The 494,994-nt window shown below is 41.0% G+C and overlaps 1 protein-coding gene and 2 long non-coding RNA genes across 8 annotated transcripts; 2 read left to right on the forward strand and 1 right to left on the reverse strand.

The window, feature by feature from the left end:
- Positions 1-71,380: 71,380 nt before the first annotated feature.
- On the reverse strand, positions 71,381-143,171 carry LOC148147329 (uncharacterized). The gene is made up of 3 exons (XR_015759876.1): positions 143,046-143,171; positions 122,681-122,751; positions 71,381-72,521 (listed from the first exon to the last, which is right to left on the reverse strand). It is a non-coding gene; the product is annotated as an uncharacterized LOC148147329 (long non-coding RNA).
- A 111-nt stretch (positions 143,172-143,282) lies between these two features.
- Positions 143,283-175,513, forward strand: LOC148147330 (uncharacterized). The gene is made up of 3 exons (XR_015759949.1): positions 143,283-143,998; positions 153,239-154,485; positions 168,518-175,513. It is a non-coding gene; the product is annotated as an uncharacterized LOC148147330 (long non-coding RNA).
- A 68,228-nt stretch (positions 175,514-243,741) lies between these two features.
- Positions 243,742-486,170, forward strand: chd9 (chromodomain helicase DNA binding protein 9). 6 transcript variants are annotated; one of them, XM_043706974.2, is made up of 36 exons: positions 243,743-243,968; positions 304,015-305,731; positions 374,940-375,283; positions 383,300-383,414; positions 383,995-384,144; positions 384,909-384,977; positions 388,251-388,306; positions 391,185-391,302; positions 400,028-400,114; positions 400,670-400,807; positions 401,666-401,787; positions 402,312-402,555; positions 407,344-407,520; positions 408,784-408,927; positions 411,759-412,014; positions 416,475-416,685; positions 423,584-423,779; positions 425,681-425,848; positions 428,696-428,875; positions 432,093-432,203; positions 432,310-432,506; positions 440,478-440,677; positions 446,671-446,830; positions 447,144-447,233; positions 457,351-457,454; positions 458,374-458,503; positions 466,469-466,526; positions 466,716-466,752; positions 466,864-467,071; positions 469,541-469,749; positions 470,663-471,565; positions 475,743-475,903; positions 476,097-476,369; positions 478,512-478,928; positions 484,672-484,869; positions 485,523-486,169. In XM_043706974.2, exons 2-36 carry the CDS (start codon positions 304,175-304,177, stop codon positions 485,766-485,768), a joined length of 8,034 nt encoding a protein of 2,677 aa, XP_043562909.2. In that variant the 5' UTR covers positions 243,743-243,968; positions 304,015-304,174; the 3' UTR covers positions 485,769-486,169. The 6 variants fall into 6 exon arrangements, with proteins under 6 accessions (XP_043562911.2, XP_043562909.2, XP_043562910.2 ...); XM_043706975.2 differs by having other exon boundaries at positions 476,097-476,321; XM_043706976.2 differs by lacking the exon at positions 484,672-484,869 and having other exon boundaries at positions 243,742-243,968; positions 485,523-486,170.
- Positions 486,171-494,994: the final 8,824 nt, after the last annotated feature.

Below are 494,994 nucleotides of genomic sequence, written 5' to 3' on the forward strand. Positions count from 1 at the left end.
CAACCCATTTATATCAATTTGAAGCTTCCAACCTCAACATGACCAATACTGTATTTGTGTCGTCTGCACATTTCCCAGTTGTGTCCCTCATGTTTAAGTCTAAATCATTACCACAGAGTAGATTAGATTAGATTAGATTAGATTACTTACAGTGTGGAAACAGGCCCTTCGGCCCAACAAGTCCACACCGACCCGCCGAAGCGTAACCCACCCGTACCCCTACATTTACCCCTTTACCTAACACTACGGGCATTTTAGCATGGCCAATTCACCTGACTTGCACATCTTTGGAGTGTGGGAGGAAACCGGAGCACCCGGAGGAAACCCACGCAGACACGGGGAGAATGTGCAAACTCCACACAGTCAGTCGCCTGAGGCGGGAATTGAACCCGGGTCTCTGGCGCTGCGAGGCAGCAGTGCTAACCACTGTGCCACCGTGCCGCCCACGAGTAGAACACCATTTGAAATAGCTTTCCATTTATAAGAGCAGCCATCAACCATTACCCTTTGTTTCCTGTTCCTAAGCCAACTTTGGTTTCAATTCTGCAATTCTGGGGAATGGTCACTCAACCCAAAACATTAACTCTGATTTCTCTCCACAAATGCTGCCAGACCTGCAATTTCTGTTTTTGATTCTGATTTACAGCATCTGCAGCTCTTTTGGTTTTCGGTTAGTGTCTAACTCACTGCCACTTCTCGGCATGCACACCTTGCAGACGTTCTGTTCCTCACTCTGATAGGATTTCTGTTCCCTTCTTTTATCTTGTCCACTGACATTAATTTCACTGTCATTCCTGGTGTTTGACCAGGTATTTGGGAAAATACATTTCCACAGCCACATCACATTCCTCAGTGACTGCCTCTGGCTCAGACTCACCCCGTGTGGATTCCAACTCAAATTTCATCCTTTGAATTCACCCAGGATCATAGGTATCTCTGCGATGTTCTACATTCCCCAGACATCTTCTCTTGTCATACCCTGAGGTCCACAGTCCGTGTCATGCATTGTCATATGCACATTCGCAACCTCTCTCTCCAACAGCGTCGCATCATGCTGGCTTAGGGCTGCACCACTCCCCAGTTCCACTCCATCCTCTGGCTGATTCAAATTGTTAACAAGAAACTTTTTCCTTTCCTTTCAGGCATCAGGTTTGTCTTGGAAATTAAATCGACTCGACTCAAATGCTAGCAAGAGCAAAGAAAAAGCTTTATTGTAACCTCTGCATGGGGCCCAATACACTTGGCAAAATGTCGCATGTAAGGGGCTGAACAACTTTCACATATTCTTTTTATACTACATTTTGCTTATCCTTATCACACGCTCAAGGACAAGAACTGCGAATCCTCCTGCTGCGAGGCCTCTGATTGTTTTACCATTTGGTATCCCATTGCACTCATAAACAAATGGCATAACCAGGTACGCAAGCAGGGTCCTACACAAAGCACTATGAGTAAGACCAGCCCTACAACTAGTAGAACATATAGGATCCAATATACTCATCCTCCCCAAAAGGAGGTGAGCCAGCAGAACCAATGGGTGGCACAGTGGTTAGCACTGCTGCCTCACAGTGCTAGAGATCCAGGTTCAATTCCCCCCTCAGGCGATTGACTGTGTGGAGTTTGCACATTCTCCCTGTGTCTGCATGGTTTCCTCTGGGTGCTCCGGTTTCCTCCCACAGTCCAAAAATGTGCAGGGTAGGTGAATTGGCCGTGCTAAATTGCCCATAGTGTTAGGTGAAGGGGTAAATGTAGGGGAATGGGTTGTGCTTTGGTGGGTCAGTGTGGACTTGTTGGGCCAAAGGGTCTGTTACACTGTAGGGAATCTAATCTAAACCAGGAGTCATCTGCTGGGGGAGGCGGTCGTATTGCTGCCTTCATATGATTTATTACACAAGTGATATTTTTTGACTCATCAGGAATATTAAAACAGCATGAGGTACCTAACATCTCGCCGACGCCCCCTTTCTCGGCCATCAGTATGTCTAGTACTAATCAATTTTGTATCACTGCTTCCCTAACTGCTGTTAACTCTGTATTAATGAGTGCTCGACCTTCCTCTGTCTCATTTGCTAACAGTAGTACACTATATGAGAGGTCATTAATCTTGTTTATTGCCACCATTGTCCCTGCTCCCAAGAGAATAGACCAACCAATGTTCGCTCCTGGTGTAGTCCAGGGGTCTGCGAGTGTGTACCCATTCCAATGCCATGGGACGTCCCTTCGGGTTCACCCATTACTGGCCTTCGGGATGAACACTGTTGTGCCAGTGGACAGTATCGCAGGGTAGCAGCACCCCTTCCGTCCCAGGGGGAGCCGTGGTGCCCTTTCTCTCCACAAGCCCATATTATACCCGCCATCATGGTCTGATTATTGATAAAGGAACAAACAATGTTTATGATTGTACCATTTGTGTAGGCCGCTGAGGAAGAGTCATTGTTCAAGTACAGTATTGCAGTACACTGGGAGGTCCCCAAATTAAGTCTCCCCTGATTTGTGCAAATACACGTTTCTCCCCTGCCATCCACTATATGGAAGGCTGTGGTTGGAAGCGTGTCAGCCTTGGGACTGCAGTTAGCCTTGAGTTCAGGGGGTGGCGCGACATTTGCCCTAATTGCTCCCCCTATCAGGGTCAGGGTAGTTGCCGTCCGTGGAAGCAGACAGCTAGCATTTCTCGCCAGGCTCTCTGTAATTGCTTCAACAGTCCATCGTTGGGCCATGTGCAAACATATCCAACAAGGGTAGCCAACATCTAATCTCTGGTGTTGTATTAGGGCCAAAGCACATGCTCTGTTCACTTCATATCTAGCAATGGCCCTTCACACCTCCCAACCTATTGGCATCGCATTTACGCCATTTATCTCCTGAAAGGCCAACTCCACTATCGAGTTAGACTCGCTCTCGACCCCCGGCTGAATCCCTCTGGGTTCGGGCGTGACACTAATGCCCTCTGCCCTGCTTGGGGTTAGGTCCATAATTTGATTTGGTTGGTTGCCATGCTACTATCTTCTGGAGGACCTTTTGCACTGCATCTCGGGGTGAGAGGGGGTGACTCTACCACTATATTCACCTGCCTATAGATGTCGGAGAAGGGTCTATCTATTCCACACCACCAGACTCCCTCATCGCTCTTCTGAGTCTTGAATATTATCACCTGTGCCCTGGCACCTCCTTCCTTGATAATAGAATCCCTACTTCCCATGTCAGATGTCCCTGTAACTGTGGTGGCAACTTCTGTAGTTGCCAACACGCTGCACTGGCGCTGGCGCTGCAAGGATCCCTGCATAAATGTTTATTATACCATTTATAGCCGTCCTGGTTCCTAAACGGCGATGGGTCACATGTAAAGATCCCTCTAGCACCCTCAGTTAAGATTACCATCTGCGGCTGTATCCCAGATGCTAGTCCTACCAAGGTGCTTCCTAACAGTGTGAGCTGGGGCCGCCCCATAATCGTATGGGGCTTCGAAGCACTACTTGCACTTAATTGGTTCCAGTTTTGTCCAATGTCTCCTCAGGCCCAGCTACACGTTTGCAATGGCTGGCGTGTATCCACATAGCTCTTTCTGTGATCTTAACAGCTGTCTGTGTTGTAAGGAGCACTTGAAACCGTCGCGGCTACTTCTTCACCTTTCAGCTTTTCCTCGTGAAGTCTTTCACCACTATCCAGTCTCCAGTTTCTGGATCAATGCAGCTTCCCTTCTGCTGGTTGGGGTAGTGCTGCCTCCCCTTGATTCTGTATTTGAGATAAAAGTGCAGAGAGTTTCAGACAGTAACATCTCATCCTCATAGTGGCCTGTTACCTGTCTTACCTTAGGTCTTGGGCTAATTCCTGTATTGGGTGGCCTCAAAATCTCAAACGGGCTAAGATTAGCTCTTCCTCTCCTCCTAGATCTCATATACATCAGCACAATCAGACGTGCCTTTGTCCATGTCACCCCTAGTTCCTCACAGCATTTTGTCAATTTATTTTTTAGAGTGCATTTTCTCTTTCCACTGCCCCACTGCTCGCTGGGTGGTAGGCACAGTGTGGTCTCATGTTTATTCCCAAATAATCACTAATCTGCTGTAAGGCATTATTGACAAATGGTGTCCCATTGTCGCTACTAAACCTTTCAGGGATGCCCCATCTTGGAATTATTTCGGTTAGCAAAGCCTTGGCTACTGCACTGGCATCCTGTTTAGACGTGGGAAACGCTTCCACTCATTTGGAAAATGTATCAACTATTACCAGACAATACCTTTTCCCTTCGTTGGGTGTTGGTTCAATAAAACCCATCTGTAAATGTTCAAAGGGTCTTTGGGGTTGAGGCTATGCTGCCTGACTCATCTGTATTCGCCTCCCCACATTATTAGTGGCACAGAAACATCGTTCACAATATTTCTGGAAGTAATGAGTAAATCCCTTAGCATACCAGTGTGCTGAAATACTGTCATACATCCCCCCTTTTGACACATGGTCCTTACCGTGTGTCAGTTTGGCATAGAATGGAAATAATGATAATGGTAGACAAGGTTTACCATTGGGGCCACACCATACCCCTTCCTTCACGCTGCACCCTGCTTTTGTCCACTCACGCTTCTCCTTTGGCGTGGCCTGCGACTGTCGCTTCCATGTGTCTGCTGTTGGGGTACAAGTTTTGTCATACTCTTGTCAAACTGATCACTTGGCGGCTGCTGGGCTGCCGTCCTTGTCGCTGAGTCCGCCCTCGCATTGCTTTGAGAAATTGAATCGTTATTTTTCATGTGGGCTTCACATTTACACACAGTGATTGATTTAAGCAATAAGACCGCTTCCACAAGGTCCGAAATCAGGCCACGCTGTGTGGTGGGCTTTCCAGTGGAGGTCAAGAAGCCCCTGTGTTTCCACCGGGTTTCAAAATCATGTACAACCCTGAATGCGTATCTGCTATCGATGTAAATATTCACCGTCTTTCCCTTGGCCAACTTACAAGCCTAAATCAAGGCAATCAGCTCCGTTGCTTGCACTGACAGATGAGAATGGAGTGATCCCGCTTTGACTACCTCGTGGGTAGTCACTACAGCATACCCAACACAATTTTGTCCTGTCTGCTTGCTCCTGAATGCTGACCCATCCACAAAAACCTCCATATCCGGATTCTGAAGTGGTGAATCCTGCAAGTCTGATCTAGGGCTGCAAATTTCATTAGTTACAGCGACACAATCATGTGGGTCCCCATCTCCTTCCGTGGGGAGAAGGCTAGCAGGGTTAAGGATGTTACATCGCTTTATTGTCCGCATATCTGCATTGAACCAGATACCCACATCGTCCCTGAAGACCCAATCTTTAGTTTTTTTACCTTTAGCACCCATAGTCCTAAATTCTGCCACCTTTTGCTGGACGCCTTCACCAATGACACGTGAGGAAAAGAATCTTCCACATCAAAAAGACAGAGTCTATTTGCCGTCACAGATACTTTAGATAAGTTCACACTGACTGCACATCTGTGATCATTCCAATAAAATTCGCACAATAACAACTGATCTGGTTTAACCAATCTCCTGAACCAATCCTTTTCATATGATTCATCAGGGCCACCGTGGTGTATGTGTGCTGTGCAGAGCAGCATGTTCCCAGCAAGAAAATCGGTGTTAATAGGATTAACATGGTTACTTGCTTCCAGGGCGAGAGAATCGCTCACTGAACTTATCGCTCTCTGGCTTAATCGCCACTCATAGACATACATCAGGGGTCGTGGGTCGTATTTTACAGACTGCACTTGTAAATCTTCCTAATGAAGCACTGTACTGCTTCATTAGGTTGTTTTCCGTGCGCGTCGTCATGTGAGCTCGTGTTTGTACGCGTATTTGATCTACCTTTTACTTGAGATTGCCTTTCCCTGATATCAGCCTCAGCCTTCCACATGTTATAAGCACTCCAATTCACAGGTTCTATTTTTCCCTTCCATTTCTCCTTCTCTCGCTCCTCCAACCATGACCTCAATATTTCCACTGCCTTTTACTCAGACTTCCTCCCTCCGGAAAACCACATTCCTCAATCCACAGTTCACACTGCTTTACTGACTCTGGGCCATAATTATTCAACATGTATTTTTGGTTGGCCATTCCAAATCCTCTGTGGACCCTCTTTTTGTTTGCTCTTGCTGGAGCCCATTTTCAGCATTACTGGAAAAGTGTTCGGCTCTCACATTGGACGCGTCAACCTCAATGCCTTGGTTTTCGTAAACCAAGAAACGACGTACCCGGTACGTCTTTGGCGGGTCCAACTCAGCCAGTGGTGGTTCCAAGTCTAAAGCCACCTTTAAACTTGCTGTCTCTTAAGCACTGTAGAGACGGCAATCCCTTCCCTTGGGTTTTACTCGAATACCACGCGAGAGTTCACTGGACCCTCCTCCTGCTTTATTTATTCTCTTAGAACAAGTCTCTATGTAGGATTACTTAAGACACGACTCTTACACCGACCCTATTCGGTTCAGACCCCGGCGCTAGGGCGATCCACAGATTCCCAGTTGTCTCATGCAAAGGGGTCAATTCAGCACTCAAGATGAAGTGAAAGTCCTTCAAGGCATTGGTGCCTATGCCTCCTGGGAATCCTCAGAATCCCACCCAGTCGCAGGGTCCCGGGCGAGTCCCCAAATTTACTGCTGTGGAAATTAAATCAACACGACTCAAATGCTAGCAAGAGCAAAGTAAAAGCTTTATTGTAACCTCTGCAGGGGGCCCAATATACTTGGCAAGATGCCGCATGTAAGGGGCTGAACAATTTTCACAATCTTTTTATATTACATTTCGCTTATCCTTATCATAATCTCAAAGACAAGAACTGGGAACATTTGGCTGTTGATATGATTGCTTATGTTTTCCCTGGCTCTCGCTGAATCTGACTGTTTTGCAAGACTTGCAAGGCCAAGCTGTCTGCTTGCAGAATCCAGCAAGTTAGGCTGTCTACTTAAAATGCTAGCAAAGTGTTAGTTTTAGCAAAGTGTTAGATTTAGCAAAGTATTCTCTTTCGGATTTCACAGTAAATGTTAATTTTGTTAATTTTCCATTACAAGGGTACACAAGAAGCTCCAACTCAGAGATTCCCACAGCTCTCCAGAACCTTCTTCCCCTCTCCTTCATTTGGACTCCATCCCCTTCCCCAATTCCCAGTCCCATTGGATATTCACCATCCCTCCTAACCTTCCACTCGACGATGTTGAACATTCTGTACTCAGCAAAGCTCTCAGCTTTTGCTTACTCCTGCCCCACGGACCTCATGTCTTCCTACCTTGACTTGGTCTTTTCTACACCCCCACCTCACCCCCCCACCCTGATTCAGTCCCTGCCCACATATATCCACAATTCCTCAGTCACTTTACACAACAAAAAAGCAGTTCCGAGGAAGGGTCAATTAACCCGAAACATTAACTGATTTCTCTCCACAGATGCTGCCAGACCTGCCAAGCTTTTCCAGCAATTTCTATTTTTGTTTATGTTTTACAGCATCTGCAGTTCTTTCCATTTTTATTTGGATCCAATTCGACAATCACCCTGAATCCCATGGGCTTTTATCTTTTTTGACTAGTCTGTGATGTGGGACTTGGTCAAATGCCTTACTGAAATTTAAATACACAACATCCACTACACAGCCCTCAAATCGATCTTCCTGGTCACTTCTTCAAATACTTCTATCAAATTTGTAAGGCATGACCTTCCATTAGCAAAGCTATGCTGGCTATCCCAGACTAGTCCATACCTTTCTACATGATAGTTTATCCAATCTCTCAAGATTGATCCAAACAGTTTTCCCACCACTGGACTAAGACTAACTGGCCGATAATTGTTTGGCATTTCCTTTACACCCTTTTTAAATGGAGCCACATTTGCATCCTGCCAGTCCTCCAGTACCTCACATGTGTCTCATGCAGATTGGAAAATAATCCTCAAAGCATTTGTTATTTCCTCCTAGTCCTCCTTCAGCATCCTAGGGAACAATCCATCTGGCTCTGGTAACCTATCCACTTTCAAGCATTCCAATTCATCTAAAAACTCTTATCTAGTAATCATTACTTTATCCAATATTTTATACTGCTCATCTTGGATTGCTGTATCCACATCATCCCTTTCCTTTGTGAATATATAGACAAAAAGTTCATTTAAAATTCTTCCCATATCCTCTACATACATCTTCATACAAATTCCATTTTTAATCTCAGATTGGTCCCACTTTTTCCTTAACCATCCTTTTGCTCCTTATACTGGTAAAACATCTTAGGATTTATCTTGCTTGTTAATATTTTTTATGCATTTTCATTTCCTTATTTGTTTTTTTTTTAATTTGATTCTTGTACTTTCTATACTCCTCTCAGCTATCTGCAGTGCTGAGTTCGTTGTGACTATCCATAAGCTTTCTTTTCCTATTTAGTCTAGTCAGCCATGGTGATCTAAATTTGGTAGTACCATTATTATTTTTGGAGTGGACGTATCTGCTGTGTGCCCTAAGGATCTCATTTTTATGGCCTCCCATTGGTTTACCACTGATTCACCCTTTAGCAGTCTTGTCCAGTCCACCTCCACCAAATCCCTTCTCACTTTGTAAAGTTTGCCTTCCCCCAGTTTAAAAGTTTTACTCCTGATTTATCTCTCACCAAGCAGTGGTCACTATCCCCCATATGGTTACCCATGGTCACTTCACCCACTTGCCCATCTTCATTTTCCAAAACTGAATTCAGAATTGTGTCTCCTCTCATTTGTCTTGTCATGCAATGCTTAAAACAAAATTTCCTGAACACAAAACATGAAATGTTTCACCGTCAATGCCGCCTATATAACCCATAAAGTCTCTTTTGTCAACCATTTAGTACATCATCCATTCTCACAACTATAATTGATTCTTTCACCAGTACTGTTACCCAATCACGACATCCACCCCAACCCCAGCTTTTATTGTCACCCATTCTATCCTGCTTGAAAACTCTCTATCCAGGAATGTTGCCAATGTTGCCCCTCCTTTAACCAGATTTCCATTATAGCAAAAACATTGTGCTGTCCTGTGTCTATTTGTACCCTTAGTTCATCTGCCTTGTCTGTAATAAGGTCAGATGTCCCACGATATCAGGTTACAGGACAATGGATTTATTTGAAATCACAAGCTTTTGGAGCACTGTTCCTTTTTCAGGTGAAGCACAGATCAAATTAAGGGGCAGTGCTACAAAAGCTTATGATTTCAAATAAACCTGTTGGACTATAACCTGGTGTCATGTGACTTGTTCACTCTAGTCCAACACCAACACCTCCACATTATTGTTTGTAACACTCCTTGCATTGAAGTATAAACAGCTCAACCTCATCAATTTCTTTTGCTGGGCACATTTTAATCCTTGCCTATTTGGTCTCTCCAAGTCACTGACTATATTACTAGCTAATGTTTCCTGATCTGAACCTGACCATCTAAACCTACATACTAGTTTAAAACCTCACCAATGGAGCAACCAAAAGCCCCCATTGTCCCAGCTCTGTTCCGCGGCAACCTGTCAGGCATGTACAGGTCAGGCCTTCCCCAGAGATAGTCCCAGTGCCTCAAAAAAATCTAAACCCCACCCTGAAACCATTTCTCTAACCATGTTATCATCTAATCAACTCTCTTATTTCTGCTCTTGTTAGCATGTGACACTGGGAGCAAGACTAGATTTGAGGTCCTGCAATTTAATTTATCTCCTAACTTCCCATCTTCAGCTTTCAGGTCCTCATCCCGTTGTTTACCTAGGTTTTTTCTACCTCTGGTTGTTCACCCTCCTGGTCCAGAATGTCCTGCATCTGCTGTGTGACATCACTGACCCTGGCATGAGGGAGGCAACATACCATCCTGGATTCATGTCTGCACCCATAGAAATGCCTGTCTGTACCTATTACTATTGAATCCCCTAACACTATAGCCCTACCATTTGTTTCCTCCTATTCTATGCCACTGGGCCACCCTTGGTGCAATGAACCACTATCCCCTGAGAGGTCATTCCCCCCCCAGCAGTGTCCAAAGTGATACACCTGTTTGAGAGGACCATGATCACAGGGTCTTCTGCAATCCTTTCCTGAGCCTTTGACTTTATCTGATGGTCTCCCATTCCCTTTCTGCCCATGTAATCCTCACTTGTGGTGTAACCACCTCACTCAGCGTGCTGCCCACAACATTCTCAGTTGCAGACACTCCACAGCGAGTCCACCTACAGATCCATCTCCGAAAAATAGTGAGCAGGTAGCTGCAGCTGGACACACTTCTTGTACATGTGGTCGGCAGGTGCACGTTTTGAAGGGTGCATACACCCTTTCACTTATTTCCCACATTGCACAAGAGGTGCACAGCACAGATCTGAGATTTCCTATCATCACTCCTCTCTCGATTAAGCTAGTTAATCTCTCTAAGGGAATTTAATTAAGCTAATTATTTCAAACACTTCTATTATAGTTGAAAGTCCTTCCTTTTTATTGAAGCTAATATATTATACTTTAAAAACTCTAAGAAAATACTCTGCAGGTATCGCTTACCATTGGAACCGTGTCACTTTCTGAACTGCCCGCAAGTTCCTGAGACTGAGCATCACACTCACTCTTTCACATTCTACTCCCTATCTCACGTAACTCCCTGTTTTGCCCAACTCCAAAACACTCTCATCTAGCCAAGCAGTACTCTCAGTGCAGTATATTTTCTGAAACTGCAGCCTGAATATAAATTAACTTTATATCCTGGCACTGTTTACTATACCTAGGTCTCATGACAGCAATGCACATTTTGAAGGGAGCATACTCTCTTTCACCTCTTTCCTTTACAGCCTTATCTATTAAGCTTTATTTTAAGCTCCAACCCCTCACCCTCAGGGATCTCTAAGGTGATCCCTGGAGATCAAAGTTACTCCCACAAACCTTTCTGCTTTAAGGGCTTTGTCTCTTCCCAGTCTGGTTAGTCTTAACCTTAATCCTTCGTCTTTTTCCCAACCTGCTCTCCATCTCTTAGGAGCTCTGAGGTGAAGGCTTTTTGCTAGGGTACTGCTTTTAGCCTACTGCTGCTTATTGCTCATAAATGTTTGCTTTTCAGATATTTTGAAGCAGTAATGTTCTTCAAGTGTGTCATGATCCCAGCTGATTGCAATACTGAGCAAGTCAGACCACAGAATGAACACTGACATGATAGAACACAAGTTCAATTTTGCTGTTGGTTATGATGGTGGTTTGTCCTTGAACATATTCACACAAATTTCCAATATTCTTAAGCGAAAAGATATGAGTCGATGGCACAAAATGAAAAAAAACATAGATCTAGATGTTAGTCAATTTGAAAAGACATTAACATAAACAGTAAAAACAAGCATTCAATATTTATCCCAGTGATGTATTTTTCAGAAATTCATTCCTAGAGAAACACCACGATCTCAACCCTTCAATTTCTTACTTGACTTGCTCTTTCTAGTTTTTCTTCCTGGGCCATTGAAACAGTTTAAGATCTCTTTCCAATTCTGATGGCTTAAATGTCTTCTAATGTCTAATAGAATAAAAAAGCTTCTCATATAAACTCACAGCTTTGGGACTGCACAAACTAAACTGTCTTTCTGCTGGAGTGAAACTGTTCTCTTGAACTGAAACTGGTTTCTTGTCAAATTAATATATCAAGATACTCTGTTTATTTGGGTTTTTTTAAGTACGTCATAATTTCAACACTTCACCAATTAACACCACAGGCATCTGACTAAGCAATTCCAAGTTATGTGCTGTTCGAAATGATCTACTTAGGCAAATTTTCTCAATGATTTGCTGACCTCTTTAAAAAAAAACACAATTATCTTTGCAGAACTGAAACCCGAATACATCTGCCTTTATATTAAAAATCGAAATTCCCAAAAGATAATGATTTGTTTTATATGTTTATCACAAATGATAAAGTCACTTATATTCCAAAACATTTTCTCAAGGGTCAAGTAAATTCTCTCTGCTTTTGTTTTCTTAATGTATTTCAGCTATGGCGATTCCCATTGAGTACATATAGTGTTGGGTTCCAGGTAAAAAGCACTGGGGGCTTGTGATTGGGATAGCTTGCTACCCAAAATCTGCATTTGTATGTTTAGTTTAAGGGCCTTTGGAATTATCAGTGGGAGATAATAAATCACTAGAGAGTCTTAACAAGAGATGGCAATTGTTTCACACAACATGAGTTTCTTTCATTTTAGTAATATGTACAAATAAAGTTATCTAATTAGCTATAATTACAACTATCAGAAACTAGAGATGACATCTTTCTCATCCGGACCTCTTGTTACACTCAAAGACTGTTATAAGATTTGGTGAAGTTAATGCATCTTCAATATTAAAACATTCACAAGCATCACTTATATGACATAAAGAAGAATGAAATTCTGTGAGTGGATTGAAACATTTTGGAAGCAGGAAAGAAAGTTGTTTCCAGGACCACAATGGAACCCAGCAAACCCCTGACTCAGTGTGATCAATTCCAGCTGATATCCAATAATAGTTTCAATTATATGAGAAATGACTCATTTGTCCAAACCTATTATCAGAATACTGATTCAAAAAAGTCTATTTGTTCACAAATGTTGCTCAGTGTTCTCAGCTGCAAGCTATGATTCTACAAGTTCAGTGACTGAGGATCAATCATTGTATAAAAGCACATATAGAAAGGTCACACTCATTAGTAATACTCATTCTGGAAAACAGATGGGTATACAAGTAAAACTTAACACAAGAACGTCCATCTGTTACTCAAATTAATGACATATCTAAATAAATGACATAAAATGATTCCAGAACAAGAATTATATTGTTTATTTTTCCATTAGTGCCTCACAATGATCTCAATACAATGATGAAAAGTTAAAAGCAATAGTGTACATTATTCTACATTCCTTACAGGGAACGTGTGCTTCAGGTTCAAATCCTGAAAACACAAATATCACCATTCAAATATTACCAATGTGGGGTTCATTCTCCACAAACAAATCCATCATTTCCAAGCTGGAATACTGGTCCACAGGTTGGAACATCCAAAATACAAGGTGCCACATATGGCATCAGAAACCTTTCTGAAACTTTGTGGGAAAAAAACTCACAATATGTAGATGAGTGCTTTATACTAGCTGCTAATTTCAAACAAACCTAAGAAAACTGGCCCCTCACTGAGGCCAATAATCCTTCTTAGCTGGTCCATCTGCCTACCCAGGATACATTAGGTGCAGCTGGAATTTACTGCGCTGGCATTTGGGGATGGTCTTCTCTTTTAATTTGATAAAGACAATGACACTGCTTTGCTTTAGTATCTCCAATCCAAAAGTCTTATCAAAGGATCTTTTTTTAAAAGGGATGCAACAAATTTAAAATGGATCAAAATAAAAACAAAAGAAATATGACCAAATAATTACTAATATGTCCTCCATGTTCAATATGTCATCCAGTCTATCGAAGGCATCAAGAGTACTGAGAGACATTGTGTGCTCATTTACTTGAATTACATGTTGCATTAGGAACATTTACCATTATGAATAAAGATTTGCTGAGTGAGAAGGGCTGTGTGAAATTTGTCCTCAGCCTACCTGCATTCTGTTTATTAGTTTACTAACTGTGGTGTTTGACACTTAAGATAAGAGAAAAATAGTCATTGAAAGCAAACGTTAATAGGTTGCAATCCACATGGTAGAACTGAGTTCCATCTGCAAAAGTCAAACATTACATGGTTATTAAGGACTAAGTGAGCATACTCCCAATGAACATGCCTTGTTGTAGACGTCATTAGAGCCAGTCATCTTGCTGATGCCTGCTTCATCTTCTAACTTCAGTAACATCATCCTCTCAGAATTTATATACTCAACATCATTTCCCATCAGTCTTAATTTAGAAATTCCAGGAGCTGCAGTTATTTAGATGAAGCTAAGTATATGTCTTCTCCAGCTCTGATGTGGAGATGCCAATGTTGGACTGGGGTGAACAAAGTCAGACGGCATGACACCAGATTATGGTCCAACAGGTTTATATGAAATCACAAGCTTTCTGAGCATTGCTTCTTCGTCAGGTGAATTCACTTCACCTGATGAAGTATCAACCCTCCAAAGATTTGTGACTTCAAATAAACCCATTTGGCGGCATGGTGGCACAGTGGTTAGCACTGCTGCCTCACAGCGCCAGAGACCCGGGTTCAATTCCCGCCTCAGGCGACTGACTGTGTGGAGTTTGCACGTTCTCCCCGTGTCTGCGTGGGTTTCCTCCGGGTGCTCCGGTTTCCTTCCACAGTCCAAAGATGTGCAGGGTCAGGTGAATTGGCCATACTAAATTGCCCGTAGTGTTAGGTAAGGGGTAAATGTAAGGGTATGGGTGGGTTTCGCTTCGGCGGGGCGGTGTGGACTTGTTGGGCCGAAGGGCCTGTTTCCACACTGTAAGTAATCTAATCTAATCTAATCATTGGACTATAACCTGGTGTTGTGTAATTTCTGACTTTGCCTGCTGTAGCTATGGTAGCAAGTTAGTTTGTAAGTATACGTGAATTTGGAAGATAGAAATGAATTAACCCATGTTTTGTTTAAGCTTGACTTGTCTTGACTTCTGTCAAGGCTGCCATTGTCAGCAATGTTCCACAGACCTACAGACTTTGGCCCCAGTACAAGACAGATCCCTCATTTACTCCCAATTCCTTAACACTGACAGGTACCATTCCATTTTCAGCAGGCAACTTGTTCAATCTGGGAATGCCTTTGAAGTTTATGCACTGTTAGATTTGGAAGGAGCCACAAAGTTTCTTTGCATTGAAGGCACAAATACCTAATTTTGTCAGAAAAGACCTGTCTTCATTATCAGTGCTAAACTCAGAAGGTATTCACCAGAAAGGGTTGGCTTCTCAAGCCAGATCTCCATTCAACACACTCTAGAAGGATAGCTCTGCTGTGTGAAAATGTTCTCAATGTTCAGTCTTTTTGATTTGCTTGTCCTTCATCGCTTCCAAACATGTGATTTGCCATGTCATTCTTTCAGTCTTGGCTGCACCATTGTGCCAGAGATTTTGCTTCTCATGGGAAATACATTTTCCTTGGAAAAAAGGCACTGGTTCAAGTGGAGTAGCAGTTTTACTGCTCGACAAACTTCCCAAAAGTGCAAGGTGTCACTGTACCTTATATTTAATGCAGAGTTCTCCATACCAAACATTAGAAAGGCGGTGACCACTGATATTGTCAACCAACACACTTTTAGGAATACATAATAAGAAATCACTGCCACTTGTCCACGAGTATATTTGACAGAGAGAGAGGGAGAGAGAGAGAGAGAAAACCAAGATCAGATGAATCAGGCTGCACAGTTCTCACAATTTAGATTTGTTTTACTGAGGTAGTGACTACCTACCACCTCCAAGAATTAGACACAATGCCCCAGTTGAGGATAAAGAAGTGTTTTATACAGATTCACCCTAACTATCGCTTTTTGTACACAACATCTCAATTTTTAAAGCCCAGGGTCCCATATGCTTTTTCAGGCCTTTCTGAATCTTCTCTTCCATTATCAATTATTTGTGTGAACATACCCCACATCTTGCTTCTCCTGAAACCCCTTTAAGATTGTGCCATAATTTTACATTGCCTCTCTTCAGTCTTCCTCCCCAAATATATCACCTCATAATTCTCTGTATTAAATTTCATCAACCAAGTGCATCCCCAGCCCATTTCTCCAGTTTATCCATGTCCTTTCGAAGTCCATTGCTACCTCCAAATACTTCTAAGTTTTGTGTCAACTACAAATTTTAAAATTGTGTTGTCCACAGCCACGTCTCGATCATTCATATTATTCAAGCAGTGGTCCCAGCTGCCTGTGGAAGCTCACTTTATATCTTTCATCACTCTGATAAACCATGACTCTGTTTCCTGTCACTTTGCTAATTCTATATCTGTACTGCCACCATCCTCATTATTTCATGGGCTTCAGCACTGCGAACAGGTTTATTATGTGACATTTTGTCAAATGTCTTTTGGAAGTCCATAAGCACTAGATATCAACAACAAGCCCTGTAGCAGTATCAACCTGTTTTACCTTAAGAAAAAATACAATGAATTCCATTAAATAAGATTTGCAATTAACAAAGCTGTATTAGCTTTTCTTTATCCATCCAAACTCATCTAAGTGACAGGTAAGTTGGTTTTGGATTATGGTCTATAAAACCATCCAACAGCAGAGGTTATAGTGACTTGTTTGTGGTTGCTAGGTTTATGCTTTCAACCTCTATTGAACAAGTGTGTAACATTTGCAATGTTCTGGTGTCACAAAGCTAGTCTTTTTTCCCCTGAAAGCTGTTCCTTGGCTTAAGGATACCCTGTGCTGAAAATGTGTTGCTGGAAAAGCGCAGCAGGTCAAGCAGCATCCAAGGAGCAGAAGAATCGACGTTTCAGGCATGAGCCCTTCTTCAGGAATGAGGAAAGTGTGCCAAGCAGGCTAAGATAAAAGGTAGGGAGGAGGGACTTGGGGGAGGGGCGTTGGAAATGCGATAGGTGGAAGGAGGTTAAGGTGAGGGTGATAGGTCGGAGAGGTCAGGAAGAAGATTGCAGGTTAGGAAGGTGGTGCTGAGTTCGAGGGTTAGGACTGAGACAAGGTGCGGGGAGGGGAAATGAGGAAACTGGAGAAATCTGAGTTCATCCCTTGTGGTTGGAGGGTTCCTAGGCGGAAGATGAGGTGCTCTTCCTCCAGCCGTCGTGTTGCTATGACCTGGCGATGGAGGAGTCCAAGGACCTGCATGTCCTTGGTGGAGTGGGAAGAGGAGTTGAAGTGTTGAGCCACGGGGTGGTTGGGTTGGTTGGTCTGGGTGTCCCAGAGGTGTTCTCTGAAACGTTCTGCAAGTAGGCGGCCTGTGCCCCAATATAGAGGGGGCCACATCGGGTGCAGTGGATGCAGTAAATGATGTGTGTGGAGGTGCAGGTGAATTTGTGGTGGATATGGAAGGATCCCTCGGGGACTTGAAGGGAAGTAAGGGGGGGCGGTGTGGGCACAAATTTTGCCTTTCTTGTGGTTGCAGGGGAAGGTGTCGGGAGTGAAGGTTGGGTTGGTGGGGTGTGTGGACCTGACGAAGGAGTCACGGAGGGAGTGGTCTTTTCGGAACGCTGATAGGGGAGGGGAGGGAAATATATCCCTGGTGGTGGGGTCCGTTTGGAGGTGGCGGAAATGATGTCGAATGATACAATGTTTATGGAGGTTGGTGGGGTTGTACGTGAGGACCAGTGGGGTTTTGTCCTGGTGGCGATTGGAGGGGCGGGGCTCAAGGGCGGAGGAACGGGAAATGGAGGAGACGGTGGAGAGCATCGTCAACCACGTCTGGGAGGAAATTGCGGTCTTTACCTGAACCGTCTCAGACTCCTCCCTCCCCTTCCTCGACCTCTCCATTTCTATCTCATGCGACCGAATCAACGCGGACATTTACTATAAATCGACCGACTCCCACAGCTACCTCGACTACACCTCCTCCCATCCTGCCCCCTGTAAAAACGCCATCCCATATTCCCAATTCCTTCGTCTCCACCACATCTGCTCCCAGGAGGACCAGTCCAATACCATACAAGCCAGATGGCCTCCTTCTTCAAAGACCGCAATTTCCCCCCAGTCCTCACTTTCTCCTCAAGGATACCCAGTCCATGATTTTGTTCAGAGGGGTAATAAACCAGGCTGGGCTCCAATCAGACCGGTTTGATACAGAGGTGAAAAGGATTTTGAGAGGCTTTTTATTTACATGTAAACAGATGAGACTTCAGGCCAAAGTGATCATGTTTAGAAGTGACTCGTATAATGAAAGGGGAGTGGTCAGCTTTCTAGCTGAGCAGATTAGTTCAGTCCAGAAGTGGTTTGGAGTTCAACAGTGAGCTGCGTGGAAACTCTCTCTTCTGCCCTTCTAACTTCAACCTGTAAGCATCTGACCCTGTTTTGTACTGTGCTTTAAAGGGGGTTTGCTTATTGGGACTGTTGTGTATATTCAGAACAGCGTACTAGTTTGGATAGACTGACTTCTGTAGGGGTTCTTTATTCTATTCTGCATTTTTCATTGTGTAATTTTGTGAATAATTGCTTTGTCTGTTTTAAACCTGGTAATCAACGTTGCGAACTTAATCCAGGTAATTTTCACTGTACAATAATCGAAACATATCGCAAAGTTATGGCTTGGGCTGCCTGCTTAACAATGTTTTGAGTTGTCTGGCCTAGTTCATAACATTAGTATTCTCAAACAACCCTGCCTCAAATAAGGAATGGAAAATAATGACCAGTAGCTCAGCATCCCCATGTCCCAATTATTGACCTATCTAGAATCTTCAACTATCTCCTTCACTATGAAGCAAATTCTTCCTCTGTAAAGAAAAATGCAAAGTACTAATTTGAGATATTAATACCTACTACCTCCGTGCAAACACAAGAAGTGGACAAGTAGGTTATTTGATGCAGTCATGTCTAAATGCAGCAAGAACTGGACAGGATTCAGGCTTCGACTAACAATTGGGATATAATAATTGTTGCACACAAGTGCTAGACAATGACCATCCTCAACAAGAGAGAATCTAATCATCAATCATTAATATTCAATGGAATTCTCATCAATCAATCCTCCACTATCAACATTCTGGGGATCACATTGACAGGAACTGAATGGACCATATACTGTGGCTGCAAAAGCAGGTCAGAGACTAAGACTGCTGTGGTGAGTTACTCACCTCCTGACTTACCAAAAGCTTGTCCACCATCTACAAGGCACAAGTCAGGAGTGTGATGGATACTCCCCACTCATCTGGATGAGTGCAGCTCCAACAACACTCAAGAAGCTGGACAGCATCCCTGGCAAATAAGGCTGCTGGATTGGCACCACATCTACAAACATCCACTCTCTCCACCATCAATACTCAGTTGCAACCATCTGTACCATCTACAAGATGCAGTGCAGAAATCTTCCAAGGTTCCTTAGATATTGCCTTCCAAACCCACAACCTCCTCCATCTTGGATGACAAGGGCAGCAGATTGAGCGATTGTATCAGTTAAGATTGTATTCATTGGAGTTTAGAAGAATCACATTGGCGGGGGGGGGGGGGGGGGGGGGGTGGAATCCATTAAAAAAATGATTGTGGAGGGGTCCAGAACCAGGGGTCATTTTTTAAAGATAAGGGGTTAACCTTTGAGGACTGAGATGAGGAGACATTTCTTCCCCCAGAGACTTAGGAGCCTGTGAAATTCATTACCATAGAAAGTGATTGAGGCTAATATGTTATGTATTTTCAACAAGGAGGTAGATATAGCTTTTGTGGCTAAATGGATCAAGGGATATGGGGGGAGGATGGGTATGGGTTTTGAGCTCGAAGATCAGCCATGATCATATTGAATGGCAGAACAGGCTCCAAGGGTTGATGGCCTACTCCTTTTCCTGTATTTCTATACATGAGAACACCACCATCTGCAAGTGCCCTTCCAATCCTGTGCGATTCTGACTTGGAATCGTTTCACAGTCACCACGTCGACACTCCCTTCCTCATGGCTTTACAGATCTACCTATACAAAACGGCCAGTGGAAATTCAAGAACACAGCTCACCACCACTTTCTCAAAGGCAACCAATGCCCACATCCCATGCATGAATAAAAAAAACTGCAGTCCCTTGAGCCAGCTCCATCATTTGATAAGATTATGGCTGATCTGACTGTGGCCTCAACCTCTCTTTCCTATCTGCCTCTTGATAATCCTTGATTCCCTTATCAGTCAAAAATCCATCTAACTCAGCCCTGAATATAACTTCCATTGCCATTTGGAAAAGAGAATTCTGTAGATTAATGGTACTCTGAAAGAAAAATATTTCTTGTCACCTCAATCTTAAGATATAAATATGCAATAAAGTAACATAGGAGCTGGAACAGGCAATATAGCTGCTTGAGTCATTCAGTAATGTCATCCTTTATCCCGTTACCACCCTTCTCCCATTTGCTTGATATATTACCCAACAAAATCTATTGAACTTAATCTTGAAAATTCCAACAAGCCCAGTATCCACAGGCTACAGTTGCCTTTCTTGAGGATAGAAACATTATTGTTACATTCACCTTAACTGGCCAGTGCTATATGTTTCTTGTAGACACACTGAGATTCATGCACATTATATGATGAGGAAAATTCTTCCCTTTCTTAAGGCCCTTTTCATAACCAAATTAAGTTTTAGTATATGAATGCAAAATTTTTGGACCTTGAAATAAATACAATTCCTGTTAAAGACTGTGAAAATATGAGCCTACATTCACCAGCCATCAGTACACAATGAGTTAAAACCACTTGCATTTCAACAGGATTTATTTTAAGGCACAATACAAAGGAAAGAAATTGAAGAAAAATGTGAAGGATTTTGAATGTTTGGGAGATGTTGGTTTAGTCACTTGGTATTTAAAGTGATTGATGAGCTTTAATGAACTAGAAAACCATGACAACAGAATGATTAGCAGATGTTGACATGGGTTAAGCGCATATTAATGACTCAATGTTGATTTATTCAATGTTAGTTTGTGTGTCTTTTGATTTTTTTAATCTCGTGGTAATATCCATGAACTATAGAGATCAAAGGTAGACTTGATATGTTTTGAACACAATAGTCACCTTAGATTGTAGAGTGTGATGTACCTGACTTCATGCAATGAATTGTGAACTCAATTAAGAATTGTGCAGTTATGTGGAATGGTGAAGTTTGAAGTATGTGAGTCTACATGTTAGATTATGTAATGTGAGCTAGTTAAAAACCTCATTCAGTCGTTGTTATGACTGCACTCTGATGTTTAATGTAACAAAGTAAATTAGAACAGGAAAGTGCTCCCAATGAGTATAGCAGTTAACCAAGTTGTTGACAAACAGAATGGAATAAAAGACAGTGAAATATTGCAATACCCAGTTAGCTTACATCCTGTAATTTTTTTAAATGCAAATTCAGATCAATAACATAACAGCACGCTGACCAAGAGATATTTGATTTATATAGCACTTATGAATAAATTGAGTTTCTCTTTTCAGTAAAGACAAAAATAATTTCACCAAATGTAGTTCAGTGAGTATTGGTTAAACAATTTTGGTTGTTTAGTAAGTAAAATTTCAACATACTGTTTGTTTACATATTCCACAGTTTGTCTCCAAATGGTCAATGTTTTCCACTATTTGTATTCTTTATTAAAGGATTGCTATTATTGAGAGCCTATAGTTCTTGTCTGCATAAAAGTGTTAATATGTGACCAATGCAGAGATTTGAGAACATATATCAAGTTTATTTGTTGGAAGTAATTTTACTTATCCCATGTTGCTTAACTATTTGTTTCTAGATCATATCATTTGTGGTTTGTCCTTTGTCTAACTCATTCAACCCAATGGCTATTCCAATCCTAAAACATGGCACAAAGATATATAACGACATCAATGCTCATGAGTTTTCTTTCTAATATCTTTTTGTTATCTTCCATCTCTGAAAATTGTCCCCAATATTCTGAAAATTCTTTAAACAGGAGCTAATTACCACAACATTAATTATCTGTGATGGGAGTTTATTAACTACATCCACTAATATGTGACAAAATAATTTTTATCAGGTTCATTGGAAGCTTGGTAATTATGTAATCCTAACTGATTGAATGATCACAGTTTAATAACGAGATTCCACCATTCTGACAATTCTTAATCAACATGAGTTGTAACTTTGGAGCATTCCCAGCTTGCTACAGAGACACTCACAGAAATATTACAATTCTTTTCCCTACATTTGTATAAATTATTTTATTTTCCTTAAGAAGTTTGTAGAAGCTACTTTTGCCAATATTGCAATCTTAAAGACAGTAATACTAAAAATATTACTGCAAAATGCAAAATAATGTGAAGCACTAATGCATAGGCATTTCACAGCATGAATGCAAGAGAAAAAAATCTGGATTTACAAGGAAAATGAAGAAGCTGTGGCCATGGTGGAGATCTTTGCTAGACCTGGTTTAGCAGCAAAAAGGGTCTCAATAGGGCCAGGCTGGATGAGCCCAACAGGAAGGAGCAGCAAATGCGGGATCAGGGTGTAAGCACTCTGGAGGGAAAGGTAACCAGAGCAACAGAAGGAAGGTGGGTGCAGGGTACCTCCCGTAGACCATAGGGAGCCATAAAGAAGGTACCCACTACCTGACCGGCTGATGGACGAAAGGCAGAGAGTCAGGATAAAATAGTTTTTTTTCTGGATGGCAAGATGTAACTAGTGGAGTGCCACAGGGTTCAGTCCTTGGACTCCAACTATTCACAATCTGCATTAATGACTTGGATACAGGGATAGAAGGCTCTATAGCCAAACTTGTGCTGGATACAAAAATAGGTAGGACGCTAAATTGCAATGAGGAAATAAGAACCTTACAAATGGATATAGATAGGTTAGGAGAGTGAGCCAAAATGTAGCAGATGGAGTTTAACGTAGATTAACTGCAAGGTCATGTGTTTGGGTCGATCAATTCGGAGTGCGACCTATTATCTTAATGGGGAGAGACTGCAATACAGAGGGTTCTAGATGTACTCATTCCTGAGTCACAGAAAACTAGCATGCAGATTCACCAGATAATAAAGAAAGCGAATGGAATGTTGTCTTTTATAGCTAAAGTAATAGAATATAAAGGAAGTATTGTTGCAACTATAGAAGGTGTTAGTAAAATCACACCTGGAGTATTGTACACAGTTTTAGAACATAAAACATAGAATAATACAGCACAGAACAGGCCCTTCAGCCCTCGATGTTGCGCTGACCTGTGAAGTCATTTAAGCTCATCCCACATACTATCCCATCATCATCCGTGTGCTTTACCAAGGATTGTTTAAATGCCCCTAATGTGGCTGAGTTAACTACATTGGCAGGCAGGGCATTCCATGCTCTTTCCACTCACTGAGTAAAGAACCTGCCTCTGTCTTAAATCTATCACCCCTCAATTTGTAGTTATGGTCTCCTGGTCCCCTTATTTGAGGAAAGATGTAGTGGCATTGGAAGCAATTCAGAGGAGATTCACTAGATTGATCTCAGAAATGAAAGGTTTGTCATATGAAGAGAGATTGAACAGTTTAGGCTTTACTCTCTGGAATTTAGAAGAATGAGGGGAGATCAATTTGAGGTTTTTTAGTTGCTAAAAGATGTGGATAAAATAGATGTGCAGCAGATGCTTCCACTTGAGGGGCATTCTAAGATGAGAGGTCATAATAAGGGGTAACAAATTTAAAAAGGTGTTGAGGAGAAACTACATCTCACAAAGCGTTGTGAATTTGTGAAATTTGCTACCCCAAAGTGTCATGGCTGTTGGGACTGGAAGTAAAGTTAAGGAGGAGCTAGGTAGATTTTTAATTGGTAATGGGTTGAAGGGAAATGGGGAGAAGGCAGGAAGACGAAGATGAGGAGCATATCAGCCACGGTCGTATGGCGGAGCGCACTCAATGGCCAAATGGCATAATTCTGCTGCTTTATCTTATGAACTTTTCCACCAGTAACCAATACATTATTGAAGGTGGCAGAACCAAGTTGAGAGTATAGTTAATAGACCAAATGGCACTCACGGCTTTATTCATAGGATACAAAAGCAAGGAGATAACATAAAACTGGTTTAGAATGCTGATTCGGCATCAACTTGAATATTAAATCAGATGCTAGATGCTTGATTTTAAGAAGGATGTAAATGGCATTAAAGGGCGGCAGAAAAGATTTACAAGTGTTGAGAAACTTCAATTGCATAGATCAGTGGTTCCTAACTTTTTCAGTAGAGGCACACCTCAAATGAGAGAAACAATTCCAATTTTCAGCTGGATTGATTGCTCATAAACAGCATATTTACCTGCATGTCATACGATTACAGCCTTACTAGAGTGGTTTGCAAGTAGTCCATCAAACAAGCGTACAAGTTATCCACTTCTTGGAATCTTCTATGCATGCATGGTGCTGCCCTTTTGCGCAGACATAGTATTGGTGCTACTTCTTCACAAGAACTTTACAGCTCACTTCTCACCTTGCCATGGCACTCCAGTTGAAAACCTCAAAGATAGATATACAAGAGAAGTCATCTGTTTTCCTGAGAGAGTGGATTACTGAGGAGAGATTTGATAGAGATGTAAGGCAGAATCTTCTCAGGCTCTGCACAATATGGGCCACAGTTAGATGAACAGGAGAATTGAGCAAGATGTTCGGCGAAGCCCATCTCAACATTGAGATCATCTGGTCGCATCCTATTTGCTTTTCTCAAGCAAGTGGAGAGATTCTCACTAGGCAGTGGTGAGTTCCCAATTGACGGTCTTTATTACTTTCTAAGTAGCTTGTTAACAATTAACCAAAAGTTCCGAATGTACTAAAATCACCATACAAACAAGGCTTCAGGACAACTCAACATGAAACCCAGAGCGGGTTCTTGGTAGAGTCAACTCACCACTTGCTCCAAAGTGGCAATGGAAAGAATACACGTCAGAGTCATACAGCACAGACACAGACTCTTCGGTCGAACTCGTCCATGCCAAACAAAATCCCAAACTAAGCTAATCCCACCTGCCTGCTCCTGGCCCACAATCCTCCAAAACTTTCTTATTCATGTTGTCACCTAAGTGTCTTTGAAACATTGTAATTGTGCCCACATCCAGCACTTCCTCATGAAAATCATTCCACATGTGAACTCCATTAGCCCTCATATCTTTTTTAAATCTCCCTCCTCTCACCTTAGAAATGTACGCCGAGTTTTGAAATCTCCATCCTAGGGAAACAACACCTATTATGAATCCTATCTATTCCTCTCATGATTTTATCAACTTCCATCAGGTCACCACTCAATGTTCTATGCTTCAGTGAAAAAAGTCCTAGCCTATCGAGTCTTTCCTTATAATTCAGAGAAGGACACAATCCACCAAGACCAGCCATACACATGGACATTGGCACTCCACTTTCAGGGAGTCAAAATCCTGGCATCCTCTAATGCACTGGGACTGCTTCCTTCAAGGGCACACTGATGTAGCAGGACACACCAGCAATCAGCAGTGTATGGCCGCATTGGCTATGGATTCTCTTCAGGAAAGGAACCCATTACATGACATGGACCAAGCTGCCCCCTTACTCTCTCAGTGGACATTCACCTGTTGCCTACTGGCATGCCCTCAGCTTTGCCCTGCTATGCCCTGCATTGGCAATTGGTACAGTCAGGCAATCAGGTGGATGGTGATTGTGTGCAGCATCTCTCAGTAACCAGGTCATGCCCCTTGGCATATGTCAGTGTGCCATGTCACTCTCACACCTGCACCATGTGACCTCATTCTTTATGCCTAACAGATGGCATCTGCAGCAAACAGAGCAACATGTCTAAAGTCTTAGGGGAAATCCTTCAGTCAGGAGTGCCCAATATGGGCAATCTCCCATACCAGTCCCAGGCTTCAACCATGGTCTTATGTCCAATTGGAGTGGAGCTCCACAGGGAAATCATGCTTCCATACTCCAGAGTAAGTCATGGTCAGTTCTTTGTCTCCGTAGGGGCCAGTCTTTTGGGGATGGGGCTGGGAGTGGCGGGGGTGGGGGGGGGGAGGGGGGGGAGTGGATGGGCAGGGGGGCGTGAAGGACCACTAGAGGCAGGTATATGTGTGTCCACCAGCTAGGGATGTAGGCAGGTTAAGTTTGGCACTGTTAGTTCAGGTTGCTTGAAGAGATGGTCATCTGGAATGGAGTGGGGAGGGATGCTGGAGAAGTTGGACTATGGATAGGAAAGGGACAAAGGTAGGCAGTTGCATTCATATATATACAGATTGGATGATAATAGAGACAATTGTTAGGTCTGTGAGGTGGCTGGAATAGGCACCTAGAGAAGAAACAGTGGAGTTGGGGGCATCAAAGGTGTATTATTGCTGTAGCTGAAAGCCACTGGCAGAGGACCATTGACTTTCAATGTAATTGTGAATCACACGGATGGAATGCAATATGGAGAATAGCTTCAAAATGTATTCCTAATGGATTGTAATTGGCAGGGTAAATTTGGGGATTTGTGAGGGAGAGGTTTCCACCTGCAAATTGGTCACTGACCATTCACTTGGGAACAAAATCATCGTGAAGTGCATGTTAATGGGCCACATGGGGATGCAGAGTCCCTACCCTGTCACCAGCTATCCTGCCATATTGACTGTCTCAGTTCTACCTCCCTGTCACCATCCCTGCTAGGCAACTTCCTGGTGACTTTGAGAGATTATTTTGACCTGTTTTTTTTTAAGCGGTTTTAAGGCTGAGGTAATGTCCAGTCTACCAGAGTTTCTAGAGTAAGCAGCTTTGAGGCCTTATTTTTTAAAAGTTAGAACAATAAAAGCAGCCTGCATGGGTGTGGTCAAACTCCCACAGAACCAGGATCTTTAGTTTAGCTTTTAGCAGTTGCTGTTAGGGTTTTGAAGAAGTGGAAGCTATTTGTTCCCTCTCTCAATTGTAGTCAAAAGCTGCAGATTTTCTTCCTGCTATGCGAGTTGCATGTGAGACAATTTCGTTTCTGAATTTGCTTTTTGCCAAGAGGTATGGTTGTGGGATATTATTATATTGGAACAGTTAATTAGTAATAGTTACTGTATCTATTATTCTGTTAAGTTTTCCTATAGAATTGTTATTCCAATTCCTTCTTTCTTTTGTTGTATTTTAACTATAATGGATTAATAAAATGTGTTTTGCTTTAAATCCAGTGGTTTGAATTGTGTCTGGAATTCCACATATCACACTTACCTTTAAAATAAGAAAAAGTTAAGGTTTGGACCATCCTCTGATATTTTGAGGGGTTTAGTCCAGTCCACAACACCTGAGATATACGCACAGAGCTATCCGAACAGTAGGCAATGTTAAGAGGGAAGGGAACCTATGGCATCATAGAATCATAGAAGCCCTATACTGTGGAAAGAGGTAATTTGGTTCATCGAATCCATACTGGCTCTCCAAAGAGCATCCCACCCAGACCTAGCTCCTAACCTCACATTTATAATGGCTAATCCATCTATCCTGCTTATCCATGAACACTATGGGGCCAATCCAACTAACTAATCTTTGGACTATGGGAGGAAACCAGAGCACCAGGAGGAAACCCACACAGACACAAAGAGAACATGCAAACTCTGTACAGATAGTCACCCACGGCTGGAACCAAACCTGGGTCCCTGGTGCTTTTAGGCAGCAGTGCTAACCACGAAACCACCATACCTCCCAGTGCTAATGCCATGCACACACATTGCTATCCCTGCTGCCATACAATGTGCTTGGCACAATTTTGGCGGGAAACGAGAAACATCTTCTAAAAGAGAAGGAGTCATTCCTCCATGCCCTATGCAGGATCTTCAGGCAAAACAAGTAGAGACAACCACACAAATAGTGGAACACAATGGTTTACAAAATGTAATAACTGTCAATCTAACAGTTTTTGAAAAATCAAACTTTCAACGTGATGGTGTTTGCAAAAATGTGATGTGCATCACATTTAATGCTTATGTTGATAACATTTTGACAATTCCACATTAAACTGTAATATTTTATGCAAAAATAAAAATCCTCCACTGTCTCCAGTTTTGAGGAAACTCCGTAACAAAAGCGCACATTGAGCTGTTTTGACATGTGTGGATTCTTAGAATCAAAGATATTGTTGGCACTGAATTGTAACTGCTCACTTTCATTATAGAAAGTCTGAGGCTAGAGAAAGGTTAATTTGAATGTGATCTTCATAATTATGTGATGCAAAATACCTGGCAAATACTGTCTCACTTCTGTTAATGATCATATTGTAAGTATATTTGATCCATATTTTAGTTTGTTTGAATGAAGATTAGCATTTGGTTTTCACAAGTTGAAATTCTACAAATTCACCTTCAATAGGGCCACTGCTCAATTTGCTAAATCCTTTCTTGGTTAAATATTTCCAGAAACCTTTAATTTCAGAATAGACTTGATGGTCCGAATGACCAACTTCTATTCCTATGTGTTGCAACTGTATATAATTTTATATTTCTGGTAGCTTGCTCACATACTTGCTCTCAAAAAAGAGATAAATAAATAAAAATAAATGGAGCGGCATGGTGACTCAGTGGTTAGCACTGCTGCCTCACAGCGCTAGGCTCCCACGTTTGATTCCTGCCTTGGGTGACTGTCTGTGTGGAGTTTGCACATTCTCCCTGTGTCTGCGTGGGTTTGCTTTGGTTTCCTCCCACAGCCCAAAGATGTGCAGGTCAGGTGAATTGGCCATGCTAAATTATCCAAAGTGTTAGGTGCATTAGTCAGGGATAATATATAGAACAGGGAAATGGGTCTGGGTGGGTTACTCTCTGAAGGCTCAGTGTGGACTTGTTGGGCTAAAGGGCTTGTTTCCATTCTGTTGGGAATCTAAACTAATCAAAATCATACTCTAATTTTTCCCCACCCTTAATTTTTTTTCATCATTCTTTTCCTTTTTTATATTTCATTCAATCTTCTGACCTGACACGTGTCGTAGCACAATTATACATTTTTTAATTCTGATACTATCTTTAACTCTGATAAAGAGTCATCTAAACTCAAGACATTAGCTCACTCTCTCTCCATGGAGGCTGCCTGACCCATTGTGATTTACAGCATTTTTTTTGTTTTCAGTACAGATTCCAGCATCTGCAGTAATTTGCTCCTCCAGCTTTAACATTTCCAGTGGACCTATGGATGGTGGATCCATTCAAGTAGGATTTTTTCTTACTCTTTGGAATATGTATTCTGAAATATCCCCTGAAAATGTCTGCTGCTGTATCTCTATTGGCCTCTGCTTTGACCTAATTTGCTAATTCATTTTAGCCAGCTTTGCTTTGTTGCCCTTATAACTGCCTTATTACAATTTTTAAAAAATAGTCTCGGGCCCAATCCTCTGTCTCAAACTGAATGTAACATTCAAACATATTATGGTCATTGCGAGCTAAGTGTCTCTTCATTGTGAGATCATTCGTTAATGGTACCTCATTGCACAATACTAGGTCTAATGCAGCCTGCTGTGTGGCCAGCTTCAGAACATGTTGTTCTCAGAAACTATCCTGAGAGCATTCTATGAACTCCTCATCCGGTCTACCTTACCATCTGCCACTTCCAGTCTATATGTAGATGAAAATGTCATGATTTTTGCTTTACTTTTCTGACAAGCCCTTTCAGGGATCATTACTATTTTATCATTTCTTTTAAATGATAGAAATGTTCTTCTCGTTTTTAGCATTGTGAAGTACGTGTTGAGATTGTACAGAAAATAATAGTCTGCAATGAAGCAGATGCTAAGAATATTAAGTGCATAGAGTTATTTGAAATACAGAGCCAAATAAGGTATCTGTAACAAAGGAAAGAGATGTGAGGGGAGAAGCAGTGAGTGCTGATGTGGAAAGATGAATAATCAGAAAAAATTTCAGTCTAGAAGTAAACACCACAATAAATCTGTCGGCTCAGCATCTGTTACAGGAAAACAAAATTAGAATATGAGGATTTGAAAACACCTAACAATAGGTAAGAAGGATGGGTCACTGTTTATTAAAGGTAAGTCACTCCAGGAGTAATGTGAATACTGGAATTGCTTCAATATTTGCAAGGAAATGAAGGACCTGTACCTGTTTGTTATCCAGCAGTCTCTCCTGACAAGATGGATATTTGGAAGACTGAGTCCAACAGAATCCCAAACACAGACTATTAGATACATAGAATAGTCACACATGCAAAGTAAGGAGGGCATCAAGTCGTGGTCATCAGAAGAGATGAGGAGAAAAGAAAAAGTGTTGCATTCAGTGGAGCATTTGCTATAGCAGGAATTGGCTGGTGTCAGTCTTAGAGCTGAAGGCATCAAAAGGTATGGGGAGAAAGCTGGAACAAGGTCCTGAGTTGGAGGGATATACTGAATGGCGGAACAGGTTTGAAAGGTTGAAAAACTTACTCCTGCTCCAATTTGCTATGCTTCTATGTTTACCTCTGTTGCACAACACAATTCTTTTTTTCAAATTATATTTACTCAAGCTCCATTCTGGGATTTGAACACAAATCCCATTCTGACTCTCCATTGCAGTATTGAGGGGTGATATGTTATCAGAGATATGGATGAGACATGCACCTGAGGCTCCATATACTCTCTCCAGAAGATACAAAAAACCCGATGGTTCTATTTGAACAGAAATCAGTGGAATTCTCCTTTGTTTCCTAGCCAACATTTTATTTCCATCACTTATCACTGCAACTGTTCAAGACCATAAGACTATAAGACATAGGAACAGAAATTAGACCATTCAGCTCTCTGAGTCACTCTGCCATTCAATCATGGTCGATAGGTTTCTCAGTCCCCTTTACTCCCAACTTCTCCCTAAGCAATCAAGAACCTATCTATCCGTATCTTTAATATACTCAAAGACCTGGTCTCCACAGCCTTCTGTGGTAATTAATTCCATAGATTCACCACTCTCTGGTTGACTAAGTTTCTCCTCATCTCCTAAAGGGTCTTCCCTTTATTCTAAGGCTATGTCCTTGAATCCTAGTCTCACCAGCTAATGGAAACATCTTCCCAATGTCCATTCCATCCAGGCCTTTCAGTATTCTGTAAGTTTCAAATAGATACCCCATCATCCTTCTAAACTCCATCAAGTATAGTCCCAGAGTCCTCAAACATTTGTCGTATGTTAAGCCTTTTATTCCTGGAAACATTCTCATGAACTTCCTCCAGACCTGCTCCAGGACCAATACATCCTTCCTGAAATACAGGGCCCAAAATTGCTCACAATATTTTAAATGTGGTCTGACTAGAGCCTGATAAAGCCGCAGAAGTACATCCCTGCTTTTATATTCTGGTCCTCTCAAAATAAATGCCAACAGTGCATTTGCTTTCCTAATTACCAACTCAACCTGCAAGTTAACCCTAAGAGAATCCCGGACTAGGGCTCCCAAGTGTCTTTGCACTTCAGATTTCTGAATTTTCTGGTCAGTTAGAAAATAGTCTATGCTTCTATTCTTCCTACTGAAGTGCATGACCTGACACTTTCCCATGTTGTGTTTCATCTGCCATTTCTGAGCCCACTCTCCTAATCTGTCCAAATCCTTCTGCAGCATTTCCCTCCTCCTCAGTACTACCTATCCCTCCACATATCTTTATACCATCTGCAAATGTAGCCAGAGTTGCCTCAGTTCCTTCATCTAGATAGTTCATGTATAATATATCACTGCATAAAGTGATATATCTCCTCAAACACCATAATGACTGAACTTTAAAAACACTCCCTTAACAGAATTTTCTTGAGGTATTTTTAAATTATGAAAAGGCAATCTAAATTCTAGGGAGGCAATGGCCTAGTAGAATTATTGCTAGACTGGTCTAGCCTACATGGGAATCCAAGCCCACAGCAAAATGGTTAATTCTTAACTACCATGGTGATCAAAAAAATGCACATTCTTCTCACAAGAAACATTTGCTGAACATTTAGAAAGCATTAGTTAGGACTGGGCAGACGTCTTGCACCTAATTTTGCTGTTGCACTTTAGTAAGAGTTGAATGTTTGTTTAGCCCAGCTAGGAGAAATTGCAGAGTTTTGCTCTCCTGATGTGGTTGGTGATATTAAGGCTTTGAAAGGAGGTAGATGTGGATCATGAGACTATTTTCCAGCATAATGGAGAAGGATCCTTAACGAGCCATTATTTTCTGCACCATGAAGAAGTTATGAAATTATTGATCTAACATTGATTTTCTCTCTCTCCACATGTATTAATGGCCCCTGGAAGTTTCTGGGCCTCTGCTAAGTTGATATAATCTATTTAAGCATTTGGAAATGCTCCTGACAAAATTTATACAGGCCTTGAGCTGGGAGATGGGCAAAGAGGGAAGCACCAGTCATGCATACATTGATTGAAAGGGTCCAAAAAGGTGTGATTGATATAGTGTAAACCATTACCTCCTAAAAATGAAATAATTAACATGTGTTCGAAGACAGGAAACAGACTTCATGAGATGGCTGTGCTCACCAGTTGCCTTCCTCAGATGGAAAATTAAGATGATAAGATAGGAGACCCATTGGAGAGACTCCTATCACTCCAGCTGGAGAACAGGATGCTCTCCTTACAAGGTAGTGGGATCAAAAGATCCTGTGCCAAACCTTTGTTCATCTCTAGTATCTACAAACCACCCTCAAATGTCATGGTTTGAGCCTTCCCTGTTAATTTCATGAATAGTCTCTACCTCAAACTGCAGTTTATTAAAAACCATCTTAAAATTACTTAAGTAACCTTTCTTCAAAAATAAACTTACTGTGAACCCCAAAACTTACACTTACATATTTGCAAAAAGAAGATGAATGGAAGATCAGATTGAGTTTTATAAAATTCAAAATGGATTAAATGATGTTCAGATTGACCATTTATTCCAATTTACAGATGAGGGTGAGGCAGAACTGATATTTTAAGTTCTACAATGTCAGCTCTAGGTTATGATTTGGAGGTGCTGGTGTTGGACTGGGGAGGACAAAGTTAAAAAATCACACAATACCAGTTTATAGTCCAAAAGGATTATTTGGAAGCACTAGCATTTGAGGTGCTGCTCTTTCATCAGGTGGTTGTGGAATATCTAGTTTAGACATTTTACTGGAGCGATTTTACTGGAGACCTCCAAATAGGCCTTACAAGAACTAGATTGGTTAGGACAGGCATCACCTCTTACTGGAGGGCGAGCCTACAAGAAATTCAAGGCTAGAGGGATTGCTGGACTAGCTTTGCTCGACCAGATGAGATAGAGAAGATTTTCCAGACACTTCCCCATATTAGCCCTGGCTTTAAACCTGGTTTTTCACTGTTCCCATAAGTTTACGTTGTTTTTGGTAGGACATGGTGAATACACATTGTAGCAAACAAGTATGATAGTTGCATGGAGCTGGTTGGCTGAACAAAATGGTCTCTCAGTTATATGCTTTTGTTCATTTTTTAAAAGTAGTTTTTGAAGACATTTACATGAGTGAAATTCACCTCAAACAGCAGCATAAATATGCAATGGTGAATTGTCGTGAGCAAGAGACTCCTCGTCAATTTTACATCATCAACAGTTGCTGGATGATTTGCACTTTGCCTCGTTCAGCCTCACAGAAGTTTGGTGCATATCTCTGCATCAGTTTCAAGATTTGTTGATTCTAAACATTTATAGCAGCAGGGAAATGGGGTTAAGAAACTTATTAGCCTGATTGAATGGCGGAGCAGACTCAATGGGCTGAATGGCCTAATTTCTGCTCCTATGTCTCATGGTTTTATAACTGACTACCTATGCTACCTTGATATTTAATGATGTAAGGACCCTTTTAAATGCAAAGTTTATATTTTTGGTATGTCACTGAACATCACTGGTGCAGAAAGAGAACAACTGAAGCGGCAAACTCTCATTGTTCAGTTGGGAAATGAGTATTAGAAAATGTTTACATTTTAAGTTTTTAATTTTTTCTTATTTTTCTGTTAGCTTAACCTGTCTCTATCCTATCTTTCTGTAGGCGCCTTGTGTCACCCTCACTACTTGCCTTTCCATTTTTGTTTGTCATCTGGCATCTTGTTCACAGTACATTAACTTTCCTCAGCCAAGTCATTAATATTTTTTGTAAATAACTATGGCCCCAGCACTGATCCATGTGGCACGCCATTAGTTACATATTGCTAACCTGAAAATGTTCCCCTCATCCCAACACTGTTTTCAATTAGATATCCAATCCTCTATCCATGTTAACATACTGTACTATCCACAACACCATCTCATTAAGCAGCCGAATGTGTGATACTTTACAAATGCTCTCTGAAAATACAAAATGTATTACATCCACTGCTTCTCCTTTCTTTATCTGGCATGTTACCTCCCCAAAGAATTCTAATAAATTAAATCATCTCTATGATGTTATCTCAATGGTCACTATCCAGGCTTCAGTTCACCTTACAGTGTTATAGATCTTTCAACTGTACCTTTCTTAGTAGTCTTAGCTATTGGATTACCTTTATATTTTACAGTCTACATTTTGGCTGAACAGTTTAGCTTTCTTAAAACTTCCAAAATGCCACTCAAACACTCTCAGCTTTAAAAACCCATTTCAAAGTCGGTTCAGAATTTCCTTGAAACTCAATGTAAGCATAAACTTTCAGCTTTAAATGCATGGTCAAAGTAAAATCTTAAAAACCACACTTAATGAATGTTACAATTAGTCAGCAAGCATGATGATCAACTCAGTCATGATTATTTTTTATTGTATGATTCAACTCAACAAGCACCAGTCATAAACCAATTTTAAAACACGTGATTAGTTTGACATAATCCAGAATCCAGGTTACATGTTTCACTCATTTCACTGTGCTGATGCTCAAATCATGAGGCCCTTATTTCCAATATCAAGTTCAATTTCAATATTCTTCCTATGTTGTCCTTATCTATCCAAGAAATGTTGCACATTAATCAGTCTGTTGGCCTCCACTTTTGTATAAGGGCTCTCAAGTTGCATTGCAATTATGAACATCTGTCATTTTCAACTGTGTAAATCAATTGTGCTGAAAGAATATCCCAGAATGGAAAGAACATTCCTTTTTAATCAGAGTTTTAATCAGAGTATGTTTGTAGAGTGTCTAAAATTTCTGTATTATTGCTACAATATCTTCAATATTCCCACAAATGGAGAATAAATTGCATGCACAGTCAACATAGTTTACTTCATATTTGGAAGTTAACCTTGTGACCCAACTTTACTACGTACTCTTCATTCACTCTATCATGTAATAAGATCACTTAACTACAACAAATCTGTATTTTGTAAGATCAGTCAATGATATCATTAGTGGAAAATCTGAACTTTATGAATGTCTTGTTTGCACATTCCATTAATGCACAGTTAGAAAAAGTTAAGCATACCATGGCACATTGAAATATAGAGTAATTTAAAAAGACAGACAGAATGCAAAACTAACTCAGTTTTGTAGAACTCAAGGGCAATTTTATATATAAATGTGCATTAATTTTAAATCTTGGAATCTATTCACAGAGTAAAAATTATGTCTGTTGAGATAAATATTGTAATTATTAAAGAAGACCCTGGAGAATATGATTTAAAAAGACCAATTATTCATTGTGATAATTAAAGTAAATTATTTTAAATTAGAAAGAAGTTTTATTTTCCTTATTCCCTCTTAACAGTAGTGTTCTGTGATAACTATCAGAAGGCACAATTCAACATACCAAAAACTATCTGAATCCATGAGTAATTATAGATGGCATCCCAGCTATGGGCAAAATCCATCCCAACAGAAGCTTTAAACATATTCAATAGACTATGTGAAAGCTGCTTATGCAATGTACATAATTCTTGTATTTAAAGAGCATCTTATCATATTGAAATGCCTGAATGAATTATTTTTGAAGTGGGGAAATATATAATTCCAATGATTTATATATGTCACAGAGTTTAAGTTAGGCAAACTACTTTTAGCTTCCTTTGTTCTTGATTTACATAAGAACCAAGTTGTTAGGTTCAAAAACATTTTTTTTACTTCAACGCACTATGTCCATGTTTCTTGCTCATTAAATGGTGTCCATTTGAAAACTAAATACATTTTCTGCTGTAGATATCCATCTGGTAGAAAATTTAAAGGTACCATGTTTTGCATTTCATAAAATTCATTGTATGAAAAAGGAACACAAGCTTTATTTGGCAAAACCCAGTGTTGAACATTTTCAGTATTTGATTCGTGTACAGATAGTACAGGTAGTAAGTGTTTCTACACATTTTTAAAAAGGAGCACAGTAATTAAAATGAGTGTTGGCTTCTTAGAAGATAAAACTAAGGAACTTATAACAATAAACAGGAAAGTGGCGGAAGCATTTAAAGTGTATTTTTTGTCTGCCATCACTGTAATGATGGCAAAATAAATCCCACAAAGACTTGAAATGTGAAGATGAAAGAGAGAGAATAACTTATGACAATCTAAATCACTGCGGCAAGTGTAACAGGAAAGGTAATACAGCCAACATCTGACAGGTGTCCTGGATCTGATGGCTTACATTCTAGAGAATCTTAAAAGAAGTGACTATGCAGATAGTAGATGCCTTGATTGTGATCTTTCAAACTTGCCTAAATTCAAGCATGGTGTGTATGCTTTGGAAATTTGCTAATATAACACCTCTGTTGAAGAAAGAAGGGAATCAGAAAGAGTAATCCTATCGGTCAGTTAGCCTAATTTCTGTCATAGAGTAAATGTTAGCATGCTGGAAAGGACATTTAGAAATCATACTAAAGCAAAGCAGAGTTAACATGGTTTTATGAAAGTGAATTCATACTTGAGTAATTTATTAGAGTTCTTGGTGATGTAAAAAGGGAAATGGATGAAGGGGAACCATTAGAAGTGATGCAGTTGGATTTCCAAAAGTTACTACACAAAATGGTATGGAGGGCAACATATTATTATGAACAGAAAACCAGTCAACAAGAGATCAAGGTTAATTTTCAGATTGGCAGACTGATAGTAATGAAGCACCACTGGAGTCAATACTGGGGTCTCAATTCCTGACAACCCATATCAATAACTTGAAAGAAGGGACCAAAAGTACAGTGGCAAAATTTGCTGATGACAAAAAGATAGGTAGGAAAATAAATTATCAAGAGAATACAAAAGGATTTTCATATGTTAAATGAGTGGGTAAATCTGAACTTGTCCCACTTTGGCAGGAAAAATAGAAACAAATTGAAAAGCAGTATATTGTTAGAATAGAGAGAGAAACTGCACAACTCAGTAGCTTTGAAGGATCTGGATGACCTGGTACATGATTCACAAAACTTTATTTTGCAACTACAACAAATGATCAGAAAGGCAAATGGAATGTTGGTATTTATTGTCAGGGGAATTGAATATAAAAGTATAAAAATGTTACTAAATCTGTACATGACCTTAGTTAGACTGTACTTGGGCTTCTGTGTACAGTCTTGGGCTTGCTTGGGAAAGCACATATTGCATTAAAACAATTCAGAGAAATGATGACTCAATGGATTCCTGGAATGAAGGGGTTATCTCATGAGGAAAGCTTCAGTCAATTGGGCCTATACCCATTATAGTTTCAAGAGCAAGATGCTCACTTCTTGAAACACAAAATCCTGAGGGGGCATGTCAGGGTGAATGCTGAATGAATATATCCACTTATGGGGGACTCTGAAACTAGGGGGGTACAGCTTACAAATTAGAGGTGTCCCATTCAAATGCTGATGAGAAGAATTTTATCTCTCAAAGGGTCATTTTCTTTCTGAGGTATTGTCTTCCCCCTGAGAGCAATGGAGGCAAAATCATTTAAAACATCAATTAGTTGGAGTTTTGAATGGCAAAAGAGTTCAGGGTTATGGAGGAGTCAGTCAAGAAAGTGGAATTGAGGCCACAATCATTTCAGTCATGTATCAAATGGAAGAAGCCAAATGGGCTACCTTTGCTCCAGATTCTTGTGACCTTTTGATTCCAAGCTCTAGTAATAATCCCCTCATTATAACAGAACAGTTATCACTCTTCTGCCACTGCAGCTCAAGCAGTGAATGAATTCACCTCAATGATGACAACACTTACGTTTATAATGTCCTTAATGTAGTAAAAATGTTCCAAAGTATTTCACAGGATCATTATAAAAATGTGACACCGAGCCATGCAAGGACATATTAGGATGGGTAGCCAAAAGCTTGGTCAGAGATGCAAGATGTGACTTAAAGGACAAGAGAAAGATATAAAGGGAAAGAAACGTTTACAGAGGGGATTCCAAACTTTACTGTCTTGGCAGCTGAAGGAGCTCTCACAGATGGTACCAGTCATGGGTGTGATGGAATCCAGTTGTCTGGATTAATGCAACTCCAACAACACTGAAGTAGCCCACTTGGTTGTGACTATGTTGACACACAATCACTCCCTCCAACACTGAGCAGTAGCAGCAATGTGAATCATCTACAAGATGCACTGCAGAAATTTACCAAGGTTCCTTGAAAAACACCTTCCAAACCCATGATCACTTCCAACCAGAAGGACAATGGCTGCAGATGTATGGGTACACCACACCTGCAAGTTCCCCACCAAGCTGCTCAGGACTTGGAAATGTATCACTGCTCCTTCAGTGTTGCTGGTCTGGAGCCCTGGAACTCTCTCCCACCATTACAAATAGACAGCAGTGATTCAAGCTGGAAGCTCAAGAGCATCTTCTTCTCAAGAGCAACTAGGGAATGCCAATAAATGTGGGGGCCTGGCCAGTCATGCCCACATCCCATGAATGAAGACAAAAACAAATTAAAATCAGGGATGTTTAAGACACTAGAATTAGAAGAGCACAGAGATCCGAGGTAGGTCTTGGGTATTTTATAGACATAGGGAGGAATGACGCAATAGACGAATTTAGAAACAAGGATAGGATTTTTAAACTTGATGCATTATCCAGTGTCAATATCAGTGAATATAGTGACGATGCTGCAAGTTAAGATACAGACTGCAGATTTTTGGATGAGCTCAAGTTTACGCAACTGGGAAGGTGATAGGTCAACTAGCATTAGTTAATGCAGAAACAAGGACAAAGATGATGAATTTAGCAGCAGTTGAAATGGGTTGAAGCAATTGGGAATAGGTGATGCTGACAGTCTTGATAATGGAGCAGTATGGGGTCTGAAGCTCAGCTGTAGGTCAGATAAAACTTCCAAATGATCTGGTTCTGCCTCAAATCATTGTCAGGATCAGTCAATAGCTCATGAGCCGTGTTTGTGGTGGGACAAAAAAATAACAATTTTAATTCCTCCATTGTTAGCTGAAAGTTATTTTTGCTCACTGAATACAGAATGCCAGATAGTGGTAAATGATCAGCGCAGTGAAGCCATCAGCATGCATTTGGAAAAGTACTCTCAAAAGTAGTTTGGTGGCCAAAGTGAAACCTTGGGGCACACCACAGATAACAGAGCAGGAGTGAGAATAGGAACCATTGTAGGTGATATTGTGGCTACAACTGGAACTTAGGGAGGGCACTTATAGAATCATAGAATCGCTACAATGTCTGCCATTTGAGTCTGCACCTATCCAGACTGATGCCCGAGAGATGTTGGAGCAGAAGGTTTAGCTGGCCATGTCAAAATGTTTGGATCATTTGTGAAATAATAAGGACGTAGCATAGACACTAGCTCTATGGCCTTCACCTCAAAGGGATAAAAGTCTATGGGTGAGACTGCCCCTCCTTTGGTGGCCTTTCCTGGTCAGTTTTTCTGAGTAGAGTAAATAAGGAGAAAGACAGCAGTTACGAAGATGGCTTACAAGTCCTGGAGAAGTTAAAAGCCACCATCTTCTCTCTGCTACCCCATTCTATCACATCTACTGCATCCATCATCCACTAAGGCTCATGCTCTCCCACTCTCATTCCTGCATGTAGCATCCTGCCCACTCGCTCTCACCCACCTAGTCCTCCCAGACTGCTGAACCCTGCACACCTATGACATCTCTTCAACTCAGGAAACCATACCATGCTTCATTGCACCCTCCCCCCACCTCATACCACAGGTAACAGCTGGGCAACCACTTGCACCTCACTCAATCCCTCTTGTTTTCGATTCAGGGCAAATGTGACTTCTTGTTACTGACAGAGGCAGGACTCACTGGCCATTTTATGAGATTTTTCAGATTTCTCACCATTGTCCTGTCATTCAGGGCCTTAGAAGATTCCATCCCATGTATGTGTTAGAGAGCTGGATGAGCAGCAAGCTGTGTCTGGGAGCAGTACAGTCCTCTGAGGAAGTAGTGTGTAACTTTGAGCAAACTGTATGTGATGGATTAAAAGGAACAAGGAATTATATTTTAAGCAAAGAGTTTTATATCTAGTATGTTGCACCTTTCTGAGCAACTCATGGGGGCCTCTTCAATCTTTTGGATGTTCACTGTTCCTTGGAAGCTCACTCATCCAAATCTTAACTACACTAACACCTCCAGCCACTTCCGCAACCTTTGACCCCACCTCACCCAAAGTGCCCCTTATTATCACAAGCCACCCACCCTCCAAAGAGTTGGTCATGCTATTCTGTCAAGCTAACTCATTCCTTTTACTCCCACCAGCTGCCAGACAGAAACTGCATCTGTTTACATGCAGGAAATCTCCATGTATAGAAACCTGCATTCAGCCACTGGCAACTTGCTGTTGCCTGGCTACTAGTGAATGCTCACCAGCAGCCCTGAAGAGACTTCCCATCTGATTGCCTGCCTACACCAAAACATCACAACTCCGCTTGACATCTTGAAGACCCACAGCTAAATTCGGAAAATTATACTTCAGTGGGCGGCACAGTGATTAGCACTGATGCCTCACAGCACCAGAGACCCGGGTTCAATTCCCGCCTCAGGCGACTGACTGTGTGGAATTTGCACCTTCTCCCCCGTGCTCCGGTTTCCTCCCACAGTCCAAAAATGTGCAGGTTAGGTGAATTGGCCATGCTAAAAAATTGCCCATAGTGTTAGGTGAAGGGGTAAATGTAGGGGAATGGGTCTGGCTAGGTTGCACTTCGGAGGTTCAGTGTGGACTTGTTGGGCCGAAGGGTCTGTTTCCACACTATAAGTAATCTAATCTAATAGTTTACCACACTGCAGTTTGCCAAACTATAGCTCCAATATGATGTTAACCAGCAAACAATTTCACTGTCATTTGTGGCCACTATCACCACAGAGTTAAGTTAATTATGCGTTATGATCAAAACATCAAAATTCTACTGTGACCATCTTGGCACTGTATTTGGCTCATGCCTATCCAACGCCAGAAATTAAACTTTGGCAATACAACACAACTACAGAAAAACACAGCAACTAAAAGCCCGCCACAAAGAAAAAAGTTAAAATTTACAAGCTGATCAAAACAAGGTTAATTCTATTTGAAGATTAAGGCAGTAATTTGGACTATCTTTGCAAACTATTGACAATCTTGATGACACAATATCAAAGGCCTTTGAATCTCTTACTGTCATTTAATATCACCAACCATTGCTTGCTAAACCTGAAGAATAATTATTTCAGTTATTCTATTTGTTTAAATTTCCATTACATGACTTAGATTCCTACAGAAACAAATGAGATACAGCAATCTGACATTTTCTGTATTTCATTTACGTCATCTACAATGTCGCACAAAATAAAATCCTATCAACTATAATATCTTCTGGCACCTCCTGCCTCCAGTTACCAATAATAAATTTGTTCTGACAAAGGATGTCATTGTCATGAAGAACAGAATTCTGTCAGTGAAAAATGAAAATTTATTTTCTTGATTTTCTTGTGAATAAATGTTAAAAATTCACTTTGAGTAATCAATAGGACTCTGCAACTTTATTCAAGCACTGTCTGGTTCCTTAACAGTAACTATATAAATGAACTGAAGTTTCTCAGATTAAACATTGTAATTGCCAAAACATACTGTAGTACACAAAACATAGAAGACAGAGGCCAGAATTTTACCACAGCTCCACAGGTTTGGGATCTGGAAGATGAATTAAGGTCCTAATATGCCAGTGTTCCTGTCCCTCACTGTAAGTTTACTCATTGCAGTGGAGACATCATGTGACGGTTTACTTGGGTTTATTGAGCTCCTTAATTAATCAGTTAGTGGTCACTTAAATGCCTTCTCTGACAACAAGAATTGTATTCCCAACAGTGCAGGCCCACTAGGTAAAACCTGGTAATTCTTGAGGAAGGCTACCTCCTTGATGCTCATTGGATATCCAGCTCAAGGCTGGTCCTCAAATAGTGCCAATGGATCTTTTAAATCCACTAGAGAGGACAAATGAAGCTTCAGCTGAATGGCTCATCTGAAAGACAGCAGCTCTGAAGCATCCTCACTGAAGAGTCAGCCTATGTTGATGTGCACAAATCTTGGATTGGGACTTAAATTTGCATCTTCTGACTTAAAGAGCAAAACAAATTTCTCACTTCTCCAGATGTCCACCTTCTATTGACAAGGTGAACCTCTCCAACAACTCAGTCCTATCACAAAATGGCATTTTCCAAATGCGAACTGTGCAAACCCATAAAACACAGAGCAGTCTAATTTTTCTCCAAAACAGAAAGGCAGGCTGAGAAACAAATAACCAGAAGAAAGAATTAAAAGTAAAAATTTGTTGCAAAAAGTGTTGGGACGAAGGCAGAAGGGAAAAGGGTGGGTAAACATGGTGTCAACAAAAGGAGAATGAAACAGGAAACTTGAAACGGTAAGTGCAAAAAGAGCAAGGTAGGGTAAAAGAAAATGAAACTGAGGCTACAAGTTTCTGATTTGTAGCTTAGCTGTGGGAACAGATGTGTTTAGTGGTGACTGTTTTCCCACCCCACCACTGAGAAAGCTCACTGCATCAAGCTTCATTTGGCTTAAGAGCTCAATGGCAAGCTTCCCAACCAATCACAGGTTTCGACAGTAGACTCTCAGCTCACCAGAATCTGGGCCCTAAAGACCGGTCAGTCAAGGTCTAGTCTTCAGGGATTTCCAAGGCCAAAACATAGAATCTTTAGATTCTCATTTAAAAAAGGAGTGGAGGCAGGGGTTTGGAAACTAGGAGAAGGATTGGCTTTCAGCAGTTACCCATTTGACCCTCATCCCTGCCCCCATTTGGCCGTAGATTGAGGTAAGTGAAGGCCGCTGCCCAACACGGCAGACTGATTAGATTAGATTACATTAGATTAGATTACATTACAATGTGGAAACAGGCCCTTCGGCCCAACAAGTCCACACCGACTAGCCGAAGCGCAACGCAACCCATACCCCTACACTTACCCCATACCTAACACTATGGGCAATTTAGCATGGCCAATTCACCTGACCTGCACATCTTTGGACTGTGGGAGGAAACCGGAGCACCCGGAGGAAACCCACGCAGACATGGGAGAACGTGCAAACTCCACACAGTCAGTCGCTTGAGGCTGGAAATGAACCCGGGTCTCCGGCACTGTGAGGCAGCAGTGCTAACCACTGTGCCGCCGTGCTGTCCACTGGATATCTGGTTTCCCAGTTGACCATTAACTAGCTGGAATTCCTTCCCCAATGGCATTGTGGGTCAACCCACAACAGGTGATCTGCAGCGGTTCAGGAAGGCAGCTCATCACCACTTTCTCAAAGGGCAACTAGGGATGGGCAACAAATGCTGGCTAGCCAGTGACACCCACATCCCAGAAATTAATTTTTTAAAAACTATTTAAGGATATTAATTGCTGGTGAGTCTAGAAAGTCCCCAGTGAATGTTGTTGCCTAGAACTTAACAGGTGAGGATGTAGTGGAGGAGATAGGCATCTCTTCAGGGCCAATTTGCCTTATTATTTACCCTTCTTGCCACCTCCAGAGAGGCAGAATTTGTGCCCTAAGGGTGAGATGAACAAACTGACACATGTAAATGGAGAAGAAAACTCAAAAACAAATGGGGCATCATAAGATGCCAAGGTAGAAATGAGAGGTGGAATTTTCAAAATCAACAACAAACCTGAGAGACAAAATGATGAATAAATGGGCCAGAGGCAGTAAGTACCCACTGTTACTTATTGACAAAACAAAGGCAGCTTTAACCAATGTTCTCTCTGAGCTATACACGTACGGAGCTGTGCCATGGTTCCACACATACTAATGGATGTCAGGATGCCAATTGTACCTTTGATTTTCAGTTCAGGATGTTATTGTTAGCCCATGGGTCTCAGGAACCCACATAGCCAGAAACAAATTTATTGGGAACGCTCGCCTTAACCTAGTTTCACAACACTGCTGTACCTCACAGAGCTCATTGAGAGAAGAAACAAGAGCATTTGCACCCAGTCACTAGTTCTTTGTTAAATTTAATCACACTGTGGAAAAAATATTATTACACTAAGGGTTCTTGTGGCAGTGGTAAGATCCCTACCTCTGAGTCAGGTGAACCCAGGTTCATGCCCCATCTGTTCCAGAGTTGTGCAATAACATGTCTGAGCAGGTTAATTAGAAAATATCTAAACTCATTACACTGAGAGTTCTTGTGGTATAATGGTAGGGACCCTACTTCTGTATCAAGAGGCTCAAGTTCAAGTCCCACTAGTCCAGAGGTGTGTGATAGCAACTCTGAATAGGTTGCTTAGAAAATAGTTACATTTATTACATTGAGTAAGAGATATCAATACCGTTTACAACTGGTCACACTAAAGAAAATGTTAAATGTTATAGCTGAACAAAAGATTAACAAGCTGGTGGTATTGTATCCTGTAGAATTTAGCAATCATCTGATTTGAAATTTAATAACTTGTAAATGTCAGTCTGCACTCTGAGGAATGAGTACAACCAAGCAAGCAAGTTATTCATTTTACACTCTAATATTTACTTACATTTTGAGAAATTAAGCACATTTAGAGCTGGAATTCCTATTTAATGTTCAAAAAACACACTGGTTTTTGTAATATTGTAATTTTACATTAAAGTGCTTATCAAAACTTCATCTACTTCATTAGATTTTAATACATCTGGAATGATGCATTTAAACAGCACAGATGTCCTTTCTGCTACCATGGTGTCTCAATGGTTAGCACTGCTGCCTTACATCACCAGGGACCTGGGTTCAATCCCTGCCTTGGGCAACCGTCTTTGTGGAGTTTGCATGTTCTCTGCTTGGGTTTCCTCTGGGTGCTCCAGTTTCCTCCCATGATCCAAATATGTGCAGGTCAAGTGAATTAGCCATGCTAAATTATCCATAGTGTTAAGTGGCTTAGTCGGGGTAAATATAGGGTAGGGGGTCTGGATGATTACTCTTCAGATGGTCAGTGTGGACTTGTTGAGCTGAAGGGCCTGTTTCCATACTGTAGGGGACTTAATCTACTACCTGGATGGGTTCTCAGTGCATCTGTCAAGAATGATAACCAATAGTTAAGGTTAGCTAGGGAAGTGTATTATAAAAATGAAACTTACAGCTGGTAGGTCTTGCAACACAAATGTACATCTTTAGCTTCCTAAAGGAGAATGCAATGTACTACGTATGCCAGAACTACAGAGAGGACTGGAAACATCACATATGTGGCAACACTGACATTAACTTGCATTTAAAAAAACCTTGAACATTGTAAAATATCCCAAGGATATTTCATAGGAGTGTTAGCAGACAAAACTTGTCAGCAAGCCAAATATCAGGATATGAGGACACATAATCAAAAGCTTTCCCATAGAGCACTGCATAGCTGTAAAGATCTTTTTGTTTTGTAGTTTTTATTGTGCACTGAAAAGGTAAAATGATATTTTAAAATCTAAGCATTGCGGAAATGACTGCACTTTTCAAAATCAAATTACCTAACAGTCATTGTAAGTTATGTTTATACTACTATTTGGTCGAGCAATAGTGGGGTTCCTCCAGATGAGCTGAAGCTTGGGGACTGTAAGAAGGGAAATTCAGCAGGAAACAAGTAGCTAATTGGTCTACAGAGTGGTGACCACCAGTTTTCCAGCTATTTTGCATGCTCCAAATTTTCATACACAGGAATTAGCGTATCATTGCCAATCATAGCATTGATCTCTGGTTCTGGAAGTCGCTGCCGGACAGAGAAGGGAATCCACACAGTGGTTTAAAAAAAAGGGAGCTGCCCTTTAAACTGCAGTACGTGAAACCTCAAACCTGAAAAAAGCCTGTATACTTTCCCTCATCAGTTGCTGTAAGCTGTGACTTATAACATCTCTGACTTATTGATTGTAAGTGTGAACCAGTCATTTTGCATCTACACGAAGCATGTGAAAAGATCTGGAGAAGGAAGATTGAGGAGCAACAAGTATTATTCCAGCAAACCACATGGATAGTGATCCTTGAACTGCCTTTCTAGTCTCTCCTCTGGACACCTGTTTTGTGTCCCTCTATCTTTGTGTTTAGGAGGAGTTTTCAAAGTGGCTTAGAGTTTTAACTAGCAGGGTTATATGTCAATGGTCCATAATTGTTTACTTGTAGCTAAAATCTATTTCAACGTAATGAATAGTAAGACGTCTTAAGCACAGAAACCTGGTCCATTCTTTCTGTCAACCCTACATCTGAGAAGATGGGTAAATTCGAGAATTTTGCGTACTTTGATAAATATTTAACTTTTGTGATGACTCCTGAGACAGCTGGGCTGGATTTCCAGTGTACTACTCAGTGACATGTGACATAGTGTTAATACAACAATTAAACAGAGGAATTGAAGAAGTTCGGATGCAATTTCTCAAGTCGGAGTGACATTTTGTTGATTGCATTATAAAACAGCCTGAAAGCACAATCATTTTGTGCATCTGTAATGCAATTTTATATTGATTTTCTACAATGCTATTGCATAACAAGGGAACAAATGAATTATCTACAAATATCAGAAAAGCCATCCGTTTGGTACTGTTAAGATTTGATTTGTGAACACATTACAAGAAAATAGACCTATATCACAAATAATATTCAATATACCATTGTCAACCATTAACAGAAAATTCTATTTCCCAGCTTGACCTCCAGAGTAGTTTTTGTTAAATCTGCACTATCATAAATTACCACCATAAATTCGATGAAGTTAAAATCCAGTAGATGAAACCACCAGCCGCTTGGCAGATAATCAGAAGACAGTTGGTACCAGCAAAAGGACAGAGTATAAATCTCAGAGAACATTCACTCATTTATTTCTGACACATAACTGCACCATCTGATGTGGAACAAATCCACGTGTTTACAAAGGTCTGTTGCTGCATAGAATTGTTTGCTGATCTCAGCCAAAGTAACGTTTGAAAAATACAAGTTACCTGGGGTGGGTTGTGTTACCAAGAATTACTGTGAGCACTGGAGAGAAAGAACAGAGGTGAGCCAATGTTTGGCTCCAGCTACAATATGACAACCTCCCCAGATAATCAAACAGCCTGGTGATGTTCACCATGCAGGGTCAGACATGAAGAACAATGACTTGGTGGCATATGAAAGGTATGTCAGCTCTTGCAGAACTGATCTTCAACATCAGTCATTAGCTGGACTGCAAATGAAAGTGAAGGAAAAGAAAGAAAACAATGGTTGTAATAAATACCTGGGAGACAAATACATTTTCTAGAGCTGAAAATGTGTTGCTGGAAAAGCGAAGCAGGTCAGGCAGAATCCAAGGAGCAGGAGAATCGACGTTTCGGGCATGAGCCCTTCTTCAGGAATCATGCCCGAAATGTCGATTCTCCTGCTCCTTGGATGCTGCCTGACCTGCTGCGCTTTTCCAGCAACACATTTTCAGCTCTGATCTCCAGCATCTGCAGTCCTCACTTTCTCCTCAAATACATTTTCTAGCCTACTCTTACACGAAGAGCTGAATGGAGATTTAAAAATCATAGCACACTACAGAAATGTAAAGACTGGTACATATTTCATACAATTCTGTCCGGCCTGATGGATTTACAACATTTGTGATTCTATTGCTGTGTCTGTTTACTGACAGCGACTGAAAGAAACTTCACAAATTCAAAAGTAACTAGAAATAATTTACTTTTGTATTTTCAATGAGGGTTTTTTTATGTAAGAAAGTGGAATGGAATTGATATTTCAAATTAAGTCTATCAAAAAGCGTCAGGCACCACCTGAAGTTGTTGTCAGCCAGCAGGGCATCTCAGAGGCAATACTAATCTGATAAGGTTGCAACTAGTTTCTAAGGTTTCAGAAACAATTTAAGAAAAAAAACGATTTCCCACAATGAAGACTGTCACAATAAATATTACTTCTGTTAATGTGAAAGCAGAATTCAGCCCTTCCATTCCAAGAAAAAGATTTTAAGCAGATTGTGACAGAGCTGAAATATCAATTGAAAAAATTGATCACACAAAAGCAATATTTATATCTAGATACAAAAAAAAATAAATTTTGTTAAGCAGTTAAGGTAATTGTAAGCCTCTCTCTCTCCTCTCATTTCTCTCCCAATCCAGTTATAAATGCACTTTAAAAATCCCAATTATCTAACCATTGGGGTTTCATTTATCAAAACATATCTACATTTCCAATTCAGTTACTTTCCTATCTCTGCCTTTAATGTTCTCATCCCCATTAAAATGATTCCTCTCTCCGACTCTAATTGCACATTTTCATCTCCACTCCCTTAAATCCAAGGAAGGGCACGTGGCCTTGTCAGTCATTACTAGATCCAGCTAGATCACAAAGCAAAATCGGATCCTGCTGTCTTCATCCACACCTGCGTTTTGATCTAAGATCATCTGGGACTATAAAACTAACCCTTGGCTTCATTTACCCACAACAAACCATCTTCTTCAAACCCTCTCCCTTCCTCCTCTTTTGAATGTGGGTCAGAAAGCATTCACACTCCGTGTTATAAGCACCACTCATTGTGATGGTATAAGGACTTGTGGGAAAAAGGCTTAGGATTGTAAAAGGAGTGAAACCCAATATCTGATTCTCCTCAAAATCTCAGTAGCAACATCTATCAGTATATTGATTTTAATCAACATATCCAAAAATACCTCTGGAGCAAGACTTGAACCCACAAGAGCTCAATCATAACTGTGTAACCTTACACAATTGCAGTCAATTAGATCTTGTTGACTACAAAAAACTCTTTCAGTTGGACCAGAAAATGTTTTTCTTTGTTTCACACTGGACCACAGTGGCGACATGTGCCCTAGCAGTTTCCTACATTGAAGAGAATGGTAGCAGCAACCTTCATCATGAGCAGCAGCTCACACAATAGAGTGCTGGCATGCCCATATCACACATTCTGCATTTACTTCCAACTGCAGCGCAAGGTATTTCTGGACTATCTGACATTAATGCAATCCATTTGCTGTAGGTACGTGCACACTGCTAGTGGAGAGGGAGTTCTAAGAGGGTTTAGAAGGTGCTGTCTAAGGAGCCTTGGTGAATTTCTGTGGTATATCTTGTAGATGATACACCTTACAGCTACTGAGTGCCAGTGGTAGAGGGAGTGAATGTTTGTGGGAGTGGTACCAAATAAACAGCCTACTTTGTCCTGGATGGTATCAAGCTTCTTGGGGAGTATTCCATCATGCTCCTGACTTGTGCCTTGTCGACTTTCTTGAGCCTGCTCTGACTAAACCACTTACAACACAATTGCACTTCCTGGCTTCCATTTTACCTGGAATTATGAATGGTTCTCTCTCTATTGTCCTTCAAAATGTACTATCATCACTCCTCCCCTCACAAGTTCAACCTTTGGCCCCAATCCAATTTTCTTTTCCTCTACAAGATCCTTAAAACTGCTGTCATCTTCAAATTCATGGCTATTTTCCCAGAACTTCCTGTCTGAATTCCTCTAATCAGGATTCCATCCTTTCCATAATATAATCACAGTTACATATTTTGTCCTACGTGATTGTCTGAAAACTTAAATATCTCTCTTCACCTTTATCAACTCGTCAACACAGTTGATTGCAGTATCTTCCTTCAATACCGTTCCTCTATTGTCCAGCTGGGTAGAATTGCATTTGCTTTGTTTCATTCTTATCTAACCAATCAAAACCTGCAAACTTCCCGCAATCATTCTCTTTTCTCTGTTACATCTGTTATATGCTAAGAATCTATCCTTGGACCCATGCTATATCTCATCCCTATGCTGTCCCACAGCAACATCATTCAAAATTACAATACCCAGTGTTGAATGGATCCTAACTAGATGCTGAATAAAACAGAGTTGTTTTCCCTGGATAGTAAGTTCATTCACAAGATGCAGTGTTACAAATCACAAATTTCTAACTACGACCTCCCAGCATGCTAGTAATCCCTTTATGATTAATTATCCTTGTCCATATATCATCAAGAACCATCACTATTTATCCTTAACATTAACCGTGATTGGCATGACATTAACATTAGGTTCCATACATAGATGATGACACTAAGCTGTATATCAACATCAAATCTTAACCATTAAATCATTAAATTGTTACGTTGCTTGTTCAGTGTCCAATATTAGATAAACTGAAACTTCCTCCAGTCAAGTATTGGGAAGGCCAATACCACTGTCGTTGGTCCTCACCACAAACTACATTTCCTAATCATCCCTTCCATCTCATATCTTGGCAACTTGGTTTTGTATTGGTCCCCCAGATGAGATACTCACAATATTATGAAGACACCTGTTTCTACCTCGATAATGTAACTCAACACTGTCCAAGTCTTATTTTATTTGCTGCTAAAACCCTTACCCGTACATCTCTTACCTCTATAATTTATTTGTACCATTACATTCCTACCCAGCCTTTCAACTTTTCACATCCCAAGAACTTAAACTCATCCAAATCTGTGCTGCCCATATCTTAACATACAGCAACACACATTCACCCATTACCCCTCTGGTTTCTGATTTAAATTGTTTCTGATTAAGCAAAATTTTCATCCTTCTTTTCAAAGTCATCTACTACTTTAGTTTTTTATTACCACAACCATCCAAGATACTTGTATTCCTCCAATTCTGGACTTCCTTCAGGGAAATTATTGGAGAAGATTCTTAGGAGTAGGATTTACTCAGTTGGAAAAATATAGATTTATTCGCAATAAATAGCATGGCTTTGTGGGGGGGGGGGGGAGGGGCGATCATGTCTCACAAAATTGACTGAATTTTTTGAGAAAGTGACAAAGATGTTTGATGAGGGCAGAACGGTAGACATTGTCTACATGGATTTTAGCAAGACCTTTGACAAGGCCCTTCATGGCAGGCTGATACAAAAGTTGAATTCACATGGGATCCGGGGTGAGTTGGTAAAATGGATACAGATCTGGCTCAGTCATAGAAGACAGAGTAGCAATGGAAGGGGTTGGGGAACTGCGGATAATGAGGAGTATTGTCAGTGGAAACAGCAGGATATAGGTAGGCTGGACACTTGGACAGAAAAATGAAAGTTTAATACAGACAAATGTGAGTTGATGTATTTTGGAAAGTGTAATGCAGGAAGGAAGTAAACAACAAATGGCTGAACCCTTAAAGCATTAACATGCAGAAGAATCTAAGTGTACAGAATCACAGCTCCCTGAAAGCAGCAATATGAGTGGATAAGGTGGTCAAGAAGACATATAGCATACTTGTCTTCATCGGTCAGACCATGGTGTATAAAAATTGACAAGTCATGTTACAGCAGTATAGAACTTTATTTAAGCCATATTTGGAATATTGTATATGGTTCTGGTCACCGTGCTACCAGAAGATATGTGGAGGCTTTGGAGAGAGTTCAGAAACAGTTTACCAGAATGTTACCTGGTTTGGAAGGTATTAGGTGTGAGGAAAGATTGGACAAACTTAGTTTGTTTTCGGTTGAACACTGAAGGATGAGGGGCATCCTGATAGAAGTTTAGAAAATTATAAGAGAATGGATAGTCAGAGTCTTGACCCCAGGGTCAATTACTGGGAGACATAGGTTTAGAGTAAAAGGGGGGGAAGTTTAAAGGAGATCTGAAAATCAGGATATTGTTTTTTATACAGAGTTTAATAAGTGCCTGGACTCACTGCCAGACGTGGTAGAGGCAGATACAATAGCAATGTTCAAGAGGCATCTTAATGGATATATGAATGGGCAGGGAATAGAGGGATACAGACCACATATAGACAAGAGGTTTTTAGTTGAGAAAGATATCATGAGTTGGCATAGGCTTGGTGGGTTGAAGGGCCTGGTCCTGTGCTGTACTATTCTTTTTTCTTTGTTGAATAACAATAATGAGCATCAATTGGGAACTCACTAATACCTAATGGAAATATCACCATGCCATTTGGGGAAGGCATATAAGCTGTGAGGAAGGGCTCTTATCACACAGTGGTAGTGTCCCTATCTCTGAGCCAGGAAGTCTCAGTTCTAGTTTCGATTATCTTTAACATTGAGATAGGACTCACTGGCATCTTGTCTGATTCTATCACTCATGAACATTTTTACAAATGAAATATATGACACACCTCACAGATATCCGTCAGTTGCATTCATGTATTCATAAAAAACACAGTATGCAAAAGAAATATCTGCTAATCAAAATTCGCAACTCCATAAGAAAGCACATTATAGAAAGCATGGGCTAGATTAGATTCCCTACAGTGTGGAAAGAGGCCATTTGGCCGAACAAGTCCACACCAACCCTCCGAGGAGTAACCCACCAAGACCCTTTCCCAACATTTACTCCTGATTAATGCACCTAACACTATGAGCAATTTAGCACAGCCAATTCACCTGACCTACACATCTTTGGACTGTGGGAGGAAACCCACATAGACACACAGAGAATGTGCAAACTCCACACAGACAGTTGCCTGAGCAGGAATCAAATCCAGGTCCCTGGTGCTGTGAGACAGCAGTGCTAACCACTGAGCCATCATGCCACTCTTGGCATTTATGTTTTACATTGAAAACCTACTGGCTGCCATTGTAGCTAACCTATCCAAAAATCCTCATTCAACACTATATCCTCTATACTTTCTACTTAACTATCTTGATGCTTCCCTCTCCCAACCCCCTTCTTTGCTCCCACCCACTACTTCCCTTTCTTACTCCCACCTGCCTATTGCTTCACCTTCCAGAGACCCTCACCCCCTCCAGCCACTAGTCATTTCACCACACCAACAAACCCACTCTTATGCAGCTATTCTCAAAGTCTTGCCTACTCCCTCAGCTCATTCCATTCAGCTCATTGCTCCACACTCACTTTCTCTCTTTCAGCCTCGTTAATAGAAGAAAGGGGTCAGGAAGCAGTGAGCAAAGCAGTAATGTGTTTAAAAAGCCAGTCTGAGAAGATACAGTTGCAACATGGTTCTTAGCACTTGCACAGCTTGACGGGTACACGCTAAAACCAAAATGGAAGCAGCATTATTTATGTAACATTCCCCCTACTTACAAATGGTGAAAAAACAAAGCTGTGCTTTTGGAATGCGCTTTCAATGAGTTCTGCCTGTACTTGATAAATTGGATATGTTAAAAAAAATACAGTTCAAATATAGTTACAATGTTACTAAAACATGTTTGAAAAATTCAGTACAAGACCCTTTCGGCTATGGTTTTGTGAATGTATTAAAATTTGGGCCTAGTGGGTGTAATTTTAAACAACAGTGAGAGTGGATAATGTGCAGTATTAGATCAGATGCTTATTACATAACAGCCATGACTGTAGCCAACATTTGAAATTTTAGTCCTGTCAAAAATACAGGGGGGTAGTGAAAAATGAATAACTTTACTAATACTTGTCAAAGTACATTTTCATCATACTTGGTTTAAATTGATTCAAAAAAAGAAATAGATTTAACTTGCTGCCCAACAGTGAATAAAAATGAGTTTTTGATAGTTTCTATACTTGGGGTAAACAGTTTAATCCCAGGAAGCAAATTCAAAATATACCCTAGGGTGTGACTATAATTCAACTTAGTTCATTATGCCATTACATTATCACTGAATGCAATTACTCACCTTCATCAAGTCCAATAACTATCATTTTGAAAATAATCTTGAATGAAAAGGAAATACTGGATACCCAATGAGAGTGCATTTACCAATTACTGACCTCAGAGGCTGAGTAAATTTTTCAAAACAATTTCTTTTAAGAAAGTCTACTGCTTTTTTCATTGCTTACCCTTGCTTAATATTTCACAAATAACTTGTCACACCAACATTTGGTGTACAGATCCAGACAAACTCCTGACTTTCATAAGTTGCCTCGCATTCTTCATAAAAAGTCATCTTATACTTTTTACTTAAGATTAGGTTCTATCATTACTGGAGATGATTACCCTGGCATTTATATGGTGGCCCAGTGGTTAGCACTGCTGCCTCACACCACCAAGCCCCAGGTTCAATTTCCACCTTGGGGAGTTGTCTGTGTGGAGTTTGTACATTTTCCCTGTGTCTGTATGTCGTTTGTACATTCTCCCTGTGTCTGTGTGGGTTTCCTCCCACAATCTAACGATGTGCAGGTCAGGTGAATTGGCCATGCTAAAGTGTCTATTGTGTTAGGTGCATTAGTTGAGCGTAAATATAGAGTAGGGGAATGGGTCTGGTGTGGACTTGTTGGGCTGAAAGGTCTGTGTGTCCATACTGTAGGGAATCTAACCTAATAAATTATATTTAACATTACCCCAAAACTAGTAATTCTTTTCACTAAAGCCATAAGATCATAAGAAATAGCAAGAGGCCCCTTGAGCCTGCTCTGCCATTCAATAGGATCATGGTTGATCCAAATGGCATTCCTCTTATCCATTTTCGTACCTTTTCTCCCATGACCCCTGATTCTCCTAGTAATCAAGAATCTACATATCTCAGCTTTAAATATACGCAAGGATTTTGCCCCCACAGCTCTCTAGGGCAAGGAGTTCCAAAGACTCACAACCCTCAGAAGAAATTCCTCCTTATCATCTCAGTCTCTTTATTCCATGACTATGCCCTCTCATACTAGAAGCTCCCTTGAGGAAAAACATCATCTCAGCATTTAACCTGTCAAGCCCTTAAAGAATCCTGTGTGTTTCAATGAGATCATCTATTATTTGTCTAAACTCCAAGAGTAGAGTCCCAAACTGTTTAGCCTTTGTTCATCAGACAATCCCTCCATAAAGGAACAACATTCGAGTGAACCTTCTCTGAACTGCCTCCAATGAAATAATACCTTTCCTGAAAAATGGGGTTCAAATGTTGTCTCACCAGCACCTTGTACAGTTACAGTAAGACTTCCCTATTCATATACTTCAACTCCCTTGAAATAAGAGCCAATATTCCATGAGCTTTTCCAATTACTTGCTGCCCCTGTGAGCTAGCTTTCTCTGTTTCATGCACGGGTACCCCCAAGTCCTTTGTGTTGCAGCTTTCTGCAGTTTTTCTCCATTTAAAAAATATTCTATTCTTTTGTTCTCTCTTCCAAAGTTAACAACTTCACATTTTCCCACATTATACTTCATTTCATAATTCTTTGATATGTTTTGCGTCCACTGCTGTTTGTTATTTTTTAAACAACCTGGATGAGGGCATAGAAGGATGGGTTAGTAAATATTCAGATGACACTAAAGTCGGTAGAGTTGTGGATAGTGCCGAAGAATGTTGTAGGTTATAGAGGGACATAGATAAGCTGCAGAGTTGGGCTGAGAGGTGGCAAATGGAGTTGTGTGTGGAAAAGTGTGAAGTGATTCACTTTGCAAGGAGCAACAGGAATAGAGTACTGGGCTAATGGTAAGATTCTTGGTAGTGTAGATGAGCAGAGAGATTTAAATGTCCATATACATAGATCCCTGAAAGTTGCCACCCAGGTTGATAGGGTTGTTGAGAAGGCATAGAGTGTGATAGCTTTTATACGTAGATGGATTGAGTTTCATAGCTATGAGGTCATGCTGCAGCTGTACAAAACTCCATTGCGACCGCACTTGGAGTATTTCATACAGTTCCGACCACCGCATTATAGGAAGGATGTAGAAGCTTTGGAAAATGTTCAGAGGAGATTTACTTGGATATTGCCTGGTATGGAGGGAAGGTCTTATGAAGAAAGACTGAGGGACTTGAGGCTGTTTTCGTTAGAGAGAAGGAGGTTGAGATTTGACCTAATTGAGACATATAAGATAATCAGAGGGTTGGATAGGGTGGACAGTGAGAGCCATTTTCTTCAGATGCTGATGGCTAGCAGGGGACATAGCTTTAAATTGAGGGACAGATGTCAAAGGTAGTTTCTTTACTCAGAGAAAGTAGTGGCATGGAACGGACTTCCTGCAACAGTAGTAGACACATCAACTTTAATGGCATTTAAATAGTCATTGGATAGACATATGGATGAAAATGGAATAGTGTAGGTTACATGGGTTTCAGATTGGTTTCATGGGTCAGCATGACATCGAGGGCCGAAGGGCCTGTACTGTGCCATAATATTCTATATTCTATGTTCTATGTTTGCTTACTTACTTAACCTATCGCTATCTCTCTGTAAACTGTTTGTATTCCTTGTGCAACGTCCCTTGTCAAGTATTTTTGTGTTGTGCGTTGGGGGGTTGCTCAGACTAAAACATGTTTAGGTAATCTCCACTCCCATCGCTCAGAGGAGTTAAATAAGCAAAGCCTAACTTCATATGAAGAACGAGTGCAAGCTCACTAAAGCTTGAAATTTCCCCTGGATATATACACCAGATTTTGCTGTAATTATGTTTTGTTTGTATTTATTTAATAATTAACTTGTGAAATATCAGATAAGGGAGGTCCTAATTGCACTCTATTTCAATGTATCTGTTTTACATCTGTATCGGATTCCAATTTGCATCTACATTCTCTTGAGGCATTTCAATACTGGAAAACACAAAAAAATTATTATTTCAAAACAGATGCAGCTTCAATTAGTCTAGATGGAAATTTTATACAAGTATTTGTGAACAGCCTTATCAAGTGGGACTTGGTTTATTAATCACAGAGTTCAGATATGAGGTAAATATTTCCAGGGATTTTCAATGTACCTTCACTGACAAGATGTCCAATACAAGAGCATTCAACCTCCAGTTCTAAGGTCACATCCAGCCAGGTCTTGAATCCAACATAACTTAAACTCATTGCCACTTCAATGTTTTATTTGTTGATTTGTATGCTTTAGGATTTGAAGACTCGCAAAGGGTTTTTAAAGCCTTTTTGCTTTGTTATCAGTAGTGCGATCAGTAGATTTTAGAGTTTTGAAAATACCTCTTTCCCTATTCTCACCACATTAGTCCGTACAAAGATTGAGATTTCCTTTGCCCCTTTTAAACACTGGTGGTGTATTTGACATTCCTCCTGTTGATGGACTCTGACTTTAAGGACAGCAACAATTGCAATTAAATCAAAAATCGGATATGTTTCACACACTCCTGGATGCAAGGTGGAATATTTTATTACACATGCACGCTCACAAACACACAAAGACAGATTGAATCTAAAAGGACAAAGAGATTCAATTAGCAAGAAAGTGCGTGTTTAAGCCACTTGTTCGACCTCAGTTGGAGGATTGTGTACAGTTCTGAGTACCACATTATTTGGAAGAATGTGAACATACTAGGGATTGCAGAAGCAGTTTACAAGAATGTTTCCAGTGATGGGAAATGTCAAAGATGGATTGAAGATTGTTTTGAAGACTGGGACTGTTTTCCTTGGAAAGGGAAAGGATAAGAGGCAACTTAACTGAGGTTTTCAAAATCCTGAGCAGATAGAGCAGATAGAGAGAAACTGTTCTGGCTCATAAAAAGAACAAGATAGTGTTGATATAAATGTGATTTATAAAAGAAACAAGCATGAAGGAAGAAAAAACTTTTTCAGTGAGTAATTAGGATGTGGAATGCAGTAGAACAGATTCAGTAGAGGCATTCCCAAAAGCATTGGAAAACAATAATGTGCAATGTTATGGGGAAAATATAGGACAGTGGCAAAAGTTAGTGATGGCTAGTTCATATGCCAGTACAGGTTTTATAGATCCAATTGGTCTGTATTGACACTTCTTCTGTATTGCAACACTTCGGTCATTAAGTATAAAATAACTGAAGGCTACCAATTTATCAAAGTTCTGGTTTTTATGATGGAGCCCAAAAGTCCAAAACTGGAGTTAGCTATCTGGAAATCCTTTGTGGATGGTTGACTAGATTCAATTCCCTACAGTGTGGAAACAGGCCTTTCAGACAACAAGTCCACACTGACCCTCTGAAGAGTAAACCACTCAGATGCATTTCCCTCTGACTAATGCACCTAAGACGATGGATAATTTAGCATGGCCAATTCACCTCACCTGCACATCCTTGGAGTGTGGGGGGCAGCCTAAGCACCCAGAGGAAACCCACGCAGACACAGGGAGAATGTGCATACTCCACACAGACAGTCACCCAAGGTGGGAATCGAACCCAGGTCCCTGGCACTGTGAGGTAGCAGTGCTAACCACTGAGCCAATTACTATCTAGGAATTCAGGATTTATAAACAGTCTCTCTCTTTAACATTTATCTGATGTTCTTCTGAGGAATATTGCTGAAATGTAACATCTGGTTCACTGTTTTGATGAAAGAATGTTTTTCTTGCAAAAAGCACAACTACAGGTTTTTAACCAACCAAAATCTTTGCCTTTGTGGCCTAGAGTTAGAGGTTTTAATATCATCAGTAGATATTGATGTATTGTCCCCTTAATTGCCTACTAGTTAAAAAGTATATGATTGAAAAGCTGTTGGATTCAACACAGTGGGCATCAAGTGACCAAGGCTTCCTTCTGGAAAGTGTGCAAACAGTTACTATCTTAGACAAAGGTACGCATTTCAGATAGACAGTTGACTACAGCCTTTCCCAGTGTTTAGTCATTCGCACATCCTTTTTCTGCATGGGTGCAACTTGCAATTCTATTGTGTTGGGATCTTTCTTTGGGATATTCCATCCTATGGTGGTTTATAACACAACAGTTAACATTCCAACCCTATTAGAAGATAAACGAGGCATTGATCATCTGGTAGACTTCATTTTCTGTGAAACTTCTGAAAGATTACAGTTGAATTCAGTCACATGATCATAGCAGCAATTTTTCTTGAAATATTTTGATGTGTTTCAAAAATATATAGCTGTTATGTATAAATATGTATCAAAATTGTTTCTTAACCTGATCACGACACCTTTTAACATTTGAGGGAAACCAAATTTATTAAATGCGTTCTGCTAAAAGAATGGAAGCAATAAAGCGGTTTTGGGTCAGATTTTCTGAGGAGTGACAATCTCGCACAGATTGTCAATCAGCCCTTCTTTGTTATGAAAGATGGGAGCTCCACCTTTCTGGGAGGTGATTCCGATCAGATCTCCCTCAGAAATATATAGCACTACTTCCATTCTGACAGTCCTTTTGTAGTGCAGAACTGTTAGAGGAGGGAAACTATGCCATCTTTCACAGCAGTTAGCTGCTGTAATCCGAAATATGAAGGTTCATACAGCCACTTTGCCAGCTGCTGTCAAACTGCAAGCATGTGAGACACACGTGAAGTTAGGGTGCTGAGATAGTAGGCTGCCAGATGGGTTCAGGGAACAGGGGTCAGATAGGCAAGTCAGGTGTGATCTGGCGAGTGGGTTGGAGTATCAGGTAGAATGCCAGGTTAGGAGGATGACAACTAGGTAGGGGGTACAGCATAATATGAAGGATATGACAAATGAGTAGGATGCCAGCGTGCAAGTGGTGCAGTGCTTAGGATGGGTCACGGGTGGGTGAGAGATATCAACTCGAGAAGGGGACAAGAAGGGAAGTGTGTATCAGGTTCGGGGTCTTGGGTCTGACAGCAGGGTGAGAGGCTGGGTTTGGTTGGATTCGGCATCAGTTGTACTGGAAGGGTCTGGGACTGGAGGGGAGGGATATTGGGGTGTCAGATCTAGACCCGGAGGTGGGGTTGGGGATGTCAGGTCCACACCATTGGGAGAGCGGGGTAGGGCAGTGTCGTGAAGAACATATTCAGGTCTCCCCTAGAGAGGGGACAGGATCTAGGGGCTGAGAAAGATTCTGGGAAATGTAGTTGGCTGTGTGCAAGATCAGAGCTGAAAATATGTTGCTGGAAAAGCGCAGCAGGTCAGGCGGCATCCAAGGAGCAGGAGACGTTTCGGGCATGAGCCCTTCTTCAGGAATTCCTGAAGAAAGGCTCATGCCCGAAACGTCGATTCTCCTGCTCCTTGGATGCTGCCTGACCTTCTGCGCTTTTCCAGCAACACATTTTCAGCTCTGGTCTCCAGCATCTGCAGTCCTCACTTTCTCCTCTGTGCAAGATCAGTATGGGATCTGTTTAATAGTTTCTCAGGAGTTAGGTATTCATTTACAGTCTAACTTATCCAGAGTAACAACTTTGCTTTATTCAATCAGATCAGTCTGAAGTCGCTAAAGAGGAGTTTCCCAGGTATTTTCTCTGGATTGTGTTATGATGGGGACTCCACAGGATGCCCAAGCACAATCCTATCCACACTGAAACAAAGATTGTCTGGCCAGTGGAAAATAAGGGCCATTAATTCAATCCTAGTCAGGAGGTCACACACATTCACGTGTGTGACTGGATTTCAGCTCCCAGTTATATCCCTTCACTTAATGTCCCCAAATTGACATAAGTAAAATGTACACAAAATTCCAAATGTGGATATTAAGCACTAAGACTTCAATCCAGTTTAAGTTTAGAAACGATCTCAGATTCCTGACATCTGGAAAAACATCAATTGTTAATACGGGGTGCTTTGAGGGATTGTTGTTAAGGCGCAAAAGTTTGGGACTGATTATAGAGGGAAGGTGTAAAGCATGTTTGCCTTCATTGCTCAGTCCTTTGAGTATTGGAGTTGGGACATTGTGTTGAGATTGTTGTTGAGGCCTCTTCTGGCGTACAGTGTTCAGTTCTGGTCACCCTGGTACAGGAAGGATATTATTCAGCTGGAGTGGGTTCAGAAGAGATTTACCAGGGTGCTGTCCGGTATGGCAGGTTTGAGCTATAGAGATAGGCTGGGACTCTTTTCACTGGTGCGTCAGAGTTTGAGGGGTGACCTTATAGAGGTTTAAAAAATCATGAGGGGCATGGATAGGAAAAGATGGGGGTTTCAGACTCAGGGGCACATTTTTAAGATGAGAGGAGAAAGATTTTAAAAAAGGACATGAAGGGTAAATGTTTTATACACAGAGGGTGGGTGGCATGTGGAATGAATTTACCGAGGAAGTGGTGGATGTGGGTACAGTTACAACATTTAACAGACATTTGAATAAGTACATGAATAAGAAATGTTTGCAGGGATATGGGCCAACTGCAGGCAGGTGGGACTAGTTTAGTTTGGGATTATGTTCAGCACGGACTGGTTGGACCAAACGTTCGATTCCGTGCTGTATGATTCTATTTTACAGTTTTCCTCCATAAACAATCACAAAGTTTTACACATTAAAAACAATCCCTCATCACACCCCTTATTAAGGGCCTACTTTCTCAAACCCGGTGTCTCACAACCAAATATGGGAATACCTGATCTGTTTTATTTCTGGGGTGACATTGGGTGGAATAGGGTCTATATTGGTTTCAGGATTCTGCAGAGATCTGTGGGTTCCTGCTGACCTTTGGCAAACTGAGCTGCAGGACTCAGGCTGTCATCAGTTATAGGTCATAGCCTCAGAGGGTTCTAGGTTTCATTCAGAGATAGTTACACATAAGCTGTCCTGGTGGCAGTTGCCATTGTGGCCAAACACCAGGGAAGGTTTTGTTTTTGTTCCCTGCAGGAAGATGGAAATAGTGAGAAGGAAGGTAAACCTTCCTTGCCCTGGGTAAGAGTCTGTCCGTATCTGCCCCTATATTGGAATGCTTTTGCCCTCAGGGACAGTCCAGTCTCTGCTGTTCTGCACTGTGGCTTTTCAAAAGGGTGAGGCATCTCTGTCATGATCAATTTGTCTACATGGGAGAAAGTTCTGGGGAGCCTGACTTTCTGCTCATACATTGAGCAAATGGGCTTCTTCTCATTTACATGGAGCTGCCTGGTTTCAGATAATTTCTGTGTCCATTGTTAAATTTGGAGAGAAAGACTATGCTAGTCATCTTTGGACTGCATCTCCCTCAACCTCTGTTACTTCTACTCCAATACCCTGACTGCATTTTCATTGATTGATTGGTTGAGGCACACTGAGTATCATCTGCCGATCGCTATGGCAACACATCAGGAACCAATTTAACAAAACAGTATGTCTTCTCATTTCTCAAGGGTTTAAACAATGACTGGACCTTATCCAGATTTCTGTACCAATGTGGTGAAGTGGTTCTTTTTGAGGTGTCCCCTTCCTTTCCTTGGTATCGAGACAGAGCCCATTTTGTTCACTGGGTCCCTTTTCATCCCATTTATTTTCTTTGGATCCTCCCTTGACCCTATTTACTGTGGCCTGACCTCCTTCAGCACCTGTGTCTGCTCAGTATCCCAGTGATGTCTGACTGGTTTGGACTTTTGTCCTTACTGTTCCTTGATTGCCAGTGAGGTCATTCCCAAGTAGAAAATCTGTTTCTAGGATCTCTAGAATGATGCCCAAAGTTACAGGACCCCAGATCGAACCCATCTTAATGGAATCCATCTTCGTTAGTGGAAGGGCACAAACATGTACTCCCCTGATCTGTGCCTTGGCTTGCAGAATAGACCAGGGTGGTGGGGGAGGGTGGTGTCCAGGATGAGGTTTAAAACCCTCTCTGACATTCAAGACTGGGTAGTCCTGGTGTCTCTGAATAAAGCAAAAGACTCATTGTTTTCAGGAAAGGGTTCAAGAACACTTCTTGCAGTTTTCAGAGTATTTACCTGAAAGGGTCACATCTGGGGAAAACTCTCCCAAATGGCTATCCTCCCACAGCGAGGGTCCCTGTTGATTTTGCTGTACCCCCTGCCAGGGTTCTCGCAGGTCTGATCTGGCAGACTGTCAGCATTCTAACCAGTTTCTTTTTGAACGTCCCTCATTCGGACCAATAATACGCTGTCTTATTGCAATGTAAACAGCTCCTGGTGGATTTTTCACACCCTCATTTGGTCTCCCCTTCCTGGGTGTGGCTTCTTTTTTTATTCCACCTCACTCCTCTCATCACCTCATTGAGTTTGGAGATTGCTCTGGATGGATGGGTCCAAGCTTTGAAACTTATGGGGCAAGTATTAATGGCCAGTGGTGACTGTAGCTCCTCTAGTTGTGGAAACTCTCAGTCCTCATAGTGTATTCTGAAGTTAGGGGCATAGGCAAATTTTAAAATTCTTCCAACAGCATTTGCCCACTTAATTCATTATAGGTGTGTGATATTTTTAAAGAGGGAACCCATATGGGAAGTTCATTTGCTTTCGTCTTCCAACCTTCACCTAGCTCTGCCTGGGTTTCTATCAAGCACTCCAGGCTTGCTGAGAATGTTCTTCTTGGACTGAAATATATGAACCAGGGACGGAAGTTCTCTTCTTAGAATTAGCAGGAACTTTGGAATCAGCAGTAAATAAATCTCTTGAGCTTTCCTGGTTAATTCACCTGATTCACGAGGATCCAGATTTCTTGATGTCATTGTATCTGTTCCAATGCACTAGAATGACACATCATCCTCTTCAGGTTTTAAGTCCATTAAACTGACTGGATGGAGAAAGGTACAATTTAGGTGAAAATGAGGCATGTAGATGCTGGAGATCAGAGTCGAGAGTGTGGTGCTGGAAAAGCACAGCAGGTCAGACAGCTTCCGAGGAGCCGGAGAATTGACGTTTCAGGCAAAAGCCCTTCAATGGAGACCGCTGTTATCAAGATGGATTTGAGATAGGAGATTTACATTCCATCCTGTCATTTTAATTCTTGCCTTCCCAGCCTGGGCATCATCATGAAACAAAGTATCATACAAAAAGACGCAACAACAATATCATAAAAATTCACGATTGTATACGAGATTATTTCAGTTTTACAGTTGAATTTATTTTGTAAAGCAGTGGGGCTTTGGAAAGGATAGATGTTGAGGGAACAAAACATTGATCCAAGCCAAAGTATCAGCCATACTAATGGAGAAACAAATATTCTGGAATGTCTTATGAAATTTAGCAATCTGACCTGAAATGGCTTTTCTAAACCATCATTTGATATTATCAGTAATGCCATTAAACATGCCAGTTTTGTAATAAAGCACGGACCCAAAATATACTGACAGCACATTTAATTTTCTCATTTGAAGTGAATAACATCAGAACTATTTTGCCAAGACACACATTTGGATTTTAAACTTAAATTTACACTGGCTTTAACCAAACTATTTTTGCTGTCAAATATTAAACGGGACAATATGTCTACAAAACACATGGCTTCAAGGTGCTATCTCTTTAGCTTAATAGCCTAAACTGAACGTAAGGCAAAAACTGATCTTGTGTTAAAAATATGATGGGAATGTTTGTTTGAAAATAGAAATTTGCAAGCGAACATCTGTTCAAATTCACATTTGAATGTTTCAGATCTGCTTTACAAGAATAAAGTCCTATAGGCATTTGCTTTTCTGTTCTTTCAAACATTACCTAGTTAGATTGCAGTTGGAAAGGTGACATTTGCAATGGCAGCTTGGCGCCAGCAACAAATGGTTGACATTTGCAATACATATCCAATTCCATCATTTTTAATAGTGTATTGCAAGGACCAGGATGATTAACTGAGCCCAGGAAACTAGTCACAACACAGGTTTTTTGAACTGATAATCTCAATGCAATTTTCAAACATTGCAGCCAAAATGACACCATAATAATAGCTATGGTTTTGTTTAATTGCAAAACATACTATGAAATCTACATATTTTTATGACCTGTCATCCTGTTGTGATCCTCATAGAGACTGATAACTTCAAAAAAAAGTTTAAACTTCCAGTTAAGTAACTGACAATAATTGAAAGAATCATTTAAAAAAAATCAAGCTTGAAGATGTTTACTTAAACAAAATATCTGAAATCAAAATTGAGAAAACACCATTTCAGTGAGCAGTTTTTACTCCAAGCTACAGAAAAGACGTCATATGTAATATTTTAAATGACCAATAACGCAAAGTAGCCGAGCAGAGGTTGATAGCCAAGTTCGGTACCCATGGGGATGGCCTCAACTGGGACCTTGGGTTCATGTCACTGTACAGTTGATTCCATTACACTACACACACACACATACACACACTTACATACTCACACATTGACGCAGATCATCTTTTATACACACGCTGTCTCATACACATGCACGTACACCATGCATATTCACACCCATGCACACACCCTTTCACAGGCTTATACTCCATCACACCCACACAAACACTTTACCAAGCTTTTACACATGAAACACACACTCTCTCATGTGCACTCACACTCATAGGCACACACTCACACTCTCTCTCTCATGCATGCGCACACACATATAAGTCTATGTGGTGAATATGTATTTGCAGAATTATATTTGCAGAGACATTCTATTTTGCTCAAAAATGCACAATCTGCAGGCAATCAATGCAGGCAATCAATCCAAGTAATATTTTGTAAATTCCACTTTGGTAATTGATTCAGTCTGACTCAAGATTGGGATACAGACAGACTCTAATATCACACCTTTAATGCATTGTCTGAGCTGAGATGTCACTTTTTTTTTATAAAACCTCAAGTTATCTCGAGAAAGTGGCTTAAAAGAAGTTCTGCGATTTGCATATTAATGAACTGAAACCTGCAACCCATTCTAAACATTGAAAGACTCAATAGCAATCTAGGTTTGCTCAACATATCATCTTTATTGCATGTCACCATAATCATTTGCTATAAATTCTGTGTCTTACAATCTTATTCTGGGTGGCACAGTGGCACATGGGTAGCACAGTGGTTAGCACTGCAGCCTCACAGCGCCAGAGACCCGGGTTCAATTCCCACTTCAGGCGACTCTCTGTGTGGAGTTTGCACATTCTCCCCGTGTCTGCGTGGGTTTCCTCTGTGTGCTCCGGTTTCCTCCCACAATCCAAAAATGTGCAGGTTAGGTGAATTGGCCAGGCTAAATTGCCTGTAGAGTTAGGGGCAGGGGTAAATGTAGGGGAATGGGTCTGGGTGGGTAGCGCTTTGGCAGGTCGGTGTGGACTTGTTGGGCCAAATACATGAAAGGGCCTGTTTCCACACTGTAAGTAGGTAATCTAGATAATTCTCCACAACCGCTTGATGAAGGAGCACATTCCAAAAGCTAGTACTTCCAAATAAACCTGTTGGACTATAACCTGGTGTGGTGTGAATTTTAACTTGGTCCACACCAGTGCAACACCGGCTCCCTCACATTACAGTTTTGAGCTGTACAAACTGTTTTCAATTTTTTGACATGGTGTCAAGATCATACAACACAGTGGCAGGTGACCTCAGTATGAAGAAAGGACTTTGCCTCCACTAGGCTTTAGGGGTCCACGCTCCAGGAAAGATTCATCTGTGATGAGTAGATCGGTGATGAGGAAGTGTTTCCCTCATGTTCATTTACTTTGTCACCTGCCACACTGTTCAGCTTGCTCTGACAGCCAAGAACTTGGAGACACAGTCAGGAGTATAGTGCAAGGTTCTCCCCTAGTCGTCCAGCAATCAGAAGTGTAACATGAGTTTGCTCCAAATGTCTTGGTGGGCTCCAAAGATCTCCTCATACTCCCAGCATCAGATGGTGGAAGGGAGGCGTGAGCTCTGTGTACTAGGGATAGATTGTCCATGAGCAGCCCAACTTAGGTTCTTTATCTAGACTCAAAACCAGATTAACTCAGGAACTGCAGTCACTGCCAGGGTAATGTACATTCACAGATATACTTGGGCGGGCCATTTCTTCATCATCTTTATTTATGATTTCAACATTAATTTAACCAACTATAAATGGGTGTAGAAATAAATGGGTGGGTGTAGAAATAAATATAGGCAGATTTACAGGAGACAATGTGGTCATTTAATTTCTTCAATGATGCTTTATTTGGTTTTTGCATAACCCAATACAATATAGTGTGTTAGCTGTCAATCTGTCAGTCTCTGTCTCGCTTTTCCCAGGAATTGTGTTATGACCAGACTGTGGTTGAGATCTAAAAAGGTAAAAACAATGACTGCAGATGCTGGAAACCAGATTCTGGATCAGTGGTGTTGGAAGAGCACAGCAATTCAGGCAGCATCCGAGGAGCAGCAAAATCAATGTTACAGGCAAAAGCCCTTCATCAGGAATAAAGGCAGAGAGCCTGAAGAGTGGAGAGATAAGCTAGAGGAGGGTGGGGGTGGGGAGAAAGTTTCGTAGAGTACAATAGGTGAGTGGGGGAGGAGATGAAGGTGATAGGTCAGGGAGGAGAGGGTGGAGTGGATAGGTGGAAAAGGAGCTAGGCAGGTCGGACAAGTCCGGACAAATCAAGGGGACAGTGCGGGCTGGAAGTTTGAAACTAGGATGAGGTGGGGGAAGGAGAAATGAGGAAGCTGTTGAAGTCCACATTGATGCCCTGGGGTTGAAGTGTTCCGAGGCGGAAGATGAGGCATTCTTCCTCCAGGCATCTGGTGGTGAGGGAGCGGCGGTGAAGGAGGCCCAGGACCTCCATGTCCTCAGCAGAGTGGGAGGGGGAGTTGAAATGTTGGGCCTCGGGGCGGTTTGGTTGATTGGTGCGGGTGTCTCGGAGATGTTCCCTAAAGCGCTCTGCTAGGAGGCGCCCAGTCTCCCCAATGTAGAGGAGACTGCATCGGGAGCAACGGATACAATAAATGATATTAGTGGATGTGCAGGTAAAACTTTGATGGATGTGGAAGGCTCCTTTAGGGCCTTGGATAGAGGTGAGGGAGGAGGTGTGGGCACAGGTTTTACAGTTCCTGCGGTGGCAGGGGAAAGTGCCAGGATGGGAGGGTGGGTCGTAGGGGAGCGTGGACCTGACCAGGTAGTCACAGAGGGAACGGTCTTTGCGGAAGGCGGAAAGGGGTGGGGAGGGAAATATATCCCTGGTGGTGGGGTCTTTTTGGAGGTGGCGGAAATATCGATTTCCCAATTCATGACGGCTCCCATGTTAGAAGGGATGAACGGACTCCTTTCTTTGTTCATCCACCCTCTCAGTTGGTTGCAAGATTAATTTAAGAAAGGATTCCTTCCCTTGCGGACACTTTTGTCCCAGATCAAAAATATGTGCGCTTTAAAAAGAAGCCAAGCTTTCTTGAATTAACAAAAGGAGTGAATTTATTAATGAATACATGAAAGGAAAAATGCTAACGCACTCACATATACAAAGAACAGGTGAGCCAGGAAAAATAAAAATAAATAAAAATATATGGATCTGTCTCTGAACTGTTCACAAACAGCTGAGAGTTGAACATTGTAGCCATCACTGTGCTAGTTATCAGTAGCATTGACATTGGTATTTGAACAGATTCTAGATTATAGTGGCGCTGCAAAAGCACAGCAGGTCAGGCAGCATCCGAGGAGCAGGAAAATCGACATTTCAGGCAAAAGCCCTTCATCAGGAACAGAGGCAGGGTGCCTGCAGAGTGGAGAGATAAATGAGAGGGGAGTTGGGGTGGGGAGAAAGTAGCATAGCGTACAATGGGTGAATGGGGGTGGGAATGGAGGTGATAGGTCAGAGAGGAGGGTGGGGGAAGGTAGCAAAGAGTACAATGAACATAGAACAGTACAGCACAGAACAGGCTCTTCAGCCCACGATGTTGTGCCGACCATTTATCCTCATATATGCACCCTCAAATTTCTGTGACCATATGCATGTCCAGGAGTCTCTTAAATGTCCCCAATGACCCTGCCTCCACAACTGCTGCTGGCAATGCATTCCATGCTCTCACAACTCTCTGTGTAAAGAACCCGCCTCTGACATCCCCTCTATACTTTCCTCCAACCAGCTTAAAACTATGCCCCCTCGTGTTAGTCATTTCTGCCCTGGGAAATAGTCTCTGGCTTTCGACTCTATCAATGCCTCTCACTATCTTGTATACCTCAATTAGGTCCCCTCTTCTCCTCCTTTTCTCCAATGAAAAAGTCCGAGCTCAGTCAACCTCTCCTCATAAGATAAGCCCTCCAGTCCAGGCAGCATCCTAGTAAACCTCCTCTGAACCCTCTCCAAAGCATCCACATCTTTCTTATAATAGGGCGACGAGAACTGGACGCAGTATTCCAAGTGTCGTCTAACCAAAGTTTTATAGAGCTGCAACAAGATCTCACAACTCTTAAACTCAATCCCCCTGTTAATGAAAGCCAAAACACCATGTGCTTTCTTAACAACCCTGTCCACTTGGGTGGCTATTTTAAGAGATCTATGTACCTGCACCCCAAGATCCCTCTGTTCCTCCACACTGCCAAGAATCCTATCCTTAATCCTGTACTCAGCTTTCAAATTCAACCTTCCAAAATGCATCACCTCGCATTTATCCAGGTTGAACTCCATCTGCCACCTCTCAGCCCATCTCTGCATCCTGTCAATGTCCCGCTGCAGCCTACAATAGCCCTCTATACTGTCAATGACACCTCTAACCTTTGTGTCACCTGCAAACTTGCTGACCCATCCTTCAATCCCCTCATCCAAGTCATTAATAAAAATTACAAACAATAGAGGCCCAAGGACAGAGCCCTGTGGAACACCACTCACCACAGACTTCCAGGCAGAATATTTTCCTTCTACTACCACTCGCTGTTTTCTGTTGGCCAGCCAATTCTGTATCCAGACAGCTAAGTTCCCCTGAATCCCATTCCTCCTGACCTTCTGAATGAGCCTACCATGGGGAACCTTATCAAATGCCTTGCTGAAGTCCATATACACCACATCCACAGCTCGACCCTCATCAACCTTTCTAGTCACATCCTCAAAGAATTCTATAAGGTTTGTGAGGCATGACCTGCCCCTCACAAAGCCGTGTTGACTGCATTTAATCAAGCCATGCTCTTCCAGATGGTCATAAATTCTATCCCTCAGAATCCTTTCTAACACCTTGCAGACGACAGACGTGAGACTGACTGGTCTGTAATTGCCGGGGATTTCCCTATTTCCTTTCTTGAAGAGAGGAATTACATTTGCCTCTCTCCAGTCCTCAGGTACGACTCCAGTGGAGAGCGAGGATGAAAAGATCTTCGCAAGTGGCGAAGCAATTGCATTTCTCATTTCCCAAAGCAGCCGAGGACAAATCTGGTCCGGGCCTGAGTGAATGGGGGTGGGGATGAAGGTGATAGGGTGGAGTGGATAGGTGGAAAGGAAGAAAGGCAGGTAGGACAGGTCATGAGAGCGGTGCTGAGCTGGAAGGGTAGAGCTGGGGTGAGTTGGGGAAAGGGCAAATGAGGAAACTGGTAAAATCCACATTGATGCCCTGGGGTTGAAGTGTTCCGAGGTGGAAGATGAGGTGTTCTTCCTCCAGGTGTCAAGTGGTGAGGGAGCGATCGTGGAGGAGCTGAAAATGTGTTGCTGGAAAAGCATAGCAGGTCAGGCAGCATCCAAGGAGCAAGAGAATCAACATTTTGGGCATGAGCCCTTCTTCAGGAATCCTTCTTCATGATCGTGGAGGAGGCCCAGGACCTGCATGTCCTCAGCAGAGTGGGAGGGGGAGTTGAAATATTGGGCCATAGGGCGGTGAGGTTGATTGGTGCAGGTGTCCCGGAGATGTTCCCTAAAGCATTCTGCTAGGAGGCGTCCAGTCTCCCCAATGTAGAGGAGACCGCATCGGGAGCAACGGATACAATAAATGATATTGGTGGATGTGCAGGTGAAACTTTGATGGATGTGGAAGGCTCCTTTGGGGCCTTGAGTGGAGGTGAGGGAGGAGGTGTGGACGCAGGTTTTGCAATTTCTGCGGTGGCAGGGGAAGGTGCCAGGATGGGAGGGTGGGTTGTTGGTGGGGGCGTGGACCTGACCAGGTAGTCACAGAGGGAACGGTCTTTGTGGAAGGCGGAAATAGGTGGGTAGAGAAATATATCCCTGGTGGTGGGGTCCGTCTGGAGGTGGCGGAAATGTCGTTGGATGATATGGTTTATATGAAGGTTGGTAGGGTGGAAGGTGAGCACCAGGGGGGGTTCTGTCCTCATTACGGTTGGAGGGGTGGGGTTTGAGGGTGGAGGGGCGGGCTGTGGAGATGTGTTGGAGGGCATCTTTAACCACGCTGGAAGGGAAATTGTGGTCTCTAAAGAAGGAGGCCATCTGGTGTGTTCTGTGGTGGAACTGGTCCTCCTGGGAGCAGATACGGCGGAGGCAGAGGAATTGGGAATACGGGATGGCACTTTTGCAGGAGGTATGGTGGGAAGAGGTGTAATCCAGGTAGCTGTGGGAGTCGGTGGGTTTGTAGAAAATGTCAGTGTCAAGTCGGTCATCATTAATGTAGATGGAGAGGTCTAGGAAGGGGAGGGAGGTGATAGAGATGGTCCAGGTGAATTTAAGGTCAGGGTGGAATGTGTTGGTGAAGTTGATGAATTGCTCAACCTCCTCGCAGGAGCACGAGGTGGCACCGATGCAGTTATCAATGTAGCGGAGGAAGTGTTGGGGAGTGGTACCGGTATAGAATGCTGATGCAGCATAGATTGCAGTTTCCAATTCCGGTTTGATGTTGTGAGTATTTCTGAAAAAAGAGGCAGGTTGTTGAAGCTTTAGATCTTGCACTCATCAGGACAAATGCAAGGAAACGAGCTGATTGGTTCACAGAGGACTCTGATTGGTAAAAATGTTGCCATGGCAAATGCACCAGTGAAGTGATCACAAATCTTTTGTTTAAATTCAAGAAAAGGCAAGTCAAATCTGATTGGTAAAGCTGTGCATCAGAGAATGCACAAAGGAACAGTATCCCCTAAATTTTTCTTTAATTGTAAAGGTGTAATGTCTAGACAAAGCAACTATTACTGTTCCACAAGAATTAATGCTGGAATTCAAATATTTTATATCTTTATTAATGACTTGTGGCATGATGAGAAACAATGGTGAATAAGGTTGACATCATGATTTGGAGATGCCGGTGTTGGACTGGGGTGTACAAAGTTAAAAATCACACAACACCAGGTTATAGTCCAACAGGTTTAATTGGAAGTACACTAGCTCTCGGAGCGCCGCTCCTTCATCAGGTGATAGTGGAGGGCTTAATCCTAACAGAGAGAATTTATAGCAAAAGTTTACAGTGTGATGTAACTGAAATTATACATTGAAAAATACCTTGATTATTTGTTGAGTCTTTCATCTGTTCGAATACCATGATACCACACTTCTTTCATGTGTAAATCACAAAACCTTTTTTTTTAAAGTTACATTCTCAGGTTAGCTGTAACAATGGGTGTTAGCTCGACAATATGTTGGAGGTGTTGGCCCCCTGTGTTCTCTGACTATGCCATGATGTTGAGATTGATTCTAATCTAAAAAGTGAGATAACAGAGTTTTACATGAATTCATGCAGTTTTTGAGCTCAGAGTTTTACATGAATTCATGCAGTTTTTGAGCAAAATACAATGTAACTCTGCAAGTACAAATTCACCCCACAAAATATATGTGTGCATATATGTGGGTCTTTGTCTGTCTGTGTATGTGTGTCTGTCTGGGGTGGGGGTTGTGAGTGTGAGAGAGAGTGTATATATGTGTGTAGAGTGTCTTAAGTCTGTGAGAGGGTGCATGTGGGAGTGTGTGTGTGTGTGTCCAGGGTGGGGGTTTGTGAGTGTCTGTGAGAGAGAGTGTATATGTGTGTGCATGAATGTAGAGTGGTCTAAGTCTCTGAGAGGATGCCTGTGTGAGTGTGGGAGTGTGTGTGTCTGCAAGGGTGTGTGTGAGTGTCTGTGTGCGTGTCTGTGTGCATGTCTGTGTATATGTGTGTCCGTGTGTATGTGTGTGTATAGAAGTGTGTGTGTTTGTGTGTGTGTGTGGAGGAGTGTCTGTGTGTGTGTATAGTGCAATGGTGGTCACCTGTAATGTGACATGAACCCAAGGTCCCGGTTGAGGCCCTCTCTGTGGGTACCGAACTTAGCTATCAGCCGCTGCTCGGCCACTTTTCGATGCTGCCTCTCCCGAAGTCCGCCTTGGAGGATGGTCACTGAAGGTCCGAGGTCGAATGTCCTGCACCACTGAAGTGTTCCTCAACTGGGAGGGAACACTTCTGTCTGTTGATTATTGTGCGGTGCCCATTCATCTGTTGTCGTAGCCTTTGCTCGGTTTCCCCAATGTACCATGCCTCCGGGCATCCTTGCCTGCAACATATAAGATAAACAACGTTGGCTAGTCACATGAGTACCTGCCATGTACAAGGTGGGAGATGTCCCCACGTGTAATGGTGGTATCTACGTCCACACTCTGACTCGTCTTGCAGCACCTACCGTGACAGGGTTGGATGGAGTTGTCCTGAGAGCCGGGCAGCTTGCCACAAACAATGATTTGTTTGAGGTTTGGCGGTTGTTTAAAGGCAAGTAGTGGAAGTGTGAGGAAGATCTTGGTGAGGTTCTGACCCTCATTGATAATGTGTTGCAGGTCACAAAGAACATGGCGTAGTTTTTCAGCTCCTGGGAAGTACTGAACAATGAAGGGTACCCTGTCAGTTACAGATGCACTCACACAAGCACCCCCTCACAGACTTAAGACACTCTACCCTCGCTACACACACATATACACTCTCTCTCGCACTCACAACCCCCAACCCAGACAGACACACAAAGACCCACATGCACACATATATTTTGTGGGGTGAATTTGTACTTGCAGAGTTACATTGTACTTTGCTCAAAAACTGCATGAATTCATGTAAAACTCTGTTATCTCACTTTTTAGATTAGAATCAATCTCAACATCATGGCATAAACAGAGAACACAGGGGGCGAACATCTCCAACATATTGTCTAGCTAACACCCATTGTTACAGCTAACCTGAGAATGCAACTTTTTAATATAAAAGATTTTGTGATTTACACATGAAAGAAGTGAAACTATCATGGTATTTGAACAGATGAAAGACTCAACAGACAATCAAGGTATTTTTCAATGTATAATTTCAGTTACATCACACTGTAAATTTTTGCTATAAATTCTGTGCCTTACAATTGTGTCGTCTACTATCACCTGATGAAGGAGCGGTGCTCCGAAAGCTAGTGTGCTTCCAATTAAACCTGTTGGAGTATAACCTGGTGTTGTGTGATTTTTAAGGTTGATATCAGTGAGGTCATGGTAATGTGAGAATAAGATGGAATAAGGACCAATGTGTGTAGAATCGCAAATACACCTTCTCCTACCTTTCCTAATGAATGGTGGTATGTTTAATAATGTCTAGCGATGATCACTTATCTGAGTCCAAACTTGATCCAAAATTAAGTATAATGATGAGCACAATAACTTAGAAAGAATATATTGGCCATGAAAGTCATGTAGTGCTAGAACATTCACTACAATATGGTTAGAAATATAAAACAAGGCTTGCTTTCCCTAGAATATAGAATTTTTAAGTTTTGAAAGCAATTGACTGGGTGCATCAAGATTTCTCTTTAATAATTATTCATGGAATGTAGATGTCACTGGCTGGTCTAGTCCTTACTGCCCATTCTTAATTGCCCTTGAGAAGGTGCTAGTGAGCTGTGCAACACTCTGAAAGCTTGTACTTCCAAATAAATCGGTTGGACTATAACCTGGTGTTATGTAGAATCGATAATACACCCTTTCCTCCCCTTCCTAATTTGTTTTAATATTGCCCACCCCAGTCCAACACCGCTATTTCCACATCATTCTTAAACTGCTGCAGCCTATTTGTTGTAAGTAGACGCACAATGCTATTAAGGAAGGAGTTCCTGGATTTTGTAGCCAATGACACTGAAGAAATGGTGATACAGTTCCAAGTCAGGATGGCAAATGGATTGGTGGAAAATTTACAAATGATGGTGCTCCCATGTATCTGCTATCCTTGTCATTCTACATCGTTGTGGTCATGGGTTTGGAAAGTGCTGCCCAAGGAGCCTTGGTGAATCTTGTAGGTGGTACACGCTGCTGCGACTGGATGTTGGTGAGGGAGGAAGTGGATGATTGTGGATATGATATCAATCAAAAGAGGTGCTTTGTCCTGAATGGTGTCAAGTTCTTGAATGTTGTTGGAGACACACTCATCCAGGTAAGTGGGATTTTTCCATTGAAGTCCTAAATTGTGACTTGTAGATACTGGACAGGAGGGTGGGGATTAGGAGGTGAGTTACTCTCTGCAGGCTCCCTAGTTTCTGACCTCATCTTATAGCCACTGTATTTATATGGTTATTCTGGTACAGTGTCTTCTCAATGAAAACCCCAGAAGGCTGTCTGTTTCGATGTGGTGAACATTAACCTGGAAACAGTAACAATAAGGAAAAAATAGCATTTCTATGAAACTTCTGGGAAAACCATTTTTTTATCAAATAGGAAAGAATATTAAGAATTTGCATCACCTGTAAAGGGATCAGTTTTAATTTTTTGGACAGTATGAAATTCTGACCCATGTGACTTGGAAGTATTGCCAATAGGAAACAAACAAAGAAATGGAACACATGACCAGTGGCAAAAGGGAGTCTTCAAGGCACAAGAACTAGAGGAAGAAGAAAGAGAAAGATGACAAACCGGAAAAAAAGCAACATAGAATGAAGAAGAGGAGGATAAATCAACGGACTCTCCATGACAGGGTGAGTTTTCTGTTTGGCAGTAAGAAGAAAAATATTTTCCAGGAGCTCTTGGGGAAATGATATAAAGATGAGTTAAATGGGATTTAATCCTAAAAACAATGTAAAATAGTATCGGGGGACCAGATCGTGAACCTATTATTGCTGTTTCATCGATTTGAAATGAACTTCAGCAGCGTGTGCTATTCGGAGCAATGTGACCTAAGAGAGAGAGATTCACTTCGTCAGTAGTAACAATATTTAGGGACCGGAACACTGCTGCCAGTGAATATGACTCCAGAGCTGAAACGATTGAGACCCTATATGCTGGAAACTATGTTTGAAAATCTTGGGACAGGTGCAGTGAAAGGATTGTTCATGGTTGTGTGAGATGCATATTTGCTGAATGAATAACTTAACTAAAAGTGAAATTTTCCTCCAGTTGAAATATCATTTGCTTATTCATTTATGTTTAGTCCACATTTCCTTCGATACAAATCAGAGGCAAAGTTATAAAGAAGTGAAACATTGTTAGTAATTTCTTCATTTTGGGGTCATTCAGTTAATTTGTTTATCTTAGTTTATAGCCTCCTCACAGGAATTGTAACATTCCACCAATGAGGAAGTTGAACAGGGGAACAAGCTTTCAAATTAGATATCTACTCAGGAGGAACATTAGGAAATGTTTCATTCTGCAAAGGATGGTAGAAAGGAAAACTCTGTCCCACAGAGCAGAAAATATTAGCTTATTTATTATTAAATCTGAGATTCAATAGATGATTTTCTGACCAAGAGCTTTAAATAAGATATATGAAGCCAAAGAGTATGCATGCCAAGATCTCACTGAATGGCAGGACAGAATTAAGGGCTGAATGATGTGTTTCTGCTCCTGTGCTTCTCTGATTAAATTATATACAATATACAACACAGAAACATACCACCTGGCCAATTTGTCCACATCAATGTTTATACTGTACACACATTACTCCAATTACCTCAATATTGCCTGCACTGTGACCATCTATTCATTACAAACAGAGAAGAAAAATGGTGTATGTTCTTTTATTAAGTCTTTCTTGTCTTAATCACATTAAAACATTTAGTTTTTTTTTTCTTGCACCAAACACAACTCTTGCAATGTCTCTGAAATGAAACGGGCAAATTAAAGTACAGCACTTTTTTTCAACCTTCATTTAATTTACTTCTGTCCCACTTGCCAACTATAAGTTGCTATGCCAAAGATAAGAGGTGAGCTGCCAACATTAACACTCCTATGGTCACTATAGATCTGCAGCACACTTCAAATTAAGCACTTTATAGCTTCTGTTGACAATAACTGGGGTTGTAAATTGTACCAAGTGTAGCATCAATGTTGGAAAGTGTCAATTTCTGTAATAGCAATTAGAATGTCAACCTTTAAAGAAGCTGAGTCAATGGTCTATCAAAAGAAATGACTTTTACAGTCAAGCAGCATTATGAATGGTCAATGGTTTCTGTTTGAAAGGAAGTTGTGGATTCCAAAAGGATACTGAATATAGATTCTGGAGTTTGGTGACTTCATTCAGCAGTCAATTCAAACCCTTCATCAAAATGAACTATTAATTGCCATTTATTAAAAAGGTAAGAATGCTCATTTTACCATACCTTATTCAATTGCTCTCTAAAGTTCAAGAGTGAGCATCCTCAATGTCCCTCTCTCATTTCCTTAACTCTTCATGCACGGATAGCATCTTGGGCTTAGTGCACTCATGGGTTTGGAATTTTCACTGTGCAATGCACATGTGCTCATCCTATACCAGAGGTACAACATTGGATCAATTGTTGGTGTCTAGTGCATATCTGAAGGGTCTATTGCAATATGTAAATATCAGAGCCTAAATTTGTCAAAAGCTTCTTTTGTGAAAGGCTTTCCCAGCCTCCATGTGATAACTACACTCAAAAATTATGGTACTAACAAACAAGATGGATCTTTCAGCATCCCTATTCAAACTTTTATATGCTGGTTAGTTGCTGATTTGCCGTTTATGCTGCTCATTAACTTTACAACAATTTCTGCTCTATTTCCCCTGTTCTTTAGCTTAATTCTACCTTCAGCTAGCACATTGTTTTAATGCTAAATTGTTTCTATCTATTTTTAGGACAGTTTTAAGAAAGACATGGTGGTTTGGTAAGTTTGCAGACATACCTTCTTGAAGGGTGAAGTGGTGCAATGAGGGCAAGGGAGTGAGAGAGGAAGGTTGATTTAGCAGTGTCATATTCAAAATGTGTTTTCTGGGAGCACTTCGCCAACTTCAACTTTTCATGAAGCAAGGTCCCAGCTGCTTATTCTTCACCAGTGACACTGGCATGGAGTTACGTCATCTGGAGCAGCTGCATCATAAGTCAAGTCATAGAAAATGTTGTACTATGGCACAGATTCCAAATTTGGCGATAGTGTATTCACTTCCTTCCTCCAAGTCATTAATATATATCGTAAACAGTTGTGGGCCCAGCACTGATCCCGCTGGAATTCAATTCATCATGGGTCGCCTACCTGAACAAGAACCCTTTATCCCCACTTGCTGTTGCCTGCCCATTAGCCAATTCCCCATCCATGTCAATATACTAGCTCAAACACTGTGAGCTCTTATCTTATGACTTAACCTTTTGTGATGTACTTTGTCAAGTGCCTTCTGGAAGTCCAAATATAACACATCTATTGGTTCCCTTCTATTCACTCTGGTTGAGACTTCTACGGCAAACTCTAATAAACTAGTCAGATGTGATTTCCCTTTCATGAACCCATGCTCTGCTTGATTAGGTTATTAGGTTCTAAATGTTCCATTATTACTTCCTTAGTAATTGATTACAGTACTTTTCCAACAATAGACATTAGGCTAATCAGTCCATAGTTATCCACTTCTTGTCTCCTCTTTTTGAACAGGGGTGTCTCATTGGCAGTTTTCCAATCCTCTGAAATTTCTCCAGAAACCATGAATTTTTTGAAAATTGCAAACAATGCATCCACAATCTGTGCAGTTATTTCTTTTCGAATCCTTGGATGTAAGCCATCAGGGCCAAGGGACTCATCATCCTTTAGCCCTATTAGTTTGCTTAAAACTACTTTAGTGATGATGATAGTTCTTAATTCTTCCCCCTTATTCCTTAGAATCAATGGAATGTTCAAAGTATCTTCCACTATAAAGACTGTTGCACAATATCTGTTTAACTCCTCTGCCATTTCCTTGTTTCACAATACTATGTCCCAGAACAATTTTCTAAGTGATCTATATTCACTGTCTTCTCTTTTATATATTTGACGAAGCTCTTTTTGTCAGATTTTATATTCCTCACTAGTTTGCCCTTGTGGTTTATTTTCTCTGTCTTTATTACCATTTGTCATCTTTTGCTGGATTCTGAATTTATCCCGGTCAGAAAATCATACAGCATGGAAACAGACCTTTCAATCCAACTCGTCCATGCAACCAGGCATCCCAGTCTGACCTAGTCCCATTTGCCAGCATTTGGTCCATATCCCTCTAAACTCTTCCTATTCATGTACCCATCCAGGTTCCTTTTAAATATAGCCGTCTTCACTACTTCCTCTGGCAGCTCATTCCATCCACGCACCACCCTCTAAGTGAAAAAGTTATCCTTCATGTGTTTTTCTAAATCTTGCCCATTTCACCTTAAACTTATCGCCTCTAGTTTTGAACTCCCCCACCCTAGGAAAAAAAAACCTTGGCAATCCGCCCTGTCCATGCCCCTTATGATTTTACAGTCAACTCTCAGCCTCTGACACTCCAGGGAAAAACTTCCCAGCTTATACAGCGGCTGTCTATAGCTCAAACCTTCCAGTCCCAGCAACATCCTGTAAATCTTTTCTGCATCATCCTCAAGTGTAATGACATCCTTCCTATAGAAGGCCCATCAGAACTGTATGCAGTATTCCAAAAGTGGCCTCACCAATGTGCTATGCAGCTGCAACATGGCATCCCAATTTCTTTACTCAGTGTTCTGACCAATGAAGACAAGTGTGCCAAATGCCTTTTTCATCACACTGTCTATCTGTGACACTACTTTCAAGGAACTAAGCACTTGCACCCCCAGGTCACTCTGTTCAGCATTGCTTCCCAGAGCCCGATCAGTAACTGTGTAAATCCTCCCTGATTTTACTTATCAAAATGTAACCATCACATTCACAAAATTAAACTCCATCTGCCACTCCTTGGCCCTCTGGCCCATCTAATCAAGGTGCCGTTGTCCTGTAAGATAATCTTCACTGTCCACTACTCAACCTGCTTTGGTGTCATAGGCAAACTTACTGACCGTACCTCTTATATTTTTCTAAATGACAAAAAGCTGTGGACCCAGCACTGATCTATCTAACACACCACTGGTCACAGGCCTCCAGTCCAAAAAACAACCCATCACCACTCCATGTCTTTTACCTTACAGCCAACTTTATATCTAATTGGCTAGCTTCCCTGGACCCTATATGATCTTGCCTTACTAACCAGTCTACCATGGCTGCTCCCAGTCTGTCTAATAATGATTCATTGTTATTTCCTTAAAGTAAGAGTAAATCTTCAGTCTCAGTTCAGCTGAGGGATCTGCTTCAGTCAATGTTATGTGATTCTGCAAATTTCTCTCTAAACTGCTGTCTGTTTTCTTAAAAGGAAGATAAATTGCATCAGGAACCATTATCTTTCTATTCCTGTAACAGTCCAAAACAGACAGTCCAGTTGCACAGTCATTCAGTCCCATACACTGTCGCAGTTTCATCTAATCCATAGAGGAAAAAAAACTTTTGTTTCAGTTGTTTCTTCCAATTGCCAGATGCTCAGTGAAAGTGTTGATTTGTTAGACAGTGAACAGATCACGAATCTCATTGGTGCCACTTCACTCACCACAGGAAATCACATCAGTGGAAATCAAAGAAGAAAATGAAAATCTTTATCAATGAGTATTAAAATACAGAGGGACTTACTTTATAGACAGAACACTGAGTGGCGCAATTGAACAATTCTGACAGAAAAGCTCTATAACTCATTGTTAGATAAAAATAACATCACTTAGGGATTTTCAGAAGACCTTAACTGAAGACAAGTTAAGAGGGTTCATGATGTTTGACATTTACATTCTTTAAACTATTATTACCAGCGCCAATATCAATATCCACAAACAATAGCAGCTCCAAATACTTGTAGCAATCGAAATAAAATCAATGTTAAATATTATCTAATCAAAATTGCTTTATTTAGATGCCATACAGCTATGAAGAGAGGTTGGGTAGGTCAGGTTTATTTTCATTAGAAAAAAGGAGATAGAGGGGGGACCTTATTGAGGCTTATAAAATCATGAAGGTTTAGACAGGGTGGATAGAGACAAGCTTTTTCCCAGGGTGAAGGATTCAATAATGAGAAGTCACGCTTTCAAGGTGAGAAGTGAGAAGTTTAAGGGGGATACACGCGGCAAGTACTTCACACAGAGGGTGGTGGGCGTTTGGAACGCATTGCCAGCAGAGGTGGTAGAGGCAGGCACAGTACATTCATTTAAGATGCGTCTGGACAGATGCATGAGTAGGTGGGGAGTAGAGGGATACAGATGCTTAGGAATTGACCGACAGGTTTAGACAGTACATTTAGATCGGCTCAGTCTTGGTGAGCTGAAGGGCCTGTTCCTGGGCTGTAAATTTTCTTTGTACGCTGTGGAAACAGGCCCTTCAGCCCAACAAGTCCACACCAACCCTCCAGAGAGTAACCCTTCCAGACCCATTCCCCCATGTTTACCCCTGACTAATGTACTCACCATTATGGACAATTTAGCATGGCCAGTTCACCTGACCTACACATCTTTAGATTGTGGGAGGAAACTGGAACACAGACACAGGGAGAATGTACAAACTCCACACAGACAGTTGCCCAAGTTGGGAATTGAACCCAGGTCACTAGCACTGTGAGGTAGCAGTGCTAACCACTGAGCCTTGTTTAAGATATTAAAAAGATAGCACAAAGTAATTAGTAACATTGTACAGACATGATCGTTTTGGTGATGTTTATGAGAGAAACAGGGCTGGATCTTTTACTTGGCATCCAGAAACAGCTGTCAAACTTCTCATTGGCTTATGTCAAAACAAGTTTCAGCTTCTGAGAATGTCTTGATAAATTTCAACTATAAGATGTGAGACTCACTTTTGCCTTAGCCAAAATATAGAACCAAAAACAATTAAGATGAAGTATGACGGAATTATGTATACAAATAATGGCTTTTAACATGAAGGCAGGTGTAATGAAGGAATATCCTACGTTCACAGTTCTTCAAGCCTGAAACAGAAGACACAAAATTAAAGCCTCAAGGCAACCATCATTATTATTCTGCTGTCATTTGTATTACTGATTTGTGACTATTACAGCATCGATGAATTGGAACTTTTGAAATTAATATATCGTATTGGTCTGTTATTAAGTATCATGCTAACTGCAAATGCCAGTGATGTCTTGCACTTTTAGGAACATAGTCATCTAGCAGAAATGCTTAAATGTTATGTGACATAACTGATGGCAATTAAGAATCAATTGGATTTGTTGTGGATCTCGAGTCACATATAGGCCAGACTAGGCAGTTTTCTTCCCTAAATTGCACTGAAAATCCAGATGGGTTTTGGGTTATGGTCATCATTAGACTTTTCATTCTGAATTTTTATTGAATTCAAATTCCAACTGGATCCCTGGAACCTTACCTCGGACTCTGGATTAAAAGTCCAGTGACAATAGGCCATTGCCTCCCCCAATCTCACATGATTTCACCTGCAAATGGTATATCTCACATGATTTCACCTGCAAATTTGTAGCAAATGATTGCCACAAACAATCTCTCTCAATTCAACCTTTTATTTCACCTTCACAGACATAAAACTCCTGCAAAATTTGCACTCATCATTTAATCATGACACCATCCAAGACTTTTTCAGGACACTTACCAACTTACCAACACAATTCCTTCGTTCTTGCAGGAAACATTGACATACAAGAGTTGGGAACATGAACAAACTGGAGGCAAATGTGCACACTTGTATGTTTTAATCCTAATGGAGGAGACAATGCTGACCATCATGGGAAAAGGTCATTACCAAGGCATCCCCAAAATAATCAATGATGAGTTGATCTGTTTACCCAACCATACTGCTTTAATCCCACTTCTCTCCCATCTGTCAGTTACTTCTGACTGAGACGCTGTAGTTGGTGTTCATGTTGTCTCATTATCAAACTAAATCCTGGATGAGCCCTTGTTTTGTGGGCGGCACGGTGACACAGTGGTTAGCACTGCTGCCTCACAGCGTCAGAGACCTGTGTTCAATTCCCACCTCAGGCGACTGACTATGTGGAGTGTGCACATTCTCCCCATGTCTGTGTGGGTTTCCTCCCACAGTCCAAAAATGTGCAGGTTAGGTGAATTGGCCATGCTAAATTGCCCATAATGTTAGGTGAAGGGGTAAATGTAGGGGAATGGGTCTGGGTGGGTTGCGCTTCGGCGGGTTGGTGTGGACTTGTTGGGCCGAAGGGTGTGTTTTCACACTGTAAGTAATATTGTTTATGTTTCAATCTTACAACAGACCAATACTTTTTACTTTTACAATGGACAAAGTGTGACATCTAGGGAACCTATTTAAGAAAATATAGTCCTAAGACTCTACTCTTTTGAATAAACAACAGTAAATTTAACTGGACAATGATAGAACAGTAATATAATCTACAAAACAAGCACAATTTGTTTCTAACACCCAAAATTAACCTGTTGTAAGTACGGGTAACAGACTGATCAAGCACCTCTCGGTGCACATCAAATAATACACATGATCAAAACAGATCCCCCAGATTAAATCGGCAATGCCCCAGACATTAATGAATAGTGGGTCATCAAATCTCACTAAATTTCACAAGAGATTACAATTCTTCACTTTTACCTATCTGGCCATGACCCTCACATTCATGGACTGCCTTAATGACTGCTCTCATTCTGGTCAATGGTATTTCTTTCCTGGATCAAAACTCAGGACTCTGAAATTGTACACTAGTATTCATTCACAAGAACAACTCCAGCTCTTCACTGATATCTAGCCTTACCATGCCAGTCCTGCTGTTGAGGTTTCACCTGAGCTTCCATCTTGTTCAACTGCATCAAGCAACTGCAAACATTGTATGTGAGCTTTTCAAACTCCACTCTCTCAGCTGCATTTAAGTGTGAATGTTCATGGGCAGCTTCAAAGCTGCCCTTATGCCTCCTTTATACAGACAGCCAATCTTCTCACTCCGTCAGTTCCACAGGATTTCAACTGAGTTCTGACTCAAACACATAACTACCAAATAATTCCTTGAACTGAGATCATTCTAACAGCACAGAGCCATCCAACTGCTCTTGATAGATCACTGAGTTCTCTGCACAGAATCAATGTAATTCAGCCTTCCCATCAGCACCGCTAACTCCAAACAGTCCTAACAATGCTCTGAGTTAGATAGCATTTCCAAGGGAATTGGGAGAGGTAAAAACTTTGAGGCAGGCAGTCAGCATCACTGAGAGGAATGGGCAAGGTGACAACCCCAAGACAGACAGTCAGTATCAGGAAGAGGAGCTAACTTCACCAGGATGTGCAGATGAGGTGCGGATCCTGGGACAGGCAGTTCAACACCTCTGCCTCCACTACTTTCTGAGACAGGGACCTAAAGGGCAACTTTTGCACGCAGAGGGTGTTGCCTGTATGGAATGAGCTGCCAGAAGAAGCAGTGGAGGCTGAAACAATTACAACATTTAAAAGGCATCTGGACAGGCATATGAATGGGAAGGGTTTACAGTGATATGACCACGTGCTGGCAAATGAGAGCTACATTAGGTTAGGAGAGCTGATTCAGCACAAACAAGTTGAATTGAAGGGTCTGTTTCCGTGCTGTACATCTCTGACTATGACTCTATGACTAAGACTTCCAAAGTTGCACCACCCACTGAGAGAAAATATTCTCCTCATCTTGATCCTGAAAGAGTATTCCCTAATTTTAAAATACAGCCCCTTAGTTCTGGACTGACCAATAAAAGAAAATATGTTTTCCACATGGACCTTCACAAGACCTCTCCAAAGGTCAAACTTCAAGCAAGTCACCATTCACTCTCCTCAACTCCAGTGGAAACAAGCCAAGCCGTCCGACCTAATTTTATGAGGCAGCCACCTCATTCTGGGCATCAATCCCATAAGTCTCCTCTAACCAATATATTCACATCCTTCCTCAAATAAGGAGCCCAAAACTGCACATTATAATCAAGAATTATACATCAATGCCATGTATAAATTATGCATACCATCCTTACTCTTATGTTCAATTCCTCTCATAATAAAGCAAAGTATCCTTTTCACCTTAATTTTGTACAATATTAACATACGATCATTTTGTGATTAGTACACCAAAACACCTAAATCCCTCGACACTTTGGAATTCTGTACTTGTTTGAGTAATGCTCTGTTTTTTAAATCTTGCTGCCAGAATGAACAATTTTCCCACATATACACCATTTTCCTGATTTTTACTGACACACTTAATCTTTTGATATCCGTCGGCGACATCCTTTTGTCTTCTTCACAACATACTTGCCTGCACATGTTGATCTTCTGTGAATTTGGCCACCATGCCTTCACTCTCCTTACCTAAAATATTGGTGTAAATTGAAGCCTTATATAGACCTCTGCAGGACAGCATAGCAATAATTTTACAAATGTTAAATGGTATTTATTTACCATTGGATGTCCTCCTCATGTTAAACATTCAGGTTGAATTTTTTAAGGCTATAACTGACTTTGGCTCCCTTACATGCTTTGTGATTTAGATTACTTACAGTGTGAAAACAGGCCCTTTGGCCCAGCAAGTCCACACTGACCCTCCAAAGAGCAACCCACCCATACCCATACATCTAACACTACGGGAAATTTAGCATGGCCAATTCACCTCACCTGCACAATTTTGGACTGTGGGTGGCAACCCAGGCAGACACAGGAAGAATGTGCAAACTCCACACAGTTGCCTGAGGCAGGAATTGAACCGGGTCTGTGGCGCTATGAGGCAGCAGTGCTAACCATTGTCCCACCATGCAACCCTATCCTTCAACTTAGTACCCTCCTACATTTCCTTGGTTAGCCATGCTTGTTTATGCTTCTCTTAGAATTTTTCTTCCTTACTGAGATGTATTTTTCCTGAGAGTGATGTACCATCTCCTTCAATGTCAGTCACTGCTTGTTTGCTGTCATTTTTGCTAATATATCCACCCAATTCCCTTTAGCTAATTTCATCCTCATTTCCTCCTAATCCCCTCTTTTTGCATTAAACATGGCTGTTTCTGATCCAAGCTTCTCATTCTCAAACTGAATATTAAATTCTATTATGTTATGATCATGACTTTCTAGAGGATACTTTGTTCAGAGGTCATTTGATTATGAAATAGTTCAATGCGTGGATGCGGTTTCCCTGTTAAATGTTCGAAGAAAATATTGTACGCAGACGTGAGTAGATTTCTCTTTTAAAAATTTCAAAATTTCAATATTTCAAATTTCATTCAAAAATACGGAAGCTTAAACACTCATTACCGACAGACTCAAGAACAGCTTCATCCCCGTTTTTGAAATGGACCTTGCAAATTTTAAATTTAATGTTGCCCTCACTCTTTCTGCACTTTGTCTGCAGCCGTAATATTGTATTCCTCTATTTATTCTATTTCCCTTATGTACTTTGTATGGTATGATCTGCCTGTATTGCACACAAAACAAAACTTTTCACTGTACTTAGGTACATATGACAATAATAAATTAAATCAAATATTTAGAGCTGGAAAGGGAAATACCCTCTTTTCTAAATTGATATTAAATATCTGAAATAAGAGTCAAGTGAATTAAACAAATTTTCTGAGACAGTGGAAGCAAGATTTAATAGCACATTGGATTTATATCCTGAAATGGTGTCAGGTGTCATCACTGCCTCATTCAGCTTTGTGCTAGAGTGATGTGAGGCCTAGACTGCAGAGTAATACTGCAAGGAGAGCATCAGTATAAGACAAATTTGAAATATGCCAATGCAGGGCCTTACATAATTCATCATGTCAATCATGCCTTTGTGAGCCACACACTTGCTGATAAGTCAGCAGGTTAACTGGTCACGTTTACCTTTCCAGAGACCTGAGCACATATACCTGGGCTGACATTCCAGGGCTCTACTCAGGGAGTACTGCACTGTCAGAGGGGCTGTCTTTTGCAAGAAACATTAACACCAGAATCTGTCTGCTCTTTCAGGTGGACTAAAAGATGCCGTGTTATTATGTAAGAACTGGGACCTTTTTAATAATGATACATTTAGATCTGTAGACGTACATATTTACAACAGAGTCTTTAAGCCCATTGTGGTGGTACTAGTCAACAAAGGAGTGATTACGCTAAACCCATTTTACAACTCCTGGCCCACTGCCCTGGAGGTTATATCAACAAAGTGAATATCTAAATATTAAGTGTTTCTGAATTGACCACCTTTTCAGGCAATGAATTCCAGACTCCCACCACCCTCTGAGTGAGAAAGGTTCTCCTCATCTCTCCACTTAGCTTTTACCTCTTACCTTAAGTCTATGTCCCCGGTTATTGATTACTCTACGAACAGAAAAAGTGCCTTCCTATTCAGAGTATCTGAATAGGTGAATCTTATATACCTCTATCAGGTCTCCTCTCAATCTTTGCAGCTCCAAGGCAAATAACCTCAGCCTGTCCAATCTTTCAAAATAGCTGAGGCAGCACCATGGTAAATTTCTTCTGCACCCTCTCTAGTACAATCACATCCTCCCTTGAATCAGAGCTAGACAATACAGAACAGATCCTTGGGCCCAACAAGTCTGTGTCGCTGCATAATATGGTGATTCAAACAGCATGCAGTACTCCAGCTGTGGACTAAACCATGTTTTGTATAGTTCCAGCATAACTTCCCTGCTCTTGTATTCTATGTCTCAGCTAATAAACACAAGTATCTCATATGCCTTCTTCACCAATTTATCTACCTGCTTACTACCTTCATGGATCTGCAGAAAAGCAGTTGCTCTGACCTTCAGTACTTTCCATGAACATTCATTGAGTAATCCTTTGCCTTGTTAGATCTCCCAAGTATATTGCCTCACACCATTCCAGGTTGAATTCCATTTGCCACTCGTCTGCTCACCTAAGCAACCCATTGATATCATGCTGCAGTTTATGGCTATTTTCCTCACTATTTAACGCCCCAACCATTTCAGTGTTTTCCGCAGACATCTTGACCATCTCCTCTTTTCCCACACCCCACCTTGCAGTGAAGTCCAAATCATTAATGTACACAACAGACAACAACAGCCTGTGCACTTGAATAAGTTTTGATATCATTATACTGTAGTTACTGATTGATTGTTTCAGAAACTTCGTGTTTTAGTTTCTCCAATTGGTTAGCTTAAAAAAAACTGGTTGAGTGCTATTTCCCAGTCCCAGATAAAACTCTACATGCAGAAGGTATAAATTTTGCCCTACATTAAAGGCTTTCTTTCCATAAAACATTTAGCTGCAATAAAGTTTTACGATCTACAATCTTGTTCTCTTGAAAGAGATCAGTCAGTATTGGAGTGAGTTCATCAGTTGCTACTTTAACATTCAGAGAGGGATTTCCTCTGGATCTGGAGATTTATTTCTTGCAATCATTTCAAAACACCCTTTTTTAATTAGAATGAGGTTCAAGATGTTTGGTTAAAGGGTGCTGTCATTTTCTTTTCTTGTGCTGGGTATGTGTGTTAAATCTTCTCTAGTAAATACAGTGGAAAATTGATCATGTAATCTCATGTTAACAGCACAGAAGGGAACCCATTTAGCTAATCATGTCATGCAATACCTCTCTAAGACAGCAATTCACTTAGTGCCATTTCCCTGCCTTCTCCCTGTAACATTTCACTGTTTTTTTGAGAGAACTGTCTAATTCCCTTTTTAATTGCTTCAATTGAACCTACCTCCACCATACTGTACGGCAGGGCATTTCAGACCTGAACAATTTGCTAAGTGAAGAAGTTTTTCTCATATTTTGTTTTTACTTAGTTTATCCATCATTTTAAATCTGTGCCCTCTTGTTCTAAATCCTTTCATGTGTGAGGTCACTTTCTTCCTACCTGCTCTGTCCTTACTCTTTTATGATTTTGAATGCTTCGATCAAATCTCCTGTCACCAGATCTGGATACAATAATCCAGCTGAGACTGAATTAATGACTTATACAACTCAACACAATTTCCTTCCTCTCTTGGTTTATGCACCTTTTGATAAAGCACACAGTGTTCTATGTTTCATTAGTTACATTGTCCACGTTTCAGAGAACACCTCTGGGACACCCGCACCAACCAACCCAATCGCCCCGTGGCTGAACACTTTAACTCCCCCTCCCACTCTGCCAAGGACATGCAGGTCCTTGGCCTCCTCCATCGCCAGACCATGGCAACACGACGCCTGGAGGAAGAGCACCTCATCTTCTGCCTAGGAACCCTCCAACCACAAGGGATGAATGCAGATTTCTCCAGCTTTCTCATTTCCCCTCCCCCCACCTTATCTCAGTCCCAACCCTCGGACTCAGCACCGCCTTCTTGACCTGCAATCTTCTTCCCAACCTCTCCGCTCCCACCCCCTCTCCAGCCTATCACCCTCACCTTAACCTCCTTCCACCTATCGCATTTCCAACGCCCCTCCCCCAAGTCCCTCCTCCCTATCTTTTATCTAAGCCTGCTTGGCATACCCTTCTCATTCCTGAAGAAGGGCTTATGCCCGAAACATTGATTCTCCTGCTCCTTGGATGCTGCCTGACCTGCTGCGCTTTTCCAGCAACACATTTTTCAACTCCCTCCCCTTCCTAGACATCTCCATTTCTATCTCGGGCGGCCGACTCAACATGGACATTTACTATAAATCGACCGACTCCTACAGCTACCTAGATTAAACCTCCTCCCACCCTGCCCCCTATAAAAACGCCATCCCATATTCCGCTGCATCTGCTCCCAGAGGGACCAATTCCAATACCTAACAACCCAGATGGCCTCCTTCTTCAAAGACCACAATTTCCCCTCAGACGTAGTTGACGATGCTCTCCACCGCATCTCCTCCACTTCCCGCTTCTCCGCCCATGAACCCCGCCCCTCTAATCGCCACCAGGACAGAACCCCACTGGTCCTCACCTACCACCCCACCAACCTCCAGATACATCGTATCATCCTTCGTCATTTCCGCCACCTCCAAACAGACCCCACCACCAAGGAAATATTTCCCTCCCCTCCCCTATCAGCGTTCCGGAAAGACCACTCCCTCCACGATTCCCTCGTCAGGTCCACACCCCCCACCGACCCAACCTCCACTCCCGGCACCTTTCCCTGCAACCGCAAGAAATGCATAACTTGCGCCCACACCTCCCCCCTCACTTCCCTCCAAGGCCCCAAGGGATCCTCCCATACCCGTCACAAATTCACCTGCACCTCCACACACATCATTTACTGCATCCGCTGCATCCGATGTGGCCTCCTCTACATTGGGAGACAGGCCGCCTACTTGTGGAACGTTTCAGGGAACACCTCTGGGACACCCGCACCAACCAATCCAACCGCCCCGTGGCTGAACACTTTAACTCCCCCTCCCACTCCACCAAGGACATGCAGGTCCTTGGCCTCCTCCATCGCCAGACCATAGCAACACGACGCCTGGAGGAAGAGAGCCTTATCTTCCACCTAGGAACCCTACAATCACAAGGGATGAATGCAGATTTCTCCAGCTTTCTCATTTCCCCTCCCCCCACCTTATCTCAGTCCCAACCCTCGGACTCAGCACCGCCTTCTCGACCTCTCCGCTCCCACCCCCTCTCCGACCTATTACCCTCACCTTAACCTCCTTCCACCTATCGCATTCCCAATGCCCCTCCCCCAAGTCCCTCCTCCCTACCTTTTATCTTAGCCTGCTTGGCACACCCTCCTCATTCCTGAAGAAGGGCTTATGCCCGCAACGTCGATTCTCCTGCTCCTTGAATGCTGCCTGACCTGCTGCACTTTTCCAGCAACACATTTTTCAACATTGTCAACCTGTCCTACCAACCTCAATGGCTTGTGCATTTGCTCCAGCACTTCCATTAGAATTGTACCCTGCATTCCATGTTGTCTCGCCATGTTCTTCAAACCTAAATTAATCATTTTGTATCTCTCCACATTGAATTCTATTACCTTTTCACCCATTTCACAAGCTTATCTATGTCCTTTTTGAAGTTCTCCATTATTCTACTCATAGTTCACAATGCTTCCAATGTTCATATCATCTGATAACTTTGATGTTATGCTCTGTACACCAAGATCTAGTTCTTAACATATACCAGGAAAAACAAGGGTCCTAGCTCTGACTGTGCAATCTCCACTACAGACGTTTCTCCAACCCCAAAAAATATCCATTAATCATGACTTTGTTTCCCGTTGCACAGCCAATTCAGTATCCAAGTTGCTACAATCTTTTTATTCAATGAGTCATAACGTTGTTCACCAGTCTGTTGTGTGGTACTGCCAAATGCCTTTTGGAAGTCCATTTATACCATGTCCATTTCCTCATCAATTTCTTCATCAATGTTAGCGATCATTTAGCTCCAACAATTTAGTTTAAACATACCTTTTATGTAATTCTTTAATAAGCCTATACTGGCCACCTTAAATGTACTGACATTTGTCCATATGACTATTAATTTTGTCACAAATTGTTTCTAGAAGATTCCCCAAGACAAAGTTAAATTGAAGTTGCTGGGCTTATCTTTATATCTCTTTTTGAACAAGGATGTGACATTTGTAATCATCCAGTCCTCTGTGACCACATATTTTACTTAGTGCTCGACTTTATTCTTAGGATCACAAATAAATTCATTGTTTATTTCAAGATCTGAAATGTCTAATTCTTTCTTTTTGATATTTTTGACCAGAAGTTTCCTTGTTAACTGGAATCAAACATAAAGTATGTAATGCAAATGAAAATCACAGACTATCAGGGGACCAAATTTCAGAGCTCAGAATAAACTGGATAAAACTTAATTTGTGCCATGTTTCCTAGGAAATAGTAGGTATTACATTTCCTGGCTGGTGCAAATGACATTTGTTATTGCTATTGGATGCATTCCTAGATATACAAAAAGCTTAGCTGTTTTCCAATTCAATGTTATAAATATATATGTACAGTTATAAGATCATTGACTTTTATTATCAGTTCATTAAGAAATCATGATTGTATGCTGAGAAATTGCAATACAAAAGCTTACAAATATATACAATGAAGAACCTGCTACGTAATTCAAAATACAGAAACAATTCACAAGAATAAAAATGCCAGCGATTCAAAACTGCACCTTACTGGCTGAATTTAACTTTGAATTGCAAGGTATAAGTTGTAAGAACTTTGCTCAATACGCCATTTACTAATTCATAACTGTCAGTTTTTATCTTTGAAGTCCAAAAACCTAACTGAAATTGAAATAAGGAAATCTTCTCTCTTTGCCAACCCAGGATTGTCAAGTTAACTCTTCAGTGAAGGCTAAGGATTTTTGGCACTGCATCTCTGAAAACAGATTTGAACTTATTGGTGATCCTACTTATACGATCGTTCAGATTAGATTGTTTGAATATTTAGAACAATTTTCAGTTTAGTGCTGCACAGCACGTAGCTGTACCTTCATCCTTGGGTCCTATATCAAACATTCTCTCATTATCCACACATGTTGTTTTTGTGGTTTGATTTGCTTTCAATATAATAAACTGTTTTAACTTTCAAGGACATTGTATTTAACCCCTGTGCTGCTGTCATGGGGTTAAATTTGTATATTTTACTCCATTCTTCTGCTAAGGTTGAGAAGGTATTTTGCCTCACTTCTTCCACATCGGCATCCATGTGAAAATATTTTGAGCTGAGAACTGAATGATACCATAGGTTGACAATGGTCTGTAGTTCTGAGACCTGTTTGAATGCATTTTTTTTTAGATTCCCTACAGTGTGGAAACAGGCCCTTCGGCCCAACAAGTCCACACCGACCCTCCGAAGAGCAACCCACCCAGATCCATTCCCCTACATTCACCCCTGACTAATGCACCTAACACTATGGGCAATTTAGCATGGCTAATTCACCTAACCTGCACATCGTTGGACTGTGGGAGGAAACCAGAGCACCCGGAGGAAACCCACGCAGACACGAGGAGAATGTGCAAACTCCACACAGACAGTTGCCGAGGGGGGAATTGAACCCGGGTCTCTGGCACTGTGAGGCAGCAGTGCTAACCACTGAGCCCACATTTGGGGCAGGTGAAAGTCTAAGTGACAGGTTCGCTATAAATATTTGATATTAAATAAGTTTTGGGTGGAACCCGAGACATGGCACAAACTACCCCTCAGAAAGGCCTGATGGTGATTGTAGAAAATAAAAAATAACTCATTGATGCTCAAATGTTGGAAGACAGCAATGAGGGTTTATGATTTCCATATTTGTGGAAGTCCGTCTTGCTAACTGGAATTTGGAATACTGCTTGTAGAATCAAAAAACCAAAACATTGTTATTATGCAGGTGACAATTGGCCTATCCCGTCTGCACCGGGTCTCTGAGCATTTTGACTTGCCAAACGTTTTCCTAAAACTCTGCATTTTGTTTATATTTTCAAAATCAACTCATGCTCTTTGGAACACTTTAATCAAACCTAGCACAACCACACTTCCAGATCTTGCATTCCAGACTTTGACCACTCATCGCGAGAAACAATTTTAAGTAATTTAATCTAATCTAATCTAAGTAATCTAATCTAATCTAATCATCTTGTATTTGCTTCTTTTGCAACACTTTAAATCTGTCCCCTTTGGTTCTCTATCTATATACAAGCAGGAAACGTTTCTCCCTGTCTAATCTGTGCAGGGACTTGAAGATCTTCAAAACGTCTATCAGACCTCCTCAGCCTTTTCCTCTCCCAATGACCAGTCTATCCTTAATTGAAGGTCCTTATCCCTCGAACAGTTGTGCTTCATGTGGAAGATAAACATCAACCTAGACTGAATGAGCCCAATGTTTCTCTCTTGTAGTTTCTACATACACCTGTATTTCAAATGGAATATTTCATTGGAAGGTATGAAATGGGGAAGAAGATAAAAAGAAGGAAACAGCCCTGTTATAAAGTTGAAGATAGTGAGATAAATCTTGTGATTGTGTAGCTGGATGATAGTGACTCAGCAACCAATTTCCAAACTCTTATTTTCATTTTCATCAATGGGAATTTCATAGGGATTGTGGAAATTCAAATTACAGCCTTCGGATAATCCATGTCAATGAATTTAATTACCTCTTCCCAAAGTTCCAGCAGATTAATGAAGAGTGGACTATTCATGCAGCTAGTCTGAATATTACTTATTGCCCATTAGCTCTTTAGGCTAACTTTGGCATTTTATAAAATGCATTTCCCTATCATAAAATTCTTTTTAAAGTCATATAACTGCCTAAGGCATTTGTGGCACTGCTACTTTTGAACACTGGGAAGACACTGTCCTCCAAATAGTCAGGTATAATCTCTATTTATGGAGCTCAAAAACAATACTAATCGATGTCTTTGCTCAATTCGCTTTGAGTTGTAAAACAAACTTTGCAGAAATGAGCATTGAATTCACGAGAATTCATGCATTGATCAGATAGATATAGGGACAATAGCCAGCCTTTATTGTTGAATTACCACAATGCTAATTTAGCAACCTGGGTTATTTCCTCATGTCAGTTACTCATTCTTCCTCCAATGTCATTGCATTTCAGTTCACTTGCAGGACATGCATAGCATGGGTGCCATTTTGATTCCAATCAAACTTTGTTTGGTTCGGTGGGTGATTTTATAGTCAGATTCCCTTCCTGGAACTATACTAACTCTCTGCATTTATCCAGGCTTAGGTCTCGCACCAAGACATGTTACCTTGCCTGCTCCCAGTGTTAATTTAATTGGAGCAGTTGTGCTTGTTGAATAGTTAGCTGTCTGAGTGAAGGTGGACATCATTCTCCCAGTTACCATCTATTTACACATTTCTACCCAGTAAATACGCCAGGAAAGTAGTATTACAAATTGTTCATGTAACATTCAGTTTTACCAAGAGGTACAAGTGGCAAATCATAGCCTCCAAAAGATTTCATGTAGACAAGTGAAAAGACAAGTTTGAAATACTGACTGACATTTGAGCTCAATATATCTTAATTCTGGGGTTCATCTGTTCGAATCCAGAGAGTCAGTTGGTAAAGGATAGAACTGAAGCCAATCTTTGAATATTTGAGCATTTATTTACTGAAATAACTCCACAGAGGCTTGTATCCAATCACCAAGCCACCTTTTATTTCCACGTGGAAAGACTGATCCAGCTTCCTCAAAGCCAGCTCTCAGAGTGGACAAAACCTCTGGCTCCTGTCTTATCTGTCAGCCAGGGCTCCCTAATTTGTCCATATTAACAGCCCCAATCAGGGAAATTATATTCTATGAGGTCCACCCAGCTGACCTCATTATAATCACAATGTCCCTCTCCCTCTATGTACAAGGAGATAGGCTGGTTCTTTTTTTTTGTAGCTCCTCCTGGGGTGCTTTAGCACTGGTCAGGTCCCTACATCTCTGTCCCTGTTGCGAGCAGTGTGTAACACACAGTAGCTTGCCTCTTGTGCCCAGAGGGTTTCAGAATAAATTCATTTTCTTCAGGGGCAAAGGCAGAAAGGCAGTGTCGTCCGCCGTGTCCATTTTCGATTCAGCTTCAATGTCGATGGAGAATCCTGAAGAAGGGCTCTTGCCCGAAACGTCAATTCTCCTGCTCCTTGGATGCTGCCTGACCTGCTGCGCTTTTCCAGCCACACATTTTCAGCTCTGATCTCCAGCATCTGCAGTCCTCACTTTCTCCTCGTAGACCTTAAAGAATGTTCTCCATTTTACTGAAAAATTGCAAAGGCTGACAGTACCTCAAATGGAAATCGCATATATTGATACAAACCCTTATGGGTATTAATGTTTTGCATTTTTCTGAGAACTCGTAATTGCAAGCACACATGGCTCATGCCCAGCTTTGTGAAGGACAGCACCCCACCCCCCCCCCCAACAACCGCAGCTTTACATACAGATCCCTCGTACAGGGAGTAAGTGAGTATCTATCCAGCTGTGAGAAGTGGTTTGCTGTTTGTTTAAAATTCCCACAAAGGCAAACCGACCCATCAGGCTTCACAATCGTTACCACAAGTGCTGCCCGTTTCATAAACTGTATTGGCTTGATGTTTCCTTCACTTTCCAGTCTCCTGATTTCTGCCTCTACTTTAGACCATAAACACAGGCCTTGCAGAATTATTGACTAACTTTCTGATCAACATGTAAGGTGGCCTTGGCTCCTTTGGTAGTCCCTAGACATTCCTGAAAAACATCCCGGTATTTAATTAGGACCTCACTCAGGCAACCATTTTCTAATAGAAAAATGTTCAGCCTATCAAGATGAATATTTCTCAACTAATTTCACCCTATCCAGCTTGTGGTCAAGAATGTGGTGCTGGAAAAGCATAGTAGGCCATGCAGCATCCGAAGGCAAGAAAATCGACGTTTCAGGCAAAAAACCTTCATCAGGAAGGTGGAGAGATAAATGGGAGGGGGTTGGGGCTGAGGGGAAGGTAGCTGAGAGTGCTTAGTGGATGGAGGTGGGAGTAAAGGTAATAGGTTGGAGGGGAGGGTGGAGCGAATAGGTGAAAAGGAAGATGGACAGATGAGGACAGTGCTGAGCTAGAAGATTGGAACTGAGCCCCAACCAGGCACAGCAGCTGCTTCTCATAAGAGACCGGAACCGAAGTTGTACCCTTAATCTGTGAAGGTTCCCGCTACAGGTTCTCAGTCTAGCTGAGGTCTCACACAAAGCGGGTTGCAGTTAAGAGCGAACTTTGTTCAAGACTGGTTCTGCAATCACTGAAACAGCTGCCCCGGTATTGAACTCCATTAGAACTGAGACACCAATTAACCAGATGTTTATTTGGATTGGTTCTGATTTATATGTTACTCAGCAATTGAACTGTTCCAAAGCAGATATGGGTGGGGTTTCCAGGGTGTGGTCTCTCCTGGATATCAGCCAATGAGTTCTCTTAATCAATTTAGGTCTAGTGGGACTCTTTTGCTGTCCGCATACTGGCAGCAACTAAAATGGCTTCCTGGCCCAGATCCTGAAGACACTGTTAACCGTTTGTCCGAGGCTTGGCTTTGTTTTGGGGTTTTGCTGTGGGCTGGCCTAGAGACCCTCTGTTCAGGATTTATCCTGAGTGAGGCTATGCAATTGCCTTCACTCAAGTGGTGAGCTAAGCTCAGTTAGACTAGCGAGAATGTCTTCTTCCTCAGAATATCCTGCAACTCATATGCTCTATTTGCTGCATTTTCCTATGATAAAGCCTGTTGTAGTGTATGTTTGAAATCCAGCTGGGCTTCAGCTAGTAGGTGCTTTTGCATGGTTACATCATTAATCCCAAATACTAAATGGCCTCGCAGCATCTCATTAAATACTAAACGAAAGTCACGTGTCTCTGCCAGTCATTTTAACCTAGTCAAAAATCCCAGCATGGATTCCCCTGGTTGTCAACTTGCCGAGTAAAACCGATAGTGTCTCAGAATAAGAGGAGGCTTGGAATCGTAATATTCCTTCATTAAAGCCATCAGCTTTTGAAACGTTCTTGTACCTGGTGCCTCAGTAACTACAAAAGCTTTGGGCCCACAAGCCATCAGGAGAATTACTCATTGCTTTTCATCTGCCCCAACACCATTTTCCCAGTCTTTCTAAATACTGAGCCCAGTCTTTGATGACAGGATTGAACTAGTAAAGCTTCCCAAATAATGACATTATGCCGGAAATGCTTACCCCAACTCAAAGCCAACTGTTGCAAGATAATTTCTTCAGGAGCATGCTTTGCTCTCGTCACCACTGAAATTTCACAGAGGCTGGTATCCCATCACCAAGTCACTTTTTATTTACACATGGAGAGTCCTTAACACTGATCCAGCTCCCTCAGAGCCAGCTCTCCAAATGAACAGAATGTCTAACGTTCCTGATGTTTTTATCTGTAATGCTATTTTTTCCCCAGCACCCATGTTGTGTGTGTGCAGGTGTCGGATACTGTGAAGTTGTGTAAATCTGTATTGATATTCCACCACCAGGAAGAAAGGAATCACCCGAGTGGCCAATGACAAGCAGTGCCCTTCTCAAAGTTCAATGCTGCATGAACAAACAGTGAAGGGGAGGGCAGGGATTAAAACAAAATAAAGTAGGAGGGGGAAATAATATACTCCACTCCCTGCAGTGCCCACCTTTCCCTGAAAACCTCGAGGGTGTTGGTGGACACCACATGCTCCTTCCCCAGAGAGACCCGGGCTCTGACATAACCGCAGAAGAGGGGCAGGCAATCGGCCCTACCGACCCCCTCCACGGCCCGCTGCCTGGACCTGTTTATGGTCAGTTTGGCCAGGCCTAGGAGCAAACCCATGAGGAGGTCCTCAGTACCTGCTGTTCCCCCCTCTGTCCTGGGTGCCCAAAGATCAGGAGCATGGGACTGAGGTGCAATGAAAAGCAGAGAAGAAGGCTTTTGAGAAAATCAAAAAGGGAGTGCAAGTGCCCACACCCAATATACACATGGTCCACGGACTCCACAGCACCACAGAACAAAGAGTTGTGCTGGGAGTCTGTGAGCCACCTCAATCTGCGGATGCAGGGGACCGCTGCGTGCAACACCCTTCACCTCAGATCCCTGAGAGAAAGGGGGAGGACTCCTGCGTAGAGAGCCCTCCACTGGGGATCCCCACTGCCCGGTGGCAAATGGGCACACTAGGACATGTAATATTCCTGTTCTTATCTGTTAGCCAGGGCTCCCTTATTAAACCAGATTAACAGCCCCAATCAGTGAACTCCTCTTAGAATCATAAAATCTCTCCAGTGTGGAATTGGGCCATTCAGCCCATCGAGTCCACACCAACCTTCCGAAGAGCATCCGACACAGACCCTATCCCTGTCACCCTCCATTTCCCATGGATAATCTCCCCATAGTCTGCACATCCTTGGACACTGTGGGCAATTTAGCATTGTCAATTCACCTAACCTGCACATCTTTGGATTGTGGGAGGAAACCGCAGCACCCGGAGGAAACTCACGCAGACACGAGGAGAATGTGCAAACTCCACACAGACAGTCACCCGAGGCAGGAATCGAACCAAGGGTCCCTCTCGTTGTGAGGCAGCAGTGCTAACACTGAGTCACCGTGCCACGCAGAAGACCTCTTCTGAGGTCCACCTGGCCGATCTTGTTGCAATGATTAAAAAGTAAGAACATGCTCCTCCAAAACCAACAACCATTGTTTGAGTTTGTCTATTTATAGGGGCACAAAATAATCACTAGAAGATGCACACGACCTGAAATTAATATAAAGCTAATGATTTCTACATTCTAGTCAATGATCTTTCCAAAATGGGAAGAAAGTGATAGCTTGTCAATGACTGAGAGAGGCAGTAACCAAGAGTTTAATTTAGAAAAGGCCATAAGAGGAAGGAGGTGAGTCTCGGGTAGGGAACACAGCAGACTTGTCTCAGCTGCACACCTGGTTCAGCCTGTTGAGAGAACTGTGGTGGATCCCCTGTTGAGGTTTAATTTTATTTTAAAAAAGCAAAATTTATTTTTTAATAGAATAGAACCATAATTTGCATCTATCAATGAACCTTCTGCTTTCTTTGGTTTTGCAGAACCCTGCTAATATTTAGCAAGATCAGAAAAGATTTGAGTTATCATTGGCCATAGGCTTGACTGGAAAGGTTAAAGTTGATGTCTTATTGTCCTTTTTTTTCCAGCCTAGTTAGAAAATGGTCACCTCCTTTTTAATTAAGTGCAATGCATTTTGTAAAGTGGATGAACAAATTACTTTTGGTGTAATGCTTAACATAACACTATCGATTTAATTTCTACTTACAGCAGCATGCAATTATTTCTACAAGCCTCAAGTAAGCTTCAGTGCTTGTTAAAGAAAACACTCTCAAAGCATAAGTGTACATAATATTTTCTCCCAGTAACTATATGAAGTACCAGCCTACTGTAACAATCAGTTTTACTAGTCCATTAGGACAATTAAAATGATCTGTTTCAACTATATAGAAGATGATTTGCAATTAAGTACTCCTATTAATAGGATAATAGGCTGATTCAAAATTTGTTTGCAAATAAACTGATTAATAGTGTGATTTAGAGATATTAGTTTTATTACTATTTTAATTCAAGACAAATTAAGTAGTAATTTGTACTTTTCAATGGAGGGGCATTTTAAGTATGTCCCTTTAAATGTTATATTTTATGGAATTGTAAGAAAAAGAATGAACAGTATTATATGTTCAACTCATTTGCTTGAATTTTACACTTAGTGTTGAATACGTAAATACAACTGCTCCAACCTTAATGTGGCCTCTTGTCTGGTAACTACGATCATCATGAGACCATTGCCACTTGCACTCTCTAGAAGGCATCTGGGACTTGTGTGAACAGGTAAAGCAGCACCCATGATCTGGAGCTATGCTCCTCGAACAAAGTACCACTGTTCCCATCAAAGTGACAGGTAGCTGCCCCTCAGAAATATAATACTGTGAGCAATTTTCATTGTTTAAAGGGAAGACTTCCACCTCCATCTTAAGAGGAAGGGCTACCTTAGACAGCTATTGGCAAGTTATCTGCTGGGAGCATTTTAATCCCATCAGAACCAGGCAAAAGTAGTGACCATTGCTGAGACTACAGACAGTCCCTATGAAGAGGACTCTGAGTTTGAGGTAAGTGCAGAGTATTGCTGGAGCTAGGCTCTCAGGCCCCAGACAGTGGAGTACCTGCTAGGTTTGAAATGCTGGGGAAGAGAGGTTAAAGAGAGGTTGGAGAAAGTGTCTCCAATGGGAACAGCAGACCCAAAGAGGAGGTCTCCCCGCTTACTCAGCGTCTAAAGCTGTCAAGCTTCTCATTTGACTTGGGTTTCTCCCAGCCATGGGTAAAGTAGTTAGAGAGGCAGCATGAAGCCTGTAAGTTGACTACTATATTGCTTCAATAGGCTCAAGGGCCAGAGTTTTGCCCAATTCCTTGACAGCCCCTTTAAAATTTGACATAGGTCAAATTAGGTAGTGGCAAACAGATCAAGTTGTATTCAATCAACATCCCTGTCATCCACCTATTAGTAAAAGGGGAGCATAAAATTCAGCACCATCTCTCTTCAATCAATCATATTGCAACTTACAACATAATTGTTCAAACTTTATTTACCCTGAATGCATCACACCTAATATTTTTGATGTCTTAAATGGGTAGATGCTGCAATTTCATGCCCTGATGACCCTCCGAAAGGTGCTTGTTAGAGTAAAAATTTGTGCAGTAGCAAGGCACAATCTGACAACTGTTTCTATCACTGCATGTGCATGGCCATTGCAAGTTGTGGACCAACATAAAGTTAATATTTCCATAACAATCTGTGAAATTGCAAAGTTGTGCAATTGGTGTTTTCCTGCATAACTGAAAGGTCAGCTCAGACAGAACTCAGTAGAACCTGGTTCAAGCAGTCAGAGGTTTATGGAGCTGCAGCCAGAGGCCAGAAGATAGTGAAGATAATGAACAAGAAATACTTCCGTTTTTATGGCACTGAAAATTTAATCTTATTGTCATGGTTATACAGTTATTTATGGATTTATGGAAAATTATATTTACAACAAAATGGAGATTCGATACATTGCTTAAAAATAAAAGTTAATTGAAACTTTTATTTATTCATGGGATGTGGATTGTCTGGATCAGCATTTATTAGCTATTCCTTATTGCCGTTGAATTGAATAGCTAGCAGGCCATTTCTGAAGGTAATTAAGAGGCAATCACAATGCTGTGGGTCTGGAGGCACGGAGATGACATATTTCCTGCCTGAAATGGCATTAGTGAGCCAAATGGGTCGTTATTTACAACAGTCAACACATGGTCACAGTTAGACTAGCTTTATAATTCCAGATTTTTTTTTCTGAGTGCAAATTTCACCATCTGTTTTGGTTGGATTTGAAGCCACATACTCAGTTCATTAACCTGGGACTCTGGATGACTAGTCCAGAGACATTACCACTACACCCTGACTTCCTCATAAAAATATACAAGCCTCAAAGTCAGCCTGCTTGTCTGAATAGGAACACTGAAATGTAAACAAGCTTTTGGGAAATTCCATTTAGAAAATATTTTTTAAAAACATTTTTTTCCTGTGGATCACTGACTCCATGGTTCAATTAATGGCAGAAGCTCATTCCCAGTGAACATGCAGAATTCCTGATTTTGGAATGCGATTCTGCAGAATGGATATGAGAATATTGCAAGGAGATGCAAGTGGATGATACTAATGTATGTCCATGCCCAAGTTATTAGAGATGATCCGTGTGGTCAATGGGAAAACTGATACCAAGGCGTTTGATAAAGAGGCTTTAATAAGATGTCTTCAGAGTTCTGAAGAAACATCATACTGGATTCTCTCCACAAATGCTGCTAGATCTGCTGGGGCTCTCTAGCACTTCCTCTCTGTTTTTAGATCTCCATCATCCACAATATTTTTGCTTCTATTAGAAACTTCCAAGCACCACTTCTTCGATGTAGCAAAAGGAGATTACAGACCTGTAATTTTTCAAGTTTGCATCATGAAAGAGTCTCGGGACATAATGAAACTTTGGCCTCTAAGATCTAAGAGTCTTGATACCTCTTTTGCCATCTTTTTGAGAGAGTGCGGGTATGAATGTGTGTATGTCCTTGTGTGAGTGACTGTGTGTGCAAATGCTATTTCCAAATAAATGTAGGTGTTGAGCCATGAGCATTTACGCCTGTTTTCTTAAAACCAATGGGAAAACCGGTCTTTTGTCTGTTCTCAAAAGTTACGATATTCAAGTGTTAAAAAACGTTTTTCTTATTTAAACAGCTCTGTTTCAATCAGCGGAGAGGTGGAAGAAAGGGAAACCATCCCGCTATCTCTCCCTGTTGATAATGTTATCCTAGACTTGAGATCAAACAAGCAGATTGAATCTGTTGCCATGTATCAAACTCATTAACCCCATGGTTGAGGACAATTTCATAAACCAGTAACATGACAAATTTATTTCTTTAAACCAGTATAACATGTGAAATTCAAAGAAAGCCTTTAATATATTTGCCTTAAGATACTTTATAACACATTGTAGAGTTGGCTGTTATAACTATCACAGGCTCCAGCGACAGCTTAATATCATTTTTAAATATATTCAGATGGGGAGATTAGTTCAGCTGTGAAGATGACAGCCTACTGCTTTTTTGAATAAGTTATAAGGTTATTATGAGTATTGGTAGCAGGTATGGGGTTATGAAAAGGAATGAACATTCAACACTCCTCTGTGTATGAAATGGAAACACTGAGATCTTCCTGGGTGAACAGTTGAATCTCCTCTAGCTCCCACAACTCATAAGGAAGCAAGAAAGGGAGCAACTATAAATTTAAAACTTTGCTCAAGGTATAGAAAGCGTCTAAGTTTAATTTCCACAGACTGACACACATTCCTGCATATTCTTTAATCGTAAATATTCAACATCTAATCATGGCCCCTCCCAGATAAAGTGTGTGAAGTGTTCATTTTAATTGGGTACTATGACTGATTTGTCATCAGAAGTATCTGAAGGAAAGAAATCTAGAAAATTGTCTTACAGAAGTAAATATGCTAGAAGCAATTGATGGACAGCAATTGCCAGTCCTTGGGGAAATAAACCATGAAGAATGAAATCAAACGATATGTTGAAGTAAGTTGAGAGAAAGTTCCCGTGGGGCATGGAATAGGTCTGTTGCGTTGAATGATCTGTTTCTGGTCTATTAAACTTCTGTGTGATTCTGTGTAAACATGAAAAGCAAATGCGAAATCTATGTACATGTGTGAAAGGAAAAGATCCCTCTTATGAACCAAGTTTGGCTATAACCTAAAGTTAAATTGGGCCAATGTTAAGGTAATCCTTCCAAAACTATCAACATACTCATGGAAAGGTACAAATCCTTATCCAACAATTTGGTACAGGAACGAGGAATCAAGTACATCTTAATGTCCTTTTACATAAAGGATAGGCTAAGTATTCTAAGCCCAGAGCAGTGTCCAAAAATATATCTGTCAAATTCGATCACGAGGAGTGCAAGCATATTCCTCATTTGCAGCTCCGACAACACTCAAGAAGCTTGACACTATTCAGGACAAAACCTCATTTGATTGGCTCCCATCACGACTCAGTCACAGTGGTGACATGAGATGCTCTGCAACAACTTACCAAGGCTTCTTTGATAACACCGACCAAACATGTAACCTCTACAGCCTAGAAAGGCATAGGAACACCTACATATTCCTTGCTAAACTGCTCACCATTCTGACTTGGAAATGTATTGCTGTTCCTTCATTGTTACTAAGTTACAGTCCCAAAGCTCCCTCACTAACAACATTAGGGGGTCTCTCTAAACTCATAGATTGCAATGGTTCAAATAGGCAGCACACCACCATCTTCTTAAAGATAAATAGAGATGAGTAATAAATGCTAGCCGAGCCACTGCCAACACCTATAGACTTAACCTTCTCCAGCTAGTGAGAGATCAGCACATCGATCAGCACACCACAGGAACAGGTCCTTTGGCTCGCCATCTCTGTGCTGACCATGATGTCATTCTAAATTAATCTACCCCACACCCTCAACCTGCCTGCATACGGTCCGTAACCCTCTATTCCCTGCCTATTCATGTGTCTGCCTAAATGCCTCTTAAGTGTTGCTTCTACCACATTCACTGGCAGTATGTCTTTGGTTTTCCACCATGGGAAAAACACTTAGATTATCCACCCTATCCATGCCTCACATTATTTGATATGCTTCTATCAGGTCAGCCCTCAGCCTCCAACACTCCAGCAAAAACAATCAAAGTTTGCCCAATCTTTCCTTAAAGCCAATACACTTCAATCCAAGCAACATCCAGGTAAAGTACTTTTTCACCCTCTCCAAAGTCTCCACCTTCTTCCTAAGGTATGGTGACCAGAACTGCATGCAATATTTAAAATGTGACCAAACTGAAGTTTTATACAGCTGCAATGTGACTTACCAACTTTTATACTCAATGCCTCAAGCATGTTCTAACCCTTGTTTCTCACCGTATCCACTGATGTCACCACTTTCAGGGAGCTATGGATTTGCATCCTAAGATTTCTCTATATTTCAACGCTCCGAAGGGTCTGTCATTTACCGTATACTTTCCTCTTGTATTTCACTTCCCAAAATGCATCACCGCACACTTCTCTGACTTAAATTTAGTCTGTCATTTCTCCGCCCAACTGATCCTGCTGCGTCCTTTGCAACCTTCCTCATTATCCACAACTCCACCAATTTTCATGTCATCTGTAAACTTACTAACCAGGCACATTCTATTTTCATCCAAATCATTGATATGTATATTACAAACAATAGAGTTCGGAGAACTAATGTGTGCAAAACACCCCTGGTCACAGACCTCCAATCAGAAAAAACACCCCTCCACAAATACTCTCTGCGTCTTCTATGACCAAGCCAATTTTGGAGCCACCTGACCAACTCACTATCAATCCCATCTTCTGTTCAGCCTGACTTGAAGGAACTTATCACATTCTTTAGTGAAGTCCACATAGCCAACATCACTGCCCTACCCTCATCAACTATCTTTGTCACTTCCTCAAAATAACTGATCAAACCTCCTCTGCACAAAGCCATGCTGCCTAATCCTTAAGAGTCCAATCTTTTCCAAATATGAGGAACAAAATTGGTTATTCCCCAGCCTTCTGGGACTTCACCTGTGGCAAAAGAAGGTTTAAAGATATTTGTCAAGTTCCCAGCAATCTCCTCCTTCAGTATTTTGGGACCTTGGGGACTTATCTATGTTAGTTTTTTTTAAGACACCCAACACCACCACCTCCTCAATATCAACATGCCTTGGAATATCAACATACCCCTCCCTCATCTTACCATCATCTACATCCATCTCCATGGAGAATGCAAAGTACTCATTAAGCACCTCACCCACTCAGAGTCATAGACTCATGGAGATATACAGCACAGAAACAGTCTCTTCAGTCCAACTTATCCATGCTGACCAGATATCAGAACTAAATATAGTCCCATTTGCCAGCATTTGGCCCATATCCCTCCAAACCCTTCCAATTCATATGCTCATCTAGATGTCTTATAAATGTTGTAATTGCACCAGCCTCCACCACTTCCTCTGGCAGCTCATTCCACACATGCACCACCCTCTGTGTCAAAACATTGTCATATATGTCCCTTTTAAATCTTTACCCTTCCATCTCAAGCCTATGCCCTCTAGTTTTGGACTCCCCCAACCCAGGGAAAAGACCTTGTCTATTTACTCGACCCATGACCCTCATGATTTTATAAACATCTATAAAGTCACCCCTCAGCCTCCGAAACTCCAGGGAAAATAGCCCCAACATATTCAGCCTCTCCTTATACCTCAAACCCTCCAACCCTGGTAACATCCTTGTAAATCTCTTCTGAACCCTTTCAAGTTTCACAACATTTTTCCTATAGCAGGGAGACCAGGATTGCATGTGTTATTCCAATAGTAGGCTAACCAATGCCCTGTACATCTGCAAAATGACGTGACAACTCCTACACTCAGTGCACTGACCAATAACAGAAAGCATGCCAAATGCATTCTTCACTATCCTATCTACTTGTGACTTCACTTTCAAAGAACTATAAAGCTGCTCTCCAAGATCTCTTTGTTCAGCAACACTCCCCAGAACCTTACCATTGAGTGTATAAGTCCTGCCCTGATTTGCCTTTCCAAAATGCAACACCTCACATTTATCTAAACTAAACTCCATCTGCCATTCCTCGCCCATGGCCCATCTGATCCTGTTGTACTCTGAGGTAACTTTCTTCACTGTCCACTACACTTCCAATTTTGATGTCATCTGCAAACTTATGAACCATACCTTCTATATTCATATATAAATCATTTATATAAAAATGATGAAAAGCAGTGGACCCATCACAGATCCTTGTGGCCGACCGCTGGTCATGGGCCTCAAATCTGAAAAGCAACCCTCCACCACCACTCTCTGTTTTCTACCTTTATGCCAGTTCTGTACCCAAATATCTAGTTCTCCCTATATTCCATGTGATCTAACCTTGCTAACCAGTGTCCCATGAGGAACTTTATTGAATGCCTTACTCAAGTCCACATAGATTACGTCCACTATTCTTCCCTCATCAATCCTCTTTGCTAAATCTTCAAACAACACAATCAAGTTCATAAGACATGATTTCCCACACACAAGGTCATGTTAACAATCCCTAATCAGTCCTTGTCTTTCCAAATACATGAAAATCCTATCCCTCAGGATTCGCTCCAACAACGTGCCCACCACCAATGTTATGCTCACCAGTCGATAGTTACTTGACTTTTCCTTACCACCCTTCTTCAATAGTGGCACCATATTAAATAGTGGCACAACGTTAGCAAACCTCCAGTTTTCCGCCACCTCACCTGTGGCTATCCGATGATACAAATATCTCAGCAAGGGACCCAGCAATCACTTCCCTAGCTTGCCACAGAGTTCTAGGGTACACCTGATCACATCTTGGGGATTTATCCACCTTTATGCATTTTAAGGCATCCGGCACCTCTTCCTCCATTTTCTGCTATTTACTTCCCCACATTCTACATCTTCCATATCCTTCTTCACAGTAAACAATGATGCAAACTACTCAATTAGTATCTCCCCTATCTCCTGCAGTTCCAACATAGGTGGCCATGCTGATCTTTAAGGGGCCCTATTCTCTCCCGAATTACCTTTTTGTCCTTAATATATTTGTAGACTCCTTTTAGTTTCTCCTTATCCCTATTTGCCAAAGTTATCTCATATCCCCTTTTGCCTCCCTGATTTCTCTCTGCAGTATACTCCTACTGCTTGTATCATCTTCTGACAACCACCTGATGAAGGAGCAGCGCTCCAAAAGCTAGTGCTTCCAATTAAACCTGTTGGACTATAACCTGGTGCTGTGTGATTTTTAACTTTATACTCTTCTAGGCATTCTCAGGATTCTGCTACCTATACCTGAAATTTGCTTTCTTCTTATTCTTGACCCAAACCTCAAATTCTCCAGTCATCCAGCATTCCCTACACCTACCAGCCTTGCCCTTCACCCGAACAGGAACACACTGTCTCTGGACTCTCATTATCTCACTTTTGAAGGTTTCCCATTTTCCAGCCATCCCTTTATCGATAAATATCCACCCCCAATCAACTTTTGAAAGTTCTTGCCTAATACTTGGTTTTCCTCCAATTTAGAACTTTAACTTTTTGATCTGGTGTATCTTTTTCCATCATTATTTTAAAATTAATAGAATCATGGTTGCTGGTCCCAAACTGCTCCCCCACTGACACTTGCCCTGCCTTATTTTCCAAGAATAAGTTTTGCACCTTCTCTAGTGGGTACATCTACAAACTGAATCAAAACATTTTCTTGGACACACTTAACAAATTCCTTTTCATCCAAGTCCCAGTCTATGTTTGGAAAGTTAAAAACCCCTACCACAACCACCCTCCTATTCTTACATTCAACTGAGATCTACTTACAAATTTATTTCTCAATTTCTCACTAACCATTGAGCAGGGGGGTCTATAGTACAATCCCAATAAAGTGATCATCCCTTTCTTATCTCTCAGTTCCACCCAAATAACTTCCCTGGATGTATTCCCAGGTATATTCTCCCTCAGTACAGCTGTAATGCTATTCCTTATCAAAAACGCCACTCCTCCTCTCTTGCCCCCCTTTTGATCCTTCCTATAGCATTTATATCCTGGTACATTAAGCTACCAATCTTGTCCATCCCTGAGCCATGTCTCTGTAATGACTATTGTATCCCAGTTTCACGTTCCTAACCATGCCCTGAGTTCATCTGCCTTCCCTGTTAGGCCTCTTGTATTGAAATAAGTTGTTCTTGCCTGCCTATCTGTTTGACTTACTCTTTTTGCCAATGGTATCAGCCTCAGACTGATCACTTTCCTCACTATCGCCCTGGGTCCCTCCATTATAAATCCTCCTGAGCAGCTCTAAAAAATCTCCCACCAGTATATTTGCCTGCTTCCAATTCAGGTGCAATCTTCTCTCCTTATACGGGTCACTTCTACCCCAGAAGACATTCCATTGGTCCAAAAATGTGAACTACCTGTTGAACTATAACCTGATGTTGTGTGATTTTTAACTTTGTCCATCCTAGTCTAATACCAGCACCTCCACATCTTGGTGAAAGAGAGAAAACAAGATTCTTGTTTTAATTAATAAGACACTTCTACTTGAATGTTTGGTTTTAGTACAGAATGTTGGTCTGAATTTCTGGTTGCTATAATGTCATTGGTATGATGGTGCTAAAGCAGCCAGCTTAAGTTTAGCACCGAGAAACTGATTCAACGTAGGCCTGGATTTCCCAATGACCAGATAGTTGCTTCTTCAGTACAGATGGGAGTTGTACATTGGGATCCTGTGGAATCCCAAACACAACAGTCTCTGAGGGAATTGCCAGGAATGGATGATTCCTATGGGCAACTCTTGACACCTGGAACCTTAAAAAAGCATCTTTCAATCCCTTATGTAACAACTTGTATTTATCTCTAAACAGTTATTCCAAACAGAATTATTACTAATTCCTTCATACGTAACACCTCTCTTTGATTCTTTCAATGCATTAACAGTTATTAAAATTCTGCAGTTATTAAGTCAAGCACAAACTACCAAAAAGTTCTGCAGCAAACTTAATACAAACAAAGACCAACTTAAGTGATAATCTATTACCTTCTAATCCTGCTCCTCAAACAAGTTTCAAAACTTTTACTTAAGATGACCTCTTCAAAATAAACTCAGTTGAAACTGAAATTATGTTTTGGCTCTCGAGCCCAGCTTGGTCTCCTCAGAGGCTGCTCAGCTTCTGAACATGCCGTTATAACATACCCTTTGTTTAACATTAGAGTGAACAGGCAATGTCTGGAGATGAGAGTCTGAGAATATGGAAAGGACATTGAAAGAAATGATGTTAATTTTCAATTGATGGAAGTGGTGTGAATTTCTCATTGCTCTTATACTCTGTAATTTGGAGGTGATTGTGGAACAGTGGGAATGCCAAATATGGATACGATAGCTTAGCTTCTAAGGTTTTGCTTTGATGTGCAAAGATGGAGATCAAAAATTGTAGTTTAGAAACATCAGTTCCACTCTGGGTGGATGGAGTAGGGCTGTGGAAATCACAGCATCTGAGAAACCTAGCAAACTTAGACAGTGTAGACAGAGATTGCCAAATTTTATGACAAGACTTTATTGCATTGCATTTCCTTTCTTTCCCAGATGACAACCAGCCAAGAGTCTGTCAATTTTTGGATAGGAAGGCATATGGTGGAAAGCCGTAGCCATGGAGAAAGAGTCAGATGAGACTAGCGACAGGGGGTTGGAGATTGAAGAAACCACGAGTAAGGTGGAAATGACATGGAGTCTGAACAGATCATGGAAAAGGAGGGGTATCAGATTCTGGGGAGCTGGGCTATTTCATGCGAAAAGAAATAGATTTTATTCAACAAGTAAGCAGAAGAATGCATTGTCCTTAGGTGCCCACAAGCAGTGCTGGAAGGCCCCAGCTCAAATCCCCTCAGCTGTCGATTTCTACAAGAGAAGCACAGCAGGTGCTACGTCTGTTACAATTTGAGGCAAACAGCCTCAGAGGATATCCTCTCAAGGGTATGTTTAACCATTCACCTCCCAACTCACTACATTTGAAACTGAAAAGGGACCAACGTTTACAGGATTGGGCCTCCGATATTTAAAAAGTTAATGTCTCCCTGCTACTACCCTTCCGCCAACTCTTCCAGCCATCATGCATCAGAGGGAGGAACATAGGAACAGGAATATCCCATTCAACACATTGGCCTGCCCAGCTATTCATTTAGACCTTGGCTTATCTTTGGCCTCAATGTCACTTTCCTGCATGATCTCCATTTTGCTTGTCAACTCCTGTCTTGTACCTGCTCAGTCACTGAGCTTCCACAACTCCTTGGGATAGAGACCTAATGTCCAGAAACAACACATTATCCTCTGACATTGCTGCCACCTACAATCAGACCCGACTATCAGACATATATTTCCCTGCCCACCCTTATCTGCGTTCCGCAGATACCATTCCTTCTATGACTCCTTCGTTAGGTCCATGAGTCCACCAACCCACCCTTCACCTCCGGCACCTTCCCTTGCAGCCACAATAGATGTAAAGCCAGCACCCACATCTCCCCCCTCACCTTCATCCAAGGCCTCAAAGGATCATTTCACATCCGGCTGAGATTTTCCTGCGCATCCAAACACCTCATCTACTGTGTCCATTGCTTTCAATGTAGGCTCCTGGGGAGACAGGACATCAACTTGCATAACGTTTCAGGGTACATCTCCGGAACACATGCACCAAACAACCCCACCATTCTGTGGCCAATCACTTCAACAAGCCTTCCCACTCCGCAAAGGACATGCAAGCCCTGGGCCTCCTCCACTGCCAAATTCAAGCCGTCAATGACTGGAGGAAGAATGCCTTATCTTCTGTCTTCAGACCCTTCAACCACACAGCATCAACAACGACATCACTAGTTTCCAAATTTCCCCTCACCCCACGTCATCCCAGATCCAATCCTCCAACTAGACACCATCCTCTTGACCTGTCCCACCTGTCCATCTTCCTGTCAACCTTCCACTCCAACCTCCCCACCAAACTATCACAATCACTCCCCACCTGCATCTATCTATCGCCTTCCCATCTACCATCCCCCTCCCCAGCCTCACCCCCACACTCCTATTTATCTCTCAGCACACTTTCCCAGTACCTCCCAACTCCTGATGAAGGGCTTTTGCCTGAAACGTTGATTCTCCTGCTACTCGGATGCTGCCTGACCTGCTGTGCTTTTCCAGCACCACACTTTTGGATGCAAATTATTATAAAGTCTTACCACTTGTTTAATGAAGAAAATCCTCTTTGTCTCAGTCTCAAATGGCCTACCACTTATCCTGAGATAATATCACCTAATTCTGCAGTCATGAATACCTCCTGACTCATGACGGAAGTATCCTTTCTACATCCATGTTGTTATACACTGTAAGTATTTTATACGTTTCAATTAGGTCTCCTCTGATTTTTCGAAACTCTAGAAAAAACAGGGCCAGTTTCCTCTATTTCTCCTAATAAGATAAACCTTCAATCCCAAGTATTAATCTGAAGAATCTATTTAACTCCTACTTTAGTATATCCTTCCTTCAATAGGGACTCTGTACATAATACACAAGGTGCAATCTCACCCAGGATCTATACAACAGTCACACAGCATCTTTACTTCTGTACTCAAATACCCTTGGAATGATTGCCAGCATACTGTTTTGATTGTAGCTGATATTATTACTGGACAAATATAACGCCAAACTGCAATTTGACTTGATAGATCATATTTCATTTTGATTTTTATTTAACATGGTGGTCTTTTTTTGAAATACAAGCAGACACTGCTGCAGATTTGGTTTTAACAATGAAACAGAAATTTATTACACAAAAAGATAAAATGGAATATAGTAACTTATTTACAAACAATACAATTTAGAAGATTTTGAAATAATATATGGTAACATACAATCCTGCTTATTCCAATGCCATCATGTTATAGTAGTTGAGAAGAAAACATTCCTTTCTTAATCTGATCCACAGATTTGGCTTCAGTGTTTCAGTTAGTTCCTGGTCTTACGAGTGCCCTAGCCTATATCCTGATTTGTCACTGTTAGAGGTAGTTAGAATATTTAGATTAAATTGTTATTATTCTGTAGCTGTGAACAAGTTTCCAGACAAGCATTGTACCAGATGCATCTTGTGCATCTGTAAGTTCGTGTCAATTGGAATCTGTAGGCAAATCTTGTACACACTCAAAGCTAATGTTAATAAAATATTGCAGAGAGGCCTTGAAATCAGAAGGGGTTGAAAAACAGGGAGATGACAGATACTGCGAGGGAATGGGGCAAAGCCATACCAGGCCACAATAACATTAAATGATCCCAGATTGAGTAAAGTACACATTAATAACATTAACTATGATTAGAATAGATGTCTGTTTCTTCTGTTAGTATGAAGCAAGATTAGAATTTAGATAATGAAGTGGCATAAGGGGCAGCACAGTGGCTCAGTGGTTAGCACTGCCAGTCTCACAGTGCCAGAAACCTGGATTCAAGTCCAGCCTCTGTCGACTGTCTCTGTGGAGTTTGCATATTCTCTCTGTGTCTGCGAGGGTTTCCTCTGGGTGCTCTGGTTTCCTCCCACAATCCAAAGATGTACAGATTAGATAGATTGGCTGTGATAAATTGCCCATAGTATTCAGGGACCTGTAGGTTAGGGGCATTAGGGTGGGGGTATAGGTCTGGGTGGGGTTACTCTTTGAAGGGTCAGAGTGAACTTGTTGGACCAAATGATCTGTTTCCATACTGTAGGGATTCTATGAAATAAGGTACCAAAATGGTGTAAGAATACTGAATCTCTCAGTTTTACTCCAGTTAGACTGGAGTGATACTCTCCTGGTCTTTTTTGCCTGAATCAACAATCATAAGCAATCTTGCCTCTAAGTTGTGTGGGTACACACACTTGCAGCTGCTTCATGCATCTGTGCACGGCGATCAATGTGCCAACGTCATTTCCAACATTGACTTCAAGTCCCGGAAGTTGGTCCTTGGAGGTTGACACAGAGGAAGATTAATGTGATTGATGGTTGTAAGTTTGTACTCAGTCTCCTGGGCTCAATAATTAGAAGTTACCCCAACATTCACACAACTGAGTTTAGTCTTTCTCAGTATTAAACATCCCTCTCAGAACTCTAACCAGATACTTCGTCCCTTCAGAAATACTGATTAGTTAATCATTAAACGCCCTCATACGCATATAAATCCACATCAAAACCCAAACTCTAGAACAAATTATATAAAAACATATATAAATTGCACAACTTGTACCACAATACTATTTACCTTCCTCGTTGCTTATAGTACCTGCATGCTACTTGCATGCCCAGCTTCTCACTGTTTAATAAATGTTCTGCCTTTCTGATCATCCTAATATCACAAGAGCAGTGATTTTATTTACTTACTTCCTGCAATGGATCTTACCAAGAGCCTTCTGAGTATACACTGATTCTCCTTTTGTCTATACTCCAAGTAATATCCTCAAAAACCACTACAAACTTGTTCTTTCATAAATCCATATTGACTCTGCCCAACTCTGCCCGTCTTTTTCTAAAAATCCAGTTATCATGTCCTTTATGAAAAGATTTCCCGATTATTGACAACAAACAGGCAAGTCTGTAGTTTTCCACACTCTCTCTCTTCCTCCTTCCTCAAATAGCGGAGTTACATTTTAATTTGAAATCAGGAGGACCCTTTCCATAATCTACAGTAAATCAAAACACAATCATCATTGTATCCACTATTTCTGTAGCTACTTTGGCCAGACTCTGGAATGAAGACCATCTGGTCCAGAATATTTATCAGGTCTCAGTTTAGCTAATTTTTAATCTACAATCTCAATACTGATACCAATTATTTAAGTTCCTCAATTACACTTGTCTCCTTTTGGTGAACTTTCCCAATACACCATTCCACTAAGTTACGCTTCCCCTCATTTTGCTTTACATTTATGTTGGCTACGATTACTTCATTTATTATTTTCATGTTTTGACTCATCAGTTACTGAAACGTTTGAGGATTAGTTTCAAAAACTACATTTGTTGCTTGCCTTTGTACCAAGTGATAAAATTGAATGTGGCTATTTAAGGAAACAGTTCCAGATATTTTATTTGTAACTTTTTATTTATAGTTTTAAAAAATTTCCTAGAGCCAGGGTGCTGTTGCTTTAATGCAAAGTGAAGAGATTGCTGTGTAGTCCACATTTGAAAGCCTGACCTCAATTGAATGTCTGCTGACATTTCACAGCATGAAATTTGGAATTAATCTAAACATAACTTCTAGATCATCTTGAACGTTGTAATGAAAAATACTTCCATAATTACTAAGCACAAAATGCCAACGGGTAGAGAAAGAACAACGAATGGGCTTTAAATTATGAACAAGCGGAAACTAACTAGTCTTCAAAGAAGTATGATCTGACAGTATTGATCTTGTGTGTGCAGCCTGGTGCAAATTAAGGAAAGACTGGAGGAATCCATGACTTTCATGTGCAACATGCTGCAGGGTGTACTTCTAGACTTGCAGAACACTTTGGTGAATATGGCAATCTCGGAAACTTATGCAACAATAAGATATTAAGAGGGACTTCTAAGTGTAGTCATTACTTAATTGTAACTGTTTCCTTAAGATTCACTTAACAGCTCAGGGCTTTCAAAAATTTAACTGGGACTGTTTGATCTGTTGACATACAAACCATCAAACAAATAAAGAGCACATGCTCAGCACTAAGTACTGCACAGCATATTCCTGGAACTTTTTTCCTATGTTAGTAATAGTATGGGTATATTAATCCAGTCACATCACAGCCAATATAAGAAGATGATTCCAGCGTATAGATGGTGGACAGTCAATGCACAAACAGTGAGAGGTAAGCCATCTTGTAGAATCTGAGGACAAATTAGTAAAAATGGAATTCTTTAACAACTGACAGTGGATATTTTTAAGTAGGTTGTCCTTTCTCCTTTTATCTGTTCATGAAGTTATAATTCTCCTCCCTTTGCAAAAATGAGAAATGTGCAAAAGTTTTAAATCCCAATTATTTCTTTAATGGGTTCTGGAAATCGGCGCATTCTTTCTGATAGAAAAAGAGTATTTAATAAATTTCTGACAAGTGCTGTCACCACTACCAATTAGTTTTCCCTGCTATCTATCTGGTCTGGACACTTTATCAGCTGATAGGTCTCATAGAGGCAAAGGTCTTGATAATATCAGAGAGGGAAATGAGGGAAAACTGCACACTGAGCCAGGAGTATGATTTATCAATCCTTTAAGTACTTCATGATTGAATAACAGAATACATGCCATGGCACAAATTTAAAACAATTGCACTGAGTGACTTATGTATCTGATTTTACAATGTGTATCTATGTTTTATTTATACATTAAATTCTACATTAAATGATTGTTCCAATCTTTTCTGTTTTAAAATGTATTGGGTTTTTTTTTCTAGCCATTCTGTCACAGCGGACCATGCAATTTTGCTCATTATTTCTCCAGCGCAGCAGTTAACTATATTTTAATAACAGTGATGGTTTGATATGTGTTTTGAAAATATGTCAAAATTGAGCCAGTACTTCAGCTTCTTGCACATTTGCACCAAACATTAATGCAAACAGCAAAACATTTAGGAACCTTACATTATCACAGTCTAAATTACGAAACGGATCAATCCGTGATTTTGTAATATTGTGAAACATGGCAATGTCTTCTTGATCATTTCACAGTGTATTAATTGTATTTACTGTGGGGTATTGCAGCTTCACGTTTCTCAAGAAGCTGTTTATAGTCTGAACATGTTACAACAACCTGTGTCTTGTGCGTTTGGCAGGTTAATTTATATTGGTCTTGTTTTTCAAAGAAAGAAATACATTTTCCCTGTTACTTTATTGCTCTCAAGTGGTGTATTGTGCAATAGCAGCTACAAGAACATAGCATTATAAAGAACAGATGCCATGCTGAGCGGACATTTTCTACCTCCATCATCCTAAGATCACAGTGGAGCTTGAGATAAATCAACCACAAGTGCATATTTTAAACATACACCATCTTCACCTTTAATATATAAATTGCTGTCAAACATAGGAAAGATCCAGAAAGTATCTATCTTTTTATTTTACAAAAAACGAAGTCTGACTGAAATCCTATGTCTACAATGGCTGTGAAAATAAAATGATACTGAATAATATTTTCATTCATGTAAATGTTAATGTTTTTCCACTGTCCATAATGTAATTTTAGATTAATGGCCAATTGCTACAGTTTTGCTTTTAGTGAATAGAATTAATACACAGAAATGCAATAAATGAAAAGATGAGCAGATTAAAATAGGCAATATTTAGACTGAGTACATTATACATACATAAATTGTTCACAAATGCAGTTAATATCTCCTACAATAAATAGTAATGCAACTGAGATTGGACAGCATCACAACGAATTCCTGCCTGTCTTCAAGCAGAACAGCCCATATCCCAGGGAAACCATATCAGCAGTGCTCACATCATTCTCTGTCTGTGCTGATCTGCTGCCAAAGTTACAGCAAGAACTCTGCAGCAATCCCTTCGAAGGTCAATGCTCAAATCAAATCTCTGAAAGATGTCCTGAAACTTATGGAAATGCTGGGCTCTGTCAGGTTACTGGGATTGATCTCCTATGCTGTGGATTTAGTTCCACGGCTGCTTTGATGGCTAGTCTCACCGTTACAGTGTTAAAATTCTGAATATAACTCTGCTAAGTCAGTTAGATCTCCTTGGACCATTTAAATATGCAAATATTCAAATGTTAAACCAAGTGGATGATCCACATTAATTTCCTTCACATTAATAATAACAAACTGCTGTTGTAGCTATGCCATGCTTGACATTAAGGTCTATACTGATCAATGGTAAAGTTAAAGACTAGCATTGTCACATCAGTAGCAACCTGGTGACTGCAGCCTGAACTTGTATCACAGGCTATGTTTGTGAGCTTGTGTGATATTTGTAAGCGAGGTACAATTATTCATTATTTTGCATTACAAGACATCTTGCATTTGTATAGCAGCTTTAACATGGAAAAGTATTCGACTGAGTTTTGCAGAAGCAGGAGGAAAGCGCCAATAAATGATCAATAATTTATAACATTCTACATTTACAAGTAAATAATACATTAAAATTCTTCTACTATCAAGTTACGCAACAATTCCCAGTGGTAAAATAACCACAGTTGTTGTACTTAGTTGCAACCGCAGGAGGTGCAACACTTGCGCCCACACCTCCCCCCTCACTTCTCTCCAAGGCCCCAAGGGAAACTTCCATATCCGCCACAGATTCACCTGCACCTCCACCCACATCATCTACTGCATCCGCTGCAGCCGGTGTGGCCTCCTCTATATTGGGGAGACAGGCCGCCTACTTGCGGAGCGATTCAGAGAGCACCTCTGGGCCACCCGGACGAACCAACCCAACCAACCTGTGGCACAGCATTTCAACTCCCCCTCCCACTCCACCGAGGATATGCAGGTCATTGGACTCATCCACCGCCAAACCACAACAACCCGACGGTCGGAGGAGGAGCGTCTTATCTTCCGACTGGGAACCCTCCAACCGCAGGGGATGAACTTGGACTTCACCAGTTTCTTCATCCCCCCTCCCCCCACCTTGTCTCAGCCGGATCCTTCCAGCCCGGCACCGCCTTCCTGACCTGCAGTCTTCTTCTTGACCTCTCCGCCTCCATCCTACTCCGACCTATCACCCTCACCTTGACCTCTTTCCACCTATCACATTTCCAACTCCCCTCCTCCAAGTCCCTCCTCCCTACCTTTTATCTTCTCCTGCTGAACACTCTCTGCTCATTCCTGAAGAAGGGCCTGTGCCCGAAACGTCGAATCTCCTGTTCCCTGGATGCTGCCTGACCTGCTGTGCTGTTCCAGCAATAAAGTTTCAACTTTGATCTCCAGCATCTGCAGACCTCACTTTCTCCTCGTACTTAGTTTTAATGCCAGTGTGAATCACAATGCCCCCAATTTTGTAAATGTGGTAATAGCACCATTTATCAGCATTCACTGTTACCACCCTGTGAAATCAGCAGGTAGTTCTGATGGCCACAACTGCACAGTTAGTGCAGAAATTCATACATTACTGTCAGTGATTCCCTGTTCCTCTACAAGGTTTATTGTTGAAATTGAAAGTACTTGATTTTACTGAAATAACTACTTTTGCACAGTTCATTTTGCGATAAGAAAGTCTTTCACAATGCTCTGCCTTGTTAAATGACATTTAAGGATTCACAAACATATAAAACAGGACCAGAAGTAGACCATCTGTCTCCTTGAGCTTGCACAGCTCACCATTCCATAAGATCACAACTGATCTTTTTGATTTCAATTCCACGTTCCCGTCTACCCTTTTATTCTCCTGTCTAACAAGAATCTACCTACCACTGCCTTTAAAATATTTAATAATGCAGTGAGTTACAAATTTGCACAATGGTCTGAGGAGAAAAAGGACTGTTACCTCTGCCCTGAAAAGGCAACCCATTATTTGAAAATGGTGCCATGTAGTTCTGGACTGACCCACAAGGTAAAACATCCTTTCCACATCCGCTTTAGTCAAACCCATTCAAGATCTTATACACTTCAATCAAGTCTAACTCTTATAATCTTACTCTTCTAAAGTCCAGTAGAAATAAGCTAAGTCAACCACCCAGCCAATCTTTATGTCATCTGCAGACTTACTTATCTCTCCTGTAATTTCTTCTAAATCATTTATATGTATCACAAACAGTAGGAGAACTAGCACTGATCCCTAGCCATGCTACTGGATACCAGTCACCAGTCACATACACACAGCCTTCTGTCTCCTATCACTAAGCTAATTTTGGATCTAACTTACCAAGTTACCTTGGATCCTATGTGTTTTTATGTTTTTTATCGGGTTCATCTAGGACCTTGTCAAAGGCTTTACTGAAATCTATTTAATTACATTAACTGCCCTATCCTAATCTACCCACCTGATCACCTAATCAAAAAATGTCAGACCTCCACTGATAAAATCATGATGACTATCTCTGACCAAACCTTTCCAAATGGAGATTAATTCTCTCCTTCAGAACTTTCTCTATGAGTTTCCCATACAATGATGAGTCCCACTGGTCTCCCGTTCTCTGGCTTTTCTCTCCCACCCTTCTTGAAAAGTGCAACTATATTAGCTTGGGTCCGCCCCCTGTGCTTTGGGTCAGAGCCCTTGTACTATCCTCCCTCGTGTCCTACAGCAGAATGAATAGACATCATCTGGACCTAGGATTTGACCACTTTTAACATGCTAAAACTTCCAACATCTCACCATTCCCTATATCAATGTGCTCAAGAACCTCATGGTCCCTTCCTTGAATTCTGTACCTCCGTTCCCCTCCCCCAAAGTGAAGACAGATGTAAAGTACTGGTTTAACAACTTGCAACCTCCTTTTGTCCTATTCACAACAAACTTCTCTACTTGTCTTGGTATTATCTACAAATTTTCTACCTTATCTTTACTTCCCTCATCTAATTCAGTGATGTAAATGGGAAAAAGTTGATGACTAGCACAGACCCCCTTGGGACAACAGTCTCAACATCCTGCTCATCAAAGACCCTTTGATGTCAATGCTCTGTTTTCTGCCAGCTAGCCAATCTGCTGTCCATACTGTTAGCTTGCTCTGTACATCTTGAGCTTTTGTTTTCCACAATACTCTTTGATGAGCACATTACCAAATCATGTTTACAAGCTCCCCTTTCTCCAAAGTGCATGTTAGTCCTTCAAAGAATTCCACTAAATTGGTTAAACATGACATACTTTGGCAAAAGTATAATTTTGTTTTCTGGATATAAGTTTGCTCACTGAGCTGGAAGGTTCATTTTCAGACATTTCGTCACCATACTAGGTAACATCTTCAGTGAACCTCCAGATGAAGCACTGCTGATGTTATTCCCTGTGGTGATGTCATTTCCTATGGCAATGTCATTTCCTGTTTTTCTCAGGGGGTGGTAAATGGGGACCAACTCAATGTGTTTGTTGATAGTGTTCCGGTTAGAATGCCATGCTTCTAGGAATTCTTGTACGTGTCTCTGTTTGGCTTGTCCTCGGATGGATGTGCAGTCCCAGTTGAAGTGGTGTCCTTCTTTATCTGTATGTAAGAATACTAGTACATAGTATTTTGTAAATTACATTAGTTTTGCTTGTTGTCTTATGTTATTTACAAAATACCATGCAAGACTGTAACAAACACTACATTGGACAAACAGGCGGAAAACTAGCCAACAGGGTACATAAACACCAACTAGCCACAAAACGACATGACCCTCTCTCACCAGTATCCTTACATACAGATAAAGGAAGGGCACCACTTTAACTGGGACAACAAATCCATCCTAGAACAATCCAAACAGACACGCACGAGAATTCCTAGAAGCATGGCATTCCAACCGGAACTCTATCAACAAACACATTGAGTTGGACCCCATCTACCACTCCCTGAGAAAAAGAACAGGAAATAATATCACCAACCCAAAGAAACCCAAATATATAAATAGAAAGCAGGAATCATCAGCAGTGCTTCGTCTGGAGGCTCACTGAAGATGTTATGTAGTATGGTGACGAAATGTCTGAAAATGAACATTCCATCCCAGTGAGCAAACCTATATCCAGAACCTCAACCTGAGCTACAAATCTTCTCAAAACTCACTAATTTTGTTTTCTGATTACCTTGAGTTCTTCCTCAGTGTCTCTCAGTGATCTCTTTAATGATCAAATCTAGCACATTTCCTATGACAAATGTCAAGGCAATTGGCCTTGGTTTCCTGTGTTCTGCCTCCCTTTACTTGAATAGAAGGGTAATACTTGCTACTTTAAATTCTGTGGAACCTTTCCTGCATTGAGGGAATTTTAGAAATTTAACACCAATCAATCTACAAACTCATAGTCACATGTTTGAAGACCCAAGGGTGAAGTCCACCTGGACCTTGAGACCTCTCAATCTGAAGCTTCTTCAGTTTGTTTAGAACAACTCCCTGGTGACTGTATTTTCTCTCTCTCCTGTATACCCTAATTTACAGCTAACGTAGGATCTTTTTAATAGTTACCGTTATGCAACAATATTTGTTTATCTCTGTACTATTTTCTTAGCAACTGTTAACACCCCATTCTCTCTCTCTAGAAGTTTAATACTCCTTTAATTTACTATTTTCCTTTATAAAGTACCCGTAAAATACCTTGAAACGTATGTTTGTATTCTTTGCTAACTTTCTCTCGTTTCTGATTGTTTTCCTCCTGATTCATTTTCTGCCATTCTTTATATTCTGATTACTTCACTCTGTATGTAGCTTGAAGTCACCATTGATTTTTGCCATCCCGTTTTCGCAAGCACCCAAGATTTCTACTCGAATACTTTGCCCAACATTGTTGTTACTGTTACTTAGACAGTGACTTCCATATCCTACTATTTCTCATCTCTACCCAAACTGATGCTACAACCTGATCTCCCTAAACCAAAGTCATCTCTAACTAATGTTTAAATGCAATCTTTGATTAACAGTGCTACCACTCCACCTTTACCCAGCTTCCCATTCTTCTGGAAGGCACTATACCCCTCAATATTTGCAACCCAATCTTGTCACTGCAGCTATGTCTCCAGAATAGATATCTGATTGTGTTTATTTAGTTCAATGTATGCCATCAATTCATTGTTTTTGTTATGATTGCTATGCACATTCAATTACAAAGCCTTTAAATTTGTCTTTTTGTTATCTTAGTTTATTCCTCTGTTTTTTCTCTGTCCCTTTACACCCCTTCTCTGACACCAATTTCTCACACTATTTTCCTCCCTTGCCTCAATATATCACATTTTCACACATTTGATCAATTTCCCTATTATTTGATTTATTATTCTTTCTACTTCCCTAGTAACGTAGTATTCAAACTTTGCACGTCATGATTACTGCAGAAAAACTCTGGCCCAGGAAAAAAAAACTAATTATATATTTAAGGACCAGCAGGTTACTCCATTATAGTTTTAAAAAATTAAAATAAACAATTTTATTTAAAGTTTCTTTACAGTACACATTCTTCTTAATTTTGCAACTGTGTCCCAATCTTTTCACTTTCTGCTCTGCAAAAAGGATAATCGGTGCATTTTCCTTCTTGCAGCCTATGAGAATTCTTCAATGCATTTACTACCATAGCCGGCTGGATGCTATCACTGTCAGACACTGAACATCTCCATGTACTGCCACTGTAACAAAATTAATGCTCACAAACATGAAATCCACACCACCGAGACTGCTCGATTTTTGTGACCAGATTTCTTCTAGGCTAGCATCAAGTATTGTCATTTCACACTGATGGGAAAATCCAGGCCATTTAAAACAATATATTTTTAATCAACCTGCTGGGACCTATTATGATGCACTTTCAAGGCAGAGAGTACTTGAACCCAAACCCCATTGCCATTAACCAAAAATGTGGCCTGTTAAACCCTTACACACCAGAAGGTGGTGCTATTAACCATTTCCCAACTCTCAGCACAGTAAGGAACTGGTGAAGAAATTATGTACAGTATATCCCCTTCCCAGACTACTGCTCCTCTGCTGTGAATTAACTCCAGTTCTGAAATAACAGCATCATAATTAGTTTTTCTGTATTTCTGTGCTCAGGCTGGCTTTCACATCTGACAATACTGATTTCTGACTCTCAGTGGCGGGTTCCCAGGACACTGGTCCAAAAGTATAACACAAAACTGTTCCTCATTGATGGAGCTAAAGTCTTGGTCATTTCTCTATCCTAACTTCCATTAGCCATGATGGTTTATTCATTCTCTTGAGTGGATTGAAAAATAAAGTGCACCTACCAATTGTCAAATCGCTGTGCAAGCAATTTCCAGCATCTTTCCTGCTGTTTCTTAGAGCTGATGGACTTCATCTGTCAGGATAAAGTACTTAAAGTCAACATGCTGTATTCAACCATGGACAAACAATGATCAAACTGTTTTTATCCAGGATTTCGTAAAGACATTCCTAGTAAAATTCAAGAAAGTTTCAAAATATTTTCTGATTTCCCCCTTCAAAAGACAGGAAGTTTTGGGAAGCCCCTTTAGTTTAAAGTAGTGCTCAACTAATGGAAAAAGAGGTAATGTAGTTCATAGATGAGGTCAACCAGATAGGTATTGATACAACATGAACTAGGTCCAATAATAGAAAGCAGCACCTCCAAATGTTGACGTGAACTTCAGTACCATAAGATCCAGTTCGACCAACATTCTTTATCTGTCCCATTCTGATCATTGAGAAACAAGGAAAGCATTGAAGCATTGGAAATGAGCTGGAAGCCTGATTCCTATAATGGAATTCTCCAATCTCAGAGGCAACAGGTCCTGAGGTGGAAATGAAAATGGAAATGAGACAGGGTGTGGCATCTCCGAACCCCATCACCTTCCTGCCTCCACCAGAATGACATCCTGGGTGGGAAGGCCCAAGCCCCACCGCCATTGAGGCCTTTAAGTGGTCATTAAGCCCTGCTTAAGGGCTTGATCCTGTCTGGGCTGTGATTATCTCAGCTTCAGACAGAACCAAAAATAACGTGCACCTATCAAAATGGAAAACTAATGTTGCTAAGCTGTCAGTTGAATGGGGGTAATAGTTTGCAATAATCTAGATGTAGTGAATGTATATATTATCGAGGGGTGACCAATCAGATCCAGCCACCTGATTTTCTTCCAATCCCCAAGATCATCCCTCTCCTCCTATAACTCCCAACCTGAAAGATCAACGTGTTGTGTAAGAAGGTAATGGTTCTGGAAGAATTAATGTTGAAGTGCATTCACTTCACCCAATTTGATGATGTAAGACAGTCTTTGGTTAGAGAATTGGGCAGACTAACATGAGGTCCTTGCAAACTGAGAGGTGTCATCTCTGGCTTCTGATGTTGTAATTATGCCGCACCAGTTTAATGTTATTTGTTCCTGTTGCTATAGTGCAATAATCTATGCCTAATTACTTTTGACATATGTCTGTTTTGTTAAGACTCCCTCGTGGCTTAACTTCTTCCAATGAAGGTTAAATTCAGCTAACCAGCAAAACGGGAGTGCATTATTTCTTTCTCAAGTTTTATATTGTATTAAGTGCCAATATTGTAGTCCTGTAGCAGTCTTTGAGCACTTCTGGCCAATCAAAATGGTGAGCTCCACCACTATAAATTAAACAGGCCTTAGATACAGCGCAAGGAGAACAACCAGGCAGCAGCTGAGTAGGCAGTATTCAGGCTCGTTGTCTGTATTTTTCTTTTTCTTTTGCCTTCTTCCCCTTCTCTTTTTTCCCTCAAACGTAAAGAGAGCTCTTCGGCAGGAGGTGGCTTCGATGGGCTCTGGAGGCGGTGTTTTCAGAGGCAGCCTAGCTGCCCTGATGGTTGGTCGGCCTGTGAAGCCTGGAGCAGGTCTCTCACTTCCACGTGGAGTAGGCCCCTGATGGTGGTAATGGTGTGGGCCTGTGAAGCCTGGAGCAGGTCTCTCACTTCCACGTGGAGTAGGCCTCTGGTGGCGGTAATGGTGTGGGCTTGGGAAGCCCGGAGTGGGTCTCTGGTGTTGGTATGCTGTAGCAGGGAAGAAGGAAATGTTGGATTCTGTATAAGTTTTTAAAAGTTTTATTCTGTGAATGGCGCTCATATACGAACAATGGTACTTTTCACTGTATTTTACATTGAATGCATGTGACAAAAAAGGATTCTCATCAAATTGATGGCAGCAAACTTTCTCAACCATAGCCCTCAATCATTAGTATCCACAAAATCACAGAATTATTAAGATGCAGAAAGAGGCCATTTGGCTCATCATGTCTGCACTGGCTCTACTATCTAGTTCCAATGTCCTGCCTTTTCCCCAGATCACCACACACCAGTTTTATCCAAATAACCATCCAATGCACTTAATGCCACAACTGAATCCACATTTCAGGCAGTGCATTCTATACTTTACCTACTCCCCGGGTGAAAAAGTTTTTTACTCACATTACTCTTGTTTCTTTTAGACATGACTGCATATGTCCCTTTGTGTTCTTTTTCCATTTACAGCTTCTCCCTATCTACTCTATAATTATTTTGAAAACCTTTATCAAATCCCTTCTCTGCCTTTTCACCAAATAAAACAGTTCCGATTTATTCCATCTATCCTCATAACCGAAGATTCTCCTTCCTGGAACCGTACTTGTAAATCACTCTGCACTCTCTCCAATGCAGTCATATCTTCCTATGATGTGACTCCCACAACTGTTCAAAATGTTCCAGCTGAGGTCTAAAAATTGTCTTATACAGTTTCCATCTCCCTCTTTGCTCTTGTACTCTGTGCCCCTCCTAATAAAACAGAGGATGCTGTATGCTGTATTTTACCAGATTTGCTGGATTAATTGGTATTTTAGCTCTTATGCTGAGTATCAAGTCCAATTTTTACCACGCATCTTTCCCAGAACAATTCGGCACATACAGCAGATCCCAGAATTGACCAGTGTCTCTGGTGTAGTGACACGTTTAAAAAAATATTGTGCACCCAGACAAACAGTGTCAGTCCAGAGCTGTCTGCATGGTTCTTGATGTCTGCCCCAGAAATGGCAGCCAGGGGAAATCGTTGCCCTGTTTTGCAGGCATTGTCCTGGAGCTCCGACAGGAAAGTGGGGTACACAGCTGGCACGTCCTTCAATCCCTGTGACCAGCAATGGAGACCATGACACCAGAATATACCAGCCTGAGGCTGTCATCCAGTCTGAAGTAGTCCCAGACATTTGGGGCAGCACGGTGGCTCAGTGGTTAGTACGGCTCTCTCACAGCGTCAGGGACCGGGGTTCGATTCCAGCCTTGAGCGACTGTCAGTGTACATTCTCCTCGTGTCTGCATGAGCTTCCTCCGGATGCTCTGGTTTCGTCCCACATTCCAAAGATGTGCAGGTCAGGTGAATCGGCCATGCTAAATTACCCATAGTGTTCAGGGATGTGTAGGTTAGGTGCATTAGTCAGAGGTAAATGTGGAGTAATAGGAGGATGGGTCTGAGTGGGTTAGTCTTCAGAAGGTTGGTGAGGACTTGCTGGGCCGAAGGGCCTGTTTCCACACTATAGAGATTGTATGGAGGAATGGACTTCACTGTAGGAAGAGTGTAAATGTCCTTCTCCACTCCACCAGGTCACCATTTCTCTCCAATACCTCACACTCACTCTAGCTCTGCCAATATCCCCACCTCCCACCAAGTCTCATGCTCTACCACTCGCACTACAGCCTGTAACCTCTGCCCTCACTCATCCTCACCCAACTCAAACAGCAGCACCACTCACCCTGTGCGGCATCTCACTCACTGCCAAGTCATTCACTTGGGACATCTCCGCTTGCACTGCAAGTAACAGCTGTGTCACCAACTTCCAACTCGCTGAAAAACCAGTCTATTTGATGCTCGGAGGAAAAAGCTCACAATAGGGCAGGAGTTTAGACAGAGAGTCCACTACCCATTATTCAGCTGCAACCTCCTTTTGAGGAGAGAATTCTGATTGCAAGCACACTTAAGGAGATAAGCTGGAAGAGCAGAGCAAGCCAGGCAGCATCACATGGTGGAGAAGTCTGATGTTTCAGGAAAAGAGGTGGGGGTAGGGGAAGCTACAGATAGAGTCATAGAGTCACAGAGATGTACAGCATGGAAACAGACACCTTGGTCCAACACGTCCATGCTGTCCAGATATCCTAATCAAATCTAGTTCCATTTGCCAGCACTTGGCCCACTTCCCTCTAATGCCTTCCTGTTCATATACCCATCCAAATGCCTTTTAAATAATTGTACCAGCCTCCACAACTTCCTGAGGCAGCTCAATCCATACATGGACCACCCTCTGCGTGAAAACATTGCCTCCTTAGGCCTCTTTTAAATCTTTCCACGCTCACCTTAAACCAAAGAGAGGAGGGGAAGGGTTTTGGGTGGGGAAAAGGGCAGAGTGGAGAGGTGGTGATAGGTTAATACAGGTAGAAGGTTCAACCTGGTGGGTTGATAGGAGGAATGGATCCGGTTGATAGCTGGAAGGAGGGGTCAGTCAGAGGGATGGAAGGGAGGAGGCAGGGATGGAAAGGGAGGTTATTTGAAATTGGAGAACTCAATGTTGAGTCCTCCAGGCTGTAGACTGCCCAAGCAGAAGATGAGTGTTGTTCCTCCAAACTGCAATTAAATTCACTGAGGCAATGGAGGATATCAGAGAGGGAATGGGAAGGAGAATTGAAATGTGCTGTGACCAGGAGGTCAGGCTTGCCCTTATGGGCCCAACTGAGATGCCCGGCGAAACATTTCAATGAGTTTATAATTGATCTTCCTGATGTAGGGAAGACCACATCGGGAGCACCGGATCCAGTAAATTAGATTGGAGGAGAGGCAGGTGAACCTCTGTCTCACCTGGAAGGACTGTTTGGTGCCCTGGATGGAGGTGAGGGAGATGATGTGTTGGATCACACCAAACAGGGAATTGGAAATTTCCTTTGGCTTACTGTGAGAGCTATCTTACTCAACTTGGGGCCTGCTGACAACTGTGGTGAGTTTCCTGGCTTTGTGTCTATGCCAATTCACACAGCAAGACAATAATAATCTGATCTTGGTATTTCTGGGGGGACAATGAGCAAAACATCCAGTCAAAGCAAGGCAGAGAAGTAATTGTTGCCCACACTTTGGGCAGTTTGACCAGTTTCTGTGTAAACTCATTGCACTTGGATACTATACTTGTTAAACAAACAAACAAAAGGGCAGGGTTTACATACAATTCCACACGATTTTATTCACAAAATACACTAAGACCACAAAAGGGGCCATATGGCCGAATACTATCTCAACCTGCTCATTTGCGATAAAACTCCTGATTTTTACATTAATTACTCTATCAATCACAACATTAAGTCATTGTTACAATCCTTTTCAAAACTACTACTGGTTACCAGATTAAAACTGGATACTCCCTGTACAGTTAAACCTGGTCAGGCTGTGTAGTTGGCTCTGATGAGTTGGTCTCGCAGATGGTACTCCCTCTGTGTCTCTCCCTCTCTCTGTCTGTCTTTTGTCTCTGTGTCTATTTTCTCTCTTCCTGTCCGTCCTCTCTATCTATGTTTATCTTCTCTCCCTCTCCCTCCTTCTAGGTTGTACCTTCACTAAGAGAATGGCTACTTGATGTATTTTCTTCTTCCTCTCTGCTGCATCTTTCTAGAATGTTCTCAGGCCATCAGCCAATCAATCTTCCAGGTCAAGGTCATGATCTCCAATGTTAAAAATCACACAACAGGTTGTAGTCCAACAGATGTATTTGAAAGTATAAACTTTCGATGTGCTGTTCCTTTGTCAGCTAGCTACCTGATGATGGAACAGTGCTCTGAAAGCTTACACTTTCAAATAAACCTGTTGGACTATAACCTGGCGTTGAGGGATTTTTAACTTTGTACACCTTAATCCAAGACCAGGACCTGCACTTCATGATCTCCAATGGGATCCCAAATGTTATGTATGGAAAACGCTTGGACTATTTTTGGCATCCAGTCCTGGATGTGCCAAGGACTCATCCCCTCTCCAAAGATGGAGATAGTAGGAACCCAAGGCGCCAGTAAGTCAGCTCGCTGTTCTCCAATACACAAATAAGCCTTGTTTACCAGGACAAGTCCAGGCTTGTCCTCAGCTGCCTTTGTCTTGTGTGGATGCTTTGTGCTTGACTACCTCGAATGTCCCATCAGGCCTAGCTGCTCAAAGGTTGCCCAGTCCAGTCTTGGGCCTAGCCATTCTGTTTCTGGGCCATCTGTCACACTATGAGCAACCACATGGACTCAGTGAAAGTGAGTGCTGTGTCAGCCAGCGGAAAGCTCAGTCCAGGAGCTGGTTGTGTGTCCGTGAATGCACAGTATCCTTACAGCACTATGACAATGATAGATGTTGAAGTGCAGAAGCTTCCTCTAAGTGGATCAAAGATGGGCCATAAGAGTTCACAGAGACTGGCATATATCAATGCCAATGTCCAAGGATGTGCAAATGTGTGTGGCCAGTGCCTATGCAGTGTGCCCAAGATGTTGGTGCCTGGTGTCCAACATTGAGGTCCTTTGGAGACAGCAGTGAACTGAACCCACCAAAAACACATTCGGGTTTCCATATCAGGTTTTCCATGGTGGCTAGTTTGTATGGTGAGTTTGGGAAGACCCATGGTGAGTTGGGCTGTAAGCAAGGTTTCTAACAAACAACAAAGACTGTTAATTGGGAACTCTCTGCTCCCAAGTAAGAATCTCACCACATCATCTGAACAAGGTGTGGAAGTTGAAATGAAACCATGAGATAACCATTTTGCCCAAGTCTACTCCTCATTTTGCCTTAGCATAGGTCACTCAGAACCTGAAAAGATTACGCCCATTAAGAAATAGAAGGAAAAAGATTACTTGATTCAAATGAGGAAAAAAACCTCTCTTCAGTTGCTAAACAAAAACAACAGCAGTGCGGAAAACCCTCCCAGCTTCAAATTTAAAAAGATATGGAAAAAATGACAGACTTTGTTCTGGTAACTTTGCCAGTGTCAATGGTGGCCTCTAATAACAGTTGTACTCATTATTTTTGGAAGCCAAATGCCAAAAATTCCAACGTTGCATTGATGCCAAATCTGTAATGTGAAGAAAGCATGAACTTTGTTGCTGCTTCCTGCAGCCCATCTTCCAGTACACAGGCCACTGAATGTCTGCTGATGTGACACATTATTTAACTCCAATTAAAAGGCTTATTTTGTGCTTTTTGTTTGTTATGCTAAGCCCTGCCATCATATCCCCTATTGTCTCTACAGTACGGTTCAGATGTTAACACTGCCAGCAATAATCTGCTCCATTTAGTCACACTGGTCAGCCACAAACAACAATTGCCAGCTTTCAGATTGGTCTGAAACCTCAGGTTTGACAGAGAACATAAGAAGTTGTGGCAGTAATGATTCCTTGAGTCATATCCTTTCAAAGTTATCAGTTAGTCATAGAGTCAGAGACCACAGAACAGGTTCTTTTGTCCAACCAGGTGAAAGTGAAGACTGCAGATGCTGGAGATTAGAGTCAAGAGTGTGGTGCTGGAAAAACACAGCAGGTCAGGCAGCATCCGAGGAGCAGGAGAATCGACATTTCAGACCAAAAGCCCTTCATCAGGTCCAACCAGTCCATGCCGGCCATGTTCCTGAACTAAACCAGTCCCATCTGCCTGCATTTGCCACCACTCACCCCCTATCCCTCCAAATTTTTCTTAATCATGTTCTTATCGAAGTATCTTTTAAACATTGTAACTGTACCTGCCTCTACCACGCTGGCTTTTTACCCCTGCAACAACACAGCTAGATATTCTGTCAGTTGATCATAAATAACCAAAAATCTCTCACAAAAACCAAAAGAACTGTGGATGCTGGAACTCAGAAACAAAAGCAGAAATTGCTGCAAAATCTCAGCAGATCTAGCAGCATCTGTGGAGAGAAATCAGAGTCAGAGAAATTTGAGTCTGGTGATTCTTCTTCAGAACCCTTCTAAAGAAGAGTCACCTGACCCGACACATTAACTCAAAACTCTCTCATCCACTGTTGTGTTGTGTCTCACTGATGGTATGTCCATGTACCTTTAAGAGACATGCTCATCATTGTAGCCATCTCATGGAGCCTGAGGTTATAAACGTCGCAGATATCTGCTGTCCTTGGGGACTGGTGCCAACCCTTTCTAGTCCACAAAACAATGCTCAAGAAACACTTGCCTGTCTTGTCAGTTATTTTCACTTCACTTTCATTGCCAGCTCCAGAATCTTGGAAATCCCACACTGAAAACATTAATTTAAAAGTCTGTGATAGTTGATTTAAAAAAACATAACTAAAGTCTCCTAAGGATGTTAATGACTGCAATGTTACTCATAAACCTGCACTAATTAACATCCTGCCTCAGGAAAGTAGTTTATTTGCAGGCGCACAAATGCACCTCCATTAAAACACAGAAGTGGATGATATGGTGCTGGCTTCTGATCCTGATTCAAAAGAAAACATTATTTTAATGACCCACGCATGTCCACCCCATCTGCTTTTGGGGGTTAAAATTCCTCCCAATGTCATCAATCAAGGAATGAGCACTGTGAATAAAATGGGATGAACTGTCTGCAAGGTGCGATATAACTTTATTGGAGGTATCTTTGTTTCAGTTTTTTAGTGTTAACACTTGATTTCAAGCTGCTGTTTTCATAAGACTAAAGATGACACAAAAGGCAAGTCACCTATAAATTTACAGTGTTTCACAATTCACAGCGTAACACATCCACACCGGTTATTGCTAGACAATTTACACAGTAAAGATAGTCACACGTTAAACTTACTATCACTTTCCAGCTAATTCTGGCACAATGATTATCAGCTTAACTTATCCAGTTGCAATTATAGCCTAGGATTTGTGGGTTCAACCTCCATTTCAAAATTTGAACACCCCTCTGCAGTGCTGAGAGTGTGCGACATTGTTTGAAGCTGGTGCCTTTGGATATTATTGTGAGACCTTGTCTGCTTGTCCAAATAGCCAAAAAGTACATATGTCACAATTCAAAGAGAAAAGAGCTCTCTGTTGTCCTATCCAGCAGTACGCCTTCAGTTTTGAAGACGGATTACTGGACCCGAAACGTTAATTCTCCTTTCTCTCCACAGATGCTGCAAGGCCTGCTGAGTTACACCTGCAATTTCTGGTTTTGTTCCGGATTTCCAGCATCTGAAGTTCTTTGTTTTTTTTTCTTTAACCCTCAAATAATGCTATTGATTGTTCCTTATCCTGCAGAATTGCATCTTCTACCTGGTGTATATGCAGTCAGTATTCAATTCCCTTTTCTTTGGATGGAGTGTCCCTGTTTGAGTCAAATTTTCCCTTCGACACTGGGGTCACGTGTTAGTCTGGATACATGGTCAGCGAAGCCAGCCAATGGAAACATCAAGGATTAAGGAAATTGTCCTCAAACAAGGATTTGTAATCCAAAAGTTCATAAAATGAAAATGATTGAAGAATAAATAGTTCATACATGCATAATTGAGTGCAATCTCAATCATATGTAGCAAAATATGGGTACAGACACACAATCGTCCATGAAGCTACTCTCATGTTTGTTAAGCATTAAGTATTTTTGAGGAGGAGATTGAGAAACAAAAATATAAAAAGAGAAAAAAATGAAGACAGAGATATTAAAAAAAACCTTACAAATGAAAATGTTGTAAATATGCTGTGATACACTTGGCAGGGAAAAGCACAAAATTTCCCTCAACTTTATACTTCCTAATAGAGTCATAGAGTCATAGAGAAGTCCAGCATGGAAACAGACCCTTTGATCCAACTCCTTGCCAACCAGATATCCCAACCTAATCTCGTCCCATTTGCTAGCACTTCACCCATATCCCTCTAAACCCTCTCTATTCATATGCCCATCCAGATACCTGTTAAATGTTGCAATTGTACCAGCCTCCACCACTTGCTCTGGCAGTTCATACACGCATCACCTTCTGCTCCTTAGGTCTCTTTTATATCTTTCCCCTCTCACCCTAAATTTATGCCCTCTACTCAGTACTCCCCCAACCCAGGGAAAAGACTTTGTCTACTTATCTTATCCATGTCCCTCATAATTTTATAAACCTCTATAAGGTCACCCCTCAGCCCCTGACGCTCCAGGGAAAACAGCCCCAGCCTGTTCAACCTCTCCCAATAGCTCAAATCCTCCAATCCTGGCAACATCCTTGTAAATCTTTTCTGAACCCTTTCAAGTTTTACAACATCCTTCTGATAGGAAGGAGACCAGAATTGCATGCCATATTCCAAAAATGGCCTAACCAATGTCCTGTACAGCCACAACATGACCTCCCAACTCTGATACTCAATACTCTGACCAATAAAGGAAAGCCTACCAAACACCTTCTTCACTATCCTATCTAGCTGCGACACTACTTACAAGGAACTGAGAACCTGCACTCCAAGGTCTCTTAATACTTTATATTTGCATCTGTTTCCAACATTAAGAAGTATCTTGTTCTTTTTCATTCTGGTTTGTTTTTAAAGTAGCCTCTTAATTTTGTCTTAAGGGTCACAAAGTCCTACAGCACAGAAGGAGGCTATTCAACCCATCATACCTGTACCTGTCTTAAATAAGTTGATACCCAAAATCAGTCTGTTTACATTCTTTTTACTGCCTGGTTGGTGGTGGAGGAAGACATTACGTCAGCCTGTGTAAAATAGTTACTCTCTTCAGAAAAAGTGAAAATTCTGTAATAAAACTAAACAGAACCAGTTTTTTTTAAAATATCATAAAACTTGTTAAGGTTTTAACTGTCAGACAACAATACACTTCTTTCACTGTTTTAGTGGTGAGGATAGTCATGTAACATTAGTATTCTCCTTTATTTATTTCCATGATCCTGCAGCACCTTCTTTACATTCGAGCAAATGATGCAGTTTTATCCCTTTTCCACACTTTTATGTTTCACATTATTCTTGCTGCTTTAAGTGACCCTCATTGTAATAGATGAGCATAAGCTGATGTATCAATCAAAAAGCTGGCAAGTTAACAGCAACAGGATTGGTCTGTCGAGATAAATATTTACGGATGTAAGTTAGCTCGCTCAGCTGGAAGGTTTGCTTTCAGACATTTCACACCATGACTATGTAACATCCTCAGTGAGAGTCTCCGGTGAAGCACAAATGGTGTGTCTATCTCTCTGTTTATAGGTCTTGGTTTCTTAAGGTGGGTGACATCAGTTCCGGATCTTTTTTTTTCAAGGGAAGGTAGATAGGATCTAAATCAATGTGTTTATTGGTGTTCTGTTTAGAATGCCAGGCATCTAGGAATTCTTGTGCGTGTCTTTGTTTCATCTGTCTTACTATGTGTGTGTTGTCCCAGTCAAAGTGGTGGCCTGTCTGTATTTATGGAAACTCGTGACAGTGAGTCATGTCTTTTGGTGGCCAGTTGGTGCTGTCTGATGTAGTGTTTTGTTTTTATAGTTCTTGCATGGTATTTTGTAAATGAAGTTAGTTTTGATGAAAACAAACCTCCCAGTTCAACAAGCTAGCTAACATCCATATCATCAACTTGAGCGACAGATCTTCTCAAAAATCGCTAATAAATATTTACATCAGCTTGTAAGTAAAAAAAAACCACAAGGGGGTGGTTCAAGGAGCAATACCCAGTTATTCATAACATATAATGATTTGGATGTGGGGAGCAAATGAAATATTTCCAAGCTTGCAAATGACACAAAACTAGGTGTGGATGTCTGCTGTGCAGAAGCTGCAAAGTGGCTACAAGATGATTTGCTTACACTTAGTGAGTAGGAAAGAAAATGGCAGATGGAATACAATATAGAAAAATGTGAGGTTTTCCACATTGGTAGGAAGAACAAGAGTGTTCTTACTTCAACAGTAAGCAGTTGGAAAATGCAGATGTCCAAAGGGACCTGGGTGTCCTTGAAGAAGTCATTTAAGGCTAACATGCAGTTTAAGCAGCCAATTAGGAAGGATAATGTTATGTCAGACTTTATCACAAGAGGATTTTAATACAGTAGCATAGTTTTGCTTCAATTGCATAGATGTTTTGTTAAATCAGGTGTGGAATACTCTGCATAATTTTAGTCCCTTTATAATAGAAAGGGTATATTAAAGCAAGTGCCAGTTTCCAGGAGAACATCACTGTCCTCTGAAGAAACATTGGAAAACCTGGGTTTGTCTGCACTAGAGTTTCAAAGAATGAGAGGTGATCTCATTGAAACATAGCAGAGAAGTATTTAGAAATAATTAGCTCATAAGTTTATATAAATTAACAAAGTAACTAAGTAAAGATGGCTGGGCAGGTGATGTGCTGTAGCTGTATGATATGGGAGTTGGCTGATCCTACACCAAGCTGCAGTGGCCACATCTGCAGCAAGTGTTGGTTGTTGGAAAAACTCTGGCTTAAAAATGATGATCTGGGATCTGAGCTTCAAACACTGTGGCACATCCAGGAGGGGAAGAAGTACCTGGACGCTTTGTTTCAGGAGGCAGTCACTCCTAGTAGATTAGGTAGTTTGAATTCAGTTAGTGATTAGGGACTACAGTGTGTGAATAGCAATTGAGGCAGGTAGAGGGATCCTGAGCTCAGAAGTAGAGGAGCCTCAGCTCTTAACCTTGTCTAATAGGTATGAGATTCTTGCTCCCTGTGTGGATGAGCCAGCTGACCACAGTACCATGGTGCAGAAGGCTATTTAAGAGGGGAGAGCAAAAAAAACTAGTGGTAGTTATAGGGGATTCAATAGTTAGAGGAAAAGATAGTATCCTTTGTGAGCCAGATCAGGAGTCCCACATGTTGTGTTGCCTGCCTAGCGCCAGGGTGCAGGACATCTCCAACTGGCTTGAAAGGATATTGGAGCGGGAGGGGTAGGATCCAGTTGTCATGGTCCACGTTGGGACAAACAACAAAGGCAAGGCTAGGATGGGGGACCTGTTTGGGGATTATCAAGCACTAAGAATGAAATTAAGGAGCAGGTCCTCGAGGGTCATAATCTCCAGATCACTGTCCGAGCCACATGCAAATTGGTTTAGGAATAAGAAAATTAGGGAAGTAAAACGTGGATAAAGAAGAAGTGTGGGAAAGAGGGGTTCCATTTCATGGGCATTGGTGTCAGTTTTGGAACAGGAGGGATCTATATCAATGGGATGGTCTCCACCTGAACGGACCTGGAACCGGTGGTCTAGCGAAAAGGATAAATAGAATGGTCACTCAGACAGTAAACTCATGTGTCAAGGTAAGGGAAGGGGAAAACAATAGGAAGTATGGTGGGGTAAATAAAAAGGAAAGCATCTCCTTAGCACATGTTAAACAACGTGGCAGACTATGAAAGAAATATAAAGAAAGGATAACTCAGGAGATATTATTACTGGAAATGTTGAAATTCATAAAGAGGGTACAAAAACTAGCATAAGGGCACTTAACTTGAGCTTTTGTAACATTTGTAACAAGTTAGATGAGTTAACAGTACAAATTATCACAAATGAATATGACTGGGAGTTAAATATCCAGGAGTATCAGACGATCTGGAAGGACAGACAGGGAGATAAGGGAGGTGGTGTAGCTCTGATATTTAAGGACAACACCACAGCAGTATTGAGAGATTATATGTGTTCTGTGGAGAATAAGGTTGAATCCATTTGTGTGGAAATTAGAAATTCTAAGAAGAAAAAGTCACTGATAGGTATAGTCTAAAGGCCTCTAAATAATAATAATATCACTTTGGATGGGCAATAAACAAAGAAATAACTAATGCCTGTAAAAATTGCAATTATCATGGGGGATTTTAATCTACATGCTGATTGGTCAAACCAAGTCCGTCAAGGTAGCCTTGAGGAAGAATTAATTGAATGTATCCATGATAGTTTTCTTGAACAGTATATAGTGGAACCGACAAGGGAACAAGCTATCCTAGATCTGGTCCTGTGTAATGAGACAGGAATAATTAATAATGTCATAGTTAGGGATCTTCTTGGAAGGAGTGATCACAGTTTGATTGAATTTAGAAACATATGGAGACTGTAAAGATAAAATCCAATACCAGGGTCCTGTGCTTAAACAAGGCAGACTACAATAGTATGAGGGAGGAGTTGACTAAAGTAGACTGGAAGCAAAGACTTTATGGTGGGACAGTTGATGAACAGTGGAGAACTTTCAAAACAGTTTTTCAAAGTGCACAGCAAAAGTATATGCCAGTGAAAAAGAAGGACTGCAGGAAAAGGGCAAATCAGCTATGGGTGTCTAAGGAAATAAGGGAGGCAATGAAATTGAAAGAGAAGACATACAAAGTGGCCAAGATCAGCGGGAAACTAGAAGATTGAGAAAACTTTAAAGGTCAACAGAAAGCCACAAAAAGAGCTTTAAAGAAAAGTAAGAGAGATTATGAGAAAAAAACTAACTTAGAATATAAAGATAGATAGCAAACGTTTCTATAAATATATAAAATAAAAAATGTGACGAAAGTAAACATTGGTCCTTTAAAGTATGAGAATGGGGATTTAGTAATGGGATATGAGGAAATGGCTGAGGCACTGAACAGGTATTTTATATTGGTCTTCACAATGGAGGACACTAATAACATTCTAGTAATTGGTTTAGGGTGAGAGGGGAAAGATATAAAAGAGACCTACGGGGCAACTTTTTCACACAGAGAGTGGTACGTGTATGGAATGAGCTGTCAGAGGAAGTGGTGGAGGCTGGTACAACTGAAACATTTAAGAGGTATTTGGATGGGTATATGAATGGGAAGGATTTGGACGGATATGGCCCGGGTGCTGGCAGGTGGGAATAGATTGGGTTGGGATATCTGATTGGCATGGACGGGTTGGACAGAAGGGTCTGTTTCCATGCTGTACATCTCTATGACTCTATGACTCTAATTGACAAAGAGACAAAGGTACGTAAGGACCCGGAAACAATCATAATCACGAAAGAGGTAGTGTTGGACAAGCTAATGGAGCTAAGGGTGGACAAATGTCCTGATGGAATGCATTTGGTACAGAAAGGATCTGTATTGATGGGACAGTGCGAAAAGTGGGAGTAATAGCAAATGCACTTGTGGCAATTTTCCAAACTTCACTGGATTCTGGACAGTTCCAATGGATTGGAAAACAGCAAATGTGAAGCCACTGTTTAAAAAGTGAGTTGAACCAAAGATAGAGGACTATAGACAGGTTGACTTAATTTCTGTCATGGCAAAAATTCTTGAGTCTATTATCAAGGAAGAAATAGCAAGGCATCTAGATAGAAATTGTCCTGTTGGGCAGATGCAGCATGGGTTCATGAAGGGCAGGTCATGCTTCACTAATCTTTTGGAATTCTATGAAGGCATTACAAACACAGTAGATATGGTGCATCTAGATTTCCAAAAGGCATTCAGCAAGATGCTACGTAAAATGCGGCGGAATGGAATTGTGGGAGATATAGCAGTTTGGATCAGTAATTGGCTTGCTGAAAGAAGACAGAGGGTGGTGGTTGATGGGAAATGTTCATCCTGGAGTCCAGTTACCAGTGGTGTACAGCAAGGGTTGGTGTTGGGTCCACTGCTGGTCGACATTTTTATAACCGACCTGGATGAGGGTGTAGAAGGGTGGGTTAGTAAATTTGCAGACAACACTAAGGTCGGTGGAGTTCTGGATAGTGACGAAGGATGTTGTAGGTTACAGAGAGACATAGATAAGCTGCAGAGCTGGGCTGAGAGGTGGCAAATGGAGTTTAATGCGGACAAGTGTGAGGTGATTCACTTTGGTCGGAGTAACCAGAATGCAAAGTACTGGGCTAATGGTAAGATTCTTGGTAGTGTAGATGAGTAGAGAATTCTCGGTGTCCATGTACACAGATCCTTGAATGTTGCTACCCAGGTTGACACGGTTGTTAAGAAGGCATACAGTATTTCAGCTTTTATTAATAGAGGGATCAAGTTCTGGAACCAGGAGGTTATGCTGCAGCTGTACAAAGCTCTGGTACGGCCACACTTGGAGTATTGTGTACAGTTCTGGTCACCGCATTATAAGAAGGATGTGGAAGCTTTGGAAAGGGTGCAGAGGAGATTTACTAGGATGTTGCCTGGTATGGGAGGAATGTCTTACGAGGAATGGCTAAGGGCCTTGAGGCTGTTCTCATTAGAGAGAAGAAGGTTGAGAGGTGACTTAATAGAGACATACAAGACAACCAGATGTTTCCTTTCTTCCTGGTGGTGGAAATTGTGTCTCTCACTGTGTCTCACACCTGCACACACACTCAAGTTGGGTGCTGGGGAAAAAAATAAGCACTACCGCAGTTAGGCGGGAGTGTGGGGGTAAAGAAAGGGGGTAAAAAAAGGAGTGTAAAATAAGTACAAGATAACCAGAGGGTTAGATAGGGTGGACAGGGAGAGCCTTTTTCCAAATATAGGGACGGCAAACACAAGGGGGCATAGCTTTAAATTGAGGGGTGATAGATATAGGACAGATGTCAGAGGTAGTTTCTTTACTCAGAGAGTAGTAACGGTATGGAATGCTTTGCCTGCAATGGTAGTAGATTCACCAACTTTAAGTACATTTAAGTCGTCATTGGACAAGCATATGGACGTACATGGAATAGTGTAGGTTAGATGGGCTTCAGATTGGTATGACAGGGCGGTGCAACATCAAGGGCTGAAGGGCCTGTACTGCGCTGTCATGTTCTATGTTCTAAAAGGTTGCTGCAAAAGAAAAGGTGCAAGGCATAACAGGCAATGTATTAGCATGGATAGAGAATTGGTTAACCAACAGAAAGCAAAGAATGCTATTCTGATTGGCAATCAGTGACTAATGATGTGCCTTAGGGATCAGTGTTGGGACTGCAATTACTCACAATTTACATAGATGATTTGGAGTTGGAGACTATGTGTAGTTTGTCAAAGTCTGTGGATGACACTAAGAAGAGTGAGAGAGCAAAGTGTGCAGAGGACTGTGAAACTTTACAAAGTTTAAGTGAGTGGGCAAATGTCTGGCAAATGGAGTACAATGGTAATAAATGTGATGTCATCTATTTCAGTAGGAATAACAGTAAAAGGACTGTTAATTGAATAGTAAAAAGTTACAGCATGCTGCTGTGCAGAGGGAACGGGGTGTCCTTGTGCATGCATCACAGAAGGTTGGTCTGCAGATGCAACAGGAAATTAAGAAGTCAAATGGAACTTTGTCCTTCATTGTTAAAGGCATTGAGTTTAAAAGCAGGGAGGTTATGTTGCAGCTGCAGAGGGTGCTGGTGAGGCCACACCTGGAGTACTGTGTGCAGTTTTGGTCTCCTTACTTTACTCGGAGAGTAGTAAGGGTATGGAATGCTTTGCCTGCAATGGTAGTAGATTCGCCAACTTTAAGTATTGAGAAAGGATGTATTGGCACTAGATGGGGGTCCAGAGGAGGTTCACCAGGTTGATTCCGGAGTTGAGGGGTTTGGCATGTGAGGAGACACTGAATAAAGTGGGATCATATTCATTGGAATTCAGAAGAATGAGGGGGGAGTCTTATAGAAACATATAAAGTAATGAAAGGAATAGATAAGATATGAGTAGAGAGGATGTTTCCACTGGTGGGTAAAACTAGGACAAGTGGGCATAGCCTCAAAATTAGGGGGACCAGATTTAGGACTGAATTGAGAAGGAACTTCTTCACCCAGAGGGTTGTTAATCTATGGAATTCCCAGCCCAGTGAAGTGGTTGAGGCTTCCTCAGTAAAGCTAAGATAGATAATTTTTTGAACAGTAAAGGAATTAAGGGTGAAGGTGAGAGGGTGGGTAAGCAGAGCTGAGGCCATGAAAAGATCAGCCAGGATACCTGTGCCAATGATTCTGAAGGTGTTAATGTTCATTCTGTAGATGCCACACGATCTGAGTGCGGACACAGTTCCACACTAGCCTTTGTAGAAAATGAATGTATTCAGTACTGCACCAGTAATTAAACCTGAGCAGTTTGTAATTGCACTAATTTCTATCATGCAATAAACTCTTTTGTTAAGTATGAATAGTGCCTCTTCTGTAAAGATTGTACAGTGATGTATTCTTCACAACTGATCATTAGATAGACCCTAGAGACAGTACAGAGAAAGAAGGATTGGTGACAGTGAACAACTTCAAACAAACCCTTACCCATCCTCTGACAGACATAGCAATTAGGGTAATGCTAACCTCCAATATTTCATCATTTGTAGCAAAGCAACTAGCCATGAGAGCATGAAGGATAAAGGCCTATCAATGACCTCACATAACACTCATCCTGATCAATTCCCTGATCTCCAGTTCAATGAGCTGCCAAAATATTTGAATTAGGCCTGATCATGGAATGCCTCAGTTCTCCCATTGGCAGCTTTTGGCAGGTTGAGTTGAGCATCATCTGCCTGATCTAAACTGAACAGGACCCTACTCTCTCGCTTTTCACCATGTGCCTACCTTTAACAACTATCACCCACTCCTCACCGAACACCAGGATTTCACCAGGCAGCAGAGCTGCTAAAATGACAGGTGCCTGTTATCTCCATGACCTCATTGGACATACCCCACATTAAGCTGCTCTTTTAAGCCAGTGAGTACAATACAAACCAAAAAAAAAAGATTCCTGTTTTAAAAGGTAGGATCAGGTCCAATAATCTGCAGTGTGTCGGTTCCTCTCAATCCCTCTCCCAAAGTAACAGTCAGACCCCAAGCCCTATTCTTCCATTGCAGCAAAAGACTAATTTCCAGTAAACCAAAGGAGATCAGCAAAGAGAACATGTGCGTCATTGTCCCAGGAGGTAGCAACCATGGAAGGAGATTGAATCCTCCCCCTAACACTGACCACTGCTAATGGGAGTCTGCAACCTTTTATCCCTTGGGGTTAGAGATAATACAGGAGCATGGATAAAGGTTTGGCTAACTAAAATATAGAGTTTTGATATGGGGGACAATTTCAGCAATTGAAACCTGGAGTTCAACAGGGATCAGTGCAGGGGCTACAATTGTCTAGGGACTCACAGTGTAAGGGTGGCGCGGCAGCCCAGTGGTTAGCACTGCTGCCTCACAGCACCAGGGTGACTGTCTGTATGGAGTTTACACATTTTCCCTGTGTCTGTGTGTGAGTTTCCTCCCACAGTCCAAAGATGCGTAGGTTAGGTGAATTGTCTATGCTAAATTACCCACAGTGTTCAGGGCTGTGTAGCTTCGATGTATTAGTTAGGGGAATGGTCTGGGTGGGATACTCTTTGGAGGGGCAGTATGGACTTGTTGGGCTGAAGGGCCAGTTTCCACACTGTAGGAGTTCTAACTATTTCTGATATATATAAATTACTTTGATGAGGAAAGTGAATGCGCTTTAGCCAAATTTGCAGATGACACAAGAATTGATGGGAAGGCAAGTGGTGAGCATAATATACGGAATTGGCAGAGGGATACGGACAGGTTCAGTGAGTGAACAAAAACTTGGCAGATGGAGTATAAATGTGGGGAAATGTGATGTATGTATTTTTGCCAGAAAAACAGAAGGGAGCTAAATATTATTTTTAAATGAAATAAAGCTGCAGAAAGCTATAGAACAAAGAGATTTGGGAGTCCTGGTCCATTAATCACAAAAGGCTAGCATCCAGGTTCAGGGAATGTAGCTGGAATATTGGTCTTTACTTCAAAGGGGACGGAATATAAACGTAGAGAGTTTTTTCTAAAACTGTATAATGCACTAGTTCGACTACAGCTGGATTACTGTGAACAGTTTTGAGTCCCTCAACTAAGGAAAAAAATTGGAGACAGTCCAGAGAAGGTTCACTAGACTGACACCAGACGAGGAGGGATTGTCTTATGAGGACCAATTGAATAGGTTGGGCCTGTACCTGCTGGAATACAGAAGAATGAGACAAGTCCTTGCAATACTTTGCAGGGTTTGACAGGGTATATATGATGAAGTTGTTTCCTTTTGTGGGAGAGTCGAGGTTCAGAGGACATAACATCAGAATAAGGGGTCACATATCTAAGACAGTGATGAGGAGGAATTTCTTTTTAGAAAGTAGTGAATCTGTGGAATCCTTTACTGCAGAAGGCTGGTAAGGATGGGTTGTTAACTATATTCAAAGCTGAGACAGATTTTTTATTTAATCAGAAAAGAAGTCATTGGTATGGGGAACAGGCAAGAAAGTGAATTTATGGATAATTAAATCAGCCATGATCTCATTGAACTATGGAGCAGACTCAATGGGCTGAATGGCCTACTTCTGCTCCTATATCATATGGTCTAATCGAGGCCTTGCCAAATAGACTGTTCCTTCTTATACACATCTGAATGATCACAAGTGTGTAACTGTGTAGTCAATTTATTTGGCATGATATAGGGTTGACACTTCAGCTTTCTAACCATCAGCAATTCTGATTATGGTAAACCACACAGGAATTGGGTTAACCATTAATTTAGCAACCTATTTAAACTCAGCATTTTTCTGCACAAATGACTTGACTGGCCAGCCACATGCTTAACTTCCCCATTTGATTATGAGTACCTTGACAAGCTTGTGATATGACCAAATCTAGAATTAGCTGAAGCACTCATTAGCAAATTGTGGACCATTGTCTGGCACAAAAACATACATAAACTTGGAAAATGTGAAAGGGGCTGTACATTATATTTTAGCATATGAAAGATGGGAATATGTCCATTTTGCCCATTTAAAAGCTTCAAATTATGGGAAAACCTTTATTTTACCTGGAGAAAGTGGAATACCTCCATTATGAACACAAAACGATAAGACTCCCAGTAAGCAGTACAGAGTTACAGCATGATTCGGAGATGCCGGTGTTGGACTAGCGTCGCTCCAAAAGCTAGAGTGCTTCCAATTAAACCTGTTGGACTATAACCTGGTGTTGAGTTACAGCAGTGTTATTATACAATATCTAAAGTTGTAAAAGAACAAAATAAGAATCTTCCAAGCACAGATTAAAAAAGCATTGATTTATTGCAGGTATAAAAGCTTTAAAGACAAATATGCAGTAGCATTTAGATACTGCAGAACCTTTTTCAAAATTTAACATGTAAAGACTGTATTGCTTTATTTTTCTGTACTTATTGTGGACTGAAATTGGATAAAGGACTATTTTTTAAAAAACAAGGATTGTTGAAAGGTTGCTGTTACTTCTTACAAACAAGTAACTTGATGCAAGTGTTGTTTACACATCTGCTTGTTCAAGTCGTAATGAAAATGTGGTGGCAAACAAACTGGAACTAGAGGCTGTTTACTGATGGAGCTTTACCAGCAACAAGTGTCTTACACCTGTGTGAGCTAACAACAAGTTATTAATGGCAAGAGCTCCTAGCTGCCAACAACCATGTGGTTAGCTCCCAGTTTAGGGGTATGAATGTTTGAGGGAGAAGCCACAGATTTCTGCAAGGTCAACAGCTGACTCTTTATTGTAAAAACTTCCTTAAGGCTGAAGAAAGCTGCTTTATTTTTGCCTCAGTTGCTATAAGCTGTGGTTTTGATGAGTCAGCTAGAGACTATATAAGCAACCCTGCACCTTCTGCAAGCAAGTGAAAGAATATGGAGTAGGAGAAACAAGGAGCACCATGTACTAAGCAGCTAAGAGGAACATCTCAGTGAACGTTGTGAATAGGAATCATTGAAATGCCTTCCTCATGCCTCGGTCCAGCCATCTTACCAGGTATTTTATTTTCCTGTCTGTGTCATATGTGTATGCAGGAAATGTTTGTAAAGGGGCTAAAGTTTTAATGAGTAGAGTTATGTTGATGTTTATAATTATTTATTACAGAGAAATGGATTCTAACTATAGATAAACAGTCAGTCATTCTTGCTAAGTACGTGTATCTGGTCTGTGCTTTCCGTCACTCAATTTAGGTCTAAAGACAAGTAATTTGCGGAATATTGCATAGCTATTAAAATAGTTAACTTTTGGGTTGACTCCAGGAATAGGGACTTGATTTCCAGAGTATTACCCCAGTGAGGTGTAACAGAAAAAAATCACATTAATAAAATGTGACAGAAGAAACAATGCAACCGCAGTTGAAAGGAGTTAAAATATGGGGCTTTATTGAAATCATTTTGATAGCGGCAGAGGAGGAGTGAGAGGAACAGATGGTGTGAAGGCCCTTTGCAAAAGGCAAAGGGGTCACTCATTGTGATGCAGGAGAAAGAGAGGTGTAAAAGTGATGTAAATTAAAGTATGAAAAAGGAGAAGGATCCTCTCAACTGAGAGCAAAATAAATGAGGCACAAATAAGACAAGGCGTGGGTGTGGGTGTGACAGTATGATAAATGGAGGACAGATTTTATACTATCAGCCCCTGATATTGTGGAATTCAATATTGAGTCCACTGGCTGTAAAGTGCCTACATGGAAAATGAGGTGTTTCTAAAGCTTCAGTTGTGCTTCATTGGGACATCACAGCAGGCCTGGGATAAAAATGCTAGCATGAGAGTAGGGGGGGGGTTTATTGAAACAATAAACAACTGAGAGGTCAGGGTCATTCCTACAGAGTGGAGGTGTTTTAAAACACAGTCACCCAGTCTGTGCTTGGTTTTGCCAATGTAAAGGAGACTGCATCATGACCACACTTCATGCTGGTGGTGAGGAAAGGGGGCTAACTCCTTTTTAGGTACCATGGGCCAATCTGAGTCCCTCAGCTCTTTTCCTTCTTCATATCTTCCCCTTGGCCTGTCTCTCCCCTTTGCCCCCATGACTCACCCACCCACCAAACCCTCTCTTCCTCCACTCACCACATCATCCTCATCAGGAGCTGCCAGATGCCCTGGACAATGAGGTGTAGTTATCATCTCTCCTTATGGCTGGGACCAGAGGACTGTTGAAAGTGAATGCTAGAGAGTCAGATTCAAAAAGTGTGGCGCTTGAAGAGCACAACAGGTCAAGCTGCATCCAAGGAGGAGGAGAAACCTTGCTTCAGGCATTAGCCCTTCATTAGGAATGTGGAGGGGGAAGGGGCTGAGAGATAAGTAGAAGGGTGGGGGTGGGGTAGTGGGCAAGGTAGCTGGGAAGGCTATAGGTGGATGGAGGTGGAGGGTAATTGTGATGGGTCGGTGGTCAGGGTGGAGCAGATAGGTGGGAAGGAAGATGGACAGGTGGGCCAGTTCAAAAGAGTGGTGCTTCAATTTCCACCACCTAAAATCAGAACCCACTACCAAAGATATATTCCCCGCCCCACCCCGATCTGTGTTCTACAGAGACTATTGTCGCTGTTACTCCCTCAGTAGGTCCATGCCTCCCCACAAACCCACCCTCCACTCCCTGCAGCATCCCTTGCTGCCGCATGAGGTGTAAAACCTACCCCCATACCTCTCCCTCACCTCCATCCAAGGCCCCAAAGGATCATTTCAAATCCGGCAGAGATTTTCCTGCATATCCACCCACCTTATCTACTGCATCCATTACTTTCGATGTGGTCTCCTCTATAGTGGGGAGACAGGACGTCAACTCGCAGAGTATTTCAGGGAACATCTCTGGGCCACGTGCACCAAACAATCCCATTGTCCTATGGCCAACCACTTTAACTCCCCGAAGGACATGCAAGTCTTATGCCTCCTCCAGTGCCAAATCAAAGCCACTCGCCAACTGGAGGAAGAATGCCTCATCTTCTGCCTTGAGAGCCTAAGAACACATAGCATCAACACTGACTTCACCAGTTTCCAATCTGCCCTTCCCCACCTCATCCCACACCCAACCCTCCAACTCGCCTCCGCCCTTATCTTCCTTCCCACCTATCTGATCCACCCTCCCCATCGACCTATCACAATCACCCCCAACCTGCATTCACTGATCACCATCCCACCTATTTCCCTCCAACACCCTCCACCCCACGATTTATCTCTCAGCCCCCTTCCCCACCACCCACCCCACCCCCCTCCACATTCCTGATGAAGGGCGTATGCCCAAAACGTTAACTGTCCTGCTCCTCAGATGTTAGCTGACCTGCCAGGCTTTTCCAGCACCACACTTTTCGACCCAGAGGACTGTTGGACAATCAAAGCTAGCAGTTCCCAAAGGCAGGACTTAAGCCCTCGGTGGCAGTACAGCCTTCATCAAGACAATTAAAGAACCTGTTGACTGTCAAATGGCTGTGGAATAAGCCACAAAAATGGGGTGGCATTGTAATTATCTCAAGTAATGTTGAAAATTATTTTTGAAATTGCAAGAATAACTGGGTGGATAACCAAGGATTCGTTATACAGTTTCTAGACTTTATTTGCTGTACTACAGGTCAGGTAAGTATGTATTTCTTGCAACAGAGTTGATTATTGCTATTACCAGTGATGCTTGGATTCCTGATAATTCTTTTTTTCAATGTTAAAGTCTATAGTCTGATTTTCCATCCTATATTATTGGCCTGAACTTAGTGAAATTTCAGAAGATGGTTTTAACATCGCACAGCGGATTTCATGTCTGCCAGAGAGAGATGTATTTGTGTGCTTTATAGGAAAGCTGCCAAATTCTCTGTGGAGCTTCTCTGTGGAAGCTTGATTTCATACTGGGAAAGATGAGGTGCTTTCACTCATTCATACATTGCACATAGTTTGCAAATGTGGTCTTGTCGCCCTAAAGAAATACCAATCCTACAGTGTATTGTCACATTTCACATTATCAAAACTGATCCATTTATTTCCCAAAGCCCCTCCAAATCACCTTGTTCAAGAAATGCCATGTGAGCATCATTCAGGTTCCCTCAGTCATCTGCAGAAGATCCATGGAAACCATTATCTAAATGTAATGAAGTTACAGTAGATGTCCTGGATAATTCATGGAGAAATCTAACCACTTAGTGCATGCTAATTGTAAATTTTCCATATTTATTTAATGCAGTTACTAATAAAATATTATTTTAATCACTGACTTGAGTGGTCTACAATACCACATATTTGATTCAATGACCTTATGCAACTAAAGACTGTTTCTAATACTAAGCAGCACTGTTCTGATACTTGAATGCTATTTACTAGAAAACTGTAATATCACAGTTCTTGATGTAATGTTTTATTTCTATATTTTACCTGCTGGTACAGTGCAGTGAAATACATCCAGCAAAATCATGTGAATATGTATCAATGTTTTATAAAACCCCATCTTGTGCTACATATTACACTGCTGATGAACACACCAATATATTTAGTGGTAACTAAAAGTGTGGTATATGATAATAACACAACACAATTTACAATGTTCGACTACAGGGTTTACAACCTCTGCTAATGTGCAAAATGATTACTGCTAAAATAAACATCCTTGTAAAAGGATTTCAATTTCAATGCTTTAAAATAATTCAAAACATGATTCTACTGATTTAGATTTGATCAAACTGCCTGAAGTATTTTGAGGCTGATGAATCCTTTGGATCACTGCATCTGAACATCTTGACCATGAAGATAAATGACGGTTTTAATTTCCAAAAAAGGTTTAATGGTTTGAATTCCTTCGCTGCATCTTGTTCATGATGCCTGAGGATGAAGTATTTGAGTTAATTAACAACAGAAACAAAAATGCCACAGGTTATTTCTATTTGGCACTGACAAAGGCAAATAAATAAGATTAAATTACATATAGAAATAAATGAAACCTTGTGTTCTTCACCAGGGAAACAGTCTTATTTAATTCGTTACTAATTCAAGCTCATCGTTCTTCTCATTTGGTAGATTATCCTTTGTAGGATTTTCAATTTTAGAATTCTGGTCTTCTTTTTCTTTTTGGGGATGATCTTGATCTTTGTGGGATCCATCCAGCACAAGAGTGCCTTTACTGCTATGGCAGCCCATTCTGGGAATCACTTCGTGGAGACGTTTGGCTGCATTCAGTTCCACAGTTCAATTCAACTAACCCTTCAGAAGGTCTGAAAGCTCCATACTCCTTCACAGCTAAACATCACACTGTTTTGTTGTTTGTAGTGGGCAGCTAAAGTGTTTCTATGATGACCAAATAAAACTATCAATCAGGAGTTGAAGTGTAACACTTAGCAACTGAAATTAAGCAAACAGCTTTGAATGCTTTTGTCATTATGACTTCTTATAAAACCATACCTGTTGAGGTTTACTGGAGAACATGTAAAGTTGGCAGGATATTCTTCAGTTATGACCTTGCAATCTGCGTCACTGTAGTTATACATAAAATGAATTGTTTATTGGCCATCTCTAATCTCTGACCATGGCAACAATATGATTGGCGCAAATAGTACTCAGAGTTGAAAGGATGAATTTGCTGTTCTAAACTTTTACAACAATCCAGACAAAGGGAGGAGTTTTACTTGCCAATAAATGATTTGCTGACATGCAGCTTATCACACAGCAATTAAAGTGTGGAAGGTGATGAGGTGGAGTTGAATTCCTGATGCACTCAGTTTGCATACTTTAAACCCGTGCCCCCTAAAGTAAAAAATTCCTCTCCAAGGGCTTTCATTTGGTTTTAGTGACACTGATCTAATCCAAAGTCTTCAATTTTATTTTTAAAATGCAAATTCTATTTTCGGTTCTTAAAGTTTCTTAAAAGCAATCTATCCAGATCTGCATCAAGAAATTCTGTTCCTCCTCTTTCCCTTTGGTGTGAACTTCCCACAAAGTGGAATTTCAAAGCATAACCATTAACCATTTTGTTGTGGTTCTGTTCGCCAAGCTGGAAGTTTTTGTTGCAAACGTTTCGTCCCCTGGCTAGGCGACATCATCAGTGCTTGGGAGCTTCCTGCGCACTGATGCGCACTGATAAATCTGATTACATCCAAAAAGCACAACAACTACTTGCAGATACCAACACCTACCAAATAAAGGAATTTGACCCCACCCCACAGCTCACCAATAGGATAAATAACACACTAAGGAATCTACAAAAAAACGGACAGATAACCAGAGCTGACCTACAAAGAATGAAACCGGAAAGCAACAACACCCCCAGATTCTATGGATTACCTAAAGTACACAAACCAGACCTCCCACTCAGACCCATAGTATCACTACCAGGGACACCATCATACAAACGGGCCAAAGAACTACAACAGAAACTGAAACACCTGGTCAGCAGATCCAAACACTCTATACAATCAACACAGGAATTCTTGGACATCATCAGAAATATACACATAGACAAAGAAGAAACCATGATATCATTCGACGTGACGGCACTGTTCACTTCGATTGACAAAACCCTAGCCAGAGAAACAATAGCCAACCTACTGGACATACAGAACAGAAAACAGGACGCTGAACCTATCAACAAAGACGGCATACTTAAACTACTGGACTTGTGCCTCACAACACACTTCACATTCAACAACCAGATATATGAACAAATCAACGGAACACCCATGGGATCACCAATCTCGGGACTCATGGCAGAGGCAGTTATGCAAAGGCTAGAACAAACAGTCCTATCACAAATTCAACCCAAACTCTGGGTCAGATATGTCGATGACACGTTTGTAATCATTAAAAACACGGAAATAGAAAAAACACACCGGATCATCAATGCCACACTCACAGGAGTCCGATTCACGAGAGAAAAAGAAAAGGACAACCAACTCCCATTCCTAGACGTGATGGTACAGAGAACACCAAACGGAGAATTCACCACAAAAGGTATACAGGAAAGCCACACACACAGACCAAGTCCTAAACTATGAAAGTAACCACCCCAACACACACAAACGAAGCTGCATCAGGACACTATTCAAAAGGGCCACAACACACTGCAGTACACCAGAACTGCAAAAAGAAGAAGAGGAACACCTATACAAGGTATTCGCCAAAAACGGATACCCGCGCAACTTCATCAACAGATGCCTAAGAGAAAGACCACGGAACGAGGACATATCACAACCAAAAGGACTAGCCACACTACCATACATCAGGAGCATCTCGGAACTGACTGCCAGACTACTGCGACCCCTAGGACTCATAACGGCACACAAACCAACAGCCACGATCAGACAACAACTCACCAGAACGAAAGACCCGATACCCAACATGAGCAAGACGAATGTAGTGTACAAAATACCATGCAAGGACTGCACTAAACACTATATAGGACAAACAGGAAGACAGCTAACAATCCGCATACATGAACATCAACTAGCCACGAAACGACACGACCAGCTATCCTTAGTAGCCACACACGCAGACAACAAGCAACATGAATTCGACTGGGACAACACTACTATCGTAGGGCAAGCCAGACAGAGAACAGCCAGGGAATTCCTAGAGGCATGGCATTCATCCACAAACTCCATCAACAAACACATCGACCTGGACCCAATATACCAACCACTACAGCGAACAGCTGAAACTGACAACCGGAAGCGGCAGGGACAGACCACTATAAACACCGGAGGAAACATCAAAGAAGTGCTTTGCAGGAGGCTCCCAAGCACTGATGATGTCGCCTAGCCAGGGGACGAAACGTTTGCAACAAAAACTTCCAGCTCGGCGAACAGAACCACAACAACGAGCACCCGAGCTACAAATCTTCGCACAAACATTAACCATTTTATTTTCAGGTCCAGCCTTATTATAGAATGTGCAGCACCATTAAACAAGGATATAACTTGGAATAAAATTTTTATTTTGGAAGAGCTATAAAATCTCACAAAAGTGTACATTTTAATATGTCTGTAAATTTGCTCGCTGAGCTTGAAGGTTTGTTTTCAGATGTTTTGTCACCATACTCGGTAACACTATCAGTGAGAGTCCTCAGTGAAATGCTGGTGGTATGTCTTGCCTCTCTGTTTATAGATCTTGGTTTCTTAAGGTGGGTAATGTCATTTCCAGTTCTTTTTTTCAAGGGAAGGGAGATGGGATCTAAATCCATGTGTTTATTGATGGAGTTCTGGTTAGAATGGGCGGCATGGTGGCTCAGTGGTTAGTACTGCTGCCTCACAGCACCAGGGTCCCAGGTTTGATTCCAGCCTCAGGCGACTGTCTGTGTGGAGTTTGCACATTCTCCCCGTGTCTGCGTGGGTTTCTTCCCACAGTCCAAAGATGTGCAGGCCAGATGAATTAGTCATCCTAAATTGCCCATAGTGTTAGGTGCATCAGTCAGAGGAAAATGGGTCTGGATGGGTTACTCTTTGGATGGCTGGTTGGGCCAAAGGGCTGTTTCCACACTGTAGGGAATCTAATCAGTATGCCATGCCTCTAAGCATTTTCATGTGTGTCTTTGTTTCATCTGTCTGAGGATGTGTGTGTTGTCCCAGCCAAAGTGGTGTCCTTCTTTGTCTGTATGTATAGAAATTAGTGATAGTGGGTCATGTCTTTTGGTGGTCAGTTGGTGTTCATGTATCCTGGTGGCAAGTTTTTCTGCTAGTTTGTCCGATGTAGTGTTTTTTACAGTTCTTGCATGGTATCTTGTAAATGACGTTAGTTTTGCTGGTGGTATCTAATACATCCTTTAGGTTTAAGTGTGTTTGTAGGTTTGTGGGCTACCATGATACCGAGGGGTCTGAGTAGTCTGGAAGTCATTTCTAACATGTCTTTGATGTAAGGTAGTATGGCTATAGCTTTTGGTTGTGTTGTGTCTGTTTGTTTGGGGTTTGTTTCTGAGAAATTCGATGCATTGTGTTTATTGAGTACCCGTTTTTCTTGAAAACGTTGTATAGATATTTTTCTTCTGCTTCTTGTAGGTCTTGGGGTGCTGCAGTGTGATGTAGCTCATTGAAATAATGTCTTGATGCAGCTCCGTTTGTGGGTGTTGGGAGGATTGCTTCTGAACTTAAGTATTTGGTCTTTGTGTGTTGTTTTTCTGTAGATGCTAGTTTGAAGCTCTCCGTTAACTGTACGTCCAACTGTCATGTTTACGGATGGGAATCTGTTATCGTTTTCCTCATCTTTTGTGAATTTTATGCCTGTCAGGATATTGTTGATGGTGTTGAATGTTTCCTCTAATTTGTTCCGTTTTGTGATGACAAAGGTGTCATCTACATAGCAGACCCAAAGTTTGGGTTGGATAGGGGGGAGGACAGCTTGTTCAAGTCTCTGCATTACTGCTTCCCCTATCAGCCCTGATGTTGGTGATCCCATGGCTGTTCTGTTGACTTGTTTGTAGGTTTTGTTATGGAATGTGAAGTGGGTGGTGAGACATAGGTTCACTAGCTTGAGGATGTTGTCTTTGCTTGTGAAGTTGGTGCTGTCAGGTACTTGTGGTCCAGGTTTTCGCTGTAGTGACGCCAGTGTTTCTTTGGCCAGGACAATGTTAATTGATGTGATTCCTTAAAAACAACACAAACAAGCAGACACAACATAACCAAACCCTATATCCACATTACCTTGCAACAAAGACATATCAGAAATGACTTCCAGAATACTCAGACACCCTGGCATCATGGTAGCCCACAAACCTACAAACACACTTAAATAGCAGCTAATAAACCTTAAGGATCCATTAGATACTACCAGCAAAACTAACATCATTTACAAGATACCATGCAAAAACTGTAAAAAACACTACATTGGACAAACTAGCAGGAAACTTGCCACCAAAAAACATGACCTGTAGTTTCCATACGTACACACAAAGAAGGGCACCACTTTGACTCGGACAACACACACATCTTAGGACAGGCGAAACAAAAGCAGGCACAATAATTCCTAGAAGCAAGGCATTCTAACCAGAACTCCATCAATAACACATGGATTTAGATCCTATCTACCTTCCCTTGAAAAAATGAACTGGAAATGACATCACCCACCTTAAGAAACCAAGATCTATAAGTAGAGAGGTGGACATACCACCAGCACTTCACCAGAGACTCTCACTGATGATGTTACCAAGTATGGTTATGAAACATCTGAAAACAAACCTTCAAGCTCAGTGAGCAAGCTCACAGACCTACCATCCACCTGAGCAACAAATCTTCTCAAATATCGCTGTATATTTTAATATTTTACATTTTTTTGTTTTTGCAGAATTTTCTCCTGTGGACATTTTTCCTGCAAGTGGTGGAGTACAATGAAGAACGATTGCCTTCCATGATTCTTCAGCTAAGTGTTATTAAGCATAACAGTTAGTGCTTGTGGAAAGGGGGCAGTGGTTGGTTTAAAAATAAAAAGTAATCAGAAAATTAACAGATTACTTGATTTTCAGAACAAACTTGTCAATTTGTTTTGAAAAGTACCAGTGCACTATTACATACATAGTTTGTCCAGACTACCATCTTGTTTATTCCCATCAGTTAACTATGCTATCAGTCACTTTTATAAAAAATTATTATGCAGAAAACATTTTCCTCAATCACAATACTGTGTATAATTAACTGAGAATAGTCTTAAATAAATAGCACTTTTTGAAGAAGCAAAGCTCTTGTGTGTGGTTATTTTAACAATTAGGTACATGTGAGTCTTAAGCCTTTTTTTTTGAATATCAGATCTCCCCAAGATATGATATTTGCTTTGGCACACAGATGTATGTCATAGTAACGTTAATGTATTTTTGTATAGGTTTATTGGTACAATGTTGCTGTTTACATAATGTTGTGTTTGTCATCCTGATGTTGCCCTGGTGCTAAGACTTTGTCTTAGGTGATTAACATCTTTAAATACACCAGTAACATAATGTCAAAGCAAGTAGTGCTTCAGTACTGGTTACCCTTTGTTTGAAAACAAATGGCAACATTGAGCGATAAGACCTGATCTTGCTGCAATATAAATTGTTTTAAGGGGAAGAACAGTCAATAGAAAATGTAAATTACTGTACTTTAGGAAAAACAGAACAGGTTCTTAAAGTCTGAATATGACTTTTTTTTTAAATTATACATTACTAAACCTTAATAGCTATTCAGTTAAATGTCTGAAATGGAAAGTAAATTGTAAATATGACAAGATCTAAACAATTTGAAAAGTTTAAGTTTACAAACTATGCCATGAATTAAGTTGCTGTAAGAAAGGAAGGATCACTGAGAATACATTTCTAACTGTTGCTTGGAGAAGTGCAATTGTACTTAGTGTATTGTTGGCCTGCCGTGATCAAGTGACTTCTACCTCTGTTATCAGTGCAGTCAGTGGCAACCAATCCAGACCTCACTTGCAACATGCTGTCAGGAATGATACAGCCAAAAATGTGTGGCTTTTCAGAACTGTAAAGCAGCTAGCTACTGAAAGAAACAACTGAAAGAAAGAAGTAGTGAAAAAAAAACTCAGCAACATTGAATCATTAGGTAAGTCAAAACTGTTGTGCATTTTTCATTCACTGCTGCTGTGGAAATGAATGGACATGTGAGACAGAATTTGAATGCTTTTTCAATCCCAGTGGCACAACAATGATATAACTGCAGGATTAATTTATAAACCTGGGCAAGTAAAAAGAGCAACCCGGCTACTAGTGCTGGGAACACAAAGGGCTGCAAGCAGCTTTGCATCCTGGACCCCGCGAACACCAAAAGAGCGAGATTGCAAAGCTTTTGCAAATTTTGAAGACTTACTTAAAACCCAGTACTAATGTTATTTATGAATATTTATATTCAACACTACAGCATGGGTAAGAGGGAGCCTATTAATTAGTGTGTGACCACGCCTATTAGTGTGAAAGGAAAGGCTGGTAGCTGTAGGAATGCTGGATGACTAAGAAAAAGAAAGAAGCATATGTCAGGTATGAACAGAATAGATCGAGTGAATCCTTAGAAGACTGTAAAGGCCATAGGAGTGTCCTTCAGAGGGAAATCAGGAGGGAAAAAAGGGGACATGAGATAAATTTGGCAAATAGAGTAAAGGAGAATCCAAATGGGTTTTACAAATACATTAAAAACAAAAGGATAACTAGGGAGAGAATAGAGCCCCTCAAAGATCAGCAAGGCAACCTTGGTGTGGCGCAGCAGGAGATGGGAGAGATACTGAACGAGTATTTTGCATCAGTGTTTACTGTGTTTACTGTGGAAAAGGACATGGAAGATATAGAATGTAGGGAAATTGGTGGTGACATCTTGAAAAATGTCCATATTGCAGAGAAGGAAGTGCTGGATGTCTTGAAACGCATAAAGGTAGATAAATCTCCAGGACCTGATCAGGTGTACCCTAGAACTCTGTGGGAAGCTAGGGAAGTGATTGCTGGGCCCCATGCTGAGATATTTGTATCATCGATAGTCACATGTGAGGTACTGAAAGACTGGAGGTTGGCTAACATGGTGTCACTGTTTAAGAAAGATGGTAAGGAAAAGCCACTATAGACCAGTGAGCCTGACGTTGGTGGTGGGCAAGTTGTTGGAGGGAATCCTGAGGGACAGGACTTACATGTATTTGGAAAGGCAAGGACTGAGTAGGGATAGTCAGGATTGCTTTGTGCGTGGGAAATCATGTCTCACAAACTTGACTTGAGTTTTTTGAAGAAGTAACAAAGAGGATTGATGAGGGCAGAGTGGTGGATGTGATCTATATGGACTTCAGTAAGGCGTTCGACAAGGTTCCCCATGGGAAACTGGTTAGCAAGGTTAGATCTCTGGAATAAAGACTTTATCTTTCCAAATATTGACTGGGAGTACTATAGTTCAAGTACTTTTGATGGGTCAGTTTTTGTCCATTGTGTGTAGGAGGGTTCCCTGACACAGTATGTAGACAGGCTAATAAGGGACAAGGCCACAGTAAATTTGGTATTGGATAATGAACCTGGCCAGGTGTTAGATTTGTAGGTGGATGAGCACTTTGGTGATAGTGACCACAATTCGGTTATATTTACTTTAGTCATGGAAAGGGATATGTATATTCTGCAGGGCAAAATTTATAGCTGTGGGAAAGGCAATTACGATGTGATTAGGCAAGAATTAGGATGCATAGGATGGGGAAGGAAATGGCAAGGGGTGGGCACAGTTGAAATGTGGAGTTTATTCAAAGACCAGCTACTGCGGGTGCTTGATAAGTATGTACTGGTCAGGCTGGCAGGAAGTTGTCGAGCGCAGGAGTCATTGTTTACGAGGAAATTGAATCTCTCTTCAAGAGGAAGAAAAGGGCTTGCGTTAGGATGAGATGTGATGGCTCAGTTAGGGCACTTGAGAGTAGCAGGTTAGCCAGGAAAGACCGAAAGAGAGAGCTAAGAAGATCCAGAAGGGGACATGAGAAGTCGTTGGTGGATAGGATCAAGGAAATTCCTAAGGCTTTCTATCGGTATGTCAGGAATAAAAGAATGACGAGAGTAAGATTAGAGATAATCAAGGATAATAGTGGGAAGTTGTGCAAGGAGTCAGAGGAGATAGGAGAGGTGCTTAATGAATATTTTTTGTCAATATTCACACTAGAAAAAGACAATGCGGTCAAGAACAATACTAAGACACACGCTATTAGAGGTGCATAAGGAGGAGGTGTTAGCAATTCTGGAAAGTGTAAAAATAGATAAGTGTAAATGGGCTAGATGGGATTTAGGATCAGTGGTGCTGGAAGAGCACAGCAATTCAGGCAGCATCCAATGAGCAGCAAAATCGACGTTTCGGGCAAATGCCCTTCATCAGGAATAAAGGCAGAGAGCCTGAAGCGTGGAGAGATAAGCTAGAGGAGGGTGGGGGTGGGGAGAAAGTAGCATAGAGTCACGACATAGTTGAAGAGCTTCAGGGCAGAGGAAATGACCTGGGAGTTGCAGTGGGAGAGGGACTCCCTGAGATTCTTGTAGAGAGATGAGGAAAACTTCTTCAAGGCAGGCATCCTTGCAAGAGGATTCTCGACGCTTTTGCCCGAAACGTCGATTTTGCTGCTCGTTGGATGCTGCCTGAATTGCTGTGCTCTTCCAGCACTACTGATCCAGAATCTGGTTTCCAGCATCTGCAATCATTGTTTTTACCTAGATGGGATTTATCCTAGGATTCTCTGCGAAGTCAGTGAGGAGATTACCGAACTTTTGGCTTTGATCTTTGTGTCGCTATTATCTACAGCAATAATGCCAGAAGACTGGAGGATAGCAAATGTTGTTCCCTTGTTCAAAAAGAGGAGTAGAGACAACCCTGGAAATTGTAGATATGTGAGCCTAACTTCAGTTGTGGGTAAAGTGTTGGAAAGGGTTATAAGAGATAGGATTTATAATCATCTAGAAAGGAATAAGTTGATTAGGGATAGTCAACACGGTTTTGTGAAGGGTAGGTCGTGCCTCTCAAACCTTATTGCTTTCTTTGAGAAGTTGACCAAACAGGTGGATGAGGATAAAGCTGTTGATGTCGTGTATATGAATTTCAGTAAGGCATTTGATAAGGATCCTCATGGTAGGCTATAGCACAAAATACGGAGGCATGGGGATTGTGGGTGATTTAGCTGTTTGGATCAGAAATTGGTTAGCTGAAAGAAGACAGAGGATGGTGGTTGATGGGAAATATTCATCCTGGAGCTCAGTTACTAGTGGGGTACTGCAAGGATCTGTTTTGAGTTCACAGTTAGAACATAGGAAAGTATAGCACAGAACAGGCCCTTCCGCCTATGATGTTGTAAAATAAAATAATCTAACTTACGCACCCATCAATTCATTGCTTTCCATGTGCATGTCCAGCAGTCACTTAACTGTCACCAATGACGCTGCTTCCACCACCACCACTGCAACGCATTCCATGCATTCACAACTCTCTGCGTAATGAACCTACCTCTGACATCTCCGCTACATCTTCCTCCTAATATCTTAAAACTATGACTCCTCATGCCAGTCAATCTGCCCTGGGGAAAAGTCTCTGGCTATTGACTTTCATTACCTTGTTTACCTCCATCAGGTCACCTTTCTTCCTCCTTCTCTCCAGAGAGAAAAGTCTGAGCTTAGTCAACCTCTCTTCATAAGACAAGCCCTCCAATCCAGGCAGCATCCTGGTAAACATTCTTTGCACCCTCTCCAAAGCCTGTGTTTCTTTCCTTTTATAGGGCAACTAGAACTGGACACAATATTCCAAGTGTGGTCTCATCAGGATCTTGTAGATCTGCAGCAAAACCTTGCAACTCTTAAACTTGATCCCCCTGTTAATGAAAGCCAAAACACCATATGCTTTCTTAACAATCCTATCCCCTTGGGTGGCAACTTTGAGGGATCTATGTACTTGCATACCTATATTCCTCTGTTCCTCCACACTGCCAAGAATCCTGTCTTTAATCCTATATTCAGCATTCAAGTTCGACCTTCCAAAATGCATCACCTCTCATTTATCCAGGTTGAACTCCATCTGCCATTTCTCAGCCCAGCTCTGCATCCTGTCTATGTCACGCTGCAGCCTACAATAGCCCTCGATATTATCAATGGCACCTCCAACTTTTGTGTCATTGGCAAATTTACTAACCCACCCCTCAACCCCCTCATCCAAGTCATTTATAACAACTACAAAGAGCAGAGACCCAAGAACAGAGCCCTGCGGCACACCACTCACAACCGACCTCCAGACTGAATACTTTCCATCTACAACCACTCCTTGCCTTCTGTCAGCCAACCAATTCTGAATCCAGATAGCCAATTCTCCCTGTATCTCATACCTCCTGACTTTTTGAATGAGCCTACCATGGGGAACCTTATCAAATGCCTTGCTGAAGTCCATATACACCACACCCACTGCCCGACCTTCATCGACCTGTCTCGTCACCTCCCCAAAGAGCTCAATAAGATTTGTGACGCATGACCTGCTCCTCACAAAGCCATGCTGACTGCCTTTAATCACGCTATGCTTTTTCAAATAGTCATAAATCCTATCCTCCAGAATTCTTTCCAAAACCTTACTGACCACAGGCGTAAGACTGACTGGTCTGTAATTGCCAGGGATTTCCCTATTCCCCTTCTTGAAAAGAGGAACAACATTTGCCTCCCTCCAATCCTCCAGTATGACTCCCATGGAGAGTGAAGAAGCAAAAATCCTCACAAACAGCTGACCAACCTCCTTTCTCACTTCCCAGAGCAACCTCGGAGAAATCTGGTCTCGCCCTGGGGACTTACCAATCTCAATGTTTGCCAAAGTTTCCAGCACACCAACTTCATCAATCTTGATCTGCTCAAGCCTGTTTCCCAGCTCCTCAAAGATCTCATACACAGAGGATATTTGTCATTTTTATAAACAATCTGATTGAGGGCATAGAAGGATGGATTAGTTAATTTGCAGATGGTACTAAGGTCAGTAGAGTTGGGGATAATGACGAAGGATGTTGTAGATTACGGAGAGCCAAGATAAGCTGCACAGCTGAGATGGGCTAGTCTGTCACAAATCGAGTTTAATACAGAAAAGTGTGAGATGATTCACTCTGGAAGGAGTAACAGGAAAACAGAGTCCTGGGCTAATGGTAAAATTCTTGGTAGTGTAGATGAGCAGGGAGATCTCGGTGTCCAGATACATAGATCCTTGAAAGTTGCCATCCAGGTTGATAGGGTTGTTAAGAAGGCATACAGTGTGTTAGCATTTATTGGTAGAAGGATTGAGTTCGGAACCTTGAGATCATACTGCAGTTGTACAAAACTCTGGTGTGGGCACATTTAGAGTATTGTGCACAGTTATGGTCACTGCACTAAAGAAAAGATGTGGAAGCTTTGGAAGGCGTTCAGAGGAGATTTGCTAGGATGTTGCCTGGTACGGAGGAAAAGCTGACGGACTTGAGGCTGTTTCCTTTAGAGAGAAGAAGGTTGAGAGGTGAGTTAATTGAGACAAATAAGATAAACAGAGGGTTAGATAGGTTGAACAATGAGAGCCTTTTTCCTTGGATGGCGATGGCTAGCACAAGGGGACACAGCTTTAAATTGTGGGGTGATAGATATAGGACAGATGACAGAGGTATTTTCTTTACTCAGAGTAGTACGGGCATGGAATGCACTGCCTGCAACAGTAGTAGACTCACTAACTTTAAGAGCATTTAAATAGTCATTGGATTGGCATATGGACAAGAGTGGAATAGTGTAGATTAGATGGGCTTTAGATTGGTTCCACAGGTCAGTGCAACATCGAGGGCCAAAGGGCCTGGACTGCGCTGAAATGTTCTATGTTCTATGAATAAAGAGAGAACTCGCCATTTGGATACTGAACTGGCTCAAAGGTAGAAGACAGAGGGTGGTGTGGAGGGTTGCTTTTCGGACTGGAGGCCTGTGACCAGTGGTGTGCCACAAGGATTGGTGCTGGGTCCTATATTTTTTGTCATTTATATAAATGATTTGGATGTGAACACAGGAGGTATAGTTAGTAAGTTTGCAGATGGGTCAATGGGTTGAGGAGTGGCAGATGTAGTTTAATTCAGATAACAACGAGGCACTGCATTTTGAGAAAGCAAATCAGAGAAGGACTTATACACTTAATGGTAAGGTCCTTGGGAGTGTTGCTGAACTAAGAGATCTTGGAGTGCAGGTTCATAGCTCCTTGAAAGTCGAGTCGCAGGTAGATAGGATAGTGAAGAAGGCTTTTGGTATGTTTTCCTTTATTGGTCAGAGCATTGAGTATACGAGTTGGGAGGTCATGTTGTGGCTGTACAGGACATTGGTTAGGCCACTGTTGGAATATTGTGTGCAATTCTGGTCTCCTTCCTGTCGGAAGAATGTTGTGAAACTTGAAAGGGTTCAGAAAAGATTTATAAGGATGTTGCCAAGGCTGGAGGATTTGAGCTACAGGGAGAGGCTGAACAGGCTGAAGAGGCTGTTTTCCCTGAAGTGCCAGAGGCTAAGGGGTGACCTTATAGAGATTTATAAAATCATGAGCGGCATGGTTAGGACAAATAGACAAGGCTTTTTCCTTGGAGTAGGGGAGTCCAGAACTAGAGGGCATAGACTTAAGGTGAGAGGGGAAGGATATAAAAGGAACCTAAGGGGCAACTTTTTCACACAGAAGATGGTGTGTGTAAGGAATGAGCTGCCAGAGGAAGTGGTGGAGACTGGTACAATTACAGCGTTTAAAAGGCATCTGGATAGGTATATGAATAGGAAGGGTTTAGAGGGATATGGGCGATATGCTGGCAAATGGGGCTAGATTAGATTAGGATATCTGGTCAGCATGGACAAGATGCTGTACATCTCTATGACTATATGACGCTAAATGGAGTGATGAATGAATGACCTGAAAGCATCTAGAGCACACCTGTTGTTAAAAGTGAGTATTAGGCTTACAGAGTTGAAGGGAAAGCCCAAATTGACAAGGAGAATAATTGTAGCTATCCTGATGGAAATGAGTAAACAAATGTGAAACACATTCATGCACACCATTAAGGAATTGAATCTCCTGAGGAAGGCAAAAGAAACACTCTACCAGCCAAAAGTGAGCAATTAGGGCCACATCAGCCAGGCAAGGATGCCCTGAGGCATGCTACATTGGCGAGACCAAACTGAGGCAATGACAATAGATGAATGAACACTCCACAACAATCAACACACAGGAGTGTTCCCTCCCAGTCAGAGAACACTTCAGCAGTCTGGGACATTTGACCTTGGATCTTCGGGTGACTATCCTCCAAAGTGGACTTCAAGACAGGCAACAATGCAAAGTGCCTAGCAGAGGCTGATAGCCAAGTTTGGTTCCCATGGGGTTGGCCTCAACTGGAATGTTAGGCCCATGTCACACTACAAGTGACCCCACTTCACTACACACTCTCATACACTCACTCACACTCCTACAGACTCATACACTCACACAGATCCTCTCTCACACATAAGCTCTCTCTCATACACTCACACTTACACACCCTGCACACTCACACCCACACATGCACACTCTCACAGACTTATACCCCTTTACACTCACACACACTCTCACAGACACTCATGTTCCACACCCCCCCCCCCCCCCCCCCCCCCAACATATATACAGATTCTGTAAATCCCTTTTTTAGATTAGATTTAGTCTGAACATTGGGGCACAGACAGCCTCACACAGGGCACCTCACACCTTCAATGCAATATCTGGGCCAACATGGCACCAATTTTTTAAGTTCACTTGAGAATATAACTTTAAAAGAAGGGTTCTGGAATTTACATATGAAAAAACTGAAACCAATGGTCATTCTAAAAGATGAGAGACTTAACAAACAATCCAAGTCTTTTTCAATTTATAATTTCAGTTGCATCACACTGTAAACGTTTGCTATAAATTCAGTGTCTTACGATCTTCTACTCCACAACCACCTGATGAAGGAGCAGTGCTCTGAAAGCTAGTGCTTCCAAATAAATCTATTGGACTATAAACTGGTATCATGTGATTTTTAACTTTGTACACCCCAGTCCAACAACCACACCTCCAAATCATCACATTAAGCCAGTGCAGTGTTTTAAGCAAGCTAAACAACCACTCAGTATGAGGTATTCAAGGCAGTAGGTATGTAGTTTGGAATAGGTCTCTTCACTCTGTCAGAAATCAATTATATTGTCACTACTGTTCTGACAAATTAGAGGCAGACCGGTTGACATCAATGACTATCAGTGAGATCACAAAGAGTATTGCCACTTAACACCATACATTATCTCTAAACTATCCCCAGTCAAATAGAAAGACTGAGACAACAGTAAAACTGCCTGAGATTTCAAGTAAAGACAGCACATACCTGTTAAGACAATCCTTGAGTGAAGAAATACACACTAAAGACAAGGCATATAGGACACTCCAAAAACAAATATCACACATCACTCAAACTATTCTTCCAGCAATGAAAATGCGATGAAGCCAGAAATAGTAATCGGCATGAGAAACGGAATCAGGGTGAAAGCCAAATTTCCCTTTGACAAGCTGCAAAATTATTGCCAGAGCTGAGGTTTTGAGCACATCAGAGTGCAAACATTCAACAAACTCAACAGGTGTCAGCCAATGAGGCAACTGGAGACCTGCAGAGAGCAGTTGTCACCTTCATCCATAAAGCGCACATGAATAACCAGATACATCATTGTAACTATGGACATCTACATAAGGCAGCCAATTTGGAAGGTGTGATCTCCCCAGACGCAGAGAGCACAGTTAGGATGACTATCAGTCCCAGAGGTTCACTGTTTGTCAGTAATGGATTGGCAACAACACTCACAATGCCAAAAATGCTACCCAGAGAAGGAACATCACAAGGAATGATCAGATATCAAGTGAACAGCCAATGACAATATGGAGAGAGTGAGGACTGCAGATGTTAGAGATCAGAGTTGAAGATTGTGGTGCTGGAAAAGCACAGCAGGTCAGGCAGCATCCAAAGAGCAGTCAAGTCGACATTTTGGGCATAAGCTCTTCATCAGGAATCAGCCAATGACAATATGCATGCAAACCTATAAGAGATCTGCATGAATTAAACATTTACAATGCATGTACACAGACTGAGAAAAGTGGAGTTCACTAGGATTAGCAGTTTTAATGAGGAATAAAATTTTCTTTTTCCCATGTCGACACAGTAACTTGTATCAGTAAGAAGTAAAATCAAAGTAAAAGGTCCAGATCTGTGAAAAGGTGGATGTTTAAGGAAATATAATTGTTCTTAGTGTGATCTCTGCATTTGTTGGAAGTGCCTTTGTGTACAGTATTGGGCAACCATTAAACAACAACATCTGAGACAACTAGTCAGCTCCTTGCACAAAAGTCTGTTAATTAAAATCCGTTAATTATGTCTCCTCACATTAATTCCACTTAACATTAAGAGCAAAATAAATATAGTAGCATCATGATAACCGCTTTTTAGAAATTTGAGTCAATGATTCCGAGCCAAGCTAAGGTCACACACGAGAAGGCAGGAATTTATTGTCCATTGCTGGCGTACAGTGGTATTTGATGGCCTCCTCCCAAGTTTGGTTAGAAGACTCCTGATGTTATCAGTTTGCACTCCCTCTGCTGCTGTTGGTAAATCAGGAGAAATGTCTGTTTAGAGATGATCTACTTCTTGCCACATATTATTTAACTTAGATGGAGAATCATGCTGAAGAATCCACTTAAGTGTTCACTGGTCTTCTACTTGTTTCACTTGTCCCCCCATGAAAAGCTTCTGGAAGTCCACATGGAACAGCTCGCAGTCACAGCACCATGAAGTATAGAGAGTGAGTCAAGGCGAGCAATTACAAGGCAGTTACAAGGACAGAAGGTGGTGATGTCTGAAAATTCATTAACATGAAGAAAAATATCTCTCAACAGTGACAAAACAGTACAGAGAAATTATTCTCTGCTTTTATCCAGCTGCTTCTGTGTATGCTTGTAGTATTTATTTTAACTAATTCTCCCAAATCATTCTGGATCTCCTGATACTGCAGTAAGATCTCCTGACACTACAGCTACAATTCTTGCATCCACCCAGCAAATTGGCTAGGTACGTTCTGTCCAAAATATAAGATGATTCCACTACTGCCCCATCAGTCTACTCTCAATTTTCAGCAGTGATATAAAGCATGTGCACAGCTATAGCCTGCTCCCTGATGTACAGTTTGGGTGCCAGCAGAATCATTCACCTCCAGACATCATTACATATTTGCTTCAAGCACCAGGCTAAGCAGCTAAGTTCCTGAGGTGCTGTGAATGTTACTGCCTTTGACAACAAGGCAGTTAATTGAGTATTGCATTGAATTGTCTAAGTAAAATTAAAGTCAATGAGAATCAGAGGGAAATCTCTCCACTGGTTGGGTTTGTACCTCATACAAAGGATGATCATTGTGCCTGTTGAAGGTCCATCATATCATCCCCAAGTTATCAATGTACGCGTTGCTCAGGGTAGCTATTTTCTAATCAAATAGTTCAGAGATGTTACCTCTGAAGCAGGTGGGACTCTAACTCAAGCCTCCTAGCATAGGGATAGAGATACTAGCACTTCAGCACAAGATCCCTCAATCCACAGGGTAGTGATTCATTATCAATGAATATCTATACAATATAATATTAGGCGTCAGCATGTTCACTGACTGTACAATATTCAGCATCATTTTCAACTCCTCAGATACCAAAGCAATTCAAACTCCCATACAACAGATCTTGGACAACATTCAAACTCAGGCTAATAAAGGCAAGTAATATTTGCGCCTGACAACTGGCCAGACATTGACCATTCCAACAAGAGAGAATCTAACCATCATCCTTTGATATTCAATTGTATTGACATCATTGTGTTCTCTGCCATCACCATCCTGGGATTATCACTAACCAGAAACTTAACAGAGAGTGAGAACCAGAGACTTGGCGGAAACAGAGAGCGCGTAACAGATGGTGCGTAAAAGATGGTGCATAACAGAGGGTGCATAACTGACCGCCTGAAACAACCACTTAAGAACACATTATGAATTCAAGAATAGAGTTTTGTAATTCAGTGCCAAGTATTCAGACATCAAGACTCCCAATAGCATGTCCAAAGTCCAGAAGGAACAAGTCATAAAAAAAAAGTGTAATTGCCAAATTAGTGCAGCTCCATCAACATGCAAGCTGTTTAAATCACCACAGACAAATCAAGATAAGACATGGGGTGGCACAGTGATTAGCAGTGCTGCCTCACAGCACCAGGGTGGTTCAATTCCTGCCTTAGATGACTGTCTGTGTAGAGTTTGCATGCTCTCCCATATCTGAGTGGGTTTCCTCCAATAGTCCAAAATATTTGGTTCTTCAACAGAACCTTACAAATCCCCATGAGTTCTATCATCTAGAAGAATTAGAGGACCAGGGCCTGGAATACAACTCATCCAAACCCAAAGGGTGGTTATTTGTCCACTTTTTAGCCTTCCATAACCTCCAATACCCCCTCACTCCCTATTTCAATGTACTCAAGAATCTCAGTCCCTCTCTCCAAATTCTATATCTACGTACTCCTCCAAAGAGAAGACAGGCATGAAGTACTTGTTGTACTCCATCAGTTCCACACTTAGACTGTCCCTACTCTTTTCCTCATTATCTTTTTTTCCTTAATATACTTATAGAATATCTTGAGATTCTCACCAATTTTAAACACCAGTACTTTGCATGCCCCCTGTTTGCTCTTCCTTAAGTATCCTCTGTACTTTCTCTATTCCATTAGGCCTCTGTTGATCTGTTCCCTTTATACCTGCTAAAATGCTCTTTTCCTTCATATTCAGCCCAACATTCCAGGAAATCCAGGGTCTTTGAGTTTGTTGCTGCAATATTGCAAGCTAGAGGGAATACATTGGGCCTGCACTCTTCCCATTTCCTCTTTGGACACAGCGTCCCACTGTTCTATTGTAGATTTTCCCAAAAGTAGCTGTCCTCACTCTACTTTGGTCAGATATTGTCTTATTTTATTAAAATCGACCTTTCCCGATTCAAAACCATTTTTTGCAAACCACCTTTATCCTTTTCCATGACAAACCTAAATTGGATTGTGTTGTGGCTGCCATCACTGAACTGTTCCTCCACTGTGAAATCCCCGAATATATTTATCCTATTGTTATTTTTATACTCCTCAGTGAATGGTCTATATATGCACTCCTATGTTGCTCGCTGGCTGTTTGATGGCCTATAATACAGTCTTATCAATGTGACTACTTTTTGTTTACTCTTAAACTCTACCCAAAAAATCCCCATTTGAAGACCATTCAAAAATATTATTCATCCTTACTGTAGTAACTGACCCCTTAATTAATAATGTAACAGTACCCCCTCTTTTACACCATCTCTTGTAACTTCCTCTAACTTCTCCTGGATAATTGTTTTGGTAAATAGTTCACAACCCTCTGAAGTCTGAGACTTTAACTTAGACTCCTTTTTTGAGGAGTAGTTGCCAACTGGATTTCCTGCTGGGAAATTCCCGAGTGGTCAATGCCTCGAATCTTCCGAAGAGTCCCAAGTATGTCCATCAGTGTACTTTCCTGCAACAACTGTCTTGCAAATGGAAGGCCTGGACCAGTGAATTACAATGTGACAATAGGATCGAAGAATGTCATTTGGCTCAGCAGATCAGTGTCAGAATCCTTTGCCTTTTGGATGATTATAAAACAGTCTTCTGAAAGCAACAATTGAATAAGCCTGCACAGCATCTTAGGTGCTGTGCAGGCTTATTCCAGACTCTAATTGCCCAATGCATAAAAACATGTTTCCCTTATGTTGCCTTCAATTGCTTTGACAATCACCTTATATTGTTCTCCTCTGATTCACCACTCTTATCTTGGACATCAGCCCACTAACGTAACAGTGTTGACCACATCCAGAAACATGATCTCACATTTTCAATCTTCCACCATCTCTGCCACACCACCTACTCCTGCACAGTCGTGGTAAATGTCTCTCACAGTACAACCAATTCTAGCTCACTACCTCAGTCCTCTGGAGTGGCTATATCATACTTGGAGTTTGGAATGTATCGAATCACTGGAGGATTAAATGCTGGTTTGCTTGCTAGCAGTAGCGACTACTCAGTTTTAGATTAGAATAGATTAGATTCCCTCCAGTGAGGAAACAGGCCCTTCGGCCCAATAAGTCAACACCGACCCTCTGAAGAGTAACTCACCCAGACCCATTCCCCTACTCACTTCTAATGCACCTAACACTATAGGCAATTTAGCATGGCCAATTCATCTGACCTGCACACCTTTGTGACTGTGGGAGGAAACCAGAGCACCTGGAGGAAACCCACGCAGACACGGGGAGAATGTGCAAACTCCACACAAACAGTCGCTCAAGGCTGGAATCAAACCTGGATCCCTGGTGCTGCAAGGCAGCAGTACTAACCACTTAGCCACCGTGCCGCCCTCTTCTAATTGCTTTCTCTGACACACCTAGAGAAAGTGAAAAGGGAAAACTGTATACAAAGACATCTTTGTGAGTAACTTTCCCACACAGCTTTCTGTAGGAGTGCCATAGCAAAGCAAATCTGTCTGCTCTTTGTTGTCAGTAAGTGAATGAACAAGTTGAATAAGACAACAAAATGTGAGCTGACAGCAGTTACCTACTTGCAGTACCATCGATAGCCTTGCTTTACAGCACTTCTAGGAGTTAGGAAGTCAAGGAATTAAAGTTAGGAGTTTTGTCCTCAAGGATTTGAATGGTGCTTTTCATTTTCTCACAGCCATCCCAATGTACTTCACAGACAATTAAATATTTTTGCATAGTTGTAACATAAGAAATATAAGTACTCTCTCCCTGTTCTAGTCTGTCTTCTCCAGCAATTAGACTCAGGAGAACTTCCAATTTGCAAGGTGAATAGAGTGTCAGATTTCATGTTATGGTGAACTTGGTTAAACAGATACAAAATGCTCATCTACATTCAGTGAGAGGGCCCTTAGGCTGAATGCATCTATGAAAAGGACTACAGGACTTCTATTTGTACACTGCTTTATTAACTTTGTTTAAATTGTCTCTTCTTTGCCTCTTCAACAATTTTATTTTATATTTTCTGCAGCATTGAGGCTCCCACATTGGGAACATTAGGAATCTGGATGGCTGTCTTAATAGCTGGAAAGCGGGACTTCCAAACATCTGGACAGCAAGTCTCTCCCATCACCCCCAAAAAGACATAGGGAAAGCAAGACTTCAAACTGCATCATGGAAAATAGGACATTAAAAAATACATCTGGGGTTAAACAGGTTCTGAAAAAAACAGGGACAATGATTTTTTTTTTAAAAGTGAGAGTGAAAACTAAAATACTGGATGATTCCTTAAAAAGCTGAGAACCATTTTGAAAGAAAACGTTGAGATGACAAAGAGCCAGGTCCTGTGATATGTTGGACAGGCTTCTCTAAACTGAGTCAAACAGTGATTGTGACATTGGTATGCTTTCTGGAAAGTCCACATTTACTGCAGGCACTGATGGTCTATTTCTTAGCATATGTTAAAGTGCTGGATTTTCTCAGCTTGTAATCATTTTCTCCAAATCTATCCCAGTTCTTTGCAGGAAACACATCATTTATGTTCATAGATTCCTGTCATAGTTACAGAGACTTAAGCTTTCCCAGGATTGCCAATATTTTACAGCAGGACATGCCCTCAAAAGCCTTGTTCATTGTTGAATAACAAGGAATGCTTAAATACTATATAGTAATAATGCAGTGCCAGAGGTTGAGGTTGGGGTGGCGGGGGCGGAATATTGGTGGTAGGTGCTGTAGAAAATACAAAACACCAACTTTTCAATTTGCCCAATGTTGGGCTCACTGTTTGATTTCTGCCAAGATTTTTTTTTGTAAATGTGCACGAGGCCTTTGTCTGCTATGTACTTTGCAGTTCAGCAAATATACCAGCTGAGGTCAGCAAAGCCTATGCAATCAGCAAGGATAGATCTTAAACATAGGAAATAATGGGTTAAATTTTGATGCTTCTGTTTGGTATAAGGTGCTTGCACCAGCATTTATTGCCACGTTATTCTATCTATGTGTGTGTATCTTGACGCAAGGAAATTGGGGTAGAATATTTGCAAAAATCCATTCCTAGTCCGATACAATTTACTCTTCTCTTCTGTCATGTATCACCACTGAGAGGCGCTCTACTGATCTTAAGATGATGTACACACAAATGTGCACTTACTCATGTACAAAACAACAAAGGGGGTAAGAGGAGACTGTAAATATCATTAGGAGCTCAAGTTCTTTTAAAAATCAATGATATAATGGTACATCTTCAACACCTGTGTCTTAAGCTGTGTAGCATGAAAACAGGCAGAAGGGTTTACACCAGGACTGGGGACGGTGGAGAACATCAGGACTCTGGGCTATAAGGAGCTTTAGGCAAGGTTGGGTCAAGAGCAGGGCTACTGTGCTTGGTCAGGGGTCAGAACAGGGCCAGAGGTCTGTGATTTCAATCTCCACTCATGATGTATGATGTGAATACGACAGGAATCAAACCAGGATTTCACTGTTATACCAGCTCTCTTTGGTGTCCTTCAAAATAAAAGCAGGAGCACACCAAAATATTTCTTCTTAATTTATTAATCTCAAAATGATCAGGTCAGAGCAAATCAAGAGTCTGTTTTACATTTCACCTGTTTTTTATTTGATTTTATTGTCATTTTAGTTGACAGGTCTTTCTGCAATCATTTAGATGTAAAATAGCTTTTAATTATTGGTAGGAGACCACATTAAAACATTAGATCTGAGGAAGACACCCCTCACCAAATGATATTGAGAGCCAGTTTCACTTTGCAGTCAATTGCTGTTTTAAACATTTCACTGTAATAGCTTAAGGTCAGAGCTAACTTTACATACAGGTACGTGCTTTTTACTCATTCGTGGGATATGAACATCGCTGGCTGGCTGTCTTAGTTGCACTCAAGAAGGTGGTGGTGAGCAGCTTTTTTGAACCACTACATGCTGTAGGTTGACTCAAAATGCCACTAGGGAGGGAATTCCAGGATTTTGACCCAGCCACACTGAAGGAACGGTGATATATTACCAAATTAAAATGCTGAGTATCTTGGAGGGGAACTTGCATGTGACGTAGTTCCCATGTATCTACTGCCCTTGTCCTTCTAGGTGGAAGTGGTTGTGCATCTGGAAGGTGTTGTCTCAGGATTTTGGTGAACTTCTACAGTGTATCTTGTAGATTGTACACACTGCTGCTATTGAACTTCGGTGGAGGGAGAGGCCTTTGAAGGTGTCATGGCAATCAGGTGGGCTGTTTTGTCCTGGATGCTGTCAAGTTTTTTGAATGTTGTTAGAGCTGCAAGTGGGAGTATTCCATCATATTCCTCATTTGTGCCTTGTAGATGGTGGACAGGATTTTGGGGAGGGGGTGGTTTGGATTTAGTTACTGTCACAGTATTCCTAGCCTCTGACATGTTCTTGGAGCCACGGTGTTTATGTGGCAAATCCAGTTGATCTTTTGGTCAATGGTAACCCCAAAGATGTTGATAATGGTGGATTCAGTGATTGTAACACTGTCAAGAGGTGGTGGTGGTTAGATTGTCTCTTATTTGTGATGGTCCTAGCCTGGCATTTGTGTGTGTGCATGTTACCTGCTATTTGACAGCCCAAGCCTGGATGTTGTCCAGATCTTGTTGCATTTGGGCGTGGATTGTTTCACTCCCTGGAGAACCATGAATAGTGTTAAACATTGTGCAATCAGCAACATCCCCACTTTTGACTTTATGATGGAAGGAAGGTCATTGATGAGGCAGTTTGAAGATGGTTGGGCCTAGGACACTATCCTGAGGAGCTCCTGAAGAGATGTTCTGGAGCGGAGGTGACTGATCTCCAACAACTATGACCATCTTCCTATGTGCCAGGGAAGAATTCAACAAGCAGAGTTTGCCCCCAAAACCTATTGCTTCCAATTTCGCTAGGGGTCCATTATGCCACACGCAGCCCTTGATGTGAAGGGCTGTCATTTTCCCCTCACATCTGTAATTCAGCTCTTTTGTCCATATTTGAACTAAGGCTGTAGTGAACTCAGGAGCTGAGCCCAGTAGAACCAAACTGGGTATCACTGAGCAGTTTAATCGCTGAGCAGGTGTTGCTTGATAACATCTTTCATAACTTCACTTATAATTGAGAGCAGATTAATGGGGCAGTATTAGGCTGAGTAAGATTTGTCCTGTTTTTTTATGTACACACCTGAGCAACTTTCCACATTGTTGAGTAGACTCCAGTGTTTTAACTATACTGGAAGAGCTGGGCTGATGGAACAGCAGTTTCTGGAGTATAAACCTTCAGTACTATTGCCAGAATGTTGTCAGGACCCATAACCTTTGCAGTATTCAGTCCCTCCAACCATTTCTTGATATTACATGGATGAATCAAATTGGTTGAAGAGTGGTATCTGTAATGCTGGGGGTCACTGGAGGAGGCTGACATAGATCATCCACTTGGCACTTCTGGATGAAGATTGCTGAGAAAATTTCTATTGAACTGATGTGCTGAACTCTTCCATCATTAAGGATGGGGATATTGTGGAGCCTCCTCCTCTAGTAAGTTGTTTAATTGTCCACCACCCTTCACTACTGGATGTGGCAGGATTGCAGAGCTTAGATCTAATTGGTTGCTTGTGGGATTGCTTAGATTTATCTCTTTCAGAATGCTGTTTGGGATGCAAGTAGCCCTGTTTTGTAGCTTCACCAGGTTGATGCCTCATTTTTAGGTACGCCCAGTGCTGCACTCTTGCAGTCTCCATTGATCCAGGGTTGAGATCCAGGATGGTAATGGTTGAGAGTAGGGGAATATACTGGGCCATGAGGTTACAGATTGTGTGGCAGGACAGTTCTGGTGCTGTTGATAGTCCACAGTACCTTAAGGGATGCCAAGGCTTGAGTTGCCAGATATGTTCAAAATTTGTCCCATTTAGCATGGTGATAGTGCCAGAAAATGCAATGGAGGTTATTCTCAATATGAAGATGGAACTTAGGCTCCACAAGGACTGTACAGTGGTCACTCATGGACAGATGAATCTGCAGCTGGTGGATTGGTGCAGATGAACTTATTGGTTCCCTCACCATCTGCTGCAGAGACAGTCCAGCAGCTAGGCCCTTTCATAGAACATAGAACATAGAAGAATACAGCACAGTACAGGCCCTTCGGCCCTCGATATTGTGCCGATCCAAGCCCACCTAACCTACACTAGCCCACTATCCTCCATATGCTTATCCAATGCCCGCTTAAATGCCCATAATGAGGGAGAGTCCACCACTGCTACTGGCAGGGCATTCCATGAACTCACGACTCGCTGAGGAAAGAACCTACCCCTAACATCTGTCCTATACCTAACCCCCTTAATTTAAAGCTATGCCCCCTTGTAATAGCTGACTCTAGTTTGATCAGTAGTGCTACTGCTGAGCCCCTCTTCGTGGCAGCCATGGAGTAAATTCCCTGTCCTTGACACTTTCAGTGCTTCCTCCAAGTATTGTTCAGCATGAAGGAGTACTGGTTCATCAGCCAAGGGAGGACCTCACCTGCTAATCAGCAAAAAGTTTCCTTGCCCAACCTGAAACCATGAAACCTCATGGGGTCCAGAGTCAATAATGAGGAATCCCAGACTGACTCCTTCCTGACTTTGTATCACTGTACCGCTACCTCAGCTGGGTCTGTCCTGCTGGTGGGACAGGACATATCCAGGGATGGTGATGGTGGTGTCTGGGACATTGTCTGTAAGGCATGATTCTGTGAGTATGACTATGTTAAGACATCACTTGACTAGTCTGTATGACAGCTCTCCCAATTTTGGCACCAGCCTGAATATTAGAAAGGAGTGCTATGCAGGGGTGACAGGGCTATATCTGCCATTATCTTTTCCACTGCCTACGTCAATGCTAGATGATCCATTCAGTTTCATTCCTTTGTTGAGACTTCATAGTGACTGATACAACTGAGTGGCTTGCTAGGTCATGTCAGAAGGTAACTGAGAGTCAACCACATTTCAATATGCAAGCAAATGGGGGTCACTCTAACCTGATCTCACCCTATTTATGCTCTTCCCCTCTCACTTTCAAAAGACAAGAAAATAAAGTCAGGTAGTATATAAGTTGGGGACTCATTTGACTTGAATTGTGTATTGTATTTAGAAAAACATGAAGTGACATTCTTGTTATGCATTATTTCAGTATATTATTTATTGTTCAATCATTCATCTTATGTAAATTACTCCATCTGTCAATTCTAAAGCCTGATTATTCAGTTTAGTAACAAGAATATCCAATCTGCCTTTTGAAGAGGGGAGAATGTCACAGCAGCCGATAAGCAAAATTAAGGTTATGTTCAGTTTCCTCGCTCTTGCTACTATTTACCCAGATATTCAGCAGAAAAACGCTACTCATCAACAGGAGGGAACGATGCTACAGAAGTGGGTTTCAATATTAAACCAGAGAAAACATTCACTGTGCAAATCCAAAAGTGTAACAATACCAGTGAAGAGAAAAAAAGGATAAACTTGAAGGAGGAAATGTAGAACACCTATACTTTCATTCGAGGCAAGGAGAAAAGCTATTGAGCAATAACACACCATGGCATATAAATAAATAATCTTAACAGGAGTAAATATATTAATGATATGATGTAATTCTGGCATCAATTGTTGCATGATGTTGATTCTCAGAAGCCACGGATGAAGAACTGTACTCGAGAGCTGTAGTCTGCACTCTATATACTAGAATGTAAGTGATGGGTTTACAGGACATAACGAGAGTGACACAATATTTAATCTTAGATAAGACAAAGACACAGCAGATTCAGTATGAGAAAGTCGAGCTGGTTAGAGCAGCACGAAGCACACAGTACAGGCACCAATTGCTCAGATTTCATAGTAGGCAGAATCCATGGATTTCGGCTCCAGACCATAGAGACAGAGCATGGTAACAGTAATGTTCAAAAAAAATCTGGCAGCTGCGGAGTCTTTAATATTAGATTAAATTAGATTCCCTACAGTGTGGAAACAGGCCCTTCGGCCCAACAAGTCCACACTGACCCTCCGAAGAGCAACCCACCCAGACCCATTTCCTTCTGACTGATGCACTGAACACTATGGGCAATTTAGCATGGCCAGTTCACCTGATCTGCACATCTTTTTTTGAATTGTGGGAGGAAAGCAGAGCACCCAAAGGAAACTCATGTAGACATGGGGTCAATGTGCAAACTCCACACAGACAGTTATATTTATATTAGATTCCCTAGAGTGTGGAAACAGGCCCTTCGGCCCAACAAACCCACACCGACCCACCGAGACGCATTTCCCTCTGACTAAAGCACCTAACACTATGGGCAATTTAGCATGGTCAATTCACCTGGCCTGCACATCTTTGGAGTGTGGGAGGAAACTGGAGCACCTGGAGGAAATTCACGCAAACGTGGGAAGAATGTGCAAACTCCACACAGACAGTCGCCCGAGGCTAGAATCGAACCCAGGTTCCTGATGCTGTGAGGCATCAGTGCTAACCACTGAGCCAGTTGCCCGAGGCTGGAGTCGAACCTGGGTCCCTGGCGCTGTGAGGCTGCAGTGCTAGCCACTGAGCCACCCCAAATAAAGAGTTGTCGTGCATTGGCCAGGAAACAAGCCGGACTTGTGCGTGGCAGGCGAGAATTCTGCCTCTGAGCCACCAATGCAACTGTTAATCTCTCTGAATTGAAGCAACTGATCAAGGTCCATGAGGAAGTGAAGAAAGGAGGAGAAGGCAGATCAGAGGAAAACTTCAGACAACTTTGATGAACCATATTGTCTACCTATCACATTGTTAACTGCTAACCCGAGAATGCAACTTTTTAAAAAAAGGTTTTGTGATTTACACATGAAAGAAGTGCAACTATCACTGTATTCTAACAGATGAAACGCTTAACAGACAATCAATTTTTCAATGTATAATTTCAGTTACATCACACTGTAAATTTTTGCTATAAATTCGGTGTTAGGATAGAGCCCTCCACTACCACCTGATGAAGGAGCATCGCTCCGAAAGCTAGTGTGCCTCCAATTAAACCTGTTGGACTATAACCTGGTGTTGTGTGATTTTTAACTTTGTACACCCCAGTCCAACACCGGCATCTCCAAATCTTGACGAACTATAGGTGGAGAAAGAAATCATTATACCTACCCAGGTTAGTGGTATACAGGAGCCTGAAATATGGCAGCATTAGTCAACACACTGCCATTACCACCTCAGTTTGAGAATGCATTAGAGCCCTCAAAGAGATTAAAACGAATGGGAATTTCATAAGTGACAGTTCCACAATAATCGGAAATCATCAGAGTTATATGTTGAAAGAGCAGAGGTATTAAGTTAGTATATAGTTCATTTATATAGCCAGGTCCTTAGTTGATGACACCCTTGTTGAAGCAGGGTATAGAGAAAAACTGCTACTAATCTTGAATCTACTCTCATAGCATTTGATATGAGTTTCAGCCAAAGCAAAAAGGTTGAACTAAAAGGTCCCAGAAATAAGCAGAATGTCTAATCATTGCTAACTGTCTTCCACCAGTTCATGGGTGCTGTGGACATTAAAATATAAGGTCATTAGGGATTGGCTATTGCTGACATGATTCTGGGAAATTCTCAGATGTTCTGCAGTCAAAAGAGGAACCCTTGTTGAAGCAAGAAGTTCAAGCAGCATCCACAAAACCATGCTCCTCATGGCATTTAGCCAGCAGACACTCCTTCACACATACAACTCCATTCTCTCACCCTTGTCAGAGTTTAAACACCAGGCTATATAATTTTACTTGTCTGTAGCTACATCACATCAAAATGCCCTCTCTGTCACTGCTACTCTTTTCCCAAAGCTCACTGAGACCCACATTTTGTCATTATCCAGGAACATTACATAGAGGCATTGAAACCCTTGCTCTTTTTAATTTTCTCTCACTTTTGGTTGGAACAGCGAGCTGTGAATTGGCGGTGACCTTTAAACTGTGAAGAATAGCGTTTATGGTTTTTTTAAGACAAACTGGAATTTAAGCCCGGGAGTTAATTGCTGGTTGATTATTGTTCAAAGGACACTGTAGAGGTTTTGGCTCCAGAGATGCATTATGCTTAAAAGATTGGCAGGCATTTCAATGCAAAAAAAAACAGTGGTATAGTGGACAGTGAAGAATTTTATAAGACTATAACAGGACCTGGATCAACTGGGCCAGTGGGCCAAGGAGTGGCAGATAGAGTTTAATTTAGGTAAATATGAGGTGCTGCATTTGGGAAAGCAAATCAGTGTACAGTTAATAGTAAGTCCCTTGGGAGTGTTGTCAAACAGAGTAACCTAGGGGTACAGGTATATAGTTCCTTGAAAGTAGCATTACGGGTAGATAGGGTGGTGAAGAAACACTTGGCACACTTGCCTTCATTGATCAGAGCGTGAATACAGGAGTTCGAATGTCATGTTATGGCTATACAAGTCATTGGTAAGGCCATATTTGGAGTTCTGCATAGAATTCTGGTCGCCCTGCTATAAGAAGGATGTAATTAAACTGGAAAGGGTGAAACAAAGATTTACAAGGATGTTACCAAGACTGAAAGGTTTAAGTTATAAAGGAGAGGCTGGACAGGTTGGCACTTTATTCACTGGAGTATCGGAGGCTGAGGGGTGACCTTACAGATTATAAAATCATGAGGGGCATACATAAGGTGATTAGGCAAAGTCCTTTCTCTCGTGGAGGGTAGTCCAAACTAGAGGGCTCAGGTTTAAGGTGAGAGGGGCAAGATACAAAAGGGACCTAAGGGTTAACTTTTTCGCAGAAAGGGTGGTACACATAATGGAATTAGTTGCCAGAGGAAGTGGTAGATTTGATACAATTACAACATTTTGAAGACATTTGGACAGGTACATGTATAGGAAAAGCTTAAAGGGCTATGAGCCAAATGCAGGCAGATGGGACTAGTTCACTTCAGGAAACCTGGTTGGCATGGATGAGTTGGGCCAAAAAATCTGTTTCCATGCTGTATGACTCTAACTCAATCCACATGCAAAGGTGCCTGGTTTCTACCACACCAACAAGAATTGATTTCACAGTATATAAAATAAGCTACACTTTGCACATGGAAATTAAAGAGATTCACGTATAGGTGGGACCGCAATCAAATATAATACAAAGGGTTCACAAAGACATGGATTTCAATGAAGGATAGAAAGGACCAGTAAGGCAATACAACAACTCACCAAATAGTGAAGACAAGGAAGAAACGCATAAATTAGTAAAAATTGCTAAATTAACCAAGAATCAAGATGTTTTCAATAAAACTAAGGAGTGGATGAGATAAAATTTTAAAACAAGAATTTAAGTTAGTGTAGAAAATGACAAAATATGCAACGAAAATATCATAGGCTTTACGACTTCTTAATATTCTATCTTGGTGTACAAGATAAAGTATGATGCACAGCAAATGTAATTTGTATCTTCAAAGAAAATGACAACATTAGTGTAGGAAGAGGAAGCAAAAAAAGTCATAAGAGATAAAATGTAACCTAGTGAAGAATATTGAGTGGTTGAATCAGGAATGGACGTATTTCACACAAGGAGAACAAGTTGGAGCAAAACACCTGTGGATGCCAGAAGCGTGACGTTAGAGACAGCGAGAGAGCGCGACAATATGACTCTTCTTCAGAACTCAGATATACAGAACTTGAAATGTTAACTGTTTCTCTCTCCGCAGATACTGTTGGACCTGAGTTTAATCCAGCATCTTATTTTTGTCTTATGTTAGAAATGAGTGGGATATGGATGTTAAAATAGCTGGTGAGAGCGGCAAGTGGCTCATGTGGATTATCAGCACAAGCTTGGAGCAGTTGATCTTTGCTGCAGGTCCTAAATAATCCACCAGTAGATCATTCCAACAAAACAGTTTAAATGGTGCACAAACTGGGTTGTGATACAGGCAGAGACAAAGGGGTAATCATGTGTTGAGCAATTGGTGGTTATTAGGCTCAACCCCCGATGCAGTTATTTCCTGCTTAACAGCATACAACTGTATGAGTGCATCCTCTTCCCAGGATACTCATAGGAGGTTCTTCAACTAATTGGAGCATCTGAAAGAATGGAGGTCCTCCCACCAGAGGGATTCTCCCCAGTTATTGTGTACTTGCTCATTCTGCAAGGGCAGAGGAGCTGCATCACTGAGTGGCATGTTCTGTGTCTAGTTGTAAAATAGAATAAAAACAGAAATTGCTGGAGTTCTGTGCTCGCTGTTGCTGTCTTCTAAAGAAGTGTCACTGGACCCAAAATTGTAACTCAGATTTCTCTTCACAGACAATGCCAGACCTGCTAAGTTTTACCAGCAATTTCTGTTCTCGTTTCTGATTTCCAGCATCTGCAGTTCTTCTGATTTGTAAAATAGAACAGTTCCAGCATGATGAAGAAACATCACATGTGTGCAAGAGAGGATATTGTTGGTGACAGTGTGGTAATCACTGCATTTGTAAGTGACAGAAGTGTGTGGGCTACAAATAATGTCATAATACTTCGATGAAATATGGAAGTGAAGAAGGAGGAAGTCAATGTAAATGTTTACATTGATGATATTACAGTGCTGTGTTAATATTGTGAATGGGAATCTGGCCTTAGTGGTCCAACTCCAGTCATTTAAATCCTTTGTGCATTGCTTAAGATATAAACATGGGCATTGACATGAGCAAACATTTGGAAATAAATGTTTCTTTGGCTGTGTGGCAGGGCATCGTTCCCCCACATGCAAACATATGATATTCTTCCTGCATCTCATTTCCACCCTCCATTGAAGGTTCCAGGGCAGTGTCAAAGAATGTGGACATCAATTCACTGGACAGGCTTTGCTATCCAGTACACTGAAACTTCACTGGCTCAACTCTACACCGGGCACTGTGGGTTCCTTGTAAGAGGTACAGGCTCTCGGTAACCAAAAGTGAGCTGTCTAATCACCGGTGCGATTCATGCTGACAGCCCATAGACCAGATTTAAATGAGACATGGGTCTGCAAAGGAACAGGTCTTGTACTTACACTAGTTGTCAAACAGCATAATATTCCCACCAATTTGCATGCACATTGGGCACAGATTAAAAGTTCTCTTACCCCCTTCCACCCACACCATCACCATGCCTTGGACAAGTAACTATTATTCAATGTATAGTTGTGCCAAGTTATATTTGTACTTATCTATATCAAAGTACATTTTTGAAATAAGGAACTTTTACACATTGATATTACATTATTAACCTACTATGCTTCAATGTCACCATTTGGAAGTGTAGCATACTCATAACAAAGATGTTGCATCAGAGGAGAAGTGGTGATTTCTTTCAAGCCACACATACACAAAATTTTGCAACAATTGGAAATACGACAAAAAGGAAGTTGTGCTTGCAGCACGATTAAAAGACCTAAGGGACGGGAGCAGGCTGAAGATGCAAGATTTAGAATGTGATGCAGAAAAGAGCAGTGACAAACATGCACAGTCCCTATCACTGCACAAAATCAATCAGACAGGGATCAATAGCAGACCATTCACAGAATGACAGAATTGTTACAGATGGGTCATCTGGCCCATCATGTCTGAATTGTCTCAAACACTTTAACTAAGTGCCAGTCTCCTACCTTCTCCCTGGAACCCTTCATATTGTTTCTATTTAATCAATCATTAAAAAAAAAGCATGGATGTCTCTGAACCTGCTGCCACCCCACTTCCAGACAGTGCATGCCAGACCTTAACTTTTTCACACAGTGAATAGTTATTTTCCTCACCTTACAGTTGCTTAGTTTACAAAATACTTTACATCTGTGGCCCCTGGTTCTCAATCCTTTTACAAGCAAGAACAGATTCTTCCTATCTTTCCTATCTGGACTCCTGATGTTTTTAAAATCTCCTACCAGATTTCCACATAGCCTTCTCAATTTCTCCTTACAACTGAAGTTTCTCATCCCTGTAACCATTCTGGTAAACCTCTTCTGCACTCTCTTCAATGCATTCATATTTTACCAAGTGTACACGACTGGATACAATACACCAGTCTAACTCACATTCTATATAAATTTAGCATCATCATCTCTTATCTTGAACTCTATGCATCTATTAATGAAGCTTAGAATATTGTGCAAAGTTAAAAATCACACAACACCAGGTTATAGTCCAACAGGTTTAATTGGAAGCACACTAGCTTTCGGAGCAATGCTCCTTCATCAGGTGATAGTGGACGACACAATTGTAAGGCACAGAATTTATAGCAAAAGTTTTCAGTGTGATGTAACTGAAATTATACATTGAAAAATACCTTGATTGTTTGTTGAGTCTTTCCTCTGTTCAAATACTATGATAGTTTCACTTCTTTCATGTGTAAATCACAAAACCTTTTTGAAGGTGTTATCTCACTTTTTAGATTAGAATCAATCTAAACATCATGGCACAGACAGAGAACACGGGGGCTAACACCTTCAACATATTGTCTAGCTAACATCAATTGTTACAGTTAACCTGAGAATGCAACTTTTAAAAAAAGGCTTTGTGATTTACACATGAAAGAAGTGAAACTATTGTGATATTCGAACAGATGAAAGACTCAACAGACAATCAAGGTATTTTTCAATGTATAATTTCAGTTACATCACACTGAAAACTTTTTCTATAAATTCTGTACCTTACAATTGTGTCCTCCACAAACACCTGATGAAGGAGCGGCGCTCCGAAAGCTAGTGTGCTTCCAATTAAACCTGTTGGACTATAATGTGGTGTTGTGTGATTTTTAATTTTGTATACCCTAGTCCAACACCGGCATCTCTAAATCATAGAATATTGTACGCTTCATTAACTGGTCTCTTCCAGCATCTGCAGTTCTTCCAGCTTTTTAAATGGTCTCTCCACCTGTCCTGTAACCTTTAATGACTTATGCATGTATCCACTGAAGTCTTTCTGCTCCTTCTCACCAATATTCCCTCTTTTGAGGTTTTTCAGGTGTGCAGACCTCCGAGTTCCACACAACAGCGACTTCCAAAACCAGAAATTAATGCATCAATATGCACGAACATCCAAATGGCTGTACAGCCAGACAGCTTAGAGGGAGCATTGCTGCATGTCCTTTAGAATAATATCATTTATTTTGTACTGCCTCTTCATCTTCTTTACACTAAAAATGTATTAAATCACACATCTTACACTGAATTTCATCAGCCATCTATCTGACCCTTCTGCCAACTTGTCAATGTTGTTTAAAAGTCCTGCACAGTCCTCCTCAGTCTTTACAATACAATATTTTGCATTGGGCATAATCTTTGCAATTGTCCCCTGCACCCCAATAACTAGAGATCAGAAAAGGCAAAGACCTCAACTGTTATCATCTGTCATGGTCTGGAGGGATGGCTGACACCTAATGGAAGAGAACAAGTGATGAATAAATTGGGTGTGAATTGCTTGTATAAACATGGAGATTGTATTAAAAAATCATTGTTTTTTGATATCTGGTGCAGAGGGGTGCGGGCACATCAGAGACCTCCTCATCAGTCTACTCCTGGGCCTGGCCAAATAGGTCATTAATTGATCCAGCAGGCAGTGGAGGAGGTCACAGTTGCCAATTACCTGCCCTTCTTCCACAACTATGGGTATCATAGGTGAGGGAGCATGCAGTGTCCGCCAATATTCTCAATGCTTTAGAGAAATATTTTAGAGCAAAGTGGGCACTACGCAGGAGTGGTAGAGTGCCTCATTTCCCCTTCCAACTCCATTTAATTTATCCCTCTGCCTTGCTTTTAGAGTTATTTTCATTCTCTTAAATGAACTGTGTACATGAATTGGAAACATTGGTGATTTCCTAGTGGTAAATTGCTACAGGTGTTTTGGTGATGGGAAAAAAATCATTCAGTTGTGTGTGACAGCATTTCGAGATATTTATTTTACAAAGTATTCATCAGTGTGTGAGTTATATGGAGTTTGCTTAACTGAAATAAAGCTCTCTTTAAAGTGTGGACTTGGACACTGTTCAAAAACAGTTATCTTCCAATGTACAACATTTGGAGCAGATGATGGTAGAGTCAAAATGCAAAGTTTTCTGCAAGTTAACCTTATGACCAGTGAAAGGATGAAGTAACCATGTGGACTTTGGTACGCCCTCAGCAATTTCATGCCAATACAAGAGCAGAAGGAGGAGCAGGTATTTGCAGAATTAGAGACTGACAATTTGAGCACAAATGAATGTTCAGACAAACTACCAACTTTCATGGGAAAAAAAAATCAAAAAATATCATTGATTGCTTATAGGGCATAATCAAAGTTTTGCTAAAATTTAGAAAACAGTACCATGGAGAGTAGATAATGGAAGTTAGGAGGTAACTGAGTGGCTTTTGGTTAATTGATGGGATTTAAGCAAAATTGGCTAAGAATCTGTCAAATGCACTCTCTGCAGAACCCAGACAGGATGTGGTCTTGATTACGCTACAACACGATGAGTGCTAATGATGGCCTCCTAACTCAAGCAAATACAAATGAACATAAATGATAAAAATGGCATTGATAGAGACAAAGAGCACATTTGCATTTAAACGCTTTCCCTAAATTGACCAGGACCTGGAGTTAGTCATCTACGCCATGAACAGAGTGAGGAATATAAACATTGTTACCCCAGAATGGAACATCAAAACTATCTCTGATGTTTAAGAACTGTACTCAGATTGAAGGGCTTGGCACAACTTTCTGGAAATGTGCCAGAAAGATATATAGCCTGGATTTGGGCTTGTGAGAACAGTGGAAGCTGCTTTGACAGAGACACTGCATCCAAGACAGAAGGACACTCTACCTGGAGGGCTCAGCTGTGTGCAAGGCCCACTTCTGCAGAGGCAGACAGGGAGAGACAATGAACCTTGCAAGCACCTCCAACCCATCCCACATTCAAGTATATATGGACTGTGTATCTGGGGAGTTTCGGACAATACTGTAATTAATGTGTTAATAAGCTTGCTTACTTTAACTATTTGTTTAACAAGTTGTTTGATTGTTTTACCAGTTATCGGACTTGCCTGTTTTCTGGCCGCAAGACTACAAGACTCCTGGGTAAAAAATGTTTAATTGGGAGATTCAAGATGGCAGCAGTCTGTTGTGCTGGGCTCTGTGCCATACCTCAAGTAAGGTGGGCTCCTACTCCATGCGCCACTTTCAGAGCACTGCTCCTTCATCAGGTGGTTGTGGAGTAACTCCACAATCACCTGATGAAGGAGCAGTGCTCTAAAAGCTAGTGCTTCCAAATAAACCTGTTGGACTATAACCTGGAGTTGTGTGATTTTTAACTTTGTCCACCCCAGTCCAAAACCGGCATCTCCAAATCAAGACTACCATCAAAAGGAAAGACAGCAAGGGGAGTGCAGCAGGCAGGACACTCCCCTACCATGTCAGGCACACCTGCAGCTGCTGCCTCGACTGCCATGGTAGGGTGTCTTTAAGTTCAGTGGAGCAGCAGTATCTTTTCACGAAGTTTGCAAAACACCATGAAAAAAAATGGAAGGAGCACTGGAGCCGATTACTGCCTTGCTGACAAAGCATGAGCAGGACATCTAGGCTTTGGCCAAGCACGTGGAGGTGGTGGAACAGAGGACCGCGGTCTCAGAGGCCGTGACGGAGAACTCTGAGCGGCAGGTCTGAACCTTGGAAGGCCAGGTTCGGACCCTGCTGGAACAAGTAGATGACCTCGAAAACCGAGGTCGGAGAAATAAACCCTAGGTATCGTGGGAATTCTGGAGCGTGAGGAGGGCAAAATCCTTGCTGAATTTCTCAGGAGGTAGTTTCCGGAGATGCTGGGGCTGGAGATCAACTCAGTCTGCGTGAGTGTGGAACAGGCCCACTGAATCACAATGCGCAGGTTAGGGTTGGATCAGCTCCCCCACCCGGTCCTCGTGCAACTCCAGCACTATAAAGAAAAGCAATTAATATTAGAAACAGCCAGGAGGCTGGGAGGAGATCCCCAGGCTTTGGTTTTTAAAGGTTCGAGGATAATGTTTTTCTTGGGCCATAATTGAGAAAAGGAAGACCTTTGATGATGTAAAGAAAAAATTAAGAGATTTAAACTGTCAGTATTCTCTGAGGTACCCGACAGTGCTATGTTTCGATTATGGGAGAGCTGTTTACAACTTGACTCAGCGGAAAATGTAAAAGAATTTTTAAACTCGTTGAAATAATAGACTTTGACCAAGGGGGAAAGAAGAAAAGATGTGTGCTGACAATGGCATAATATATTTTGTTTTTATTTTCTCTCTCTTTGTTCCTTTCCCTTTTGTGGTCTCGGGCCTTATAGGCTTGGTATTGCGTTGGTGTAAAATCTGGTTTGTTTCATATTATATCCATTTAGTAGTTAGCCGTTATTCTAATGTTCTGTTTTGCTGGATGAGGGATGGTTACTTCATTGATGTAAAGGTGTGTGGGGTTGAGATGTGGAAGCGGAGGGGTGGGTGTCCATTGTTAACTTGTAGGAGTGTAAATAACATTTTTTTTCCATTGCTTGGGTTTGGGGAGGGGCCTTAACTGGAAGGTGTTAGGATGGTTGTAATGTTGGGAGTGAATGCCCCACATGGGCGAGAGGGAAGATCTCTGGAGATTTGTGCTTTTTGTGTTTACTTGTTCAAGTTAGGTGTAGTGGTTACTTTCTTAGTTTTAGTAGTTTTAGTGGTTGTTGTGGTTCTGTTTGCCGAGCTGGGAATTTTTGTTGCAGACGTTTCGTCCCCTGTCTAGGTGACATCCTCAGTGTTTGGGAGTCTCCTGTGAAGCGCTTCTGTGATCTTTCCTCCACCATTTATAGTGGTTTGAATCTGCCGCTTCCGGTTGTCAGTTCCAGCTGTCCGCTGCAGTGGTCGGTATATTGGGTCCAGGTCAATGTGCTTATTGATTGAATCTGTGAATGAGTGCCATTGTCTAGGAATTCCCTGGCTGTTCTCTGTTTGGCTTGTCCTATAATAGGAGTGTTGTCCCAGTCGAATTCATGTTGCTTGTCATCTGCGTGTGTGGCTACTAAGGATAGCTGGTTGTGTTGTTTCGTGGCTAGTTGGTGTTCATGGATGCGGATCGTTAGCTGTCTTCCTGTTTGTCCTATGTAGTGTTTTGTGCAGTCCTTGCATGGGATTTTGTACACTACATTGGTTTTGCTCATGCTGGGTAATGGGTCCTTAATTCTGGTGAGTTGTTTTCTGAGAGTGGCTGTTGGTTTGTGTGCTGTTATGAGTCCTAGTGGTCACAGTAGTCTGGCTGTCAGTTCGGAAATGCTCTTGATGTATGGTAGTGTGGCTAGTCCTTTGGGTTGCGGCATGTCCTCGTTCTGTTGTCTTTCCCTTAGGCATCTGTTGATGAAATTGCGCGGGCATCCGTTTTTGGCGAATACATTGTATAGGTGTTCTTCTTCCTCTTTTTGCAGTTCTGGTGTGCTGCAGTGTGTTGTGGCCCTTTTGAATAGTGTCTTGATGCAACTTCTTTTGTGTGTGTTGGGGTGGTTGCTTTCATAGTTTAGGACTTGGTCTGTGTGTGTGGCTTTCCTGTGTACCTTTGTGGTGAATTCTCCGTTAGGTGTTCTCTGTACCATCACGTCTAGGAATGGGATCTGGTTGTCCTTTTTTTCCTCTCTAGTGAATCAGATTCCTGTGAGTGTGGCGTTGATGATCCGGTGTGTGTTCTCATGCACAATCCCATGCAAGGACTGCACAAAACACTATAATAGGACAAACAGGAAGACAGCTAACGGTCCGCATCCATGAACACCAACTAGCCACAAAACAACACAACCAGCTATCCTTAGTAGCCACACACGCAGATGACAAACAACATGAATTTGACTGGGACAACACTACTATTATAGGACAAGCCAAACAGAGAACAGCCAGGGAATTCCTAGAGGCATGGCACTCATCCACAGATTCAATCAATAAGCACATCGACCTGGACCCAATATACCGACCACTGCAACGGACAGCTGGAACTGACAACCGGAAGCGGCAGATTCAAACCACTATAAATGGTGGAGGAAAGATCACAGAAGCGCTTCACAGGAGGCTCCCAAACACTGAGGATGTCACCTAGACAGGGGACAAGATGTCTGCAACACAAATTCCCAGCTCGGCGAACAGAAACACAACAACGAGCACCTGATCTACAAATCTTCTCACAGACTTTGAAGTTAAGAAGGAAAGGCTTGACATCGTTCAATTGCAAGAGACACATTTCGCTGATGGGGAACATCTGAAGTTAGAGCAGGGGGGATATGATAGGGTGTTCTTCTCCTCCTTTAACTCCAAAAGCAGAAGAGTGGCCATACTGGGACAAAGGAAGTTCCTATTTCAGGTGACAGATCAAATCAAGGATGAATATGGACGGTTTGTCATTCTCAAGGCTCAGCTACACGGAGAAGAGTATGGCATCCTGAACATTTACTGTCCCCCAGCACATCCTCTTAAATTTTTAGTTGACGCGGTCTCTAAATTAATGACTCTTAGGGTGCACCATACAATTATAGGAGGAGACTTTAATTGTCTCATGGACCCTGGGATAGACAGGATGCCAAGGGGACTGTCAGGTACACCTCTGCAGTCTGGACAGTTAGTGAACCTGTGTGAGGCGTTGGGGCTATTGGATGTGTGGAGGTGTCTCCACCCTAATTGGAAGGATTTTTCTTTTTACTCCAACCTGCAGAAGTGCCACACAAGAATTGATATGTTCTTTGTTCTGTCAGTTTGTTTGGACTTGGTGTTGGCCTGCAAGATTGGGAACATAACTATTTCGGATGATGCGACAGTGTAGTTAGATGTTAAGACCAAGGGTATTGGAATAGGCATGTGGCACTGGCACATGGATCCGTTTCTGTTGAAGGATGGCAATTTGTACAGTACATTACAAGGGTGTTCAGGGTTTTTGGGACATTAATTGCGGTACGGCCAGTAATCCATCAGTGCTCTGGGAGACCACCGAAGTGTTCTTAAGGGAACTGATTATTTCATACTCGACAACGAGAAGGAGGCAGAGAGGGGAGCAGCAGCGGATGCTTGAGGCCCGGCTGAAGGCAGCTGAGTCAGCATATTGTACCAGACCACCCGTGGTTAAATCACAGCAGGTCACGGCTCTCCGGGCTGCTCTAGACTCAGCGCTCACACAAGCGGCAAAGAGAGGGGTCTCCTTTGCAAAGCAAAGGCTGTTTGAATATGGGGATAAGCCAGGTAGATAGCTGGCTGACCTGGCTAGGAAAGTGCTCCACAGTCCATTGTGTCTATTAGGGAGAGAACTGGCAATGTCACTCATGAACTGAGAAAGATCAATGCCAGAATTCAGTATTTCTATACAGAGAAGGGCTGTGGGGATGGAGTAGCGAGAATGGAATCCTTTTTTGAAAACCTGGACCTACCAGTATAAACGCGGATCAGGCCTCCCTTTTAAATGCACCTCTGACAGTACAGGAAGTGCAAGAGGGGGTAAGGCAGCTCCAAGGTGGCAAGGCACCCGGCCCAGATGGGTTCCTGAGTGAATTTTACAAGGAGTTTATACACATATTAGCTGAACCACTTCTGCGAATGTATAGTCATTCGTATAGCCAGGACTATTAGGAAGGCTAATATCTCGCTTGTTTTAAAGAAAGGGAAAGATCCCAAGGATTGCATGTCTTATAGACCAATCTCGTTGTTGAATGTGGATTTTAAAATCTTATCAAAGGTGTTGGCTCTGAGGTTGGAGAAGGTGCTGCCCGTTATTATAAAAAAGGACGATACGGGTTTTATCAAAGGCCGCAGCTCCTCCAACAATATCAGATGGGAATATCAGCACAGAGTGATACTGGGTTTGGTGGTCTCTCTGGATGCAGAAAAGGCTTTTTATCTGGTGGAATGATTATGTTTCTTTGCTGTTCTAGATCGCTTTGGTCTGGGAGGGGCTTTTACCAGGTTGGTGGCAGTGTTATATAAAGACCCCAAGGTGGTGGTTATCATGAATGGGGTCAAATCCGGCAATTTTAGTGTGGAGGGGAGCAGCCGACAGGGATGTCCCCTGTCGCTGCTGCTGTTTACCTTGGTACTTGAACCGTTGATGGAGACCATCCGAAAGGACCCTGAAATAGTGGTGGCAAAGGTGGGAGCTGGGGAACACAATCACTCCATGCGGATGATATCCTTCTCTTTTTGGCTAACCCCAAAAAGTGCGTAACCCGGCGAATACAAAATATTAAATTACTCGGCAGCTTTTCGGGACATAGGATAAATTTTACAAAGTCGGAAGTCATGCCCGTGGGGGGATTTGTGGAAGTACCGCAGCTGGAGGACGGAATGGAGTTTCCTTTTAGATGGTCACAGAAAGGTTTTCTCGACCTGGGAATTTTTATTACCCCTATGTTCTGGCAACCGTACACAGCTAACTTTATGCAGTTGTTTGAGGAATAAAGCAGGACTTGCAGTGGTGGGAGGGGCTACCCATATCACGGTTAGGCCGTATAGCCTTGATTAAAATGAATGTTCTTCCTCGGTTGTTATAATCCATAAAGATGTTCCCATTGTTATTATCCAAACAGGTACTGAGAGGTTTGCTGGGAGGCTTGGATCATTTATTTGGTGCTGTAGGCATCCCCTAAAAATTTACCAAGCTGCAACTTATGCAGGATATGAGGGGGTGCTGGACCTGGATCTGAAGAGATACCAAATTGGCGTCCTGTTGTCAAGTGTGGACGTATGGGTGCGTAATGAGTCGAAGTTGATATGGCTTGATGTTGAGGCCTTGCAGGTGAAATGTGCTCTCATAAACTTACTGTTCATGGATAGGATGAGATCTGTAGTTGAGCACTCTTAGAGTCCGATTATAATAAATACGGTGACAGCATGGATAATAATGCGGCAGGGTGAGGGCACGTTGCTCAAGACTTCGCTCATGAGGCTCCCACCCCATTGGTAGGAGCCCCAGGATTTAGACTAGTGTCAATGGACTCTGGCTTCAGAGCATGGGAGGGTAAGGGAATCTCCTGTCTGGGAGATCTATTCGAGGAAGAGGTCTTGATGTCTTTCAGCCAATTAGGTCAGAAGTATGGAATCCCTAATAGGAACCTTTCTGATATTTCCAGGTTAGGGGTCACATACAGAAGTAGACCAAGCTCTTGGCCCAGCCGTACAAGTTGGAGAAAGAAAGAAGAGTGCTCCGATGTGGGGGCACTCTCTCAATTAGTACCATGTATCATCTGTAGAGAGAGAATGTCTTGGGGGACATGGAAAGACTCCATGAGATTTGGAATCAGGAGTTAGGGGAAGAAATCTCATCAGAAACATGGGAGGATATATGGGGGAATGTAAAGAAAATTTCAATATGCAATAAGGCACAAGCGATGCAATTGAAGATCCTCCACAGGACCCATATGGCGCCAGAGAGACTGGCAAAGTTTAAGAAAGGATCTTCTCCGAAATCTCCCAAATGTAAAATTAGCACAGGCACCCTTACACATTGCTTTTGGTCCTGCTCCACGATTCGCGCATACTGGGGTGCCATAGTGAATGAGCTGGAGATGATCCAGGGAATGGAAGTTAAGGAAGTTCTGGTATCCCTCGTTTTGGGACTAGCGAATCTGCCTTCTTTGGGTGAGCACAGGAAGAGGTTATTCAATATTCTTACACAAAGTGCAAGGATGAACATCCTAATGAATTGGATATCAGCTCTTGCAGGGTGGCGCAGACTTGTGGTGGAGCACATCCCTCAAGATTATCTGACAAGTATGGTGCACCACAGAACAGAGCAATTTTATAAGAGATGGCAGCCCTTTCTAAATTGCATAGACATGGACCTGTCAGCAGTGCTGATTAGGGCCTTTATATAACCGTGGGCGGCACGGTGCGCAGCACGGTGGCACACGTGGGTGGCACGGTGGCACAGTGGGTGGCACGGTGGCAGAGTGGTTAGCACTGCTGCCTCACAGTGCCAGAGACCCGGGTTCAATTCCCGCCTCAGGCGACTGACTGTGTGGAGTTTGCACGTTCTCCCCATGTCTGCGTGGGTTTCCTCCGGGTGCTCCGGTTTCCTCCCACAGTCCAAAGATGTGCAGGTCAGGTGAATTGGCCATGCTAAATTGCCCGTAGTGTTAGGTAAGGGGTAAATGTAGGGGTATGGGTGGGTTGAGCTTCGGCGGGTCGGTGTGGACTTGTTGGGCCGAAGGGCCTGTTTCCACACTGTAAGTAATCTAATCTAATCTAATCTAATCATAACCATAAGGGCTGCATATGGTGGTCCGGGGACCTCGGATGGGGGTGGTGGTGGGGGGGGCCTAGTAAATTCTGGTATAATAACTGTTGCTCCCGTAGACAGGAGCTTCGGTGGAGGTGCAGCAAATGGAGTAATGTAATGTAGTGCAATGTAATGTTATTTAATTTTAGTGGATTGTAATTTAATTTAATGCTATTTTATTTCATTTGAGTTTATTCTAATTTGGGTTATGTTAAGTAAATATGAGACAACTGTGTCTTGAAAAGTAGTAGGCAATTTATTGTTAACATTATTGTAATAGAAAAGTATGATATTATTTCTACTTTCCTGTACTTTCATAACTTCTTGGGTATTTTTGTGAAAGAGTGAAAAATGTTTCAATAAATATATACATAAAAAACATATTTAAGTGACATTTGGTCTGAAGTGTTCGGCTGTGTGCATTTTGATACAGATAAAAAGATAACATGCAAGACTGCAGTCATTTCATTTGTAAATTCCCCAATTTGTGCTGGGATTTAAATTCACTGAACTGTGCCAGTGTGAACAGATAATGACTTTGATCGAGTTAAACACACACTGCTTAAATGCTGGATACTGTAAAATCCTGAGAAAACTACTAATTTCCAGAATTATTCATAGTGCCTTTGGCAATATATCAGAAAATGGAGAACCCATTTTTAACCCATTGATAAGATTGCCAGTGATCTGTATCTGCATAGCAATACACAAGGAGGACTGAACCTAAGAGCTTTTCCTGCAATTAACCCCTTTACCTCAGAACATTCTGAGAACATAAGCAGTCTTAATTACCTATTTGTCATGAGGCAGCAGGTTATCTCCTACCTCCCAGGAAACAGCAGTTGTTTCAACTCCTTCCCAGGGATGGTTAATGAGCATGTTGCTTTTAATTCCTTTATAACAGTTTCTCCTTGTCCCTTTCATCTCAAGAAACAGTGATTCCAGACAGTTATTGCTGCGTCTTTCCTTGTGTTTCAGTTTATCATCATTGATTCTTTTAATCCATGAACAGCTATTGAAGTTCTGAAGTTTACAGTATCACCCTGTTTCCAGTCTATCCAGTCCAACTTTTTGTCATTCATATAAATGATTTGAATGTGAATATAGGAGATGCGATTAATTAGTTTGCAGATGACATTAAAATGAGACAGCAAAGAAGGTAACCTCAGACTATGACAGGACCTTGACCAGATGGGCCAAATTGTGGCAGAGGGAGTTTAATTTAGATAAATGACAGCTTCTGCATTTTGGTAAGGTAAACCAGGGCAGGACTTTTACACTTAATGATAAGGTCCTGAGGAGTGTTGCCAAACAGAGACCTTAGGGTGCAGGTTCTGGAGTCACAGGTAGATAGAGTAGTGAAGGCAGCGTTTGGTATGTTTGCCTTTTTTGGTCAGTGCATTGAGTATAAGGGTTAGGAGGTCATGTTGTGGCTGTACAGGACATTGGTAATGACACTTTTAGAATACTGCATGCAATTCTGGTCTCCCGCCTACAGGAAGGATGCTGTTTAACTTGAAACGGTTCAGAAAAGATTTACAAGGATATTGACAGGACTGGAGGGTTTAAACTACAGGGGGAGGCTGACCAAGCTGAGGTATTTTTCCCTGGAGTATCAGAGGATGAGGAATGTCCTTATAGAGTTTTGTAAAATCATTAGGGAAATGGATAGAGTAAATAAACAATATCTTTTCCCTGGGGTGGGGGTGTCCAAAACTAGACAGCATCAGTTTAAGTTGAGAGGGGAAATATTTTAAAAGGAACTAAGGGACAACTTTTTCCACAGAGAGGGTGGTGCATGTGTGCAATAAGCTACCAGAGGAAGTGGTGGAGATGGTGCAATTACAACACTGAAAAGACATCTAGGTGAGCATATGAATAGGAAAGGTTCAATGGATATGGGCCAAATGCTGGCAAGTGGGACTAGATAAACGTCGAATATCTGGTCAGCATGCATGAGTTGGACAGAAGATTCTGTTTCTGTGCTCTACAGCCTCTGTGACTCAATGACTCTATAACTGCTATTTCCTCACTCAAAAACAGTTCTTTGTTCGTTGATTCTTCTTCTAGGTTATTCATTGTAATTATTTGCCATTATTCTAAATCTTATGACAGAATGATCACTGTCATCTAACTGTTAGCCAAATGATGCTTTGTCCACTAGACCCACCTCAATCCCAGAAACCAGGTCTAGCAATGCTTCCTTTCACATTGGATTGGACATGTACTGTGGTAGGGAATTCTCCTGAATATGATCTAAGAGCAGTTCTCCCTTACTACTCTTTACATTACCACTATCGTAGTCTACGTTTGGATAATTACAGTTTCCCTTTGTAACTACTCTATCATCTTTGTACCTCATCAGTAGTAATTTCCTCAGATTTGTTTTCCTCCATATCCTTTTCCATTAGATGTTCTATATAGAGTATAACAAGCAAGATAATTGCACACTTTTTCTATCTTTAGCTCCAGCCAAATCAATTGTATCCTTGAACCTTCTGGGGTATCTTTGTTATACTTCAATGTGATATGATTTATTTTGAGGAGATGACTAAGTGTGTAGGTAAGGATTGTGCAGGTGATGTAATCTACATGGAACTTCAGGAAGACTTTTGACAAATTCTTGCATGTCAGGATAGATAAGCAGCTAATGGGACCCAGAGCAATTTGGCAAATTCAATCCAAAGTTGGTTTAGTAACAGGAAGCAGGGGATGACAGTTAGAGGGTTTATTTTGTGACTGGAAGCCCATATCCAGTGGCATTTTACAGGGTTTGGTGTTATTTGCTGTGAACGAAAGCCTTTGACTACAGCAAGATATCGAGGAAAGCCTTAATCTACAGGATGGTATAGACAGGCTGACCAGATGGATTGTTTGGTAGCAAATGGGATTTAATCCTGAAAAAAAAGAATGTGAGGTGAAGCAGTTGGAAGGTTTCACAGGCAAGTGTGTACATGTTGAATGGTAAGACCCTAGGAGGTAAAGTACACATCCATAAGCTTGTGAGTGGGTGTGTGGATGGATGGACAGATAGATGGAGTCAATACAGAGGGGATACTTGCCCTTATTAGTCAAGGCACTGAACACAGCTATGAAGAAAAACTCAATAGGCCAGGGTTGTTTTCCTTAAAGCAGGGAAAGCTGAGAGGTGATCTAAATAAGTTGTTCAAAGTTCTGATGGGTATAAACACAGAGGGAGAAACAGTTCCACTTAGTAAAAGGGTTCAAAAACCAGGAGGAACAGTTTGAAGTAAGGAACAGGTGGTTTAGAGGAGATGAAGAAAAAGAACACGCCCAGATCAAGAATATTTAACACAGAGCCCAACCCTCTTTTGAGTCACAATATTATAATCCCACGGCAATCTGTACCTATAACTCATCAATCTTCTTAAAAATACTCCATATATTCATGTACATGTAGCAGAATTTTGATTTAGACTTGTTCCGATAGCAGGGAGACCAGAATTGCACACAATATTCCAAAAGTGGCCTAACCAATGTCCTAGGAGCCAGCAGAGTTCGGACCCAAACAGGACAAACAGTACAGACTACAAATTAAAAAATACCAGCAACGGTTCTCCTTCAAGATCCTCCGCTCCACACTTGCAGCAATGTGCCAGCATCTAACCTCTCTACAGTCTGCCCTGCCTCAGCTGAGAGCCACACTCTCTCAGAATTGCAAAGGACCCACTCTGTACTACATCCTCAGGAGAATTCATACTCTCAACAAACAGTATTTCAACTCCACCTCAAACATCAAAAACTGTAAGTACAACAAACTTTTATCTACCCACCTCCATAACCAGCGCTCCTCAAACATTCCAGAAGATTCCCCCGGCCTCTGGAACTGCTCGGACACCATTAGCCATGTGGCTGGTGCAGCTGCCACCCCCATGCCCTGTGGCCCAACATTTCAACTCCCCCTCCCACTCTGCCGAGGACATGGAAGTCCTGGGCCTCCTTCACCGCCGCTCCCTCACCACCAGACACCTGGAGGAAGAACCCCTCATCTTCAGCCTTGGAACACTTCAACCCCAGGGCATCAATGTGGACTTCAACAATTTCCTAATTTCCCCTTCCCCCACCTCACCCTAGTTCCAAACTTCCAGCTCAGCACTGTCCCCATGACTTGTCCTTCCTGCCTATCTTCTTTTCCACCTATCAACTCCACTCTCCTCCCTGACCTATCACCTTCATCCCCTCCCCCACTCACCTATTGTACTCTATGCTACTTTCTCCCCACCCCCACCCTCCTCTAGCTTATCTCTCCACCCTTCAGGCGCTCTGCCTTTATTCTGATGAATGGCTTTTGCCCGAAACATCAATTTTACTGCTCCTCAGATGCTGCCTGAACTGCTGTGCTCTTCCAGCACCACTAATCCTGAATCTGGTTTCCAGCATCTGCAGTCATTGTTTTTACCTAACCACTGTCCTATACAGCCGCAACATGACCTCCCAACTCTTATAGTCAATGGTCTGGCCAATAAAAGGAATAATTTGGAGATGCCAGTGTTGGACTGGGGTGGACCAAGTTAAAAATCACACAGCACCAGGTTATAGTCCAACAGGTTCATTTGGAAGCAGTAGCTTTCAAGGCACTGCCTCTTATAACCATCTGATGAAGAGGCAGCACCTTGAAAGCTAGTAATTCCAAATAAACCTGTTGGACTCTAACCTGGTGTAGTGTGATTTTTAACAATAAAAGGAAAGCAAACTCAACGCCTTCTTCACTATGCCATCTAGCTCTGACTCCACTTTCAAGGAACTATGAACTTGCACTCCAACGTCTCTTTGTTCAGCAACACTCCCCAGGGACATTACCATTAAGCGTATAAGTCTTGCCCCGACATGCCTTTGCAAAATGCAGCACCTCACATTTACCTAAATTAAGCTCCATCTGCCACTCCTCAGCCCATTGGTCCATCTGATCAAGATCCTGTCGTACTCTGCGGTAACCCTTTTCCCTGTCCACTACACCTCCAATTTTAGTGTCATCTGTAAACCTGCTAACTATATCCCCGACATTCACATCCAAATTATTTCATAAATTACGAAAAGCACTGATCCTTGTGGCACACCCCTGGTCGCAGCACTCCAGTCTGAAAAGCAATCTTCCATCATCACCCTGTTTTCTACCTTCAAGCCAGTTCGGTATCCAAATGGTTAGTTCTCCCTGTATTCCATGTGACCTAACCTTGCTAACCAGTCTACCATGAGGAATTGCCACAGATAAATTGACCATCTTCAGCATGAGCCTCCTCAGGGTCAGAGGAGGGCAGGCACGGTGGAGGTAGAGAGCACAGCCACCTCTGGTGTGGAAACTAAAGGGGCCTGTGTGTGATTCCTCCTCTGGCATGGTGGATCCTGGCACTATCCAGTCTCCTTTTGAACCTGCAATGCAATCCAGGTTCTTCACCTTCTTGTTGCCATGACTTCAGTCCTGACGGCAAATGGGTGCGATGATAGAATGTAGGTGTGCGCTCCTCTTCCGCATTCCCTGAGGGTGTTGGGCCTGGCTCTCCCTGGCAGCTGCCAACCTGTCCATGGAGGCAGCCAGACAGTCACATGACTCACTGCACCGCTGCAGCTTCAGGGCAATGAGGGCTATTGCCTCCCAAATCCCTGTCTGCTGCTGCTGCTCCTGCTCCTTCCTCCCTGTGCCTCTGGGTGAAGCTCCCTTTCACTGACACCATTAGGGCCTCTCCTACCTGGGGCTGAACAGGCACCAGGTCTCTGGTGTGCTAGTAGCCTGGAATGTTTCTCCATCAGACAGCTGCTGAGCTGTCAAGGTAAGGCACTCACCAGATCATGCTCCCACGCTCTTTAAATCTAACATTCGCCTGAGGTGTCAATATCTGAGCTGGCAGAGGTTGCTGAAGGGGCCTTGCCAGTGCCTCCTGAGGGTTTAGTATTCTCATTCTCAAGGTCTAGGTGACAGCTTCTGGCAGTGTTGGCCATTTTACCATGGTGGTGGAAACACTGGCTGTAATTGCGAGACTCAAGAGAGAAGGTGGTGTCACAGCCAGTGTTTAGAAGTGGTGTACAATGAATGAGACTGACACTGGGCTTACTTTGGAGAGACGTAATGAGAAGAAGATTGACGCTTACAAATGTGAATAGATGTTTCAGCATTTCCACAGGAGCGGTCCAAACCTTCTCTTGTGAGAGCCAGAATTTTCTCCTTTTAGAGGGTGAGAAGCATAACCCTCCCTACATTTGTTTCTGAGCTGTCTTCTCCGTTTTAAGAGAAAGGAAGGGATTGACTGAAATCATACATCCATTAGCCCTGGTACAGAAGTTGAAAGGCAGTGAAGTCTCCCTGGTAGCGAGGTCTCTCTGTTAGTGAGGAGGCTATACAGAGGCCAAGTAAGAATAGTGGTGCAGGAAACAAGGAAGAGTAGGAATGGGAGGGAAGATGTTGCAGTCAATGACAATGATAGAGCATGAACCTTGGTGGGAGATGAGTGCAGCGGCAGAGAGAATGGGTGTAAAGCAGCAGAAAGAATGTAGTACTTACCGTGGCCAGTTCTTACATGACTGTTGGCCATTCCAACTAGACTGAGGCAAAGGGAAACCAAGTGGCAACCTCAGACCAGGCCACCAGGGTCTGGTGGCACAGCATCCTCTGCCAATTCTTCAAGAGGCTCCCCTCTTTTACCTGAGCCCTCAACCAGGACCTCAAGTCGCTAATAGAGATTCTCAGTGCCATTGTCCCCTTTATCGACATCTTCATAATCTGACCTTAAGTAAGCAGGGCAGCTTCAGAATGTCAATACTTATCAGGATGCGCAGTGGCCTTTTAAAAATGGTACAGTTGCAAGGAGTGTCAATCTTTTAGCATCTGGTAAGAAGCGATCATAATTGGACATAACAGATGTTATAGGGGCGGAGTAGTAGTTAATGAGACAAGTTTAATAAGATAAGGCAAGAAAACTCACCGGGTCTTGTGACAGAAAACCTTATGAATCAACGTAACTGGATCTTAGCCAAGAAAAAAATTCAGCCCATGGTTTATTTCAGACAGCAACTGAAAGATCTAAGTATTCTCCTAAATTTGACACTTTGTCTCCACATTAAATCAACACTGACAATCTATTATCATGAATGCATATCAAATATTACTTTTTAATTTAAAATTGACGAGTTCTGTATATTAATATTTTTAAAAGGCATTTATTGAACTTTAGGAAGGCTGCCAGACCATTTTGCAATTTCAAGCTTGTCAAGACTCTGGAAGGTTCCTCAGGGGATTACAGAGTGACACACCTAGATAGTCCAGGGAAGTTTCATACTTGCTAGTATCAAGCATTGCTCCAGGAATGATGAACACATTTCGAATGTCAATTCAATGCTGGCCAACTTTCAGGGCTGAACAAAACTCCACTGACACCTTCACAATAAGAGAATGTACTTTTGCCTTAAGGTAGGTTTCAACCCAGATTTTGGGCATGTTGAGAGTGTTGGGGGTGTGGGGGCAGGGAGGCCAATGGGCAGGAACAGATGAACGCTCCATCTGATGAGATTACCAGACATCTTTTTTTGGAAAACTGTGGTTTTCAGACTTTGACACCATAGGAAATAGGAAGAGGAGTCGGCCCTTTGGCTCCTTGAGCCTGTTCCACCATTTGATAGGATCAGGCTGATCCAATATTCCTCACACCCATATTCCTGCATTTTCCCCACAGCCCTCAATCCCTTTGATACTGATCAGAATCTCTCAGCCTTAAATACACACAACGATTCTGCCTCCACAGCTCTCTGCGGCAAGCAGTTCTAAATACTCACAACCCTTGCAGAGAAAAAAAATTCCTCCTTATCTCAGTCTTAAATTTGTGCCCCTTAAACCTAAAGATATTCCAACTGGTCCGACACTGTCCCATGAGGAGAAACATCCTTTTGGTATTTAACCTGACAAGCCCTTTAAGAATCCAATATGTTTCCATGAGATCACATTTCACTCTTCTAAATTCCAGAGAGTTGAATCACAACCAATTCAGCCTTTGCTCATTCGACAATTTCTCCATACAGGGGACATTCTCGTGAACCTTCCCTGAACTGTCTTCAAAGAAATTATATTTTTCCTTAAATAAAGGAGACCAAAACTGCTCATAATAGTCCAGATGTGGTTTCACCAGCACCTTGTATGGTTACAAGAAGACTTCCCTACTCTTATACTCTAACCCCTGTGGGATTGTGTTCAAATAACTGCAATCAGTGAGTGGTGAATGTAGCCTCTTTATTCAGCAAGCACAGTAGCACAAGTTCAAGGCTTATAGAATCCCGAAATACAGTTCTTAAAAGAGGCCTCTTTACACACAGTTCTTACACATATTAAAATTCCATAATTATGGTGTTACATTACTTTACCTATGGTATACAAATGTTCGAGGGGCTTCTGTCCCAGAGAGACAGGAGATTGGTTAAACATCTGCTAAATAGCTGTTACTTCTGATGAGGTTAAGAGTGCCTGTCTGGTCTGCTTACATAGTTTACAGGTGTTAGTCCTTTGTCTTTTACGCTAGTAAAAGTTAGTAAAAACATTGGGTCTATATGCTCTAAATATATTAGAAATTACACCAGTACATATTCAAACAGTAAAGGATATTAAATTGATTACTGCAGCTGGGTTTGTCAGATTTGTCTGTGAATTTCACACAAGCGCTGTTTGGACAGTTTCTTTTAAAAAGGGAAAGCAGCCCAGTTAAAAGTTACAAACTAACTGGGGAAACTGTTTGGTGTTCTGTAATCTAGTTAGGTCAGAGAGACTGTTGGTAAGGGCTGATTAATATTATAATGTTTTGGAGATTTGATAGGGATGGTATTGTTTTTGACACTGACACCTATTCAGAGATAGCTTTTGATGTAGAAATAAGCCTGATTGGAGCCAAAAAGTGCGAAGAATCAGTAATGAGTTTGGAAGTAATGCTTTAATTTTAGCCTGTCTTGCAATAGTAATATGTACAACAGAACGTGGTTTTATGAATAAGAGAAACAGTGTTATAGTAGGGAGTCATGAACAAATGAAACAGGTGTTCACTTGTGAGTGGGTTAGTAAAGAGACCTATAATACAATATCTCACACCTCCTTGAAATAAGGGCCAACATTCCCTTAGCCTCCTGGATTACCTGCAGTGCCTGTGCGCTAGCTTTGTTTTTCATGTACAATTACTCCCAAGTAATTTGTGATGCAGCTTTCTGCAATTTTTCTCCATGTTATTCTCCCTTCCAAACTGAACAGCTATATATTTTCTAACATTACACGCCATTTGTCAAACTGTACAGTTTGAAAACCAGTCAGAAAAACAGCCATCTTTACTACCAAGTATGGAAAAGGCAAGACCTTAAAGAATATGTTTGGCTTAGTTCTTTGCATGAAGCTACACATAGTTAATTACATAATGAATTGGTAAAATGTTTGTGGCCATGTAAGAATAATAACTGCTTGGATTTATAACACAATGAGTAGGTAATGGGTTAAACATTGAACTTTGACAGGGCAGAAAAAGACTGAACAATAATTTGGCTTGCATACAATCTGGGTGCTTTGAAGAAAATTGAGTAGGATTTGCAGCAACCAGATTATCTTTTGCCTATTTAGCACTTCAGATGAATTAAATTTCAATTTTTAAAATAAATTGATTTAGTCTCATTGGCTTAAGAGAAAGGCGAATACCAAACAATGTTTGGAGAAAATTGACTGATCAAGCAAATGAAAAATAATAGTCAAGCTACAATTTGCCTTTTATTTTCCATCTATAGAATAGTGTTTGGTTTGATGAGTCACCATTGATTGTACTAATCATTCTTGGGTAACTGACTCGACATCCATTTTTCATATTTGACTTTAGCGAATGTAAACGGCCTTTTTAGCAATGGGGACATCATTGACAAGATCAAGCCTGTCCAGGTCCATCATGCACAGATAGGCAGTTCACAATGCAGTTTGGCTGAGGCAATTATAAAATATCTACTACCATCCCAGCTGAAATAAGTTAATGTAGACTGGAATAAGAAGTTAGTATCTTCCTTGTTATGAGACTCATCATAACATTGGGATGTGGTTGAGATAAAACCACTTTCTTAACCCAGAACAAACTGCCATTTCCTCTCGCATTGTAGAAGGAATAATTAATTGTGTAACACAGGAATTAAGTGTAACAGCAGATAATATTTTTCATAACAAAGTGAGGAAAAATGTAGAATTTGTATTAGGAACAATGGTGAATACATCTGACGAGTACGTTACAAAGTAATTATTTTACAAGGCTACCTTACAATGCCGATTTCAGCAAGTCTGTGGGAGAAAGTAAATTATATCACAATTGCTTATTACATGAGGCAAAATGTTCACCTATATTTTCAGACACTTGTGTGTGTGCATAGTTTGGTAGTTGGTTGAAACAGCACACCTCTTCCTATAGTTACATTTTCAGCTCCAAGAGATAATGGCATTTAAATTCTTGGAGACACAATGAGTGCGACTATTAGATCTAACTCCCAGTGTATTCAACAACAATGAGATGACTGGATGAAGCCAAATAATTTCAATTTCTAGAATGTTTAACGATCTGTATTTTTCAACCTTACTTTGAATTATTGGATGGACAGACCCAGCAGAAGTGGCGACATAGTGACACATAATCAGGAAGGAGAGTGGCAGTAAGAAACTCCAATGTTGATTTTGGACTCCATGAAATGTCATTGTATCATGTCAACAATAGACAAAGTTAAAAAACACACAACGCCAGGTTATAGTCTAACAGGTTTATTTGGAAGCACTAGCTTTCGGACCACTGCTCCTTCATTAGGTAAAATGAAGGAGCAGCGCTCTGAAAGTTAGTGCTTCAAAAAAACCTGTTGGACTATAATCTGGTGTTGTGTGATTTTTAAACTTTGTACAACCCACTCCAACACCCGCACCTCAAAATCATGACAACAATAAACAAGACAGCTTCCTACTCATTACAACCCACACCCTCCAACTCCAGCAATTGAATTAGTACCATTCTACTTGGAAAGAAACATTGAGGGTAGTAGGAAATCCAAAGCCCATCACCAAGTGTGGCTCAGAAGTACCATTATTGACCCAGCTGGCCAAGTCTTCAGGACAAAGCCGCCATACTTTATTTGCAGTTGATGAGGAGAGAACAGACAAGAAGGAAAAGGATAACGGCCTCATCTTCACCAATCTTCCACAGATGCATCTGTCCATGATAGTATTGATAGAAGTGATCAACCCACAGTTCTTCTGAGGACAAATTTTTATCTTCACATGGAAGAAAACATCCACCATATTGTGTGACAATGCCACTAAGCTTAAGATGTATTCATAACAAATTTAGCAAACCAAAAATAGGTCTCCATAAATAAAGAAATTGTATTCCATCACAATCCCTATCCTCATGATTTAGCATATCCTTCCTTCTAACACCACTAGCAAAGGAATTAACATTAACTCAAATGTGTGCTAAGCGTAACAATCAGGTAAATGTAAAAGCGAGATGCTAACCTGGTGAAGCTATAAACATAGGACTACTTTTTGCTAAACTGGAAGTAGTTTAATAACACAACAAACTGCTTTGATGAAAATTGCTAACCATGTTGGGTAATTAAAAGCCACTCAGTTTGAGAGATGACGCTCCCAGGTATAAAAGAAGTAAAAGAGCCAGTTTCTAGTGGTCTGCATTGCCCTTATAGGCTTTGCATATAAATTATGCAACTTGAAAATATGGGTGACTTAGTGGTGTTTAATAAATGAATAAGATAAGTCTTGTGATTAGCTGACAGGAAAAGAAATCTAATGGAAGAAGGAACTCAACAACCTCCCTATACTCAAAAATGTTTGGAGAATTCATCCTAGCTTCCTCTGATGGCCTAAACCATTACAGAAACAGCTAAATACAGCAAGGAATGGGGGACTCAACAATATGCTAGTTATAGTTGTGAAGGTTTGTGCTTCAGAACTGGCCACTACACCAGCCAGGTTGTTCAAGCATCGCTACACTGCTGGCATACATCCTAAATGGAAAATAGCCCAGATTTGTTGTCTACAAAAAGCAAAGAAAATCCATTCAAACAATTACTGCTTCATCAATCTACTCTCGATCAATTAAGTGACTGAAATTATCAACATTATCAAGCAGAGCTTTCTCGTTAACAAGCTCATTATAGGAGATACATCACTTGTGGCATAGTGATAGTGTCCCTACTTTGGGGCTGTGGAGGCCTGGGTTTATGTTACAACTGATCCAGAGATGTGTAATATCTCTGAACAAAGTTAAAAATCACACAACACCAGGTTATAGTCCAACAGGTTTAATTGGAAGCACACTAGCTTTCGGAGCGATGCTCCTTCATCAGGTGATTGTCAATCACCTGATGAAGGAGCGTCGCTCCGAAAGCTAGTGTGCTTCCAATTAAACCTGTTGGACTATAACCTGGTGTTGTGTGATTTTTAACTTTGTACACCCCAGTCCGACACCGGCATCTCCGAATCATATCTCTGAACAGGTTGATTAGAAAATGAAAATACTCAGAATGGGTTCTGCCAAAACCATTTGGCTCCAGATCTCATGACATATTATCACATGATTCAAAGAACTAAATTTCAAGTGAAAGTTGGATGAAAGTGACAGTCCTTGACAGCATTTCAGATTCTGTATCCTAGGGGGTGTCCTGGAAATATTCAAGTGAACCTACTTTGGGGCTATGGAGGCCTGGGTTTATGTTACAACTGATCCAGAGATGTGTAATATCTCTGAACAGGTTGATTAGAAAATGGAGGGAAATTCTTTAGTGGCTGTAGTCACATCTAGCACAAATTAGGATGGCATCCACCTCTGTCCAAGAACATCACTACAAGAGTTCCTCAGGGCGGTGTTCTTGGCGCAACCACATTCAGAAGTTTTACAAGTGGTGATGTTCGCTGATGATGCATAATGCTGCATACTATTTGGAGAGTTTTCAGATATGAAGCAATCCATGTCTACCAGATAAAAACCATCATTCAGGCTTGGCTCATATGTGAAATTTGTGCCAGCCAAGTGCTAGGTAATGACCGTTCTCTCTAAGAGAGAATCTAACTGTTTTTTCTTGATATTCAATAGCATGATCATTTGCTGAATCAATGTCAACACCCAAGAAGTCACCATTGGCCAGAACTGTAACTGGAACAGCTGTATAAGTATTATGTTACAAGAGCAGCACAGAGACTGATAATTCTGCAGTGAGTAACTCACCTCCTGACATTCCAAAGCTTTTAGGCCTCTATTCCTGGTGAAGGGCTTTTGCCCGAAACGTCAATTTTCCTGTTCCTCGGATGCTGCCTGACCTGCTGTGCTTTCCCAGCACCACTTTAATATGGACTCAGGTTTCCAGCATCTGCAGTCCTTGTTTTTACCTAGTTGATTTTAAATCTACTGCGAATCCTCTTGCAAGGATGCCTGCCTTGAAGAAGTTTTCCTCCTCTCTCTACAAGAATCTCAGTGAGTCTGCAACTCCCAGGTCATCTCCTCCGGCCTCTATTCCTGATGAAAGGCTTTTACCCGAAACGTCAATTTTCCTGCTCCACGGATGCTACCTGACCTGCTGGGCCTTTCCAGCACCACTCTATTCCAAAGCTTTTCCTCAGTCACTCAGGAACAAGTGAGGAGCATGATGAAAAATTAATTGCTTGTCTACATGAGTGAAACTCTGACAGCATTAATACATTTACTAGCACTTGGAACAATTGAGCTGAATCAGCATCCTACTTATCACCTTAACCATGTCCCCAACTCCCATCCAATCACAACACAAGTGCTCCAGATGACACCATCTATAAGATGCCCTTGAGCAATTTAGAAATGATATCAAAAGACATTTTATAACAAAAAGAACAAAAAGATCTTAACTGCCTAAGTACAAGGGTAGAAAGTACACCCTAAGTTTCCCTCCAAGTCACATGACTTGTGAACTTGGAAATATATTGTTACTTCTTCATCACTGTTGGTCACAATCTTGGAATTTCCTAACCCACAGCATTATAAAACCACCTACAGAGACTGGATTGTACAGGTTCAATAAGGACGTTCACGACCAACTTCAAGGGAAATTGTATGCGTGCAATAAATGCTAACATTGTTAATGATGTCCGCAGTGCATAAGTTAATGCTGGCTTATCTTGAAACCTACACAGATAAGTAAACATGGGGAAATGGATAGTTGTGACTTGATATAATTTAGAATACAAGCCCAGATTTTTGCAGTCACATAGACTGCACATGAATTGGAGCAAGACTGTAAAATGAGATGCAACGCTGTTCTAACCAGCTCTTGTTTTCACAGGTAGTGAAAAGGGAGCAGGATGCAATTCAAATGTTCAGGTGAAACTTGAACCCAACAGGATCACTTGAACTCAGCAATGACTTCAAACAAACCCTGTTTTCACTGAAGCTAGATCCATTTTCTAGAATGCAATACTTAATAACATTTAAGAACAGACGTAAATGCCTGTAAAAGGCAGATTAAAGTCTGTGGAATGGTCAAGGTGGAAAATTATTTGAAACCTCTTTGAATCTTTGAAAACAGCCTGCTGTGTTGAAAACAAATGTTCTTTCAATTTCATTAGCTGCTTGTTGACATAAGGAAGGTTATCATTATTGCGTTATTACTGCTTGACTACTTCCATGGCCTATTATCATCATCACAGGGGAGAGGGAAGGGGCTAAAAGTTCACAGATTGATTAAAAGGTTCAAAAGTAATTAAGGTATTAAGATGAACATTCTGCAGATTCATGAGATCAGAAATAAAGCAAAGAACTGGAGAAACTAAGCAGATCTTTGGATGAAGAATAGTCACATCACACTTAAATTATTAGCTCCGCTTTTCACTCAACAGATACTGCCAGAACTGTTGAATTCAGATTTCTCCAGTTTCCTCATTTCCCCTCCCCCCACCTTGTCTCAGTCAAATCCCTCAAACTCAGCACCGCCTTCCTAACCTGCAATCTTCTTCCTGACCTCTCCGCCCCCACCCCCAACCCCACTCCGGCCTATCACCCTCACCTTGACCTCCTTCCACCTATCGCATTTCCAACGCCCCTCCCCCAAGTCCCCCCTCCCTACCTTTTATCTTAGCCTGCTGGAACACACTTTCCTCATTCCTGAAGAAGGGCTCATGCCCGAAACGTCGATTCTCCTGCTCCTTGGATGCTGCCTGACCTGCTGCGCTTTTCCAGCAACACATTTTCGGCTCTGATCTCCAGCATCTGCAGTCCTCACTTTCTCCTCGGAGATTTAAATGTATTCAAATTCCGAAATCGTTGAGAGGTCAATGAAAATAAAGCTGAATATTTGTCATTGACATTTTAATTTGTGATCATATATCAAGTCTGTAACAGATACTCAGCTTTATTTTGTTTGACCTCCTAATGGCTTCTGAATTCTGCCCAAGGTGGTTATAGTGAATTGACACATTTGGCACAAGGGGAAAGAATGGTGCATGAAGGTCATGGGTTGGATTAGGGGCTAAGAGGGGTTTCTCAATGGTTTCAAGGGTCTGTGTCCATGGCAGACCCAAACCCAGCACTTACCCATCTTCTCCTCTCCCCCACCTCCAACTCCAAAAACCCACAACAAAGACCCTGTTACTCAGGGGGATCTTATCCAAGGCAGGCACAGCACCCACCTCCAGAGCGAAAACTCAAAAAAGGTTCAGTTAAAGGGGTTCCCTTTAAAACTGAGCACTTGCAGTATTCCATATTTAATATTTTGAGTAGCATGAGATTTTATTTAGCTATGTTAAAGTAGTAACTAGCCATCTACAAAAATAAAAAAAATGTATTGGAAGTGACTCTACCCTTCATGCAATGTTTGGGAGAAGGCGATTTTGTTCTGGAAGGGATGAAATTAACTTTCCAAATGAAGGTAGATAAAGAAACAACAGCCAGCCTAGCGTCATGCGTATCTGGCTGATTAGGTTTAAACAGATGACCGACAAGATGGTCAATCCCAAAAGTAAGGCAACTCAACAGCGATAGGTGGGGAGAGAGAGAGTCATAGAGTCATAGGGATGTACAGCATGGAAACAGACCATTCGGTCCAACCTGTCCATGCCGACCAGATATCCCAACCCAATCTAGTCCCACCTGCCAGCACCCGGCCTATATCCCTCCAAACCCTTCCTGTTCATATACCCATCCAAATGCCTCTTAAATGTTGCAATTGTACCAGCCTCCACCACTTTCTCTGGCAGCTCATTCCATACACGTACCACCCTCTGTGTGAAAAAGTTGCCCCTTAGATCCCTTTTATATCATTCCCCTCTCACCCTAAACCTATGCCCTCTAGTTCTGGACACCCCGACCCCAGGGAAAAGACGTTGTCTATCTATACTATCCAAGCCCTCATAATTTTGTAAACCTCTATAAGGTCACCCCACAGCCTCCGACACTCCAGGGAAAGCAGCCCCAGCCTGTTCAGCCTCTCCCTGTAGCTCAAATCCTCCAACCCTGGCAACATCCTTGTAAATTTTTTCTGAACCCTTTCAAGTTAGACCAGAATCGCATGCAATATTCCAACAGTGGCCTAACCAATGTCCTGTACAGCCACAGGGAGAGAAATAAACAAGGAATGCAACACTTTTTGGAAGAAGATCTGGGGTTCCTCTACATCAGTCTGAGAGATAAACAAGATTGCTACCACGAAAGATTGCACCAAGTCAGGGATAAATCTCCCACCATTCCAAAATCGCTGCTGCTGCTCCTCTATTCAAAAGAATGGCTGCTGTATCACTGAAGTGATCTTACCAATAGTTGTATACTTTGTCTAATTAACCAATGTATCATATCTAAACTATGCTTCTTAAACTCAATGATGGTATTAGATAATTGCTATAAATTGGCAGCTACCTATGTTAAACAACTTATGATCCGGAGGCTCCTAAAATCAGATTATTCTGAATTTATGGAAACTGAAAAATAGAAGGCAACAACAGTAAAAGAATCAGAATGAATTTGGAAGGAGTAATCTCCGTGGGATCAACGCTCAAAGTGTCCTTAGGTCTTCAAAAACACTAGTCATTGAGTCATAGCTATATAGCATAGAAACAGACCCTTCTGTCCACATGTCCATGCCAACCAGATATTCTAAATTAATGTAATCCCATTTTTCAGCATTTGGCCCATATCTCTCTAAACCTTTCCTATTCATATACCCACCCAGAAACCTTTTAAATGTTGCAATTGTATCTGCCTCCACCATTTCCTCTGGTAGCACATTCCATATACACCCCATCCTGTACATGAAAATGTTGCCCCTCAGGTTCCTTTTAAATCTTTCCCCTCTCACCCTAAACTATGGTTTTGGACTCCTCTGCCCTGGACAAAAGACCGTGTCTATTTACCCTACCCATGCCCCTCATGATTTTATAAATCTCTATAAGGTCACACCTCAGCCTCCGACACTCCAGAGAAAATAACCCTAGCTCAAACCCTCCAGCCCTGGCAATACTCTCGTAAATCTTAGTCAATGTTTTAATTGGTAAAAGCTGCATGTCACTTTTCAGCATCTTAAATTACTTCCGCCATGGACAGGATAAATAAAATGAGGTCTGAGATCATGAGTAGCTCAGATGCTAATGAGTTAGCTTTGATCGTGTATCTTCATTTATTGCAAGGAAAAGCAACTAATCAGGTTGTTTCAATAATCATAAGACAATCATTGTATTGCAGGGTTTTGATCTACTTCTAAGCATGACTAACCAGAAAGGAAGAGGTATTAAGAGCATTCTAATCATGGAATGGATGCTGACACCTCAATGAAAGGAAATATAAATGCCAAATTTACTTTTGCACAATGTTTTCTGCAAAGTGAAATGTAGCCCGCAACCAGTGCCAAAAAATAATGTACCAGGAGGAGGAACTGCCACAGTATGAAGGAAGAAATAAACTCTGATAATACTCAAAAGGCTAGACGGTATCTGTGGAGAAGAAGAGAGCTGGCATTTGAGTTTGAAGGATCATGTTCAACCTGAAATGTTAACTCTTTCTCTCCACAGCTGCTACCTGACCCTGCAAGAATGTTCAAGTTTTTCTACTTCAGAGTTTCAGCACCTGCATTACTTTGCTTTGGACAAGGAATGCATTTTCTTAACCACCTGGGAAGATACAAATAGGAATGAGAGAGAGGTGGGTCAGCTGACAAGGATTGGTTGACAATGAGACGCAAAAACAAGTTTAATGTAGAATTTCAACATGTGCAGGTAGACCTTGGGCCAGATTTTGAGGTTGTAATTATAATGAAATTGTCACTGTTTATAGCAGCTTCTAGCATCTACACATACAGAGATCCAGAAGTTGATCTCCTGTACTGGGTACACTGTTCAATTTCTCACATACCAATTAGAAATCATTTAATTGAAGTGAATATCAACCTTTTTAAGCCTATTGGTCTGACTCGTAAAACTTTTATAAGTTAGACTTTTTGAGTGAGGTTTAAGTGGGTTTTCAATGATGTACTAGGGCATAATTATTGTTGCTGAAAATGTGTTGCTGGAACAGCGCAGCAGGTCAGGCAGCATCCAGGGAACAGGAGAATCGACGTTTCGGGCATAAGCCCTTCTTCAGGAATGAGGAAAGTTTGTCCAGCAGGCTAGGATAAAAGGTAGGGAGGAGGGACTTGTGGGAGGGGCGTTGGAAATGCGATAGGTGGAAAGAGGTCAAGGTGAGGGTGATAGGTCAGACTGGGGTGGGGGCGGAGAGGTCAGGAAGAAGATTGCAGGTTAGGAAGGCGGTGCTGAGTTCGATGGATTTGACTGAGACAAGGTGGGGGGAGGGGAAATGAGGAAACTGGTGAAATTATTGTTGAACAGTCTCACTAGCTCTACAAGTTGATCTTATATTTATATAATGTTAAACCTTTCCATGAAAATTCCACAGATTATACTGCTTTTTCAATATTATTTATGATTCTTCTGGTCCCATCTTGATTCCATCTGTATGTGCTAATCTTTATTTTATTTGGTGTACATTATAAAATGTGAATAAAAAATGCACTTGCTACTTCCTGGTTTGCTGCCTGAGTGAAGTCTTTAACATGCTTAGCTAATTGATTGATTTAATGACATTTTGTGACTGGATGCCAAAAATCCATAAAATCTGACATGACAGTGAAATCGGCCACAGAACTCCAGTCTTTTTGAGCAGCTTTCTTCAAAAAAATCAATGGAGAGAACGCTAACTTGGCTGATGGCTGCAAAATTCTGGTCTTTGAACTGAAACTTGCCAAAGTTGACACTTAACCTGTTTCTATCAAGAGTCATTAAGGTTTTCTGGAGAGCTCTCGTGAGCTTTATCACATTATTTCCCAAAACCCACTTCCTCGACTAAACATAATGCCCTATGGCACCCCACTTATCATTTTCTCCTGTTCAATATAGGTGGAAATATTGGTCACTGCCAAGATCTTTTGGAAATTCATAGGACCAGCATTATCTTTAAAACCCATCTGTGCACTTGCCATGCATGTTTCATTTTATTTGGACTAGATGTATTAGACAAAGGGTGATTGGCAAACTACTTTACCAACAGAATCCTAGAGGTCCTATTGGACATGACGTGCATTTAGTTGCTGCCCATATAGTGTGGCCAGAGATATTAAAAAGCGATGGAGGGATGGAGGAGCAAACGATGAGCTCTGACTTCCATGTTGAGAATTGTCATTATCTCGCTTCTATCTGGTGGGTGAAAGAAAGAATGGGAAGCTAAATATCAATAAGGTGAAATGCTGTAATGGGGAAGGTGTCAGTGCATTCTAATACATGCAAATAGTCCTCTTGTCACTCACTAGTGAGAATCCTTCCCCCGTTCAACACCTGGTAGGAAAATAAGGCATTTTGCTCTACATGTCAAGAAGCTCCTCTCTGCTGATCTTACATGATACTCTTAACTTTCTCATCAATGCATACAATGCTGAGTACCTAAGAAGAATTTGCTGCATGTCTCTTTGCATTTAAATTAATATTTTTGCTCACAGCAAAAGAAATGGTCTTATGGTCTTATGGTCTAAATGGGCAGAACATCAAATTACCTACCCTCATCAATTGCAAGGTCCTATTACTGACCCTTCAACAACAGGGACAGGGGATTGGTGGTGTTGTGTTAGTCATTCGGATACAGCTTAATGGGTTTCTTACAATACAGTGGAGATAAATATGGCTGAGATGCTGATTCAGTTGAAGATGTCCCAAAATACCTGTAACAGAATTCATCAAGATTCCCGTGCTACTGGAGGCTGTGGGAATAAGTTATAGAAAGATGTATGAACTGAAATACCCTGATTCATTTCTCCGTGTTTTTAACCATTTAGTTGAGAAAATCAGGTCTGGTCTCATATTGAACAGTGACATATCAGAGCTTGTACTCTGCGCCAGTGGGTTGCAAACATCAATATCTCTCATCATTATGAAAACAAGCTGTATTCCTGATGGTCCCTTCCAAATACCACCTAACAATGCCCAGTTCTGAAGTAGCATCCCTTGGCAGAGAAAGATTACCATCAGTATATCTATTATTGATATGATTAATACATCAATACGCAGGGTCCAAAGGAACTATTTTAGCTATCAATTTCAACTTCTTATGCTTGCACCATCTAATAGAAGGGCAAGATTAGGAGCTCAGGTAAGCAAGTTAGTAAGTAGGGAGATAGACAAAGTATTTAACAATTTATTTTCAGAAAATTTTTCTTACAAATAGAAGTGATGTTCTCATATAGACTTTAAAGCTAATCTTTTAGAATGATGCAGCATAATAGACTAAGTTATATTAGAATCCCTACAGTGTGGAAGCAGGATATTCAGTCCATGAAGTCCACACTGACCCTCCAAAGAGCATCGCATCCAGACCCACCACCCCCATCTTATCCCTGTAACCCTGCATTTCCCTTGGCTTATCCACCTAGCCTGCACATCCCTGGACACTATGGACAATTTAGCATGGCCAATCCACCTGTGCATCTGTGGACTGTGGCAGGAAACCAGAGCACCAAGAGGAAACTCATGCAGACATGGGGAGAACGTGCAAACTCCACACATAGACACAGTTGCCAAGGCTGCAATATAAACCGAGATTCTGATGCTGTAAAGCAGGAGTGCTAACCATTGAACCACTGCGCTATTATTGGATTGTGACAGACAGCTTTCTGTTATTTGCACTAGGGTCAGCAACCATCGAAAATAAGCGTCTTTACTGAGGGAAAGATAACTTGAGGGAAAGATTTTACTTTGCCTTTCTTGCTTTTATTGAAACAATGTGTTGTCTCTTTTCTCTGATGCAAGCAGGCACTCTCTGTTTCTGCTAGACAATTTCATGATGCAAACTGAATGAATATCATCTTCTTAATTCACTCCTGCCTCAAGAAGTTGATCCTTTCTATACAGCAAGTAACAACAATCTTAGCAGTCTGGCTGAACTCTTAAGTCTCTAACCCATTTTCTAATCACATGAAACATAACATTAATGAGACAGTTGTGTCCTAATCACAATTCTTAGTTCTTTAGGCTTCATCTCTCTGTCCTGTCTTTTCTTCACTCCATGAATAACTACACCCCATCTCCTTTCCTTTTCACTCTTTTACTCCAAATCTTTTTTCCCATCTCTCTCTTCTGCTCTCCACCCCTCCAATCTCTGTGTTTATCTTTCCTCCTACTACTTTTCTCTACTTCCTTTCTCTCCTTGTTCATCCACTCAATTTTCTAACCTCTGTGTTCTGCTTCCCACCCCCAGCTTTCCTGTTTGATTCTCTCTTTCTCCTTCCTCTCCATAGTTTTGCCTTGCCCTTTTTGTCATCATTCCCCCTCATCCTTTCCATCTTTCTCAGAACTTCATCTTCTCTATTCTAACTCTCTTCCTGTTCATTGTCTTCCTTTCTCACCATTCCTTCAGGATCCTTTCCATTCACCTGCCATTGTTCTGCTATGAGTCTGTACTCTTGCCTCGTTTGATCAAGGAAATGTCAATATTCACAGATCTCAATGTGAAAACCATGAGAAGTTGACTCTCATATTATGAAAGGTTGCATTTCAGATTGCACAACTATGTGCAAAAATATTTTTCATGCTGATCTATTATTACAACTGCAATTTTAGCTGCATTTTGATATTTGCAAAGTTCCACTGCCAATACAAATTAATAGACAGTTGGTCAAGATGTTTTAAATAGTTTGTAAAAGGAATAATTGGCCTGAAAGTGACAGGCCTATTGAAAGTACAATTGCTTCTTAAGAGAGAATAATGCATTTTTCATTATTGAGGAGCAGTTCATCCAACTTACCACGAACAATTCTGTGCCATATCATGTTTTTACTCATATTGGGAATAAAAGATTGGCTTCAATTTCTGTTTCTCACCAGGTGATTTAAATTTTTTTCTGAAAATAAACAAAAGCAAAATGTTGTGAATGCTGAAACTGAAATGAACGACAGAAAATACTCAGGTTAGAGTGCAGCTCTGAAGGCAGGTGGTGTTATGGTAATGATCTGACTATAAAACATAGAAGCAGAATTGGCCATTCAGCCCATTGAGCCTGCTCTGCTATTTGATCACAGCTGAAATGTTTCTTAACCCTGTTTTCCTGCCTTCTCCTCGTAACCTTAGATCTCCTTACTAATCAAGGACCCCAGTCTTAAATACATTCAGTGACTTGGTCTTCTGATTCTTCATGAAGGGCTCCCGCCCAAACCATTAATTTTCCTATTCCTCAGATGCCGCCTGACCTGCTGTGCATTTCCAGCAGCACTCTAATCTTGACTCTAATCTCCAGCGTCAGCAGTCCTCACTTTTGCCTCACCGACTTGGTCTTCTGCCAATCTCCTAGCCTGTCCAAATTCTTCTGCAGCCTTCCAACTTTCTCAAAACTATTTGTCGCTCCACCTATTTTTGTGTCACCTGTAAAATTCAAAAGAATACCCTCGGTTCCTTCATCCAGATCGTTAATGCAGAACGTGAATAGTTGTGGTCCCAACACTGACTCTGAACCATTAATGCTGTTTCTCACTCCACAGGTACTGCTTGACCTGCTGAGCTTTCAGACATTATTTGCTTTTATTTCTGAAAATATTTCTCTCAAAGTGTCATTTATCTTTGAAATTCTTTTGTGCCACATAATGGTGGAGATCGTGTATCTTTAAATATATTCAAGGCTGAGCTGGATAGATTTTTGATCCAAAAGGTAATTAATCGTTGTAGGAGGGTGGCCACACTTAGTCAGGAAGGAAAGGGAAGCTAAGGCTACAAATCAGATCAGTAAATGATCTGATTGAATGGTATAGTTGGCTGGAAAGACCAAATGGACTAATCCTGCCCTGTTCCTTATATTCATATAACAGCTTCAAACAGTCCAATTGCGAAGAGGCTGAGGAATCCGTATATGTGAATAAGTAAAATACCACAAACAAATGTAGGAAACAAATCACAGACAAAAGGAATGCTGACCATTGGAATAGATAATTGCAGCAGTCACTTTATAGTCAAAAACCCCATTTACAAAACCCCATTTAGACTGAGTCTGTTTGCGGGATTGCTCTGGGGAGCACACTTTTGGAAGAACACATTGACAAGCAGAATTACCACAATATTTGTACTCGAACCTTTGTGAGGGATCTTTACACAAATTTAGTTTGCATTCCCTGAAACTTAAAATTAAAGCATATATTGATTATGTTCCTATGATGCCTTGAAAACTTCAAAAGATAGATGAAGAAAAATTACTTCCATTAGTTGGAGATTCTAGGAACTCTACTTTTAAAAATAGAGCCAGACCATCCTTACGTAAAACGTCAACATGAAAAGGGTAGTAGAATTATAAATACTTTTCCACCAATAGTAATGAATGATAGACCAATTGTTGAGTTTAATTCAGAGATTAAAAGATTTCTTCACCAAAAGTATTAAAAGATATAAGGCATGGGCAGGTATATGCAATTAGGTTGCAGAACATATGGTCTCATTGAATGGTGGACTATATTTTAGGGGCTCAATAGCCTCACAGTGTTCCTATATAAACAAACAGCATAAACCAAGTGACCAACAAGATGGATTAAGCAACAGAATAGTACCATTTAAGCAATCAAAATTTACATCAATGTTTAGTGGCTTTTGGTTTCAGTTTTATGCAATATACAAAAGAAAAGCTGAATGGAGGGCAAATAAAGTATTTTGAGTCTTAAATATGAAAATATTTGGAAAAGCTTAAAAATGGCTAAATTTCTTTTATAGTTAATTCTTACATACTTTTGAGTAATTGGATGTCTCATGCATTTTACATTAATTGCGTTTAAGAAACACTTAAAAATCTGCGTGTTCATTCATTCTTTTAGCAAGGTTTGGGTTTTACATTTTTGACCTTAATGATAAACTGGTGTGCTTCTCAGTTCCATATATTTGGTTTTATGCCATTATTGCATGATGGGTTATCTATTCTGACTTCTTTGCCCTACAGGCTGTTTAATATGTAAATTGCAATAACTTGGCAACATACTTCTAAAGCAGCCAGTGCTTTATTCAGTCCATGATTTTTTTGTTCCTTTTGTTTCTATTACTAGATAGTTTTTAAAAATATAGCTAACCATTTGCAACAAGTACACAGGTCCCTTTAGGCATTTTACATCAGATGATGCCAGTTTACTCTGTCATAGCTTACTTCATTAAATCTCAGTATCTACAAAGCAAGTTTTCATGTAGCACTCTAAAGATCTTTAACAAACTGAAAAGAAGTTTAGAACATTTTTTACGACAGTCCTTTACAACACAAAGTAAGGAATTGATTCTGAGTTTGGCTTTGCAACATACTTCATGGTAAATGTGTGGTAATTTGAATCATTCTGCATTCTTTGGGCTTGCATGCATGAAGTTTAGCCAGTGGACAATCCAAACAAATTATCTTTGGGATAAATTTAGTCACCAAACCATTCAGATTCTATTGTTATTCCTTAAAACAGCATAACTTCTTTGCAGTCATTTCAAATCACACTTTTCCAAAGTATAGATCGCCAAAACAAGTTTAGAAACCACTAATTCAGTTCGCAGCCTTTTTAAAGTTGGTGACTGAAAGCATGATTTTGTTGACTATTGACATCCCATACTTTAAATTTGGTTTTGAGCTATGTTAGAATCATACCCCAGAGTCAAAGGGCAAAGATTAGTCTTAAAATTTGCATTTTTGTTTTTATTTTACAAATAAAAAAAGTCAATCCAATACATTTGAAATAAATTATGTTGGAAAAGTGATCTTCCAAAGGTGATCTGTTCTTGCTCTCTTCACTTCAAAAATTTGAACCATGGGACACTGCAGCATTTTAAAACATTTCTTTTGAAGCACAAAAAAAATTAAATGAATCCTCCTGTAATATTCCCAATGGACTGCAGCAATAAAAACTTTACATACATTATGCACATTGTGGAACACCTGTGTCCTACAGTGTAAAATCAGCAATTCTTAATAATTAATTCCCGTTAACATTGATTAAAAAGACAAAACTTGGGATGGTAGGCAAGGATGCTTCAACTACTTCTCAGTAAAACCTGCTATCCTGAATTCATCAAAGGCTGTTTGGAAATCATGGGATAAGTATTTATTGTGCTGGTAATTCCACTGCACAAAGACCTGAGATTGCAGAGCAAACATCTGTGAACTTCCAGACCAGGAGTCCTAGGTTCAGGTTTCACTTTCCCCGGCGAGGTGTAATAACATTTCTCAATAGGTTGACTAAAAATATCTTACAGAAACTTCTAGCCATGCATGCCAGTCTTCACATTCCAAGAACATACTATTAAATGATTATCACCAGTGAAAGGAGATAAAATAATAAAATTTAACATGATGATGGATCACAAAATAACAGTTATGGGTTCAAATGTACATAATCAAAAATACCAAGTTATCTACATCACACTGCTGTGAATTAAATGGAATGGTAGCATAAATGTTATTGTTATGCATAGGCATGGCAGATAGAAAACTTATGATCAAGTTTCAAAATCTGTTCATGGAACGTGGGCATCACTAGATGGCCAGCATTTAGTCACCCATCCCTCATTGCCCAGAGGACAGCTAAGAGTCAACCACATCACAATGGTTCTAAAATCAAATGTGGAGCAGACCAGACAAAAATGGCGGATTTCCTTCCTTAAAAAGGACATTAGTAAATCAGGTGGGATATTATGACAGTAGACAATAATTACAAATCCAATTATGTCATCAATCCAATTATCACTATGCCACCAACTCTCCTTAATATAAAGAAATCCGGAATGAAAAGTTTGTATCAGCAGTAGTAACCACAATTCTACAAAAGTCCATTTGGATCACCAATGTTCAAGGAGGACAATCTTGTTATGGCTCAATGACACTTCAGCCCCACAACAATATGGTAGATTCTTAACTACTTCAGGTACAGCCTGGTAAATCATTAGTTTGTATCAAACAGCTACAAAAAAACTAAACCAAACAGATCACTTGACATCAACATAGACAGCAGGCACATTAACCCCATCAATCCTGTGACATCTTCCTCACTAACACCTCATGACTTGTGACAGAAGCTAGAGTACAGATTGGTAAGGAGTGTGACATTGTAATATGCACATAAACATACCTAAATAACTGGATTGCACTACAGAGAACTGGCACAAATAAACTAAACCCGACCAAAAGCATAAATCCCAGACTTTTATAGTACCATATTGGGAATCCCTCTCCTACGAATATGATAGACTTGAAGTGATGGTATAATGGTATACAGTCGGCAGGAAATGGCCCTGGGGTTCCTCAGTATTGATTCTGGATCCATGGAGATTTGATCTCATCAGGACAAACAATAGACAGTACTGATTATTACTGACTGCCCTCAAGTAAATACAAAAAACAGTAAACATCCATAGTTGAACACCATTCACAAGCAGCACTGAAGGTAACGTAGGCACATTTTCTGGGTTGGCGATTTCAATGTCAATCAAAAAGGATCATTTGGTAGCAGAATTATGAAGAAGATTGGTCAAGTCCTGAAGGACTTAAATATTAGACAGGATTGTGCCAACTTGCAAAACGTTTCAGAGAACACCTCTGGGACACACAAACCAAACAACCCCACCATCCTGTGGCTGACCACTTCAATTCTCCATCCCATTCCACCAAGGACAGCAAGTCCTCCACCAAGCCACCCGACGCCTGGAGGAAGAATGCCTCATCTGCCATCTTGGGACACTCCAACCACACAGAACCAATTTCAATTTCACCAGTTTCCTCATCTCCATCCCCCCACCTTATCCCAGATCCAACCATCCAAAGCAGCTCAACCCTCTTGAACTGTCCTACCTGTCCATTTTCCTTGCCGCTTATCCATCCAACCCCATCACTATCTCCATCACCCCCCATCTTCATCTATCTATCGCCTTCCAAGCTATCTTCCTCCAGTCCCACCCCTTCTCATATTTATCCCTCTTCCCCTTGACCCGCACCCCTACCCCACAACATTAATGATGAAGGGCTTAAGGCTGAAACATCGACTCTCCTGCTCTCGGCTGCTGCCTGACCTGCTGTGCTTTTCCAGCACGACACAAGAAACCTTTCCCCCCCAGAGTGGGGAACTCAATTACTGGGGGTGGCGAGTTCAAAAAGTGAGAGGGGAAAATTTAAGGGAGATATGCATGGAAAGTTAGGGAGGATGGGTGCCTGGAAGGCGTTGCCAGCGGAGTTGGTAGAGGCAGGCATGATAGCATCATTTAAGATGTATCTAGACAGATACATGAATGGGCAGGGAGCAAAGGGATACAGTCTCTTAGATAATAGGCGACAGGTTTAGATAGAGGATTTGGATCAGCGCAGGCTTGGAGGGCTGAAGGGCCTGTTCCTGTGTTGTAATTTTCTTTGTTCTTTGTTCACACACTTTGACTCTAATCTCCAGCATCTGCAATCATCATCTCTATCTTGTGACAGATAATCAGAGAAAAACTACTTGCCTTCACTATCCAGATATCCAGGACTTGTATTATTGATCGGAGTAATCATGGCATGGTTCCTTCCTGAGAAAAAAAATCATTTTCACACCAAGGACACTATAGTATACCAAATTGCTCAGTGGAATAGATTCATGAGCTCGAATATGGCCATCCTTAATACTCTGTGGGCTAATAGCTGCAGGAGAAATTGCAATTTACCACAAACAAAAATGTTGCCATAGCATTTCTCTCAATTTACTGCTGCCATCAAGCCAGGGATGAAGCCTGGTTCATTAAGTAAGGCAGGTAGATTTGTTTCAGTAACACCAGGCATATGAAAATTAGGTGTCACCGTACAGAAGCTACAACAAATGACCATACGTAATAAACAGCGGAAGCTGCACACTATATTTTTAAGGTGAGAGGTGAAAGAGTTTAAGACATAAGGGGCATTTTTAAAAAAAAAAATGATTTCTGTGTGGGATGAACTTCCAGAGGAATGGTGGATGAGGATACAGTTAAAACATTTAAACAAAAAAATTAGATAATTACATGAATAAGAAATGTTTGGAGGGCTACGTGCGAAGCACCAGCCAGGTGGGACTGGTTTAGTTTGGGATTGTGGTCTGCATGGCCTGGTGGATTAAAAGGTCTGTTTCCGTGATGTATGACTCTATAACTATAGATATAGCCAAGTGATCCCATGACCATCACTTCTGCAGTCATAAATGGTAATGGACAATTAAAAACTGACAAAAGAAGGAATCTTCATTAAAATTCCCAAACTCAATTATGCTGGAGCCTGGCACCTAAATTCTAGGCTGAATTACTTGCAAGCAACTTCAGGCATAAATGCCAAGTGCTGGTACATCTCACTTCCTCGTGAGGTCTCCAGCATAACGGCCGCCAGTCTTCAGCAAATTCATATCACTCCATGTGATCTCAAGCAAAGGCTGAACATACAGAAAACAACAAAGCAGTAGGCCCTGACAAAATCCTGGCAGAAATACACTTGTGCTGCAGGAGATCCTAACAAGGTAATAGTACAGCTATAAAACTGGCATCTGCTGAAAGTGTAGCAGATTTCTTCCTAGATGTGCCTTGTCTATAAAGTAGGACAAATACAATCTGGTGATTTTCTGCCTCATCAGCCCACTCTCTGTCACCACAATCTCTTGATAGCATAGTAAACAACTCATTAACACTCAGTCTGCACTCCACCAGGGCCACATACTCCCGACACCATTACAGCTTTGTCCCAAACATGAAGAAAAGGGTCAAATTCTAAAAGGTGAGATGAGAGTGAGTCCCCTTGACATCAAGACAAGTTTTGAAAAGTGTGACATCATGGAGTCTTAATAAGATTATAATAAATGGGAATTTGGGAAATCTTTCCACTCACTAAACTTACCTTTCGTACAAATGAAGATGGTTGCGACTGTTTTATCAATGACCTCCCATTTGTCTTTAACCTGAAGTGGGGACAGTTGTTAATGATTGCACAATGTCTAGTTTCATTTAAAATTGCTAAATAATGAAGCAATTCAGTCCACATTCAGCATGACTTAGACAGTATTCAGATATTAATTGATAAGTGGCCAGTAACTTCAATACCACACAAGTGCCAGACAAGAATCAAATCCAATAATATTTAATGATTTACCTTGATGTTGTGTTCCAAGGAAGGGTCAATCCACCGAAAATGTTAACTTTGATTTCTCTCCACTGATGCTGCCAGACCTGCTGAGTTTTTCCAGCAATTTCTTTTTTAGCCCTTGATGGCATTACCATTGTTGAATCCCCAACGAGCAAAATCTTGTGGGAACACCATTGCACCAACACTAAATTAGACTAAATTCTTAAAACTCACTAAATTAGATTAGCCACAGAAATAGTGTGATAATAAAAACTGAACAGACCAGTGTATTCTACAGTGAGTGACTCATCCCCTGATTCCCCAAGGTCTTTCCACCACTTGCAAGGCACATCAGGAATATAATGGAATAAGCCTCACTTACCTGGATGGGTTCAGCTTCAACAACACTCATGCAGCTTGATGCACTCAAGACCAAGAAGAGTGATTCATTGGCACATGATCTACTATGTTAAACATGCACCAACTTCCCCACCAGCACCTCTTTGATGCAATATATACCATCTTCAAGATGTACCGTAGCAACTCACCAAGACTTCTTTGATAGCATCTTTCAAATCTATGACCCTTACTGCCAAGTCACACTGGTACCTAGAAACACCAACTGCAAATTCAAGTCATACATTATCCTGACTTGGAAATATGTTGCTATTTCTTCACCATTGCTGGGCCAAAATCCTGGAATTCCTTACGTGACAGCATTGTGGTTGTACCTACAACACACAAACTACACTGGTTCAGGAAGGCAGATCGCCACTAATTCTCACAAGCATTACAGATGGGCAACAAATGTCAGACTTGCAATAACATCCTACTAGCATGCAAAGAAATGGAATCTTAAAGGGAAATATTTCAACCAACACAAGTCATTGTCTAAATGAATTTTATTTGGACGCTACGGTCAACAATGTAAAGATGTATGAGAAAATGGCAGAATCCAAATGATGGTGCAGTAGGCCTTCTGAGCCCAAGGCTCATCCATTTTTTCATTTTTTACCTCTTATTTTTTTTTTCCTTTTCTATTTTACTTACCCCTCATTGAAGAGCTCGGTCATGGCAACAGCATCAGCGGGGTGTAGTTGGCGAGTGGGCCCAACGAAAATCTCATAGTAGCGAGAGAGGTGGGTTTGGGTTCCAGGCAGCATTCACGTCCAGCGCAGATCCATGAAGGCGGTGGCAGTGGGTTTGGGCCCCATACGAGACCCTCTGGCATTGGCAGCAGCTGCATTGGCGAGGTGGGCCCTAAACAGATGCATGCTGAAGGGGAGTCGAGTTTGGGCCTTTAAAGTATCCGGCAGCATCAGTAACATATGCTCTGGTGAGATCCAATGAGGACTCAGTGGCGAGGGTGTCAGTGGAGGCAAGATGGCACCAAAGAGCAGCAACGGAGCGGCAATGAGGTCTCCTGGCTGGCCATTAATCTATGGCTGAGCACTTAACAAGGAGGATTGTAAAGTTGAACACTTTCTTCATTCTTCTGCCTTTATGTTCTGTTTTATTTTTCTTTTCTGTGTTTAAAGATGCTGTCAAAGAGTAGCAACACTATACAATGTTTCTCACTGAATTTTGTAAAATAAACAGACAATAAATAAATCAAGGGAACAGGAGAATCGACGTTTCGGGCATTAGCCCTTCCTGAAGAAGGGCTAATGCCCGAAACGTCGATTCTCCTGTTCCCTAGATGCTGCCTGACCTGCTGCGCTTTTCCAGCAACACATTTCCATCTCTGATCTCCAACATCTGCAGACCTCACTTTCTCCTCAATAAATAAATCAATTCAATTAAGGGGAATGAACTGGTAGCATTTTACAATATTTAAGTACTTTTGAAAAGCATTATTTATTTGAAGCACTGTAAATGACTAGAGGCAGAGGGATTGTCAGTTTACAAAACATCATTTTGCAATTACTACAAAACACCGAATGCTTTGCTATGATAATAGGATTGCTTGTTTAAGAACAAATTAAAAGCAAGAGCAGTATATAATAGACGCCAAAGATTCTCATGAGATGCTATTTTCTCTTCATCAAGCCAGTTTAATTTCACACCTTTTTGTAACTAAACTGGTTTAGGAACCAAGTGATTGTATTGATTCTTTATATATAATTTTATCCTGAATTATTTTAAATTAAGTCTGATATTTTAAATCCTTGAGAAGACCCTTGACAATATGGTTGGTAGTATTCTTAAGCAAAGGTGTAACAACACTTGGTCTTGATGAATTGGAAGTTCACAACACCAAAGATGGTAAATCTGAAGGTATCAAATGGATTATGATAGAATTCCATATTTCTATAGAAATTGTAATATTACATTTTTATGGATCCTTAGTTGATCATGTTGGTATTCACATGCTTAACAAATGGACTTAACAATCAAATTTCTAAACAAAGTTGAAGAGGAAGATCACAAAAGCATAAAGATTGTGAAAGTAGCAAAGAGATGGGTACGTGCAAACAAAAGTTGTATTCTCACAAAAGACAATAGACAAGAAGCATTGAAAATGTCTAACAAATCCCTCAAAATATTATGCAATTCTGATCTCAAACATTGAGAATGTTTTATGAGTGGATATTGTTGAATAATAGAGTAGGATTGAAGAAAGGCTCAGCTGGATATATTATGAAATCAAGAGCAGACAGGAAGCTAGGAGTTCTACAGTGAGTGCCTCACCTCATAACCCTCAACAACCTGTCCACAAAAATACCGATGTGGTGAAAAAGCACCATTCTTCAGTCTGCATAAGTAAAGGCAGCAATGATTTAATTGAAATAAATGCAATGGAGAAGTTCAGTTAAGTTCTCTACAAGAGATGTATTATTTATCAGACAGAATTCCTAACTGTATGATCTGAGATATCATCAGTCTGTGCAAATAGAGACTGGCCAACAAAACCACAGTGGATGTAACAGCCACTGCCACCCTCTCTACTTCCCACCAGTTATACTGCAATTTTACTATCTTGTCTCAATTACTAGTCAAGTCCTGTCACATGCTAGCCACACCTTTAGCCAGGCTTAGCTATACCCAGACCCTTGTAATTGATTTATAGTGTTGCAGTTGCTAAGATCTTTGTCACTGCTCTCTGTGACACACTTTTTGGGATGTCAACAATTATGTAAATGGACTCTACTACCATAGACTAAATACCTAGTGGGAACCCTGCTGAGAAGATGAAAATCTTCCACAGTAGAAGGGTTAGCAATCTCGAAGCAGAAAGCATGATCCACTTTCTGCTTAGATCCACTCTAATCATCCAATCTTTCAAAAAGCACCACTGCATAAGGGAAGTTTGGACTGCCTTAATGGCCTTTTCAAGTGGACTGACCCACATCATTATTGATGAGTTTCAGGGCATTGCAGAATTAAATAATGGAACGCTCCAATTCAGCAGTAAATCACGAATTCAAAGGGAGGAACAAAAAAATGTATAATTACCAGGGAAGATGTATTGAGTAAATTGCCAGAAATGCAAGTTGACAAGTCCCATGTTGTGATGCAATTTCATTCCCAGATCTTAAAAAGCAACAACCAGTGAGACAGTTGATGCATTGATTTTGTTTTAAAAATCAAAGTGTTCAGAGATACTATTTTACACAATTGGAGCAGGACTTGAACCTGAGCCACCTAGCTCAGTGGTAGGGATACTACCACTGCACTAAGAAGAGACCTATACATTGGTTTTCATTTTGAAAACTCATTAGATTCAGGAAGGTCTTTACAGATTAGCCATTTTCTATTTTGAATCTTTCATTCAAATGAGGTAGATAGCGGGAGACTGCAGGTCAGTTAGCTTAACATCTACCATGGGAAAATGTTCAAAACTATTATTAAAGATGTCATGACTGTGCACATTAGGCAGAGTCAACATGGTAATGTCAGGGGGAATTCAAGTTTAACTATGTTGGAGTTCCTTGAAGAAGTAACTTTTGCTGTAGATAAAAAGGAATCAGAAGGTCTTGTGTACTTGGATTTTCAGAAGGCAGTTAATAAAAGGTGCCATGTCAAAATGTTATTGTTGAAAATAAAATACTGAAATTACAGTATGGGGGTAACTTAATGGCATGGATGTAAGATTGGCCAACTAACGGACAGCCGAATGTAGCAATAAATGGTATTTTTCAGTACATTATGAGTGGCACACTCTATGGTTAGTGTCAGAGGCTTAACATTTCACAATGTTTATGAATGATTTGAATGAAGGAACCAAAAATACAATAGTTACATTTACTGATGACACAAATGTAAGTGAGTTATGAAGAGGACATAAAGAACAGAGATAGATCAAGGGAGTGAGCAAGGATCTGGTAAATGGAGTGAAATGTGGGAAGTTGTGAAATTATACATTTTGCCAGAGAGAATAATAAATCATATTATTTCATGGTGAGTTCTGAGATGCAGAAAGATTTGGGTGTTCTCAGGCACAGATTACACTTTGTTAGTAAACAGGCAAGTAATCAGGGAAACTAATAAAATGTTATGTTTGATTGCAAGGGGAATTTACTGCAAGAAATGCTTTTATTGTTCAGTGTATTGAGTATAGGAGTTGGGAGGTCATGTTATCGCTGTACAGGACATTGGTTCAGCTACTTTTGGAATATTGCATTCAATTCTGGTCTCCCTGCTATAGGAAAAATGTTGTGAAACTTGAAAGGATTCAAAAAGGATTTACAAGAATGTTGCCAGGGTTGGAGGATTTGAGCTATAGGGAAAGGTTCAATAGGCTAGGGCTATTCTCCTTGGAGAGTCAGAGGCTGAGGGGTGATCTTTTAGAGGTTTATAAAGTCATGAGGGGCATAGACAGGGTGAATAGCCAAGATCTTTTCACCAGGGTGGGGAAGTCCAGAACTATAGGGCTTGTTTAGAGTGAGAGGGGAAAGATTTAAAAGGGACCCAAGAGGCAACCTTTTTACACAGAGAGTGGTGAGAATATGGAATGAGCTGCCAGGGGAAGTGGTGGAGGCTGGTACAATTATAGTATTTAAAAGGCATCTGGGTGGGTATATGAATAGGAGGCATTTAGAGGGATATGGGCCAAGTGCTAGCAAATGGGGACTAGATTAGGTTAAACATGGACGAGCAGGGTCTGTTTCCATGCTGTACAGTTCTATGACTCTAATAGGATGGCTATGCTGCAGTTATACAGGGCATTGGTGAACTGCAACTGGATTACTGGGCACAGTACTGGTTAATGTGCTTATGGAGAGATGTTAATGCATTGGAAGCAGTTCGTTGAAGATTTAATACACTAATACCTGGAGTGAGCAGATTGCCTTACGAGGCTCGACAGACCAGGGCGTATCTTCAAGTTTAGAAGAGTGATATATGAATTAACTTAACATAAGATCCTGAGGGAACTCAAATAGATACATGTTGAAAGGATGTTTCCTCTTGTGGGAAAATCCAGGATGAGTGAAGGAGTTGCCCATTTAACATAAGATTGGGGAACGTTTCTCCCTCATTCAAATTGTTGAGAGAGTCTTTAGAATTCCCTTCTTCAAAAAACAGTTGATAAAGAATCTTTAAATATCTTTCAGGTACAGGTAGATAGATTCTTGATTATCACAACGATGAAAGATTATTGTGGGTTCAGTATATATAAATTGGAGGTTAAAGTCAGGTGAACCTTGATCGTATTGAATGTCAGCACAGGCTCAAAGGACCATGTAACCCGCCCTTGTTCATATGGTATTGCTACATTTGTTAAACTAACATCTCCATATCTTACCTTGGTCAAGTAGCATATCATTCCAGGAAGAAATCAAGCACATACATAACTATCAAGATTTAAAACTACCAAATAATTTAATTTTAACCCTATTGATACGAACTCTTATCCCTCTACAGTATGAGTTGGGGATCTGATGGAACACTCTTGATTTGGCTGAATGAGTACAGCTGTAATGACATTCAAGAAGCTCAACATCATCCAGGATAAAGATGTTCACTTGATCAGCATCTCATCCATTAGTTTAAAAGTTCAGTGCTTGCAGCACCGGGACACAGTGATGCTGTGTGTCCTCACTACAAGATTCACTGCAGCAAATCACTCCATTGCTTTCAACAGCACCTTCTAAACCCATAGATTCCATCACCTGGAAGGGCAGGGACAGCAGTAACATACGAACTTGGCCACCTGCAAGTTTCCCTCCAAACTACACACTACCTTGACTTCAACACCGGGTCAAAAAACATTGGCACTCCCTAAGTGCTGTGAGTGTGCCCTAAATCCCATTGGTTGCAATAGTTCAATGTTCATCTTTACCTTCACCTTCTTGAGGATAGCTGAAAATGAGAAACAAATCACAGCACTTTCAAAAGGGAGAAGGACAGGCAAAGTCACCACATGTTCAGTGCAGGAGAGAGAAAGAGAAAGAAACCTACACTGTTAACTGGCACAGCAGTGAACCTGCGCAGTTACTGCCTTTGCTGCTTGAATTCATGCACCGCTGGACAACAGAGTGCATTCAGGAAAAGTTAAACAGTGAAATTCACAACTGATCTTGGAGGAACCTGTTTGGGAGAGATCACAGCACAGAAACAGACAAGAGGATAGTTGTCAGTATAGGCTTGCTGCAAATCTACAATAGTGAATAGTGTGTGTTCTTTATTGATTATATGTTTTATTGAGATAAGTTTCTGAAGTCGTAAGTATTAAGTTAGCCTGGAGCAGTATTTTTGTAGAGGAATAAGACAGTGGTATTTTCTGGGTCTATAGATTGCAAGAAGCAAAAATTGCCTTTGGTAGAGTAATATGCCCTTCTTGTCGGATGTGGGAGTTTAGGGAGAGTTTACGTGTGACTGAGGATTATATTTGCAACAATATAATCAGATGGAATGGACCGGTTGGAGCGACAGTTAGAGGCAATGAGGAAATTACAAGATTAAGGGGGTGTGATGCATGGCAGTTATAAGAAGGGAGAAAAACCACAGATACAGTCATATAGATGTAAGAGCAAAGGTAAGAGAAGTAGGCAGGTATGTGGGAGTTTTCTGTGGATACCAGCATTTGAAACAAGTATGCTGTTTGGAAAATGTAGGAGGTGATGGAAGATAGCGAGGAAAGAGATCAATCTGAGACTGGCAGAGTTGAGAAAAGAAACGAGTCAAGCAGACAGGGCAGGCAGGGACAAAGCAGAGGACAAAGTAGGACTGATAAATTAAACTGCATTTATTTCAATGAAAGAGGCGAAACAGGGAAGGCAGATGAACTCAGGGCATGGTTAGGATTATGGGACTGAGATATCATAGCAAGTACAGAAACATGGCTCAGGGATGGACAGGACTGGCAGCTTAATGTTCCAGGAAACAAATGCTATAGGAAGGATAGAAAGGAAGGCAAGAGAGGAGGAGGACTGGTATTTTTGATAAACGGTAGCAATACAGCTGTACTTAGGGAGGATACTCCCAGAAATACATCCAGGGAAGTTATTTGGGTAGAACTGAGAAATAAGAAAGGGATGATCACCTTATTGGAATTGTATTATAGACCCCCCATAGTCTGCGGGAAATTGAGAAACTAATTCGGAAGGAGATTTCAGTTAACTGTAAGAATAATAGGGTGGTTATTAGGGGATTTTAACTTTCCAAACATAGACTGGGACTGCCATAATGTTAAAGGTTTAGATGGAGAGGGATTTGTTAAGTGTGTACAAGAACATTTTCTGATTCAGTATGTGGATGTACCTACTAGAGAAAGTGCAAAACTTGACCTACTCTTGGGAAATAAGGCAGGGCAGGTGAGTGATGTGTCAGTGGGGGAGCACTTTGGGGCAAGAGACCATAATTCTATTAGCTTTAAAATAGTGATGGAAAAGGATAGACCAGATCTAAAAGCTGAAGTTCTAAATTGAGGAAGGCTAATTTTGATGGTATTAGGCAAGAACTTTCAAAAGCTGATTGGGGACAGATGTTCGCAGGTAAAGAGACGGCTGGAAAATGGGAAGCATTCAGAAATGAGATAACAAGAGTCCAGAGACAGTATATTCCTGTTAGGGTGAAAGGAAAGGCTGATAGGTGTAGGGAATGCTGGATAACTAAAGAAATTGAGGGTTTGGTTAAGAAAAAGAAGGAAACGTATGTCAGGTATAGACAGAAGAGATCAAGTGAATACTTAGAAGAGTATAAAGCAGTAGTATACTTAAGAGGGAAATCAGAAGGGCAAAAAGGGGACATGAAATAGCTTTGGCAAATAGGATTAAGAAGAATCCAAAGGGTTTTTATATTTACATTAAGGACAAAAGGGTAACTAGGGAGAGAATGGGGCCTCTCAAAGATCAGCAAGGTGGCCTTTGCGTGGAGCTGCAGGAGATGGGGCAGATACTAAATGAATATTTTGTATCAGTGTTTACAGTGGAAAAGGACATGGAAGATATAGAGTGTGGGAAAATAGATGGTGACATCCTGAAAAATGTCCATATTACACCGAGGAGGAAGTGCTGGATGCCTTGAAATGCATAAAGGTGGATAAATCCCCAGGACTTGATCAGGTGTAACCTAGAACTCTGTGGGAACCTAGAGAAGTGATTGCTGGGTCACTTGCTGAGATATTTGTATCATCAATAGTCACAGGTGAAGTGCCGGAAGACTGGAGGTTGGCTAACATGGTATCACTACTCAAGAAAGGTGGTAAGGACAAGCCAGGGAACTATAGACCAGTGAGCTTGACGTCGGTGGTGAGCAGGTTGTTGTAGGGAATCCTGAGGGACATGATTTACATGTATTTTGAAAGGTAAGAACTGATTAGGGATAGTCAACATGGCTTTATACGTGGAAAATCATGTCTCATGAACTTGATTGAGTTCTTTGAAGAGGTAACAAAGATGTTGATGAGGGCAGAGTGGTGGACATGATCCATATGGACTTCAGTAAGGCGTTCAACAAGGTTCCCCATGAAATACTGGTTAGCAAGGTTAGATCTCATGGAATGCAGGGAGAACTGGCCATTTGGATACAGAACTGGCTCAAAGATATAAGACAGAGGGTGGTGGTGGTGGGTTGGTTTTTCAGACTGGAGGCCTGTGACCAGTGGAGTGCCACAAGGACCAGTGCTGGGTTCACTACTTTTTGTCATTTATATAAATGATTTGGATATGAACTTAGGAGGTATAGTTAGTAAATTTGCAGATAACACCAAAATTGGAGGCATAATGGACAGTGAAGAAGGTTCCCTCAGATTATAGTGGATCTTAATCAGGTGGGCCAATGGGCTGAAGAGTGGCAGATGGAGTTTAATTTACATAAATGCGAAGTGTTGCATTTTGGAAAAACAAATCAGAGCAGTTCTTATACACTTAATGGTAAGGTTTGAAGGAGGGTTGCTGAACAAAGAGACCCTGGAGTCCATGTTCATAGCTCCTTGAAAGTGGAGTCGCAGGTAGGATAGTGAAGAAAGCATTTGGGATGCTTTCCTTTATTGGCCAGAGTATTGAGCATAGGAGTTGGGAGGTCATGTTGTGGCTGTACAGGATATTGGTTAGGCCACTTTTGGAATATTGCATGCAATTCTGGTCTCCTTCCTATCGAAAGGAATTTGTGAAACTTGAAAGGGTTCAGGAAAGATTTACAAGAATGTTGCCAGGTTTGGACGATTTGAGGTTTCAGGAGACGTTGAATAGGCTGGGACTGTTTTCGCTGGAGCATCAGAGGCTGAGGAGTATAGAGTATATACCTTATCGAGGTTTATAAATTCATGAGAGGCATGGATAGGGTAAATAGACAAGGTCTTTTCCCTTGGGTTGGGGAGTCCAGAACTAGAGGGCATAGGTTTAGATTGAGAGGAGAAAGATATAAGAGAGACCTAAGGAGCATCTTTTTTCATGCAGAAGGTGGTGTGTGTATGGAATGATCTGCCAGGGGAAGTGGTGGAGGTTGGTACAATAGTAACATTTGAAAGGCATCTGAATGGGTATATGAATAGGAAGGGTTGAGAGGGATATGGGCCAGGTGCTGGCAGGTGGGACTAGATTAGGTTGAGATATCTGGTTGACATGGATGAGTTGGACCAAAGGGTCTGTTTCCTTGCTGTACATCTCTATGACTCTAAATGCTGGCCTTTCCAGCATTATATGCGATAATTTTTTTTTAATCATGGGAACAATGAGTGTAAATCTATAACATATCTTTCAGAAGAAACAGAACAAAGAGTAGGCAGATAAATGTACACAAAGTGAAATGGGAAAGCAGAGAAAGTGTTATAATTGCATGAGAAGCAGTTTAAAAAAGGTTCACTCAACTCATTCATGGGATGAAGAGCTTACCTTATGAAAACAGGTTGAACAGGCTGGGCCTTTCCCTTTGGTGCTTAGGAAAAATGAGTGGAGATCCTATTAAATCACATAATATTGAGTGGATTTGATATGGTGAACTCAACTGCTGTTTATCCTTGTCAGAGAGACTTGAACTAAGAGACACAGTTGAAGAGGAAGAAATCTTGCTTTTTAGATGTAGCCAGGAGGTTCTTTCACCCCTCAGAAGTTCGGTGGAATTCTCTTCTCCCTAGGGGGCAGCAGAGTGGCTCAGTGGTTAGCACTGCTGCCTCACAGCACTAGTGTCTCAAGTTCAATTCCAGCCTCGGGCGACTGTGTGGAGTTTGCACATTCTCCCGTGTCTGCATGGGTTTCCTCCGGGTGCTCCAGTTTCCTCCCACAGCCCAAAGATGTGTGGGCCAGGTGAATTGGCCATGCTAAATTGCCCATAGGTTAGGTGCATTAGTCAGAGGGAAATGGGTCTGGGTAGGTTACTCTTCAGAGGGTCGGTGTGGACTGGTTGGGCCGAAGGGCCTGTTTCCACACTGTAGGGAATCTAATCTAAAAAAAACAGTGGAGCCTAGTCTTTGAAGTTACCCGAGGCTAATTTTGATTGACAAAGAAGTCAAGCAGATGGGGGAAAACAGGGAAATTGAAATCACAACCAGATTAACCATCATCTCTTTGATGGAAGAGTTGGCTCAAAGTCAGAATGGCCTAACTTGCTTCTAAATCTTCTGTTCTTTAGTGTCAAACTATTAAAGTTAACATTACAGTCAAAATGCTGAAAACTACCTAACTAAGAAAAAGAGATGCTTTGCCTTGATCTTGCACTGAAGTTACTTGCAGTTCTGTTGCATTTGATTAATGTCACCATCTTGAAGCCGAATACATTTAATTCATAAACATTAATTAAAAAGGAACTACATCCTGAAGTTCCATATTGCCAAAATTGAAGATGACTCCTGCGGTAGTATTCCCACCATCTAAACAGGGTAATTCACTAGAAATTGTAATAAAGTTGAACCTTTTCTTTGTCAAATTATGAATTTTAGTAAATAAATAGAAAAATAATAAGTAGCAGTTTTATTGTGTTTGCAGTATGTTGTTCAGATTTACATGGTATGCAGTGTGCCTGTTGGACTGTAAAGAAATTAAGTGCTTCACTGAATGGCAACATAATATATGCAAAACTTTTCTTTCAGTAAAAATTCTCATATTTGCTTATTTCTTTAGACCTGACATTTTAAGAACTTCTAATGTTGTTAAGCTAAAGCAAGTTCCTGAAACATACAATAAAATAACTTGCATTTATGGAGTGGCTTTCATGGAGAAAAGTGTACCATAGCACTACTCATGTGCAGAATCAAGAAAATAGAGACTATGGAAGTAAGCATTAGCTGTGAGTAAAGAAGTGAGTTTTAAGACACATCTTAAAAAAAGGTAGTCACCATAATCCCAAAATACCATAGTTTGGCTCTCTCATTAGAGAAGGATGACTGTTAATGAGTTTAATCTGAAGGTCACCACACCTCATGGGATAGACTGGTGGAATGATAGAGCGGCTGAGGGAATTGTAGAATATAGGGCCTTAATGGCTGAAGACATGGTGCAGATGGGGAGGAAGAGAATGGAGACACACAAGAAAGTCAGAGGAACAAATAAAATTCAGGGTATTAAGAGTTGTACTCCATTGCTGATATGAGCAGTGAAGCCACAAATGAATGATAAGTACACTGATTAGTATTTTAAATTGGAAATGTTACAAGTCCTGAAACCATTGTAACTCAACACAGACAGATATACAGGATTAACAGGACTTGGAATGATGCAGGCAATAAGCAGACATAAGCAGAAAGATGAAGATTTCATCAGAAGGTGGATTTCAGCATGCATGGAAATGTACAAAGATGGGAAGTTCTTTTTGATAGAGAGCAGATAGGATCAGAAGCTATATTCTCAATGAGCTAGATGTCAATCGAATGAAAAATTTATTTCAACATGAGTCAGTGGCCATAGTGCTGTAGTTTTTTTTTGAAAAGTGCAATGTTGTACATATTGTTCACTTGACGATACCGTACGTAATTGTACTACCAGAGGAACATTGCAATAGAAAGGGAGAATCTGAAGAATCTGTTTCAATAAACAGGCCATTTTTAATTATGACTGTCTCTGCCTGTTTCCAGACCTAAGAATGTTTCACTTATGACAAGAGAAAAAAATTGTGAAACATGATGCTCATATTAGAAAGTAAGCAAACCCTCATGACATCCAGCTATTTATTGTAACCAACACAAAAAGTATGGATTACTACTAAGCACAATTCACAAATCCTTACACAAAATGCCATTCTTCAAAGCATACCACCATCAAAATTTCATTCATAAGCACTGAATGCCATTCCAACATCTCAGATGAACAACACGTGTTAAATGAAACCACAGTTAACATTATATAATGTTATATTCATGAGAGAAAACATCACTATATTAATTCGTCTATATTGGAAATTGAACTGTTTTCTGTTGGTTACAAACTTTTCATCTCATATGGAACTAAATTAAGCAGTAAATTAATACAAAGCTAAAATATGTAATTAGTTGAATGTTCTAGTTCCACTTAAGTTCATTGTTTACATTTTGCAAACAAATAATTGAAACAGACCTCGCATTTACTAAGGAATCGGTGGCAATTGAAATATGTAATTTGTGATAGGACTGAGGACAATGGCTTTAACTTAGTAATATTTGTCTGGAAAAAATATCTGGAAGAAGGCATGGTTGTCACACAAACAGTCTGACACCACAGATGCATTGGAGGTTGAGAGAAGTTATGTACAGTTAGAATGACTGTCTTCAGAGAGCATATGGAAACTAAATCCAAAGTTACAGGTGATGTGGACAAACAGAATACCCAAATGCAAAAAGGAGGATAGGGATAGATCCTTTGTGGATTCTGGAGACAATGACTTAGGGCAAGAATAGAACAGATTGCTGGAAATGCCCAGCGATTAGTCAAATATGTTAGGTTGGATCCCAGAAGGGATAAGGTTAATCTGCTGAACAATAGAGGAAGATCTTCCAAAAGGGATGTGCACCTAAACAGATTAAAGCTTTAGAGGAAAGAAACAGCAATAATGTACTATGTCATATTCAAAGAAATCAATTATGATTTTGGCTCCAGTCATTTTGATGCTCTGGCAAAAATTCATATTGGTGCTGAAAAGGTATAACATCACATTCAATGTATTTGGATTGGAAGTTGGGATATAGGATAATAATTTGCAAGGACAATGGTTCTGTGGTTGGTTTCATGTAGTGGTGAGATGGAGATTTGACAATGGCTCCTTTGAAATACAGGGAATTGTTTCTTGAAGTAAAGGAACCATTTACAGCATGGAGTCATCAGTCACAAAGGACTATAAGTGTCTTTCTCCATTAGAGATAGAGAGAAAATTGGTTGAGTAACCCTCCACAAGCCTGGGGTAGAGCGAGAAGGCAGGATTCTATGAAATAACACAGTTGGTATGAGAGATTGAACTCTCACTGTTGCCCTTATTCTACACCACACTTTAAATCATCAACCATTCTCCAGAACCATTCATAACGTCTACCAAAATGTGGGTATTATAGATCAGATCTGTATCAAGTTAGTCGATGTGAAAACAGGGTCATGGGATCATTACAATTGGCTTCTGTGTCCATGAACTAATTAGCCAACATTCCTTTCCCTGATTGCTTTCGAGTGACCCCTGCTGGGCTTTTAGGGCTGTCAGATAAAAGCACTATCTGAATTTCTTAGTTTGCATAAATGTGATTCATACATAAATCACAACCAGAAGGCAAACATTTCCCTTGGAATTACACTCCAGTAAGGGAGTCATTCATGTAGGAGATGAAAAGAGAGAATAATTGAGAAAACAAAACATTTAATAAAAAGACAATTGTTCACTTTATTAATTTTCTTCCCAAGTAAATGTTGATGTGTTGATTTACTGTTGGTGCAAATCTTTAAAGTGTGCTTTTTATTTCAAGGGTTCCTGTTCAACAAAATACACAGATGATGAAATATGCCTGTCTTGCAGTAACTTTACACAGTTTAAGTTATTTTTGTCTTCTCATTTAAAACTTCCTTCCCCTGAAACAAAACAGGCAATTCACTTCCAGGTCTGTGAATTATATTTTGTAATTGATGATTTTGAATTTGACCATTTTCTTATTTTCTACAAGAGGGTTCTTGCCTTATCCTTAAAGTTACATTTGTTAAACATTATCCAGAGATGAACTTTGCACTACTGGCAAGAACAAGCTTTTGATTTCCTCAGTGCTCTTGGTGTCGCATCTAAATGCACTTAAGATTTGTATTTAATATAACATTGTACTAAGTATTCCTCAAATCACAGCAGTTCACTTTCACAGTAATGGTAGGCCACATGGAATTATTGAATTAGTCATTTGAGCATTGATTAAATATTTCACCTTTCAAATATCGTACAGCTATCATTCATCTAATACTCTGCTGTCAGATACATGAAGAGGTTAAATGGTTTTCAAGGGCAAATTTTCAGGCTATTGGTGAAGTTAAGTCAGCAATGGGGACTGTAATTTTGTGAAAAACAAAAAATTTGCGTCGGAGACTGTTGCACAGAATTGAGAATTTTGTTTATAAATCATTGTGGTCAATTCACATGTGGAAATGTGGTACCACTGATTACTGACTGACGGAATAAGCATTCATCCAAGTCAGGGAGCTGCTATCCTAGCTTCCCATTCAGTCTCTCCAAGCATCTTTCTTAAAAAGTGTTCAATTAAGTCTTTTTGAAAAGAAAAGATGACTAGGGATGAATTGCAGAAATATATTTTCCCAGGCTGGTTAATTAGTGAAGCCACAAATAACCAAATAAAGAAACCCATACAGCAGAAAGGCATTCCCCAAACCCTGGTAGATTAGAATGGACAAATTTATTTTTGTATTGGTTTTTGTAATTTTTTAAAACTACATATGTCAGGGTAAAAATACAGCAAGAAATTGTAATAAAATGGATGCAAAAGCAAGAGAATTTAAATTCAACATTAAACACAAAGCAACCTCAAGCTTTTGACAAACATGTAGTTTACAAGAGCATAAATTTCAGAAATGCAGAAAACAAAATACATTTATGCAATAAAATCATAACATTTGTTGTAATAAATGCTGTTATTGTGAATATGAATATGGCTGCATAGCAATCTCACCCATGATGAACTTCAGTTGGTTACGATTTATTCCTTCAAAACATGTAGGTGGCCTAGTAACTGACTACTAGAAAGCAGTAGATGAAGACCTTGGCTATTCACCTTATCCATGCCCCTCAAAATTTGCCACTCAGCCTCTGAGGTTCCGGGGGGAAAAAAGCCCCAGCGTATTCAGCCTCTCCCTTTTGTTCAAACTCTCCAGTCCCACTAACATATTTGCAAATCTTTCCTGCACCCTTTCAAGTTTAACTACTTCTTTCCTACCTCTCTACTTTTTCATGTAGAAGGTGGTATGCATATGGAACAAGCTGCCAGAGGAGGTGGTGGAGGCAGGTACAATTACAAGATTTAAAAGGCATCTGGATAGATACATGAATAGGAAGGGTCTCGAGGGATATGGATGAAATGCTGATTGGTTTAGGCTATCTGGTTGGCACAGACAAGTTGGACCAAAGGGTCTGTTTCTGTGCAGGATAACTCTGACTCTCAGTCAAACTGAACTTTATATAACTCGTATTATCTGAACATGGTTCATTGTGATTCGCGTGTTGTAATATTTAAAACTCTTTCAATTAAAGATGATTTACTGAAGCTTATTAACGTAACACATTAATCAGTTTTATTTCCCAGCCTGCTCTGTGCAACTTATTTAATCATACTAATGATTAGTTTCCTTATTGATTTAATTTAGTACTTTTTTTCTCAGTTTGTACTAACTGCTTCAAACAGGTGCACTTAGAATGTTCGAGTAACTGGCATACAAATTGACAATGTTGCGAGAAAAATTAGTGACATAGAATAATCAGATACAGTGAGGTATTTGACTTTTAATTTCATTACCAACAGCAGTGAATGTTGAGATGTCTGCCACTGTAATTCTTTTTTTAAAAAATAAACACATTTTTAAATCAATCTGTACAGCAATGTTATTACACACCTCTGGAGCAGAAGGGGCTTGAACTCAGGTCCCACTTCCACTGCACCACAAAAGGGATATGTCCACCACTATAAAGCATCAGAATCCTTTAGAAGTCCTGGCATATATATGTGCAAGGTAATTGCCTGGAAAGATTAAACCAACGTGTAGATTCAAGCCTCTGATACCGACCTCAGTGACTTGGGCCTATTATGTGATCCAGCTAGTTGTCCTTGTTATGTCCGCTGTCAGTGATTAACCCGGACAATCTGCTACCTGGCTTGACCACCCTACACCACTCCTGCTACAAGGAGTGGTTGCTTGTGGGTATGGACTTCATTATCCAAGCACTGAACACTAGAATCATCAGTGAACATCAGTACTTCTAAACTTATGATCAAGGAAATATTGTTAAAGAATCATCTGGAGCTGAAGAATCCCTGAGTCATGGCCCAGGGTTAAGATGCCTTGCTTCCAACAATCATCTCCCTTTCTGCAAGAAATGAGTGAACAGTTGTCTCCTGTTTCACATTAACTTTAATCCTATAAGAATCCTTGATCAAAGATTATTTACATATCAAGGGTAGTCATAGCATCGTGAAATGAACTGAACTGAACCACAGTGCACCGCACCGCCTCTTTTGCCCATGTTTATATCATGGCTATAGTGAAACCTTGAGGTACGTAACACTGATGGAATCAAATTAAGGATCAATGGCCAGTTTATTGACAGGTTTACTAGGGGCTTGTTAGCACCATCAACATCACTTTCCAGCACTTTGTTAATGAATAGGCTGATTGGGTGGATTGGAATTGTCTTGCTTTCTGTGAACAGGATCTAAACAGACTATTTACCACAATGTTGGGTATTGGTCAGTGATAAGGGCTCTTGCGCAGCATTGACAGTGTCCCCACCTCTGGACCAGAAGGCCTGGTTCGAGTCCCATCTGCTCTAGAGGACTGTGATAACATTTCTGACCAGGTTGATTAGAAAACACCTAGAGATCAGTGTTGTAGCAGTGGTAATTCCACTTACTTAGAGGCATAGCATGTTCAGGAGAGCAAGGTTTAAACACCATATTCAGGACACTTGGCATATCTGGTTTGCTCAGTCATGAGTTGATATCACATGGAGTAAATCAAGCAGAATGGTCTCATTTTGGTGATTTGAAAATGAACCTTCCAGCTTAGTGAGCAAACTTACATTATTTTGGTGATGTTTGGGATCTGGGATGGGCTGATGTGGGTTATCCAATTGACCTTTCTAGCTGAAGTTGTTGCTAGTGGTTCAGCCTTATCTTTAACACTTGTTAGGCTCCTTCATTATTGAGGAAGGTGATATTCATAGAGCCTCCTCTGGCTCTTAGTTGTTTAACTGTCCATTACCATACATGATTCAGTGTGGCATAGCTGCAGAATTTTGATCTGATCCATTGCTTGTGACACCACATGACTCTATAACACACTGCGTCCAATGTTTGGCATACATGTTGTCCTGTGTCATAGCTGATGATTCTCATGCCACTCTCATACATTCCTTTTGATCATGGCTTGTTAATAACAGTACAATGGAGGACATGCTGGGTTACAATGTTAGAGATTGTGGTGGAATACAATGACGCCTACATGTTTTGGATGCCTGGTTTTGAACTGCTAAATCTGTTCATTTTACATGCATTACTGCTCCACATTTGAAAGGTATCTTCGATGCAAAGGCAGGGTTATGTCTCTGTAGGGACAGTCTTGGTCACTCCTACCTATACTGTCACAGACAAATGCATCAATGAATAGGTCGGTGAGGGTCTGGTCATGTAGACATTCCTCCCTTAGCCAATTATGGTGTTGGGCATTTTAAGTGCCCCAGTCAGGGAACATATTGTGCAATCTCTACATTCAGTTCTTCTTCCAAGGGGCATTCCATGGTAGCAATTCATCAGCTATGGGAAGGTGGCAAATAATTTGTAGGAGTTTTCTTTCTCACTATTTGACCAGTTGCCATAAGATTTCAAAGGTTCCAAAGGGAATGAGCCTGTTGAAGGGCTTATGCCTGAAACATCAATCTCCTGCTCATCGGATGCTGCTTGACCAGCTGTGCTTTTTCAGTACCACATTCTTTGTCCATGGTTCCCAACCAGACTTTTGAATAACCAATCCCAGGCTCTGTGAATAATCAATTCCAGACACTGATTTGTGTTTTAAAGAAAAGACTTAGCAATTTATTAACAACACAATAACTTTAGTAGAGCAAAATTAAACAAGGTAATCTAATTGGTCTATTCTTTCAACCCAAAAACCTTTGTTTTCAATTAAAAAATATAAAAGACAGACAGACAAACAAACACAGTTAAGGGATAAATAAAGGAAAATAAAAACCAAAAGAACTGTGGTTGCTGGAAATCAGAAATTAAAACAGAAATTGCTGGAAAAGCTGAGCAGGTCTGACAGCACCTGTGATAAGAATTCGGAGTTAATGCTTTGGGTACTGTGAGGAGAAAGTGAGGACTGCAGATGCTGGAGATCAGAGCTGAAAATGTGTTGCTGGAAAAGCGCAGCAGGTCAGGCAGCATCCAGGGAACAGGAGAATCGACGTTTCGGGCACAAAACGGGCTTGTGCCCGAAACATCGATTCTCCTGTTCCCTGGATGCTGCCTGACCTGCTGCGCTTTTCCAGCAACACATTTTCAGCTTTGGGTACTGTGACCCTTCCTCAGAACTGATGGTAGCTTGAAAAATTTTATTCTTTTTATGCAGAAGTTAGGGTGGGAGCAAGGAGTAAATGATAGGCAGAGATAGAGCCTGGGTACTCCAGTTTCCACTCACAATCTAAAGATGCACAGGTTAGGTAAGTTGGCGATGCTAAATTGCCCATAGTGTTCAGGGATGTGTAGATAAGGTGCATTAGTGGGGGGTAAAAGTAGAGCAATAGGGTAGGGGAATGGGTCTGGGTGGGTTAGGCTTTGGAGGGTCAGTGTGGACTTGTTGGGCCAAAGGGCCTATTACCACACTGCAGGGAGTCTATGATTCTATGAAGGCAGTAGAGTTCCCATGTGGAAAATGAGGTGGTTGCACTGAGCTTTGCTGCAGCAAGCCTGAGACAGAGATATGGTTCAGGGAACAAGGTGTTGTGTTGAAGTGGCAGGCAACTGGAAGTTCAGGGTCTTTTTCACTGACTGAAAGTTGTTGTTCTACAAAGCAGTCACTCCATCTATGCTCCCTTTCCCCAATATAGAGGAGACCATACTGTGAGCAGCAAATGCAGTGGATGAGATTGAGTGAAGTGCAGATAAAGTACTGCTTCACCTGAAAAGTGGGTGTTTGAGCCCTTTGACACTGTACATTTGCTGTTTCCAGGCCTGGCCTTGCTAATAAACAAAAGCTTGTTTGGTCGTTTTCTTTTTAATACAAGTTGTTAGCCACAGTTCAAAAGTCATCTTTAGAGCATTAGAACTCGGCGCAGGAGTAGACCCTTAACGCCTGCTCTGCCATTCAATATGATTATGGTTGATCATTTGGTGGCCTCAGCTCCACTTACTTGCCCTCTCACATAACCCTTAATTCCTTTACTGTTCAAAAAATTATCCATCTTAATTTTAAAAACATTTACTGAGGAAGCCTCAACTACTTCACTGGGCAGGGAATTCCATAGATTCACAACCCCTTGGGTGAAGAAGTTTCTTCTCAATTTGATTTTAAATCTACTCCCCCTTATTTTGAGGCTATCCCATCTTGTCCTAGTTTCACGCACCAGTAGAAACGTCCACTCTACTTCTATCTTATCTGTTCCCTTCATAATTTTGTCTGTTTCTATCAGATTCCCCCTTCATTCTTCTAAATTCCAATGAATATAATCCCAGTCCACTCATTCTCTCCTCATAAGCCATACCTCTCAACTCAGGAATCAACCTAGTGAACCTCCTCTGTACCTTGTCTAGTTCCAGTACATCCCTTCTCAAATAAAGAGACCAAAACTGCACGCAGTACTCCAGGTGTGGCCTCACCAACACCCTATACACAGCTGAAACATAACCTCCCTGTTTTTAAAGTCAGTCAATCCCTTTAGCATTGAAGGACAATATTCCATTTGCCTTTTAAATTACCTTTTGCACCTGCAAACTTACCTTCAGAGATTCATAACAAGAACACCCAGGTCCCCCTGCACAACAACATGCTGTAATCTTTTTGCCATTCAAGTAATAGTCTTTTTTACTGTTATTAGCTCACAGTTCACAGCTCCAAACCAACATGATAGAAGAATAATGAAAAATCAGCAAGGATTCTAACAGACACATCCAAACCTCCAACTCTATACTGCCCTCTTGGCCTGTCCAACTTCCTTCCCAACTATGCACTCCACCCTCCTCACCGACCTATCACCTTCCCAGCTACCATCCCCCCAGCCACCCCCCCACCCCCTTTTTATCTCTCAGTCCCCTTTTCCCCCCATCGCCTACATATTCCTGATGACTTTCCTGCTTCTCGGATGCTGCCTGACCTGCTGTGCTTTTCCAGCGCCACACTTTTCGACTCTGACGCTCCAGCATCTGCAGTCCTCACTTTCTCGCATCCCTAAATTTAGCCTATCTTTCTAAATGATTAGTGGCTTGTACTTCAGCCTCAAAACCTCTACAATTTAAAATGTTTCTACTATTAGGAGACAATGTCCTGCCTGAAACGTCGATTCTCTTGCTAGATGCTGCTTGACCTGCTCTGCCTACCAAGTGCCATGCTTTATCAACTCTAATATTTCTATTATTAATGAAACAACAATCCTATTGATTTTTTGGTTATACCGTTGTTTATACCTGAGAATGGAGATAAAAGCAGCCAGTTTACAAAGAGAAACTTTGATAGATGGCTACTCAAATAAGGGTAATAATTTCATATAAACTATGAGAAAAGGGCCTTGTCATACCAGAGTTGAATAGAGCTCATGTTTTCTGTTCATTTTATACTAAACAATCAATATACATCTTATCCTAAAGTCACTCAGGTGACTTAGTTAGAGTCATAGAGATGTACAGCATGGAAACAGACCCTTCGATCCAACCCATTCACACCGACCAGATATCCCAACCCAATCTAGTCCCACCTGCCAGCACCTGGACCATATCCCTCCAAACCCTTCCTATTCATATACCCATCCAAATGCCTCTTAAATGTTGCAATTGTACCAGCCTCCACCACTTCCTCTAGCAGCTTATTCCATACACTTACCACCCTCTGTGTGAAAAAGTTGCCCCTGAGGTCTCTCTTATATCTTTCCCCTCTCACCCTAAACCTATGCCCTCTAGTTCTGGACTCCCCGACCCCAGGGAAAAGACTTTGCCTATTTCCCCGATCCATGCCCCTCATAATTTTGTAAATTTCTATGAGGTCCCCCCTCAGCCTCTGACGCTCCAGAAAAACAGCCCCAGCCTGTTCAGCCTCTCCCTATAGCTCAGATTCTCCAACCCTGGCAACATCCCTGTAAGTCTTTTCTGAACCTTTTCAAGCTTCACAACATCTTTCCGATAGGAAGACCAGAATTGCACGCAACTGACTGTGTGGAATTTGCACGTTCTCCCCGTGTCTGCGTGGGTTTCCTCCGGGTGCTCCGGTTTCCTCCCACAGTCCAAAGATGTGCAGGTCAGGTGAATTGGCCATGCTAAATTGTCCGTAGTGTTAGGTAAGGGGTAAATGTAGGGGTACGGGTGGGTTACGCTTCGGCGGGTCGGTGTGGACTTGTTGGGCCGAAGGGCCTGTTTCCACACTGTAAAGTAATCTAATCTAATATTCCAACAGTGGCCTAACCAATGTCCTGTACAGCTGCAACATGACCTCCCAACTCCTGTACTCAGTACTCTGACCAATAAAGGAAAGCTTTTAAATGCCTTCTTCACTCTCCTATCTACCTGCGACTCCACTTTCAAGAAGCTATGAACCTGCACTCCAAGGTGTCTTTGTTCAGCAACACTCCCTAGGACCTTACCATTAAGAAACCTAACAGTGGCACAGGTGCTGAGTGGGAATACAGAATTTCTTTCTAGTTCTTGTAGGTAGTCTATTACCGTGATTTATAATTCTACAGGTGCCAGCCTGTCCCCTGCTTTATCTTTTCAACGTCTGAACCAACTATAAGCTGCGTTCAATAGTAGTTCTAATTGAAGATATTCAGTTTTGGGCCAGGGTTATTAAAATCAAGCATGGTCTTTTTCATGACCTCTGGCCAATCTTTACCTTTACTTCTGGGTAGGGTGCATTGGAATACAGAGCAGGAAATTGACACGGGTTTGATCATTTTTCTTGGTTAGGGCATTGAATTCAACTGAAACTAATTACCCCCGTGTTACTTAGAGAGATATCACGCAGGGGAAGCGATTCATACGATAGTCTTTCTAAGCGTGATAAGAGCATTCCTGTTGCACTTTCCAACGTTGACCCCTCATCAACAGACCAACCGATGATACAAAAGCGTTGCAAAACAAAATAACTAAAGAATATCAGTGGGGCCTATGCCTAGAAGCAGCAGTTTTTTAAAAAAATCTTTATTTAAATATGTTTAATCGTGCTAGAACTTGAAAAGGCTGAACAGACAGGAAAAAACTCTTCTTTGGGGGTTGTATTTGTGGTAGTGCTCTAAATGTTCTGTTGGAATGAACTTGGTTTCCACCCCCGACTAAGTCCTCCTTATCTCTTGAAAGCTAATATTTATCCAGGCCATTTGTAAAGCATTTAGCTTTTCCTTCGGCAGCAATGAGTCTTTGCTGACCTTAGAGAGCTTGATTGACGTGGGTCGAGTTCCTGGTGCTTCGCCCCTGTCATCGCGGCGGTTGCCACTGGGGGTCGCTGTAACGGGTCCTCCACCCAACGCGACCCCGTTGGCCAATCAGCGGCTCCGTCTCACACGGCCCTGGCTCACCGCCACCACCCCACCGTTCCCTTTTAGTAAAGCCGCCGCCGATTGGCCGGGCCGTGGGACGGCCATGATCGTCTCGAGCGGTTCCGCCGGGCTTTTTCCCCCAAATCTACCCCGAATTCCCGGCACTTGAAGCAGCGGCCAGCCCCGCCGTGCCGTCCCCCCGAGGCCAACCCAACAACTTTTTCTAATAAAGCAGCCGTGTCGGCGCTGACCCCGAAAGCAGCCAGTGTCCAATCAGAAAACAAAAAAGAAATATGCAAATGAAATGTATCACGTTAGTCGGAGCGCTGAGGTCGACTCCGTACTAAAACTTCGCAAATAATCATTCTTCATAAATACTTCCTTTAGAGCCGGCCTTTTCCTCTGGTAAGTTCAGCTTGCAACAAGCCAAACAAAATAGGGAAGAAAATCCCACCTTCCCCCCTCCTTCAAAAACTGTGTATGTGGTGGGGGTGGCAAGTGGGGGGGGCGGGGGGGGTTTGTTTTTTTCTTTCTATATTTTCGACTTCCCCCACCCTCCGTCGTTTATGGCGGTGGAAGAGTGGGGGGTGGGGGGATGTCGGGCTGTGTGTAAGGGAGTACAACTGATCTCGGAGTGGGCCACTGTGTGGGAGAGGTGAAAATGGAACTTTCTAGTTGGAGCTCAAGCTGACCCGACAAGGCCTCCGTTTTGTTGCTGTTCAGTGCCTCTCTCCTCCTCCTCCTCCCCCCCCATCTGTGTCTACCCCATCCCCACCCTCCTGTCTGTCTGTGTGTGTGTCTCTCTCTCTCTCTCCCCTCCTCCCTCTCTGGCCTTCCTGCAGCACCACAGCAGCCCAATGGCGCAGCTCCCTGTGTGCGCCTTGTGTGGGTTTTTTTTTGTAACCGGAACGACGGCAGCCGCGGGCTTTCTGCCCAGACACGGGGATTCCACCCGCGCGCCGGGCCCCAGGGGCTACTGGCCCGGTCACTGTCCCTTACCCCCACCCCCACCCACCGAGCCGATGTGGTGTGGGGGAGGGGATGAGAAGGTTAAGGGGAGGAGCTAACTCGTTTTTTTTTTCGGGGTGGGGTTGGTGGTCCATCCGCGCGCGCCAGCCCCAGGGGTTTTCTGCCCAACCTTGAGAGGGGGGGGGGGGAAGGGTGGTCCGCCCGCGCGCGCAGCGGCGCGCGTGCGCTGGGTTGGAGGGGGGATTCGATCCGCGCGCCGCTGCCACATTGTGCTGGTAAAGCAGCGACGTGGAAACACGTGCGTGGCTTCAGGCTGTAATAGCAAAGCCCATGTCCGGCGGGCGGGCCAGCCACTGAGCAAAAAGGAAATCAGAAGAGCGAGGCAGATAAAAGACACTGGGAACCGCTTGTGGTCCAGCTGTTTATAGGGAAAGGATGGATGGATTGGGTGGGAAGGAAGAGGAGGATGTGCCTCCTTTGACCGGATGAGTCATTGCTCCATTGTATCGTCGCGCTCCACTGACTCACTGTCGTGTCGCGCCGCTGTTAAAGGAGGCGTCGCATGGGCAAGACGAAAATATTCCCAAGTTCTACACCAATTGGATCATTTTGTATATATCCTCAGTGGCTATGTTTGATTTAAATTCCATGAAAGGCACTCGCCTTGCCTATTATTTAAAAAAAAACACCAAGTCATCTTTGTTATATCGATTATTTAAGCATTGTTTCTGCTGAGACCAGATTTTAGTTGTGTTGGTGATAATATGTCAAACTTTGTTTCTGATTCTTAGGTGCAACTTAGGGTCCTGTGGCAATTAAACACCACGCTGTTTGGGGAGATGTCATTGTTAAAGCCCTACTTTATTTAATGATTTTTGCAATCTTGTGAATTCCCATTGTGTGGTTCATTTAATTATGATTATCAGTGTGGTACAGAGGCAAAACTCTGAGGAATGGATTAACTTTGTCAGTGACAATGAGCTACCTTTCTTAATTTCTTGTAAATAGGATTGTACCTGTTGGCTCAGCAGTTGTGTTGACTGTAGTTTTCAATCCCATTTTAGTGTATGTTTTATCAGAATGTTGAACAGTTTTGTAAGTACAAAGGAGTTCTGTACCCTGAACAGCACTTATGTTGAACCAATATTGCCAAAGCATTGTTTGATTATTAACTTATTCCTTTTGTGGGATCTTGTAATATGTTATTACAATAGTTTTTTTATTATTTTTTTCTTTTTTTTATGCACTCCACTCCCTGCGGCGCCCACCTCTCCCTCAACAACTCCAGGATGTTGGTCGACACCGCGTGCTCCTTCTCCAAGGACACCCGGGCTCTACACTGTTATTACAATAGTAACTGTGCTTCACATGAATCTCATTGGCTATGAAGTGGTTTGTGGTATCCTGAGGAAGTAAACACTTTATAACGCAATCTTTAATCGTAGGCGAAGTAAAAATTAGCTTAGGCTTTGCTGACCCTTATACTGCATAAATTGAGATTTTAAAAAACCCATAACCACCAACACCACCCCTCAGCTCCATCTTTCCTTCTCATGTAACTGCAGAAAGTGCAACACCTGCCCCTTCAACTTCTCCCTGCTCACTATCCAAGGACCTGAACAGCCTTTCAAATTGAAACATCATTTCACCTGTACCACTTCCAATCTTGTGTACTATATTTGCTGCAAACAGTTTGGCCTATTCTACATTACAGAAACCAAACAAAGATTGGGTGATTGCTTTGCAGAACACCTGTGGCCTGTGCTGTGCATAAGCAGGACATCGACATGTCCTTGGCATGCTGCAGTGTTACAGTGAAACAGTGCAAACTGGAGGAATAATATAGGCAAAAGTGAGTCGCTCTCTCACTGCACTTTACAACCTTCTGGACCTTGTATTGAGTTCAACACCTTTAATTTGTGAACTATTTCCTTTTTAGTTTATTATGTCCTCCCCTCCCCCTTCCCACTTACTGTCCTTTCAAGTCTGGCAGTTAGACTCCCATTGTTCTAGGAGAAAAGATTGCAGATGCTGGAGATCAGAGTTGAGAGTGCGATGCTGCAAAAGCACAGTAGGTCAGGCAGCATCTGAGGAGCAGGAAAATCGACGTTTTGGGCTTATCCTGATGAAGGGCTTATGCCCAAAATGTCGATTTTTTTTTTTTAAATTATTTTTTTTTCCCTGCTCCTCGGATGTTGTCTGACCTGTTGTGCTTTTCCAGCACCACACCATTGTTCTGCCATTTTCACATTCTGATCACTTAATGTAAACTCCTAATATCTTTTCTCCACCAGCACCCTATGCCCAGTAAACCTCCAAATTATAGCATAAATGCTGTCCCTCCACTCTTCACTTTAGCTGTGAAGAGTTATCTAGACTCAATGTTAGCTTGTTCTCTTTTCATGGATGCTGTCTGACCTGCTGTGATCTTGAGCATTTGTTGTTTTTTGCACTAAATAATGCTTGTTTATAATCCACTTAACCTAAAACAACAAATTTTAAAATAAGGAATGATCAGTAATATTTTTACATCTTCTTCCCATTATCTCTGATGCTCAACGTAATGTAGCATTTTGCTTCGAGTCATCTAAAATTTCACATTTCAATCCAGTATTTCCACATTTGGTAAAATGTCAGATTTCTCCTGACTGTGTTTTGTCACGTGCCTTACTCTATGTAATCTACATCTACTATAGCACATATATAATATTGAAATTCTCTGATAAATTTTGTTTTTGAGATTTTCCTGATAATATTTTTCAAGCTCCAATTTTAAAAGCAAAACCAAATAAAAGTCACTTTAAAAATGGATAGGGATCTGAACCATCCAGGTTTTCTGTTTGGCATGGAATATTTTGCAACTGTCAACATCTCATTTTTCTGCCCTCCCTCATTCAGTCGCACCCAGAGCAAAATAAAATAAAAAAAAAAGTTCACAAAATAGTCATTGATTTTTGGTGTGCCTGTTGCTACCTTTGCTAAATGGTCATGTAAAGTAACCTGACTCTGTACCAAATATGAACTTAAGATGGTTTCTACAAAAACCACTGTTACAATTTATTTTGTCCAATTTTAAAACCAATTTTGTTCCTGTTGCCAAAATATTATTTCCATATTTGAGGAGCTCTTACATTCCTGGATAGAATTAAAGAAAAAAAATTATCTCATGACCAACCTTGCTGTAACAGTTTATTTTCAACTGATTTTGAAATGGTCAGGGACTTCTAAATATTGTTTCAAATATGTTTAACACCCATGTTACCCCAGTCACCCCTTGTTCAACTTCTTTTCCCTACTACTCAAAACTAAATACTGCTCTATCTTCCTGTATACCACAAATGTTGTTAGACAACAGAGGGCTGGAAGAGCACAGCAACCAGGCAGTATCAGGAGGTGGAAAAGTCAATGTTTCGGGTATAGCCGCCTTCAGGTGGGGGTAGGAGAGCTGCAGATAAAGAGGCGGGAGGAAGGGTTATGTGTGGAGAGAGGAGTGGCATGGTGAAGTAGTGATAGGTGACTAGAGGTGGTGGGTACAACCGGGTTGGGGTTGACGAATCAATCCAGTTGGTAGCTGGAAGGAAAGGTCTGTCAGAGGAATAGAAAAGAGGAGGTGGGAAAGGGAGTTGGCGATGGGTGGGAAGGTCATTTGCAATTAGAGACCTCAATGTTGAGTCATCTGGGCTGCAGGCTGCCCAGGTGGAAGATGAAGTGTTGTTCTTCCAATTGTTCGGTGTTTTCGTACCAACTTGCAGCTGATGATGATGATGTTCATTCATCCAGTTTTTGACCTTTCTATGATCTTGGTGCTACCGTTGGTTTTTTTACAAATCACATTTTGTCGGTTTCATGAACTAAAAGGTGGCAATGTAAACTGCGCATAGTTATCCTCAATTGTGACTGGTTAACTAGGGAATGAATAAGATTTCTTGCGAAGGGGTCTATTTACTTAGTGTCTCTTGTTGCATTGTGGAGTAGAAATAATTTTGGTTTAATACAGCACTTCATGTGGTTCATCTGTTGGATTAAGTGATGGATGAGATTTTGCTTTTAGCTGAAATGAAATATCAGATTTGTTTTTTGTGTAGGCTGAAGATGATTTTGGATAATGGAAACTCGTTTAGGTTTATGTTGAATGTTTGAAAAGTGTACGTTTTTAGGCTGAGTTCTGTAGAAAACAGTGAGTGGGAAGGATTGTACAGTTACGAGATGAGATTTTTCGAGTAAAGGTGTCAATAGATTATTTAGAATAAAATGAATATTGAAACCTTTTTAATATATTTTAGTTTGCCTTTTAATACTTTTGAGACATTTAAATGATCGTTTGTGACTTGATCAATAGTTCAGATGTTATAGTGTCTACTTTGAAGTGTAGCTGTTGGGAGAAAGGCTTTGTATTAGGGTGATAGAGAATTCATTTACAGTATTAATGAATACCGGGGATATACCAGAGATGAATTTGAAATTTGGAGACCATTTGTCTGTGAGGCTATTGCATTTGTTTGTTTTTTTTCTTTCACCCCATTAAGCTTTGCTCTCATTGACCAATCGCTCCTCATCACAGATTTAACAGATAAGTTATTATACATGGCATGATCACTAATCTCAGCATTAAAGCTCAGAAGCGCATCTAATGCTACATTAGGTGCTAACTATCTATCTGCATTCAAACTGACATTTTCAAGTTAATAGTAAGTTGGGCAATTTTGTCTGTAATATCCATATACTTTCCAAAATCAGACATCTTTTTAAGTTCTCGATAGATTGAAAATTGTGTACTTGGCCACTGTGACATTTTGTGGGAAAGCAAATTATCTGATAAATAGAAAGCTTCTGCTGTATTAAAGAGCATTGTGTGAAAATGAGCTAGAATTGCCAGAAAGGTTCAATTGCACATCAGTCAGAAGTAAGATATTTACACTCGAGGGAAGAGAGAGGTCAATATATATTTTCTTTCACTGTTCCCTACCAGCTAGCTTTGTGGTAATGGAGATTGCTTTCACATAGAACATACAGTGCAGTTAAGGCCCTTTGGCCCTGTGTTGCGCCAACATGTGGAACCAATCTGAAGCCTTTCTATCCTGCACTATTTCCATTTTCATCCATATGTTTATCCAATGACCATTTAAATGCCCTTAAAGTTGGCAAGTCTATACTGTTGCTGGCAGTGCGTTCCACACCCCTACTACTCTAAGTAAAGAAACTACTTCTGATATCTGTCCTATACCTATCACCTCTCAATTTAAAGCTATGTCACTTCATGCTAGCCATCACCATCCGAGGAAAAAGGCTCTCACTGCCCACCGGATCAAATCCTCTGATTATCTTTTATGTCTCAATTAAGTCATCTCTCAACCTTCTCTCTAATGAAAACAGCCTCAAATCCTTCCGCCTTTCTTCGTAAGACCTTCCCTCTGTACCAGGCAACATCCTAGTAAATGGGTGGCACGGTGGCTCAGTGGTTAGTACTGCTGCCTCACAGCACCAGGGTCCCAGGTTTGATTCCAGCCTCGGGTGACTGTCCTTGTGGAGTTTGCACATTCTGCCAGTGTCTGCGTGGGTTTCCTCCGGGTGTTGTGTTTCCTCCCACAGGCCCAAAGATGTGCAGGTCAGGTGAATTGGCCATGCTAAATTGCCCACAGTGTTAGGTGCATTAGCCAATGGGAAATGGGACTGGGTGGGTTCCTCTTCGGAGGGTCGGTGTGGACTGGTTGGGCTGACGGGCCTGTTTCCACGCTGTAGGGAACCTAATCTAATCTAAATCTCCTCTGAACCCTTTCCAAAGCTGCCACATCCTTCCTATAATGTGGTGACCAGAACTGTGTGCAATGGAGTTTTGTACAGCTGCAGCATGACCTTCGTGGCTCTGAAACTTAATCGCTCTACCAATAAAAGCTAGCATATCATACGCCGCCTTAACGCTATCAACCTGGGTGGCAACTTTCAGGGATCTAGGTACATGGACACTGAGATCTGTCTGCTCATCTACATTGCCAAGAATCTTACTCATGATTGGGGTTGCCAGTGTTGGACTGGGGTGTACAAAGTTAAAAATCACAGAACACCAGGTTATAACCTAACAGGTTTACTTGGAAGCACTAGCTTTTGGAGCACTGTTCCTTCATCAGGTGGTTGTGGAGAATAAGATCGTAGGGCACAGAATTTATACCAATAGTTTACAGTGTGATGTACCTGAAATTATATATTGAAAAAGACCTGGATTCTTTGTTCAGCCTCTCATCTTTTAGAATGGTCATGCTATTTTCTGTTCATTGTCATGTATACCCCAGAACTTTCTTAAAGTTCACTTGAGAATGTAACTTTAACAATAGATTCTCTTGAGGATGTAACTTTCAGAAAGTTCTAGGATTTACGCATCAATGAACAGAAACCAACATGTCCATTCTAAATGATGAGAGACTTAACAAACAATCCAGGTCTTTTTCAATATATAATTTCAGGTACATCACACTGTAAACTATTTGTATAAATTCAGTGTCCTACGATCTTATATTCCACAACCACCTGATGAAGGAACAGTGCTCCAAAAGCTAGTGCTTCCAAGTAAACCTGTTGGACTATAACCTGGTGTTATGTGATTTGTAACTAAGAATCGTACCATGAACCCAGTACTCTTTATTCCTGTTACTCCTTCCAAAGTGAATCACCTCACACTTTTCCACATTAAATTCCATTTGCCACTTTTCAGCACAGCTCTGTAGCTATGTCCCTCTATAACGTGCAACATCCTTCAGCAGTATCCACAACTTCACAGACCTTAGTGTAATCCGCAAATTTACTAACCCATCCTTCTACGTCTTCATCCAGGTCATTTATAAAAATGACAAACAGCAGTGGCCCCAAAACAGATCCTTGCGGTACACCACTAATAACTAAACTCCAGGATGAACATTTCGCATCAACCATCACCCTCTGTCTTCTTTCAGTTAGCCAATGTCTGATCCAAGCAGCTAAATTGCCCTCCATCCCCTGCCTTGTATTTTGTGCAATAGCAAACCGTGGGGAACCTTATCAAACACCTTACCGAAATCCATACACAACACATTAACTGCTTTACCTTCATCCACCTGTTTGGTCATCATCTCAAAGAAAACAATAAGGTTTGTAAAGCTCGACCTACCCTTCAGAAAACCATGCTGACTATCCCTAATTAACTTATTCCTTTTCTAGATGATTACAAATCTTATCTCTTCTAACCTTTTCCAACATTTTACCCACAACCAAAGTAAGGCTCACTGGTCTGTAATTATCAGGGTTGTCTCTACTCCCCTTCTTGAATAAGGGGACAACATTTGCTATCCTCCAGTCTTCTGGCACTATTCCTGTACACAATGACGACATAAAGATCAAAGCCAAAGGCTCTGCAATCTCCTCCCTGGCTTCCCAGAGAATCCTAGGATAAATCCCATCCGGCCCAGGGACTTACCTATTTTCACACTTTCCAGAATTGCTGACCCCTCCTTGTGCACCTCAATCCTGTCTAGAAGCCTGTAACGCAGTATTCTCCTTGACAACATTGTCTTTTTTCAGTGTGAATACTACCGAAAAACATTCATTTATTGCTTCCCCTATCTCCTCGGACTGCACACACAACTTCCCACTACTATGCATGATTGGCCCTAATATTACTTTCGTCAATCTTTTATTCCTGATATACCTATGGAAAGCTTTAGGGTTTTCCTTGGTCCTACCTGCCAACAACTTCTCATGTCCCTTCCTGGCTCCTCTTAGCTCTCTCTTTGTCTTTCCTGGCTAACTTGTAAACTCTCAAGTGCCCAAACTGAGCCTTCACGTCTCATCCTAACATAAGCCTTCCTCTTCCTCTTGACAAAAGATTCAACTTCTTTAATAAACCACAGCTCCCTCACTCGACCATTTCCTCCCTGTCTGACAGGTACGTACTTATTAAGGATACACAGTAGCCGTTCCTTGAATAAGTTCCATGTTTCAATTGTGCCTATCCCCTGCAATTGCCTTTCCCCCAGAATAACTCTTGCCTTGTATTATATACCTATCCCTTTCCATTGCTAAAATAAACATACCTGAATTGTGGTTACCATCACCAAAATGCTCATCTACCTCCAAATCTAACACCTGGCCAGGTTCATTGCCCAGTACCGAATCCAATGTGGCCTTGCCCCTTGTTGGCTTGTCTATATGCTGTGTCAGGAAACCATCTTGCACGCATTGGACAAAAACTGACCCATCTAAAGTACTCAAACTATAATATTTCCAGTCAATATTTGGAAAGTTAAAGTTCCCCATAACAACTACCCTGTTACTCTCACTCCTATCTTTGCTATCCTTTCCTCTACATATCTGGAATTATTCGGGGGTCTGCAGAAAACTCCCAACAAGGGTGACCTCTCCTTTCCTGTTTCTAATCTCAGCACATACTACCTCAGTAGACAAGTCCTCAAATGTCCTTTCTGCCACCGTAATACTGTCCCTGACTAACAATGCCACACCTCCCCATCTTCTCAATTCTTACTGAAACATCTAAATCCCTGAACTGCAACAACCATTTCTGTCCCTGCTCTATGCATGTCTCTGAAATGGCCACAATATCGAAATCCCAGATACCAACCCATGCTGCAAGTTCACCCACCTTATTCCGAATGTCCTGGCATTGAAGCAGACACACTTCAAACCACTTACCTGCTTGCCGGTGAACTCCTGCAACCTTGAAACCTCATTTTTGACCTCATTATTCTAAACCTCCTGGACACTGGAATTACAGTTTAGGTCCCCATCCCCATGCTGAATTAGGTTAAACCCTCCCGAAGAGCATGAGCAAATTGCACCCCCCCCCCTCCCACACAGGATATTGGTCCCCCTCTGGTTCAGGTGTAGCCCATCCTGTTTGTAGAGGTCTCACCTGCCTCTATTATCTAGGTATTCAAAACCATCCATCCCTGTAGCCACATGTTCAACTCCTCTCTCTTCCCATTCCTTGCTTCGCTAGCACATGGCACAGGCAACAAACCAGAGATGATAACTCTTTGTTCTAGCCTGTGTGCTTCCACCTTATCTCCTTGAATTTCTGCCTTAAATCCCTATCACTTTTCCTATCTATGTCATTAGTGTCTATGTGGACCACGACTTGGGGCTGCTCTCCCTTCCCCTCAAGGATCCCAAAAACACAATCTGAGACATCACAAACCCTGGGACCTGGGAGGCAACACAACTGTGAGCCTCTCTCGTTCCCACAAAACCACCTATATGTCCCCCTAACTATGGAGTCCCCAATGACTAATGCTCTGCTCATCTCCCCCCTTCCCTTTGAACAACAGGGACAGACTCTGTGCCAGTGACCTATACCCATGGCTTACCTTGGGAAGTGGTTCCCCCAACAATATCCAAAATGGTATATTTGCTATTGAAGGGAATGGCCACACAGGTTCCCTGCACTGACTATTGGTTCCCTTTCCATTCCCTGACAGTAGCCCATCGACCTCTTTCTTGCACCTGAGGTGGTACTACCTTCCTGTAACTCCTTTCAATAACCCCCTTCCACCTCCCAAATGATCCGAAGTTCATCCAGCACCAGTTCCCTAATGCGGTTTTCAGGGAGGTGGAATTGGGTACACTTCCCGCAGATAGAGTCAGCAGGGACACGAGTGGTGACCTTACCTCCCACATTCTGCAGGAGGAACATTCAACTGCCTGAACTGCCATTCCCACTATTCTAAATTTCCAAAGAGACTAGAAAAATAAAGAATAAAAAAACTAGCTACCTTACCAATTCAGCACACAGAATCTTTATTTTAGTTAGAAGAGGAGGATGGGTGGGAGACAGTACCTAAGTAGTGTTTCGGGTAGCCCATCTGAATACAGAGGAACCTCAATTATCCGAAAATCGGATTATCCGAAGGAGATCTTGAGGTCCTGATAGAAACATTATATCAAAGGCGTGTTTCCATAAGTGATCGCGTCTTTTGTTTACAATGATTAAACAGGCACTGTCTCCAAATGACTGACTTCCCGCCCTCTCTCCCCACACTTTCCCTGGAGTTCTTTAGAGAGGTGTCCCCTAATCTCTTCTCCCCCCTCCCCCCCACCGATAATCTGACCAACATTGTTCTGTACAGGGCAAACATGGAACCCATCAGAAAAAATTGTGTGCGCGCGCACTATTTGGAGACTTACCACACAAAGGCAGCAGCAGTCTTATTGTTGGTGTCCAGTCCGGCGGCCCTGAAGAGGGGGTGGGGGCAGTGTTGGACATGTTTGGGGGACGGTGTTGGAGCCAGGGTCTCGCATGCTGTGCTGCTGCTGCTAGTCTCCTGAATGGGGAGCACACTTGAAAAACTACAAGCCCCAGAGGAAAGGCATTTAATCGATTCGCCAAATAATCAATTATCCGAACGAAATAGTGCCTGCCAATCTTGTTCGGATAACCGCGGTTCTCCTATATATTACTTCACTTACTCAGTACTAGGTCCGCTCTTTCTTAGTGTGCGCTCTGCCTATTCACACGGTAAGTTTTTAAAGCAGTGATTCAGCTTCCTGTCAGCCCTCTGGTCGATGCTCCCGCTCTTCCAGCTACTGAATCAAAAGATAATGCAATACAATCTTACGTGAATGAGGGTGAATTGGCAGTTGATGCAGTAGCGATGTTTGACAATAGAATTTGTTAAAAGTTTTATGAAGTTCACAGCAAGATTTTGTCAGAACTTTAGTATGATGCCTTGCTTTTTAACACCCAACTCAAAAGAGACTTGTTATGTATGACTTGGAATATAGCAAAACCCTTGAAGTTCATTCTGTCGCTGATAACCCCATCAGACTGGCAAGTGCTTTGGTATTATCTGGATGATGACAAGGTTTGACAGGTAGCGAGAGTACAAGTAAAAATGCTGCAGGAGTGAATAAAATAATTGATTTTGATCACTGACATATTGGTGTCAAAACTGTACAACATGCTTAAAACTAGCTGCAGCCAAAAGTGATTGTCATTCAAATTTGTCTGACTGTGGAGCAAAAGGTTGTGATGTTCATGGGATATGAGTACCACTGGCCATTTCTAATATGAGCAAATTAAAATGACCATTCATTTAAATAAGCCTAGTATCTGTTCTCCTTTTCTCTTTCCCACTGTCCTACTTTTGCCATCATGAAATGGAACAGGAAAAATTGAAATATTTGTGGAAAAACTGAGAATATGGTTCTCTTCCAAGACAGAATCAATTTTTGGGGGTTGTGTTAATTCCTAAATTCCCTAAATCAAGTGATCCTGCAAGCTTCTGCAGAATGTGACAAGTTCGTTCATTAAGGAGTTAAAGGAATTTGTTTGCCACACATTTGGCTACTTTGTTCAGAAGGCTCATTGCCCTGAGTGGAACTGACTCTGAAATGAGCATTTTCAGGGCGATTCCCTGTTTTCCCATCCTTGTCTATCCCAAGTAATGAAGTTCTTTAGAATTTAGTCCATTCATCATTTTCAAAAATTAAAAAAAATCACCTGAGTCCTTGGTTCTTACCAGTAAACAGCCTGAAATTTTGTTATTTATGATAACTGAGCTCCAACACTGCTATCATTTTGGTGTCATAGTGGTCTACAGCATAGAAAAAGACTGTTCAGTTCATTGCCTCTGCACTGATCAAAAATAACCACCTAACTCTTCTAATCCCATTTTCCAGCCCATAGACTCATGTGCCTTGGCATCACAAGTATGCATCTAAATATTTCTTCAAATGTTATCAGGGATTCTGCCTATACACTACCTATAGGCAGTGAGATTTCCTCCATGCACTGGGTGGAAAAGGTAGTCCTCACATTTACTCTAAACCTGCCCCTTATCTTCAATCAATGTTCCCGAGTCATTGATCCCTCCGAAAAGGAGAAAAGTTTCTTCCTGTCCACCTGATCTGTGCCCCTTATAGTTTTATACCTCTCAATCATGTCCTCTTTCAATCTCCTCAGTTCTGGGGAGAGCAACGTCAGTCGGTCCAATCTCTCTTTATAACTGAAACTCTTTAGCCCAGGCAACATCCTGGTAAATCTCATCTGTGCCCTCTCCAGTGCTATCAAATCCTTCCTATAGTGTGGATTCCAAACCTGTATGCAGTACTCTAGCTGTGAACTAGTCAACATTTTATACAGTTCATGCACTTAATCTTTATGGCTTGGCTAATAAAGGCAAGTATACCTTTTGCTGTCTTAACCACTTTATCCACCTGTGCTGATACGTTAATTTGCAGAACGTTTCAGAGAACATCTCTGGGATGCTCACACTAAACAACTCCACCACCCTGTGGCAGAACACTTTAACTCCCCTCCCATTCCGCCAAGGTCATGCAAGTGCTGGGTGGCCTCCACTGCCAAACTCTAGCCACCCGACGCCGGGAGGAAAAATGCTTCCTCTTCTGCCTTGGGACCCTCCAAACACACAGGATCAATGTGAATTTCACCAGTTTCCTCATTTCCCCAACCCCCACCTTATCCTAGATCCAACCTTCCAACTCGGCACCACCCTTTTGAACAGTCCTTCCTGTCCGCCGTCCTTCTCTCCTATCCGCTCCACCCTCTGACCTGTCACTTTCACCCTCGTCTTCATCTACCTATTGCATTTCCAGCTACCTCCCCTCGCACCCAGCCTCACTCCCCTCCCATGTATCTCTCAGCCCCTTTGCCCCCCCCCCCCCTCCAAATTCCTGATGAAGAGCTTATGCTCGAAACATCGACTCTCCTGCTCCTTGGATGCTGCCTGACCAGCTGTGCTTTTCCAGCAACACACATTTTGACTCTAATTTCCAGCATCTGCAGTCTTCACATCCTCCTTGAAGTACAGATCAACCATAATCTAACTGAATGACCGTGCAGCCTCAAGAAACTGAATCACCAGCCCCTATTCCTGTTGTTTGTGAAGGACACATGCAGCAATTAGTGAATTAATGCTCTGAAAAGAGTCTAAATTTTCCTTTTACTTTCAATATGGCTTGTGCAGTAGGCAAGCTGTAGAAGTATAGGTGTTTGAAACTGGTGGTATTTCACCTTTATTGTCTTGAATGTAAATTGAAATAAATATTTATTTTGTCCCAACATTCTGCACTTGTCAATGACCAGAATAAAATTTCACTTGAACTTCAAGATATTGAGAATATGTCTGGCCAAATAATGGTGACAAATCCTTACACAGGTAAAGCATTATAGGTAGAACATAGTGATTTGCCTATATGGTGCTGGGTATATGTTGTGTAATTGAATTATGTAGGCTCTAATCTTTCCATTTATTTTCTCATGAAGCACTGTTAAATGTCACTTTTCTAAGAGGTTTACAACAAATAATATGCAATAGTTTAATATTTTCCCACTTTAATTGTCATCCCTAATTCTATAAATTCCTACAGCAATTTGTAGTTATATTGAGTCTTTAGTGTAAAAACAATATAGAGAAAAGAGCATTATGAAGCAAAATCTGACACTGATCCACATAGGCCATCTGCCCTAATATTGCCTTAACGTTTGTTCGAAGAGGTAGATAGGTTTATGAAGAGGCAATGCGCTAGTGGTATTGAGACCCAAAACGCATTCTGGGGACATGAGTTTGAATCTCGCCACTGCAGATTGTAGAATTTGAATCCAATAAAGATCTGGAATTAAGAGTCTAATGATGGCCATGGATCCATTGTCAGTTGTCAGGAAAAGCCCATCTCGTTCACTAATGTCCTTTTAGGGAAGGAATCTGTAATCTGTCTGGCCTACATCTGACTCCAGATCAACAGGAATGTGACTGTTAACTGCTCACTGGGCATTTAGGGATGGGCAGTAAATGCAGGCCTAGCTGTTAAAGTACCTATTTGAGACAGCTCAGGGAATCCCTAATGGACTTGACCTGTAAGCCTCTCTTGGTTCGTCCCAGAGATCGTACTCTGTGGCAGTCTGGAATATGAAACTTACAGACAGTTTAGTTTGAATCATTACCTTTATTTACCAATAGCATCAATGTTACACTATAAAATAGATATGTACAAGCCAGGCTTGAGCTAAGGTTTTAAAACCATTAGTAGAGCTCTTAACCCTAAGAGCTCTCTCATGCTACTCCTCCTTTTGCTGCAAACAAGCTGTCTTTATATAGAAATTGGTACTGAGATTACAAAAACACCACATGTCCTTTGTCAGATAAGCAACAATAAAATGGCAAAAGATTGTAGAAGAAGAGAAATGCTCGACTAATTAAGCTACATGCAAATCAAAGTGGGAAACCCTGATCAAGCCAGGCCAAATGGCCAATTGCTTTGGCTAGATAAGCTTCCCTTTTAAGAGCACGTCATAACGAGAGACTAGTCTAAACTATGTGGAAAAGGTTATGCGCTAACCTCGCTCAGCTAACATGCTCAGTATCATTGTCCAACAAAATGGCTTTTTTTAAAAAAACCATCTTAGATTCCGAAAATGCAAATTAAATTCATAACATTCCCAGATCTCGAGCTCCAGGGAATAACACATGAACAGTCATGACAAGCAAGTGCACACTCAAATCAGACCACAAAGATTAGATTAGATTAGATACAGTGTGGAAACAGGCCCTTCGGCCCAACAAGTCTACACCGCCCCGCCGAAGCGCAACCCACCCATACCCCTACCTTTACCCCTTCCCTAACACTACAGGCAATTTAGCATGGCCAATTCACCTGGCCTGCACATCTTTGGACTGTGGGAGGAAACCGGAGCACCCGGAGGAAACCCACGCAGACACAGGGAGAATGTGCAAACTCCACACAGTCAGTGTGGAGTCATTGAACCCGGGTCTCTGGCACTGTGAGGCAGCAGTGCTAACCACTGTGCCACCGTGCCGCCCACGATGCACAAAGAGTTAACCTTTCCACCAGCTTCTGTCCTGTCTCTCCCTTTCACTCATTGTCCCTTGAACCCTTAGGTTAGTGAATGTAATTTACAAAAGAATGTTCTCTGTCTCTGTCTCTCACACATATATGAACATCTTCCATTTTTCTTACTATCTCAGTTTAAGCCTATGTGTTTTCCTAGCTTGTAAAGGTAATGAGACATTTGCATTCCAGAACTGTCAAGATTAGGGAGCTGAGCTTCATAAATTCAAATCAGCTTAGTGTGATATACATGACAATATATCAAGGTTGTTCTATTATATAATTTAATAAGCTGAGTGGAATATGCACAAATTCATTTCCTATTGAATATGAGTTTTGTTAAGAGTCTTCAATATAAACCAGAAATTCAGTTATCCTACCTTCAACTGTAAAATACATGCAGTTGCCAGCCCTCTGGGTCAAAAGGAAGTACTGCCTCCCATTCCACAAGTGAACAAATGTTATCACCTTTTTACACCGATCCATTGGCAGTAAGAACAGATGTCCTTAATTCTTCTGAACAAGATTGATATTGTGAACACCTCCATTAACTCTGGCAGCACGTTCCAGGCACTTACCACCCTCTATATTATAAAAACAAAACTTGCCTCTCACATCTCAAAGAAAATTACAGCACAGGAACAGGCCCTTTGGCCTTCCATGCCTGCGCCGATCCAGATCCTCTATCTAAACCTGCCGCCTATTTTCTAAAGATCTGCATTCCTTTGCTCCTTGCCAATTCATGTATCTGTCTAGATGCATCTTAAATGCTATTGTTCCCACCTCTACCACATCCACTGGTAACGCGTTCCAGGCCCCACCACCCTCTGCATAAAGAACTTTCCACGCATATCTCCCCTAAAGTTTTCCCGCCTCACTTTGAACTAATGACACCAAGTAATTGAGTTCTGCACTCTGGGGGGGATAAAGCTTCTTGCTATCCACCCTGTCTATACCACTTATGATTTTGTAGACCTCAATCAGGTTCCCCCCTCAACCTGTGCCTTGCTAATGAAAATAATCCTAATTTATTCAACCTCTCTAGCGCCCTCCATAACAGGTAACCATCCTAATGAACCTCCTCTGCATCCTCTCCAAAGCATCCACATCCTTTTTGGTAATGTGGCGACCATAACTTTATGCAGTATTCCAAATGTGTCCGAACCAAAGTCCTATACAACTGTAACATGACCTGCCAACTCTTGTACTCAGTACCCCGTCCAGTGAAGGAAAGCGTGCTGTATGTCTTCTGTACCACTTTACTGACCTGCATTGCCACTTTCAGGGAACAATGGACCTGAACACCCAGATCTCTTTGTATGCCAATTTTCCCCAGGACTTTTCCATTCACTGTGTAGTTCGCTCTTGAATTGGATCTTCCAAAACGCATCACCTTGCGTTTGCCTGGATTGAACTTTGTCTGCCATTTCTCTGCCCATCTCTCCAATCCGTGTATATTATGCTGTATTCCCAGACAGTCCCTTCACTATCTGCTGCTCCACCAATCTTAGTGTCATCTGCAAACTTGCTAATCAGGCAACTGATACCTTACTCCAAATCATTTTTTTATATATATATATATATATATCACAAACAACAGTGGTCCCAGCAGGGATCCCTGTGGAACACCACTGATCACAAGTCTCCACTTTTGAGAAACTCCTTTCCACTACTGCTCTGTCTCCTGTTGCCCAGCCAGTTCTCTATTCATCTAGCTAGACCCCATGTAATTTCACCTTCTCCATCAGCCTACCATGGGAACCTTATCAAATGCCTTACTAAAGTTCATGTATATGATATTTACAGCCCTCCCCCCCCCCCCCCCCCCCCCATCAATCAACTTTGTCACCTCCTCAAATAATTCGTTTAAGTTTATAAGACATGACCTTCCCTGTATAAAACCATGCTGCCCATTACTGATACGCCCATTTTCTTCCAAATGGGAGTAGATCGTATCCCTCAGTATCTTGGCTAGCAGCTTCCTCACCACTGATGTCAGACTCACCAGTCTGTAATTACCTGGAGTATTCCTGCTACCCTTCTTAAACAAGGGGACAAGGTTAGCAATTCTCCAGTCCTCCGGGACCTCACCCGTATTCAAGGATACTGCAAAGATATCTATTAAAGCCCCAGCTATTTCCTCTCTCGCTTCCTTCAGTAATCTGGGGTAGGTCCCATCTGGACCTAGAGACTTGTCTACCATAATACATTTTAGAATACCCAAAATGTCCTACTTCCATATGCCAATTTGAACTAGAGTATTCAAAGTTCTATCCTTAACCTCAACATCCATCATGTCCCTCTCCTCAGTGAATACCAATGCAACGTACTTGTTAAGAATCTCACCCATTTTCTCTGACTCCACACATTTGCTTTCCTCCTTTGTCTTTGAGTGGGCCAACCCTTTCTCCATTTACCCTCTTGCTCCTTATATATGAAAAAAAGGCTTTGGAATTTTCCTTAAGCCTGTTGCTAAAGATATCTTGTGACCACTTTTAGTCCTCTTAATTCCTAATTTCAGGTTGGTCCTATGTTCCCGATATTCTTTTAAAGCTTCGTCTGTCTTCAGTAGCCTAGATCTAACGTACTCATCCTTTTTCCTCTTAGTTAGTCTCACAATTTCACCTGTCAGCCAGGGTTCCTTAACCTTGCCATTTCAATCCCTTCTTTTCACAGGAACATATCTCTCCTGAACTGGAGAAATATCCTCCCACATCAAATGTGGATTTGCCTTCAAACAGCTGCTCCCAGTCTACGTTTCCCAGCTCCTGCCGAATTTTGGTATAGTTGGCCTTCCCCCAATTTAGCACTTTTCTTTTAGGACGACTCTCATCTTTGTCCATGAGTATTTGGAGGAAGGTACACTATTCCCAAAGTAATCCCCTACTGAAACATCAATCATCTGGCTGGGCTTATTTCCCAACACTAGGTCCAGTACGGCTTCTTCCCAAGTTGAGCTATTTACATACTGCTCTAGAAAACCCTCCTGGATGCTCCTTACAAACTCTGTTCCATCTAGACCTCTAACACTATCTCCTTTAAACTTAACGCCTTTTACCTTAACCCTACATCCGCTAGTAATTGACATTTCTACCTGGGAAAAAAGACTTTGACTCTCCATTCTATCCATAATTTTGAACTCTGATAATCTTTTAAAATATTAAAGAACGTAAGGCAATAAAGGGAGGTCAGGCTAGGCAGAAAAATAAGTTTTAGGGTAAACAGTTCTAATTCATAGAGCTCACACAGACACTAAGTAGACCAAATGATCTTGTGTGCTTCAAATTTTTGTGTATATGAATTGGATGTATATTAATTCACTTGTGTCGTATGTTAAATATGTGAATGGCACACTCTGGTATTGTTCATCACCTTTTTTTTAGTCTTTCAAGACAGATGAAGCTGAAACTTTATTTGCAGAGCTTCTGAAATTGGAAAGTTAAAACAAAGATGGTGATGTTTTCATACTAAATGGTAACCTGTTGTTTTGCATCCTTGCATAAAGATTTCTTGTAATTTACGGTTAATCTCTTATGCACCATGGGTTTTTAGAAACTTGACTGCGTAATTTTAACTATTAGCTTTTTGATGCTGTATAACCTGTGGAGAAGACCTGAATTTGACTGAGTGACAGCTGTTGCTGCACAGCTGTAACATTGTATCCTGTGTTCCATTCAGTTAATCTGATGCACTTGTATAGTATGGTCTGCCTGTAAAGCACCAGTAATGTGTACTGAGTTACAGTGAAAATAATACATCCAATCAAAGGTTCTTCTTCAATGATATGTGTCAGCAGGAGTGCAACATTTTTATCTTAGTCTTCTAAAATAATTGAACTTGTGATTCCGCTTGCAGCATAAACAAGGTGTGCGAGATGAGTTGTTCTAGAAATATGTTCCAGTGTGGATTGATCCTGCATAGCAAATACAGTATTGTGCAATAGTTTATTTTTCAGTAAGCCACAAACATGTACCTTCCAGTTAAATTTGTACCTAGGTAATATTATTTGACAATAATAGCCCAGTTGCTTGACATAAATCCTAGAATAAGACTCAAATTTGGAGACCTGAGTTTGACTTTTCATAATCCTTGGATTGACCTTGTGTAATAATACAATTTTCATTATCAAATGCATATTGAGTTTCTTTCAGATTGTATCTAAAATTCAAGCTATATCTGAAGTGAACTGTGCTAATAGATGCTGACATATCTTTTGACTTTGAGTCTAGTTGGAATAACATAGCATAGCATTCCACCTGCTAGCTCAAGTACTGGTTTATCATTATCAACTTGCTGGTCACTTTACCAAAATGAGGTAAATCTGTAAGCTTGCTGTTGGAATTATGAGAGACTGTAAATATGCATGTGGTATGCCCCTTTGAGAGGTTGCTGTCCAGCTTCTGGAATTTAGCATATGTTCTAATTTATCTTTGTGGTAGTGTCTGTGAGCAGCCACAGTATAATCGGTGCAGAGTTGTACCACAACTGTGTGACTGCTGTTCTATGCAGCACAGAAGCAACTGACAACATAAAGCATTCATGAGTTGGCTGATCTGTAAATCTCTGTGGATCTAAACATCTATTTTCATGTGTTGTTTTAAATTCTGTTACTTTCCAAAGGATTTTGGCATTGAGTTATCTCACTGAAGGACATACACTCTTGCGTAGTATCTTTTAATGCAGTAAAATGACCTCCCATTGTTTCTGGCAAGTTCTAAGAACAACATTTGTCATCAAACCATGTAAGGACATAATAGGACAAGTGACCAAAGAAGTAGATTTTAAGCTTTTTAAAGAGGACAGTGTAGCAAAGAGGATTAGGGATGGAATTCCCAAATTTGGGATTTCGGCAGATGAATGCATAGCTGTTGAAGGTGAAATGTTGAAAATTGGAGAGATGCAAGATACTAGAATTTCAAGCCAAGGTAAATGTAGGGCTGGGTAATGGTGAGGCAAGTAAACAATTTGAAATCAAGGAAGAGAACTTTAAAATTGGTACCTGGTCTAGCAATGATTAGATTAGATTAGATTAGATTACTTACAGTGTGGAAACAGGCCCTTCGGCCCAACAAGTCCACACCGACCCGCCGAAGCGTATCCCACCCATTCCCCTACATTTACCCCTTTACCTAACACTGCGGGCAATTTAGCATGGCCAATTCACCTGACCTGCACATCTTTGGACTGTGGGAGGAAACCGGAGCACCCGGAGGAAACCCACGCAGACACGGGGAGAACGTGCAAACTCCACACAGTTCAGTCGCCTGAGGCGGGAATTGAACCCGGGTCTCTGGCGCTGTGAGGCAACAGTGCTAACCACTTTGCCACCGTGCCGCCCACATGCTTCAACCTAGGACAGTGAGCATTTGGTGAACAGTAAATTAATCTTGGTATGAACTCAGAAGTGGACACCAGGGGTTTTTAAATAATCTCAAATTTGTAGCGGGAGCCTTGCCAGGAGACCGTTGGAATAATCAAACCTAGAAGTAGCCAAAGAACTGCAGATGCTGGAAATCATAAACAAAAACAAATTTCTGGAAAAACTGAGCAGGTCTGGCAGCATCTGTGGCAAGAAAGCAGTTAAAGTTTCAGATGCAGTGACCCTTCTTCACAGTGATTCCTAGAAGCAACATGGATCCATGTTTCAGCAGCAAATGAGCTGAAGAAGGAGCGGAGGCAGATGATGCCTTGTAAGTGGAAGTAGATGGCCCTGGTGATGGAGGATATAGATAAACTGCTTATCTCTGCCCAGTTATATCATATGTTTTCTACTGTACATTCTTATTGGGATTTCACTTGACCAATCATGAGGAAATGGATTTGTTTCATGTCACGCTGCTAAACTTCATGATCACACTCCTGTGATCTTAACAACAATAAAAATGAAAACGTGAGGCAAACAAGCATGCCCACTTAATTCACAGCTGGCCATTTTGAGCTTAGCCTAGGCAGGAGACTGTTCAGTTTTGTAAGTTTATTGTTTTAATGTTATATTTTACGTTCCAGTGTATTCAGTTAATAACAAACCACTTCCTCATAAGAATGCAAGCCTAACACTGACCCAACCAAAATTAAGTCACGCACCATTTAATTTCTGTTTTGCAACTTGAAAACCAGACAACAACCAATGTATTGTTTTCAGAAGCTATGCAAGTCTTGCATGTTTCCTACTTCACAGCATCAAAAGTAATAAAGAAAGCCAGTGATTTCCTGTTTTCTTTTTAGCTGAATATTTTTTGTATTTATTCTTAGGTATGGAAGTTGCTGGGATAGTAGCATTTTTATTGCCCAATCTAGTTGCCTTTGCAAAGTAATTTCTGAAGGCCAGGAAGGAATTTATTTACGTCCACCTCCCAATCTACAGATACATGCATCAGCCATTAGTCTCTAATTGACAACAGGGTGCATCTGCTTGTAGAAGGTTACTGGCAGTGAGATGATAGATACAAGAATTGGATTGCATGTGAGAGCGCCAATCAAAAAAGTCTGATTCTCCATGTGACTGACATATTTTAAACATAATATTTGCAATGTACAAATCTTGTAATCTGGTTGATTGCAGTTGACAGCAGTAATTTCTCAAATGATACTAATGATTTAAAACTCTTATCAGTGCATTCATCAGTAGGAAAGTGTCAATTGTCATTGACAGCTGTACTTTTAGCTCTTGCTCTCAAATTTCCTCCCACTATTTGTTTTCTCCCTCAAGATTAATCTTAAAACCAGAATCTGGTTGCACTCCTAACATCTGCTTTTGAGTGGCATCTGGTTTGTTTGTGAATTGCATTAAGATGTTTTTCTAGGAAATTCAAGATGGAGGATGGGAAAAAATTATGGCTGTAAGAGCTGCTCCTTTTTTGAGGTATTTTAGGTGTTGGAGGTGATTTCCTGGAATTCTAGGAGCAGCAGTTACTATTTTATATGCTGTTGTATTGTTTTGGAACTTTGGGGAAAAAAGACAAAACAAAGGCAATTTTAAAAGGAAGAAAGACAGACAAAAGGCAGCGACCACATGGTCAGTGAGAGAGAGAGAGAGAAAAAGAAACCTACGCTGCTAAGTGACACAGCAGTGAATCTGCACAGTTAATACCTTTGTTGTTCGAGTTCATGTATGTCTGGACATTGGAGTGCATCTCAGCAAAATTCACAGCTGACCTCGTAACCTTTGTGGGAGAGCTCGCAGCACAGGAACAGATAAGTGCATAGTTTTTAACATGTAACTTTGTTGTAAATCTGCAGTAGTGAGTAGAGTGGGTTCTATCTTGATTATATGTTTTATTGAAATTTGTCTCTTGATTAAATTATAAAAATATAAACAATAAGTACTAAGTTAGCCAGGAGTACTTTTTTAAAAGAGCAAAATGACAGTGCTATTTTCTGGGTGTGTAGATTGTGAAGGAGCAAAGATGGCCTTTCTGTTGGATGTGGGAGTTTAGGGAGAGTTTCCATGTTACTGGTGAATATGTCTGCTGGAAGTGTCTTTGGTTACAAATCCTATCAAATCGCATGGATTGGTTGGAGCGACACTTAGAGGTAATGACTAATTTACAAGAGCTAGGGGGTGTGATGGATGGCAGTTATCGAAAGGGAGAAAAGCTGCAGATACAATCAGATTGGTTAACTCCAGGAAAGGTAGGAGGGGGTAGCATAAGAGTCTCTTGTGGCTGTCCCCATTTCAAACAAGTATGCTGTTTTGGAAAATGTAGGGGGTGATAGACTCTTGGGAATGTAGCACGAACAGCCAAGTTTCTGGTATCGAGATTGGCTCAAATGTAATGAGGAGCATGTCGGATTCCAAGCCATCTATTGTGACAGAGGACTGTCTGGTCAGAGGCACAGACAGACATTTCGGCGGCCAGCAGGGAAAAATCAGAATAGTGTGTTGCTTCCCTGGCGCCAGGATCAAGGATATCTCCGAGAGGACGCAGAATGTTCTCAAAGGAGAGAGGGATCAGCAGGAGGTCATTGTACACATTAGAACCAACGACTCAGGCAGGGAAAAAGATGAGATTCTGAAGGGAGAATAAAGAAAGCTAAGCAGGAATTTAAAAGGGAGGTCCTCGAGGGTAGTAATATCTGCAATATTCCTGCTGTTATGAACAGGAAGAGGAGGATAGAGCAGATGAATGTGTGGCTGAGGAGTTAGTGCTGTGGAGAAGAGTTCACTGTTTTTGAATCATTGAAATCTCTTCTGTGGTAGAAGTGACCTGTACAAAAAGGATGGATTGCACCTGAATTGGAAAGGGACTAATGTAGTGGCAGGGAGATTTGCTAGAGCTGCTCAAGAGGATTTAAACTAAAAGGTTGGGGGTGGGATTGGGGGGAGAGGGGGGGAGCGGAATGGGACCCAGGGAAGTAGTGAGGAAAGAGATCAATCTGAGACTGAAACAGTTGGGAAAGGGAGAGAGTTGGGCAGGAAGAAACAAAGCTGAGAACAAGGTATGACTGATAAATTAAACTGCATTTATTTCAATGCAAGAGGCCTTACGGGGAAGGCAGATGAACTCAGGGCATGGTTAGGAACCTGAGACTGGGATATCATGGCAATTACAGAAATATGGCTCAGGGATGGACAGGACTGGCAGCTTAATGTTCCAGGAAACAAATGCTATAGGAAGGATAGAAAGGGAGGCAAGAGAGCAGGGGGAGTGGTATTTTTGAGGGATACCATTACAGCTGTACTTAGGGAGGATTTTCCTGGGAATACATCCAGGGAAGATATTTGGATGGAACTGAGAAATAAGAAAGGGATAATCATCTTATTGAATTGTATTATACACCCCCAATTGTCAGTGGGAAATTGAGAAATGAATTCGGAAGGAGATTTCAGTTTCCTGTAAGAATAATAGGGTGGATATGGTGGGAGATTTTAACTTTCCAAACATGAACTGGGACTGCCATAGTGTTAAGGGTTTAGATGGAGAGAAATTTGTTAAGTTTGTACAAGAACATTTTCTGATTCAGTATGTGGATGTACCTACTAGAGAAAGTGCAAAACTTGACTTACTCTTGGGAAATAAGGCAGGGCAGGTGACTGAGGTGTCAGTGGGCGAGCACTTTGGGGCCAGAGACCATAATTCTATTAGATTTAAAATAATGTTGGAAAAGGATAGACTAGATCTAAAAGTTGAAGTTCTAAATTGGAGAAAGGCCAATTTTGACGATATTAGGCGAGAACTCTCAAAAGCTGTTTGGGGCAGATATTCGCAGGTAAAGAGACAACTGGAAAATGGGAAGCCTCCAAAAATGAGATAACAAGAGTGCAGAGACAGTATATTCATGTTCAGGTGAAAGGAAAGGCTAATAGGTATAGGGAATGCTGGATGCCTAAAGAAATTGAGGGTTTGGTCAAGAAAAAGAAGGAAGCATATCTTGGGTATAGACAGGAGAGATGGAGTGAATCCTTAGAGTATAAAGGTAGTATACTTAAGAAGGAAATCAGGAAGGCAAATAGGATTAAGGAGAATCCAAAGGGTTTTTATGAATACATTAAGGACAACTAGGGAAAGAATAGGCCCCTCAAAGATCAGCAAGGCAGTCTACGTGTGGAGCCGCAGGAGATGGGGGAGATACTAAATTAGTATTTTGCATCAGTGTTTGCTGTGGAGAAGGACAGGCAAGATAGAAAAGGTAGGGAAATATTTGGTGACATCTTGAAAAATGCCCATGTGACAGAGGAGGTGGTGCTGGATGTCTTGAAACACATAAAAATGGATAAATCCCCAGGACCTGATCAGGTATACCATAGAACTCTGTGGGAAGCTAAGGAAGTGATTGCTGGACTCCTTGAAATATTTGTATCATTGATAGTCACAGGTGAGGTGCCAGAAGACTGGAGGTTGGCTAACATGGTGGCACTATTTAAGAAAGGTATTAAGGAAAAGCCAGGGAACTGTAGCACACTGAGCCTGAAATTAGTGGTGGGGAGATTGTTGGAGGGAGTCCTGAGGGACAGGATTGGAAAGGCAAGGACTGATTAGGGACAGTAAGCATGGCTTTGTGCGTGGGAAATCATGTCTCATGAATTTGATTGAGTTTTTTGAAGAAGTAACAAAGAGGATTGATGAGAGCAGAGTAGTGAACGTGATCTATATGGACCTCCAGAAGGCGTTCGAGTTCTTCATGGGTGACTTCTTAGCAAGGTTAGATCTCATGGAATACAAGGAGAACTAGCCATTTATACACTTAATGGTAAGGTCTTGGGGAGTTTTGCTTAACAAAGAGACCTTGGAGTGGGGGGTTCATAGTTCCTTGAAAGTAGAGTTGCAGGTAGATTGGATAGTAAAGGCAGCTTTTGGTATGCTTTCCTTTATTGGTCAGAGCACTGAGTACAGGAGTTGAGAGGTAATGTTACAGGTTATACAGGACATTAGTTAGGCCACGTTTGGAATATTGCGTGCATTATTCTGGTCTCCTTCCTGTCAGAGGATGCTGTGAAACTTAAAAGGGTTCAGAAAAGATTTACAAGGATGTTGCCAGGGTTGGAGGATTTGAGTTATAAGGAGAGGCTGGGGCTATTTTCCCTGGTGCGTTGGATGCTGAGAGATGACATTATAGAGGTTTATAAAATCATGAGGAGCATGGATAGGGTAAATAGACAAGGTATTTTCCCTTGGTTGGGGGAGTCCAGATCTAGAGGGCATAGGTTTAGGGCGAGGGAAAAGACATAAAAGTGACCTAAGGGGCAACTTTTTCTCAGAGGGTGGTATGTGTATGGAATGAGCTGCCAGAGAAAGTGGTGGAGGCTAGTACAATTACAGCATTTAAAAAGCATCTGAATGGGTATATGAATAGGAAGGATTTAGTGGGATATGGGCCAAATGCTGGCAAATGGGACTGGATTAGGTTGGGATATCTGGTTGGTATGGACAAGTTGGAACAAAGGGTCTGTTTCCATGCTGTACATCTCTATGCCTTTATGCTCTTTCAATTGAAGTTGTTATATTTGGGGCTGGCATCTTTTAGGTGAGATGCTGAACTGAAGTTCATCCATCTGAGAAAGTAAACATAAGGTTCTGAAATTCTGTGTCTAAAGATCCTGCCCCACTTGGTCCCTGATGAAGGAGCAGTGCTCCGAAAGCTTGTACTTCCAAATAATCCTATCTGATTATAACCTGGTATTGTGTGATTTTTAACTTTGTACACCCCGATCCAATACCGGAACCTCCACATTGAAGAAAAAGAAGGAATTCATCTAGTGTCTTGACCAAAATTTTACCTTACCAATGCTAGTAAAAAAGTGATTTCACAGGTTATTTTCTCTAGTTTCTGCAAGTGTGTGTACATTTTGACTGCAGCATTTAATTGTAAAAAATGTCTGCTGTTTAAATGTAATTAATTGGCTTTTGTATTTTGGAATGTGTTGTAAAGGAAATAGATAAATTCTTGAGGGTCTTGACCCTAAACACTGAAAACCTGTGAAAGCCACTTTACATTGTTGGCGATGGTGACTTGTGCCTTGCCAGTACTGGGAGGATGAAGTTTTCATGCTGTTGAATGCTGGAACATGAACATTAATTGGTTTTGCCCACACACTCTCCAACTATTTAAATGTGGGCACTTTTGTTATGGCCTTCAACGAGCAGAAACCAGTGTCATGGTGAAGTAAAAAACAGGAAAATGGAACACTGAAATTGCAGGCAATTGTTTTAACAATAATTTCTTCGTCACCAAGATTACCTCTTTTTAGGTTGTCTTTGTGTCTTGGTTGTTGATTCCCTTAATCTGTAATGGTCAGGATTTTGGTTTACCAATTGAGCTGCATTTTGCTATGATTAGCTAGCCATTAGTGCTCTACAGATGGGTATTTACCTGAGACATGAAAGTAGATGCTGTACAGATATTGATCAAAAATATTAGCTACATTAACTGTGGGAGTAAAATAATGCCCTAAAACCTGGTTGATGTGAGCGATTATGCTGCACTTCCTTTAAAATAGATTAGATTAGATTAGATTCCCTACAGTATGGAAACAGGCCATTTGGCCCAACAAGTCCATACTGACCTCCGAACAGTAACCCACTCAGACCCATTCCCCCTACCCTATATTTATGCCTGACTAATGCACCTAACACTATGGGCAACTGTGCATGACCAATTCACCTGAGCTGCACATCTTTGGATTGTGGGAGGAAACCAGATCACCTGGAGAAAACCCAAGCAGACACTGGGAGAATGTGCAAACTCCACACAGACAGTCACCGAAGGAGAGAATTGAACCTGGGTCCCTGGCGCTGTGAGGCATCACTGCTAACCACTGAGCCAACGTGCTGTCCCTTTTTAAAGAAAATAGGTTTCTTTAAAACCATCAAAATAAAATCTAACAGTGCTTTGACCATAAGCTATAATGCAGGCACTTCCTTACACAGTTTGGAAAAATGACAACCCAGTCACCCTTTTTATTCACAGATGTCTATCAATAGCAATAAACTGCAGCAGGATCAACAGAGCATTCACAGTTAGTCAACCAGCTGCTAATGTCACTCAGTAGAGGTGAAAGATAAATTGAAGCTTATTTTTCCTCTGTATCTCTCTGAAGAAATTAATAATTTCAAAGCTTCTGTTTGGAAGAACTACAGATTGACAATTTCAAGATAAAACAGACAAATAAAAACACCAAAAGAACTGCGATGCTGGAAATCGAGTGAAACAGAAATCATTGAAAAATCTCTGCAGGTCTGGCAGCATCTATGGAAAGAAAGTAGAGTTAATGTTTCAGAACCAGTGACCTGAAACGTTAACTCTGATATCTCTCCACAGATGCTGTCAGACTGCTGTGATTTTCCAGCGATTCCTGATTTTGTAAAGAAACAGACTTATGATCTGACTCAAAGCATAAGCAGAAACCCCAGAATGTTTCATAAAGATTTTTAATTATTCAGACAGTATCAACTAGTATCCTTTAATAGTAAATGAATTCCTAAATATGTGCTAAAAATACCAAGAAATTATTTGCCGGTTTTTCATAAATAGGTGATCAAGGGTTTACTGTATGTATGTTACTGATCTTACTGTTTGTAAGGATGCAGGTTAACGAGAAACCATAAACAGTGTTATAAAAGGAGGTGCTCGTTGTCAATGAGCAGTAAAGCTTGTTTTTTCTTTTATAAGATGTTTTGATTTGATTTACTATTGTGACATCTACTTAGGTACAGTGAAAAGTTTGGTTATGCATGCAGTACAGGCAGATCATACCATGCAAAGTGCATTAGAGTAATAGAACAGAGTGAAGAATGCAATGTTATGGTTGCAGAGAAATATAAAATTGTTTGTCTTGATTGCTTCTGGTAACTCCATGTGCAATAAAATGCATAGTTCCCCGACTGATATTGCACTTGCTGAAAGAGTCACTTCACCTAAACTGCAGATGTACCATGTTTTCATCAAAAGATGAAATACAGCAATGGGGAAATACTTTAAGTTGTTTGTAGGATGGGAGGGAAAAGCCAAAAAGATTAAATAAAGAAAAGTGAGAAGTACCAGCAATAGGATAGATTAGTAGAACAGTCATAACTACCTAAAAAAGAAAGTTCTGCACATACCATAAGGAAGTAAGTTCGTGAACTAGAAGCATAAATTCAATTAAAAAGCTGTTACGACCACAGTTTAAAACTTTGTTTTTGGACTGTGGGCTATAAAATGAGGAAACTCAGATACTGTTTTGAAGAGTTGTATACAATATTTTTCCATGGAACAGTGTGGGAACAAAAGCAGATGTGCTTGAATTAAGGGAAAATTGCTTGCAGCAATGCTTTGGCTCCTGATCAGGTGACCATGGTTTATGTGGAGCAATGGAACAGAGAGCCACCTAGTCTGCAAAGAGAAAATACCAAGCAATATTTCTGTCTCCCTTTCTTATGTGGAGGTTCTGGAAAGTCTCCAGTAAAAGTGTAGAGCCTTTTTGATTCACATTTTTCTCTGCAACTCCCTGCTGGAGAGAGAATAAAATGCCTTCAAAGACAGTGAAATGATGAATTCTCAACCTGTGAATGAATGGGAGCTTTGGTGTGCAAACCACCTTGTGGCAACAGCAAAGAACTAAGAAAGATCGAAAGGAAGAGAAAGAAAGGAAATCACTGTGATCCAGACTGCTGTTATCAAACTGTTTCCCTGTTTATTTTTCTTTTTTTGCTCTTAATATTTATTGTCTTTGTCCTTGAAGAAATAATAGAATCTAGAATGTAGAAATATAAGTTAGCAATTCAGATTTCCTAATTGCCCTTGGTTAAAGATAATTTGTTTACAATATTCTTAAGTACAGAAACTTGGTAAGTTTTCTTTTTGCCTGGGGATTTCGGATAGTTTGATTAAATCCTTTCACGTTTGTGATGAATTCAGGAATGGCGGGGCTTGGTTTTCCGGGAGCTGCTCAGGTGACAAAAACAAATTGCTGGGAAAGCTCAGCAGATCTGGCAACGTCTATGGAGAGAAATCCAAGCTGATTTACAGCTTTGTAACAAGGCCATTATGGAGTACTGGCTGCAAGACTGTCATGACTTGGCACTGACTACTGTGAACAAACAAGATGCAGCATTGACAGACTTATTTGGTGCTGTACAAACCAATATGGTAAAGTTCAACTTGTATATTTCAGGAGCCACAATCAGTGAATGAGAAACAGTTGTACAGTTAAAAGGCTTACACAATTGAAGAACAAGTGGAAATCTAAGGGACCTTGAGGGTGACAAAGTGAGAAACACAATTAAGCAAAGAGGTGCAAAAAGTCCCATTTAAAAGAAGAGCATGCCAAGAAATTCAAACTTATATTGGACAATGTGTCCATTAAAGACACATGCAGATGAGTATATAATGGAAAATAATGAGTGCTGGCCTGTCATTTTAATGTTGTGTCAGTAGCATTTTTGACTGACCACTTGAATAAGTATAAGCTGATTAGAGTTGGCAAGAATTTGTGCTGGATAGTGCTTAGCTAACTAATCTAGGTGAATTGCTTGGCAAGCTGTCTAACTGGGCACCTTTCTATAGTATCTGCATAGACTTGCAGAAGACATCAAGTTTTGATGCAAGTTTACTTATTTAAAAATGAAAGTGATACTGAAGATAGTCTTGTAACAAGGGTCACTTTACTGCTAGTCTGATCTCAAATTGGCAGGTTGTGACCAATATGTTCCGCAGGATTCTGTACTGAATGAAGGAATAGAACGCTCTATTTCCAAATTTACAGATAACACGAAGTTGCTTGTTGGAGCAGGAAACTCCAAAGAGAGAGAGATAAAGTAACTGTGTAAGATTTGCAGCTGGATTCGGGAATAGGAAAATGAGGTAATCTATGGTAGATCCAGACAAACAAACATTTTCTCAATTGTGATTGTTAAGGAATTATGGATAACATGGGAATTTGTGCTCAGCAGTTGGAGCAGTGAATTCACTTCAGGGCAGCACTGTTCAAGAAGCCTGTATTGGTCTTGAAAAGGGGGTGTAGCATGGGTTTACCAGATTACTACTAGGGTTAAGTTTTGAGACATGAATTATATCTATCTATAACTGCAAGATGGCAACTACAAAATGGGATCTCCATGTGTGAAAATACGAAATCAATGAGGGAATATGGGATTGCAATTAAATTAAGGCTGTTTAGATTAGGCTTTCATAATACTAAAAATAATCCAGATTACAGAGGGGGAAGTGCTGGATGTCTTGAAACGGTTAAAGGTGGATAAATCCCCAGGACCTGATCAGGTGTACCCGAGAACTCTGTGGGAAGCTAGAGAAGTGATTGCTGGGCCGCTTGCTGAGATATTTGTATCATTGATAGTCACAGGTAAGGTGCTGGAAGACTGGAGATTGACAAACATGGTGCCACTGTTTAAGAAGGACGGTAAAGACAAGCCAGGGCACTATAGACCAGTGAGCCTGAACTCAGTGGTGGGCAAGGTGTTGGAGGGAATCCTGAGGGACAGGATGTACATGTATTTGGAAAGGCAAGGACTGATTAGGGATAATCAACATGGCTTTGTGCGTGGGAAATCATGTCTCACAAACTTGATTGAGTTTTTTGAAGAAGTAACAAAGAAGATTGATGAGGGCAGAGCAGTTGATATGATCTATCTGGACTTCAGTAAGGCGTTCGACAAGGTTCCCCATGGGAAACTGATTAGCAAGGTTAGATCTCATGGAATAAGGGGAGAACTAGCCATTTGGATACAGAACTGGCTCAAAGGTAGAAGACAGGGTGGTGGTGGAGGGTTGTTTTTCAGACTGGAGGCCTGTGACCAGTGGAGTGCCACAAGGATCAGTGCTGGACCCTCTACTTTTTGTCATTTACATAAATGATTTGGATGCGAGCATAAGAGGTGCAGTTAGTAAGTTTGCAGATGACACCAAAATTGGAGGTGTAGTGGACAGCGAAGAGGGTTACCTCAGATTATAACAGGATCTGGACCAGATGGGCCAATGGGCTGAGAAGTGGCAGATGGAGTTTAATTCAGATAAATGTGAGGTGCTGCATTTTGGGAAAGCAAATCTTAGCCGGACTTATACACTTAATGGTAAGATCCCAGGGAGTGTTGCTGAACAAAGAGAGCTTGGAGTGCAGGTTCATAGCTCTTTGAAAGTAGAGTGGAAGGTAGATAGGATAGTGAAGAAGACATTTGGTATGCTTTCCTTTATCAGTCAGAGTATTGAATACAGGAGTTGGGAGGTCATGTTGCGGCTGTACAGGACATTGGTTAGTCCACTGTTGGAATATTGCGTGCAGTTCTGGTCTCCGTCCTATCGAAAAGATGTTGTGAAACTTGAAAGGGTTCAGAAAGGATTTACAAGGATGTTGCCAGGGTTGGAGGATTTGAGCTACAGGGAGAGGCTGAACAGGCTGGTGCTGTTTTCCCTGGAGTGTCGGAGGCTGAGGGGTAACCTTATAGAGGTTTACAAAATCATGAGGGGCATGTATAGGATAAATAGATAAAGTCTTTTCCCTGGGGTCGTGGAGTCCAGAACTAAAGGGCATAGGTTTAGGGTGAGAGGGGAAAGATATAAAAGAGACGTAAGGGGCAACTTTTTCACGCGGAGGGTGGTACATGTATGGAATGAGCTGCCAGAGAAAATGGTGAAGGCTGGTACAATTGCAACATTTAAGAGGCATTTGGGTGGGTATATGAATAGGAAGGATTTGGAGGGATATGGGCCGGGTGCTGGCAGGTGGGACTAAAATGGATTGGGGTATCTGGTCGGCATGGACAGATTGGACCGAAGAGTCTGTTTCCATGCTGTACATCTCTATGACTCTATAATTGTTTGGATAGCAGAACCAGTGACAAATCTGTACAGTTGTAAAAATAAGTTTACCAAAATGCAAGAGCTTTAATTTGTGACCACTCTGTGCATATATTTGCTAATGGTAAAGAGCTACCTTCTTTCTGGACATTCACTGTATTTAACTTCATGCTATCTAGAAAGTATCCTGATCTATGATTTTTTTTGGTCCAAAATGGATAACCTCATACTTACATTAAACTCCAGCTGCCATGGATTGTACATCGGAATGTTTGCTGTGTTTCTACTGTTTGTTGTTAAATGCTGTCATGTCTGCCTGGCAACCAGCGTCAAACTTGGGAACCATGAATGAAGGTAAAAGCTTAATTCTAGATTTTTTTTGACCTTCCAGTCAAAGATGCAGTGCCACAAGTAATCAGTATAAAGAGCTGTGTTCCCTGTCATATGTTTGCCACTTTGTTGCTGCTGCTGGGCTGACTCATCAAGAAAGGCCAGTCAATAGAAAATTAAACTTCCGAACGTAAGGTAGATATTGATGAGGGAAACTTGTCTGTCCATCTTAATTCACTGATGCATAATGAACAGAATTTTTTTCTTCCTCCAATCACATTCTTAACCAATCCTTTAAAGAGTTAAAGTTTTACCTCCGTTACCATTCCCACACTTGTTGAAATGTTTGTTCGTTTTGTCCTACATTGTCTTTTCATTATTATCATATCCTGGTATTTCTAGCAATGGTATTCTGGAATTGTTTTCTCTGTGCTGCTTAATATATTGTTTTTATGTCTGCAAATTTTGTCAATCACTTCCTTTCAATGCTAATGAATCTCAAGTGTTTGAGTCTTTTGATGCTTGGGATTTTCCCTTGGGCTTAAGTGTTGTTGCTTCATTCTGGCATTGACAAAGTTAAACACAATGCTCAATTCATTTAGCAGTGCAATTTTAGCATTTATTTTACATGGTGCCGTTTATTTTGGTATTGAGTCTGAAATCACTTAGGTTCTCTTCCACATCACGCCACAACTTCACCTTTCATGATAAAGTTGATACTTTTGCTTTTGTAATACTTGGCTGCATTGAACTTCTTCAAGATTTACATAGACTTTCTGCATTCAAGTGGTTAAACACCATGAATAACAGAGCTCCCTGGAAACTCCACTTAATTCTTTTCCTTTCCTGTTGTAAAGTCACTCTGTGAACTGGTTAATTTCATCCTCCCCCTCCAGCCAGCACATGCAGATTTTACTTTGAATTCTCTTTCACTTTTCAGGCTCTGAACATAATTACATATGCATTCTGGGATCAGTCCCAGAATTTTAACATGATGCATTTTGCAATTTTTGACAGTAAGGACGAAAGAAATTGGCTCCAAGCCATGAAAACATGGTCTAAAATTCCCCTGGTGGCATCATTTCTCACCTGACTGAGCAAGCATGCTCCTAGTCCAGTTGTCTGATGATTTGCTTTGTAATTGGTTGCTAGGAATACCTGCTGATACCTAGATTGAACTAGCTTGGTTTTATTTTCCTCTGTGCCTTCTTTGGGATACTAAGATTGCTCTGCATCAACAAGGTGTTCCTGTCATTTCTGCTACATTGTTTATTTTTGTATCTTTATGGCTTCTGTACTGCTCTTGGTCAATGTCTTGCTTAGCTTCTTCATCTCTCCAGTCAATCACAGCGCTGTTGAGAATGAAGTCCTATTTCCTCATATTTATGCTTGTGCTTTCATAGGCAGATCTGCAAGTAAACAGTCTAGATGGCAAAACTTCAGATATATCATTGGAGTCATAGCCTATTTCTGTGCAGCGGAGTCTATTTTGAGCATCATATCAGTGCCTATAATTTTGTTTTATTCTCAGATTCCACTTTATTGGTCACTCTTCACGTCCTTTGATCTTTTTTATGACAACCTATTCTCCAACTTCAAACAAAGAAGTTGGACACTGCTTCAACAGAGTAGAGCATTGCACATTCTAAACACAGTTTGTGCAAAGAATAAATTTTAATTATTTGCTTTTATTTCTTGAGGCATCTATAATGTTGAGGTTGGTGCAAAAATGTCTATCTGCTCAGTTTGAGTACAGTGCTTAGTGCTGCAATAAATAATACTTATTTGCAATAAATGACAGTAATTATTTGCTGCAATTAATAGTGTCAGATCTATCTGCTCAGTCAAGTGATGGAGAACCTATCTATTGTTAGAGTGCATGTAGGAAGTGTGAATCTAGAGCTAGGGATTACTATTTAAAAGAAAATAAAAATGAGTGGTTGCTGATTTAAAACAGGTAAGGAAAGTTTTTTGACGGTTGAGAGTCTTTGAAACTCTTTTCCTCAAGTCAGTGGAGGCAGAATCTTGAATATTATTAAAGCAGAGAGAGGTAGATTATTAATAAGTAAGGGAATGAAATGTTATTGGGACAGACAGGAATGTGGAGTTTAGATTACAATCAAATCCAATATGATCTTATTGAATGTCAGAGTAGGCAGAGTGGCCTACTCCTGCTCCTGACCTATATTGGAATGAATGTTCCTACGTTGCATCAAGTGCCATAGTACCTGTTGGTGGTTTGCTCTGGCTGATGCAGTGAATGAATGCGTGCAATGTTTATGAAAACTTCACAATCATTTCTGTACAATCAATACAAATGGCATAATAGGAAATGAAGTAGATTTACCAAACCGCTATGTTGTACATAATGTGAAATTCAATAATTTTAGATTGGCAATTCTGCACAAATAATTAGTATATTTATAAGGTGTGTGGAAGATAATGTATTGTGTAAATGAAGAAATGCAACATCTTTCAAGGGAAAATTAATGGAAACAATAGATGAAATGGTGCTCCTTCGATTCTGTAAAGGTAATAAATGTTTTCACTGTTTCTGGATGTTAGTACAGTGGCTGAAATTATTTACCATTTTTACTTAATCTTTGGTTTTTGCAATTCAAGTTGTGAAATATTTTCTCACAAGCTCTTGGTTTGCCTGTCTACCTGAGAAAGTTGGTTTTATTTTAGTGTTTATTTTCTGTTTGGAGCTTACTGTCATTATCTTGGAAATGTGCAGTGTTTTAAGTTCCCTCAGTACTTGTTAGCAGATCAGCCACCTGTGGATCTATGTACTCACTCGGTCAGCATCATGACCCACCTTTTTCTCCCCCCATTGTCTTGTCTCGTCTGTCTTGGTAAACATCGCACAGTCCATCCTATATGTAGGAGTGGTATCAAGTTTTTATTATCTGTGGGAAGTCCATGCCCTTCCATGGATAATGAGGACTGAGGGTATGAAAATAAAAAAAGTGGTTGAAAGGTCCCTGACACTATCTCAACCTAATTTCTTTCGCTGAATTCTAACGCTATTATCCAATTGTTCACTTTTTGAACCAAAACACGTAAAGCAATCTTAACTGCAACTCAGTTCTAAATTGTGTTTAAAACCTAGTTCACCATGATATCTGTCTCTCCTTTTTTCCCTGTCCTGTTTAAAATAAATTAAACTGCATGCAGTTTAAAAAGAAAATTCAAACAAAAATATGTTTCATAAGTATGAGAGTCTGAAGGTGGATCGGCTTTTGATCTTTAATTTCGAAATTTGGTATTTCTGGTACAGCTACTGCATTTTCTCTTCAAATTATTCTATGGCAACAAATTTGCGATTGGCACTTAAAGTAAGTTTCCCAAATGTAGAATGTGTCATAACCTGCTGTAGAAGTTATGATTGTTTGCACCGAGGAAAGAAGACTCTGGGCTTATTCAAATATTCAAAGATGATTAATTTGATCCATGCTAATATGTTGGAGATTACCACAAGCTGAAAAGAGGAATAGTGTATGTAGAGTTTAGATTTAACTGCTGATAGTTCGGAAAATGGTCCCTCCAAGGAATGGATAATGTGGAAAGATTGATCAGTATTGAAGGCACTATAGAATTGAGAGATTTGAGACTGTTGGACAAGTATACATCCTTGCTGGAAAAGTGCAGCAGGTCAGGCAGCATCAAAGGAACAGGAAAATTGACGTTTCGGGCATAAGCCCTTCTTCAGGATTGAGGAGGGTGTGCCAAGCAGGCTAAGATAAAAGGTAGGGAGGAGGGACTTGGGGGAGGGGCATTGGGAATGCAATAGGTGGAAGGAGGTTAAGGTGAGGGTGTTAGGCCGGAGAGGGGGTGGGAGCGGAGAGGTCGGGAAGAAGATTGTAGGTCAAGAAGGCGGTGCTGAGTCCGAGAGTTGGGACTGAGATAAGGTGGGGGGAGGGGAAATGAGGAAGCTGGAGAAATCTGCATTCATCCCTTGTGGTTGGAGGGTTCCTAGGTGGAAGATGAGGCGCTCTTCCTCCAGGCGTCGTGTTGCCATGGTCTGGCGATGGAGGAGGCCAAGGACCTGCATGTCCTTGGCGGAGTGAGAGGGGGAGTTAGTGTTCAGCCACGGGGCAGTTGGGTTGGTTGGTGCGGGTGTCCCAGAGGTGTTCTCTGAAACGTTCCGCAAGTAGGCAGCCTGTCTCCCCAATTTAGAGGAGACCACATTGGGTGCAGCGGATGCAGTAAATGATGTGTGTGGAGGTGCAGGTGAATATGTGACGGATATGGAAGGATCCCTTGGGGCCTTGGAGGGAAGTGAGGGGGGAGGTGTGGGCACAAGTTTTGCATTTCTTGCGGTTGCAGGGGACGGTGACGGGAGTGGAGGTTGGGTTGGTGGGGGGGGGGGTGTGAACCTGACAAGGGAGTCGCGGAGGAAGTGGTCTTTCCAGAAAGCTGATAGGGGAGGGAAATCTATCCTTGGTGGTGGGGTCTGAACAAACAGACCCTCCCCAAGTCCCTCCTCTCTACCTTTTATCTTAGCCTGTTTGCAAACCCTCCTCATTCCTGAAGAAGGGCTTATGCACGAAACGTTGATTCTCCTGCTCCTTGGATGCTGCCTGACCTGCGCTTTTCCAGCAACACATTTTTCAGCTCTGATCTCCAGCGTCTGCAGTCCTCCCTTTCTCCAAGTATACATTCTTTCCAAACTGGCATGCTTAAGATCAAGCCAGTTTGAATTTTGGAATTTTCTGGATCATAGAATAGGACCAAAGGAGGGTTTGGAGAGGGTGCAAAGAAGGGTTACCAGGATGCTGCCTGGACTGGAGGGCTTGCCTTATGAAGAAAGGTTGAATAAGCTTGGACTTTTCTCTCTGGAGAGGAGGAAGAAGAGAGGAGACCTGATCGAGGTGTACAGAATAATGTGAGGAATATATGAAGTCAATAGCCAGACACTCTTCCCCAGGGCAGGATTGATTGGTATGAGGAGTCATTGTTTAAAGATATTGGGAGGAAGGTATGAAGGAGACGTCAGAGGAAGGTTCTTTACGCAGAGAGTTGTGAATGCATGGAATGCGTTGCCAGCTGTGTTGCGGAAGCGGAGTCATTGGGGACTGCTGGACATGCACATCGATTGCAGTGAGTTGAGGGGTGCATAGGTTAAGTTACTATATTTTACATTAGGATTAAATCTCGGCACAACATCGTGGGCCAAAGGGCCTGTTCTGTGCTGTACTTTTCTATGTTCTATGTTCTATTTATCTGAAACACTATGATAGTACATCATAAAATAATAACAAAAATGCATATTTTATTTATGCAAATATCAGTTGTCTTTACTGAGCCCATGCCGCCTTGATTTATTGCAGTGCCCAAATAGTCTGAGATTAGCTTGGCTCTGCTTTCCAGACAGCTGATGTTTCTGAACAATAGATTTCCAGAGTTTAAGAGGTTATGCTATTTCAAGAATAGCATGCTGAAATAAAATCGGTTAGTTTCTGTAAGTCTCCTTGTTGAAAAGCAATGCAATTGTCTTGGACAGAATCAACCATCAATTAAGATAAAACAAATATGTTTGAGAAGTTCTGTTTAGAGGAAAAGAAGTTTGCGTATTTGTAGCCTGATTGTTCTGTACAGTTTGGAGTTCACATGAGTGTAACAGCAATTCCCAGATTTCTTCGAAACTATCAGCTCATAGGCCTCCATTTGTGCAATAATATTCTTTCTATCCCACATGCCTTGTTGCTAACTTGTTGCAAATATTTCCTTTTTAGTACTAATCCAATTCCCTTCTAAATGTTGGTGCTGAAGCTGTTTTGCTCAAGTTAAGTTCAGAGTTTTGTTTTTAAAATTGTCTCTGCTTCCCCACCTCTTGTCTTTTTGAGTCTTGTATCTTTTAAACTCTTGTTTACTGAACTTGCTGCCAGAAGTAACAAATTAGGTAGGTGGGGAGAAACTGTCAAAAAACCATCCTTGTTTTGAACATCTCCATTAAATTGCTCTTTAATCTTTTGTTCCAAGAATAATCCCAGCTTCTCCAGTTTCTTCAGATGGCTGAATTCTCTCATCCTTGGTATTAATCTGATTGATTTTCTATGTATTCATTGAATTTCTTTTGAAAACGTGGTTCCTAGAATTGGACATAATACCTGAGCTGAGGTCTTACCACTTAACCTGGCTCCCATGCTTTTGAACTCTTTTAATATATTTGCTTTAATTGATACTTTTGTCTTATCTGGAGAATGTAATTGGTTTTTACCATCTCCAGTCACACTCTTCAATCCATCAGCTCCAATCCTACTTTTTGATAAAGCCAACCTTTCCCAATGTGGAGTTAATGCACATTCTTCTTGTCAAATGTTGGCAGACTGACACATGGGTTGACGTGCTGATAACAGCATGCATGACTTTACTTGAAACGTACAATAAGTTGCATAGTAGAACTTTTATAGACTTCAGCATATTGAAGGCAGAATTGAATGACAAACAGAAATTTCTAGGATCGTTTTGTGGGACATGAATATAACTTCAGAACCTTTTTGTGCAATGTTCCCTGACTTAGTGCTATTGTATCCACTTAGTGTTCTGAGCCTTCCCTTTTTGGGATGAACCTGTACTGCTCAATATCTCATATGATGATGACCTAAGAAGTAAAAGTAGTATCTTTCTGTGATTTCAAATATAAATTTATAATCTTTAAGCCTGCACAAACACTTGGTGAGATGAGGCCAGATATGATTCATTGAAACTACTTCATGGTGCTTGAATGTACAGAAAAACACTTATGAAAAGACTCTCTTATTCAAATCCGTATGATTTGTTCCTGTGCCTCCCTGTATAAATAGGTCATGTTGCTTGACTTAAACAAAATAATTCCTGACTGCCATTTGCAAGCTAACCTTTTCAGCCTTTGCTGGTGGTGTACTGCCTCATGGCTTTCTGTTTCAATCATTTGTTTTTATCCTCCTCTGTTCACTGCTCGAAAGAGATTGCAGACCTTACAACGTAGTCATAAAGTTTTTTTGATGGTTGAGACAAGTTTTTTGCATTGCCTATTATTTACACTGTAAGGGGAAATAACATCAAAGCTAGCACGTTAACAATTTGATTACCTGTTGCACAGCCTGTTTAAACTTGTTCCAATGCAAATAAGAGTTGAGTAGGAATCATTGCATAACTGTAATGAATACAACTCCAACGAAATTGTGCATTTACATACTACTTGAATGGAAATTATCTTTCAATATTGTTATGACAAGGCGATGAACCCTTCTGCTAATTAAAACAAGCACCCAGAAAGCTCATCTTTCCTCGTAATCTGTTAAAGTATGAGTGATAGAGAACTCCCAAATTCCACTACTTAAATAAAAATAATATCAATTTATTCCTTAACTTTAAAAGTGAACATTAAACAGCAACTATTTACAACTCTAAGCCTCTTTCTCTAAAATGCTCGTTGTCTGCCTCCAACTCTGTGACAATATACTGTTCCAATAAAAACCCGTATTAAAATAACATCAACATAATTTCAAATCCACAGAGTGGCTGTCATCTCCAATGATGACTTCCTTTCACTAAAGATCTCCCTGGGTTATCTTCTGTCTTTTACTGCAAAGATGTTTCATATGAAAAAGGTACTTTTTGATGGAAAGTGTTTTGAATGACAGTCTTTCTCGATGGCAGTTACTCTCTGTATGACTTTCAAAATGCCTGCTTTTTTAAAATATCGATGTGTTTTTGATAACATCAGATCGTCGCATTGGTTCGAGGCTGACAAAAACAATAAATTCAAACTCGTTTGGGCTTTAGTATCTTGGTGCATAATTTAATGTGGTTAGATTCGAATTGTTGTCAAAAGAGCAACCAACTCCGGCATCTATTTCAGAGCCAAAGTTACATATTTTCAATTTTCCAATACACTCTGAGACTGCTATCATATGACAGGTGCCTGTAAGCTCTCGGTGCAAAACAGCATTCACTCTCAAAGGTACAGTACATACCTTCAACTTCATAACTGCATTGTAATATAGTCCATTTAACTTTTTGTCGTGGAAAAAATGCTGGGAATGTATTTTGCATTTGAGCTTTGCCTCCAATTGCTGTTTACTTTAAACATAATGTATTGGTGACATTAAGAAATATAGTTATCTGAAATCCGAATCATCTTTAACAGCCTATCTTCCAAACTCTCAGCAACTTTCATCTAGAAGGGCAACGGCAACAAATATATGGGAAAACCACAACCTGCAAGTTCCCTCAAGGCACTCGCCATCCTGACATGGAAATATATCACTTCGTTCACTGTCGCTGGGTCAGAATCTTAAATTCTCTCCCTAATGGAATTATGGTTGTACCTCTAACACGTGGCCTGCAGTGGTTCAAAAAGGCAGCTTACCACCTTTTCAAGGGTAATTAGGGACAGAATAAATGCTGGTCAGCAAAACTCTCGTCTCGAGTGAATAAAAAAGATGTGTCTGCTAATGTTGGCTGCACAGTACCCAGCAGATACTCATGCGGATACAGGGAGAATGTGAAAACTCCATATAGACAATTGCCTACTACATGACAGCTATTAGTAGAAATTAGGATATCTTTGGTTGCAGTGTCCTATAGAGGAGCATACAGTGTATTCCTTAATAGTACAAACGTTTGAGTACTTTAGTAGTAGTTTTATCAAATACTGTTGCCCGTCCTTTCAGGGTTGCCTGTAAGTTATTATAGAGTTTAGTTTGAAGCAAGGGTTGTATCTGTTGGATCACAGCAAGCACTACACAACAATAGGAATTGAGGCAGTCCTTGGTGCTTTTACACTTCAATCATACTCCTTCTTTCCCCTCACCCAGCTCTGCCTCAGTTCTCAACCCATGTATTTTTGCTTTCAGTGTCTATTTCCTCAAGAACTACCGCTTTTAAAACCTTAAGATGAACTCCATCCAGAACTGTGGACTTATCAGCCCACAATTCTATCAGTTTTTTTGGCACACTGGTTAATATTAATTCTTCCACAAATCATTAACAGAATATTTGGTGACTTGTCTTGCAGTTTGTAAGTCTTGTTTGTAAATTAATTTACATGTACATTACAACTGTACATTTCAAAACTAAGTTGGTTATTAAGTTCTTGAGATTCCATGGATTCTGTATGTAAATGCAAGTTTGTTCCTCAGTATTGGATTTCCCCCTTTTTAATGTTAATGGAATAAGAGTTATTTCAAAATACTTAGAATCCGTATAGTGTGGAAATAGGCCATTCAGCCCAACAAGTCCACACCAACCCTCAGAGCCTCTCACCCAGACACTCCTCCTACCCTGTACCAGTAACCCTGTATTTTCTCATGGCTAACACACCTAGCCTACACATCCCTGAACACTGGTCGATTTAACATGGCCAATTCACCTAACTTGCACATCTTTGGACTGTGGGAGGAAATTGGAGTACCCAGCAGATACTCATGTGGATACAGGGAGAATGTCTATATGGAGTTTGCACAATCGCCTGAGGGTGGACTCACATTTAAGGTTTACATTTCTGCAAACCTTAAAACTCTTTTCTCTTTATTTTGATCATTTGAACCTTTCAGAAAACAAGATGTGCTGGCTTGGCAGCTTTCATAATACTGCTAAGCAAACCAAAATGCTATCACTCCTCTTGTACAGTTCTGTCTGCAGATTAAGTGTGGGCATGCTTAATTGTTTTATTTTTGTATTTCTTAAAGTTGGTCTACCATTGAATACTTTTGAAACAAGAGAATGAAGAGTTGCAGAAACACACTATTCCAAATTACACATAGTACTTCTAATGCATGTAGCATGCATTTTATCCACATCTATAATGTATCCCTTCTTACCCTTTGCTGCTCAGCATCATAATGCCTTGTGCAGCGAGGGTAATTTGGAAAGTCTGGTTCACATATCTGCTCAGTCTACATAAATAGCATTTTCTGGCCAACCAACACGAATGTGCTCTTTTTAAAACTTCAGAAAAATAAATCATTAGACCATGAAACATCAGAGCAGAATCAGGCATTATGACCCATCAAATTTGCTCTGCCACTTCGTGAAATTGTGGCTGATTTTGATAATCCTCAACTCCACTTTCCTGCCTTTTTTCCCCATAATCCTCAATTCCCTTGTTTACAAAAAATCTCTCTCTCTCTCTCTTTAGTATCCTTTAATGACCAAGCTTTTACAGCTCTCTGCAGCTCAGAATTCAGAGATTCAGTTCTGCCTCATCTCTACCTTGGACATGTGACCCCCTTATTTCTGAGATTAAGCCCTCTCTCGTCCTATTCTGTCCTACAAACAGAAACAACTTCTTTGTATCTACCCTGTCAAACCCCAGAAAATCATGTTTCTCATTCTTCTAAACTGCAATGAGTGCATGTCCAACCTACTTGATCTCTTCTTATAAGAAAATCCCTTCATAACCAGGATCAACCTGGTGCACCTTTTGATCTGCCTCTAATGCAAGTATATCTTCCCTTTGAACAGTTTTATCCAAGCCTTGTTGATCTGACTAATGCCTGGTATAGTTTAAGCAAAACCTTCCTGTCTTTATACTCCATTCCCTTTGAAATAAAGACCAACATTCCATTTGACCTCCTATTATCTGCTGGACTCCTGTGTTAACTTTTCATGATTCCTGCACAAGTTCCCTGAAATCCCTCTGTGCTGCTTTAAATAATATTCTGCTTTTCTATTCTTCCAGCAGAATTCAGCAAAGGAGGACTTGAAGGATAATAAAGCTGGAAAATAAATTGCATGGGCAAACTAGCAAAGACTATTAAAACTGACAATAACCGCTTCTTTAAACAAACTGATATTTTGCATCAGTCTTTATTGGAAGTAAGATATGATAAACATCCCTTTAAAGAATAAAGGGGAGGGATTAAATATCATCACTAGACTAGAGAATTAATATTATACAAATTGATGGGCCTAAAGGCAGGTAAGTCCCCTGATCCTGATACCTTGCATTGTAAGAGAGGTAACTACAGAGATAGTGGATATATTAATTGTAATTTTCCAAAAATCTTGGGATTCCGGAGAAGTGCCAGAGGATTGGAAAACTGCTAACATGACTCCCCTATTCCAAAAAGGAGGCAGGCAAAAAGCGGGCAACTATTAGCCGATTAGCCTAACGTTTGTTGCTGGAAATGTATTGGAATCAATTATAAACGAAGTAATAACAGAACATTTGAAAAATTATGACCTAATCAAGCAGTTGCTTGATGAAAGGCTTCATGAAAGGGAAATTGCACCTGACTAATTTGATTTTTTCGTGGAAGTTTCGACTAGAGGGGAACCAGTAATTGTGTTGTATTGGACTTTGAGAAGGTATTTGACGTGGTACCTCACAAAAGATAAAGTCATAAGGTAAAAACCTATGGTGTTTGAGGTAGCGTATTAGTATGAAAGCAGAATTGGCTAATGGACAGAAGTGTGAGAGTGGAGAAGGGTTCTTTTTCAAGTTGGCAACCCGTATCCATAGTCCCTGGTTTTCCACAGGGAGCAATGCTGGGACTGCAACTGTTTACAAATTGATGACTTGGAGAAAGGAAGTGAATGTACTGTAGCTAAATTTGCAGATGACGCAAAAATAGGTGGAAAGGCAGGTTGTGAGGGTTACAGATAGGTTACGGAGATATTGATGTGTTAAGTATGTGGGCAAAAGATTGGCCAGTGATATATGAATAAATGTGAAGTTGTTCATTTTGGAAGGGAGAACAAAAGAACAGAATTATTTCAATGAAGAAAAACTGTAGAAAGTTACAACATAAACGGACTTGGGGTACTTCTTTATGAAACACAAAACTAGCATACAGGTGCAGTGGTAATAGGAAGGCTTGTGGAATGTTGGCTCTAATTTAAGGTGTTTGGAGTATAAGAATAGGGAAGTCTTACAGCAACTGTACAAGGTGCTAGTGAGACCACTTGTGGAGTACTGAGTAGTTTTGGTCCTCTTATTGAAGGAAATATGTCACTTAATTGAAGGCAGTTTAGAGAAGGCTCACTAGAATCTCCAGTATGAAGGAATTATCTTGTGAGCAAAGGCTGGAGAGATTGGGGCTCTGCTCATTGGAGTTTAGAAGAATGAGAGCTGATATCATTGAAACATTTAGAATTCTTTAAGGGACTTGACAAGGTAAATGCTGAGAGAATGTTTCCCCTCATGGGACAGTCTAAGAGAAGAGGGCATAGTCTCAGAATAAAGGGATGCTAATTTAAAACGAAGAGGAGGAAGAATTTCTTGTCTCAGGGATTTGGAAAACCTTGCCACAGAGAGCTGTGGGGCAGAGTCCTTGTGTATATTTAAGGCTCAGATATAGATTCTTGATTAGTGAGGGATTCATGGGTTATGAGGGAAAAGCAGGAAAGTGGCCGTGAACAATATCAGATCAGTCATGATCCTATTCAATGGTAGAGCAGACTTGAGGGGTCTGAAGGGCCTCATCCTGTTCCTATTTCGTAAGATCTTATGGCCAAAGTGCACAACCAGCCTCACATTTTTCCTAGATTATGTTCCATCTGTCAAGTTTTGCCTGCTTACTCAATTAATCTGTCTATACTCTTATGTAGATCCTTTGTGTCATTTTCGACACTTAATCCTCTCATCTACTTTTTTTGTCTTTCACGTACCTGGCAATAGTACATGCAGTTCTTTCAGCCAAGTCATTTGTATATTGCAAATAATTGTGGTCCCAGCACTGATTGCTTGGCACTCAACTAGTTACAGGTTACCTCCCTTATCCTAACTGTCTTCTGTTAGTTAGTCAATCCTCTATCCATGTATCCGACGCTGATCTACCACCTTCAACACCATGGCCTCTGTCTTAAGTATCCTTACGTTTGGTAGCTTATTGACCATGACCAAGCTGTTACAGACCACTGCAGTAAAGAATTGTTATAAAGTATTCCACAGATTCACTATACTCAGAAGAAGTTCATTTTCATCTCTATCTTGAATGTGTAATGCTTTATTAGGAATATAGGAACAGGATAGGCCTTTCAGCCCCTCAAGCCTGTTCTGCCATTTAATGAGATCATGGTTGATCTGTGGCCTAACTGTATATATCTGCTTTTTGTCCATATCCCTCAATATCTTTTACTTAACAAAGATTTATCTATCTCCGATTTAAAGCTAGCAACTGATCTAGTATGACCTCCAGTTCTAAACTATGTAACGGGGGAAACAACCTATCTGCATCTACCCTTGAAACCCTTCAAAGAATCCTGTGTTTCAATGAGGTCTCCTCTCATTCTAATGAACTCCAATGAATACAAACCCAATGTACTGAAGATTAATTCCAGTCATGCAGCAAGGAAACAGACCCTTAAGTCCAGGTGAAGGAGGGGTTTTCTTTTGAACCTTTTCTGATCTGCCTCCAATGCCAGTGTACCTTTGCTTCAGTAAAGGGACCAAACTGTTCTCTGCATTCCCAGATGGGGGCTAACTAGTATGGTGCCTTGCATAGTTTTAGAAAGGTAAAAACAATGACTGCAGATGCTGGAAACCAGATTCTGGATTGGTGGTGCTGGAAGAGCACAGCAGTTCAGGCAGCATCCGAAGAGCAGTAGACCTCCCTATTTTTATACTCCATTCTTTTTGAATTGAAGGCTTACATTCCATTTGCGTTCCCTATTACCTGCTGAGCTTGGCTGCTAGCATTTGTGATTGATGTATGAAGACATCAAAAACCCTCTTTGTTGCAACTTCCTGCAGCCTTGCCTCATCTAAATATTATTCAGCTCTTCCTGCCAAAGTGGATAACTTCACATTTTTCCCATTTTGTTTTCCAATGAGACAATATATACTACACATTTAACGTACCGAACCAGCATCACTTTTCCCTTGCACTTTAAGATATCATTTGGTTTACAGGTTATTTGGCACCCTTTGCATTTTACATATAATAGACATTGGGGAGGTGATGGCCTGTAGTATTTTTGCTAGATTGTTAATCCAGAGACCCAGGTAATATTTTAGGGATGTTCGTTCAAATCCTGTCATGGCAAGTGGTGGAATTTAAATTCAATAAGAATCCGGCGTTCAGAATGTGAAGACGACTGCGAAACTAGTTTACAGGGAAGGAAATCTTCCATCCTTACCTGGTCTGGTCTACGTTTGACTCCAGACCCATGGTTGAGTGTTAACTGCCATCTGGGCATTTAGCGATGTGCAATAAAATTGGTCAAACCAATAATATCCACATCTCATGAACAAATTTTAAAAATTCTTCACGTGAATATTGTGCTAGGTAGACACCTACACTGCGGTGTCCTTCTGATTTATTTCTTTCCTGCACTGAACTTTGAAATCTATGCACAGCAGTGACTTCCAAAATTTGGAGTTAATGCTGGGAGCAGTGTTGACACACAGACTGGCCTGCATTGACTTTGGAGCTGCTGCACAGATTATATTTCGTACCCAAATATACAACTATCCAGTTATGTTCACTTGTTGAGCTATTAGGAACTGTTTTATCTGCTTTTATCAAAGTTTCTGAACTCTGAAACTTTGAAGCCAGTTGCCTTTTGCATCCACTACGTGGGTGAGACCAGGTATAGAATTCAAACGTCTGACTTGCCTGTGTAGGTTGTTTTTCTGAATCTACTAATGTATGTTATTTAGATTGAGAGCATAGTTTCAACTAAAGGCAAATAAATAATGTGCATGACTTCAAGGCTGAAATAACCATTGTTAGATAAGCTTGAAGAGAGGAATTGAACTATCATGTTGAACTTCAAAAGGTTTATCAATGCTGAACATTAAAGCATTTACTGGGCAGATTGGTCAGACAGTAGAAGCATGTTTGCAAAGTGCAGCTGAGTTGGGCTACATGAACACTTTTCTCTGCCTGTATCATCAACAGGTTGCTTCCTCCTCCCGTAGACCCATGAAACAGAGATTTCCTTAGAACGGTTATAGCATAGAAGAATGTAATTTAGCCTGACCTGTCTCTGCTGACTCTTGCCCACTCGCACTTCTGTGTATTTTCCTGTAGCCTTACAATTATTTTTCTGCTTCAAATAATTACCCAACTCTTTTTTTTGATGGCCTGAATTTATTCTACCTCCACCACACTTTTTCAGGCATTGTATTTGAGATCCTACATGCTTGCTTTATAAGATTCCATCTTCATTTCAAAAATGCTGTAAAAACTCAGCAGTTCATGCAGGATCTGTGAAGAGGAACAGAGTCATTTTGATGACCTTCTGTCAGAACTCTGAAAGGTCATTACACTGAAACATTAGCTCTGCCTCACTCCACAGATATTGTCTATCCTGAATTCTTACAAATATTTATGTTTCTAATTCAGATTTCTGGAATCTCCTGCAATATTTTGTATTACTCTGTATTCCAGGTTTACTGCTTGCTTGTCTTCACTGCGATCAGTGCAGATATAATGTGCCTTTCCATTCTAATGAGAGGTAATTGACCTCCGACATTAGATTGTGTCTCCACAGATTCTGTCTATTTCCACCATTTTCTATTATTTTAATGGGTATTTATGTTGTAACTACTAAATTTTCCAGTTTTCTCTGAAACCTTGGCACACTGTATGCATGTCCAGTGTAGAGTTGCACAGCATAAGCATGCCGGGCCTGTGAATCAGATTTCGATGAATTAAAAACTTTTACTTTGTCAAGCAGTCTAAGGCACTGAATTTGGGTTCTTCATTGTCTCTGGAGATATTTGTTTGCATCCCTTTGATGCCAAACTGCTTTGCGAATTCATTTGGGTCAACAAGTTGTATCCAGTGCACCTCAAGTCACGCCTGCATTTGCACCTGCACGTCCATAAACCTTCCACAGTTTGGAGGATCACAATTGAGAAGCACAATTTAAGTATACATTAGTTACTATGAATGAAGTATTCATGTTGAATACAGCTCACTTCCATATTACCAGGCATGCATAAAATAACTTAAAAACACCACATGTTGCAGCATTGTCTCTTATTGAGTTCCTTCAAATTACTGGATTCACAAACTTTGGGCCATATTGTTCACTGTTTTAGTCCTGTAGATTTTATTGTAATTGCAGCATCTTGAGACTGACAGATTAAATTAAGCATATTGTGGGTGAAACAGAAAATGTGCTTGTCCTGTTTCAGATACAGCTGGCTTAAACAGCACAAATATGTTGAGGTTATCAGGAAGCATTTTACTATTTTTAGCAAGCAGTAATCTATTCATAGGAACAAGTCAATTTTGCTGTAGGGGAAATGGCTTTTTTCCTAATTGTGAGGCAACAGTTTTGAGTGACCTACTAACTCTTCTGTTCAATGTCAAAAACAGTTTCAAACAATCATCTCCCCAATATTATATAAGTCATGCCTTTTCAGTGTGCTTTGTTTCGCAAGTCAGGCAGGAGAATTCTTTTCTGATGATAACTCCTTACAGCAAAAATAAGGAAATAACAATTAAAATAAGCAAAGATGTATTATGTCTATTTTACGCATCCCTGGTAATATGGAAGTGAGCCATATTCAACATGAATACTTCATTCATAGTAACTAACGTATACTTAAATTGTGCTTCTCAATTGTGAAAGGTTTATGGATGAGAAGGGGTTAGCACAGTGGTTAGCACTGCTGCCTCATAGCGCCAGAGACCTGGGTTCAATTCCCGCCTCAGGCAACTGCCTGTGTGGAGTTTGCACATTCTCTCCATGTCTGCGTGGGTTTCCTCCCACAGTCCAAAAATGTGCAGGTTAGGTGAATTGTCCATGCTAAATTGCCCGTAGTGTTAAGTGAAGGGATAAATGTAGGGGAATGGGTCTGGGTGGGTTGCTGTTCGGAGGGTCGGTGGGGACTTATTGGGCTGAAGGGCCTGTTTCCACACTGTAGGTAATCCAATCTAATCTAAACATCTTTAAATGCTTCATAAGGGAGTGCTTTGCAATGCATTGCCCATACAGGCAGGACTAGTGTCATTTTGTGGATATCAAGGTACCAGAGGTAGGAATAAGATGAGTAACCAATTAATTTAATTTTGTGTGATGATTCAAGGAAGAATATTGCCCATGATACTGACAAACAATTATTTGGTTATCCCCAGAGACTGTTCTTTGACTTCTCTATGCCCTGAAACATCTCATCCCCTGAGAGCACACCCAGCGTGAAACCAGTTGACTGTTGCTCCTACCAGCAGTTAATCTATTTTCATGATTTTCTAATGCCCATAAATCTTACTAAATTTATTGAATTCAGTTGAGAACTTGCCATAGTTTGAGTTGACTACCCAACCACTATACCTGATTTTAATAAAATTACATATAAGTTACTCAATGTTTCTCAAAAATATGATTTAGAGAGACTAGTTTCACACTGGTATACAATATAATTAAACCTTTTCAAAATAATTTTCATCTTAAGTATAGATTTTATGGCTTCCATTTCTTACAATGTCTTTCTAGTCTTCCCTGTCCTCAAACAGACCATTTCCTCCTCAACTCTGACAAAAATCATTCAATCTAAAATTAGAACTGTAAACAACTTCCCTATAAACTGTCTCCCCTTTCTCCTCTTATCACCTGGACACAACACTTTTTCTAACTAGTTACTGTTATGACACTTCTCTTGAGCAGGTGGGGCTTGAACCACTGCCTAAGTACACTGTTTATAGATTGCTCCATAGTGTCATAGGAATAAAAATTCCAGAAAATACTGCAATTGCTAATTGAAGATCATATTCTTTTTCCATCCCTGTCCTCTTCCTACCTCTGGCACATTTGGTTACTTTCATTGTATAAATGAGAGCATTTAGCTTAACGGACTAAAAGTCACTTATACAGTAGTATTTGAATGGATTCTTGATAGCACCATTCATAACCTCTCCAGGCAAACCAATATTTCTGTCCTTAAGTAGGAGAGCCATGGACATTCAGACTAGATCCTCTTGGCACATCCTTGATCTGGAATTAATTTTTGTTGATTTTGAGAAATATGAGCAGTTTGAAGGATCCATCATAAAAGTAGTTGTAGACAAATTGATGCAAACTGAAAATGGTTTAATTTCATAAATTTGCAGTCAACACCTATCGATTCCAAAGGCTTCCTTATTTAGTGCAACCCTTACTTATTTATGTATCTGTGACTTAGTATAACTTTGAAATATGATTTTAATTTATTTCACGAAAGAAACCAGTTGCTATGTACATGTCATTTAAAAGCAAACGCCTCTTAATGAAAGGAAACTGATGTCTGTTTCTGGTCAGGCCGCTATATTACTGATGTGGTTCTTTCTGAACCGCCCATAAAATAACCACTAAGCCACTGTTGTTTAGGACAGCTGGGAATGGGCAACAAATGTTGACTTTGACGGGATACTCAGTCAGAGAAAGAAATAGTTGAGCAGCTTACATTTGGGAGTGTCTATTAAATGCAGTTAATTTATATTAACAGTGAATATTTTCAATTAGCCAGATTTCTATAGAAACCAATTTACTCATCTCCTCATTTGAAAGACCACGACTAACCATATTTGCTGATAATTTTAGCTTTTTCTATATAATGGCAAAAAACTCTCTCATGTCAGTACAGTGACACTGTTCCAATTCTGATTTGTGAAACATTGGCTGATTTTTAAATATGAGAGTATGATTCTGGTGCTGGAATAAGGGACTTGGTATTAATGGTGTAAATTCCAGGAACTTGCTCAGAGACACTAGTCTCCCAGAATCAGAATAAAATATTACTGTATAAAAGGGACTTTGTGATTTCTGCACCAAGTAAATCTTGAAACTATAGCCACGTGTTATACCAACACCCTCTTATTTACAGTTGACTGTGAACATGGAAGCAGTTTGAACTATTCATAATTTTTGTGGTGATTCATACTGCTGTTAATCTGCTCCACCTTAAGTTTGTTCCATGGTTAATGCACAATTCCATGCATGTATGAAGAAGCAAGTACATTGATATCAATAAATATACTGGAGCAAGAACTCTGCTTGTCTAGCTTACTCTCGCATCTCTTTAAATGTATGGTCATAAAGTTGCTACAAGTGCAAGTTTTTAGTGATACAGAAACAACAGGGTCTGGTGTGATACCGTAGTATAGTTGCTTTAATCATTCATTCAACCTCTGGGGCAGGTTGGACACACATTCAAATTTTTTATCCTAGAATGGGAACATTATCACTGTACCACAAGATAGGTCTCATGTCTCTTTGACCAGTGGGATTTAAACTAAGCTTGAATGACCAGAGAAGGAAAAGTTGCAATGCTAGTTCAGGTAGAGAAAGAGAAATTGAGAAGGAAAGAAAGACCTAAGAGTTAAGAGACAAAATGTAAATGTAAAAATCTTTTACAGTTTCCAATGATTTTGCTATATGAAGAAATAAGACCCATTCTTCTAATTGTTCACTTTCTCGTGGAGTTTGATTGGGAGACATTGCATACTTAGAGTCATAGAGATGTACAGATGGAAACAGACTCTTCGGTCCAACCCGTCCATGCCGACCAGATATCCCAACCCAATCTAGTCCCACCTGCCAGCACCCGGCCCATATCCCTCCAAACCCTTCCTATTCATATACCCATCCAATGCCTCTTAAATGTTGCAATTGTACCAGCCTCCTCCACTCCCTCTGACAACTCATTCCATATACGTACCACCCTCTGTGTGAAAAAGTTGCCCCTTAGGTCTCTCTTATATCTTTCCCCTCACCCTAAACCTATGCTCTCTAGTTCTGGACTCCCCGAACCCAGGGAAAAGACTTTGCCTATTTACCCTATCCATGCCCCTCATAATTTTGTAAACCTCTATAAGGTAATGCTATTTACAGTGTTAATTATTGGACTCCGCTTTCTGAGGTGATTTAGATGGGTAATTATTCTGGTGTAGGGAAGCAAGTGAAGTAGTGAGTGGCTGTCAGTAAAGCACTGTTAAAAGCTGCTGAAGCACTTGCATTTCTAATCATTTAATTGCCAACTCTGTAACATTGAACTAAAACAGTGCCTGCATTTGGGATACTTATTAGGATTATCCAAGTTAACTTGGACTTGAGATACTTGCAGGTGCCAGCCTGGGATATTGTTGTCATTGACACCACAGGCTGTAAGACTGCGTCTGAGCATGTGAAGGAACTATTCCCGAAGAGAAATGCAATCAGTTGTTAATGGTGCCCATGACCCTGCAAATTGATTTTATTTTAAAAGAGAAGCCTGATTCTTAAACAAACACTTGAAAGGTTGAAAATCAATGCACTCAACATTTGAGTTCAACACTGTTAGAGTAAGATGGAGGCAGAGGTTATAATCTATGTGTTCACCAAATCATGGGTATTGTTACAGTAGAAGAGGAGATCATTCAACCCATCATGTTTGCACTTGCTCCCCAATAAAGTTGTTACCCATTCCCCTGCCGCCTTCATTGAACCTGGCATTTTATTCTCTTTAAATAGACTAACTTCCTATTGAATGCTTCAGTTGGATCTGCTTCTACCACACTTGTTAGGTACTACATTCTAGATCATCATAACTTGCTGTGCGAAAAAGTTTTTTTCAAGTGTTATCTATGCTGCTTTTGACTATTTTAAACCTGTGCCTTCTTGTACTCTATCCTTTCGCAAGTGGAAATAACATCTCCTTACTTACTGTATTAAAACACTTCATAATATTGAATCTCTATCAGATCTTCTTTTGGTCTTTTCTCCAAAGAAAACAGTCCCATCTTCTCCAGTCAGTCTTTGTCACTGAAATTTGTTTTTCCCCATGTTGAACCTCATTTTGTCTGTCCACTCTACCAACTTAGGCCATCTAAGTCTTTTTGAAGTTTGCCATGATCCTCCTCCGTGTTTGGAAGTTTCACTTCATATCAGCACATTTTGAAGTTGTGTCCTGTATACCAAGGTCTAGATCATTAATGTATTTTTGGAAGAGTATAAGTCCCAACATTGAGCAACACTCTCTTGTATATTCCATGGCATACAATAGTTTTTGGGTAGTTAGCAAAGGAACATTGGAAGTAAGTCATTTAGCTATTTGAGCCTTTTTGGCCATTCTGTTAGATCATGGCTGATCTGTGATCTAATTCTGTATTTCTGCATTTGGAACAAAGCTATCAGACAATTTGCAGAAGACAGTTATGAACTTCTACCACTCTTTGTTTAAATTAATTTTTCTGTAATTTTATTTCAGAAAATTCTGCCTCTAATTTTATGGCTTAGTCTTCAGTCCAGGGCACCCCAGCTTACAGAAATAGTTTCATCTCTCTGTCTATCTATCTCTTGAAACCTCTTATAAAATCCATACTTAACCTTCTAAAATGTAGAGAATTCAACCTTACATTGAGTAATCTATCCTCAACATGCCTCTTGGAGTAGAGGTTTCATTTCACCTAATCTATTCTTCACTGTGTCCGAGGCCATTGTATCCTCTTCAAAGTGTGAATCTTGGAGGCGAAAGTACTGGCATACATGTTTCTGCTATGATTAATACATGTTAATTTAGAGAGATGATGTTCAACATTTTGTATATTGAAGGATCATGTATATTTTTCCAGAATCTCCTTATCCAAGAAATAAAAGCAATTAATTCATCATGCATGTCTATGAATGGAGCTTAGCGCAAAATGGAAAAGAATCTTCGCAGTTTTTTGTTTCCCATTTTGTGTGATATGCTACCTAGTGTGCAGAATTCTCAGCATTCATTCGTCACTCATGGACAAGTTGGCTTTTTGAGTTCATCTTGGCGTTACTTTGGTTTTCCACAGCTTATTTACAACTCATTTAATGTAAACTAGGCATTCTACAAATTAGATCTTCAGTTATTTCCAGTTTAGTTCTCCTCATTTCAAATGATTTTACTTTTGCAGTTTGCTTTTAACCTAGTTTGAGAACAAGAACCTCCTTTCATCTAGTTCTATAGTTCAATCACTGCTTATTACCCATTGGAGGCTGGTATTGCAAGCCTTTCTTCTTTCTTCTATGTGTGTGTGCACATTTTGTGATGCCAGTCATGTCAGGATATCTTGAGCTGCTTTAAGGTCTTGGTCAAGCTCAAAGAAGACAGTCAATGTGTAGACTCATGAGAATAAACAAGGATATGTAGCCCCATTCTGAATGCATGGGATCAGATACAGTGGAGTATTGGAACTTGTATGGTATGATGTGGACGGGTACTACTCTATGATATTTGATGGCTACAACGTAACTCTAATCTTCAAGACAGTATCAGAGGTGCACTCCCTTTTCAAGAGTCTTTACATCATACCTAAGGGCAAAGTGAAATAGTTTAAAGATCAAATACGAGACAGCTGAGCAAAATGTTTCCGCCTACTAAACAGATATTACCATCAATCTCACAACCATCAACCAGATCTTTCAGCAATTAGTTCTTGGTGAGCTTGACTTTCTCCCTTCTGTTAATGAGATCAAGAAAGCCTTTAAGAAGATGAAGCAAGGCTTCAGGGAAAGATGGCATCCTAGTGGAAAGTTTTAAAGCAACATGCCTTAATACAGTAGAGGTCTTCCATGATATCCTGTTGTGTATTTGAAATAACGAGGATTCCAAATATCTTTTGCAATCCCATGATTACTGTTAAAAATAATGCAATTACAGAGATGTCTCACTTTCCCTCATAGCAGGAAAGATTGCTGGCTGGGTCAGCATTTATTACCCACCCTTTCTTGTCTTTGGGAAGATGGTGAGCTGCTTTCTTGAACAATCGCTGTCGGCAAACCCACTGAAAAGGAGCGATCACAGTGAAGTTCCAGGATTTTGACCTAGCGATGGTGAAGGAATAGCAATAAATGTCAAAATCAGGACAGCGAGTGGTTTGGTGGGGAACTTCCATGTGGTGGTGACCTGCTGCCAGTCTTCTCCTAGATGGCAGTGGTCGTGGGTTTGAAAGTGCTATCTAAGGAGCCTTGGTGAATTTCTCATTTCTTTAGATGGTGTATACTGCTGGAGTGAATGAAGGGAATGAATGTTGAAAGTGGTGAATAGGGTGACAGTCAGGCGGATTGTTATGGATAGAATCAAGTCTGTTGAGAGTTGGAAGTAAACTCATCCAAGCAAGTGGGGAGTATCCATCCCATTCCTGACTTCGGCTTTGTCAATGGTGAGCAGTCCAGACGTTGGTCAGTCATTGCAGGATTCCTTGCTCTTGTAGCCACAGTATTTATATGATTTGCATCACCCTGAACAGACTAATGATTATGGCAGAAACAAATCTTCCTGAGGGTCACTGTAGCTTACACACAAGCTGTAGCAGTGTAGACATGATGATGAACCTAGTGAGACAAATCATGGAAAGTGCTTCAAATAGCCATGCCCCTTTACTTCATTTTCTTTGACCTTGCAAAGGTTTTTGACATAGTCAATAAGGTGGTGTTCTGGACAATCCTGGAATGGATGGTTACCTGAAAGAAATTTGTCAAAATTGGACAGCTGTTCCACCACAGAATGATGGGTCAGGAAATTTGTGAACTGGCAAATCAACAGCACCATTTGAGACCTGTTTTAGCACCAGTCCTGTTTATCTTGTTCTTTTACCTGGAGAAAATACTAACAAAACAATGAAAACCACAGAAGCTTACATCAATGAGTTTTCCTTTCTGTTTGTTCCTTGGAGGGAATTTGCTGCTTTTTTAGGTACTTGAACTAATTCTGTTCAAATGTAAGCATATAGCATTTGAGGTGAATGACTCAATGACTAACCACGTGTGAAAGATGTGGTGTTGACTATATCAGATATAACTGAAGCAATTTTGGATCATGCTGCAGAATATTGCGAACTGGAATGCCGGAACCTCAAAAACATTTAGTTTGTATTTAGCTAGAATTGTTTATATTCTTAAGTGTTGTTTATAGTGGGAGTACCTGGTCCATCTATTGACAGTACTGCACTCAAATAGAATACTGCATTTCTCAATGCATTAGTCTTACTTCAGAGTTGATTATTGACTGTTTTATTTGATTTGGAACACCGATTCTCAGGATTTGTGTGTTGTTTTTATTCTGTCAAGTTGCTTCCTAGTTTCAACAGATGCTAAAACTTGCTTTATTCACTGGTAAGCAAGTCATAGGTAGTTAATATTTTCAGTTTTATTTATCTCCACCCTGCTGCCTTTTTTCACCCCAAAATATATAGATCCTCTTAGATCTTTCAAGTATTACATCTCTTGCAAAGAATAACATTAGGCAGTCTAGAGTCTTTGCAATTACAATGTTGCTCTAATACAAGCCACCTCCCTCCCCAACTCCATGAATAGGGAAAATTTGTCTTGACTGAAACAAGTAGATAATGAAATGTAATTTGCAATGCTACCATCTGACAGTCTTCTGGTATATTACTGGTCACTTTGTAGTATCTCAGTCAGTTTCACTTGTTAATACGTGATGCTGCCATAAAAACTAACTTCTTGCTGTCGCGAAATATGACAGTTTCAGCTGCTATGCGCTGTTCCTTTTGGCAAATCACCCACATACCTTATGTTCTACTTTTGTTATAGTATGTGGAAAATACCATGCAAAGAACATGATAGATTAGAAATGGGGGGGGGGGGGGGGGGTGGAATTTAATACTTGACATCAGAGACGTATACAGAGATGCTGGTGACGGTCATTGGGCCTGTCTGTGTCTGGAATTTAAGTTTTTTGCACTGAATATTAATCTTGCATTACGTAAGTATTAATATCCAGAGTTTCAGCCTATTCTTTCTGTTTACTTATTGTGGTAAATGTGCACATTCCCACCATTTCTGCTTTTGATTTACAAAAGACCTTGTTTACCAGATTTTTAAAAATCTACAAATAATGTACATCAATCACACACACTAACATCTATTTACTGCTAAGTTTTAGTGTACAATCTACATTGTCTGACTTAGTTGAATACTCAGCAGGGAACCTTTCATCTCTCAATATGCAAACTTATCATTGAAGTGAATTAAAAGGAATACACTTTGACTTAATTGCCTGTTTCAGTTTCTGGATGAAATGGTAATTTATGTGCAGCTGATTAGGTGTATTCTGAATGGGTTCCCGAATTTGCCTTAATCTATGGTCAGGTGGTCATCTGAACATCATTTTAGGTTAGTATTTGATCGCTCCAAAAATCACTAGTCCACAAAGGACCTTGTATATGAAAATCAGGAGATAGCAGTTGAATAATAGTCCGTGTTTATCATTATTGTAATATCATCTATGACTTAGATGTACTTCCATGCTTCATGTGTGTTTACCATTCTCAGTGTTGCTAAGTAAATAATCTCTACTGTTTTATGCAGATTTGTTGGGATGCTGGCAGTGGGGAAGATATTGTAATTTTGATTTGTTTTGAGCATCAGGAGTGGAAATGTCATATGAGCTGTTGCAAGTATAATTCTAAGCCTACTAAAATGAATAAGTTTCAGCCAAAGGTGTGGGTAGTGAGTTTTGAGAAGATTTGTAGCTTAGTTTGAGGTTCTGGATGTACGTTTGCTCACTGAGCTGGAAGGTGTGGGTGTCAATGAATTGTTAGAAATGTCTGTGTCAGTAAGATGCAACACAAAGTGGGGTGCGGCGGTGTTGGAGGAAGTGCACACAGATGACAAGGGAATAGTGATCTCACAACTTTGTGTCCTGTACAGTTCAACATACTCATCATTGTTTATGTAATGTTCTTTCCCTTTTAAAAGGTATAATGCAGATCCGTTCATCAGGTGCTCCAGTTTCTTCCCACAGTCCAAAGATGTGCAGATTAGATGGATTGGCCATGCTAAATTGCCCATAGTGTCCAGGATGTGCAGGCTAGGTGGGTTAGCCATGGGAAATGCAGAGTTATGGGTTGGGAGGTGGGATGTTCTTTGTAGGATCGGTGTGTAGTAAATGGGCTGAATGGCATGCTTCCACACTATAGGGATTCTATGATTCTATGAAATGTCCTTGCATTAACTAGTGAATGTGTCTATATGTTACACTATATGTTTAGTGATCTACCTCAATTCTCTACACACCATTTTTCTTGAACTTTCCTTTTGCAAAGGTAATGATTTATCAATGGTACATTTTCGAGAAGGCTCCTTAAGTTGCAACTCTATTTGAGAACCTGGTCAGTCACTGTTGACATACAATTTAACAATGCTCATGCTAAGTTTGATTTTTGTCCTCCTCTAATATCAACTTTCAAACTAAGCTACTATTTAGTAGTCACTAAGAGGTATACTGTTTATTGGTGTTGTGGTTCTGTTCGCCGAGCTGGGAATTTGTGTTGCAGACGTTTCGTCCCCTGTCTAGGTGACATCCTCAGTGCTTGGGATCCTCCTGTGAAGCGCTTCTGTGATCTTTCCGCCACCATTTGTAGTGGTTTGAATCTGCTGCTTCTGGTTGTCAGTTCCAGCTGTCTGTTGCAGTGGTCGGTATATTGGGTCCAGGTCGATGTGCTTATTGATTGAATCTGTGGATGAGTGCCATGTCTCTAGGAATTCCCTGGCTGTTCTCTGTTTGGCTTGTCCTATAATAGTAGTGTTGTCCCGGTCGAATTCATGTTGCTTGTCATCTTCATGTGTGTACATCGACCTGGACCCAATATACCGACCACTGCAGCGGACAGCTGGAACTGACAACCGGAAGCGGTAGATTCAAACCACTACAAATGGCGGAGGAAAGATCACAGAAGCGCTTCACAGGAGGCTCCCAAGCACTGAGGATGTCACCTAGACAGGGGACGAAACGTCTGCAACACAAATTCCCAGCTCGGCGAACAGAACCACAACAACGAGCACCCGAGCTACAAATCTTCTCACAAACTTTGAACTGTTTATTGGTTTATATATTTCTCCTGATCTCATTAATTTCAAGTGCTAATGTCTTTTTTTATAGTACAAATAATTGTGATTATCTACTCTCATTTCCAAAAATCAGGATTACTTTTAATGCTTTCCCTTTTGGGGTTGTTTATTAGCCAGGTGATTGTGAATGAGGTGTCCAGTCTGTGATCTGTGGTTACATATAATTGAAGCAGATGGACAATGTACATAATCAAACGGTTCTTTGGGTGATAAACTGATGCCGAAAGGGTTGACACCAATATGGTCAAACGACATGAAAGATAACCTGTTACTAAGTACATTATTTAATTAATGTTTTCTTTATTTTTAAATGACTTTCTAGGTGCTGCATGACCATGTCTGCATGAATTAAGTGGATTGAAAGTGACATGTAGTGGATTAGTCGTTGAACAGTTTAAGACTTAGAACTGCCACTGCAGAACGGCTGAAGTCAGCTTACTGGAGCAAACTGTTGATTACGGTCGTGTAGTAGATGCAACAGGATGACTGATCCCATCATGGATTTTTTGGATGATGCCAATTTGTTTGGTGGAGGATTGGAAGGCTTGGCAGATGATGGCTTTTCACAAGCAGGACCAGTTTCATTGGTTGATGAGCTAAACCTAAGTGCAGATTTTGAACCTTTGCAGGTTGAGCCATTGCATCATGTATCCGAGACACCGACATCAGAAAAAATTAACTTTGAACAGTTACAGACATTCGATTCACTGAAACTTCATCCAGAGAATCAGCCATTTAACTTGGTGGGCGGTGGTGCTGAGACTAGTGTCCTTTCCCCACATTCCCAGTTTCATTGTTCACCAGACCATCAGCAAAATCAGACAAATGGGCTATTCCCTTCTGCCAATAATGATAATAGTGGCCAGTCATTCGTAGATGGCAGCCCAATGTGGGGCCACCAAAGCCCTATTTCAAATCAGAATGGATCACCATTCCATACCTTGCAAGCACATTCACAGTCCATTCAGCCAATGACCCCCTTCTTAACGCATCATGATTTTGGTCTGCATCAGTCTAGCCCACAGCAACAGCAGCAGCAACAACCTGCATCAGTGCAGCCCCAACAGAATATGAATCATTTCACTACAGGTCAGAAAGTTCTAAATCATGGCAATCAGTTCATGGGTGCCCACAGTTCGGCTTCATCTCATATGACTCCGTTGAGCCAACCGACCACAACTGTAAGTTCATCTACTCAACAACATTCTGCTTCAGTGCAGCAGTTTAACCAACCAACTACAGCTCTGTCCATGAATGCAGTGCATCCTGTGCAATTCACCAATAGTGCTAATCTCACTCGTGTACATCAGAATGTGAACTTTTCAAACTCATCACGAGAAATGACTCCGTGTTCTGCTAATTCAAATCAGTTTACTCCTCCGTATTCCTACCCGAGTAACAACCTAGCTAATGGCAACAATTTGACATCTGCTGCAATCCTTTCAACTCATCAGGTAACCCAGGCTATGACTTGCTTCCCTGGGAGTGACGCATTCACAGTGGCAGCAGGGACCAACCAAGAACCAGTTCAACATATGCTCAGTCCCAACAGTCCTGCGAAACAAAAGGTTCTCCAGCCTATACATTCTGTAAACACTCAGGGAAACTTCAGTTCTTCAAGTATGCCCTCTGTTCAAACTGGCGTGCCAATAACAAGCAGTCCTGCTTCTCGGGTGAGACTTTCTAACACATCCGTTCAAAGGAAACCAACGGACCTTTCAGCTCTTCAGGGAAATCCACTTCCACATTCTCAGACACATTCGTTGACCAGGATGAATACAAATGATTTTCAGGGGCAGCTGTCAACAAAGTTTGGCAGTTCAGGTCTTGGCCAAAGGAATTCATCCCCTATTTTAAGACCAGCGGCTTCACGGCAGTTACAGCAGCATCCAAACAAGCAACAGAAAATGGGGAACCAACAGCAAATGCATCAAGAGCCTGCTACCATCAGTCACACACTATCTCAACATTGGCAACCATCAATAACTAGCCAGCATCGGCAGATGAAGGGGTCCATGCAGTTGACTTTGCAACGGCAGGTTTGTGCCTAAATTCTTAAGAGATTGCATCCCAATAATTCTGATATTATGACCACTTGGGCAATTCTGAATGTTTCCATGAGTTGAGCTACTTGTTGTTCTTCACTTTTGAGTGCTATTTTCATCTGTCTTTCTGTGCTAGAATTATAGTTGTCAAAAGAAAATTTCTATGAACATTTAGATAAAAACCAAAGTAAAATTTTGCTGGAGTAGAGCATCTCATGGTGCACCTTGCTAAATGGATGAGTTTCTCCTCCATTAGGTTATAATTTTATTTCTGTCTATGATGTTTCTGGAATCATGAGCTGAGGACAGTGGGGTTTTCAAAACCTGAACAAAGGGACAAATTATTTATTTTACTGATATGTAATGGATTTTCTTTTACGTAATGGATTTAGAAGTGTACAGAAATCCTGAGGAGAAGGGAGAACTGGATTGAGTGAATGTGATGTTAAATTAGATACAGAATGAAATAGCTGGAATGTGGGAAGAAAGACAAACTGAAAATTGGTTTCCAAAAAAAGGCCAAGGAACTATTGTAAAATCAAATGTCAAAATTAAATAATTAAAATGTTAAAAATCATCAATTTATATCTTGAAGGAATGAAACTCCATAGTTCTAGTTTTCTGTGCAAGAGTTTGGTTTGCAGTGTTAATGATGGTCATATCATTTTTTTAAAAATGTGCGACTAATCAGTAGAATGACTTTCTGTGGTGAAACTAGTATACAAGTGTAAAATTGCAGCAAGGCATAAGAATCTGAGTAGTGGAGAGATTTTATTTTATTTTCATTAGGCCAATGGCCCAATTTGATGAGCAACTTTTACCAGTTTGAAATTCACACAGGATTTCTTCGGTGTTACCATTTGCAAGTCATCTTGAGACTTTAAGCAAGCTGTATTTAGATGCTGGTGTTTTTCATCAAAATCGGTCCATAAAGTTAAGTGATGACACAAAACAACAAATAAATGGGAGAAAATGGGGAGACTACATTTTAGACTTTGAGTTCCTAACATCAATAGAGCTGTTTGTTTTGTGACTTTGGTCTCACTGAGTGAATGAAAAGTGGTGCATTCTCATTGCAATAAAATAAATCTACAAATAGATATAGATGGGTTCAGTGAATGGGCCAAAATTTGGCAGAAGTAGTTGAAGTGGGTAAGTGAGAGATTATCTGGTTTGGTCGGAGGAATAGAAAGGCAACTTATTACCAAAAAGGAGAAACTTCAGAGTGCTTCAATGCAGAGAGATCTGGGTATCCTCATGCATAAATCACAGAAAAGCCATTACGCAGGTATTTCAGGTAAGAGGGAAAACAAATAGAATTTTGGCATTTATTACTTAGGAATAGAGTGTAAAAATTGGGAAGATTTGCTTCAATTGTACTTCTGCTGTCAGACAGCACCCTGAGTATTGCATAAAGTTTTAACTCCTTTAGTTGGGGAGGGATGTAGTTACTTCGAAGATTTGTTCACTAGATTTGATACCAGTGATGAAAGATTTGTCTTATGAAGAGAAATGGAGCAGTTTAGGCTTGTACTGTCTGTAGTGTAGAAGAATGAGAGGCGATCTAATTAAGGTATATAAGATGCTAATTGAGGATTGACAAAATAGATATAGATAGGATGTTTACTCATTTGGTACAATCTAGAATGAGAGTAAATTTGAGGAGGAGATGGACAGATTTTTTAATAAGAGAGACCTAGGAATTCAGGTACATAGTTCTTTGAAAGTTGTGTCACAGGGTGGTAAAGAAGGCTTTTGGCACGCTTACCTTCATTGTTCAAACCATCGAGTAGAGGAGTTGGGATGTTATGTTGCAATTGTGCAGGATGTTGGTGAGGCACCTTTTGGAATCTCTGTACAGTTCTGGTCGCCCTAACATAGAAAGCATATTAGTAATCTGGAGAGTGTGGAGAAAAGATTTACAAGGATATTACCAGGCCTGGAAGGTTTGAGTTATAAGGAGAGGCTGAATAAGCTAGGACTTCTTTCATTGAAGCATTGGATGTTGAGAGCTGACCCTTAAGAGGTTTATAAAATCATGAGGGTTATAGATAATGTGAATAGCAAAGGTCTTTTTCCCTAGAATGGGGGAGTTCAAAACTAGGGGTGTATTTTTAAGGTGAGGGGAGAAAGTTTTAAAAGGGATGTGGAGCAAAATTTTCACCCAAGTGGTGTATATGTGGAATGAACTGCCATAGGAAGTGTATGATGCAGGTACAGTTACAACATTTAAAAGACGTTTGGAAAGGTTTAGGACATATGGGCCAAAAGCGAGATGAGTTGGATCAAACAGTCTATTTCCATTGTGTGTTTCTATGACTAATTGGGTTGAAGGATTATGTGGGCAGGCAAATGGGGTTGAGATCAGCCGTGATTGTATTGAATAGTGGGATAGGCTTGAGGGGCTAAATTGTCTACTTTTGCTCCTCGTTCGTATGCTCTTCCGTACAGTTGATAACTGTTCATTTAAAGCTAGAAAATTTAAATTTAGCTTGCTGATGGTTGACTTAACAGATTTATTTGTAATTAAGGCATTCAGTATCAGATTGTGTAATCCACTTGATGAAAGGTGGCACACTATTTGAATTATGATAAAATTGAAATGTGGCAGCTGTTTTTAACGGTTTGTTCAAATAATCAAGGTTTTTAAGTGCTTTTCAATACTTTTCAAATATGTGCAAAATCTGTTGTACTGATAAGTCTGTACCAAGCAAGGCTGAGAGATGTGTTGGCTGCCAGTGTTGTTGTGAAGTATTGTAACAGTTGAATTATTATTGTGTTTGATTAATTATGTTACCCCTCTTTGTGGTATGATGCTATCTTTGTATTACTAGCATTCACACAATTTTCTCATCAACATGTGATTGATCAATTGACATGCTATAAGACATTAGTTGGAAACCAAGTTTGAATTTTTAAATCTTGAACTAAGGGGCTGACAGAGCTAGGGTTAGATTCGCAAATAAAATCTGCAAGATGAGACAGGTTAAGCTATCAGTGAAATATGTATAACTTGAGCATCCCTATGAATATAAATTCCTGATTCCTCTTGTCGAGATTTGAGTTTGATGTGGTCTACAATGATTAGCAATCCAATAGCTAATATTTAAAATTCATGTGCAACTTTGATATTGAATTTTTTGTCCAAGCTTCTTGTTATGTGTGTTGGGGACTGCACCTTTTCTTTTTCAATTTTCTGTTGCTCGCATGTCAGTATAAATATTCCCAACCAAAGATACCAAGCAAATGTCCATCCACTCTATTCTAACCACAAGTCTTCATCCCAATCTCATGAACTGCTTCTCTTCTATGATTTTATTCTATTTCAATTCCAACATTCTGAAGTTAAAAATTTAATGATTTATTTATCCCAGATCTACTTCAGTCAGTAACTTTTTCAAGTGAATTGACTTCAAGTCTAGTAAAATAATAAATGGCATTTTAAATTTTTTTTGGTTGATTGCTTGTAGAGAGAAATCTCCAGACATGTGTTTATTCTCTTTATGCTGCATAGCCACCTTTTTTCAGAATTCTTTCTTGGCTTTACTCAGCTGTGTCACATTCAGGACAATGTCATCCTGCTACCAATGAATAGGAGAACAAACTTTACGGATAACAAATGGGAACATGTCTTATCAAGTTTGGAATTCCAACAGTGTGCTGATTCCAACACCGTGTAAGAAACCTCTGCATTTTTGTTTTCAGAATAAGTTATTGTAAAAATTGTGGAGAAGGATGGATATTTGCAAATTGCAACTGCCAAATGAGATTTATAAAAGATCCTCTTAAGTTAAATTTTGAATAATGCTGAAATATATTTACAAGTTTGATTTCTGCAACCTGACTGATCAAAGGTAGTTTAAGATATGCAAATGTATTCTGTTATGTTTTATATGATGGGAGTATTAAAGTTAAGCAGCCATGTTTTGGAAAAGGAAAATTGACTGGAATTGAATAATGTGCAGCACTTGCTATTAAAAGTGCCCATGCAGTTTTTTTCATTTAATCATGGTGATATGGTTGTTGCTGGCTAAGCCAACATTTATTGCCCAGCTCTAGTAGTCCTTAAAAGATGGTGCTGACCTACCTTTAACCACCTATGAATTGGGGTGCAGGTACACCCACAGTCCTGTTAGGCTGGAAGTTCCAAGATCTTGATCCTGTTACAGTGAGGGTATGAGCTAGAACGTGAGTTTTTTTTTTAGGAGAACTTCTAGGTGGTGGTGTTCTGTTATCTTTGTCCTTCTAGGTGGTAGAGATCATAGGTTTGGTAGTTGCTGTTTTAAGACCCTGCGTAAGTTGCTGCAGAACATTTTGTAGATGGTATACATTGTTGCTGCTGTGCATCAGTAGTGAAGGGAGTGAATACTGAAGATTATTGAGGGGGGTACTAATCAATGACCAATGACCAATCAGTCATTTTTGGACAGGCTTTGAGGAGACAGGAGGTGATTACTTGGTGTCGAATTCCTAGTCTCTGACATACTCTGTAGCCACAACATTTCTATAGCTTGTCCAGTTCAGTTTCTGGTTAGTGGTAACTCCTAGAATGTTATTAATGTGGGATTCAGCAATGGTAATACTGTTGAACTCCAAGGAGTTACAGTTAGATTCTCATTTTTTAATGGTCATTGCCTGGCACATATGTCTGATGAAGTCAGGCTTGAGTGTGATATCCTAAGCTGTCAAATAACCAGGAAATATTCCCTCTCTAGTCAATGTGTTTGCCTGACGGGCGAGCAGTGACAAATAAACAGTTTGCCAAGTGATATATTGTAATAAAAGTAAATTGGAAACTTGTTTGAAGTAGAGATGTTGCCTGTTGTAATTTTTGTACCTATGCCCTCGATTTTGTTTTTGCAATTTTAACATTTAAAAAAAATCACAATTTTACTAGAGCATCACTTGGCATTGGTCTCACTTCTTTGCCAGTAAGATCCAGGTTAACCTTGTCCAGTTGTCAGTGTCTTTTATCAAACAAATTCTGCATTCTGTCCAGAAATAACTATAGAAATGGAATACATTTGAAGCCTGATAAGTTCATGGATGAATTGGACCAAAGGTTCTGATTTCATGCTGTATAACTCTGACTTTGTTTATTTTTCACAAGGAATCCTAGGTTTGATTTAAGGTTATAATCTGTACTGATCATAGTTTGCACAACAGAATTCAGTTGGTAAATTACTATAATAGAATCAGTTGAAGTGCTAAACAGAACGTTTTAGTTTCAATGAATTTAAATAATTAAAGCAATTTTACAAAATCAAATTTTACCTAAAATCTTGTGCCTTATCGACTCTAACATGATTTGTTTTGTAAATCTATAATTCTGCTACTAGGATAAAGGGGTTGGTTTTAATTGGAATGTGGGGGGCAAGCACATTTCCTGTGATTTGACCAACACAACTGTCACTTTAGAAATCTCAAAGAAAAGTTTCCCATGGATTGATGTTTGGCTTCGTGCAAAGGATATTTATTATTGGTTGTGTTTTTGGATTTGGATTTTGTTTTCTCACTGAATCACTCAGTGTCACACATTAACCCTTGCTGATGTTGTCCAATAGTCAGCCACTGAAATGTGCAGGAGTGATATGTTGTAATTTATCCCTTTCAGTACCCCCCCCCCCCCCCAAAAAAAATATTTCTGCTCCACAGAGGCATAGCTAAATACTGAGCATGTTTATCCTCATTGTATGTGCTACACAATGGTACTCCTAATTTTCAAGTGGGGTACATTATGCTAAAATAAAGGATTAAGTGGCACTTACACAGCAATAACCAGCTCTGCAACTGTCCCTGTTGGTTCTACCAGAATTGTCCGATACAAATCTCATAGAGCCTTCATCTGAAACTAGATAAAATGAGGTATGACTGCCCTTGGCATCAGCACAACATTTGACAGCAACCATGTTGCCATAATAACGATCAAGTCATGATCACATATTTCTGCTTGTGCTTTCAACTCGGCTAGAGACAAAAATGCTGCAGATGCTGGAATTCAAAGTAGGCAGGAGGCTGGAAGAACACAGCAAGCCAGGCAGCATCAGGAGGTGGAGAATTCAACATTTCGGGTGTAATCCTTCTTCAGAACTGGGGGTGGGTGTAGGGGGAGTTGCTGGTAAAGGGTGTGGCAGGGCCAGGGTGGTGAAGTGGGACTAGTTGAAGACAAGTAGAGGGTAAGACCTGGTTGCTCATTGGGAGGAATGAATTCGATTGGTGGCAAGGAGGAGTGGAAGGGAGAGGGAGGGGCTAGGAAGGGATTCGGGGAATAGGAAGGGAGGTTATTTGCCTGTCAATAACACCACATCTTCCGCCTGGGTAGCCTACAGCCTGGAGGACTCAACATTGAATTCTCCAATTTCAAATAACCTCCTTTTCCCATCCCCTGACTCCCTTCCCAGCATCCCCCACCCTCCCATCCACTCCTCCCTGCCACTAACTGGATTTGTTCCTCCCATTGACCAACCAGGTCGTACCCTCTACTTGTCTTCACCTATCCCCACTTCACCACCCTGCCCCCACCACACCCTTCATCTGCAGCTGCCCTTATACCCACCCCCAGTCCTGAAGAAGGATTACACCCGAAACATCGACTGCTCCACCTCCTGATGCTGTCTGGTTTGCTGTGTCCCGCCTCCTGCTTGTCTGCTGTACTTTCAACTCATCCGTCATATTATGAATATTGTGCGTGTTTAAGTTGAGAGCTTTGGCTTTTTTTTAACCATTATTATCTATTCTAGTTCCAGTTTCTCCTGCACTTTTCTGCTTATAGTCACGAGATCTGTCACACTTTGACCCTGGTAGGGAGGAGGAGAAGTTGAGGTTTAGGGAAGAGTGCGTTGAATAGATGGAGTCTGGGGGAGACAGAAAAAAAGAAACAGACGCAGGGATTGCTGATGGTAAGCTGGAGAGAGAGAAATGCTGAATGGGTACTTACAGGAAGTGTGAATAGTTGAAAAGTAATTGGCTGTGCTGGGAGCAGTGCATCCAGAACAGGATTTGCAGGCAGGAATGGGTAGTGAACCTGAGGGAGGGTGTTCATCCTTTGAAATTGTTAAACTTGGTTGAGTCCTGAAGGCTGTAAGGTACCAAGGCAGAAGATGAGGTATTGTTCCTTCATCTTGTATTGATCTTCACTGGAGCAGTGCAACAGGCCTGAGATAGAACTGTTGGCATGGGAACATGATGGTATGTTGCCTTGGCAGGCAACGTCAAGCTCAGGGTCATGTTTACGGATAGAACTGTGTGTTCTGCAAAGCAGTCAACCTGTCTATATTTTATCTCCCCAGAGTAGAGGCGACCATATTGTGAGTAGCAATGACAATAGACTAGATTGAATGAAATGTAGGTAAACTGCTGCTTCACCAGAAAAGTGTGTCTAGTAAGGAGTGAGGAGACCTGTGTTGTACCTTCTGTGAATGCCTGCGAAAGAGTTGTGAGGTGTTGGGAGTGGAGGATGAGTGAACCTGTTTAGAGGGGACAATCTTGCGGAATACTGACAAGGAAGAGAAAGGGAATATGAGCCTGGTGTTGGAGTACCTCTCGAGGTGGCTAACATGACGGTTTATGATTCTTTGGATGCAGAGGCAGGTGGAGCGGAAAGTGAGGGCATGGGATCCCCATCTTTGTTATGGGGAGGAATGATTGGCATGAGAGCAAAAGTGCAGGAATGGAGTCAGACATGCTGAGGGCTCTGTCAACCACGGCAGAGAATCCTTGCTTGAAGAAAAAGGTGGACATGTCGGGGTTAAACACCAACCCACCCACCCACCAGCAGAAAGGTGGCATCATCAGAGCTGATGCAATAGACTGGAGAATGGCATGGAGTCCTTACAGGAAGCGGGTTATGATGATGTTATTGTCAAGGTAGTTGTGGGAGTTGGTGGGTTTGTAGTAGATATCAATAGCCAGCCTATCCCCAGAAATGAAAACCTATGTCAAGGACGGAGTTAGAGATGGATTAGATGAAGGTGAGAGAAGGATGGAAATTGAAATCCTTAAGATTCTGCTGTTTAATTTCACACTGAGTTGCTTCCAATCTCTCAGTTGAATCTCTTTTCCAGTCCGACCTATATGGTTGGTTACTTGGGCCATGACTACTCAATCTTTTTCTTCCAACTCCAAGTTCCTTTCCAACCCAGAAGAGATGTGCTGAACCTTGGCATCAGATAGGCCACACAGTTTTTGGGACTCTCCATCTTTGCAGGAGAACATTATCTATTCAACTAATAGTGCTGCCCCCCCCCACACTACTACTATGTTTTTCTCTTCTTGTCCCGCTTGCAACATTCTTTTGCTCAGTTTGCTTATCTTACCTGTACCCTATGCCTTTTATCCCGAGTGGAAGCAAGAGCCCCATCCCTATTGGACAAGGGCACTGGCTCAGGTTCCTCCAAACCTAAATTCTGTATCCCAATCCTTTGTCTCACTCTCAGGCACACCCTCTTGTCTGAGACCATGGACCGTATTTGATGCAATTAATCTCAGGATTGTGTCTGTAGTCAGGTAATTGTTTCCTTCCCTGATGTGTTGCAGTATCTATAGCTCAGACTCCAGCTCATCAACCCTGGACCAATTTTCCTTGAGCAGCCATCTACTGCAAATGTGATGACCATGAATTGTATCAGTGTCTACCAGATGCAATATGTTGCTTGCTGAAACAGTCTTTAATCTATTAAATTAACTAGTTTTAACATTAAATATTTTAAGTGCATTTCCTAACTGTACTCTTTAGCTCCCGTATCATCTTCCGAATTTCACTACTTGGTCAATCAAAAGAGAGTCGGAAGAAATACCTACCAATCACCTATCTGTTTTTCTATGCCTTCACACTTCGGCTCTGACAGGTGGCAATAGGTTGAAGGAGCTCTCTGTTAGTTTACAATCTCCCACTGCTGCTCTTCTAGAGCATATCTCTCTCAATCTGCTGCAGGTGGGCTGACTTGCTGCATGCTTCACCCCAAATCCAAGCTGTTTGTATTCCTGATTTGGTAGTGATGACAGAGGATATTGATGAATTCTCCTAATTCTGGTCAAAGTTCTTTTGATGGTTGGTTTTGATGAATGCAATGGCTTAGCAGTTAGCAGTTTTATTTTTCTTGGCTGTTTGCAAAGTAGTTTTAATCCGTTTGTCATGTTCTGAATTTTGAGGATTTATGCATTTTTTTTTTTGGAGCTGATGGAAGAGATTAAATGTTTGATTCATACAATTTATAAGCCCAGTATTTTATTTGATCAAAAAAACCGGAAGGAATGAAGGTGCTGGAAATCAGAAAGAAAAACAAATTGCTGAAAAAACTCTGCAGGTCTGGCAGCATCTGTGGAGAGAAAGTGGAGTTTCACATCCAGTGACCCTTCAGAACTGATGACCCTTCTTCAGATCTTTGATCAGTTGTCAGACAGGCCTTTTCAGTTTCCTCTTCAACTTTTACTACTATGGGTGACTGTGCATTCAATTGCTTACGTCCTAAAATTCTGGAGTTCCCTTTCTAAATTAGTCCACCTTTCATTCTCCTCATTTCAAGACTCTACTTGAAATCCACATATTTGCCTGATTTTTGTGACTTCTCCAAATAACACCACAACTCATTTGGTGTTATTTTTTATTGATTGCCTCTACGAAACAATATTGGGATTTTGTTTTTTGCTATGTAGATCAGGGATCAGAATCTTTTATGAAGTCTCTGCATAAGATTTTTTAAAGAATTATTCTTTATTGTCAGGAACTATATTTTCATTCTCATTATCTGCTTTATTAGACAATGTATTCATGTAGCTACACTACCTTGTGTTAACATATAAGGTATTTGTACTCTGGCAGAAGAAAAATTAAGAGTCAATCAATATCCTACATTATCTTTACTCCCGTAAAGCTATAAGAAACAAGGAAAGTATTTGTTCAAGCAACTGTATTTAACTTGGCACAAGACAAAAGGCAGAAGTAAGCAACAATTTTATTTTTCAAAAAGTACTTTTTTTTTTAAAAAGCCACCATCCTAAATATGCTTTCTGTGTACTAGTTAAGTCACAGCTAAGCATGCTTGTCTGTAATTCAGTCACTCCACTCCAAGTAATTTGCAATATGTTAGGAACAGAATTGTAAAACTTACATAATTACATAAAACTAGCCAGTATTAAATTATTCAATTGAGTTTGTTTATTACAACAGTATACACTCCATTTTCTCCCCTATATAGTAACTCCTGAAACCCTGCAGCTTTGTGCTAGAACTGCATGTTCATTTGTAGGGATTAATTATCTTAGTGACTTCAAGTTTTCCTGGTTTTCCGTTAGATATATATTTCATTGTTGAAACTGCTCTCCCCACTTTGTGCCTTTTGGGCTCTCCTCTCCTGGCTCAGCAGCCTACATCTCCCACACAAAATTATTGCCATGAATAATTATTTCTGAAAATGCTTTTTTTTATTTTAAATGTGATGACAGCAACCTGTTTGTGTACATGACTTTGCTTCCTGTTCACATTCTGTCACATTTTTGTATCAGCTTTTTTAAACTTAAATTCCTCTGCCCATATTTAATATGGAAACTACCTGCCAAAACTTCAATGTTCTAACCACATCCATGCAGCGGTGCAGCTTTGGGTCCCCCAATTGTACTGTAGAGAAACACCTATTTTTCAAAAGCTCACAAAACTGACCATTATTTTACAATTCAGTTATAGTAGCAAATCAAAGCCTTGTATAAAAAATGAAGACAATAGAAATACAGAAGTTCATGGCAAATTTGACCAATTGTTTGTGCCAGCTGAAAATGGAGAAATCTAGCCTCCTCTCACTATTACAGACTCCATAGAGATTTGTAAATCTAAAAGGAAAATGACATATCAAGATATCACATTTTAAAAGTTTTACTGAGAAGATAATAGCATTTATTCAATTTTATCCTCGTAGGCAACTTATATCTTAAACTAGATAGAGGGGCGGTCTCTTTTTATACTTATTGCATGTTTCATAAGCATTCCACAGTTGCTCCCAGCCTCCATTGCGTTTCTGTATCCTCTTTTCTTCGAATTGTAACATTGAATAACAGTCTCTAAGCATTTAGTTTTAGGGTGTTTCTTAAGTCCATTAATTAATGTTCCAGTTAATTAATGCAAAATGAATCTCCCAGAGACCAGGATACATTACCTCAAGTAAGGACCATCTCTCTCCCACATCTCCAGTTGTATCATACAGAACTAGCCGTAATATTGATTTTGGGAAGTGTGTGGCCTGATTTCCAAAAATAGAGTCCTTAGTCCTATTTCCTATGGCAATCTTAAAAAAAATTTATTCAATATTTCTACCTGGATATAAATTTAGTTGTTCTATTTACTACTCTCTTTCATCTTGACATTAATTGGACAGTTCCATATCATAACATTTTACAACCAGTATCTTCAACCCCTTGCTGGGACTTTGGGTCGAATCTGGAGTCTGTCATTGTGATCTCAGGTACTTCTGTCTTTGTCTCCAAGTATAAATACCTTGCATCTTCTTCTGAGTAAGATAAGCTAAATAGTCCCTTGTACCCTAACCATAAAACCTTCAAAGTTTACTTTTTGACAGACCTCCCAGTTCTGTATGATATGGAATTGAAAAACAACCTCCTATTAATTGTCATATTATTAAACAGTAAAGTATTAAGTTACCCAGACACCCAAATTCAGCAGGTAGAATGCACGAAAACTGAAAAATAAATAATAAAAAACTAAAATAATCCCAGTTCATTCAAAATTTACTCATAATTCCAGGCAAACTCCACTTAATATCCAGTGGATATCCTTGAGTATGTTCATATCCTTTGTGATTTGATTGCAACTGCACGTAGTACTCTAGTTATGGGCTAGCTATACATTACTAGTATGACTTTTCCGGTTTTATATTCTGTGTCTTGATTTTATTTACCTGTCTTACTTTCAAGGATCTGTGCCCATGGACCTCAATGCCTCCCTGTTTCTCTAGAGTACACTTGTGTACAGTAAATACCTGCTGTTCATAGGGATTCATTCCTTAAAAATCTCTTTTTTTGCAAACAGTGATCACAGAAGACTCTGCATGCTCATTTATTTTAATTTTTTTCTTTGCAAATGTAGATAAGTGAAGTTTGGACTCGCAGTGAGGTGAAAGGTGTACTATAGATTTAGAGAGGAGAAGCAAAATCACAAAAAGCACACATACAATTGGTGGGGATTCAATGTATCCGTGTATAATTTAAGACTGTAAAATAGGGAATAACTTGTTTGTGCATCATGTGCTAAATATCTACTGCCTTCTGATCCTGCTTCATGTACTGTAGAATCTATTATTGTTCATTCCAGAAATTGATAGTTATGATACCTCTAGGAAATCCAAATCTGAGGTGTAGTGGACAGTGAAGAGGGTTACCTCAGACTACAACAGGATCTTGACCAGATTGGACAATGGGCTGAGAATTGGCAGATGGAGTTTAATTTCGATAAATGCGAGGTGCTGCATTTTGGGAAAGCAAATCTTAGCTGGACTTAGACATTTAATGGTAAGGTCCTTGGGAGTGTTGCTGAACAAAGAGAGCTTGGAGTGCAGGTTCATAGCTCCTTGAAAGTGGAGTCGCAGGTAGATAGGATAGTGAAGAAGGCATTTGGTATGCTTTCCTTTATTGGTCAGAGTATTGAGTACAGGAGTTGGGAGGTCATGTTGCGGCTGTACAGGACATTGGTTAGGCCACTGTTGGAATATTGCGTGCAATTCTGGTCTCCTTCCTATCGGAAAGATGTTGTGAAACTTGAAAGGGTTCAGAAAAGATTTACAAGGATGTTGCCAGGGTTGGAGGATCTGAGCTACAGGGAGAGGCTGAACAGGCTGGGGCTGTTTTCCCTGGAGCGTCGGATTACAAAATTTATAAAAGGCATGGATAGGGTAAATAGGCAAAGTCTTTTCCCTGGGGTCGGGAAGTCCAGAACTAGAGGGCATAGTTTTAGCATGAGAGGGGAAAGATATAAAAGGGACCTACGGGGCAACTTTTTCACACAGAGGGTGGTAAATGTATGGAATGAGCTGCCAGAGGAAGTGGCTTATGCCCGAAACGTCAATTCTCCTGTTCCTTGGATGCTGCCTGACCTGTTGCGCTTTTCCAGCAACACATTTTCAGTAGAGGAAGTGGTGGAGGCTGGTACAATTGCAACATTTAAGAGGCATTTGGATGGGTATATGAATAGGAAGGGTTTGGAGGGATATGAGCCGGGTGCTGGCAGGTGGGACTAGATTGGGTTGGGATATCTGGTCGGCTTGGCCGGGTTGGACCGAAGGGTCTGTTTCTATACTGTACATCTCTATGACTCTATAAGTGAGTAGAATGATGGTACTTCTAATGTTACAGATATTTTTAATCAACCTGTTCAGCCATGTTACAACATATCTCTGAAGCAGTTCATACTTAAATGTAGTCCTTTTGGCCAGAGGGGTGGGCCACTGTACCACAAGAGCCCCCTGCTGACTTTGACTGCAGGTATAGTTTCTCTCATGCAGATCTGAGCAATAAGTGTAATGGATGACACTTATTTATAAATGGGGTCAATGATAGTTTATGTACTTTTTAACAAGTAATCATCTATGGGGTGGCTATGAGAAGAACAAGAAGGGATTACGTTATTTTGCTTTGGCCTTCAAGTTCCTGTGATATCCTCCAAAGATTAGGCATACTTAGGAAATCAGAGGAGGCATAATGGAGGCTTTTACAGTGTTAAGGGGATAGAATACAATCTAATTGGATTGGCTGGCTACGGTGTTATTTTAAGAGAACTTGGTGAGTTTTTTTTAAAAAGTTCATTTATTGATAGGCTAACTAGCAACTTACACTGTAATTATAAAGTATTATGGGCTCCACGGTATCTTAGAACTTGTTTGATTGTGTTAGTTGTTTGATTTGTCTGGGCTTGATTGTTATTAATGACAAAGGGCCATCTGAATGCGTTTCATGGTGCTTCCCTTTTTTGTAAGTCCATGTCTCCCAATCATGTTTGTAATTAAGTGAAAAGTAAACATATAAATGTTTTATTGAAGGATAAGTAAATTTATGGTAAAAGATTTTGGCCTAATTCAAAATGCAGTTGGACACAAAGTTGAGAGAATTTGTATTATGAAGGGTTGCCAATTATTCTTGAATGTCTCTTCATATGTCTTTTGTATTCTGTATAATGTTTGTACAATTCTTTGAACATAGTGAAAAAGTATTTTTTTACATTGGGTTAATGCACAGGGTCTCATTGTTAAAACTATCATGTGTGGGTTTAATTGCAGGGCAACCTCTAACAAGCTGATGCAGGTTTTGAGATTTTTGCCCAGAATTGTCTCTGCCTGTCCAGTTCACCACTTAATGAAATGCATCAATGCAAATAGTGGTGATTTTGACAGCCCACTACAGAGAAACCAATTCCTGAATTGCCAATGTTCTGTATGGATAGCAACAGTTTAATGTGTGCCTGAATCTACAGATACTGCTCGTCTGTTTAAAAAGATGCAGCTATGGTAGGATATCCAAAACTTAGAAGAGAGATTCCCGCCTCTATGGCCTTTGCAGACTATTATCAAATCAAAGTGCTTTTTTAAGAAACAGGCTTCTCAGCATCAATGAGACTTTGAAATTATGCTACATTCATTTTTTACATTCACTTGTGGGATGTTTTGATTTTGGCTAGAAGTCATTACCTATCTTAGTTTCCCATGACAAGATGGTCATAAGCTGCCGCCTTGAACTGCTGCAGTCCATGTGTTGTGCTGTGTATCGGATATTCTTTTAATCTTATTCTCACAATACAGGGTCACATCCTTCACTAATTGCTTATTTTAAACTTTTGCCTTGTGTTAGTGATGGTCTCATTGTTAATGAAGTGAGAAGTAGTATTCTCTCAATTTTTTTTCAAACCAGGATCACGTGGGTGATAAAAATGCAATCTGTAGTGTTGGGTTACCTGATGAACTGTTGAAGCTGGTATTATCTCTATTTAGGAGCAGTGTATTCATTTAAGAATATGGCCACATTACTAACATCTGTGTATACCTAATAAGATAGAAGCCAAATATTAGAATCCGTTTCAAAGAAAATATGACAACCAGGACTAGGTTTTACTACCTCAATTTATGTAACAGGTAAACAATTAGTTGCAGACTATCACTTGATGAATTCTGGACCTGCTTTTTGTGTATATATTAGCAGATGGTGGAGGTGACCAGCATATTCTAGTTTCCTTTTACTACAGTGCTGATGTTGTGATGGACCAACCTGCCTGTAGCAATTAATCGGAAAGGAAAGATGTCTCATTTTGTTGAATTAGTATGTAAGGTCATATTTGTTCCTGCTGACTTGGGAAATTGCCCAGATCTACACTGGAAGTATTTTCTAGGGATAGTAAGGTGGACAGTCGTTTACTGTCCCTCCAGTACAGCAGTTACTTTTGGCTACTTGTGTGGGATTGGTCTAAAATATGGTTTTGCAAATATTTCTATGAGATGGTGTCTAGAGCATCCATCTTATGGCACAAATTCAAAATTAATTGACTCAGCCAATTTAGGATTTTAAAGCTGAAATATTCACTGTTTCAGACAGCTCCTTCGTCTGACAGCATTGCCATCTAGCACCAATGTCTGCTTGAGTTGGTAAATAAAAATGAGCCTGACCCAGTTCAGAAAGTGTGTGTTTTTTGACTTTTGACTATGTGATACATAAAGTGAATTGCCTGCAGACATTTGATTTTGTGGCAGAATTATTTCTTTGGCTCAACCTGAAGAATGAACTGTAATGAAAACAAATGCTGATTTTAAAATAACTATATATCTGTGCCTGGTGCTGGTGCAAAATTATCCAGTTGTATCTTGTATCATGTCATTGTTAGCAAAACCAGTATGCTGGGTGTAGTGGGGGGAAGACTTTTTACAAAATCCTTAGATTTTTTTAAGGAGAAAGTGAGGTCTGCAGATGCTGGAGATCAGAGCTGAAAATGTGTTGCTGGAAAAGTGCAGCAGGTCTGGCAGCATCCAGGGAACAGGAGAATCGACGTTTCGGGCATAAGCCCTTCTTCAGGCTTAGATTTTTTTAACCCAGTATGAAATTGCCAAAATATGAGCAATAGGGCACATTGAAGCAAACTTAAGTGTGGAACCAAATTAAAACCCTTAAATTGATTGGCAAAGAATAATCCTCACTCAGGTCAGTTTAATCATGTATCCTAATTGCCCTTAATGAGGAAGGCAGGATACATCCTCTCAGACCCATCTTTGTTTGTGCTACCTGCTTGTTGATATTTTAGAAAAACTAATTTGATTTTTGAGGTATGGATATGTTGGATGTAATGCAGTTGCTCTGCCTGCATTGTTGCATTCTAACGACCAATATAATTTTAATATTGTTTATGATCATGTTTTAAACAGCATTTTTTAAAACCGATATTTGTTCTGGGTAGTGTGAGATGTGTGTGTTGACTTTAGAATGATGCTTGTTGGCATGTTGCCAAGATTGAAATAAAAGTAGCGCCCTATCTTGTCTGCTCCAGTATATTCTAGAAGCATCTGTTCCACATTCATGAAGCAGACATCTGGTTGCAGCTTTCTTGCAATTCATTTACTGCATATCAAACCTGTTATATTATTCCACATAGAAAAATGCTCATCTTATTTTGAGAGGTTAACGTTATATCTGTTGGCCACAAACATGTTTGTCTTGCTGAAAACAAACTTTCACAGTGATTTTTGAGAATTAGTTTCATAAATCTACTGTCCAGTTAAACGCTGAAAGTTATTTTTTCAGAATGTGCATTAATACCTTTCTTTAGATCAGTGTGAATTGATTTTTTCAGGAAAAACATTGGTAATATTTGTATGAAAGAAAAGTCTTATGCAGCACTTTTTTGAGCTGTTCTCCTATTTTCCATACCTCTGCACAGAAATATGGTTTCATTGACAGCACGTCTTCCTTCTTGTAAATGACTTAGTCCTCTGTGTATGGTTCTTAAAATGTTGTAATGCTAATAGACTCAGTTACGTTTTTCATGCTACAGTCATACCTGTGATACAGTTTTGAAGCTGGAATGTATTTTTCGCAGAGAGATTTAGATTAGATTAGATTAGATTACAGTGTGGAAACAGGCCCTTCGGCCCAACAAGTCCACACCGACCCGCCGAAGCGAAACCCACCCATACCCCTACATTTACCCCTTACCTAACACTACAGGCAATTTAGTATGGCCAATTCACCTGACCCTGCACATCTTTGGATGGTGGAAGGAAACCGGAGCACCCGGAGGAAACCCACGCAGACACGGGGAGAACATGCAAACTCCACACAGTCAGTCGCCTGAGGCGGGAATTGAACCCGGGTCTCTAGCGCTGTGAGGCAGCAGTGCTAACCACTGTGCCACCCAAAATCTGTGTTGTATTTACTTTCAGCCCTGCACCACTCCATTCAGACAAAGTTAAATTCTACTCGTGAGGAAATAATCAACAACACTGTTGTCTTGTAATTAGTGTTAAAAAGACAGTTGTTGACTTGGATTTTTTTTAGATTTAAAATTAAGTCAAAAAACATGATTTTGCACTAGTTATTCTGTTCAAAGCTCAGATGTTTGAAACAACCTGTGAGGTGATATGTCTCTGAAATTCTAGCAATCCTTACATAGACATGTTGGAGAATAAACAGTTTATGAGCCATCCTCCAGCATTTTCTACATTCAGTGAGATCATAACTGATCTGCAATATTACTGTACCCACCTTTAGCCAAAGTGCCTTAATGCCTTTGGTTAACAAGAATCTGTCAATGACCGATTTTAAACATAACTAGCTAAAAAGCAGCTGCCATATGCAGAAGATTTTTTCCAAACTTCTTCTCTTTGAATGTAGAAATCGTTACCTATTCTCTCTCCCCCCCCCCCCCCCCCCCCCCCCCTCCTCCAAGGGTCCAATTCTTCTAATTTTTAGGGTATATTACCTAGTCTTGGATTTCCCTAACAAATGGAAATAGTTTCTGTTCCTCTAACTTTTGCCTTCCTTTAAACATCGATATAACTGCATTCTAATAATTCTTTGTCCATCTAGATTCTAGGAAATAGAAACCTAATTTGAATAATCTTGCCTCGAAGCTTAACCCCAAGAGTCAGATATCATAATGATCCTGATGTAACCTGATGTGAGATGTCAGAACTGCTAGTCACTCTCCAGGTTGTAATTTTCATTCAATTTTACTAATATGGCTCAAATTGATGTGTTGTAGGCTAAGTGGTGTATAAAGGTGAACGTAATATCCAATAATGTCATGGAGCTGACAAGAATGAAGCTATACCTCTGAAACGTACTCAGCAGGGCATGTGAAATTTATAATAACTTGCATATGCCATTGATATCAAGTACTGTGGGACTAAAACATTTGACACTTTGAAAGAGAAAACTGCTGAAGTCTGGTCTACCTTTTCCAACTGTAGTTAGAACTGAATCTATAGAATCCCTATAGTTTTGGAAGTAGGCCATTCAATCCATCAAGACCACCCTGTCCTTCTGACGAGCATCTTACCCCACCCACTCCATATCAGTAACCCTGCATTTCCCATGACTAATCTACCTAGGCTACACACCTCTGCACACTACGTGCAATTTTAGCATGGCCAATTCATCTAACCTGCACATCTGTGGACTTTGGGAGGAAACTGGAGCACCCAGAGGAAACCCAGGCAGACATGGAGAGAATGTGCAAATTCCACACTGACAGTCGCCCAAGGCTGGAATCGAACCATTTAGTCACTGTGCTATCCACTTGATATGTTACCTGAAGTAACAGTTTTACCTGTGAATTACCCATCTTCTTTATTTCTGATTTTAATTGTGGTTTAGCTTAAACAACTAAGGCTGTCAGCTTGAGCTCCCTAAGGAAAGTCTTATACACTTCCTCATAGCTGATTGTCGAGCGACAATATTGTTCCTTGGGTATCCACCCAAGCTACTTCCATTATGCTCCAGAGCAGTCTTTTCCTCTGTTTATTCCCTGGTTAAGTAGCCCATTTATTTTCTTCACTCTCAATTACCGACTAACAAGTTTCTGATTCAGCCCTGTAGTTGAGACCATTGACTTGAGGCATTGCACATTTGCCTGTTTTAGTCATTATATGCACTGTTCTTTCAATGTTACACTACCCATGATAAGCCTGTTACCAACACTCCAGTTTAATTTTGCTTTAACTTATTTCTCAGTAAACTACAAAAATTTTAAATTCTGGAAGCTTACAAGTTATCTTTTATTGTGAGAGAGAGAGAGAGCTCTTGGGGACAGTTTTATTTCAATGTCATGAATCCTGCAATGTTTGAACAATCTGCGTTAAATAAGATGTTTGATTTGTATTTGGAAATGGTTGAACACAAGTGAAATCCTGACAAAGAACTTTGTGCCTTCACAAGCTGTTTCATTACTTGAGAGTTGATAAACATTAGTGAACTGAGATTTGAGCCTGTGTTTTTGGTTCATTTCTTTGACTGAGTAGCAATATCTGATCTGTGCAAGGAGAAACTGGCAAGGGCATGCAAGTCCTGGGCTGCCTCCACCACCAAATTCTAACCACCCAACGCGTAGAGGAAGAATACCTCATCTTCCGCCTTGAGACCCTCCAACCACATGGGATCAATGTCGATTTAACCAGTTTCCTCATCACCCCTCAGACCCAACCCCCCCCCAATCCCAGATCCAACCCTCCAACTCGAGACCGCCTTCTTGAACTGTCCTACCTGCCTATCTTCTTTCCCACCTATCCGCTCCACCCTCCACTCCGACCTATCGCCATCACCCCCACCTTCATCTACCAATTGCGTTCTTAGCTATCTCTCAGCCCCCTTGCGGCTCGCTCCACATTCCCTGATGAAGAGTTTCTGCTTGAAATATTGACACTCCTCCTCGGATGCTGCTTGACAGGCTGTGCTTTTCCAGCACCACACTTTTTGACTCTGATCTGCAGCATCTGCGGTCCTCACTTTCTCCTTAGTATGCTATACAGAAATGAAGGTTTACTAAATGAGGCCACAGTTGCTCTCTTCAGTGTTAGTGTCAGAAAGGTGTATGAAAGCAGTCAATAATCTGCTATGACTTGAGCGATATTGCTGAAGTTGCTTTTGTTACAGTCAAATTTCTGTTTTTATGCTAGGAATAAAGATTCTGTAGTATTTTGCAGCAAATCTGCAGCCAGGAGTAGACCTCCTTATGTCACTTCTCCTTATCAAAGCCTCTGATGTTCGTCTGGAACTTTGTCTTCAGTTGACATTTAGATACAGAAAGAGCTTTTACATTGTTACTTGCCCATTTCTTTTAGATCGGTAATTTGCTGTCTGGTGTGCATAGTACATGCTAATTATGTAAAATAGAATGGAAGCAATATTTTGCTAATTAGGTCATTGTTGCATTATGGAGCTTGTACTGGAGAGAGTTTAAATTTCTGACTTGCAGGTTGTCTTTTAACAGTTAGATAACTTTGTCTGTTTTCTACATTATACTGTTTACTCTTGTCACTGTCAGGCTGAATCTACTGTCTGAGGTGATGTATGTAGTAGATGCCAAATGAATGGCATTTATTGCTTTAATTTTGACCAGAATAGTGTATTTTGTGATGATCTTCCATATAGATTTAATATCTCAATAGTGGGAGTTGCTGGTTAGCCTATAATTAAAATATTATGAGTTCCACAGTGTCTAAGAACTTGTTTGATTTGGCTAGGTTTGATGGTTGGTAACAGCAATGTGCTATCTGAATGGGTTTTATGGTGCTTCCCACTCTTTTGTAAGTCCATATATTTCAATCTTGTTTACAATGAGGTGAAAAGTAAACATATAAAAGTATTATTGAAAGACAGGTAAATTTATAGTAGAAAATTTTGGCATTATTCAAAATGCAATTGGACATGAAGTTGGTAGAATTAACATTATGAAGGGTTTCTAATTTATCCACGAATTACTATTCTCAAGTATTTTTGTATTCTGTTTAATGTTTGCATAATCCTTTGTAAAAAAAACTTTTCATTATGTTAATTGGGTTAATGCATAGGGTCTATGATTAAAACGGTCATGTGTGAGTTTAATTGAGTGAAATCTGACAGACTGGAGCAAGTTGAGATTTTTTTGCCTATTATCTCTGTAGACAGGCAGGAGCCTGGAAAAACACAGCAAGCCAGGCAGCATCAGGAGGTGGAGAAGTCGACGTTTCAGGTGTAACCCTTCTTCAGGACTGGGGGTGGGCGTAGGGGGAGCTGTAGATGAAGGGGTGGTGGGGCAGGGTAGTGAAGTGGGGATAGGTGAAGATAGGTAGAGTGTACGACCAGGTTGGTCAGTGGGAGGAATGAATCCAGTTGGTGGCAGGGAGGGGCTGGGAAGGGAGTCGGGGGATGGGAAGGGAAGTTATTTGAAATTGGAGGACTCAGTGTTGAGTCCTGTGGGCTGTAGGCTGCCCCAGCAGAAGATTAAGTCTTGTTCCTCCAATTTGCAGTTTGGTTCGTTGTGGCAATGGAGGCAGCCAAGGATGGTCATGCCTGAAGGGGAGTGGGAAGGAGAATTAAAATGGGCAGTGATTGGGAGGTCACATCGATCCCTGCAGGCCCAGCTGAGATGTTCAGCGAACTGTTCCCAACTTTTGATTCCAGCATCTGCAGTTTTTTTGTCTCTAACCAGAATTGTCTCTGTCAATCCAATTCACCAACTCATAAAATGCATCAGTGCAAATAGTGATAATGCTGGTCTTTTGATGAACAAGTTTGGACATATTATGCTGTGAACTTGAGCAATAAGTACCAGTTTTCAATTCAGCACTTAGAAATTGGTACTAGCATTTCTTCCACTGATGTTTCAGAAGCATCCCTTTAAATTAGTGTTGAATTCATTACTCTACAATGTGTGGTATATTATGGAGATGATATAATTTGATCTCTTTAAATCTGTAATTGTTTGTAAAGATTTCTTTGGTTCCAGTGTTCGCTGAATTCTAAGGGAACTTGTTTCCAGTTATTAATTTTAATCTTTGCTGGAAATTCACAAAACAGCAACCAAAATTTAATAGGAAACTCGGATTGAAACTTGACATTGTTAGAATGATGGGTTGAACTGCTTCTGGTATGTTAAATAAGGTCCATTTGAAGGTTTTGATACCAGTAGCTAAACTGACAATTGACCAATGCTCCAACAGTTTCAAAATGTCTTTTTCAGCTTTGGTGATGCAAGATGTCTTGCTATAGAGCAGTATGACTCCGTGTCCTTGTCTTAAGGAAACCCCTGTAAGATCATCACTTGTAGAGATTACAATTTTTAAAAAGTCATCTGAATGTGTTCTGTCTTTTTTCTTGTGCACTGCCCATTTATTTACAAACTAAATTTCCATTTCATATTTACTGTTGGAAATAAATCATTTCATAGTGTAATGGCATGAAATTAGTCCATAGAGTTTATTTATCTGCCATTAACAGAATGGGAAATCATTCTGGGTTTCTTTTGGTGTTGGTGAAAGGGGTGGCTGTAAAGCCAATGCCATTGTATTTCTTCCGAATAGCTTGGGTCCTCCGGCTCCCTCTGTATCAACAATAGTTTTGTAGCTTTGCACTTGCCACAACTATCTTCATAGACGTAGAAACCTTTTCTTGAAGGAAAATACTTCATCCAATATGCCAAAATTTATGTTTTCAGTTGCACAAGGTTTGTATACCTATTATAGTAAGACTTCATTCAAAGTTGTCATTTTTAATGTTGTTCTGCTTTAACATTAAGTTAATGGACTCTGTTGTCACTGACCTCCATTGAGTGCTTGAAATCAATTTGAATGTCATTTCCTGAGTGACCTGTTTGGCTGCTTCCCTACATTTGACTTGTGGCCTTTCTATTTCTCTGACCTCTGAGGAGTGGTCTCTCCCCATTCCTGACCTTCCAGTTGTGGCTCTTGCCCCCTCCTAACTCACCCATATGCAGGATCCCTCTCCTAGGTTTGTATTTCCACTCAATCCAAATTCAATCAAAAACTGGACTTATGATGTCATTGAAGAGTGAGTTGTGATTTTATAGTGCTGGGGCTTGTATAATTTAGGTTTTTGTTAAAAATGATTTTTTTTAAAGCTGCTCCTGTCTCACTGCTGTGCTTCCAAATTGTCATTCATGGTGAGTGTTCAGGAAAGAGAAGTGGCGAATAGGAGCATTGAAAAAGAATGCATTGTAAAAGCCCCAGCTCTTTCGAACCATTGGTTCCTGAACTTCAGTGTCATTGTTGCAAATGACTAAGACGGGCTAAGTCTGGCAATGTCACAGGGATGGAAATAGGCAGTCTGAGTAATGAATGAAACTGGAAATTGACCTCTGGGTCACACTTGACACTAAGGTTATGAGCAAATTGGCTTCATCTCAGACTTGTAAAGGGATAGAGTTGGTAGCTCAAGAATGAGATTTGGAGTGGGGATTGAAAATAATAAATTCAGTCTTTCCAGTGTTTAATTGGACAACATCCCCTGTTGTTCAGTTATCAGTGTGTTTATCTGCCATACATCTGGTGCAATGAAACTGGGTGGTCTTATTAGATGTCATTGAGGGACACATGTAAATAAGAAATAGACATAAGACATATCCTTGCAGGACACCAGAAGTAACTGTACTGGAAACATATACACCCATTCTGCTGTACGTTTTGGTCGTTCCCAATCCTTTTCTCCTTTGTCTATTTCCTACTCAATATTCATCATTTTTGCCCACTGTCCTCAGGGGCGCTTGCATTTTTCTGTGTACGTTTATAGTTTTAAGTGGAGGAAGAAGTTGTATTTCTCTATGTCGAGATGGACAGTATCGCACTTGTAGACAGACACAAATTGCCCCACTTTAATGAGGTGGATTGACCAGGAGGGGGATGGTAATTGCAATAGCATTGCTTGTCATTCAGGTGCGCTCTGCAGCATGAAGAGCTGTATTCTGGGAACGCAGCACATGGCCTGCCACTCTGGTTACTTATTCTGACCTAATGCATCTCCGAAGGTTTCATCGCATGACTTATCTCTGACCACCCATCTGGTCAAACAGCTTTCCCCTTCCACTGCACCCATCGCCAATATTTTTACAGCTAACAAAAGAAAATATTTATTTAAGATGAAAAATTAATAATTTTTAATTTTCCAAAACCTTCGCTCCCAATTTGCAAGTGATGAAACCTAAATTACTGAAAACTTCATAACAATTCTGGGAGGTTGGAACCCAACTCAATACATTGTCATTGTTTAAAATGTTTGTCAAGCCTAGTTCTAAACTCTTCACTGACCGCATCTAAAAAGTGTGAAGCTGTGACAGATTTTAAAATAACTTGCAATTATATTTGGCATCTCATCATTTCAAATGCTGACCTTGTATAAGTAATTGCAAATTTCAAGAACAAAACTTTTGTAATGCAGTGTAATGGGGCAAATCCGACAGACTAATCACTGATAATGTTCAGTAAACGATGCCTGTGGATACTTTAAATTTCTGTTTGTTCATAGAAAACATTTGTAACACTAAAATTTTAAACAATAAATGGCAGAGTCTAACCAGTTGGATTGTGACATCCTCAGTATTGCTAGTTTTAATTTTACGCATCCTTATCTGAAACGGTTAATGGTGGCTGAAAAATCATTGCTGCTTCCAGGCACAATTGAGTGCTGTTGTAACCTGGATATGTTTGGCAGCCAGAAGTGAAATCTGATTCCTGGTCGGCAAGGCTATGTCGGGTAGGGAGTGGAACCATTATAGCCTGCCAATGAAATGACACGTTTTTTTTTAAAAAAAAGGCTTTCTAACAGTAGCTTTGAGTTTATTGGTCTGTTATATTTTTACTCTTCAGGTCAAAGTTAAAAGGAAGTGTTTACAGGAAAAGGAGGTGGGGAAGATGTGAAACGGGTATTTAGACGCTGAGCCAGTATGAGCAATCTTTTATGGTTGTGGGTGGTTTCTTTGGAATCTGAGAGAATTCCCTCTCTCCTCTAACCGCGTCCTCTCACCCAATGTTGATTCATTTGGTCTGTTAGAAATGCTGGGGTGTGACGTACACAAAGCATTTATATCTCCAACAGTGCACTTAAGTCCGAGAAAAATGCTTTCCATATAGGCAGCAACTACAATATGTGGAGATAAGAAATTTGCTACGTGGGAAAAATCACATTCAAAATGGGCAAACAGCACAAAATCACTAAAGTGGATATAATTAGTTTTTTTTAAAAAAGCATAGTACATTTTTTTCTTTGAGCTATTTTACTTTTTAAGAATAAGTGAAATCTCTTACAGACTTGCTGTTGATTTTTTTACTTTTTCAGCTGTGTTTTCCTACAGGAAAAAATATATTTTGATATCTGCTGCCAATCAAAATAGTCTGGTAAAAATTGTGTAGACAGGCAGGAGGCTGGAAGAACATAGTGAACCAGGCAGCATTAGAAGGGAGAGCCCTCGGCATTTCTGGTGTAAATCCTTCAGGATTTGGGGTTGGTGTAGGGGGAACTGCAGGTAAAGGGGTGGCAAGGGCAAAGTGGTGAAGTGGGGATAGGTAAAGACAAGTAGAGGGTATCACCTGGTTGATCAAAGGAAGGAATGAGTCCGGTTGGTGGCTGGAAGGAATGGAAGGGAGGGAGAGGGGCTGTGACGGGAATCAGGGTCTGGGAAGGGCGGTTATTTGAAATTGGAGAACTCAGTGTTGAGTCCTTTGGGCTGCAGGCTGAAGATGAGGTGTTGTTCCTCCAATTTGCAGTTTGGCTCGTTGTGGCAATGGAGGAAGCCAAGGATAGTCATGTCATTGTGGTCTTCTCTACATTGGGGTTCTGCAGGGATCAACTTGACCTCCCAGTCACTGTCCATTTTAATTCCCCTTCCCACTCTCTTTCCAACATGATTGTCCTTGGCCTCTTTCATTGCCACACTGAGCCAAACCGCATATTGGAGGAACAACACTTCAGCTTCCACCTAAGCAGCCTACAGCCCAGAGGACTCAACATTGAGTCCTCCAATTTCAAATAACCTCCCTTCCCAGCCCCTGCCCCTCCCTTCCACCCTGTCACCAGACCCATTCCTCCCATTGACCAACCAGGTCGTACCCTCTACCTGTCTTCAACATCTTCCCCCCCCCCCCCCACCCCCACCCCCTTTATCTGCTGCTCCCCTGCACCCACTCCCTGAAGAAGGTTTATACCCGAAATGTCGACTTGTCCACTGCCTTGCTGTTTCCTTGCAGCCTCCTGCCTGTCTACTTGGGATTCCAACATCTGTGGTCTTTTTGTCTCGAGTAAAGACTGTGCAATCAATGACAGTGGGATGTATTCCTAATGCTTCCATATTTGTCTGCTGTTTTGGCAGTAGCATCCAATTTAAAGTAGGCTAATGTCAGAGTTGAAATAAATGGACATAGGAATGTATTACAATTTCATCCATTAATATTGGCAGCAGTGAATTGATAGGCTAACATTTCTAAATGGTTTGTTGCAGTTTGAAGGAGAATTTAATGTTCTTTTATTTGGTATGTGAAGTCTGCTAATATTAACATGTTGCTGGGTCACTGGCCTGAACTTGTGAAAGACGGAAAGATGGTAAAACATAGAAAAACGTAGAAAGCAGAAACAGGAGTAGACCATTTGGGCCTTTGAATCTCCTCTGCAATTGTTTTATCATCGTGCCTGATTATCCAACTCAGCAGTCAGTTCATGCTTTTCCCCCATTTATCCTTTGATCCCTTTAGTCCAGCTTCTTCTTGAAATCCTACAATATTTTGGCCTCAACCGCTATCTACTTGTAAACATTTCTCCTCATCTCGATCCTAAATGGTTCATCTTGTATCCTAAGACTGTGACCTTTGATTCTGAATTACTCCATAATTGGGAACATCCTTCTTGCATCTACCCTTTTCTGGTCCTGTTAGAATTGTAAGGTTTCTGTGAGATCCCATCTCATTCTTCTATAGCGAATATAACCCTAACCAATTCAATCTCTCCTCATACACCAACCCTGCCATTTCCAGGAGTCAGTCTGGTAAACGTTTGCTGCACCCTCTCTATTGCAAGGACATCCTTCCTCAACTTTTAACTATTGCTTAAAGGAAAAATATTTTTCTATTTGATTCTGGCAAATGGTTTGGTTGTGAACCAGTAAATGCAGAAATCAAGTGAGCTTATGGACCCCTGCAATTCCTTTGTAACCATCTCATGCAGAAATGGGAATATCAGTTTGAAACTCTATTTTCTACTGAACTGTCACATATTCCAAAAATATAATTGTTGGAATCTGGTTGTAACTCCATGTTGTAATGTTTTTTTGATTCTGTGCTGTCTCTTGGCAATCTTGGACTTTACATTTTGTGTAGAATTCTCTGATATGCTGCAGTGACAGGAAGTATACTGTAGAGGACTGTGCTCACTATTTACATACTTCACAAACAAGAGGAGTGCCCATAAGCTGTTTGTTCGTTTCTGATCGATGCAACACAAATGTCAAACATGTGCTCAGATCATTTCATATTGTATCCTTTTAACAATTTTGTAATCTAATTAGAGAACCTAACCCATTGAAAGTTTTAATACAAATCTGTAGTAATTGTGTGAAAACAATTACGCCTTACTCGCATGCCCACTTGTCTATGCTCAGCATATTGCAGTGCTTCAGCGAATCATCGCGCAAACTGGAGGGGCAACATCTCGTCTTCAAACTAGGCGGTTTACAACCTTCTGGGTCAATATTGAGTTCAACACCTTCAAATTGTAGACACATTCTTTCCCTTTTAGCATTATTTGTTACATTTCCTGTCACCCTCTCTTCCCTTTCCCCACCCCAGTGTGACTGTCTGTTCTTTCCAGTCTGGCGGTTAGATACACTATTATTCTGCCATTCTTATATTTCGATTACCGAATTTAAAGTATCAACATCCTTTCTTCCCCAGCGCTCCAAATCACCCCTACTATTGCATAAATGCAACTCCCTCCACATTTCACTTTCGCTCTGATGAAGAGTCATCTGGACTCAAAATTTTAACTTGCTTTCTCTCCATTGGTGCTGCCTAACCCACTGTGATCGCCAGCATTTTTTGTTTTCAGTTCAGATTCCAGCATCTGCAGTAATTTGCTCCTTTAGCAATTGCGTATTGCTTCCATTCTGCAATAGAAGTGGTCGAAAGAGCTTAATGTATAATAGAGTCATGGAGACATACAGCACGGAAACAGACCCTTGGGTCCAACTAGTGCATGCAGACATGATCTGTTTGAAGGACTGATAAATTTGGATTAAACAAAAAAAAATCAGCTGGTGTTAACTTGTGCACTAATGGCAATACTGCATTTGGCCTCTGAGTTAAGGTAGCAAAATTCAGTAAGGCTTCTGCTTATTATTCATTTTGGAGCTATGCATATCTTGGCAGTAATTCAGGGTCGCAGTGATACTCTTTGAAGTAGTAGTATGCAGGCCTTCACTGTTGAGGTTTGGCCCTGATAGACTATTTGAGCTAGATTTTAGGGTACAAGGAATGCTCCAGCATAGGGCAGACACTCTTGGATTTAATGAATAAGGACAGAAATTAAGTAAAGGGGTAAAAAAGACAAATTTGGCAGTAGGTTGCAAGAGATTATGAACTCAGTGAAAGTATTCATTCATCTTAAAGACAGCTTTATAATTTACGTAAGGCACCAAATTATCATTATGCCTTTCTTCAAAAAGTTGATCTGCTCCAATTTTATACTTTTGAAAATACTCCCATGATCATGTAGAACATTTCCTTATCAGTTCCAGTTTCTGATTCTCTGCCTCCACTTTTACAACCAAGTGCTTTGATGTGGGCAAGTTCACTACTCTGCACTCGCTGGGCCAACATGAGCACTACTTTGAGAAATCTCTCATGGTGTTGATCAGTTCCTATCTATTTTCTGTAATGTTAAATAATGAGATGGCAATGCTTTTTGTTTCTGTTCACGAACTGTGTAATTGACTCTTGCATTGTCACTTTCAAAATCACTTAAATCTCTCCATCTTTCCTTCAACAAACACATAATTGCAGGATGTACTTTTTCATTTTGCTTTCAATGTTTTTCAGCTTCCACCTCGCATTCCAATTTTCACTAATTTTCTGGAAGGATCTCCATACTTGCTACCTGGAGGCCTACTCTTTTTTATTTTTCCCCTGCTGATTGGCACAGGGAAAAGAAACCAATTTTTGATGGTGGGAGATTGGAATTCTATAGCTGGTGAGGGCAGAGTTAAAAATGAAATTGGCACCTGTGCACTGGGTGTCCAGAACAGAGCTGAGATGCTGATTGAGTCCTGATACATGATGTGGATCATCACTACTCTCCATAGTATGAAGAAGCATTTGAATTTCAGTGGAATTCAGCCATCACCTTGATTGAATTGTCTGCAGTATTTAGCCCATTAATCCCTATTTCACTAAAGGTTTTGGCTAATGTTTCCTTGCCTGCCAGGTCGTGCTATCTCTTCTTGGACATAAGAATTATGACTCTGTTTTTAGAAGCATTCTGATTCTTTCTTCCTTTTTTGTTTTTAAGAGAAGTGTTTTTATTTTATCTTGTTTTTTTAAGTGGTGAGTTCACAGTATTAAATTATGTCAGATGTCCTTTTGAGCAGAGGTATGTTTAAGCTGGAATGCAAGAACTATTCCATAGAGATCCAATGTTGGAGCTGTGACTACCAACCTGAAAAAAATGTGAATTTGCCAAATAATTGTTATGAAAGTTAGTTCCTGTGGCACTGCTATAATTTTGCACTTTATTAAAGTTATTTTTGAGTATGCTTTTTCTGCTGCTTTTGTGTACTCCTTTCCATGCTCATTGTCTACAGCACAAAAAGAGGGCAGTTTCTACTCCTGAATCATCCTGCACATGAAAATCCAGTAACTATATTTTCTCTACAGGTTGGCTGCTGGCCTGGCAGTTGTCCAATCAGACCCATTCTTCAGTTTCTTCTGCTTTCCATTTTTGCTGTCCTAACCTTTTACAGCAGTTTCCTCCTGTCTGCACTTCTTTCCTGCTCCCGATCCCACCCCTCAGGCTCTTCGAGCCTATTCTGCTATTAATGGCAGATTTGGACCTAACCTCACCTCCATATTCCTGCATATCCGTGATGATGATAATTCATCCCCTTGGTAATCAAGAATCTATTTCTGCCTTTAATTATTTAAAGAATCTACATCCACTGCATTTTTTGGAATTCGCTTCCTCAGACTCTCAATCTTCAGAATTATTTTTTTCTTAAACTCCTGTTTTAAATAGGCAACCTGTTAAACTATGATCCCTTTTTCTAGATTCATCGACAGGAGGAAACATCCTTTCCACGTCCACCTCGTCAAGTTCCCTCAAACTCTTGTATGTTTCAATTATGTCACCTCTGACTCTTCAAAGCTCCAGAGGATACAGATCTAGACTATCCTGAAGGTAATCTGCTCATTCCAGGTATTAGTCTAGTAAATCTTTTCTGAACTACTTCCAATGCTTTGACATCCCTCCATAAGTACAGTAACAAGTACAATACACAGTACTCCAGATACAGTCTCACCAAAGTCCTATACAATTGACCTGGAGACTGGACCTGGACCTGGTCCTGAAGAAGGGCCTGTGCCCGAAACGTCGAATCTCCTGTTCCCTGGATGCTGCCTGACCTGCTGTGCTGTTCCAGCAATAAAGTTTCAACTGGAGAGTTGTCAACTTGCAGATCTATCAATTTATTCAGTGCCACTTCCCTGGTCATTGTAAATTTCTTACGTTCTTCCCACCCTTTCAGTTCCTGATTTACAGTAATTTCCAGGATGTTACTTGTATCCTTTCTATTGAAGACCAAGTTATCTGTTCAGTTCATCTTCTACTGCCTTGCCAGACTCTCTCTCTCTGGAGGTCCAATAATTTTTTTTATAAATATCTGAAGGGCGCTTCCTTTTTTGATAACTTTCTATCATACTCTAATTTTTTCTCCTTGCTCTGATCTGCTACCTAACTTTGCACACTGATATGAAAAGGGTTACTAGACCTGAAACAATAACCTGCTTTCCCTTCACAGATGCTGCCAGAACTGTGTTTTTCTAGAAATTTCTTTTTGTTTCTGATTTTCAGCATCTACAGTTCTGTGTTTTGCTTTCTTTGAGTTTGACACCATCTTTGATTATTTTTAGTGAACTATGGATGGCATTATGTTCCTTAGAATTTTTTCTATTTGTTAGAATTTATCTATTCTGCACTTTCTGGAATATCCTCTTAAATATTTGCCATTGCATCTTTATTGGCCTATCCTGTTTTCCCACTGGTTAAGATTCCCGGTTGTTGATGCTGAGTGCTTTATTTAATACTGAATTTTTTTGATCATTGGGACATTGTGCTGTAGTGGGATACATTGAATATCTTGGCTTTTGCAACTGCTCTGCCATTCACCTGAGATTCTTGAACTTCTAACTTAGACTCTGAATCCCATATGATAATGTTCCCTTTTGGATTCCTGGATGTAATTCATCAGCATAATAGTTGACTTCTGTTAACTCGACAACTGCTATATTGACTTTTCTATAGAAATCTACTTTCTCTTGGATTGAAGGTGACTTATCTGCTTGTTTCTGAATTTTTCAGTGGATTACATTATTGTTTATACTTTCTTTTGGATAGCCTCTGTTTAACTACCTGGCCTGTTCCCTTCACTTGCTCCTTCTCTGTTGTTATCTTTTCTATATGACAAAGGTTTTGGAAAGTTGACAATGAAAGCAATACAATTAGAGTTCAGGTGTTTCGCACAGGAAGAGAAAGATCACAGTGATTAATTGAACATGACTTGAATGTCATCCCCTGGCCACAGACTCATGTATGTTGATTTTGAAAGCAGGTGTCTGCGTTTCTTCACGCATAGCCATGAAGATAACTTTCAAAATACAGAGAAAAATAATTGCCTTAAAAAGCTTTTCTCTGCTCAAACTGGGACACCATGTATGAAAGTAGTGAGAATGAATGTGTCTGCAGTGCTCAAAATGCAGATGATATTCATGCTGTTTTGGGGATTTGTTCTGGACCACCTCCTTTGGGTAGAAACAGCCTCCATGTTTCTATCTCAAATAGTTCATCTTGTTAGCTCTCCATTTGTGGTTCTAAATGCTATGATCCTGTATCAACATTAGTGAATTAGCTTTATCTCATGTGAGAGAAAGGTGTGACAGAAGCAGTGACTGAATCACTGCAGGTAAATTTAGAAAGAATTGGACAGAAGGATTCCAGATGGTATGTTTAATTCAGTGCTGAGGAGAGTAAGTTGATGACTCTATTGAGAAAACTTGATTGTGATTTTGCTCACCCACCCACTCCATCTCTAATTATGATAGTAAACTCACTTCAACTGCAAAGATCCAGCATCCTTTCTCAGTTGTTGCATCAAAGCTGTGTTTGCAAACAGGTGCTAAAGTGGACTTGGGGATACATGAGAAATCCCAACCTTGAGAATTTTTTGTTGTAAACCAAATTGAATGAGATTTTAAGGATATACGTGATCTATCATGTTTTCCTTTTGAAAATAGGGCATGCACACGTTCCAATTTTCAAAGAAATCTTCCACTTTTGATGTTTCGAGGGGTCTCTCTCTTTTTAAAAAAAAGATTTTGTGCAAGGCAGTTATTTTAGAATTTGTCATCTTCACTTACCTCATGTGCAATATTCTTTTATGCTACTAGAATTGACTAGAATTTAGTGTGTGTGTGTGTGTGTGTTTGTGTTTGTGTTTGTGTGTGTGTGTTTGTGTGTGTGTGTGTGTGTGTTTGTGTGTGTGTGTGTGTCTGTCTGTCTGTCTGTCTGTGTGTGTGTGTGTGTGTGTGTGTGTGTGTGTGTGTCTGGAGACACGTAACCATGGTATAAAGCAAATGCCATTAAAATAATGTTCTGAGCATGTAATTACTCTGTGCTTGTTTCTGCTCCCATTCTTTTGTGTAAATCTATCAATCCCCGTGCCCAAGCGCGCACAGATTCTTAATTGGTTTGCCCTCATGCTAAAAAGCCATATCACAAGTTTTCTGTCAAGATATAGTTGGTCCTCCCTATTTGTAGGTGATGAGTTTCCAAAAAATGCAGCGAATGGTGAAAAGAAGGAAAAAAATTGAGGTTTTTCTTTGATATACTGAATGGATTTTTGGCAACACACTAAAATAATGGCAAATATGAACCAGCTGAATTAATGTCAAAAATTGTTCCCCAATAAAGTAGACATGTATAAACAAAACAAGGAATCGTGCAGACCCCCTGTACTGGCTCAGAATGAGAGGAAAATAAAGTCCAAAGCTTTAGTTGTAGCAGAAACTAGTAACTTAAATGGTGTTTAATATTTTTTGCTGTTCAGAAATTATCACTTTCGTAATTTCTTTGAATACATTTTATATGAAATGCATACAAGTCATACTAAAAATGTGAATACTTTTCTGTATGTTCTTAAAGGTGTTGACTAAAACAGTTATGTATAAATGATAAATTGCCTGAAATTTTAAGTTTTTTTTAAGCATGATCAATATGATGATGATTTGCTTTCCTTGGTGCAATTATTTGTACTGATATCTGTTTACATTTTTCCATTTTAATATGTTAAGATTGGCAGTTCCAAAGGTAACATTGTTTTCTGTGATCACAAAATATTGTCAAGTTCTGTTTAGGATTAAACTGCATAGGTAATAGTTGTAGATTTTGCCTGGTGAACTATGACTGCTGAAAAGTATGTAAAATATCACTTCTACAATACATTGTATTTCAGCATAATCCTTTTATTCTGGATGATAGGTGATAATGTTTTAATTTTGTAGTATATTAGCTACTACAAAGGAATCCATTGAGTGTAACTAGAAATGTTTTTAAGAAGAGACTACAGAGGAGAATGAAAAAGCTTTTGAAAAGAGGAAGACTGACTTGCATTTGTGCTGCAAAGACCTTACAACCAATGAAGTATTTTTGAAATGCAGTCAAGGTTGTAATTTAGGAAAGTAGGGAGTGCATGAACTGCTGCAAGCAAATATTGTATCAAGAATGGCCTTAATTTAAATCAGGATTAAGGATGATTCACAGTTGGTGATATAGCAGATTGCATGAAATTTATAGAACGCTGCATCCTCATAGATTTCAAACTGGTTTTCAACATTATAGAGCAGAAAGAATATGAGATGTCAAGTGGATGTATGGCATTCTTGAGCAATTTGTCACACGATAAAAAGCATCTATAACCAGTCCTTGAAGCGTTGTTGGAGTGGACAGGAAACCAAAGGAATGTTTTAATTCAACAGTTGGGGTGAGACAAGAATGCATAGTGACACTTGATTTATTTAATCTAGTACTAGAGATAGGCAACAAAGCGCATATTATTTGAGGAGCATCGAAAAGATGTGTCCAGTACAGTTGGTGAGGGTGCAATTGAATTGGTGAGAAAATTGGTATAACTTGCTTATGCAGGGTTGGGATCAAAGGAACGGAGTTGTGTTGAAGACATCAAAAGAAAGGTTGTAAATATGTAAGGATGGAAGACCTTACCACTCAGCTGTATTAATCCTATATTATTATATGCACCTCTTCATAGAGTCATAGAGATGTGCAGCACAGAAACAGACACTTCGGTCCAAATTGTCCATGCCGACCAGATATCCCAACCCAATTTAGTCCCACCTGCCAACACCCAGCCCATATCCCTCCAAACCCTTTCTATTCATGTACCCATCCAGATGCCTTTTAAATGTTGCAACTGCACTAGCCTCCACCACTTCCTCTGGCAGCTCATTCCATACACGTACTACCCTCTGCGTGAAAAAGTTGCCCCTTGGGTCTCTCTTATATCTTTCCTCTCTCACTCTAAAACTGTGCCCTCTAGTTCTGGACTCCCTCACCCCAGGGAAAAGACTTTGTCTATTTATCATATCCATGCCCCTCATGATTTTATAAGCCTCTATAAAGTCACCCCTCAGCCTTCGATACTCCATGGAAAATAGCCCCAGCTTGTTCAACATCTCCCGATAGCTCAAATCCTCCAACCCTGGCAACATCCTTGTAAATCTTTTCTGAACCCTTTCAAGTTTTACAACATCTTTCCAATAAGAAGGAGACCAGAATTGCATGCAATATTCCAACAGTGGCCTACAGCTGCAACATAACCTTTCAAGATTCTGACCAATACAAACGCAATTTGTATTTATGTTGTGCGTAACCTAATAATAAAAAAACATTAAACCCTCACCAATTGTCCCTCTAAAATGAGACAGCACCCTATGGTGCTCTGGGACTACGGTAACTTTACCTTTCCCTTTGCACATTCTTCTGGACTTGACATTGTGTTCACCAATTTTGGATCATAATTTCTGCTTCTGCTTTTTCACTTTTTCAGTGATTTTCTTCTTCTTCTCTCTTTATTCCTTACTTTACATTTGGAAGCTGCTATATAGCCATTCACATTTCATCTCAATCCAACTTTTGTTTCTTTACCCAATACCCTTTGACTTTTGTACCATAAAATCTTTTATTGTATCATCTGCTTCACCCTCTGTCATAGGTCTTCCCTCTTGTTCTCCTCATTTCCCCCACTTCTTTTCACTTGCTGAAATTCTGTTACATTGCTATATTTCCTCAGGTGTGGTGAAAAGCCATCCAATTGAAACATTACCTCTTCAACACAGCAGTTGAAGAAAGCAGTTCATCACTATTTAAAGTACCACTGAGGGTGGATAACAAATACTGGCTGAGCTAGTGGCATTGTATCCTTTGAAAGAATCTTTCCTCATAGCCAATTTCCAGCAAATGCAATATTTTGCTTTCGTTTCTGTGAACAAATTTCATTATTAGACAGCTGAAAAACTCGCTGATTTTCATTAACGAAGATGCCTAAGATGTTCAGCCCAAATGTGTTAAGTTTGCTAACACGAAAGCTGACAATGTTCCTGACCTCAATGGCATGTATAATAAAATGAATACTTGGTTGATACAGTCGTATCACTAACAGGCGATTTGAAATAAAATTAGGTTTTTTTTAAGGAGCTGCTTTTTAGTGGATTTCAGCACAAAATTGGCAGCACAAAGCAGCATGATGGTTGTCTTTCACAGTCTAGGTATTTGTACATTGCACTTGCATGCACTTTTAAACCCTATTCTCAGCAGCGCTAAGAGAAGTTGCTGCTGCAAATAAAACATGCACTTGCTAGTAGTTATTGGGTGGTGCATGTTTTGTAATAGAGACACAAAGCACTACAAAATCTCTATATTTCAGGTCTTTTACATATTTAAGTATGCACTGCAACATAGCTTGTGGTTAGGCAGGTATTTCTAATCTTGGTGACTGTTTTCCATTTTGTTTTATTGCTCTTTGCCTCGAAATTAAGGCTGCTTAACAGCTGGCAGGGATCTAGCACAAACAGTTTTTAAAAACTGGCTGCATATAGAGTCATAAAGTATGGAAACAGACCCTCCAGCCCAACTAGTCTGTGCCAACCATGTTTCCAATCTGAATTAGTCCCACTTGCCTGCATTTGGCCCATATCCATCCAAACTTGTCCTGTTCATGTACTTATCCAAATGTCTTTTAAATGTTGTAACTGTATATGCATCCACCAGTTTCTCTGGAAGTTCATTTCACAGACAAACCGTCCTCTCTCAAAAATAAAATTGCCCCTCATGCTCTTTTTAAATCTTTCTCCTCTCACCTTAAAAGTATGCCCCTAGTTTTGAACTCTCCCACCCAAGAGAAAAGACCCTTGCTGTTCACCTTGTCTATGCCCTTCATGATTTTATAAACCTCTGCAAGGTCACGTCTCAACCTATTATGCTCCAGTGAAAAATGTCCCAGTGTATCTCATCTATTCCTGGTCACTGTTCAGATGATTAGGCAATTCCCCATCAAACATGTCTGCTGTAAATGACTGGAATACTCTTTATCCACTCAATTTGTATTATGCAATCTTCTCCTCTTGGTAAAAATTGTTGTGGAAATCACTTTGCTTTTATGAAGAATGTTTTCAGCCATGCAAAAGTTATGTTTATCCCCAATGGAAGATAAATTCTTAAATAGATTCTACAATGATTTTTGTTTGCTTTGATATCAACCTTGCCTATTGTTTGGTGCAGTGGGAGTGCCCGTGGCTCTGATCAGAAATCTGAAGTTCAAGCCCTGCTTCCTACTCCTGACTCGATTAACAGGAAAGTTGAGTTCATAACATAGCCAAATGGGTTGAATGTCAACCTGTAAATCCTCTGATATATGCAAGACTAGGAAAATTATTTCATTAAGCATGTGATGGAAATAAAATGAAAGCGTCTGCTATTGCTCCATAGCTCCAGACTGCTACATATCTTCAAAGCACTGTAACTCGGACACTTTGGCAATTTGGCTGGCTCAGTTGTTGGATGGCTGATGTGGATCAGATTGGTGCTAATATCATTGATTTTGATCCCCATTCTGGTTGGGATGGATTCAGGACCCTTTTTCTTAATCATTCATTGAAGTTGTGACCTGTTGCTCTGATCTGCTGTCTGGCAGTTAACTTGAGGAAAAGAAAGGGTATCAACTTTTGAACAAAAGTTGTTTCCAAGTGAAAATCCGTGTAGGTTTGTGATGAGAGTGTGTTCAGGGACTGATAGATATTTTCAGTCAACCTGATCAGAAGTGACCTGTACAAGGAGGACGGATTGCACCTAAATTGGAAGGGGACTAATATACTGGCAGGGAAATTTGCTAGAACTGCTTGGGAGGATTTAAACTAGTAAGGTGGGGGTGGGGGGCGGACGGACGGGACCCAGGGAGATAGTGAAGAAAGAGATCGATCTGAGACTGGTACAGCTGAGAACAGAAGTGAGTCTAACAGAAGTGAGTCAAACAGTCAGGGAAGGTAGGGACAAGGTAGGACTAATAAATTAAACTGCATTTATTTCAATGTAAGGGGCCTAATGGGAAAGGCAGATGAACTCAGGGCATGGTTGGGAACATGGGACTGGGATATCATAGCAATTACGGAAACATGGCTCAGGGATGGGCAGGACTGGCAGCTGAATGTTCCAGGATACAAATGCTACAGGAAGGATAGAAAGGGAGGCAAGAGAGGAGGGGGAGTGGCATTTTTGAGAAGGGATAGCATTGCAGCTGTGCTGAGGGAGGATATTCCCGGAAATACATCCAGGGAAGTTATTTGGGTGGAACTGAGAAATAAGAAAGGGATGATCACCTTATTGTGATTGTATTATAGACTCCCGAATAGTCAGAGGGAAATTGAGAAACAAACTTGTAAGGAGATCTCAGCTATCTGTAAGAATAATAGGGTAGTTATGGTAGGGGATTTTAACTTTCCAAACATCGACTGGGACTGCCATAGTGTTAAAGGTTTAGATGGAGAGGAATTTCTTAAGTGTGTATAAGACAATTTTCTGATTCAGTATGTGGATGTACCTACTAGCGAAGGTGCAAAACTTGACCTACTCCTGGGAAATAAGGCAGGGCAGGTGACTGAGGTGTCAGTGAGGGAGCACTTTGGGGCCAGTGACCATAATTCTATTCATTTTAAAATTGTGATGGAAAAGGATAGACCAGATCTAAAAGTTGAAGTTCTAAATTGGAGAAAAGCCAATTTTGACGGTATTAGGCAAGAACTTTCGAAAGCTGATTGGAGGCAGATGTTCGCAGGTAAAGGGACGGCTGGAAAATGGGAAGCCTTCAGAAATGAGATAACAAGAATCCAGAGAAAGTATATTCCTGTCAGGGTGAAAGGAAAGGCTGGTAGGTATAGGGAATGCTGGATGACTAAAGAAATTTCTCCAGCTTCCTCACTTCCCCTCCCCCCCCACATTTTCTCAGTCCCAATTTCGGACTCAGCACCTTCTTCTTGACCTGCAATCATCTTCCCGACCTCTCCGCCCCCACCCCCTCTCCGGCCTATCACCCTCACCTTAACCTCCTTCCACCTATCACATTCCCAATGCCCCTCACCCAAGTCTCCCCTCCCTACCTTTTATCTTAGCCTGCTTGGCACACCCTCCTCATTCCTGAAGAAGGGCTTATACCCGAAACATCGATTCTCCTGCTCCTTTGATGCTGCCTGACCTGCTGCGATTTTCCAGCAACACATTTTTCAGCTAAAGAAATTGAGGGTTTGGTTAAGAAAAAGAAGGAAGCATATGTCAGCTATAGACAGGATAGATCGAGTGAATCCTTAGAGTATAAAGAAAGTAGGAGTTTACTTAAGAGGGAAATCAGGAGGGCAAAAAGGGGACATGAGATAGCTTTGGCAAAGAGAATTAAGGAGAATCCAAAGGGTTTTTACAAATATATTGAGGACAAAAGGGTAACTCGGGAGAGAATAGGGCCCCTCAAAGATCAGCAAGGCGGCCTTTGTGTGGAGCCACAGAAAATGGAGGAGATACTAAATCAATATTTTGCATCAGTATTTACTGTGGAAAAGGATATGGAAGATCTGGACTGTAGGGAAATAGATGGTGACATCTTGCAAAATGTCCAGATTACAGAGAAGGAAGTGCTGGATGTCTTGAAACTGTTAAAAGTGAATAAATCCCCAGGACCTGATCAGGTGTACCCAAGAGCTCTGTGGGAAGCTAGAGAAATGATTGCTGGGTTCTTGCTGAGATATTTGTATCATCGATAGTCACAGGTGATGTGCCGGAAGACTGGAGGTTGGCAAACGTGGTGCCACTGTTTAAGACGGGTGGTAAAGACAAGCCAGGGAACTATAGACCAGTGAGCCTGACGTTGGTGGTGGGCATGTTGTTGGAGGGAATCCTGAGGGACAGGATGTACATGTATTTGGAAAGGCAAGGACTGATTCGGGATAGTCAACATGGCTTTGTGCGTGGGAAATCATGTCTCACAAACTTGATTGAGTTTTTTGAAGAAGTAACAAAGAAGATTGATGAGGGCAGAGCAGTAGATGTGATCTATATGGACTTCAGTTAGGCGTTCAACAAAGTTCCCCATGGGAGACTGATTAGCAAGGTTAGATCTCATGGAATACAGGGAGAACTAGCCATTTGGACACAGAACTGACTCAAAGGTAGAAGACAGAGGGTGGTGGTGGAGGGTTGTTTTTCAGACTGTAGACCTGTGACCAGTGGAATGCCACAAGGATCGGTCCTGGGTCCTCTACTTTTTGTCATTTACATAAATGATTTGGATGCGAGCATAAGTGTACGGTAAGTAAGTTTGCAGATGACACCAAAATTGGAGGTGTAATGGACAGCGAAGAAGGTTACCTCAGATTACAACAGGATCTGGACCAGATGGGCCAATGGGCTGACCTTAATGGTAAGGTCCTAGGGAGTGTTGCTGAACAAAGAGACCTTGGAGTGCAGGTTCATAGCTCCTTGAAAGTGGAGTCGCAGGTAGATAGGATAGTGAAGAAGGTGTTTGGTATGCTTTCCTTTATTGGTCAGAGTATTGAGTACAGGAGTTGGGAGGTCATGTTGCGGCTGTACAGGACATTGGTTAGGCCACTGTTGGAATATTGCGTGCAATTCTTGTCTCCTTCCTATCGGAAAGATGTTGTGAAACTTGAAAGGGTTCAGAAAAGATTTACAAGGATGTTGCCAGGGTTGGAGGATCTGAGCTACAGGGAGAGGCTGAACAGGCTGGGGCTGTTTTCCCTGGAGCGTCGGAGGCTGAGGGGTAACCTTATGCAGGTTTACAAAATTATGAGGGGCATAGGATAAATAGGCACACCAGGGGAGGCCTAAAGTTTATTTCGCCACCAAAAAGGAACTCGTATGCTGCACCTAATAGAATTGTTAGCCAAGATGTAAACATGATTTCTCCTTGGAGAAGATAATTCAAAGTAATACATTTCAGAAAATCTCCAGTAAACCATTTAAGCCTGTGCCAGTATTTATACTCCGTACAAGTGTCTTCCTACTCTAATTACTGTTTCTCATGCTGCTGTCATTCTTTGAGTCCTTTGAATTTTTCCTACTTGCCTCACCTTGGTTTCTTCTTATGACCTTTGTTCCAATTTATTTACCTTTAAACTCAAGCATGTATGATTTGAACCTGACTATAGTTACTATAGTACTTGTGCTAATTTAAACAAAACATTTACTGTAGTTTGTTTTTCTCGCATCTATTCATGTCTGGTTTGGTCTTTCTCTTTCATTCCATATAAATTTCCTACTTTTCTTGTCCTACTTTGTAAAATTGGTCCAACCATGGAAGCATAATGATCCCAATTTATGTTCATGTGAGCTTGGTGTCACCACTGTTCTTTCAATCTGTGCACAATACCTCTATGACCAAAGAATATTCTTTCCTTGCATTTTAACATTACACCTTTTTAAAACACCACCTTTCTTGCACTGCCAGAGTGGTTTATTTTGAAATTATAATCTGAATGTGTTTGCGACTATTAATTTAATGTTGTGATTTTGAGCATTGGATATACATATACTTCTTCCAATTGAATACTGAGAAGACTGGTGCCATTGCTTTCAGTTAGCTGCCAACTCTGTTCCTACACTACCTGCTCCTGGCAACAGTCTCATACAGCTAATCTGATTGCAATATTAGCGTCACATTTGATCCTGAGATGAGTTTCTTACCTCTTATTCAGACCATGGTTGTGACTGCATATTTCCAACTCCATGACATCACCCCTTGATGGGTGACTTCATCTGAACTTAGTTTACCTGCTGCTGAAACTGCTTAGACTTTACCTTTTCAGCGAACTTATGGCTGGTTCCATATTTTATCTGTTGTAAAGTTGAGACCATCCAAAACTCTGTGCAATAAACTATTTTCCTCTAATTCCAATTCCAATGCTCCAGCACTGTGCCAAATCACTTCAGTTGAGGTTCACTTGACATTTCTGGAGAAGCCAAGCTTACGAGACTGGGTAAAAATGTGGAGTAGCATGTGGATGGGCAAGTGTTTGAATAGAATTGAATTCTGCTGATGATCAGTATTCTGCAGAACCTTCAATCTTTTGCTTTTAGAATTACATTATTCCATTGTCTTTCCAGATGTTGAAAGTGGCATATCACTCATAGGCCCTTTCTACTTTACCTGTTGGCTCACTTCAATTGATTTGAGTTCCTTTTAAGTAGAAGATATTGTCATACTTTTTTTCAAAATAACTTACATTGCATTTATCAATTAAATTTCATTTGCCATTTCTGTGCCCAGTTATGTAAATTTACAAATTATTCAGCAAATGTTTTCTTTGCTTTTGTTGCTCTTAACCTTTTACTATGTGGAGCTCAATTTTATACCATGGGGCTTGAGGTTTTCTAATCTTCACACATAACCCGAAATTCTGTTCATTCCTTTAGAACGGTCAACAGCCGATTTTTTTTTAATGAAATTGAAAATAGGAATGAGGAAATCAATTTACCATGGGAGACTAGACTTTCTGTAATTTAAGGAGAGATTGAAAAGTGCTTACAGGGTGTAGAGACTGCAAAGCTAATTTTATTCTAAGTTTGTCCCTTTTATAGAAGAAAAATTATAATCATACAAGATTGTTTGACTTTTTTCATTCCTCTGGAAATTATTAAGTGCAGTATTATTCACTCTGAGGGTATGATTACATCCAGTATAGACAATAGACAAAAGAGCTGAATGCCAGAAGTAAAGGTGAGAGTGACTGCCCTTGACAGCATGGCAGCATTTTATTGATTTGGATATCTCCAAACTGAACAAAACTGGAATTGGGTTCGGGACTGGAGGAGGAATCTGTGCTGGGTGGAGTCATAGAACAAAGGAAGATGGGTATGGTAGCTGGAGGGCCATTGTCTCAGGCATGGGACAAAGGGCTTTTGTCCGAAATGTCGATTTTTCTGCTCCTCAGATGCTACCTGACCTGCTGTGCTTGTCCAGCATCACTCTAATCCAGACATCATTGCAGGAGTTCATCTGGGTATTGTAAGCCCTCTCATCTCCATCTGCTTTATAAATGACTTTTACGACTTCATAAGGTCATTATTGGGGATGTTTGATGGTTACATAATGTTGATGCCATTTGTAATTCCTCAAATAATGAAACGATCCATGTCAGAGTGTAGCAAGGCCTGTACAACATCCAGGCTTGCGCTAATAAGTGGCAAGTGACATTTGTGTCATGCAAGAACGAGATAATAACTGCCTCTAACCAGAGAGAATCAATCCATGTCTCCTTAACTTTCAGTTACACTACAATTGCTGAGTCCTCCAGTATCAAAATCTAGGAATGACCATTGACCAGAAATTATCCGGACCAGCCATATAAATATAATTGTTAAAAGAGCAGGCCAGAGGCTAGGAATTCCAAGGTGAGTAATTCTCTTCTTGACTCCTCAGCACCATGATGGAATACTTTCAACCTCCCTGTACGAGTGTATTTCCGTCAACATTCAAGAAGCTTGACATCATCCAGGACAACAAAGCTCACTTGATTGGCACCCCATCCACAAGAACATTCACTGCCTGCACCACTGCACAGTGTGTATTATCTGCAAGTGGTGCTGCCACAACTGTCTAAGGCTCCTTCAGCAGCTCATTGCAGAATCATGACTTGTGCCACTGAAAAGGATAAAGACAGCATGTACGTACGAATACTGTCTCGCAACAAATTCCCTCCGCATCACGTACCATCCTGCCTTGGTAGTGTATCACATTCCTTTGCTGTTGTTGGGTCAAAATCCTAGAATTACCTTTTAATAGCACTCTGGGTTCCTACACCACACACAGTTCAAGATGGTAGCTCATTAATGTCCCGAGCAATTGTGAGTGGCCAATAAATGCTGGGCTAGGCATGTTCATGAATGCATTTTTAAAAATGGTATTTTTGGAAAGTTGCAAGTTTTGCACAAATCCATCTGATTGGTTGGTTGAAGGAACTTGATAAAAATGTACAGAAATTCTTTTTGCTTTGCATTAGTCGCTGTGTGTTGTTTTGAAAACATGGTAAACCTTCCAACTTTGGAATCTGGGATGAATGGAGTCTAATGGTAGTTAATCTATTTCAGCATCCATCAGGTCTAATTTGATCTAAGCACGTTCATGCCTCTGTTTTCTTTGCAACATTGAGTACATGTACATAGTTCTGCCTGTTCTTGGAGGCATTTTAATGTGTTTTTAAAGCCATGTGCATTGTTCTTGTTTTCTGTCTACAGTCCAAAAAAAACCCAAGTAGTCTTTCTATCACAAACTGTCAGGTTTAATTGAGAGTCAGCAGTATCTATGAAGCTTTTCTGTGCATTGAATCACTACCCTTCAGAAAACTGGGAGAAATGTGGATTTGATATTGGTTTGGGATGGGGGAAGGTGGTGTTGAAGGATGGTGAAATCATGTGGAGAGGGAAGTTTGTGATGTACATTGATGTCCGACTCCATGTTGGTGGATAGAAAACTGCAGCTGGAAGCATAAAGAGAGATACTTTCAGAGCAACAGTTCCTGTAGCTTATTCTTGTCTTCACTGTCAGGTGATCTTGCCATCTTGTCATGCATGTGATATTTAAGGAAGGAGATAGGAAAAATATTTTAAAAGAAAAGATTTTGATTTGTACTTTTTGAAATTATAGAATTCTTTAACGTAAAAATAAGTTTCTATGGATATTTGAGAGTTGGCATACCTTGAACAGTTTTAAAATACACTTTGTATTTTACTATACATTGTCTATAGTGGTTACGCTTACTAACTAATAAACTATTACGTATGAGGACAAATTCTTTCTCTGAGGGTAGTGGGTCTTTGAAATGCTTACCCCAGAAATTGGTGGAGGCAGAGTCATGAATATTTTTTTAAAGCAAAGGTCACTAAATTCTTGACTTACGAGGGAGTCAAAGTTAAAAATCACACAACACCAGGTTATAGTCCAACAGGTTTAATTGGAAGCACACTAGCTTTCGGAGCGACGCTCCTTCATCAGGTGATTGTGGAGGGCTCGATCGTAACACAGAATTTATAGCAAAAATTTGCAGTGTGATGTAACTGAAATTATACATTGAAGAATTGATTGTCTGTTAAGCCTTTCATCTGTTAGAATACAGTGACAGTTTCACTTATTTCATTTGTAAATCACAAAACCCTTTTTTTTTAAAAGTTGCATTCTCTGGTTAGCTGTTAACAATGGTGATAGCTAGACAATATGTTGAAGGTGTTAGCCCCCTGTGTTCTCTGTCTATGACCTGATGTTTAGATTGATTCCAATCTAAAAAGTGAGATAACAGAGTTTTACATAAATTCATGTCAAAGGTTTTCTGGGGTGGAAGCAAATAGAGCTGAGAACACAAATCAGGGCGAATGTGATTTTCTTTCAATGACAGCGCAAGTTCAGTGCGCCGACTGGCTTTTTCCTGCTGCCAGTTGTATTTTCACTTGTATGTACTACTAGCACAAAAGCTTCCTAAACTGTTCTCAGTACACTGTACTTAATAATATGCTTCTTAGTTGGTTATAGATGCCAGATACAGCTTCAAATAAATCTCTGAAAGTACCATGTAAATTGACTTATGTGGAGATAGTTGTATCACACTGTAGCGAAAGGGCAGCAAATGGCTTCAAGTTTCTAAATCTTTGAAAGTAGCTCCCTGATTGGTCTGTAATTAATAGTGTACTGAAACTAACACCTGCTTTTAATTTGCTGGAGGAACTGAAACGATGTGCTGCCATGTACAGAGATAATTTGCATTTTAACTGTTTGCTTTTAAAGTGTGTTCAAGCAAAAGATTAGTGATACAAACTTCATTAATTTTCAGGATGATTGTTCAACTGTTCACAAGCAAAAAAAAATTTACACTGGGTGGTCCAATTTCAGAAATGTGACTGACTCAAGTGCTAAATGTTGTATTGATCTTCAGACTTAGATTTTATCTAGCTTACTGTCTGGTTGCTTTCCATTCTGAACTCCCCCTTTTCAATACCTTCCACCACCAGCGTGCACACAGGCACACAACATGAATGTTGGTATTAACTGCGAGTGCATCAACTTGCATTGGGTTTCTGAATCCAGATTCATTCAAATTGGATAAAGTAAGATTTGTGAAGTCCCTGAAGAAATCCTATTCACTTTCACACCATATTCATGATTAGATTAGACAGGTGGATGAAAAGAAAGGAGCTAATTGACTATGACATTGGAGCAAATAAATGTTATCAGAACCATTGATCAATTTGGAAGTCAACACAGCACGGACATATTGGGTGGGTGGCCTGTTTTGTGATGCAACTCCTATGGATGGAGTACAGGTCAGTTTCACAATTGAGGCATCTGATCAATTGACTGTCCTGCAAATTGGCATTCCTACTCTATTGATTATGCTACGGGAAAAGGAGCATTAGAAATTGTTTCACATGTTTTTGTTTAATTTCTTTCTAATCTTTGACTGATCTGTAAAGTTCAGTAGTCCATTCAATTATCTCATTCTCCAAGTCTCCTCCTACCCAAGAACAAAACTGCTGCATAAATTAGATTTGGTATCTTTTACTAAAGGAGATTACTGGACCAATTAAACCCCTTCATTTCAACATGTTCTCCTGCCATCAATTTCCATGAGTTGTGTTGAAGAAACTAAAAATCTTCAGCATTCCCTTGATGTAATGATGATATGTGTACGAGCTAAGTTGTAACATAAGAAATAGGAGTTGACTATTCAGCCACTCAAGGCTGCCCCATCGTTCAACAAGATTCGATAATGTGGAAAATTGTCCAGGTATGTCATGTGTACAAAAAGGACAAATCCAACCCAACCAATTATCACCCCATCAATCTGCTCTTCATCAGTAAAGTGATGGAAGATGTCATCAACAGTTATCAAGCAGCACCTGTTCTGCAATAACCTGCCCAGTGATGCCCAGTTTGTATTCAGCAGGGACCACTCAGCTCCTGAAGTGGAATTTCTTCTGAGGGTTCTGAATCTGTGGAATTATTTACAAAAGGGAGCTCTTGAGGCTGGATCATTAAGTATGTTTAATTTTTAAGGGAGTTCAGGGTTCTGTGGGGAAGACCAGAAAGTGGAATTGAGGATTGTCAAATCAGCCATGATCTCATTTTGAATGGTGAAGCAGTCTTAATGGACTGAATGAACTACGTTTGCTCTGGGAGAAGAAATTTCTTTGCATCTCAGTTTTAAATATGTCCCTTTATTCTATCACTATGTCCGCTAGTTTGAGATTTTCCTTTCTAGTGGAGTCATATTCTCAACAACTATTCGGTCAAGCCCCTTCAGAATCTTGTATTTTTCATTTAAGATCACCCCTCACTTTTCTAAACATGAATGAATAAATTGCCTAACCTATTTAGCCATTCTTGATAAGTCAGCCCCTTCATTCCAAGAATCAATCCAATGGCACTTGGTTGAACTGCTTCCAGTGCCAGTACATTCTTCATTAAATATGGCAATGTAAACTGTGCACAGGACTCCAGGTGCGACCACACCAACACCCTATCAGTTGAAACAAACCTTACCATATTTAAACTCCAAAACCCTGTCAATAAAGGTCAAAATTCCATTTGCCTTTAGGTTTTAAGGGTTTTTGTGCTATTTTGGTAATTAGGATTTTGACTTATTTGCATACCAGAAATTGTAATATTTTCTAAGCTTGAAATGACTGCTCTCAAGTATTTCTCTTTTTATTGCCTGTTGAGTATGATGAATTTTATCCCTATGAAGTATGAAAATTTCAAGCAAGAAACTAGTTTATATCCATTTATATCTGTTCTTTCAGGTGGCCTTTAATCTTAAATTGTTGATTTGGGGGTTTGTTCATTTTTAACTGATTTTCTTTCGCTTTTGCTCAAATAAATGCTTTTCCTGACATCACATTGTTTCTTTTCTTTCGAGGTTCTGTTTTCAGGAATCTATGCACAAGTGGAATCTGAAAACTGAAGTATTAAATTGTGGCAAGTTGCTGAAATTATTGAACCAGAGTAACTTACTCAGCTCATTCATATTTTCCAGCCAACATACGTTGACACTTGAAGTCAGAGAATTGTTTACACAGTAATGCATCTCAGTATTTTTCTTCAGTATTGACTCTATGCAAATTCCACTATCTCACATAGGAGAATTCAAACTTGTGTCCCCAAACGTCATTTGAGCACTCTAAATTGCTAGTGTATTGACATTACTACTACACCACTTCTTCCTGCAGTAATGTTCTTAGTTTATCTGTTATTGGTGCACATGCTGTTACCATTGAGTCCAAATGTAAATGCTTTGTTTACTGGGAAGAAGAAACAATCTAGGACACTTTTAACCTCTAACAAGCAAATCACCTAGGCTTACTGTCAGACATACTTCAGAACATTGTACATGGCTCCTTTCACTTTACTCTAAACAAAATAACCTGTTACAAAACATGATAATCTTAAATTTCATAATTGCAACAATAATCTTGATATTAAGGCTAAACTACTTAGCGTGAAATTCAGGAAACATTTTTTTCCCACACACAGGTCACAGCAGTTTGGAACTTGAATGTGCATTCATGGTTTTAAGTCTTTCCACAAATGATTATGGATGCTGAAGACACATGGAACTTTCAGTACTAAGATCATTTTATTTGTTAGGTGAGGGCCACATGGGATATGGAATGAAAGTGAATTGAGTTGAGGTGCAGACTAGCCATAATCTAATTGAATGGAGGAATTGGGCGCCTCTGTTCTTATGTTCCTTTTCATGGTGCTGCATTTGAGGTCGATTGTCTGAGGCACTGATTGAATTCTATCAAGGAGAAGTATATTTGTCGTACATCATGGAATATTTGTGTCCACAATTCTCCCAATAAACTTAGCATTTCAATGGCCAAGCATGAAATTTTCTTTTGCAAAATGTAGTTTGAGGGAGATCCTGCTGATTCTAACTAGCTGCGAGGACAAATGCAAGCAGCATGAGAGGACTTGAACTTTTGTAAAATTATCCTTTGCTATTGCACTTTTCTCCTCCTGGGAAATAGCTGGCTGAAAATTGGTTCCATCCAGTTGAGTAAACCGATAAATGAGAACATCATCTTTGATATCTTGCAGGCAATTTCCTACAGTGGCCATGGTCCTGTGTTAGTGCAGTCTTGATGTACTGTTCGTGCATTAGATTAGATTAGATTACATTACATTACATTACAGTGTGGAAACAGGCCCTTCGGCCCAACAAGTCCACACCGACCCGCCGAAGCGTAACCCACCTATACCCCTACATTTACCCCTTACCTAACACTATGGGCAATTTAGCGTGGCCAGTTCACCTGAACTGCACATCTTTGTGACTGTGGGAGGAAACCGGAGCACCCGGAGGAAACCCAAACAGACACGGGGAGAACGTGCAAACTCCACACAGTCAGTCGCCTGAGGCGGGAATTGAACCCGGGTCTCTGGCGCTGTGAGGCAACAGTGCTAACCACTGTGCCACCGTGCCGCCCTATATGCATGTATGTTTTATATATGCACATATGAGTGCATACCACTCGAGAGTTATACACGTGAGACAAATATATGAATTCTGAACTGCTTGTTCCGACACACCTCTCTCAAACCCAAAATATAAAGAATAGCAAGTCACAACTTATTATATTGCAAAGATATTGATACAATTAAAATAGTGTTTTTTGAAGGATTTCACTGTGTAAGATGGTGATTAGTCTTTTCAGTTATTCATTGGGTTTTTTTGTGCAATATATGAATTGAGACTTTGATTATTTGATGTTTGCACTTCCAAACTCTGAATATATATTCTGTAAAAATTGTTACATATAATATGACTTTAAATTAACGTTTTGATGTATAAGTCTAGGTGGTCCTTGATCTACCAAAATATGTACTAATTTAACAAAGTTGTAAAAGTGTCGTGATTAACAAAACTTGCCAATGTGTATGGACCAATGGGAGTGTGAACTGTCAGTACATTAAAGACTGGCTGAGAGAATGGGTGCTTTTAGCAATTTTAAGGTCCACATCACATCAAAAGCATTAAATATACATCTACATTTAGATTGACCTCCAGCAATTACAAAAATGGTTCTTTGTGTCCAAGTAGGAACTACCATCTATACACTGGATAAAAATATTATGTTTGCAGTGGGAAGATTTCCCAAATTTTCCAAAAAATGTTCATTTAAATTCAATTTTGGGAATTTTCTTTCAATTGATTAAAGCTTCCTTCTCATCCCAATTCATATGTGACTAATCTTTGGAATTGCTTTTACTTCAAAAGCTGAAATTCAAAACAATAACTACTCAGTATTTGGTTTCAAATGTAACCATTGTTTTTTTTTTCAGGATAGATATCAAACAAGTGAATTTGCTGCCTGTAACCTTCGTCACAGAAGGATTTTGTAATCATTTGTGTGATGAGGCCATCACTGGCTAGGCCAGCATTACTTGCCCATCTCTAATTGCCCAGTTAAGAGTCAACCACATTGCTGTAGATCTGGAGACACATTTAACCAAACAAGTAAGGATGGTAGTTTCCTTCCCTGAAGGAAACATGAGTTTTTTCTGACAATCGGTAATGGATTCATGGTCATCATTAGACTCTTAGTTCCAGATTTTTATTGAATTCAAATTTTGTCATCAGTCATTGTGGGATTCGAACATTATGTGGGTCTCTGGATTAACAGCCAAAACATGTGGTGCTAGAAAAGCACAGCAGGTCAAGCAGCATCCAAAGAGTAGTAGAGACAACATTTCAGGCACAAGCCCTTCATCAGAAATGTGGGGGGAGCGGAGACGGGGACTGAGAGATAAGTAGGAGGGTGAGGGTTGGAGGGAAGGTAGCTGGGAAGGCAATAGATGGATGCAGGTGTGGGGTATTGTGATAGGTCAAGAGGGTGGAGCAGATACATGGGAAGGAAGATGGACATGTGGGACAGGTCAAGAGGGCAGTGCTAAGTTGGAGAGTTGGATCTGGTATGAGGTGGTGTGGATTTGGAAACTAATGAAATCAACTATATGTTGCGTGGTTGAAGGGCTCCCAAGGCGGAAGATGAGGCGTTCTTCCTCCAGTCATCTGGTGGCTTGGAATTTGGAGTGGAGGAGGCCCTTGACTGGCGGAAGAATGCCTCATCTTCCGCCTTGGGACTCTTCAACCACACGGCATCAAAGTCAACTTCAGTACTAGTTTCAAAATCCTCCATCCTAGATCCAATTCTCCAACTTGGCTCTGCCCTCTTGATTCTGGATTAGTGGTGCTGGAAGAGCACAGCAGTTCAGGCAGCATCCAAGGAGCAGCGAAATCGACGTTTCGGGCAAAAGCCCTTCATGTCCCATCTGTCCATCTTCCTTCCCACCTATCCGCTCCACCCTCCCCACCAACCTATCATAGTCACCATCCACCTGGATTAACTGTTTGCTTTCCCAGCCACTTCCCCCACCCCCACCTTCCTATTTATCTCTCCATCCTTCTCTATCCACCCCCCCCCCCTCCCCCAAACCACCACCCAACAGTCCTGATGAAGGGTTTATGCCCAAAGTATGGATTCTTCTGCATCCATCCTTGCTTGTTTTGGCTTAAATGTGTCTCCAAATCCACAGCAATGTGGTTGACTCTAACTGGGCAACTAGAGATGCGCAATAAATGCTGGCCTAACCAGTGATGTCCTCGTCACACGAATGATTACAAAATCCTTCTGTGACAAAGGTTACAGGCAGCAAATTCACTTGTTGGATATCTATCCTGAAAAAAAATCGATAATCAATACCCTCCTTGACATTTTAAATGATACCTTGCTGCTAATGACAAAGACTATTCATCCATAAAATAAGCTGCACACTAGCCCACTCATCCAACTCTGCCCTTTCTGGAACTGGAGTCCTCATTTTCTCCCAGCCTCTGGATTAACAGTCCAGTGATTCACTAGGCCATCACCTCCCTTTAGGTTCTATTCATCTGTTTCGTCAACCATCCCGAACATCATGGTTACTTTCTTATATGAATGATCTGACAGCAGCTCACCTTAGACAACAGATATGATCGTTTTAATTGCTGCATGTCCGTTCCTCTCCCCGTTTCTGTGACAACTTCCAGTCCTACAAATCTCCAATTATGACACCTCACACATCCCTGATTTTCAGTGCCTGTGTACTTGGCTCTGAATGTACCTCCAGTTGTAGAAATATCTCTTAAAATCTAAGCAGCATATTGTCGATTTTTGTTGCCTGCCCTCTCTTTCTTGCTCAGTCACCTCTTGTATGCTCTGTCTCTCGCTTGTGCGCTCTCTCACATTCGCACACTGTGTCTTCATCTTGCACTCAACCTTTAACATACTTTTGTCGGTCTGCTCACCATTCCTCCAAAGTGACCTAGATGTCTTTGCCCATGAGTCACCAAAGTTAGCATGAAAATGCAGAAAACAATTTGGCATGGAAAAAAAATATTAACCCTTATCAGAAGAAGATTTGAGTACAGGTGTAAAAAAGTTGTTGCTTCAGTTTTATTTTAAAAATACTGGAATATAGTTCTGGTCCCCTTGCGTAAGGAAGGATCCTTGTCATTGAGGTTCACCAGACTGATTCCTGGGATGATAGGACTTGTGCTATGAAGCAAGATTAGAGAGATTGGGCCTATATTCTTTTGAGTTTGTAAGGTGATCCCAGAAACTTTTAAACTTCTTAAGGACTACACAAAGAAGCTGCAGAAAGGATCTCTCTCCTGGCTGTGTGGTCTATAACTAGTGGTCATTGCCTCATGATAAAGGGTAAGCTATTTAGGACTGAGATGAGGAGGAATGTCCTCACTGGGGATGGTGGGTCTTTTGAATTACCTACTCCAGACACATTAGTAGATTTCTAGTTAATAATGACATTAAGGGGTATGGGGATAATGTTGGAATATAGTATTGAGATACATGGTCAGCCATGATCTGGAATGGTGGAACAGGCTGGGGGCATGAATGGCCTGTGCCTACTCCTATATTCGGATTTTGAATAAATTTTATTTAATAGACTTTGCTGGCAAGGTAATAAAAGAAAAGGGCTTGAGGAACTCAACAGGTTCTTGGACAGTCTGTATTCTAGTATTTTTTGAGTAAGAAATCAGTACCAAAAAAAAAGCCAAATTTGACCTGATATGTTAACTCTGTTTCTCTTTCCACAGATGCTGTCAGACCTACTGAGGTTTTCCAGCACTTTGTTTTTATTTTTGATCATCAGCATCTGCTACATTTTGCTTTTGGCTTCCATAGTATAAAGTCTGCCAAAAGGAGAGGACATACATTAATGAATTGTTTAAATGTGTTTGTTTTGGTAAAAGTTTAATCAACAGGGTCCTAATGTCTGAGGCTTTCAGTGAAGACAGCATGAACCAATCCTAGTCTCCTGATTTTGAGCGAAATGATTCACATTTTACTGAGTTGCTTACAACTTGATCATTGCACTAAAACTCACATTTTAAAAAAAAATCCTCCAAATGTCAAATTTGAAGGATTCCTCACTTTTTGTGATTAATGTTTTTTGGACCATAGCTTTTGTCGGTCACTTAAGGTGCCATCTGTTATGAGATTAGAAAGCTATTTCTTCTTAAAAAGATGCGTTTATGTGGCTTCATGTTGTAAACTATGTTAGCTGTTGGTCTGTCGAGTGAAATCCTAAAGATTGCTTTCTGCACACTGCCTCCCTCCAGGATGCCACCCATCGTGCTAAGATACATTTCCGTGCACGTGATTTGCTATCTGCTATTTGCCTCTTGCTTGTGACCATAATTTGGGGGTTAATGTTGACATTGAGTGCTAGAGGTCATCCATCAAAATGTGACCTCTTCCTTTGTTTATACACACTAATTTGCAATTAGAGTATCTCTGTGGACAGTGAAAGTTGAATTTTCTTCTTCCCCTTCTTTCAAGTCCTAACTAGGCCATTTGTAGTGGTCAACTTGTTGCAGACTGGACATTGAACTTGATACCTTTCTGCTGTGTAGTTCGTAAGTGGAGACTTCTAACAATTCTGGTTTATGTAATCTAACTACTGAAAGTAAGTTGCACCTTAACAGATTTGAAAACTAAGACACAAGTGTAACCTGTCTGTCCTTTGTAATTCTCTAAACTGTCATTGAGTTTACTTAAATTAGCAGTAACTGTTTTAAAATGACATTAAACATGTTGTGATATTATTATGGTTTGCCATAATAATGATAGGGTTGATATTCAACAAGATAAGCTATGAACAAAACTTTGTATTTGAAGTTGTTAAATAAAGTTAAAATGTTAAACAGCACCTTATTACACTAAAAATATAATAATGAATACATTGTCAGAAAAGCATACATTTTTTAAAAATCTAGCACTTAAGTACAGTATATTTCATTTACGTGAAATGAGAATTTCTGTTATTTTGTTGTCTGTTTTGACCCCATTTAAATTTAGTGAGAAGAACAAAGAAAGGATTGCAATTAATTTTGTTTCCCTGTTCTGTGGATCAGCTTTATTAAGATCTTGTATCCTTCAAAGTATAATTTGTCTCAATATAAAATTACCTTATCGTCATTATAAAATTAAAACGGACACGTGCTTACAGAAAAAGATTTGGTCATTACGATAAAAAGGAACAGGAGGTGCAGATACAAAGAGTCCTGGGGGATGGTGAGCAAGTAACATTAAAACCCAGCAGAGTGACAATAGGCAGCACCATCTGCTGGACCAAGTGAGCAATCTCTGCTGTTATTGAACGACATTTCTATTCATGCTGATGCATTTTCATGCTTTGGTGCATAATTTTACTTAGCTTTATTGGAGACGAGATTTGCAAACCTCTATTTAATTAGACATTCAGCAGTTCTTGCATACAAACAGAATCTTGTGTCATAGTACCTTTTCTGGATGTGCAGTGATAATGTGTGGCAGTATTGATTAACAAGGAGGATAAACGCTGATAAAAACCGTGATGTGTTTTTGTGAAGAGAAATGTGTATCTTTAATGCAGCACACCAAATAGGCCATTTAGCAGTTATCATTGAATATCTTCCTCACGAGCAGAGCTGGAGGTGAAAAAGCGGAGGGCTAGCCTTTGTTGAATGACAAAATGGCTACTGTGCGGAGGTCTAGAGGAAGGGTAAGTGAAAGACTGGATAAGTGGGAGGAGGGGTTTGGACTAAAGGCTAATGGGATTGCATAACCTTCTTTTCTACTGGTTGGTGACTGAGTTGCAATGCACCGCCATCTTAGCTATTAGAGCTTTCTTTAGCCTTGTTATTTGTTAGCTTAGGCCTAAAGGTGGCATTTGCTCACAATGTTTCAGAGGAGCTGTTTGATTGCCTGTGCCTACCAGTGCTGCAGTGCTGCTGTTAGGCTGATGAAGCATGTGCAGAAATATTATCCAGTGGAGCACACTGGCATTGGCCTGAAAATCTGTTTGGGAATGCCTGGTGGCAATTTACTTTGCTGTAGTCAGCAGCTCATTTATGGGTGAGAAACGGACATGCTAAGATAAATCTTATTGCTGTATTAAACGTGAAGTTGTTCAAATTCCTGGAAAGGTGCAGTGGGTAGTTGTGGTATCCTTAGCATATTTCAAAATTGGTACAATAGTATAATTAGCTAGTGCGTGGTTCTGTGAATAAAGCCATTGTTTGTGCTTGTTGGCAAATAAAAAAAATGGTAAATAAAAATTATTAATTATGCTGGAAGATTAATCACTTTATTTAAAAATAGATTCTGTTTAGCTTCTGTATAAATGCATGTATTGTGCAACATATTAGAATGTTGATGGGTGCAAGGTTAATATCTTGACTTGTATTTAAACTGATCTGCAATATTAATGCAGAAATAAAGCACATTTGTTATTTATTTATGTCTAATTCTTAGGGCCTTTGTTCTGCTAATTTAGGGGTATACTAGAAAATCGTCACTGTGTACAGTCCTGTTTCAAAGATTTACTGAACAGCTGGCATCAATTTTGCCTTTTTTCTCAATCTTGTTTTTGCTGTAACTGTGCAAGCAAAAATGACAGGTTGTTTAGTTGTACTGTCTACCTGTAATGGTCTCCCGAGGAAAAAAAATTGAGTTGAAAAATATAAATTGGTGTGTTTACGATTTTGTAGCAGCCTCAAACATGTTTAGCCAGCTTAAACAGCACTGAATTTTAATCATCACGGATGCATTAAATGTTTGCTATGTTGGGAAAATTTTCTTTTTAACAAAATGTGTAAGTACATGTGTAAAGCACTTATCATTTTCACTGAAAGTAACAAATAGAGGAAATAGTCCCTTATTATGGTATGTAATGACCAATGTAGTTTTTAAAAATCTGCATAGGTTTGAGTTATTTCACTAAATTTGCATTCTATACTTGGAACTTTGCCCAAGTAGAAGGTGTCTAAATGACTTGCAGTGTTTACTTAAAGGGTCACTGATTTTTCTTTTTAGACATCAATTTTGGATTCAGTGGTTGTTTGTATTTTTACTGAGCCAAATAATTGACATAAGAATAGCAGCACGTTTCAGAGGCAGTTTGAATTCTATCCTTCAATGTTTTTCTAATTCATCTACTCTTTGTGATTGCATTTGGCTGGTACAATATTCCAGCTCACAAGTGGGAAAACTGTTGGAAACTTCTTGCCCCAGTACACCACCTGCCAGTTGTTCACGGTACAGCATTGGTGCAAGTCATAATGACTTCTTTTGCTTGCTCCCTGTTATGATAAAGACTCCTAACATAGAAAAAGGCAACTGTGAGGAATATATAATAATGGCAGGCTATAGATCGCATTAAAAAAACCCTCATTGTATCTAAGCCCAAAAACTATGTACTTTTGAATGTGGCGGGCTGTCTAGATTATGTACTGCTTTCTGGAGCAAAGAAGCTATTTCCAGTGTAGTAATGTAGGGCTCAACTCTGCACATGCAGTCTGTAGTGGTTTTTCAACACATGTGCTACAATAAAATGAGAAATGTGCTGCCACATTTTCAGGAAACAGCTCGGCTTTACCCGAGCACTGAGGCTGCATCCACGTTTCTGATCTCCAGAACCTTGGAGTCTATTATTGATGGCAATATCTGCTGATACCAGGCAAACCTATTGATAGAGCATGTGCAAGCTTCTAGAGCCACACATGTGGACTCTCAAAAAAAAAGGTGGGTGTGTTGTGGGATTGTTGCTGGCTGGCTGGCATTTATTGCCCATCCATAGTTGCCCTGGAGAATGTGATGGTGAGCTGCTGTCTTAACTGTTGCAATCCATGTGCTGGAGGTTGACCCACAATACCCTTCGGGAGGGCATTCCAGGATATTGACCCAGTGACAATGAAGGGACAGCAGTGTATTTCTCAGTCAGGATGGTGAATAGTCTGGCGGGGTGGGGGCGAGGGAGCAAGGAGCTTACAGGTATTGGTGATCCTATGTATCTTCTGCTCCTGTCCTTGTCGATGAAAGTGGTCACGCATTTGAAGATACTGTCTAAAGAACATTGTTAAATTTCTGCCATATATCCTGTATATAGTACACACTGCTGCTACTGTGCACCTGTGGATGCAATGCCAGGCAAGTGGGCTGGTTTGCGCTGGATGGCATAAGCTTGTTGAGTGTTGTTGAAGTTGCATCGATGTAGACAAATAGGGTGTATTCCAAAGCACTCCTGACATGTGCCTTGTAGATGGTGGAAAGGTATTAGGAGGTCAGGAGCTGAGTTACTCACCACAGTGTTCCTAGGTTCTGACCTCCTCTTGTAGCCACTATTCCTTGACATTCATGTGTTACTGTCACTGAATCCCACACTATCAATATCCTGGGGATGACCATTGACCAGAAAATCAACTTCTGCCCTTATGATGGAGGGAAGGTCATTGATGAAGCAACTGGAAGTGGTTGGGCTGAGCACATTACCCTGAGGAACTCCTGCAGTTGAAATGATTGACTCCACACCCACAACTATCTTCCTATGTGCCAGGTATGATTCCAACCAGCAGCAGGTTCACTCCCCTCTTACTCATTGATTCCTTGCTTTGCTAAGACTCCTTGTTGCCATGCTTGACTGAAAGCATCATTGATGTCCAGGGCAGTCATTCTCACCTCACCTCACTTCAGAAATTTGGCTCTTTTGTCCATCTTTGAACTAAGGTTGTAATAAGGTCAGGATCCCACACTGGGCATCACTGAAAAGATTATTGCTGAGCAGTTGCTGCTTGATAGCATTGTTGATAACAACATCTTCCATGACTTTACTGATGTTCAAGAGGAGACCAATAGGGCAGAAATTGGCTGGCTTGGACTTGTCCTGCTTTTTGTGTTTACATGACACACCTGGACATTTTCCACTGTGTAGGGTAGATGCTAAGTGTTGTGACTACAGAGGAACCTCGATTATCCAAACCTCGATTATCCGAATTTCGGATTATCCAAAGCAGATTTCAAGGTCCCACAAAAACGTTTAATCAAAGAGGTAAGTGTATTCGACTTATCTGTACTGAAGAACATGTGAAAACGCTGGCAAAACAAAAACAAAAGCAGCTCAAGCATCAGCGACTGGATACTTTTTTAGGTAAGATTCATTGCACAACCCTTTGCAAAAGTAAGTATTTTACAGTATTCCCGTCACTTTACCAGGCTGTTCATTTTAAAAAAAAGGCCAAGAACATAAATGCATACACGAGGTGGTGCTTTTGGCTTTCTATCGCAAGACTGAGCTCCTGGAAACTGACAAATGCTCTTGTGATCATAGAAGCTGTTTGGGACCTTGTTTAATGCTGGGACTTGATATACATTATTTTTGTGATGGCAAGTTCTTCTCATTTTAACCTGTAATTTGCAGACTGCAAAGGTTAGTTTTAGATGGCAGACTCATTAAAATTATAGAGTTAAACATATTCTCCAGTAGAGCACAGGGTTAGATCCATAGGGCTTCCCTTGTTTTAGGTAAAATCGATTATCTGAACAAAATAGTGCCTGCTCATCTTGTTCGGATAATCAAGGTTCTTCTAAACTGGAACAGCTTGGCTATACAAGCAGCAAGTTCTGGAGTACAAGTTTGCAGTACTATTGTCAAAATATTGTCAGGGCCTATACCCTTTGCATATCCAGTGCATGCAACCATTTCTTGGTATCACGTGCAGTGAATTGAATTGCCTGAAGTCTGTAATCTGTGATGCTGGGGACTACTGGAGGAGGTCGTGTTGGATCATCTGCTTGGTACTTCTGGCTGAAGATTGCTACAACTGCTTCAGCCTTTTCTTTTGCACTGATGAGATGAGCTTTTCCATCATAGGGAACAAGGATTTTTGTGAAGTCACCTGCCTCATTAAGTTGTTTGATTGTCCTCCACCATTCATGATTGGATATGACAGGACTGCTGTGTTTCAGTCTGATCCATTGGTTGAGAGATTGCTTGGCTCTGTCTGTCAGTTGCTACTTATGCTGTATAGCATGTGAGTAGTCCTGTTTGCTGGCTTCACTAGGTTGACACCTCATCTTCAGGTGTGCCTTGGGCTGCTCCTGGCATGCTTTCCTGCACTCTCCATTGGATCCAGGGTTTATCCCCAGGCTTGATGGTAATGATTGAGTGTGAAATATGCAAAGCCAAGAGATAGCTGATTGTGCTGGAATACAATTCTGCTGTTGATGACCCACAGTGCTTCATGAGTGCCTAGGTTTGAGTTGTTAGATCTGTTCAAAGTCTGTCAAATTTAGCACATTACCACACAGCACAATGGAGGGTATTCTCAATATGACAGCAGGACTTCTTCTCAAGGACTATGTGATAGTCATTATTACCCATACTGCCATGGACAGATGCATATGCAGTTGGCAGATTGCTCAGGATGAAGCCAAGTATGTTTCTTCTTTGTGTTGGTTCCCTCACCATCTGCCACACACCTGACCAGCTCGATCAGTAGTCCTGCTGCCAAGTCACTCATGGTGGTGGATTGAAATCCCTCACCCAGAGTATGTTTTGTGTCCTTACCACTCTATGTTTCCTCCGAGTGCCACTCAGTATGGAGGAGGACTGATTCAGCTGAGGGAGGACAGTTTGTGGTAGTTAGCAGGAGGTTTTCTTGCTCGTTTTTAACCCAAAGCCTCGTGCTCTGGAGTCAATGTTGAGCACTCCCAGGCAACTCCCTCCCAACTATATACCACCACCGCCAACTTTGCTGGATCTGTCCTGCAAATGGAACAGGTTATACCCAGGGATGATGATGTTGGTTTCTGGGACATTGTCTGTTAGGTGTGATTCTGAGAGTATAACTATGCCCTGACTAGGGCAGGGCTGTTTGTATTGTTGTCATTTTTGGTGTCTGTGTTGATGCAAGGTGGTCTAAAACATAGAAACAGGCCCTTCAACCCTCCAAGCCTGTGCTGATCCAAATCCACTGTCTAAACCTATCACCCAATTCCTAAGGATCTGAATCCCTCTGCTCCCCACCTACTCATGCATCTATCCAGATGCACGTTAAATGAATCTACCGTGCCTGCCTCTACCACCTCTGCTAGCAACGCATTCCAGGCCCCTACCAATCTCTATGTAATGTACTTTCTGTGTGTATATCCCCCTTAAACTTTTCACCTCTCACCTTGAACGCGTGACCTCTCGTTATTGAATCCCTCATCCTGGGAAAAAGCTTATCTCTATCCACCCTGTCTATACCCTTGATGATTTTGTAGACCTCAATCAGGTCCTCCCATAATCTCCTTTTTTCTAATGAAAACAATCCTAACCTACTCAACCCCTCTTCATAGCTAGCACAACACCTTCGTAAGTCTTCTCCGCACCCTCTCCAAAGCGTCCACGTCCTTTTGGTAATGTGGCGACCAGAACTGTACACAGTATTCTAAATGGGGCCAAACCAATGTCTTGTACAATTTTAACATGATCTGCCAGCTCTTATGGTCAATACCCCATCTGATGGCTAGTATATTATATGCCTTCTTGATCACTCCATCCACCTGTGTAGCCACCTTCAGGCTACAATGGACCTGAACTCCCAGATCTCTCTGCTCATCAACTTTTCCCAAGGCTTCTCCATTTGCAATATAGTTCGCTCTAGAACTAGACTTCCCAAAATGCATCACCTCATATTTGCCCGGATTGAACTTCATCTGTCACTTCTCCACCCAACTCGGGGTAGCACGGTGGCTCAGTGTTTAGCACTGCTGCCTCAGCACCAGGACCTCAGATTCAATTCCCGTCTCGGGCAACTGTCTGTGTGGAGTTTGCACATTCTCCCCGTGTCTGCATGGGTTTCCTCCGGGTGCTCCAGTTTCCTCCCACAATCCAAAGATGTGTAGGCCAAGTGAATTGGCCATACTAAATTGCCTGTAGTGTTAGGCGCATTAGTCAGGGGTGAATGTAGGGGAATGGGTCTGGGTGGGTTGCCCTTTGGAGGGTCGGTGGGACTTGTTAGACCAAAGGTAATCTAAGATGGAAATGTGTTGCTGGAAAAGCGCAGCAGGTCAGGCAGCATCTAGGGAACAGGAGAATCGACAGGAGAAACTGAAGATTCCTGAAGAAGGGCTAATGCCCGAAACGTCGATTCTCCTGTTCCCTAGATGCTGCCTGACCTACTGCGCTTTTCCAGCAACACATTTCCATCTCTGATCTCCAGCATCTGCAGACCTCACTTTCTCCTCAAAGGTAATCTAATCTAATCTTAAAAAAACTCTCCAGTCTATCTATATTCTCCTGTATTCTTTGACAGTCCCCCATGCTTTCTGCTACTCCACGAATCTTTGTGTCATCTGCAAACTTACTGATCAGACCACCAATGCCCTCTTCCAGATTATTTATGTATATCACAAACAGCAGTGGCCCCAGCACTAATCCCTGTGGAACACCACTGGTCACCTTTCTCCATTTTGAGAAACTCGCTTCAACTACTACCCTCTGTATCCTGTTGCTCAACCAGTTCTTTATCCACCTAGCTAGAATACCCTGCACACCATGTGACTTCACTTTCTCTATTAGTTTACCATGGGGAACCTTTATCAAACACCTTACTAAAGTCAATGTATATGACATCTACAGTCCTTCCTTCATCTATCAACTTGGTCATGTCCTCAAAGAACTCTAAATTGGTAAGGCATGATCTCCTCCGCACAAAACCATGTTGCCTATCACTGATAAGCCCATTCTTTTTCAAACATAAATAGATTTTATCCCTTTAAACCGGTCTCTCCGGTTTCATTTCTTGAGACTTCGTAGCGACTGTTACAGCTGAATGGCTTGCTAGGCCATTTCAGAGGGCAGTTGAGAGTCGTATGTAAGCCAGAGGATGGTGGACTTCCTTCGTTGTTAGGCATTAGTGAGCCAGATGGATATTTCCAGCAATTGACAATGGTTTTTATGGTAATCAGTAGATTCTTAATTCCGGATATTTTTAATTGAATTTTAATTCCACCATCTGCCATGGCAGGATTCACATCCAGGTTCCTGGAAGATTAGGTGAGTTTCTGGATTGACAGTCCAGCAGTAATACTATTACTGAACTCGGATTTCACCAGTTTCCTCATTTCCCCTCCCCCCACCTTGTCTCAGTCAAATCCATCGAATTCAGCACTGCCTTCCTAACCTGCAATCTTCTTCCTGACCTCTCCGCCCCCACCTCAGTCTGACCTATCACCCTCACCTTGACCTCTTTCCACCTATCACATTTCCGATGCCCCTCCCCCAAGTCCATCCTCTTAGCCTGCTGGACAAACTTTCCTCATTCCTGAAGAAGGGCTTATGCCTGAAACGTCGATTCTCCTGTTCCCTGGATGCTGCCTGACCTGCTGCGCTTCTCCAGCAACACATTTTCAGCTCTGATCTCCAGCATCTGCAGACCTCACTTTCTCCCCATTAAACTATTAGGCTATTGCTTTCCCTTGGATTAACTTTAATAGACATGGGTAATGTTTATTGATGTGCTTGAGTAGTGATAGTCATCCTGTATTTAGCTGTGTATTTGTACTCCTACAGATGTTGGAAATTCTTTGTAAAACTGATCATTTAAGTTTAATAATTTTTTTTATAGATATTTTTATTAGAAATTTAACATTTTTACAAGTTTACAAAAATAAACAAAACTCTCAAATATAAACATTGATATACAATTAAATCAAATATACAATAGCCAAAATTTAACAAAAGAAGAAAAAAAAACGAAAAAGAAAAAAAAACAAAACTCAACTATCTACTAATCTAACCTATAACTAACCAGAGTGTATATTTAAGTCTCTTACATGCTCGGAATGTGTTAACATGTAATAAAACCCGTATTCGTGCGGGATTCCTCTCCTAAGGCGCCCCGGACCAGCCAGGTTTGTAATCTGAATTAAATAAAAGCCCTTGTTAGGATAGCCGAGATATCTGTATTTATGTAATTCAAGAAGGGCTGCCATATTTTATAAAATAATTCGGTCTTTCGGTGTACCATATTTGTAAGGAAGTCAAGGGGAATACATTCCATAATTAATCTGTGCCAATTTGAAAGTCCAGGGGGCTCTCAGCCACCCAGTTCACCAAAATATTTTTCCTTGCACAGAAAGAAAGAATAGAAAGCAGTCTCTTCCCGTACATGTCAGGGAGGGAAAGTTCGAAAAGCCCAAAAGGAGAGATACAGGGTCCACTTTAATTTCCGTTCCTAAAATTTCTGTCAGGGTACTTGCTACTTTAGTCCAATATCTACAGATCTTATGACAGGTCCATAGGCAATGTACAAGAGTGCCCACCTCTATTTTGCATTTGGGACACATTGGAGATGCTCCTGCCTTAAATTTTGCCAGTCGAACCAGTGCTTTATGACCCCCTATGATGTATCTTCAGCTGGATAGCCTGGGTTCTGTTACAGATAGTAATTCTTCTAGCGTTTTCCCAAATATCATTCCACGTTTCTATAGAGATTTCTAGTCCCAAATCCTGATCCCATGTTTTAAGCAGATTATCCATATCTCCCGATACTTCATCATGTAGTAAATGATAAATAGTACTGACGGGAGATACCCCCACTGGTCGTAGGACACTACATTCTCTATCTGATTTATAAAGACTATCTAATAACGTAGTCGTCTTCTGTATATAATCTCAAATTTGGAAGTATCGAAAGAGGTCTCCATTAGGTAATCCGAATTTCTGACGCAGCTGTTCAAAAGACATCAGGACCCCATCCTTAAATAGGTCCCCTAGACATGAGATACCCCTGGATCTCCAGAGTTTAAAAGTGGCATCTGTAAACCCCGGTTGGAATCCCCATGCTCCCACTATCGGTGCCGCATTATATTCCAAGCCTTAATTGTGTTTAGTATTATAGGGTTTTTACAGTGATCTGTAATGATTTTCCTCTTGTCTGAAAATAAAAGGTTAATAAGTGGGTATTTTACTTGAGAGGCCTCGATGTCCAACCAGATTGATTGTGGATCAGACAAGACCCAATCAATTATGTAACTTAATAGGGAACTTAACTGATATTTCCTAAAGTCTGGGAAGTCCAATCCTCCCCTTGTCTGTGGAAGTTGTAGCTTCTTCAGCTTAATGAGGGGCCGTCTATGATTCCAGATAAAGGAACCCAGCCAGCCATATAATTTACGTAGAGCCATCCTCGGCAGCATCACCGGAAGCATTCTCATAGGATATAGGAGACGGGGCAGGATATTCATTTTGATTAGTGCTACTCTAACCAACCAGGAAATTGGAAGGTCTCCCCATCGCTGGAGGTCCTGCCTTATCCTTTCCAGTAAATGCACAAAATTAGCCTTATACAACTGACCAAATACTGGAGTAATAAAAATGCCTAAATATAAGAAGCCCTCCAGGGACCAATGAAAGGGAAAAAGGGATCCGTCCACTAAGTGGGGTGTCATAGCAAGGCCACCCATTGGCATAGCCTCCGATTTTGAAAAATTAATTTTATAGCCTGAGAATGCGCTAAATGTATTAATAACTTGGATTAGGCGAGGTACGGACATAAGAGGATTACTGAGGAATAGAAGAACATCATCTGCATAAAGGGTAATTTTATGTTTACCTATACCAATCCTTAGGGCCGTTATATTAGGATCAGCTCATATAGCTTCTACTAGTGGTTCAATTATTAGCGTAAATAACAATGGCGAGAGGGGACATCCCTGACGGCAGCCCCTACCCACAGTGAAGCTATGCGAACCTAATCCATTGGTAACCACAACTGCTTTGGGATCACTATATAATGTTGAAACCCATTTGGTAAACACCTGTCCAACGCCAAACCTTTCCAATGTGTAAAACAAATATGACCATTCAACCCTATCAAATGCCTTTTCCGCGTCTAATGAAACTACTACTCCTGGTATCTTTCCCTGATGGCAGGCTTGAATCATATTCAAAACCCTTCTAATATTATTGGATGATCTATGACCCTTAATAAACCCCGTCTGATCCTCCTTTATAATATGTGGCAGTACCCTTTCTAGTCTCAGTGCTAACATTTTAGAAAGGATTTTAAAAACTACATTTAGCAAGGATATTGGTCTATATGATATACAATCTTCTGGATCCTTTCCTTTTTTAAGGATAAGAGAGACATTTGCCTCTTTCAGCGAAGGCGGGAGACAGCCCTGACTATATGCATAGTTATACATGTCCATAAGTGGACCAGCCAATATTTCTGTAAATTCTTTATAGAATTCAGCTTGAAAACCATCTGGGCCCGGTGCCTTACCACTCTGAAGTTGCCTAATTGCATCAAGTATTTCTTGGACTGTTAGAGGAACATTTAGGACCAATACCTGTTCCGGAGTTAGGCCTGGAAAGGTCAAATTTTTAAAAAATGACTGCATCCTCCTCGTCCTATCTTCACAATCCTGCAATTTATATAACTGAGAATAAAATTCTCTAAAGATCGCATTAATCTTTTTATGATCATGAGTCAGAATACCCGTACTTTCCTTGATAGACGTAATAGTCTGAGGGGCCTTTTCTTTGCAAGAAATGCTAAGTATCTACCCGGTTTGTCGCCATATTCATATAACCTTTGTTTTGCAAATAATATTTCCCTCTTAGCCTTTTGGGTAAGCATAGTGTATAGAGCTGTCCTAAGAGCCGTAATCCTTTGCAATTTAATAATAGAAGGCCTATCAGTGTATGCTGTTTCAGCTGCTTTTAAGCGAGCTTCAAGCAGACGCTGTTGTTCTCCCTTCAATTTCTTCTGGGTCGCTGAGTTGGAGATGATCAAACCTCGCGTGTAAGCTTTGATGGTCTCCCACATCATTGATGGGTTGCTAGCTGTACCTGAATTAATTTCTAAAAAAGTTTTAAATTCTTGAGAGAAGTACTTTACAAATTTACTATCTTTCATTAGGAAGGGGTCCATACGCCAGTGCCGAGGGGATGTCCCATTGTTCCTCGCCTTAGTTTCCATATATACAGCAGCGTGGTCGGAAATTGCGATACTACCTATTTTACAGGATGATATAGAATTTTAAAAAATCGAGGGGGCAAAAAACATATCATTTCTAGTATAACATTTATGTGGATTGGAGTAGAAAGAAAAATCTCTGCCCTGTGGATGAAGACATCTCCATACATCTACTAATCCTAATTCTTTGTTCAGATCCATCAATTGTCTAGATCTGGGAGATACTCCTGCAGTACTCTTGGGAATCCTATCTATTTCCGGATCCATAATACAATTAAAGTCTCCCCCTATAATTGTATGACGGGCACCAAAAGCCATCAATTTTGAAAAGGCTTCCGTTATAAATTTAAAGGGGTGTGCCGGGGGGCAGTACAAATTTAAAATCCCATATTCCTCTCCATTTATGAAGGCTTTAATCAAAATATATCGTCCAGATTCGTCTTTTATCTGCTTTAGGATTTTGAAAGGGAAATTCTTCCGAACAAGAATAACAACTCCCCTGCTTTTTGAGCTAAATGAAGAAAAAAAGGCCTGTTCAAATCCACCCTGTCGTAATTTCAAGTGTTCTTTATCCGACAGGTGTGTCTCCTGTAGGAGAGCTATATCAACTCTTTCCTTCTTAAGATTTGATAATATTTTCTTCCTTTTGACTGGCGAATTACTCCCCTTGATATTCCAGGTGCACCACTTAACCGACTAATCAACCATAATCATCTGGGCAAATCCGAGACCCCTCGGGAGGGAAACCCTATCCAGAACATCCCGAGCATAGAGCATATAAAATTTACAAAAATAAAGCCTCTCTAATACACTCTCACCAATACAATAAAAAACTATTTCTAAATAAAAAAAATATAAAACTTATCTAAGTGGAGATTTTTCCCCTTGTTCCCATGGGGTGTCACTTCCTCTCCAAAAGTCCATCATATCCTCTCCCAACCAATGCCCCACCCTTGACCCAGGCACTCCTCAGTAAAATGAGGAGAATTCAGATATAATACAAAGCTAGAGTTAAGTGTGAGCACCCTACCCCCATCCATACCAACACCTGGATATATTTGGTAATGTTAATACCATATATAAACATTTAACTATAAAATTACAACCTCAACAAATAATAATTAAATATACTAATACAAAGTAACAAGGGAGAAACAACCCCGCTCCTAAAGACAGAGGTAAAATTGAATAAGGTAACCACCTTCCCCCACCAACATTAACCAAACCCCCCAGCTTATATATATATATATATATATACATACACACACTTATACATATACACACACTTATACATATACACACACTTATACATATACACACACTTATACATATACACACACACATACACATACACACACACACACACACACACATACATACACACACACACACGTGCACACACACACGTGCACACACACACGTGCACACACACACGTGTACACACACACACGTGTACACACACACACACACGTACACACACACACGTACACACACACACACACGTACACACACACACACACGTACACACACACACACACGTACACACACACACACGTACACACACACACACACGTACACACACACACACATACATCCCACATATATACATAAAATAATAAAAGAAAACAACCCCAAGGGGGGGGAGAAAATCAAATCCCTCTCCCCACCCCCCATGATAATATTAATCAGTAAAGTAAGAAAAAAAAGAGGGAGATATAAACCAAAGCGGGGGGAAAGGCAAACCAACATCCATTATGTCTTAGTTTATCTGAGAGAGTCCAAGAATTCCTTAGCCTTTTCTGGCGATCCGAAGTTATACACAGATCCTTTATGGTTAAAGCGTAGCGTCGCTGGATAGCGTAAGGAGTACTGAATATTTAAGTCCCTTAAATGCTTCTTCGCCTCATCGAATGCCTTCCTCTTTCGGACCAGAGTTGGGGAAAAGTCCTGGAAAAACATGATCTTGGATCCTTTATAGATCATAGCTTGGGGGTCTTTTCCAAGATTTCTAGAGATTTCTAGGTGTATCTGCCTCTCCTTGTAGCTCTGCAGCCGGAACAGGACCGGGCGTGGGCGCTGGTTCGAGCCGGGCCTGCGTATTGCGACCCGGTAGGCCCATTCCACCTTTACCTGGCCTGATCCAGCTTCCAGATTTAAAAGCTGTGGCAGCCACTTCTCGAGGAACGCTGTAAGCTGGCCTTCCTCTTCCCGTTCGGGAAGGCCCAGCAAACGAATATTTTTTCGACTACCTCGATAATCGAGGTCGTCAATGTAATTCTCTAAGGTCCGGACTCGCTGTTCGAGAGTCCGAACCCGATCCATGGCCGATTGCGCTGTAGTTTCGGAGGTCGCGGCCTTTAACTCCGCCTCTCCGACTCGGCGCTCGATCTCCTTAATGTCTCGGTCGTGCTTCTGCAGCGCGGCCGAGAGTGAGTCCCATCGACTTTGGGACTCCTCAATAAAAGCATCGAGCTTCGCGTCCAGCTTGGAGATCATCTCCACAAGGCTTGTCACTGTAGGTAAGTCCCCCGGGGCGGCTGCGGACGCCTCTGCATGCAGCTGGAGAGGGTGGGGGAGGAGTTCCTGCTTGCTGAGAGCTGTGGGCTCCCTTCCCTTTGGTCATTTTTACTAAATATTAGACTGTTTAAATGTAATACTAAGCAACTTCTTAAATTAACCAGCTATTATGAATGATTTGGTGAGTGTGATGGGGGTGGGTGACCCACTTTACCCAAGTCTTGGGAAGAGCACTATAGACTCAGACTTGCTGGGTTGCCGCCATCTTGGATCCCCTCAAGTTTAATAATTTTAATGACACATACCTTTTGTTCTGTTAGATCTTGTATCTAGAAAAGGGACAAACAGTACTGTTATTTTTTTGAAATCTGTATATTTTATCTTTCCCCTGTTTGCAATCTCAATTTAATTTACATTTGAGTACATATTTTACTTTCCAGTCACAGTTTTGTTCAATATTGTTCTGACTCATATCTGCATTTTATTTTCAGCCCCCTTCCTCTCAGACCACCATTGATAGTTCTCGTCCACAAACAGCACAAATTGTCAAATTACAGAATGCACAGCTGATGACTGGAAGCAAACAACTAAAAAAGAAGGAAATGCAGAACAAGCAAGAAAAAGCTAATCGCATCATATCGGAAGCAATTGCTAAGGCAAAGGCACGTGGGGAGCAGAATATTCCCCGAGTGGTAAACCCAGCCTGTTTATCCACTGGGTCTGCTCGAAAGGAGGAGAGGAAATCTAACAAGTGCAAAACGAAACAAAAAGATAAAGAGTCAAAAAAATCTAGAACTGGTTTATGTTCTAAACCAAAGGATAGAACAAAAATAAAGTAAGTTGACCCTCTCTCAAAAGTACAAAACTAGTTTTCATGTCTTTAAGCATTAACTTTTCAGTTGTGCAAATATTTTGAAAGTTGATATGTTACAAAATAGAAATGGTGAAATACTATATTTTCACTTGTTTGGTGGTTTTCTATAACCTGTAATGTCATTTAAAATAACACAGGATTTTCAAGCCCAAATGCTGAACCTGTGCTTTCAAGTGGTTATGTGCATTGTAAAGTATCATACAATGATATAAGGAGACCACTCAACCCCATTGTATCGGTACAGATTCTTTTGAAAACTCTGTCTGTTTAGTTTCATAGTCCTGCAAACTTTTCCTTGCAAGTACTTTTCCAATTTCTTTTTAAAGATTTTTTTATTTTTCTGCTGCAATTTCTGCTAAATTTTTTCAATTATCAAAATTAAGGGCATTAATAGCAAGGAATGTAAAATGCTTTTGACACCCAGGATCAACTTCAAAGGTCAAGTACAGAATTGTAAATAGCAAAGAAAATCTTGCATTACTATGCCAAAACAATGTACCTTAACCACATCATCAGATCATTTGCCTGCCACATCAGTGAAAGGCTGCTCTCACCAACTGCTCCTGTGGCTAGTTTTTTGCTGTAGATTTACAGCCAAGGAAGCCATTTGGATACAAAGGTGGAAGACAGAGGGTGGTGGTGGAGGGTTGCTTTTCAGACTGGAGGCTGTGACCAGTAGATTGCCACAAGGATCGGTGCTGGGTGCACTACTTTTCATCATTTATGTAAATGCTTTGGATGTGAGCATAAGAGGTATAGTTAGTAAGTTTGCAGATGACACCAAAATTGGAGGTGTAGTGGACAGCGAAGAAGGTTACCTCAGATTACAACAGGATCTTGATCAGATGGGCCAATGGGCTGAGAGGTGGCAGATGGAGTTTAATTTAGATAAATACGAGGTGCTGCATTTTGGGAAAGCAAATCTTAGCAGGATTTGTACACTTAATGGTAAAGTCCTAGGGAGTGTTGCTGAACAAAGAGACCTTGGAGTGCAGGTTCATAGCTCCTTGAAAGTGGAGTTGCAGGTAGATAGGATAGTGAAGAAGGCATTTGGCATACTTTCCTTTATTGGTCAGAGTATTGAGTACAGGAGTTGGGAGGTTGCGGCTGTACAGGACATTGGTTAGACCGCTGTTGGAATATTGCATGCAATTCTGGTCTCCTTCCTATCGGAAAGATGTTGTGAAACTTGAAAGGTTCAGAAAAGACGTACAAGGATGTTGCCAGGGTTGGAGGATTTGAGCTATAGGGAGAGGTTGAATAGGCTAGGGCTGTTTTCCTTGGAACGTCGGAGGCTGAGGAGCGACCTTATAGAGGTTTATAAAATCATGAGGGGCATGGATCGGATAAATAGACAGTTTTTTTCCCCTGGGGTGGTGGAGTCCAGAAGTAGAGGGCAGAGGTATAGGTTAGAGGGGAAAGTTATAAAAGAGACCTAAGGGGCAAATTTTTCACGCGGAGGGTGTTATGTGTATGGAATGAGTGGCCAGAGGAAGTGGTGGAGGCTAGTACATTTGCAGCATTTAAAAGGCATCTGGATGGGTAGATGAATAAGAAGGGTTTGGAGTGATATGGGCTGAATGCTGGCAGGTGGGACTAGGTTGGGTTGGGATATCTGGTCGGCATGGACAAGTTGGACCGAAGGATCTGTTTCTGTGCTGTACATCTCTATGACTCTAAGTCTTGCAATACATACCAAACTAATTTCAGACGCAATAGTTTCAGGAAATGCATTCCCGATCATTGTAATTTGCAGCAGAAAATGAATTCCTCCTCATTTTGCCACTGTTTCTTTTGGCAACTGTCTTAAATCTGTCTCCTAGTTATCAACCGTTCTGCCATTATGAAACAGTTGCTGTTTTTAGTTTTGATTTTGAATACTTCTGTTAAATTTCCCTTAATCTTCTATGCTCTAAGGAGATTGCCCCTTGATTCTCCTAGTTACTTTCCATGTAACTGAAGTCCTGCATTCCTGTTACCATTGTGTTAAATGTCCTTTGGATTCTCTCTATGAGCATACAATCTGTTCCAGATTGTGCTGGTCTAAAATGTATAGTGTAAATTATAGTAAAGCAATGAGGAAACATGTAATGCTGTTGAATATGGAAAAAAAGTGATTTTGTTTCAGAATCAATTTGTATCAATTGCTGCTATTGGAGGAAAAGAAATAGAAGCAAGTATGTTTATAATTCAAAGGTCTTTCTGGATTTAGTCATAAATACTGTCTAGTCAGTCTCAGAAACTGTGTATAATGTGGTGTATCACCTCTAGTACCCTCTATTTCCTCCCAGAATTTGGGAAAAAAAGTGTTAATAATCTAATTGCACATTTCCATAATGTTAAGCAAAAAAGGTGACTTAAGCAAAAGAACGGTGGTGTGGGTGAAGTTTCGGAAGGGTCATTAAAGGCAGGACAAAGTTTAGTGGTTGTTTACTAACTAAGAAGATAACCAGTGGGAAATTAGATAATAATTTTCACTTCTAATTGTGGACTCAGCCTAATTTTCCATTTGTTAGTGGAAAGAAAAGATGCAGCCACAATTTAACATCGATGATAGCCTGACATTCTTAAGATGAAATCTACTGCATTATTTTTGACATTTGGCCCTGTCTTACAATTTAAGTCTTCTACCTACTTTCAGGATTACAGGGGAACCTTGATTATTCGAACGAAATGGGTGGGCACTATTTCGTTCTGATAATTGATTCTTCGGTTAATAGATTAAATGCCTTTCCTCTAGGGCTCAGAGTTTTTAAAGTCTGCTCCCCATTCAGGAGACTGCAGCCGCACAGTCTACGCGATCCCCCGCCCCGTCCCCCACCACTGCCCCCAACCCCGTCCAACACTGCGCCCCCCGTGCGACCGCCCCCCTCTCCAGGGCAGTTGGACTGTACACCAATAACAAGACTGCTGCTGATTCTGCCTTTGTACGGTAAGTCTCCAAATAGTGTGCCACGCACACACACAGCCATAGCCCCGCGCACACAACTTTTTACTGCAGCTTTTGACAGGTTCCATGTTTACCCTGTATAGGACAGTGTTGGAGAGATTATCTGGGGAAGGTGGGGTTTAGGGTGCACTCCTCTGTAGAACTCCAGGGAAAGTGTGGGGAAAGAGAGAGGACAGGAGGTCGGTCATTTGGAGACGAGGGTGGGGAGGGTAAATGGGGTCCAAGTCAATATGTTTGTTGATAGAGTTCCGGTTGGAATGTCATCCTTCTAGGAATTCTCGTGCATGTCTCTGTTTGGCTTGTCCTAGGATGGATGTGTTGTCCCAGTTGAAGTGGTGACCTTCCTTATCTGTATGTAAGGATACTAGTGAGAGAGGGTCATGTCGTTTTGTGGTTAGTTGGTGTTCATGTATCCTGGTGGCTAATTTGCCTGTTTGCCCAAGGTAGTGTTTATTACAGTTCTTGCATGGTATTTTGTAAATGACATTAATTTTGCTTGTTGTCTGTGTAGGGTCATTCAAGTTCATTAGCTGCTGTTTTAGTGGGTTTGTGGGCTACCATGATGCCAAGGAGTCTGAGTAGTCTGGCAGTCATTTCTGAAATGTCTTTGATGTGGGGGAGAGTGGCTAGGGTTTCTGGACTTGTTTTATCTGCTTGTTTGGGTTTGTTGCTGAGAAATCGGCGGACAGTGTTCGTTGGGTACCCATTCTTCACACTAAAACAACAGCCAATGAACTTGAAAGAACCTACACAGACAATAATCAAAGGTAATGGGGGGAGCAGGAAATGACATCACCAACCCAAAGAAACCCAAATATATAATTAGAAAGCTGGAATCATCAGCACTGCTTCGTCCGGAGGTTCACTGAAGATGCTACCTCGTATGGTGATGAAATGTCTGAAAATGAACCTTCCAACTCAGCGAGCAAACCTACATCCAGACTTATAATCCTTTCAGACTAATGGATAAATCCCCATTGTTTTGTTCACCAGGCTAGCTTTACGTTTTCACTAACGATGTTTACAGGGTGGCACAATGCACTTTTGATCACTTTCACAAACTAGCTGAATGCTGAATTATATAGCTGCTTAACTTTTTAAAAATTCTTAGATAAGAGATCACTTAAAGTAGAAAATGCCTCAGCTGTTACATTATTGAATAATATAACTTGAACAGAACAAAGGAAGAAAACTGCAGTATAAGAAGTCTAAAATATATACTGCATTCTTTGTCAAAGAGTTCCAGGAAGTATCTATGTTCTTTGCCCTTAAAATCAGAGTGCAGAGAAGGACATTGGATGACAGAAGTTGGTGTAAACAATCAGGAAATATTTTAAATTTGAATCAAAATTTTGTGTTTATTTCACTGTTTGTGAATCTTTTTGTTGGGGCAAAGGATAACATTGGTGAGAACTACAAGATCATCTATTCATTTCAGTCAACTAGTTCTAAATCAGGCTATGACTAAGCTCAACACTTTGCAACTTTTTGTTCAAAAATATATACAAAATGTGTCTGAACAAATCCTACTGTATCACTTTGCCTTTTGTAACTTTTTAAAATAATTTATATTTGGTTAGAAACCAATTACAGTTTGAACAAGTGAGATTGGACTTCTGTTGGGCAAATGTAAACAATTAAAACTATGAGGTTGGTATGTTACTGATGTATATTGTTAACATGTTATTGAGATTGCAAAGCCCCTCTGGTCCTCTTGGATTGGGTCATTTACCTTTTTATATGAACGGATTGTGTGTGTTCTTATTGGACTCAACTTTCTCCTTCCTCTGCAAAAGTGTATTCTAGGATTTGTAGAGAGGTTAGTTTTCCCATTTCTTGGAAGAGTCTGTACAACTATCACTTTACCTTGTCTACATTCTGAGAAGAAATGCATATTTTTTGCAACTAGCCACAATTGCCGTGTTGTCCTGCGTATGTCTGGTGACCGGCTTAACAAACTGCTAACTGACTTTTTAAAACTGAAGAATGTACCCTTTAATTACATCAAATAATTGCCACATTCTGGTTATAGCCTTGCAAATACAGTATTTGACATATAAGATTAGTGATAAACGTTATCATTACACTGGGGAACGATAGAATGCACAGACAGGTAGCAGATACATGCATATATTGCTAAAGGTTGAGAAAATAGTTGATTTAAGCATGTTATGTTGTTAGGTTTTACAAATAGTAGTATAAAGTACAAAAGCAAGGAAGTTATGACAAACCTTTGTAAAACTCTGATCCAACCTTAATTGCAGTATTGCACCCAGACATGGTTTCATACTTAAAGACATGAAGGCTTTAGAGAGAATGTAGAGTAAATACTGAAGAATGTCTTCAGTGACGCAGATCCGAAGGGAATTCAATTATGTATGTAGGTTGGAAAAGGTGGGACTGTTCTTGGAGAAGACAATATAAAAAAGAAATTTATTAGCAGTCAAAATTATCAGAGGTTTGGATGGGGCAGATGTGAAGAAACTAACTTGTCAGATAGATCTAGATGTAGAGGATATTGATTCAACATTCTGAATCAAAGGTGGGTTGTTAAAGAGCTTCCAGACAGCTGGCACACATTTGGTAAATCTAAAAAGATCATGGCCTGTATGTGTTGTCATTAGGTGTCTAGTCCAGCCTAGCACCTAAAAAGCTAAATGGCATGTACAATAGGGAAATAAATAGTGTGGCTGTTGAACCAGTCAGACTGTAGAATTCTCATGGAGAGAGACAGTGTAAAACAGAAAATGAAATGAAATGGAAAGAAGGATGTTATGAAAGAATGGTGAGGAGGTATTCTTTTTAAATCTGCAACAAATAAATTCTGAAGAAATTAGGGTTACACAATTGAGACAGAATTCTGCTCTGGTGAGGTTGCCTGGTTTTAAGTGAGTATATAGTACCATTCAAATTTCAGTTACACCTGAATGAAACAATCTGAACATTTTCTGCTGTTTTAGTGGTGAGTATCCCATCCTTGATGCATTTCCTTGACCAGTCTATCAGCAACGTGCTGTTACAGCATTGCTTGTGGAGGAGGTGGTTAACTTAAGTGGCAGATTCCTCAGATCTTCACTTAACTGCACCTATGTAAACTCTGGAAATTGTTGTTTTGTTTTACTTCATAATAGCGCAGTTTTTGACTACAGCATGCAGGCTGTTCTTAAATATTGAAGACCTTCCATCACCAAAAGACAGTTATATCCTTGATGTTTCTTCAAAAATGCTGTAAAAAATGTTATAGTACATTTTCCTGGAACTCATTCCATGGCATTAAGCTCATTTTTATATTTGGCTTAACCAAAGCAAAAATCTGTTGTGCACAGTGAGGTGTTTGATGACACCCATTTTGATTTTACGTAAGTCACTTGGAGAGCAAGCTCATAATCACTGCTGAAGTCCCAACCTAACTACTGATTCATTAACCAGGAATATTGTTCTTATATATATGGAAGGAAATCAGCTTAAAGTGCCAGATTCAATCTCTGCACTTTAACTTTACATGTATAAGTGTATAAGAAGGCACCAAGCCAAAGAAAAATGCCAATGGAGGGCAGTAAGAAAAGAAAAAGATACAAAAAAGAGACAAATTATTGAAGCAAATTCACCCCAATACAGGCATTATCTCCAAGCCCATGCGCAATGTAAACTAGTTTGTGAGTGATACTATTGAGTGCAATGTGGTGATACTGCCTTCCCATTATGACAAGCCCACTGCAGTTGGCTCCTGAGAAGTCCAGTCTATAATATGCCTTCCGTGTGCCCAGGGAATTGGACAAACATGCTGTATCAGAAATGGCGAAGTTGGTGACCATGTACATCAGCTCCAATTAAAGCCTTACTTTGTGCTGAAAATTTCACCCCCTGACCACATCAGTGAGATACAGATGTTTGATTTGTATCCTATCAATAAGTTAAACCTTTTCACACACGGAAGGGGAGGAAAATGGCTGAAAAACTAAACATAGACTAGACATTAGGGTTAAGCTTGTTTTGACAGTGTCCAATGGAAATGCTGTTATACAGAATGTCAGACTCACTAATTCACTATTGCTTGTATTACACTACCTTCCGAGACTAATTTCTATTTTATCTGGTTACTGTAACCGTGACATTTGATCTTGCTCAATTAAGACAGCCCTGGTGTCAATATAAGTAGGGTCTGAATTGTTACGTTGCTTCCAAGTAATAAAATTTAAAACTATTAATGTTGTTCCTGGTGGAAATAAATCCATAATGAGAAGTTGCTTTAGTGTTAATTCGCAGTATTTCAAACCACTGAGACTGTGTTTTCACTAGCTGTAGGACTTTAAGGGGTGACCTTGTAGAGGTTTATAAAATAATGAGGGGCATAACTAAGCAAGGCTCTTTTCCCTAGGATGAGGGAGTTCAAAACTAGGGGGCATATTTTTAAGGTGATAGGAGAAAAACTTAAAAAGAGATAAAGGGCAACTTTTTTTTTAACAGAGGGTGGTTTGTGGGTGGAATGAACTGCCAGAGGAAGTGGTGGATGCAGGTACAGTTAGAACATTTAAAAAAACATTTTGATAGGTATGTGAATAGGAAAGGTTTAGAGAGATATTGGCCAAAAGCAAACAAGTGGGACTAATTTATTTTAGAAACACGGTCAGCAAGAATGAGTTGGACCGAAGGTTCTGTTGCCAAGCTTTTTCACTCTATAACTACTAAGATCAATGGGCCACCAAAATGGTGCACTGAGGTGAAGTGCTTTGTTGTGATTAATGGTATAATCTCAAACCTGAGCTGGCGATAACAACAGAAGGGAGTAAGGCACTTCTAAAACTTGCTTACATTGTCTACAGATTGAAAATATTGCCATATTCTAGCACTGACATCTGTTCCTGAGTGCACAAATTAAGCAGTCCTTCACTCCTGACCTGGACAATATTTTGCAATTAAATATTGTGCAATTTGATATTTTCAGCTTGTCTTCGTGAGTTAACCCAATCTGAGATCACAGCTACATATCGTGGTAGATCCTAATTTATTGAAAATTGTTTCAACAGCAAAATCATAATAACACTTGGGAAAAAAAGGAAGAATGAATCGTCAGAAGAGGGCTCAGATACCGAACAGATTCCCACACCATCGATCAAGAAAGAATCCATTTCTGGATGTCAAGTAAGGTTTTAATATCCAATACTGAAGGGAGCAAAACTGTTCTTTGAAATAATGAATCAAATTGATATGGTGGTCAAGGTAGGGAAAGCGTTTGTCGCTAATGGAAAGAAAGGAGGAACAAGTACTATGGCTGGGTGATGGTGGGTGAGTAGAAGGTAAACATGAGGAAGTGAAGAAGAAAGCAAAAAAAAGAGGTTGAAGGTCAATATTTAAAAGACAGCAAAGAAGAGTGAAAAAGGAAAGAGACAGGAGAAAGGACACAGCCTGGAGTAACTGGTTGATTGAATGTGGTAAGTAAGTAATAGAGAAAGAAAGTAGAGCCAAAAGAAAGGAAAACAGTTGAGCAAAGGGATAAAGCTATAATGGTTAAATTCTTGATGCCAATTGAATTATGCAGTGAAGGTTGTTTCATTTTGCTTTAATTTGTCTTTCAAATGAGTGTAGATAAATACAAGACCAATTATATAATTATTACCTTAAAAACAAATTATCTTTTTATAAAATAATAGAAAAGGTCATAATTGTGTGTACATGTGGGAGTAAAGTAATGGTAATTTTAAGGTCATAATTAATTTTGCAGAAGAGACGATCGAACAGACAAGTGAAAAGAAAGAAATATAACGAAGACACTGGAATGAAGATTTCAGATGATGATGATGGCTTAACTACTAAAGGAAAAGTCAAGACTGGTGCTGTTCTACCTGCTGAACAACCTGTGCAATTATTTGTGGTGAGAGGCCATTTTTATTAAACATAGCAAAATCTAATGACGAGAATTTTGTGGGCAGTACAACAAAATGTTGTTCTAATTTATAGTTATAATTAGTGTGTTATAATTAACCTATTTGTTCAGTGTTGAGCATTTTATTAAACTGACATTAGTTATTATGGATTGATAATTATCCTGGTTATTCAGAGCAAGTTGATAGAAATTTTCAATGCTTTTTGCAGTATCTGCAGAAAAATATGCTGTTTGCACATTGCTATATTGTGGCTTTCATTTATGGTTTTATATTTTCAATCTCCTTCCTTGTAAGATTTTTAGAAAAGTCAATTCATTTTATAAGGTCAGGGTTGCCTTAATTCTTAACCATTTCTTTCAGTATATTCTTCAGGTGAAAATGTTTGTTTGTTTCCTTTCAGAACACAATACAACCAAATACATATACCATTCCAACAGTAATGACACAGCTGTAACAGTTAGATCTACTCCTGTGATATAATGTTCTTAAACTTGTCTCCACAAACTTTTGCATTGGAGTAAAATCTTTTATCTTTCAAGTTTTGATCTGACTGGAAATATTAGGTGTACTATGAAAGTATAATTGTTACAATTGCAGAATATCAATTTTAACCTGCCATTCATTAACACTTTTGTAACATTTATAGTTGTATTTATAAATTCATGAAAAAATTTCTCAATCCATTTGTACATGAGAATATGAAGTATAATGTTTTGTTTCACGATCTTTAAAATTGACATCTTTTCTTTAGGAAAATCCTAGTGAAGAAGATGCTGCAATTGTAGACAAAGTTATGGCTTCAAGATTAGTGAAAAAGGAGGTGAGATGCTTTTTAATATGGTAATAATACATTTTTAATACCTTGTCTACTTTCTAATTAAAAGTATTCACTTTTTTTTTCCTAAAGTCTTCAAGTGCTATGTCCATTAGAGCTCACTTTGTTAAGTCCTTTTATCTTCATTAGATGTTGAGACTCATCCAAAATTACCATTTGTAGTTGAAATGATCCTGATTTGGATTTCCAAATTTTCTTAACTCTACTGATTTTGGAGATGTAAAATTTGAATAATTATTAGTGCAAAGTGTTTTGATCTGCTAAAATCCTTTCTTCCCTCCTTGCGAATGGGTAAAATTGCTGTAATATGTATAGCAAGCTATAACCTCAGTAATTGTTCTAATGACATCTGTCTGTATGAATTCATAGTCATTAGTCACATCAGAGTTATTTTATAATCTTTTATATTTATAATCTTTTGAAAATTAAATATGGCTAGTCTTGTAAATATTTTATAAATTAGTTTAGTCTCCAATATTTCTTCCAGAGGAAAACCTTGAAACCAATTTTGAAATGTTAAACAGAACAAGTAAAAAGATTTATTTTAGCTGCCAGTTGTTTATATTTTGCTCTCTATATCAGTTTGTTTTTAAAATTGTCACCTTAAATATTTAGTTTTAAGCCCTCAATTAATATTATATTAAGAGGGAAACTTTTAAAATTAACTGATTTATTCAGCGAGTGGTGAAGGTGATGGTTTAAAGATAAGCAACAGCAGGGAAAATGTTACTAGCAAGATGCTGAAGGATTGTTCTGGAGTCATTATTGATGATATGAAGGAAGGGGCAAATTATCACAAGTTGGCAAAAGCCATGAAGAGTGAGAGAAACGAAAACAAATGTGTTGTAGAGTGTATTGCATGAGCTGAATAAAACACTCTGGATGGTGTGGAAGTTTCAAATTTTAATAAGATGACATAATAATTTTGGGCGATATGTCTGTTAAGGGATGTGAAGATCAGAATCTTACAGATTTGAGATCTGTTTATTTAGGGAAAAAAAATTCTGTTAAAATCCTTTCTCCCCTCTTTACAAATGGATAAAATTGTCTTTGTCCCAAAGGGCATTGAAACGTTTCATCTATGGAGGGCTCCCAAGGAGATAATTTAGTATATCCAGTGCTTAGTGACAAGAACTTGTTTTAGAGAAACGGATGAAGTATTTCTTTTTCTAGGTTAGAGAATTGGTCAGTTTTCCCCCTACAAATTAACATTTGTGGCAACTTGTGGCAGATAATTTTGAATTTACATGGACTACTTAATAAAATAAGCAAATTTGAACAAGTGTTTTCTTTTCATTGTGGGGGATTTTGTACATTTGTAATCTCCTCCACAACTTGAAATATGCTAATCTGTTGGAAGTTGTATTTAATAACCAGTTATAGGGTCAGGTATCCTTTATCTGCATTTCCAAAAAACGGAAGAACCAAATGTCTTCTCAAAAGCGGAACTGGACAGACTTGTAGACACACTGAGTCCAGGCCCTTTGGGCAGAAGAACTTAATTTAGTCTGAACAGACACATAAAAGCCAACTTTTATTTTCCCAAGGACATGAACTCAGCATGTCTACAGGTCTATTTGGATCTGTTAGGACCTTTTGGAAAATGATTGCTTTTAGGTCCACTTGGACCAAGCGATGCTTTCATTTCAAAGAGCCTGGATGAACCTAAGTGGTAAGTGCAGCAAATAGAGACGAAAGAATAGTCAGTGCAGAGATGATGGGAAAGAAACGTTTACTGGTAGCACCAGATTTTTGATAAAGACAATGTGAAGCAATTCCTCCATAGGCTAGGATATGGCTTCAAATGTTAAATTAAGATTTTGCTTTTGGTTGTGAGATCCTTAATGAAAAGACCGTAGAAAGCAAGGTAACTACATCCGAAAACTGAAAATACCCATCATCTGAAAAACAGTCGGTCCTGAGCTTTTCAGATAAAGCATTCCTGAACTGTAATAAATTTTTTATTAGCCAGCCCATGTCCAAATTGTATATTTGCATTTTAATATTATAAATTGAAATTACAAAGTTTTAAATTTATTTTAATTGAAGTGCCTAAAAAACGGCTGGAAAGGCGCAAATAGCAATGTCTGAGTATGAATGAAAGCAGAGGAAGTGGGGCCTGAACCTCGAGTACTGAGAAAACCTAAGTTTAACACTGAAGAATTGAGATTATAGGAAAGCTAAAAATGGATTTATTTTGAAAGTCGTTGGTGTAACCATTGGAGTGGAGAGGTCATGTAGGCAGATATGTGATGCTGCAAGATGGAACTGAGTGAAGTTGTTCAGAATCCATGGTAGGAAGACAATTGGTTCTGGAAATCTAGTTTTTTGTATTACATCATTCTCCTGTATTAATTTCATTCTTGGACATGTGACTGAAATCCTCAGGTTTATTAGGAGTTTATTAGTATTTTGTGTAGATATTTCGATGCAATAGAAAATGCTGACCTCTTTTAAAAGAGGGATGGATGCCCTTAGAAAATTAACTACTTAAAATTCACATGTTTCACTAAGCTTAGTGCACTTATCCAAAAATCTAAGTTTGAAACTCCTTCAGCTGATTGCTTTGACAGCAAATTAGTCAGTTGAGATAGAAGTAAAGGAATTCAGGTTCAATTGTTAATTAGTTTGTGCCTAACATGCTTGTGCTGAGTGACATTACGTGATTGACAGAACTGGCAGAATGTTTTGTATGATTGTGTTTAGTTGTTGTTTGGAAAAGAATTTGGCAAATAGAAAAGATTTTTTGGTGGCTTAATAGAACTCCAATTTGTCTGAATTGATTGAGATGAACAACACCGATTTTATTAAATAAGCTTAAATAAGTTGATGTTATTAACGATAATAGTATAGGGTACATATCAAACCGTCAGGCATTTTTATTTTGTATTCAATAAATTTCTACTGATGTTTACTTTTGATAATGCTGTTTTAGAGCTTAATATCAATTGTTCAATCTGTTAATGGTTATTATTCCACTATCCACAGACAGTGAAAACACGAGGGCTTGTATAATTTATTGAGCTAATATCAACTACTGACAAATGCTATATTACCAGATAATTGCATGGATCAAGTCAGCTAATTGACAAGAATGACCCCAGTTGCTGGGCATGAGAAATATCTGGTGAAGTTTTACGCACAGTGGGATTTTTTTTCAGAATGGTTTGAAATTTGATGATGTTTCTTCCAAAATGCCTTTTTTATTTGTAATGTACATTTTACCAGTAATGTTAATCAGAAGGCTTCTTTGTTTAGGTAGCAATGGGACATATGGCTGATGTTGAGGAGTTCTTTGTGAAATACAAAAATTAGTAAGTGAATTTATTTTTAAGCTGTTATGATCCTTTTTAGTGTTAAAGGCAATGGACATTTAATATTCAATTATATTTTAATATGCAAACTTCAATTACATTGTGAAAATATCAACTTAGAATCCAAATTTAGTATCATAGAATCCCTACAGTGTGGAAACAGGCCATTTGGCCCGACAAGTCCCCACCGACCCTCCGAAGAGTATCCCACCCAGACCCATTCCTCTACCCTTTTACTTTATATTTCCCCTGAATAATGCACCTAACCTACACATTCAAGAACACTATGGGCACTTTAGCATGGCCAATTCACCTAACCTGCACATCTTTGAGCTGTGGGAGGATACCGGAGCTTCCAGAGGAAACCGATGGAGACATGGAGAGAATATACAAACTCCCCATGGACAGTCACCCGAGGCTGGAATTGAACCGGGTCCCTGGGACTCTGAGGCAGCAGTGCTAACCACTGAGCCACCATGCCACCCATGCATGTTACCACCTAATGATTGCACAAAATTATTTTGCAAAATGTGTTTGCAAAACAAACAGGAATAAGATGGTACATAACCTCATTTGAGAAAGTTAAATAGAGATGGTTTTGAGTGGATATTAGGTTACCAGGTTTCCTGGGACATTATTAGATTATTTTAGAAGTTAGCTATTAGAATGGAATCAGTGAGCAGGCTTCCAACCAATTCTTTCAATTCAATCTGTTATTGTTAAGAAGAAAGTATTGAAATAACTCACTTCAAATTTACTCCAGTTATTGAACCAGATGATGACAAATACAGAATTGTACTTTCATAATAAAAATGCTATGTTCCAAATTGGTTACCTTGGAACTATGAGTTCTGTTATTCTCAAGTTTCATTTTTTTAAACTAATGCAACCGATGACCAACTTTAACCTTGTAGATATTGCAGTTAATGTTGATTTGCATTCCTGTAAGCATATCTTGCACTATATTTAATTAAACACAAACGTAGCAAAGAAGGATGGCTATGAATTATTTTGTTTTAATACAGTTATGATCTAGAATGCATTGCCTGAAAGCAAAGTGCAAGTGGAATTAATAAACATTTTCAATAAGAAATTGACAATAATAAGCAAAAGTAGAAAAAGACTTGCAGATCTGTGGGAACTGTGATTAATTGAACAGCACTTTCATAAAGCAAAAATGGGCCAAATGGCCTCTTTTGTGCGTATAATTCTGTGATTCACAGCAATACACCTATAAATGCCATGACTTTTATCTAACAATGATTGATGGCTGGATCAGAAATGTAGATATGTCAGATATCTTGAATACATTTTCATCTTGTTAAAAACCATAAGGGGATTTCATACAACATAAATTTGAGTTATTTCAGTAATAACTAGCAAAATAGGTAAAAAGGAAGAGGAAACGGACGTAGTAAGATGTAGGTGTAGGATATAGTATATTAGCATGGATGGAGGATTGGCGAACTGTTGGAGGACAGAGTTGGGATAAAAGGGGTATTTTCAGGATGGCAACTTGTAACTACTGGAGTGCCACAGGGTTCAGTGCTGGGACCATAATTATTTACAATATATATTAGTTACTTGGATGATGGAAGTGAAAGTGCTCTCTCCAAGTGTTTGGATGACCCAAATGTAGACAGGAAGGCAAGTAGTGAGAATTGTACAAAGTCCATAGAGGGATATAGACAGAGTTAATGTGTGGACGAAAACATGGTGCGTGGAATATAATGTGGGAAAATGAGAGTTTATCCACTTTGGCTGAAAGGATAGAAAAGCTGAATGTTTCATAGCCTTCTGGAAAGACTGCTGAAAACTGTAGCATGAGGATTTGAGGGTTGTTGTGCATGAATCACAAAAGTCTCGCATTCAAGATCAGTCAGTTATATGGAAAGCAAATGTCATATTGACCTCTATTTCAAAGGGAGGGATGGGATATAAAAATAGAAAGACCTTACTAACGCAGTAGTCAGTCCATTCCTAGAATATTGTAAACAGTTTTGGTTACCTTAAAAGAAAAGAAAATACTGGTTTTCGAGGCAGCCCAGAGGAGGCTTGCTGAATTGATTTTGAGTATGGAGGTATATTATTATGAATACATGTCAAGTAGGTTGGACTTACTGGAATTCAGAGGAGTGAAAGACCTTTGGAAAATAGATAAGATTTCAGAGACATTTAACAAGGTACACTGTTTCCCCTTGTGGGAGAGCCCAGAACAAGAGTTCAATTCCAGAGTAAGAAATCACCTATTTGATAAAATTGGGAAATTTGTTTTCAGAGATTAGTGTACTTGTGGAATTCTTTACCACAGCAAACTGTCTAGGCTATATTGCTAAATATATTCCAAGCTGAGAGAGACAGATTTATAATCAGAAAGGGAATCATGGATGATAGGAAAAAGGCAGGAAAGTGGAGTTGAAAATGAAAATATTAGCCATGATTTCATTTGGATGGTGGGGCAAACTCAATGGGTCGTATAGGTGACTCCTTTTCCTGTGGCTTACGGGCTTATTTAAGTACAATGTAATTTGATATTGAAATAGGTTTGTTTCCAGAAGTAATGGTTTGCAAAGGAAATCCCCAACTATTCAGCAAATCAGTGTGCTACCTCTGTATACATAAAGTGGTGCTGTGCATGCAGAGCATGAAAAAATGTTATTTAATTGTTAAATGTTGCTTGATGGTTAGGTTTGACTACTTGATGTTCAAGACTCTGTATAAGCTATGGATAATAGGTATAAAGGTATACTGTTGTAGATTTTACTGAGAATTAGTACTCAGTTGAACACATCAGTGAAGCTAAGTTGAGTCCAGTGTGTGTGAAGATAAAAAGTCTAATGACATATTTATCGTATTGACTTTAGTTTATCATTTCTAGCTCATACCTGCATTGTGAATGGGCCACAGAAGCACAGTTAATGAAAGACAAAAGGATACATCAAAAAGTGAACCGCTTCAAGATTAAACAGGCACAGAGAGGCCATTTCTTTGCAGCTGTAAGTTGTTTTTTGTGTTTGTGGGCTTATGCTTGTCTCGGGTACCATTGTCTAGAACAGGATTTATCTTATATCGCTGCCTCAACTCATGTTTCAAATCTACAGCACCGCATGAAGATGTACCAACCTGAAGTTCCACTGCATGTTTTTCTTCCACTACAAATTTCTCTAATGGGAATCTATAAGAGGATCAATTAATATTTACAACCCGGAATAACGCTTATGCTGATCCCAAGGTGCTAGTGAGCCTTCGTCGCCCTATTCGAATAACTTGCTTTGTGTTTTCTTCTGACAGTGGATTCAAAGTGGTACACACAGGTCCTTATTAACCAACTTCTCCATCAAGCAAGTCATGTTTACTTATTAACTACCTAGCAAATTTCCTGATAAATACTTCCAGTACTTGTGCATCCAGGATCCTCCAGCGCATCGTAACAATCTACTGCAAAAAAGCATGTTGAGGCACGTAGTGCCCAAAACAGAACTACCATTCAAGCACATTGTGAGGGTGACTGCCCTTGATATAAATACAACATTTGATCAAGTATGGATTTAAAAGCACTGTAGCCATACCCAGCGCCAAGGAAATTTGTTATGGTTGTTGAATATCAATCGTCTTAGCCCCAAAACATCACTGAGGAGTTCTTTGGCAGTGCCTAGATACAACTATATCTTCTATAATCTTAAACATTTGGTCAGGGAGAAAGACTTTTGTGGAATAAAATGTTAGTATCTTAAAGCAGGCAAGCACAGTGGAGAGGTTATTGGTAAGGAATTCAAAATCATGGCTCCCAATGGTGAAGTACTTTAATGCTTGGAAGTAACTCGTCCATGCAGACCAGATATCCTAACCTAATCTAGTCCCATTTGCCAGCACTTGGCCCATATCCCTCTAAACACTTCCTATTCATATACCCATTCAGATGCCTTTTAAATGTTGTAATTGTACCAGCCACCACCACTTCCTCTGGCAGCTCATTCCATATATGCACCACCCTCTGTTTTGATAACTCTCCTTCTGATTTCAGAATAAAATTTATATTCTAACAAGCACGAATGTTCTAGATATTTGCAACACAGGACACAGGTCAGAAATGTGATGAAAAGCACTGCAGTTGCCTGAATGGATACAAGTCCAGCAGCACTTGAAGTTCACACTGTCCAGAGCAAACCAGCCCATTTGATTGACACCCCATTCATTCCTTGAAGTCATAGTCATTATTGTACAAACGGACATCACTCAGCCTGTCAAGTTCATGATAATTATCTGTAGAAAACTTTGTTATCCTGATGTGTCCCATTGTCCTGCAAATTCATAATCTCTGTTGATATAATTTTATTTTTAATTCCATGCATTGTCCCCACTTATGCCATCAATTTGGGTCAGTTCCCATGCTGCATGACTTTATTTGCAAGATGTCTGCAAAAATTTTAGCAGATCTTTATCATAGCTGCTTTCAAATTGTCAACCCCTCCACAGAAGGATAAGGGCAGCAGACACATAGGAATACCACTGCCAGCAGGTTCCGTATCCCACCATGATCTCTGACTTGGAACTGTATCACCATTTTTCCTACTGTCATTGGGTCAAAATCCTGGAACTCTCTCCCTAACAACAATTGGGTTTGCCTACACCACACAGACTACAGTGATTCAAGAAGATAACTTACTGCTCTTGACAAGATTGCAACAAGGGATAGGTAGGAAATACTGTCCTTGAAAATTATACTCTTATCTCTTGTGGAAACAATTGGTGGGTGTGAGAATGATTAGAACTCCATTCTTTCCAGTACACCGCTTCACATCTGGGATAGAAATGAGATGCACTTGACCAGTTCAGCAAAATGAAATTGGAAGAAGGCACAGAATACCAGCCCTTATTACTACCGTCTATGGCAAATTTAAAAATAATCAACTTCAAATCCCTACCTGCTTAATTCTTCAGTCCTAAGAACAGTACAGCACAGGAGCAGGCACTTAGGCCCACCAAGTTTGCATGACACATGGTGTCTTTCTAAACCATAAGACCATAAGACATAGGAGTGGAAGTAAGGCCATTCCGCCCATCGAGAACACTCCGCCATTCAATCATGGCTGATGCGCATTTCAGCTCCACTTACCAGCGTTCTCCCCGTAGCCCTTAATTCCTCTAGACAACAAGAATCTATCAATCTCGGCCTTGAAGACATTTAGCGTCCCGGCTTCCACTGCACTCCGTGGCAATGAATTCCACAGGCCCACCACTCTCTGGCTGAAGAAATGTCTCCGCATTTCTGTTCTGAAATGACCCCCTCTAATTCTAAGGCTGTGTCCACGGGTCCTAGTCTCCTCGTTTAACTGAAACAATTTCCTAGCATCCACCTTTTCCAAGCCATGTATTATTTTGTACGTCTCTATTAAGTCTCCCCTTAATCTTCTAAACTCCAACGAATACAATCCCAGTATCCTCAGCCGTTCCTCATATGTTAGACCTGTCATTCCAGGGATCATCCGTGTGAATCTCCGCTGGACACGTTCCAGTGCCAGTATGTCCTTCCTGAGGTATGGGGACCAAAACTGGACACAGTACTCCAAATGGGGCCTAACCAGAGCTTTATAAAGTCTTAGTAGTACATCTCTGCTTTTATATTCCAACCCTCTTGAGATAAGAGACAACATTGCATTCGCTTTCTTAATCACGGACTCAACCTGCATGTTTACCTTTAGAGAATCCTCGACTAGCACTCCCAGATCCCTTTGTGCTTTGGCTTTATTAATTTTCTCACCATTTAGAAAGTAGTCTATGCTTTTATTCTTTTTGCCAAAGTGCAAGACCTCGCACTTGCTCACGTTAAATTCCATCAGCCATTTCCTGGACCACTCTCCCAACCTGTCTAGATCCTTCTGTAGCCTCCCCACTTCCTCAGTACTACCTGCCTGTCCACCTAACTTCGTATCATCGGCAAACTTCGCTAGAATGCCCCCGGTTCCCTCATCCAAATCATTAATATATAATGCGAACAGCTGTGGCCCCAGCACTGAACCCTGCGGGACACCGCTCGTCACTGGCTGCCATTCTGAAAAAGAACCTTTTATCCCAACTCTCTGCCTTCTGTTAGACAGCCAATCCTCAATCCATCCCAGCAGCTCACCTCGAACACCATGGGCCCTCACCTTGCTCAGCAGCCTCCCGTGTGGCACCTTATCAAAGGCCTTTTGAAAGTCTAGATAGACCACATCCACTGGGTTTCCCTGGTCTAACCTACTTGTTACCTCTTCAAAAAATTCCAACAGGTTTGTCAGGCATGACCTCCCTTTACTAAATCCATGTTGACTTGTTCTAATCAGACTCTGCTCTTCCAAGAATTTAGAAACCTCATCCTTAATGATGGATTCTAGAATTTTACCAACAACCGAGGTTAAGCTGATTGGCCTATAATTTTCCATCTTTTGCCTTGATCCTTTCTTGAACAAGGGGGTTACAACAGCCATCTTCCAATCATCCGGGACCTTTCCTGACTCCAGTGACTCTTGAAAGATCTCAACCAATGCCTCTGCTATTTCCTCAGCCACCTCTCTCAGAACTCTAGGGTATATCCCATCGGGGCCAGGAGATTTATCAATTTTAAGACTTTTTAACTTTTCTAGCACTATCTCTTTCGTAATGGCAACCATACTCAACTCAGCCCCGTGACACCCTTTAATTTTTGGGATATTACTCATGTCTTCCACTGTGAAGACTGACGCAAAGTACTTGTTAAGTTCTCCTGCTATTTCCTTATCTCCCATCACTAGGCTTCCTGCATCAGTTTGAAGTGGCCTAATGTCTACTTTTGCCTGTCGTTTGTTTCTTATGTACTGAAAGAAACTTTTACTATTATTTCTAATATTACTGGCTAGCCTACCTTCATATTTGATCCTCTCCTTTCTTATTACACTCTTTGTTATCCTCTGTTTGCTTTTGTATCCTTCCCAATCTTCTGATTTCCCACTGTTCTTAGCCACTTTATAGGATCTCTCTTTTTCTTTAATACATTTCCTGACTTCCTTTGTCAGCCAAGGTTGTCTAATCCCTTCCCGGTTAATCTTTCTTTTCTTGGGAATGAACTTCTGTACAGTGTCCTCAATTATACCTACAAACTCCTGCCATTTTTGCTCTACTGTCTTCCCGGTTAGCCTCTGCTTCCAGTCTATTTTAGTCAGTTCCTCTCTCATGCCCTTATAATTACCTTTATTCAACTGTAACACCATTACATCTGATTTTGCCTTCTCCCTTTCAAACTCCAGACTGAACTCTATAATATTATGGTCGCTACTTCCTAAGGGTTCCCTTACTTTAAGATCTTTTATAGAGTCTGGTTCATTGCAAAGCACTAGGTCCAGAATAGCCTGCTCTCTTGTGGGCTCCATGACAAGCTGTTCCAAAAAGCCATCCTGTAAGCATTCCATGAATTCCCTTTCTTTAGATCCACTAACAACATTATTTACCCAGTCCACCTGCATATTGAAGTCTCCCATGATCAATGTAACCTTGCCTTTCTGACATGCCTTCTCTATTTCCCGGTACATGTTGCGTCCCTGGTCCTGACCACTGTTAGGAGGTCTATACACAACTCCAATTATGTTTTTTTTGCCTTTGTGGTTCCTCAATTCCACCCACACAGACTCCACATCATCCGACGCTATGTCATTCAATACCATAGATTTAATTTTGTTCTTAACTAACAAGGCAACCCCACCCCCTCTGCCCACCTCTCTGTCTTTTCGATAAGTTGAAAAACCATGGAGGTTTAACTGCCAGTCCTGACCCCCCTGTAACCAAGTCTCTGTGATGCCTACTACATCATAATCATTCACTATTATCTGTGCCATTAGTTCATCGGCTTTGTTATGAATGCTACGAGCATTCAGGTAAAGTGCCTTAATGCTAACTTCCTTATCATTAGAGATGTTGGAAGTCATATGTCCTAAGTTATCCTTGCTTTTTACTGCATTCTCAGTCTGCCTCAATTTTAAATCCGCCTGGAAACATGCTATCCTGCTGCTTATCTTGCCATTTACCTCCATACTCCCTGTCGCTTTCACTTTCCCTTCCCCCCAACTCAGAAGTTTAAAGTCCTACTGACCACCCTATTTATCCTCTTCGCTGGAACATTGGTACCTGATTGGCTCAGGTGGAGACCGTCCCAACGGTACAGATCCCCCCGTTCCAAAACTGATGCCAATGCCCCATGAAGTGGAATCCCTCTTTCCCACACCAATCCCTTAGCCACGTGTTTACTTGCCTAATTTTCTTGTCCCTATGCCAATTGGCACGTGGCTCGGGCAGTAATCCGGAGATTATGACCCTTGAGGACCTGTGCTTCAATTTCCTGCCTAGTGCTTCGTAATGCCCAAACAGGTCCTCCACCCTAGTCTTGCCTATGTTGTTGGTACCAACGTGGACCACAACAACTGGATCCTCCCCCTCCCGCTCCAATATCCTTTCAAGACGGTCGGAGATGTCTCGCACCCTCGCACCGGGCAGGCAACACACCATGCGAGACTCCCGATCCGGCTTGCAAAGGATACTATCTGTCCCCCTAATTATAGAATCCCCTATAACCACTACTTGTCTATTAGCTCCCCCCTCTTGAATGGCCTTCTGGACCATGGTGCCTTGGTCAGTTGGCTCATCCTGTCCAGAGCCCTTTTCCTCATCCGAACAGGGAGCAAGAATCTCGTACCTGTTGGACAAGGTCAAGTGCTGAGGCTCCTCCACTCCTGAACTCCGGTTCCCCCTACCTGCCTCACTTACAGTCACACTCTTTTGTGCCTGATCACTAGCTGAATGTGAATTACTTAACCTCTCAGGTGTGACTGCCTCCTGAAACAAAGCATCCAGGTAACTCTCCCCCTCCCGGATGTGCCGCAGTGTTTGAAGCTCAGATTCCAGATCATCAACTCTGATCCGGAGTTCTTCCAGCAACCAACACTTGCTGCAGATGTGGTCACTGCCGTTCACAATGGGATCAGCCAGCTCCCACATCATACAGCAACAACACATCACCTGCCCAGCCATCTCTGCTTAGTTAGTTAATTAGTTACTTTGTACAAGTATGAATTAGAATACCTTCTGATACCCCTCTGCTATAGTTTTTTTTTACCCTAAATAAGGACTTGATGTATACACACACAAAAAAAACCAAAGTAAATTTTTAACTAGTCCCTGGTAAAGAAATAAAAATCCTTACCTTAAAAGAAACTAAAAACCTTGGCCCTCTACAAAGTCCATATCCCTCTGTTCCCTGCCTAATCATATATCTGTCATGATGCATCTTAAATGTTATTGTATCTGCCTACAACATTTTCCCTCCCACCTTCTATGTAAAAAAAAACTTGCCTGTCACGTTTCCTTTAAACTTAACTACTTTTACCTTAAATCTATGATCTCTAGTCATTCATATTTCTACGCTGGGAAAAAGACACCAACTATCCATACCCTCATAATTTTGTAAACTTGTACTTGGTCATCCCTCATCTTTTGTCATTTAAGTGAAAACAAACCAAGTTTATCCAATTACTCCTTATGGCTAATACGCTTCAAACCAGACAGCATCCTGGTAAACCATTTCTGCATCCTGTCCAAAGTTTCTACCACCTCCTGGTAGTGTAGCAACCAGAACTGTACACAATATTCCAAATGTGACCTAACTAAGATTCAGTATAGGTGCAACATGACTTATTAATTTTATACTCTTGTGCCCTGATTGATGGCCACCGTGCTTCTTGACTGCTTTATCCACTTGTGTTGCCATTTTCAAGAAACTGTGGACTTTAAAATCTTAATCATTCTGTATTTTGATGCTACTAAGGGTGTTGCCATTTACTGTATACTTCACTCCTGCATTAGATCTTCCAAAATGCATCACTTCATATTTGTGTGGGTTAAATTCCATCTGTTGTTTCTCTGCCCAAGTATCCAGCCTATCTGTATCTTGCTGTATCCTTTGACAATCCTCACTGTCTGCAACTCCCCCAGTCTTTGTCTTCAGTAAAATTACTAATCAGGCAACCTACATTCTCCTCCAACAAATACAGCATTCCCAGCACTAATCTCAATGAACACCACTGGTCACAAACCTCCAGGAAGGGAATCACCCTTCCATCGCTACTCTGTCTTCTATGGCTAAGCCAAGTTTTTATCCATCTTAGCAGCTCATCACGGGTCCCCTGTGACTTCACCTTTTATGTCATTCTGCCATGGTGAGTCTTGTCAAAGGCCTTACTAAAGTCTATATAGACACCATACACTGCTCGGCGCTCATTAACCGTCTTTGTCACTTCCTCAAAAAACTCAAAATCGAGTTTGTGAGATGCGACCTTCCCCATGCAAAGCCATACTGCTTATCCATATTTTTCAAAATGTGAGTAAATCTTCCAACCTTCTCCAATAATTTCCCTATCTTATTTCTTGGGTTATCCCTGTTATCCTTCTATACAAAGAAACAAGCAATATTCTCCAGTTCACTGGGACCTCTCCTGTAACTAATATTGTGGCAATTAACTTTCCCCCAGTTTAATACTTGCACTGGAGTTCCTTATCCATAAGTAACTTAAAGCTTACAGAATTAGTTGCTGTTCCTAAAATGCTCCCCAGCTGAAACTTGAATTGCTGGCCAGGCGTATTCCCCACTACCATATTAGTATGGCCCCTTCCCTCGCTGGACTATTTACATGTTGTTTCAAAACATTGTCCTGGTCACACCTAACAAACTCTATTCCCTGCAAGCCTCCTGGCACTAAGCAAATCCAAGTCAATATAGGGGAAGTTAAAATCACCCACCGCAACAACCCGGTTGTTTACATTTTCCATAATCTGTTGACACATCTGTTCCTTTATAAGCTGCTGACTTTTAGGAATCCTGTGGTACAATGCCAGCAAAGTGGTTGCACCCTTTCTGTTTGAGATTTACCCATATGCCCTTGCTGGATGAACCCTCTAAAGTGTCTTCCCTCATTCAGCTGTGATATTCTCCATAATCAGTAACACAACTCCCCAGTCTCTTCAACATCCCTATCCATCTCGCTTGGAGCATCTAAATCCTGTAACATTAAGCTACCAGTAGTGTAGCTGTAAATCCAAGCCAGCGTCTACCTGATCTATTGTCAGCAACACAAGGACCCCTACTACTCTTAACACATTCGACTGCAGTTTGAAAAAAGAGACCCCTTTCTGTTATGGAAACATACAGTATCCACTGCATTGAATGTAGTGTCTAACTAAATGTAGTGTCAGTGCTGGTCATAGCAAACGATATAAGGCTGAAGGTGGAGCTGCAGAAACACCAGGAAAAGTTAGCGCCTTGCTCATTACTCTAAGCTGTATTTCAGGATTGTTGAAGGGTTATCTGCTTATGAAACCTTTACAATAATGCTGATAAGGTGGTAGCCTCACCTCCCAGAAAATAAAGCTTTTAGCATTCCTTGACCAGGTTGGCCTTTTCATCCCTAGCTACATACTATAATGAATGAATTAGCATTTATAATTCTTGATTTATTTAACTAAGTATTGTAAAGTGTTCTTTTATACAAGGTGTACTCATGAAATCATGCTGTAAGCATGAATATTTCCTGGAACATAAAAAGGAAGGAAATTCATATTGGAGTTCGCAACTAAAATCTCAACACTTATAAAATATCTAAATGCAGATGTACACCATTTCCATGTTCTTTATCATGTTTTTCATTGCAAACCTACTTCCAGATGGATGATGAGCCTTTTAATCCAGACTATGTTGAAGTGGACAGAATATTGGAATGCTCGTGTTGTGAGGACACAGATACTGGTGAGGTATCAGTGCATATTTTTCTTGTTTAGTGTTTGATTGAAGAACAGAATTTAGAATATGAAAAATCGTTCTCCAAGTGCAAGTTTATCATTTTACACTTGATATTTAAATATTTTGAGAAGAGGTAAGGAGAAAATTCCTTCAGTTTTTGTGCATTTAAAAATGCTCAGATATAATGGATACGAATGTTCGTGACTAAAATTTGTGTTTTGGGTTGTGTTCCGATTCCCCATTGTTGAAGTGGAACTTTGGGATATAAGCTTCTCTATGTATATCCAATTATATGCCATTTTACATTTGAAAGCAGTTGAATAATGTGTTTAAATAAAGAAATGCAGTCTTAACAGTCCTTCTATGCAAAGCATAGATTTGGAATTTGCCTGTGATAGATTTGTAGTTAAAAAATGTATTTATTACTATCAAAAAATGGAATGATACCATTCAAAGTGTAGTCACTCTGGTTCACTGACTTCCCTGAGAGGCTTCACTCAGACTTATAATATTTTAACATACATTTAACAAAATTTTTCAGAAGCACATTGTTTTTCTTTACACAGGCTGTTGTTTATTATTTGGTTAAATGGTGCTCATTGCCATATGAGGATAGTACCTGGGAGCTTAGAGAAGATGTAGATCAAGGCAAGATTGAAGAGTTTGAACGACTGCAGCAAGCAAAGCCTTCCCTGAAACACATGGTAAGTGTACTGCCTGTAATATAACGCTGATTATTTGATGCTAAAAATATCCCAAATGAATATCTCTGCACAAGTTTTATATTGCTGAAGTACTTGTATTTTATTAAGGATGGAAGTAATCCCTATATTGAATTTTTTGTAACATTTCATCTTTGGCTTGTGGTTAACACTCTGGACTCTGATTCAGAAAATTGTGGCTTTAGCTTTGAACTGAGAGTGTGGTTGATGTGGTTTTGGTCTTGTGATACTATTGAATCATCCTCAGAGAAACATTGAAACAGCCTGGAATTGTTGCATTTGTTCAGCCGCATCTGGTTACCCAAATAAACCAGCTTCTTGGTTTATCATTGTGTTCCCAAAATGTTCCTCTCTTCTACCTGTCATAAAGTCAGAGAGTTGCATGTTTGCGATTTAAGAGAGTTTGTGGAACCACTTTTTATGTCAATGTTGGTTGGTTGTCACAGCCCCCAAGTGCAGTATTGTCTTAGAAGAGTGGGTATGCGAGTCAATTCTAAAATGTGATATGTGAGATCCTCTCAAATAAATGATTGGTAACAACAATTAACTTAAATTTGTCTCTAAACCCTGAATCTAATAGAAAACTATAATAATATGAGGTGTACAGAATATTTTGTTGTACTGTTCTGACTGGTAGCTTTGATTGAACATTAGATATGTCTGAACATTCTTGTACAGCATTTAAACAGAAGCCACAAGTATATGGTTAGCTACGTAATGCCAGGGAACCTCGGGAGTCCGAAGTAGAAAATTCAGCCATTAAAGAGCATGAATATTTTTTCTTGTTACTCAAGTTCTTTCTAGTTTAATTCCTGTTCATTTGTACCTATTTTATCAAAGGACCGTCCTCCCGCCACTGCTTGGAAGAAGCTTGGACAATCCAGGGAATACAAGATTGGTAATAAACTCAGGGACTACCAATTAGAAGGTGTCAATTGGCTCCTTTTCAACTGGTATAACAGGTAAGGATTAAGTCCAAAGAGCATGCACATTTTATTTCAGTAAATCAGTCACATCTTGGGTGACCCAGAACAAGGAAAAAAAATTCACCCCATATTAATTTTGACTTTTCAATTGTGTACTAATAAAAACACTTAACCAGCCATTTATATTTGACATAATTAAAGACAGTATTGAGATATTTATCATAGATCCTTAAAACACTCTTGCGTGCTTGCACAAGTCTAAGAGTTTGAATCAGCTTAATTGGAGTACTTAAGATTATGGGTTTTGTGATGTGACTTGTGGAGAAAATTGAAAATAAGTTTAATTTTGGAGTGATTGGTTATATACAATGATTGTTGGAATGGTTTTGTTTCTGATGAAGACATTCCACAACTGCAATTTCTTAGAGATTCAAAATGCTTTTCTCTTGTGTTGACTGCTGTTTATCGTATTTTTGCTTTTCTCATTAAGCACATAATGTTTAAAAGTCTTCTTTTTTTTGTAAGAACATGATATAAAGATAATCATTTCTCAATCCCAGGCAAAACTGCATTCTTGCTGATGAAATGGGTTTAGGCAAGACCATCCAGTCTATTACATTCCTTGATGAAATTTTTCTGACTGGAATCCATGGTCCTTTTCTCATCATTGCGCCTTTGTCTACAATTGCAAACTGGGAAAGAGAATTTCGCACGTGGACAGACCTGAACGTCATCGTTTATCATGGCAGTATGATTAGCAGGCAGATGATTCAACAGTATGAAATGTATTTCCGGGACTCAGAGGTACATTAATTTCCTAAGCTAAAATCCGTTGCTTTTATCCTGTCTGATTTGTCTTTATTTCTTACCATTGGAATCTTTCCAAGAATATGAACTGATCCAAGAACTCGAGAATAATTATTTATCCTGTCTAATCTTTAGTGGCAAAATAAGTACACTGCTGCAAGTTAATATTTTGGATAATTCAAACATCAGGCTGAGCATCGTGCTTTTTGAGTTTTGAGTTTTGGATCCAAGCTGTCTTCACTCCTGTATCTGCCCAACTCAGATTGGCATTGTTTCTGCATTGCAAGTACGTTCAGTGTTCATTTTGCTGAAACTGATTTTGTTGACTACATTGAGATATTTTTATTCTGGAAAGTTGACCTGGTGGTTTCTTTACTCCAAATAATTTCTTTTTATTTTAATGTTAAAAACCTACAGAGAATTGCGATGCTAAAATTATGTGGCTTTTGTACTACAGAATTGGTCTTTCCCATTGCGAGCACAGGGCATACTTTATAAGATGTGTTGAAACTATCACCATGGTCATGCACACCAGCAAAGTAAATATCAGATTTTCTTATAAAGCAGATGATGTACATAGTATTCAAGCATCATGTTTTGTTGTAATTAAACCATTGAACGTATTCTGATGGCCCTTGCAGCTTTATCCATTTTGAAAATAGTGCCGGTTCTAAATCCATGTGGTTAGAGATTCCACTTGCTGTCTAGTCTAAGAAAATCGCTGGGTCTTGTACCGACCTGGCTACTGACTGCAATAAAGCCTAGCCAATGAAAGCTAACTCAACGTCACTGTGGAGATTGGTATTGAATTTATGGAAATTAAATAGAAGATGTATGTAATTAATTGTTACTGTTTATGCTTTATAACTGACTGAAATCGTGAAATGTTATGACAGTTGTGAGCATTCTAATTAGCCAGTGTCTCTAATAATCATATGTTGTTACAAGACTCTTTCCAGCTCAGTAGACTGCTATTTGAAAAGAAATAATATTCAGGGTTACAGACTGACAAATGGCACAAATGTGTTTATTTGGTGAGTCATTGCAGATTAATGGGCTGAATGGCTTCTACACAGTAATTTTGTGATCCTATGAGGATTAGGATTTAGCAAGATTATGATGATCCTTGTGATTGCAGAAATATTGGTGTATTTTTAATATTGCGCTAGGATTGATGGAAAAAGTAGTAGCATAATTTTCTTTGAATGGTAAATGAACAGTGCTTGCATTTTTAAATTTTATTCGCCTTTGTCATTTGTTAGTTTTTGGAGATTTAAAAAAAAACAAGATTAAATACTTTCAGAAATGATTAAAACAAAATTCCTCCGCATCTCTCTTAAATGGGCGATTCCTTACTCTGAGATTGTGCCCTTTGGTTCTAGACTCTTTCACAAGGTAGGAGCAACCTCTCCACATCTATCTTGTAAAGTCCCTAAGACTCTTATATGTTTCAAGAAGGCTTCCTCACGTTCTGTTGAATTCCAACGTGTACAAACCAAACCTACTCAGTCTCTCCTCATGAATATTCCTCTATACACAGAATCAATCTATTGAACCCTCTCTGGACTGCCTCCAACACCAGTGTATCTTTCTTTATATAAGGGGATCAAAATTGTTTACAGCATTCCAGGTGTGGTATGACTAGTGTCTTGTGTGTAGTTTTGCAAGATTTCCCTATCTTTAAGTTCCGTTCCTTTCAAATGTTTCATTTGCCTGTCCTACTAGTCATTGAACTTGGTTGCTGTATTGTAGTGATTCATGTACAAGAACTCCCAATGCTTCAATGCTACAGCTTTCTGCAGTCTTAATGAGAAACAAGGAAGTAGCAAAGACATAAAATAAATACTTTAATAGGTTTTCACAGTCGAAGAGACTAGTAATGTTCTGGAAGTAAAAGGGAATTAATGTTCTCGAGAAAATGAGGACACTTATTGATATTCATAATAGTAACAATTAGTACCAGAGAAATTCATGGCATTTAAAGGTTTGGACCTTGTAAATGGATAAATGCAGAAAACTGAATCTCACTGTTCAAGAAAGGATAGAGAAAAAGAGCAGGGAACTATTAGTTGACTTGTTAAGAGAAGTAGAGAAGTGCTCACTACACTCTTATTTATGACAATCATTTGTATGTGCTTTACCTCAAAATAACTGGGCAGATTTACACATGTTTACAAAGGGAAATCATACTTGGCAAATACAAATTTTGTTTTAAGTTGGCACAAGGTGAAAGAGGGGAACCAGTGGATATAGTATATTTGAATCTTTAAAAAATCATTGGAAAGTTGCTGTTCGAACATTATTCACAAAATTAGGGCTACTGCAGAGAGCTGTGGAGTACATTTTTTTTAGATTAGATTAGATTACTTTACAGTGTGGAAACAGGCCCTTCGGCCCAACAAGTCCACACCGACCCGCCGAAGCGCAAACCACCCATACCCCTACATTTACCCCTTACCTAACATTACGGACAATTTAGTATGGCCAATTCACCTGACCTGCACATCTTTGGACTGTGGGAGGAAACCGGAGCTCCCGGAGGAAACCCACGCAGACACGGGGAGAATGTGCAAACTCCACACAGTCAGTCGCCTGAGGCGGGAATTGAACCCGGGTCTCTGCCGCTGCAAAGTAGCAGTGCTAACCACTGTGCCACCTTGCCGCCCAATGATGGAGCAATCTTCAAATACCAAGGCAATGAAGGATCTCTCAAATTTTGGAGACAAGTGTAGCTGAGGTAGACCATCAAACATGATCTCATTGGCAGAGCAGGTATAAGGAGACAAAAGGCCTAGCTTGTCCCTATTCCTTATGACTTTCCAGTCTAAAGATTCTCATTTGTCAATAGTAGGTAGTCCTCATAATTTGCTCTTAATCCTAAGTTTTAGTTGACCTTAGCTGAATTCTGTTAAATGATAATAGAATCCTCCAGTGAACAAGATAAAAATTGAGTTAGTCTGCAAGTGAGGCTGGACCAGAACAATGCAAATCCATAAAAACTTTCCTCTGATGTGACCCACAATCGTAATTGACAATTGGTGTGAAAAGTAGAATGCTCTACTAATGCTCTGGAAAAAATATTAGTCAATATTTGTATTTTTACAATCTTAGAATGGTTCCAACACAAGAGGCCATTTGGTCCTTTGTCTGTACTGGTCGTCTGAATGAGTAGATCATTCATTCTTGATCAAAACAAATACAGAAAATGCTGGAAATGCTCAACTGATCCAAAACATTAACTCGGATTTGTCTCAACAGAAGCTGCCAGACCTGCTGAGCTTTTCAGGCAATTTCTGTTTCTAATTTCCAGTATCTGCTGAGCTTTTCAGGCAATTTCTGTTTCTGATTTCCAGTATCCGCAGTTCTTTCAGTTCTTATTTAGCAGTCTTGATTGAAATTTGCTTTTATCAGTTAATTATTCTTACAGTTCTTGAGAAGATTTGTTAATTATTCTTCTGGTATGTACTTTGTCTTTTTCCAAAGCCAGCCTGATCCTTACGTTCATTGATCACTGTTCCCTAAATGTTCCCCCACTGACACTTCATCACTTGATTCGCCTCATTAACAGGAATCAGCTCCAGCAGACTTCCTTTCTTATTGGACTGGAAGCATACTAATGTTGAAAATGTGCCTGGATACACTTATCTCTTGCTCATCTCTGCTGTTAACTCCACTACTATCCTAGTCTATGTTTGGATAATTAGAAAGTCCATTATTCTAGCTACTCTATAATTGTTACAGTTCTGTGTTATTTCATTGTAAATTTGTTCCTCTACATCTTACCGCAAGTTTGTGGCCTCCTGATGCCTTTCTGTTTCCCATTCCAATACCATTTGTCACTTGCAACAACCGTCTTTGCACCTTAGTATTCTTCTCTAATCTTACTTCCTGGTTCCAAAACCCCTATCAAGTTTGTTTAAATCCTACCTGGTACCACTAAATTATCGCATTGCACGAAAATTGCTTTTGGTTCTCTTTAAGTGTAACCTGGTGGCCTATATAAATCCCTTCACTCCAGAACTGATCCAGCTATCCTTAAGCCATTTCTTCAGTCATTTCTTTGTCTGCTTTATCCTTCTGTTTCTATACTCGCATGTGGTAGTGGAAGTAATCCAGAGCAAGCACCTTTTGAGGTCTCACTTACTAACTTCTGACCTAAATCCTTAAACCTTGACTGCTCAACCACTTCTCTCCTCTTACCTTTTGTCATTGGTAGAAATCCGGATGGCAATGGTTGTTCAATGCTAACATCTTCCCTTGTCCTTCTGGGGTGCTGAGGACAATTCAAAACAGTAACATTTTTGAATATTTCTGAAGTCATGTTAGAAAATGTGAAAAGTTATTTTATGTTTAATTTTTGGAATTGAAGATGTAAGTAGTGTAGTGGCATAGGGCAGCATTATTTGACAGGCTGTGCGGTGGCTTGGACCATCATCTTAATATTTCCTTTCCGATTTATCTTTTTTTCTAATGATCTATTAGAACACAATTGTCCTGCCTCTTGGATCAGCTTGAGCCAATTATCATGTCAGATACTTAAGATTCTATTCTCAGTCTGAGATTGTCATAGTGGTCAGGATGTAAAGGGCCTGCTTGATATAGGTTCTTTCAGTAAATTCACTGTAATTGTACAGTTGTTAAATGATTTATCTGTAGGTGTACAAATTGAAATGATTTCTTGAGTTATTTGATTGATTTTTAAATTACAGGTCATTACTAGCTTTATGTGGAAAACTGTCTTATGTCAAAAAGAATGTTGAACTCTGATTTTTGTTAATCTCTTAGGGCCGGATTCTTCGGGGAACCTACAGGTTCCATGCCATGATAACTACATTTGAGATGATCCTGGGTGGTTGTCCGGAGCTAAATGTAATTGAATGGCGATGTGTCATTATTGATGAGGCTCACAGACTGAAGAATAAAAATTGCAAGCTACTGGAGGGATTGAAAATTATGAATCTGGTGTGTTACTCAAATCTGCTAATCTGTAATCTAAAATCTGTAAACCTTGAATTGTAGAATCGATCATATATTATCTTATTACACAAAACAACTAAAGCAGAGTCTGATCCAAATGCTGCAGTTCTGGGCAACTTAGTTTGTGCCTGTGATATTTTTTGATTGTTTTGTGCATTACCAATGATTAAGTTTAATCATTAAATAATATGGATAAAGGGATTTTAGACAGTCAAGTTTAGTAGCTAGTACTCAAACTAAAACCTTCAGTTAAAAACATTCAGCCCTTGAGAATTGTTTAAATGTAATAACAGTGTCTTATTGGCAATAGTTTACATTCCCAAATTGAACATAGAACATTTTACCAAATTGCCAATTAATTCACTGTACTTTCCTCTGGTGACTGGCTCAAACTAGGCAAATTCATCATTTCTTTTAAACTGAAAACGGCAGAATATAGACTTCACTTTTGTAGTCATACGTTTTTAACAAGGGCCATTCTATTTCATCCATGGCCATAGTAGTGAGCCCATTATATTCTAGACAATAAGATGTAGGAGCAGAAACAGTCCATTCAGCTCATTCAGTCTGCCCCGCCATTCAATGAGATTATGGCTGATTTGATAATTCACAACTACACTTTCCTTGTATCCCTATGCTTGGTTCCTTAATGATTAAAAATCTGTCTGTATCAGCTTTGAATGTATTTAATGACCCAGGCTCTACAGGCTTCTGCAATAAAGAATTCCACAGATTCACCATTCTCAGAAAAAAATTTCTCCTAATATCTGTTTTATATGTGAGATCCCTTATTCTGGATTATGCTAGAATCTCCCACAAGGGAAAAGACCCTCTTTGTACCTACCCTGTCTTGCCTCCAACCTCCCTTTTTTTAAAAAAAGCTTATTTGTTTCATTTATTTCAATCATTCTTCTGATCTCTACTGAATACAAGCCCAACTTCATAAACTGTTTGCATAACGAAATCCCTCCATAGTTGGGATCAACCTTGCGAACCTTCTCTGGATTCCTTCAGTGCCACTATACCTTTCCTTAGATAAAAGGTCCAAACATTTTCACAGTATTAATAATGCATTTTATACTGGTAAAGGTGATTCTAGGCAAGACTGTTCTTTCTCCTTGGTAAATGATGGCAGAGATATGAAGCTCAATTATAAAGAAGAATGCGGGGAAGAAAGGCTAAATTGTATTATACTGAAGTGTGATTCGTGGAATATGAAGATATAGACATATTTCTATTTCAATACAGGAACACAAGGTCCTGCTGACAGGGACTCCACTGCAGAACACTGTGGAGGAATTGTTTAGTTTGCTTCATTTCTTGGAGCCCCTACGTTTCTCATCAGAAGCCACCTTCATGCAGGAATTTGGAGACCTAAAAAGTGAAGCACAGGTATTTTAATCAAAGATCCAGTAATTATGTGTTGATTGAGGGCCACAGGCCAAATTACTTAATTTTTGATGGTGCAATGCTGTTTTGTAATTAAAAATAAAACTACTGTACAGTTTGTGAACTGTGTTGCAAAAGTCTGTAAAAATATCATACTTTGCCAAACTCTTTTGATTAAAGGTTATTGTTCTTTAACTCTGTTTCAGATACTTCCTGACCTGTTGAGTATTTCTAGCATCTATGGTTTTTATTTCCAATTTCTGCAGTATTTAGCTTTTGTTCCGAAAATAACTTATCGGTCCTCATTTGATTTTGCATTGCCATGGATATTATATTACTAGAATACTAGTACTATACTTGTTAAGGAGTAATAAACTGATAATGAACAATGTGAGTAGTTCACTGTGTATGTTCTGATATTTTAAAGGGTAAAACCTTGAATATTATTTGGGTAATGAGTGGTATCAGTGCAAATCAGAACAATGTTTCAGAATGCACTCCTAGAATCTGGGCTATTATTTTTAACTGTAATATTTTTGGAATTTGGTATGGAAAATACATTTTTTGGAAGTGCCTAGAACTGTATCCCTTCAAACCTACAATTTACCCAAATTAAAAATATTTTTAGATCATCTGTTTCCACATTTTACAAGTCCAGTTACTTGAGTAAGGTTTTTTTATTCATTCAATTAAGACTATCACATTGCCATGTGTCTGGAGTCACATGCAGGCTAGACCAAGTAAGAACAGCATCTTTCTTAAAAAAAAATCAATGAACCAGATGGGAATTTATAACAATACCCAGTAAGTACATGGTCACCATTAGAACAGCATTGTTTTCTTATTTTTATTGCATTAAAATTTTATCATTTGCCTTGGTGGAGTTCAAACCCATGTCCCAAGACACTAGTCTGGATTACTACTCAAGTGACATTACAACTACACCACTGCATGTCCCTGCTGCTAGTGATATTGTTTCAAAAGCAGATTTATTTTCATTTAGTCCTATATCAAACTAAAACTAATTTACTGGGAAGACAGTTGAAGCCCAAACACTGAATTCTTGAATTTTGTTTGCCAGTGCACATTGCATAGCCAGTTTTGAGCTGGTTTTACATTAACTAATCAGGTTTTATTTTGAACCATGATAGAATGTCATATATGTGGCTAGTTCTTGAAGTGAAACAAGTGTGATATTCTGAATGTGTAGTGATCTGACTTCTGTCTAATCATGTTTGTTTCATGTTTTAATTATTAAAATTTTTTAATTTACTGAAATTGGAAATATTAAAATTTTAAATTGATGTTGGATGGGACTGTGTAGAGAAAAGCATGGGTAAATTTGAGTGAGATGACTGTTCAGAAATTTAAGAAAACCTGGTTGAAGCTGTTTCTGAATGCAAATAGATGGTTAACAATTTATCCTGTCTGGATTGATATCCTAATTTTATCTTGCATTGCAACACATGATGGGTCGTTTAAATTTTTTAGTTGAATAACCTGACCCTGTTTCATTCTCCAAGGCTGGAGTTGCAATCTTTGTGCACTGACAGAAACATTATCATCAGTTCTAGAATAGCAGTTAAGGTTGAAAGTAGAACATAGGGGTGGCACGGTGCCTCAGTGGTTAGCACTACTGCTTCACAGCACCAAGGTCCCAGGTTCAATTCCAGCCTTGGGCGACTGTCTGTGTGGAGTTTGCACATTCTCCCCGTGTCTGCGTGGGTTTCCTCTGGATGCTCTGGTTTTCTCCCACAGTCCAAAGATGTGCAGGTCAGGTGAATTGGCTATGCTAAATTTCCCACAGTGTTAGGTGCATTAGTCAGAGGGAAATGGATCTGGGTGGGTTACTCCTCAGAGGGTCGGTGTGGACTTGTTGGGCCAAAGGGCCTGTTTCCACACTGTAGGGAATCTAACTATAACCATTGCTGTGTGCAGAAGTTGCTGGAGTCTTAAGTGAGAGATGAATGTTCATTGGAGGCTGATGAATAGAAGAGAAGGTCACCACTCATCACCCAAATAACATTCAAGGTTTTTCATTGCCTCTGTTTAAAGGTGCTACTACTTCTAACCCTATTATAGTGTTAGGTAAAACATTGTGAAGGAGGAAGAGAGATTTGACTTCCTTGTTTGTATTAGACTGATATCAACATAAAGTTCCTGCACGACTCTAGCTGCTAATGTTTATGGAACTGAGAGTGTAGTGAAGGCCACCACTGATCAAATGATTAGGAATAGTATACTGTATTTCATTGTTTAAGTCTTATATCAGACACAAGTACTTGAAAGCAATGTGATCAAAGATGTGTTCAAAGAGGAAGAAATCTCTTAACTGTGAATATAGTTTTATGGTGTCACTGTTTATTCAGAGTATGCTGTAATATTAAGTTGTTGAAACCGCCCTTTTTCTTTTACTTACGAGTAGATGGTCAACAAAGTAAGCAGCAGTTGGTTTCGAGGGGTTTTAAGGAAAATGGTTTTGCCCAGAGAATGGTGGGAATCTAGAACTCACTACCTGAAAGGGTGCGAGAAGTAAGAACCATGGGCAACATTTAGTTAGCATGCGAAATGCCATAGCATACAAGATTATGTGTGGAAGGGCCTCTTTCTAATACGGAGGACTCATCCTGACACTATGACTTTTTCCCTTTCCTTTCCTTGCTTGTTCATCATTTTCATACTTTTAGATCTGTAATAAATTTTGTATATAGTATTGTTCATGAGGTTTCTGATTTTAACTGAATGAAATTCTGGTTGTAAGCACTTCTCCATCCAAATCTATGCATCTAGACAGACGAGGTATGTTCCTAACAGCATACATTATTTTATTTCAGGTGCAGAAGCTTCAGGCAATACTGAAGCCAATGATGCTGCGACGTCTGAAGGAGGATGTAGAAAAGAAGCTTGCTCCAAAAGAAGAGACAATTATTGAAGTAGAATTAACCAATATTCAGAAGAAATACTATCGTGCAATCCTGGAACGAAACTTTGCTTTTCTGTCCAAAGGAGCTGGTCAGGCAAATGTTCCTAACCTGATAAACACGATGATGGAACTCAGGAAATGCTGTAATCACCCATATCTGATAAAAGGTAATAAATTGCTTACTTTCTATGACTCTTTAATTGTTTTATTTAATTGCCGAAAGCAGTAAATTTTGTTTTTGCACTCTCTGTCCAATTTCACAGATGTTTTCCTTTCAGGTACATCAATTTTGGCTGAACTTGCATTTTTCTTGAATCTAAGCCTGCTTTAAATTAATTACTACAGTTATTTCAGTGACATTATAATTTTTTAAACTGGTGGGTTTTTCATAATTTAAATTTTCTAGAAAGGTTTTTTCTGTCAATCTACTGTTTCACAAATGGCTGAGGCTGATGTAATTGATTCTTGTCAAACTAATTTTTAAAACATTAGTTTGGTGCATTAATGAGTTAAATTGGTGGTGATACAAAACTTTTTCTCAAAATATTTCACCAATGCTTTTTTAAGTCAGGTTTTCGGTTTGCTGGCTGAGCTGATTGGTTTGTTTTCAGACGTTTAGTCACCATGCTAGGTAACATCAGTGAACCTCTAGTGAAATGTTGGTGTTCTGTCCCACTTGCTATTTATGTGTCGTGGTTTGTTGTGGTGGGTGATGTCATTTCAGGTTCTGTTTCTGAGAGGTAAATGAGGTCCAAATCTATATGTATGTTAATGGCGTTCCAGTTTGAATGCCAGGCGTCCTGGAATTCCTGTGCGTGTCTATGTTTGGCCTATCCCAGGATGGATGCATTGTCCCAGTCGAACTGGTGTCCTTCTTCGTCTGTGTATATGGATACCAGTGATAGTTGGTGCTCATGTGTCCTGGTGGCTAGTTTGCTGCCAGTTTGTCCAATGTAATGTTTATTGCTGTACTTGCAAGGTATTTTATGTATTATGTTTGTTCTGCTGGCTATGGATATGGGTCCTTTAAGTTTGTCAGTTGTTTTAGCGTGGTAGTGGGCTTGTGGGCTACCATGATGCTGAAGGGCCAGAGTAGTCTGGTGGTCATCTCTGAAATGTATTGATGTATGATGGGGTTACTAGAGTCTCTGGGCATGTTGTCTTCCTGTTTAAGTCCGTTGTGCAGGAATAGGCGAACTGCGCTTATCGGGTAACAGTTGTTCCTGAATACGTTGTATAGGTATTTCTCCTTGGCTTCTCGCAGTTCCGTGGTGCTGCAGTGTGTTGTGGCTTGTTTGACAACAGACATTACATTGGACAAACCAGCAGCAAACTAGCCATCAGGATATATGAGCACCAACTAGCCACCAAAAGATATGACCAACTATCACTAGTATCCATACACACAAACGAAGAGAGGCACCAGTTCGACTGGGACAATGCATCCATCCTGGGACAGACCAAACAAAGATACTTGCAGGAATTCCCAGAAGCCTGGCATTCAAACTGGAACTCCATTAATAAACATATAGATTTGGACCCCATTTACCAACCTCTCCGATACCGCAACAGAAATGATGTCACCCGCCACAACCAACCAAGGCACATAAATAGCAAGTTGGACAAAACACCAACGCTTCACCGGAGGGCTCGCTGATGATGTTACCTAGCCTGATGACAAAATGTCTGAGAACAAACCCACCAGCTCAGCGAGCAAACACACAATCTGAGCTACAAGTCTCCTCCAAGATATCAAACACTTTTTAGTGGTGGAAGCATAGGTGAGGATAAAATATTTGTATATATTAAAGATGCAGTAACTCCATTTTATTTTTGATGCTTGCAATAAGATACAACTATACTATTTAAATACTATATATAATACTACAATGCTATTCAAATCATATGTATAAAACTTTAATCGATTTGTGCATGTTTATCCTTTGACATCAAGTCAATTTTTTGTTTTAAAAACTTTCTTTAGCCAAGGCATTAACAGTAAAAGGAATCAGTAAGCTCGATCAATTTATAGCCGAACATTTGAACTAAACTTTCAGATCCTTGTTTCCTGCAGGCAAAAATTGCAGTTCAACTGATTTTCTTTTCCCTATTTGGAAAGTGAACTCGTAATTAAATATCTTTGTTATTTCAGTCAAGTCCAGTGGCAAACTGAAAATGTTGTGCTGTCAAGGACTAATTGTGGTAATTAAGGTATCCCAAGAAATATTTGATTTTTTAATTCACTCGTGTGCTCTGGGCATCACTGGCTAGGCTAGCATTTATTACTTGTCTCTAGTTGTCCTGAAGAGGTAGTGATGAGCTGCCTTCTGGTTGTAATGAGAGGTAGAAAATCTGAGGGTGCAAAGACTGTTATTAGATTCATCTTTATTGTAACAGTATTAGGCATTCAAGAAATAGGATCAAGAGTAGGCCAAACAATTCCTCGAACCTCCTCCATCGCCATTCAGTACAAACATAGCTCCTCTGATTCAGGTCAATTTTCCTACCTGCTCCTGATATCCTTGAATGATGGAATATAGACAGACCTTTGTGAGAATTCTCCCAAAGGTTCATAACTTTGAGAAGATATTTCTCCTCATTTCTGACCTAGATGATCAATCCCTTGTCCTGACACACTCCCTTATTGTTTTGCATTCCTCAACCAAGGGAAATAATCTGCATCTACCCTATGTTTTTTAAAAATAAGCAAATTACAAGCTATTTTCTCTAGAGCTAATTTTGACTTTAGGAGAAATCAACAATACTTATAAAATAATTGGAATTAAATTTCTTTATTTTGTGCCCATTTCCTATTTAATGGAAGTCTAAGTATTTATCTCTGGCAAATGTGATTGGCAGTAGTTAACTTATGTGGTATGATGCTACTAAAGTCTTTTAATTGCCAATTATATTGTGAATTATGGTATGCAAAAGAGGATCACGAGAACCGTTTTTTTGACCAAGTTAGAAATAATATCTTTTGACTCGTAGAGCACTGATCCACTGTCTTCTAATATAGAAGACTGGAAGGATTCTTGATATGCGAACCTTTATAAAGAGAAGAAAAGTTCCAAGCTTTAATTTTCAGGACATCTCAATCCTTGTTACTTCCAAGGAATGTTTACAATGTGGTGAAAAAAGGTTTAGGTGCGAAATTTGAAAAGTGTGTCTCATTGTTACGGAAGAGTAACTTTTTTTCTGCCTGTGAAAAATATTGCAATATTGGAACACAATGAAATGTTCAGCTGTCAATTTTTTGTAGCATTTCAATAGATAATAGAATAAATATTACAATAAGTTGAGGTTTTATTGGTTTTGGGTATTTTCCAGTAACAATCCATAAAGACTCAAAGCATTCATGTTGCAAAGGCTAGAATTCAAGAGCAGAGATGAATTTCTGAGACTGAATGTGGTCATATTGCACTTGGAATGTTGTAATCAGTTTTGGGTCCATATCTAAGGAATGGTCCCAGCAATGAAGAACTTGTTGTATGAGGATCCATTGAGGACTCTGGGTTTGTATTCGATAGAGTTTAGAAGGATGAGGGGCGATGTCTCATTGAAAGTTACAGATTACTGAGAGACCTGGATAGAGTAGAGGTAGAGGACATGTTTCCACTACTAGGAGAGACTGCGACCCGAGTGCACAACCTTAGAATGAAGGGATGACATCTTAGAACTGAGATGAGGAGGAATTTCTTTAGCTAGGTGGTAGTCTTCGTTGCTTTTGATTATCTTTTCATAGCAGTATGGTTGTTTCTTGCATCCAATTCAAATCGCATTTATTGGAATCTAAAACTTGGTCCAAACCTGTAGCATAGCAGTACACAGGCAACAGGAGCAGCAATTTTTTTTGCTTTTGTTAATTACTTATCACAGTTGCATTTGCCACTTTCACATCACTCTTGGTTATGGAAATACTCAGCTGATAGATGCTTTCCCAAACACTAAAATCCTAACTATTGATAAAGTAATGTTTTAAAAAATTCTGGTACCCGTTCAGTAGAATGCCAGCTTGCATTTATAAACCAAATTTACTCATCTCAACTTTGAAGACTAACGATTTGATTTTTAAAAGTGCTTGAACCATTCCTATGTTTGTAAATACACAGCATGTGACTTGCTGGTACATCCTTTCTGAATGATAACTATCCTTACGACACAGACCGTTCAAAAAGAAGAATTAGTTGACATTGTTTTTTAAAACAAAGCAATTGGAGTGTGGTAAAAAAATCACCCAATCCATTGTGTCAGTACTGACTGCTTTTCATCAACCCTGTAGGCTTGTAAGAAACCCCTCATACCTCTATTAAAATTGGGGATTTCTGTTGCTGCTAAACTTTCTAGCAATTGCGAATTCAAGATTTTTGAATTATTGCTGTTGACAGTGGAAAATGTTTTCATTTCAATGTGTTAATTTGTTATTTCAAAGTCGTTAGCTTAAAACACTCTCGCATGCAATCTGTAACTAATAATCATGTATTAGTGGTGTAATGGAATGTGTTCTGTAAAGTTATTTCAGTCTGATTAAAACAGCAAGTTTAATATCACTGGATGGAGATTATTTATTGAGTAATGTAATCAAACAAATATGAATCCAAGATAATGTGTCCTTTTGGCATACTAGGTGCTGAAGAAAAGATTCTGGGAGAGTTCAGAGAGATGCACAATCCAGTTGATCCAGTCTTCCATCTGCAAGCTATGATTCAGTCATCTGGTAAACTTGTCTTAATTGACAAGCTGCTCCCAAAGATGAAAGCTGGTGGTCACAAAGTTCTCATCTTCTCCCAGATGGTGCGCTGCCTTGACATACTTGAGGACTATCTTATTCAAAAAAGGTACAGGTTAAGATATGCAAGTATCTTAATTTTTTTAAAATTAGGTTTGTTTGCATAACTAAAGCTCTATTTTGAGCACAAAGCTATATCTCTGAATTAAAAGATTTGAGAATCTCTTGTTTCACGATTGTTGGTCTCATGCTTCTAGCAGTATTTTCCACGACAGTTACTGCATTTTAATAAAAAAACTGATATTTCAAAATTTGAGTTTTATTGGCATTTATAAATATGGGCTTGTTCATGAGTAAAAATTTCCTGAAACTTAAATTGTTTTTGATTGATTGATTGTTAATGCATCATTGAGGATTTTTGTTAGTAATGCCATAACAAGAGAAATAATTCACAATATCCAAATTAGAGCAGTCAATATCCACAAGGAAATATGAGGAATTAGGTCAATAACCTTTTAAAGTATAATTGATTGTAAGCTTCTTTCTGGATCACATACTATTTTAGAACATTTGAGAGTCATTGTCAGGAACAACGTTCACCATTTTACGTACTTGCAGATACATTCTTATGCACGTTTTATGATGCTCATAGTATGTAAAAATTGTTTACTTACAGTACAGCATAATGTACTTGGTGTAAAAACAGCAAAGTAGCCTAGAAATTACTTTTCATACATACTTGGAAAACCTAGTATTTGCATTCTACATTCCACCTATTCAACACAGAGCAGTAGCGTATTTATTTTACTTTATCATACAAGAGTAGAATGTGAAATATCTATAAACCTGCTAAAAGAATTTTGGCTTGAAAGCCAAAATAATAAATTTCAAATTACAAGAAAATGCACAAATAAAAAGTCAAAAATCAATGAGCTTGGCTTTTGCAAAATAAATTTCACAGCTTCAGCCCTCTGACCTGTTCAGTGATTTCTGAACTAAACGCAGTTGTGAACTGCCCTTTTGTATTTGAGGATTTTGTTTTGCAATTTAAAAAAAATGGAAGGTATGGGTACCCCATATCACACTGCATTTAGGCCCTCACCTTCACGTCATGTTTTTTCTGAGTAGGCAGCCACTTTCTTGATTAACATGCATGACAATTGAATACACCCAAACTTTAGCCAAGAAAGGAATATAGTATGTAATTCATGCAAGTCAACATTAAGCTAGTTAGCGAGTTTGGGGAAGATTTGTAGCTTAGGTGGAGGTTCTGAATGTAAGTTTGCTTGCTGAGCTGGAAGGTTCATTTTCAGATGTTTCGTCACCACACAAGGTAACATCATCAGCGAGCTTTCAGTGAAGCACCGGTGTTATGACCTGCTTTCTATTATGTGTTTAGGTTTCCTTGGGTTGGTGATGTCATTTTCTGTGGTGAAGCATGGCATTCCAACCAGAACTGTATCAACAAACACATTGACTTGGACCCCGTTTACCAGCCTTTGAGAAAAATAACAGGAAATGATGTCACTAACCCAAGGAAACCTTAGCACATAAATAGAAAGTGGGTCATAACACCAGTGCTTCACCAGAGGCTCACTGATGATAATGTTATCTCGTATGGTGACGAAATGTCTGAAAATCAACCTTCCAGCTCGACGAGCAAACTTACATCCATTAAGGTAGTGTTTTATTCCCTTGTCACAAATTGATTCAGCACAAATTTGTACATATAATTTTCCAACATTATTAGTTTTGCAACTCTGTCTAGAAATTTAGAATGTTGAATTAAGTGTTTTCTTATGGAATATTATAAAATATTACTCGAGTTTTGGATATTTCTTGATGTGGGTACCTAAAATAGCATGTGATCTTTACCCACCCTGTCTGTTTGACAATAGTACAAGGGGTTTGTTTGGGAGTAAAGGAAATTTCTAAAAGAGCTTGTTGAGGTGCAGCTAAATTTTTTTTGTCTCCTCTTTACATGAAGGTTTGTTTAATGCATGGAGCAGAATCAAAAATATATTCTTTATTAATGTGCATGCAATTTTACCCACAAAACGTCTAATCCATTTTTCAAACCTGTTATCCAAGAACTTGCAGTCAAAAATACAGAATAGGCTCTTAGAAAATGGATCCTGAAATTGCAGTAAAGTTAATTTTAAGTCTTTTCAATGATATGACATATTGAATTAATGTTATGCTGTATATTTTTAGAGCGATCAACACACAGGTTCTGTGCCATCACTTGCTGCACCTCATATTGCTACAAAACAATTGTCAATGTGCAGTACGTTTGAGAACAATAGTATGTCAATAGCCAAATTAAAGTTAAAAAATTACTCTCAGAATCAGTACACACAAGTATATTTTTATGAGCAATTATTTGCATGGTTGACTAGGCTGAATGACCTACTCTTGTCCAATGCTTTTTGCCCAAGTCGCTGCTTTAGGATGATCTATTACAAAAGAAAATTTCAGGAAGTTAATGATCTAGGATAATTATTAAATAAGAGCAGTACTAAGTGTCTTTTAATCTTTTGTGGACTTTTTTTGGGCACCTGGCTGATTGTACATTTTAATGCTTTCCTGCCAGTGCACAACATATTATTTATTCACACACTTTCAAAGAATTGTTGAGCTTGTTTTCTATGTGACATTTATGTAAACTCTTAATTGGATTAGGCTGAAGAGCAGCCACAAAGGAACCTCACTCATATTTGCATGTCATCTATTAATTTCTTAATTCTATGTTGACATGACCAGCTGCAGAGCTCATTTTTTAATATAATGTGGTTTGTAAAGACATATATCTTGTAAATGCTGAAATTAGGCTCTACTCTGAATGAAAATAGATTATGTTTACTGGCAGATTGCCAATGCTATATCCATTATTACGCGAAGAAAACAACGTTTCCCTGAAGAACTGATTTGGAGATGCATTGTGATTTGACAGCTTTGATATAATGTGGATGCAGAAGGCTGCATATTGTTCTGTACAACATCGTAGTTACTTGGTTCGACTCCTTCACTTCTCCCCACTTCTTAATAATTGATTCAGTGGTTATTATTCGTAGTTATTTAGTATTTAACTCATGCTCAATGAAATCTGATTTCTCAATTTTTAAAATTAAGTGGACAGAATTATAAGGAACATTGAGTTCATTTGTGTGCAATATAGAAAAGTAGCCCGTTGGTCAAAATTGGATTGTGTACAACATGTATACAAAGGGACCTCACTATTTTCAATTTCTGTTTCTTTTTGGACAATGGATGACACTGTCTAAATTGTTAAACTCACTTCAAAAAGATATTACTCAAAAATTAGTAATTGTCAGAGTGTGCTTAAGTCCTTGATGCTTTAATACTAAGAAGGAAGGTTTCTTTCAGTATTTAGGAGAATGCCAGATGGGATGGGAGAAGTAGAAACTGGCAGAAGTTCACAGGTAGACTTCATGCCTTTTTTTTCATTTTAAAAATAATTTCAAAATGAATTGTAAATTATCAAAATATAATTACATTTTGATTTAAAAAAAAACTTTGCCAAGTTGTTAATGTTTCAATGGGCACACAACACTACCTGGTTTGGAGACTGTCCAAGGAGATTAGATTCCCTACAGTATGGAAATAGGCCATTGACTCAACAAGTCCACACTGACCCTCTGAAGAGTAATCCACCCATATCCATTTCTCACTGACTAATGAACCTTACACTATGGGCAATTTAGCATGGCCAATTCACCTAACCTGTACATCTTTGGAGTGTGGGAAGAAACCGGAGCACCCAGAGGAAACCCACACAGGCACAGGTAGAATGTGTAAACTCCACACAGACAGTTGCCTGAGGCTGGAATCTAACCCGAGGCCCTGGTACTGAGGCAGCAGTGCTAACCACTGTGACACTGTGCTGCCTCTTGGAGGAAGAAATGGACTGTCTGTTTTGGAACTCCAGCATGGAATGTTTTGCACTTAGTCAGAAACAAACAGTTTGTATGATGAAAAAAGCATGAAAGTAATTTAACTGGTAGGTGGTAATATTGCATACATGCAAACTTGTGCAAAATAATAGTTTAAATGTTACCATTTCACTTGGAATAACTTGAATGTGCCTATCCCATACGAAGATAATTAATGTAGAAATGTAGAACTCTTCAGCTTACAAGAAAGATAAAATTGTAATCAATTTGCCGTGGTACTTAAAGCCAGAAATGTATGGTGAGTGAAAATTTAACTTGTAGCAGAGTGTAATTATGATGGACTGTTTAATCAGTAAGAAATAAATGATTAATTGTAGCTTGGTAATGTCTTGTTTAAGATAATTATAGCAATTAATCAGAGTGGAAAATAAAGGGAGAGCCAGAATTACCACTAATTCTAACCCTCAACAGGTGAAGACACTTTTGAACAGATATACATTTTCTTCTTTAATTTATCCTAATTACATTTCAAATCTGCTAATCAATATAATTTCAAATATAAAATGGAGACTAAACTAATTAAGTTTTTAATTATTTGCTGATCTATAGCTCACTGTTCGGATGCATGTTTATTAATATTTTGGGGTTTAGCTCAAACTTAAAGATGTCTGATTTCTCAATTTTCAAAATTAAACTAGTGGATAGGATTAGAAGGAACATTTAGTTGAGTTCATATGTGCATATTGATAAACAAGGAACCTATTGATTAAACCTGGATTGTGCGCAACAGTTGGGACCCCACTATTTTCAACTTCTGTCATAGACCTGTTTAATTTACTGGAAGTAAAATTGAAAAGCTTTGAACTTTTGACTGATGCATTAAATGATGTAGTCACGCATGCAATATAGTGTTGCATAATCTGCTCAAGTGTGGTTGTAGCTTCTCACTCATTAGAACAGAAGCAGATTAGATTTTGAATTTTACCTTGTACCAGTACAAAATCTAACACTGTGGTAACTGTCAGATCTCTTGCAGTATAACAGGACTCCACCAGATCCAACGTCTTCAACCATAATTTTAAAGTTTAAGAAATCTAATGCGTTTGGGCACATGCTTTTCCATTATAGATTTTGCAGCTATGATGGTATTTTCCATTTTGTTGTATTAAGATTCCAGTATAAATCTGAGATTTGATTACACAGAGGTAATGTAAGCCCTTGTAGAAGAGAGTGCATGTTTGCTTGCTGTGTCATAATGTCTTTGAGGTTTCAGATTATTTATTCTCCTTACATGTCTGTGACACTTTTTAAAGTTGCCTAGAGTTTACATCTCACTCTGAGTTTTTATACAACTTGAGAGTTTAGAGTCAGAATTTGTACGACATGGAAAGAGTCCCTTCAATCCATTGATGACTGACTTGGACACGCATCCATCTATTCTAGCCCAGCTTCCAGAAATGGGCTAGAATTGTGGGCGGCACGGTGGCACAGTGGTTAGCACTGCTGCCTCACAGCGCCAGAGACCCGGGCTCAATTCCCGCCTTAGGTGACTGACTGTGTGGAGTTTGCACGTTCTCCCCGTGTCTGCATGGGTTTCCTCCGGATGCTCCGGTTTCCTCCCACAGTCCAAAGATGTGCAGGGTCAGGAGAATTAGCCATACTAAATTGCCCGTAGTGTTAGGTAAGGGGTAAATGTAGGGGTATGGGTGGGTTTCGCTTTGGCGGGTCGGTGTGGACTTGTTGGGCCGAAGGGCCTGTTTCCACACTGTAATCTAATCTAATCTAAAAATGGGCCCATACCTGTGAATGCTTCCTCCAAGGAAGGGCCAGATAATGTATAAGAAAATGAAGAGCTTGCAGTTCCATGCAGTCCCTTTAATAGCTGTACAGAGGAACCTAGATTATCTGGCAAGATCACGAAGTCCCGAGTTGGCTAAACTATGTTATCTGGCATTTTGATTATCTGGAATTCGATTAACCGAATGAAATACTCCCTTTCTGTGAACTTCAGATAATTGAGGTTCCTCTGTACTCCAAAGCGCTTTACAGCCAAAAACTGATTTTTTTGAAGTGTTATGACAAGGATGGCATCCATTGACACACAGCAAAGTCCAATAAATGACCATGTGATAATTATTGATTTGACTAAATATTGACCAGGACAAGGGAGAAACCTCCTGCAACATTTCCTTGAAACTCTATGGGTACTTGGTCACTTAGCGGAAATAACGCTGTACAGAGAGCAAACACGTCAAATGCGAGCAGAACCCTCAACATTTGACTCTGGCACAGTTTTACAAACCCAATTGTAAATTGACACTACCTAGTTGAGAACCCAACTATAGTTGTGCAGCTAACAATTTGATCCTGGTTTAAAATGCAGGTTTCTAATATTTCAAAACAAAATTGTGAATGAATTTTCTTCAAGCCCATCAAGATTTCATAGGTATTGCATGGCTGGAGCTGTTAAGTGTTCATGTACAGAAGTCTGATTCTTTGAATAAAGAATTGGATTCTGTGTCTTTGCAACATTCTGTTGTCGTGACATGGTATCAAAATAATGTTTATACTTTAACAGCAAATAATTCCAAACATATCAAGTTGTCAGTTCTAAAAGAATCAACATGGTTAGAACTAAGCAATTTATTCAGTCAAAAAGGAGGAAATTCACCAACAAGGTCCCAATTTGCTAATTCCTCTAAACGCACTTTTGGTTGATCACAGAATTATGTAAGCTTTGACTCCTTTGCCTGCCTTATGGCATAGTGACGTTGTAATATTCAGTTTTTTATTAAGACAATTTGTTTGTGTTGTTAATAATCTTTGGATGTATTTGAATATTTTGGACAAAAATAAACATATCAATGATTTATAATATATCAGTGTTGTAATTTATCGGTGTCCTTGTTGACCATTTTCATGATTTTGTTGCAGTCATTTCAGTCTTACTGTAGATTTAATAAGATATAAAGCACACAATATAAAAGTTTGAATTAACAGAAACCAAATATGAGAATGTATGCAAGAAAAATATTTCTAAGTAAATAAAGAATGTTTTAATAATTTTTATTCTATGTATAATTTTATTTACAGGTATCCGTATGAGCGTATTGACGGGAGAGTTCGAGGAAATTTACGACAAGCAGCAATTGACCGATTTAGCAAGCCTGACTCTGACCGCTTTGTGTTCTTACTGTGTACAAGAGCTGGTGGATTAGGCATTAATCTAACAGCAGCAGATACTTGTATCATATTCGATTCAGACTGGAATCCACAGAATGACCTCCAGGTAAAGGAAAAACTATTTTAGTGATAGGTTAAGTACAGTTTAGAAATTAGGTACCATTAGAAATAGACAATAATGTAAAAAGAAAGTAAACTTTCTTTTGCTTCATTAAATAAATAAGCATTGTAAAATTGTATTGAGGAAAGTCTAACTAAAATAAGTAAAGCCTCCACTTGTTAAAAAGAAGCAAAGCTATGTTTATTCAAGTTACTTGATGCATATCATTTGTTTCCATTAGCCATAATAGAATCAGTCAAACCCTCTACCAGTCCTGGGAAGACAAAGCATAAGGCTTAGTGAGCAAAGTTGAATTTTAGGATGTGAATAGACTATTTAACAGGGTGTAAATCAAACCGCAAAGTATCAGAAGTGAAAATGCACAAGATCCCACTTCCCTGAAATAAAATCGAAGACTATGGATGCTGGCGATCTGAAAGAACCAGAAAGGCTGGAGAAACTCACCAGGTCTAGCAGAATCTGTGGAGAGAGAATCAGAGCTAACGTTTAGAGTCTGATGTGTTTCCTTCAGAAAACATTCTTTGAAAAAATTTAAGTTCTGAAGAAGAGTCATACCAACTCAGAGCTTAACTTTGTTTCTCTCTCTACAGATGATACCAAGCCTGCTGAGTTTCTCCAACATTTTCTGTGTGTCCCTGAAACACCTGGATAGCGAGTGTGGGAGTCAGTAGCTAGAATTAAACAGCACTGATCAGCCAGCTCATTCTAGATGCAACTTGGTTGTGCAAGGCCTTTGTGATTTCTATCCCAAGAAGGTCTACAGTCACTTGAAACCCAACAAGCAACAAATAGGAATAGGTAAATTAGCAACTCCAATCTGTTCTGCTATTTGGTCAGATCAAGGCTAATATGTATCTCAATTCCATTTTACCCTCCTTGCCCAATTCTTTATATACTCTGACTCTTACCCAGCAAATATCTATTGAACTCAATCTGGAATTTCAATTAATCCAAGATCCACAGCCCTCGGGGGAGGGAGTTCCAGATTTCCATCACTTATGTGATGACGTGTTTATTATTTCATTACCTAATGATATGTCTTTAAATTTTAAAATTATCTTTTAAAGCTGGATTCAACACCCAAGAAAAAACATTTCTGTCTTGTCAATTTCCTTAATTATTTTAAATACTCTCATTAGCTCATCCTCAATTTTCTAAACCAAAGGAACGGTACGCAAAGTGTACACACACTTAACCACACCCTCCAAACTTGGAATGGTGGAGAATCATTTAAATCATATCGAAAGTAAACTGCTCCCCTCTTTTTGTCACACTATGCCTGTTCAATTCAAGTGTCGTCTAGTAATTTGATCAGTAAGGCTAAAATGATTTCAGCATAAAGTAAACTGCTTTGATAATGAGGACCAGAAATTTCATAATGTAAGTTGCCTAAACAGGTTTTTGATCTTGTAATTCAGCCAATAGCCACAAGGCCATTGAAGAAGCGTCATAATTATTTTTGTATAGAAATGTTAAGTAAAGGTTTTCATACTGATTCCACTGCACAGTAATGCATGTCTGCATTTGCTGATGTTGATGACTGGATTCGGCTTTGCTGTATTAACTCTCCTTGTCAAACAGCAAGGTCAAATGTGAAAACAGGCCCATCAAATGATTGTGCCTTTTTGGAGCTATGCAGAGCAAAAACAGTATTAATTCTTCAAAAAAAAATTCACTTCAAGCATTTCTATTAAATAACAATGCCTTAACTAGTAAAGAGTCTGTCTTCCTCACATTTTGTGGAGTTGTACTATAGTTACTGGATATTTTACATCACTGTAGGGAAAGTGGGCAAATTGATATGATGAAGTATATGTTGCTCTCCTAATTTTCTAATGTTTAAAATCTGTGATGCAATAGCACACTAAATTATCTTTTCATTAAAGGCTCAAGCTCGATGTCACAGGATTGGTCAGAACAAAGCTGTAAAAGTTTACAGACTAATAACTCGGAATTCGTATGAACGGGAGATGTTTGACAAGGCGAGTCTGAAGTTGGGTCTTGACAAAGCTGTGCTGCAGAGTATGAATGGACGGGAAAACAATGTTGGTGGGGTACGTAATGAAAATATTAATTTTAATTCCTATGCGAAATGTCACATGATGTCCTGAAGTACTTACAATGGAGTGACTAGTCAGATTAATGATACAGTTCATCATTGAAGCTAATTAGTGTTCAATACAAATATGAGGCCACAGATACATTCTGTTTTGTTCAAAAGGCGCACAGTCTGGAGGCAGTCAGTCCATGTGACATTTTATCAGTTCCTACTTCAGAAATAGAACCAGTCTGACTCAAGGTTGAGATCCAGAAGGACTCTAACCTCACACCTTTAATGCGTCATCTGAGCTAAGATGTCACTTTTTTTGAATAAAACCTTCAGTTACCTCAGGAATGTGACTTGAAAGAAGTTCTGGGATTTACATATTAATGAATCGAAACCTGCAACCCCAGTCTAAGTGATGAAAGATTCAATAACAATCTAGGTTTGTTCAATATGTCACATCGGTTGTATGACATTTTGATCTTCTACGATAAATTCTGTGTCCTATGATCCTGCCCCACCTGACGAAGGAGCAGCACTCCAAAAGCTTGTACTTCCAAATAAACCTGTTGGACTATAACCTGGTGTTGTGCAAATTTTAACTTTGTCCACCCCAGTTCAACACCGGCACTTCTACATCAGAATCCAGGATGTCACAGAGTGGCTGCAGGGTTTTTTGAAGAGGGAGGGTGAACAGCCAGGGTCATGATTCATGTTGGAACTAATGACATAGGAGCAAAGAGAAATGAGGTCTTGTAAGCAGACTTTGGAGAATTAGAGGGGAAGTTGAAAAACAAGACTTCAAAAGTAGTAATCTCCAGATCACTCCCAGTGCCACACCAGAGTGAGTATAGGAATAGAATGGTAGAGCAGATGAATGCATGATGGAGAGAGAGCATTAGATTCCTGAGGCATTTGGACCATTTTTGCGGAGGTGAAAATTGTACAACTTGAACATCTAAACTGAACAAGAGTCCAGAGGGAAGACATGCTGAAATGGAATTAGAAGTTAAAACAGAAGTGGGTTAGTCTGGTTGGCAAAGTAAATATAGGCTAGATAAGAAAGAAGTTGGTTCAGCCAGACTAAATAGAATATATTTTAATGCAAGGAGACTGTGGAATAAGATGGACAAGCTGAGGGGATAGGCACATAGTTATGGTAACAAAACCAAAACAGACTTGACTGATAGATGTGCAGGATTGGTACCTGGATATCAGATATTCAGACAAGTTAGAGGGAGGATGGAGGGAAGGGAGAGTGTGCGCTGCAATATTCTTCAAGGAATCAGTTGTGGATGGTGGCAATAAGGAGGGGTGATACCTTGGAAAACTTATCAAGTGAGGAGATATGGGTGGAAGTAAGAGAACACGAAAGGACCAAACATGCTGTTGGATGTATGCTATCTGCCTGAAAACAGTCAAGGATTAGTAAAGGATCAAATACATCAAATTTCAGAAGTGTAAGAATGATATGACAAGTAATAGAGGATTTTAATTACTCATATATTAACTTAAATGGTTTTATTGTGCAAGGTACAGAGGGAGAAAAATTTGTACATTGCATCCAAAAATGGAGGGGACAACTGTGGACATAATATTCAGAAAGGAATCCAGGTGTTGGAAGATGTATCAGTAGATTCATATGTCATTTTGAAAATATGACTCTGTTTGATTTAGGTGGTTGTGGTAAAGGTTAAGATAGGGTGGGTATAAAATGCTAAATGGAGGAAAGGGCTCTTTATATCCCTTGTCATCTGTGGTTCTTTGATTTTGAACAAATATATTCTGTACACTCACTATTTACTCCTTGAGTGCCCCTTCTGTTCTGACACAGATTTATATGCAAGTAACTGCTCTTAGTGCACTTGGGCCCAATTGTTACTGTTCTGTGGAGGTAACCCAGAGTGTTGATGAGGGCAATGCATTTGACATGTGCCACATGTGCCAAATGTATGGCATTTGATAAAATCCATCATGATGGACTTGTCAAGAAAGTAAGAGCTCGTGGAATCCAAGGCAAAGTGTTACATTAGATCCAAAATTGCTGAGAGGCAGGGAGCAGAGGGTGATGGTAGAGGGATGTTTCTGTGACTGGAATCTTGTTTCCAGTGGGGTCCCAAAGGCACCGTGCTGAGGACCTTTTTATTGTGTTGTACAGACAAAGCAGAGGCAAATGGAGTACAACCTGGACAAGTGTGAAGTAAAGTGTTTGAGGAGGGCCATCAAGGTCATGTTATACATGGTAAAATCTTGGCAAAATAAGAGGTACCTTGGGTGTGCATATTTGCAAATCCTATGGCTATGAGAGATCACCATTCACATTAGGGGAGCAAGAAGAGCAATACAGACTCTCTCAATTGCTTACTTGTAAAGCTCAGTGTATCTTGAGGCAGCAGCAAGCCTATTGCTAAGCATTCGCATGAGGTGATTGCTTGAGTTTTGGCCTAGGATTGCAAAATGATGTTAACCTGGTGCTATTTATTGTGTTTTACTTCCACAAAATTATATGCTGAATCTGACAAACTCAGTAAAATCTCAAATACTACTTCGCCTTAAACAAGAAACAAATTCAGCTTGAAAATTGGATAGTGACCTAGAACTAACAGTTGATATGACAGATTTCTCTTCCACCTCTGTGTCAAAACTGTTTCGGAATTGTCAGGTCATAGACTTATCAAATATAAGCAGATCAGATTTGTGCATTGAGTTTGCAGTTATAATTGATCCTTAATCACAAGCCAACTTCTAAACAAAATGTTTACATTTGGTGATCTCCAGATGATCCTTGTTAATAGGTTGCTTTTTAAATGTCTTTTCCAAAAGAATAAGTCTGTTTTAAAACCTATAATTGATGTAGATGCAGCAAATGTCCAAGAAAGAAATTGAAGACTTGCTTCGTCGCGGTGCCTATGGTGCGATAATGGATGAAGAAGATGAGAGTTCTAAATTTTGTGAGGAGGACATTGATCAGATTCTCATGCGACGCACAAAGACAATTACTATAGAATCAGAAGGAAGAGGTTCCACATTTGCAAAGGTAATTAAAATGAGTATCAGATAACTTAGTCCATTGCTGTCACATTGCATTTGGGTGTGTATGGGAAAGATTTCTGCAAAACGAAAATAGACTTCAGGCTGGAATACAGTGTTGGTCTCAATAATTAGCAATAAAGGCAAAATTTGATTGTGATAGTTTTGTGAGGAGTGACCAAGATTCTTTTGTACTATGTTGTCGATGTCCAGTAGCAAATAGTTTAGATTTTCCTGCAATCAGTTTTGCTGATAAAATGAAATGCACTTCAGCATTTCTACATGCCATATTGAAATGCTTTGGTTAAGCTGTGTTAGTGCCATGAAGTTTTGTGCAGAAAGAATCTTAAAAAGGTTCATTTCCCCCTAGAATTAAAAATGTATCATTTTTTATGCTCAGAGTTTCTCTTAAAGCTTGCTGAGCTTCCTGTCACATCTCACACATCACGTTGGCAAATATGTTTACTTCCCTGGCTTTTTCTGTCTTTACTTCTTTGTCCCTGTCTTTTACTTACTTCAACCAGCTCCACCAATCTTGTGGCTTGCTCTCTCCCTGCCCTGTTGCTCATGTTCTCACTGGATACCTGCTCTGTTGACCCCTGTACTCTTGTCCTACATCATTGGTTCTTTAAAATATATAAGCATAGGAATGGGAGTAGCCCATTCGGCCTATCAACTCCTCTGCACCATTCAATTAGATCATGGATGATCATCCACCTCAAAGCCACTCTCCTCACTATATCCATATCCTTTGATATCAATTTGCTTCAAAAATCTGTCATTTTCTGTCTTGAACATGCTCAAAGTTTGGATGATTCACCGCCCTCTGAGTGAAGAATTCCTTCATCCTAGTCTTAAGTGATCCACAGCTTACTCTAAGATTATTCTCCCTGTTGTCGACTCAGCAGTCAGAAGAAACATATTATCTACATCCACCCTGTCTCACTTTATAAACCTTGTACAAGTTTCACCTCTTCCTTGGAAACTTGACTTAATTTCCTCCACCTCTCCTAAGAAAATTCCACCATTCCAAGGATTAATATGGAGAACATCCATTGCACTACCTCTATGGCAAGTGCATCCTCCTTAAATAAGGGCACCAAAAACTATACACGGTACTCCAGGTGAAATTTTATCAAGACTCTATACAACTGCAGTAAGAAATCTGTACTCCTGTACTCTCCTTATGACCAATCCACAATTTGCATTCCTAATTGCTTGTTGCGCTTGCTTGCTTGTTTTATCTCCCAAAATGGATAACCTCACATTTATCTGCATTATATTCTATCTGCAAGTTGTAGCCTGTTCTCTTAGTCTGTCCAAGTTCTCTTGAAATTTTCTTGCATTCTCCAAACAACTTGCATTCCCCAAATAACTTGCATTCCCACCTAGTTTGCTGTTAACAGCAAATTTGGAAATATTACAATTGGTATCCACTTCCTGATCACTGAAATAGACCGTGAGCACCTGTGGAACCAGAACTGACTCATGGTACTTGACTGTTATTATCTGCCATCTTGCCAATGTTCAGTTTTTTCCTACTTCCTGCTTTCTGACTGTCAACCAATTCTCAATCTATATTTATACATTACATCAAATCTCATGTACACTAATTTTATTTGCAAACCTCTGATGTGCAGTCTTAGCAAAAGCCTTCTGAAAATGCAGTTCACCACATTCACTGTTGTTTCTTACTCTATCCAAACTGATGCTATGTCTTGATCCTTCAATCTGAAATCCTCTCTAACTGATGAACTGATGTCTTCCTTCTTAGGATTGTTATCCCACCTCCTTCCTTTTTCTTCCTCTCCTAAATGCCAAATATCCATGGATATTAAGTGCGTAATCTTAGTTTCCCTTAACTACATTTCCAAATTGACAACTAAATCCTAAGCATTTACCTAATTCAAATCATCAACCATTTTACAAAATGTTGTATGTATTCAGAGTGCCTTTAATTCTGCTAATTGAACATTGTTCTTTAGTCTGACCCTATTTAATACTTGTGCTTCCACTGTCTTTTATTTTAGCTTTCTACTTTTCTACTTCCTTTAGTTTGCTTTCCTTAAATCTGAACTCCTCTCAGGTTCTCACCCTCCTACCACTTTAGTTTAAACCTTCCTACAACACTAGCAAATCTCCATGTAACCACATTAATCCTGTCCTGCTGAGGAGCAAATCATCCATTTTGCATAATCCCACTTGACACACTATCCATGATTAGAATTATAAAATGACAAGTTCAAATGAGCAATTCTGAAAATTTCTGTATCTACATTTGAAATGGAAATCATGCATGTCAGTTTGTCATTTCTTAATTCTATAATTTATATCCATAATGGAAGAAGTTGAAACAAGAGTAACACCCAACAATTAGGGCTTCACAGATATTAAGTGCGCACAAGTGGGCAATTTTTAATGAATAGGCAGATGTAAGTTTCCAGTGATATAATGTCAATTTATGACTGCCATTCAACTGATTGCCTTTCCATAGCTTTAAATTAATTATGTTACTGAAATCAGATTTGTAAAATGTCAATGCACATTGATCGGTAGCTCTAAATGTAAAAATGAAAATTTCCATAATTCATAATTTGGCTACGCTTAAACCACAGACTGATGCCTGTGCAGTTCGTGTATCTTGGTAATGTTACTTAGACTCTGTTTGAATGCTTATTTTGACCAACCTTATTTCTTAGTCTGTTATTTAGTTTATTTGAACTTTATAGGCCTAATGACTTAAAAGGAACTGTTGCCTCAGTGAGCCTGGCAGTTTTACAGGTGTTTTCTGTGTGCTATATTTTGGTTTTTTTTTGAAAAAAAGGCTTTAGAACTGGACAGTAATTTAAAAACTTCATAAGAAATTATAACAAGATTGAAGAATAGTTGCCAGCTCTCATGTAATTCTAGCGCACATTTAATGAGAATATAGCCCTCATTAACTTACTTTTATATATCACAATTAAAGTATTCATATCTAACCCAGAAGGAATGAAAAAACAGACAACTATAGGTCACTTAGCTCACATCTATCGTTGAGAAGAATGTTCAGAAATAATTTATAAGACTCTCAAATGTTTGTAAATCAGGAATTCGAGCCACAACTTAACTTTCTGTAGTATAGTTTCAAAGTTGGAAGATGATGCTTAAGGTGATCAATATTTGGATTTTTTTTTTTGAATAATGCTTTGGATTTTGAATACTGCTTAATATTTAATTTTCAGGCAAGTTTTGTTGCATCAGGCAACAGAAGTGACATTGCTTTGGATGATCCTAACTTCTGGCAGAAATGGGCAAAGAAAGCTGAAATTGATCTCGAAGCCATACATGGAAGGGTAAATTAGTTTAACATTTGTGTATTTTTGAATATTTCACTAAGGCAACTTCTGAGAATAACCTTTAGCGAAAATTATTTTTAATTTTTCTTTATTTTGCTTACAGAACAGCTTAGTTATTGACACACCAAGAGTAAGGAAACAAACCAGACCTTACAATGCTGCTAAAGATGAGCTGGCAGAATTATCAGAAGCAGAGAGTGATGGGGAAGATAGACCAAAGCTACGCAGGCCCTATGACCGATGTCATGCATATGGAAGAACAGAGTGCTTTAGAATTGAGAAGAATCTGCTAATTTACGGGTATAAAATTTTCCAAGCAATTTAACATAACAGCAGAGTAACAATGAGAAAACCATGTCTCAGATGTTGATTACTTGCATTACCATCAAACAACGTTTTTGGTGTGTTATGACCAAAGTTGGAGTGGTGCAGCAACTCATTTTTAGTTCTGGTCCTCCTCCTCCTTTGGTTATAAGTTTTAAATTTTAAAAAAGTGATAGTTTGGCTAGACAATAGGTGCAGGAGTAGGCCATTCTGCCCTTCGAGCCTGCACCACCATTCAATATGATCATGGCTGATCATCCTTAATCAGTATCCTGTTCCTGCCTTATCTGCATAACCCTTGATTCCACTATCCTTGAGAGCTCTATCCAACTCTTTCTTAAATGAATCCAGAGACTGGGCCTCCACTTCCCTCTGGGGCAGAGCATTCCACACAGCCACCACTCTCTGGGTGAAGAAGTTTCTCCTCATCTCTGTCCTAAATGGTCTACCCCATATTTTTAAGCTGTGTCCTCTGGTTCGGCACTCACCCATCAGCGGAAACATGTTTCCTGCCTCCAGAGTGTCCAATTCTTTAATAATCTTATATGTCTCAATCAGATTCCCTCTCAGTCTTCTAAACGCAAGGGTATACAAGCCCAGTCGCACCAGTCTTTCAGTGTAAGGTAATCTTGCCATTCCAGGAATTGACCTCGTGAACCTACGCTGCACTCCCTCAATAGCCAGAATGTCTCTCCTCAAATTTGGAGACCAGAACTGCACACAGTACTCCAGGTGTGGTCTCACCAGGGCCCTGTAGCAGCTGTAGAAGAACCTCTTTGCTTCTATACTCAATCCCTCTTGTTATGAAGGACAGCATGCTATTAGCTGCCTTCACTACCTGCTGTACCTGCATGCTTACCTTCATTGACTGGTGTACAAGAACACCCAGATCTCTCTGTACTGCCCCTTTACCTAAATTGATTCCATTTAGGTAGTAATCTGCCTTCCTGTTCTTGCCACCAAAGTGGATAACCATACATTTATCCACATTAAACTGCATCTGCCATGCATCTGACCACTCACCTAACTTTTCCAGGTCACTCTGTAATCTCTTAACATCCTCTTCACATTTCACCTTGCCACCCAGCTTAGTATCATCAGCAAATTTGCCAATGTTATTACTAATACCATCTTCTATATCATTAACATATATTGTAAAAGGCTGCGGTCCCAGTACTTATCCCTGCGGTACCCCACTGGTCACTGCCTGTCCTTCCGAAATGGAGTCGTTTATCACTACTCTTTGTTTCCTATCAGCCAACCAACTTTCAGTCCAAGTTAGTACTTTGCCCCCAATACCATGCACTCTAATTCTGCTCACTAACCTCCTATGTGAGACTTTATCAAAAGCTTTCTGAAAGTCCAGGTACACTACATCTACTGGATCTCCCTCGTCCATCTTCAGAGTTACATCCTCAAAAAATTCCAGAAGATTAGTCAAGCATGATTTCCCCATCATAAATCCATGCTGACTCTGACCCATCCTGTTACTACTATCCAGATGTGTCGTAATTTCATCCTTTATAATAGACTTCAGCATCTTTCCCACCACTGAAGTCAGACTAACTGGTCTATAATTTCCTGCTTTCTCTCTCCCACCTTTCTTAAAAAGTGATACAACATTAGCCACCCTCCAATCCGCAGGAACTGATCCCGAATCTATTGAACTCTGGAAAATAATCACCAATGCATCCACGATTTCTCAAACCACCTCCTTCAGTACCCTGGGATGTAGACCATCAGGTCCCGGGGACTTATCAACCTTCAGACCCAACAGTCTCTTCAACACCAATTCCTGGCAAATATAAATTCCCTTCAGTTCAGGTCCTTCAGCCACTGTTACCTCAGGGAGATTGCTTGTGTCTTCCCCAGTGAACACCGATCTGAAGTACCAATTCAATTCTTCTGCCATTTCTTTGTTCCCCCTAATATATTCCCCTGTTTCTGACTTCAAGGGCCCAATTTTAGTCTTAACCATTTTATTGCTTTTCACGTACCTAAAAAACTTTTACTATCCTCCTTTATATTATTGGCCAGTTTACCTTCGTACCTCATTTTTTCTCTGCGTATTTCCTTCTTAGTAATCCTCTGTTGTTCTTTAAAAACTTCCCAGTCCTCCGTTTTCCCACTTATCTTTGCTATGTTATACTTTTTCTCTTTTAACTTTATATGTTTCTTAACTTCCCTCGTCAGCCACGGCCACCCATGCCTCCTCCTAGGATCTTTCTTCTTTTTTGGAATGAACTGATCCTGCAACTTCTGCATTATACACAGAAATGTTCGCCATTGTTCCTCCACTGTCATCCCTGCTAAGGTATTGCACCATTGAATTTTGGCCAGCTCCTCCCTCATAGCTCCATAGTTCCCTTTATTCAACAGAAATATTGTCACTTCCAGTTGTACCCTCTTCCTCTCAAATTACAGATTGAAGCTTATTGTATTATGGTCACTACTTCCCAATGGCTCCTTCACTTCGAGGTCCCTGACCAATTCTGGTTCGTTGCACAATACCGGATCCAGAATTGCCTTCTCCCTGGTCGGCTCCAGCACCAGCTGTTCTAAGAATCCATCTCTGAGGCACTCCACAAAGTCTCTTTCTTGAGGTCCAATACCATCCTGATTCTCCCAGTCTACCTACATATTGAAATCCCCCATAACAACTGTAGTAACATCTTTGCGACAGGCCAATTTCAGCTCCTGATTTAACTTACATCTGACATCCAGACTACTGTTTGGGGGCCTGTAGATGACTCCCAAGAGGGTCTTTTTACCCTTAGTATTTCTCAGCTCTATCCTCTGATTCTAGGTCCCCCCGTGAATATCATCCCTTACCAACATGGCCACCCCACTCCCTCTGCCCGTCAATCTGTCCTTACGATAGCACGTGTAGCCTTGAATATTCATTTCCCAGGCCCTGTGAACTTGAAGCCACGTCTCAGTTATCCCCGCAATATCGTATCTGCCAATTTCCAAAAGAGCCTCAAGCTCATCAATCTTATTTCTAATGTTTCGTGCATTCATGTATAGTATTTTTAATTTGTTACTGCCCTCACCCTTCCCATCAACTCCTATTTCACTCATCCTTACAGCATGATCCCTTTCTGAGTTTTCTGCCTCATTGATACAGTTGTCTTTCTTTACTTCCCTTGTTCTAACTTTCCCTCCAATTTCCTTCTTAAACATCCAGTTTGTCCCCTCCCCCCGGCTACTTAGTTTAGACATAGCTGTGTTGCAGTAGCAAACCTGCCTGCCAGAATGCTGGTCCCTAACCTATTAAGGTGCAAACCGTCTCTCTTGTAGAATTTATGCTTACCACAAAACATACCCCAGTGATCCAAGAATTTAAATCCTTGCTTCCTGCACCAGTTCCCCAACCACACGTTCAAGTCCATTACCTCCCTGTTTCTGGCCTCACCAGCCCGGAACTGGAAGCAAACCGGAGATAACCACCTTGGACGTCCTGCTTTTCAGCCTTCTTCCTAGTTCTCCGAAGTCCCGCTGTAGTATGTTCCTCCTCTTGTTCCCGACATCATTTGTGCCGACATGTACCACCACCTCTGGCTCTTCACCTTCGTCCTTGAGGATTTCCTGCACTCTGTCTGTGATGTCTTTAACCCTGGCACCAGGAAGGTGGCAACACACTATCCTTAAGTCCCGCCTGCTGCCACAAAAACCCTGGTCAGTTCCTCTCACTATGCAGTCCCCTATTACCATGGCTCTGTGCGATGTCCGACTCTTCTGCTCTGTCTCCACGCCAACCTTTGATTGACAGACCTGGCCGCCTTGCGGACTGGCGGTGTCATCTGTCTCTGCTGTTTCCAAAAGATTCAACTTGTTCCTGACAGGTACTTCCCCCGGGGTCTCTTGCAACTGTCTCCTCTCTGCCTTCCTCATCGTCTGCTCTCTTCTGGTACGATTGGTGTAATAACCTCGCTGAAGGTCTTGACCAGAAAGATTTTGTTCTCTCGGATGAGCCTAAGGTCCTCGAGTTCTTTCATCAGTGCTGTAATATGCTCGGTCAATAGCTGAATGTGCACACACTTTCCACACTTATACGAGCCGGATACACCAGAGTCGTTGACCTCCCACACCAAGCACGTAGCACACTGAACCAGTTTGGCAGTCATGTCTTCACCCTCTTCAACTGTGGAGTAATCACTTCACTCGACCTCCTTGTCAAAGACTCTTGAGCGAAAGCCTCACTCTTCAATCCACAGGAACTTCCTTGGATGCTCTTTTTGGAGCAAGTCTGTGGACTTTTAATTTAGATTAGAGGAGGAGGGAGGGAGGGAAGCCCTACTTTGTAGGACCTGGGGTCTAGAACACACCCACTCAAATAACAATCACTTACCTTCCCGACCGGCTTTGCGCTTTGCCTTCACTTCCGCCCAGCTCCCGCTGCTCTCTGATGCGAAAAGACCATTGGCGTTGAGATAAGTTCTTAAATAACATACATTTTTATACGATGCCGAGTTTAGTATTAGAAACAATTAAACTATATTCTTTGTTGACTAAAGAAATAACTAATTTATTACAGATAAAACTCTCTCAACCAAATTTCACGAAAACTTCACAAGATATTATGATCCTTCACTTTCGATGGCCTGACCTTGAAACTCCCTCCCATGGACTGCCTCAATAACTGCTTACGTTCGTTTTCCTTTCCTGGACCTAATTGCCCTGGATTCCGAAAAACTCTACACCAGCACTTACTCCTCAGCACAACCTATGCACACTGTCTATCAGTCTAACTACCTATCACCTTTAAGTCTATGTTAGCAAATTCCAAACTTGTTTAAGTGACCTATTAAAAATCTTCTAACAGATGCCCATTCTTTCTATAACAGATGCTTTGTGTGACAAAACCTCTTGAATTCTCCATTCATTCTTTGTTCCATAAGAATCTGTAATTTCTTGATATTTATAATTGCTTCAGTACCTCACATATTTAAACCAAAATGGGTTCTTAGCTGTTTTTAATAGACTAGCATGCTTATTGTGGCATTGGCAAAGGTATGTTAGAGAACAGACTGTTATAAGTAAAATCTTGTGCAATTGTAAATAATTTTTTAATGAAGTAACTGGCAGCATTTTCTACTTAGTGGTTAAAAGTGTAAAATTGTTAACATGCTTTTATATAAAAATTAATATAAAAGCACAAGTATAAAATGTATCAACAGGTGTGATGTTGCCTAATAAGTCAGTTGATTGGCAATAGTATAAGGACAGAAGCTAATACACTATGCAATGTACAATATATTCTCCAAATAATAGTTAATTCCCCTTTCAGCAGCCATCTCTAACTGATCATTTTTAAATAAACCTAAAATCAGGATAATTAGGGATTAATTGTGATCTAGTCAGGAACTAGAACGCAGCTGTACTTCACTTCCTCAAATGTGGGGAGGGAATGGCCTAATAGTATTATCACGAGACCAGCAATCCAGAAATCAAGAAAATGTCCTCGGGACCTGGATAAAAACCAGTTTGGCAGATGCAGGAGTCTGAATTAAAAGTCCAATGATGACCTTGACACCATTGTTGGTTGTTGGCTCAGTAATGTCCTTTCAAGAAGGAATTCTACTGTCCTTAGCTGGTCTGGCCTGCATGTGACTCTAGAATCACAACAGTGTGGACGTAGGTTTGCCAGCTGAGTTGGAAGGTTCATTTCCAGACATTTCGTCACCCTACTAGATAACATCTTCAGTGGGACTCTGGGCGAAGCACTGTTGATAATTCCTGTTTCTATTTATATGTTTTGGGTTTCCTTGAGTTGGTGGTATCATTTCCTGTGTGATGTAATTTCCTGTTCCTTTTCTCAAGGGATGGTAGATGGGGTCTAACTCGATGTGTTTGTTGATAGAGTTCCGGTTGGATGCCATGCTTCAAGGAATTCTCATGCATGTCTCTGTTTGTTTGGCTTGTCCTAGAATGGATGTGTTGTCCCATTCAAAGTGGTGATCTTCCTCCTCTGTATGTAAGGGTACTATTGAGAGAGGGTCATGTCATTTTGTGGCTAGTTGATGTTCATGTATCCTGGTGGCTAGCTTTCTGCCTGTTTGTCCAATGTAGTGTTTGATACAGTCCTGGCCACAGTATTTTGTAAATGACATTAGTTTTGCTTGTTGTCTGTATAGAGTCTTTCAAATTCATTAGCTGCTTTTTTTTGTGTTGGTGGGTTTGTGGGTTACCATAATGCCAAGGGGTCTGAGTAGTCTGGCAGTCATTTCTGAGATGTCTTTGATGTAGGGGAGAGTGGCTAGGGTTTATGGATGCGTTTTGTCTGCTTGTTTGGATTTGTTGCTGAGAAATCTGCAGACTGTGTTCATTGGGTACCCATTGTTTTTGAATACCCAATGAACACAGTCTGCAGATTTCTCAGCAACAAATCCAAACAAGCAGATAAAATGCGTCCAGAAACCCCAGCCACTCTCCCCTACATCAAAAACATTTTGGAAATAACTGCCAGACTACTCAGACCCCTTGGCATCATGGTAGCCCACAAACCCACCAACACACTAAAACAGCAGCTAATGAACTTGAAAGACCCTATACAGACAACCAGCAAATCTAATGTTACTTACAAAATACTGTGCAAGGACTGTGACAAATAGGCAGAAAACTAGCCACCTGGTTACATGAACATCAACTAGCCACAAAACGACATGACCCTCTCTCACTAGTATCCTTACGTACAGAAGAGGAAGGACACCACTTTGACTGGGACAACACATCCGTCCTAGGCCAAACAGAGACACACACAAGAATTCCTAGAAGCTTGGCATCCAACCGGAACTCTATCAACAAACACACAGAGTTCGACCCCATCTACTGCCCCTGAGAAAAACAGGAAATGACATCACCACCAGAAATGATGTCACCACAGGAAATGACATCGCCAACCCAAACATATAAATAGAAAGCAGGAATTATCAACAGTTCTTCGCCCGGAGGCCCACTAAAGATGTTCCCTAGTAGGGTGATGAAACGTCTGGAAATGAACCTTCAAGCTCAGTGAGCAAACCTACATCCAGAACCTCACCAGAGCTACAAATCTTCTCAAAACTCACTATCGCAACAATGTGATTGACTCCCTCAGAAATTATTTGGCAAGCTACTCCGTTCAAGGGCAAGTAGAGATAGGCAATAACTATTGACCCAGTCCCACGACTGAATTTTAAAAAAAAATCACTGAGAAAATCCCATTATAGTTTCTCTCTACTAAATAACCAAGCGCATCAAAGTTCACATTTTTGACAACGAAATCCAAATCACATTCTTTTCAGCATTTTTGAAGCAGTGAGAATTACTAGAAATTCCTCATTTAATTGTGTTTTATGGTTATTTAACACGTACCTTTTATCCAAAATAATAGAAGAATCATAACCATTCACTGGTGTGAATTACAAATTCGAAGCCATTTAAAGTGTGCTTGATTTTTTGTAGAATCATAGTGTGGAAACAGGCCATTCGGCCCAAAAAGTCCACACCGACCCTTAGAAGAGTAACCCACCCAGACTCGCTCTCCCTACCCTATTACTCTTCGCTTATCCCCTGACCAAAGCACCTAACTTACACATCCGTGAATATTATGGGTAATTTAGCTTGGCCAGTTCACCTAACCTGCATGTCTTTGGAATGTGCGAGCAAACTGGAGCACCCGGAGGAAACCCATGCAGAGACTTGGAGAATGTGCAAACTTCACACACAGTCGCCCAAGGTTGGAATCAAACCCAGGTCCTTGGCACTGTGAGACAGCAGTGCTAACCACTGAGCCACCATGCCGCTCATACATTTTTGTGCCCTTCCTGATGGGGGAATTGAACCCTGGTCTCCCGCGTAACAGGCAGGGATACTAACTGCTATACTACCAAGGACTTTTCATTTTCTTTTTGTGCATTGCTTAAAAAAAGTTCAATATTTTAATTGTTTTTCATTATTTTCCAGGTGGGATCGCTGGAAAGACATTCTATCACATGGGCGGTTTAAGAGACGGCTGGTGGAACAGGATGTGGAGACAATCTGTCGTGCACTCTTAGTATATTGCCTTGCTCACTACAGAGGAGATGAAAAGATCAAGAGTTTCATCTGGGACCTCATTACTCCAACAGAGGATGGCCAGACAAAGGAACTGCAAAACCACCTAGGTAACAGTCCTGTCAGCAAGCATTTGCAAGTGCAGCAATAATTTTAGAGAGTTAAGTTACAACGTTGCAATGCTAAGTGTCAACCATAATATGTGATTTGTATTTTCAAACACAGCAACATACTTAGCTTAACACTAATACTTTCAGACATCCTTAAGTGCACAACAGCACTTTTGGCAAACCATTTTTGTGTATTTTTAATTACTGATTAAAAAAGGATCGTATTTGTAAAGTTTTATGAATTAACAATCTGCAGAGTGCTGTAAAGTACAACCACACCGAGGCTTTGATGTGACATACAGGACAAGACTGACATATGGCTATCAACACATTTAGGGTGTGTTATTCTTTCCTGAATTCTGATGATTGCAACTGTTTTTGGAACCATACAAGAAGATAACTTGGGTTTATACAATTATTGCACAAGCTATCATATCACAGAAGGCAGAAGACCAAAGGGGTACAAATGTACATTCATACGACTTTACGGTATGGTCTTCTATTTGGTTTTTGAAAATGAGAAGTGAGTAACATTTTAAAAAATTAAGGCAATTCAGAAAAGGAGTTCTTTTAAAACCTGATATTTTTAAAAACTTATAAATGCTAGATACAAATATAAAGCCCTAACACATGGCAAAGCCACTTCCTTGGGTATCCATTGGAAACCCAAATAAAGCTATCATAACCCTGGAACAGCAGAAAACACCACTCTGACAAATGAGCTAAATGATACTGATTGTTTTGCTCAAGAATAAATCAATAATAAACAACAAACTTCTCAAGTACACAGCATTATATTGAGGTTATGTTTTGGTAATGTGATCTATATGTACTGTCATGAAGCATTCAAATGGGGAACCTGACTAAAGGGATTCCAATAGTTTCCAGCTACAGAATTGCCAGGCAAGATAAAATTCCAAGTCTGTCAGAACACAATCTCAGATACCTGGCTTGAGTAGTGCAATCACACCTTAAGTATGGCGCTGGAGAAAGCACAGCAGGTCAGGCAGCATCTGAGGAGCGAGAGAGTCAATGTTTTGGGCATAACCCTTCATCAGCCCTAATAAAGGGTTATGCCTGAAACATTGACTCTCTCGCTCCTCAGATGCTGCCTGACCTGCTGTGCTTTCTCCAGCACCACACTTTATCAACTCTGACTTCTCCAGCATCTGTAGTCCTCACTATCTTCCAATCACACCTTTAGATAAAGCTAAACTTACTTATAGAACTTTACTAGTAGGGCAGACATTCCAGTTAGTGGCAAAAGAGTTGGCACTTATAATATTATAGATATATCTGTATTTAATCTTCATGGTCGCAGTTGAAAATGCAATTTGCTTTTAAGTATTGGTATGACCATGTAGTTTGGTATATTCATTATTTCTGATCTTGAGGTGGCTATTAATTAACAGATGCATACAGTTCAGTCCTAAACAGTGGTAAGTATCTTTTAGGAAAATGCACAGTAGTTCATACCTACCATTCCTATCAATCTACCATTCCTAACCTCACTTCAGTAATTACTATGGAAGTACTGTACTTTTTCACAGGCATCTGTACTTTTCAGAGGTAATTTAACACTAATGCTTTTAGACATATTCATACACTCTTCAACACCAGGAGCAAGCCAAATTAACTAAAACAAATGACAGATGTTTGAATGTTAATAGGGACACCACAGGGAGGTTTGTGCTAAGAGAGTGCTCAAACAAACAAAGAGCAACCTAACCTTGTACTGGCTCTGAATTGTGTGTTTTTGTCAGAAGGATTGTGGCTACCCAAGCTCCAGGATGGTGGTTTGATTGCTCCTTGGTTCTCTTATTATCAACTATTGAAAGTCCAGAGAATAGAATTTCAGTAATAAGAATTAAATGAATATTCTTTGGAGCCTACTCAAAGCTGCTTGCATTGACCAGTGTCGTCAAAAACCAAACAAGATACAATCCCATGTGCCTGAAATATTACGGATCATGAAGACTGCTTTAAGTGAACTGGCTGGTTATATCTCCTTTTCTTCTTCTTTTAATTTATCCCATAATAATGTTTCCCTGTCTGAGCGGAGGCTAGAAATAAAAAAGTTTCAGGTGTCAGTCATAGACATTAATTACATTGCATTGTTGTTTAACTTTGTTCAGCTAAAGCTGCTGTATTAATGATTAATTGTTAATTCTTTTGTTTATCCTGTAAACCTGGTGTCTGGTATACGCAAAGTCTGGTACTAGTTATTCAGAGAGCCTGTTTATGAGCCATTGAGGTCAATTTTAAGGATCAGTGAATGTTTTAATTTTACCGTGCTGCAAATGCAGGGAGAGGGAGGCTGATTTGATTAGGTTGCGGCCTTCATGTTGTAATACAAAACAAAACCCTACAATGGTTTTTGAGTGTAAAACCAGCTCAGACAGTAACTGTCGATGCTTTTGTGCATATCCATGACAACAATTGAATGGATAAAGACAAAGTGAAATTCTGAATCAGTAATAAATGGAATAGGCATCCCAGTAATCTGTATGAAGAATGTAGCTTATTAGTGCTGGACATGTTCATATCCCATATAACCATTTAAAATCAAGAACTGCCTGTGAAAGTATATACCACCCACTTGTAGTTATACCAGGGAGCCTCGTGTGTAGTTCAGTCTTCATACATGTACATCACAAGCCATTGAAGGGTCATGTGGATCCCAAATGTAAAAAGTGGGTTATTGACAGAAAAAAAAGTCTTCAGTGAGTGAAAATGTGCATGCTGTTTCATTTGTTGTTTTTTGTGGTTTCATTGTTGGAGGTAGCGTATTGCATAGGTAGAGAATTGGATAATGAGCAAGAAAGTGAGTAAGTGTTTTTTTCAGGTCGGCAACTTTTAACAAGTGGGGTTCCACAGGGATCAGTGCTAGTACTACAACTGTTTACAATACATGGTAATGACTTGGAAGAAGGAAGCAAATGTACTACAGCCAAATTTGCACGCAAGAATAGGTGGAAAGAAAAGATGCGAGGAGGATACAAATATCTTACGGAAGTATTGATAGGCTAAGTTATTTGGGCAAAAAGTGGGCAGATGAAGCACATTGTGGGAAAATGCCAGGTTGTTCCTTTATTTGGAAGGAGAACAAAAGAACAGTATTATTTAAATAGAGAAAAAAATTCCCAGAAGTTGACCTCCATAATAGTGTTATGGACCAAACTAAACTCCCTCAAAACATGTCAACAAGATAACCTAGACCCTAAGTTTTCTTATTTTAAAGGCAAGTACCAGATGTTAAGTTCTGGATGCAGTTCGATTGGTCAAACGGGTTTGAAGCAAAGCATTTTATTCTTACACTGTTGTTAAAATACAAACAAAAGAAAGAAGAATTGGGATAACTTAAATCTTGGAAACTTAATAATAAATTATTTAACTACTAAAGAGCGACTGTTATAGGATAGTAACATCTCGTAAACACACCCTTGCAAAGGCAAATTCATTAAAATAGATTGTCTCACACAAAATTATAGCAGCAGGAAGAGAACCCAAACTTTTAGCTCTAACATGAATAAACGCTTCCACATCCAGTTTCAAGACCCTAGCAAATGCCAAAAGCTAAAACTAAAATTGGTTTAGTGGGAGCTTGACTCCCCCCATTAAGACTGCTTCTATTCCAATGATTTTTTAAAAAAAGTTCTCACAAGCTATTTACCATATTGGTTGAAGCAGACCGCTTTTCACCTCTGTCTGAATCTCTCCATTTAAAAAAAGGGAAAAATACACGTCCTTAAAGCCATAGTATCATAACCAAATTCTGCTATCAGTTGAAACACTATGCTGTTCCTGAGATCGTGATGTCTGTTAATCTTTTTATCCAAGGATAAGCCTGCAATTAGCTTCTGGGCCTAGCCCCACAAACAAACAAAAACTTGTTTGGCCTGTTCCTTTATTTTTAACTCAAGCTATCCTAAAGTCCATCCGTCATTTCCAACTCACAATTCAAAATTGATGAATGAATAAAATAAAAATCATGAAATATCAGCCAAGGTTCAAACGCAGTTTAGGAAAGGTTTACTAGGATGATCCCTGGAATGGAAGAATTGTTTATGGAAGAATTACAGGTGATCTTATGGAAACAAAGGGGCTCGACAAGTAAGTGATGAGAGGGTGATTCCCCTAATGGGTTAGTTGAGGACCAAAGGGGAAAGTCTCAGAATAAAGGGGCGCAAATTTAAAACTGAGATAAAGAGGGATTTCTTCTTGGAAGGTTGAGTCTTTGTAACTCTTTGCCACAGAGAGTTGTGAGTGCAGAATCCTTGTGTGTATTTAAGGATAATATACATTCTTGATCAGTAGAGAAACAAAGGTTACGGGGTAAAGGGCGGAAAAGTGGACATGAGAAGTGTTAGATCAGCCATGATCTAACTGAGTGGCAGACCAGGCTCGATGAGCCAAATGATGTACGCCAGTTCCTGTTTCTTATGGTCAAAATCATGTATTATTATTATTCATCCACAAAATGTGTCTTGAGGTCATTAAAAAAACGTGAAATACCCACTTTGTTAGATATAGAGGAAGATAATTTATTGTCGAGGGATGATTCTGAAACAAAGTGCCAAATCTGATTGACAGTGGGATCTTTACCATGATGCCATATCCAGAGTGATTCCGAATGCATTTGATTCACTCCTTTCATCAGGTACCAAAGACCATATAATTGACAGTGTTAAAATTTTGAATTTGGTTAGTTCATCTATTAATTAATTCAGTAAACTCATTTATTTTGCTAATCTTTTGAAAACAAAACAGTTTTATAATGTCAGTGTTCATGCACTATCGGGGTGCTTGTGGACTGGGTATATCTTTCAGTAATTGGAAATGTAAATCCAGCCGAAAAAGCATGCGAGGATACCAATTACTCTATAAGAAACATGCTTTATTATTTGATTTTTGATCATTGTAGAGAATTGTTTCAGATTAACTCTTTTATAATTCAAAAACCGTGAACTCTAAGGTTGTTTTGTTGCAGATCATGGTCTCAGATTAGTGTTATTATGGTTGAAAAAATAAGACATACTGCTGGGAATACCATAGGATCTTCCCAAGACATTGGATAAGGTTCAAAATAATTAAAATTTATTTGTGCCAATTTCCCTGACTTCCTGAATCTATTGATTGATGAGTGGTGTACAGTTTCATGGGTGAAACATAGGACTCTAGCCCGTTAAACAGTTAGTTTGATAGAGGAGTCTCAACATTGAGCACTTATGGACTATTCAAGCATGGGAAGCATTATAGCATAACCTAACCCTTTTGATATTCTCACACTTTTGCTTTTGACCTCGCTAGAGTATGCTTGCACCTAATCTGAAGCACAAATAGATAAGTCTTCCCAAATATCTTTTTATACAAATACAGTTCATTAAAGCAATGAAGGATCTGTTCCCCATGTTGATATCAAGGTACATTTGATACAATCAAAAGGCATAAAAAAACTTTATGTCTGTATTGTACACTTCTATATCCAATTCTGAATGTTTTGGTTCCACTTCATTCTATAATTGAAGTCATATTTGAGTTTGTTTTAAATTCAATATTAAAAGGAGAAAGTGAGGACTGCAGATGCTGGAGATCAGAGTCGCAAAGTGTGGCATGGGGAAACCACAGAAGGTCAGGCAGCATCTGAGGAGCAGAACAGTTGACATTTCGTGCATAAGCCCTTCGTCAGCAATGCATTCCTGATGAAGGGTTTATTCCCAAAACGCCAATTCTCCCGCTCCTCAGATGCTGCCTGACCTGCTGTGCTTTTCCAGCACCATACTTTTTATTCCATGTGAAAACACAGGCTAAGCAAGCTGATTGGGTTCCTTAGCTGTGTTGATCTGTGACATATAAAGAACTTGACTGGATCATCTGACTGAGCAGTCTAATGGTGGATTAGTTTATAAATGTACTTCACCATTGAATTAACCTAAGGTTTTCTGTCTTGAACCAAATTCAGAATTAAATTTGTTCTGGACTCCTTTTATTAGGGTTGTCTGCACCAGTTCCAAGAGGCAGGAAAGGGAAGAAGGTGAAGATACAAGGAAGCTCATTTGATATGCAGAAGGCTGAGTGGCTCAGGAAATATAACCCAGAACACCTGCTCCAAGATGATGGCTACAAAAAGCATTTAAAACATCACTGCAATAAGTAAGTTAGATAATAGTTTTGATATTTTCTGTGCAGATTCTTTGATTCTAATAACAGAAAATAATTCTCACTAAGCATAGTTCATAATTATAATGATATGTCTAGTTTTTAAAGGTGCATTTGGACATATTGACTCATAAATAAGGGTCACCAACTATTAACAGATACAGTCAATGTATAAGGAAAATAATTTGTTTTTATTTTGTCAGCTTGTGAATATTTTTGCTTTCTTTTATGTAGCATCTGTTAAACAATCTTACTTGACACTAGCATTGTCTGCCAAAATTTCAGTATTTATGTGATCATCACTCAGGGTACTGCTGCGAGTAAGAATGTTGTACTATCTGAAGCAAGAAGTAATCGGTGACCAGTTGGAAAAAGTACTTGATGGAGTGGATGCAAGGTAAGAATATTTATTATTCAAGTGTAATTTGTAATCTTGAACTTCTTAAGCTTGTGAACATTAAACTGTTACTCCAGTTTTATTCTTCTCAAAGGTTAAGATTTGATATGTTATTGTTACATGCACCGAGATACAGTGAAAAGTATTGTTTTGCATGCTATCCAGGCAAATCATACCTTACATGAGTACTTTAGGGTAATAGAGCAGAATGCAGAATATGGTGTTACAGTGACAGAAGATGCAGGGAAAGATCCACTCTAATATGCCAGAGGTCCATTCAAAAGTCTGATATTGTATTTGTTTTCAAACTTTTTGTGTCTTCTGCCTGATGGAAGAGGGTGGAAGAGAGTATAACCAGGGAGAGACTAAAGATTCCTGCCCAGACATGAGCATTGGAAGGGGCAGTCCTAATTAGTTCACCCTCCCCTTTTTTAAATCTGTGACCTTGTAGGTTGCTCAAGTCCCTGTTCAGCTCCTTTTTTTAAAATGGAAACAGTTTCCACTACCCTCTTCAGATAAAAAGAATCCAAATCCCCACAACTAAGTGAAAAAATATTCAACTCTTCCATCCAGATCTTTCAGCAATGACTTAAATCAATAAGTATTGTTTGTTGGCATGTTTGCTGGAGAGTGTTTTCTTCTCTTTTCTACAAAAAAATATTGTTATCTTGAAAACCTCATTTGAACCTCAATCACAGCTTAACCTTCTCTGTTCCAAAGAGAATATTGCCATAAATTTAACAAGATAAAAATTCCAAGGTGCTTCACAAAATATAATCAATTGTTGACGCCAAACCAATAATAAATAGGAAGGGAGTATAAAAGCTTAGCCAAAATGGGGATTATAATATTGAGAGAAGTAGGGAGCCAGAAATGTTTAGGAAGAGAATTCCTAAATTAGGACCTGGATCGTGGATGGATGACCATGTGTTAAGTGAAAGAATTGGCAGCTGTAAAACAGGATAGCATCAACATACACTGAATCCTTAGCTGCATCCTGACAATCACACCTAAAGTGGAACTACCTTAAGGAAGCATGCTTTCCCATGACAATCAACATTAAAGCCAGAGCTAGATTTCTGCAGGCATTTGTTGGGTGCATTGACGGAGTGACTAAACTGTACGGCATGGGTTCCTAATTGAAATTAAATGAGTTACTGAATAAAACAGAAATTCTGCATAAATTCATATTAAGAAACACTCACTAGCCTCTATAGCAGTCCCTTCAGCTGAGGAATGCTTTGCTTTGTTCAATGTATTCTGAGATGGCTAATGAGTCCATTGCTCAAGCAGTAGACTATGCCTCGTGTGGTCAGATGTTGCTTGAAAGCACAATGTCTCCCTATGTTACTTCTCAAATTAATCTTCCCTCATTTTAATTGGTCAGCATAGTTGCTTAAAATGTTTCACGTTTTCAGAAATGCTTGAGAACCTGTTTAAAACATTTGAGTGGAGGTGGCTTTGAGTGATTTAGAACTTTGATGCTGGATGTTTTGGCTTGCTGTCACACCATCTTTCTTGCTACTGGATTTTGAAGACCTTTTGAAGACGCTGCTGGTTTTGAATTGAAGGCAGCATGCAACAGCCATGTCTTGGTGAAGATAATGGGAAAAAGGACCAAATTACCAACCATCTTGAGAAATGTGTTCAGGGACTGTTGCTTTTGTTTTTCCTAGTACATTTCCTTTGTAACAATTTTTATGGCATCATTGATCACTATTCACTGAAGCACTGCATTCTCCACTCAAGCAATTTTTCATGAAAGTTTACATTATCTCTTTCTATGTTTTTTTAAAAAAACTTTTGATAGTTCTTTGATAGGACTCAAAAAGAGGATGCTGTTTCAGCTCATTCATCTTTTCAGCTCATTGACTCTCTAGCTGTATTAAGACATCATTGGACAACTTCACCTCATGGAATACAAGCAATTTCACGAAATTAGCTTCATCCACTTCTTCAAAGCTAGTCTGCCTTGCCAAAATCATGATTTCCTGCTGAGTCTCAGGGGCAGTGCCATGAGAATCTTCTTGAGCACTTACATGCTGAGGCCTCAATCTGTACTACAAACTGTTCAGGCATGCCGGCCAGCCACTTCAAAATGTCACTCAGCGATTGCTGAAAGAGTGTTCCTGTCATCCTGGCTTTCTTATTTGAGCATTAAATGATGCACATGTGCTCCTTGATGCTTTTCAGTCAATACCTGTGATACTACCAGTCTGGTAGTATCACTAACAATTAACATCTCCTGTGGCATTCCCACTGAGCAGAGCATTCACCATGATGGATTCTTCTAGATTAATTCACCCTACCAGCCTTAAAGAAGTAATATTTTGCACACTTTTGTTTGATTTTCACAGCGTCACCCAAGAATGTTATCAGTGGGTAACTCAAGCAGTCTAGCAACATTAACTGATTGTTCTTTTGCTGGAAAACATATTTAAACATAAAATGTCAATGTTTGTCTTCAGATTCCCTTGATAAGTTTGCAGCAGCAAGCTCAATACCACCACTTTCTGAGTGTTTGTGACTTGTGTTCATCACAGATTGCAGCAATAAATCACAAATGACGAATAAGATACTTGAAAATGGCTCCTCTGCTTTGCCTCCTATCTCACTGGTTTTAAAATGGCTTTGATGCCTCACCACCTACTGACAGGTTCTATACCGAAATTTTCACTCAACAAGCCCTGATACAAGAAAAATAATTTCACTTCACCTGAAGCAACCAAGAATCACAATCTGCTTCAGTGATCAAAGGTGAATCACAGAGGCGGGCTTCCTGCCTGCAGAAAGCTCTTCAAAAACAGTTCCTTGAGTACAGGATGCAGATCAGGATGCCAATTGAATCACAGGGCCTGATTTTGCTATTGCGTGCATAACCAGGAAGGACTATGCACTGCAGATAAATCTGACTGTTAAGATCATAAGACATAGCAGAAATTAGGCCATTTAGCCCATTGAGTCTGCTCCACCATTCAATCATGGCTGATAAGTTTCTCAACCCTATTCGCCTGCTTTCTCCACGTAACCCTTGATCCCCTTGACAATCAAGTGGCAGTGAATTCCATCGATTCACCACTCTCTGGCTGAAGAAGTTTCTCCTTATCTCTGTTCAAAAAGGTCTTCCCTTTGCTCTAAGGCTACGCCCTCGGTTCCAGTCTCTCCTACCAATGGAAACATCTTCCCAACATCTACTCTGTCCAGGCTATCCAAAATTATGTAAGTTTCAATTAGATCCTCCCCCCCGCCCATCCTTCTAAACTCCCAAGTATAGACCCAAAGTCTTCAACTTGTCTCCTATGTTAAGCTTTTCATTCTTGGAATCAATTCTCATGAACCTCCTCCGAACATGTCTCAGGCCAGTACATCCTTCCTGAGATACGCAGCCTAAACCTGTGCACAGTACTCCAAATGTGATCTGACTAGAGTCTCAGAAGTACATCCCAGCTCCTATATTCAAGTCCTTTCAAAATAAATGACAACATTGCATTTGCCTTCCTAACTACTAACTCAATCTGCAAGTTTACCATGAGAGAACCCTGGACTAGAACTCCAAACTCTCTTTGCACTTCAGACTTCTGAATTTTCTCCCCATTTAGAAAATAGTCCATGCTTCTGTTCTTCTTACCAAACTGCATGACCTTCATTTGCCACTTCTTTGCCCACTACACTAACTTGTCCTTCAGGAGCCTCCCCACCGCAACACTACCTGTCCCTCTTCCTATCTTTGTATCGTCTGCAAACGGAGCCAGAATACCCTCAGTTCCTTCATCTAGATCATTAATGTATACATTGGAAAGTCGTGTTCCCAACACTGGCACTTGTGGAACATCATTTGTCACTGGCTGCCATCCTGAGAAAGACCCTTTTATCCCCACTCTCTGCATTCTGCTAGATAACTTATCTTACTGTACCTCCTGTGCGGCACCTTGTCAAAGGCCTTCTTGAAGTCCAGGCAGATAACATCAACTGGCTCTCCTTGGTCTAACCTCGTTACTTCCCCAAAGAATTGTAGCAGATTTGTCAGGCATGACCTCCCCGTGATGTAACCATGCTGACTTTGCTCAATTTTGCCAAAAGCTTCCAAATATTCAGAAATCTGACCTTCCACAATGGTCTCCAAAATCTTACTCATGACTGAGGTTAGGTTAATCGGCCTGTAATTTTCTGTCTTTTGCCTTATTCCCTTTTAAAACAGGGGTATCACATTACCAATTTTCCAGTTTTTTGGGACCCTCCCTGATTCTAGCGATTCCTGAAAGATCACTAATAATGCCTGCACTATCTTTTCAGCTATCTCCTTAAGCAGTCTGGGGTGTAGTCCATCTGGTCCAGGTGGTTTATCCAGTTTCAGGCCATTCAGTTTTTCTAGCACCTTCTCCTTGGTGATGGCCACCATACTCAGGTCTTTCTTCAATTTTTGGGATGTTGCTTATGTCTTCACTGTGAAGACTGACGCAAAGTAATAATTCAGTTCATCGGCTATTTCCTTGTTCCCCACTGTTATCTCTCCAGTGTCATTTTTCAGCGGTGCAATGTCCACTTTGGTCTTTCTTTTTCCCTTTATACATCTAAAGAAGCTCTTATAGTCTTCCTTTATATTACTGGCTAGCTTACCCTCATATTTAGTCTTCTCCCTCCTTAATTCTTTTTTTGTTGCCTTCTGCTGGTCGTGAGCTTCCAAATCCTCTGGTTTCCCACTGCCCTTTCCCTTACTTTTATGCTATCCCTGACTTCCCTAATAGGGAGCAAGATCTTAATCAGGAATACAGCCTTATAGAATGTTAAATTTAAGTGATGTGCAGGAGGGAAATCTTTTTAGAGTCATAGAGTCATCTTATTCAAGAACTTGCTGACCATTAAAAACCATTTGATCTGCTATTGTGTCAAATAAATAGACTTAATTATAATTATCTTGAACAAATAAATTCATATTGGTTGTACTGAGGAAGTCATTCATTTTTAAAATAGTATTCAGTGTTTGTAAATATTTAAATGCAATAATTAAGTAATTGACTACAGATAACTAAATTAGTTGTGTAATTTACACACTAATTTCACGAGTGAAAAAGTTCTGGTCATGAACTTAGTTAATTAGAAAATATTTAGAAATTTATGGAATATTGAAATTCAGCTGAACTGATGTGTTGGATCATTATGGGTCCTCTAGTTGGTTCTGCAGTCAAACTTTGCATTTTCTTTTAATAGTTCACACTGAATGACACTTGTGGAGGAGTAATATTTTTTTCTGCGCCAGATCTGTGAGCAGATAAGGCTGTAAATTGTCACTGAGAAGCAAAGATGATATGCAAAACCTGGGTAAGCCGCACTAGAAGAGCTTTACTCTTGTGTGTGGTCAGACAGAAATATCCCCCCTTTCTTGAAGCTGTTGGCAACAGTATAGAGCTTTGGATCATGACCATAAACCTACAAGCCGAGGAACCCATGAGAAAAGGCATCATCACCCTCATCTACAAGCGGAAGGGGGAGAGGGAGGAACTCAGAAATTGGAGACCAATCTCACTATTGAATGCGCATTACAAAATTCTGTCAAAGGTTATCGCCAACCGGGTCAGGTCTGCTCTGGGGTCGGTAATTCACCCTGACCAACCTGTGCCGTATCAAGCACGAAGATCGCTGAGAGTCTCGCACTCATCAGGGATATGATTGCCTACGTGCAGGACAAGGGGTTGGACACCAACCTCATCAGCCTGAACCAGGAGAAAGCCTTTGACAGGATATCACACACATATATGAGAGATGTTCTCTTCAAAATGGGCTTTGGGGAGGGAATCTGCAATTGGATCAGACTGCTCTGCACCAACATTGTCAGTGCAGTCTCAATCAATGGGTAGGAATCAGATAGCTTCCCAGTCAGATCTGGAGTCAGGCAGGGCTGCCCTCTCTCTCCTGCCTTGTTTGTGTGCTACATAGAGCCATTTGCCGAGCCCACCAGGAACGATGCGAGCCTGAAAGGGGTGACTATTCCTGGCAGCAGGGGCCTGCAGGTTAAGGCCTCCCTGTACATGGATGACGTCGCTGTTTTCTGCTCGGATCTACTGTCCGTGCACAGACTGATGTACATATGTGATCAGTTCGAATGGGCCTTGGGGGCCAAGGTAAACCGAGGCAAGAGTGAGGCCATGCTCTTCGGGAATTGGGCCTACCAATCCTCGATCCTCTTCACCGTCAGGACCGACCACCTGAAGGTGCTGGGTATTTAGTTCGGGGGGACTGGGGCATGTGCCCAGTCTTGGGAGGAGCGCATCAGCAAAGTGAGGCAGAAACTGGGCACATGGAAGCTACGGTCGCTCTCCAACGCAGGAAAAAACCTGGTCATCAGGTGTGAGGCACTAACATTGCTGTTATACGTGGCACAGGTCTGGTCTGGCCTATTCCCAGAACCTGTGCCGCTGCAGTCACCCGGGTCATCTTCCAATTTATATGGAGGTCAAAGATGGACCGGGCCCGAAGGGACTTGATATATAAAAATCTGTGCAACGGGGGAAAAAATACACCCAATGCCACCCTCACCCTGATGGCCACCTTTGTGTGTGGCTGCATCAAGCTGTACTTGGATCCCGGTACGCAAACACCAAGTGTCACTACGTACTGAGGTTCTACCTGTCCCCGGTGTTGCGAAGGATGGGCCTGGCCTTGCTGCTGCGGAACGCTCCGAGTAGTTGGACCGTTCCATATCACCTGTCCTTCATGGAGAAGTTTATGAAGAAAAACACCTTTAACCACAAGTCCATCAGGAAGTGGTCAGCACGTAGTGTCCTTGAGACCCTTCGGCAAAAGGAGAGGGCGGATCCTATCGAGCGGTTTCCTGAGCAGACTGTCAAAGCCATTTGGCAGAATGCCTCGTCGCCAGAACTTTCCAACAAGCACCAAAACATGGCTTGGCTGGTGGTGAGAAGGGCTGTGCCTGTGAGATCCTTTATGCAGGCCCGGACTCTCAGCCAGACCGCACGCTGCCCTCGAAGTGGCTGCAGGGGCGATGAGACTGTCACACGCCTCCTTCTGGAAGGTGCCTATGCAGAAGAAGTCTGGAGAGGAATGCAGTGGTGTTTATCGAGGTTCGTCCCGAGCAGCGCTGTGAAGCGGGACTCCGTGACTCCAGGACGCACACCGAGACGAACATCAACTGTGCCTGGAGGATCATCAACTCGGTGAAGGATGCTCTCTGGGCGGTCCGAAACCTGTTGATCTTCCAGCTGAAGGAGTTGACCCCGACTGAGTGTTGCAGATTGGCACTTTCCAAGGTCCAGGACTACATGTTGAGGGACGAGCTGAAGCTTGGGACAGCTGCCGCCAAGACGCGGTGTGGAAAGACCACCGTGTAACGTCTGCCTGCCTAAGTACAGGGGGCCGACGCAGTAAGGGGACTCCGCTGACCCCCCAGCTAAATATGTGGATAGTAATCGTACAGACCTGTATATATGCATGATTACTGTGTCTCTGTATGCAAAGAAATGAAATGTTTACCTAAGTATGGCATGACCAATTGTACAGATCATCAAAATATTTTATGAACAAAGTATATTTTTGAAAAAAAAATAAACTTACAAGCCGAAGGTCCTGTAGAAGAATCTAAGTTTTGTATTTCAATTTGTCTAAATAATGTTTTGAGGATAGTTAAGTCAGAGGGAAACAAACCTGCCAGCCCAAAGGACTTTGTTGTTATCTCAGGGATATGAGTGCCTGCTTTTCCCAGTGGTCTGTCATATGCCTCTTCCCAGTGGAAGATTTTTTGTCAGCCTCATTATATTAAAATACAAGGGATCCCTGATTTATGAACACTAATACTTACCCCTGTGCAGGATAGCATTGGTATAATTTTATAAACCCAATGTATGACCATGCCCTATACTTAGGAACAGCTCCGTTATATTATCCTACTTTGTGTTCAAAGTTCAACTTGTGTACAAATTGACTTGCAAACTGACTCCAGATTGAAAACCCATTCGCAACCCAGGAACAGCCTGTATAGAGTTGTTCAGAATATTTCTGTAAATATTTAAAGTTTTTTGTGGGTTTTTTTAAAGTGAGTGGGACATTGGAGCTCTTCAGCATGTGGAAAAAAAATGTGACAGGTGAAAGAAAGTGAAGTACTTGAAATAATAGCAAGTATCAGAGGAGTGAAGAAGAGATGTGATTTGATGATAGTGGATATACTGCTGCCACTGTAGTTTAGATGTGACTGATGGTAGTGAGTAGAAGCAAAAAGATACAAGGTATCACAGTATGTGAGCTAAGACAAAACGTGCTGTTTGCAGTCAACTAAACAGTAAAGTTTCTTGTTTATTTCTACCTAAGTTATTTAAATATAATAGCATTGTGTTTCCTGTATTACTGAAATATTTGCATATGAATATTTCAACACATACTATAATGCAAACACCTAGGAATGATCTACTATCCTCTCAAGTATTGACTATCATCGTAAGGCCAAACAAACAATTAATTAAAACCTAAATATTATATTACTTTGAATTTTTAAGGCTGTCTTCCATTTCTGTAATATACACAAAACTACTTTAAATGCATTTTCTCTTTTTAATGCAATCATCTTTCCACACTGACTGTTGACTCACTTTATCGATGTTGATTTTGTACTATGATCTTTTCTCTTGTTTTAATTTCCATTTTTCTACATTCTTTCTTTTCTACATTTAGATAATTGTGGTCTAGCATGACGTCATCAAACAGAATGTTTTTTGAAAGCTTGCCAGATGTCTAAATAATGAATACTTATTGCTTCTGACAAGTTTGAAAGCTTTTCTTTTGGGGTCAGATATTAAGTTTCTGAATTCAGTTTGTTTTTTAAAAGAAATAGCTAGTTTCCTTTCTTTTATTGTAGACCTGTATGCCAACTAATGATGACTCACCTTTTAAAAGCCGGAAAATATCTGAGGAACTCAAGCTGCAGGATGCTGTTGAAGTGCTAACCAAAGTTTCTTTAAAAAAGTAGTGAAGTACTTCTATGGAATCGGTGCTTTGTACCTCAGAACCTGTACTGCAATTTTAATTTTGAAAACAATAGTGCTTTTTAAGTTGGGTAGAAATTAACGACTTTTCTTTCAGGATCTCAACTATAGAAAGGAACTATTCACTGGATGCATATTTTCATATCAACATGGGACATGACCTTCCAATTGTCCTCAATCAATTCTCGCAGTTTAATGGATAAATGTGGCAACTCTAATACTGGCTTTGCGAGATTTTTAAAGCATTGTAATACGTTTTGGATTTCCATTCCGGGGGGAAAAAAAAGTTCAAGTATACTCTTATTAGTTAGAATTTCTTTCTGCATCTTAAAAATATTTTTATTTCCCATTAAAAGAAGCCCTGCCATTTGAAAGTTATTCCAGTTAGTTCGACGACTGATTTGTAATTTGAAGTGATGCTAAAGTGTTCAATTCCTGCACCGGTTGAGCTTACATCTTCGTCTCCATCTCAGACTCTCCCCTTGCCTGAAGCGTTGTGACCCTCAGGTTATATCACCACCTCTACCTAATGAGAGAGCAGCCCTGTGGTCGGGTGGCAACTTTATAATGTAATCTTTCAAATCATGTATCATTCTGGTAACTCAGAGCTGAAACTGGCCCTGAAACTAAGTGCAAATCTGCAGATGAGATTTGATCAAGGCTACAGCCCTCTTGAGATGATGGCTAACAAATAAAAATGTATTTTGTTTGTCTTTACAAATATTATTTGTGTCTGCTTTTAGTGTTTTGTATCTATGGAAACCCAAGTCCTTTTGCTGTTTCCTAATGTGTATCAGTTAGAAGTTATTCTGATTTTTTTTGTTATCTAGAAGTGATCATCTCTCTGACTTATCCTCTGCCTTTGAGCATAAGGTGTGGATGTATCTCAACTGGTCAGTTTGGCTGTAGATGTAGAAGCAGAAATACATTAATTGTGGTTCATTTTGACATGGAATGTGGGAGATTACAGGACACTAATATGATTTTTCAAAGTCTATCAAAGCAAATAGAAGAGGGTGGTCTTATCAAATCGGTCTGATAAAATTCCTTTGAATCAGTGGCCAATAAGCATATTTTGCTTTCCATAAGAATTTGCCGACTAACTTGATTTGTCTCTGCCTCCTTAGTGAAATTGACATTTGGGTTCCTGAGCCTGAGCAGTCTGAAATACCTGCTGAATGGTGGGACATGGATGCTGACAAATCGCTGCTCATCGGAGTCTTCAAGCACGGTGAGTTAAAGATGGGAAGACAACTTTAAAATATCTTGATTCCTCAGATAGCTGTGGTGTTGCAGCAGAACTTTTTAAAAGGGCGAAGGAGAATCAAACAATGGACAATCACTGTACAGTCAGAAATGGAGAGATGTATACATAAAGTAAGATAGTTAATAATGCTTGCATTTTATATTTTAGTTTTAACAGCAAAATCAAATTTATTTTTACAAGAACTGCTATGATCCAAGAAGGTCCACCTTCGTTGTTAACTGTGAGTGACAGTTTGCAAAACTTCAGTAATTGCCCTGTCTTAGCAGTAGTGGTGGACCTTGGATCATATCAGTTCTTGTAGCCAAGGCCATTTTCCTGATGCTTGACCATACATTATTAGACTTAATTTAACTCAAAAACATATAACTAACGCAATTTCATGGTGAAATTTAGACCCTCAATATTTGGGTTGCTAGTCAGTGCATAATAACTAAACTTCCATAACCACTTGTTACCTGGAGCATGTCACTATATTTCCAAAAAGCATTTATTCTCATTAAGTAGTTGTGAAAACTTTCATTATGATTTCATTGTTTGGTTATGACCTATTGCGTAATATACTGGCATCCATAAATACCTAGATCTAAGAGCTTTGTGAGATAACTTTTCAATTGTGTCCTTGCACTCAACCAGTTGAATTCATTTTGAAGATGTAAAGGAAAACCAAAAAAAAATCAATATTGGGCAATGCATTTTTCATATAACACAATGTCAACTTGGAGAATTGGCTAGAGGTTATAAAGTTGAAAACAAAATTATTTCCGTACTATAACGGTGAGCATTTGCAGTTTTGAAACAGAATTAATGCATATATTGATGGTGCAATATTGTTATTATTTATATTATTATTCCCTGATGAATCTTTTTTTCATATAATTCACAGGTTATGAAAAATATAATACAATGAGAAATGACCCTGCACTCTGTTTCTTAGAAAGAGTTGGCAAACCTGATGAGAAAGCCATTGCAGCAGAGCAGAGGGGAAATGATACTTTTGCAGACGGTGCAGAGGGGTATGGTTATTCTCAGTCAACATGGTGAAATGTTTAAAATTATTTTAAAATATTACTTCTCTCTCTCTCTCTCTCTCTCTCTCTCTCTCTCTCTCTCTCCCTTAATCTCAGGATGCCTTGTTTTAAAATTCACTTGCCTCCGTTGAATGAGTATTATTAGCTTTTGTATGCATGATTTAATGGACTGACATTATGAAGGAAGGTATTCCATGTTTGTGGGGAAATGGTAAATTTTGCTTAACCCTTTGAATCATATCTAATGTTGACTGATCATGGAGTGAAATTAACTGTGCTGGTGAATTAATAACACATGTACAATGTTCTGCCTGGATAATGAAGAACAGTAATGAGTGACCTATAAGCGAGTGAGAAAATATGGGGTTACAATCTGTGTCACGGAATCACAGAATTAAGCACAGCAAGAGGCCATTTGGCCCATTGTGTCTGCATGGCCTCTCCAGATGAGAATTCATTGTGATTTTCTTATCATCTCCATGTAACCCCGCACATTCTTCCTTATCAAGGAACAGGCTATCTCCCTTTTGAATGTCTTGACTTAATCTCTATTCAATACACTTTCAGACAGTCCATTTCCAAACCCCAACCAGTTGCTGTGTGAGGGAACTTTCTTTCATATCACTTTTTTGCTTCTTTTGTCAATTACTTTAAATCTGTACCTTTTTTTCTTGACCCTTTCAAATAGTTCCCAGAAGTCTGCAACACAGTAGGAGGCCATTCAGCCAATTGGGCTCACGTCACCTTTCCCATCTATGCACTCCACCCTCTTCTCCGACCTATCGCTATCACCCTCACCTTCATCTATCTATTATGTTCTAAGCTACCTTCCCCCAACCCCCTGCCATTTATCTCTCAGCCCCCCAGCCCACAAGCCTCATTCATGATGAAGGGCTTATGTTGGAAACACAAGTTCTCCTACTCCTCAGATGCTGCCTGATTTGAGATTTTCCAGCACCACACTCATGACTTGCATACCCTTACACATTATCTTTGTCCAGATAATCGTCCAATGCCCAAATAAATGCCATTATTGCACCTGACTCCAACATGCTTCCAGACAATGCATTTCACATCCTAATTACTGGTTGTGAAAGAAAAGTTTTTTCCCATATCACCCAGTCTTCTTTTACTAATTACTTAAATCAATGCCCTCTCTTTCTTTCTTTAAAAAAGTGAATGGTTTGCCCCTTATCTGCTCTGGCCAGACTGCACATGATTTTGGATAACCAGTCAGCCTTCTCCTCTTCTAGGAAAAACTCCTAACGACTCCTCCAAACTGCCTTCATAACTGAAGTTCCTCATCCCTCATGCCATTCTTGTAAACCTCTTGTACCCCTTCCCCACCCCTCCAGTATCTTCATATCCTTTCTCAAGATTTTTCCTGAGTTGTTCCTCCTCTTCTATTTCTTGATTTATTACTGATGTTATTTGTAATTTCTGTAGTGAAGACTGATGCCAAGTACTTGTTTGTTCATCTTCCATATTTTCCGTTATCAATTTTCGAGTCTCACTTTCTGCAGGACCAGCACTTATTTTATTAATATTTTCTAATAAAAATAAAGTAACTCTTAGTATCTGTTTTTAATATTCATGCATAGTTTTCTCTCATACATTAATTTTTCTCTCCTTAATTTTTTGTAAACCTTTACTTTTTTAAAAATACTGTGTCCAATCTGCTGATGAGTCACCTATATTTGCATAATTATATGCTTTTCTTAAGTTTGGCACCATGCTTAACGTTTCTAGTTAACTATATATGGTGTGTCCATTTCTTGGAATTTTGCTGGAATGTATTGGATACATTCACTGAATATAAAGTATCCCATTAAACATCTGCCATTGCATTGACTTACTCTGTATCCTAACTTGCTGATTCACTTTAGTCAGCTCTGCTTTCATGCTCTTATAATTCCTCTTGTTAAATGTTTAAAAAGATATTGGAACCACTCCCCCCTTCCTCAAACTGAATGCTGCATTCAGTGACATTATGGTTGCTGCTACCTAGACGTGCTTTTACCAAAAGATCAGTCATTAATCCTGTGTCATTATACAGTAGTAGGTCTTGTACAGTCTGTTCTCTGGTCTGCTCCATATTATGCTGTTGTAAGCAACTATCCCAAAAACATTTTATTAACTCTTCCTATAGGTTACCTTTGCACATTTGACTTTTCCAGTCAATATGTAGATTAAAATCTCCCATGATAATTGCCACTTCCTTTTGGCAAACTCTCATTATTTCTTCCATTTATGATGTACCATGCCACAGAGTTACATTTAGGGATCTGTACATGAGTGATGCCTTACTTTCATCAGTTCTCCTCCACGAAAACTGTCTTGATGCCTTGGTTTCCTGAACTTAGGTCATTCTTCTCTATTGTGCTAATAGTGCAATTTAACTAACAGAATTACACCTCCAACTTGTCGTAGTTTCCTGCTTTTTTCCTAAATCACTTCAAGATTCAGGTTCCTTTCCATGTCAGCCTGCAGCCATGGCCCTGTAATGGCTAACAGATCATATGTATTAATTTCAACTTGCTCCCTCAGTTCATCTGTTTCATTTCAAATGTTATGTGCATTCAGAATCAAGAGTGTAGTGCTGGAAAAGCACAGCAGGTCAGGCAGCATCCGAGGAGCAGCTAATCGACATTTCAGGCATGATGTTCCTGATGAAGGGCTCATGCCCGAAACGTCGATTCTCCTGCTCCTCAGATGCTGCCTAGCCTGCTGTGCTTTTCTAAAACCACACTCTTGACTCTGATCTCCAGCATCTTCAGTCCTCACTTTCTCCTAGTTATATGCATTCAAATTCAAGAGCTTTAGTTTTATCCTTTTACTCTCTTTCTAAATTCTGTGCTTATCTTTTGGGGTTTACTTATAGATTTGTACTCTATCTCTTTCTGTAATGGTCTGTTTATCATTTCCCGTTTTAAGATTTTTCTTTTTTGGTCTTAACTCTACTCCTTAATTTATCACATGTTTCTACATTTGATCCCTTGACCCACTGTTAAGTTCAAAATTCTCTCTCCTTTTCCAATTGCACAGTTTGTAAAAACATCAGCTTCAGCACAGTTTAGTTGGAAGTTGTCCCATTGGTACAGGTCCCACTTTCCCAGTACCGTACTTTCCATGACCTGGAATACACTTCTCCCACAACAGTCTTTGAGTTATACGTCATCTCTCTCATCTGATTTTCATTCTGTCTGTTTGCAACTGGCTTAGGTCGTAATCCAGAAATTATGACCTTTTGAGGTTCTATTTCTTAATTTGCTATCTGGCTCCCCGTGCCGACTATGCAGAGCCGCCTTCTTTGACTGCCTATGACAGAAGCTGTCTACTGGAATACAATGAATGGATCCTACCCCCTCTCATTGCATGTTCCCCTCTAACCCTAAGCAGGTATCCTGAACCCTTTGTACCAGGCAGTCAATATTGCTACCTGGATCATCAGTCTTTGCTGTAGAAAATAATACTCCAGCTGAGACTCAACTAGTTCCTTATGCAAATTGAGCATTACCTCTCAGCTCATGTACACCATGCCACTGTTAATAAAGGTCTGTATGCTTGACTACTTCTGTTCTCACCATATTCTATAGATTTGAATGACTTTTGCACATATGCATCAAGTGCTTCTGCTCTTATACCCCCTTTAGATTTGTATCCTTTGTTTTGTCTCTCCATGTTCTTCCTTCCAAATTAATCACCTCACATTTCTCCACCTTGAACTTCATCTGCGTATATTCTTGAAGTTCCACACAATCCTCACTGTTTACAATGCTTCCAAAGTTTATATCTTCATCACATTTTAAGATTGTGCTTTGTACCCCCACCTTTATGTAGTTAATGTACATCAGGAAGGGCAACACTGACCCCTGAGGTGCTGCACTACAAATCTGAAAGCCTGAAAAGCATTCAGTGACCACTACTGTCTGGTTCCTGTCACTCAGCAAATTCTGCTTCCATGTTGCTACCATCTTTTTCATTCCATAAGCTATGACCTTGCCCATACTTCTGTTGTGTAGCATTGTCTCAGATACTTTCCAGAAATCCATATACACAACATCAGCAACATTGTTCTCCGTCAACTCTGTCTTGTTACCTCTTCAAAAATGTTCAGATTAGTTAAATTTAATTATCCCTTAGGAAGTCCATGCTGATTTGCCTCAGAATAATCCACATTTGTTCATGTGGCTATTAATTCTGTTATAAGTTATTGTTTCTAGAAATTTTCCAAGTAGAAAAATTATACTTTAAATTTAAACTTGGGTTTTACAACCTTTTTTGAATAAGGGTGCAACATTTGCAATTCTCCAGTCCTCTGACACACCCGGAGTCGAAGGAAGACTGAAAATATAGGGCCAGTACATCTACAGTTTCCACACTATTATTCTTTCTTTAATATTCTTTTCTATAGTTGCCTTAAAACTTATGATGCAAAGAGTGCTCTCCCCTAAATATTTTACTCACCTGATCGAAGTGTCCACCCCATTCTCAATAACCAGATCTAGTAGTTTCTCCTCAATAGATTAGAAACATACTGCAGAAAATTTTGCTGAACATGCACTATGAGCTCTTGCTCCTTTTACTTCCCTGCAATTCCAGGCAATTTATAGATAATTTGGACGGCACAGTTGCTCAGTGGTTAGCACTGCTGCCTCATAGTGCCAGGCACTCTGTTTTGATTCGTGCCTCGATGACTGTCTGTGTGGAGTTTGCACATTCTCCCAGTGTCTGCGTGAGTTTCCTCCGGGTGCTCCGGTTTCATCCCACAATCCAAAGATGTTCAGGTCAGGTGAATTGGCCATGCTAAATTGCCCGTAGTGTTAGGTGCATTAGTCATGGGTAAATATAGGGTAGGGGTCGACGATGCTCTCCATCGCATCTCCTCCACTTCCCGCACCTCCGCCCTTGAACCTCGTCCCTCCAATCGCCACCAGGACAGAACTCCACTGGTCCTCACCTTCCACCCCACCAACCTCCGGATACATCGTATCATCCTCCGTCATTTCCGCCACCTCCAGACAGACCCCAACACCAGGGGTATATTTCCACCCCTATCAGCATTCAGGAGAGACCATTCCCTCCGCGACTCCCTCGTCAGGTCCATACCCCCCCCCCCACTAACCCAACCTCCACTCCCGGCACTTTCCTTTGCAACTGCAAGAAGTGCAAAACTTGCGCCCCCCCCTCCCCCCCCCCCCCCCCCCCCCCCCCTCCTTCCAAGGCCCCAATGGATCCTTCTATATCCGTCGCAAATTCACCTGCACCTCCACACACATCATTTACTGTATCCGCTGCCCCGATGTGGTCTCCTCTACATTGGGGAGACAGGCCGCCTACTTGCGGAACGATTCAGGGAACACCTCTGGGACACCCGCACCAACCAACCCAACCGTCCCGTGGCTGAACACTTTAGCTCCCCGTCCCACTCCGCCAATGACATGCAGGATCTTGGCCTCCTCCATCGCCAGACCCTGGCCACACAACACCTGGAGGAAGAGCACTTCATCTTCCGCCTAGGAACCCTCCAACCACACGGGATGAATGTAGATTTCTCCAGCTTCCTCATTTCCCCTCCCCCCACCTTATTACAGTCCCAACCCTCCGATTCAGTACCACCCTCTTGACCCGCAATCTTCTTCCCGACCTCTCCGCCCCCACCCCCTCTCCGGCCTATCACACTCACCCTCACCTCCTTCCACCTATCGTATTCCTAGCGCCCCTCTTTCCCCCCCCCACCTTTTTTCTCAGCCCGCTTGGCACACCAGCCTCATTCCTGAAGAAGGGCTTATGCCCGAAACGTCGATTCTCCTGCTCCTCCTGCTGCCTGGCCTGCTGTGTTTTTCCAGCACCACGTTTTTCAACTCTGATACTCCAGCATCTGCAGTCCTCACTTTCTCCTAGGGGACTGGGTCTGGATAGGTTACTCTTCAGAATATCAGTGTAGATTTGTTGGGCCGAAGTGTTTGTTTCCATACTGTAGGGAATCTAATCTGGAATCTAATCTAATTTAGGGTCCTTGTAATTATGCTATCATCTTGGCAATTCTGTAATATCTTGTAAATTTGTTCCTCCAGATCCTTTCCATTAGTTGGTGGCCGATAGACTGCATAAGCAATATTATACCTTTCTTGTTCCTTAACTGTAACCAAATCAGTTCTTCCCTTGGCCCCTCTGAAACATCCTCTTTCTCCAGCATTGCAATATTTGCCTTGATTGATCCCATTTATTCCAATCTCTCTAAACACATATCCAGGAATTTTTATATACCTAGTCCTGCCTTGCTTTAAGACAGGTATCTGTAATAGCTATACATTATATTTTCACTTACAAGCCACTTATCCAATTTACAGTTATTTATTTACTCTTGCTGCACAAAAGTAAACAGTTGCCCTGATTTAGATTTCTATGACTTTTGCCTTTTTTCTGACTCCACCTATTTACAAACTATTCCCTATTCTAGTGCTGTCTATCTCTCCCAGTATTTTATACACCATGATATCCTTCTCTGACTTAGTCTCTTGATGCTCACTCTCCTATCAAGTTATTTTAAACCCTTTCCAATGGCATTAGCAAAATATCCTGCATGGAATTCAGTCCTGTTTCTGTTAAAGTACAAGCTGCCAACTTGGACAGGTCCTATCTTCCTCAGTGTCAGTCCCAATGTCCCAAGAAATGAAAACTTTCCCTCCTGTGCTGTATTTCCATGCACGCTTTGATCTGGCATGTTCTCTTTCTATATTCACTTGCACATGACACTGGGCAGAATCAGGAGATTATTACTTTTGAGGGCCTGCTTGTTAAATCCAGTCAAGCTCCCTAAATTCTGACAGCAGCACCATATCCTCTAAGTCATAGAGATATACAGCACGGAAACCCTTCAATTGAATTCATCCATGCCAACCTGATATCCTAAATAAATATAGTCCCCTTTTTCAGCGTTTAGTCCATATCCCTCTAAACTCTTCTGATTCAAATACCTATTCAGATGCCTTTTAAATGTTGTAATTATTATTCTGGCATTTCATACACACACCACCCTCTGCGTGGAAAAAGTTGCCCCTTATGTCCCTCTTAAATCTTTCTCCTCTCCCCTTAAACCTATGCCTGCTAGTTTTGGACTCCCCTACCCCAGGGAAAAGACTTTGTCTGTTTACCCTATCCATGTCCCACATGATTTTATCAACCTCTATGAGGTCACCCCTCAACCTCCGACACTCCAGGAAGAATAGCCCCAGCTGATTCAGCCTCTCGCTATAGCTCAAACCATCCAACCCTGGCAACAGCCTTGTAAATGTGGGCGGCACGGTGGCACAGTGGTTAGCACTGCTGCCTCGCAGCGCCAGAGACCCGGGTTCAATTCCCGCCTCAGGCGACTGACTGTGTGGAGTTTGCACGTTCTCCCCGTGTCTGCGTGGGTTTCCTCCGGGTGCTCCGGTTTCCTCCCACAGTCCAAAGATGTGCAGGTCAGGTGAATTGGCCATGCTAAATTGCCCGTAGTGTTAGGTAAGGCGTAAATGTAGGGGTATGGGTGGGTTACGCTTCGGCGGGTCGGTGTGGACTTGTTGGGTCGAAGGGCCTGTTTCCACACTGTAAAGTAATCTAATCTAAAAAATCTAATCTAAATCTTTTCTGAACCCTTTCAAGTTTCATAACATCCTTCTTACAGCAGGGAGATGAGAATTGCCTGCAATATTCCAATAGTAGCCTAACTAGTGTCCTGTACAGCCTATATTTATGCCACTGATTGTGGGTCCAGACAGTTTGTTCACCCCTCCCCTCTATGCCTTGTAACTGTTCACTGGCATTCTTGATGCAGAGAGCATCAGAGAGGCAATTAGAAAATAGTTTTTGACAAGTTTAACTTGTTTTTCAAGTATGTGGTAGAGAAAAGTAAAAAAAGTTATTAATTGATAATCGTATCCTAATTACTTTCTGGTATTCCAACAGGGATGGTGAAGATCCAGAATATAAACCAACTCAGCCATTATTCAAGGATGAAATGGAGGTGAGCAATTTTATTTAATTCTATGTATCATAAATGCTACTTTGTTTTCCTGAGCAAAATCAATTTTTAATGTAATTATAATCTAAAAATTAGTTTGGTACAGACCAATAAAATCTGTGTTACTGATCTTGTTCTATTTATTAAATTGATAAACTAGCTCAAAACTTTTCTGAAACCTTTCTGTTTTAGGATGCTGCATCTTCTCCAGGAGATCTAATAATTACAGGTGAGAATGAAGATTTGAAATGGTTTCTGTTAATTGCAACGAGATTTGAAGATGTAGATCATCTAAAGAATTACATTTTGCTTAAAGATGAAATATTCCTCTTCATCTTAGATTGCCCTCTGGGAGAAGGTGATCTACTCTATTGGCCAACTGCATCAGCTTTAACTACGCGCCTTCGTCGACTTGTAACTGCTTATCAGCGTAGTAACAAGAGAGAGCAGGTTAAACTGGAAGCCCAAACTAAAGGAGATAGAAGAAGGCGACTTTGTGCTGACACTGTAAAAGCCAAGGAGGCTGCTAAAATCGAGAAGCAACAAAGGTAATGATTGAGCTACCAAATTAGTAGCATTCTCTCAAGTATTGTTTTTTGTTTAAATGTCTCCTTTATTTCAAACTACAAAATCGACGTTTTTTAAAACAAAGTGATTTTTCTCACTGAGCTCATTTACCACTTTGGTGATAATAATGTTAAGGATTCCTGTTCTAGAAAGTTGGAATGCTCAATAATGAGCAAAAAAATCTTCAATAAAGATCTTTCTGTACAAACTTTGAAAAAAATCTGCAAGCTTGTTCAGAAATTGATTAATTTATTGCTTCCATTGAAACCTACACAATGTCAATATCTTTTTGCCATGTCTTTTTAAACTGTAGGGATCTAGTGCTCTTCCGGCCACCTTCAATGTTTATAAAGGTCGGTGCCGCAACTATGTATCAATTTGTTTCTTGGTACTACATCAGTAAGTTTGCTTCCCTCAGATATTCACTTGTAAGTACCAACTCTGAGCCCCAGAGTATGAAGTTCAGCAAACTAAAGCTATCAGGCAAATCCCAAAATTGAACCATGACCATAACAGGGCCCACTCTTCAGGATTTGCACTCTTAAGAGCTAGCTTTATTGTAACCTGTAATTAAGATGGCAGTTGTTCAGACATCCTAGCTTGGAGAAAAAAATTGTTAAAATCCTGGATGATGGTCTGGTTGTATTTGTGCCTGTGGCAAGATGTCCAATACCTTTCCTGTAACCAGCAGCCATAAAACAAGAATGCATTAATGTTCATCAACCCTTCAGTCTCTCATTTGCAATGTTTGAGGAAGCCACCACAGTCATACCTATAGACACCAATACTGAGTTTCTTTCAGGGATGCCCTTCAAGCTCTACAAGCTGTATGCCTCCATAGAGGCATTAATCAGAGTTTCTGTTTGATGATGATTGTCCACACACAAGGAAGACATTCAAACTGTAGCAAATTCTTGAGTGGTGCCAAAAATACTTCACTCCAAATCAGTGTTTACCATTCCGATTATATTTCAGTCACCACCATGTGTACCCTGTGAAGCACCAGACATGATCATTGATACCACTAGTGTCAAGATTATAGAAAATTATTCATTACTTGGTCACTAGAAATGCCCTTACAGTAAAGATGTCAATGTATGTATCGAGAATTCATGCTTATGATATACTCCATAATCATGTCTGTAAACAGCACGACACTAAGCTGATGATTAAAATCATACTCACTAGACCACGTAGATCTGCAATACCGACATCAAAACATTTCTACCAAAGCTACCTGAGGTTTACTATGTATTTGATGCCAGGTAAAATTACAAACAGCAAGATCTTTCATACTGGCCTCTCGAAAATTCAACTCAAGTGGGCAGGCTGTATATCCCACACTGAATATAGAATTCCCAAACAAATCATCTTTCTGGAGCTTTCTCAAGGCAAACATAATAAAAGTGGTTAGTACGAACTATGTAAGGACAAACCTCTGCATCGCAGGCCATTTTTTTGTGAAAACTGCAGCTGAGTGGCTGTGTGGAAGCAGGCACTGAAGTTTTGACCCGTGTAGTTAGAGGACTATCTTTGCGAAATTTTCAATATCCCATATGCCCAGACAAAGGCGCAGAGCTAACACAGTTATAAATATTTCCCCAAGTATCAACATGTATGGACATCTGTGTGGATTTGTACATCAGACTCTTCAATCACAAGAGGACCCACAGACGTTGGTGAAGTTATTTGGGGCTTTGGCATACACAAGTAGTAAGGAGTTTAATACCATAAGTAAGTTAGGCAATCTCTCATATTGATTATGGCTATTTCCCTATAACAAACAGATGGACAAGTTGGATCGAAGGGTCTGTTTCTGTGCTGTACATCTCTATGACTATGACTGTAAGATCGTAGTTCAGTCCTCCAAGCATTCTGTCCTTCAAAGTCAGCAGTGTAATGAGAGAATTTCAGTATGTGTGTGGAAAGCCCATTAGGTTGGAGAATTGCTTTGTAAACAAACAGTGAGATTTTCTCTCAAGTTGGTCTGTACGATCTCTGATGTTTGAACATAATGAATTTCTCAACTTAGCCATTGTTGGAAATTGACAACAAAAATTCAGATACTCTCCAGTTATTTCACCATTGGTATTCAGGAGTGAAAACCCTGCCTAGAGAAGATGTCCTAGGGCACTTAGGGCCCCTAGAGGTACAACTGTTAACTTTACTGGGCAAAAGTTGTCTGTGACCTTTTTGCATAAGGCATCCAGAACCAAGATTTATAAGATTAATGAGCATGCATTTTTATTGTGGTGTTCGAGAGTCAGTCTTAAAATTCAGCAGTTTGCTTGATTTGAGTTTCCCTTTCATATATTAAAAGACACAAAATGTTACATTTTTGTTTTAATGCAAAAACGCTATTGGAGAGATAACTGGTTCATTGACATAAAGTACTTTGATAAACTGAGGATGCGTCCTATCAAGCAACTAATCCAGCATTTTTCTACTAGGTGGACTAGGCGAGAAGAGGCTGATTTTTACAGAGTCGTGTCTACTTTTGGTGTCGTTTATGATCCAGACAAGCAAAAATTTGATTGGACTAAATTCCGAGCTATTGCTAGGTTGAATAAAAAGACAGATGAGAGTCTACAGAAATACCTTTATGCTTTCATCGCTATGTGTCGAAGAGTTTGCCGTTTACCACCCAAAGAGAAAGAAGGTACAGATAACTGAGTTACTGCATAGCTATACTTATTAAAGATAGAGAATGTTGTTTTTGAGTTTCCTTATCATATGACCATGGCACTTTCTTTCTAGTTGTCTCAATGACCAGTAATAATTATGCAGTTATTCTATGTTTTATGGGGGCTTAATTAACACATGCTGTTAACATTGGGCTAGGTAGGTGTTGAGGTTTGGAAAGATTTCTATTTATGGGAAAGAGAGTAACCTGCACAATATCAGTTAAACATCTGTATATGCTCAACGAACACAAGCAACTCGTTAGCTAGTGCTGTGAGTTCTTTCTCATTAATCCTTGCCATTTGAAACTAGCTTTCAATTTGGAATATTTCTGAAGAAAAGATCTTGCATCATTACTATTACATTGAGCCTCACATTATGGAACCTCATCAATTGTACTGTGGTGATTATTGAAAATGTACATTGTTGCATTAGGATAGCAAGACATACCTAGTAGCAACAATAAATGCAAACCTCTGAATCTGCAGAGAAATAACCATTTATTGTACTGTATCTGCTACCTTCAGCCTCAGGCCATGCAAAGTCATGCATTAGCTTTTATCAATTAATTTAAAAAGTACAGTCTTTTTTCAATTAATAAATCAACATAGCATAAAATGAGAAGCCAGGGCAAGGCATAATTTAAAAACCACATGCAAGCTCGCTCACAAAAGCAGCTCACGACTTCCTTCTCAAGAGCAACTAGTCACAGGCAATAAATGCTAGCCCAGTCAGTGACACCCATATTCCCTGAACAGTTGAAATAAACTGCACAGTACAATATTTGCTATATAAACTCAAATTGTTGAATTTGTTTATGCTTGATATTAAGTACGGGAATTCAAAGTAAAATTAACTTGCAGAGAATCTTTTTCATTTTTCCACTCTAGAGCTTCTTGATCCACCCATTTTCATACAGCCTATTACGGAGGAGCGTGCTTCCAGGACATTATATCGGATTGAGCTGCTCCGTAAAGTGCGGGAACAAGTACTTCGACATCCTCAGCTTGATGAACGGTTACAGTTGTGCCAACCAGGCCCAGATCTGCCAGAGTGGTGGGAGAGTGGAAAGCATGATAAGGAATTGCTCACTGGAGCAGCCAAACATGGTGTCAGCAAGACTGATTATCACATTTTCTGTGATTCAGAGCTTTCCTTTATGATGGCTCAAAGAAACTTCAGCCAGAACAAAGTTACACAATCTAGGAGCTCCACACCACTCTTGCACCCTCAGTATCCATCTTCAGCCTCACCTCTTAATTTACCAGCTAAGCTGCAAGATAAAAAAAGTCAACCTGAGACTGAAACTGCAAAGTGCGAAAGAACAATAGTTGTAAAAAAGGAACAGTCATCTGATGATGAAGATGCAATGCGCGCTGAGGTTAAAAATAAAGTGAAATCAGAACACTGGAATTCTGTGGGTGGTTTTCAGCTACAAAACAGATTAGAAAAGAAGACTGGCATTAAACTGGACCCAGATCCAGATGGATGTATGGTTGCAGCAAGGACTCAACCCCTTACACCAAACTCTGTACACAACAAACGGAAAGCGAACAGAGGACGTTCTGATTCGAGTTCCGATTCAGACTCTGATTCAGACAATTCTTCTTCTTCTTCACCGTCGTCGTCATCATCGTCGTCATCATCACAATCCTCATCTTCCTCCTCCTCTTCGTCGTCGTCATCCTCTTCGTCCTCATCATCCTCTTCATCTTCCTCCTCCTCCTCCTCTTCATCGTCCTCTTCTGATGATAGTGATAGTGACAGTGATGATAAGCAAACCACGGCAGGTTGTAAGTGACTCAAATTGAAACCCTCTGCTCAGTCAGGCATTGACCTAAATGACAAAAGTGTCTTTAAAATGCAGCTAGAAAACTGCTGTCATCAGAGTAAAGATTTCAGTAGTCATTCAGAACTATTATCTAGATGTGGTGTAAGTTTAAAATTGAAGCAATTGCAATTATATAACAATTCGCTAAAATAATGGATACCGTGCATTCAACAAACTGAGCTTTGAATAGAAATTCAGATATGTACATGATATGAGCAATATACATGGTGCAGTCTCTATTAGTTAAGCCTTTATATTGTCCTTATTTTGAGCAACAATATAATTGCTGCCTGAGATCCTTGCCATATTGAGGTGTTGAAGCAGATCTGAATCATGCAGGAAATTATGGATAAATTTGTCTGCAGCTGCTGCCAAAAATGGTTTTCATTCTTACAAGAAAATATTGCTGTTGGATTTTTCAATAGTAATGCAATATTTGAGACCACAGTATGAGTAGAAAGTGGGATAAGGCCCTGGAAAGCAGAATTCAGAGAGCTAGGCAGGTGATTAAAAAAAAAAGCATGTCTGTACCACATGCCAGTGAGTTTAGAAATAAGAGGTTTGAAAGAGTGAGCATGAAAGAACAGATTTCTGCATCTGTGGGACTCGCTTTGAAGCAGATTGGACCTGTATAAGAAAGATGGGTTGCACTTTAAAAGGACTGGGCTAATATCCTTGTAGTGAGATTTGCAAGTGCTATGGGGGGGGGGGGGGGGGGGGAGGAGGTGGAGTTTTAACTAGTTAGTCAGAGGGAATTCTAATAAGTGAAAGATTAAACTGATTATGGGAGGAAGAAAAGCAGTAATTGAAAGTGTAGAGGAACAGAAACAAATCCTAGAAACAATTGTCAATAAACACAACAGTGGTATATTTAAGGCAGAATTAAAAGCACTTTATCTGAATACACGCAAAATTTGCAACAAGCTAGGTGAATTAATCGGACATGTTGAAATAAACCAATGCAATTTCATTGCTGTTCCAGAAATGTGGTTACAAACCTGGGAACTGAATATTAAAGGATATTTGATATTGAGGAAGGACAGGCAAAAAGGAAAAAGAGGCAAGGTAGATCTGGGATAGGATCAGAACATCAAGGACAGAGTATATCTGACAAGAACACAATGTAAAATCTGAAACAAGCATCAAGAATATCAGAAAAAGTCAAGTTTCAAGTCAGGTAAGACTGTTCTTGAGAACAGTTCTGAAGAAGGGTCATACCTGACTTAGTGTTGACTCTGTTTCTGTCTCCACAGATACTGCCAGACCTGCTGAATTTCTCCAGTGTTTGTTTCAGACTTCCAGCATCAGCAATATTTTGCTTTTGTTATTAGGATGTAGAATCTATTTGAGTGGAGCTAAGACAAGAAACAACAATTGTTGGTGAGAGTCGTATGGATAGTATACGCTATCAAATAGCAGTATTAATGCAGGGCATTTATGAATCAGGAAATAAGGGGTGCAATAATAATGGGTGATTTAAATTTATAAATAGACTGATTAAGTCTAATGACAGCAGTGGAAGAAGAATTTCTGGAATGTGTTCACGATGATTTTCTGAAGCAATACACTGAGGAAACAACTCGGACACAATGTGTTACATCTAGTAGTATTCAGTGAGAAAGAGCTAATTAATAATCTTGTAAAGAAAAATGACTACAGTGTAACAGAATTTTCCATTAAGTTTCAAAAAGGTAGATTTTAATCTGAAATTCCAGAACTTAAATTGAAACAAGGGTACTTTACAAGGTTTGTGGAAAAAGGTGGCTGTGATGGATTGAGAAAATACATTAAAAGGTTTGGTAGGCAAGCAGTGGCTAAGTGTTTAAAAATATGCTTGCTTTGCAAAAGCATGTATTACTTTAAAGCAAAAGTACTCACTGGGAAAACAAAAGCACCATAGATAACAAGGGGAGTTAAAAATTGTATTAGATCAAAGGAAGAATCTTATAAAGTTGTCAGATAAAAGTTTGTGAATTCAGAGAGTTCAGCAAAGGTGAACTAACAAATTGATCATGAGAATAAAATGTGACTAAATTACTAAGAAATATAAAAACTGATTGTAAAAGCTTCTATAGATATGTAAAAAGGAAAAGATTAGCAAAGACAACCATGGTTCCATTATAGGGGTAAAGACAAGAGAATTTATAATGGAACATAGAGAAAAGGCAGAGCAGCTATCAAAGTACTTTGTTTTCATAGGGGAGGATACAAGAAGTCTCCCTGAAATAATTGACATCCAAGGGCTTGGTGAGAGTATGGAACTGAAAGAAATTAGTAAGTAAAAAAGTAGTATTAATGAAATTTAATGGGACTGAAAGTTAACAAATACCCAGGATCCTTTTATTCTGCACCATAGTGTTGTAAGAGATGACAACAGAGATGGTGGATGTATTGCTGATCATCTTTCAAAAATATTTCGATTCTGCAATAGTGCCTGCAGATTGAAAGGCTGTAAATATAACTTCACTGTTTAAAGAGTTACCACAAGTCTCAGTACTTGAGGCCCCAACTGTTATATCAATGTCTGTTTCAATCATGGGGCCAGTTATTTCCAAGTTTGCAGATGATACAAAACCTGGTGAGAATGGAATTTGTGAGAATGCAAAGAGTTTTCAGGAGGAATTGTATAGACTGAGTGAGACAGAAAGAGCATGTCAGATGCTTAAATCAAAGGTAGAATCTTATAAAGTAGTCAGATAAAAGTAAATGAATTCAGAGAATTCAGCAAAGGTGAACTAACAAGTTGATCATGAGAATAAAATGTGACTAAATTACTAAGAAATATAAAAACTGATTGTAAAAGCTTCTGTAGATGTGTAAAAAGGAAAAGATTAGCAAAGACAACCATGCTGCCTGACCTGTATGCTTTTCCAGCAACACATTTTTCAGCTCTGATCTCCAGCATCTGCAGTCCTCACTTTCTCCTAGAATGTAATGTCGGTAAGGGTGAGGTTATTCTTTTTGGTAAGAGGAGCTGAGCTGCATTTCTTAACTGGTGAGAGATTAGAAAGTGCAATATCCAAAGGGACCGAGATGCCTTTGTTCAAAAGTCACCTTAAAGCTAGGAATTTGGAAGGCAAATGGTATATTGACCTTTTTACCAGTAGAGCAGTTGAGTACTGGAGCAAAGATACCTTGCTTTTATTATCTGGGATAGTTACAAAGATTGCACCTGGAGAATTGTGTGCATATCTGGCACCTTAACTAAAGGAAGGTATACTTGCCAAAGAGGGACTGTAGTGGAAGTTCACCAAACTGATTCCTAGCATTGTGGAATTTCTTCTAATGAAGCGAGATTGGATTTATATTCTCTGGAATCCAGAAAAATTGGAGGTAATTTTATAGAAAAATACAAAGCTTGTTTAGGTGCAAGAAAGGCTGTTTTCCTCTAGAAACTAGGAGACACAAGTAAAGGTCAAGCTGTTTAGAATTATCATGAGGAGCTGCTTCAGTCAAAGGGTGGGTATGTTTGGAATTTTCTATCTTAAAGACCTGTGGAAGCTGTCATTTAATAAATTTAAGTCAGATTGATGGATTTCTTGTTACTAATAACATCAAAGGGGTATAGGATAGTGCAGAAATATGGCATTGGTGTAGATGATCAGCCATGGCCTAGATTATCAGAACAGGCCCAAATGGTTGAATAACCACTCCTGATTCTATGTTTCTGTTTTAAGATATCAAGTGACATTAACAGTTATGTAAGGTACCAGTGGTCTAATGTTTTTCTTTGCCAACAAAGCAATTCTCTGTCAGACTGGGACATTTCACTACTGACACCTACAAGATCAATGCCACTGTAACACACAAGCATTATAAGCATCCAGTTGAGCATGAAAAACAGATTTTCTATTGTGCTACATCTGACACCTTAGCTTCCTAAAGCTGAAAATAGCAGTATTTAAATCCTGTTTATGCCAAATTAAAGTTGAACAGAGCTCAAACATTTTTCTTTTGGATTGGATAAAGGTCAAATTGATTTGAATATAAATATTATCAGCTGCAATTGAGTTGCGTATCCTCTACTTCGTTTGCATAATTAAGTTGGTCTGTAAGTGTGAATTAAGAACTGTGATTTGTAACCTTTAGTGCTATATTAAAATAATAGTTTAATAAAATCATTTGCATTTCTTTTGAAGGCAAACCCCCACAGCACTTGAAAACTTACGATGAAGACAGTGTAGCATCTCTTAGCATCACACATGATGAGACACAAGACAGCTTTCTGCCAGATAGTGGAAAGCCTGACGGTCCCTTCCTCCAAGAAAGGCATAGGTTTGCTGCCTCCTGCTGGCCAAAGGTATGTACTGAAATCAACAACTTCAGTTTGGATCATTTAAGTCATTTCCAGTTTGCACAGAGTGCAATGCTGTAAATTTCATATTCTTTAGTTTCTAAATTGATGGGCTAAACATTTTCCAGGAGGAAATAATTTTAGAATATTGAAATGAATTTGCAAGAAATTTCTAAAGTTTCATTTCTTTTTAATGTAGGATCGTGTCATGATCAACAGAATTGATAGTATATGCCATGCAGTGTTGAAAGGAAATTGGATTCCATCAAGAAGAAGTTATGATTACAACGCTGTGACCTCTTCTTACACAACAAAACTGCTGGATAGCCCTTCTGCCATGGGAAATTTCAGTGATTCTGCTACTGTAACATTGGGAAGCCAGGGTGCTAAAGAAGATAATTCTCTCTTGTCGCAGTTCACAAAGGTGAAGAAGCATGTGCGAGAAAAGGAGTTTACAGTGAAAATCAATGACGTATGTTCTTTTTTATTACTGTTAGATCTGATTCTAATTGCAGATCTTTGCAGTGTGCAGCATGCTACTGCGCATCTGGCTGCGAGCAGCGTTTTCACTCTGAACTACTTCCTTCGCACACTTTATATACATTACTCCTTTGTGCTTTATAACCATTGTTAATTTTAATGTATGTTTATTTAGATGTGAGCTGTATTTGTAATACGCAGCATTTTGAAATCTTTATTTCTGCTTTACCCTTTGCAATTCTGAAGGCTTTCCTAGCAACAGTGCTTACCTAATGCTTTGCATTTTGTGGTTTATTGCTGTTTGTAGGCCTTTGAACCTCTGGATTCTTATTAAATATTGAACAATTTATGGTTTTGATTGAAGGGTTGATGGCACAGCATGATATGTTGTAGTAAATGCAGAAAGAGCTTTTTTGGTTTTAATTCTCTGCTTTTTAAGGCAAATAGTCTGCTTTTGTTTTCTACTTAAAGCCAATCATGCTAATTTACTTCATGCCTTGTGTCACAATTAGCAGTAAATATTGGGCTATCTGACACAGTGCTGAGCTGACAACTTCAACATGTAATCCGATTTTAACATTTGTTGTGTGCAGTCACATTGATAATTATTTTAATATTATAATACCTGTGGAACAGATAAGTGTATCTGAGAAGGTTTTTATGAGGCTCTCTAGCTTTAAAACTCTTCAATGGATTTTCACAGTACAACTCCATTTATTTCCTCTGGGATTGATGGAAGTCTTGAACAATAACCTTTTATCTCAGTTACAATTTTGTTTTTATTAAAATTCTCCAGTCTAGGTTTTTTATTAAAACCACTCCCCTGGTCTCTGTGATAACTTAGCAGTTGAGTGTAAAGTAACTATATGACATTGTAAATAAATATAAATTCCTCAAACTTTGTTTATTAAGTTTGCAAAAAAATGTAAGTTACTTTGATTTGATTTATCAGATTTGAAAACTTTGCATGTGTTTGTTAGCATGAGGTGGTGAGCTGAATAATTTATCATTTTCCTTTTTTTTAGCTTTGCTCCAGGAGTAGGATTGCCACCCCTGGACAGAACACTTTATTGTGTAATCTACCTCCAAATGGCCCATTTTCAGCATTGTCTGCATGCTTTCTCATATCAATCGCAAAGTTAGCAGACTGTTAGTTATCTGAATAGATCATTTTAACTGTCAGTCAGTCAGCTTTTCTTGCCCCTATCTCGTTTCTTAATCGCTCATGCTTTTTTTTTCTGGATTGTTTTCATTAGTATCCAAACAATTAATCTTTTTTTAAAATTTCTGTAAGTTTGGCAACCTTTTCCATTGGGATTAATCTATTTAAGATGTAATGGTGTGAAACAGTTATGCATATGGTGAAACTACATGACATATTATTTCCCATAAGATGTGTCCACAATATCAAGCAATCAAAAACATGAATAGTTTCTCACCTACTTCAAACAAGAATTGGTCTGGGCTTGTCTCACTCCCTGTTATGGGTCACTTGCAGAGTTGTCGTTTATGTCTGTTCCCCAATGGTGCATGTTATATAGAAGCTAAAGGAGCATTCCTTTTTTAAAATTCTGAAAAGGCACATCAAGAGTTCAATTGTCTCAATATGTAAGTATTCATTAGTTTAAAAAAGATTGTCCCCTCAGCCTATAATGGGTTAATCATAAATCGTGATGTATCAATTCATCATGTTATTATAGCTTATTTTTCATAGGTCAGCCAATTGTGCACTCTGTCTGAACTCAGACATGAAGAATGGTCATTAGGTTGATGTACCAGATTTTGACAAAGGACAACGTTGTCAAAGAAAAACTAATTGTGTGAATCTCAAATAATGACTAATTGATACAAACTTTTACTTAACCTATAACAGGTTGCTAATTACAACTGGGCATTTTAAACATGCAACACAGTTGCAATTCTCCTCTGAAACGTAAAATGCCTAAATGTTTGTAGGATATGTCTGTGTGTGCACATTTGTATATATATTTGAGTGATTGTGTTTATATTTTAAGCCAAATGCAGTTAAAGTATGTCCTCCAACCACCAAATTTTGACAAATAAAGTTTCAGCAGGAAAGTTAGATTGGACACCTATCAGATAATTTTTCTGATATTAAAATTTGTTTTAATAGGAAGGTGGATTGAAGTTAACTTTTCAGAAACAAAGACTCAGTCAGAAAAGAGGACTTGAGGCTGAAGAAGGAACTTCGGATCAGCAACAATACATGGCACGGTTGCATGATTTGTATTCTGCTTCTGACAGCAGCCAGGAATTGGCTGTGGACCTTTCCAAATCTTTACGGGGAGCTGGGAGCTCCAACTCTTTGCCACCGTTGGTATTATTCAATTCCAGTTTGCCTGGCAACACCTCCACAGTGATCTCAGATCCCAAATCAGCATTAGCAGGTACTTCACAGCAGATCTCAAGACACTGTACAAATGGGGTCCTATTGGACGGCCAGCCAATTGTTAAAAAGAGAAGAGGACGGAAAAAAAATGTGGAAGGAATGGACATCCTCTTCATGAACCGAAGCAAATCAGTACAACCTGTAAGTTTACATGTGTTTTGCAACATTATGATAGAGTTATTTGTAGGAATAATGTCTGTCAAGAAGATTCACTGTGAAATCAAAAGATGTAAAAGCTATTTTTTCTTGCATAATCTCATTTACCTATATTGCCTCGTTAACTTTGCCTTCTTTCAGGCAATATCTTGGTATTGGATTTCTATATGATTGTTGTAACTGATGTTAGAATGAGTGCAAACAAGTGTCATGCTTTGCCAAGCAGGATAGATCCCTTTCATTATTTTTGCCCTGTTATAAAATGTTACATTGTTCAAAGCAGCTATGTTCAGTTCATTACATCAAAACACTAACATTTTTCCTTGCTACTTCAGTGGTACATTTGCTTCTGATGAGCGATTAAAGCAGAGACCAAGGTTCACAGATACTCTTTTAGGTGATTAATTAATGCTCTGAGCATTTTTAGTCCAATTTTTTTATTGGACTCACAAGAATTATGAATTCATAATTATGAAATAGCTGTACATTTTTGTGGATATGGATGCTGAGGAAATTACTGAGTTGTTGTAGATGAGTATTTTGAATGCCTTTCACAGTGAAAGAAGAGGGAGGAAAGGTGTTAGCGTTAATGTCACTGGACTAATAATCCAGAGACCCCTAGGAAATGGGTTCAAATCCCACTGCAATAGCTGGTTAAATTTTAAATTCAATTGATTATCAGCATATGGAATTGAAACATTGCCTCAGAATTGAAGAATTATGAATATATTGCATTATTTTGAGAAGCCACTTCTAATGGTTTCTGTGTTGGGCAGGAAATTATATTTCTAGACCCACAGTGTAACATTTCCTCTTAACTCTGAAATGGCCAGCCAAGCCACTCTCATCAAAAGTGATTAGGACAATAAATGCTGGCTTGTCAGTGATATTTCATCTCATGAAAGAATACTAGTAGTGTATGAGCTCTTGAAAACAAGTCAAGGGAAACGAGAATAGATTTAATGCCTTTTTTAAAAAGATATGGGTTAAAATAAGACTGGCATATATCTATAACTGATGCTTTCTACCTCAAGCCATTAAAACAAGCAGTGATAAAATTATAAACATTGATGTAATGATTGTCATAAATTTCATGGATTCACTAACTGCAGAGAACAATGGAAGTAAGGGTTGCAATGAGCCAAGTAGGCCATCTTAATCTCAAGGCAAGACTTGTTCTTAACATTTGAAATTCATTGTGAATTCAAGCACTGGTACAGCATTTAGCAACTTGGGAAGGTAGGCTTTTTGTTTGCCCTCAGCTTTTAATTTTGAGGCTAGAATATTAGCTAGTCAAAATCAAAGGTCATACCATTAAACATTTGCATGAAGGGCAGCACAAGGTTCAACAAGCAAGACAATTAACAAACATATCCTGGAAAAGCTTTGTTATTTCCAAGTATTATTACAAATTTGTAGCAGAATGTCCATGCATCCCATTTGACCCTTTTTCATTCAAATCCATCAAAAAATCCTTCTGTTATTTTAAGGATTCTCAGAACACTTGCACCCTGACATAGTCAGCAGAGAATGCTGGCGTAACATGGCAGGTCTGGTGTCATCTTTTGGAGAGAGAAACAAAGTTAATGTATGACGGCTCTTCAGAACCCTGAATATAGTCATTGTAATTTGTATGCCCCTTGAACTACAGCACCAGAGGGAGAATGAATGGACATGGGGGAGGGAGGACATGCTACTCAAAGAGAGATTGGGAGAAAACCTCTCAGCAGGAGACTGTATCCATCCAGGTTTTGCAAGGAGAAATCAGCTGTGGAAAATGTGTGTAAGACACCTCCACTTTACCAGAGAGATATTCACTGAAATCTACCAACTCCTACTGTCCGAATTATAGGCAGTGAGCAGGGTGAGGATGACATCAGTGCATTTAAATGTGACTGTGGTGATTTATCATCTTCTACCAATGAACCCCTGATCTGTAACAGACAATATTTACACCATCTGCCAGTTTACTATCCATTGTTAAATTACAGATATTACCAAAGGTTTGATTGCAAGTAGAGTTAAATAAGTTTCATTTTATTTTGCCAGAGAGAACAAGATGGAGCAAATTCATGGCATCACTCAAATAATGTTGATCATGTTGTATAGGGTGACACTTAGTGCACACACACTTTTGTGAATGCCACAAGTAAATTCAAATGTACTGCAGCCAAAAAGGACTCCACTCATGGATTCTGCGATCATTCTGCAACTAATGAGTAACAAGTCAATCACTGATTCAAATATTCAGTGCACAGCCTACACACCCACATGTAGCATACACACATTTAAAGCCATACATACTGTGATCATGCAGACCATTCTAATGTTTTGAATAACATTTCTGTTGCCTGAACCACTCTGGTCTGCAGTCTGAGCATGTACTAAGTGTCCTGCACATCCTTGTCATCATGAGGTCACAGCCTTTACTATCAGGTATACGGTGCACAAAAAGTTGAGCATGAGAACAGACAACCGTCAAATCCCTTTTCTGGATGAGCTGTCTGCAATTGAGTCATCCAATAAGACTAAACATTAAACAGTCCTTAATTCAGCACCGTCCCTGTGTAACAGACCATCACAGCAACCTTGTGGCCACAAAGTAAAAACACAACAATCCAAACCAACTTCATTACAAAATATCTGACATTTCTTGATATATAAATCTCCTGACACTCTCGTATATTTTCTTAGTGTCTGTCCTAGTGCTCTCTCACATTGCTACCCCAGTGGTTGCAGCATAACTGACAGAAGGCTGCGAATGATCAGTGTTAGAGATGGTGTTTGCGGCTTTCAAGTTGACCTCTTGCTGCTGAGAATAAAACCTCTGACTTTGTAGTGTGTCTTCTTAGCATAGTTGTCAGCAGTTGGGCCGGCTGATTGTCAGGCAACAGCAAGGGCACTGGTTTGTGGTAGTCGTAAGAAAACTAATACGATTATCCTGTGGGGACAAGTAGTTTTTTTAGATTAGATTACTTAGTGTGGAAACAGGCTCTTCGGCCCAACAAGTCCACACCGACCCGCCAAAGCGCAATCTACCCATACCCTTACATTTACCCCTTACCAAACACTACGGGCAATTTAGCATGGCCAATTCACCTGACCTGCACATCTTTGGACTGTGGGAGGAAACCGGAGCACCCGGAGGAAACCCACGCAGACACGGGGAGAACGTGCAAACTCCACACAGACAGTCGCCTGAGGCGGGAATTGAACCCGGGTCTCTGGCGCTGTGAGGCAGCAGTGCTAACCACTGTGCCACCGTGCCGCCCACAAGTAGTTAGGGCTTTACACTTTGGCCACTTCTAAGGGACAGCATCTCAGCAATCTTAGTACTTGTTGGAAAACAGATTGCACACTTCACACAGAACTTAGCACTCTGGTGTCTGTTAGCAGTGTTGTGAGCCTGAATAGCAGCAAGGTGGTTTTGAATGACTTCAGTCAGATTTATTCGTGCACAACTCAGACCATGGATAACTTCTGCCAAGTAGAAAAGAAGCAGCTGAAATGTCAATCGTCAGGCATGATGCTTCGGTCTGCAACATTCCATGTCAAGTGATTCTGGACTCCTCCGTGTTTCCAGATAGTGACTGCAAGCTTTTTGACATGCCTGCAAATATGCCATGTATTTCAGTGTATATATTTCTCAGTTTCCACTCTCATACAAGAAGTGGAAGAATGCTTACAAACTTGCTGTCCAGTAAGCTGTCACTTTGTATTACCCTTGTTCCATCATTGGGCTTTAATTATTTGTGTCTGGCATCGTAACAGCTATGTTCCCCTTAATATTTAGTTGCTCTGTGTAGTCTCGTTAAATTTATTTACCTCAGCTGCCTATTTGTGTTATTCTTCATACAACAAGGCTCGTTTGGTACTTTCTAGGCTGCTGCATAGTTGCACACCTTAATGGAAACATTGCTCACTATTTACAGATCTCATCTTTATCCTATCCTTTAAATGACACACTGTCAGTATCTGAGCAGGTGGCTACAGTTCTGAGGCCCAGTTCTTCCTCAAGATTATCTTGCTGCTGTAACCACACCACTTTTTCCATCTAGTTTGCAATTCTTGGTTTGCTGAAAAAAGAATGTCAGAGAAGAGAATTGCACAGGGATAGATAGATAGATAGATATGTGCTGATACAGAAAATGATGGTGGAAACTAGAGGTTTGCACCATCTGTTTGTGAATCAGGAGAGACTGAAAGATGAACAGGAACAAGAATGAGAGATTTAAATTGTGAACATGCTGTAAGCCTCAGATTTCAGTTCCACAACTGACCATGGACTCGATCATGCCAAATGATAGTACCCACTCTCTTCATCTTTGGGTGTAAGAACATGCAACCTACCATCTCATGCCAGTTAACACTTGCCTACTGCGTATGCCATGTTGTTTTGCAAGTGATAAGTAAACAACAATGTGTGCAAGCTGTGAGGTATGTGAGAGACTTGTAGCTGTGCTGTATGTAAGTGAGACACAAGTGTTAGGTTTGAGTCATGAATAATGAAAGTTGTTGATAGTCGAGTTGGAGGGTTTGAACGGTGAGTCTACTGGTGCTGCTTTGGTAGTCGCATTTAATGGTTCCTTTATTGACCTCCGTATGAGGTCATTATTACTGTTTGTGGGGTTTCACTCTGCTAGTGTAATTATCTGAGAGTTTGTGTGAAAAACAGTCTAGTATTTTGCTGGTAGAAGGCATTGGCTCATCCTTTTACATTGGTAAATGTTTCAGGGACGGCACTCAAAATCTCTTTGACGTGTTGCGTCAAAACTCAATGTTCATCTAGCTGCCACACTTTTGTACTATCAGTTCCAGCCTCTGCTACTGCTAGAATATGTCTTGGCTTTTAAGAGGTGTAGACTAACTTTAAGCGCATCTTGCTCAGGCTTGCAGTCTGAGTGAATGCAGATCTGGTTACATCTGCAAAAAATTACAGAGACTAATGAACACAGCTCAGTCCACCACACAAACCAGCCTCCCTTCCATTGATTCCATCTGTATTTCTTGCTGTATGGCCTCTCTCCCACCCTGGTCACATTCTCTTCCACCCTCTTCTGTAAGGCAAAAGATGCAAAACTTTGAAAATAGCTACTAACAGGTTCAAGAACAGCTTCTTCCCCACTGTTTTCAGAAATGTGAACAGACCTCTCATTTAAGTTGCACTTTCTCTGCAATTCCTTTGTGGCTGTAACACTATATTCTGCATTCTTTTACTCTGATGTCCTTATATGTGATATGATTCGCCTGTATAGCATGCCAAACAATACTTTTCACTGTGTCTCAGTACATAGAATAAAATTAAATCTAGAAATCATTTACATAAAGCATAAAGGTTGGATTTTGCCTGCATTGGGAGATCCAAGTGGCAATTTTCGGTCATTGCCATGTTTTTTAGTGCTATTTTCTGCAAAGAATATGCCCTCTATCTTCCTACCAAGCTGAACTGCTCTTCGTTTATTTATATCAAAATGTATTTGCCAGCTACATGCCTATTCAGCAACTTTATTAACTCCGCAACTCAGGTTGTATTTTATAGTTTTCTGTATCCCCAAACGGGTATTACTGAGAAATTTTAAAATTTCTTGATTGTAATATTCCAAGAGTCTCTCTGAACAAACTAAACAGTGTAGTGAAATCTGCAGAGCATTCTAGTAATAATTGTAAACTGCACTATAATAACTATTGGAAATTTCTGCACACTTATTATAGCTGTTTCTCTACACAGGCTAATGTTGAGTTAACCAATGCAGAGGCAGCTCTCGGTGTATCTCAAGGGCAACTTGATGTTGATAGTCCTGTTTCAGTTATTAATGTGAAAAATGGCACAAGACTCACAGGAGAGGATGCTCCAAAAAGAAGGGATTTAGAAGAGTGGCTCAAGGAGCATCCAGACTATGTGGCGGATGTGTCATCGCACGTTCCAGTAAGCATTTGCAAAAGTAGAAATGCAAGTAAATCTGTGCAGTCCAGAAATACAGGTGGGAAGGTTCCTTATGATGAATAAGATGTATAAACACCAGTAGCTGAATGTTTTTGAACAGTTATATACTGTCACTGAAAGAAGTTATACTTTTCTAACTCTAGTGCCAGATATTTAGATTAGATTACCTACAGTGTGGAAACAGGCCCTTTGGCCCAACCAGTCCACACTGACCCTCCGAAGAGTAGCCCACCAAGACCCATTTCCCTCTCACTAATGTACCTAACACTATGGGCAATTTAGCTTGGCCAATTCACTTGACCTGCACATCTTTGTGATGTGGGAAGAAACCAGAGCACCCGGAGGAAACCCACGCAGACACTGGGAGAATGTGCAAGCTCCACACAGTCACCCGAGGCTGGAATTGAAGCTGGGACCCTGTGCTGCCCATGCTTAATTGCATCAAATTGATACAGTTCTACATTGTGCAGTGGGGAGCTTGATATATATTTTAGCTACTATGTAATGCTAGTGTATGATTATACCAATTTGCAATATTTCTATGCCTTAATCTGACATTTGATATTATTTCAGATGTTTGACTCGCATTGCAACAGTAGTGTTTCATAGCTTTTAACTCTTTCCATTTATTTCAGAAAATTGTTAAAACTGAAATTTTGGCTGATAGACCAAAGCAAAAAAGACATCGATGCAGAAACCCTAACAAAATAGATGTCAAAAGTCTGACTGGAGACGAACGTGTACCTGTTATAAATAGAAGAAATGCCAAAAAGGTAACTCTTTTATTATACATGGCAAAACAGTTTTATGAATTTGTAACTGCAAGACATGTTTCTTTTGTAACAAACTGTCAATATCTCATTATCACCATTGGAGATTAGAGTTAAAAATCTCCACTGTCCCACTGTTTCTTCTGCCTGCTCCCACAACCACCCTCCCACCATCTACCCTACCAACATAACACAAGTCAGTTGTGCTGAGTGGAAGCAGTAGAATAACCTAGAAATGATGGATCAAAATTTACAAACTTATAAATGAATGCTGTAGCAAATTCAGGTGAGCAAGACATATACAGCGAAACAGAGAAATCCAAAAACTGATGGTGGAGGTATGCCATCTCAACATCACTTTAGCAAAAAATGATGTCTTGCTGCTTGTTTCGTCATTTGAATTGTGTAAAATTGTTGTGTTTGTACAGAATGTAAGAACTAAATTCACCACAGAAAATTGATTTTGTCAATTTCAAATAGAATACACAGTTAACATGGCCAGAAATGTTGCTTGGCAGTAATTAACATCTCTAGTTTTGAAAGCTGCTCGTTTTTGAATTTTAGCGGTTGGAAATTGGGAAATTTCATTTTATTTTGAACTTTCCTATTAGCCTAATTCTCTTGTGCGCGATCTCTCTTGCTCTCTCTCGCGCGCACTCTCTCTCGTGCTCTCTGTCGCGCGCTCTCTCTACTGCGCGCTCTCTCTACTGCGCGCTCTCTCTCCTGTGCGCTCTCTCTCTCCTGTGCGCGCTCTCCCGTGCGCGCTCTCTCTCCCGTGCGCGCTCTCTCTCCCGTGCGCGCTCTCTCTCCCGTGCGCGCTCTCTCTCCCGTGCGCGCTCTCTCTCCCGTGCGCGCTCTCTCTCCCGTGCGCGCTCTCTCTCCCGTGCGCGCTCTCTCTCCCGTGCGCGCTCTCTCTCCCGTGCGCGCGCCCTCTCCCGTGCGCGCGCCCTCTCCCGTGCGCGCGCCCTCTCCCGTGCGCGCGCCCTCTCCCGCGCGATCTCTCTCTCCCGCGCGCTCTCTCTCTCCCGCGCGCTCTCTCTCTCCCGCGCGCTCTCTCTCTCCCGCGCGCTCTCTCTCTCCCGCGCGCGCTCTCTCTCCCGCGCGCTCTCTCTCTCCCGCGCGCTCTCTCTCTCCCGCGCGCTCTCTCTCCCGCGCGCGCGCTTTCTCTCCAGCGCGCGCTCACTCTCTCCCGCGCGCGCTCACTCTCTCCCGCGCGCGCTCTCTGCCGCGCGCTCTCTCTGCCGCGCGCTCTCTCTCCCGCGCGCTCTCTCTCCCGCGCGCTCTCTCTCCCGCGCGCTCTCTCTCCCGAGCGCTCTCTCCCGCGCGCGCTCTCTCCCGCGCGCGCTCTCTCCCGCGCGCGCTCTCTCCCGCGCGCTCTCTCTCCCGCGCGCTCTCTCTCTCTCCCGCGCGCTCTCTCTCTCTCCCGCGCGCTCTCTCTCTCTCCCGCGCGCTCTCTCTCTCTCCCGCGCGCTCTCTCTCTCTCCCGCGCGCGCTCTCTCTCTCCCGCGCGCGCTCTCTCTCTCCCGCGCGCGCTCTCTCTCTCTCTCTCCCGCGCGCGCTCTCTCTCTCCCGCGCGCGCTCTCTCTCTCTCCCGCGCGCGCTCTCTCTCTCTCCCGCGCGCGCTCTCTCTCTCTCTCCCGCGCGCGCTCTCTCTCTCTCCCGCGCGCGCTCTCTCTCTCTCCCGCACGCGCTCTTTCTCTCCCGCGCGCGTGCTCTCTCTCTCCCGCGCTCTTGCTCTTTCTCTCCCGCGCTCTTGCTCTTTCTCTCCCGCGCGTTCTCTCTCCCGCGCGTTCTCTCTCCCGCGCGTTCTCTCTCCCGCGCGTTCTCTCTCCCGCGCGTTCTCTCTCCCGCGCGTTCTCTCTCCCGCGCGTTCTCTCTCCCGCGCGTTCTCTCTCCCGCGCGTTCTCTCTCCCGCGCGTTCTCTCTCCCGCGCGTTCTCTCTCCCGCGCGCTCCCTCTCCCGCGCGCTCCCTCTCCCGCGCGCTCCCTCTCCCGCGCGCTCCCTCTCCCGCGCGCTCCCTCTCCCGCGCGCTCACTCTCTCCCGCGCGCGCTCACTCTCTCCCGCGCGCGCTCACTCTCTCCCCGCGCGCGCTCACTCTCTCTCTCCCGCGCTCACTCTCTCCCGCGCGCGCTCACTCTCTCCCGCGCGCGCTCACTCTCCCGCGCGCTCTCTCTCCCGCGCGCTCTCTCTCTCCCGCGCGCTCTCTCTCCCGCGCGATCTCTCTCCCGCGCGCTCTCTCTCCCGCGCGCTCTCTCTCCCGCGCGATCTCTCTCCCGCGCGCTCTCTCTCCCGCGCTCTCTCTCTCTCCCGCGCGCGCTCTCTCTCTCTCTCTCCCGCGCGCGCTCTCTCTCTCTCTCTCCCGCGCGCGCTCTCTCTCTCTCTCCCGCGCGCGCTCTCTCTCTCTCTCCCGCGCGCGCTCTCTCTCTCTCCCGCACGCGCTCTCTCTCTCCCGCGCGCGCTCTCTCTCTCTCCCGCGCGCGCTCTCTCTCTCTCCCGCGCGCGCTCTCTCTCTCTCCCGCGCAGCGCTCTCTCTCTCTCCCGCGCGCGCTCTCTCTCTCTCCCGCGCGCGCTCTCTCTCTCTCCCGCGCGCGTGCTCTCTCTCTCCCGCGCTCTTGCTCTTTCTCTCCCGCGCGTTCTCTCTCCCGCGCGTTCTCTCTCCCGCGCGTTCTCTCTCCCGCGCGTTCTCTCTCCCGCGCGTTCTCTCTCCCGCGCGTTCTCTCTCCCGCGCGTTCTCTCTCCCGCGCGTTCTCTCTCCCGCGCGTTCTCTCTCCCGCGCGTTCTCTCTCCCGCGCGCCTCCCTCTCCCGCGCGCTCCCTCTCCCGCGCGCTCCCTCTCCTCCCGCGCTCCCTCTCCCGCGCGCTCCCTCTCCCCGCGCGCGCTCACTCTCTCCCGCGCGCGCTCACTCTCTCCCGCGCGCGCTCACTCTCTCCCGCGCGCGCTCACTCTCTCCCGCGCGCGCTCACTCTCTCCCCGCGCGCGCTCACTCTCTCCCTGCGCGCGCTCACTCTCCCGCGCGCTCTCTCTCCCGCGCGATCTCTCTCCCGCGCGATCTCTCTCCCGCGCGCTCTCTCTCCCGCGCGCTCTCCTCTCCCGCGCGCTCTCTCTCCCGCGCGCTCTCTCTCTCCCGCGCGCTCTCTCTCTCCCGCGCGTTCTCTCTCTCCCGCGCGTTCTCTCTCTCCCGCGCGCTCTCTCTCTCCCGCGCGCTCTCTCTCTCCCGCGCGCGCTCTCTCCCGCGCTCTCTCTCTCCCGCGCGCTCTCTCTCCCGCGCGCTCTCTCCCGCGCTCTCTCTCCCGCGCGCGCTCTCTCTCCCGTGCGCGCGCTCTCTCCGCCGCGCGCTGCGCTCTCTCTCCCGCGCGCGCGCTCTCTCTCCCGCGCGCGCTCACTCTCTCTCCCGCGCGCGCTCACTCTCTCCCGCGCGCGCTCACTCTCTCCCGCGCGCGCTCACTCTCTCCTGCGCGCGCTCTCTCTCTCCCGCGCGCGCGCTCTCTCTCTCCCGCGCGCGCGCTCTCTCTCTCCCGCGCGCGCGCTCTCTCTCTCTCCCGCGCGCGCGCTCTCTCTCTCCCGCGCGCCTGCTCTCTCTCTCCCGCGCGCGCGCTCTCTCTCTCCCGCGCGCTCTCTCTCTCTCTCCCGCGCGCGCTCTCTCTCTCCCGCGCTCTTGCTCTTTCTCTTCCCGCGCTCTCTCTCTCTCCCGCGCTCACTCTCTCCCGCGCGCGCTCACTCTCTCCCGCGCGCCGCTCACTCTCCCGCGCGCTCTCTCTCCCGCGCGCTCTCTCTCCCGCGCGATCTCTCTCCCGCGCGCTCTCTCTCCCGCGCGCTCTCTCTCCCGCGCGCTCTCTCTCCCGCGCGCTCTCTCTCCCGCGCGCTCTCTCTCTCCCGCCGCGCTCTCTCTCTCCCGCGCGATCTCTCTCCCGCGCGCTCTCTCTCCCGCGCTCTCTCTCTCTCCCGCGCGCGCTCTCTCTCTCTCTCCCGCGCGCGCTCTCTCTCTCTCTCCCGCGCGCGCTCTCTCTCTCTCTCCCGCGCGCGCTCTCTCTCTCTCCCGCACGCGCTCTCTCTCTCCCGCGCGCGCTCTCTCTCTCTCCCGCGCGCGCTCTCTCTCTCTCCCGCGCGCGCTCTCTCTCTCTCCCGCGCGCGCTCTCTCTCTCTCCCGCGCGCGCTCTCTCTCTCTCCCGCGCGCGCTCTCTCTCTCTCCCGCGCGCGTGCTCTCTCTCTCCCGCGCTCTTGCTCTTTCTCTCCCGCGCGTTCTCTCTCCCGCGCGTTCTCTCTCCCGCGCGTTCTCTCTCCCGCGCGTTCTCTCTCCCGCGCGTTCTCTCTCCCGCGCGTTCTCTCTCCCGCGCGTTCTCTCTCCCGCGCGCTCCCTCTCCCGCGCGCTCCCTCTTCCGCGCGCTCCCTCTCCCGCGCGCTCCCTCTCCCGCGCGCTCCCTCTCCCGCGCGCTCCCTCTCCCGCGCGCGCTCACTCTCTCCCGCGCGCGCTCACTCTCTCCCGCGCGCGCTCACTCTCTCCCGCGCGCGCTCACTCTCTCCCGCGCGCGCTCACTCTCTCCCGCGCGCGCTCACTCTCTCCCCGCGCGCGCTCACTCTCTCCCGCGCGCGCTCACTCTCTCCCGCGCGCGCTCTCTCTCCCGCGCGATCTCTCTCCCGCGCGCGCTCTCTCTCCCGCGCGCTCTCTCTCCCGCGCGCTCTCTCTCCCGCGCGCGCTCTCTCCCCGCGCGCTCTCTCTCCGCGCGCTCTCTCTCTCCCGCGCGTTCTCTCTCTCCCGCGCGTTCTCTCTCTCCCGCGCGCTCTCTCTCTCCCGCGCGCTCTCTCTCTCCCCGCGCGCGCTCTCTCCCGCGCGCGCTCTCTCCCGCGCGCTCTCTCTCCCGCGCGCTCTCTCTCCCGCGCGCTCTCTCTCTCCCGCGCGCGCTCTCTCTCCCCGCGCGCTCTCTCTCCCGCGCGCGCTCTCTCTCCCGCGCGCGCGCTCTCTCTCCCCGCGCGCGCTCACTCTCTCCCGCGCGCGCTCACTCTCTCCCGCGCGCGCTCACTCTCTCCTGCGCGCGCTCACTCTCTCCTGCGCGCGCTCTCTCTCTCCCCGCGCGCGCGCTCTCTCTTTCCCGCGCGCGCGCGCTCTCTCTCCCGCGCGCGCGCTCTCTCTCTCCCGCGCGCGCGCTCTCTCTCTCTCCCGCGCGCGCGCTCTCTCTCTCCCGCGCGCGCTCTCTCTCTCCCGCGCGCGCGCTCTCTCTCTCCCCGCGCGCGCGCTCTCTCTCTCCCCGCGCGCGCGCTCTCTCTCTCCCGCGCGCGCGCTCTCTCTCTCCCGCGCGCGCGCTCTCTCTCTCCCGCGCGCGCGCTCTCTCTCTCTCCCGCGCGCGCTCTCTCTCTCTCTCCGCCGCGCTCTCTCTCTCTCTCCCGCGCGCGCTCTCTCTCTCCCGCGCTCTCTCTCTCTCCCGCGCGCGCTCTCTCACCGCGCGCGCTCTCTCCCGCGCGCTCTCTCTCCCGCGCGCTCTCTCTCTCCCGCGCGCTCTCTCTCCCGCGCGCTCTCTCTCCCGCGCGCTCTCTCTCCCGCGTCTCTCTCCGCGGCTCTCTCTCCCGCGTGCTCTCTCTCCCGCGCGCTCTCTCTCCCGCGCGCGCTCTCTCCCGCGCGCTCCTCTCCCGCGCTCCCTCTCCGCGCACGCTCACTCCCGCGCGCGCTCACTCTCTCCCGCGCGCGCTCACTCTCTCCCGCGCGCGCTCACTCTCCCCCGCGCGCGCTCACTCTCTCCCCGCGCGCGCTCACTCTCTCCCGCGCGCGCTCACTCTCTCCCGCGCGCGCTCACTCTCTCCCGCGCGCGCGCTCTCTCTCTCTCCCGCGCGCGCGCTCTCTCTCCCGCGTGCGCGCTCTCTCTCTCCCGCGCGCGCTCTCTCTCTCCCGCGCGCGCGCTCTCTCTCTCCCGCGCGCGCGCTCTCTCTCTCCCGCGCGCGCGCTCTCTCTCTCCCGCGCGCGCTCTCTCTCTCCCGCGCGCTCTCTCTCTCTCTCTCCCGCGCGCGCTCTCTCTCTCCCGCGCTCTTGCTCTTTCTCTCCCGCGCTCTCTCTCTCTCCCGCGCTCACTCTCTCCCGCGCGCGCTCACTCTCTCCCGCGCGCGCTCACTCTCCCGCGCGCTCTCTCTCCCGCGCGCTCTCTCTCCCGCGCGCTCGCTCTCCCGCGCGATCTCTCTCCCGCGCGCTCTCTCTCCCGCGCGCTCTCTCTCTCCCGCGCGCTCTCTCTCCCGCGCGCTCTCTCTCCCGCGCGATCTCTCTCCCGCGCGATCTCTCTCCCGCGCGATCTCTCTCCCGCGCGCTCTCTCTCCCGCGCGCTCTCTCTCCCGCGCGCTCTCTCTCCCGCGCGCTCTCTCTCCCGCGCGCTCTCTCTCCCGCGCGCTCACTCTCTCCCGCGCGCGCTCACTCTCTCCCGCGCGCGCTCACTCTCTCCCGCGCGCGCTCACTCCTCTCCCGCGCGCGCGCTCTCTCTCTCTCCCGCGCGCGCGCTCTCTCTCCCGCGTGCGCGCTCTCTCTCTCCCGCGCGCGCTCTCTCTCTCTCCCGCGCAGCGCGCTCTCTCTCTCCCGCGCGCGCGCTCTCTCTCTCCCGCGCGCGCGCTCTCTCTCTCCCGCGCGCGCTCTCTCTCTCCCGCGCGCTCTCTCTCTCTCTCCCGCGCGCGCTCTCTCTCTCCCGCGCTCTTGCTCTTTCTCTCCCGCGCTCTCTCTCTCTCCCGCGCTCACTCTCTCCCGCGCGCGCTCACTCTCTCCCGCGCGCGCTCACTCTCCCGCGCGCTCTCTCTCCCGCGCGCTCTCTCTCCCGCGCGCTCGCTCTCCCGCGCGATCTCTCTCCCGCGCGCTCTCTCTCCCGCGCGCTCTCTCTCCCGCGCGCTCTCTCTCCCGCGCGATCTCTCTCCCGCGCGATCTCTCTCCCGCGCGATCTCTCTCCCGCGCGATCTCTCTCCCGCGCGCTCTCTCTCCCGCGCGCTCTCTCTCCCGCGCGCTCTCTCTCCCGCGCGCTCTCTCTCTCCCGCGCGTTCTCTCTCTCCCGCGCGTTCTCTCTCTCCCGCGCGTTCTCTCCCTCCCGCGCGCGCGCTCACTCCCGCGCGCGCGCTCTCTCTCCCGCGCGCGCTCTCTCACTCCCGCGCGCGCGCTCTCTCACTCCCGCGCGCGCTCTCTCTCCCGCGCGCGCTCTCTCTCCCGCGCGCTCTCTCTCTCCCCGCGCGCTCTCTCTCTCCCGCGCGCGCTCACTCTCTCCCGCGCGCGCTCACTCTCTCCTGCGCGCGCTCTCTCTCTCCCGCGCGCGCGCTCTCTCTCTCCCGCGCGCGCGCTCTCTCTCTCCCGCGCGCGCGCTCTCTCTCTCCCGCGCGCGCGCTCTCTCTCTCCCGCGCGCGCGCTCTCTCTCTCTCCCCGCGCGCGCGCTCTCTCTCTCCCGCGCGCGCGCTCTCTCACTCCCGCGCTGCGCGGCTCTCTCACTCCCGCGCGCGCTCTCTCTCTCTCCCGCGCGCGCTCTCTCTCTCTCTCTCCCGCGCGCGCTCTCTCTCTCTCTCCCGCGCGCGCTCTCTCTCTCTCTCTCCCGCGCGCGCTCTCTCTCTCTCTCCCGCGCGCGCTCTCTCTCTCTCTCCCGCGCGCGCTCTCTCTCTCTCTCCCGCGCGCGCTCTCTCTCTCCCGCGCGCGCTCTCTCTCTCTCCCGCGCGCGCTCTCTCTCTCTCCCGCGCGCGCTCTCTCTCTCTCCCGCGCGCGCTCTCTCTCTCTCCCGCGCGCGTGCTCTCTCTCTCCCGCGCTCTTGCTCTTTCTCTCCCGCGCGTTCTCTCTCCCGCGCGTTCTCTCTCCCGCGCGTTCTCTCTCCCGCGCGTTCTCTCTCCCGCGCGTTCTCTCTCCCGCGCGTTCTCTCTCCCGCGCGTTCTCTCTCCCGCGCGTTCTCTCTCCCGCGCGCTTCCCTCTCCCGCGCGCTCCCTCTCCCGCGCGCTCCCTCTCCCGCGCGCTCCCTCTCCCGCGCGCTCCCTCTCCCGCGCGCTCCCTCTCCCGCGCGCGCTCACTCTCTCCCGCGCGCGCTCACTCTCTCCCGCGCGCGCTCACTCTCTCCCGCGCTCTTGCTCTTTCTCTCCCGCGCGTTCTCTCTCCCGCGCGTTCTCTCTCCCGCGCGTTCTCTCTCTCCCGCGCGTTCTCTCTCCCGCGCGTTCTCTCTCCCGCGCGTTCTCTCTCCCGCGCGTTCTCTCTCCCGCGCGCTCCCTCTCCCGCGCGCTCCCTCTCCCGCGCGCTCCCTCTCCCGCGCGCGCTCACTCTCTCCCGCGCGCGCTCACTCTCTCCCGCGCGCGCTCACTCTCTCCCGCGCTCTTGCTCTTTCTCTCCCGCGCGTTCTCTCTCCCGCGCGTTCTCTCTCCCGCGCGTTCTCTCTCCCGCGCGTTCTCTCTCCCGCGCGTTCTCTCTCCCGCGCGTTCTCTCTCCCGCGCGTTCTCTCTCCCGCGCGCTCCCTCTCCCGCGCGCTCCCTCTCCCGCGCGCTCCCTCTCCCGCGCGCTCCCTCTCCCGCGCGCTCCCTCTCCCGCGCGCTCCCTCTCCCGCGCGCGCTCACTCTCTCCCGCGCGCGCTCACTCTCTCCCGCGCGCGCTCACTCTCTCCCGCGCGCGCTCACTCTCCTCTCCCGCGCGCGCTCACTCTCTCCCGCGCGCGCTCACTCTCCCGCGCGCTCTCTCTCCCGCGCGATCTCTCTCCCGCGCGCTCTCTCTCCCGCGCGCTCTCTCTCCCGCGCGCTCTCTCTCTCCCGCGCGTTCTCTCTCTCCCGCGCGTTCTCTCTCTCCCGCGCGCTCTCTCTCTCCCGCGCGCTCTCTCTCTCCCGCGCGCGCGCTCTCTCTCCCGCGCGCGCGCTCTCTCTCCCGCGCGCGCTCACTCTCTCCCGCGCGCGCTCACTCTCTCCCGCGCGCGCTCACTCTCTCCCGCGCGCGCTCACTCTCTCCCGCGCGCGCTCACTCTCTCCCGCGCGCGCGTCACTCTCTCCCGCGCGCGCTCACTCTCCCGCGCGCTCTCTCTCCCGCGCGATCTCTCTCCCGCGCGCTCTCTCTCCCGCGCGCTCTCTCTCCCGCGCGCTCTCTGTCCCGCGCGCTCTCTCTCTCCCGCGCGTTCTCTCTCTCCCGCGCGTTCTCTCTCTCCCGCGCGCTCTCTCTCTCCCGCGCGCGCTCTCTCTCCCGCGCGCGCTCTCTCTCCCGCGCGCTCTCTCTCTCCCGCGCGCTCTCTCTCTCCCGCGCGCTGCTCTCTCTCCCGCGCGCTCTCTCCCGCGCGCGCTCTCTCTCCCGCGCGCGCTCTCTCTCCCGCGCGCTCTCTCTCTCCCGCGCGCTCTCTCTCTCCCCGTGCGCGCTCACTCCGCTCTCTCCCGCGC

Source organism: Chiloscyllium plagiosum, unplaced genomic scaffold (genome assembly GCF_037043375.1).
Source record: "Chiloscyllium plagiosum isolate Xiang-an unplaced genomic scaffold, Cpla_swu_hap1 HiC_scaffold_17, whole genome shotgun sequence".
In the NCBI taxonomy this organism is placed as follows: Eukaryota; Metazoa; Chordata; class Chondrichthyes; order Orectolobiformes; family Hemiscylliidae; genus Chiloscyllium; species Chiloscyllium plagiosum.

What these genes read in the sequence shown, in the direction of transcription:
- chd9 (XM_043706974.2), top strand. Translation starts at nt 304,175, where the DNA reads ATGACTGATCCCATCATGGATTTTTTGGATGATGCCAATTTGTTTGGT. An exon ending in GGGAAAACAATGTTGGTGGG is followed by an intron (nt 425,849 to 428,695) that starts GTACGTAATGAA and finishes TAATTGATGTAG; the next exon opens with ATGCAGCAAATGTCCAAGAA. An exon ending in TCGAAGCCATACATGGAAGG is followed by an intron (nt 432,204 to 432,309) that starts GTAAATTAGTTT and finishes TTTTGCTTACAG; the next exon opens with AACAGCTTAGTTATTGACAC.